At 45.3% G+C, this 576,716-nt stretch overlaps 5 protein-coding genes across 12 annotated transcripts; 4 read left to right on the top strand and 1 right to left on the bottom strand.

The window, feature by feature from the left end:
- Nucleotides 1-23,832: 23,832 nt before the first annotated feature.
- On the top strand, nt 23,833-108,900 carry FAM133B (family with sequence similarity 133 member B). Of its 5 annotated transcripts, none has more exons than XM_029588875.1 (11): nt 23,833-24,065; nt 25,136-25,233; nt 25,920-25,998; nt 27,671-27,745; nt 27,850-27,882; nt 30,304-30,369; nt 47,292-47,384; nt 54,622-54,672; nt 62,337-62,429; nt 93,814-93,924; nt 105,260-108,900. In XM_029588875.1, exons 1-11 carry the CDS (start codon nt 24,042-24,044, stop codon nt 105,344-105,346), a joined length of 810 nt encoding a protein of 269 aa, XP_029444735.1. In that variant the 5' UTR covers nt 23,833-24,041; the 3' UTR covers nt 105,347-108,900. The 5 variants fall into 5 exon arrangements, with proteins under 5 accessions (XP_029444735.1, XP_029444740.1, XP_029444739.1 ...); XM_029588879.1 differs by having other exon boundaries at nt 23,835-24,065; nt 93,814-93,868; XM_029588878.1 differs by having other exon boundaries at nt 23,837-24,065; nt 93,814-93,864.
- Nucleotides 108,901-152,127: 43,227 nt separating this feature from the next.
- EFCAB1 (EF-hand calcium binding domain 1) lies at nt 152,128-221,930 on the top strand. 2 transcript variants are annotated; one of them, XM_029588874.1, is made up of 6 exons: nt 152,128-152,304; nt 161,494-161,649; nt 181,067-181,171; nt 190,584-190,735; nt 191,464-191,568; nt 219,430-221,930. In XM_029588874.1, the coding sequence occupies exons 1-6, from the start codon at nt 152,223-152,225 to the stop codon at nt 219,472-219,474; spliced, it is 645 nt and encodes a 214-aa protein (XP_029444734.1). In that variant the 5' UTR covers nt 152,128-152,222; the 3' UTR covers nt 219,475-221,930. The 2 variants fall into 2 exon arrangements, with proteins under 2 accessions (XP_029444734.1, XP_029444733.1); XM_029588873.1 differs by lacking the exon at nt 219,430-221,930 and adding an exon at nt 204,511-204,798 and having other exon boundaries at nt 152,133-152,304.
- RBM48 (RNA binding motif protein 48) lies at nt 212,247-256,784 on the bottom strand. Of its 3 annotated transcripts, none has more exons than XM_029588871.1 (5): nt 256,684-256,784; nt 254,279-254,469; nt 247,220-247,365; nt 242,680-243,251; nt 212,247-212,441 (listed from the first exon to the last, which is right to left on the bottom strand). In XM_029588871.1, the coding sequence occupies exons 2-5, from the start codon at nt 254,404-254,406 to the stop codon at nt 212,352-212,354; spliced, it is 936 nt and encodes a 311-aa protein (XP_029444731.1). In that variant the 5' UTR covers nt 254,407-254,469; nt 256,684-256,784; the 3' UTR covers nt 212,247-212,351. The 3 variants fall into 3 exon arrangements, with proteins under 3 accessions (XP_029444731.1, XP_029444730.1, XP_029444732.1); XM_029588870.1 differs by lacking the exon at nt 256,684-256,784 and adding an exon at nt 256,302-256,493; XM_029588872.1 differs by lacking the exon at nt 256,684-256,784 and adding an exon at nt 255,350-255,498.
- PEX1 (peroxisomal biogenesis factor 1) lies at nt 256,775-446,118 on the top strand. Its single transcript, XM_029588869.1, has 24 exons — nt 256,775-256,973; nt 280,063-280,206; nt 293,963-294,046; nt 294,143-294,257; nt 294,343-295,118; nt 296,904-297,023; nt 299,910-300,033; nt 316,209-316,315; nt 326,775-326,869; nt 326,959-327,091; nt 327,698-327,794; nt 342,783-342,953; nt 357,097-357,251; nt 370,841-371,030; nt 377,765-377,931; nt 386,444-386,578; nt 394,492-394,556; nt 406,282-406,424; nt 406,509-406,612; nt 426,752-426,928; nt 435,018-435,248; nt 438,692-438,889; nt 444,213-444,343; nt 445,772-446,118. The coding sequence occupies exons 1-24, from the start codon at nt 256,854-256,856 to the stop codon at nt 445,854-445,856; spliced, it is 3,867 nt and encodes a 1,288-aa protein (XP_029444729.1). The 5' UTR covers nt 256,775-256,853; the 3' UTR covers nt 445,857-446,118.
- Nucleotides 446,119-490,931: 44,813 nt separating this feature from the next.
- Nucleotides 490,932-553,145, top strand: LOC115083241 (1-aminocyclopropane-1-carboxylate synthase-like protein 1). The gene is made up of 14 exons (XM_029587049.1): nt 490,932-491,060; nt 492,999-493,058; nt 495,212-495,282; nt 503,104-503,173; nt 505,709-505,775; nt 521,534-521,631; nt 523,145-523,222; nt 525,053-525,153; nt 526,794-526,883; nt 532,219-532,264; nt 535,850-535,991; nt 536,082-536,224; nt 543,298-543,451; nt 551,406-553,145. Exons 1-14 carry the CDS (start codon nt 490,932-490,934, stop codon nt 551,591-551,593), a joined length of 1,437 nt encoding a protein of 478 aa, XP_029442909.1. The 3' UTR covers nt 551,594-553,145.
- Nucleotides 553,146-576,716: the final 23,571 nt, after the last annotated feature.

The raw sequence follows: 576,716 nt of genomic DNA, 5'->3' as shown, positions 1-576,716 counted from the left end.
AATTGGATGAAGGATCCATCTGATGAAACAGGAAAATGCATAAGCATTGTCAAGTTAAGTGTAAAACACTAATAAGGCAGGCTAAAAGAGAATTTGAAATGAAGTTGGCCATAGAGGCAAAAACTCATACTAAAAGCTTTTTTACATATATTCCAAGCAAGAAAACTGTGAGGGGGTTGGCTGGACCGTTAGGTGACCGAGGGGTTAAAAGGGCTCTTAGGGAAGATAAGGCCATTGCAGAAAGATTAAATTAATTCTTTGCTTCTGTGTTTACTAATGAGGATGTTGGGGAGATACCAATTCCAGAGATGGTTTTCAAGGGTGATGAGTCAAATGAACTGAACCAAATCACTGTGAACCTGGAAGATATAGTAGGCCAGATTGACAAACTAAAGAGTAGCAAATTGCCAGGACCGGATGGTATGCACCCCAGGGTTCTGAAGGAACTCAAAAATGAAATTTCATATCTATTAGTTAAAATTTATAACCTATCATTAAAATCATCCATTGTACCTGAAGACTGGAGGGAGGCCAATGTAACCCCAATATTTAAAAGGGGCTCCAAGGGCCATCCAGGAAACTACAGACCAGTAAGCCTGACTTTAGTGCTGGGAAAAATAGTGGAAACTATTCTAAGGATCAAAATCATAGAGCATATAGAAAGGCATGGTTTAATGGAAGACAGCCAGCATTGATTTATCCAAGGTAAGTTTTGCCTTACAAATCTGCTTCATTTTTTTGAAGGGGTTAATAAACAGGTGGATAAAGTTGAACCAGTAGATGTAGTGTATTTGGATTTTCAGAAGGCGTTTGACAAAGTCCCTCATGAATCATGGGATATGAGACAGTGTCCTTTCTTGAATTACAAACTGGTTAAAAGACAGGAAACAGAGTGGGATTAAATGGTCAATTTTCTCAGTGGAAAAGGGTAAACAGTGGAATGCCTCAGGAATCTGTACTTGGACTGGTGCTTTTCAATCTATTTATAAATGATCTGGAAAGGAATATGATGAGTAAGGTAATCAAATTTGCAGATGATACAAAATTATTTAGAGTAGTTAAATCACAAGAGCATTGTGATAAATTGCAGGAAGACCTTACGAGACTGGAAGATTGGGCATCCAAATGGCAGGTGAAATTTAATGTGGACAAGTGCATGGTGATGCATATAGGGAAAAATAATCCATGCTGTAGTTACACGATGTTAGGTTCCATATTAGAAGCTACCACCCAGGAAAAAGATCTAGGTGTCATAGTGGATAATACATTGAAATTGTCAGCTCAGTGTGCTGTGGCAGTCAAAAGATCAAACAAATATGTTGGAATTATTAGGAAGGGAATGGTTAATAAAACGGAAAATGTGTTACTGGCATCAGTAGCATGGGATCTACTTAATATTTGGGTACTTGCCAGATACTTCTAGCCTGGATTGACCACTGTTGGAAACTGGATGCTGGGCTTGATGGACCCTTGGTCTGGCCCAGTATGACAATTTCTTATGTTCTTATGAGGGGGGTAGCATAACCCTATAACTCAACCCAGAGTCTAGCTGATTAAAAGCTAGCAGGTGACTACTGGGGTGTGGAGTCACTTCTGTGTATGGGATCCAGAGTGAGTGACAGCAATCACCACAATGAGTTCAAGAAGGGGGGAGTTTGTAAAGGAGTGGACCTACTATCACTCCTTAACCTATGCGAGATCAGACTAGAGGCCTGGTCCACCTTAAAACCCATAGACTGGCAGAGCTCTGTGGATGGAATCCTGCTAGGCAGGATAACAGATGGAGCCCAGCTAGGAACAGGAGGCCCCATGTCTCCAGGAGAAGCCAGTTCCTGAACCCTCTCTGGTAGAAGCTAAAGGTGAGAGTACACTGCTAGAAGGTAGGCAATCTACTATGCTGAGTGTTATAATAAAGTTGAAAGTTGCATGAAGAAAGGCTAGAATCAGGGTGGTTCCTGCCTCCATCCCACAGGGATGAAATGCTATTTTTTTGTGGTTTGTTTGGGGAATGACTGTAGAGGAAACAATATAAACTGTGATAAATTGTCAATAATGTTTATACTAACATAAATAGGACTGGAAGTGAGGCTAACCTCAAATAATTTTCAGAAGGCTGGTAGGAGGCATTAGGCGAACTAGGTGGACAACTAGGGCACCAGAATTGGGGCAGGGCACCAGAGTCGATGTGAGCGCTTCGCACAGCGCGATGCATACATTGGCGAGATCAGAGATCACGTGGTAGGGTGACTTCACCACCTAGGGCAGCTGAACATCCTTGCACCGGCACTGGGGCCAGATGAGATACATCCAAGTGTATTAAGAGGATTTAAAGAAGTTCTGGCAGCTCTTAAGACTGATGTTTTCAATGCTTTGGTAGAGTCGGGAGTAGTTCTGAAGACAGGAGGATGTGATTCCTCTTCACAAAAGTGGAAGTAAGGAGGAGGCCGGGAAATACAAGCTAGTTAAGCTGACCTCTGTAGTAAGCAAATTAATGCAATCACTGCTAAAACAGAATAGTGCAGTTTGTGGAATCTAATGGATTACAAGATCCAAGGCAACACAATTTTACTAGATGTCTTGTCAGACAAATCTGATCAATTTCTGTGACTAAGTGACCATTAAGCTGGATCAGGGGAGAGCACTAGATGTAATGTATTTGGATTTCCATAAGGCCTTTGACACAATTCCACAGAGACAACTTATAAATAAACTGAGCACTCTTGGTATGGGCCCTACAGTGACTTAACTGAGTTAGAAACTGGTTAAGTGGGAGAAGACAAAATGTAATGGTAAATGGAGTTCATTACGAGAATAGGGGCATTACTAGTGATGTGCTGCAGAACTGGTTCTTTTCAACATTTTTGTAAGCGATATTGCAGCAGGACTATCTGAAAAGGTTTGTCTTTTTTTAGATGATACCAAAATCCACAATAGAGTGGACACCCAGGAAGCTGTGAAAACCATCAAAAGGGATTTAGCAAAGCTTGAAGAATGGTCTAGATTCTGGCAGCTAAGATTTAATGTTAAAAAGGCAGTCATGCATTTGGACTGCAAAAAACCCAAGGAGTAGTACAATAGAGGGGTGAAATTTTTCTAAACACAAAACAAAAGCACGATCTTAAGGTGGACAAACAGGTGGATAAGGCACCTGCAAAAGCTACAAAGATGCTTGGGTGCATATGAAGAGGAATAGTCAGGAGGAAAAAGGAGATGATGATTGCACCTGTATAAGTCCCTGGTGAGACCTCATTTGGAATACTATTTACAGTTCTGGAGACTACCTTCAAATGGATATAAGCCAGATGGAGTCAGTCCAGAGAGTGGTACTGGCTACTAAACTGGTCAGTGGTCTTCGTTCTAAAGCATATAGGGACAGATTTAAAGATCTAAACATGTATACCCTAGAGGAAATGTGAAATAGGGGAAATATGATAGACATGTAAATACCTCCAAGGTATCAATACACTGCAGGCGGGCTTCTTTCAGCAGAAAAGAGGCTCTAGAATGAGGCATCATGGAATGAGGGTGAAAGGAGATAAGACTCAGGAGTGATCTAAGGAAATATTTCTTTATAGAGATGGTGGTTGATGTATGGAATAGCCTCCCAGTGGAGGTAGTGGAGACAAGGACAGTCTCTGATTTCAAGAAAGCATGGGACAAGCGCAGGGGATTTTTGAGAGATTGGTAGAGATTGTAGAGCTGAGTAGTTGGTCTATTTGGGCAGACTAGATAGGTATATGGTCTTTTTCTGCTAACATGTTTCTAAATTAGAAACATAGAACATGGCAGCAGTTAAAGTCCGTACGGTCCATCTGATCTACCTAATCACATCTCTTGTTCAGTTTTATAGTCCCTTTTTTTCTCCAGAGATCCCCCTTGTCCCATGCTTCCTTGAATTATGACACTTCCTTCGTCTCTGCCACCTCCACAGGGAGGCTGTTCCATGCATGCACCATCCTTGCAGTAAAGAAATATTTCCTTAGATTACTCTGGAGTCTATTCCCTTTCACCCTCATTCTATGACCCTTCATTCGAGAGCCTCCTTGGAGGTATTTAAATGTCTGTATCATATCTCCCCTTTCCTCCAGGGTATCCAGGTTTAGATCAGCTCTGCTGCTGTCATAATAGGCAGTAAACATCTATTTTTTTCTGCTGCCCACATCCAGAACCGATAATATGAAATTATGGGAAGTTATTTTTTCAGTCTGGCTTTTCCAAGCCTGCCTAGGAGGATTTACACTAGCTCCCTGCTTCCAGTAAGTAGTACTGCTAGCTGTGTTCCAGTATGCCTCCAAAAATATGCAGTAGGCAGAAGAGGTTCATAGAGCAACAAGGCCAAGTAGAGACTTGAAAAACTATTTCTTTCACGTATAGTTTTCATTGCATACTCTGAAACTGCCTATAAGTGAGACCTAGAGAACAGATGGCTCTGCTCCTGTTTCAGCTGGCTGCTCTGTGCCATCTGCAGATCCAGGAACTAGATACTATTTTTCTTGGCTCCCCTGTTGCATTACATAGCAAGACCCTATTGAAACCCTGCTGACCTCCACATTTGTTAATGGTCACCTCTTGTCATAAAATAAAATATCTTCACACTACCAAAACACAGAACTCTAAAGGACTAGCTACACTGAAATGTTAAATGATTACTCCATCATTTCTCACCTCCCATGAGGGAAGGTTTGACTTCTAATGCACAGAAAGTCTAGCTATTTCAATGGAAAGGAAGCTGTAGAGCCAGGTGTCAAAATATAAAGTTCCAAGGGAGTAGATTCAGGAACACTGTCGGAGGTATTTTTTCACAGAGAGGGTGCTGAATGGCTAAAATGCCCTCCCAGATGAGGTAATGACAAGGACAGTGGCAGACTTCAAAGAGCATGGGATAAACACAGAGGATCCCTTGTGGCAAGAGAATGTTAATAAAGCACTGGGCAGCCTTCACTAAGCGACAGTTGCAGCCCAAGGTAGCAGTGATGTGCCTGCATTGTGCTTCCAGGAAGGCATGGAGTAACCTGCTTAAGAGCAATGATTGCAACTCTAAAGGAGACACAACAGGACTGGGGGATTGGGCTCCATGTGGGAATTTGATCTAATTGGAGTAGATGATCATAAAATCGCTGCTGGGAAGACTAGATGGGCCTTTTTGGTCTCTGTCTGCCATTATTTGCTATGTTACGATGATTTTTTTTTAGTGGCATTCCATAGGGCCAGATTTTATAACATGTGCGCGGGCGTAGATTTGTTCACGCAACCCAGTGTGAACAAATCTACACCCGATTTTATAACATGCGTGTGCAGCCGCGCGCATGTTATAAAATCCAAGGTCAGCGCGCGCAAGGGGGTGCACAATTGTGCAACTTGCGCGCGCAGAGCCGAGCAGCCTTCCTCCGTCCCCTCCGAGGCCGCTCCAAAATCGGAGCGGCCTTGGAACTTTCCTTCCGCCCCCCCCCCCCCCCCCCGCACCTTCCCCTATCTAACCCGCTCCCCAGCCCTAACTAAAAACCCCCCTGACCTTTGTCGAAGAAATTACACCTGCCTCTGGGCAGGCGTAACTTGCGCGCGCCGGCTCTCCATCCCCCGGCACGGTGGCTGTTCCCAAGGCCTCTGTCCCGCCCCCGGGCTGGCGCCCCGCCCATGGCCCCACCCCCAGAACGCCCATTTTTTCAAGCCCTGGGACTTACACGCGTCCAGGGGCTTGCGCGCGCCACCGAGCCTATGCAAGATAGGCTTGGCGCGTGCAGGGGGAGGTTTTCGGGGGTTACACTCGTATCTTACGTGCGTAACCCTTTGAAAATTTACCCCATATTGTGTAATCTTAGAGAGTTGAACTGAAGAGTTTTAAGATGATGTAAGAGTGTGTCCCTCTCAAGCTGCCAAATCACTGCAGTAAGATTAGAGACTTTAGTTGCTGTAGTGGGATAATTTAGAGGTTTAAGGGGATGATGCCAACGTAGTTTGTGGGGGTGAATGATAAGGTTGCCATCCTTGGAAGGTGTCACGCTTGCTAGTGAGGGTAAGTTGAGAGTTAAGTGAATGTGATGAATTTTAAACAGGAAGAGCTTTTGTTCTTGCACACATGCAGAAATTTTACACATGGGAAGACAAACACAATAACCAAGCGACAGTTCTGAAATACAAACCAAAACCCAGTATCAGGGCAGAGTTTGGGAACTGCTGTACCTGAATGAAGATTTCAGTGACAAGTCAAATGAATACTTTAAACACTCATATTTCTTATTTCAAAAGCAGAGAAATCGGCATCGGTTTTCAAAAGAAGAAATTAATGTCACAGATGCTGGCTCTATATTTGCAATGGAGGGCTAGCCCAGTGGTTTAATGGCAGTGGTGCACACTGCTGTGCAGAAGACCTGGATTCACTTCCCACATCCAGCTTTTCTGCTTCTCTGGCCAGCCAGGACGGGAGATGCTGCAAGGGCAACAGTCACAGCTCCTGGAGCAAAGGTGGCTCAATCTTTGGAAAGTGGTGACTCCTAGTGGCCAGACTAGTGCACATGTACTAGATTTCAGAATGTGCAATGGCCTGGTGCCCAAGAACTGGTGATGTCTGGGCAGGACGAGCTGGGGGAGGAGAGGGAGCAGGGTGGAGATGTTACAAAATGGAGGGGAAATATAAACAATAGGGATGTGAATCGTTTTAGGACGATTAAAATTATCGTCCGATAATTTTAATATCGTCTTAAACCGTTATGGAACACAATACAATACAGATTCTAACGATTTATCGTTATAAATCGTTAGAATCGTGAGCCGGCACACTAAAACCCCCTAAAACCCACCCCCGACCCTTTAAATTAAATCCCCCACCCTCCCGAACCCCCCCCCAAATAACTTAAATAACCTGCGGGTCCAGCGGCGGTCCGGAACGGCAGCGGTCCGGAACGGGCTCCTGCTCCTGAATCTTGTCGTCTTCAGCCGGCGCCATTTTCCAAAATGGCGCCGAAAAATGGCGGCGGCCATAGACGAAAAAGATTGGACGGCAGGAGGTCCTTCCGGACCCCCGCTGGACTTTTGGCAAGTCTCGTGGGGGTCAGGAGGCCCCCCACAAGCTGGCCAAAAGTTCCTGGAGGTCCAGCGGGGGTCAGGGAGCGATTTCCCGCCGCGAATCGTTTTCGTACGGAAAATGGCGCCGGCAGGAGATCGACTGCAGGAGGTCGTTCAGCGAGGGCTCCTCGCTGAACGACCTCCTGCAGTCGATCTCCTGCCGGCGCCATTTTCCGTACGAAAACGATTCGCGGCGGGAAATCGCTCCCTGACCCCCGCTGGACCTCCAGGAACTTTTGGCCAGCTTGTGGGGGGCCTCCTGACCCCCACGAGACTTGCCAAAAGTCCAGCGGGGGTCCGGAAGGACCTCCTGCCGTCCAATCTTTTTCGTCTATGGCCGCCGCCATTTTTCGGCGCCATTTTGGAAAATGGCGCCGGCTGAAGACGACAAGATTGAGTAGCAGGAGCCCGTTCCGGACCGCCGCTGGACCCGCAGGTTATTTAAGTTATTTGGGGGGGGGTTCGGGAGGGTGGGGGATTTAATTTAAAGGGTCGGGGGTGGGTTTTAGGGGGTTTTAATGTGCCGGTTTTTCGATTTTTCAATTTTTTTAATTTTAACGATTTTTTAACGATTTTTTCACGATATTTTACCCCCCCAAACGGCAACAATACGATTCCCTCCCCCTCCCAGCCGAAATCGATCGTTAAGACGATCGAGGACACGATTCACATCCCTAATAAACAAGTTGTTGCAAATGAGGACTCTGCACTGCAGCGGAGTAGAAACTAGTTCCAAATGAACTGGAAATCCAAAAGAGCAGGAAAACATTTTCAGGCCTCAAAATAAAAGAATTGCAAATGGCACTGAAGTCTAAAAGGAAGATCATAATGAAAAAGGCAAAGATTTGGAACAAATTACGGCATGGGGATCTTTATGATGAATACAGGAGACGTCTAAGTGAAATGGCACTGGTGGGGCACGTTAATGTGTTGCTGGTGACACAAGAACATTTTGTTACTATTGAACTCCTATTTCCTCACTAATATAAATAGCATTGAGGAAGCATTCAGTGCGTTTCCGTAATATGGGCAACCAGGACCACACTCACTCGCAACCACCCTGAACATAGCAATAACCACAAGACATTATGTTAGACAAAACAAGGCCGCAGCTTTATTAATAAATGGTCCGAGCCTTAACATATACAAACACGTATTGTTCTGGGATTTCAGCCATTTTACTCCCCCCAATCTATCCGCCTCTTTCCGGCAGGATAGCCATTTACCAGCCACTCGGCTCGAAGATTTGGCACAACACTCCAGGTCCCAGCTCCCGCCACCCTCATGCAAGGAGCCAACCTGAGTGGACCCCCGCCTCCAATCCGCAGGGGGTCTGGCCCAGTGGTCCCCGCCTCATTCCTGCAAGGGACCACTCCCTGACAACAGCCCCAGTTGTCAACCATCACTTGCATATTGCTGAAATCCTTTTAACAAAACCAAACTTTAACTCTGCTGGTTCGGACCAAGCACCCCCACTGCGACAAATACAAAACCATCTGTGTTTGCAGCATAATATACATAACATTGAACAAACAACAACAGGGTGGGTGGGAGGGAAGCAAATTTTTCTAACTTGCCTCGCTGCCGTGCATTCACCGACTGCCTCGCGATCTCTAACCCCGCCTATATTGATTCAAATTCCTTCCCACAATCAGATCTCCTCCTAAGCTCCCCGTTGCCCGTCCACCAATCCCGAACCGCCACGATGCTCCCGCGGCGCCACGCTACTCCCCCCCCCCCCCCCTCTACCAATTCTGCAAACCTGCTCTACCTTCCCGCGCATACCGCCCCTCCTTCCCCCCCCCCTCCGCCTCTGACCGAGACATGGGCCCATATTACATGGCCTTCGCGGACACTAGGTCCGCTTAGTCCGCCAAAATGTCCAGCTCTATAAACCAGAGGCCTGAGAGTTTTCCAGATTAACCACTTGGTGCAAAGAATCAAATGTTTGTAACATGTGGCTTCATAGTCAAAATTGTTAATAAAAAAAAAAAAAAAATATATATATATATATATATATATAACTTATGTTACTTAACTATTTGTACTTTTTTTTTCCAAAAGGATTCCTCCCCATACTGTGCCTGTGGAAAACCCCCCCGAAGATAGGGCCCCTGGGGATGTTTTTCCCTGAGAGTTAAGGCGAGTGAAATTCAAGCTCTGTAGAAAATAAAGATTTACTCTGCAAAAGCAAAGACTCTGCAAAGCTTTCTGCTGAAAGGCTCGAGCCCTCCTGTGGTGCAGATATGTTCCGCTCACTTTTTTGTGTCGGCTGAAAGATCGCGCTGTGGGAGTTCTTTACTTTGCCACTTCATCCTTCGCAGCCAGAATACCCTGGTAAAATAACAGCTGCCGAAAACGAGGAAGCCCTCTAGTTATTTGCTGTCTAAATGCTTGTACAATTGTGTGAGTTCCTCCCAGTTGCTCATGGGGAGCCGAATTCTGTCAGTCTGCATTGCCCCGGGCTCTCCGCCTCACGGAGGAAGTGGGTGGCCTTCCCGCTCTTTCTCAGTAGGCAAGGTAAGGGCTCCAGGATGTGAGATTCCTCAGAGTTAGGCGGGAGAGTCACACCCCACTCCCATTTTCTATACAACTCACTCTTAATTGGGGCGCACGTTTGTCTGCCTAAGGATCTTGAAGTGCAAATAAGGTGGTCTTATCTTTTTGTTTTTTTGAGCCCTGACACCCTCGTGGCTCTGAATTTCGTTTTCAAATCCAAGTGCTGCATTGCAGAACTTCCAGGTGCTGTGCTGTTTTCCTAACCGAAGGTTGACAAAGATTCGGTGTATGTGTGTCAGAAGGGCTTCCAGATAAATATTACAGTATTGATAAGCAGCCAAAGCATTTTAAAGTTGCCACTTCTCTCTGCCATAGTTCACCATATATTTGCCAGATGTTTTTTCTTGAGGGAGTACACAAGGAGGCTGACAGCTAGATTCCTTTCTTTCTTAGGTTTCTGGTTGATTTTGTACACAGGCAGATGTACTAATAATACAGCCTTTCGGTAAATATCAAGGTGACACTTGATAATTAGGTAATATTACTCTAAACAGATTTAAAAGTGACATCTTTGAATGATGCAGTTGTACTCTTAGGGCTAAATTTCCTAGTGTAAGCATAGCATGTATTGTACTCTGGCAGTGGCAAAAATGATGGATTAGATTAGCTGTTTTCCTCAAGGTCTATTACATTTAACATTGGTGTTAAATGAGGTCCATTCATGTATTGAGTTCTAGCTGGTTCAGTTTAGGGTAAAATGTAGATAAAGCAGTTGAACAAAAGGCAGATATTTGGAGTATGTAGCTAAAATAAACATTTGATTTACGTATTGTTATTTTCTAGGGTTTGGGGGGGGGTTTTTCCATTTACACAAAAAAGCCAAGAAATAAATGGAAATTAGTCTGGAAATTAATGAATGTAATTTACTTGCAATAAAATTAAAGGAAAAGACATAAACAGTAGTTATTCTGGTCTCTGCTTTATGTTGGAATGAATAGCTATCAGGGATGTTAGAATCAGTGTCCCTGAAGCAATGGTTCATAGCACTTACAAAAATGCACTTATTATGTCAGATGTAATGTTTACTGCATAGATATTTTCTCCCACTATAGTTGCCGAAAGGACCTCATCTTTGTACTTGCACAGCATGGATGAACATATTTCAGAAATTCTTTCCGAACCACTGCTCAGGCCCAAGCCTACTTGTGCTACTAGGCCTTTGTGGGATAGTGACATTTGCCTCAGATAGCTGCATCATGTTATGATCCCAAAACACAACAGGACAAAAAAGCAGGAAAAGGATGTGCTTTGCTCACACGTACTTGGGCATTTCTTCATGATGCTGCCTTTAGGAAAATAGGAAAGATCTTATTAGTCAGTGGTGATATGTAACAGGACATTGTGTCTAGAAATTAGAAAGTGTTGTAGAAATACAATGCCAGATATCTCAGGGTTATTCAAAAGTAGTAAGTATAGTTCTATTACAGTGGAACAAGGGCTTGCATTCTGCATTCAGCAGAGTATTATTGAGAACTGTTATCCCATTGTAGAGATCATTATTGCAGTGGAATAACATTTAACATACTTGTTTTTACACATGGTACTTTTTTATATGAATATTCAGAAGCAGCTGGTTTTCAGTAAAGCAACAAAAAAAATGGACTTTTGAGAAGTTTTGGGATATTGTCGTTTGATAGATGCTCATTATGAAATCAGTGAGTTCATACCTTCCAAAGGATGAGGGGGAAAAATGAAAAAACAGAGATGAGTATCTGGATTTGCATAATCTGTCTTTTTCTGCTCAACATAACATAGGGCATGTTAAACAGGTGAAGAACCTGTGCTACTGGACAGCTGAAGCATCTTGGTTTAAATATATGGTTTGTCTGAGGATATAATCCTAAAACAAATAAGGAGGAATACTGCAAGTATATATTTTGACAATCCAAGGGAAAGTGCAGACACATTGTATGAAGAATCCACACAGAGTCCAAAAATAATGATGTTACATTTTCAGAGGGACTGATGCACTACATTGCGTTAACGTTGGCCATTAGTACACGAATGAGATACACAGAAATGCAGGCGGTAAAGTACAGATGTGAACATACGTGTGTTAATGCAGACAGTAATGCAAACACTTAACTACACGCTAGGAGATGAAGTTATGGTTATAGCATTAATACGTTATATTTTGCACATTTTAGCTGCATAGGTAATGTCATTTAATTTCCGTTTGGGACAGGCCTTTCTGCATGTAACATGTTATATTTGACAATCCAAGGGAAAGTGCAGACAAACTTTATGAAGAATCCACACAGAGTCCAAAAATGATGTTGTTAAATTTTTAAATCAGTACGGCGACTCCACGATTCAAAGACACGGTCCCGTGTTTCGCCGTGCGGCTGCATCGGGAGGGACAGCAAAGAATTTAAATGTCTACAACAAAAAAGAAACTAAATTGTGGAAACAGAGCAAACATATTAGGAAACTGCTTACATTTACATGAAATTCTTTAAACATACCTTAATCGCAGTTCAGTGCACAACTTAACTTAAATAATGAAATCAAGTGGGGTGTTTTTACATAATCATTCTTTATAGTCTCCTGTTAGGTCCATTTCCTGATTGGTTAGCGCTTCACAGTCTCCTGCCAGGTCCGTTTTATCCACCATCCTTTGATTGGTTAGTGCTTTTTCATGCCTTTTTCTTCAGCTTTAAAGGTCTGTTTGTTGTACTGCTTTGGTGCACTCCCGATTAAGTTGTGCATTGAACTGTTGGAGAGGTTTAGTGGACTCTTGGGCCAGCCTGACGGAGAGAATGGAAACGGTTTCCACACTAGCAGAACAGGCCGGAGGGCGGATACTGGACGGACTGAAGGGAAGGATCTTCACCCTGGAAGCCCGTGCTCCCCCAGGAGGAGCCCGTAGGAGCCGGACCGCTGGGCCTTAGGCGAGAGGAGAAGATGACTTCACCCTGGAGACCCGAGACCCCCCTGGGAGGAGCCCGTAGAAGTCCGGGCCGCTGGGACTTAGGCGAACAGGCGAAATCCGATGAGACGATCCGTGGTCAAGGCAGATAGCAGACGGGAAGCGACTGGAGCAGGCAGAGGTCAGAACCGAAGAAGCAAACCAGGATAGGCTGGAACCGAAGGCAAAACCCACGAACCAGGACTGGAACTGAAGCAAGCACTGGATACCGGAATCGAGAATCAAGACTGGAACTGAAGCAGGAACTGGATACTGGAACCGAGGATCAGGACTGGAACTGAAGCAGGCAACTGGAACAGGAACCAAGACTGGAACAACTGCAAGCAAGAACTCCAGAGGCACAGCAACGAGGATCACTGAAGCAACCTTGTTGCAAGGCATTTAACTGGGGCAGACGCCGGCTTTAAATATCTGCCGGCGTCTGATGTCAGAGAAGGGGGCGGAGCGCCCAAAGGCGGGAAAGGCCCTTTAAATCTCGGCCTTTCGCGCGTGCCTAGGATGGGAGGGGCCAGCCTCAGCGAGCCGATGATGTCTCCCTTGTGGAGATGCCTTCGAAGATGGGCCTTGTCGGCCAGCCAGCAGCGCGCAGCAGCCACCCGAAATTGGAGCCGGGACCTGGCGACTTGCCGTGGAGTCCCCCAGCCCGGAGCCTGGCAACATGAGGTAAGGTCCCGGTCGCGAGTGCCGCGACCGGGGCCGCAACACTGAACTGCGATTAAGGTATGTTTAAAGAATTTCATGTAAATGTAAGCAGTTTCCTAATATGTTTGCTCTGTTTACACAATTTAGTTTCTTTCTCCAAGAGAATTCTTGGAGAAGTATTGACAGTGCTTTCTGGGATCTAGTAATTTGCAAAAGTAAATCATCTGCAAAGGTGGCAATCTTAAAAGATCTAGCCCCTATAGTAACTCCAGGATAGCAGAATACAAACTAATTTTACGTATGAAGGGGTCTAGGGATAGTACAAAAAGAAGAGGAGATAGTCCGGTTGGTTGTATTTAGCCTGCCCTTCATTTGCTAACAAACTGACAGGCCGATACAGTACAGTGCGCTCCAACGGCGCGCACTGTTAGCCTGTCGTTGGACGCGCGTTTTCCCTTACCCCTTGCCGGGGGGGTTCACAGAACAAGCAAGCAGGCCTGGGATGCCACATTCCTAAGCAAGAGGCCAAGAGAGGCCACAAGGCAAGACAGGAGGCCTAGGCAGGATAATAAGGACAGGTTGGTCAGGTCAGGGAGCCAAGATAACTTGATGAAAAAAGGTACTGAGGCATTGAACAGGCTGGGTTAAGTAGGGCTGAGGCTTGGGTGTAGTAGGATCAAGATAATGAACAAGGCTTGCTGAGGACTCGTGGTGGAGGGAAGAAGGTTCAGCCTGCTGCACATTGGCACAGAGAGACTGCACAGCATGTGAACCCATGACGGGGTGAGTTGGTTGATATAGTGGTATCTGGATTTTCAGGAGACGTTGGACAGGAGAGACTCAACAGGAAATTCAAATGTCTTTGGATAAGAGGCAATATCCTATTTTGGCCTGATAACTGGCTAAAGAATAGGAAACAGAGAATAGAACTGAATGGTTATTTCTGTGAATGCAGAAAGGTAAATAGTGGAGTGCCTCAGGGATCTGTATTGGAACTGGTGCTCTTTAATATATGTGAAAATAATCTAGAAAAGGTTGTGAAGAGTGAGGTGATTAAATTTGCAGGTGACACAAAATTATTCAAAGAGAAACATGACAGCAAAAAAAGACTGTATGGCCCATCCATCCAAATAATTTAGCATTATAATTCTCATCACTTCTTTAGAGATCCCCCTGTATTTATCCCATGCTTTCATGAATTAAGATACTGGTTTTGTCTCCACCACCTCCACTCAAAGGCTGTTCTACACATCCACCACCCTCTCTGTAAAGAAATATTTCCTAAGATTACTCCTGAATCTACCCCCTTTCACCCTCATCTCATGACCACTTGATCTAGAACCTCCTTTCCATTGAGAAAGGCTCACCTCCTGGGTATGGAAAACTTTGAGGTATTTGAATGTCTCTATTATATCTCCCCTATCTCGCCTTTCTTCTAGGGTATACCTGTTTAGATCTTTGTCTATCCCCACATGCTTTAGAATGAAGACCACTGACCATTTTAGCAGCCACCTTCTGGACCAACTCCATCCTGTTTATATCCTTTTGAAGGTGCAGTCTCCAGAACTGTACACAGTATTCCTTAATGAGGTCTCACCAGGGACCTACACAGGGGCAATATCACCTTCCTTTTTCTGCTGACTATTCCTCTCCCTATGCAGCCAAGCATCTTTCTGGCTTTTACCATTGCTTTATCACTCTGTTTGGCCCCTTTAAGATCACCAGATACAATTACCCCCAGATCCTGCTCTTCCTTTATGCTTAGAAGAATTTCACCTCCAATACTGTACTTTTCCCTTGGGTTTTTGCCTCCTAAATGCATTACTCTGCATTTTTTTAGCATTAAATCTTAGCTTCCAGACCTTAGACCATTCCTTGAGCTTCACTAGATCCCTCCTATTTTCCACTCCTTCATAGCTATCCACCCTGTTACAGATTTTGGTATCATCAGCAAAAAGACAAACCTTTCCCAACAAACCTTCTATTATGTTGCTCACAAAAATGTTGAAAAGAACCAGTCCAAGGACCGATCCCTGAAGCACACCACTAGTAACAACCCCCTCCTCAGAGAAAACTTCATTTACCACTACCCTTTGTCGCCTCCAACTCAGCCAGTTTCTAACCTAGTCACTCACTCTAGGATCCATACCAAAGGCAAACAATTTATTTATAAATCTGCTGTGTAGAACCATGTCAAAGGCCTTGCTGAAATCCAAGTACACTATGTCTAGCACTCTCCCTTGATCCAACTCTATGGTCACTTAATCAAAGAAATTGATCAGATTTGTCTGACTACATTTACCTGTGGTAAAACCATGCTGCCTTGGATCTTGCAAGCCTTTGGATTCCAAAAATTGCACTATCCTCTGTTTCAGCAGACGAATTGGCCTGTAGTTCCCAGCCTCCTCCTTACTTCCACTTTTATGAATAGGAACCACAGCCACCCTTTTCGAGTCCTCTGAAACTACTCCAGACGCTAAGGGGTAGATTTTAAAAAAGTCCGCCCGCACGTACTTTTGTTCGCACGACCGGCGCAAACAAGAGTACGCCGGATTTTAATAGATACGCGCGTATCTTTTAAAATCCGGGGTCGGCATGCGCAAGGCTGTGCAAAATCGGCAGCCTGCACACGCCGAGCCGCACAGCCTGCCTCCGTTCCCTCCGATTTCGGAGCGGCCTCGGAGGGAACTTTCCTTCCACCCCCCCAGCCCTATCTAACCCCCCACCTTTGTTTGAAAAGTTACGCCTGTGCCAGCCAGCTGCCAGCGCGCGATTCCCCGGCCCGGGAGCAGTTTCGGAGGCCTTGGCCATGCCCCGAAATGCGCCCGGTCCGGAACCATGCCCGCAGCCCCACCCCCGGATGACGCGTCGCCGCGACACACCCCCCAGGAAAGCCCCGGGGTTTGCGCGCGCTGCTGAGCCTATTCAACATAGGCTCAGCGCGTGCAGGGGGAGCTTGGGGCAGGTTTTCGGGGGTACACGCATATCCCTTTGAAAATCTGCCCCTAAGGAAGCATTGAAAAGGTCAGTCAGTGGAGCTGCCAGGACATTTCTAAGGTCCCTTAGTACCCTCAGATGTATCACATCCAGCCCCATCACCTTATCTAGCTTAAGTTTGGTTAGCTAGTCACAAACACACTATTCTGAAAACAGAGGGGTGGAACGACTGTGGGCCAAGCTAAAAGGAGCAATTACAAAGGCAACTAATCTATATGTTAGAAAAGTAAACAAAAGCAAGAGAAATAAGAAACCTATCTGGTTCTCAAAGAGGTGGCTGATAAAATAAAAGCAAAAAGAACAGCGTTCAAGAAATATAAAGGATCCCAGAAAGAGGAACACAAGGAAGAATATCTAGTGAAACTGGGGGAGATGAAGAAAGTAATCAAGAAAGCAAAACGTCAGGTGGAAGAAAGGATTGCCAAAGAGGTAAAGTGAGGTGAAAAAACATTTTTCAGATATAGTGAAATTGAAAGGTGAAAAGGATCAATGTGTGGAGAGAGTCAAAGAATTGGCAGAAATATTAAACAAATACTTCATTTCGGTGTTCACTAAAGAAGGCCCTGGAGAAGGACTGTCGCTAGTTAACAAGAAAATGGAGTGGGGTGGAGTATATGAAACTCCGTGTACAGAAAAGAATATATGGGAAGAACTAGGAAAACTAAAAGTAGACAAAGCCATGGGGCCTGATAAGGTTCATCCCAGGATACTGAGGGAGCTCAGAGATGTGCTGGCGGGTCCGCTGAAGGACCTGTTCAATAGATCCCTGGAAATGGGAGTGGAGCCAAGTGATTGGAGAAGAGCAGTGGTGGTCCCGCTTCACAAGAGAGGGAGCAGAGAGGAGGCTGGAAACTACAGGCCAGTTAGCCTCACCTTGGTGGTGGGAAAAGTAATGGAGACGCTGCTGAAGGAAATAGTGAACTACCTACAGTCAAGAGGATTGCTGGACCTGAGGCAGCATTGACTCACCAGGGGAAGATCCTGTCAGAAAATCCAATAGATTTTTTTGATTGGGTGACTAAAGAATTGGATTGAGGAAGTGCACTTGGTGTAATCTATTTGGATTTCAGCAAAACTTTTGATACGGTCCCACATAGGAGGCTTGTGAATAAAATACGAAGCTTGGGAGTGAGTGTCATGGTGGTGGACTGGATTACAAACTGATTTATGGATAGAAGACAGCATGTTATGGTAAATGGAACCTACTCTGAAGAGAGAATGGTGTTAAGTGGAGTACCACAAGGATCGGTGTTGGGACCGGTCCGGTTCAATATCTTTTTGAGTGACTGTTATGACTCTTGCCCGCGGAGCTACTCCCCGCGAGCAGGCCTCTTACCTTCCTGTGCTGCCTTCTTCTTTGCGGCAGAAACCGCAGTCAGTTTGTCCTCTTCGCCGCGGCAGGAGCCGCGGACTTCGGGTTGCCTCTCTGGCACAGCGAGCCTACTGCTGTGCTTCAACACGGCTGGGCCCGCCGCCGATGTCTGTTCCATCTTCGTGGCCAGAGGCTGCAGTCCCCAGTCTCTCCTGGCTGCCGGAGCCGCCTTCGATTCCTCCGGCAGTGGCAGGAGTCGCTGCCGACATCTGGGCCTGCCTGCACACAGGCCCAGCTTCTCCAGCTCCTTCAGCATCTCTGCAGCAGCATGGCAACTCTCCTAGGTCCTGCCCCCTTCCTAAGGGGCAGGCCTGCGTCTCCTTCCCCTTCTTAAAGGGGCAGTGTAGGTGGGGTCCTCCTGGCCCCACCGGAAGGCAGCTTCACCTGGTTTCCTGTGTCAGCCCTATTTAAAGGCTTCTGCACTCCTGTGTTGCCTTGCATTGGAGTTTCCTGTCTCTGGAAGTCTCGTCTTCCAGCGCTGCGTCAGGTCTTCATTCTTCGTTGGAGCTCCATGTCTCGTCTTGCTTTCTGAGTCTTCGTTGCTTCCTGTGGTTTTCTGATGTTCTACTTCCTGATGTTCCACTCCTCCTTCGCTTGTTTCGAGTCCTCCGGACCCTCCAGCTCCTGAGGCTCTCCAGACTTGCCTCGTCATTGGAGTCTCATCCCAGCTGGATTCCCTTCTTGTGCTTCCGAGTCCTCTTGACCCTCCAGCTCATGTGGTTCTCCAGATGACACCTAGCCTCGTCATTGGAGTTTCGTCTCAGCTGGATTCCCTTCCTGCACTTGTCCCGCTCTCCGCGTGGTCTGTGACCAGCCTTTTCAGGTTGTGTAGGCGCGCAGTGGGACAGGGTGGTCCGCGACTAGCCCATTGGGTCCGTCCATGTAGGTGGGCTGTGTAGAGTGCGCTGAGAGACAGTGCCAATGTCCGAACCTTCCAAGCTTCTCATCTCGTCCAGACTCTTCCAAGTTCCTCGTCTTGTCTAGGGTCTTCCAAGTTCCTGGTCTACATCCAGAGTCTTCTCGTCTCGTCTTGAGTCTTCTGTGTCACAAGGCCTCCGTCTGCCCTCATCCTCAGTCCAGCTTGCTGCTTCTTGCCGATACCTAGCGGCAGGTCCAAAAGGGCTGGGAACGGTCGGAGGACTGTTCAAATACCAACATAGTGTTGTTGGCTTCCAGAAGCATGCAGGTCCGGCAGAGGGCCAGACTTTGTCTTCGCCCATGCTGGGGCATGCCTCACCAACCCTCGGTGCTGTCTTGGATTCGTCTGGGATCGTGCTGAGGCCCAAGGGCACACAAACCCCTCTAATTGGGATTGCTCTCCTAGCGTTCCCTTCTATAACAGTGACATTGCAGAAGGGATAGAAGGTAAAGATAGTGGACACGCAGGAAGGAGTAGAGAGAATGAGACGTGATTTAAGGAAACCTGAACAATTGTCGAAGATATGGCAGGTGAGATTCAGTGCCAAGAAATGCAGAGTCATGCATTTGGGGTGTGGTAATCCAAAAGTGCTGTATGTGATAGGGGGTTAAAGGCTGTTGTGCACGGAACAAGAGAGGGACCTTGGAGAGATAGTGTCTAGTGATCTGAATACAGCGAAGCAATGTGACAAGGCAATAGCTAAAGCCAGAAGAATGCTGGGCTGCACAGAGAGAGGAATAACCAGTAATAAAAAGGAGGTGATAATCCTCTTGTACAGGTCCTTGGTGAGACCTCACCTGGAGTACTGTGTTCAGTTCTGGAAACTGTATCTCAAAAGGGACAGAGACAAGATGGAGGCGGTCCAGAGAAGGGCAGCAAAAATGATGGAGGGTCTCCATCAAATGACTTATGAGGAGAAGTTGAAGGACCTAAATATGTATACCCTGGAGAAAGGAGATATGATACAGACCTTCAGATACCTGAAATGTTTTAATGATGCACATTCGACAAACCTTCTCCATTGAAAAGAAATCAGTAGAACTAGGGGTCACAAATTGAAACTCCAGGGAAGGATAACTCAGAACCAGCATCAGGAGATATTTCTTCACAAAGGGTGGTGGATGCCTGGAATGCCCTTCCAGAGCAGGTAGTGAAGACAAAAACAGTGAAAGATTTCAAAGGGGTATGGGATAAAGACTGTGGATCCCTAAAGGTTAGAGAATAGAGATAAGGAAAAGAGGCATGGGGGTAACTTGCTGGTGTGGTGGTTAATACTCTTAATCAATAAGCCTTCATACTGTTGACACAACTCATTATTGCTCTCTGCTTTACTGGCAGGGGAAAAAGAGGTAAAGGGGAATTAGTTTCAGACAACAACCACCAAGGATATTTAATTTTACAGTCTGGAAAAATAAATAAGCATGGGGGTAACTTGCTGATGTGGCTACTACCCTTAACCAATAAGCCTTATACTTGTGATGTCACTCTGACATTGCTCTCTGCTTCAACGGCAAAAGATAATGAGGACTTGGAGTCAGACAACAACCAACAAGGACTCTGACTTTGACGGTTGGGAAACTAACTTGTACGGAATGGCAGATGCCACTCCCTGATGCTACCATTATGGGGCGACTAATGCTACCATCATTTCTATGGTTCTATGTTTACCTTACTTCCAATCTTATTTGTGTTTGTTTTATGTGGTCTTGCTCCATGCCCTTTCACAGTGAACAGAAATATTTGTTAGGCAATTTTGCTTTTTCCTCATCAGCCTCTACATATTCCTCCCCTTCACCTTTGAATCTCACAATGTCATTTGTTCACTTTCTTCTATCTAAAAAAAATGTCTTGTCCCCCTGTTTTACCATATTTACTATTTTTTTTTCTATTTGAATTTTTGCATTCCTGACTACTTTCCCAGCTTCTCTTAATTTTTCCTTAATGTCTTCCTCTTTCTGCGATCTCTTGTTTATGAATGCTAACCTTTTCTCCCTTAGCTTTTCAGCTACTTCTTTAGAAAACCATAACGGTCTTTTTCATTTTCCCTTTATTTACATTCCTAACAAAAAGATTAGTTACCCTTATGATATCTCCTTTTAGTTTTGCCCATTGCCCTTCTACTTCCCCTAGATTTTCCCCTCCAGCTAACGACTCCTTGAGGAACTCCCCCATTTTTAGAAAGTTAATTAGCCTAATTGGGTTTTAAAAGTCTAGACCTGATTTCCCAACCTGTGTGTCATGGCACATGGGTGTACATTCAGATTTGATCAGGTGTGCCACGGAAAAGTCACTACTACTTGATGCTCAGACCCAGACCTGTACCTGTGCTCTACATTCAGTACCTCACAGCAACAAGAGACTGCAGAAGTGGCTCTCAAATATATAGGAGCTCCTATTTGAGAACATGTTAATCATGCCTGCCTCTGCTTCCTAGCTACAGCATGAGGCCCAGAGTGCGGTAATTAATGGGCAGCGGGGCCCCACTATGTATGGCACACTCAGGGGCGGATTTTAAAAGCCCTGCTCACGTAAATCTGCCCGGATTTACGTGAGCAGGGCCTTGCGCGCCGGCGCGCCTATTTTCCATAGGCCTGCCGGCGCGCGCAGAGCCCCGGGACTCGCGTAAGTCCCGGGGTTTTTTGTCGGGGGCGTGTCAGGGGCAGGGCCGATCGACGCGGCGTTTTGGGGGCGGGACGCGGCGTTTCGGGGGCGTGGTTTCGGCCGGGGGCGTGGCCGCGCCCTCCGGAACCGCCCCCGGGTCGCGTGGATTTACTTCTCCCTCCGGGAGGCGTAAATCCGTGGACAAAGGTAGGGGGGGGATTAGGTAGAGGAAGGGAATGGAGGCAGGCTGCGCGGCTCGGCGCGCGCCGGCTGCCCAAAATCGGCAGCCTTGCGCGCGCCGATCCTGGATTTTAGAAGATACGCGCGGCTACGCACGTATCTACTAAAATCCAGCGTACTTTTGTTTGCGACTGGTGCGTCAACAAAAGTACGCGAACGCGCATTTTTTTTAAATCTACCCCTTAGTGCACACAGCACCTCCTTATCTTCCTCCTCCTCAGCTTCCTCCATTGAGTCCTTCCAGGCTGAATAAGAGAGGGAGAGTACACGCTGAGCACTGGATATGATTCACTCTGTGTGTTGGGAGCAGCAGCTGTGGAGAAGCTCTGCCAACCACGTGGCACCCAAGGTAGCTGAGCTAGCTGCCCACATCATGCTGACTTTGCCCTTTTACAGCATTGTATATAGAGGGATCAGTCCCACTGTGACGAATTCATGTGTTTCTCTGCCCCCTCTCCCTTTGTTTTAAAATATGGAAGAGAGACATGGGGCTTTCATTGCTTCTCCAGCTTTTTTTTTTTTTTTTATTATTATTATTATACAAGTTCTCTGCATGCCCCATGATGTGTCACACGTTTGTTTATGTAGGTGTACCTTGAACTTGAAAATATGGTTTAGACAAGTGCCTGAAGGAATAGTCCATAAAACAATATTAATTGGGACCTTTGTTGTCAATTTTTATTTTATTTTTCCCTGAAATTTATTAGTGTTTATTATAACAAACAAGAAAAGGAAGAAATTCAGTGGAAAAAAATGTCATTTTATTCCACTGATTTTAATTATGGTTATAAACTCTGATAAATGCCAGGGAAAAATAAAATAAAAACTTAAAATAAAGATCCCTAATTATTAGCCATGTACACTTGGGAAAGCCACTGCTTATCCCAGTTATGAACAAGAAGGATCGGGTCTATTGTTTGGGATCTGGCCAGGTACTCGTGAGCTGGATGGGCACAGCTGGAGACAGGATGCTGGGCTCAGTGGACTTTTGGACTGAGCCAGTATGGCATTTTTTTTTATGTTCATAAATATCAAAAACCCCACTTACTCCAGCATGTCAAATGTACACATGATCAGTCCCTGGCCCCTTCCTTGTGTTATTGTGTAACTCTCTCAGGGTAATGCTGTAGTGGTGGCTCTGGGATTCGAAGTGGCTCCAGTGCTGTAAGTGGCATTGATGGGACTTATAGATGGTTCTGGGGTAGTAGATGATGCTGTGGCTGGGGTGGTAGGTGCTGGTATGGCTCCGGGGCTGTAGGTGACTCTGGAGCTCGGGTTGTATGGGGTGGTGTGGCGTCTGAGGTTGGGTTGCGGGTGGTGCTGTGGTTCTAGGGCAGGGGAGAGGGCAGTAGTTGGCTCCGGGGCTGTAGATGGTGGTGTGGTTCTAGGGCAGGGGCAGGGGAGAGGGCTGTAGGTGGTGCTGTGGTTCTAGGGCAGGGGCAGGGGAGAGGGCAGTAGTTGGCTCCGGGGCTGTAGGTGGTGCTGTGGTTCTAGGGCAGGGGCAGGGGAGAGGGCAGTAGTTGGCTCCGGGGCTGTAGATGGTGCTGTGGTTCTAGGGCAGGGGAGAGGGCAGTAGTTGGCTCCGGGGCTGTAGGTGGTGCTGTGGTTCTAGGGCAGGGGCAGGGGAGAGGGCAGTAGTTGGCTCCGGGGCTGTAGGTGGTGCTGTGGTTCTAGGGCAGGGGGAGAGAGGGCAGTAGTTGGCTCCGGGGCTGTAGGTGGTGCTGTGGTTCTAGGGCAGGGGCAGGGGAGAGGGCAGTAGTTGGCTCCGGGGCTGTAGGTGGTGCTGTGGTTCTAGGGCAGGGGAGAGAGGGCAGTAGTTGGCTCCGGGGCTGTAGGTGGTGCTGTGGTTCTAGGGCAGGGGCAGGGGAGAGGGCAGTAGTTGGCTCCGGGGCTGTAGGTGGTGGTGTGGCTCTGGGGCAGGGGCGGGGGGAGAGGGCAGTAGTTGGCTCCGGGGCTGTAGGTGGTGCTGTGGTTCTAGGGCAGGGGCAGGGGAGAGGGCAGTAGTTGGCTCCGGGGCTGTAGGTGGTGGTGTGGCTCTGGGGCAGGGGCAGGGGAGAGGGCAGTAGTTGGCTCCGGGGCTGTAGGTGGTGCTGTGGTTCTAGGGCAGGGGCAGGGGAGAGGGCAGTAGTTGGCTCCGGGGCTGTAGGTGGTGCTGTGGTTCTAGGGCAGGGGAGAGGGCAGTAGTTGGCTCCGGGGCTGTAGGGGGTGGTGTGGTTCTAGGGCAGGGGAGAGAGGGCAGTAGTTGGCTCCGGGGCTGTAGGTGGTGGTGTGGCTCTGGGGCAGGGGCAGGGGAGAGGGCAGTAGTTGGCTCCGGGGCTGTAGGTGGTGCTGTGGTTCTAGGGCAGGGGCAGGGGAGAGGGCAGTAGTTGGCTCCGGGGCTGTAGGTGGTGCTGTGGTTCTAGGGCAGGGGCAGGGGAGAGGGCAGTAGTTGGCTCCGGGGCTGTAGGGGGTGGTGTGGCTCTGGGGCTCGGGCGATAGGTGTGTGATGTGATTCTGTGGCCGAGGAAGGGAGAGGTTCCGGAGTTGGCTGCCGGGCTGAGGTGGTAGGCGGCTCCGGAGCTGCAGGTGGCGCTGTGGCCGCGGGCGGGCGGCGGTGGCCGGGATGAGGGATCTGTGCTTCTCCCAGCAGCGAGAGTTGCCCGGGACTAGAAGAGGGGAGGTGCCGCTGCTATTGCGGCCGTTGCCCCGGACCCGGTTTCTCCCCCGCCTGCAAGCCAAACATGGGGAAGAGGGACAATCGCGTGGTGAGCTCTGGGGCTGGGGGCGCTGCATCCCTTCTTCCCCCGTGGCAGGGTGCGCTCATTCCCCCTCCGCTGCGGGCTAGGCAGGCTCGTTGGTGCTTCGGGGCGGGCGGGCGAGCAGCCCGCAGTCCGGTGGAGCTATATTTTGCCTGGTTCGCGTCTTGAAGGGCGGCTGTTTGTGGCTCCTTCTTGGCAGCCTTTCCTCCCATCAGAGGCAGAAATAAAACCAGAAACCGATGGGGGAGGAAGTTTAATTTGCAAGCAGTACTCCGATCTGCAGATTCCACTTGTGTAGCAGGAATGTAAAATGCCCTGTTAGTAAAATGGACACCTGCATCAGTTGGAGGCAGCGTGTGTGTTGACGGATCCGTTCAGGCTTAGATCCGTATTCCGGGCGTTACTGGTGACATTATGAGTCCCTCCCAGTAATAGGCTGAGATGTGTTATAAAGGGGAACGTTTTAAAAAATTTCCTAGGTCTCAGGCTCCCGGTCCCCCTGCCCAGTGCAGGGAGTAGGCCAGGGTGGTCCAGTGTTCGGTGCTAATATTGCTGCTCAGTATAAAGCTTTATCGACAGATGTCCTTAGCAGGTAAGGGTTAGCTTGAATGTGAGCCCACGATATTTTGTTTTTTCCTTTTTTATCCAAGCTGCGAGTAATATTTCCCACCTCCCCCCAATTGAAGGAATGTTTGGAATCATTGTGCTCTGTCTTTGAGCTCTGATTCCCAGCTGAGTCAGCAGTGCTAGTTAAAGTTGCACCACTGTGGTCTGAGATGAAAACTGGGCCAGAATGAAGAGGAAGAAAGTGTGAAATGTTCTAGGTTACCGGCAAAGGACCTGCTAATTGACAGGCAGGAGCAGTCCTGGACCTGAAAGCCTGTTTGTCGTTGCAGTGCTGGTGCAGGGTTCTTAGGTTGATTGTCAAGAAGAAACTTGTGTACTATGTTGAAAGAATCCTCTCTTTATTTTGGGGGGTGGGGGGGTTGATTGGGAAAGGGTTGAGTACAGATACAGAATGTTTACTTTTTGATGTGGTTTAATAAGAGATGGTCTTTGCTTTGTCTGCTGTACAGGCTTACATGAATCCTATAGCCATGGCTCGGTCACGAGGTCCCCCTACAGCAGGAGGGCCAACTATCCAGGACTACCTGAACAGACCGAGGCCTACATGGTAAGTTTTGGGTAACTACCTGGGCTTTATACTGGCCCGAGATGGTGGCACCTCTTATAGGCTTTGAGGTAGACTTTAAAAGCCTTGCACAAGCAAAAATGGCAAAACATGCACATAAGTGGGTCGCGTGGGTCTACGTGAATTTTAAATGGCCTGAAAGGGCGCGCATACATGAATGTATGCGTTCGCAGAGAAAGGCAGAAAAGGGGCAAGACATGGGCTTTCGAGGTGCGGCCAGCATTGACATGCATAACCCCTAATTTTCCTCAGCCAGCGAATCAAGGTGACCTGTGCTTCTTCTACAACCAGGCCTCATCCCAACTGAGGTTTTGTAACCCAGTAATTTTTCATTTTAAATTTAGTCCTTTTGGTTTGAAGTCTGCATGCCACCTCGGGCCTGTCAGTTTAGTAAGGGATGGGGTGACATAGATTTACATTGCCCCAGAAGCTGTCCCTTGGACAGCTGAATGAATTATCAGGTATGCCTGCCTCTTGTAGACTGTGCTTTGTTTTGTTCTGGGTTGTTTTTTTTTAAACTTTTCTCCCATTCTAGTGGGGAATGGGAACTTTGGCAATGAAAATTAGGTATGTTGCAGTTTATAAGCTAATTGGCAATTGTGTGTAAGTGCCTGGATTTCTGTGTTGCAGAAACATCTTTCTAATCTAAGTCATATTTTGTTTTTAAGGGAAGAAGTAAAAGAACAACTAGAAAAGAAAAAGAAAGGCTCCAGGGCATTAGCTGAGTTTGAAGAAAAGATGAACGAGGTTTGTGGTCTTCAGATATTTGCGGTTGTAATAACTAAGGATGACATTTTGCTTAATGTAAAGGGGAAAGCTAGGTGGGATTTCTGACTCTCCTCTGGCACTGGGGTCTGGTGGAGGGTAGCACTGCTAGGCCCTGGAGGGGAGGGAGAGAAAGTAGATAAATGTTGGCCCTTACTGTGATGTAGGCAGCACTGGAAGAATTTCCTGGCTACAAGAGGAAGAGAATGGGAGAGGAAACTGGCAATTACTGAAAGCTGTGCAATTTGAGGCAGACAGCAGGGGTGCCTGAGAAAAACTTGGCAACAAGGAAGCCTTTGCTTTCAGTCCCAACATCAGTTTGCATTTGCTTTCAGCATTCACAAGTACAGATCTATTGGTAAACACATTGGAGTCTGGTAATATGTGTTAGATATCATAGTACAATACCAAAGCCAGGAATTTGGGATGTCATCAAAAAGGAACTCTGAAGTCACACGATTATAGGCAGAATAGAGCAGTAGAGCACTGGGTGGCTGAATCAGAAATTCTTACTGTGGAAAAACAGCAAAGATGTGGCCACAAGGAACAGTAAGGCACTGCTGTCATGGCCAGCCAAGCAAACAGGACCGCAGACAGAGCCCAACTCTGTTTCTAAGATCAGCTTCAGTTTGCATTCTTACACTGTGCCTTATGCAAAATGTTTACATACCAGGTGCCTGCTATTTATTAAAATAGCAAAAGTGCTTTTATGGAATAATTTAGGCCAGTCTTTTTGGTAATGTGCAATATCTTGTGTGTGATCTTCTAGTTCCATTGTTGCATACTGTGTGTATGAGAGAACCTTCCAGCAGAAGGTGTTTGGAGCATCAATGTTTCTGCCTCATGGTCTCAGCAGTGTAATAAATCCCAGTACTTGTTCTGTATTCTCAACTCACTTTCTTCCATCTCTTTTGCTTATGCTTCCTCACAGAATCTCTTAACCTCTGTTTCCATCAAAGTGAATCTAGCCGTTTGTCCTCCACCTATTTCCCTCCCTTAAGCCTGCCTTTAACTGCTTGTCTGCATCGCTTCTCCTCAAGGAGCTGTGGGGTTCCCACTTCATCCTCAGATCATTGGTACCTTCCCACCAATATTTTAGCTGTCTTGTATTTGGGGGTATCACAGATGTTCTCACTTACCTTCCTGGACTAATGAGCAAATGGTGAAGGAAGTAAAATGTAAGGCTTCCTGTCACTCTTTTTTGTTTTTTTTTTAATTCCCTTCTGCAATTTTGGCTTTCCTGAATTTGATTTGGTGTGTGTCTGACACAATACTCCGGATTTTGATTGTACTTTGTTCCAAGTACTATAGTTAAATGTACAATGCATAAATGGGACCTAAGTGGGTGAATACTGGAGGACTGTCACGGGGACATGAGAGAGAGCAGATAGGTCTGGGGGATTGTGGACTACTCGGTGCAAGAGCAGGGAATGTTGAGGCTGGGGAGGGGGTGTTACTGGATCTTTAATTTCTTTTTCTTTATTTTACATTCACTTGTTTATCTGGTATTTATGGATGTCAATATTTGTAAACTGCTTAGAAACTTTGATTTGTGATATAGAAAAATAAAATAAGCAAGGGGGTAGGAAATGCAGGGGGGGGTGGGGGATGCTGGTTCTGGGGAGATGTTTCTTATCTAAGCTTTGTTTTTCAGAATTGGAAGAAGGAGCTGGAAAAACAGAGAGAGAAAGTGTTGGGTGGGAGTGAGAGCTCCTCGAGAAAGAGAGAGGTACAGTAAATGTCAGCATCGTGCTGCTGTGAGATCCACGCAGGCTTTATTTCTGGGGCCTGGGAAAGGGCAGGAGTCAGTCTAATAATTTCCTCTCTCTTTAGAAAAAGAAAAAGGACAAGAAGAAGTCTACTGGGGTGAGCACAGTTTCCTTTCCTTTCTTATTCTTTTCAAGTTTAGGGCTAATTTCTGGGAAGAAGAACTAGATATCCAGAAAAATATCATACATCATCCTAAAGTGTAGCTTGCCTTGGGCTTATTTTGTACCAGGTACAGAGAGGGTGGTGGGACTTGATGTGAGAGCTGAAGGGTCCTTCTCTACTGACAGCATAACTTTACACTGTTTTATGTCATTCTGTGTAGATGAGCAAATCTGAAAATCAAATGTTCCTTTCTTATTAGAGATGGGGGAAATGAGTGAGGGGAGGCACGTTTTTGAGTCCTACTCCAAGAGAGCCAGGCACAATCTGGATATTTTCAGATAAATTTTACCTCTTGGAGTGTAATCTCTAATTCTTTGTGGTTTTAATCCAAAAATCAGTACCTATATGGATGAGGACTTGGTAGGGAAGAATCAAATTTTGAATGAAAGAAAATCCGGGATCACAGTGTAAGCAGAACACCTCCTAGCATGCTTGGATTATGTTTCAGGAATCAGTCCACCTGTGCTTTTAATTGGAGAGATGTACAGCCAAAACATTTTTTTTCTTCTATATTCTTTTTTTTTTTAGTGCGCACTAATGTAATTTTCAAAAGAATTTACATGCGTAAAACTGGGTTTTTGAAAATTGCTCCATAGGGCTAAATTTTCAGAAAGTTTTATGCATGTAAATGGGCTTTTGAAAATTGCTACGGTATATGCTAGTATTATGCATGTAACTCCTCTGAAAATTTATCCTAAATTTTTTTTAGTGTGCATTAAATTAGTTGTGAATTTCAAGGGAGTTACATGATATATCATAACAATTTTCAAAAGCCCTTTTACTTGCGTAAAAGGGCTTTTGTTTAGCGTGCACTATATTAGTGCACGCTAAACAAAATGTACACTCCTATTTAATTTTCCTCCTGAGGGACTTTTCCCTTGTCTATACTGTGATTTGAATTTATCTTAAGCATTTCCCCTTTTTGTTTTTTCTCTCTCAACATAACTGCCTTTTCCCTTGGAATTTTCTTACTGCTGAGCAGTTCTAGTAGCCATATTGATCCTGGGAAAAAACTGAACTCTTACTAGGATGACACCTTTTTACATGTGGTAGTTCGTGTGGAGACTTAAAGGTCCCTTTCTCAGAAGAAACAGGTTATATGCTTAGACTTCCCACTCCGTTCCCCTCACTGCCTTCATGGCAGGGGTTGAGAGGCACTTAGGCCTTTATTTGCTGCTACCCAGGGATTTAGTCTGTTTTTAATCCTTCTCCCCCCTCTCGTTCAACCATCCCTGAGAGGCATGAGCCCTGGTTTCCTTTAGAACTTCAGTCAGTTTGGTAGGTGTCGTTTCTGCTCAGGGATTTTCGGCCTTCCTGGGCATTGCATCCCTCACTTACTCTGGACATTATTGACTCTGGGGTGTTTTATGTTGTATTTGGTCATATCTTAGTACACAAGAAGAGCCCTTGTATCCCAAAACGGAAATAAATGTCACAAGCAAACCAGGTTGCTAACTAGATTAGAAATATAAAGTGTCAGCAAGCTAAACAGTGTGCCCTTCAGTGAATGGGTCACCCGCTGGTTCAGTCATCCACCTTGTACTAGCCCAAAATGGCTGATGGTTTCACAAAACGCTTCAGGGGCTGAATTATTCATATCTTTTTATGAAGAGGTGAAGCAGCGGCCGTGTTGAGCTAGGACATTATACTTGTGAGACTGATCATTGCAGAGGCAAAGAGGGAATCCATCGTTTCACAGCAATGGCCAGCAGCTGGCTGACTGCGTTCTCTTGTGCCAGGTTGTAGAGGGAATCCCCAGTCTGTCTCTCCCCCAAATCAAGAGGACTATCACTTCTCTGTACAGACTGGACAAGAAGGGAAGGAGTATGTAACTGAAAAAAATAAAATTAATTTTCTTAGCACATTTTAAGGCAAGAGAGTAAGGTTGTATTAGTTTCTGAGGAGGTCCACGTGGAGGCTATCAGTGGGGATGGGAAGGGATACCTGATGCTCTCAGCGCTTTATAAAATGTCACAGAGCTTGCTATTCAACAATTATGGATAACTGTCATTAAATAGTAGTTCATGTATTATATGTAGTTATTGTATTTTCTTGTAAGCTGCTGTGTTGAGACACGAACTGCCCTTTAATACCATCAATTAGAATAAGTAATGCATTATCCTCATTATCAGTCACAAGAAGTCACTTTGTTCTGGGGATGGGCTAATGGGTTTTCAGATTGCCAGTCAGATGCTGAGCTTGTTTACAGAAGCCCATCCGGGATGTTCTCAAGGCCTGCAACCTTTGCATTTTTGGGTGTCCCCTTCCTATGTGTCCAAGAGGTTAGAAAGGGCAGGATGAGACCCTGGAAATGCTGCATCTCACAAGCTTTACTTTTTGTTGTCTTTGGTCAAGTTGTCTCCATCTTCCTCTTCATCAAGCTCTGATTCTTCCAGCAGTTCCGATGACCCTGCGACTGAGGTAAGCATGTCCCCAGTCTCCTGCGACTGTACTCCAACTAAAACCAACTTGCAGTTCTTTTCTAGTCCTATAGGTTTCTCTCTATTTTGATTCAAATGCGTGAATAATTCATCATTCTTTACCAAAATATGTTTTGAAGTTAGAAATACACATTGGAGAGGCCAATATTAAAGAGAGCTGCATTCTCTATATTTGCAGTGTTAAAAGTATGTGACAAAAAAGTACACACCCAAAAATAATAATTGTGCTGTATTAATTAAAAATGACTCGAGTATCATTGTAATTACTTTAAGGAGCTCTGTGTAGCTCCCCTGAAGGTGAGGTTGCAGCTCTGTTATTCAGGACATGGAAGGTTTCTCATGCATTTAAATTGGTCCATATTAACTGATGCCACAAATTGCACACATTGCGTGAATCAATTGGATTGCGTTCCAGGTGAAGCAGTTTGAGTGATCCAAAAAAAAGCAGGGAGCAACTTCAAGACTTGGCGGTGGATGTTTTAGTACTTGCAGGGTATTCTTTTAAAAGTATTGTTACCCTTTGCTTGAAGGGTATGACTTTCTTTGGTGTGCAAGAAATGACCTTTTCTTGTAACAGTGCCCCACTTCCTATATGGAGCTTAATTATAACAGCTCTTCCCTGTACGTACCTGGATCAGTCCAGACAGTGGGTTATGTCCCCAATCCAGCAGATGGAGTCAGCCAAAGCTTTGAGGGGGCGTCACCAGGAGTGCTACTACCCCCTCTGCAGGAGTTCAGTATCTTCTGACTCCAGCAGATGCGAGTAGTGAATCCGGGTTGCTCCCGATTACCTCAGGCAGTTCTTGTATTTCTTCTCTGATTTGTCTTTCTCTCTGCCTACTTCTTCTCTTTGGATCAAGTTTGTTTTAATTAAAAAAAAAAAAAAAAAAAAGGTTAGAGGGCTAATTGGGAGGCGTGGCTTCCCTCGGTGTCTGTCTTGCTCTCTCTTCTTCTTCTCTCCTGCGAGCGGGGTAAGTGAGTGTTGTTTTGTTTGCTTTTTTCCCTTGCTTGCAGCTGATTTTCGACGGAGGGGCTCGCGGAGGCCTCTAGGACCGGCCCCTCCGCGTTTCTCTCCCTTGCCCGCGGCCATTTTCGCGGCTCCTCGTGGGCTGCAGAGGCAGGCAGGGAGAGCGTCGTCGGCGGGTCGTGCGGCCAGGAGGCCCCCCCGCGGTGCCGTTGTTTTTCATTTCGGGTTGTGCAGGCCGTCCGGGCCCCCTCCCGCAGCGGCGCTCCCGTTCTCGGCCCCCCCCGAGGCTCTGCCGGGTGGTTTATTCTGCCGGCGTTGCTTTTCCTGCTCAGCCCCGATGCCGCGGCCAGAGCGCTGCTCTGCTTGCGGCGAGCTGGGCTCGCGGATCTCGAGGGAGGGCATCTGTGCGAGGTGTCTCCCCGGGGGGGAGGGCACCTCGCGCCCCCTCATCGATTTCCCCCGTTTAGCAGGTCTGCCCGGGCGGCGGGGGCCGGCCCCTCCCCCATTCCTGGCGGGAACGGCGGCCATTTTACACTCAGCACCACCTGAAGGGGAACAGACGGCGTTTGGGACCGGGGATGCGGGGGAGTCCCCGCCACATTTACTCCCGGAATCAGACCCGGAGACGGTCCCACCGGGGGCCCCCCCCCCGGAGCCCCCCTCCGGTAGACAGGGGTTTTCCCCAGAGTTTATACTGTTGCTGCACACCGCATATCTACAGAGCCTTGAGCCTCCCTCGGGACCTCCTCCACTCAAGATTCCGCGGCCCTCCCTACCTGCGGGGGCCCCTCTGTCTCCCCCGGCCCCCCCCGCTCCGGCGGGTGTGGGGGCCCCCCTCCCTCCCGCTTGCGCCAGGCTCCCGGGGAGCGCGGGGACTGCGGGCACAGGACCCGTTTCCCCTGGATCGGATCCGACAGACTCGGGTCCAGGGGACACCACTCCAGAAGGCGATGATCCGCACACACTACGGCTGTTCCAGAAGGAAGAGTTGGAGGACCTCCTACCACAGGTTATTAAGGAGTTGGACCTCGATCCACCACCGGAGCCTCCCGCGCCCGTAGCGCCCGCGGTGGTCACTTCCTCGAGGAAGGGGGATCCGGTCTTGGCAGCCCGGAGGCCGAGGGCTCGGGCTTTTCCCATTCATGATTCTTTCCTCCAGCTTCTCACCGGGGAGTGGGATGCCCCGGAAGCTTCCTTCAAGGGCAGCCGGACCATGGAGAGGCTCTACCCTCTGCCGGACGATTTTCTCGATCTCATCAAAGTTCCCAAAGTGGACTCCGCGGTGACAGCTGTCACGAAGAGGACAACCATCCCAGTGACAGGGGGCGCGGCCTTACGAGACGCACAAGATCGCAAGTTGGAAGTCTTCCTCAAGCGGGTCTTCGAGGTCTCCGCAGTAGGATTGCGGGCGGTGATGTGTAGCTCGCTGGTTCAGCGGGCCAGCCTGCTCTGGGTTCAACAACTGCTCACCTCTCAGGTCCTACCGGCTGGGGAGGCCGCCCAGGCGGATAGACTGGAAGCGGCGGTTGCATATGGGGCTGATGCCTCCTATGACCTGTTTCGGGTCCTCGCCCGCTCTATGGCCTCGGTGGTAGCGGCACGGCGCCTTCTATGGCTCCGCAACTGGGCGGCGGACACATCCTCCAAGTCGAGCCTGGGCTCCCTGCCCTTTAGAGGCAAGTTCCTGTTCGGGGAGGATTTGGATCAGATCATCAAGTCGCTGGGGGAAAATGCGGTCCATCGCCTGCCGGAGGACAGGTATCGTTCCACCAGGACTTTTCCGTCCTCGCGGACCAGAGCCAGGGCACAACGGCGCTTCCGGAACTACAGACCGCCGTCAACCAGGCCCTCTGCCTCCAGGTCTCAGCCCTGGTCTCGCTCCTTTCGCGGGCGCCGCCCCGCGCGTCCCGCCACCGCAGCTGGTCAACCCCCGCCCAAGTCCTCGCAATGATGTTCAGCTCGCCCACTCCGCCGTCCCCAGGATCGGAGGGCGACTGGCGTTCTTCTACGAGGAGTGGGCGCGAATCACCTCGGATCAGTGGGTCTTGGATACCATCGGGCAAGGCTACGCGTTGGAGTTTGTCCGCGCTCCAAAGGGACGCTTCATCTTCTCCCCTTGCGGCTCGGACACCAAGCGACAGGCGGTGCAGTTGACCCTGGACAGACTTTGGGAGATAGGCGCCATTGCGCCCGTGCCCTTCGGAGAGGTGGGCTCGGGCCATTATTCCATCTACTTCGTGGTGCCGAAGAAGGACGGTTCCTACCGGCCCATTCTAGACTTGAAAGAAGTCAACAAATCACTTCGGGTGGTTCGGTTCCGCATGGAAACGCTGCGGTCCGTGATCGCGGCGGTGCATCGGGGGGAATTCCTGGCCTCCTTGGACCTGACGGAGGCCTACCTCCACATCCCCATTCGCCGGGAGCATCATTGTCTGCTACGGTTCAAGATCCTGGGTCAACATTTCCAGTTTGTGGCTCTCCCGTTCGGACTGGCAACGGCTCCGCGCACTTTCACCAAGATCATGGTGGTGGTAGCGGCTGCCTTGCGGAAGGAGGGGATCCTAGTTCACCCTTACTTGGACGATTGGCTCATCCGAGCGAAGTCTTTTCGGCATGGACAGGAGGCGGTGGCCAGAGTCATAGAGTTTCTGCAGTCCCTCGGATGGGTGGTGAATTTTTCCAAGAGCTCCCTGGTGCCCTCGCAGCGCTTGGATTTCCTGGGGGCGACCTTCGACACCCGTCTGGGCGCGGTCTTTCTACGCCAGGACAAGGCGCAAGCTCTGCGGGAACACATACAACGGTTTTCTGCGTTATCGGTTCCCACCTCCTGGGACTACCTGCAGCTCCTAGGGGTGATGGGTTCCACCATCGATATGGTCCCTTGGGCATTTGCGCACCTCAGGCCTCTACAGAGGGCGCTGCTATCCCGCTGGAAGCCGCTTTCGCAGGACTACCAGGTGCTCCTTCCACTACCGTTGTTTGCCAGGAACAGTCTGACCTGGTGGACGAATCCGGAGAATTTGGCCCGCGGCGTGTCTCTCGATCTTCCAAATTGGGTCGTGGTAACCACCGACGCCAGTCTTGTAGGCTGGGGAGCGGTCTGCGACCGCAGCGCCACGCAAGGGACGTGGTCCGCGGAGGAATCAAAGTGGTCCATCAATCTACTGGAGACCAGAGCGGTCAGACTGGCGCTCCAACACTTCCTACCTCTCCTCCAGAACCGGGAGGTAAGGATCTTATCGGACAATGCGACGACGGTGGCCTATATCAACCGGCAGGGCGGCACCCGCAGTCCGCAGGTCGCACTCGAAACAGAGATGCTGATGCAGTGGGCGGAACGGCATCTGGCCCGCCTGGCGGCCTCGCACATCGCGGGCGTGGACAACATACAGGCCGATTACCTCAGCCGTCAGTTTCTGGACCCCGGGGAATGGTCCCTCTCCGACGAGGCGATGCAGCTGCTCGTTCGGCGGTGGGGATCCCCCCACCTCGACCTCATGGCGTCCGCACGAAACGCCAAGGCTCCCCGGTTCTTCAGCCGCCGGAGAGAGCGGGGAGCGGAGGGCGTGGACGCTCTCGTACTCCCGTGGCCGACCAACCTGCTCCTTTACGCGTTCCCGCCGTGGCCACTGGTGGGAAGACTAATCCGCCGCGTAGAGGTCCACCAGGGACCGGTGATCTTCGTCGCCCCGGAGTGGCCAAGACGACCTTGGTTTGCGGACCTGATTCAACTGGTGATCGACGGACCCATCCGTCTAGGACATCTCCCCCGCCTCCTTCACCAAGGCCCGGTATCTTTCGACCAGGCAGAACTCTTCTGTCTTGCGGCCTGGCTTTTGAGAGGCGCCGCCTCCGGCGCCGGGGCTACCAGGAGGCGGTAGTCTCAACACTGCTGCGTTCTCGGAAGACTTCGACGTCGGTAGCCTATGTGCGAGTCTGGAAGGTGTTCGAGCTGTGGTGTGCCGGACTGGACACGAGTCCCGCTGAGGCTTCGGTTCCTCAGATTCTTCAGTTCCTGCAGGCAGGGGTGGACAAGGGTCTTGCATACAACTCTCTCCGGGTTCAGGTGGCCGCCCTTGGCTCGCTCTTGCGGGACGGGGGTTCCCGGCTACAGCACCCGGATGTTCTCCGTTTTCTCAAAGGGGTCAAACACATGCGGCCTCCGGTGCGGAATCCTTGTCCCTCCTGGAGTCTCAACCTAGTGCTACGGGCCATGTCGGGACCTCCGTTTGAACCACTGCGGAATGCGACGATCAAGGATCTCACTCTAAAGACGGTGTTTCTGGTGGCTATCTGCTCCGCTCGGCGCATCTCGGAGCTGCAGGCCCTGTCGTGCAGGGAACCCTACCTCCGGTTCTCGGACTCCGGGGTTTCGATTCGCACTGTTCCCTCTTTTCTCCCGAAGGTGGTGTCCGCCTTCCATGTGAATCAGACGGTGGAGCTTCCTTCCTTCTCCTCTTCGGAACCGAGGTCTCTCCGGCTTCTGGACGTCAAGCGCACCCTGCACCTCTATCTGGAGGCTACGAATGCTTTCCGGACTTCTGACCATCTCTTCGTCCTCTGGTCCGGTCCTCGGAAGGGAGCTCAGGCCTCGAAGACGACCATTGCCAGATGGTTGAAGGCGGGCATTGCCGCTTCCTACATTGGGGTGGGACGGACTCCCCCGCCAGGTATTGTCGCGCATTCTACACGCTCTCAGGCGGCCTCTTGGGCGGAGACCCGTTCGGTCTCCTCTCAGGAAATCTGTAGGGCAGCTACCTGGAAATCGTTACATACGTTCTCCAGACACTATCGTCTTCACCTCGCTTCCTCGGTCTTTGGACACTTTGGTGAGCAGGTTCTACGAGCGGGTCTCGCAGGTCCCCACCCGGTTTAGGGACGCTTGGGTACATCCCACTGTCTGGACTGATCCAGGTACGTACAGGGAAAAGAAAATTATTCCTTACCTGCTAATTTTCGTTCCTGTAGTACCATGGATCAGTCCAGACGCCCACCGCATTTTGGGTCCTATTCCTGCTCGACTCCATTTTTCTCATACGGGACGGTAGTCTTGCTGTCTCTCACGATTACTCAGGTCTCTGTTCTTTTCACAGTTCTGTGTTGGGGTTGACACGCTGACCTTTCGTCCCCCCACCCGTTGGTGGGAAGGGTACGGTTTTGTTGTCTACGTTCTTCGGCTGATTTTTTTGCCGTTTATTAAACTTGATCCAATGTTGGGGTTCTTGTTTTACTCGGGCTTGGATATTCTCGATACTGAACTCCTGCAGAGGGGGTAGTAGCACTCCTGGTGACGCCCCCTCAAAGCTTTGGCTGACTCCATCTGCTGGATTGGGGACATAACCCACTGTCTGGACTGATCCATGGTACTACAGGAACGAAAATTAGCAGGTAAGGAATAATTTTCTTTTCTGGTGCAGGGACCCAGTTCTTTTCAGAATATTTATTTATTTATTTATTTTTAATTTTTATATACCGATGTTCCTGTAAAGTATACATATCACACCGGTTTACAAGAAAGAAACTGTCGCCTCGATGGCGTTTTACATTGAACATTATCTCAATAAAGACAAAACCCTAGTATATCTGGGCCAATTCCAGCTTTTAGTGCAGTTCCATTGGGATCTTACCTGCCAGAAGCACACTCGGGTAATGTAAACATAACCCTCTCTTCTGCCCTTGTTTACAAAAGCAGAAAGAAAAGAAAATTTGGTTTTACCTGCTAATTTTCATTCCTGAAGTACCATGGATCAGTCCAGACTCTTGGGTTATTCATCCCTGCCAGCAGATGAAGACAGAGAAAGTTAAACTGACACTGCCTCATAAACCCCAGTGCCACCTGCATTTCCTCAGTATAGAGCTGTACCAAAGCATAAAGTAGAAAATTCAGTGCTCTAAGTAACGAGGTAAAAATTATTGAAAAACTTTGAAAACCACTTCAAACAAATCTGTAATCATCTGTATTTATAAGACAACATTAGAGCTGAGTGGGCGATTCTCCACCTCTAGATAAAAACGGGCAGGTTCTGGACTGATCCAAGATTCTACAGGAACGAAAATTAGCAGGTAAGAACCAATTTTCTTTTCCCTGTACATACCCAGATCAGTCCAGACTCCTGGGATGTACCAAAGCCCCCTATTTAGGGTAGGGCCTGGAGAGTCCGACTCGCAGAACACTCTCGCCAAAGGAAGGAGAACCTGAAGCTTCCACATCCAAACGATAGTATAGCGCAAAAGTTTGCAGAGACTTCCAAGTTGCTGCCCTGCAAATCTCTTGAGGAGACACCAACTGCGCCTCCACCCAGGAGGTCGCCAGTGACCGTGTAGAATGAGCACGCAAGCCCTCCGGAATCCCTTGACCAGCAGTAATGTAGGTGGAACTAATGGCCTCTTTCAGCCAATGCACAATAGTAGTCTTAGAAGCCTTGAAACCTTGCTTTGCATCACGCCGCAAAACAAAGGTGGTCGGACCTTCTGCAATCATTTGTCAACTTGAGATAGTGCAATAGAGCCCACCGAACATCTAACAGCTTGAGCTCTTTCGCGTGCGAAATGGATGCATCCACCGTTGGGGAAGGCCGGAAGTTTCACCATCTGGTTGACATGAAAAGCAGAAACCACTTTAGGCAGAAAGGAAGGCACCGTCCTCAAGGAAACCCCCGAATCCAAAAATTGGAGGAAGGGATCCCGACAGGACAAAGCTTGCAACTCCGAAATACGCCAAGGAGAGCATATTGCTACTAGAAAAACTACCTTGAGTCAAGTCTTTCAGCTTCGCTCTCCGGAGAGGCTCAAAAGGAGCCACACACAAACTGCGAAGGACTAGATTAAGATTCCAGGATGGACAAACTCTCCTAACCGGAGGCCGCAAATTCCTAGTTCCTCTGAGGAACCTGATAACATCTGGATGAGCTGAAATAACGGAATCCCTGATCTTGCCCTGAAGGCAGCCCAAGGCCGCCACTCGAACTCTAAGGGAGCTAGGAGATAAGCCTTTTGCAAACCCAGTCTGCAGAAAGGACAAAATATCGGGACTGGAGGGTGCGAATTCCATGAGTTGCACACCAGGACTCAAACACTTTCCATACTCTGCAAGCCAGATTAGTAGAATTTCTCCTGGCTTTTGCAATATGGTGATGACGACAGACTCCGGATAACCTTTACGCCTTAATCTCCGCCTGTCAAAAGCCAAGCCACTAGACAAAAGTGATCGGCCTTGTCTGAAAATATGGGACCCTGACGAAGAAGGCCCTTCAGATGACCGAAATGAAGCGGGCCATCCACCGCCATGTTGATGAGATCTGCCAACCAAGGACGCCTCGGCCACTCCGGAGCTACCAAAATCACTTCCCCGTGATATTTCTCTATGCGACACAACACCTTGCCCACCAACGGCCAAGGAGGGAACACACAAAGCAGGACTAGAGCGTCGACGCCTTCGGCTCCGTGCTGTCACCTTTGACTGAAGAAGCGAAATGCTTTGGCATTCTAATGAGTTGCCATGAGATCCACGTGAGGAGACCCCTAACGATCTCTAATGAGCTGCATCATGGCTTCCGACAGTTCCTACTTGCTGGATCTGAGTCCGACAGGAAATCCACTTGAACATTGTCGACCTTGGCTATGTCAGATGCAGCTATTCCCTCTAGGTGAGACTCTGCCCAACAAATCAAGGCTTGTGCTTCCCGAGCTACTGGCTGACTCTTGGTACCACCCTGCCGGTTGATGTACGCCATTGTTGTTGTATTGTTGGAAAGAATCCACACAGAGCACCCTTTTATTAATGGTAAGAACTCCTTCAAGGATAACCAGACTGCCCTGGTCTCCAAACGGTTGATAGACCATGCAGATTCTCTCGCAGACCAAATACACTGTACTGAATGATGTTGACAAACCGCTCCCTAGCCAGAGAGACTGGCATCAGTTGTAACTATCACCCAGTCCAGCACTTCGAGGTCTATTCCGCGAAGAAGGTTGGGGGTCTGAAGTCACCATGACAGACTGTCTCTGGTCATGCCCTCGAAAGGTAACAGCAAGTGAAACTTCTGAAATTGGCTTCCACTGTGCCAAAAGCGTCTTTTGCAACAACCTCATATGGAAAAATGCTCACAGAGCCAACGTCGAAGTCATGGAGCCTAGAACCTGTAAGTAATCCCACACTTTGGGAACTCATAAGTTCAATAACCGGCGGATCTGATTCTGTAAACTGAGCACTCGTTTTTCCGAAAGATACACCTTGCCGAGCCGAGTGTCGAGTCGAGCACCCAAGGACTCCAAGGACTGAGTCAGAGACAAATGACTCTTTGCCAGGTTTACTACTCCCCAGCCGAGAGGCTGAAGGACCTTGAACTCTGCTGACTGACTAAAGACAATTTCACCCTTATAAGCCAATTGTCCAGATATGGGTGCACCAGGACTCCCTCCTTCCGAAGTGCCACCGCTACCATCACCTCACCTTGGTGAAGGTGCGTGGGGCTGTCTAACCCAAAAGGAAGGGCCTGAAACTGAAAATGCTGGCCTAGCACCATGAAGCAGAGAGAGAGCTGGGAGTCTAGGTGGATTGGAATGTGCAGATAGGCCTCCGTGAGATCCAAGGATGCCAGAAATTCCCCTCTGCGAACAGTACAGTGGGAGCACTGAGAGGAGAGGATCACCTTGCTGGTGGCTGAAAGGAATCAGTAAGATTTTGCTTGCGAAATTTTTCTTTTTTAAAAGTATTGGGGCAAAGTTAACTATTTGGGAATATTATTTAGTGTGTTTGTGCTTTTAATAGTAAGGCATCGAATAAACAGAAGTTAGACTGTATTTTTTAAATAGTCAGTAAGGCAGCTAATAAGCAGTAGTTGTTTTTAATATACAAACACTAACAAAAAAGGTAGCCAGAAATAAGCTAGGAGCAGTGTATAACTAAGTAAAAAGGTTGAGAAGTACAGATCAGTTACTCACCTTGGAAAGGTGTTAAGGTAGTGTGATGTTTGGTTTGATTAGGTACCAACACTTATTAATCAAGAGAGCAGTGAGTCACTCTGGTTGACTAACTGAAGTTAGACTGTCTGGATTTCCCAACCCACCGATCCCTAGCTCATCCTTTAATTTATAGGCAGGTGCCACATACCAGACATATAGTGAATTCACTAACACATTTAAAGGATATTAATTAGACATGTTCCTACTCCCCATAGCAACCTAAAACTTAACTAGGAACTGAACAAATTTGAGATGAAGGCAGAAGTCCAGCAGCAAGAGGGAGGTTTCCCAGTCTTTTGCATAGAGTGTCACATGTATGATTTTTTTTTTTTACCCGCCGGTGAGAAATTCTACATGTGCATGTGATGCAAAGAGCTCCTGTCTCTTAGAGAACAAGTCCAATCTCCTGGAGGCTAGAGTGGCAGACCTGGAGGAGCTGAGGCAGACAGAGGTATATAGATGAGACCTTCAGGGACATAGTAGCCAAGTCCCAACTTCAGACTGGTAGCCCTGGTGCTGCCTTGAGGAAGGTGGTCTCATAATTGGAGTGCATCAAGTTGGTGCAGCAGGAAAGGATCCTGTAGTAAGGACCTGCTCTCCAGGTGGTGGTGCATTGTCCTTTCGCACCAAGGATGTCTCCAAAGCCTACTGCCCAGGAGGGAAGGGTCATAGTTGGTGATTAGATTATTATGAATGTAGACAGCTGGGTGGCATGAGGATCACCTGGTAATATGCCTACCTGGTGCGAAGGTGACTGACCTCATGCATCACTAGATAGTATTTTAGACAGTGCTGGGGAGGAGCCGGCTGTCGTGGTATATGTGGGCACCAACAACTTAGGAAAATGTGGGAGGTAGGTTCTGGAAGCCAAATTTAGGCTCTTAGGTAGAAAGCTTAAATCCAGAACCTCCAGGGTAGCATTCTTTGAAACGCTTCCTGTTCCACATGCAGGTTCCCAGAGGCAGGCAGAGCTCCGGAGTCTCAATGCGTGGATTAGACGATGGTCCAAGGAAGAGGGATTCAGTTTTGTAAGGAACTGGGGAACCTTTTGGGGAAGGGGGAGTCTCTTCCGAAGGGATGGGCTCCACCTTAACCAGGGTGGAACCAGACGGCTGGTGCTAACCTTTAAAAAGGAGAGAGCAGCTTTCAAACTAGAACAAAGGGAAAGCAGACAGTCCGCTCAGCAGCACATGGTTCGGAGGGAGGTATCTTCAAAGGATACTAATGATGCATTTGAATTAGGGCATCCCGACAATGAGGTTCCAATAATAAGAAAAGTAGTCAAAAGTGCCTGTAACTAAAAACTCATCTGAGCTAAAAAAAAAAAAAAAGTTCTAACTTTGCCAGGTTCTTATGGCCTGGATTGGCCACTGTTGGAAACAGGATGCTGGGCTTGATGGACCCTTGGTCTGACCCAGTATGGCATGTTCTTTTGGGATAGTTTAACATAAGAACATATCAATTAAAAAGCAGAATGAAAATACAAACAAAAACAAACTTTGAAGTGTTTGTATGCTAATGCCAGAAGTCTAAGAAGTAAGATGGGAGAATTAGAATGTATAGCAGTGAATGATGACATAGACTTAATTGGCATCTCAGTGACATGGTGGAAGGAGGATAACCAATGGGACAGTTCTATACCGGGGTAAAAATTATATCGCAACGACAGAGAGGAGCACCCAGGAGGCGGTGTAGCACTTTATGTCCAGGATAGAATAGAGTCCAACAGGATAAACATCCTGCATGAGACTAAATACACAATTGAATCTTTATGGGTAGAAATCCCTTGTGTGTTGGGGAAGACTATAGTGATAGGAGTATACTACCGTCCACCTGGTCAAGATGGTGAGACGGACCGTGAAATGCTAAGAGAAATTAGGGAAGCTAACCAAATTGGTAGTGCGGTATTAATGGGAGATTTCAATTACCTCAATATTGACTGGGTAAATGTATCATCGGGACCCGCTTGAGAGAGAAAGTTCTTGGATGGAATAAATGACAGTTTTATGGAGCAATTGGTTCAGGAACAGACGAGAGAGGGAGCAATTTAGGATCTAATTCTCAGTGGAGCACAGGATTTGGTGATAGAGGTAACAGTGGTGGGGCTGCTTGGCAATATTGATCATAATATGATCAAATTTGAATTAATGACTGGAAGGGGGATAGTAAGCAATTCCACAGCTCTCATGCTAAACTTTCAAAAGGGAAACTTTGATAAAATGAGAAAAATAGTTAGAAAAAAACTGAAGGGAGCAGCTACAAAGATAAAAAGTGTGTAAGAGGTGTGGTCATTGTTAAAATACCATCCTAGAAGCACAGTCCAGATGTATCTCACACATTAAGAAAGTGGAAGGAAGGCAAAATGATTATCGGCATGGTTAAAAGGAGAGGTGAAAGAAGCTATTTTAGCCAAAAGGTCTTCATTCAAAAAGTGAAAGAAGGATCCAACAGAAGAAAATAGGATAATGCATAAGCGTTGGCAAGTTAAATGTAAGACATTGATAAGAAAGGCTAAGAGAATTTGAAAAGAAGTTGGCCGTAGAGGCAAAAACTCACAGTAAAAACTTTTGAAAATATATCTGAAACAGCCTGATCGATGGGTTAAAGGGGCACTTAGAGAAGATAAGGCCATCGCGGAAAGATTAAATTATTTCTTTGCTTTGGTATTCACTGAAAAGGTTTTCATGGACTGAACCAAATCACGGTGAACCTAGAAGATGTGGTAGGCCTGATTGATAAACTGAAGAGTAGTAAATCACCTGGACTGGATGGTATAGACCCCAGGGTTCTGAAGGAACTCAGAAATGAATTTTCAGACCTATTAGTAAAAATTTGTAATCTATTATTAAAATCATCCATTGTACCTGAAGACTGGAGGGTGACTAATGTAACCCCAATATTTAAAAAGGGCTCCAGAGGTGATCCGGGAAACTGCAGACCAGTTAGCCTGACTTCAGTGCCACGAAAAATAGTGAAAGTGTTCTAAATATCAGTCACAGAACATATAGAAAGACATGGTTTAATGGAACAAAGTCAGCATGGCTTTACCCAGGGCAAGTCTTGCCTCACAAATGTGTTTCACTTTTTTGAAGGAATTAATAAACATGTAGATAAAGGTGAACCGGTAGGTGTAGTGTATTTGGATTTTGGCTTCTAGAAAAAGTAAAAAGTCATGGGTGGCGATGTCCTTTCGTGGATTTCAAACTGGCTAAAAGACAGGAAACAGAGAGTAGGATTAAATGGACAATTTTCTCAGTGGAAGGGAGTAGGCAGTGGAGTGCCTCAGGGACCTGCATTGGGACCCGTACTTTTCAATATATTTATAAATGATCTGGAAAGAAATACGAGTGAGAGAATCAAATTTGCAGATGACACAAAATTGTTCAGAGTAGTTAAATCACAAGCAGATTGTGATAAATTGCAGGAAGACCTTGTGAGACTGGAAAATTGGGCATCCAAATGGCAGATGAAATTTAATGTGGATAAGTGCAAGGTGATGCATATAGGGAAAAAAAATCCATGCTATAGTTACACTGTTAGGTTCCATATTAGGAGTTACCACCCAAGAAAGAGATCTAGGTGTCATAGTGGATAACACATTGAAATCATCGGTTCAGTGTGCTGCGGCAGTCAAAAAAGCAAACAGAATGTTGGGAATTATTAGGGCATGGTGAATAAAACGGAAAATGTCATGATGCTTCTGTATCGCTCCATGGTGAGACCGCACCTTGAATACTGTGGTCACCGCATCTCAAAAAATATATAGTTGCAATGGAAAAGGTACAGAGAAAGGCGACCAGAATGATAAAGGGAATGGAACAGCTCCCCTATGAGGAAAGACTAAAGAGGCAAGGACTTTTCAGCTTGGAGAAGAGACGGCTGAGGGGGGGATATGATAGAGGTGTTTTAAAATCATGAGAGGTCTAGAATGGGTAAATGTGAATCGGTTATTTATTCTTTCAAATAATAGTCTAGGGGGCACTCCATGAAGTTAGCAAGTAGCACATTTAAGACTAATTGGAGAAAGTTCTTTTTCACTCAACACTCAATTAAACTGTGGAATTTGTTGCCAGAGGATGTGGTTAGTGCAGGAAGTGTAGCTGTGTTTAAAAAAGGATTGGATAAGTTCTTGGAGGAGAAATCCATTACCTGCTATTAATTAAGTTGACTTAGAAAATAGCCACTGCTATTACTAGCATCAGTAGCATGGGGATAGACTTAGTTTTTGGGTACTTGCCAGGTTCTTATGGCCTGGACTGGCCACTGTTGGAAACAGGATGGTGGGCTTGATGGACCCTTGGTCTGACCCAGTGTGGCATGTTCTTACTGAATGCAAGGTCTCCATCCGGAAGTGGGGAGGGCAGCATTCACGCTCTTCAAATCCAGAATGGGCCGGAAAGTGCCCTCCTTCTTTGGAACCACAAAATAAATGGAGTAGCGGCCCATGCGAAGTTCCGTGAAGGGAACCGGAATCACAGTTCCCAGGCTTTGGAGACGCGCCAGGGTCTCCCGCACTGCCAACTGCTGGCTGACTGGACAGCAGGTGGAAATTAGAAAAAGGTCACAAATGGGTTGAGCAGAATCTAAATTGTAGCCATCTTTTACCACACTGAGAACCCACTGGTCCTGCATAATCTTGGCCCACTCGCCGTAAAATCAAGTCAAGCGACCTCCTATAATAGAAAATGATGGAGTGGACCGGCCTCTCCTCATTGTGAGGAGTTGCCACCGGTCATGGATCCTCCTGTGGCCCCCCAAAATGGCCTGCGGGCCCCCTGAAAGGACTGCCCCCAAGTAGGGAATGATGTCTGAGAGGCAAGAGGAAACCTCGCTGGTCTTTATCTATCGGAGTGAGACCGAACCTGAAAGAATCTTTTAGCCTTGGGCTTATCTTTGGGTAAACGGAGAGTCTTGTTATCCCTGAGAGACTGAATCAGTTGCTCAGGGTCTTCCTCAAATAAGAGGTGACCTTTGAAAGGCAAGGAGGCTAACTGCATCTTTCAGGAGACGTCAGCCAACCAGTTATGCAGCAAGAGCAACCTCCTAGCCGCTACTGCTGAAGCCATAGCCCTAGAGGACGTACGCACCAAATCAAAGATCATCCGCCCCGAAAGCCACAGCTACCTCGACACGCTCAGTTGCATCAGTGTATTCCCCCGCTGTCGGAAGATGCGCCTGCATCTGCTGCACCCAGCGGAGGCACACACGCCGCATGAAACTTGAACAAATCGCTGCAGAAACCTCAAAAATCTGCTTGAGATGTACCTCTAATTTGCGATCTTGCATATCTTTCAATCTCGGGTATGCTGGTTCTCTTAGTCACCGTGGACACCACCGCATCGACCTTTGGGAGAGCAAAACATTCCAAGTCCTCCTCCAGGAAGTGAATAAAGCTTTCCCATGGTCCTAACAGTTTTCAGACCAGCATCTGGCATCCCCCATTCCGCGTCAACCAACTTCCTAACTGACTTATAGAATGGGAATGAAGCTGGGGGACCCCTCACCCTGTCAAGGACCGGGTCCATCCCTTCTGAATCTGTATCGCCCTGGGGCATTTTAACTCCCAACACATGAAGAGCTAACGGGAGCAAAACCTCCAATTCCTCCTTCGGATCCTCTGATCCAGGAGGAGAGATCCCCAGGTCATCCCCCATACTAGTTTCACCGGGACCGGATCATCCAGACCTGCCTGTTCTCCATGGACAGGCTCTTCCCCAGTATCCCTGTGAGCTTGATCAGATCAATCAGAGCCATATCCTGGGGTCTCAAAAAGCCTGAGACCCAGGGACTTGCTCAGCTGAGCAGAACCAGAAGGAGCCCCCACCGGGCTGTGCCTGAAACGGCCTGAGCAAAGTCTGAGCACTAGAGGGCTGCTGACTGGCCAAAAATGCATCATGGAGCAGCAACACGAATTCTGGGGAAAATGCTCTCCCTGCCCCAGCACCTCAGGGCAAACGGCAGGAACGGGTGAAACCACTGCTTCCTCCCCAGGTAGAGGACCGTCCCCTGAACAAGCCATGCAGAGACTTGCATGGTTCAGTCGCGATCGTGCTGAGCACGCGGGCTCTGCATGCGGCAAAAGGAGCCGAAGAGGGGAAAATTGAAAAACAAATTTTAGAAAACAAAATTCCCAAAGAACAGTCCCTTCCCCTCCCCCCCGCCCCGAAATGTGCCGACCTCCTCAGGTTGTTGGTAAGAAAGTCACCCGCACTGCTGTGCTGCTGCCTGTTTTTTACCTTTTTTTTTTCTCTCAGACTTTCTAAAAAAAAAAAAAGACACTGAGACTTAGCGCCTGAACAAAAATGAAACAGGCAGTCTCAGGAAACAGGGGGAACTGAAAATAAAATTAAAAAAAAAAACAACCCTTGGAGCCTGCAGCCGCCTGAGCGGCCTTGTGAGGAGAGGGATCTGGACAACCAGATGTCCACCCCACGGGTGCACACAAAAGGGTGACAATCCCCAGCCCACCCACTTCAACCAGACGGGGTAGGTACCACAGGAAACCCTGAAGTAACCAAAAGAAACCCCTGGGAGGAAGGCTCAAAAGTATACAGTCCTAGAAAAAGCGCAGCACTGCAGGGTTTACAGCCTCTGCCATCTGCTGGAGACAGAGAAATACGGAGGAACTGCAGGTGGCACTGGAGTTTATGAGGCAGTGTCAGTTAAATTTTCTCTGTCTCCATCTGCTGGTAGGGATGAATAACCCAGGAGCCTGGATTGGTCCGGGTACGTACAGGGAACAACATTCACAGGGTGGACTACCAGAAGTGAGGCAGGACTGATGGACTTTAGTCACTCCAGCAGATTTCATGTAGATGTTGCCTTTCTCCCTGCCCTCCAATGAAGTGAATTACCTGGTACAGGTGGCTGGTTGTGGCATGCAGAATTCACAGTAAAAGGATGTTATGCTGCATGTTGAACCATGTTTTTACGCTGGGACTTATTTCTTCTTATAATCTGTCTGTTAATAGGACAAGAAGAAACAAGTTAAAAAGAGGAAGAAAAAAAAATATTTCCAGAAATCCTCGGAAAGCCCTACTTCTGCATCTGACTCAGACAGCAAGGTAAAATTTATTGCTTCTGTCGCTCAATAACGTACTTTTTTTTTTCCCCTCTCCTTATCAGTCCATGGTTTGAGATAGCGCCTGTTTAAGCCTACACTGGTCACATTTTGTGTGCTAGGATTAATTGGCATCGATAGCGTTAATTAGCAGACCTGGACTGTTTGGAGGGTGTGAGAGATGAGAAGTGAATGCAGCTGTTTTCGGTTTGAGCACTGGGTCATTTTCTACCTGCACTTTGCTGACAGGTGTCTCAGCCTGAGGATTGGGAGGAGCACCTCACTCTGTAGTTGTGGTCTGCAACTGTTATAGAGTAGCCATATGTGGCAGAAACTATTTCTACAAAATTAATACTAACAATCTCTTCTCCAGCCCTTTTCCTTTGTTTAGCTCAAGACGTAGACCCCACACAAGTCTTAAGATGGGCCCTTTTCGGCCTGTTGGCTGAGCTGGAGAACGTTTATGAGTAGTTAATGCAAGTCCCAGGATACGTTGACAAAGACAGGAGAATAATTGCAGAGAGGCCTGTGTTCCTCCAAGCTGCAATACTTCTACATGTACAGCATTGGCTCTTGATTCAGCATTTATTTTGTGATTAACATGAAAGAGCTGTTCCCTGTACGTACCCGGATCAGTCCAGACTCCTGGGTTTTGCCCCCCCTCTAGCAGATGGAGACAGAAGTTTACAAACAAAACTCCGCCTATATCTAGGCTGGTGCCACCTACAGTCTGGCAGTCTTCTTCTGTCTCCTAGCAGGTGGAGAGGGTGCAAAACCTGCAGTCTGAGCTGAGGCCTAGTTAAAGAAAAAAAAAAAAAAAAAAGTGATTGGTTAGATAGGGTGTTTTTAGGTTGTGGAGTGTTCTTTCCTTGACGCTGGGACCGCAGTGGGGTGCCTGCAGGTCTGAGCCTGTCTCCTCCCGGGGGGGGGTGAGGTCCCGCAGGGGCTTTTCCTCCGGGGAGTGGAGCGCGCTGAGGGTGGGCTGAGGGCCCTTGCCAGCGTTCTAGCCTGGGGGTGAAACCGGGGAGCTCGGTTCACTCCCCCCAGGTGGTCCCGGAGCCGGCGGCGAACGGTTAAAAAAAAAAAAAAAAAAAAAAAACTTTTGTTTCTCTTTTCTTGCCTGTCTCTCTTTTCTCTCCCGGTTCGGGCTCGTTGGCGTGCGGGGGAGGGGGAGCGGCGCCGCGGGTGGTGATTGATTTTTTTCTGGCTTGTTTCGGCTCCTTCTCTGTGGAGCATGCCGCGGCGTCCAGTGTGCAGGGCCTGCGGGGCGGCCCGTCGCCTTTCCCGGGACAGCCTTTGTTCCGGCTGTGTCTCGGGCGGCGAGGGCGTTTCGGCGGGACCCGGTTCGCGGCAGCCGGAGGCTTCGGGATGCAGATCAGGGGCAGTAGGTCCGTTCCCGCGGAGCGCGGGAACGGGCGCCATTTTGGAGGCAGCGATTTCGGCGGGAAAATCCGCCATCTTGGGCTCGGCGGGGCCTGGCTGCGCGGCGCCACCGTCGCCGGGGGGAGCGGAGGACGCTTCTCCTGCACTGTCCCCACAGCGGAGGGTTTCCGAGAGGGACCAGTCTCCGGCGGTGAGCGATCCGGAGGAGGATCCGGATCGCAGCTCTTCTGACTCCTTCTCTTCGGAGTTTGTTCTGGTGATGCATAGGGCTTTTAAAGCAAGCAGGCAGGCCAGAAAAAGATCGCGGGGAGCGCCGGATTCGGGGCGGGGGCCGGAGCCTAAACGGAGCACCAGGCCCTCTCCTGTCTCGGATCCCCCGGGGGGAGCACACCCGCTCCGTTTGGGGGCTCCGCGGGGGGATGCCGAGACGGACTCCGAATTTGGGGATCCGGAGGAGCCGGATCCACAAGCGCAACCGCGTGGCGTTGACGGGGAGGGGGATCAGGGGGCTAGTGAGTCGAGTGGTCTCCGCGCGTCGGATGGCGATGACCCTAAGGTAGTGCGTTTATTTAGGCGCGACGAATTAGCGCCGCTGATCCCGGCGATCCTCGGTGAGTTGACGATAGACTTGCCACGACCGGAGTCGCGCCTCGGACGCACAGACCCCGTCGTGTTGGGGCTGAGGGGACCACCGGCTTTTCCATTGCATTTTTCGGTGTCCGATTTGCTTTTTAAGGAGTGGGACACTCCTGATTTGGGGTTGAAGGTGGCTAAGGCCATGGACAAGCTTTATCCCCTGACGGAGGACGCGCTCGAGCTCCTTAAGATTCCGAAACTGGACTCTGCGGTGGCAGCGGTCACCAAGAGGATTACCATCCCGGTAACGGGAGGGACGGCACTCAAGGATTTGCAGGATCGTAAGCTGGAGGTGCAGCTTAAGAAAATTTTTGAAGTCTCCGCGCTTGGAGGACGAGCAGCGATCTGTAGCGGTTTCTCTCTCCGTGCGGGGCTCAGGTGGGCCCAGCAGCTTTCTGCTAACGAAGGTTTGTCGCCGGAGGAAGCGCAGCAGGCGGCTCGTTTGGAGGCAGTGATTGCCTATAGCGCGGATGCCTTTCATGATTTGCTCCGTTCTTCGGCACGGGCGATGGTCTCGGCGGTTTCGGCTCGGCGTCTGTTATGGCTCCGCCATTGGGCGGCGGACGTTTCGTCAAAGGCTCGTTTAGGCTCACTGCCATTTAAGGGGAAGTTACTTTTTGGTAAGGAGCTGGAGGATTTGATTGAGTCTTTGGGCGAGAACAAGATCCATCGTTTGCCGGAGGACAGGCCGCGTCGGGGGACGCCGGCCACGCGGGGTAGATTCCGTGGGGGTCGGCGGCCCCGTAATGCGCGAGGGGCGGTCTCGTCTTTTCGCCACAATGCGGCTAGGCAGCAGGCGTACACGCAGTCCTTTCGAGGGCGCCGGTTCGGTAGACCCGGGACCGGGTCCGGAACTCCGGGCGGGAAACTGCCACAATGATGGGCTGCCGGCCCACGCCCTAGTGCCCGTGATCGGCGGCAGGCTGATGCAGTTTGCCGGGGAGTGGGCCAAAATCACGTCGGATCAGTGGGTGCTGGACGTGATAAATCGCGGCTACGCGTTAGATTTTGCACGGCGGCCCCCGCCTTGTTTCATGGTGTCGCCCGGCGGTTTTTCCGAGAAGCGGCTGGTGTTGCGGGGCACGATCCGGCATCTGTTAGCCCTGGGCGCGATCGTACCCGTACCGTTCCACGAGCTGCGCACCGGCAGGTATTCCATTTACTTTCTGGTACCAAAAAAAGAGGGCACGTTTCGTCCGATTCTCGACCTCAAGGGCGTCAACAGGTGCTTGCGGATCCCCAGGTTTCGCATGGAGACTCTATGGTCGGTCATCGCGTCCGTGAGGCAAGGGGAGTTCCTCGCTTCTCTGGATCTCACGGAGGCGTATCTTCACATCGGGATCTGCGCGGATCACCAGCGCTACCTTCGATTTGCGGTGTTGGGACAGCATTTTCAGTTTCAAGCACTACCATTCGGGCTGGCGACAGCCCCGCGGACCTTTACAAAGATCATGGTGGTGGTGGCTGCTCATCTTCGCAAGGAGGGGTGTCTGGTTCATCCGTATCTGGACGATTGGTTGATTCGGGCGAAGTCCGAGCGTCTCTGTTGGTTGGCGGTTCGACGAGTGATAGAGTTGTTGGAGAGTCTCGGCTGGGTGATCAATCGAGCCAAGAGCCGGCTAGAACCGTCGCAATCCCTGGAGTTTTTGGGGGCTTTGTTCGACACGCGTCAGGGCATGGTTTATTTGACGCAGGAGCGCAGAATCAAACTGCAGTGTCAAGCCAGGCGTTTGTTGGACAAGCCCATGCCGGTTGTCTGGGACTATCTACAAATGGTAGGGTCTATGACGTCCACGCGGGAATTGGTTCCTTGGGCGTTCGCGCATATGCGACCGTTACAATTGGCCTTACTCTCCCGCTGGAACCCGGTGTCGGAACAGTTTCAGCTGCCGTTACCGCTGCCACATACGGCCCGTGCCAGCATGGCCTGGTGGCTCTGTCACAACAACTTGACCAAGGGCATTTCGCTGGCTCTGCCCTCGTGGACGGTGGTCACCACGGACGCCAGTCTGTACGGCTGGGGCGCGGTGTGTCTCCGGAGCTCGGTGCAGGGCGTATGGTCCTCGACGGAGGCGGCGTGGTCCATCAATCGGCTGGAGACCAGGGCGGTGAGGTTCGCCCTGCGGGAGTTCCTGCCGTTGGTTCGCGGTCAGGCGGTCAGGATTCTGTCGGACAATGCGACAACGGTAGCGTACATCAACCGGCAGGGCGGCACCAGAAGCCTGCCTGTGGCCGCCGAGGCGCGGCAGTTGATGGCTTGGGCCGAGCGGCATCTGCAATGCATTGCGGCGTCGCATATTGCGGGCGTGGAAAACGTCCAGGCGGACTTTCTGAATCGACATCGGCTGGATCCAGGCGAATGGGAACTCGCGGACGTGGCGTTTCGAAGCATTTGTGCCAGGTGGGGAACACCTGTGCTAGACCTGATGGCGACGTTCAAAAATGCCAAAGCGCCGCGGTTTTTTGCCGGGAGACGGGGGCGGAGGGAGTCGACGCCCTCGCGTTGCCTTGGCCGACAGGGGTGCTCCTCTATGTGTTTCCTCCGTGGCCCCTCATCGGTCGGACGCTGAGGCGCATCGAACTTCACCCGTCGCCCGTGATTCTAGTCGCACCCGAGTGGCCGCGGCGGCCGTGGTTCGCGGACCTTCAGAACTTGGCGCTGGGGCCTCCCCTGCGGTTTCCGTATGTGCCGGACCTGCTACATCAGGGGCCCGTTTGTTTCGACCAGGTCGAATGCTTCTGTCTAGCGGCATGGCTTTTGAGAGGCGTAGGTTGAAGAAACGGGGTTATTCTGATGCGGTGGTCACAACGCTGTTATGGTCGCGCAAGCCTTCCACATCTCTGGCGTATGTACGAGTATGGACGATCTTTGAGACATGGTGCCTGGCACAGGCTATTCGGCCTACGCGGGCCTCGGTGCCAGAGGTGTTGCTTTTCCTCCAGGATGGTTTGGCGAAAGGCTTGTCTTGCAGTTCGCTTAGGGTGCAAGTGGCGGCACTTGCCTTGCTGCGCGGGCAGGTCCACGGGGTGGCATTGTCTGCGCACCTGGACGTCGTTCGTTTCCTCCGGGGCACTAAGCTTTTACGTCCTCCGTTCCGTTCTCCGTGTCCTTCGTGGAGTTTGAATCTGGTGTTGAAGGCCTTATGTTCCGCTCCCTTCGAGCCTATCCGCGGAGCTACAGTGAAAGACTTGACACTGAAGGTGGTTTTTCTGGTGGCTGTGGCGTCGGCGAGGAGGGTGTCGGAGCTTCAAGCCTTGTCTTGTCGGGAACCTTTCTTGAGGATTACGGATTCGGGGGTGTCGCTTCGTACGGTGCCTTCCTTCTTGCCTAAGGTGGTCTCGGCTTTTCATCTCAACCAGTCGGTGGAGTTGCCTGCGTTTTCTGAGGCCGATAAGTCGCTTCCGAATTATCGAGATTTGCGGCGGCTAGACGTGAGGAGAGCCCTTTTAAGTTATCTAGAGGTGACGAACCCCTTTCGGAGATCGGATCATCTTTTTGTCTTGTGGGGCGGTCCTCGACGCAGTCAGGCGGCTTCCAAGACTACCATTGCGCGCTGGTTGAAGGAGGCCATTGGTTCTGCATATCTGCTGCAGGGCAAGTCTGTTCCGGTGGGGCTTAAGGCTCATTCTACGCGTTCTCAGGCTGCCTCCTGGGCGGAGTGCAGTCAGGTTTCGGCGGAAGACATTTGTAGAGCGGCAACCTGGAAGTCGTTGCATACCTTTGCTCGTCATTATCGCCTTGATGTGAGTGCACCGGGTACCGGCGGTTTCGGGGCAGGGGTGCTCAGAGCGGGACTCTCCGGATCCCACCCTAGTTAAGGTAGCTCTGGTACATCCCAGGAGTCTGGACTGATCCGGGTACGTACAGGGAAAAGAAAATTAGGTCTTACCTTAGTTAATTTTCGTTCCTGTAGTACCACGGATCAGTCCAGAATCCCGCCCGGCGAGTCTACTGTTCGGTATGAGAATCCGGTCTGCGGACGGTATGGTTTCTTTCTGTCCATTCTGTCTCTGTTGTCTCTTTTCTTCGTTATCGATGGCTCTGGTTCTGGTCCCATTTGGGGGATAGTTGAGCAGTTAGTTTGGTAGGTTCCTGTATATAGTTCGTTTGTAGTGATTTTGGGGGCTTCATCTGCTTTGACATTAAGTAAGACTTCCAGACTGTAGGTGGCACCAGCCTAGATATAGGCGGAGTTTTGTTTGTAAACTTCTGTCTCCATCTGCTAGAGGGGGGGCAAAACCCAGGAGTCTGGACTGATCCGTGGTACTACAGGAACGAAAATTAACTAAGGTAAGACCTAATTTTCTTTTATTAATACTGTCTTTCGCTTCCATGCTGCATGCTTAATTTTAACAACCAAAGTTACAAAATTGTGGTACTGATGAAAACAATATGACCACTGAATGAAAAACTCCCCTTTACCACTAACTCTGTATGAGACCCTGTGTACATTGTTTTATCTTCTTGTACCTTTCCTGAGAGATAATATTCTTCTTCTCCCATCACCCTTTTGGAAGCTTGCTTGCACCAGAAATGTTCCAGCTTCTGCTGACTAAAGTACATTGCCCCTTCTGATGCTGTTAGATGATGGGTGCCTTAGTAATGCAAGCTGTTGGTCGCCGCACTGCGGTGGTGTGTGGGAGATGGAGGGTGATGGAAGAGAGCTGAGACAGTCTATTCTTGCTGCTTACGTGCTGCGCTGAGAATTTATTTTTTTTTGAATGCTGAGTTCAGCACCAGATTTCTGTTGATAAGACTTGCTAGCACTATCGTAGACATATGTCGGCCTTATGGACAAGCGAGAATAATGTCTGCATCCTTTAACCAGCGTTCCCTAACCAGTCTGGTTGTCTAGATAGCCACTACAAATATGCATGAAGCAGATTTAAATACACTAGATCTCCAGTGTACGCAAGCTAATCTGTCTCAAACATATTCATTAAAAAATATCTTGAAAACCTAACCAGTCAACTGCCTTCAGGACAGGCCTAGGAACCATTGTTTTAAATCTCTTTCCCTGGCTGACAGTGTGTTACTTCTGAAACATTCCTAAGCTTAATTAAACCAACTCATGTGGAGTTTTCATGTCCATGGGGATCTCAGGACAGGAAGAGTCTGGAAGTTACTGGAATGATTTGGAGAGCAAGTTGAACAGCCATGAATGGGCCGGGGTTGCTGAAAGTTTGAAGTGTGATTTGTCTTTATTTTCCATTTTATTTAGGATAGTTCCAGAAAGAAAAAGAAGACAAAAGAAGAAGATGACAAAGAAAAGGTATCCATTGCATATGTGTCTGCATTTAATAAAGATTGATCTAGATTGTGGAGCATGAGATCATTTAGTACCACATACAGCAACTTGAGTCCAAGATTGAAAATAAGTGATTTCACCTAGATGTCTCTCTGGCTATTGCTCTCTTTTTTTTTTTTAAAGCCAATACACCCAGTTTTAAGTTGATCTTAAATTAGCTCTGACTTCTGATTCTTTCCCTGGTAGCATTTTGAAGATTGATATTGGAAACCTTTTTGTTGGCCTTCAGTTGCTCTGCTATTAGTGGCTGATTTATCTTGTTTGCAGTGGGGCTTTCTATTGTGAAATTTCAGGTTCTGGTTATGTGGCCTCAGGGAGCAGCTTGTAAGTATATTCAGAGCCCCTAGGAGTGATCCATTTTCCAAAGCAGCTGCTGTTTTCTCCATTTCATCACCCGACCTAGAGGAATGAGTAGATGTTTATTGCTGGTTGTGTTATAGAAGGATCAGTTTCAGCAGTATCTAAACTGCTGTAATAAGAGCTAGGACTCCAACCTGACTGAAATCAGGATGGGGTTCAGGGCCCAGGGGAGCAGCGACCTGTACTTGAGAGGTTGCTGATGGTAAAAGAGATTTTAGAAAACACCTCTTGGGAATGACTCAGAAGATGACTTTCTTTATTTAAGCGGGACTGAATGTTGACGAGTTGTTTACTAGTGGGTAGCCAGATGGACTCAGGACCATTGGGTTATGTGCTCCCCTGTTAGCAGATGGAGTCGGAGTCAGGTTTCAAAGCTGATGTCACCTAGATAAACCCCTGCAGTGACCTCAGCCATTCAGTATCTCTCCGTCTCCTTAGCAGATGTGGATGCTATCACCACACTAGCATGGTGTTATTGGGATTGCAGCACTAATCCAAAGGAACAAGTTTTTACCTTCACATTTAAAGGAAGATCGAGCCCCACTCTCCTGCGGTGATACCTAAGGGTCCCTCCCCCAGTTGAGAATTCCTGAGGTGATTTCCGAGATCCCTCAGAGGTGTGCCTTGGTCTGGCAGCCGGTTCCCAGCGTGGACTTAACTGCTGAAGCAGCTGACAGGCAGCGGATGCAGAAGCCGAGTGCAGCAGTGAAGGTCAAAGCCCTCTCCCCCTGCAGCTGGAGATTGACTCTGTACTCAGCCGGTAAATGCTGAGGCCAGGTAAGTAGAGAATAACTTCTCCGATCCAGAGACGTGGAAGGGCTTTGGTAAGTCTTTCCTCCGGTCTCTTTGCTTGGTGTGCCGTACCGACTTCATTCACGATCTCCGTTCGGGTGATGGAAGGGGATTCCGAGCAGGTTGAGCGGCCCCCGATGTGCTAGGCCCCGTTTTCGGCTCGGTGGACCCTTCACGTGGTGATCCACGGCAGCGCCATCTTGTGCACGGTTTGGTGCGGCGTCATTTTCCCCCGTCAGCCATCGGTACGCACGGTGTGGGCCGGCCCTCTGTGCACCTTAATGTGCACGCATAAAGGTATGCTAAAGTGCATGAGCAACCGGCCGCTTGTTTCTACGCGCGCCGAGGGGAGTCTTGTGCGCGCTCGAGAAGCATTAACGCACAAGCTACAGAGGTTATGGCCCCAGCAGCAAAGAAGCTCAGATTACACTCCCTTTGCACTGCTTGACATATCAGGGCTGCTCATTCTGACCTGGAATCCTGCCTGTGTCAGCACTGTGAGGAAGCCCAGGGAGGACTGGACTCCCAGAACTTTTCGAAGTCTGGTCCATCTCAGTCTGAGTACGGGTCAGCCACAATCTTGTCTGACAGCACCCAGACCTGAGCAATTCCAGGGCTGCATTTCCCCACCACCACCACCTCAAGGAGGGCAGTTCAACAGCCCCTTACCCAGTTCCTCCAGAGCCAAATATGGACCCGGCAGCTTTCTCTTGGTTGGAATCTTTCCAGGGCCTTCAAGCCTTTGTTCAGGCACAGTCAGCTCCTGCCTTGGACTAGGCAGTACCACAGCTGGGAAGAACTTGCCCTCCAATCCTGTCAGCAGGCCTCGGGACATGCCTTGCCTCACCAAGGATATCCCTGATAGGGACCCAGACACAATGGACAATGACGGGGATTCCTTGGAGGACAGGGAAATTCCCCCCCCACCCCCCAGGCCTGGAACCATACTGGACCATGCTTCGATTTTTCCACAGAGATGAATTACCGGCCTTAGTCTCCCAGACACTGAAGACTCTGGGAATTCCAGGCACAGACTCTGTCGGAGCCAAAGAAGAACCCCCATTCTGGTGTCTCTACGGAAAGCCTCTTGCTATTTTCAGATGCTGGAAGCCATCCAGGAATTGATTGACTTGGAATGGAATGCCCCAGAGGCAAGCTTTAAAGGAGTCGGGCCTCGGAGGACTTGTACCCTCTGAACCCAGCGGTCAAGGAACGTCTGCGTTTCCCGAAAGTGGACACCATGGTCTTTGCCATCTTGAAGCAAACAACTGTCCCGTTCGAGGGAGAAGTGCCCTTGAAGGATGCTGACGATAGGCAGTTGGAATCCATCCTTAAGCAAACCTTTGATGCGACTGCATTGACACTGCAGATTGCTTCCTGCTGTGCCCTGGTGGGCTCGCTCATGCCTGCTTCTGTCAAGGGAAGCAGATGGCTCAGGGGCTCTTATCGGGGAGTGATTGAACCCGCCGCATTCTTCCTGGCAGATGCAAGCTCAGACCTGGTGCGTACCTCGACCAGAGGAGTAGCCTCTATGGCGGTGGACAGAAGACCGCAAAACTGGTCAGTGGACACAACTTCTAAGAGGAGCCTCACAAGGATGCCCTTTAAGGGATCCCTCCTATTCAGAAGCGAATTGGAGAAGCTTGCTAGTAGGTAGGGTGAATCTCCAGTGCCCAGGCTACAGGAGGATAAGAAAAAGAGGTCACAGCGCCCCTCACCCATGAGGGGTCTAGCCAGGGGCTCCCTGCTCTTCCAGCCCTACAGAAACTTGTCATTTCAGTCAACTCGGCCCTCAGGAAGGTCTCAGTTCTTTCAGAACCAACAGCCAAAAAGAGGAACAGGTTCGGGCTCAGGTTCGACCTGAACTCCCCAATGAAGTTGGGCTGACCCATCCTCGGGAAGAGGAGATAGGGGGCCGACATTCCCTCTTCTATCAGCGGTGGGTCGAGATCACATCGGCAAATGGGTACTGGACATCATTCGAGAAGGATATGCTCTTGAATTCCACAGCATCCTCGGGACAGGTTCATGGTGTCACCTTGCCACTCCCAGCACAAGAAACTGACAGTGGAATCCACACTGATGAGGCTCTTCAGTCTGAGGGCTATAACTCTGGTACCTACACCCCAAGTAAATATGGCACATAAATCCATCTGTTTCATCGTGCCCAAGAAAGAGGGTTCTTTCCGACCCATCCTGGATCTCAAAAGCGTCAACTGTCACCTGCGGATAGTTCACTTCTGCATGGAAGCTCTTTGCTCTGTCATAATGGCAATACAACCAGGAGAGTTTTTAACCTCTTGGAAGCCTACCTGCATATTCCAATCCGTCGAGACCACCAGCGTTTTCTGTGCTTTGCAGTACTGGGCCGCCATTACCAGTTTCTGGCATTGCCCTTCGGCCTGGTAGCCGCCCCCAAGAGATTTTCCAAAATTATGAAGGTCGTGGCAGCAGCACTGAGGAAAGAAGGGATCCTGGTGTACCCTTACTTAGTCGACTGGCTGATCTGGGCAAAGTGGTTGGTTGGAAGAAAGCCTCCACTTGCTCCTGCAGGAACTCGGTTGCATCGTGAACATAGACAAGAACAGCCTCAAACCCTCCCAGTCATTAGAGTACCTGGTGGTCCAGTTCAACGCCAAGGTCTCCCTCCCTCCCTCCCTCCCTTCCTCCATCGAGGAGAAGGAAACTGATGGACCAAGTACATCAGTTAATGAACACAATGCGCCCCAAGATATGTGGGACTATCTCCTGGTCCTTGGCCTCATGGCGTCAACCATGGAAGTAGTACCATGGGCGAGAGCACACATGTGGCCCCTCCAACACTCCCTACTGTCATGCTGGAATCCACTGTCTCAAGACTACTTGATTCGCCTCCACCTACCGATGGAAGTATGATCTCGCCTCCAGTGGTGGCCACAGGAAGCTCACCTAAGCAAGGGGGTAAGCCTCTTCCCACCAAGCTGGATTGTCCTCATGACTGATGCAAGCCTCGAGGGTGGGGAGCTCACTGTCAGGAGCTGACAACCCAGGGACGCTGGAGAGGGGAAAGAGGCGAACTGGTACATAAACAGCCTGGAAGGGCGAGCAGTCAGATTAGCATGCCTGCAGTTCAGCCACAGGCTCCAGGGGTGAGAAATCCAAGTGATGTCGAACAATGCAACAACAATTGCCTATATCAACCTCCAGGGAGGAATCAAGAAGCCACCAAGTGTCTCTGGAGATAGACCTCCTCATGAAATGGGCAGAGTCAAACATGCAAGGGATAGCTGCCTCCCACATCGTGGGAGTAGACAACGTCAGGGTAGACTTTCTCAGCAGGGAAAGCCTGGATCTGGGGGAATGGACGCTGTCGACCAGAGCCTTCCAACTCCTAGTGGATCGCTGGGGCCTCCCATCCTTCAACCTACTGGCTACATCTCACAATGCGAAGGTTCCCCAGTTCTTCATTCGCAGGAGAGATCAGCGTTCCTAAAGGACTGACGACCTGGCCAGAGGAAGACTTACTGTACACTTTCCCCCTCTTCCCCCCGTGGCCCCTACTGGGCAAGATCATCCGCAAGATTCAAGCACCACAGAGAACTCGTTCTTCTGGTGGCCCTGGATTAGCCCAGGTGCCCGTGGTATGCAGACATGTGGAAGACTGCTTGTGGAGAGTCCCCTTTGCCTCCTTCCTCACAGGGATCTTCTCTAGCAAGGCACAATTCTTCATGAAGATCACACTCAGCTTTCTCTTACGGTCTGGCCCTTGAGAGGGCTCGTATGACGAAGCGTGGATATTCGGCAGACATGGTTACCACATTGCTCCGCGCTTGGAAGTTTTCAACATCCCTTGCATATATATGGATCTGGAGAATATTTGAGGCCTGATGCGAGGAGTGTGGGGTGCCCCTGCGAACGGCCAAGATCACCATGATTCTGGAATTTTTACAGGATGGCCTGGACAAAGGATTGTCCCTCAACTACCTGAAGACCCAGGTGGCAGCCCTCTCCTGCTTCAGGGCCGAGGTGAATGGAATCAGTCTGTCAGCGCATCCGGACTTGACCCATTTCCTAAAAGGGGTTAAGAATCTCCAACCGCCCTTAAAGTGGCCAGTCCCCCATGGAACCTCAATCTAGTATTGGACTTCCTGGCAGGGCCTTCTTTCAGATCACTACACAGTCTGTCCCTATGCCTCTTAACACTGACTGTATTCTTGGTAGCGATATGCTCGGCTTGTTGCATCTTGGAGCTACAGGCGCTGTCCTGTCGGGAGCCATTCCTTCAATATACTCCAGGACCAGTGCAGCTTCATACCGTCCCCTCCTTCTTACCAAAGGTAGTCTCGGAATTTCACCTGAACCAATCCATCTCCTTACTGTCCACAGATAGATACAAGGACATGAAAGACTACCACTTTCTTCATCTAAACATCAGTAGACATTTGGTATGGTATCTGGAACATTCAGAACCAGTGCGCAAGACGGAATGCTTGTTCTTTCTTCATGGGGGAAAGAAACAGGGCAAAGCGGCTTCACGAGCTACCATAGCTCGCTGGATCAAGGAAGTCAAGGCAGCTTACGTAGAGGCAGGGAAGCCTTTACCTCTCCAGGTCAAAGCTCATTCTATCAGGGCCCAGGCAATATCCTGGGCGGAAGCTAAGTTGCTGTCTCCTGCCGACATCTGTTGAGCAGCGACATGGTCCTCCTTACACACCTTCTCCAGGTTCTACCGCTTGGATGTCCAGACTCAAGAGGATGCAGCCTTTGCGAGGGTGGTGCTAAGCAGATCACGGGCAGCCTCCCGGCCCATTCAAGAGAAGCTTTTTTTTACATCCCACTGGTCCTGAGTCCATCTGGCTACACGCTAGGAAATGGAGAAATTATTTATCTAACTTCGTTTTCCTTAGTGTAGACAGATGGACTCAGCATCCCGCCCACGGCTGCCCAGGCGATGCACCAAGGGATCGACCATGAGGTGAACCTCGATTCCACATGAATACGGGTAAGTCGTGGCCCTATCCCTAGTTCAGGGCACCTATAGTATTGCCAGATTTTGGCGCTTATCTTGGTTGAGTATGGTTATGGTCTCCAGTTTATTTTTAACCAAGTTGTATCCAAATTCTAATCAAGTCCTTCATTAATGTGTCCACAATGGCTTTTTGAAGAGAATACTGAATGGCTGAGGTCACTGCAGGTGTATATCTAGGGTGACATCAGCTTTGAGATCTGCCTCCGTCTCCATCTGCTAGCAGGGGAGCTCATAACCCATTGGTCCTGAGTCCATCTACACTAAGGAAAACAAAATTATCAGGTAAGTAATTTCTCCATTTTGGGGGGGGGAGGGGTCACATGGGATGTTGATGAAAACAAACTCTTGGTAGCTGGACTCCACTTCAACTCTCCAGTTTTAAAATAGAACACTGATTTTTGTAGCCTTTCTGAATAATTGTCAGTTGACAATTTATAGGAGAACAGTAATGAAATATTCCTCTTCTTCCAGTCAGACCAGTCTGGACAAGTGGGTTATACAGATGGAGATGGTGAACAGGCTCGCTGATGTCACTCCTTCTCCACCTCTGAGCTGTCACCAGCTTGGCAGTATTCTTTATCGCCAGCAATGGGTTATGTGATGGACAAGTTTCCTGTGCTGGCAGTGATGGCATGGTTAGGCTGGGTGAACAGAAAAACTCTGATGCGCAGCTCCTGAGGTGACAGCTTCAGGCTCCCTCCCTCAGTGAAGCACCGCTGGGGAGGGCAGTTGTGATTTTAAAATCTACGAGCAAGCCTGTAGCATCAGTTATCCAGCTATTTAGCAGGACTTCTCCAGATAATTTAGCTGCTGAATACTCCTGGATAACTTTAGGATAGGGATTCATTGCAGACAGACTTGCCTACCTAACTTTATCCAGCCAGCGCCAAATATCAGCGCTCACTGGATAAAGACTCCTCATGCCCTGGGAACGCCCTCAGATCCGCCTCTTATTGTGCATGCGACAGTTTACATGGACAGAATTTACCTGCTGAGTGGGGGAGGGTGTTTTTAAACCCAAAGATTGAACTTCCATGCCATTGTCCTGCATCTTCTTCCTCCTACTGCTCCCAGTATCCTCTGCTGTTGCCACTGCCTCCCTAATCCAGGATCCTCTTCCCCCTCCCACTTCTCACATATTTACCTGCCTTCTGTTCCTAACCCTCCCTCATTCATCCTGTCCTCAATCTTCAATCATTTATTTATTAAAACCTATTACTTGCTAATATCTCACTTCTTTGTTGCATGGTGCTGCTTCAGATAGTCTTGCAGAATTTACAACAATTTTTTCTTTTTTTTGCACAAAATGTTCCCTTAGGAGAAAAAGTTGACATTTAATTAATCAATGCTGCCTCTTCATAGTGCCAAGGATTAAATTTCTAAATCAAAGGTTCAAACCATTTTTTAGTGAATCTGTTTGTCATTGAGCAAGTCCAGATTTTGAGTTTATTACTTCTGTTTTGCACAGGACAAAAAAAGTTTAAGCAGAAAAAGAAAGAAGCTTGATCATGGAGACAAGCATTCCTCATCGGAGTCTGCATCAGAATCTGATACTGAGGAGGTCAGTGAACGTTTCGAGGCTGTGTTCGTAACAAACACTCATTTGCTTAAATCCCCAGACATGCACAACACTGACAGCTATTACTTTTGCCCGTTCTTGTAGTAATTTAAGATATCAAAGGAGACTGCTTTGATTTTGGTACCTAAAGACCCGGAGTAAAAGGAACTCTCAGGAAGCCTACTCTGCAGAAAGCAATCTAGAGTATTTTTTTTTAGCTTGTCTCCTGCCAACACATTTGTTCAGTCTGTGGATTTGTAGGGAAAATCATAGCATAACCAGCTTTGTTCTAATTCTGTAATGCAATCAGTAAACAAATCTATAATCAGGAGAGGCTAAAACAAGAAATTTCACCTTTTTTTAGGATTCTATTGGTTGATCCCTTGGCCTCTTCCTTTTTTTCCTGAGTAGAGTGCCCAGTGTGAAATATCCTTAAGTCTAACAGTATAGTTATTTTCTTCTCTTCCCAGTTTATAATTATATATTTTATATATTTATAATTCTCCCCTGACTTAGCACATTTTTTAAATTACCTGTTTTCAGCTGTCATTTTTTATATAAGCTTCATGCTGAATTGTGTTTCGGTGTATGCAGTCGAAAAATGTTTTGTAAGTTATTACTATGCAACTGATACTGCACAGTAAGAACTTGTAAATTCCTTAAATATGGAGTTGGTGGGGGGTTTTTTGTTTTGTTTTTTTAAAGGACTATTGTTTAGCAGTTAAAAGCTAGCATTGCCTTGAAACATTGTATCTGTTTCCCATTTTATTCTCAGTGCCTTCAAGGCGTTGATATGGGACACTTGATTGTAGTTAACAGATGGACAACAGCCTTCAAAAAAAAATCAGATTTAGTAGAATGCATAGATTAGATTAAGGTTTAGCTTTTCAGTACTAACCAACAGAAAAAACTTCCAACAACTAAATTGATTGAAGGGAACACTACAACATGAAAAGCCCTTGGAAAGTTCATGCTTGGTGCTGATTTTTGGTGCATAGCTGGAAAGGATATTGTAAGGTCAGGTAACAATAAGTGAAGAATTTCAGGACCTGCAGAATTAGCTGAAATTTGAATCTCAACACCATCATCTTAATCTTGAAAAAGTAACACATCAGGATGTCTTTTTTTGGGTTTTTTTTCTCTTCTCCATGGATTGAATATATTGTATATCGTATAATTTGCAGCAAGGTGTCTGGCTCTGTCATTCAGCTGTAGTGCTCTGATATAACAAACTCTGGTTTGAGTCTCCTGTCCAGCAACATTAAAGGTGCTGGGGCATATTGTAGAGGCAATGTACCCAAGCTTTAGAGAGGGAGGGATGGCATGCTCAGAAGAGACTTGGGCAGTGAGGGATGTTGTATTACCTGGTTATGTCATCTGAGGACAGGGTTATAAAATGGGAGAAAATCCAGAGCAAAAATTTGAAAACTGGAGGAGAAATGCAAGTTAAATAAATGGAAATTCATCAGAGCTGATTCAGCTAGGTTGAAATTGTCCCTGCAAAAGAGTGACACAGTGGGCAAACTTTTTATAAACCCATGGAAAGAACATTATATTGTAATTAATGTGTTTTCTCCCTAAGTCATGGTTTGGCAAGAGAATGTTTGTCCCATTCTTGTAGGAGCTTCAACCCCTGTGGGACATAGTGGGCACCAGTCAAAATTACTTTCACATGACTTGACAGCTGGAAAGATTATATAAATTTTGTAAGAATTTAAATAGGTATTATATAAGATTGTGCTATGGTGTCAGACTAAGCTCAAAGGCTCTCATTATAGTCATCTTAAAAAGTTCAACTTGTATTACAAAACTGTCTAGAAAGTCAAACACTTGAGCTATACCAGTCTATAAATCCTGAATCTATCAGTCTAAAGTTCCATTCAAACTGTACTGCCAAAGCAAATATCACTTTAAAAATGTCTGGCCACGGTCTCCGGTCTCAACATAGTATATCAGCAAATAAACTGCTGGTTTCCATTCAGAGTGCAAAAATTGTATACTTTTAACTTCACAGTGAAGTACATTCTCTTTCCCTGTACATACCTGGATCAGTCCAGACTCCTGGGTTTTGCCTCCCCACCTGCAGATGGAGACAGAAGTTTTGACCTTCTCTGCCCTATACCCTCAGGTGCCACCTACAGTCCGTCAGTATTTCTCTGTTTCCAGCAGATGGTGGAGGTGCATTCCCTACAGTCTGTAAGTTTAAAAAAAAAATCAAAACACCAAGAAGAGTGCAGCAAGCTTCTAGAGCCTCCCAGGCGGTTGGCATGTCCCACGGGGGCCATCCCCCCTGGTATTAGAGGCGGTGGGTGCTAGGGATTGAGGACCCTGTAACCCTATCCTACTGACTGCAGTTGGGGGTGATACCGGGGAGCCTGGCTCACTCACCCCCAGAGGACAGGACCCCTGTATTCTTTCAGGTTTGATTTAAAAAAAAAAAAAAAAAAAAAAAAAAAAATTAAGCAGAGCCTTCAGCGGGCTTAATCTCTGCTTTCCCAATGCTAACTTTTTTCTTTGTTCGGCCATGACCGCTGTCATTTTGGCCACGGGCTGAGTTTACTGGTCTCTGTAGGTTTTCTTCTCTCATGCCTTGTGGTGCAGCCTGCCGCACATGTTTCCAGGGATGGGCTCTGTTCGGCCTGCCTCCCGGGGGGGGGGAGACTGCGTTTGCCAGCCGCGCAGAGAGCCGGCAGGGCCTGGGAGACAGTGGCTTGCCTTGCTGGATCCGTTCCTGCTGAGTGCAGGAACAGAAGCCATTTTGTCTACTTTCTGCACGGCAGCGCAAACCGCGGAGGGGGAAGGTAATTCTCCCCCTCCTTTGACTCTGCGTCGGGTGGCCTCCAGGGGGTTTGCCCATGGACGGAATGGTTTTACTGACTGAGGATAGCCCCGAGGGGGCTTCAGATTCCTACTTCTCCTCAGATTTTATTTTGTTGCTGCACAAAGCCTTTAAGGCTAGAAGGTTCGCAAAGAAGCAGTCGGAGTGGTACAGCTCTGCAGGTGGCTAAATTGAGCAGAAAGGACCCTAAGAGGGCAAACATTTTGGAGATGGCCAGGGGCCAGAAGACTCAGCACCCCCTTCAAACCTTGTCGTTTCGCCAGGGGGCGGACTCTTCCTCTGCTTCGGAGCCAGAGGAGCAGGATGTCGGGGGCAAGCCCCTCAGGGGGTGGATCCCGAAGTTGACCAAGGTCCTTTTTCAGGTCAGGCTCCTCATGGGGCGGACGGGGATGACCTGAAAGTGGTCCATCTCTTGCACAGGGACGAGTTAGGTCCTCCTTATTCCTGTGATCCTGGAGGAATTGGGCATTGACAGACCTGTGGATTCTAGGTTGTGGTCCATGGATCCAGTCATGCTGGGTCTTTGGAATCCGACCAGATTCTTTCCTTTTCATCTTCCGGTCACTGATTTGTTGTTCCGAGAGTGGGACACTCTGGATTTGGGTCTGAAAGTCAACAAAGCTATGGATAAGCTTTACCCACAACAGAGAACGCCCTGGACCTCCTCCAAGTTCCTAAAGTGGATGCGGCATTGTCTGCTGTTACTAAGAAGACTTCCATCCCGGTAACGGGCAACGGCCCTCAAGGATCTTCAGGATCTCAAGCTAGAAGTCCAGCTCAAGAAGATTTTTGAGGTCTCCACCCTCTGAGTGCGGGCTGCCATGTACAGCAGTTTCTCCTTGAGGGCAGGTCTCCGCTGGGTACGGCATTTGCAGAATAACACGTCATTATCGGAGGAGGAGGTTGTTCAAGCAGGGCGCCTGGAAGCAGCAATGGCCTATAGTGTGGATGCCCTTCTTGATCTGCTTCAGACCTCCGCCCGCTCTGTGGTCTCCATGGTTTTGGCCCGCCTGCTGCTTTGGTTGCGGAACTGGTCTGCTGATGTCTCCTCCAAGGCCCAGTTAGGTTCCCTGCCTTTTAAAGGCAAGCTGCTCTTTGGAAAGGATTTAGAGGATATGATTCAGTCCTTGGGAGAGAACAAGGTACATTGTCTTCCGAAGGATAAGTCCAGGCCGCAAAGTTTTTTTTTCCTTTGTCTCGTTTTCGGGGAAATCAGAGATTTCGGTCCTCCTGGTTTGCAGGCTCTTCCTCTAAGCAAAACGCTGGCCATCTCAACAATCCTGGTCACAATCCTTTTGAGGGCGTCAATTTGGCAGATCTGGGATGCCCCAAGCTGCAGCAAGAATCAAGTCAGCACATTGAGGCGAGGCCGGTCCATTCCTCTGTTCCAGTGGTGGGAGGGCAGGTTGTCTCTGTTTTATGAGAAATGGGCCAAGCTGACATTGGACCAGTGGGTCCTTAGCATGATAAAACACGGCCATGCTCTAGATTTTGCTCGGTGCCCTCTGGACTGCTTTCTTGTTTCCCCATGTTCATACAGGGAGAAACATCAGGCGGTACGGGACACTTTGAGTTGTCTACCAGATCTCTGAGCCATTGCTCCAGTTCCGCAGGCGGAGCAGCAAAGGGGCCGCTATTCCATCTATTTCATGGTGCCCAGGAAAGAAGGCACGTTCAGGCCCATTCTAGGTTTGAAGAGGATCAACAGATGTCTTCGAGTGCTCTGCTTTCGTATGGAGACGCCGTGGTCAGTCATTGCGTCAGTACGCAAGGGAGAGTAGCGTCGCTGGATCTCACGGAAGCATATTTGCACATCGGAATCCGGACCGCTCACCAGAAATTCCTCAGGTTTTCCATACTGGGTCACCATTTTCAGTTCTGCGTTCTTCCTTTTGGGTTAGCAATGGTGCCAAGGACCTTTACCAAAGTCATGGTGGTAGTGGCAGCGGAGCTCCGGAAGGAAGGCTTGTTGGTCCATACCTATCTGGACGATTGGCAGTGGATAAGATTCTACAGCTGCTGAGGTCACTGGGTTGGGTGGTCAATTTGGCCAAAAGCCAGTTGATTCCCTCCCAGTCCTTGGAATTCCTAGGAGCCCTGTTCAACATATGTCTCTGCAAGTTTTTTCTCACAGAGGAGCGCCTCATCAAGCTGCAAGGACAGGTTTGGGACTTGCTAGCTCAGGATCTCCCCAGAGGTTTCCACCACTTGCAGGTCCTTGGCTCGATGGACTTTACTTTGGACCTGGTTCCCTGGGCCTTTGCTCATATGAGACCTCTTCAGTCAGCATTGCTTTCCCGTTGGAGCTTGGTGTCTGAGCAATTTCATCTTCCCCTACCTCTTACAGACTCTGCACGTTCCAGTCTCGATTAGTGGCTCCTCTCGGACAATTTGTGCCGGAGGATCAGCTTGGAGGTTCCCGATTGGACGGTGGTCACCAAAGACGCCAGACTCTCCAGCTGGGGAGCGGTGTGTCAGGAAAAGTCGGTGCAGGGCCAATGGTCTGTGGAGGAGTCCTGATGGTCAATCAATCGCCTGGAGACCAGGGCAATGCAGTTAGCGCTACAAGCCTTTTGTCCTATTTCTGCAGGGGAAGTCCATCAGAATTCTATCAGACATTGCGACAACAGTGGCATATATCAATCGCCAAGGGGAACCAAGAGTCCAACCGGTGGCGATTGAGGCCCAGCAGTTGATAGGCTGGGTGGAACAACAACATCTAGCCAGCATTGCTGCCTCTCATTGCAGGGGTGGACAACATTCAAGCTGATTTTCTCTGTCATCACAGTCTCAATCCCGGGGAGTGGGAACTCTTCAAGGAAGCATTCCATCTCATTTGCCGCAAGTGGTCAAGTCCAAGGGTCTACTTGATGGCGACTTTCCGGAATGCCAAGGCCCCTCATTTCTTCAGTCGGCGCCGGGAACCAATGGCAGAAGGAGTGGATGCTTTGGTTCTCGCCTGGCCAAAGCACGTCCTTCTGTATGTGTTTCCACCATGGCCTCTTATCGGCAGAGTGTTGAGGCACATTGAATCTCATCCATCCGAAGTGATCCTAATAGCTCTGGAGGGGCTGAGGTGTCCATGGTTTGCGGATCTCGTAAACCTGACAGTGGAAGGGCCCCTGAGGTTTCGGGATATTCTGAATCTTCAGTGTCAGGGTCCCATGTGTTTGGAAGAGGCAGATCGCTTTTGTCTAGCAGCATGGCTTTTGAGAGGCAAAGACTGGAAACCAAGGGTTATTCAGACGCAGTCTTCGCTACCCTTTTGCAGTCCAGGAAGACCTCCACTTTAGCTTATGTCAGAGTGTGAAACGTTTTTGAGTCTTGGTATGTAGACCACAAGGTGGATCCTGTGTGAGCTCTGGTGCCCGACGTGTTATCTTTCCTACAGGCCGGTCTAGTTAAAGGCCTCTCGTGTAGCTCTTTGCGGGTACAGGTAGCGGCCCTCTTTTCTTTCCATGGTAAAATACGCGGTGTGCCCTTGGCTGCGCATCTGGATGTGGCACGTTTTCTTAAAGGAGTGGAACACCTGCGTCCTCTGGTCAGGAATCCTTGTCCATCATGGAGTTTAAATTTGGTCCTCCAAACTCTGTGTGGCACCATTATAACCTTTAAAACAGGTGACTCTGAAGGATCTTACTTTAAAAGTGGTTTTTCTTGTAGCTATTTCCTCAGCTCACCGGGTGTCTGAGCTCCAGGCTTTATCCTGCAGGGAGCCCTTCCTCAGAATTACGGATACGGGGGTTTCATTGCGGACATCCTTCTTTTCACTTGAATCAGTCGATAGACCTCCTGGCCTTTCCAGACTTGGACCGTTCTAATCCCCAGGCTAGGGATCTGGGGAAGAGATGTACACCGTGTTCTACTGTGTTATTTGGAGGTTACCAGTGATTTCCTCATGTTGGATCATCTTTTTGTGCTCTGTTCCCAAGAAAGGATGTCTAGGCTACGATCGCCTGTTGTTTGAAGGAGGCTATTAATTCAACCTATTTGCTTCATGGTTGAATGCTTCCAGTCTGTCTCAGAGCGCACTCTATGCCTTCGCAGGCAACCTCGTGGGCTGAGTGTCAGCAAATTTCGTCTGAGATTTGTAGAGCGGCTACTTGGAAGTCCTTGCATACTTTTACTAGACATTACCGATTGGATGTTCAGGCCCTAGGATCTGGGCGATTTGGTGAAGGAGTGATCCGAGCTGGACTCTTGGGCTCCCACCCCGGGTAGTGGAGCTCTGGTACATCCCAGAACTCTGGACTGATCCGGGTATGCACAGGGAAGAAAGGAAAATTTTGGTTCTTACCTGCTAATTTTCGTACAGAATCCTGCCCTTTTTAGTGTGGGGATAGCGGAGAGTCTGCTCATTCAATACTTCTTTATATTCTCTGCAGACAAGTTCTTCAAAGTTTTTCAAGGGTTCTGATCCTACTTAGGGTTAGTGATCTGGTTTTTATCACCGGTCATATCCGGTATGAAGGTCATAATGTTTTAGTTAGTTAATTTTTAAGATATTCTGCTTTTGATACCTCTTAATACTGATGGGCTGTAGGTGGCACCTCAGGGTATAAGGCAGAGTCGGTCAAAACTTCTCTGTCTCCATCTGCTGGTGGGGAGGCAAAATCCAGGAGTCTAGACTGAATTGTGGTACTACAGGAACGAAAATTAGCAGGTAAGACCCAATTTTCCTTTTTGGTCCATTTCATACACAAAGTGAGTCAGCCACGGGGACGTGATCGGAGGAATAAGAACCCATTTATGTGGAACTCTCACCCTACAGAATTCTGCTTGATTAAATGAGCTTTTGATCTTTAGGAATATCAGCTGATTCTTTTTCTGGAACCAGATGAGAGCTGACACACTAACTCTTGGTGTTAAAGAAAAAGAACACGACCTGCTAAGTTCAAGGATTGTAATTTACCTGAAGTTAAGCCCCTGACGCAGCCGTGAAGGTGAAACTCTGGCAGAGTCGGGCATTGTTACTCTTAACCTGGACTAATTAAAAAATGTTTTAAAAAGTTTACTTTCCAAGGCATCAGTCTTGTTCTTCTTTTTCTTTCACACCTGTGGCTACGCTTGACCGATTTTGTTTCTTTGGATTACATTTTAACTCTTTATTTATACATTTCAAATACCATCAAATTAAACTTGAAAAAAGCAAAAAAATACAAAAAAAAATCAAAGAAAAAATGTAACAATTGGCCCTTAGATCAAGGACACCATATCAGAGCATCCAAGAAGAATATATATAAACAAAGCTCCCAGGGTGTGAATATTGAATGCTTCAATTTTAAGATCAAGACTGACCTAGCAGAGAAGGAGGGTGTATAAGATCAGAATGTATAAACTTATCACTCGAGAAAAAAGACAACTGATTGGGCTCATAAAAAACACAAGAAATACCCTTAAGTACAGCATTTACAAAGGAATTAAAAAAAAAAAAAAAAGCCCAGTCTGCAAGGCCCTGGACATCTTCAATAGGAACTGCTTGTGTTTCTTCTGTGTATTTTTAGCAACATCCAGAAAGACTATAACCTTTAATCTGCAAAAAAGATTTACCTTGATGTCTGATACTTCTTGAGAATCCAGTCCCTATAATCAATAGAGTTGAAGATTTAACAGCCACAGTGTCTATCACTAATATTGTAGTCACATTCAAAGAAGCCTCCGATTATAGGAGATAATTCTTGAAACTGAACTTTGGCCTCTTCCCTTTTAACAGGAAGATAATAAATCTTTGCCACAGGTGATAAAACTGATTCAGGTACCTTGAGAACTTCCAACAAGTATTTTCTGAACAAGTCTTTAGTAGACATCGTAGGCAGGCAAGTAAAATTAATAAAACACAGATTTTTCCAATTATGAAAGTGCTCCATGTTATTAGATAGAAAAGTATTATCTTTAAAGCTTCCTGAAAAGACTTAAGATGAGTCACATTAACTCATAATTCAGAGATTTGAGAAGCCTTTTCAGCTATAGAATTTTCCAAAGAAACAGGAATTTCCAAAACACATTTCTCAACTACCCTGTTTCCCTGAAAATAAGACATCCCCCAAAAATAAGACCTAGTAGAGGTTTTGCTGAATTGCTAAATATAAGATCTCCCCTGAAAGTAAGACCTAGCAAAGTTTTTTTTGGGAGCATGCCCGTCGCACAGAACACCAGAGCATGCAGCTGTGATTTTTTTACCCTGCAGGATTCACAGTTAGTTGTCATCACAAACCAGCATAACCAGACAACTATTCAGAATATGATAAATGTTCATTTTTTTGTTCAACAATATATGTGTCCCCTTCATGGAAAAATAAGACATCCCCTGAAAATAAGGCCTAGTGCATCTTTGGTAGCAAAAATTAATATAAGACACTGTCTTATTTTCGGGGAAACACGGTAATGGGAGCACTTGGGGAAATAATCCACCATCCCCTCAATAGTAATCCAAATAAACTCTAATGTAAATTTAGTGTGTCTCGCCTGCCTGAAGGTCCTTTATAAATCTGGAGTTGCTGTTGAGATTTGGTCAGCCAAAGAAAAACAATTCTGGGACGACACTAAGATCTTCACCTGTGTCCGAGAAATTCCCCAGCCCACAGTAACCTCTGAACCAACCAACCTGTTGGTCACCTCAGCAGCAGTGCTTTCTTCGGCATTGCATGCATCAAAGATGGCAATGCAACATCATCAGCCAGCAACTCTTCTTGCCACAGTGTGGAAGCTCTGCTGAATGCAGGATCCTGAGGAGGTAGTCTGGCAGCTGGACTGAATGGCACCAATGAAGCCTGGGGGAGAGAGATGGAGGCACACAGTCCCGTCCAGCACTCCTCAATGGCTCTCCCATTGGCTGCAAAGCATCTCCAGAGGACATGTGTCCATGGGTCCCGACAACTGAGCAATTGGAGCTGCAGGGAAAGCTCCAAAATGCACCTTCCTTTTTCAACCCATAACAGACGAAAATGAAAGATAATATAAATACAGCAAGGAGCAGGAGCTAAGAACCCTAGCAGCTAGCCACCATCTTAGATCCAAGCTGACATACATTTTGATAACTGAACCAATTTGGCTAAAAGCGTGTTGTGTTGTGTTTGGGTTTTTTTTTTTTGGTTTTTTTTTTTATTGCTGTTAAGTTACAAATGCAAACATACAGAATAAACATCACCACATTAAAACAGCATTTTCCAGTTTGGATAATTCCCTCCCCTTTCATGCTACACAATTATTGGTCAAAAGTGATACATTGGTAAAGATGTTAGAGAAATCTGAAATAAAATTTTCTGGTAGAACAAACATAATAAAAGACGATGGTTATGGAGTAGGCATTGAGAATGAAAATTGTCTCCAAGAAATGTATGGATTCCAAACATTATAAAATTTCTTAAGATAATGGTATTTCAGGGCAGTTAAACGATAAAGAGTAGATGCCGGTCCAGTCAGATTAAGAGTTCTGAAGATGTCGGTGGGATGGGTCTTTGCCAGGAGCGTGCTATTTCCATTTTTGCAGCAGTGCAATGGATGAGAGTTTGAGCCTGTGCTGACAGCTCCTTGTCAAAAAGAAAGAGAAGTGCTTGGTCCTTGGTGAGATGAATAGGCAGTTCAAGGATCTCTGTCAAGATCCTAGAAACATATGATCACAGAGTTTGTATTTGGGAGCAGTCCCACCACATATGTAAGTACGTTCCCAAGGAATGACAATTACGCCAGCATTGTGGAGTGGTGGAGGGGCAAAAGCGATTTGGGCAAACCGGGGTGAGATGCCAGCGATATAAAACTTTGAAATTAGCTTCCATAATTCGTGCCGAGATGGAGCCTTGTGCTTGGCGAATGAAAATATTCTCCAATTCATCCTTAGAGAGCGAGCAAGCCATGTCCTGTTCCCAAGCCGCTCTATGTGCAGGTTTAGATGGAGGGCTGGATGACAATTTATATAATTTAGAAATTAAGCCTCCAGCTGAAGTGGGATTGGTGCAATATCCCTCTAATAAGGATCTCTCGGTGGATAATACATTTTGTGAACGAATCGCATTAATGAAGTGGCAAAGTTGCATGTAGGGAAGAAACTTAGTCGTGGTGAATTGATAATCTTTTTGTAGAGTAGTGAAGGAAGTGATAGTGCCACACGATATGATATGAGATATTTGATGTAATCCTTGAGATTTCCATGTGCGATAAGCTGTGTTGGGAAGGCCTGGTGAGAAAGATTTGTTGTGAAATAGGGAAGTCTGGAGAAAGTAAGCTGCCTCACCCACCAACTTTTTCTTCCATGGTCGCCATCCATTAAGAGTATGTCGGGTGGATGTCGACATGGTGGATGTCGATCGCCAAGTAGTGCTGGGTTGCCATATAAGACCTGAGAGAGGCATATCTTGTAAGCAAGTTTGTTCCAGCTGGACCCATGATTTTACGTCTGTGGGACGTAGTTGAGCCACAGCAAAAGCGAGATTTGGGAGACCCAAGCCTCCTTGGGCTTTAGGTTGGAAGAGGACCATTCTGGCTACATTTCCACAAGAAGCGGAGTACTTTCTTCTGCCATCCTTTCAGTGTAGCATTGCTAATGGGAATAGGTAGAGTCTGGAATAGGTATAGTAAACATGGCAATACATTCATTTTCAGGGTCGACAAACATCCCAGCCAGGTTAATGGTAAAGAGTTCCACCTGATTAGATCCTGATCAATACTGTTAAGTAGGGGGGTATAGTTACGCGGAAATAAATCAGTGGAATTTTTACTCAAATTAACTCCCAGGTATTTCAGCTTATGGGGTGCCCATTTAAAAGGATGGGATGACTGGAGGAGAGTAACTAATGGGGAACATGAGATGTTCAGGATCTCCGACTTATCCCAATTGATTTTGAATCCGGATACCACACTATAGCATGCAAGTTCCGATTCTAACTCTGGAAGAGTGTGGCTGGTTGACCAACTGTAAATAGAATATCATCGGCAAATAGTGATAATTTGTATTGATGCATGTTAAGGGAAAAGCCTTTAATTTGGGAGTTATTTCATATATGTATGGCAAGTGGTTCCAGGAAAATAGCAAAAAGATTGGGGAGAGTGGGCCCCCCCTCACTGGTTCCCCGCTGGATCTGAAAAGGAGGGGAATATTGACCATTTATTTTCAGGCTTGCTGTGGGAGAATGATATAGCACCATCAGCCAATTGTGAAATTGGTCACCAAAGGTCATAGCTGTGAGTGTGAGGAAGAGAAAAGGCCAATGAACCGTATCAAAGGCCTTTCCAGCATCTATGGCCAGTAGAAGGTAATCGGACAAGGTTTGGGAAATTCCCCAGAGAATATTAAGAATCTTCCGCACGTTGTCACTGGCCATGTGTCCCAGTATGAAGCCCGCTTGGTCTGGGTGAATAATTTGTGCAATGAAGCAATTTAGCCTTTCCGCTAATATTTTGGCTAGTAGTTTAAGATCTAAATTGATCAATGATATGGGCTGGTAAGAAGCACATAAAGCAGGTTCTCTCTTCCTAGTTTAGCGATGATTGTGATTTTCACGTAAATAATTAAAATGTTTTTGCAAGTGGGGTACCAGAAAGGGTCAAAACGTTTTATAAAATTTAGCCGTGAGGCCATCTGGTCCCGGGGTCTTACCCACTTTAAGAGTTTTAATGGCCCTAAGAATTTCAGGGGTTGTAATCTTTGCATTGAGGATGGAGCGCATATCCTCCGTAAGCCTCGGGAGGGCCACAGTTTGTAAGTAGCTATCAATATCTGAAATTGATATATGCTGTTCTGCCGCATGTAAGGTTTGATAAAATTTGAAGAATTGGGTAATTTCCGAATTAGTAGAAACAATTTGGTCTTGTGCATTCTTTATTTTTAGAATGTGATTTTTTTCAATTGGTGTGCCAGTAGTTTTCCAGCCTTATTCCCCCCCCCCCCCCCCCAAAAATGGATCTGGTGGGTGATATTCAATTGATGTGCTAATTGATCAGATTCCAATCTATGTAGTGCTTCTCTGGTTTGGGTTAGTTTGGTTAGTATATTTTGCAAACCTGACTGAATGTGTTGAAGTAAGCTGTGAAATTTTATCCCTAAGATGAGAACAGGCTGCATCCTTTTTGCGATTTACATATGAGGATCTGGAAATGAAATGTCCCCGTATAAAAGGTAACTTTTTTTCCTGCATCTCCTGTTTTAATGTAAACCGGTATGATTTATATATGATACAAGAATGTCGGTATATAAAAATTAAAAATAAATTTAAAGCAGTCCCATACAAGTAATGGTGAATTCACCGAGGCGGCGTTATTCTGAAAAAATTTGAGGATATGTTGGGACGTTATTTGTACAAATGATTTGATCTTGGAGGAGAGAATCATTGAGCCTCCAGAATCTATTACCATGATTACTCAGAAGTAGTTGACACGAAATGGAGATTGGGGCATGGTCGGACCAGGTTATAATACCCACCTCCACTGTCCGGATCGAATGGTAGAGTGATTTATCGATCAAAACATAATCAATTCGGGAGTAGGAATTATGTGCTCTAGAAAAATAAGAATATGAATGGGAGTGAGGGTATTTCACCCGCCATGCATCTACCAAATGATGATCCTTAAGCAGTGCCTTAAGGGCCCGAGTGTGAGTCAATGCAGTAGAAGAGTGACCCTTAGAGGTATCTAGATTCGGTGATAAGACTACATTAAGATCACTGCCAGTGATTAATTTGCCAGTGGTGTGTTGTAATAAAAGTTGATGGATTTGCTTAAAAAATACAGCCTGATCTTTGTTGGGAGCATAAAGATTGAGAAGGGTGAGCTGAGAATCATTTATCTTAATACAAAGTAATATGTATCGACCCTGCAGATCTCTAATACATTTTGTACATTCAAATACCAGATGAGAGGCAAATAGGATACCCACCCCTACGTACTTAGCCTGTTTGTTTGCTGAGTAATATTGTTTTGGGTATTTGGAGGACTTCATAAGACTATCATGTTTGCTGGAGAGATGTGTCTCCTGGATAAATAGTATGTCAGGGGAGAATAAGCCCAGTTCCTTAAAGAAAAAGGACTTTTTGTGGAGAATTTAGGCCTTTAACATTGAGAGGAGTTGTAAAATCATCATCAGCTCAGGTGGGATTAGAACTTCGAAAAATGCGCAAAAAATGAGAAATCACCCCTCATCCCTCAAGAATTGGGAATGTCCTCCCAACTGGACCTACTGTGAATGGTTTGGTGTACTGAAATTCTGAAAAATTTGTAGGAGAACCCCAAAGGTTCTTGCCCAAAGGCACTCCCATCCCTGAGAAAACCCAGATAGAACAGAGAATAGTTACCAATGAAATTAGAACCAACATGTCTACCATGAGAACCCTGGGAGCTAAAAACGTCCCTAATTTTGGAAATATAACCTGCATACTCCTCCATGCAGGCTTTCACCATCCCCTAATCGGGGGAGTGTGAGTGTCACTGGCTGGTAAGGAGTCTCTCCACGGAACCCCACTCCCGGTCATGGCATGTGAGAACTATGAGAACTTTAGGTCTGCAAACAACAAGTAAATATAAAACAGAAAGCACCATCATGAACAGTGAGGCGGATAAGCATGTAATCACTTCAGACAGACTGATTAAGCAATAAATCACTTCAGATAACCTCAGGGTTAACATTAGGTGCCCCAGTGTTAGAGGGCATTATTTTCTGGGCTGACTAAAACAATTGTTAACTTTTCAAGCAATGCCTTGGCTGTTGGCAGGGGTGCCTGATTGGCATCGCAGCCTGCTATTTCTCTTGCCTGCACGCTGCCAGGCCAGGTATGGCGGCCGCGTGGCCGGGCCCCTGTGTACTGCCTGCTCCTGAGAGCTAGTGAGGCTGCATGTTGTGAGAGCTGGTACTATGTCAGTAGGTACCAGAGCTTTGTGGGTGGTGCCTTCCAGTACAAAGGAAATCCCAAATGGGTGTAACCACTGGTATTTAATGTTTTTAGTGCAGAGAAAGGATGTCATTTCCCGGAAGGTTTGTCTGCTCTGTAGGGTGACAGCTGAGAGATCAGGGAAGATGGCTATTTCGCTGCCCTCCCATGGCCACACTGTTTTAGCTCTGGCTGCAGTGGCAATCATTTCTTTCACTGGGTAGTCCTTGAAGCACACAATAATATCCCTGGTATGGTTAGGTTGAGGGGCTTGGAGAGCCCTGTGTGCCCGATCAAACTGGATCTCTGGTGGTGTATAATTATCAGCAGAATTTGAAGCACACAAAAGCTGCTTGCAGCGCAGTTCTCGGGGCCTTCAACCTCTGGGAACCCCTGAAGTCTGAGGTTACTCCTGCGTGCGCGATTTTCTAAGTCAGCGATTTTAGTGATCAGCTGGAGGTTTCCTGACGCAGGGCCTCATGAGTGCTCGTGTTGCTGGTGAGTTGCTCTGCCTGACCGTCTAGGCGCCCGTCTAGCTCGTCCATGTGGTGCCCCATGCATGTGAGCTCCTCTCTCATTTCTTCTATGTGAGTGAGGAGCTTTTGCCGATACGTTTTGATGTCTGCACGCAAACCGGCGAACCATTCGCGGAATTCCGTTCAGGTCGGAGTTTGGTGTGCTCGCGAGGTCGGGGCTCGGCTGAAAATCATCGGGGCTGGGAGCCTGCGAATCGGCGCCATTTTGGGCCGCCTCCTCCCCCCGCGGCAATGCCATCCAGCGCCCTTTTACCTTCTCTGGTGAAAGAGAACCTGTGAAAGTCAATGTTTGTTTTTCTTTTCTTTGACGCCATGCTGGGGTATTTATCTTGCAATCCACTACGATTTTGAGATGTTTTGATGTTGTTGCAGGGTGGATGAGTGCAAATGAACCGGGAGCTGGTGGGAGCTCAGAGATTAAGCTGCCATCACCGCTCGTGATGTCACAGTCCTCCCTGAAATTACATTTCTAATGATACTTTTTAGAGGTTGATACTCCCAAGGCATTTATCCAGATAGCCATTGAGTTTTTAAATAAATGCCAAGTTTTGAATATCGTCACTACTCATTCAGATAAATCATTATCTGTATAAGTGGGATGTGTTCTAGGAAAACGTGTTTCCAGATAACTTTAATCTTAACTACCATTATTCAAAGAATATAAAAGGTGAATTTTAAATGGTGTGGACATGCCAAAATTAAGAGATACATGCACTTATATCGCATGCATGCATTCACCCAATTTGAAAGGGTGCCCACTTGCATAAAAGTGCCAGTGCGCAAATATCTCACTTTGAACCAAAAAGGGAAGGGATATGGGCATTCTGGGGCAGAGCCAAGAGATTGTGAAAGTAGATATGCGCCTGCGGGTACTCGGATCTAGTGCCATGTAACTACTTTTGCTGTTGAGGTGTAAGTTGAAAAAACAAAAAATAGAGGCATTTTTTAGGGTTTTAAAGGGTTTGGGGTAACTTGGGGGTGAGGGAGGGGGAGTGCAGGCTAACGAACCAGGGGAGTTTGGAGGACCTATCTGTAGACTGGGCAAAATGGTGGACAAACTGGTGAAACTGGTCATGGCGTTGACACGTGCCTGTTATAAAATTCTCCCGTTTGCATGGCTCAAACCTGAAGTACGTGGTTGTGCGCACTCACTTGCAAAATTGAATGCACATATATGCATGCTGGGACTATTTTATAACATACACGCACGTGTGTGCGCATGTTATAAAATGGGCGCGTGCTGATGCACTCGCTTATATGTGCACCCATTTGAAAGTTACCATCATAGTTGGTTAAGTGGTGACCATTTAAAAAAAAAAAAAAAAAAAAAAAAGCTGTCTAGCAGGCTGCCAGCCCAGTAAGAGAAATGTGGGGCTTGCCAGCCCAGTGTCCCCCCTCCACTGTGAGAGAAATGTGGGGCCTGCCAGCCCACTGTCCCCCCTCCACTGTGAGAGAAATGTGGGGCCTGCCAGCCCAGTGTCCCCCCTCCACTGTGAGAGAAATGTGGGGCCTGCCAGCCCAGTGTCCCCCCTCCACTGTGAGAGAAATGTGGGGCCTGCCAGCCCAGTGTCCCCCCTCCACTGTGAGAGAAATGTGAGGCCTGCCAGCCCAGTGTCCCCCCTCCACCGCTCCTAGATTTTGCAAAAGAACATCTGACTGGGGGTGGCAAACAGCCCCTATATCCTGCTTTCACCAGAAAGTTTACCTCTGTCCCCCGGCCACCACCCCAACCATAAGCCGCCTGGCAACTTCTAGCCCTCTTACTATGATCCTGACAGTGCTGGGAGGGAGGAAGAGGAGGGGCCATAGGCAAGGTGATGTTTTTTGTTTTATTTTATCTAAACTAGAGAGTTGGTGGGGTAAGGGCAGCAATCAGCCCCATTCAGCAGGATTTTTTACTAAATCTTTAGGAGAGGCAGGAAGGGAGGAGCAAACTCCACATTTCTCTCCCTGGGGTGGGGGTTAAGGCCAGCACGCCTGCTTGGCATTTATCTTTGTAAACGTTTGTCACTTAGCTGGCTATATTCTTTGAATATAATCAGTTACGGTTAAAGCTAACCTGCTACACATACCCCGGATAACTTTGAAACCTACCCACTGATATTAAAACATAGCTGGTTATGTTTCAAATGTATTTGGGTATGTTTAGTAGGATAGGTTTTATTCAAGGATATATAGCAGGATATTTATCCTGCTGGATAAGTTATCTGTTTTTTGGGTTTTGTTTTTTTTTTGCAATATGTTTATTAAATTTTTAAGTTACAACCTTCAACCTTCATGTTAACAATACGAGCAATCAACTTACAACGTAAAGAACCATCCCCCCCCCCCCCCCCCCCATCGTCCTGGTGATCATCTCTAGATCTCTCTTCCTGGCAAAGGCAGTCGTCCTCACAAATGGGCGCCTTCGGAATTGATCCATTGAGGACTGAGTCCACATGGGGTCGTGTTCCTTATGTGGCTTCCGCTGTTTGGTCTACATCCGGGCCTGGTTCCCATGGGTCTATGGCCAGTCCTGTAACCGGAGCCAAGCGAGTCGTAAATGCACTCCATATGCGGGAGGTGAGTACTCCTCTCCGGGGCTCCCTATAGGATAGCAGGGAGTGCTCCATGGAACAAAGCCTTGTCATGAGCCTGAACCAGTGTTCGTAGCTGGGGCTTGTTGTATTCAACCAGTTTGTCAAAATGACTTGCTTCCCCACCACTCCCGCTTTCAAAATAAATAAGAGTTCAGGGACAGACGGTGCTACGGGAAGCGAAGTCGGGATCCCAAACAACCATAGGTTTGGGTCCGGGGGCAAAGTGATTCGCAAAAAAAAAAAGAGCAGGCGCGGGCTATTTTGTTCCAAAATAGAGAGCTTGAGCCACAATCCCAAAAACAATGATGGTATCCGCCATCCGGGGAAAGACACTTTGGGCAGTTTGGGGAAGGGGCAATGTGCATTGTGTATGCTCGTGAGGGAGTGATATAGGAGCGCCAGAGAAATTTATACTGCACCTCCCGCAACAAAACACTGTCGGCTACCGTACATACATTCTTAAAGCAGTTCACAAATTCGGCATAAGACAGTGAGAATAGTGGCCAGTCTTGCCACTGAAGGTACAAGGAATAGAGAGGACGGTTATCCACTAAAGTTCCCACTGCACTATAATATCCAGAAATCGAGGGTTTACCCCCCTTCTTCTTAATCAGTATCTCCCTAACTCTCCTAGTGTTCAAGGTTTCCACTATTAGAGGTCGGGACCTATGAATGAAGTGTGCCAACTGCTGGTAAGCATAAATGTCCACTGCCTCCAACTGATATCGGTCCCGGAGGGTGGGAAACGGTAGAATACCCCCTCCCATCTCATCCAAGACATCAGAGATATATACGACTCCCAGATCCCTCCATCTTTGAAAGACCCCTCCTCTAGTCCCTGGGGGAAATAACACATTTCCTACAATAGTTAGCAAGGGTGTAGGTGTGCTCGGAGTGTTACACAGTTTACATAAAAGGAGCCACCCTTTTCTGCACGAAGTCATTAGGTCCAAGTCTCGCATAACGGTAGGAACGTGGCAGGTGGGGAGCTGAAGCCAGGGGTTGAGGAAGGCCGTACGCAGCCACTCAAGGAGGCAAGCATGTGGGGTGAAGGACGAGGTAGCCAGAGCCCAGTCACTGACATGACGTAGGCAACATGCTAGATTATAGAGTTCCAAGTTCGGGCATCCCAGACCCCCTCCCCCCTCAGGTCCCATCAACACCAATAAAGGTATGCGGGCTTTTTTGCCCTCCCAGAGAAAGGCTCGCAGAGCTGTCTGAATAGTTCTGTGATCAGCTTTAGTAATCCAGAGTGGCGTCATCTGCAGCAAGTACAGCCATTTAGGGATTAACATCATTTTATATAACTGTATGCGTCCAGTGAGAGACAAGGGAAGGGACGTCCACCGCCTCAACGCATCTAGAGTATGCTGCATCAGCGGTTTAATATTGGCCCCATAAAGCCTCCCTTTCTGGCCAGGAACACAAATCCCTAGGTAAGTAAGCGCTCCCTCTGCCCATTGTAAAGGGAAATTCCCCTCCCATTGGGCTTGCACAGCATTCGTAACATCTAACGCTGCTGATTTCTCATAGTTGACTTTCAGGCCCGCAAAAAGACCAAAACGGTGCAATATGTCCAAAACTGTTGGTAGGGAGGACTCGGGTTTAGTAATAAAAACTAATAAATCGTCGGCAAAGGCTGCTGTCTTGAACACATGCTTGGGTCCTCCCACCCCAGCTACCAAGGGACTACTCGCAAGTTTCCGAAGGAGGGGGTCGAGCGATAAAATGTAAAGTAGGGGAGATAAGGGGCAACCTTGCCGGACTCCTCTCTGAACTGTCACCGCCCCAGAGAGACACCCATTGACAAGAATACGAGAGAGGGGGTTGTAATATAGCAGGGTCAAATATCTCAAAAAATCTCCCTGTAGGCCGAACCGCTGTAGGACCGAAAACAAATAATTCCACTCAACGCGGTCAAATGCCTTCTCCGAGTCCAAACTGATGGCCAGAGCCGGGATGTCATAACCCTATTTGCATTAGGTTTGCGGCCTTTAACAAAGCCAGCTTGGCTCGGAGAAATCAGCCGGGATAGGAAGACGTTCAATCGTTCAGCAAGGATCTTGGCTAAAATTTTATAATCACAATTTAGCAGTGATATAGGCCTGTACGAGGCTGGGTTGGTAGGGTCCTTTCCTGGCTTGGGTAATACGATAACATGAGCTTCATTAAAGGTAGGCGGGAAGGAATTATTAAGAAGGCCTGCTTCATAGTATTTGGTTAGTGGAGTAAGAATGAAAGGTGACATAATTTTGTAGAACTCATAGGAGAGGCCGTCTGGGCCAGGGGATTTTCCAGTATTAGCTGCACTGATAGCCTGTTCAATCTCGTATTCCTGCAAGGGACGATTCAAGAAAACTCGTTGGGATGCATTCAGGGTCGGGAGAGGGAGGTCCTGAAAAAAGACTGCCTCCTTGGCTTGCGCCCCCGAAGTTTCCGAAGAATAAAGTAGACTATAAAATTGTCTAAACACTTCACTAACTTCTTTCTCATTAGTCGTGGTCCCTCCCGTCGACGTGGTCAAACTCGCTACAAAAGACCGGGGGCGCTGAGTTCTGGTTAGATTCGCCAGCAACCAGCCCGGTCGGTTCCCGAACCGAAAAAAATCCCGCTGTCTCCTCCAGTCCAGAGCCCGTGCCCGTTTGTCTAAGAGGGTATTAAGCCGTCCCAATACACTATAATAGGCTTCCCTATCTTTGTCAGTATTGTGAAGCAACAGGGCGTTTTTTCTATCTTTCAATAAGGCTTAGAGTTGTAAAATCGTTTTGTTAATTTGTTTAGCTCGAGTATGAACATAGGAAATTATCTCCCCTCGTATAACAGCCTTCGCCGCCTCCCAGTATAAGTGCGGGGCATCAGCATGCTGGCTATTATTAAGAGCATAATCTTTCCATTTTTCCTTAAGGAACTGCTGGAATCGCCTGTCATCTTTTAGAAAGGCAGGGAAGCGCCATATCCGTGTGCGGTGAGCGGGAGGCTGTGAAATCAACTCCACTGATATAGGGGTGTGGTCCGAGATAGAGTGAGCTTCTATAACTGCTGTCCTCACGTCAAAAAAGGCGCTCTGGGAGATAAGAATATAGTCAATTCGCGAGTGCTTTCCGTGGGCCCTAGATATGTGAGTATAGTCCCGCTCCGTGGGGTGTAGCGTCCGCCACACATCGAGTAAGTCGAGTTGTTGACAGAGGTAGGCTACTCCTCTCTTTCTTTGCCCCGGGGGATCTGGTGTGGACGTGCTTTTGTCTAGTAAGGGGTCGTGCACAATGTTGAAGTCTCCTGCAACATACAAGGTACCCTGCGCATGGAGCTGAAGTAAGTTACCAAAGTCTACAAAAAATTTATGTGTGTAAGTATTGGGGGCATAGATCGAACAGATAGTGACTAGTTTACCGTCCCATTCTCCCAATAAGATAATATAACGGCCTTCAGGGTCGGAAAGGGTTTGTGTCACTTGCAGAGTCGCTGCTTTGTTGATTAAGATAGCCACTCCCCCTTTACGGTGGCAAGCTGCTGCATATTCACATCTGCCGACCATTCCCGTCGGAGTTTGCTGCTCTCTAGCGCTGTGAGATGAGTCTCTTGGAGACACATGACATCAGCATGAAGCCTCCTAAGCCGAGTCAGGACTTTACTTCTCTTAACAGGGGTACCCAACCCATTAACATTCCATGAAACTAAATTTAACATTCTTTAAAGCATGTTAGTTCTAAACTTAGACACTTGATATTACCACGAATGCTGGGTGGAGGGCTCCCAGCCTGACCCTCCCTCCCCGCCCCTCCCGGGCCCAGTCTCCAGCTAACATAAGGAGGGCGACCAAAATTCGACGTGCCATGCCTAACCATATCTTTCCCAGGTAACAGAAAAAATGCCAGTATTGTCCACCAGGTCCCCAACTTCCCCCCAAGCCCCTCCCTCCCTCCCCTCCCAAACCCTACCTTGTATCTCCCCCCCCCTCCCTTGTCTTCCTCCCTTATCCCCCTCCCCCTCCATCCCCAGCTGATCCAACTCTGGATCCTGATTGTTATACAATCTACCCCCACACTGATCTGGGGTAGACTGAAGAGTGTACGCCAAGCACAAGAATCTAATGTCTGTGATTACACACTATTCAAAGAGCAAAAAGAAAAAAAAACTCGCAATAGAAATACAGGTAGTGGGTTAGGTAAATAATGTCTCCATGTGTGGCTCCACTGCCTGACCTTGCTGCACCGTCGCTCCTGTTCGCCGGCGCCGTAGGAATGAGTAAGCCCTTTTACTGCCTCAGGAGGTTCCTCATCTCAAATAGTCTGGCAAAAAATATTGGTCCGTAAGTGCCCGCCCGAGTTTCATGGCACCCCAATCTGTCTTTCTCCCATTGGAGGTCAATGCGGATGGATTAGGTGTACCTTCCAAACTACTCCTCCGATAATTCAAAAACAACAGGAACATCCAACTGAAACTGAGTAATAATGCTGAGTTAGTATGGCATATACTGAACAAGTTCTGAACTGTAACTGGTAACGTGTGGGCTCAGTCCAGGCAAAACGCAATGTCCCGCCTTAGAGGGCTCCTCCGCAGATAGATATATGGCAGAATCAGCCATTATTCCCCTGCAAGAACTTCTGCGCCGCTTCTGGTTCCGTAAAGCTGTGCTGCTTCCCGTCACGCCAGATTTTGAGAATCGCGGGATATTGAAGCGCAAACTTTATTTTGTCTTCAAATAGTTTCGAACATACAGGTGAAAATTTTTTCCTTTGTTGCGATACGAGTACCGAATAATCTTGCGTAATCCTTATTTTCTGTCCTTGGTATAAAACTTCCTGACATTTCCTATAAGCAAGCCAGATACGTTGTTTAACCGCCAAGTTCAAAATTTTGGCAATGGCTACCCGAGGGCGTGTGTCAGACGGCCTACGGGCCCCTAGGCGGTGCGCTCGCTCGATTTTTAAACTGCCTTTGAGTTCTTCAAGTCCCACTGCTCCCGGCAGCCAGGATTCCAGGAAATCCCCGAGTCCCTTTTCGTCTAGTACCTCCGGGAGGCCCAAAAAGCGGAGATTATCGCGCCTTAGCCGATTCTCCAAATCCTCCACCTTTTCTTGGCAAGTTTGCACTGCTGTAGTATGCGAATGGACGGTGCCCTCCATTTTAGTCACCCGATCCTCTGTGTCTCCTACTCTCCCTTCCAGCTGATCAATGCGCGGAGTAAGATCTGATATCGCCGACTTTACCTCTTGAAGCTGCTGGGCGATTCCGGCCAGTTTCGCATCTAGAGTGGCGTCCAGAGTTTGTTGCAGGACCTCTACTGTTAAGGGTAATCCCCCGGAGAGCCGCGGCTCGCTGACTCCCGCCGCCATCTTGGGGTCTACGGGTTTTTGTTTGTCCTTGTCTTTTTCTTTTTTTCCGCCTCTAGAAGCCATTACCGGCGACGTTTTGTTCATAAAATGAACAATCGACATGTACAAAGGCTCGGCAGTGTACTGGTACGCAGATTCTGGTCAGCCGTTAACCGATGCCGGTAGATGCAGAGGCGCAGCACCCGGAGCTAAGGGAGAACGTGTCCGCCCTAGCACATCGCCCCACGTGACTCCCTGTTTTTTGGGTTTTTAAATATTGACATCTTATTTTCTATTTTAGGTTGTTTTAGATTTCTTATTGTATTTAAATTTTGTGTTAATTTTTCTAAAACTCATCTTGAACAATCACAGATAAGGTATGTGTATATGTGACCAAATAAATGAATCTAGGCATTTAAATGGGTCTCTTTTTACTTTACATTTTAGCAAAGAAACTGAAATTGGGAACAGGGACCAATGGGATGATAGCTAAGTACATAGACTGTTAAATAATGCCTCTTCTACATGGTTGATGTCTACATTAAGACTCTATAAACTGCCACGCTTACTATGCCCAATGGACAAAACCCTGTAAGAGATACCAATGGTTAAAATTGCCAGACTTGAGATAACCAGAAATAGAGCAGTCTCAGTAGCAGGCCTCAGATTATGGAACAGCTTACCTGAAGCCATTCACACAGTGTCTTCAATGTCTGCTTTTAAAAAAGCATTAAAAATATATTATTTTGAGCTAGCCTTTTGCGAGAAAAGGTTTCAACATTTAATTTATGTATATATGTATGTGCTGTGAACTGCTATGGAATATGTGGGCTATAAGAATTTTATAAGTTGGCTCTTTTTGTGGGGGTGGGGTTTTTTTTTTTTCCTTTTTTTCCAGCACAAAGATTCAAAACAGTATTTAAATGAAACACTTCAGTTTTAACAAATATATAGCAGATAGTTGCATTGAGGAATGTGAGTTCTAATCCTTGTGTGGTTACAATACCATAAAGTTTCTGTTTAATCACTTCTTTTGTTTAATGTTTGTTTCCCTTGGACAAATCCAGAGTTTTGGCATCAGATATTTTGTTATATGCTGACAACATCCAGCTTTGTGTCATTAGGGGTGTTTGTATTGGGCATGACAAAATCTCTCAGCCTGCCTCATGACATTTATTTATGTATTTATTTGATTTATATTCCATGAAATCAGGCACTTCAAAAAGAATTACATTCAGGTACTATAGGTATTAGTCGCTGGTGTCTAGTACAGTGGTTCTCAACCTTTTTTCTGTCTGGACACACCTGACAGATGGTTCTCACATGCATGACACACTGACCCATGATCGTCACGGGGCTAGATGTAAAAGTACAGTTTGCATCCACAGGAACCCCCCTGACCCACAATAATGGATGTAAAGCAGAATTATGACATTCCCCATACAACTCACCCTACAAAAAAAGGTGTTCTGGTGTCATCTCAGTAACAGCAACTCAAACTCCTTCTACTTCCAGGCTCAATAGCCCTACTTATGAAAAGCCAGCAGTTTACCACCAATGCATGTCCTCTTGAGAAAACACAACAAATAAGACTGATACAAACGCTTACATGCTAGTAAAATATCTCATCTCTGTAACAGACACAGAACCGACCTAACATACTCCCAGGATCTGTAGTAATGCACATAAACTAATCCGCACACAGTAACACCTGTATTATAGAATATACTCAAACAGGAGCAACCCTATCTATGAAAAGGCAACATTACAAATATTAAATCAGGCCCTAAAAACCAATACACCTCTTATTAGGAAAACAGAACTAGCCAAGCAGCTTTAGATCCCAACACAGAAATAATTGTATAACTATACTAATAAGCAGAATAAATGTTTCAAAACAGCTATGAACAGAATAACATCCAACAATTAAAAACTCATAAAAACTATTAAACATTCTCCAAACACCAATAAAACATTTCAAAAAAGCAGACATCACATAATATTAAATAATTAAAATTGCAGTCAATCAAGAAAAAAAAACTTTAAAAGCCACCTTTACTTACCCCCTCCAGCAGCTCTCCTAGTCCCCTTCCATGCAGGCCGTAGCACATACCAGAAGCAGCAGTAGAAGCTAAGCTCTATACTCATGGTCCTCTTCCTTAGTGCCCATGTCTCTCACACATACACCATACCAATCATGCCCCCATGACCAGTTTCTGTTTCTCACACACCAATCATCTCCCAAACAGTCTTTCACACACACACCAGTCACCTTCCTGAACAGTTTCTCTCATGCCATACACACATACCCACACAGGCTTCCCACTCCTGTGTTCTACTTACATATATGGGCTTCTCACTCTCATAATCACTTTCTCTGTCTCTCACACACTCACCAGTCTCTCACTCCCATGCTTGTTCTCTCCACATGCACAGGCTTCTCGTTCCCATAATCACTTTCTTTCTCACATACACAAACACACCAGTCACCTGACCTCTCTCATGCATACACACAGGCTTCCCACTCCCATGTTCTCTTTCAGATACACAGGCTTCTCCATCCCATGCTGTGTCTCACACATACCCAGGTTTCTCACTCCCATGCTCACTCTCTTCACATGCACAGGCTTCTCATTCCCATAATCACTTTCTCTCTGTTACACACACACACACACACACACACACACACACAAGTCTCTCTCTCATTTCCATGCTCACTCTCCACCTGCACAGGCTTCTCATTCCCTGAATCACATTCTCTCTCTCTGACACTCACACACACCAGTCTTTCTCTCACACACACAGTCACCTTACCAACCAGTCTCTCTCTCTCTCTCATGTATGCACACACACACAGGCTTCCCACTCCCATGCTCTCTCTCACAAAATCAGGCTTCTCACTCCCATGCTTTCTTTCCCACACACACAACACCAGGCTTCTTATGCCCATGCTTTCTCACATATCCAGATTTCTCTCTTCCATGCTTTTTCTCTCTCACATCAGCTCTCTGACCAGTTTCTCTCAATCACACAGGCTGGCTGGCTGCTTCTCTCTTTCTCACTCACTTCCTCTTCCCCCCCCCCCCCCCTGAGCACAAATGGTAGCTGCAGCAGCCTCCTCCTCCAGCTCCCACAGGCCAAGAAAGAAGAATCCCATCGACCGCGGGAGGCTCATGCTGCTGTCTCCTTTCCCGATTACCGGTTTCTTCGATTGCTCGGGGGCCGATGCTGCTGCTGCCGCCGATGCTATTTTTCCACGCAGCACGGCTTTTTCTCCTTCCCGCGCACCGCAATCACTTCCTGTTCCGGGTCCGGGGGGGGGGGGGGGCAGGAAGAAGAAAAGGCCAGCCGCAGGTGCCATTGCTTCTTCTACCCCCGCAGCAGTTCCCACTGAGCTTGAACGTACTGATAGCCTGGTGGCAACGGCAGCAGGGAAGGAAGAGCAGCAGGAGAGACCGGGAGCACGCTACACACCTGCCAGGGCTTGGCAACACACTGGTGTGTCGCGACACACCGGTTGAGAAGTGCTGGTCTAATAACATTGTTAATGCTAAACTCCGGTAAAACGGAGGCAATACATATTTATAGGCCAGGAATGATTAGAATAATTAGGCTGAATTAGCCATTATTTGTGAGTGGTGTCATCTGATGGCACCAAACAGTCATCTCTCCTAGCCAGTTGAGCTTTAAGCTCTACTAAGCATGTGGAGGAGTTGCCTTATGAGCCTCAGCCATTTTTTTTGTCTGAGCTCAAGCATGGACTTGTACTCAAGTCTCCCAGATATTTTTCTATTTTTTTTTCAGCTGCCTCTGCAGCATCCACAACAGCACTTTTCAGTGCTGAAAAAAAAAAAAAAAAGAAAATCGGGAGAGACAAAATGGCCACTCACTGAGAGCACGGTAAACGCTCGGCTCTTACCTTTTTTCATTTGCCTTGTTGAATTTCTGCTGCTTTGTTAACGGAGAATGCCTTACACGAAACGTAAGGCAAAGCTGAAAAGCCTGCCTGTTGCCTCGTCCGCAGAAACTTCACAAAGAACCATTTCTGAGTGTTTAGGCTTTCCCCCTGCTACGCCCATTGAGAGGACCGCTGACAGGCAGGGACAGGAGCAGATCTCTCCCATCCAGGTCGACGAAATATCTTTAAGCCCCGGGGCGCCAGAAACGCCGTTGCCGTCAGGAACTGGTCCGTTGAGACCAGGGGACATATCGGAGGAACTCCTGGGTGCTGTATGTGAACTAGAAGCCCAGCGGGAGGCGATGAAGAAGCCGGAGCTCCTTCCAGAGAAGGGAAGTGAGCAGCGGGGAAAAACGGCGGACCTAGAGGAAGGGTCTGCTGGAAACGCTGTGAAAATCCCCTTCGAAGCTAGCACACCAACTGCTGAGGACTCTGGCCAGAAAATCCAGCATGACCAGGGAGCAAAGCCTAAGGTCAGTAAAAATATTATTAAACCCACGATAATAACTCTGGACACCATTTGGAATGTGATTGCGAAATTGGATGCCTCTATAACTTCATTAACAGAAGCAGTGGTGGAGACATCTTTAAAAGATAATACTGAAAAAGTGAAAGAACAAGAAAAGAAAATGCTGAGTATGGATGAGAGATACAACAGTATCAAATTCAAACAGAAGGAGAGACTTTGAAAAAAATTGAAAATTTAGAAAATACAGCTCGTGCAATGGACTTAAGAGTACTCAACTTTCCTGTGTTGGATCAATTATCTCCAGTGGAATTATTTAAAGAATAAGCTTGTTTTAGTCAACTGAGGCTTATTTGGCGATTTAAGAACTTTAGAACTGAGAGACCTGCTTTATAGTCCATGCCTTAGTGTCATCAAGAAAAGACTTGCAATGCCTTATTAGTGGGATTGCCAAAATAATCTGTACATCCTTTGTAGCTACTGCAAAACTCCATTGCTCGTGTTAAGGGCTGTAAGCAACAGGACAGGATGACACCGGTTTTTGAAAGCTCTTAATTGACTACCAGTTGCCGGGTTCAATTGCAGATCCTGTTCCTTTTGTTTTTCTCCTCAGGGTCAGGGTGTGACTATCTATCTTTTAGAAAAACTGGAATGATATGTTCTTTGTAGTTTTCATTCTTCTCAGGGGGTCTTGTTAACAAATCCCATAAGGAAGGAGAATCACTTGGTAGCTACTGGAAAATGAGTATTTTAGATGCATTACGCCATGATTATCAAATAAGTTTCCAACAGAAGCACAGTTGATGATAGATTTGACATTTAGGAAGTTGGTCAAGACAACTCTTTAGGAAAGCTTATGATTAGAACCATAGTGAGCTGGCTGGATTTTCTGAGGTTACTGGATGTGCTGGTAGGGGGTAGTTTTTCAGTTTGACTAGGCATGGGGATTGTTAGATGTGCATTAAAGAGGTGGTTGGGTGATTGGCGTTACTTGGGGTGGGGTTTTTGCTGGGGGTGTTGGTCAGGTTTGAGAGGGGGTGTTTAATTTGAGAAGGTGAGATTGTAGTTGAATGTAGTATGGGATTTTTGGGGATTTGGGTTATTGGGGAGGATGTTTCAATAGTGAGGGGTGGGATGGAAGCTGGAAAATGTTTTGGGTTTTTTTTTATATGCTGTTAGACTGTATATTTTTAGTTTTTATTTGTTAGGTATGATTATTTGTATGTCAGTTGTCTAGTGAGTTGATTTGTTGGTGTTGCGTTTTTGGTCTTAGATGTGTGGATCTAGAAATGCTGTAATTTTATGTTTGCTGAGATTGTAAACTCGCCTAGCGTGCTAAGGTGAAAAAGAAATCCAATAAATAACAGCATAGTGGCCCAGGTTTGCATAGAAGGCATTTGAGGCACTCAGTCCGAAAGATATGGGGAATTATTGAGATTGTATAGAGATGCAAAGATACGAATTTTGAACTTCACGTTGGAAGTTAGATATACATTTTCTGTAATTTGTATTAAATAGTTCCTATGAAGCAGTTAGTTTTTGCCAACTGGAGTCTGGTACATTTGGAGATTATAAACTGAAATCTAGTGATTGATTCAATGGACGCTTTTTTTTTTTAAATTGGCCTTTAGTCATGTGCATTTGGGGATTATAGACCAGCCTATTATGTTGGAGTTTACGGACTGTTTCGATAAATTCTGAACTTCTAAGGTAAATGATTATCTTTGTGCTTAATCTATCATGGTGCCATAGCACAATCTTATATTCTTACAAATTGTAATAACTTTTCCAGCTGTCTTAGGTCATACGAAATAAAGTTCAGTCAGGCCGATACAGTAAGAAATGCGGGAGAGCGGGCGTTCCATGTTGAGCGCCCACTCGCCCAACACATACCTAGGCAACTCTCCTGCGTGCGCAATTCTGTATTTAAATTAGGTGGTGTGCTAATAAGTAGGCGCTAAGGACAATAGTGCATCCCTAATGCCTCCTTATTAGCGGTAGAGTTGGCTGTCAGTGGGTCTGACAACAGACGCTCAATTTTATTGGCTTCGGTTTTCGAACCCGCTCACGGCCATGTGTTAAGGAAATGAACGCTGGTAAAATTGAGTATCCATTTTGCTAACCACTGTCTGGCGGGCAGATTATTTTTTACTTTTTTTTTGTTTAAAGTTTTGGTTCCTCTGACTTAATATTACTAGGATATTAAGTCAGAGGGGTGTACAGAAAAGCAGTATTTTCTGCTTTTCTGTACACTTTTCCATGTTGCTCAGAATTTAACGCCCAAGGGCAGGCGTTAATTTCTGAGAGTAAAATGTGCGGCTTGGCCACGTGTTTTACTTTCAGTATCCCGGGCGACTAACTAATAGGCTCATCAACATGCATTTGCATGTGATGAGCGCTGTTAGTTTTCAGGGGGTTGGCAGTGCGTCTTCGATGTGCTATTACCCCTTACACCTGTTGAAAACACGTGAGCGCACCGTACTGTATAGGCCTGATTGGTGCCCACTATATTTTTTATTCTTTTGTAACGTGTATTGTTTTGTTTGGGATTTAGCACGCGCTCTAACACAAACTATGAATTTTTCCGAAATTTCAAAAAAAGATTGAGTTCATTTATAGACGTCCCCGAAATTGTCTAATTCATGAAAAACGAATGCATGTATCTAATAATACTTGCTGATCTTTACTGGTTTTGATTTGCACCCCCCCCCCCCCCCATGTGGCATGCCAGGTAGCCAGAAGGGACTACAAATAGTCCTGGTGGGAGCCTCAAATATTGGGAGAAAAGAATTTGTCAAATTTTCTTTTGCAGCTGAGGTGTTTCACTATTACAGTACTATACAGCCATATTAATCATGTCAAGCTATCCAATGTTCTGTGTCAGCTTGATTGGGGAGCCTCTTTAAAACAAGTGTGAAATGTGTACACATCCAGTGTAACACAGTAGATGCCTTTCATTGCTGCCTTGTGTTGCAGCATTTTTATTGATCCTCCAATAAGCTCAAGCCCTGCAGTTGGTCCTGGGTTGGAGTGGGACAGCTAGTACTGTGACAAGAGCAGTTGTAAACACCCTGGAGGAGCCTCTGTGAGAGCTATGAGGACTAATAGATGCACTGCTGTGTGCATATGCACACATAAACGAATACAGTTTATGATCATAAGTGGTTCCATTGTAGTTTCCCAACTCTTTACCAGTTTCTCTTACCAAAATTGGTGCAGATCTGGTGAAATACAGTATGGCAGAAAGGTTTGGCTATGGACAGACAGAAAACTAACTGATACCAATAGGCACTTTCATTCATTATGAAATGCACCTAATAAAGACCACCGTTGTCAAGGTCAGGTTTTTCAAAATCAGTCCACAGGAAAAAACAAATGGTTTCTCTACATTGGAGCCAAGCAACTGGCCGGCTTTACATTATCAGCATACAGGACTGCTTTAGAAAACTAGCCCCAGGCATTCTTCTTTAGCACATGCTTGCCCAACTACCAGCCACATGGTTTAATTTAGCTTTCGAAGATATATAAAAATCCTAGAGGGTGCAAATAGTCATATTCTTTTCCTTTAAACCTTAGGGTCCTATTATTTTGACATCTGTAAACATGAGGTTACATTCACATTTAATTAATGAAAATGTTTGACTTCTAAAAGCTGAACTCGAGCCCTGGGCGCTGCTACTGTAGTCAGAAGCGCTGCAGTGGCCTTCCAGCTGACTGACTTGTACCCTGCAGCCTAGGTGCAGTAAAATGTATTCGTGCTGTCATGCCATCCTGGAAGAAGCAGGGAGATGTGTTCATTTGGCATCTTATCCTGGCTGTGTTCTGTCTTGTATTTTTAGATTCATATGAAAAAGAAAAGAAGAAGCAGCGAGGAAAGAGAGAAAACCACAGCAAGTATCTCTTCTCTTCCTAGGACTCATGCTAGAAAGTATTGGGGAAGCTACAGTGAGGTGCTCAGCTCTTAAGACCAGACCTGTGCCTTTTTGTGTTTGAGTTGGATTTTTTTTTTTCATTTAAAAATGTAAATGATTGGCCCTGTAGTTTTCTCCTGCTCGCTATTGATACAGTGCCATGAGCCTTCATGTTCAGCTACCTGGGATTCACCATTTTTAGATCTCTCTCTCCCCCTTCCTGTCTAGTCCAGCCTTTGTACAAACAGCCTGGTGCATGTGCCCCCTGAATCTCGCCACTAGGTGTCACTATTGTGCAATAGCTGGGACTCCTGCATCCCCATATTCCCAGGATCTGCCAGCCCAAGTAGCAGAAAGGGGAACTCAGAAATTGAACCCAGGTCTTGTGCATGGCAAGGACACTATCATGGGGCTGGCGACTCTCTGCCTGTTTATTCAGAATGCAACCTGGATGAGAACAACATTTGAAGTTGCTTTTTTTTTTCCTTTGAGATACACATTTTAAAGGTCAGCTAGTGAAAACAGGCAGCAAGATACAAGAATATATTTTGGTAAATGTTAGAGTTGCAGAAGAGAAGCATTAAGGATTTGGAAAACACTTTTCTTACAATGAGCATTTTTCTTGAAAAATGGGGTGCTTTCCTTGCAGTGCTGTGTGGAGAGGGAGAAATACAAATATGTATTCCCTGCTCCAGGTGGGCTAGCAGAGAGGATGAGTTTCATGTAAGAAGCAGCCTCAAAATGGAACTGGCTCAAGGACCCCGAATAAAAATATAATCTTATTCTGCACAAATTGGGCTAGTTGTCAGAAATACAGCCTTTGAGGAAGGGCTTCTGCATGAAGTGTCATTGGAGCTCTTTGCATTATGTGTGATTTGGCCCTAAAGACAGATGACTTTATTGTGCACAGTGCGTTAAGATGCAGATTATCCAAGCCAGTTTCTGTGGGCCAGTGCAGAGCAATACAAACAACCCAGCTGATGCTTCCTTTGCTTTCTCAAGGCATGTGTTTGTACTGGACGACACCTAACACAGGGCTTGGCCTGATTAATTTGATTTTTAAACATGGAAAGCTAAGACTTTCATTCTTTCTCCTTATCCAGTTCCATTTTGGTCTCTACCTTCTGAATGATGGAAGAAACAGAGGACCAAAAATAGGCACAATATCATTAATGAAGAACAAAATTCATAGTGGCCTGGGAGGGAGAGGGACCAGATAAAGTCCCTAATGTAGGTCAAGCTTTTTTTTTTTTTTTTACTTCCTGAAATGGGGGCAGCAGAGAGCAGCTGAGGTTTCCCTAGCGTGTTCAAGTTGCAGCAGATATTAATCTGTTCAATTCTTAAGTAACAAAACAGTTCAAAGAAAATATCAGTACACATATATATTTGTTGAAGAAAGGTAAAACAAAATTAATGCTGAATTCCCTATGACTTATGAAGAATTATGGTCTCGTTGCTTTAAAGATTGTTCTGGGCTGTGTTTGCCTTCCCCTTGATGGGAGGTGGGAGATTGGGTGCTATGTATATTCAGTGCAACTGAGCTCCCAGCCACATGTCGGAAACATTCCAACACTCTCCATCTCAAACAAGACAAAAGGAGGTCCTGCATTGTCTAGGAGTGATTATTCCATGCTTGCATAAGCTACAGTGGTTTCCTACTTTGCTCAATCTTTAAGTAACAGTATTGGACGTTTGCAAAATGGTATTTCAGTCCTAGGCTGATCTGTAGCATGTTAAATCTGTAAGCTTTGTGTAGGGTACCTTCCTGCTGCTGTGCATGATGGCCTGAATCATACTTTCCTGTTCTGGCTTTTCTAGCATGTGATGTTCTGCCTATAAAAACTGTATGAGCTGAGCCTTAGGTTGTAAAGCCCCATCTGACACACAAGCCAACTAGGTTGCAGTGCTTCTGAGTTAGGGTGTTTTGGCATGGGCAGAAAACCACTCTTGCAAAAATCTGGCCAGCAGGTCACCAGGAGTTCTTTTGATGGCAATATAGCTCCCTGCCGGTGGAGCTCATGTTTCCAAAGCCATTCCCTCAAATGCATGCAAGAGCACGAAACCCAACATAATCCACAGATTGTGAGAAACTGTTTTCAGTGAGGCTTTTTTTTCTTTCTTTCTTTCTTGATGTGTGTAAAATTGTTCTTGTGTCACTTAGCTGCAAGGGAGCTAACTTTTGGCCAGCTCTGTTTCAAGTGCGGCTTCACAAGGATCATCTTTGGCTTGGGTCAGGGTGGGGAGGAAAAACAAGCTGGGTATAACTTCAGTACTGAGGCTTAGCTTCACATTACAGTTCCAGCTCTTCTCCCCTGACGAGGCAGAGTACTTTCCTGTGCCACCCACTCTGCCAAATCTATAAAACACCACCACCTGTGAGCGTCTGTGCTGCACACCTCATTTCAGACTCCTTGAAAATGTGGGAAAGGTTGGGGGAAGTTTTTAAAAATTACTATTAATTCTAGGCTTGCTTTTAGAATGTATAAAATTTTGCATTACAGTGCATTTTTCTTTTTCCATAGATAAGCAGCTGAATTAGCCATGCTGTCTGGGTACGTCCTCCGTGCCACTAGGTGGCAGAGCTCTCCAAGATCACCAAAGTCTTTTAGTGAGGTGTTCCTTCTTGTATGTTCCCTTGCCTCCCTGAGTCCGTTTTTTTCCGCATGACTGACTGCACGCGGAGCTCTTCTCTCCTGTGAGGAAAAAATATATTTGTGAAGAAAAAAGTGATGAAAAACTTGGCAGAACACCACAAAGTCAGCATGGCTTTACCCAGGGCAAGTCTTGCCTTACAAATCTGCTTCACTTTTTTGAAGGAGTTAATAAACATGTGGATAAAGGTGAACTGGTAGATGTAGTATACTTGGATTTTCAGAAGGCGTTTGACAAAGTTCCTCATGAGAGGCTTCTTGGAAAAGTTAAGTCATGGGATAGGTGGCGATGTCCTTTCGTGGATTGCAAACTGGCTAAAAGACAGGAAACAGAGAGTAGGATTAAATGGACAATTTTCTCAGTGGAAGGGAGTGGACAGTGGAGTGCCTCAGGGATCTGTATTGGGACTCTTACTTTTCAATATATTTATAAATGATCTGGAAAGAAATACCATGAGTGACATAATCAAACTTGCAGATGACACAAAATTGTTCAGAGTAGTTAAATCACAAGCAGATTGTGATAAATTGCAGGAAGACCTTGTGAGACTGGAAAATTGGGCATCCAAATGGCAGATGAAATTTAATGTGGATAAGTGCAAGGTGATGCATATAGGGAAAAATAACCCATGCTATAATTACACAATGTTGGGTTCCATATTAGGTGCTACAACCCAAGAAAGAGATCTAGGTGTCATAGTGGATAACACATTGAAATCGTCGGTTCAGTGTGCTGCGGCAGTCAAAAAAGCAAACAGAATGTTGGGAATTATTAGAAAGGGAATAGTGAATAAAACAGAAAATATCATAATGCCTCTGTATCGCTTCATGGTGAGACCACACCTTGAATACTGTGTACAATTCTGGTTGCCGCATCTCAAAAAAGATATAATTGCGATGGAGAAGGTACAGAGAAGGGCTACCAAAATGATAAGGGGAATGGAACAGCTCCCCTATGAGGAAAGACTAAAGAGGTTAGGACTTTTCAGCTTGGAGAAGAGACGGCTGAGGAGGGATATGATAGAGATGTTTAAAATCATGAGAGGTCTAGAACGGGTAGATGTGAATCGGTTATTTACTCTTTCGGATAATAGACTAGGCATTCCATGAAGTTAGCATGGGGCACATTTAAAACTATTTGGAGAAAGTTCTTTTTTACTCAACGCACAATTAAACTCTGGAATTTGTTGCCAGAGGATGTGGTTAGTGCAGTTAGTATAGCTGTGTTTAAAAAAGGATTGGATAAGTTCTTGGAGGAGAAATCCATTACCTGCTATTAAGTTCACTTAGAGACTAGACTTAGTTTTTGGGTACTTGCCAGGTTCTTATGGCCTGGATTGGCCACTGTTGGAAATAGGATGCTGGGCTTGATGGACCCTTGGTCTGACCCAGTATGGCATTTTCTTATGTTCCTAATTTAACATGCCTCGTCCACCGGGCTTTAAGTTTTGCAACTATGGGAAAATTGTCTGTCATCGACAGACATCAATTTTGCTTAATCTGCCTGGGTCCCAGACATAACTAGGCAAACTGCAGGGACTGCGGACGCATGTCCCCACGGGCGCAGCGTCAAAGAGCTGCACGCATTGCCCAGCTTGTAGAAAATACATCTGGCTCTTATGCCCCCTCTGAGATTTCAGGCAGGTCGTCCCCAGGACTGAAAAGGACACCAAAGGCCCAATCCCATCGAAGGGCCACTTCTGCAGACCCTCTAGGTCCAAAACAATGCACCGCAGATGTCACGACCATGTCTCTCTTCCGCGTCTAAAGCATTGGTACATTGAAGCGTCGATGCACCGATGCCCCGAGTGAGCATTTACACACAGACAACCCTGCGTCGCAATTGAAAATAACTGCGCATTAGTGACTCCTTTGAGACCTTCGACACAACCAGCGCACAGCCTCTCCCATCGACGCAGCCTTTAACAAAACAGCCCAAGAAACATCCAACTGGGCATAAGAGGCGAAGAAGTCCTTCAGCACTATTAGTCATAGACTTTGAGGATGGTCCATCCCCTCCACGCCTATCCGGAACCTCTTCAACCTCTTCCTGAAGCTTTTTCTGAATTATCTGCGGCCTCTCATTGCCGCAGCAGTTCCGGGTTGCAGGATTCACTTTCTTCCAAAGTTACCTGCCCACCAAGCGACATCTTCCATGCAGCTCTACCAACATCGGGGTGTCAACCGCAACCGAAGCTGCCAACTACTTCGACCTCGGCCTCCGAAACCTTTTCTCAGATTACAAATATCTTATCCCAATTCTTAATATGAGTAGAGCAGCAACACCAGCCACTACCTGACAAACCGTCGGAGACACCCTTATCCCTGAACCGGGTCCAACGCCAAAAGACCAGCCTAGGAGACCATCACCTCCGCCGAGAGATTCTCCTAGTTCATTTTCTTCCCTAGGGTCATCAACAGGTTACCCATCTGATCCACAAGAAATACCACCAGAGCCAGTGTCCCCTCCAGAGGACCTTACGTATTCTCAATTTTTAGAGAAAGTGGGTCAACAGTTAGATGTGGAAACTAGAAAGATACCAGACCCTAGGCAAGAAATGTTTGGAATCCTCAAAATATTTGATACTCCAGCTGAACCCACTGCACTTCTCTTTCATTCAGTGTTAAAATCTGTGATGGAAAAAGCCTGGGACTCTCCATTCTCCACAGCACCAACCTTGAAGAAACCCGATCTTAAGTATAGAATGCGAGACTCGCCTTTCTATACAAACGTCCAACTTCCGCATGCATCTGTTGTCGTTGAGTCAGCCATGCAGAAAGTGAAGAAATTGAGACTGCATTCAAATACCCCACCGGGAAGAGACAACAAATGTCTGGATGACTTTGCAAAAAAATGCTTTCCAGTCAGGAATCTTAAACTCAAAGATTCAAAACCACCAATTTTATGTGGCTCAATATTTGAGTGTCTGCAATCTTTAAAACCCATTTTACAACAGGGTTCTGCAACCAATACCCCTCCCCAAGAATTTTATGACATGGAGGAGGGCCTTCGGCATCTTGTATGTTCTATCTACGAGGGGTTCGAAACGTCCGCAAAAACTACGGCTAATGCCATAGTGGTGAGACGACTGGCATGGTTGAGGGCAAGTGCCATAAGGGATGATGTGCATGATAAGCTTGCTAACCTTCCCTGTCACCCAGACAACCTATTTGGGGAAAGGCTCACTGAAACCATAGCAAAGCTGAAGGAACAAAAAGTGGCAGTGCCATCTTTGACCACACCACATGACAATTCATCCTCTCGACGACATTTTGCCTCTTTTATAAGAAATCTTACCCTAGGTGCACATATCGGCCTTATACACGTACCGGCCTCACCAATACCAAGCCAACCACCAGCAGCCTTACCAGCAACAGGCTCCACGCCAATGCCCTTGCGCTCCCCGCCAACGACGCCAATCCACAGACTCTCACCCACCTAAAAGCCAACAAGTTTTTAGGGCTGCTACTGCCACCACTACTGACCAAAAAAGTAGGGGGACGGCTGTCCCACTTTCTCCCAGAATGGAGCAACATAACATCAGATTTATGGGTCCTGATTATAATAAGAGAGGGTTATTCTCTCAACTTCGCATCCCTCCCATCTGTCCCGCATCCAGTTTCCATGAAACACCAAGGTGCACATTGAAAATTTCTCCTTCAAAAAATTGACCAATTACTTCAGCAACACTGCATACAGGAGTTAACTCCACCCCAATATCAGATGGGATTCTATTCACAATACTTCCTCATTCCCAAAAAATCTGGAGGGCTTCGACCAATTCTGGATTTCTCTTAAATCCATTCTTCCTTTTCTCCAACCCAAGGACTGGATGTGCTCCCTAGATTTAAAGGATGCATATGCCCACATACCAATGCATCCCAAATCCTGGAATTACCTCTGTACTGAAAATGTCTCTCTTCCGCTTGAAAAACAAAGTTCTCCCGTTCAGGCTCTCCTCTGCCCCCAGCGTTTTCACAAAATATCTAGCAGTAGTGGTGGCACACCTCCGTCGACATGGGGTTCAGATATTTCCTTACCTTGATGATTGGCTGCTAGTAACCCCCCAATCCTTCTCTTCTGCCGGACAGTTTAGTTCACACGATCAATTGCCTGGACAATCTGGGCCTTCTAATAAACTACGAAAAATCGAACTTGCAACCTACCCCAGCATTGCAATTCATCAGAGCATACATAGAACACCGTTCAAGACAGAGCTTTCCTGTCACAACCTCGAGCTCTAGCTCAGACTACACTCGCCCATCACCTATTAGACCTCACAACGGCCCCAGCCCGTCAAATCTTAACCATACTGGGTCATATGGCAGCATCCACCTATGTGTCACACGCGCGACTACATCTCCACCTACAGTGGAGTCTAAAGAATCAATGGACTCCGTTCCTAAACCCACAATCTACTCAAGTGACGCTAACAACCAGTATGAAAATAGACCTCCGCTGGTGGATAACCCCATCAACACGAACAGAGGGCTCACCTCTACGACCCCCTTGCCATCAACTAGTACTTACCACAGATGCCTCCTCCACAGGGTGGGAAGCCCATCTTACCAACCTACAGACTCAGGGGTTGTGGTCCAAACAGGAACAAAATCATCACATAAACCTCCTGGAACTTCGGGCTATCAAAAATGCTCTTCAAACTTTCGAACACAACCTCCAACACCATGTTGTCATGATCCACACAGACAACCAAGTGGCAATGTTTTACATAAACAAAGAAGGAGGGTCCGGTTCATGGAACCTTTGCCAAGAGGAGATTGAGATTCTGGACTGGGCCCACAGCAAGGGAATCTCCTTACAAGCCACATATCTACCAGGAATCAACAATTCCAAAGCAGACAAGCTGAACAGCATATTTCACCCTCACGAATGGGAACTACATCAGGATGTAGCCAATCAAATTTTCTCAACTTGGGGTCGTCCCCAGATCGACCTCTTCGCAATGGAACACAACAAGAAAGTCGACATGTTTTGCTCCGTATAACCAAGCACCCACCGGTTGGCGCAGGATGCATTCCTCATCAATTGGTCCCAAGGTCTGCTTTACGTGTTCCCTCCCATTCCTCTCATCTCTCGCACAGTCCAGAGGTGTGTCGAAGACTATGCGGATTTGATCCTGATCACACCAGCATGGGTGCGACAACCGTGGTATAGCTACCTGATTCAGCTGTCAATTTGCAAACCAATCCCTCTAGGGAATGACCCCACCCTCCTCACCCAAGAAGGGGGCTCAATGCTCCATCCGCTTCTCCATCCGCTTCACACGTCGCTGAATCTCACTGCATGGAGATTGAAATGGTCATATTCAAAAACCTAAACATTTCTTCTCAACTGCAAGATATTCTTGCAGTTGAGAAGAAATGCACTTCTGAAGAAAATGAAACCTTCTTCTCACCCCTTCGACCAAATCCCATCTAAATTACTACTTCTAATCCCAGACACCATTAACAAATCTCTAGCGGACATCATAAACTGCTCATTCACCCAGGGTTACTATCCAGATGACCTTAAACTAGCATCCATCAAACCGCTTCTCAAGAAACCTAATTTGGACCCCAAAGATCCTAACAGCTACCGTCCAATTTCCAATCTTCCTTTCATTGCCAAGGTGATGGAGAAACTAGTAAACTCGCAATTATCGGATTACATAGAAGAACACAAAATTCTATTCCCTACTCAATTCGGCTTCAGAAAAGCCTCAAGTACCGAATCACTACTCATCTCACTTACGGACTACCTGACTTTAGGCCTCGACAAAGGACAGGCCTTCCTATTGATCCTATTAGATCTATCGGCGGCTTTCGACACTGTAAACCACGCCATATTACTTAAACCAGCTGGCGAACATCGGTATTGCAGGATCAGCGCTGTCTTGGTTCAAGACTTTCTTAGAGAACAGAGGTTTCAAAGTTAAAATCCACAACAAAGAATCCCATAGATACCCATCTTCACAAGGAGTTCCTCAGGGTTCCTCCCTCTCACCTACACTCTTCAACTTATATCTTCTCCCGCTTTGCCAACTTCTAAACAAATTGAACCTAATACACTTTATTTATGCCGACGACATCCAGATTGTGATCCCCCTTAAAGAATCCATCAACAAAACTCTAGAAATGTGGGAAAACTGTTTTCAAGAAATTAATGACCTTCTATCCAGCTTAAACCTAATTCTTAACCAATCAAAAAGTGAATTCCTGCTAATCTCTCCAGATAACTGCAAAATCACCACGAACCCGCCAGCTAACTTACAAATCTCAAAAGTAAGAGATCTAGGAGTTTCGATAGACAACTGGCTAAACCTAAAATCATTTATTAATCAAACAACTAAAGACTGCTTCCACAAACTTCACACATTAAAAAGAATAAAACCCCTATTTCATTTCCATGATTACAGAACAGTGCTCCAAGCAATAATCTTTGCGAAAATAGATTACTGCAACGCTATTCTACTAGGCCTCCCATCATCCCATACTAAACCTCTCCAAATGATTCAGAACACGGCAGCAAGAATCCTAACGAACAAGAGGAGAAGAGATCACATTACGCCAGTACTTAAAGACCTTCACTGGCTGCCAATCCACTACAGAATAATACATAAATCCCTCACCACAATCTTCAAAAATATTCATGGACTAGCTCCTCTCAATCTACAAATAGCTCTCAAAAAACACTCCTCCAACAGACCCATAAGAGAAGCTTACAGAGAATATCTACAGGTACCACACGCCAATACCACCCAACATACAACACTGAGAGACAGGGCCTTCTCTACAGCAGGTCCCCCACTATGGAACTCAATACCCTTAGAATTACGACAGGAACCATGTCTTCCAACCTTCAGAAAGAGACTTAAGACATGGCTGTTCATGAAAGCCTTTCCGGACCCTGACTGATGCTCGACCGCCAAATACAGCAAGACTGATTATCACCCAATAAACTGATACAGACTTACCAACCACTGCACGTTCTACTTCTTGTTAAACTTCTATCATCCTCTTCTTCTACTCCCAGTTAGAACCATCCTTGTTTTATTGTAACTGCTTTTTCTGCGCACTTGTTATAATTTGTTATATTTTGTAAATGTATACTCATGTTATAGTTAAGTACGTTTATAATTTATTGATCACCCCTTGTTTTATGTAAACCGACATGATACGAACTCCGTGAATGCCGGTATAGAAAAAACTCAAATAAATAAATATAAATAAATATTCTGATCTCATCCAGAAAATTATCAACGCGACTAAGCTACCAATGCAAATAGGCGCGTTACGCACCCTGGTGTTCATCAATGGACACAGATCCACTCACCTGTCCACTAGAATGTCTTCTGACTTACCTCCACCTGCTTTACATGGAAGGTCTTGCCACCGCCTCTCTTCATGTTCACCTCAGTGCAATAGCAGCTTACCACACTCCTCAATGGAGAATCTATATCCTGTCATACCCTTGTTTCCAGATTCATGAAAGGTGTCCTACATTTATGGCCCCCGATAAAGAAACCACCAGTACCATGGGATGTCAAACTAGTTCTGGAGCAGCTTATGCTACCACCTTTCTCAAACCGCTAGACACTTGTCATCCTATATACCTTTCCTGGAAAGTACTATTTTTCATCGCCCTCACATCCGCGAGGCGAATCGGTGAACTTCAAACCTTGGTGCACTACCCACCTTACCTTGAATTCTACCATGACAAGGTTATGCTGCGTACGCATCCTAACTTCCTTCCTAAAGTGGTCTCAGCCTTTCACTTAAAACTGACCATCACCCTCCCAACTTTCCACCCAAAACCTCACGTGAACAACAGTGAATGACGTTTTCATTCATTGGACTGTAAACGAGCACACACTTATTATAAAATAACGCACTCACTCTAATAATAGAGCCTCGCAACTCTTCCTCTCCTTCAATCCAAACGCACCAGGACTTCCTGTTTCAAAGAGAACGTTATCATCCTGGATTTCCAACTGCATACGTTTCTGCTACCAAAAATGTTCAGAATCCCTATCTTCCACACCCAAGGCACATCAAGTACGTGCAATGGCTGTTTCCGTTACTCACCTCCACGATGTGCCTCTTCTAGACATCTGAAGACAGCCACGTGGTCTTCGCTGCACACCTTCACATCCCACTACTGTTTGGATAAACAAACTAGGGCTGACGCCACGATGAGGTGGATAATTCTAAAACAAAGCGCTTCATCATCTAATCCAACAGGCTTATAAGAACTGTCCACCTCTTATTACTGTATTGATCGCTAAACTACCTACAGCATACTCACATTGAATAACATGCTCAATACTTCAGCTGGGGGCTCCCAGACAGCATGGCTAATTAAGCTGTTTATCTATGGGAAAAAAGCAAGTTTGCTTACCGTAAACGTTGTTTTCCGTAGATAGATGAATTAGCTATGCTGACCCGCCCACTTCCCCGGACAGTTCTGGCATTGCATATAGTCTTGCTTTGACACAGACTGAGGAGCCTCAGGGAGGCACGGGAACATACAAGAAGGAACACCTCACTAAAAGACTTTGGTGATCTTGGAGAGCTCCGCCACCTAGTGGCACGGAGGACGTACCCAGACAGCATGGCTAATTCATCTGCTATCTACGGAAAACACCATTTACGGTAAGCAAACTTGCTTTTATCTGCTTGTGATGTGAGACTAAGCAATCCCCTTGTTGTAATTTGTTTTTAAGGACAAGGCAAAAAAGAAAAAGAAACACAAGAAGCAGAGCAAAAAGAAGAAAAAGAAGACTGCTGGTTCAAGTAGCACCTCAGAGTAATACCAGCAAGACTCTACCTTCAGAGCTTGTGCAGTGACAGCCCAGCAACTGCATGCATCATCCCACTGTGTTCAGCAGCCAGGCAGCTGCTCTGGTGCCAGCATCAGCCAGAGCAAGTGCCAGCTGTTTCATACCATGTGCAGTTATGTTATCATACCTGCCCATGTAGCTAATGGCCCAGTTTTTTGAAAAGAGAGGCTTTTAAAGGTCAGTGAACCCGGCTGGATATTGAATTAGCAGCAAAAGTAAGTTTTTCTTATCCATTGGAATACTGGGACTGAGGACAGACAGAAAGAACTTGGAGAGGATCCACTTTGAAAGGCTGAGCCAGTCCTGGCTTTGCCCGATGCATTCTATGGACTTTGTTACCCGTGCTTTTTCTTTGAGAAATTGGATTCAGTAGGACAAAACAAGGACTGCTTCAGTCTATCAGGATGGATATAGATCAGATGGCAACCTTGAATCTGAGTGAATGCAAAATGGTCATGCCTTACTGTATTGTGATAAATTACAAAAAGCTGTGCTGTGATTGGCTGCTGAAGATCCCCCTTCATAATAGACTTTTCCACATCCCCATCATGCAGTCCAACCCCTCTCTCTTTAAGAAGCGTTTTACAAGAAGAAGATTGGAGGAGCATGCTGGATTTTACACTTCCTGTCTGTAGTTGGGGGGAGGGGGGGGGATACAAAACTGTCCTGTCAAATTTACCAGTGGCTAAGATTGCGTTAAAAGATATTCCTAGTTTAAAGTCATTTTTAATGCCATGGGTCTTGGCCAAACAAAAAAGAAGCCAAGTATCGGGAACTGCATCAGCATTGACAAAATGGGAATGGTTGGTATTTGTTTATGGCTGTGGGTTTGCAGATCTGGGCTGCAGGAGAAGGAAATAGGCACAATCTGTTCTCTGCCTTTCTTGCTTTAGTTTTCCTTCTACGAAAGTCATCAAGCTCAATATTGAGACCTTTGTTCTGGCTAACCTAGGTACTTAGCTGGACAAAATCTGGGGTTTCAAAATCCAGCCATGCTGACCAGGTCTAATTTATCCAGGTATGTTTTTAGCTAGTTAACACTTAACTGAATAAATTGGAAGGGAAGCTAAACGTTTCTGGATAACTTACCTGCATAACTCAGATATTCAGAGCTATTCAGGTAAACCTGCTTGAGCTGCAAGGCAGTCAAAATTATCTGGTTAACGTTGATTTTTCAGCTCTATTTAGCAATGCAGCTCTACCACTGAATACCCGGTTTGTTATATGAATAGGTTTATCCAGATAATTTACCTGGACAGGCCATGGCTGCATATTGACCTCACTGTGTGTATCTTAGCTGGATAAACAAGTTGTGAATTAATGAAGACATTCTAGCCCTACAACAGAAGAGTCCCTAGTGTTTCTGCAAAAGATTGTTTTAAATAGCTACCATTTTTCTGAACATGTTTGGCAATTTGTCAGTGACCCAACTCATCACGAAGTGGTTTGGTAAGATCTGATTAGATTTTATTTACCGTTCGTTGCTGCATCCCAAGAGAAAATAAAAGTGGAACAGGACATTGAAACAGAAGAACAAAATGAGAAGTTACACTTTTGTGTAGTCTGAGAAACAAATGGAATTCAAGGCTTTTTATTAGAAAATGGATCACTTTTAAACATGTTATCCCTTTATTTGCAGCCTTCCTGGTGCAGCAGCAGCAAACACATGCAAATGAGTGGCACGATTTGCTTATTCTCCTGTGCCACACTGACACTCCTACATGATCTTCAGTTGCACAGTGTGTCTCTAACATTTTCAAAGCACTTAGAAAACAAGGCATCATGAAATGATAGAAAACAATTAGCAAGATACATCTTTTCAAAATTTTCTTTCCTGTTACTCCAATCTTGCTGCTTTCTCTTTAAAGAAGGCAGGTAGAAGAAGTTACCCAAGACTAAGGGGAATGGGGAAGTACTGAAATCTATTTTTCTAAACCAGAAAAGAGGGGACATAGAGATTACTTTGAACATGGTCTTATATTCCTTTATGTTGCTTGCTTTGGGTAGATCCTTGCCCTTCCAGAGCATAGTAGAAGGATACCTTCTAAAATCTGCAGTTCTTTATTTTTCTTGTAAAAGTTTAAAATAAAATATTTTATAAACGCTTATAAACCTTGTACAGCACTTCAGCGAGTAGGCTGTAGTAGGATAGCAGCCCTGGCTGGAGGCACGAGGTGACATAGCCAAGTCTGCAAATATCTCATCACCAAGTATATCTTACTGTACTTTCCTACTGACGTTGTGCTACACAACGTTTTCCAAGCCTCTCCTGAGGCACCCCCTATTCAGTCAGGTTTTCAGGATTGCCACATGCTGAAAACTTGACTGGATAGGTGTGCCTCCAGGAGAGGATTGGGAAACACTGGGGGAGTATAGGCGGAGTACTTCTCCTCTACCTGGTGGTTGCATTTGATTTGCCAGCGTTTAACCTCTTACCTCCCCCCCACCCAAACGGCCTGACTCTCTCCTTTAGCAGAAAGGCAGGAATGCCTTTGAGCCTGTGCTGCAGCTGATTAACCTTTCCCATTCCTGCTTGAAGAGTGAAGTGACCAGCTTGTGCTTCTGCACTCACCCCCCAACCAAAGGCGTGGTGGTCTCACTCGATAGCATCCTTTAAATCCAGCTACAAAGGTATTTGGCTTTTAATGTATTTCACAATCTGGTACCAAATCCATAGACACATTTTGATGGTTTCTTGTAGCAGTTCAATTGTAAATTGAATCTTTTTTAAAGGATCTTTCTACTCTAACTGGACTCCTGTCTGAGCCTGATTTTCTTAAGGGATTTTCCCCATTCTGTAATGACGGGGGATAGGGGGGGGTGAAGCTTAGTAATCCAGGCCCATTATTTATAAAAAGAAAGGGAAAGAAGCTATCAGAAAGGGGCAGGTCCTTTAATTTGTTTTCACAAGTTTCTGTATAGTAGGAGTACTGTTGGAAGAGACCCTAGAATGGGACAGGGCTGTTCTGTTCTTTCAGCAGTTGTAAACAAACCAGTGCCCACCCCAGGGAAATACCAATGAAACCTGAAAACATTTTCAGAAAGAATGGATTTGATTACCTCTTTCTAGATCCTCCCTAATCCTTCTGGTTTACCTTTCCTTTTAAAGGGGCAAGGGCACCCAGTTAGAGGTGAGAGACGTCAAGTGCACATGCTGGCATCACTTTGCATTGTTATGAAACCTTATGCATGTTTCATATTTTTAAACTACCTAATGTAGTTGGTCAAGTACATGTACATTTGTAACCAGTAAACTTTACCTTTCTTTTAAAAGATGTCCAAGGTGGACCATTGCTGGTATGTAGCTCATGATCTTCAGTGACGTGGGAATTCTTTTGCTGTATCCAAAATATACGGTTGCAGAGAATACAGAGTTTGTAAAAAGGCGGGTTTTGATATTTTAACAGCTTCATATTGAAGCTGATTTATGGTAAGGATAAGTTCAATAGCAGATCTGTTTTGTGGATGTGTCTTATTATATAAAACTACTTTCAAGCTGTCAATAAAGATACTGATGAAAGTTAGTATTGTGTTTGATTTCAAGAGAGTGGCTGCAGTCGTAGTGCTTCCCTCTCCCCTCACATGCTCCCTCATCACAACAGAGTTAAAGCAGCACACATTTCCAGGTGGACCTCTGGCTATGTACCACTTTGGAAGCTTTTAGAATTGTGTTAATCTTGAAAATGCATATTTAAAACTACTTCCAGGCTTCAGGACCTCCAAAACATGGAACAGTCTGGCTCATCTCTATGGGAGTAAAAATGTAAACAGCTAACTCTGATGCCATAAGCTGCAGTGTTGGAGTTTTTCACCTTTTAAGACCTTTCAAGACTTTGACTTAAAATCTGAGAAGGATTTTTCTCCTAGGACAAGCAGGACTGTAGTCCTCACACATCATCAGATGGAGCCTGGTATGGAAAACATCTGTCAATGTTTCTAGACCTTTGACTAGGCACACTGAGCATGCCACTACCCGTGTGTCTACACAGGGTCCTTCTTCAGTCTCTCTTCTGTGGAGCTGTCATCTCAGGGATGTGGCGCTCTTGCTGATTTTTTTTTTTCTTTAGAAAACTGTCACGGTCGAGTTTTTTTCTTGTTTTTCTCCACTCTGGGTCCCTCAATTCCTCCTGGCCTCAATTAGAAGGCATCATGGTAAGTCCCTCGTTCTTTGCGGTCAATTCCTGACTGTGCTGTCTCCCGGTAGCCACCAGCCATTGACTACTCATTGGCTGGTTTTTGCCATGGTATCATCGGGCTTTCGCCAATGCCCCCAGTAACCCCGGACTATGTCCATCACAGACCCCCATGAGGTCTGCATCTTGTGCCTGGGGGCGTCCCACAACATCAGGGGGTGTTCATTCTGTGGCCAGATGACCCCCAAGGGTTGCTGTGTGCACCTGACCAAGATGGAGAAGCTATTTGGCCCCAGGAAGTCCAAGCCCTCGGCATTGGGGCCATTGACGCCTCAGGGTAAGGAGGACCCGGTAACCACTGCCATACTATCTTCTCCATCGCCAGTTCCCCAGGTCAAATTGGGAGCTGGAGGCTGGCCTCTATTTCTTTCCATTCTAGGCTCGGGTTGTCATGGTCTCCCTCTGCACCAGGGAAAGACCGGGCCGAGCCCCATGGGAAGTCGAGAAAACACCATCATCGATCGCTGTCTTCACATAAGTCCAAGCTTGGGAAGGCACCAGCATTGGCTGAGATGCCCTCAAAGCGGCCCAGTGCTGAGGAGGTGTTGCCCGCCAGCAAGGCTGAGAGCCCTAGGCAGTCCCCACTGATTCCAGGGCCGGGCACTGATCTCCCTCAGGGCTCTGAGGGAGATCTGGTCCCATCTCCTCCTCCTCCTCAAGCTGTCTTGTCCTCAGCAGCATTCGAGGAGGAGTTGGAGCACAGAGTGCAGTTGGTGGTCGGCCAAGCCTTATCAGGTATCGAGCAGACAGCCCCATTGGGGCCACCACTGCTGGCGGAACTTATGCCATCGATGCTGGCACCATTATTGGAGTGCTTGGATTTGCTCCTTGATGCACTGCTGACACATGTCCCGGATGCAGCCGCTGCCCAGGAGGGCACCCATACTGCCTCGACCAGAGGCCATGCCCATTTCCGATTCCTCGGATGAGGGAGGGCCATCGGAGCTAATGGCCCCTCTTCCATGGCCGACCCCGCAGCCAGGGTTGCCAGAGCCCCGGCTGGGTTCATTGATTCTCTCGATACTTTTGATGCCCTTAGTGCCCTGTGTGAAGGTCACAGGGCTCCTCCCACAGGTGATATGAGCAATGAGGGTGCCCCTTATGACCTGACAGGAGACGAGGCTTCCGTATCTTCTTCAGATGACTCAGAGGACCTGCCCTCTGAGCCATCTCCTCCCGAGGATTTGACATTTGTGGGCTTTGTATGGGCCATAGCGGAGTCTGTTCCCTTCCAGCTCTTGACAGAAAAGGACTCCAGGCACAAGCTGTTGGAGGTTCTCCAGTTCATGGATGCGCCTAAGGAAGTGGTTGCCATTCTGGTCCATGACCTATTTAAAAAATTGTTAGTCCAGCTCTGGGAGCACCCCATTTCAGTACTGCCAGTGAACCAGAAGAACGATGTGGTGTACCTGGTTCAGCCTACCATGGGATTTGAGCGGCGTCAGCTTCTGCACCAATTCGTGATGGTGGAATCCGCCCTCAAGAAGAAAGAAAGGTCTTGTACCCATGCTTCGGCTCCTCCAGACAGCGAGCACAGGGACCTGGGCGCCCTGGGGAGAAACGTCTTCCAAGGATCCATGTTGGCGGCCCATATTACCTGTTACCAACTGTATATGAGCCAGAATTCCAGAAACCTCTGGAAGCAGATCCAGGATCTGGTGGAGCGCTTCCTTCAACTACAGGAGGACTCTGAAAGTTGTTCAGCAGGGTTGAAGTGTGATAAGCAGGAAGTTCGGTCCACACATGACATTTTTGAGACAGCAGTGAGATTGGCCGAGGTGGGCATCGGTGCTCTGCGCATGGCGCTCTTACACCTCTGCCCGGAGGATAAGATTAAGGAGGCAGTGGCACAGTTGAAGGATCATCATGAGACCCTCTAGCACCTTTCAGCCAGCACCTCAGACCAGCCGTCCTCTGGCAAGAAGTCCTCACGGCAGGGGCCCAGACACCCTTTTTACTGCCCAAAGAAGTACTACCCTCCTGCGGGTAGGGCAAGGTCTCAGTGGGCTGGCCCTAGACAGCTACGTGTCCTGAGAACTCAGCCAGCACCCCAGAAGAGCCCTGCCATGGGGTTTTGACTGACTGTCAGCCACCTGTGACCTCTAGGATGGACCCTCCAGTTGAAGGTCGGCTGAGGTTCTTTGCGGACCGTTGACCGGCCATCACCTCGGACCTGTGGGTTCTGTTCATTATTTGTTGGGGATACAGGTTGAATTTCCAAGAGGTCCCCACAGACTCTTTCCCCATGCCCTTCTTGGAGGTTTTCGGTGGATCAGGAAATATCTTTGACAGAGCTGTCCACCCTCGAAACAGCCAGGCCAGTCAAACCCGTTCTGCCAAGTCAGTGGGGAAGCAACTTCTACTCCAGATGTTTCCTGATTCCAAAGAGAACAGGGGGCCTTCATCCAATCCTGGGCTTGAGGGCTTTGAACAAATTCCTGAAACGGGAAAGGGTCAAGATGATCTCGCTAGGTGCTTCCTTGGTCTAAAAGATGCCTACACCGACATCGAAATTTCCCATATCCACCGGAAATACCTCCGGTTTGTGGTGGGCGAGAACAACTTTCAGTACTGGGTCTGCCCTTTGGACTGGCTTCTGCACCCCGTTCTTCACAAAATGCCTGGCAGTAGTGGGTGCCTACCCAAAGAGGCTGCAAGTGCAGGTTTTTCCCTACTTGGATGACTGGCTTATCAAGAGTGCCACTCAGGAGGAAGCACTGCAGTCCCTACACTCCACCATTCAGGTCTTGAAGACCTTAGGCTTTCTGGTCAACTACCCAAAATCACAGCTGGTCCCGTAACCACAGCTGGACTTCATTGATGCCAGGTTCAACATGGCTCAGGCGCTTTTGCCCCGGGATTGAGCACTTATTTTGGTGGCCCTAGTAGGAGCGAATTCTTGAGTTGCCAGGTGACCGCGCACCGCATGTTGCTCCTGTTGGGACACATGGCAGCGACCATCCATGTCACTCCCTTCGCTTGTCTGCAAATCCGCAGGGCACAGTGGACCCCTACAGTCCCAGTGACATCCGGCCACCCAGGACCTTTGGGTGCACATTAGGGTTTCTTTGCCACTCCAGGACACTCTGGTGGGAGACCCTATCCAACTTGGAGGATAGGGGTGCCCTTTCAGGTTTCCCCTACTTAGTTTGTGCTTTCCATGGATGCTTCCCATCTGGGCTGGGGTGCCCATGTTGCAGGGCTCTGCACCCAGGGTCTGTGGTCAGCACAGGAAGAACGGTGTCTGATAAATTCGTGGAGCTCTAGGTGATCCAGTATGCACTTTAGGCGGTGGTCCTAGACCAGACTGACAATCAGGTGACAATGTGGTATCTCAAAAAGCAGGGAGGCACGAGGTCGTTCCTCCTCTGCCAGGAGGCGGTCCAGATCTGGGCCTGGGCTCTGTCCCAGGGCATCCTGCTTCGGGCCATTTACTTGCCGGGGGAGAATGTGCTGGCGGACAATCTGAGTCGTTCCTTCCGCCCACACGAGTGGTCCCTGCAGCAGGAGGTTGTGAATTGGTTCTTCCATCTCTGGGGAGCCCCAGACGTGGATCTCTTTGCTTCCCCCTGCAACAGGAAAGTACATCAGTTCTGTTCCCTGTCCAGGGAGAACGGCAAGCTGCCATCTGATGCCTTTGCTCACCAGTGGGGCATGGACCTCCTAAATGCCTACCCTCCACTTCTGAAGCTCCAACAGGACCATGCTTCTTATTGTGCCTTATTGGCTGAGACAGATCTAGTTCCTGCTCCTTGGCCGGGAGCCAATCATCTGGGAACCTCCCCAGACCTCATCACCCAGGATTGGGGCAGACTGTGCCATCCCAGCCTCTCTTGGCTTGGTTATTGAGAGGATAACTTTACAGCCCCTGGACCTATCGGACGGTGTGTCTAAGGTCTTAGTGGAGTCCAGGAAGTCTTCCACTAGGAAGTCATATGGCCTGAAGTGGAGGAGGAGATTCTCTGTTTGGTTTCAAGCTGTGGCTCTCACACCATTCTCCTACTCCACCTCCAAGCTTCGTGATTACCTGCTGCACCTTTTGGAGGCTGGCCTGAAGACCAACTCTGTCGGGGTATATCTTAGTGCTATTGGGGCCTACCACCAAGGGGTGGATGGTTTGCCCATCTCAGTGCAGCCTATCGTGGGGTGAGCTTCAGTTGAAACTTCCCCTCAGACCCCCTGCGGTCTCCTGGGACCTCAATGTGACCTTGGTTCAGCTTAAGCAGGCTCCCTTTGAGCCCTTGTGCTCCTATGACCTGACTTGGGCGGTCAACTCGGCATGCAGAATCAGCGAACTTCAGGCTTTGGTGTCATATCCACCTTACACAAAGTTCTTCCATGATCGAGTGTTTCTGTGTACATACCCTAAGTTCCGGCCGAAGGTGGTGACTGATTTCCATCTGAACCAGTGAATCATCCTACCCACCTTTTTTCCCAAGCCTCATTTGCACCAGGGTAACTGGGCTCTGTACAGTCTGGATTGCAAGAGAGCCTTAACCTTCTACCTGGAGCGGACAGCAAGCCGTCGGCAAACCACTCAACTATTAATCTCCTTTGAGAGGAACAGATTGGGAATTGCCGTTACCAAGCAGACTCTGTCCACCTGGCTAGCGGATTGTATTTCTTTCTGCTATATGCAGGCAGGACTTCAGCTGGGCGGCTATGTCAAGGCTCATTCTGTCCAAGCCATGGCAGCTTCGATGGCCCACTTGCAAGCAGTCCCTGTGGATGAGATCTGCAAGGCTGTAACATGGAGCTCTCTCCATACATTCACCTCTCATTACTGTCTGAACAGGGACTGCCGTTATAACAGCAACTTCAGCCAGTCTGTCCTCCGGAATCTTTTTCAGCTGTGAAACCCAACTCTTCCTGTCTCAGGCCCTTTTTCAGTTTCAGGCTGTCTTCCTCTGTTACCAACAGCACTAGTTTATGGTGCCTGTTGGCACCTGGTTAAGTGCTGTTTATTCTATGATTGTGCGGGAGCAGCCTGTAGCTAGGGATTCACCCATGTGTGAAGTAAGACTTCCATCCTGCGTAACCTGGGAGAAAGCAGAATTGCTTACCTGTAACAGGTGTTCTTCTAGGACAGCAGGATGTTAGTCCTCACGAAACCTGCCCGCCACCCCCCAGAGTTAGGTTTCTCCTGTTTTATTTTTTTTGTAATTCTATGTTATGAGACTGAAGAGGGACCCCACGTGGATAATGGTATGCTGGGCATGCTCAGTGTGCCTAGTCAAAGTTTTCTGTGCCGGGCTTCATCCAATTATGTCACCCATGTGTGAGGACTAACATCCTGCTGTGCCAGGAAAACACCTGTTACAGGTAAGCAACTCTGCTTTATCTTTTTTTTTTTTTTTTTTTTTTTTTTTTTTGCAGTAACCTGGCATCATAGCAGGTCCAACAATCATGTTCCATGTCGGTGATCATTTAGATTAGCCCAACTGCTCCAACAAGAAATATAATAATAGTGAGATTTGATAATAGTAAGTAGAGATGTGCATTCATTTTTGCCGAATTGGACAATTTCAACGAAATTGTCCAATTCGCCATGGATCGGAAGACCCCGAAAAACAATCGGGCTTTCCCCGAAATTTCAGGGGACAATAGTTTTTCGGGTTAGCGTGGTGGGGAGGGGCACATTTTATTTAAAAAAAAAAAAAAACAAAACCACAAAAAAAACCCCCAAACCCACCCCAACCCTTCAAATTTAATTAATGACAACCACCTCCCCCCCCCCCCCAAGACTTACTGAAAGCCCTGTTGGTCCAGTGTGGGTCCTGGGAGTGATCTCCCGCTCTCAGACCGTTGGGCCTGCCAGTAATCAAAATGGCTCCGGTGGCCCTTTGCCCTTACCATGTGACAGGGGCTACTGGTGCCATTGGTCGGCCCCTGTCACATGGTAGAAGCAATGGACAGCCAGCGCCATCTTAGAAAATGGTGAGGGCCATCCATTGCTCCTTCCATGTGACAGGGGCCGACCAATGGCACCAGTAGCCCCTGTCACATGGTAAGGACAAAGGACCACCGGTGCCATTTTGATTAGTGGCAGCCGATAGCCTGAGCGGGAGAGATCGCTCCCAGAACCCACACTGGACCACCAAAGATTTTAGTAAGTCTTGGGGGGGATCGGGGTGGAGGGGGGTTGTCATTAAGTAAATTTGAAGGGTTGGGGTGGGTTGTTTTTCTTTCCGGTTTGTTTCGCCGAAAAAAAACCCAAAACATTGGACAACAGTTTTCCAAGAAGCGCCCGGCCCGATAGCTAAAACCAACGCACATCTCTAATAGTATTTTTAGATAAAACATTTACCACTTAAATAGGAAAACAAAGCAAATTGTTCTGTATACACAGTTTATTTTTTAGATGTTTTCCTTGTTGCATTGCCACCCTGTGCTTGTATTGTTTAACTTCATGTCGCTGCAGGCATATAACTTTGCTGTAATAGGTCATTAGAGCTGTAATTGGATTGTTCTGTACTTCAGGAGTGGACATTGCCTGCTCACATTTCCTTACTCTGTATCTTTTTTCTCTTGCAATTTGGTCCATTTAACTCTAGGCATTCTGGGATAGTTTTGTTCCTTTGGAGGGACTTCAGTTAGAAAAAGGCTCCCAACTAACCTTGCAGCACCTGCTAATTCTTTATCACAAAACTCTGAGGAATAGCATTGCATCTTACCAGTTTCAATTCCAACTTTGACCTTCACAGTTAAGTACAACTAAAGCATCTACAGAAACTCATCACAGCAGTGACAATCGCAGAAAATTTGTGCAATGACTCTACTCCATTTTATCGCAGTGAGTGATATGTTCATTGTTTTAAATAGGGGTTCCTAACCTCCCATCCTAGAGGTTTTGGGACTCCCATTTTGTCCATACCAGTTTCGCTCCCCTCTACCAGTCCCATTCTTTCTCCCTAATCCCTCCTTTCTCCCAGGACAAGCAGGATCGTAGTTCTCACATATGGGTGAAATCATCGATGGAGCCCTATCACGGAACACTTTTGTCAAAGTTTCTAGAACTTTGACTGGCACACTGACCATGCTCAGCATGCCACCAACCCTGCATCCAGCAGGGGTCCCCCTTCAGTCTCATTTTTTTCTGCGCAGCAGGTGCCTCTCGGTTCTTAGGAGCTCTGTGAGAATTTCTCACAACTTTTTCCTCACGGAACTTTTTCTAAAAAATGTTTCCCCATCCCAGGATCCCCCATCAACCACCAACCTCCACTAATGCCAGTAAGTTTACCTCGTTTGTTGCAGTCTGTTCCCAGCGGTGTTCCTATCGGTACCCGAAGAACACCAACCGCGCGCTGCCCCCTTTTTCTAAATGGCGACCGGGTTTCGGAAGTGCCCCAAGTGTCCAAGGACTATGTCCATTACGGACCCTCATGACATCTGCGTTTTATGCTTGGGGCCTTCCCACGATGTGCAATGGTGCACTAGTTGTGCCCAAATGACATCTATAGGGCACTGTGCCCACTTGGAGAAGGTGGAGCACCTTTTAACCTCTAAGCGCTCATCTCCATCGACTCCAGCCAAAAGCACACAGAGTCGGAAGGTTTCTTCATCCTCCACTCCTCCATCGACGTCTCAACAACATTGAAACACCAGTGACAAGCCGTCACCAGCGTCATCCTGTTCAAAGGCTTCAACATCCTTGGCACCAGAGAAGGACCAGGCTGCCCATTGCGAGAAGCACCAACGCGAATCCTCAGCCGGTGCCGGCACCGATAAGCCATCGACTTTGACTGAGCCACCTTCCAAGAGGTCCCGGGGAGAGGAGCCCCTATCCTCCTCTGGACCCGGGACACCAAGGCGTTTCCCCACCTACAATGGTGCCGGGTGCCGAGACTCCACAAATTCCTGTGGACCCTCCGGCAACGCCTGTTCAGCCTCCAACCCCGGCTGCTGCATTACCCACACCAGCCTTCCAGGAGGAATTGGACCGGATGGTCCAAGAGGCAGTCCTTCAGGCCCTTCGAGGGTTTCAGTCACTGCCGGCGCCGACTCCCATACAGACGCCTGATCCTGTGCCTACTATGTTAGCTCCACTCCTCGAATGCTTGGACACCCTTATCAGTGCACTTCCATTGGTGCCCATTCCTTCTGGACCAGCAAAGCCTCCACAACCATTGATCCCTCCTCCAGCATCGATCTCAAGTCCTCTGTCTTCGGACGATGAAGAACCAGACTGTGCCTTTTCTCCTCTATGGGAGCCACCGATGCCAGAACAGATTCCTGGGCCATTGGGTTTACTCGTACCCCGACGTCCATTAAAAACACCAATGCCATCTGTTCCACCACCACCACCACCGTCCTCTGTGCTGCCTCCACCGATCTCGGTTGCCTCCACATTTTCCATTGGTGCTACCTCCTCCTCCAGCTGGGCTTGGACTTCTGCCTCCATCTGAAGACCTGCAGGGTGGAGGAGACCCACCATACTACCCTTGGGGTGATGATTCCTCTGACTCTCAAGATTCTGAAGACCTACTGTCAAGAGCCTTCACCCCTGGAAGAAAGACGCCGCTCCCCTCTGGCGGACCTATCATTTGCCAGCTTCATAAAGGAGATGTCTGAAACCATCCCCTTTAAATTACAAATGGAGGAGGATGCCAGGCATAAAATGCTGGAGGTGCTTCAGTTCATGGATGCCATCAAATAAGTAATGGCAATTCCGATTGATGAAGTTCTGTTTGACCTCTTACACTGTACCTGTGAACACCCTGGAACAGTGCCACCAGTCAACAGGAAAACTGACGCTACATACCTGGTGCAGACAGCTCCAGGTTTTCAAAAGAGCCAGCTACCCCACCACTCCGTAGTGGTTGAATCCGCCCAGAAAAAGGCTAAGAGATCATGGCCTCACTCCTCTACCCTGCCTGGCAAAGAGCAGAAGTCTTTGGATGCCTTCGGCCAAAGAGTTTTCCAGGGATCTATGCTGATGGCTTGTATAGCGGCCTACCAGCTATACATGACACAGTACACTAGAAATCTCTGGAAACAAGTCCAAGACTTCTCTGAGACCCTGCCTGAGGAATTCCAGGAAGGATTGTCTACCATCCTCCAGAAGGGACTCAATGCTGGGAAACATGAGATCAGGGCAGCATATGATATCTTTGAAATTGCCTCCAGAGTATCAGCAGCAGGAATAAGCACTGGGCTTGGCTTAAATCCTCTGCCTTATGCCAGGAGGTCCAGGACAGGTTAGCAGATCTTCCATGCACAGGGGACAATTTGGTGAAAAAATTCAAGAGGCACCATGAAACCTTGCACCAACTGTCCACTGTCCCCTCAGACTTCCTGTCTACTACCAAGAGAACATTTTGACGAGAACCTAGAAGGCTAACCTATAAACCACGTAGGTATTACCCTCCTCCATCCCGGGCTACACCAACCAGACCCTCTCACAGAGGCCAGCCTCATCAACACAGGCTCCCAAAAGCCCAACCAGCTCCTCAGACTGGTCCTGCATCGGGGTTTTGACTTCCATCTAGAGAGCAGCAGTCAACCCCCCCCCCCCCCCCCCCCCCCCAACCACCTTTCCTGTGGGAGGCCGCCTTTGCTACGTTGCCAACAACTGGCACACAATTACCATCAACCAATGGGTCCTTTCTATAGTAGCCCACGATTACCATCTAAATTTCCTTACACTACCACCGGACTCTCCACCGCGTCCGGTGTGGAGTCTAACCAACCACACTCCACTTCTTGAGGCAGAACTCTCAATCCTCCTGCAATCCAATGCTGTGGAACCAGCAGTGAGGAAAAGGGTTCTACTCTCGATATTTTCTGATTCCAAAAAAGTCAGCTGTATACGTCCTATACTGGACCTCCGCCCCCTAAACTAACATCTCCGCAAGGAAAAGTTCAGGATGGTTACCTTGGACACCATGCTCCCTCTCCTGCAAAAGGGAGATTGGCTCTGCTCTCTAGATCTGCAGGAGGCTTATGCCCATACAGCCATATCCTCTCCTCACCGAAAATACCTCAGATTCATAGTGGGTCGAAGACATTTCCAATACCGGGTGCTGACGTTCGGCCTGGCATCCGCACCCCGAGTATTTACGAAATGCCTGGCAGTAGTGGCGACTTACCTAAGACAGCGCAGTATCCATGTCTATCCGTATCTAGACGATTGGCTACTCAGAGGTCTGTCCAAGGAGATAGTACTTTAATCCCTCCATCTTGCCATACAACTGCTTCAGTCCTTGGGGTTTCTAATAAACTATCCCAAGTCACATCTGACTCTGTCACGAACCCTTTCGTTCATCCTGGACTACCTCTGGCACCTCTTGGAGTCTGGCCTACAAACTTCCTCCATCCGAGTACATATAAGTGCCATAGCTGCTTACCATGAAGGTGTAGGAGATGCCCCAATTTCGGCGCAACCCCTTGTAAGGCGCTTTATGAGAGGCTTACTCCAGCTAAAGCCTCCACTGCATCCCCCAACTGTGGCATGGGACCTCAATGTTGTGCTAGCACGGCTCATTCGACCTCCGTTCAAATCTCTATACTCCTGCGAGCTCAGACATCTCACCTGGAAAGTGATATTCCTAGTTGCTATAACATTGGCTCGCAGAGTCAGTGAGCTACAGGCACTGGTAACCTACCCACCTTATACCAAATTTCTCCATGATCGTGTGGTACTCCGCATTCACCCTAAAATTTTGCCAAAGGTAGTTTCCGATTTCCACTTAAATCAGTCCATAATACTCCTTACCTTTTGTCTAAAACCTCACTCACATCCAGGTGAGTGGGCACTGCATTCCTTGGACTATAAACTTGCGCTCACTTTTTATTTGGACCGCACTACAGCCCATAGGAAGTCCACCCAACTTTTTGTCTCCTTTGATAAAACCAAGCTCGGAGTTCCAGTGGGCAAGCAGACCCTGTCCACCTGGCTGGCAGACTGTATTTCCTTCTGCTACCAACAAGCAGGCCTTCCGCTACAGGGACGTGTGAAAGCACATTCGGTCAGAGCCATGGCAACGTCAGTGGCGCACCTCCGTTTATACCTATTGCTGACATCTGTAGAGCTGCCACGTGGAGCTCTCTCCATACCTTCGCAGCTCATTATTGTCTTGACAAGACTGGAAGGCAAGATTCCGTCTTTGGCCAGTCTGTACTACATAATTTGTTTCCAGTTTAATAACCCAACTTCCTATCTATGACCCACTGTGAAATTCAGGCTGCCCTCAGAACCAACAGCACCCCTCGTTGGGTGCTGCTTGATTGCCTCTATTCGAGCATCCTGTAGCTCGTTATTTACCCATATGTGAGGACTAACATCCTGCTGTCCTGGGAGAATACCTGTAGGTAAGCAACTCTGCTCTCCACGTCCCTCTTTCCTAGTCCGCCATCACTAGTTCCTCTGCCCCAGCTCCTTTCTCTGCAAGTTTCTCCTTTCCCACTCCTGCCCCACCCCACCCCATCAGTATCTCAACCCCAGATTGTCCCTGCCAATCTTATCCCAACATATTGTTACTAATTTTTCCCCCAGGTCCCTCTCCACTAGTCTTTCTCCCTAAGTCCTACCCACCAGCCTCTCCCACCCAGCCTTTCTCATTCCACCAGTTTCTCTCCTGCAGTTTGTATTTTGTACCCACAAGCCTGCAAGTGAATTTTAAAAAGGGATACTCCTTGGAATAGTCAAGGGCCAGTAGCACCATACATTTTCAGGCAAGGATTTCAGAATGCTCCCTAGTGGTGGTCTGTCCCTGGTAGCTGTCTGTCCCCCCATCCTCTTCATGATCCCTGGCATTCATCTCTGCTTCTGCCCTTTCCTCCATGCCTCCTCTCATCTCTCCCTGTGTTCCTCTTCACTGATCCTCTCATGGCCCCTTTGTGAAAGTGCTCTCTCCTGCCCCACTTCCTACCCTTGACCTATTTCAGAGTGCCTTTCCTTTTGCCAGCTCCCCCTTCAGCCCCTTCCCGGATTCTCTCCCTACTGCCCTCTTTCCATGCCTCCTTCCTGTATGCTTTTATTGTTGTCCTGCTTCCCTCCTCCAGTGCCTTCCATCCTTCCCTCTCTCCAGGGCCAAATATTGGACTGTGCTGCTGTTAGGGACTGTTTGTGCTTTGACCCCAGCCATCTCCTGTATGAGTCCATTACAGGCAAGCAGAGGACTTTTTGCTGCTAACAGATTTAGCAGAGCTAGAAGGCAGCAAAGTTTAGCCAGCTTGCTGCTCCTGAATGTTTTCTGGCCTGGGCACAGGCATAATTGGTGCCTATTGACAAATTTAGGGCTGCCTCTAGCCTCTATATCCTCCGGACCTCTCCCTCCTGGCTCCTTCCTTGGATGCCTTCCTTTCTGCTCTCTTTTCTGGCTTTCCTTCCTACATTCCTTCCTGAATGTTGTTTCCCTATGTCCCCTTCCCACAAGCTCTCCCTCCTGCCTCTAACCATGACCTCTTCTGGAGGGTGTTCTCTCCTGTCCTCTACTCCCTATGTCCCCCTTCTCTACCTCTTCTTGAGTACTTGGTTTAATCCCCACCTCTGAGAACTGGCTCCCTAATGGTCCCGTCCTCTTTTTTTTTTTTCCCCCTCCTCCCCTAAGCCTATACTACTCACAGGACTTTTCTCCTACAGTATCAGGTTAGCAAGGCAACCATAGCACATACAGCAGTGCCCACAACTGCTCCTGGTGTTATCACGCTGCTTGTCCCCTCTGGTCACGTGCAACGGCAGCTAATTTGGATACTGGCAATGGTAGCTTCCCCTTGTGTGACTTCAGGCTTGTGGTGGCAAAGTCCTGCTCTTTCCTACCTCCTCTCCATGCTGCGAAAGGCTCCTTCTGAAGGCAATCATCCCCACTCTTCCCCTCCTCTCTGTGTGTGTTTGGGCTCCTCAAGGCTGAGCTTCCTCATCTCTTGTTATGGCAAATATGAAATGGAGCAGACGAGTATCCTAGGGGGTAGAGCAGCAGACTACAAACCACAAAAAAACAGGCTTCAAATCCCACTGCCACTCCTTGGGACTTTGGGCAAGTTACTTCTCCCTCCATTGCCTGAGATACAAACAGAGATTGTGAGCCCTCTGCAGTCAGTGAAATTCCTACAGTACCTGAATGTAATCCGCTTTGAAATACCACAAAAAAAAAGTGGAATATAAATGAATATAATAAGATTAAGTGGGGAAATCAGCCATAGAGCAGAGCTCCTTCTGAGGTGAGATCAGCTTGCTCTTTTTCTCAGCAGCTGCACTTTTGAGTGTCTCCTTTCAGGCAGACCCCCCTCTGATGGTCTCGTGGACCACAGGTTGGGTAAACCGTAAAAAAAAAAAAGAAAGAGAGGGGGGGGGAGTGTTTTGGAAATCAAGAACCGAGTCTATTTGCTTATCTGAAGTTGATGAAAGTTTATCTAGCTCTCTAACAGCACAAGGAAGAAAGCACATGTTTGCAAGACAGCACCCTAATAGATGCATTGTGGATTCTGTTAGTGATGCAAATGAGAGCAGAGATCCACTACTCCATCCAAAGCAATGGCAACACTACAGGCTGCTGGGATGCAGGATCTTGGTCCCATTTTTAGATGAGCACTTCATGTGATTGTTCTATCCATGGCATGCAATACATTGAGGCATCACTTGATTTTTGTCTTTAGTTAAACATCTTAATTTCATCACAATAGTAATAAGACAGCTCTGGCCAGGTCAGTGGTAAAGATTATTTTATTTGGTGAGCCTAACATCTATCATCTATTTTCTCCCTTCTCCAGCAAAATTGGTTCTCAACCCAGTCCCCCAGACATGCACAGCTAGTCTTCTTTTCTTCAGGATATCCACAATAAATATGTATGAAATAGATGCCTTCATTATATACAAATCTATACTATGTATATTCATTGTAAATATCCTAAAAACCCAAAGAATGGGTTGAGAACATCTGTAGGTCCAGCTCATTCTTCAGACCACTAAGTTGAAATGGTTTTCTACTGATCTTGCCCTGTCTAGCTTTCAGCTGACTGTTCAGAAAGTGGGAATGTACATTCTGCTATTCTTTTTATAGTTACTATTGCCTCATTATCTTTCCCTTCCCATTGTTATGGTTTGGGCTGCAGCCTGGTGTGGTGAACACCACCTGCAAGAGTGACACAGGACAGGAGGATGGGAGCAATTGCAGGTGATCTGGTGAGGCTGGGTAGAGTCGCTGGAGTCTGGTACAGGATGATAGAATCCCTGGAGCTGGGTACCGGCTAATAAGGCCCTCTGGAGCTGGGTGCTGGCTGAGAAGAGTCTCTGGAGCTGGGTCTGTGGTCGTAAGGGTGAATTTCAGGAAACACTGGAACAGAATGTGGATATGTGTGGATGTGAATGCAGGTAAGCGTGAACTGTTACACTGGAACTGAGTGCAAGTGTGGGTGAAATCAGAATAGCTTAAAGGTAAGCATGAACTGGAGGAAGCCAGACAATGACAGGACTGGACAAACCAGGACAAGGACTACACTGAACATGAAACACAAAATGCCCAAAGGCAGCAAGGCAAAAAAGTCCATAGGAAGCAGGGGCAAGCAGAAAAGTAATAGCACAGCTACAAAGGAATTCAGGGAGAGAGGGGACAAGAAGGCAAGCAAGAACTAGAATGCCTGTAGACCACCGAGCAGGATCAGCAAAGAACCAGGAGGCCTATAGGCCACAGAACAAGGCAAAGAAAGCAGGATGCCCGAAGGCACGCAAGGCAAGGAACAGATGGCTAAAGCAGGGAACCCAAAGGAACCCAATGCCAAAGCACCAAGGCATGGGCTAGGGTGGGGTTAAATTAAAAGTTCTGGGTATGGAGCTGGTAGGCAAGGAAGGCCGGGCTAGCCAGGGGAGCGTGCTTATTGGGGACCCCTGGTGGTGAGGAGGCTGTACAGCAGCCAGAATCGTACACCCATTTGCCGACAGTCTTTGCTTGTGGCTATGGTTGCCATCTCATTCAGGTCTGAACCTGGAGAGACTAATCCAGTCTAGATTTTATCCTATTGTATGCATGGAAATGTAAACATGTTTTTCTTAAAGCAATTAGGATTATAACTCTACATGCAATAGGGCAAAACCCAGACTGGATCAATCTTTCTGGGTTGATCTGGGTGAGGTGCCAATGTGGTACCATATCTTGATAAAACTGTTCGCTGGAATTGGCTCAGTGACTGAACACCACCATATGGAGGGACCTGGGTTCGCTCCCCAGGTTGCTTAGTGCTGAGAATGCTGTACAGCACTGGTGTAGGGAAGGACGTTGTCATTGTACTATGGTGCTACATAGTGGCTGTTGTGGCAAAGCAGGAGTTTGACTTAACATTATTACTTGTTTGTCCTATGAATTCCCTTTTATTTGAGAACATTTTTTGCTATCGAAAGGCTGAATTAGTTATTACAGGTGGGTGAAGTCATCCAGCTCATCTCTCCTAGCTGGTAGAGCTTTGAGCTGTACTGAGCATGCGTGGGAGTTGCCTTGTGAGCTCCTCAGTCATTTTTTTATCTAAGTTCACCACCGACGTGCACTCACTCTCCAGATATTTTTTCTAAATTCTTTAAAAATTTTTATTTTGCATTATTCTCTTCAGTTTTCCTACTTTTAGTTGCCGTACAGCCGTGCTATTAAAAAAACAAAACCCAACAACATACTTTTGCCTCCTTAAAATGGACTGCAAGAAGAAACCCAGTGAGTGGATTTAGAACTCCATCTGCGGTAGGAAGATGTCCCCTCACAGAATATTATCGTTGCCTGGGTCTGACCAGGCAAACCATTCTACCTGTGATAGGTATTCCCCTGTTCTCAATACTCCAGGGCACACAGCATAGAGGAACTGTGTAAGTCGCTCAGAAGCTGCAGTAGATCCTCCTCTCACCGTGCAGTGTTGACTCCCTCATTAAAAAAATAATAAATGGTTGAAATGGTATATTTTTTATGCCATATCACATAGCCATCAAATCTTGTAGGACCCTTACTCACAGAGTCAGTATCACCATCAAACTCTCGTTTGGTATAGGGTCACTTTACTTTATTTCAATCAATTATGTTTTGTTCATTTTTTATAATATCTTTTTTTGTTAAAGTAAAACAATTCTCTCAACATGCTGACGAACTGCCAATTGTATAAACCATGGGAACAATATTTCGTTTATGAAGCAAAAATGCAAATGTCAAGTCCCAATCAAATATATTTCAAAAAAGAATACTCATCTCGAGATAATAGATAAAAGTCCTGAATCACGACACGATCGTGTTTTGAACCACAAGGTCCTGCTTCAGAGGAAATGACTACTTCCAAACTTCATATCTTTGGCATCCACAAAAATATTTATCCGTTCCATCAGCGTAACTGGCTACTTCTTCATACACTTCTTCTTATGCGGTCTGCATGCAGACTCGCACATTTAAAACATGGCGGCAAACCGGAACCTTTTAAACTCCTCACCGGAAGACATGGAAACACCCACAGTCCTCAAACAGGTCGTATTCGTTCGGGCAGACAACATACTCAAAGTCCTAACTATTATCGCCCAACTTCAAGTTCTCCTTTAGACATCTTTGGATTATAAGAGCCTTAAGTCGAAGTAACATATCTTTAGATGCAAACGACAGTGCCCCTATCACATTGGAGCGAATTGCAATTGCCAGCAAGGTCCATATGCTGCCAATGAAGAGTGGGTGACTCGCCAGAATGATGGCTACTGCCTGGAGTCAATACCCTTATTAAATAAACATACACATGCTTACTGTGACTCCAACATCGCTCTAAGCTTCAACAACAAGAGGAAATGTGGAAAAAAGGATTTGCACTCACAAAGAGGGGAGTAGCTGGCTTGTTACGGCGGTTACTACCCCAAATCAAAAAAGCCTGATACTTCACTTTCAATGCATATACAGCATAGTTCTCTGATTCAACGGCAGGGGAGAAGAAAAACTGATACTTCACACATCCAGCAGAGCTCTCTGCTTCAACGGCAGGGGAGAAGAAAAGAGGGTTCGCACTCACAAAGCGGGGAGTAGCTGGCTTGTTACGGCGGTTACTACCCCAAACCAAATGTGCCTGATACTTCACTTTCGATGCACATCCAGCATGGCTCTCTGCTTCAACAGCATGGGAGAAGACTGATACTTCACGCATATCCAGCATAGCTCCCTGCTTCAACGGCAGGGGAGAAGAAAAACAACCAATAAGGGCTGTATAACATAGTCTGGGTAAAACAAGCATGGGTGTAGCTTGCTTATTGCGGCGGCTACTACCCCTAACGAATCAAGCTAGATATTTCACTTGAATGCAGCTCCATCACTGCTCTCTACATTAAAGGTGGGGGTGGAAGGGAAATAGAACCAAGAGCTAAGAGAAACAGATAAGTATGAGAGAAAAAATGTGTGAAGCTTGCTGGGCAGACTGGATGGGCCATTTGGTCTTCTTCTGCTGTCATTTCTATGTTTCTATGTTTCTATCAACAGCTAAACTCCATTTTCTCCCCCGTCAAAACATCAAATTCACGTGACAGTTCCCAACCAGGTACGTTCTATGTTTTCAAAATAAAGGGAGTCCTCTAACACGTCCAGCATGTTATTAACACCCAGCCCTCTGTTAGATATTGATCGCGTATGAAGTCGTCTTTCACGTCCAGATTTCTTTCCAAGACGCAAAACACATTTAAATCCAGAAATCTCACTTATTTCATCATCCATAGGATGGAAATGTTGACACCAGATTTTCTCATCAAGATTACTTCTGAATGACAAAAAAAACATCAAACAGGGGATCCAGTAGTCCCGCTTGTATTATGATCAATGCAATGGACATAATATCACCAAAAAACTTGATGTTTTTACATCAAAAATCCTTCTAATTGACGGAGGAAAATACTCAAGCACATCCAACATTCTATCCCAACACTCCCCCTTTATTGATTAAACCTGATGTGTAAAGTCCTCTATTTTTTCAAAAACTCAAAACAAATTTTTAACAATTTTTTAAGAATTTTTTTGAACACACCCTTATTCTTTATAAGACCAAAAACAAGAAGCCCCTATTGTATACTGAGTCAGGGATTAAATCAACGAATACCAATTTATTTTCTCATTTAGGCCTTGGGGGGGTGAACTGAGCTCAAAGTAAAAATCCAGTAGTGTTCGTGTTTATTCAACCGAGATTGCATGTCACCTCCTCTGGTTCCTTTTTGTACTTGTCCAAAACTGATCAACGTAAATCAGTAAACATGTGATTCACCTGTATAAAGTGTTGTACCAGCAGGGCTGTTAATTTAGAAGTCTTAATACAACTTCTGTGCTCTATCAGTCTTGTACGGATTCTCTTAGTGCACCCAACATACACCAAATTACATGGGCATTGTATGACATAAATAATGTGCTCCGAATCGCATGTGGTAAATGCCCCCAAATTTACTGTGATATCTGAATGTGGAGACTTCCATTGGTCCCCCGTAAAGGATTGAACACACGTCGCAATTGCCACAAGTATGATGTCCACCAGATTTTAATCTTTCATGTGTAGAGACAAATGAAGATTTGACAACAAGATCCTGAATGTTTTGTCCTCTTGAAAATGCATATCTAGGGCCCAACTGAAAAACTCGATGAAGAGCCAAAACTTGCCAACGTGAACGTACGATATTAACAACGTCATTGATATGTGCTGAATATTTCATTACACATGTAAGGTTTTGGGTTTAAGGTCGCTGTTGGTTTTGAAGCAACAAAGCTCTGTTGGCAAACACCCTTTTAAAGGCTGTCTTTATTACAGATTTAGGGTACCCCTTTTGAGCAAATCTTATATACAAATCTGACACCTGTATCCGGAATTCTTCTGTGGTAAAGCAGATCCTACGTAGCCGCAGAAATTGAGAAATTGGTAATCCATCTTTCAATCTTCTTGGATGGTAACTGGAATACCATAAATAATGGTTGCGATCTGTCTCCTTCCTGTGTAAGGTAGTCTTGACAGTACAACCTTCACGCACAATTAGAATGTCCAAAAAAGCTATAGAATTCTGATGGTGTTATGCTGTAAACTGTAAATGAGAGTTCTATTGATTTAACCACTGTAGAAACTCCTGAAGATTTTCTATAGATGCTGTCCAAATGAAGAATACATCGATAAGGCGTCTCCATATCAACATGATTCGAAACCAACTAGATGAAAATAAATACTGGTTTTCAAAATTGGCGACATACAAGTTCGCAATGTCAGGGACAACCGTGGCACCCATCGCCACACCCTGAATTTGGAGGTAAAAATTGTCATCAAATTTGAAAAAGTTTTTAAACAAAACCAGCTTTAAAAGATCTAAAAGAAAACTGGTAGGAACCTTGTGTGGGCACGGGCGCGTCTGAAAGATCTTTTGTACTAGCTTAAAGGCTTCCTTTTGAGGAATGTTCGTGTACAGAGATGAAATGTCTAATGTGACAAACCAACAACCATCTGGTAAAGCTGGCAGATCTTGTAACAACTGCAACTTGTGCAAAGTATCCTGTAAGAAAGATGGATATTCTTTTACAAAAGGTTTAAGAAAGAAATCTAGAAAATCTGACAGTGGTTCTAAAATAGAACCCTTTCCTGTTACTATAGGACACCCTGGTGGTGTTGAGATATTTTTATTTTTTTAGGCAATGTGTACAGTACAGGATTCATAGGGTTCTTCACTCTCAGAGCACGGGCCTCTCGTTACAAACCCTTTTGATAAACCTTCTTCAACCAATTCTTCAATTCTAACCTGTAAATCCATGGTGGAATCCTCCATCAAAAATTGATAATATTCCGGATCACTTAATTGGCGATGAATTTCTGCCACATCGTCTCTAGTATCCTGTATCACAATTGCACCGCCCTTGTCAGCAGGTTTCACTACTACCTCCTGATTATCAGACAACTGTTTCAAAGCACAATATTGGGTGTAAGACCAATCTGGAGAAGAATGTTTACTGTCAACCATGTTTTGATTTTCTAAAAGTCAAGTCTTTCAAAACCAATTGCATAAAAGTTGCAATAACTGGATCAACCGGTCCAGGTGGTACCCACGTAGATCTTGGTGTTATAATAGAACCATCGGAAGCTCCAGTATTCGAATCATCAAAGAACAATTTCAATTGGAGACGTCTGAAAAAGCGATATAAATCGACATGCGTTTGAAACGGATTGTATTTACTAAAAGGTACATATGATAGACCTTTCTCCAAGGCAATATATGTAGCCTCTGAGAAATCCACCTGTGATAAGTTTAATATTGCTGTTGATTCCGCTGTTGGGCTCTTCTTAATGGACCTTCCCAATCTGGAGGTCGTGTCTGTGTTCGACTCCTGAATGGATGGGATCGATATACATCTCGAGATTGGCCTAAAAAGGATTGTGGCTGTTTAGTTTTATCTTCATCACAACTACTACTACTACTACTACTACTACTACTACTACTACTACTACTTGATTCTTCTGAGGAGTCTTGGAAGGTGACATGAGGGCATTTGACAGATTCCTTTTTATCTTTCCAAAAATATACTTTACTTTTTTTGTAATCATTCTCGTCCCTACGGAACTTCTGTATTTTGAATTATTTTAATTGGCTCTTAAATTGTACAATTGTCTGCTCAAGCTGTTTCTGTGAGGCTTCAACTACCTCTACACTATTTGTTGTCTGTAGGTATGACTGTATCTCTTCTATCTCTTTGTTACACTCACTCACCGAGACAGCTATACGTTCTACTGTTAAAACCATTAGATCCAGGGAGCATTTATTTAGGATTGATATCCAACGAGACACAAAATCTGAATCCTCCTGGATCATTAAAGGGCCCTTTTGCATTCTTAAGCCCCGGGGTATCATTTGTTGTTTTATATATTCCACCATGGTGGCTTGATGTAACTCTGCACGAGCTAGCTTCTTCGAAGCTGTTGTTAAATCTGCCAAGGAGTTACATGTCTCATTTTGTTCCCCTGAATCAAACAATGATGCTTGCTTCACCACTGCCGCTATCTGTGAGTCCGAAAAGCTCAGGATATTCTTCCATTCTCTTTCCAAAGTCGCCATGTGGGCACAATAATACAATATCAATCACAAATAACACCCAAAATTACACAATGTGTATTCCAGTGTGTATTGTAATATAAAAAATAAATGGTTGAACTGGTATATTTTTTATGCCATATCACATAGCCATCAAATCTTGTAGGACCCTTACTCACAGAGTCAGTATCACAATCAAACTCTCGTTGGTATAGGGTCACTTTACTTTATTTCAATCAATTTTGTTTTGTTCATTTTTTATAATATCTTTTTTTATTAAAGTAAAACAATTCTCTCAACGTGCTGACGAACTGCCAATTGTATAAACCATGGGAACAATATTTCGCTTATGAAGCAAAAATGCAAATGTCAAGTCCCAATCAAATATATTTCAAAAAAGAATACTCATCTCGAGATAATAGATAGAAGTCCCGAATCCCAACACGATCGTGTTTCGAACTGCAAGGTCCTGCTTCAGGGGAAATGACTACTTCCAAACTTTATATCTTTGGCATCCACAAAAATTTTTATCCGTTCCATCAGCGCAACTGGCTATTTCTTCATACACTTCTTCTTACGCGGTCTGCATTAAGACTCGCACATTTAAAACATGGCAAACCGGAACCTTTTAAACTCCTCGCCGGAAGACATGGAAACACCCACAGTCTTCAAACAGGTCGTATTCGTTCGGGCAGACAACATACTCAAAGTCCTAACCATTATCGCCCAACTTCAAGTTCTCCTTTAGACATCTTTGGATTATAAGAGCCAATTAAGTCGAAGTAACATATCTTTAGATGCAAACGACAGTGCCCCTATCACATCGGAGCAAATTGCAGTCACCGGCAAGGTCCATATTCTCCATCAACAGCTAAACTCCATTTTCTCCCCCGTCAAAACATCAAATTCATGTGACAGTTCCCAACCAGGTACGTTCATTAAGACATGAGTTGAGCATGAGCTCCGCAGTTGCCCAAATCAAAGCTGCCGGGTCAAATGATAGTCCACCCTATACCAAAGGAAAACACAGCATCATATGCTGGCTTTGGAGGCTGTGTTAAAAAATCATGTCAGCTCAATGCATCAAGGCACTCGATACACTCCAATCATCAATGCGCCATACTAAAGGCTTATCGATGCACAGTGCAAAACAAGCATGGTTGCCGTTCAAAGCCAATCATTTCAATGAAACCAATGCTTTCCTAGCGTGTAGCAGATGGACTCAGGACCAATGGGTAAGTGTGCTCCTGATAGCAGTTGGAGACTGAGTCAGATTTCAATCTGACGTCAGCACCAGTACTTATACCCGTGCAAGCACCTCTGCTCTTCAGTATTTTCTGTCTCCATAGCAGTTCGGGACACTATACACGCTTGCACAGCGTTAGAGTATTCAAACCAAAGAAAGAAAATTCCAAACAAAGAAGAAATCTTACCTCTCCAGACGAGCCCCGCTCTCCTGCAGTGATACCTAAGGGTCCCTCACCCAGTTGAGAATTCCTGAGGTGATTTCCGAGATCCCTCAGAGGTAGGCCTCGGTCCGGTAGTCGGTTCCCGGCGTGAACTTAGCCCCTGGCAACGGGAGCAGCTGAGAGGCAGCGGGTGCAATACTGAGCACGACGGTGAAGGTACTTTTCCCTCTCCCCCCGCAGCCGGAGACCGCCCGGAACGAGAAAGGGAAATGCCGAGACAAGGTAAGGTAGAAAGCTTTTTCTAAGTCTCTGGTCTCCGAGGCTTGGATAGCCGCACAGATCGCGAGCCGGCATCTATACCATCGGGTTGATCAGCCCAGACCGGGCTAGACCCTGATCGGATACGAGGGCCCTCCCACATGGAGACCCTCTGGGGTGGTCGCCATCTTGCTCACGTGGTCGCCGACGCCATTTCCCCTTGATCACCGCTCTGTCCACCTAACTGAACCGTGTGCACAGAGATGAGCCGGGCACACAAATTACTTGTACGCACAGTGGCGCGTGCATCTCAGTGAGGGCACATCCCGGCCTACACGCACACCTTTGGCGCACCCGGCACGCATAACTAAGCCTCCCTGCGTGCACATTAAACGCACAGACCGAGGTTTCAACGACTTGCGCGCACAAAGCCATGGCACCACCAGCCAAGAAAACCAAGGCACAAGCCCTCTGCTCAGCCTGCCACATAAGAGCTGCGCAGCATGAGGAGGCCACGGCCCTGTGTCTACAGTGTGAGAAGGCCCTGGGAGAACCTGGACAAGGCCCTTCCCAGCCAGTACAGAAATCCGGATCCACCGATAGTACCCCGGACCTCTCTATACCCAGCACGACCCTCCCTCAAACGGGGTCCCTGGGGAACGCATCGGTTTTCAATCTAGACCCAGGATCCTTCTCCTGGGTAGAATTCTTTAAGGGTCTACACACCTTTGTCCACATGCAACCGCCATCGATGACACAGACACATCTTCCACCAGAGGACCCTAGCCTCCCAGGGCCCTCTAGGCCTCCCAGAGATGTGCTCCCCCTCCCTCTCCTGGCCAAAAGCCTCACCATAGGGGACACGGACACCTCGGACGAGGATCAAGACTCCCTGGAGGAAGGGGAAATCCCTCCAGGAACGGAACCTTACCGAACCATGAGGCACTTCTTCTCCAAAGACGAGCTACCAGATTTCGTGTCTCTCAGCTTGAAGGAGCTCGCCATCCCAGGCACAAGTGCCACAGGGGCTCCGTCAGGCCTCCCGCCATTTCCCTTTGCTACAAGCCGAACAACAGCCGATCGACTTGGAATGGGATGCTCCGGAGGCCAATTTCAAAGGGGGGTGGGCCCTGAAAGCCTTATATCCACTGGAACCTTCAGTCAAAGATCTCCTGGTGTTCCCCAATGTGGACGCCATGGGCTTGCGCAGTCACAAAGCGCACTACCATTCCAGTCGAGGGAGGGGTGGCACTCAAGGATGCCCAGGACAGGCGTCAGGAATCCATCCTTAAACAGTCATTCGAATTATCAGCCATGTCGCTGCAGATTGCGGCCTGCTGTGCCGTGGTGACAGGCGCCTGCTTGTCAATGACCAGGAATGCTACCACGCCTGTCGAAGCACTAGAACCAGCAATATCCTTCCTCATAGATGCGACATCCGAACTGGTGCGCACCTCAGCCAGGGGCGTCTCATCCATAGTGGCAGCCAGAAGGCAACTCTGGCTCCGAAGCTGGTCAGCCGACGCAACTTCCAAGACGAAACTCACGAGAGTGCCCTTTAAAGGAGCCCTCCTGTTCGGAAGCGAGCTGGAGAAGTTAGCCGACAAATGGGGCAAATCTCCAGTACTTCAACTACTGGAGGACAAGAACAAAAGAAGCCAATGCCCCTCTCCCCGATTACCTAAGGGCAGAGGATCACAGCGTTTTAGACCCTACAAGAGTACATATCAAGCTCCTCGCCCTGCAGGCAGGGGTCAGTCCTTTTGGCATAAACACAACAAGAGGGGAGCCGGCTCTGGCCCAGGCCCCAGCCACACCCCACAATGAGAATCAGCCGACCTATCCACAGGAAGAAGCCATAGGGGGCAGGCTTGCCCTATTCTACCAAAGATGGGTCGAGATAACAACAGACAAGTGGGACCTAACCATCATTTGCGAGGGATACTATCTGGACTTCCACAACATCCCTCCAGACAAGTTTGTGAAATCTCCCTGATACGCACCCTCCAAGAGGACGGCAGTGGAAACCACACTGGCCAAATTGCTCACCCTAAAGGCCATAACACTGGTGCCCACACAACAACAAAATACTGGGCAGTATTCCATCTATTTTATCATCCCCAGGAAAGAGGGAACGTTCCGGCCCATACTGGACCTCAAGTCGGTCAACCGCTACCTGAAGGTTCCACACTTCCGCATGGAATCCATGCGCTCAGTCATAAGGGCGATACAGCCGGGAGAATTCCTTACATCCCTGGACCTGACAGAAGCCTACCTGCACATCCTGGTCCATCACGAGCATCAGCGCTTCCTACGCTTCACGATCCTGGACCACCACTACCAGTTCCGAGCGCTACCCTTCGGGCTAGCCACAGGCCCCCGGACGTTCACCAAAATCATGGCTGTAGTGGCGGTGACACTGAGGAAAGAAGGAATCCTCCTACATCCATATCTGGATGATTGGCTGATCAGGGCAAAATCTCCAGAGGAAAGTCATCAGGTGACCACCAGAGTCAAGACTCTACTGGAGAACCTCGGGTGGGTTGTCAACACAAACAAGAGCTGTCTGCAGCCCTCCCAATCTCCAGAATACCTGGGAGTCCGGTTCGACACCAAACCAGACAAGGTCATCCTTCCTCCTACAAGGAGAAGAAAACTGATGAACCAATTGCGAAATCTGCTAGGAAGTCTCCGTCCCAAAGTATGGGACTACCTCCAAGCCCTCGGCCTCATGACATCAACCCTGGAAGTGGTCCCATGGGCAAGAGCTCACATGCGACCGCTACAGCACTCCCTACTGTCACAATGGAACCCTATGTCCCAGGACTGCTCCGTTCACCTCCAGCTCCCGGAGGAAGTGCAGAACCAGCTCCAATGATGGCCTCAAGAAGACCATCTAAGCAAGGGAGTAAGGCTATCCCCACCGACTTCGATTTTGCTCACCACGGATGCGAGCCTACGAGGGTGGGGAGCCCATGGCCCAGGGGCAATGGGACAAGGAAGAGTGGGGATGGAACATCAACCGACTAGGGGCGTGGGATAAACACTGTGGATCCATAAAATCAAGAGGCCGTCAATAAAGAGTGGGTGGCTCGCCAGAATGACGGCTACTGCCTGGAGATAATACCCTTATTCAATAAACATACACATGGTTACTGTGACTCCAACATCGCTCTAAGCTACAACAGCAAGAGGAAATGTGGAAAAAAGGATTCGCACTCACAAAGTGGGGAGTAGCTGGCTTGTTACGGCGGTTACTACCCCAAACCAAATAAGCCTGATACTTCACTTTCAATGCATATCCAGCATAGCTCTCTGCTTCAACGGCAGGGGAGAAGAAAAACTGATACTTCACGCATATCCAGCATAGCTCTCTGCTTCAACGGCAGGGGAGAAGAAAAACTGATACTTCACGCATATCCAGCATAGCTCTCTGCTTCAACGGCAGGGGAGAAGAAAAACTGATACTTCACGCATATCCAGCATAGCTCTCTGCTTCAACGGCAGGGGAGAAGAAAAACTGATACTTCACGCATATCCAGCATAGCTCTCTGCTTCAACAGCAGGGGAGAAGAAAAAAGGATTCACACTCACAAAGCGGGGAGTAGCTGGCTTGTTACGGCGGTTACTACCCCAAACCAAATAAGCCTGATACTTCACTTTCAATGCATATCCAGCATAGCTCTCTGCTTCAACGGCAGGGGAGAAGAAAAACTGATACTTCACACATATCCAGCATAGCTCTCTGCTTCAACGGCAGGGGAGAAGAAAAACTGATACTTCACGCATATCCAGCATAGCTTTCTGCTTCAACGGCAGGGGAGAAGAAAAACTGATACTACACGCATATCCAGAATAGCTCCCTGCTTCAACGGCAGGGGAGAAGAAAAACAACCAATAAGGGCTGAATAACACAGTCTGGGTAAAACAAATAAGCATGGGTGTAGCTTGCTTATTGCGGCGGTTACTTCCCCTACTACCCATAACTAATCAAGCTTGATATTTCACTTGGTTGCAGCTCCATCACTGCTCTCTACATTAATGGTGGGGGTGGAAGGGAAATAGAACCAAAGAGCTAAGAGAAACAGATAAGTATGAGAAAAAAAATGTGAAGCTTGCTGGGCAGACTGGATGGGCCGTTTGGTCTTCTTCTGCTGTCATTTCTATGTTTCTATGTTAGAAGCCCGGGAGGTCAGACTAACCTGCCTACGGTTCAGTCACAGATTCCGGGGCAAATCTGTCAGAGTCATGTCGGACAATGCCACAACAGTTGCCTACATCAACCGCTAGGGAGGAACCAGAAGCCAACAGGTGTCCCTGGAAATAAATCCCCTAATGGCGTGGGTGGAAGCAAACCTACAAGGGATCTCAGCCTCCCACATCGCGTGAAAAGACAACGTCACTGCGGACTACCTCAGCAGAGAAAGTCTAGACCCAGCGGAATATGGATGCTGTCGGCCACAGCCTTCCAGTTGATAGTAAACCACTGGGGAACCCCAGCCATGGATCTCCTGGCAACCCAGTCCAACACCCGAGTTCCCAACTTCTTCAGTCGCAGAAGAGAACCACAATCCTAAGGAATCGATGCCCTAGTCCAGACCTGACCACAGGAAGACCTGCTATACGCCTTTCCCCGTGGCCACTACTGGGCGGGATCATCCGCAAGATAAAACACCACAGGGGGCTAGTACTTCTAGTGGCCCCGGACTGGCCATGAAGACCGTGGTACGCAGACATGCGAAGACTCTTGACGGGGAGCCCTCTCCCCCTACCTCCACACAGGGATCTGCTCCAGCAAGGCCCAATCCTCCACGAGGACCCAACTCGATTCTCTCTTACGGTCTGGCCATTGAGAGGACACGCCTAAGAAGAGCGGATACTCGAGGGTGGTGATTGACACCTTGCTCCGAGCATGCAAGTACTCCACATCGCTAACCTACATATGAATATGGAGAATATTCTAAGCCTGGTGCGAAGACCATGACGTCCTTCCGCGGACAGCCAAAATTCAGGATGGCTTACAGAAGGGGTTGTCCCTCAACTCCATCAAGGTTCAGGTGGCTGCGTTGGCCTGCTTCGGAACCAAAGTGGAAGGCATTAGCCTAGCATCTCATCCGGATGTCTCCCGCTTCCTGAGAGGGGTCAAGCAGATCCGACCACCCTTAAAGTGGCCAGTACCCCTATGGATCCTCAATCTAGTACTAGACTTCCTAGCAGGAGCCTCCTTCAGACCTATTTGCGGTCTGTCCCTACAACTCCTAACCTTGAAGACTGCATTTCTAGTGGCAATATGTTCGGCCCATCGCATCTCCGAACTTCAAGCACTATCCTGTCGGGATTCACACCGGGATCCATACAGCTACGCACTGTCCCCTCCTTCCTTCCAAAGGTGGTTTCTCACTTCCATCTAAACCACACCATCTCGCTGCCATCTCCAGACAAGTATAAGGGCTCGGAAGAATCTTGCCGTCTTCACCACCTTAACATCGGCAGACTCCTAGTCTGATACTTGGAAAGGTCGGAATCCGTACAAAAGATGGACCACCTATTTGTCCTTCACAGTGGGAAGAAACAAGGGGAAGTGGCCTCCCTGGCAACCATAGCCCGCTGGATCAAAGAAGTAATCAAGGTGGCCTACGTAGAGGCAGGCAGGCCTCCACTGCTACAAGTCAAGGCCCATTCCACTAGAGCCCAGGCAGTGTCCTGGGCAGAAACCAAGATGCTGTCACCCACCGAGATCTGTCGAGCAATGACAAGGTCCTCCATTCATACCTTCTCCAGGTACTACCGCCTGGATGTTCAAGCTCGGGAGGACACAGCAATCACAAGGGCAATTCTAAGTGGGCCATGGGCAGCCTCCCACCCGGTTCGGGAGTAGCTTTTGTACATCCCATTGGACCTGAGTCCATCTGCTACACACTAGCAAATGGAGAAATTACTTACCTGATAATTTCGTTTTCCTTAGTGTAGACAGATGGACTCGGTATCCTGCCCATGGCTGCCGCAATACACAAAAACCTCAGGGACAATTCCCGAGAGCAAGTCAGGCACGGGTAAGCCAAGCTTCCCTTCAGCTAGGACATCCATAGTTACCAGGTGTTGGTGTTTCTCGGTTGAGGGCACTGGCGGTCTCCAGCTATAGTCCAAGTCAACCAGTTCAAGTTAATCACGTTTATCAAGTTATTCAAGTTAATCAAATTATCCAGACACACATATATCCACAATTGCTTTTCAAGGAGAATACTGAAGAGCAGAGCTTCCTGCATGGGTATATGTACTGGTGCTGACGTCAGATTGAAATCTGACTCTGTCTCCAACTGCTATCAGGAGCACATTATACCCATTGGTCCTGAGTCCATCTGTCTACACTAAGGAAAACGAAATTATCAGGTAAGTAATTTCTCCAATTTTTCATACTGGATTTTATTCTCACAAAATGGTGCATTAACATGAATGGCAGCATTAAAAATGTTTGAATGACCAATGATTATATAAAGTCCCGCACACAATGGTGAAGTGATTGTGCAAATATTGCACTATTAACAGCCTAGTATGAGGTCATTTAAACAACAAAATATTTTTTTTATTTAATCACATTGGGAAATAGAGGACTTTTGTCTTTCAGCATTACCTATTACGTCTATGACAAATACCTTGTTTTGAAAGTTGTGAGAAGTTTGGACAAAATTATTCAAAGCATTCAAAATGCAAGCTGACTGTGAGGACACACAGGAGGATCTTGTGAGATTGAGGATCTGGGCATTTAAAGGGCAAAGGAAATTTAATTAGGCCGATGCAATACCATGCTCTCAGGCTAGTGCACAGGTTAACCCACGTTTGGATGTGAGCCCATAACCCTGTATGCAAAAGGGGAGTAGCACATTCAAAACATGTGTCCAAACCAGTGCATAGCTAATAGTGCACATCACATGTACACGCCATGTTGATGAGGCTATTAGCAAGTACCCCCTCATGTAAAAAATAACCGTGCGCCTGACACACATTTTTTCAGAGGAACCACAGAAGGCAGCCACGTAAAAAAAAAAAAAAAAAGTCTTGCCGGCAGTCAGGTTAGGAAAATGGATGCTCAATTTATGAGCATCCATTTTCCTAACCCATGAACAGCCAGTTCTCCTGGGCGCCCGATGCCATGGATGCGATAAGGATGCACAATTTATCCCTAGTGGGTCCTTTTTAGCATGATAGCTCATTTGTCTATTGCATCAAGCGCCTAGGAGAAGTGATTGTCTGCATGTTTAGAAAAAGTGCATCCAGTTTGAACACTCGATTTTAGCGTGTTGGCATTGCATCGGCAAGTGCAAAGTGATGTACATAGGAAAGACAAAATCCAAACTATAAGCACATAATGCTGGTAGAAGTTAGCATTCAGCAAATGGATCATAGAGTCATTGTGTCTAATACGCTGAAAGCCTCAGCTTAGTGTGCATCAACAGCTAAAAAAAAAAAAGTGCAATTACCACTTTAATGATGTACTTATTACAAAGAAATTTACATAACGCATGATGTCAGAACCAAGTTCACAATTTTTTTTTTTTTTTATCAAAGAAGGAAACTAAGCATTAGGAAATGTTCCTCTATGGCTTTAGTCTTGCTGCATAGCAATGCCTCATTTGCAGGCCAATTCAGACAGGTGCATACAGATCAATGCACAGCTTTATCTGCATTTTAATGCTCATTTTGTGTGTATAAACCTAACTGCCAATGCAGCAAGAAGTTTTACACTCACAAAATGTGTATTAGAAAATGTGAGTACTGCTTAGCATGGAAATCTCATGCAAATGAGGGCAATAAGCAGTTCTCCTCAATTCACAGGCCGATACAGTAAGGTGCGGTAGAAAGAGGTGCGTTAGGGCCGGGCGCACCCGCGTTTGCCGCACGCACAGTCTGGATCACATACCGCTCGATACTGTATTTAAATGGCATGCAAATGCAAGCCGCGTCCAACGTGCGTCCATGAAGCGCAATACATTTTACTGTATAGGCGCTATACAGCGCCTATACAGTATCCTGGGTGTGCTGGTACCTGTCATTTCAAATGTCATTTCAAATGTCATTTGAAATAACAGGTACCAGGAAGTGGATCCCAACTTTAAGCAAAAGAAAACCTAAAAACCTAAAATCCAACGCACCGGGCAAGCCACTCTTCAGATCGCGACTAATCCCATCCCACCATGGACGCGACCAGGGCAGGTGAGTGGAGGCTGGGGGAAAGTTTGCCCGATCCTGGCTCTTGTCCCGGGGGGTGAGGGGGTCATTTGCCCGTGAAATTTCGTCTCTCTGACCTGACGCTCCACACTAACGCAGGGGTAAGGGTAGGTGGTAAGTTAACAGGTTAAACATGCAGCAAAACTGCAGGTTAAAAAAGCAATAATCGGGGCGCACGTTACTGTATGGGAGGGAATAGCTAATCCGATCGTTTACCTATCATATACATGCCGCGGGCGGAAAGGGTTCCCCGTTGATTTAAAGAAGCAGTAAGGATGAGTTAAAAGGGATAGTGAATCGCGGGTTGGACTAACGTGGCCAAATTGTGAGTAGAAAGCGGGTTAGAAGCAGGGTAACCGCGGCCGCACTTTACTGTATCGGCCTGCAAGAGAGGTGCAGTAATACCCCAAGTTTTCTTAACGCTGGAAACTTGAATCCTGGTCAGAGATGGAATTAGGTTTTCACTGCTGCTCTGCAGGTACTAGAACCCATAAAAAAAAGTCAGGATTTATCAGGCTAATTGCTGCCACTCAGCCGGATAAGTCAGTACTTATCTGGCTACGTGGTGGCAGCAGTATTTATTTATTTATTTATTTATAAGTTTTATATACCGCACAAATGGATATAATATATCCGTCTAGGCGGTTTACAAATGTTCAAGACACATGCATAATTTTTAAAAACAAATACAGACACTTATATACAAACAAAAGTTAAGTAAGGTGCATATAAAGATAATTATAGAAATATTATTGTAATTGAAAGGCTTGAATGAATAGATGAGTTTTTAGTACTTTTTTGAATTCTCTACGATTAGAAGTCAAACGGATACGGTCTGGTAAAGAATTCCATAATATTGGACCAGCAACTGAGAAAACGCTTTTACGGGTTAATGATAAGCTAACAGATTTTACAGAAGGAACTTCCAACATGCATTTGTCAAGAGAACGTAATTGTCTGGATGGTTTATAAATTCTTAACAGAGAGCATAACCAGATCGAGTCAGTGTTATATATTAAGTTGTGTATAGTAGATAAAATTTTATATATTATACGGTATGATATTGGAAGCCAATGTAATTGTAAAATAGGAGTGATATGTTCATTTCGGGGGACAGTATATAACATGCGAGCAGTTGCATTTTGAACTAATTGTAGTGGGTGAATTGTTGAATGAGGTAAGCCAAGATATAGTGCATTACAGTAATCTAAAGATGACAGAATTAGAGTTTGTGTAATCAAGCGAAAATCATTTGGAAGAAGTGTAATGGCCTTAATTTCTTTAACATGTGGATTTTGAAGAAGGATTTTTTTACAGTTTCCGATATGTTATTTGTCATAGCTAATTTGGAGTCAAGGATTACTCCTAGATTTTTTGCATGTGATTTTATGGGGATGATTTGATTCTCAAAGGTAAAAATTGAAGGAGGTTTGTAAATTGAATCTGGTATGGTAGATAAATAAATTAACTCTGTTTTGTTTGTATTTAATTTTAGCCTATTATGGGAAAGCCAAGTTTTTATTGTGGAAAGGTATAATTGCAGTAAAGAGAAAGTTTTGGTCCATGAATCAGTGAAAGGTATAGTAAACTGAATATCATCAGCATATATTTTGAAATTCAGATTTAGACCGTCCAAAAGACGGCATAGGGGTAATAGATATAAATTGAATAAAAGAGCCGATAAGGCTGAGCCTTGAGGTACTCCTGTTGAGGTGGAGTACCAATCTGAATGATGTTTGTTTATCATGATTTTTTGTTGATGATTTGTTATAAATGAAAGAAACCACTGCAGAGGAGGACCAGAGATACCTATTTGAGTTAAATTAGTAATGAGAATGTCATGATTTATTGTATCAAATGCAGCAGAAATATCAATTAATACGAGTAAGTAATTTGTATTGGAATCAAATCCTCGAATTGTAGTATCAAAAGAAGATATGAGCAATGATTCGGTACTGTGACCTTTTCTAAATCCATGTTGATTATTGTGTAAAATGTTATTTTCTTCAATATAGTCAGATATTTGGTGCAGTACTACTGATTCTATAATCTTTGCCAGAGATGGTAATAAGGCAATAGGGCGATAGTTACATCAGAGGGGTCATGATTTTTCTTTTTTGGAATCGGTATAATTGCAGTTTGTTTTAAGGAATCAGGGAAGATGCCTTGTTGTAACGAAACATTTACTATTTTTGAAATGACAGGGGCGAGTGTGTCTTTTGATTCTTTGAGTAAAAAACCTGAACACGGATTAAAAGGACTATTTGAGGGTTTGGATTTTGAAAGTATATTGATGATTGTTTTATTATTTGTTGGTAGGAATTCAGAAAAAGTACAAGCAAGTTGAGGTAAATTATTTTTTGGAATTGGTAAAGATTCAAATTCATGTGAGATATCTTCTGTTTTTTTCTTGAAGAAAGAAGCAATATCGTTGCAGAAATCATTGGAAATGTCAGATGGTAAATTGGATTGTATTGTGGTTAAATTTTTTACTATTGAAAAAAGGGTTTTAGGATTACCGTTTTCTTGTTTTATTTTAGTAGAGTAAAAAGATTTTTTAGTATATATTATTTCTTTCTTATATTTTTGTAAAAGTGCATAATATTCTTGTTTACGTACAGGTATAGGATTTTTACGCCATCTTCACTCGAGATTGCGAAGTTTACGTTTTGTATTTTTTAAGGAATCATTGTACCATGTAGCTGATGTTTTGTTAGTGTTTTTTGTGGTTTTAGTGGTGCAATTTAGTCTAATGTTTCTGTTATGGATTTGTTCCAAAATGTTAGCATATCAGTTATATCGGAGTATGGATTTTGATTGATTATTGGCATTAATGTATTGAGAAAAAGATCAGTGTTAATTTTCCTTCGGCATAAGGTGCTAGAATTGTCTTGGGATGAATGGATTTGATTGTTATGTGAGATCTTTATTTTTCCTGTAGCTTTAATGAGATAATGGTCAGACCATGGAACCGTAGTAATATCTGAAAGAAATTCTATGTTAGATTGATTAGAGTTGGTCTAAAGTGTTTCCTAATCTGTGAGTGGGAACTGTTATAAGGGGACTAAAGCCTAAACCTTGTAGTGCATCTGAGAAATTAGCTATGATGGGGTTTTGTTGCATTTTGTTAAAATGTAAATTAAAATCTCCGGCAATAATAGTTTTAGATAAATCACAAGGTAAAGTAACCATGGATTCAAGTAGAGAAGATGGTTGATTTTGAAGTATACCAGGGGGACTATAAATGAGACAGATGTTTAACAGAGTTGTCGTACCTAATATCATTTCAATTCTTGATTCTTTTGGGGTAACAACTTTTTTGCTAGGAGTTAGAGACGACAGGTTAAGCCAAGTTGCATATACTTCATTGGTTGAAACCTTTATTAACTTTTCATGACTTCTGTACTGTACTGCAAACTTTAATCTTCAGACCTAGACTACTGTTACTCCTTATTACTAGGTCTTCCAGCATGTCACTTAAAACCACTACAACTATTACAAAATTCCGCAGCAAGACTCTTAATAAGATCTAGGAAATATGGTCACATTACACCCTCGCTGCTGTCACTGCATTGTTACCACTACAATTCAGAATCTACTATTAAGCATTAATGATAATATTCAACATCATGCATTCCAATAACACTGGCTTATTAGGAGTGACACTACAACCATACAATCCACCAAGAACACTAAGATCTCAAAATAAAGGACTATTACTATTATCATAATATGGAGCACACATCTGATGCAAATAAGAGATTGTATGTTTTCTATTGCAGGTCCAAAGCTCTGGAATTCTCTGCCTGAGAGTTACGTACTTTATCAGATAGAAAGAGATTTAAAGGTGAGTTAGAAATATGGCTATTAAAAAATGCATATAAATTAACTTAAAAACTTCAGAATGTAGAGAGCCACAAAGCCAAAAAGGACATAAGGTAATAATCAAATCATGAAGAATAAATCAAACAAGAGAACATAAGATTCTCAAAACAGATTCCCTCGAGGCTCCCAAGATTGCGGCACGCTGAGTGGCGGGGGAAGCTGGGATTCTTAAAGCTCCGTTAAGTTATATTTTTCTCTTCGAAAAAATGCCAGCTTAAAAGAAAGGGGATAATTTGGGTTTTCCCATCCGTTTCCCTACCTTCATCGACGGTTCAACAAGAAATTACCAACTTCCTCAGCCCGACAACAAATGACCCAAGGAATGAGGATACAGATGTGCTAATCGGAGAGAGAGCTTCGATTCAGCTGACGGAGGAATTATCCTTGAACCCAGACCTGAGGCAAGCGCCGACACAGAGGGCGGAGGTGGTGTTGCAGCTTGGACCGTTTATCAGAGAACCCCCTTTCAGATTGCGTGCAGAGAGAACAGCAGTAATCGCGGCTTCGGTGGAAGCGGGACTAACTGACATGAACAATCCGGGGATCCTGAACAGCGGTGGAACGCCAGGTACTGAGCTGGGACCAGGGACAATAGGGATAGAATCCACAGGAATAACTCTGCCAACTCCCGTTGGGGGATTACCCGAATTTGTCCCATTGGTAGTCCCCGAACGCCCTCAAGTCAGTACCCTTGTCGCATTGTGGGATATATTAGCCTCTTTTGATACTTTATTCCGTGCTTTTGATTCCTATACAGACTATATCATAGTCTTTCTTGATATTTCAGCAGCATTTGACACGGTTGATCATCAAATACTCATTTCAGGTCTTAAATCTATAGGTATTACAGGTACAGTTCTAAACTGGTTTTCATCCTTTCTTACTGGACGCCCTCAACAAGTAAACATTAATCACCACTCTTTTTTGTTTCTTACACAATTCTGTCCGGAGTACCTCAAGGTTCATCATTATCTCCCATACTCTTTAATATATATCTCCTTCCCTTATGTCATATTCTAACTTCTCTAAATCTACAATTCAAAATCTATGCAGATGATATACAGTTCTTAGTTCCTTATAAAACATCCTGGCCCGCCACTTTATCTATGATCTCTCTTTATCTATCTTCTATTAATTCATGGCTTTCACACAATCATTTAAAATTGAACCCGTCAAAAACTGAGATCGTTCATTTAACTTCTATTTCAGATTCCTCAATTGGTCCACCCTCACATCTGGTAACAAATTGCATGTCGATCCCGATAACACAATATGCTACAAACTTAGGAGTTTATCATAAATACGGATCTATCAATGAAACACATCTCCTCACTGACTAGAAAATCATTTTACAAATTACAACTCTTAAAACGTCTCCGTCCTCTACTTTTTCGTCACGATTTCCGAACTATTCTACAGTCACTAATTTTCTCTGGTCTAGATTATTGTAATGCTCTCTACCTAGGCTTATCTGACTCCACAATTCACCCTCTACAACTAGTTCAAAACAGTGCAGCCCGCATCCTATCTGGTATCTCTCTTTGAAACCATATCACACCAACTTTTTCGAAAATTGTTGCAATATATACTATTGAATTATCAATAGGTCTTATGCACATAAGTGCACTTTAAGCATGGAAATGGAATTTTGAAAATTGCTGATGTATACTACTTTTACATGTGTAAATCCTTCTGAAAATTGTCCCCATATGCTGATCTGTATAAGTGTTACTTAGATGTAATATTGTAAATGCATAACAAAAAAGCATGTTAGGAATGAGCCAAAAAGGAATGGAGAATAAAATGAAAAATCTATTGCCTTGAGCATTGTGTGCAATCCTGATTGCCCCAGCTCAAGAAAGACGTAGCAGAACTAGAAAAAGTGCAGAGGAGGGTGTAAAAAATGATAAAGGGGATGTCTAATGATGAGTCTTCGCAGGCTAGGGCTATTCAGCTTGGAAAAGAGACGGACATGTGATGCCAGAGGATGTGATCAAGGCGGCTAGCATAGTAGAGTTTAAAAGAGATTTGAACAAGCTCCTGGAAGAAAAGTCCATAACACATTATTCACCAGGTAAACTAAAGAATGCTATTGCTATCCCTGGGAGTGAGTAACAAGATTTATATCTACTTTATGGGATCTGTCAGTACTTGTGACCTGGATTGGCCAGTGTTGGAAACAGGATGCTGGGCTTGATGGACCTTGGTCTGACCCAGTTGGCAATTCTTATGATCCTCAGTAGGGATATGCACACTAATGGACTTAATGCGCACTAATATCTAGTTAGCGCACCAAAGTCCCGTTTGGTGTGCACTAAGTCCGTAAATGGGAAAACTATAGTTAGTGTGCATGTAGTTAGTGCGCACTAAGTCCCGTTAGTGCCCACAAACACAAAATACTAATTTTCACGAAATTTCATCATTTTTTTTTGTTTTGTGGTGCTCCCGAAACAGGACGAAATAGACAATTTCATTGCCATTGTCTATTTCGTTGAAAATGAATGCACATCCCTAATTCCTCAGACTCTTCCTATACAAATTCAAAAGCTTGTTTAATTCTTCTTAGGTTTTTAGATTGTGCAATCTAATTAAATGTACACTCAGTCAAGTGACAATCTCAGCCACACAGGGGATCCATTTCCTTGTAGCTGTAGAGTATCCTTGGTATTTATGCAAAATTTGCTTAAGGTAATTAAACAAAAATATGCAGCATGTCTATGCTTGAAATATCCATGCAGTTGTGTATCCCCTATTATGGCCACCTTCCTTTTTTGGGGAGGATAACTTTATAAAATAAATAAAATTGATTTACACTTTTAAAAATTCCTCTGATTTTATGTATTCCAGTAGTCTCTCCAATGTCTCCTCCTCCTTGTCCCCTACTGTCCCTATGGTTGCTGCTGCCAGTTTAAAAATTGGCCATCTAGTTTCTGACACAGTTTTGAATAGTACATACACTGCATAATAAGGCAGGACTAATGAGAATGGGGAGATGAAGCTCAATATAACAATGCAGGGCCCAGGAGGAGATGATCCCCTGTTTAATGGCATAGGATCGGTGAGGCTGCTGATCACTTGTACAATAGTAGTGGAGGAGGGGGAAAGGGGCTACTGGAAGAGAACTACTGATCCCTTAGAACATAAGACCAAAGTCTATTGAGCCCAGCATCCTGTCTTTGACAATGGCCAATCTGTGTCACAAGTACATGGCAGATCCCAGAAGGTAGATCTATTCCCTGTTATTCACTCCCAAGGATGCCAATAGCTTTCATTAGTGTAAACCAGCTGGAGTGAGCATACACTACTATGGGTCCCTCCCGCACATTGCCTGACTCACAATGACAGCATGGGGCTTCTGATGTTACTAGATGGAATCTGAGGACCTTGCTGCCTTCCCAGGGCTTTACACAAAGAGGGGCCCCTACCTGATCCCCCTCAATCCCACTTCTCTATCGTGTGTACTTATATAATGGGAAAACTTACATAGTCAATGTGGCCTCGGAAACCGAGATAAAAAAATAAGTTATTCCACTCTGGGTGGATTGGATGGTACACAAAACCCATAAAAGTGTTCAAAGAACCAGACTTTTGATCTATGCACCAAATGTTATTTCTCATAAGAGAGAGAGAGAATGCCTATGTATAGAGTCAGTCTGACACTCTATATATGTACCACTGTAGAGGGGCACATTGAATCTGGATGGGTTTCTGAAGGGGGGGGGGGGAATAGAGGGTGGTGTTACAGAAACATTCTGAGGTATTCATAGTAAAATTTGTAGTCATAATAGATGAAAAATCTCTCTCTCTCTCTCTCTGTGATGTATTAATCAGCATGCAAAGCACAGGTATGATAAATTTATCGCATATTGTGGAGATTGCCTATGCGGGAGCAGGGTAATTATCCTAACCATGCCCCTTTTATTATCACAGGAGCTATTTCCACTATATTTATAGTATTTTGATAAATCTAGGGGTTAGTAATACTTTCTTTCTCCATTTCTCTGTATATCACAGAATATATGACACACATGAAAACTAGTAGAAGATCACTGTACTCTGGAAATCACTTTTACAGCAACTCAGCTTCCATCAGACATGTTAATGTGATTTACCTAAAGCAATAAAATTCTGTTCAGAATTTCTGGTCCTATATATGTATGCAACAGTTCTGAGCTCACAATTACCCTTGTATGGGGCCAGATTGAAGATGTTCTACAGTTGCTGTCATCTGGTCCCACAGTCAGATGCAGATACTATGAACCAGGTCCCTTGATCCCTGTTGCAACCGTCACTGCTTGACGTCTGCACTATGCCCACCTTACCTCTTTGGCGACTCCCTCTTTGCCTGTTGGAAGTTTGGCTGCCGCGGAGTCATCTTGCCATTCCCCTCCGGCATCCCCGGACCTGCTAGACGCTGCACCTCCGCCATGTTTCCCAGCAGCCTAAGGGCACGCGCCCGACTCAAGTACCAGCAGTGGCGTGAACCTCGGGGCATCCCCCTGAGGTGACGTCGTCCTCACCGGATATTTAAGGTCTCTGAACTCGCTAACGAATCAAGTTAGCAAGGGCTTTCCTCTCGGTATCGACGGATGGGATTCGCTCTCCGCATACCTTGCTACTCTGCCTCCTTGGACTTACCAGAGGTACCCGCTCCTTGGGGGCCTCGCTTTCTCTTTTGCTTTTCAGATCGGTCTGGAACCGGTACTCGCTCCTCGAGAGCCCACGTTCGCGGACTTGCTACTGAACACCACTTCTGCCAGGAAGTCATTGCTGCCTACAACACCAGTGAGTTACCATATCTCTCTCAGAGCGTTCCCTGGAACCAGGTACTCGCTCCTCGAGGGCCTACTTCTTTCCAGCTCCTGGGCTGCTTCTAACAGACTATTGTGTGAGTGTTACCATCAAGGTTCTGTTCCTGAACTCTGCATACCCTGCCTACTCACTATATTCAGTTTCTCTACAGCTCAGTTATCCAGGCTCGCTGTTCCAGTATCTGAGGGACTACAGCCCAGCCGGGCACTTCCAGCTCACTACTGCCACCTCTGGTGGTTCGATATACTGTTTAATAAAAGAACTAGTGTTTGTCTGTCTCCATACTCTGAGCCTGACCGGTGGTTCCTCTCAGGATCTTCCCCCGGGGGCGTGGTCATCTGCTACCGGCCCAAGGATCCACCCACAACTACCATGAACACTAACAATCCCATTGCTCTGTTTTCCAGAAACTACCTGCCTCCCTGTACGCTCAAATCACAACAGTTGTATTGTGCACTGGAGTCTCACTAAGGGGGTCATTTTCTATAGCTTTCGCGTGCGATAGCTATAGAAGGGGCGGAGTCGGCACTGGAAGGGGAGGAGTTGGGGCGGCACCGGGGTGGACGCGGCAAAGACATCGCTGACGGCGAAAAGGTAAGGCCCCTTATCACTGCCAGTAACACGCCCAATAGCGCCACCTTGAAAGGTGGCGCTATTGGTTTGAGAAAGCCGTCAGCGATTGCACCGTGGTGGTGTGATTGTTGCCGGCTTTCGCAGGCCTGCCCCTCACTTTGCCCCCCGGTACCGTGCGATTCACTAAGGCCTGCGATTTTAGAAAATCCAGGCCTAAGAGGGAACAATATCAATATTATGCTAGTTCCCTTGTATTCGCTTGTGATCCTTCAAATTACACAAAATTATTCTCTTTGATAAGTGTTTCTCTAGGAAGTACTCCGGCAAGCTCCAGTTGCTCCAATTTCTGTCACAGTTCAGCAACTTTTCTAAAGCAGTCATGCAAGTCTCTGCTGAAAGTGCTGATTCCTCAGGGCTCACGGTGGCTTGTTCAGGTTTTGTCACACTTGTATTCCCAGCATTATCCCAACTCTTAACATTATCATAGGAAAAGAGATTTAATAATTCCCCATTGATTTTGTTTCTTAGGTCCTGCCATGTTGTAAGAGAGACTTCAGATTCCCAGCATATCTGCTCTCAGGCAATAATTGTCCATTTTAACTTGCCTCCAAACAATTCAGTTATCACCAGCCTCTTGTTCCTCACACTTCTCATGTAGAACTCCTGCTGTGATTATTATCTGGGCAGTAATTTCTAATCCTTCCTACATTTTCCTGTCTTCCTGACTTTCATCAACCTGCTATGTGTGTTTTTCTGCATAACATAATGGGCTTTCTTAGCTCAGCTACTAGCTCCCATCTCCCTTAGAGACAGTAGAAGCCACTTACACCAATATTTAAATACACAATAAAAGTTTCCCCTTTTTTAACATTTCTGCACTTTAATCCCTGATTACAGTGAGTAATTATATTCCTGCGGAGTCTGTCATGAGGGACTTTGTCAAAGGCCTCCTGAAAATCCAAATACCCTATTATTAACCAGCTTACTTTTATTTATTTATTTAAAAACTTTTCTATACCGTCGTTTAGTAATGCACCATCACAACGGTTTACAGAGAGGCACGTAAATTTACATTTGGTTAAAATCTTACTAACAAAGTGCCCAAACATTTATCAGTAACATGTTTCTATAATATATGGTATATGATGCGTGGCTGGATCTTGTCCCTTTATATGATTAACAGGAATAAATCCATATGAGAATTGTACTTTATACTGCAGATCTCTTAAATTAGTCTATAATAATGATGAGTAAAAATAATAAAATATACAAGTACGCTACTAGGTGACTTTTGCTGTGTGAAGATGTTCTTTTGCTTATTCATTTATACTTCATATTCTCCATTCTCACTTTAAAATGCTTTTTTGAAAAAACATTTTTTTAAACTTTTTTAAAAGAGTTTTAAATCTCTCTGTAATCTTGTTTCGAGTGGCAGTGAGTTCCATAATGCTGGTCCAGCTAATGATAGGGCTCGCTCTCTAACTTGGGTCAGTTTTGCTGTCTTAACCGAGGGGATGGTTAGTAGAGCTTTATTAGCTGATCTAAGATTTCTCTGTGGGACGTGTAAGTGTGGCGCTGTGTTTAACCAGTCCGCTTTTTCTTCGTTGATCAGTTTGTGAATTGTGCAAAGTGTTTTATATTGCACTCTTTGTTCTATCAGCATCCAATGTAATTCGGCAAGTGTTTGAGTGAAGTGTTCTCTTTTGCCTTTACTAGTAAGTATTCTGGCAGCAGAGTTTTGTAAGATTTGTATAGGTCTTATTGCTGAATATGGTAGTCCCAGGATTAGTGTGTTACAATAGTCTGTGCTAGTGAATATAAGTGCTTGTAGAACTGTTCGGAAGTGCGCCTGGATTAATAGGGGTTTAAGCCTCCTGAGGACCATGAGTTTGGGGTAGCCTTCTCTAACTTTTTGTGATATGTGTTGCTTAAGGCTTAGTTCAGAGTCAATTATTACTCCTTCTGTAACTGAAAGGGGAGGTGGTGCTGATCCCTAACTATGGATAGTGTGTGTGTGTATGTGTATAAGTGAGGCGGGGGTAAGAAGAGTGGAGTACTGATTACATGTATTGACAGACTACTTCATCTTCTATAACAGAGTGATGGGGGGTGCTGTTCCTCTCTATAACGGTGTACTACAACAACGGCATGGAGTATGCTGGAAGGCAGAAAGGAAAGCTGATCACATGTTTTGACAGAAAGGGGGAAAGGTGACGAAAGACTGAGGTGCTGCCCGTCTGTAGGACAAGAAGGAATAGGATGCTGCTCCTCTGTATTACAGCGCAGACCCGATAAAAGCGCTATTTCCGAGTACTGAGCTCCAGGTGCGTTTCCCCTAGCCGGTAGGGCGCAGCAGACGGAAGGACGCCTCCCAGAGGATTGTTCTGTGATTGGAGGGCGGCTCTGTGACGTGTACGGGTTGCCCTGGTCACGCCGTGTTGTAGTTGTCGCGCGCAGCTGGGTAGTTGGGATGGGGAGAGCTCGGAGTGGGGCACGAACGTGCTGGCGCCATCATGTCTCAGCCGCAAGTGATTCGGATGAACAGGAAGACCCTGCAGAAGCTGACCGAGACCCTGCACAGATCGGTCAAACACTGTGAGTACCGGCTCGGGAGCCTTTAGGCCAGTTAAGGCTAGGCTTTTTTTTTCTTTGTTCTTCCCTTTTGATGCATTGTTCGTATCTGTGGTGCTGTACCCGGATGGAAGACGCGGGACTACAGATCCCACGATGCAACAGGTTGGAAAGCTAAAAACCAGCGGGACCCGTGGAAGCCCTGGAGGAGTCTCCGGGCTGGGTGAGCGCTATCACGTGTGGCTCCTGGGGGAGAGAGCCCAATATCTCTCACCGGTCATTGAGGGGAAGCAGCTGCCAGTCCTTTCAGATGCAGAACCTTAACAGGCTCAACTGTATTGGGTTTGTGTAATGTTAAAACTTTGTGTAGTATCGCTCCAGTGCAAGCCGCAATTCAATCACATTTCATTTTTATTCATCTGTATGGAAAGCCACATTATATTTTCTATAAAATGACTATTCACATTTGATGTGTCAGTTCTCATGTTGACACTAGATTTTTTTTTTTTTTTAATATGGTTTGTTATTTATCTAGTAATGACGAACAGGCAGGTCATTTTCTGGCAGCTAATGCCCCTGAAGAAAGAAGTTAATCCTAAAGCTAGTCCAAGTCCCTTTATCCATCAGTGCTTTAGTAGCATGAAATTACTGACCCTGATTAAGTTAAATCCTTAATTTGCAAACTGTTTCTTAGCTGTCGCAATGAAAAAAAAAAAAGTGTTCCCTAAATGAATATGCATAAGATTTACATGCACTGCTCCATTGTATGTAGATATATATCATACATGGATATTATGGATTTCCTGATGACTAGGCTCATTTGGGCTCTTGAGGATCAGAGTTGGCCTCTCCCAAAGGGACTGGATAAAACAGAATCGTTCAATATCTTTGTTTTCCAAACATGTAAAGACAGGCTTGTGTATGTCCAGTCATGCTATTGATGTGTTAAGTAGTAGTAGTAAAGTCCCTCCCTCTAACATTGTTCTGGGTTTCCCTCACCAGGATATGTGCACATGCTACAAGCAAGAAAGAGTTATAATGTTGCTGTTTCATGCTAAAACTGAAGAAATATGAATGTAATTTACTCCAAACCCATTAATTAACATTTAGGTCCCGTATAACAGACCTTCATCAGGGACGGGTGGATCCAAGCATTTGTTAACCAACATGGAACAATCTTTTATATTCATTCACTGACTGCTGTGGCTTTTTTTTTTCTTTGCTTTAATGCTTTATGTTATGCTTAAACATTTACCTTAGAAATACTTCTTTTCGATTTGCAATTATATTTTTTTATTACTGCTATGCTTGTTCACTTGTCTGCTGTACCTCCGTGCTAGTCATCTAGAACAGAACAGGACAGGATGAGGAGACTCTTATCCTTCACTGGGAGGGATAGGCAAGAGAGGAGGGGAGAAAGAGGTAGGTTGCAAAGAAGAAATGTAAGACAGAAGTAAGGCAGCTTTCATTCTGGGATCCAGCAATGAGGATGTCGAGGCTCAGGGTGTCCTGGACGAACAGCAAGCTTCAGCTTTCCACAGCCCATACCTTATATTGCTCACTTATGGTGGGGGGATGTAGATGAATTTTTTACACTTCTCAGCTGATGTTCAGAAAGGCAAGTCCTAGAAAGGAGAAATTCAGAGTCACTGCTGCAAGTGGGAACTGTGGGCCCTCCTTAGGCTGCAGCAAGTTCTGGGTTTGTCTTGTGTGGAGCTTTTTTGCCTCTTGTTCTGGGAGATTATTTTATGCCCTTGTGTTTCTAGTGGAACCTTTAGCCCAGAGGTGGCTCTTCTGCATGGTGCATGGTAACCCATCTCTGCTCCTGTGAAGTCTGGAGAGGCAACAACTTACAGTGACTGTAACCAGCTATTGCTATCACAGATAGAACCAGGGTATAAAACTGCTTTAAGGAGGTTTTGTCCTATAGGCTTCCTTACATCTTATAAGAAAACTTGAGTTTTAGCATGGATTTTTCATTGCTAACATAATCCTAGTATGTAATAGCACTGAAAAATTATGCAATAAAACAGGAGCAAGTAACTTGGGGTGGTAGCAGCTTGGAAAACAGCCAGGAAAACAAAGGAGGCAGACTCTGGTTCCTTATGTGCACTTTTATTTACATAGTAACATAGTAATGACTGTAGAAAAAGAACAAATGATCCATCTAGTCTGCCCAGCAAGCTTCCCTAAGTAGCAAATGTCACTCCGTGCAGGCCACCCCTATGTTTCTCGTAAGGGCAGTAACTGTTGCACTGTGCAGTTATCCCAAGCTTTGCTTATGGACTTTGCTGTAGAAACAGTTCTGTGCTTTTTCCCTTATGCCTGAGTATCAGTACCCTAGACCAGAGCTTTTCAAACTTTTCATGTTGGTGACACACTTTTTAGACAAACATAATTTCGTGACACAGTAATTCAGTCTACTAGCAAACCAGAGGTTAAAGGTTAAAAGATCGAAATGTATTTCAACAATTTATGTATGTTTCCTTAAATATATACATAATAAAATGTTTCATGACACAACCTATCTCGTGAAAACCTTTCATTTATATTAAATATATATAATATTCCAAGATTAATGTTATTGTTATAATTTATGAGTAACAATAATAAAACAAAGTTATTGTGTTATTCAATTTACCTCTTTAATGAGATATATGAGCTTGATGGGATGAACACAGCTTTTGAATATTTGGTGTTAATAAAAAAGTCCAAAGGGTATTCTGCGTAATTTTAAAAAGCTGGCCAGTTTCACACTATAAAATTATTTGATAGCCTCATTCAACTAATTCTATATGGCTATGAGAGAAGTCTGGAATTTATAGGAAGGGACAGAATGTCAATATAAATCCTGCATCTTCAGTTCTCTAACTCTGTGCATCCACTGAAATTCCCCCAAACAATGGAGCTTGGATGTTTCCCTTACAGCTCATCATACTAAAAGATATTTTCAAATTCTGGTGTCACCTCACAGTAACAGCAGCACAAACATCTTCCACTGCCAGGCACATTGTGACCTAACACAAAACCCTGCAAAAAAGACACTCAAAATCTATACTGCGATCCCATTGTAATATAACAGTAATAACACAAAGGACTCAAACAACAATAACCCTACCTGTGAAAAAGCAAGGGTAAATATTACACTGGGTCCTAGAATACCAATACACCATCTACTGAGGACACAAAACAAACCAGATTGCTATAGATCCTTATGCTAGCAGAATCTCTCATCATGGTCATACACACAGAGCAGAGACCGATCCTCACCAAATACAGAATAAAGGAGCACAAATTAGACAAAATCTGAAATGGAAACCCCAAGAAGCCAGACTCTGTGTATTAACAATGGAAAAACAGAACCACCATTCCTCATAAAGCAAATAAAATCAAGAAACATAAAGCATCAGTTATAATAGTAAAACCAAACTAATAAGCGTATTTTAAAACTACTGATAAATAGAATTTCTAATAATTAAAATCATATATATATATATATATTTTTTTTTTTTTACAAACACCAATAAAATATTTCAAAACAGCACATATATCAAATAACACCCAATAATTTAAAACTAATAAGGATTTTAAAAAGCCCCTGCTGTCCATCCGTGGGAGCTCTTGATTTCCAGTCACTCTGATATTATCAAGGATTAGGAGGTTATCCTCTCTCTCTCACACATGCCCATTCTCTCTCACACATACACTGTCACATACATACACATTCATGCTCTTATACCCACCATAACCTCTCGCTCTCACAGACACTGACACACTCTCAGGCTCTAAGACACTCTCTCCCCCTCCACACCCCCCCCCCCACCCCCACACAAACTCTTACTCCCCTGGATTTTCTCATACACACTCTTGCTCTCACTCTCTTTGGCTCCCTCACATACACACAAACACACACACCCAGGCAAGCTCCCATTCATTTTCACACCACTCCCTCACCATCCCCCAGGCAGGCACCAATTCATTCTCACACACAATTACACCACACACAGGCAGGCACCTATTCTCACACATACAAACCCAAGGAAGACACCCATTCATTCTCATACACAGACACACCCTCAGGCAGGCACCCATACATGAACTCACTAAAGGCAGACCCCCCTCTCTTTCTTTTGCCAGCAACCTCTGAGTCTCTCTCATTCCTCTGCTACCACTGTCATTGATGCCGCGTGGCTATTGGGGAGGCGCTGATTGCTGCTACTGAAACTGAAGCCCATTCTGCTGCCTCCTTTGTGCAGGCCCTTGGGTTTCCACTTCCTCCATGTTGATTTCGTACATTGTGAGATCCGCATAGAGAAAGTGCTACTCTTACACCATTATCAAAGATTACATGTGCCAATCAGTAAAAAGTAATTTTATTTATTTTTTTTACCTTTGCTGTCTGATATTAGTTTTCTAATGGGTTGGTCACAGGCTTTTTTGTTCCACCTTCCCTTTCTTATTTTTTGCTGATTCCTTTCATATTGTCTTTTTTTCTATTTCTTTTCTCTCCATCTATCTTCTTCCCTCAAACACACAGGCAGGCTCTCACTCTCACATGCTCTCTCTCATACAATCATTCATACACAGTCTCTCTCTTGCACATGCTGTCTAACTCTCACACACCCAGGCTCTCTCTCACTCCCACATGCTGTCTTGCTCAAGCACAAGCTCTCACTGTCACATGCTGTCTCTCTCTCACACCCACAGGCTCTCACATGCTGTCTCTGCAAACATTCAGGTCCTCACTCTCACACACAGACACACAATCTCTCAACTCATCTCATACACACACTCTATGGGCCCTCAGCCTCTCTTACCTCTGGGCCTCCTCTTCACGGGTCGCTGCAGGATGGGCTCTGCAGCAGCCTTGATCTTCTCAGGCCGATCCGCCTTGGCGGCCCTGCTACCGGACCTCCTCCTCTTCTCAGCCCGCTGCAACAACGCTGCTCCTCTTCTGCATGTGGCTGATCCTCCTTCCTGCCCACGCGGCTCCGGCAACATTTTTCTTCCGAGGCCACGTGGGCAGGAAGAAGGAGGAGCACCCTCACGTTTAGACGTGACCTTTTTCTTCGGGCCATGGTGGCATGAGCTCTCCAGCGGCCCTGATCTTCTCTGGCCGTGACGTGGGATCCGCAGCGGCCCTGGTATTGGGTTTCCTCCTCTTCTCGGGCTGCCGCGACGTGGGATCCGCGGCGGCCCTGCTTTCAGGTTTCCTCCTCTTCTCGGGCCGCTGCGACGTGGGATCTGCAGCGGCCCAATAATGCTCTTCTTCTGTACACAGCAGATGCGCCTCCTCCTTCCTGCCCTCGCGGCTCCAGCAACTGTTTTCTTCCGGGGCTGCGCAGGCAGGAAGGAGGAGGAGTGAACATGACTCTTTTTTTTTTTTTTTCTTCTGGCCGTGGTGAGGCAAGCTCTACCACGGCCCCGCCAATCTTCCTGCTGTAGTTCCCTGCTTCCGTCGGCCCTGTGGACCGGCGACACACCTGCACACTGCAGGCGACACACAAATGTGTCGCGACACACACTTTGGAAAGCTCTGCCCTAGACTGTAGTAGCCGGGGCCCTCTTGGTTGTTGTCTAAATCCAATTTATTTACAGTTTCTGAACGCAAAACAGAAAAAACAGATGCAGCTCACCTTCCTTTTCTGAAGTATTTAAACATCAATTGCAACATATCCGCTCATAGGAAGGCTTCCTCCCTGCTCTCCAGGGCCTCTCAACCCTCTGGGCCCTGGTCTCTTATTCCTGGTCTGCAGTGATCTACCCTAGTCCAGAATCCCTTGTGGGGTTGGGACTTTAAGGAGGACCAGTACAGATAACTGTGACCGGTCCTTTAAGGTGTTCTGAGGGAGTTTCTAATATACTCCCTCACATACCCCCCTCAGCTCGACCGTGTCAAGCTGAGCATCCAGCTGTACCCAGGCTACTTCCTGGCTCCACCTCATAAATGAACTATCCTCGGTTGGATTGCCCTGATTTCCTGGAAACAGGCGTCACAGGGCCACAAACTGGGGACAGTTGTATACCAGAACTCTCGCTTCCATAACAGCTTGATCTGCCGCGGTCATCAGTAGGATCCTACTAGTTGGCTACTCCTGTTTGTCCCAATGTACACAGGTAAATGTCTCTTTTCTCTTGTGATTGATCTACTCTTTTTGGAGCAGGTCCTCCTGAAAGAGTTCCTTGCCAGATCCTGAATCCACCAAAGCATGGGTGGTAATGTCATCCAGTTCCACCTGGAACTTGAGTTCCTTATGAGGCTGCTGAGGACTATCCATTAAGCTACAGTTTTGCAGTTTTGCGAATGTGTTCGCCCACTCTTGTTCCCATGTTTCATTTTTGTGCTGTTCCTCCAGCTTACGTTCGCATTGTCGTCTAACCATGGACACTCTTCAACGATATGGCCAACTGCCTAACAGGACAAGCATGCCCACTGGGTGGGTTCCCCTTGGCTTTTAACACCTCCCCTCAAGGGCTCTTCAATTTTGGCCTTTCCAAAGGGGCAGCTGTCCTTCTGATGCCCATTCCCTGCACAGAGGGCACAGAAAGTAAAAGTTTCTGAAGTTTCATTCTTGAGGTGGCTTGAATGCTCTGAGTTACCTTTCTTCTTTTGAGGTGAGGATCTTTCCTGCTTTGGAGTTTTTCCTTTGTCCCCAAGAATTTTACTTTCTGGTAGGTGCTGGGACACTAAGCTGACATCCATAACTTCTCTCAAATCCCTTGCCAAATGACCTCTCTGACCACAGTTGAAGCATATGGACGAGACTCGTGGCCTGGGTTCTGGGTCCAGAAGATGAGTTATCTGTCACCGAGGGTCTTTGCTGGGGACCTCCATTTTTTGTGCTTCATCAGGGAGTTTGTGCAGGCTGCCTTTCTAGCCTCTGTACCACATTGGGCATTAAGTGCGCCAGGTGGAAGTTGTCCAACACTTCCAGAGCTCTTTCCAGCTTGAGCCTTTGTGTGTCGGCAGATCCAATTCTGCAAAGGCCAGTCAAGCCCATCTAAGAACTGCTCTAGAAGCACCTGTTGGCTACTTCGAGGCCGGTCTTTGCCTCCGGCTGTAACCATTTTCAGCCGGCATCCTTTAGGCAATGAAATTGATCTCGGGGGCTCTCTCTGGGCTGCAGGAACCCCCGCCAGAACTGCTGCCGGAATGTTCCTGAGGTATACTCAACTATCTCCAAGATCATGGCCTTGACTTCTGCATAGGTAGCCTTTCCATCTGTGTTGGCTGTTTGGAACGTCGCTTGATTTCTGCCGATGAGCAAGTTAGCCAAGTACATAGTCTAATTGGCTTCGGGCCAAGCCGATAAGTGGGCAGTTCTCTCAAAGTTTTTCAGGAAGACATCCGAGTACTTGCCTGCCTTCATTTTAAACAGGATGTGAAGTAACAGATTCACCTGGGTTATCCTGGTCACAGCGGTCTGCACGGCCTGTACTACCTGAGTTAGCACTGTGTTTTGCTGCATAAGTTGCTCTCACAGCATCTGCTGCTGGTCAGTTTGCATTTGTATGGCATTCTGAAATTGCTGCTGCCTTGTACTAAGGACCTGACTCACTTGCTCCATCTTCCCTGCTTCCTGGGCTGCCTCCAGCTGGGGTATCTCTCCAGGGAAGGAGAGGGGAAAAAAAAGCAAAAAAAACCTGCTGGCCAGTCAGGCCCTGACTCACTGCTTGACCCGACTCCATAGACAGGGCTAACCCCCTTGGCCTGTTGTAGCTTCGGTTGGGAGAGTGGAACTGGGAGGCCTCAGGAAAAAAAAACCCCAACTCTGCAGGGCTTTTTTTTTTTTTGCTTTCACCTGTGCTTCCTGCTTAGGCAAGCTATCCCACTCCTGACACCATATATGGTAACTTGGGTGGTAGCAGCTTGGGAAACAGCCAGGAAAATAAAGGAGGCAGACTCTGGCTGTTTCCTTACATGCACGTTTATTTACAGTGAAAGCAAAACAGAAAAACAGATGCAGCTCACCTTGCGGTTCTGACAGTATTCAATTGCAACTTGTCCTCTCATAGGAAGATTCTCTCTCTGCTGTCTGGCATGAATTCCTTTCTGGGTTGTGACTTAAGGAGGACTGGTGCAGAAAACTGTGGCTGGACCTTTAAGTTGTTCTGAGGGAGTTTCTTAAATACTGCCTCACAAGGAGTTAAAACCCCAATCTAGGATTAGTATAGATATATATTAATCCTCAAGTAAATGAAGGTTTTAGCAATTTGAGGCAATGCAAGATACATTAAAGGGGAGACTGCCTGGCGTGCCTTTTTTAATGCAGGAAATTTATCTTTCCTAGCGTGTAGCCAGATGGACTCAGGACCAATGGGGGAATTTTTAAAACTAATGTGCGGCGACGCAAGTAGGCCTTTCCCAGGTCCCTCCCAGTCCCTGTCCTCCCCAACCCCTAACCCCTACCTACCTAGTTAGTTAATTTTTTTTTGTTTTTTTTTTTTTGTTTTAATACTTACTGCTCCTTTGGAGCAGAAGTAATTTCCACGCACTGGCTGGCTGCCGGCACGAGCTTTCTCGGGACAGAGCCTAATGGCCACTGTCTCGGTTGGCCCCACCCTACCCAGACCCCGCCCCCAGCTCACCCCTTTTCGCTGGCCTGGTACTTTTGTGCGTACCAGGAGATATGCACGTGGCTGGGCCTTTTCTAAAATGCTCTCAGTGCGCGCACATCCCAGCCACGTGCATATCCCCCGGATTTTACACACGCAGGCCATCAAAAATTCGGTCTTATTGATTAATAGCAGTTTATGGACTTCTGCTCAAGGCGTCACCATTATGCACAGTCCCCTGAAACATTAAACATTCATTTTATGGGAAGTAATTTCTACACTCTTGATATGGTTGATTCAGCTGCTCAATAACTCTGTAGTGCAGTTCTAGCTGATCTAAAGTGAGCTTTCCTGACTGTGGACTGAGCACTGTACAGCGATTGCCTTTATGCTTTTGTGAGTAAGAAACAGTAAATCTAAACCAACCATGATTGGCACTCTTGAAGAAAACAAAGTAAAAGGCATGTCAAATTTGTGAGAATAACATCACTACAAGTCCTCTTATGAATTTAGGATATAAATCTTTGTATGTGAATTCAGCTAGGATGTGAGAAACTGCTCCCAGGGGCCTTCTCTGGTCACATAACTGAAGTTCTGGCATACTGATACTGTTTTAATATTAAGACTATTCAATGTGGTCTTTCTTTATTTTTACAGTTAGTAAATTTGAAGTGGAAGCTCTGATCAGGCTTTTTTATACACTAATGGGAGAGCCAAGTGAAAGGCCTTCGAGAAATGGGCTGGATCGGAACAAGTTTCGAAATATGCTGCACAACACATTTGAAATGACAGATGACATGATTATGGACAGAGGTAAGACTTACAAAGAAAATAAATCCCAGAAGAAAACTTGCAGCCCTAAGACATGAGCAGCTGCTTCTATCTATCTATCTATCTATCTATATACACACATATGAATTATGAGTGTTGTATTTTTTTGTGTTTTGCATTTTTATTTTTCATTTTGAAACTCTTTTTTTTGTCTTTTTATGTTCATGATTGTAATCTTCTGAGTGTAAAGAATTAGAAACAGGATGGAAGGGGTGAGCTTGGAGCAGTTACTGCAGAGCAAAGAATAGCCATTCTGCCCCCTAATCTAGATCCTCCTTTTCTTGTTCACTGCCTCCCTGCCTGCACAGAACAGGAGAGGACTGGTGATCATTGCCTGGTCAGCAGAGCAAAGAATTCCGGGGTTTAAAAAAAAAAAAAAAAAAGTCTCTTAAACAAATCAACAGACAGTACAGAGTATATATCTGTTCTGTTTGTAGAGGCCTTTTCATGAAGTATTGATGGGGTAATATTGGGTGGATATGGAGAAGAATTTTGTTGGATGATTTGTTTTGTTTTATTTTAACTGTATATATTTTATTGTGTAATTTGCCTAGCATGTCCAATATAGGTGAAAAATAAATCTGACTAAATATCTAGAAGAACGGAGTTTGATATTGCCAACACTGACATAAAGATATATATATATATATATATATAATGTCATTCAGTTTTCTAGAGTGGCTCCTTAATATGGTTAGTACATTATAACCTATACCAATAGCACCGATGATCCAGTATTTAAGGCTGACCAATAACGCTCCCATATTTTGTCACATGCTGGCAGTTGATTTCTAAGCATGTATGTTAGTTTTTCAGAATTCTGTTTCTAATTTGTGGTCCCTTATTGGCGAGGGTCTGAGTTCTGTATGTGTGACCGAGGTGAGGGTTCTGCTAGCATGCAGAGTCTGTGGAGACATCTGTAGCAGTCCAGCTTGCTCTGTTTTCCCAGTAGGAACTATATTGATTGTAACCATTTGCCAGGGGTTTTGCTGTTTCCTCTAGGGCCATAAAAGTATTTGGTAGTTGGGGCTACTCTCTCCATCCTTCCCCTTCTCTCTACTACTCCCAGGGAGTGAGCTCATTCTGTGGGGGTAAAGAAAATCCTTTGTGGCCCAGGTGCTGGAGTGTTTCTCCTGATGTGTGTATATTTCTCTGGTGATGTATTCTGCTTAGGGACAGACAGGCTGGACTCAGACTGGGTGTTCAAATACAATTTACTGATTTATTTCCAAAACATCAACCACTGTCCCACATACCTTACACAAATGAAACTGTACATTTGAACTATTTACATAGACTTTCTGCTGGGGTGCTTGTGTCCATCTCTCTAGCTCCTGGGAGGGAGTTTGCCACTGTTTCCTCATCTGTGTGCAAACAGCCCAGTAAGATGGGGAATCCTAGAGGGGAGCCCCAAGCCATGAAAAGATCCTACCTGAGTCCAAAGTTTTGTCTTTTGCCCACACCCTGAGTCCTGATCCCTTTAGGGTGGAAATCCAGCTCGGAGTCTCCAGATCTTGGTGTTTCAATCCCTTCTCTCTTTCCACTCTATGTGACTTCTCTGGGAGAAAAGTCTGATGTTTCCAGTCTTGAACAAAGTTCTCTATCTCCTTCCTCCAAGTTGTGAAGAGGGATGGGGAAAACCTCCACACTAACAAAAAGGGGAAAATTCAAATTACTCTAAATCCAAAAATATTCCACAATGGGTACTCCTGTCACTGTTCTTGCATCCTCTAGGGAGTAGATGGGTAGCTCACAGGTCTCTGGCCCCACCCCAATCTCAGAACGGTGGTTCTCAACCTTTTTTTTGTCAGGGAAAATGGAAGTCAGTCAAGAAAAATGAACTTAAAAAGCCACCTTAACTTACCCTCTCCAGCAACGCTCCTACTCCTTTCCCTTGCAGGCCAATAGCACTCACCAGAAGCAGCAAGGGCTGCTGAAGTTCTGTCCTCATGGTCCTCTTCTTTAGGGACCACAACCAGTCTCTTCTTTCTCTCACACACACCAGTCACACCCTCAGGACCGGTTTCTGTCTCTCTCACACCAATCATCTCCCCAACCAGACACACACACACACACACACACACACTTCACCTTCCTGACCAGTCTCTCTCAATCACACAATGCTTTCTCTCTCTCTCTCTCTCTCTCACACACAAGCTCTCAATCACACACATGCTTTCTCTCTCTCTCATGCACTGGCTGGCTGACTGCTTCACTCCCACTCCCTCCCTCCCCCAGAGCATAAATGGTAGCTGCAGCAGCCTCCGCCAACCCCTACAGCCCAAGAAAGAAGAATCCCATGGACTGTGGGGGCTAACGCTGTTGTCTCCCTTGCTGATCACCGTCTGCTTCTGATTTTGCTCCAGGCCTGCGCTACTGCTTGAGGCCAATGCTGCAGCTACTGCCGTTGCTTTTCAATGCATCCTGGCCTTTTCTTCCCACGCGCCCCGTTACACCTGTTCACACACACACACACACACACACACACACACACACACACACACACACACTTCCTCATACCAAGAGCTCTCTCCAGTTTTCCTTTCTCCGCTACCAGCAGCTCTACCAGGGCCTGCCTCTCTCCTATATTTCTTCAGCTGCTGGCCCTCTCTTTCCTTTCTTTGGCTGCAGTGGCCCCCTCTAGGTCTTGCCCTATCACTGCTGCCTCCACCCTCCAGGTGTGAGACCCCATTCACCCTTCTCCCCTCCTTTCTCTCCCCACGCCGCACCCCTCTTTGCTCCATCTCTTTCCCTCTCCCTCTTACACCACCCTTCATTCCTAGGGAGTGGAAGAGTAGCCTAGTGGTGAGAGCAGTGGGCTATGAACCAGGAGACCAGGGTTCAAGTCCTGCTGTCACTCCTTGTGACCTTGGGCAAGTCACTTTACCCTCCATTGCCTCAGGTACAAACTTAGATTGTAAGCCCTCTGGGGATAGGGAAATACCTGCACTACCTGAATGTAATCCACTTTGAAGCGCTGAAAAAAGTGCGAAAAGCGGAATATGAATAAATTCACTCTTTTCCCCTCCCATCCACCTCACTCATCCTTTTCTTCCCCTCATTTCTCCCTCTACTCTCTTATCCCAACCTCTCTCCTCCCTTCCCTTCCTTCCTTGCTTGGTCTTCTTTAGTGTGACTTTCCCAGTCAGTGGCTGTGCTCCTGCAGTGCCCCATTGTTCTTTTTCTATGGGTGAGGCTTGGCCTCCCCATTGCACACCCAGTAGTGGTTCGCCTGATGCCACTTTCTCTTCCTTCCCTCATTAACCCACAGCTTCTTACTCTTTCCTTTTCCTTTCATCCCCTCTCACCTCATCCACAACCCCTTCCCTCTCCCTCAGCCCTCCTAGCAAGCTTTTATGTGCAGTCAGAGGATGGAAACCCAGCCAGCGCCCCCACGCGGAATTCTCTGCCTGCCGGGCAGTCAGCGAATCTCGCCGTCCTCGTCCTGCCAATGGGGAGGTTGGGAACATCACCGGCAAATTGATAAACCGTACCATCTTTTTATGACTGGTGGGAGTGGGAACCTCAACAGCCCATCCATAAACCAAGCCACTTGCTTCCACGAGCACTGCTGCCAGTTCCCTATTTGTTCTCTCACAAAATCACCTGAAGATACACATGGCCTGGATAAGTGGTCCACATTCAACAGAGCAACTAATCTTGAAATTAGTCAAATCATTGCTAAAATTAATCCTTCTATTCACCCATGTGACCCAATTTCAGCCATCTCCTTGAAACAAGTGCACAGAGTTGTTATTCCTACAATCACAACCTTAATTAACCTCTCTCTCAGAAGGAATTGTATCACCTGGGTTAAAGCAAGCTGTGATAAAACCAATTCTGAAAAACAAAACTGGCAGAATCGATGACAGGAACAACTATAGGCTCATATCCAACTTATCTTTTCTTTCAAAAGTACTGGAAAAAGCCGTGTTATCTCAACTCATGAATCATTTGGAAGGACAAGGTATTCTTTTCCCTAATCAATTTGGATTTAGGAAAAATCGTTCAACTGAGACTTTCCTCCTCTCCTTAATGGACTCTGTTTTATGAGGGTTTGATGCTAATAATTCCCATTTTCTTGTGCTAATAGATTTAACAGCCGCCTTTGACACAGTGGACCATACCCTGCTATGCCAAGAGCTGAGCAACATTGGTATTGACGGTAGTGTTTACAAATGGTTCTCCTCCTTTCTATCTAACAGAACATTCCAAGTCAAATTGGGCAATCACATATCTGATACTTTCCTTATTGATACAGGTGTATCTCAAGGCTCAGCCCTCTCGGCAACACTATTCAAAATTTATATGCTCCCACTGTGTAAATTACAGGTGGACTTAGGAATTACTTTCTTCTTGTATGCTGAACTCTTGATTGCCAAGAGTTCCCTATTGCCAATTCCATAGGGGGAGAATTTTTTCGAGAAGAAGGAACATGGGTACAGGGTGCCCTTGGAGTGCTGACTTAAGACGGACCCGACCCCCAGCAAGGAGATCGCACTTGGAATACTGTGTACAATTCTGGTCGCCGCATCTCAAAAAAGATATAGTTGCGATGGAGAAGGTACAGAGAAGGGCAACCAAAATGATAAAGGGGATGGAACAGCTCCCCTATAAGGAAAGGTTGAAGAGGTTAGGGCTGTTCAGCTTGGAGAAGAGATGGCTGAGGGGGGATATAATAGAGGTATTTAAGATCATGAGAAGTCTTGAAAGAGTAGATGTGAAACGGTTATTTACACTTTCGGATAATAAAAGGCTAATTGGAGAAAATTCTTTTTCACTGAACGCACAATTAAGCTCTGGAATTTGTTGCCAGAGGATGTGGTTAGTGCAGTTAGTGTAGCTGGGTTCAAAAAAGCTTTGGATAAGTTCTTGGAGGAGAAGTCCATTAACTGCTATTAATCAAGTTTACTTAGGGAATAGCCACTGCTATTAATTGCATCTGTAGCATGGGATCTTCTTGGTGTTTGGCTAATTGCCAGGTTCTTGTTTCCTGGTTTGGCCTCTGTTGGAAACAGGATGCAGGGCTTGATTGACCCTTGGTTTGACTCAGCATGGCAATTTCTTATGTTCTTAAGGAAGCATCCACTTCAATGATGAAGGGACGAGTAGGGTCCATATGATGGAAATATGGCTCTTGCAGGAAGGTGTCTTTTAGGTCTCAGAAAGTCATTATGGCCTCAGGTGGCTAGATCTTGGAGTTAGCCCCTTTTCACATGCAGGCAGTGAAAAGAGCGGTGATCTTGGAGTAGTTAGTGATGAAATGTCTGTAATAGTTGGTGAAGCCCAGGAATCTTTGTAGGGCCCGCAACCCGCTTGGCTGGGGCCACTCATGGATACGTTTGAGTTTATCTGGGTCCAGGGTGAAGCCTTTACTGGAGACAGTGTACTCTAGGAAGGGAAGGCTCTCTTTCTCAAAAAGACACTTCTCCAGTTTGGCGTATAACTGGTTGTCACAGAGGCGTTGGAGAGCTCGGCAGACATCACAACAATGAGAGATGAGATCCTTTGAAAAAAATGAGGATTTCATTGAGGTAGACCATGACACAGGTGTAAAGGTGGTCTCTAAAGATTTCGTTCATCATTTTTTGGATCACTGCCGGGGCATTACACAATCCGAATGGCATCACGAGGTATTTGTATTGCCTGTCTCTCGTGTTGAAGACTGTCTTCCATTCATTGTTGGCATGGATGCAGACCAGATTGTAAGCTCCTCGGAGGTTCAATTTGGTAAAAATTCTCGCCCCGGAGGGCGCTGTCTGCCGTTCACAAAGATGGCTGCCCGAATCTGAGGCTATGCACTAGTTTAAACAGGCGCCCTGGATGCCAACAAAAAATCAACTCCAAAAGTGGCTTTAACGACGGCAGCAGGCAGAGCAAGCGACGCGGATCACGATTGCAAAAAAAAACAAAACCAAAACGGCTGGATTGCAGCGAGACAGGGAAGTTATTTACCTTTGTTTCCCCGTCCACCATCTTGCCACGAGCGTAGAGACTGTTTCTCGGTGCGGGCTAGCTGAGGCAGGTGGGCTGCTTGCCTGTTTTCTGTAGCAGCGAAATTTACTGGCCACAAAGAAGGGGGGAAAAAAGACTTCCTGCAAATAAAACAAAAATAAAGCCCTCAAAGTTTGTGCTGTACACTGCGGGCTGAAAAGACTATTTGGAGCTAGGGCGCTGCCCCCCCTCCCCCTCCCGTCAGCCCCTGCCCCACGCCAGAATCATGTGTTGGAAGGTGACTGATTGAGCCTGAGGCTCCGACTGGCAATCCTTCACCATTTAAAACTCTTCCCGGGTTAGTACCTCGATCCAGGGGCTCGCAGAGACGACAGACTTAGGGATCTGGGCGGATTAAGACCGCTGGCAGAGGAGACCAGATCGAGGGAAAGGAAAACAGCTGAGCCGGGGAGACGACTCCGCCTGCCTGCTTTGCCGCCCACCATCTTGCAGCGCGTGAAAATAAGGGGAAACAAGATGGTAAGATCACCGGAGTGGGTAAAAATCGGGGCAAACATTTTCACACCACAACAGACCCCAAGGGAACTCCGAATAAAAGACTGGGAGAGGAATGGGTGACCTAGTGCTGGAGTCCCGTGCTCATCCCTCATCACCTTCCTCTTCCGTGAACTACCACAAATGCATGCTGCATGAGCAGAAGATAATTGAACAAAGCTGTCATTACCCCCATCAGCTTGGGGAGGCTATATATCCTTTGTAATCGTTAAGTGGGCGGCAGAGCCGGGGGGGGGGGGGGGGGATGAGAGGAGAGCGCTGGCTACTGTGTGCTGCAGCCACGGGAACAAACGGACAGAGAAGGCGAGCTCTAACAGCTGGATAATTTTGTCCCAGTATCTATTTAGAGGCAGCCAGCTTTACAGGACGGAATAAGTGGAAGTCTCAGATACATTTCAGTCACCGACACACCTCACTAAGGCTTGGTTTTGTGGGTCAGAAGAATTACCATAGGGGGATATCTAAGTACCCATAATACGATATCGCTAAAACTTCCTGAGGAGGTGAGTGACGGAGTGGAGCAGACAGGAGGCCAAACCAGAGAGCCTCGAACCATTATGAGTTTTTAAATGCAGTCCGAGGGGTGGTGGGGGGGGGGGCCCTTGGTGGACACCGCTGTGAGATGATTGTCTGAATGCCGGATTATGTTCCTCCCCCCCGGTCTCTCCTCTGCCTCTGCTGGATCCACTGAATCTTTTTCATTAAACTTTTTTCAAGATGAATCTTTTTCAAGATACATTGCAGACCTACCAACTCTTACTGGATAACTTTTCAAGCATTCTAGGAACAGGATGGCCACACGCCGAAAAGCGGCAGATTTAAAGCAATTTGCATTTAGCAAATTAGTAGAAGAAAATTTGCCCGAGGCACTGACAGCCCCGATTACATCACAGAGACTAAGGAATGATGGAGAAGAAGCAGATGCCACGAGAATAGAGGGCTCGGAGGATGCTCCGGGAGACACCGTTCCAGATTTCCCCACGCGGGATGAAATGCGTGGTTTATTGAATTTAGGTCGGATATGCGGAACCACAAAGTGGAAATCCTCGCCTGCATTAAGAATATGAAAGAAGAGGTTGCTTCCCTGGGCTCCCGTGTGGATGAATTAGACGGGAGAGCGGATGGATAAAGTGTTCAGATGGAGGCTTTGTCAGCCCAAACAAAGTAATTCACGACTGAGCTGGAAACTCTGGGGGACAAAGTAGAAGATCTTGAAAACCGGTCCCGCAGGTCCAACATACGCATCAGGGGAGTTCCTGAGGAAGAGCAATATGTGGATAGTATGCAGACAGCGAGGACCATTTGTCAGGATCTCTGGACATGTTTCGGGATCCCCTCGGAGGAGCATGATCGTATCTTCCAGGTGGATTTGGAAAGGGCGCATCGGACACTAGGGCCCAAATGCAACAATCAGCCCAGGGACATCATTATTAAATTTCTTCACTTTAAACAAAAAGAAGAGATTGTCAAGCTGGCTCGGGTCCATCCCCAATGGAAATGGCATAACCATGACATTGCCATCTACAATGACTTGGCGCTTTCTATGCTGCAAAAGCGGTTTTTCTGCATGAGGCGACAACCGTCTTGCGCCGCGCGGAGATTCGATACAGATGGGCTTTCCCGTTTTTGCTCTGATTTTTCAATATCAAGGCACCTCATACAGGCTTAAAAAGCTGGGGGAGGCTGCTGAATGCTTCACTCAAGCTGGCATCAGCTTCGACTTCACTCCATTTCCCAGACCTGCATCACATATAACTTCGGATGCAGACCTACGATGGAGGAGACAGGGGCCGGGTCGTGGACGGCTTTGCAGACAACCAACTGGCTCCGGGAATCTTAGTACAGATAAGGGCTGATGGTGGAAGATTTCTCCTCGTATTTCTTTTCAGGGAGAAGAAGATTGTGCTGGACAAAAAAGAATTTACTTCATGTTCAGAGCTCACAGCTTTCTTTGTCACATGTTATTCCAATGTTGATGGTTACAATCAGTTTGAAAGTATTATTGGTAGGCACGATAAGTAATTAGAAAGTGTTGAGCTAATCTTCAGATCACATGGATTCGGCAGGTGTGTGTGGGGGGGGGGGGGGACAGAGGTTGGGAAGGTGGCGGTGGCCATCAGGCGCCCCCCAGGGGATGGATTCGCAGAAGAGGGTGAGCGAATCCTTTTTGGTTAAGGTGAAGGAGGCAGTGGAGCCAGATTGTCCGATTAATTTTTCCAAATTAGGCAGTTCCAGATTGTACTTTTTTCATACAACTACCGGTAGTGCGATGATACTTTCTCACTCTCAATTACTTACCCAAGGTTTATATGGCCATTTGCAGAAAATCTCCACAAACCTAAAGCGATGTTTCCTTCTCTAATTGATAATGGTTAAGATAATCTCCCTCAATGTTAAAGGCCTAAAACCTCATAGAAAGCGCTTCCTTCTTCAAAAAGAGTTGCTACATAAAAAAGCAGATATTGCATTTATTACAGTACAGAGCCTTCCCATATGTATTCTTGGCTGCCAGAGGATCAAAGGCTAAATATACTAGAACAGGGATTTTGATATCAAAGCATTTGGTATTTGAGTCTCTTTCTCACGCTGCTGATCCGCATGGGAGGTACCTTATTTTAAACATCCAGATTGGCACGAAGAAATATACATTAGTGACGGTTTATGCCCCCAATAGAGACCCAGGGCCCTTTTGGAAGGAATTACATAGAGCATTGTCACTACATGCGGAAGGGCCAATCATATTAGGAGGGGACTTTAATGTTACTCTTCGGCCGGACATAGATACATCTAAGCCACACTCTCAGCTTTCTGGGCCTGGTAGGAAATCAGTGCGAAACATGTCTGATTGGAATATGATTGACGCATGGAGAAACCGATGCCCCAAGTCTAGATCATATACTTTTTTCTCCGCACCACATGAGAGCTATTCACGTATAGATTATTTTCTGGTTGATAAACTTCTGGGAAACCAGGTCAAGGGGGTGGATATAGACGTAATCATGTGGTCTGATCATGCCGCCATTACTCTTGAGGTCGATTTGGGTGAACGGGATGAGGGCAGTCTGTTTTGGAAATTGAATGAATCCCTACTACAAGATGAAGCTTTTGTGCAGATGTTGGGTGCCCAGATGCAAGACTACTTCCGATTGAATTCCGGTGGGGAGGTATCCCCTAGCACACTTTGGGAGTGTTCCAAGGCGGTAGTCAGGGGGATCTTGATTTCTCGGGCAACTGCATGTAAACGCCAGGAACAGGGGGCTCGTATAGCTTTACTGGGCAAAATTTCTGCCTTGTTGCAGGTACATTTGAGAACCCAGTCTAAGCATTGTTATCAGAAGTTACTTGCCCTCAAAGATGAATTAGCACAACTTGATAATAAACGTATGCTTTGGATTCTCTAAAGCAGAAATATTATGAAGGTGGGAATAAGGCAGGTCGCTTTTTAGCTAGTCAACTTCGGGTACGAATCTCCCAAAATAACATTTTAAAAATTTTAAAATTTATCGGGGGACATCCTCACCGCCTCGGCGGGAATACGCAGTACTTTTTTGGAGTTTTTTCAGAACTTGTTCAGGTCTGAGGGATCCATTCAACAAACCAACATAAATGCATACTTACAAGATTTAGATTTGCCTAGCTTGACTCCTGAGCAACGGCAGAGCCTGGATGCTCCGATCCTTCCTAGCGAGATTGAGATGGTGGTCAAATCCCTGAAATCCGGCATATCTCCTGGACTTGATGGTCTCTCTGGGGTATACTATAAAAAATGTATATCCATAGTAGCAGAACCCCTAGCCCAGTACTTTAATAATCTCAGGGAGGGCAAAAGCATAGGGTTCCATAACAATACAGCCGGAATCACTGTTATCCTGAAACCTGGTCGAGATCCGGCACAATGTAGTTCCTACAGACCCATCTCGCTTATCAATGTGGATCTCAAAATCCTGGCTCGGGTCCTAGCTCAAAGATTCAATAAGTTTCTCTCCCAGCTCGTCCACTCTGATCAAGTAGGATTTATTCCGCAGCGCATGGCGGCAGATAACAACATAAGAAAGGTCATTGATCTCATATGGTGGGTTCGTAAAACACAGACCCCTGCGGTATTATTATCCCTTGATGCTGAAAAGGCATTTGATCTAGTGCACTGGCCCTTTCTATTCTCCACCTTAAGGCATCTGGCATTTGGACCCTTCTTTTTGCAGTGGATACAACAGCTATATGATAATCCCACTGCCAGGGTCAAAGTGAATAGTGGATACGGCACTGCTTTTCCTATAGGAAGGGGCACTAGACAAGGATGTCCACTATCTCCCTTGCTATTTGCCTTGTATCTTGAGCCTTTAGTGACCCAGATCCGCAAGGCCAATGATATACATGGAGTTCGATTGGGGGATGCGGAGTACAAAGCATCTCTGTTTGCGGATGATATTCTATTAACATTAACAGATCCGGCCACGTCGCTGGAGGGGATCACCCGCCAACTAAATAGTTTTGGCAAAGTAGCTGGCCTTAAGGTGAATCTAAGTCGGAGTTGCTCAATGTGACTCTGAGCCCGGTTGAAGTACAAAATATTAATAATGTTTCCGTATAAATGGGCGAAGTCATATATAAAGTACCTGGGGATCTTTTTAGCAGCTAGATTACCTGATCTATATAATCTAAATTATACACTCTTGAATAATGGTCTAATCCTGGATATGAGTCGATGGAACAGGGGCACTTTTTCATGGCTGGGAGGGATAGCAATTGTCAAAATGACAATACTGTCTAAATTCCTGTATTTGTTTTCCTCCCTTCCAGCGGATGTTTCTTCTCATGTGATTTGCCGCTGGCAAAAACGGATTTGTGATTTCATTTGGCATAGATGTCCCCCTCGCCTAGCACGTCAGGTTCTCTATCTCCCGAAGTCACAGGGGGGACTGGGGGTACCCAATCTTCTATGGTACTTTAGGGCAGCCCAGTTGCGGGCCATAATGGATATCCATCGTGTTATGGAAATTAAACAATGGGTGCCTATTGAACAAGCAATTTTAGGCCCAGTGGCTTTACGGGCCATATTTTGGCAACCACACAATACTTGGCAGCAGCCAAGGGTATAGCATGGTCTTTGCAGGTCATCTTGAATATTTGGAAGCAGAGCAGTAGGCAAGTAGTTGGGGCATATAAATATTTCTATCAAACTTCTCTACTCCATAATAGTCACATCCCCCAGTGGTCTATCTGGAGGAACGTGGGTGTTACCACAATCGGGCATAAGTTGTCACAAGGGTCGATCCTATCAGTGCAAGGACTAATAGATACCTTCTCCTTTAGCTCAAAAGATTTCCTGGTGTATGCTCAAGTAGTCCACTTTATTCAGACTCTACAACGTGCTAAATTGCTACGACCAAGTCGCTCGCTGTTTGAGTCCCTGGTCCAATATAGCAACAGAATAAAGGGGCCTATTTCTAAAATATATCACGCCCTCTTCCCAGACAAACAGGAGACCAGCAATTTTGTGAGACAGTGGGCAGTGGATCTGGGAGAGCAGTTGAGTCTTGAGACATGGGAGGCCATATTATGCCAGGAGATGTTCAATTTCAGTTGGATTGCGTGAAGATTGCTATAAGATGATATATAGATGGTACTTCACCCCAGATAAAATCCATAGGATATACCCAACTGCAACAGATTCCTGCTGGCGCAATTGTGGAATTAGTGGAACATACTTCCATATATGGTGGGCCTGTCAGAAAATACAGACCTTTTGGGAGACTCTTTTTCACCTGGTTAAGTGACCTGTTCCAAGTTACTATTCAGGCCTCTGCTATTACTGCCTTGTTGCATGTTTATCCAGATGTCCTCCATAAGTCCCAGCAGCGCTTCTGTTCCCACATTTTTATCGCTGCTCGTACTTTGATAGCAGCAAGGTGGAAAACAGAACAAGTACCGCAGCTATCGGAGGTCATAGATAAACTCCATACCTACTACCGGCTGGCCTCTTTAACAGCTACCAAATATGGGAGAATGTCTTCTTTTATTAAATCTTGGAAACCATTTATGGACTATATCCTTCAAATGTAATCTGATATTGTGTTAAGAGGTCAGATGCTATACAGGGGAATGTATTGCTTCACAGCAACTTGGGTGAGAGTGTATCCTTTCACATTGTATTCCAACGTGTTTTTCAACTTAACATGTTTCTTTTATAAACATTGAGTATTGGGTATGTGGGCATTATGGTATGAAAATGAGAAACCATTGTCTGATACTAATGCCTCTGAATTCTGTAGCAGATGGGCTACGACTCCATTATGTGGGGAGGGAGGGGGGATTCGGGGTTGTCTTATATATTCTGTATATATAGCAATGTTATATTAAAAGTTTAATAAAATTATTAATTTCAAAAAAAACAATTCTCGCCCTTGCAGGTGATCGAACAATTGTGAGATTAAGGGCAGTGAGTACAGGTTCTTTTTGGTAACTGAGTTGAGGCCCCAATAATTGATGCAGGGGTGGAGTGTCCTATCATTTTTGGAGACGAAGAAGAATCCTGCACTGGCTAAAGATGTGGAGGGATGGATGAACCCCCTGTAAAGGTTTTCACGAATGTACTCCAGCATCACCTTAATCTCTAGGAGCAACAATGGTTATACCGTGCCACAAGGTGGCTTGGTGTTTGGTAATAGTTCGATTGCACAGTCATTCTCTATGAGGGGGTAGAGGCTCTGGCCTCTTCTTAGAGAAGATGTTTGAGAAATCAGTGTACGATGGAGGAATGCCAACCACTGTGGCCATGGGAAGACATGGTGGAACCTCCACTTTTTCTAAGCAAGCGTTGTGGCAGTTGGGGCCCCATTTGGAGAGCTTCAGAGAAGTCCAATCAAACTGTGGAGAATGGAATTGAAGCCAAAGTAGCCCCAGAACCATGGGGTGAATCACTTTATTGATGACATAGAATGCGATCTGTTTGATGTGTAGGGTGAGAATGCGCAGTGTAATTCTACCAGATAACGGATCTCCATGAATGGAGGAAATTACTAGTGGAATCTTCTTGAGGACATTCGGAATGTGCAGGTGGGCCATGAAGGCCTTCATAAGGAAGTTCCTACCAGCACTAGAGTCCACAAGGGACAGGGTGGAAAAACTGATTAACTGTGGAGATGGTTATGGGGAGCATCGGTTGGAGAGCCGGAGTTGTGAAGCCTAGGGTCTGCCCACCGCTGGACCCTAGGCTCGGAAGTTCCCAGTCTGATCTGGCACTTTACTATATGGTGCCCCGGGCTGCCACAGTAGAAGCATAGGCTCGACTAAGGATGCTGTAGGCGTTCCTCTGGGGATAGGCATCCTCATCCCAGCTGCATAGGTTCCTCCGTGTGCACTACTGGAGGCGGATTTGAGGTGGGTGGCAATAGACGTGGTGGCCTACGAGGCAGAAGGAGCTCCCAGGTACACTCCTGGAGGCGGTGGTCTATCCTGCCAGCCAGGTCAATGAGGCCCTCCAAGGAATCCGGGAGGTCCCGAGCTGCTAGCTCATCCTTGATTCGAGATGAGAGCCCCTCGAGGAAGATGGAGCGCAAGCAGGCCTCCCTCCAATTGAGCTCTTTAGCTAAGGTCCGGAATTCTATTGCATAATCCATTAGGAACCAGTTCCCTGATGTAGGTGGAGAATATCCGTGCTGGATGCAGCCTGGCAGCCAGGGTTATCAAAGACCTTTTTGAAGGTAGAAACGAACTGCCGGAGATCTTGGAGAATCAGGTCAGAATGTTCCCAGAGTGGTGATGCCCACAATAGGGTCTTGCCATCAAGACGGGAGAGAATGAAAGTGATCTTGGTAGCTTCTTCTGGGAAAAGAACTGGCTGGAGCAGGAATTGCATGTAGCACTGATTAATAAAGCCCCGACATTGCTTCAGATCCCCCGGCATAATGGGGAGATGCCGGCAGAGGAATAGAGGGGCGACTTGGAGCCCCTGAGGTGGTTGGAATTGCCGCTAGTGGCAGTGGTGTGGTAAAAACTGCTGTAGACTCCAACTGAGCGTTGAAATGTTCCATGGACACTGCCAGAACCTTGAGGAAGTGCAGTTGTTCCTGGATCTTGTGGGCCAAGCCTGGAATTACCTGAAGGGTGGTGGCCTCTGCTGTGTCCATAGCTTTGGTAATCTGTTGAGGAAGTGGACCCTTAGCCGAGGCAAAGTTGTTGAAACCTGCAAGGAGGAGCCCTGCAGGTCCCCACTGTCGGCAGATGGACCTGACCGGAGCAGAGGCCCAACTGCAACTTCACCAATACCAGCTCTTAATCCCCTTAGGTTGAGCCCTCGGGTGCCAGGGCTGGCTGGACTTAGGCACGGGCCTCTATGGAGGTGAAAATTTGAAGCTTGGTAGATGAGGCAGGCCAGCACAGCGGGAAGCTCAGTCAGATCAGGCCGTAATCTGGACAGGCGACAGGCAGAGTTCAATCAAAGATGAAGTACAGGCTGTGGTCAGTGGCAGGTGGAGGACAAGCAGCATTGGTGACCAGTCCAAAGTCAAAGCCAGAAGATCAATCTGAGGAAGAAGACTAGGGACAACAGGAACACGAGGAGATGCTGAAGACAGACGAGAGGAAGACTGACCACAGACGAGGAGATCCAGAGACAAACCAGATGGCAGGAACCAAGGACAGAAGACACAGACTCAGGAACTCCATAGGATAGACAGGAACCAAGAAGCAGGATGCAGGAATCAGGAACGCTGACGCAAAGCACTTCTACAGGAGGAATTGACCTATTGCCAAGGCACTGGAGGGGCGTCTGGAGCAGCTTTATATATGAGCCAACCAGTGATGTCATCAGAGGGCGCCACTTGGCTGTTCCCACCACCTTTTGATGGACCAAAATAAACATTCAATTTAAAAATAAAAAAACCAAAAAGAAACCCTTACTCCTCCCCCCCCCACCCCAGACCACACTTACCCTTTCTGTAGAGTTCCTAATATAGAAAGAGGCAGGAGTGACCCTTAATCGCTCCTGCCCATCAGTTCAAAAACAGTGCCAGTTGGCCCTGAGGCTGGCATCATTTTGTTGTACTGCACACGACCATACAAGAAAATGGCATCAGCACTGGCCTGAGGCCTGTCTGGCACTATTTTCCAACCACCAGTTGGCTCACTCCTGACACTTTTCTACATTGGAAACCCTTTTGGAAAGGTTAAGCGTAGTCTGGGGGGAGGGGTGAATTTCCAGTCTTTTTTTTTTTTTTCATTGATTTTCTCAATTGAAAGTCAACCAAAAATAATACCCAGATTTCTTGGTGGGGCGGGGGGGGGGGGGGGGTTCATTTAATTTTTGAGTGAAACAAAATGCATGTTACATCCCTTTTTTTTCATTTTGTTTAAAAACAAATGCGCACCCCGAGTTATATGTTTTTATAGGTTTGTTTTAGGAGGTGGGGGTCATAATGATTGAGTTTAATTATCAATTATGTCCTATGTAATATCTTGGGGGAAGAGCCTATGGGCCTGAAAGTTTAATTGGGGGATGCAAGGCTGATGTTTCACCTAGGTAGTGGTTCCCTGGGAGACCCCTAGCTAGTCAGGTTTTCAGGATATTCTATTATGTCGCATGGGCCCACACAGGCAGAAGAAGATAAAGGTGTGCTTGTGTCAGTCAGCATAGGTTGAAAAAAGTGGGAGTGTGTTTGTGTTGGCACATACAGTACAGAATTGGCATGCGACTGCTCTCCTGTCAACTCGTTCAGAGGAAGAAAGCTGCAACGATGGATTGGCAGTTATCAGATTAACAGGGGGTATAAAAGAGGCAAGTGCTAGGATCGGGCCCAGGTTTAGGCATGTGCAACATGGACAACGGCTTCCAAATTTTGATAAGTGCTTTAGTGTTGCAGATACTGCTGCCATCCAGGCCTGCAACCCTTTCTTCTTCCAGGTCCTTTTCCTGAGGCTAAAAGAACAACCCCTAAAGAAACGCGGAGCCTTTGCACCAATACATGCACGCTCCCAGCAGGCCCTGTGGCACGCCACTCCTTGCACGAGTTGCCCTGGTAACAGGAAGCCTGTGCTTTAAAAGGAGGTGAGCAGCGCTGGGCCTGCGCCCCACATTTGTTTAGGGGAAGTTCTTGCTGTAGTAATGACAGGATGAGACCTGGAATGGGAAGAAAGGGTTATAGGGCCCAAAATGCAGGGAGATGTGCCACATGACATACAGGGGCCTGCACCCTCTGATTTCTTGGGGGAAAGGAGGATACTACCTCCTTGCCCCCCCCTGCTGATTTCTTGGGAGGGCACTTCCTTCCCCCTCATCATCCATGATTTCTAGGGAGGGGGAAAACTACCCCCCATAACCAGTACCCTTTAATGATTTTTGGGGTCTCTCCACCTTTGACTGTGGATACCTAAATTGTAAATCCAGCCTTGGCTAAGGTTGGGGAGATGAGGGAGGTTGATAGTCAATATAGAAAAAAATAAAAGGGGGCCCTATCCACAGAAGTTTGCCCAGGTCACATTAAGTAGTTGAAGTGATCCTGAGAATCTTCCCTGTCTCCTTTGCCTGGCCCAGGGTGACCGACCATGATGAAGTACTGCTGTATTTATTTATTTATTTATTTGATTTCAGCTTCTTCTTTCACTTTTCTCCTTCTGATCTCAAAGGAATTAACTAATTTATCTGTGCCAGTCACCTGGGAATAAAAAAAAGACTATATTACATTAGACAATTATTGACTCAACTGGGTTGCAGTAGGAAGTTATTCCCCAGAGAGCTGAAAGTGTGATTGATTAAGAGGTTGAAGTGCCTAGAGATGGAAGCTGAAGGCATTATTGTCCTCTAGGGTTAGTGTATTCCCTAAGAGGTGGTAATGTTTGAGTTCAGACAGAATCTGTGCTACTAAAAACTGAAAGAAACCTGTTGATTGCAAACCCACTTTGCTCGAGTCCTAACAGTTGATGGTCTAGCGACAGACCAGCTAATCAGTCACTTGGACTACTCCATAGGTTCAGACAGCAACACTCCCAGCATGCTCACAAAATGAAAATGATAGCTCTCTAGGCAGAAATCTCTAACACCTTAAATCAGAACAGAGAGAAGCTGTTTTTTATCATTTATTTTAAGAAAATTGTGGAGATAAGTTATTAGATAAATGATTATCAGTGGTGTAAATTCTTCAACTTCCAAAGAATAAAGAGGTTTGTCTATTCTTGAGTGGTATCAACATTGCTCGCCAAACATTGTGGGATTCCTTGGTGAATAACTGTGCTTGCCATGTTAGTCTTCTTGGATATATCAAAATAAGGGTCAACAAACAACTGGCTTTTTTAATGGACTATCTTAATACATTTCTTAGCAACACTTCTACAGCCATTGTACACTGTGTAATCTGTTCCGTGCACCAAGGTTTTCAGCAGCACATACAATGAAAATTTTTTACATTGGAAATGAAACCATACGACAATCCAATGAAGGCAGCAGAAGAAATTCCTGTAAAACCCAGAAGCCAAAAACACAATGAAGCTTATTTAAAGTTGCTGCAGTGATGCACTACAGCTTTAGCATTTAGTATGCAATGAAATTCTGATGGAACACAGCCCTGCAGCTGGAAACGAAGCACTTGTCTTAGCAGCTAATCCTGATGATTTTTTTTTTTTCAGAGAAACTTGAATGATTTTATATGGTAAAATAAGATCAGTATAGTGGAGCAGAGGTATAGAATTGTTTTTTTGAAGGGTGCGGAGAGGAGATGGTAGGGGAAGTCCTGCTGTAGAAGACAAGAAAGAAACCTGCTTGAGATATGTTGTAAAACCAGGCTCCCTTGCAGATGTGGTGCCTCGGATCTACTTAGTGTCTAGGTACTTGTCAGGTATTCGTAACCCTGGATTGGCCACTGTTGAAAACATAATGCTGGGCTTGATGGACTCTTGGTCAGACCCAGTGTGGCAACTTTTTATGTTAGATTCTACTGCATTGCCTCATGGAACAACTTTCCACTGGAGCCATGCGCCTTCTGGCAGATTATACATGTATATACTGATGAGTTGATATAACTTAAGAAAACCTTTATTTTGGAAGCAGTTTAGAACAGTGCTACCAGCATGATACAAATCCTACAAAGAGACTTAGACACTCAAAATATTACAACTGAAGAAAAGGAAGGAGCTGATAGAAACATTCAAATATGTAGCAGATTTCAGTAAAGTCCAGGCAGGTGAAGTTTTCCATAGACAAGAAAATTCAAGGACAAGGGATCATGATATGAAGTTGTAGGGAGGACATTACATGTGACAATTCTTCTTTAGAGGGGTGATAGATGCTTGGAATAGCCAAGGGCAGTGGTTTCCAACCTGTGGTCCACGAATCCCTAGGGGTTTGGTAGACCATAACAGGGGGGGGGGGGGTCTATGAAAATGTGGTTCAAGAAGAGGCCTTCAGACCCCATTCCACGGTGGCTGCTATCAAATCTCATCCTGCTGGTGGCTGAAGACCGAAGAGGGCTGCTGGTGCATCCCATCTCAGTGGTGGCTGCAGACTGCAGGAGGCTGCTGGCTCACTCCATCCTGCTGGCGGCCGAGGAATGAAGGTCATAAGGCCGCTGGCGCACACCATCTAGCTGGTTGACAAAGACAGCAGGAGGTCCTGGGGTGGAAGAGAATCAACGGGGAAGATGACAAAATTTGAGCTGGAGAAGGAGCAATATCCCTCAAGTAGTCAAACTTCTCCAAGTGGCAGCTGAGATATTCTTATAGACTGGAAAAAGTAGGCAGACTAGATGGGTCAATAGTCTTTAACTGGTCTCACCTATGGTATTACTATGTCACTGTTTTAATGGAGGCTTCTTTGGCCCTCTTGCATGTCGTTCCTTGAAAAATATATTTGTTACTTCTCATTAGACTGTATTGTAAACAGGTTTTCTTTTGTTTCCAGTTTTCCGTGCATTTGATAAAGACAATGACAGTTACATCAGCGTAACAGAATGGGTTGAAGGTTTGGCAGTATTTCTTCGTGGGACTTTGGATGAAAAGATCAGATGTAAGTTCTGGTTGTAAAGCTTGCCTTTTTCCAAGGGAGCCAATTCATACCTCTGTGGCCAGATATTATCTCCTAAACAGAGATGTAAGTGTCAGACAATTCAGCTTTTTTCAGTGTGTAAATCTGTGTCTTGCCAGCCACAATGTTATGAACTGATCCATACCCCCACACTTTTACCATTAACGTGGATATGATTTGATTAAGAGCCTGAAGTCAGTATTTCATGCAGCTGCATAGAGAGACTTCTTCAATGCAAAAAGTCCTGCTGTGTGACTACAGAAGGCTTTTAATCAGACCAAAAGAGAGTTTGATGTAAGCTAAAATGAGAGAAACTTGTTAGTAAAGCTGGCTCATTTTATTAATTCTTTGTATTGTACTACTTAGAAGTTGTAGGGATCAGATGATAATTTAAGAATTTGGACACATACAAATGGACACAGTCTGGTTCATTTTAGCAGAATGAAAATATATATATTTTTTGTTTTTTCCATAACTTGATTATGAATAGATCCTAAAATCATTATTGCCACCTTTAACTTAAAATGGCCAAGACAGAACTAGTCTCCCCCGCCCCCCCCCCCCCCCCCCAAACCAGCTTCCCCTTTTCCTCCTTCTTCTGTCTCTGTGGATGATATTGTCATCCTCCCAGTTCGCTCAGCCCGTAATGACGTGGCACACAAAATACTCACAGTAATGTAGGGTTCATCTTTGATTCCTCTCTCTTTCTCCATGCACATCTAAAACACTGCTAAATTGTATCAATTCTTCCTCTGCACCATTGTTAAAATCCACTCCTTTCTTTTTGAGCATGCTACCAAAATGTTCTTCCACTCTCTCATCACCTCCTGCTTCGACTACTGCAACTTGCTTTTTGCTGATCTCCCGCTGCACTGTATTTCTCCACTGCAATCTACTGAAAATTCAGCTACACAACTTATCTATCTTCAGTTCTCTTACTTGCCTGCAGCTCCTCATTCTGTCTTCACTTCTCTGCCCCTACCATCTTTCTCTGTTCATTGGGTAAGTATCTTTTATGCAGCACTCTTCAGACACACATATATGTAGTAGTGCTTTAAGTATGATAAATAGTAGTAGTGCTAGTAGTAGACTGAGAAACAAGCAAGCCAGGATTCAAAGGCTGCTGCTGCTCCTTGTAACCTTGGGCAAGTCACTTCATCCTCCATTGCGTCAGGTACAAACCTACATTGTAACTTAGTTGATTGAGAACAGGGAAATACCAACCATACCTGAATTGTAACATGCCTTGAGCTACAAATGAAAAGGCATGAGCTAAAATTGAAAATAAAATGTTGTTTTTTTATTTGTCATTATCTTTTCTTTGTACCCTTCAGACTTTCCCCAAGGAACATCAGGAAAAATAGCATTTCATCACTGTTGTGCAGCATGACCTGGCTACTTGTTTCAGGCTAGTGTATTCCTGCATCATTTCCAAGACTCATTTTGACATTGCCCTTAGACTTACATTTGTGCTCAAAAAGTCAGTAAAAAAAAAAAAAGCCACCATATGAGCAATGGAGAACCAGTGTTTTAATAGGATTATAACTGGAGGAAGGCTGTCAAGAACCATAGTTAGAACTCCCCTGGTGATGGTACCAACTCTCCAGATCATCTTTTTTATCCTTCTACTAAATTAATCTGAGCTTGTTCTTTATCTTCAGCTATAGTAGCTTTAATGCCTCCATTGCTGTTAATGTAGTTATTCTCTTCCTCTCACTGGTTTTCTCTCGGAAGTTTTCCAGGCTTTGCTCTGATGCAGTGATAATGACCTTTTCTGCAAAGCAGAACATTTATTTCTAAATCCAATACAGATTTTCAGTTACAAATCATACAAAATAACTGAAACATTTCATCTTAATAAATAATTAAATTATAATTCATTTATACCATCAAACACTCTTCCTTGCCATTCATACCTGTGAGCAGTGCTCCCTCTAAGCTGTGCGCGCGCACATGGCCCGTGAAGGCCACGCACATGGTATAAAATTCAGCGCACAGAATTTTTAATCCTAGAGCTTTTCCAAAAACTAGGCAAATTATTAGGCATAAAATCATTATACTTGCATAGCAATGATGGGAGACACCTAACGTGCGCTACATAATGTCTGTTCCACTCTGTGGGTTAAGAGATCTCTGACTCATCTCTACACAGTCCATAGTATTGGTTTAAACACTTGCTCCAAAGTTTCTGTAACCCCAGTGACTTTAGGCCTGTCAGAGAGCCTGATGCGGCTCTCTGACAGAGGTCAGGATGCCACCTATTACTTAGAACTGACTACTAGCCTACTAGGTCATTAATGGGATGAGGTCAGGGAGATTCATACTCCCAACCTCCAATGGCATAGCTACAGCAGTTAAGGGTACAGTGTTACAGTGTGGATGGGAGGGATGCTAGCATTGCTAGGCTACACAATACATACACGTACAAGAATCTATGCTCTGTGTCAGCAGCTAGATGACTAAGTGTATATGACGCCATGTGGTAATATAAATCATTTATAAAGAACATTAGAAAAAGATAGTGTCAATTGGTTATGTTTAAATAAGTTGATAATATTTAAGTTAATTACAATTAAGATAATGAGATTTGAACGTATAAAAACCAAAATGAGTAAAGGTGTTAAACGCAAGAGAACAGCTACATCATTTAAATCCGAATGGCTAGATGAGACTGTTGAAACTAATACCACGAAGTTGCACGGCCTAACTCGTGTAGCCCTGCGTGAAATTTTTTCGTATCATGAAGATAAAGGAGTCATTTGTCTGATCTATGCTGAAGCGAAAGCTGTAGGAGAGTTTTCTACGGGTAAAAGTTGGAACGAGGTCCGGAAACTGGATTTCCTCAAAAGACATCTAGTAAGTAAATCTCACATTGACAGTGTAACAAAATTGAAAAATATGAATCCACTATTTCGCGGTAGGTTGAAGAACCTGTTACTAGAGACTCCAGAAGAAAAGCAAAGGAGGCAAATTGTTGTAGAACGGAAGCATTCAAATCCAGATGAGATAAAGGTCCTGATTGACAGCGTCTTGCTAGCCATCAAATTGAACTCCTCTTTGCTGGCTTTTACAGATATAAATGAACACATGGCCAAATTTGTAAAGCTGCCAGATAACTGAAGAAGTAAAAATTACGCATTTGAATTTCTTGAAGTCATCAACAGCATTGTTCAAAAGGATATAATGCAAAAAAATTCTTCGGCATTTTTCCACACTTTAACTGTTGATGAAAGCACTGACATATCTTTGACCAAATGCTTAATACTTTACTTTAAGTATCGGCCTAGCAATGCTTTGGATTACAAAGTATAGTTTGGTGACATTTTGCGATTAGAACATTGCAGTGCTGCTTTAATCGTATCTGCCATCAACCCCTTTTATACAGCAAACAAGCTTGATTTTAAGGAAGATGGTTATGTTTACATCGGACGGAGCCTCTGTTATGTTAGGAAGAAAAAATGGAGTAGCAGCACAGTTGAAAAAAGAAATCCCACACCTAACTCAGCAACACTGTGTAGCATATCGTGAAGATTTAGGAATAATTGATACATGGAACGAAGTCAAACTGATGCAAGACATTGAAACTCTTATCAGAACTGTGTACTCTGTTTAGTAGATCTATTTTGAAAAGAGTTAAATTTCAGGAAATCGTTGACGCCTCTGAGCATGATTCAGTGGCATTCAGACCTTTAAATGAAGTGCAATGGCTGTCGAGGCATTTTGCTGTGCAAGCTCTAGTTTGAAACTATGCTGTTTTGTTACAATATTTCGAGGAAGAGCGGGGAAAAGACCCAATTGCCAAATACTGTTTCAAGAAGCTGAGCACTTCTGAGTTTAGGGTAGCTCTGGAAATTTTGAATGATGTTCTATCAGATTTGGCTTCATTGTCTCTCCTTCTTCAGAAGAAGGGTTTAACAACCCTAGAAGCTCACCATCTAGCTCGAGGCAAACCGAACAAGATCAGAAGTCAATATCTAACAAGCTCACCTCGGTGGAGTCAAAGTGTTAAAGCACTATTCAAGTACCAACCAATAGTGCAGTCGACATAAGCTTGCTGATCACATTTATCAATCTCTTCTGTGTCCATTTGGATGAAAGGTTTGCAGAAGAGGAAATACAGGCATGGGCTGCATTTGATATTGGGTCACTTGTCAATTGTGACTTTGATTTCGGAATTGATAACATAAAATCTAGGCTTAACTATTAATTCGGATCTGTCACTAAAGCAACACATATCTTTGGTTACTAGAAATTCATTTTACAAATTACAACTTCTGAAGCGTCTCCGTCCTTTACTATTTTTTCATGATTTCCGGACTATCCTTCAATCACTTATTTTCTCGGGGCTTGATTACTGTAACTCTCTATATATAGGTCTTCCAGATAATGCACTCCAACCATTTCAAGTAGTCCAAAATGCGGCCGCACGCATTTTATCAGGTTCTTAAATTAAAAATCACATCACCCCAGTACTCCAGTCGCTACATTGGTTACCGGTCAAATACAGAATACAGTTCAAAATCCTAATCATTATACATTCTTGTTACATTAGGGTGTTTTAGTGTTCCCTTGGGCCTCAGCCCGACCCCAGACGGATCCAGGACCGGACCGAGGGTTGACGGCGTGTTCCACCATGGCTGACGGTCTTACCCTCGGCCAGGCCTGCAAGCTCCCAAGGCCAACAACAGGATGATGTTGGAATGTGAATGGTCCTTCGACCATTCCGAGCCCTTTCGGACCTGCTGCATGGAACAGCATGGAGCAGCAGGCCTGGCCTGAGGTCGAGGGCAGACGGGCCTTGACACAAAGACTTGACAGCAGGATCGATGCAACGGCATCGCGGATGAAGACTTGACAGCAGGATCGATTCAATGGCATCGCGGACGAAGACATGACACCAAAGCTGATAAGAAGACATCTCGGACCAGTGGTCGATGCGACGACATCAGGAACAAGACGTGATACCAAGAGTGATGCAACGGCATCCAGGACGAGACGAGGAACTGACGAAGTCCAGATGAGACGAGAAGCTGGGCGGAAGGACATTGGCACTGTCTCTCAGGGCACCCTACTCAGCCCACCTGCGGGACTGAGTCACGGACCACCCTGTCCCACTGCGTGCTCTACACAGCCCGAGGAGGCTGGTCACGGACCACGCTGGGAGCGGACAGCGCAGGGAAGGATCCAGTCTAAGCAGAACACCAACGACGGAGCCGATGTCGTCCGAAGTTCCACCAACGGCTGGCAGGACATGACAGCTCAGGAGCACAGGACACCAGTCCCACCTGTAGGCTAGTCCATGCTCGGGCAAGACATCATCCGAGGGACCCCCGGCCTAACAGGTACCAGAAGGCTCAAGAGCGCTGAAGACTAAGACACAGGAGCAGGACATCAAGGAACCTGGAACATCAGGAAATGGAGGATCAAAGCGAGACACCAGGACACCTGGACAGGGACCTCAGGCAACGAAGACATAACTTGACATGGCGTGACAACAGGAACTCCATAGAGAAGACGAAGAAGACCTGACGAACCTCTGGCAGGCAGGAGCCTCCAGAGTGAAGCAACTCCGATGCAAGGCCAAGACTGACTGACGAAGCAGCCCTTTTATAGGGCTGGTAGAGGAAGTCCACTCCCTCGGTGGGACCAGCACACTTCCTGTGCCTGGCCCTTTAAATCTTGCAGAGAGGCGCGCGCCGGCGCCTAAGGAGCAGGAAGCAGGGCTGTGCAGGACCGTGGACAATGGCCTGCACCAACAACTCCACACGCAGACGCAGGGTTGGGCCTGGACGCAGGCCCCGAAGACAGCAGCGGCTCCAGCCGCTAGGAAAGACCGAGGCTTTTGCGGCCTCCAGCCGCGAAGAGCAGATGATGGTGGTGATCCCGGTCATGCAGGGGATGGCAGGAAGTCCGTGGCTCCAGCCGCGGTGAAGAGGAGCCGCACGGGCGGCCTCCGGGCCGCGAGGGAAAACACAGTCCACGGCTCCGGCTGCGTCGGGTGAAGAGAAGCAGCATAGAGTGAGTGCCTGCTCGCGGGGAGACCCACGGGCAGGGGGATTCATAACAATTCTCTTATTCATAATTCTAACTCTACCACTTTATGCTCTCTTCTTCCTATATATATACCTTCCAGACACCTAAGATCTATGAACAAAAATTTGCTAGACATACCATCACCTCGACAGGCTCGTCTAGAAATTACTAGGAAAAGTGCGTTCTCTGTTGCTGGCCAGATCCTTTGGAATGCATTACCAGACTCACTAAGATCCATACCCAACTTGAATCACTTCAAAAAATCCTTAAAAACACATTTCTTTCAAATTGAATTTAAAATTACACCTACTAAATAATTTAATTGTGCAAAAACTACACCAACCAAAACAATTCAAATTATCATTTTTGGCTTAATCACATGGTACCACATTATCATCTTTTAGTACTACGTTACTTGTCTTTCTATTTTTAATAGTTTATGTTTTTAATTTCTATTATTTATTTAATCATGCATTTTGTAATATTATGATATATTTTTATTTTTATGTCTTTCTAATTTTTTACTTTTTTTAGAATGATACTTTTGTACACCGTTTTGATTAAACATTGTTTGTTTGTAAAAGTGGTATAAAAACATTTTTTAATAAATAAAATAAATAAAATCACTTTGTGCTCAATATAGTTTCTGCCTGAGGAATTAACAGTAGTTGATCAATACAACGACTTCAAATTCGTTGTTGCTGAGAAAATCAAAGACAAAGTTGTTTCAAACTTGTCATCTATGTTGTCGTTTGTAACTCAAAATGAACAATTCAAAGACCTCGCTGTGTTGATGGATATTGGAGGAACATTCATGGCATCCAGTGAAGACTATGAACGTGGCTTCAGTTTAATGAACGCTACAAAAACCAAATCACAGAATCGGGTACAGATGGAGCATTTGGATATGATCATGCGTGTGAAGAACTATCAACTAGACGGCGGAAATATAGATCTTGACAGAATCTATAACAAATGGACAAATGTCAAAGACCGCAGGGAACAAATGTAAATATTATGGACTGTGACATTGTGAACTGAGTTATGAGGCGCAGTCGCCCAGTATATATGGTATAAAACAAACTTACGCTTTCTACTTGCTGTACCTTAGTAGCCTCTTTAGTTAAGAAGTACATAAACATGTTAACATTTCACTTGGTCTTCACTTCTTTTTTAACTCAGTAGGCTGAGTTGTAAGTTTGGACGCACAACATTAAGTTAAGTTTCGGAAAAGCTGCACACAACAAAATTTTTGCGCACATGGGGCAGATTTCAGAAACAGCATGCGTGGGATACATTTGTGCGCGCTACCTGTCACGCACAAATGTACACCCAATTTTATAATATGCGTGTGCATAACCCTTTGAAAATCTGCCCCATAGCATGTCAGAAATTAGAGGGAACATTGCCTGTGAGGGGAGCAGTGGCTGTATTGCTTGATGTTAACAGAAAATTTCAATCACACAGACACCCTTGAAATCATGACCTGTCTTAAAGAGCCATATGTTACTAAGACAGGTACACTGACAAACCAGGCTGAACTCACTGGATGGGTATTCAAAATAAAGTTTACTATGCTTGATTGCAAAAGAATTAAGATGAGTAAATAATGAAGCATCAAGGTTCTTCATCCACATGGGAGTACAGATTTAGTGTCCCTACATCTGTGAAGGTGTCCCTTAATACAGGGGCTTGGAACTTGTTTAGCCTCCATAGGGTGGAATGGTAATTGTCCCAAGGTGGCTGGGATGATCTAGATGTGGATGAGTCCCCTTCCCCACTATACCTGAGGTCCACGAGTATTCCCAATCTCCAACTTGGCAGTGTCTCGCATCCCTGAGGTAAAACTCTCTGTTGGGGGTCTCCAGATGTGCTTCACTCCTCTTCAGACAGCTGTCTGAGGAAAGGTTTCTACTGGAAACAGTTCTTAAAGCTTTCCAGTTCTGAGCTAAGGAAGGAGGGGCAGAAAAAACCTTCCTTCTCTATCAGGTAGACAAAACTAAGCAAACCTTCTTCTGCCTTAATGGTCACTGAAACTTCTCTTGGATGGGGCTTCCTCCTGAGCTCCCTGGATGGGGAAAAACAACCTGTCAGAAATGCACAGGATCTCAACTAAAACAAGATATCCAAAAACTTAGGAAATAGTAAAAATCCTTCCCTCACTCTCAAATCCCTCCAGTCCTGAACAAGAGAACTGGCACGTCAGTGCCTCTCCCTTCCTTAGCTAGGCAGGGACTTAAACTTAGAGAGCACATGGACACACATCTTATTCAAAAGAAACTCTACACTGCCACATTCCCTTCTGTCCTAGCTCCTACCTTGTCAACCAGGGGGTATCCATTCCAACAATCCTCTGGGAGGTGCTGTTGAGAATTTGTCCCCCTAAGCTGACTAACCCAAGGGCTGGGAGCTAAGGCCACCTAGTGAAGACCCCATGGGGTCTCTACACATGCACACTTTTATCCACATTTGAGGGGGAGGGGCAATTTTCAATCTATTTTACCTTGGTAAATGTTTATTTTACCCACATAAATGGCTTTAAAAATTGCTCTTTTAATGCTATTTCCAAAATGTTACCACTCAACAAAAGATTATTTGAAACCCTTAATGATTTCTTATAACACAATGTGTAGCTGTGTAAAGTTGCAGCACACCCTGTTGCTTAGGTGACTTTTGTAACTATTTACAATTCTTTCCTGATCTGCTCTTGAATCCCTTTGAAAGCAGATACATTCAGATCAGAGTTCCAGTTCATGTGGTCTAGAACTGTCACAAATGACATTACAAACACATGGAATTAAGCATTGTAGAAAATATTTATTTAGATTTAGCTCACGCTCTATCATTGAGTCACAGTTAGGTACTGTAAGTATTTTCCTGTCCCCAGAGGGCTTACAGTCCTAAGGGCCTGATTTATTAAGGCTTTTCCCCCATTCTGTGTGTAAGAGAAGATTACTTAGTAAACGAGGCTCCAAGTTTGTATGGGAAGCAACTGAAGGTGAAATGACTTGTCCAATGTCACAAGGGAAAGCAGAGTTCAAATCCCATTTCAGTGGAAGAAGCAGGGATTTGAACCCCAGCTTTCCTGGCTCTTAGCCTATTGCTCTAACCATGAGGCTATTCCATAGGAATATCTGCAGTTGTCTTAAGAAATTGCATGAAAGCTGATCAAAAAGAACTTTTGTTAAACAACATACAAAAAAATAGTTTACTTGATAAATGTGGGTATTAATATTTCAAAGTGCAGATTTGAAATTTGACACTCCAAAGAATGGTTTTCCTTCAAGCTTCACAATTTGTGAGTCACTGCATGTGAATTAGGATAAGCTATGTTACAGTGCATTTTTATGTTTCTGAAAAGATTGCTTTGAGGTTTATGATCTGAATAACGATGGCTACATTACCCGTGAAGAAATGTTTCACATGCTTAAGAACTGCCTTCTTAAACACCCGACAGAAGAAGATCCCGATGAAGGAGTAAAAGATCTTGTGGAAATAACACTGAAAAAGATGGTGAGTTCCTGCTCTCGAGAAAAACGGGAGGCACATGAAAAACCTACCAATGTATTAATATCTCAAAATTCAATGAATACATTTGAACAAAATGTTAAAATAAATATCTTTTTACCCTGGATGAAAGTTCGGACGTAGCTGGACAAAACAAGGGGATTTGAAAATCCAGCCGCAAGATAGCCAGAATACGTTTTCTATTGCTAAAAAGGTTCTCCAGCTGGCATGGGGATGAGGAAGGGGCAGGGCCAGTCGTCCAGCTCAGTTAGCTGGATAAATGCACATTTTCAGCATTATCCAACTAACATAGCTGGATAATTTTAGGACAGGCAGAAGAGAAGTCCTAAAGATCTAGGTCCGAAAAAGTCATTCAAATATTGGTCTACGAAAACATTTTTTTTTAAAGAATGACACTAACAAGCTTTCAACAGATTTCAAAAGAATTTGTTTTAATCTCTGGGGACAATTCCACAGATAAGTTCTACTGTTGAGACTTTATTGTTATTGAGAGAACAGAAAGAGATTTTTAATCTGAAGAAACCCCCCCCCCCCCCCAATGGCTAAATGATTAAAAACACTTGACCACTGAAACATGTGCTGTAATAGGTCACAAGTTTGTGACCGCTCTATTCAGTTTTATGAAGATTGTGAAAATAAAAGTCATGTTAAGTTGCATAAGGGTAATGTCACCATGCACAGATACTGACAGTGTGGGGCATCGTCTTTCCCAGGACTATGATCATGACGGCAAGCTATCATATGAAGACTTTGAAAAAGCTGTAAAAGAGGAAAATCTTTTGTTGGAAGCATTTGGCCCATGCTTACCTGATGTTAAGGTACCGTTTCCTGAACTAAAGACATGCGTGACTTATACAGTAGACAAAACTAGCTTTCAATAATCGTTATTGTCCAAAGATTGATTTTTCATGCTATCTAAAATGATCTATGTTATGAAGCTGTTTACTGTTGTATTTAGATTTTGTGAAATATTTACATTGTTTTTCTGAGTCAATATTCAGACAAGTGCTGAATGGACAAGATATCTGGCTAAAATTAGCTAGATGGCTTGTAAGAGATATTCATGGGACAAGTCTCCCACTGAATATGTACGCTGAACGTTATCTGGGTAATCTTACCTGTATGATTTTAGAACCCGACTATGGTGGAGATTTATCAAGCCGTGATATTTTTTTTCGCAGGAAGGAAGAAATATCACAGGGGGTATTTTGCCTCTCCCCCACATAATACTGTGCTGAAATGATCACGTTATTTTTTTTTATCATGGAAAAACTCTGAGATAAAAAAGAATGCAGCAGAGGCTGCAAAAATGTGCAATGGCAGCCTGCTTCGCATGGGGCTACTATTATTTTAAAGGGCCATATGGCCTGAAACCCCCTTCTCACCAAAAGTATCAAAAATACCCCTAGAGGTCTTGCGAGACCCCTGCTCAACCACTGCAACCTTTTGAGGTGTCACAGAGTCCAACAGTTAAAAAAAAAAAATGTTTAATTGTGTGATGATGCCTCGCTTTGCTCCCTTCCCTAACTCTTCCCCTTTGTTGAAACACCCTTCCCCACCCCAACCAAAGACTACCCTACCTCGTTACTCCCCCAAGCTTCCCTCTCCCTGGACCCATCCTTTCAAAAGAATTAGGCCCTGGTGGGTCTAGGGTGGTCCCCGAATCCACCTATCTAAAAGAAGAGGCGTTCATCGCACTGTTTATAAACAGCATTTATCACGCATTATAGCCATATCTTGGCTTAGTAAATCTAGGCCTATGTTTGAATATATCTGGTTATATGTAAAGATATCTGGGTACATGGATCCAAATACCTTAATCTGCTATATTCAAAATACAGCCAGTTAATTGAAGGAAAAACAAAAATTTAAACAGAAATCATCACATGCCTACAGGCCTGATCCTCCAACTCCACACTCTGCTAAATCACTCAAACTGATGTTGGCGTTAGCACTCAAACCCCTCTTTCCACCAAAAGATTCAGAGGGGTTTGCCCAGGTAACTTGTGAGTTACCTGGACAAACCCAGAGTTTTAAATTTCCAGCCCCTGTAACTGGATACGTTTTATCCAGCAACGCTGGTAGGATTATTCTTCCAGCATTGTTATGAGTATTACCTGACAGCAACGTTTAACATTACTACCGTCGCTGTCAAAGCAATACTGGTTGCTGCCGGGAGCAATACGATTGTACTGCATTCCCAGTGGCCTTGAAAGATTTGGGGGGTGCTGGGTGGGGCGAGAGGGGGCCAGATGTATATTTTGTGAATTTGGAAGATGAGGAGGCTCCTCAGCTGATAGGCTCACTTTTTAAAAAAATCTTTTGGGGGAGCGGGAAGTTTAGGCGCTATCTCAGATTTCAGTTTGAATGATTTAGAAGGGCATTAAAGGAGGGAAGTGAAATCAGACCTGCAAGTCCGCAAGGATTTTTTTTTTTTTTAGTTTTCTTTTTCCACCATTTAACTTGCTACATTTTGAATATAGTTGGTTAAGGTAAAAGTTATCCTGCTACACTACCAGTTACTGCAACGTTCTACCACTTATGTTAAACTTCTATCATCTTCTTTTTCTACTCCCAGTTAGAATCATCCCTGTTTTATTGTAACTTCTTTTTCTTTTTCTGTGCACTTGTTATAATTTGTAATGTATACTCTCAGGTTATAGTTATGTACGTTATAATGTATTGCTCACCCCTTGTTATATGTAAACCGACATGATACGACCATCCGTGAATGCCGGTATAGAAAAACACAAATAAATAAAAATAAATAAAATGTACCCAAATAATTTTAAACCTACTCTAAGACACAAGCAAATTTAGCCGTATAATCTATCTGGCTTCCTCTAACTTTCGGAGTTAACTGGGTAAGTTATCCGGCTAAGTTAATGCTGCCCTGCAATTCCCATAGAATGCCTCAAACTTATCCAGATAATACAGATTTGCCTGGCGGTGGTCTTTGGCCGTTCTCAATGAGTGGTGTGCTGAGGGATGTCTAAGGAACCCTACATCTCTGGTATCTGCCTTGGTTATCTTCTGCATGGGCCGACCACTATGTTCTACATTATTACTGGAATGAAGGGGGAGGGGTTGCGTTTATGGTGGTGGTGGGGGGGGGGGGGGGGCTGTCATGAGTGCAAGCCTATTTAAAATGTGGTACCTCTGACTATCGATCTGTGTCTTACATGTTGGCGAATTCAGGGGGCCACCATTGTTTGTATTTTTTTTGTTTCATAACTCAATAAAAATCGTTTTACCATAAAGAGGTGCAAAGCTTCTATCGCATGTATTCAGGAAAGTAAAAAATTTCACAGGGAATGGGTGGGTTCCTGGATTTTCTCAGTTACTAAAGGTAAAAAAGGAGGGGTAGCTATCTTTATTAGTAAGATGACTACGTTTGTAACACATAATACAATTCAGGATCCAGAGAATCGGTTTGTTATTTTCATGGGGAAAATGGAATGGCCAGGAGGTAACCATTTGTAACCTATATGCACCCAATACCTATTCACACCAATTTTTTACACATTTTCTTCAGGTACTGGTTCTTCAGACGCAAGGCACTTTGCTTTTAGTAGGTGATTTTAATTGCTACCATGATCCCCTCCCTTGACAAACATCCACCAGTTCTAACGTAAAGTAGATTTAAAGATAAAGGGGTTGTTTACATGTGTCAATTGGGGATTTTAGAGGTCTGGTGAACACTACACCTGGAAGAGAGAGACTACACCAAAGTAGGAAGAGCCCACTCTTCCCTATTACATATAAATTATATTCTGTTGTCCCTGGAGGGTTTTTCTCTAGTCTTTCAGGCAGTCATAGGATCTTCTGTAGTTTCGGAATACTTGCTGGTCTGGATGGATTTTGTGTTTTCTAATTTGGGAACGGGAGATAGAATATGGAAATTTCTCTGCTATCTTAAAGATGACTTCCAATTCCAAAATTTTCTCCGGGAGTGATGAGAAGCCTTTGTCTTCCATAACAAGAAACATATGGATACCCCACAACCTTTTTGGGAGACAAGCAAAGTAGTTCTTCAGGTGGGGAGGGGAGATTATTTCCTACTTGATTAGCAGAAACAAACTTATGAACAAAAGTATCCTAGAACTAGATGCACAATTATCTGAGGCCAAAAAGAAGTTGTTTTTGAATCCCACCAAGGAACACAAGACAGCTTACTGCTCCATCCTAGAAAGACTTAATGTTCTTCTCCATTCTGGAGCCCATAAATCCTTGCAAGTTGCAGAACAACCTTTTTTAGATTTGGGAATAAAGTGGGCAAACATTTAGCCAACATGGTCTGTGTATCTCAACAACAAAAAAGGTTATTAGTTGCATGAAATTGGCACAGGGAACAGTGGTATCGACAAAGGCTGAAACCAGTGACTTTTTAGGCTATTTTATGAAGCCCCTCTATAGGGCGGATACACAAGAAGGAATCCAAGAAGATTTATTTTTTGTGAACTTGGCATTGCCATAGCTCTCTGATACCCACCTTGCATATTTGAATAAGCCCTTACAATCTTTTGAAGTTTTGCATGCTATCACAAAAGCATGGAAATCTGCAGGCCTTGATGGCTTCTCATACGATTATTATAAAATCCTGAAGTCACAACTGCTGGGACCCCTGACAAATTTTTATTAAGAGCACCTTAACAACTCAATCCTTTCCTGAGGACTTTAACAAAGCCCATATCACTGTTCTTGAAAAACCTGGAAAAGACCCTCTTATGCCTTCTTCCTACAGACTGATATCCCTTTTAAATTGTAATTTAAAAATTCTTGTGAAGGTATTAGCAACCAGATTGAGTGTAGTGATGCCCACTTTAATCTCTAAATATCAGGTGGGGTTTGTGAAGGGGAGAACAGCTGGTGTTCATATAATAAAATTACTTACAGTTATGGCAATCTGCCAAAGTCAATGAATTCTGGCTCTAGCCATTGAATTTAATTCGGAGAAGGCATTCAATTGGGTCTCCTGGTCCTATCTTTTTTCAGTGTTAAAGCGATATGGGTTTCAGGGTGATATACATAAGTACATTTCCTTGTTTATATCAAAGTTCTATTTCAATTATTATCACCAATGGATGCAAATCAGGAGAGGTCCAGTTGCAATGGGGAGTAGGCAAGGATGCCCTCTCTCTCCTTTACTATATATTCTATATATTGATCCTCTCCTGAGGAAAATTGATATGGATTCGAATAGTCAGGTTTGGCCCATCACCCATGACTTTCAAAATAGCAGCCTTTGCAGATGATGTCTTGATTTTTCTCACCCATCCATGGAAATCTATGGAGTTCCTTTTGTCTCTCCAGACAAACCTTGGACGATTTGCTGGCCTAAAAATCAATCAGGAAAAGTTGGAGGCAATCAATGTTAGTGGGAATGTTAAAATGCATTGGCAAGGCAAGTTCCCCTTAAAATGGGTTACCAGGCCAATGAGGTATTTGGGAGTTCAAATTCCTATTGATCTCAGTACCCTGCATTCAATTAATGTCTTGCCCCTCTTACAGAACATGGCAAAGTTATTGGACTGGAAAATATTGCCCCTGTTTTTAATGGGGAAAATCCAGCTTCTCAAAATTATTATTCCTTGGTGGTTGTACATTCTTCATATAGCACCACTCTGGATCACTAAGCGAGATCACAAAGAAATAGAAAAATTCATGCGCATATTTTTATGGAATGGGAAAAGAGCAAGGCTTTCCATAAGAGTACTCATGAAATCCTTGGAAAATGGGGGGTTTTGGTGTCCAAATCTTAAGCTCTGTAAGTTGGTATGCATGCTGCGCTACATTAGGGATTGGCTCTTTGGGACTACTTTTTACACCCCCTTAGCACAGTTATTAAGCTGGTTTGGGATGCCTTCGTTAAATGGCCTACTGCAAATTGACAACTCTATGCTCCCAAATGCACTAAAAACACATCTCCTAATCAATTCCTGTTGAGCAGCATGGCTGCAATTATGCAAGCTAACACAACATCCTACCAGACTTACATTCCTCTTATCAATTGCAGACAATGGTATATTTTTACCAGGTATGGGTGATTCTTTCGCAGATGGAAGGAGAAAGGGCTGATTACTATATCCCAGCTGCTCTCTATCTGAACTGGCCTTCTTAGTTTTCAGAATCTACAGGAACAATTTCTCCTACCCATAAAGATTCTTACCCCTATTTGCAATTGAGACACTTCATCCTTTCATCGTTGCAAGACTCCCATGCTTCTAGGTCCTTGCTTGATATAGTTCGCAGTGAAGGGAAACGTAGGCCCTCAATGGCGCAATTCTCTAAAGCCCTACGTTCTGTTCCTGGTACTGATGAGATCCGAGTATTATGTAATCGATGGCAGGGTTGGTCAGAGTTTTGACTGAGCTTCTCTGAGTTTAAAGAATGTTCCCAAATCTTGCCGAACTTATTGAGAATTTCCTGCTGAGAGAAATGCAGTATAAATGTTTATGTTGACTATTTTATTCTCCAGCTTAGGCATTTAAAGCCCATCTCTGTATTTCAGATATCTGTCCTAAATGCAATAATGAGGTGGGTACTTATGATTATTGGTTTTGGACTTGTCCACCTATACAAAGTTTTGGGGGGAAAGTATGGAAATTTTGTATAGAGATTTTGGAGACTGACATTCCTGAGGATTCTGATGTGTGGTTATTTGGGGGTATTAAATGGGACTCCCTTTGAGGTGCAAAGGGAGAACTGGAATTTCTACAAAAGGCTGGTTTGATTGGAAAGAAGGTAATCCTGATGGGCTGGGTAGACAATCATACCCACATATTGACTCCTGGTTTTAAAGGATGATGAAATTATTTACATATGAATATCTCACAGTCAGATCGTGTTCTCAAAAAAGATTTGATGTTATGTTATCTATATGGTCAAAGTTTATGGATCATATATCCTCAGCCACCGGGTTGCCTTTTTCAATTCTATAAGGAGAAAAGGGTTGGTATCATGTCTTCTCGAAATGATTGCACAGGGGTGCTGCAATATTAAGATAACATTCTCATAGTGCGAAGTATGGCAGAGTATTAATTTACTGGCACTCTCTACCCACTTCACTACATATTGCTCCCTAGCCGGGTTGGGTACAGTATTGTAGAGGTGGTATGGAAGGGAGGGGGCTTTTGGGAGGGGGGTATGGGGGTCTATTAGGGTAAACGTCCTAGCATAAGTTATGGTGTGTTTTCTTTTTTTTTTTTATTATATGTCTATATTTGTATACAGGTATTTTGCATTTATTCTGTTAAGATACTGATTTCACATGTAATGGACAGAAATGTTTTTGATTGTATGTTCAGAGCTCCATTTAATTCAATAAATATGGTTGAAAAAAAATGTATCTCGGTAATAATTTATCTGGATACATTTTATCTGGGTACCAGGGCTGGAAATTTAAACCTTGGGGTTTGTCTAGGGAACTTAAAAGTTATCTGGACAAATGCCTTTGAATATAGACTTCCAAGTTTAAGATGCTGCATTTGATTACATTATTGGAGAGGGAATTAACATTTTATGCTGTATAAATGACATGCTGAGACTGCCAAATGCTGTCAGCTGTTCTATGAACGGTAAATCACAAACCTGTGCAAGCTAGACATGCAGAGAGGTAGGGAGACCACTTATCTGCTCAGCCCTAAGCATGAGGTCCATACAGATTACAATGTGGCTGTAGGAAATCCTAATAAATTACCCATGATGAGATGCTGGGTCAGGATTAGCCCAGCCATTCAGGACTATAATACCCATAAAACATCAGCCACTACAACACAACCAAAGCATGGCCCTCACTCATTTCCCTTCTGATTGCCTATTTTTTCAAGTATATGTTGTGTCCCGGTCCTGAGTATTTTAGCTATAGGATTTAAAAAAACCCAAAGTTTTAGTTTGTGGCTGTCTTGCTCTATACTAAGATTCTCATCTTTTTACTAAGTGATGAAATTAAGGGAGCAAATTAAAATTCAGTAACCTTGTACCTTTTCTCCAGGGACAGCATTTTTTTGTTTCACTGGTCTAACTTAACACTTCTTCTGCAGTTATAGAAGAGGGACTGAAGATTTAGAAATAAAACCAAAAGCTTAGACGGTAACTTTAAAACAAGCATGCGAGCGCCCAACCATGCATGTATGGGCATGCGCGCAAGCGAATATACTCTGGAATTTTAAATCATGTGTGCAGTTACATGCGTAAGATTTAAAATACACCTAGCATGCGTATGAGTGCCCCTAATTTTAAGCTATTACGCAAATGTAATTTGCGTATCTTCCCTAAGAAATTGTTGGCTTTAATGCGTGCAGGCAAGCAGATTTTAAAACATGCTCACGTGAGGAACATTTCCAGTTTTTCCAATTGGTCCACCAGTTTGCCCAGTCTATCTCAAGGTCATCCAGACCCCTCTGATTCTTCAGCCTGCACTCCCTCCAATTGATCTGGACCCCTCATTCTGTCATGTTAGGCTCAAACAGCGATTTCTAGAGACTCACACCTCATCAGAAGCAGCAGTAAATATACACGGTTAACAAGATGCTGCCCGTTGAGGCGGCCGGTTTTAAAATACTGAGTTACTATTGGCCTGGAACACCCATGCTCTGCCCCAACCCCGCCCCTTTGTTTTTAACTCGTGCACATGTATATATGTGCATAACTTCTGGCTTTTTAAAATACCATTGCTCACATGCGGCCCAGATACTCGCAAGCAACACTTTTAAAAGGAGAAAGTACTGCTTACCTGATAATTTCCTTTTCTTTAATGAGGACAGGTTAATCCAGAACAGTGGGTTTTGCATCTCTACCAGCAGATAGACGCGGAGTAAAGCTGATGTCACAGTAGATGTATATACCCCTGCACAGACATCAGCCTGCCAGAATTCTCTGCAAAAGCCAACTGTGGACAACTAAAGAATACATGATCACAACCATTCAAACAATCAGTTAACCAAAAAAAAAACAAACACTGAGGTCAGATGAGGAGTGTAATATTACTAATCTAGGGACTGGATCCCACACTTACCAGTAATACCCGGAAATGCAGCCACTCAGGAGGACAACACCATCACCATCTGGCATCCAAGGACAGAAAGCTGGATTAATCTGTCATTAAAGAATAGGAAATTATCAGGTAAGTAGTAATTTCTCCTTTCTTAGCATTCATACAGATTAAATCCACACCAGTGGGATGTATCAAAGGAGGTAAAGGCTGCGTCCTCCCAGGCTTACACACCTAGGTGATAATGACTGGAAGTTATGTAAGAAACAACCACGTGCCAGTTCAGCAAATCTCAATGGGACACAACCGACTAATCTCTGCCCATGACACTGCCTGAGCCCTAGTGGAATGAGCCCTAACCTGACTAGGCAACGGCTGCTCAGGATCCACATATGCAGCCATGATAATCTTCTTAATGCAGCAGACTATCGTAGCCCACAACATTGGCTCAACTTATTTACTCTCACCGTGGAGTATAAACAACCGGTCCGTCTTCCTGAAAGGTTTAGAAATCTACAATATCTCATGATACGCTGCCTGACACCCAAGGTCCGTAACAGGCGATATTCATCCACATCGTTCTCCCTGCTCAGAAACGGCAGGGAAATGATTGATTCAAGTGAAAATCCGAGACCACCTTTGGCCAAAAGGATGCAACAGTTTGCATCTGGACCGCTCTCGGAATCACTTGCAGAGATGGTTCCTGGCAAGACAGAGCCCGCAGATCAGAAACTCTATGCACCAAACACAGTCCTGTAGTAAGTAACCTCGGGAAGAGTTACACAGTGGTTGAAAGGTGGAACCTGCCAGAAATCCAGAGCCAGATTAAGACTCTACAAGGGCAAGGCAACTGCAAGGGAAGAATGAAGATGCTTCACCCCTTTAAAGAACCGGGCCATGACCAATTGTTTAACGTATATACATGTTTATTGTATTCATGAAAATGTTTCCATCTCTATCATCTCATGTTTACATGTATTTTGATATGTTAATGATGGACAATAAAGCATAAATAAAAAAAATAAAGAACCGGGCCATAACCAGAAGGGCCAACAGGGGTTCACCATTCACGTGACCTTGGAAACAGGAATTAAGGGCCAAGTCCTTAAACAACCATCCTGCAAAAATCCAAACTGAACAGAATTTTAACCAAATAAGGATGAATCCCCCATTTCTCACACCAGGGCTCAAACATTTGCCAAACACAAATATAAGCTAAGGAAGTGAATAACTTTCATGCTTGAAGCAAAGTGGAAATCACAGCAGTGGACTACCCATGCTTCAGCAACCAACTCCTCTCAAGTACCACACTGTAAGAAAAAATCAAATCCAATCTTTGAAAAGAATAGGCCCCTGCTGTAGCAGATCCCTGTGGACTGGTAATCAGAGAGGAGAGTCCACCAGAAGCCTCCGCAGAACTGCGCACCACAGCCTCCTGGACCAATGTGATGCCACCAGCAGACCCAACCCCCATGTGTCTCTCGAACCTTCGAATCATTTTGCCCAACATAAGTGCTGTGGAAGCTTGCCTTCCAGCCACTCCTGCATGAGGGCATCAATGCCCGAAAACCTCATATTTCTCCTGCAACTGAAGAAGCGAGGAACCTTCGCATTGTGTGATGTCGCCAGCAAGCCTAGAAACGGGAAGTCCCAGCAGCCCACTATGAGCTGTAATGCTTCGCTGTACAATTCCCTTTCTCCTGGATCCAGACTCTGTCAGCTGAGAAAGTAGTCTCTTACATTGTCTATTCCTGTGCTGATTGAGTGTGGCGTTTACTTTCAATCCTCTGGTAACCGAGGAATCTGCGACTCACCCCACTTATTGGCTATTTTTTTCCTCACTCCCAAACCAGTGATCATTTAAAAGGCCATTTCTTAAGATTAGATTTTGAATTGTCTTGGCTAGGCAGATATCAAGTGGAGGTGCGGTAGCGTGGTTACAATTGCAATTCAAGAATACCACTCCTATAACTTATACTGTATTTCTTATAAACCATAAGGAAGGCTATTGTGCCTGGTAGTAAAAGGAGTTTGTTTTGCTTTTACTGGGATGTCATCAGAACCAGAATATCTTTTTTGTATGGCGAGTTGTACAGGGTAATTCTCTAGATCTGCTCTGCACTCATTGCTGGGGGTTGAGGGGATTCCTGTGGATGCAGAGAGCATGTTTACATTTAGCCCCGTGATGGTCACATGTTCAGTGTGTGAGAACCATCTGGCAGGTGTGTCCCGGCCAAAAAAAGGCTGAGAACCATTGCCTTAGTATACAGTAAGAGACCCAGACCCCAGAACTTTAAGTATATTAAAAAATATTGTCCTCATCCATTAAATATGATTTTCCTCTTATTGTTGTTTTAATGCAATTTTTTTCTGAATTGTCTTTTGTGAAAACCAACTTGTATGACATTCCCACCATTGTTAACTGATTTTCATACTTGAAGATGATGTAAAAAAAATGCTACTTTAAAATAGCATATTTCATAACAGCATTGCGAAATCATTAAATTTTTAGGTCAACAATCAAAAGGATTTGCCCAGCTACGCCCCTAAACTTAGCTGTACAAATCTGGTGTTTAAATATATCCCCCCCCCCCACACCCTCTGACCGGCCAAGTTTTAAAAAGAGGTGTTCTGGGGCAGAGCAAAGTTATCCAGCTACCTTAGCCAATACATCTGCTCTCTTTCTCTAACCCCAAGATTTATCATTTTGCTATTTTACTGCTGTGGCGACAGAGCGAGACTCTGTATAAAGGCTCACATATAAGTAAACTATTTATACCACTTTAGGAGGGGCCACTCTGAACTCGGGCTGAGGTGTTGGTGGTGGCCTAAGTTTTGGGGGGCAGTTTTACATGCACAGTCAGAGGTATGAACAGCCCAGTAGACATCAGTTAAGATTTTATGATTTGGAGTGATGAAAGGACACAAAGATGAGATGTGTACATTGTACTCTCCACCTAGCTAGGTCTCAACCCGAGTTCAGAACGGCCTCTCTTACAGTGGTATAAAAAGTTGCCTACTATGTGTGCTTCCCCAGAGGTGCTCTCTCTCCTCCCCTTTCCCCTTCTCCCTGCCCAAAATGGGATTTGCCATATTTATCGTTTCGGGCATAATGCACAGGAAAAAAGGTGTAATTATTTCCGGCCTTAAATCCTGCGATAGTGTGCATTAGGCTATCACATGCATCATTAAGTACCCCTCATTTTCATAAACTCCTCCCACTTGACTAAATTTTTCAAATTTGCATACGCATCTTAAAATGCGTTATTGCATGCATTATGGCGTTATCGCGGGCATTGGGGCCCTAATGCGATTTGATAAATGACCCTCTAAGTTAGCTGGATAACTCTAGGACTGTCTCAGAGTAGTTTATCTGGCTGTGTATTCATTGTAGAGCTATAGAAATGTTAAATAGTAGCAGTAGTAGTAGCTGGTTACGTGGCTGCAAAATGGAACTTAAAAAAAATAAATGTCAAGGCTTTTAGGCCTGATCCTCCAGTCTCCCATCCAGAAAATTGTTTTTAACATAAGTTGGGCATAGCACTTGATCTCCCCTAGGCCCCCCCCCCCCCCCAAACTAGGCAAATAAAATTAAAATGCAGTGGGGCACCAGAGCCCTGAGGTTCACTTCCCTTTTCCTGCTGTATAGGTATAAAATTAGGATCCTCTCCTTCCCTCCTCCCTAGCCTTCTGCAACCTCTGACACCCCCAAGATATTTCTCCCCCAAGCTCCTACCTGGAGTGCAGTTATGTTTTACCCATTCCCAGCTGCTTCCAGCATAGTTCTGAATTAGTGGAATTAGGAATTAATGGAGGCCATTGCTTTTTTGGATGATGGGCACGTGAAGACGCTGCCTGTTTTGGCCTCCAATTTAGTATTGCTAGTGCCGGAGAGAACACATACTGCCCCGAGGAATATTTCCCTATAGACATATGGCGGGAGGTTGTCACACACACAGAAGCTTTGAGAATCAGAACTCAAAGCTAGGAGAGCATGATGGGAAATTGCAGTCATTAAGAGGCTAGACTTCTATTTTACAGATGTTGAATGGGGTAGTTAAGGACAATTTCAGTCTTATTATGAAATAGCAGTGTTGGAGAATGCCATTAATTAAAAGAATAAAAATCTATTTTATTGTCCGATGTTGAGGCTTCCTTAGAATCTAATCCTCCCACATCCAGGATATACCGTCTTCCTTTCATCTGCCCCTTCTCTCTGGCTAATTCAGTACAGTCTGAATAAAGCCGTAATATTCTAAAGAAGCAAAAGGAATGAGAATGCTTCTGTTACTCTATTGGGTGTGGTTTGTAAGGGGATTCGGTTGCTGCTATTACATTATACACCACACAACTACCAACCGATCCCATCCCTGTACTACATTCAGAGTACAAAATTCTGCAGAAGTGTCCAGTGTAGATATATTTGCTCTCAAATAGGACCTAGACTGAGTGGTTGCTATAGAAGGAGTGGTGCTGCTGCTGGAACTGTGAGCACATATGTGCTCTTGCAGAGTGAAACTGCTGGCAGTAACATGCCAGAAAGAAGGCCCCTACACCTCTGCGGGCTGCTAGGCAGATATCAAGTGGAGGTGCGGTAGCGTGGTTACAATTGCAATTCAAGAATACCACTCCTAAACTTATACTGTTTTTCTTATAAACCACAGCAGGTTGTGTAATAATGCTTCAACAGATCATAGAGGCCTGTTTACTTCTTGCAGTATCCTAAATCCACTTGTAATGACTTGCTTTTTTTCTCCCCCTCTCACAGACCATCCTGGCATTTGAAAGACAAGCCTTTGTTCAAGTCAATGAACTCTAGAATAGAAACTTGAAGTATCATCGTACAAAAAGCAAGGGATGAGAGACCGTAAAACCTAGAGAAACTTATTTCACTTGTTCCAGCTGTTCTATTTGATAACCTTAAACGTGCTGTAAGCCTCCCATGGACTTTTTCACTGTTTCCTAAGTTTCCAACGGTCTTACTTTTTCATCATCAGTGACTACTGCTAAGCAATCTATTCAGTCATGTAACAATAAAAAGCTATGTCAGACTACATCTTATTCCAGGAGATTCCTTTTTCAGTTATTTTTTTAACATTTATAAAACATTTGAATTAACTCTTAGGTTAAACACAATAAAATACTTAACGCATAGAATGAAGCTAGTTTATGAACTCAGACGGGAAGAGCTTAGTAAGAAATTTCTTGGTTGTATCTGAGTGCTTTATTCATAGTAATATAGGGCTAGTTGAAGTAAACCTTGTAATAGCAGACATAAATGTGGTGTTTTATGTGCACATTAACGGCCAGTGTTAATGAAATGCAAATGAGGCATATGTTACCACAGGTGAAAAAGTATTAATGTGGACAGTAATGCACTTTCTTGAAGTGTAGTTTTTGTCATTAATGCATTTGGATTGCCTTTTGCCTATTTTCATGCAGATACTTTTCATTGCACGAATAGGTAATGAGTTATTTTGCATATGTTAACCGCTTGTGATAAATAACTCTGCCATTTAATGTGTATTCATGCACTTTAGTACATTGGCACCAGAGGAACACAGTAGATGACGGCAGAAAAAGTCCAGTCTGCCCACACCACTAGGGATATATCCCAGCTGTAACCATAGAACATTACCACTTGTTAAGATATCCAAGACTGTTTTTATCTCCATCTCTCGGGCAACTGTGAGCAAATAAATGCAGTCCTGAAGGGAAACACGCTGCCTGCCCAATCAGGGAAGAAAATAATGGCTGTGCTGATGCATCTCGGCTCAGGAGGAACAGAGGGAGCTGCCAGACCACAGTGACAGCACTGTAAGCATAGTGCAGCTTAGCCATGTTTCTTTCAGTGGGCTCAGGAGAAGAGCCACTGCTGCTGTGGCAGGCCTGGTCAGGGAGCCATGTACTCTGTGGCATAACTGGACATGGGAGGAGCCACTACAGTGTTCAACAACCCAGACAGAGCTGCCACCCCTCAGGCCTCAGCCTGAGAGGAAGTCCTTCTGCCTGCTCAGAGAAAAAAATGCTGAGGGAGGGGAGGGAAATGAGCAAAGGGGCCAGACCGAATGAGAGAGGGGAGGACATAGGGAACGGAGAATAATGGCAAAAAGTGAAAAAAAAAAAAAGTTAAATAAGCAAATCAAAACATGAAAAAGTGGAAAAGGAAAACGTATAAACAAAAAAAAAAAAAAAAAAGGGGGTAGGACAGAATTTTTCTTAGCTCCTAAAAAATTTTGGCTGACACCTAAGGTTTTCTGAAAATTTTTCTACCCTTTACCATTTGCCTGTGGTGTGCGGTGCAGCTCTCTCTGGGTCTGGGTATGTTTCTATCTAGATGTGGAGCATTTGTCTCTGCTTGATGTGATCTGTCTGCCAGAGTCTCTCCCTGTCTCTGTGTGATGTGCCTCTCCCGCTGGCTCTAGCCACCACCTAGGTGCCTTGATTTGCCACCTAGAAATCCTCGGATATAATCATTCCGAGGATGCCTACTTTGTAGACATCCGTATCTCACCCCTAATTGTGTATTGCTCTCTTAGATTTCTGCATTTTTTTTTTAAATACTGAAAGTTAGCAGCCAAGTGTCATGGCATACTGCTGGTTTTCTGATCCCTGGAACTGGTATGGGGTTGGACTCTGATATCTTCTTCCTCTACTAGCCACCATAGACAGAACAAATGAATACTGAAAGGCCTCAGACAAATGCTGAAAGGTCATAAGTACATAAGAAATTGCCATGCTGGGTCAGACCAAAAGTCCATCAAGCCCAGCATCCTCTTTCCAACAGAGGCCAAACCAGGTCACAAGAACCTGGCAATTACCCAAACACTAAGAAGGCCATTTCCTAAGTCAACTTGATTAATAGCAGTTAATGGACTTCTCCTCCAAGAACTTATCCAAACCTTTTTTAAATCCAGCTACACTAACTGCACTAACCACATCCTCTGACAACAAATTCCAGAGCTTAATTGTGCGTTGAGTGAAAAAGAAATTTCTCCAATTAGTCTTAAATGTGTTACTTGCTAACTTCATGGAGTGCCCCCTAGTTCTTCTATTATCCGAAAGTGTAAATAACAGATTCACATCTACTTGTTCAAGACCTCTATCATATCCCCCCTCAGCCATCTCTTCTCCAAACTGAACATCTCTAACCTCTTTAGCCTTTCCTCATAGAGGAGCTGTTCCATTCCCTTTACCATTCTGGTCGCTCTTCTCTGTACCTTCTCCATCGCAACTCTATCTTTTTTTGAGATGCGGTGACCAGAACTATATACAGTACTCAACGTGCGGTCTCACCTTGGAGCAATACAGCGGCATGACATTTTCCGTTTTATTTACTATTCCCTTCCTAATAATTCCTGTTTGCTTTTTTGACTGCTGCAGTACATTGAGCCGACGATTTCAATGTATTAATATAATAGCTAGGCCAGTTGCTAACATAGTCAATTTATTGTTGGAACAAGGTAGTTTCCCCGATACATTGAAATGTGCCATCATTCGTCCTCTCCTAAAGAAGTTAAAGGCTGATACAGCAAATCAAAACAACTTTAGGCCTGTGTCTAATTTACCATTCTTAGCTAAATTACTTGAAAAGGTGGTACATGTACAACTCTCGGAATACCTAGACAATAATAATAATTTTATAACCAGCACAATTTGGTTTCAGAAAATTCTGCAGTACTGAGACCCTCCTTTTATCTTTAACCAATACAGTCCTTAGAGGACTTGATGGCAGTCAATCATATTTCCTCATTCTGCTGGACATCTCAGTGGCATTCAATACCGTTGATCATGGTATACTGACTCATATCTGAAATCAGTTTAGCTGGGAAGGTCCTAGAGTGGTTTAAGTCTTACCTAAGTAATAGATCCTTCAAAGTCAAGCTAGGGACTTCAGAATCTGACTTACTGCCTTTACTATCTGGGGAACTGCAAGGGTCGTTGCTCTATGCGATGCGCTTCAATGTTTACATGTTGCCATTTTGCAAACTGCTAGCAGGTGTAGGACTGACGCACTTTATTTACACAGATGACATCCACATTCTACTCCCTATCACTGGTTCTGTTAAGTGCACTAAAATTCTGGGACATATATTTTTCATCTATTAAACAATTAGTAGCTAACATGAATCTATCCCTTAACCAACAAAAGACTGAAATTTTGTTGATCCATAACAAATGTGAAATTGGAAGCAGAGAACATTGATCAAAGTGCTTCTATAGTTAATAAAGTTAGGGATCTAGGGGTTATATTAGATAGCAAATTAAATCTGAAGGGGTTCATCAACAAGTTGATTAAAGATGGCTTTTATAAGCTTCAAATTTTAAAGAAACTTAAAGCATTCCTATACCCCAATGATTTTAGAACAGTTCTTCAAGCTTTGATCTTTTCTAAAATAATTACTATAATGCCCTCTTGCTGGGCCTCCCATTGGCCACTATTAGACCTCTTCAATTACTCCAGAATGCAGCTGCGAGAATTTTAACAGGCTCCAGGAAGTACAATCATATCACACCGTTTCTAAAAGATCTCCATTGGCTGCCCATTTTTCATCGAATACATTTTAAGGTTTTATTTCTGATTCATAAATCTTTATCAATGATAATGTCAAATGGTTTAGCGCTGCTCTTCACTTTCATAAACCAACGAAATCTGCACTCTAGTAACAAGGGTTTGTTAACTATACCATCTCCTAGGCTGGCTCACTTAAATCGTGTCAGAGAGAGTACTGGCTGGACTCAAATTATGGAATGCATTACCATCTGAATTAAGGTTTGATAGCAACTTCCAAACATTCAGGAAGAACCTAAAAACTCAGCTCTTCCGGCAGGCTTATGCTAAGCAAAAATGACATCTAAGGACCCAATTAGGTTTTTCTTTTTTAGGCCTTTTGATGTCTTGTTTTATGAACTGATATTTTTATATTACATGTTTTATTTCATTTCTTTGTTCTATTTACTGCATTTTTAATAAGTTATGTATGCATTTTATTTTGTATGTAACACTGATGAAGATATTCTTTTATTATTGCTGTTTTAGGAATTTTATTTCCATGTGAACCGGTATGATTTTTCAGGAATATCGGTATACAAAAATAAATAAGTTATCCACTAGCTCCTAACATCGTGTAACTGCTGCATGGCTTATTTTTTCCCTATATGCAACACCTTGCACTTGTCCACATTAAATTTCATCTGCCATTTGGATGCCCAATCTTCCAGCCTCGCAAGGTCCTCCTGTAATGTATCACAGTCTGCTTGTGATTTAACTATGCTGAATAATTTTGTATCATCCGCAAATTTGATAACCTCACTCGTATTCTTTTCCAGATCATTTATAAATATATTGAAAAGCACCAGTCCAAGTACAGATCCCTGAGGCACTCCACTGTTTACCCCCTTCCACTGAGAAAATTGACCATTTAATCCTACTCTCTGTTTCCTGTCTTTTAACCAGTTTGTAATCCACGAAAGGACATCTCCTCCTATCCTATGACTTTTTAGTTCTTAGAAGCCTCTCATGAGGGACTTTGTCAAACGCCTTCTGAAAATCCAAATCCACTACATCTACCGGGTCACCGTTATCCACATGTTTATTAACCCCTTCAAAAAAAAAGAAGATTTGTTAGGCAAGACTTCCCTTGGGTAAATCCATGTTGATTGTGTTCCATTAAACCATGTCTTTCTATATGTTCTGTGATTTGATTTTTAGAATAGTTTCCACTATTTTTCCCGGCACTGAGGTTAGGCTCACTGGTCTAGTTTCCCGGATCGCCCCTGGAGCCCTTTTTAAATATTGGGGTTACATTGGCCATCCTCCAGTCTTCAGGTACAATGGATGATTTTAATGATAGGTTGCAAATTTTAACTAATAAATCTGAAATTTCATTTTTGAGTTCCCTCCGAACCCTAGGATGCATACCATCCAGTCCAGGTGATTTGCTACTCTTTAATTTGTCAATCTGGCCTACTACATCTTCCAGGTTCACAGCGATTTGGTTCAGTTCATCTGATGCATCACCCTTGAAAACCATCTCTGGAACTGGTATTTCCCCACTATCCTCACTAGTAAACATAGAAGCAAAGAATTCATTTAGTCTTTCTGCAATGGCCTTATTTTCCCTAAGAGCCCCTTTAACTCCTCTGTTATCTAATGATCCAACCAACTCCCTCACAGGTTTCTTGCTTCAGATATATTTTTAAAAGTTTTTATTATGAGTTTTTGCCTCTACGGCAAACTCCATTTCAAATTCCCTCTTCGCCTGTCTTATCAGTGTTTTACACTTGACAATGCTTATGCTTTTTCCTATTTTCTTCAGATTGATCCTTCCAATTTTTGAAGGTTTTTTTTTGGCTAAAATAGCCTTTTTAATCTCACCTTTTAACCATGCCGGTAATTGTTTTGCCTTCCCTCCACCTTTCTTAATGTGTGGAATACACTTGGACTGTGCGTCTAAGATTGTACTTTTAAACACTGTCCATGCTTGTTGAACACTTAACCTTTGCAGCTGCATCTTTCAATTGTTTTCTATTTCCCTCATTTTTTCAAAGTTTCCCTTTTGAAAATTTAGTGTTAGAGCTATAGATTTACTTATTGTCCCTCTTCCAGTTATTAGTTCAAATTTGATCATGTTATGTCATAACATAATGATCACTATTGCCAAGTGGCCCCACCACTGTTACCTCTCTCACAAACAGACAAAGCAAGAAGGCCACAGATTTGGACTATAAGAGAGCATGGCTAAGACAATGTGAGGCAGGCTTTTAGTTGTGGCATTGCTGGAAGAATATGGCTGCGAGCAGGACCTCTAAGCCACAGAACCTGGAGGACTAGATAGCATTTATACATAGCCTACACACCCTCACACCAGCAGTCAACCACTCCTCAAGGTGTTTTTTTTTTTTAGATTGTCTCTTATTTCTGTTCTCACAGATTTGTCCCATCTGTTGCAAATCTTAGTAACATCTGCAAAAAGGCAAAATCTTTTCCTCCTAACCCCTTTGCAAGAATATTAAAACAGAAGAAGCCCCAGAATCAAGCCCTGGGGCACCTCATTTATCTTTCTTTCTTCAGTGTGAACTCCATTTATGACAACATACTTTCCATTAAATTTTCACAAGTCTGAGTAACTGGCTCCTAATTTTCATTCTCTTTCCTATTACCACTTTTATAAAGAACATTTGCCATGCTCCAGCCACACAGGACCACTCCCATCTCCTAAGATCTATTGAACAAGTCTTTCCGCAGTCCTGTCATAATCTGAGCTCTCATAATATCCTAGGATGCATTACATCTAGTCCCATGGCTTTGTTCACTCAGTTTTTTAGTTCCATACAAACCCTCCCTTCAATTAATGGCATGGTATCTACCCCATTACCATATGTACACTTACCAAGCAGCAGCAGTCCTCACTTCTTTCTTCAGGGACTACTAAATAGAAGGATTTGGTTAGCAGTTCCACCTTTCCTTGTCCCCTCTGCATATTTCTCCTTGTTTCCTCTCAGTCTTACAGTTCTACCTCTAGCCTCCCTCCTTTCACTGAAAAGAGAGCCTTGTCACTTCACTTTACCTGTCCTTTCCTTCTAGTCATGTCTTTTCCCATCCTGACTACTTTTTTATGTAAACTATTCATTGTTTTAGATTTTTATTTTTATTATATATTTTTGTAATTTTGAGCTTTTATAATTTGATAATCTTTATGTTCTTTTAAATTTAAATCTTTATTTACATTTGTTTTTTTATTTAGTTATGTAAACCGTTTTGATTAAACACTGTTTGTAAAGACGGTATACAAACACTTTTAAATAAAAATAAAATTCTTCATCTTTTTCAATTTTACCAGATAGTCTTCCCGGCGCTTCTTGTTCTGAGATTCCTTTTATGGTCTGAATGCTTATTTTTTCACCCTTTCTTTTTCAGCCAACTCTTTTTGAAAACAATGTTGATTTTTTTTTCATTTTACTTTCTTAATAAAGATTTGTTTTCCTAAGTTTAGTCCACTGCTCTTCCACTTTACCCACACACTCCCACCTGCCAGCACCTCCTTAAGCCCCCATTTTCCCACTATTTTTGAAACTTCAAGTGTGGACTTGAACAAAGAATTTTGGTTGCCATGTTAGTTTACCTGGATATATAGAATTAAGGGTCAAAAAGGTTGTGTTACCTTTTTAATGGATTAACCTAATACATATGTGATTAGCATTTGAAAGTTATCCTTTCTTTATGAGGCCAGATGTGGAATTGTGGGACTCCTCTCTGCCTTAGCTATTGCATTAAACCCTTGGCTCAGGTGGCTTCTTGCCTAGATAATAGAAACACTTTCTCTGTTCACAAAGACCAGATCCAATATCATCCCTTTCCCATGAGGGTTCCATTACCATTTGTGTGAAGAGAGGCCCTTGAAAAGAGGTTAGGATCGCTCTACTTCTAATTGATTCCGCAGATGGCATATTCCACGCCCCATCTGGCAGGTTACTATCTCCTGTTATTTAATAAAAAAGATACACATTTACATTCCTCTTTATTATAAATTTGTTTTCTATATTCCAAAAGGGCACATTGATAAATACTACTCCTGCTTAAAACATTTCTGGGTGTAATATTTGCTGTTATATTCTTCTCCTCTGCTTTAGTGGTGGGTTCTTGTGGGTATTCTCTACCTCAGCCCTTTCTGGTTTCAGTACTGGAGTAGAAGAAACCTGGTAAAAAGGAAAAATGTCCAGAATTAGAAAAACATTTTAGTCATTTAGATTTTTGGATTACTTTGCAATATATCAGAAAATCAATGTCTCTGCCTGCTTAAATGTTAAATATTTGTCCCATTTCAGTTGTGTTCAGACTACTGCAGACTGAGACCATGCCTGAAATGGAAACATCTCCTTATTGCCTGCAGCGGTCTGCATATGAGATTCCCAAAGTCAGAGCCAGAAAAGGTTTTTGCCTAAATAAGAAAGAAGCCCATTCTTATATCCCAATCCATAATGGCCAGAGCCAATCTGAGTATTTTCTTAGAATGGACATTCCTGGATCATGATTTACAAATCACATTTTATCAGTTCCCTAAAATGATGGCAAAGATGAACTTGAGCCCTTAATTAGACCAATACCTCTTCCTAAAAGGAGGACAAAATATTTTAGTGGAAGATTAAGGAGAAATTACTACCTTACTTACCTGATAATTTCCTTTCCTCTAAGGAAGGCAGGCCAATCCACACCAGTGGGTTATGCACTCCTACCAGCAGATGGAGAAGGAATAAAGCTGACTTATAGCCCTGCCCCAACATCAGCCTGCCAGTATCTCTGGAAAAGCCAAACTGTGGACAAACTGATTATATTTGAAAATGTCTATTATCAGTCAACCACTCGTGCTTCCAACTGGGAAACACTGAGCTCAGCAAAAAACGTTAATATCAACCAATCTTAGAGGTTGGTTATGTCACTTACCAGTCCTTTAAATAAATTAACAGAAATTACACTTTTCATCATCCGCATATAAAGGGCGAACTTAAAAGCAAGTAGGCAGCCCAGGGTGGGTTGTGGATTGGCCTGCTTGCCTTAGAGGAAAGGAAATTAACAGGGAAGTAGTAATTTCTCTTTTTTCTGCACTCAGGCCAATCCACACCAGTGAGATGTACCAAAGCTACACCTGAAAAGGGTGGGAGGCTTCCTGCAGTCCCTTCAACACTGCACGCGTGAAAGCTGTGTCCTGAACTCTAACGTCCAATCAGTAATGCTTTGAGAAAATGTATAAGAAGGACCACATCACTGCTCAGCAAATCTTGATGGGAGACAGCAATGGAAGCCTTGCCCCCGAAAGCACCTGCGCTCTAGTGGAATACGCCCTAACTTGTCTAGGTAATAGAACATCTGCATTCACATAGGTAGCCGGAATGACTTCTTTCACCCAAAGGGCTATAGTAACCCGTGTTGCCGGTTGTCCTCGTTTTCCTCCATCATATAGCACAAATAGTGGATTAGACTTCCTGAAAGAGCTAGTAATCTTCAAGTACCACACTAGATGCCACTTGACATCCAAGGCATGCAGCAGACGATAAACACACTCATCTCTATCCCTGTCCAATGTGGGCAGGGAAATAGACTGTTTCAAATGAAACTCCAAAACCACTTTTGACAAAAAAGGAAGGTACAGTCCTAAGCTGTACCACCCCTGGAGTCATTCGTAGAAATGGCTCATGACAAAGTGTTTGCAGCTCGGAGACCCATCATGCCGAACGAAAACCTGGACACATTTGGATGGGAAGACAAGGGTTCACCATTGACCTGCCCCCTATGGCAAGTGAGAGCTGCTTACCTGCACCTGTAGAGTGTTAAAGGCCAAGCCTTTAACCAAACCTTCCTGCAAAAATTCCAATAAGTGGAATTTCAACTTTAAGAGGATGAGAACTTTGCTCCTCACACCAGCTCTTGAACACTCTCCAAAGCTAGAGATGTAGAAAAATATTTTATTTATTTAAAAGTATTTATTATGTATAATATAATTTAAAATAAACATAGAATAAATAAAACTCAAAACATCCTTAAAATGATATAAAACACAGATATAACTTGAAAACATAAAATAAACAAGAGATGAACTAATATCTTGGCTTGCAGCAAAGTGGAAATCACTGCAGAATAACAACCACACTTCAGCAACCAAGCTCTCCAAAAGGGCCAAACCTGACCTGAATCGTTGTGCAATATGGGCCTCTGGTGCAATAGATCCTTCTTGATTAGTAGTCTTAAGAGGACGGCTTCCAGGGCTAATTCGGAGCCATCAGAAGTACAGTTTGTCTGATTCATAATCTTCCGAATGACCCTGCCATGATGGGAAGGCATATAATACCCCGCTTTGTAGTGAAACCTGAATGAGAGCATTGATGCCCAGCATTCTATGATCCATTCTGTGACTGAAGAACCGTGGTATTTTCACTTTGTTGGAGATCACTAATAAATGCAGGTATAGGTGACCCCAGTGTGTCACTATGAGTTGAAAAGGCCTTGTCTGCCAACTCCCACTCTCCTGGGTCCAAGTTCTGCCTCCTGGGGAAGTCAGCCCTTACATTGTCCTTCCCAGCAATAGGGAAATCTGCAATAGGGAAATCTGCCTCCAATCTATTAACAGTCTGCTCACCAACTTGAATCTAGTTCTTAATGCAAACAAGACAGAACTCCTAATCATCTCCTCGGACCACTCAGCCTTAATCAAACCACCAGCAGGCAACACCCAGATTACGCAAGTAAGGGACCTTGGAGTAATCATTGATAACCGTCTGAATCTTAAGAAAGCCATCAATAACACTACCAAGGACTGCTTTTATAAATTACAAGTCATGAAAAGGCTCAAACCCCTCCTCCACTTCCAAGACTTCAGGACAGTGCTGCAAGTCACGCTCTTTTCCAAAACAGATTACTGTAACTCTCTTCTCCTCGGGCTCCCCATTTCATCTATCAAACCATTACAGATGCTCCAAAACGCTGCGGCTAGAATCCTGACCAATACCAACAGAGGAACTCACATCACTCCCATACTACGGAACCTTCACTGGCTGCCAATAAAATATAGAATATTACACAAGGCCCTCACTATAATTCACAAAATCATTCATAATCAGCAACAACTAGACCTCCAGATTCCTCTCAAATTATACTCATCAGACAGACCAATCAGAGAAGCATATAAAGGCACCCTGCAACCCCCTACAACGAAATCTACTCGCCTATCATCTACCAAAGAAAGATCTTTCTCTACAGCCGGCCCAGCCATCTGGAACAAGATGCCCACAGAACTCAGATTAGAACCATGCCCGCTTACCTTCCGTAAAAAACTTAAGACATGGCTTTTCATCCAAGCCTTCCCCTAGCCTACAGAACCAGCAATTCTCACTAGTTCAGACACTGTTTCCTTACTAAACACTCCTACAAGTGTAGTCTATACACTTATGCCTCTCCTCTTCATATTATTGTATTATCTAATTTTATTCAGTTATGCCTTACTATCGCTCCGGCTATCCTAGCCCTCCAGGTTAATACCCCTTGTTATATGTAACTTTCATCTCTTGTTATATGGTTTTGACTTTGTTATTCCCCCATGTTATTTGTAAACCGATCTGATATGAATTTCTTTCATGAAGGTCGGTATATAAAAATAAATAAATAAATAAATAAATAGGGGAGGTGGACATGTCTTGGAGATGTTCTGCCCACACCATGAGTGCATCTACCTCCACTGACAACTGTTGGCTTCTAGTTCCACCTTGATTGATGTAGGCCACTGTCGTACCCTAGTCCAACATTATCCTTACTGCTCGAACTTCCAGCTGCTTGGTGAAACGCAAGCATGCCTGTTGAACTACATGCACTTCCAACCGATTGCTGGTCCACTGCCACTCCTCGACATTCCACCAACCCTGCGCCACCAACTCTTGTCAGTGAGCCCTTCAGCCCAGAAGACTTGCATCTGTTGTGAACACTAACCAGTCCGGTGTCTCCAAGGAAAACCACTGCAACTGGATGCTGACTTCCAATGGCAAGTGGAGTCTTACTGTGTACTTCTACAACTGCAGATTCCACTGGGAGAGCAATGCACACTGAAGGGGCTGCATGTGCACCCTCACCCAGGGGACTATGTCCAATGTGGCTGCCATTGATTCCAGGACCTGCAGGTAAGACCACACCATTGGGAGAATAGTCCATCTCAGGGCCTGAACTTGAGTAACTTCTGAATGTGATATTCCTGTAGAAACACTCTGCCCTGCTCCCTATTGAATTGCACGCCGAGATACTCTAAGGCTGTCTCAGACACTAAACTGCTTTTGGCCAAGTTCGCCACCCAGGTTAGCTCCTGAAGTAAGAAGATCACCTTGCGAGATGCCAATTGACTCTTGACTGCACTTTGAGCCCGAATCAACCAGTCGTCCAGATACGGATGGACCAGAATGCCTTCCTTTTGCAGACACACCACTACTATCACCATGACCTTGGAGAAGGTCCTGGGTGCAGTAGCCAGCCCAAAGGGCAGGGCTTGAAATTGATAATGACATCCCAGAACAGCAAAGCATAGGAAATGATGTTCCTGGCGAATGGGAAAATGTAGACAGGCCCCATCAGGTTGAGAGAAGCGAGAAATTCCCCTGTTTGTATTGCCATTATGGAACATAGAGTTTCCATTCTGAAATGAATCACACGCAAATGTTGATTGACTCCCTTAAGATCCAAGATAGGCCGAAAAAACCTCTCTTCCTTCTTGGGAACTACAAAATAAATGGAATAGTGTGCCGTACTTTCTTGCGATCTGGGAACAGGAATTATGACCTTCAACTCCAACAGCTTCCTTAACGTAGTCTCCACCTCCACTCTCTTCTGTTGAGTGTTCTTATGAGACCATAAATGCATCTGGAAGAATTCAGAGAAATTTTAGAGCACATCCAACCCTTACCACTTCCAGGACCTACTGGGTCTGTTGTAATCTGGGCCCACCTTTGATAAAAACAAGATAGATGCCCACCTATCTCCTAATCCAATAGGTGAGCACCTACACCAACATTGTGAAGACAGAGATGCTCTGGCCCTGGAGCCCACATCCTTACAAGGCTTCTTACCCCAAAAGTACTTCCAAAGGGACGAGACATTTGAGTAGTTGTTCCTCTATAAGGACAAAACAGACAGGAATCCTTGGAGCATCCCTTCGCCGCAAAAGGATGCAATGCCACCTTCTTGTCCTCCGGCAATCGAGGAACTTGGATTCATTGCAGCTATTCGCCATCTTCTCCAACTCACTTCCAAATAAACCAGAACCCTTAAACAGTAACCTTGTGAGATTGGACTTGGAAATAGTGGCTGCCGACCAATTTTGCAGCCACTATCATGGAAGCCACTCTTCTAGCTGCCATCCACACCAAGTCACAGCTCACATCATCCCAAGAATGCGGCTCCTGGTTCCATCACCATTCCACCATTGGACTCCACTCCTTGCGTTTCTTGAGAGAGACACAAACCAGCCCAAGCCACCAGGTAGCAGCAAAAAGCAATTTGCAAATTCATTACCATGGCCACAAAGGCTTGGTTAAGGATAGCCACAATCCTCCCTATCCTGAGCATCTTTTAGAGCTGCCCTCCTTCCATCAGGATGGTGGTTCACTTGGTAACAGCGCATACAAGGGCATCCACCTTCGGAAATTACAACTGTTCCCTTGCCTTCGGATCCAAGAGATTACAAACCCACTAAAGCACGCCCCCCCCCCCCTTTTTTTTTTTTAAAACTTGCCTCTAGGGCTGTTCCACTCAAGGTCAATTAACTCTTGAATTGGATCCAGGAGGTGAGAGAAACAGGACACTTTGTGTAAAGTGACCAATATGGGATCTTTCTTTTTTAAGCTACTGTGTAGTAAATTTGTCATCAATACTCCTAAATAAAAACACTATGCAAGAAGAAAGTATCTTTATTGCAGCCCAGCACATGGCTGTGGAAGTCTGAAAAATCAAGTGCCAAAATCTGGCCAAATCTTCTAACCCCATAACAGGCCTCATCTGTCTCATCAAAAAATGTATCCAAATCTCCATACTTTAATATTTACTTCTTAATTCCCCCTTAACACTAATAATCGTGCTACAGTAATCCATGCGCTAATCACCAGCCAAACTGACTACTGCAACTCCTTATTCAATGGCTTCATGCAACTGTATAAAGCACCTCCAGCTCCTTCAAAATTATCGCTGCTAGAATTTTGGTAGGAGTCAAAGCAACTGACTAAATAAAAAACCAATACTACGTCAACAGTGTTCATTCCTAGTCGAAAACAGGATAAAATTCAAAATGCTCTTGTTTACAAATGCTTGAATAAAGAGGCTCCCCAAGTACCTCTTCCAACTTCTCACTTCCTACATACTCACAAGGGAACTCCAGTCCTCCCAAGTGGCTCTTCTTTCCTGTCCTTGTCTGGCCTCTGCCAGACTGTCCTGTTAAATACTCCTTGCTTTCAGTTGTTATGCACTCAAAATTTCGATCAAGGTACCACTGCCCCCAGGACTTGAGCTGTTTTACCTCTTTTTCAGGAAAAAAACTAATGCATAGCTTATTAGCTCCATCTTCCCTAAAGATATCCTCAAACCCCTGACCTAAGTACCTGATCTTCCAATTAAAGACTTTAAGGTTATACACCTCTGAGTTTCCAGTGCTATTTTAACTGAATTAACTCCTCCCAGAAACACCTCTAACTTATCCAACTAAATTTTAGTCAGATAAGTGGGGGACATATTCAAAAGATAACTTACATGCTATCCGGCTAAAAGCTAACTAGCTAAATGCCTCTAAATATTGATCTCTGTATGTTCTATGTGCAATTTAATTTTTGCTTATAGAAAGTATTGGTGGAAGGTTAACTGATTTGTTCCAATTTTTTTGGCGTGAAGTTAAGACTTGCTCAGAGGCTCTAGTGGTCAGAGCGTGTAAAAAAAATGAATCCAAATTAAATAATTTTGTGAAAACCAGGCATGCCTCACCACGTGAAGCAGAGCTGGTGAGAGCCCCTTGATAAGAAACTGATAATACATCATTGATCATTGTGAGACTCAGCCAGTATGGTGTATGCCTTTGTTTCTTCCAGTGTGGTGGGTGCCAGATTTTTTTAAAATTGTTCTCATAAAGCTAGCAGGATCTCAGTAACACTAGTGTTCTATGTTTTGCAGGATCGTTCTTGGGGAAGGGAGAAGAAGGACAGAAGGAAGGGATGATCGTGATTATTGAATTATCAAAATCTTGGGGGGGTCAAAATGGCATCCTCTGGTTAGATGCGTGTGGCTTGTACTCCCTTTCAGATTTTACTTGAGTTTAATTTTCTTCTTACATTTCTTCTTGTGACTATGGGGAAGCAGAAGGAAGCTGTGAGGAGAACGGTCCCTGGTGTCCAGGGATCTCAGCTCCGGCAAACATCTGTTTTGGAGCACGTACTTATCCAGCCCTTCATGGTTTCAGTGATCATCTTGGCCAGTTCAGGGGTGACTAGCTTGCTGGCAGCAGATGTTTTGCACAGCTTTGAATGTCATTCAACATCGTGGTTCCCAAGTGGCGCTTTCAGGAAGGGAGGATGCCTGATGGAAGAGCTGAGTGCTTCAGCCACATCATCAGACAGCGCCTTGCTGGTCCCTGCCACAGGAGTATCACGGCTGGAACAAATGGTGAATTTGCTCCAGTCTCGGGGGCTAATGGATGGAGCTGGTACAGGCGATTTTGAACTGCTTTGCTGGAAGTGATAGTGTGAAACTGACTGCTTGTCCTCCAGAGGTTTTGGATGCCAAAATTGAACTTAAAGTAGAACTTTACTGATTAAACCAAATCTGGTAACCATAGTCAGTCTCTGGTCTGCAATGAAAACTTTTTATTGGCTATTACTACATTGGGTATGCATGCTAAATTTTCAAGGCAGGAGGGAAAGGTCTTCTTTTGCAAGAATAGGTTGAGTGTGCTAGAATCCTCAAGGTGGCAAATTAAAAGAGGTTCAAGTGAATATTATTAAAGATTTAACCTCCTCATTCAGAAAGACTGAAAGCCTGGAAAAAGTGTTAGTTATGTATTACTTAATTTTCCTGTGACTAAATTTCTATTTCCTTCTGAACTTTAAAAATGTATTTAAAGAAAGTGTTACAGATTGCTGAAGCTGCTGTTCCTCCTCCCTGCCCCCAGTTGGGAAATTTAATTATCTTTCTATGTCCCCCCAAATTATGGAGGATAGTCCAACAGAAACCTCTATCGATGTGTCAAGCTTTTTGGATAAATCAGAAGAGGAAATTTCCTCCAGAGTGACTTTACTTGTATCCTTTGTGTTTTTTCAAGACCGTAACAATATACTTCATCTCTATTTCTGCCATTGGAAAGCCCTGTTCAAAGGTCAGAAACTTTGAATATATCCAGACATGGCAAGAGTGACAAGAACGGAGGAAAACATTTCTGGCTATGCGATCAGAAGTTTTATCCATGGGAGCTTCTTGTATGATTGGACATCCTTGTAAATGTACAGCAGTATTCAGTGCTGTCAAATTTCTTTTTTATGACCCTCTGCAATAGACTCTAGGTCCAGGATGGCAAGCTCCAGTCCTCAAGTGCCACCAACAGGCCAGGTTTTCAGGATATCTACAATCAATATGAATGAGAAAGATCTGCAAGCACAGCCTCCATTGAATGCAAAGTTATCTCATGCATATTCATTGTGGATATCCTGAAAACCTGGCCTGTTTGGGGCACTCGAGGACTGGAGTTTACCATCCCTGCTCTAGGTGAAACCATAATACATCAAGAACTGCACCTGAAATATATGATCAAAGGAAAGTGGGCTGTGGGTTCTGTTCAGAAACATTGGCTTTATAACCCCACCACATTTAAAACTGGTTTGGATTTGAGATATCAGAGATGGTCTGCGCAAGGTATAAATCATATGGAACATCTCTGGGATGGGAGTGATGTTTGCAGTTTTGAGGCGCTGACAAGGAAATTTCATTTGGATGATAAGGATCATTTTCATTATATATACACACAATTGAGCCATTTTTTGAGAACAATAGTAGTAAAGAAAAACTTACTGAAAGGTAAAACACTTTTTGAATCTTACTGCTCTTTTTCTGATAAATTAAAAGGGGTTATCTTAAAAATGTATGCTTGGAGGGTGAGAGCAGAAGGAGGATACCTTTAATACCTGTTCGCAGCAGCTGAGTTTCCCGGGGGTAAGCAGTTTCGTTTGCCCCGACGGTTTTGAGATCTCCAGCCTGCGACTGATGCCGCCGGAGGGGCGGGGCTCTGCCCGGAAATGAGGTGACTTTTACATGTTATAAATTGGACTATTCTGCGGCGCACAGCTGCCGCCAGCGCGCGCACTAAAGGGGCGCACAGCTACAGGGCTTTGCCGGGCTTAGCCGGGATTCAGCCGGACATTATATTTTTTCTCTGTTGCGTTTTCCTTTTTTATTTTTAAAGATCACATAAATTATTATTACTTGTTTAAAATTGTGTCCTATTCGTAGGTCTCTCAACTCCCTCCATCAAGTGATAGCTACGAAATTTGCATTCCATATCGGATACAACTCTGACTTAATAATACCTAGTTTCCTTTTTATTTCCTTAAAAAAAAAATATGCCTCACACCAAGAGGAAGGCTAGATTAAAGCCTCCGACTGGTGAAATGATGGCAAATTCAAGCCAGAGAACTGTATCTGAATGGTTGACTCTAAATTCCCCAGATGAGCTGACCATTGAAGGAGCAGTGTTGGAGCGGAACACCCTCCTTCCAGTCGAAGAAACATCTTTGAGCCCTGGGGCTCCCGAAGTACCACCTCCACCTGGGTTGGAGGGAGATTCTCTCCCAGAAAACCCAGGGGAAAAACGGGAAGGGATAAATCTGAGTAATAAATTACATCAAGGGGAGAAGTTAGATATAATTACCCAAGGAACAACTCAGTATACTATTTTGGATAAACTAGTACTAGTACTCCAAAATTAGTACTCCAAAATTAAACAAAGACGATAGAGAGAACTCCCACCATAATGTTGAAGTTATTATTTCAGATGTAGTGATGTCTAAACCAGCAAATGTCACTTTGGATAATGTTTGGAATTTCTTAGTAAAGATGGATGGATCAATCAATAAATTAACAGAGATAGTTATGAAAAATACCAATATATCAGTTCAAAATTCTGAAAAATTAGTAGAACAAGAAAGAACTATGAAGGAATTAGATAAGAGAATACAGCAGGTAGAGAAAGTGCAGAATCATCAAATCATGGTAGAATCAGAGGTACATAAACGTATGGAGGGGTTAGAGAATTCGATAAAATCATTAAACCTTAGAATTAATAATTTTCCTATTAGGAAATTGAACCCAATAGAGCTTTTTAGAGATTATTTGATGCAAATTTTAGGGATTCCTGAAAAATGCCTTCCAGCTATTGTAAAAGCTTTTTATGTGGGGATAAAGAAAAAGAATATAGGGCAAGAACAACAAATGGAAGATATAGAACAAATTAGACTATCCTCTGAAGAAAAAAAAGGTGATAAAGATAGTTCTTTAGATCTGTCAGATTTGATTCAAAAGTCTCAGGAAGAAATCGAAGTTAAATCAAGAGGTACATTATTAGTCCAATGTGCTTTTATCACGGACAAGGATACAATAATGAAATTTTTCTTTCGCAATAGAACAAAATTGTTCTACGGACAAAAGGTCTGGATTTACCCAGACTGTGCAAGATCTACTCAATTGCAAAGGAAAAAATTTCTTTCATTAAGGAAAGATTTAATGGAAAAGGGAGGATCTCTCATATTAAGATATCCCTGTCGATGTTTTGTTAAATTTAAAGGGAAGAATTATATATTTTCAGACCCAGAAGATCTCAGAAACCTTCTCAGTGCATAGTATCGGGTCTATTGATATGAAAGGGTCTAATCAATGCAATTATTCCTTAAAGTTTAATGTTTATTCTCTCTTAGTAGTGAATTTAAAGCCGCTTATATGATAGTAGACTATCACTGTGATTTACCTATATGTAAACAATAGGCTGACTCTTGTTAGATATAAATTTTTCTTTATGCTATTAATTTGATTTAAGGTTGTATAATCTCAAGAATCAGTTATTATTGTTGTTATTTTCAGTATATTTTATTTATTGTACTTATGCTCTTTAAAACAATAAATAAAGAATAAAAATAAAAAAAAATGTATGCTTTAATGAACAAAGAGTTGCATACTGCTCCATCACATACAATATAAAAGCATGGGAAAAAGATTTAGGAGAGGTTTTGCTTGAAGAAGAATGGGATCTTTCCCATCTTGGAGTGGGTAAAAGTTCCATTTTGGCAGAGTTGCTTACCCGTAACAGGTGTACTCCAAGGACAGCAGGATGTTAGTCCTCACACATGGGTGACATCATCGGAATGAACCCAGCATGGAACTTTGATCGCAAAGAATCTAGAACTTTCAAACATGCCCTACTGAGCATGTGCAGCTTTAGTCATCACCCTGCCCCCTAGGCAGAGTCCCTCAGTCTATGATATAGACTATGATATGACATATATGGATATATATGGAGAAACCAACTTGCAGGGGAGGCAGGTGGGTTTCATGAGGACTAACATCCTGCTGTCCTTAGAGAACACCTGTTACAGGTAAGCAACTGTTTTCTCAGAGGACAAGCAGGATGGTAGTCCTCACATATGGGTGAATCCTTAGCTGTAGGCTGTCCGAGCAGGACAAAGCAGGAAACTGAATAGTGCTGAAAGCACTAACTCTCTCTCTTTTGTCTGTGAGGCAGCCAACCCATAAGGGGTCCAGGCTGGAGAAGAGTTGGGTTCTACAAAGAAAAAACACAAACGACAGACACAAAACCCTCATGCGTAGCAGAGGAGTGTTGCGAATGTGAGCAGAAGCATACTCCGCATCACGGAAAAAGGGTTTTGGATCTGTAAACCCTGACAATGATAGCAGATCTGGAACCTCCTGGGTACAGGAAAAACCTAGAGATGCAAACAAAAGAAAGAGTCTTGGATGGAGACCACACAGTTTCCTTCGGTGTCAGAAGACAACTGAAAACCCAACTGGGGCTTGAGAACTCCCCAGAAAGAAACTGTGGTCCACTGACATCTGGAGGACAGAATGTCTCTGCAAAAAAGTGTGGCCAGAAAGCCCAAGCAATGCTTGGAGAATAATCAGCACAATAGCAGTGCCTGGGACAGACCCTAATGTGCCGAAGCACCAGACCTAGCTGACCATGCAGAACTGCAACAAGAGTTTCAGGGGATGAAGGCAACCCCTGCATAGATTCTAGCCCAAATTCCCGAACAGGGTGAGAAGTTAGGCCTGAAGCTCACCACACACTGCACCCTGCCAAGGGTAGGAGTATCTATCCTGTCTACAGGATAGGTCAGGTGAGCAGGAAGGCACTTTGGGCAATCTAGTGAAGGGAGAAGAGCTAAAGGCAGTAATGGCCATAGCCTGGCAAAAATATGGGGAAAACATGTGATGAATCTTTCCCTGCATGTATATACTGAGATATTCCAGGAATGCCTCAGCTTTTCCTCCCCTCCCCCCAACATTCCAACTGGAAGTCAGAGGGAGCGAGAACACAAGGAGGCAGGCCACTGGACTGCTAGGGTAAGCACAAGTCGGTAGTTTGAATATCCCAATCACAACTGAATAATTTACAGTCAATTCCAGTAGGGAGTTCAGCCTACTTTGAACAGCTGAAACTGAGAGCAAATTCCCCAGAGAAGAAATTCAGAAATACTCCATTAAGAGACAGAAATCTGGGGTGCAACAAGTGCAAACCCATGTCGAACGGGAATTCTTCACCGGCCCAGAAACCCTAGGGGTACCAGGGCGATCTCGGAACAGACTGCCAAGCACCTGGCTTAGGTATTAATACCTCAGATTGCAAATACTTCCCCCAAGGAAGTATGCAGTCCAGTAATGGAACAAGTGTTGCATGAACCAGGACTCCCCTGTCCACAGACTGGGTTATCTCTAAAATGGGGTCGCAAGCCATTGCAACCAAGAACAGCACCTCTGGTGTGGGGTTCCTCATCCCCCATTCCCTCAGTCATGGATATGGCGATAGTGGAAAGGCAAACTCGCCAATTAGATGGACTAGAACCCTCCTCACTGAGGTAGGGTCCTGCTGGTGAGAATGACTGGCCATAGTGGTCCATTGAGCTCAGCAGGTATCAAGGTGACTTCTGGACAGGAGAAACCTTTAAAGGTTCACCAGGGATCTACTCTGGAAAGGCTTCCTTGCGAAATAGATCTGCTGTGCTTTAGAATGACCTAAGGATAGTGTTACCACTCAACCGGCCCTCAGAGCTCGCGAGGAACCGAGATCAACCACCAGTCAGAAGCGGTGTCAACCCTACCCCGGGAACAGAGAATGAGGGATACCCTTTTTAGGGGTGGACAATCGTGCGTCCAGAGGGGAACCCATAAGAGTTGCCCTGGAACCCAGTCAAATCTCCCCTTTCTGAAGGGAGAAGAGTAATGGGAATCGGGGCCTCCCGATCCCAAAAAAGCTTTCAACTCTCCAGTTGAGAGTTGAGTGACAATCACGGATTGCTTAGGTTCAGAAGCGACTAATCCACCATTCCCAACAACCCTCAAAAGGGTAGGCCACCACACTAATTAACGGAGAAGCCCCAGCAAAAAAACGGTCCAATGACTGCCGCTGCAGGAGATGCACCAATTCAAAGAATCAAGGCTCCAGTTCAGAGCATGCCAGGGATGAAGCCTCAGGGCCTTCCCCACAAAAGGGTTTTTTGACATGGGAGAGGTCGAAAGACATATTCGTCTTCTGAGGAAGGAGAGGACTCCCGACACTACCATCCCAGTGTCCTAGGACAATCCTGTGGCTGTGGCGCACAACCTGTTGTGCTCGCCACGAGGGAAATACACACACAGACACACCCATACAGCAGAGGGCAACTGGGGGGGGAGTCCTCTGCTGTAGAAACAAGCTGATCAGTACTCATATAGTGGTCTCCACTTGCTACAGTAGATAGCTACACGCTGCCAAAAGGTGAATCACAGAGAGTGTGTGGTGACACCTTCCCCTCCAGTACTCCCCAGCACTTTGCAGTGCAGGACTGACGAGGAGGCCGAGACCATGGCATGATGATGGCAGAACCCTGGCTTGGCTGAGAACTGCACAAACAGAATGCAGCTTGCATTCGCTCGAGGCACTTTGAGTAGATGCCTGGCTCTACCTGACCGCACATTCTGCGCGCCACTGTCACAGCAACTCACGGTAGAGTGAACTGGAACAGTGTGACGACAGTGTTCCCAGTACCACTGATGCACAGGGTGCATGGTGGTGGGTGGCGTTCTATGGCATCACCCCCTCCAGTACCTGATAATGCTCCAAGAGGTTGGACACAGCCCTTGAAACTGCATCAGGAATAGCTAATCTTTGTTTCCTCATGGAATGACAGCAGCGAAGTCCAAAGCGATAGACGGTGCCCATGGAGCCTCATGGCCATATCCCACAGCATCAGACCACTTCCACTGGTTCCGACAGTGGTGCCGGTGCCCATAGCGCTATGGTGCTCACCAACAAAGGATCACATCAAGGGCACTGAATGACATGGCACATAAGAACATAAGAAATTGCCATGCTGGGTCAGACCAAGGGTCCATCAAGCCCATGCATCCATTGACACCCACAGACACAAGTTCTCACCCAGGCACCCATTCACACCCACACCCACACCCACAAGCTCTCACCCAAGCACCCATTCACACCCACACACAATAGCTCTCACCCAGGCTTCCATTCACACCCACACAAGCTCTCACCCAAGCACCCATTCACACCCACAGACACAAGCTCTCACCCAGGCTTCCATTCACACCCACACAAGCTCTCACCCAAGCACCCATTCACACCAACTCTCACCCAGGCTTCCATTCACACCCACAAGCTCTCACCCAAGCACCCATTCACACCCACACACACAAGCTCTCACCCAGGTTTCCATTCACACCCACACAAGCTCTCACCCAAGCACCCATTCACACCCACACGCTCTCACCCAAGCACCAACTCTCACCCAGGCTTCCATTCACACCCACACAAGCTCTCACCCAAGCACCCAGTCACACAAGCTCTCACCCAGGCTTCTATTCACACCCACAGAAACAAGCTCTCACCCAAGCACCCATTCACACAAGCTCTCACCCAGGCTTCCATTCACACCCACACACACAAGCTCTCACCCAGGCTTCTATTCACATTCACACCCACGCACCCATTCACACAAGCTCTCACCCAGGCACCCATTCACACCCACAGACACAAGCTCTCACCCAGGCACCCATTCACACCCACAGACACAAGCTCTCACCCAAGCACCCAGTCACACAAGCTCTCATCCAGGCACTCATTCACACACAGACACACCAGCTCTCACCAAAAACTTCTTCTTCCTTCACTTCAGGGATGGGCTCCAGTTCTGCCGCGGCTTTACTCTGGCGGGCCTTCTTTTTTTGCTGCCACTTGGATGGGCTCCCGTGGCGGCCTTGCTTCGGAGTTCGAAACTGCTATTCTTCCCATCCCACCCCTGGGCTAGGCGCTGCCTGCCTCACCGGCCAATCAAAGGCTTCCTCCCTTCTTCCTAATCCCACTGGCAGGTAGAAGGGAGGAGGCATCCAACTGGCCTGTGCGGGGGCAGGCAGAATGAAGGAGGCTTCCCATTGGGCAGTGGGAGTAGGAAGAAAGAAAGCTTCCAATTGGCCCGCGGGGGGCTGGAAAAAGGGAGAAGGAAAGTACAATGGGGCAGTGGGACACTGAGAGGTGCAACACACCTGCCGGTGTTCGGTGAAACACTGGTGTGTCGTGACACACCGGTTGAGAAGCGCTGCTCTAGGAGTTGCGTGACTGTTGAGGAGTAAGGGTCTAATCGCCTTGGCTTGCACCATTCAGAGTAATGATGCCAGTTTACGGCATAGTTACGCCTGGTTGAAGGCTTTCTGGATGCAATGAGAATGCCCTCTAGTTGAGACGGAAGTCCCAGGTGGTTTAATACTTGCTGTTCAACCTCCATGCCGTTAGGTGAAGGGAACGATGCATTGGATGAAGGAGGGACCCTCCCTCCTGTGTTAACAGACGTGGATGGTTTTCCAGTGGAATTGGTGGGCGAATGGATAGTCGCATGAGATAAGCATACCGTGGTTGCCTTGGCCATGATGGAGCTATGAGGATCATATCCTGCTGTGTCTCGGATGCATTTTTGAATTGTTCTTGATATTAGTGGAATGGGAGGATAAGCATAGAATAAGCCCCCCGTCCATGGGATGAGAAAAGCATCCGGAGTGTGATGAAGTTTGCTTGGGTAGATGGAGCAAAATTTCTGCGTTTGACGGTTGTTCTCTGTGGCAAACAGGTCGATTATAGAGGCAAGGAGAGCTTATTCCTTTCATCTGAGAATTACCTGGAGAAATACTTTGTCATTTTACCTGCCTTTGCCGAGGCTCTCTCTATACCATTAAAGACTGTGTCTTTTGTGGGCAGAATTCGCGACGCCCAGAATGACCGTCGAGGGAGCCAATCATTGGCAGTTTCATCATCAAGAGGGGCTGGAAGGAGGGTATAAACTGGCTTCCTATGGCGCGCAGTGTTGAAAGCACGCAGCTTTGACCAGCTTCGACTGGATTGGCTGGAGTGACTGGAAACAGTTTCAGTTCTTGTATCTTTCTGAAGGAAGCTCGTTGGATTTGAATAGTCTTCTGATTGTAAGTATAAAATTTTACTTATAGACTTAACTCTCCTTTTCCTCCATCAGAGAAGCATTTAAAAAGTTTAAGTAAGGATACCGCTGCTGCTCCTTAACCTAGCTCTCCTTTTTCCTTTGTTATCTATAATTGTGAAGCCATATACAAAGAGAAAGGCGAAGATAAAGCCTTCCTCGAGTACTCAGATTGTGGAGCCTGGTCAAAGGTCAGTAGCAGGCTGGTTACATTCCCCATTGTTAACTCCTGTGGAGGGGGCCGCTTTAGGGGTTGAATTAGAGTGGAATTTGCCCCTAATGGCTGAGGACATCTCGTTAAGTCCAGGAGCGCCTGAAATTCTAGCACTGTCAGGTAGAGAAGGGGAACAACCCCTAGGATTACCAGGTACCCCACAGAGCGACCATATGCCCTTGGAAGGGAAAAGTGATGATTCTGAGGGAGTCAATGTGTTATCTAGGGAAGAACTGGAACATTTTTCAATTACTCAGGACTAACAGAGTGCACCTAAGAGTGAAAGGAAGAATGAATAAAATGTAATTCCAGGAAAAGAGAAAAAAAACAAATGATAAGAATACCCAAGAAGTAATAATTAGACCTGCAACAATAATGATGGATGCCTTATGGAATTATAATGCTAAATTGGACTCATCTAGTATGAAACTTACAGATGTAATTAGTGAAACTAACAATGTAAAAAGAAACTCTGAAACTTTTGAGACTCAGCAAAAACAAATTACCAATATAGAACAATGGGTGATACAAGTTGAAAAAATACAAGTACAGCAAATAAAAACAGAAGGTGAATTTCAGAAAAGAATAGAAAACATAGAGAATTATACCCGTGCATTAAATTTGAGGGTTGTTAACTTCCCTATTATAGGAAAGATGAGCCCTTCGGAATTGTTCAGAGAGTATATTATACAAATTTTAAAAATTCCTGAGCAATGTATCCCAACAATAACTAATGCCTTCTATGTTAATGAAACAGTTAAGATGAAAAAATTTGATCAGATAGATAAAGATAAAAATAATTTGGAAAATCAAAAATTGATTGCTGAGCCAACTATTGATATTTCAGACTTTCTTTCAAAGTCACAAGAAGAGATAAATGTAGAAAAAAAAAAAAAAGAGGTATTCTGTTGGTTACTTTCGCGTTTATCTCTGAAAAGGATAATGTCCTAAAGTTCTTTTTCCGTAATAAACTGAAAATCTATTATGGTCAAAAGATCTGGATATATCCAGATCTTGTAAGATCTACACAGCTCAGAAGGAAGAAATTCCTCGGACTAAGAAAAGTAGTAATTGAAAAAGGTGGTCATTTTATACTTAGATATCCTTGCAAATGTATTATTAAGATTAATGACCAGAATTATCAGTTTTGGGATCCAGAGCAGTTGAGAGCACTGTTGGGGAGAGAAGTAATCGCAGAATAAATTAAATTAAGGGGGATGCCTTTTTTTTTTCCTTTGGCCGCGGAAATTGAGTAATATTTCTCAATATAATCGCTCACTTTCAATATGCTTCTCTAATTTTTCCTTTAAAGAAAAAACAGAAATAGGAAAATGTGAAAATAAATATGGAATCATCTTATTTCATTTAATGTTGTATAACAAGTATCTATTTCTATTTTTGTAAATTTCATATTGCAAGATATGCTTGTAATGTTTATTAAATTTTGAACTAACAGAGAATTAAAAAAAACAGGTTGATTATGAGTTGCCCCAGCGTTGGAAAAGTCTAGATGTAATGTCCCGATTTAAAGTCCATTCATGTGGATGGAAAATTCTGCTGAGGCGTTCCACTGTGATGTTGTCTAAACCCGGGAGGTAAGTGGCTTGTATTGAGACCTCGTTTGATATTGCCCAAGTCAGTAACCGAAGTGCTTCCCGACAGAGTATCCATGAACCGGACCTTCCTTCCTTGTTTATGTAGAACATAGCGACCTGATTGTCTATGTATACCACGAGATGTTTGCCCTGAACTTGAGGAGAGAAGGTTTGAAGTGCTTTCCAAATGGCTCGAAGTTCCAGAAGATTGATCTGGTGTGCGCTCTCCTGAGGAGACCAGAGACCTTGAATTATTTTTTTTTTTTAATTTTTATTTATAGAATTTTTTTACCATACAATACAGGTAAATTAAAGGAAAAATACAAAATAGGAATTGCAGTTATTCTACCTAAATACATGTTATCTAACATAACTCTAACTGCTAGTTCGTCTTATCCTATGTAATATTAAAGAAAAAGAAATTCCAAGTTATGAACAACTTAAGCGGAACAATAAAGAAATAAAGTGTAGGAATATATAGAGGCTGTCATAGATCATTTTCCATTACATTCCGTAATCAAAAACAGATTAAACTGGAGACATCGAGGTACGTGCATCTAGGAAATTACGTAACAATTCAGGTTCAAAGTAAACATTTTTAACACCCTTCATATTCACTATACATTGACATGGAAACCTGAGATTAAACCTGGCCCCCATACCCACTACTTCAGCTCGCATAGCTAAGAATTTTTTCCTACGTTCCTGAGTGGAGCGTGTGATATCTGGGAAAACCCAAACCAATTGACCAAAAAAACTGAGATGTTCTGTTACGAAAAAAGGCTTTCAATAACATTTCTCTATCTTGAGAAAAAACACATTGTAGAAACAAAGTTCCTCGTCTTGTTATCTTTACTTCTGTGGATGTCTCCAGGAACTGTGTCAGATCTAATTCAGGTTCAGACGCCTGATCAGATTGTTCAATCCTTTCAGATTTTGTCATGTAAACCTTAGCTATGGTGGGCATCATTTCTTTAGGAATTTTTAGGATCTCCGTTATATATTTTTTGACTATTTCCAGAGGAGAAATCCACTTCAAAATCGGAAAATTTAATATACGCAAATTTTGATATCTAATAGAGTTCTCAATAATTTCCAATTTACGTTGTTGTATCAGATCCGATTTTATCAAATCATTTTGATTTTGTTGCAAAAGAGAAACTTTAGATTCCAAAGTTGTAATTTTCTGGGTATTTAAAGAGGTATTTGTTTCCACAGTTAATAGTTTTCCAGCTGAATTTGAAGTAACATCTACTAATGAAGTAATGGATTTCTCCAATACCATTATAGCACTCCAAATAGAGTCCAGAGTTATTTCAGTGGGTTTAGGAATAGCAGGGCGCAATAAATTCAGCACTGTAGCTTGACTCTCTTGTTGTCCTTTTGATTCCCCCGTGTTTCTATATTCCCTCTAGGAGTAGAGGCCTTTAATGCAGAGGGAGACAACATTTCTGCTCCCTGTGCTAGGCCCTCCGGAGTTCCCAACACTCCGGGATCTAAAACAGGGCTAATCCTTAGATCTGCTCTGCTTGCAATAGGAGATAACTCTCTATTGCCCACTAGACTGCTTGATGTCCTCAAACCTTCAGAGGGAAAAGGGGGGGGGGGGGTAGACGGAGCTCCAGGGCTTAGCGTGACCTGCATGTCCGGTGCCTGATCCACCCGTTCCTGTGGAGTCACCACTAAGGACGCCTGTGGAGCTAAAGAATCCATGACTGGAACCATAAACCCTGTGATGGTAGGTTGAGAGGAATCTGGGTTAGGGGTATTCATCCCCAATTCCCTGATCCTAGCTTTTCTCTTAGAATGTGGCATTTAAGAAAATACAAGTATAATAGAAATAAAATAGGGGTCTTACTTCCAATGCCACTAATTACTCTTTAAACTCTTGGAATTACTTTAAATGGGGGCGATTAGAAGAGAGATACAAAAAGAAGCAAATTTTACTTACTAATTCCAAGTTAATTTTATGTTTGGCCCTCTTGAGTCCACGATGTTTCTCTAAGCCGCGCGCGCCCGGCTTCGGCAGCGCGCCGGTGTCACTTGCGCGCCACAGGAGGGGGCCGGTTTTATGGCCTTCCGGTCCCTCCTCGATGATGTCACATGTGCGACTCCTTTCCGACGGGCCGGGACAGCAGCCTCACCCTCGGTTGGGCAGAGAAAAAGTCCAAGCAATGAATTAAGTAGGTATAGCCTCCAGGAAACTGGCTCGAGCTCCTTTCTCTCTCTCTCCTTCACCCCCGACCTTGAGTTTTTAAGTTGCACTGATGGGCTCCCCAGCCCTTTCTGGATGCATCCGTCATGAGTGTGATTTGTTGGGGAGGTAACCGAAAAGGTGCTCCCGAGTTTAGGTGGTTGGTGTTTATCCACCATTGAATGTCTGTGCACATTTCTGTTGTAAGATGTATCTTGGTTGAGAGTGGTTGCAAGTATTGAGACCATTGATTCTTGAGGCCCCCATTGCAGGCGGCGCATGTGTAGTCTCGTGTAGGGAACCACATGGATAGCTGCCGCCATATGACCCAGTAACTGGAGGGAGGATTTGGCGTGCCGATGTATAGACGCTGAGCTAGCGAGGATAGAGTTTGAATCCTGTCTTGTGGGAGGTATGCTCTCTGTTGCGTTGTACTGATGAGCATTCCAATGAATTGTAGCATCTGGGTTGGTTGCAGGTTGGACTTGCAGGTTCTACATGCTTCTCCCACCTCACCAATAACATCGACGCACATACAATTCTCCCACCAAGTCCGAGACCTAGGAGTCATTATTGACGACCAAATGGCCCTCAAAAAATTTATCAGCGCAATCCTTAAAGAGTGTTTTTTCAAATTACATACACTCAAAAAATTGAAACCCTTACTTCACGCATCTGATTTCCGGATAGTTTTACAAGCCATGTTGTTTTCCAGAACAGATTATTGCAATTCACTCCTCCTAGGCCTACCTAAAAATGCCATCCGCCCCTTACAAATCCTGCAAAATACTGCAGCCCGCATCCTCACTAATACAAACGCAAAGGAACACATTACGCCAGTTTTGAAGGATTTACACTGGCTCCCCATTCAATCTCGCATACACTATAAGACACTAACACTTATCCATAAAGCCCTCCACAATCCTGAAATGAAATGGTTTAATAATACTCTACAATTTCAAAACTCTATTAAACCCACCAGAAATCAATACCTTGCCACATTACAGACCCCCTCGCCCAAACTATATAACTATGCTTCTACCAAAGCGCGAGCGCTTTCTTTTGCTGGCCCTTTGTTATGGAATACCATGCCCACCGAACTGCGCCTTGAGCCATCTCCCAAAACTTTCAAGCAAAAACTCAAGACATGGTTATTCACACATGCCTATACTTGAAATAAATATGTCCTCCCCTCCTTTACCTGCCCTGCCTTTCTACCAGACACCCCCTGTCTATATACCATCTCTAACTTCTCCTATTTCTGCTCCTATTCTAATGATCCTACCATATTGCTCCTAATTTAAGATTAGCACTTTCGCTCCCCTCTTACCATTTATTATTTAGAACTCCATCACCCTCTAACCCTCTCCCTTAGCTTTTACCTTTTTCCCCTTGAACCCTCTTTACTCTATAGTGTTGTTTTAATTCAGCTCAGTTAAGTTACAACTAAATGATAGTTCTGTTTTTGTAAAAGATTCTACTTGTTTTATGTTCAAATATTTATATACTTGCCTTTTTTTAATTGTATAACGCTTATATAACTCTGTTAAATGTAAAACGCTCCGGCGTAAGTTCCTGTTCACTGTACACCGACGTGATATCTTTGATGAGCGGCGGTATATAAAAATTTATAAATAAATAAATAAATAAATTGATTAGAAAGCCCAATGTCTGAAGACAGTTGATTGTTTGGAATGTGTCAGTTTGCAGAGTAGCCAGATCGGAGGCTACTAACAGCCAGTCGTCCAGATAGGGAAAAATCTGGATCAAAAGCTGCCTGAGGTGAGCCTCCACCACCGCTAAACATTTTGTGAATACTCTCGGGGCTGAGGACAGGCCAAAGGGTAGAACCGTGAACTGATATTGGTTGCTTTGAGCCTGAAAACAAAGGTAGTGCCAGGAAGAAAGGTGCATGGGAGTAAGCATCCTTCAGATCTATGGAATATAGCCAGTCATTGGGTTGTAGGAGGAGAAAGATACTCTTGAGAGGTCTTTTTGGATGTGTTTGTTGAGGTTCCGTAAGTCTAAGATGGGTCGAAGACCTCCGGACATTTTTGGAATGAGAAAATAGTGGGAGTAGAATCCTCAATTTTTCTGTGATATTGGAATTCTTTGAATAGAGTTCTGTATCTGTAGAGTTTGTAACTGTTCCTGAAGGTACAGTGAGTGGGTTGATGTACTTCGGAGGGGGGGTACATGAGGGAGGCACGGAAGTGTCAGAAAATTTATTCAGTAACCTTCTCTTATGATGTTCAGCACCCAATGATCTAAAGTAATCGCCTCCCAAGTGGCATAAAAATGCTGAAGGCAACACCTATGTATGGTGGTGGAGGTGGCTCGGGATAGTTCAAAAAGATGAAGTCTGTTTTTGAGGAGCTGTTGGTGCTTGCTTTTGAGGGCACTGTTGACGAGGTCATCCACGGGATGGATGAGATTGAGGGTAGTATCTCTGGTGGTAATAATTTTACGCTCGATAGGTATTGTATGTTTTATAGGGTGCCCTTGAATAGGACTTTTTCCTAAATGAAAGATAGAATTTCCTAGAAGAGGTGTGGGGGTCTGTTGGCGATGTTAGCGATAGTACAGCCGTATTCTGTTCCCTTAAAAGGGTAACAGTTTCCCCAAATTTATCCCCAAAAAGATTGTCTCCTAGACAAGGTATGTCCACCAACTTGTCGTGGATGTCCTCTCTTATTGCGCTCACTCTCAACCATGCCATGCGCCGTGCTGCTATCACAGTAGCTGAGGATCTTGCAGAAGACTCAAATGATTCATATACAAAACGAAGTAAATGTCGAAGACCTTCCTCCATGTCTGTAAATGGTTGTGGTAAGGTGTTATCCGAAGCCAAACATAATGGACGTAATCTCTGGAGACATTCAAATAAATATTAGATCACGTAAAATTGATGGTGTTGGAATTTTGTGGCAGCATGGACGAGTGGTACACCTTGCGGCCAAAGTCATCTATCAATTTATGGTCTTTGCCTGGTGGTGAACTGCCATGCAGTTTTGTTCCACTACTATTGAGTTGTGGAATCATAAATTGTGGAATTTCACATATGGTACTTTAAGTCCATTTTCCTGGATGCGGCTGTGGTGGTAAAAGGTTTTTCCCACATTTTACGAAGAACTGCATCCAGTACTGCATGTGGTGGTAGAGCTGTGGGCTCTGGCAGCATTTCAAACATTTTCAGTATTCCAAGAACCTCTGTTTGAGGATCAGGTACCTTTCCCATTTCAATATTTAAAAGAGAGCCTACTTTCTCGATGAACTTTGCGTAGGACGGGTCTTCAGGAGGGGAATAAGGCTCCGGGAGACTTTCAGGAGGATCCGATGGGAATCCGGTGGATGAGCCCAGTGATGTTGACCATTGCGAATCCGGAGAACCTGGTCGGTCTGGAATTGGAGATGGTGCTGCTGGTTGAGTTGGATGGAGAGGACTCGGTACTGCAGGTGGCGAAGGTTGAGAAGGTGGAACTGGATGCTGAGATGCAGACTCCAGATCCTGTAAAAAAGTATTTAATGCCCTTGTAATTTGCAACATCGCTTTTGATGTGAGATGATGCTGTGAAGGTCCTGGAGATGGTGTTGGACCTGGAGGCAGTGCTGCTAGAATCAAGTCTTGAGGAGGCAGGCACGGCGTTGGAAGATGAAGGGAATGTGGTCTACTTTGCGAAGACCAATCAGATTCAGAACCCTTGCTACATGAAGAGTTGTGATCCAAGACTAGTTCCATATCTAGTTCTGAGTCTGTCTGTGCAGTTTTTGATGACTCCATATGTTTCGTTTTATGTGTCTTCTTAAGATGTTTTTGACCATGTAGTGAAGACTGTGATGAGGCAGGTGTTGAAGTCTGAGGTTGAGTCGAGAGCTTCGCACATTTTGCGTCCACATGCTTAGATGTATCGTGCACTATGAGTGCAGCACGTTTTGATGTGAAGCATTTTGGGTCAATATCTTTTGCTGCGCCGATCCCCGATGCACCATGCACCGATGCGTCGTGTCCTGATCCGTGCATCGAATGCTTCGGTCTTTTAGATTTCCCATGCTCAGAGTGCTTCGGCATCGAGGAGCGGGAGCGAATGGGTACAGGGTCCTGTGACCTGAATGGCGCCTGAGGGGCTTTTTGCATGAGAGGAGTCGAGGCCTCAACACCCTTCACCAGCCCTGGTGGCATTACCGACCTGGCCGAGGCACCCTCCAGCAACACTGACCTTTTAGTTGGTTTCTTCTTTGGTCTCTTTGCCGGTCCCGGCGAAGATTGTGTTGATGGTGATTTTAAACGCACAATTTTTTCAGCGCGTTGCTTTTGGGCCCGGGGCGACATACGACCACAGTCTTGACATGAGACTTGGTCGTGCTCCGGGCCCAGGCAAATATAGCAGTAATTATGTCCATCTGTTATGGACATAATTTTATCGCATTGGCAGTACTTAAAACCAGATGGCTTGGGAGCCATCGCTGCCAAGGAAAAAAAATGAAAAAAATCAAAACAAATTCTCTTCAGAGACGAGGAGGAGAAAAACCCCGCATGCAGTCCTGCTCGTGGAAAAAAAAAAAAAAAGAGACTGAGGTAACAAGCTAATCGCGCGAGAAGCTCACCGCGCAGCCGTACAGAATTCAAACTCTGTACTACCTGAGAAAACTCCGCCTACTGACCGGTCACAACGCGCTCCCAGACAGCATGGCTAATTCAGCCCTGTTATCGACGGGAAATCAGGAGTCGTGGAGGGGAGAAGCAGATATGTAAGAAAGATTCAAGCACTGGAAAAATGCAGGTATCAGCAAGAATCCTTGGGGACAAGGAGCCCACCATCCATTCACAGGAGTTCAAACACCATGCACAGGAGTGAGGAGATACCAGGAGGATGTAAAAGCAAGAATCAGTGGAGATGAAGAGGATGACAGTGTCAGAATTCAAGAAAGCTTGGGACAGGCACAAAGGATCCACGAGGGAGGGGAAAGGACTATAAAGCTGAACAGAAGATGTGTTCGGGCCGCATAGTACCTGCTATCATGTTCTGTATCTCTATCAGTAATCACCTTGATATATGCCAGTACCTGTGATTGCATTTTTCCATGCCAAGACTATAAAAATTGCTGCTATTCTATTTTAAAATGCATTTTAAATGGAAGAACATACCTCCTGCAAGATACCCTACCAATATGCTTTGGGGCCTGGAGATTAACCTCCCTCCCTTTCAGAGAATCTATGCCAGGATTGTACAACTGAGATGGGACTTAACTCAAGTACTGAGTTGCCCCCAGTTAACCAGGGCACCAGAGAGGGATTATATGTACAAGAATGCATACAGATTTGGAAAATTCCTGGGCACCTGTTCCTTAAATTAAATACTTAGGGCAAGATCAAACCCTGAAAGCAGGAGCCAGAGATACTGGTGGCCAAGACCCCATAGGGAGGAGCTGGAGATTATGATATAATCTTCTTTTTATTTATTTATTTATTTATTTAAACATTTTTGTGTTTCGCCTATAATGAATCAAGATAGGCAAATTACAGTCATTAATAAAATAGTTACATTAAAAATAAAAACAAAACATTATAAGACACAAAGTTACTTATTCATTAGAAACAAAACAGAATATGCTTCAACTGCTTTCTAAATACTTTGAAATCCTTCTAATTATAATAAAGTGGAAAGTTGCCCTGCACCTGAAAAGTCAGTATGCAAACTGAGCTCTGTCCCTCTCCCTCTCTGTTCTCTTCAACTCTGCCCGTCTCTCTGTATGGGACTTGAGTTCCATCCCTCATTCCCTGTACTATTCAATCCATTCTCTACTACCACATATGGAAACTGAACTCTGCCCCTCTCTCTGACTGTACTCAGACCAAAAGGTCCATCAAGCCCAGTATCCTGTTTCTAACAGTGGTCAAGCCAGGTCACAAGTACCTGACAGGATCCCAAGGGGTAGACAGATTCCATGTTGCTTATCCCAAGAATAAGCAGTGGATTTCTGCAACTCTACCTTCATAAATGGTTAATGGACTTTTCCTCCAGGAACTTGTCCCAACCTTTTTTTGAAAACAGCTACACTAATAACTTTCACCACATATTCTGGCAACGAATTCCAGAGCTTAATTATGCGTAGAGTAAAAAAAATATTCTCTTGTTAGTTTTAAATGTTTTACCTATTGACTTCATTGTGTGTCCCCTGGTCTTTGTACTTTCTGAAAGAGTAAACAACTGTAACTTTTACTCGTTCCATTCCACTCATTTTATAGACCTCTATCATATCTCCCCTCAGCTTTCTCTTCTCCAAGCTCTTTATCCTTTCCTCATAGGGGAATTGTTCCATCCCTTTTATCGTTTTGGTCGCCCTTCTCTGTACCTTTTCTAATTCTACTATATTTTTCTTGAGATGTAGTGACCAGAACTGAACACAGTAGTGACTCCTAATGTTGAACCTTGCATTGTGTCGCTATAATTTGGGTTACTCTTCCCCAAGTGCATCACTTTGCACTTGTTCACATTCAATTTCATTTGCAATTTGCATGCCCGGTCTCCCAGTTTTGCAATTCCTCTTGTGATTTAACTACTTTGAATAATTTTGTGTCATCGACAAATTTGAACATCTCACTTGTTCCCATTTCCGGGTCATTTATAAATATATTAAAAAGCAGTGGTCCCTGGCGCTCTCTACTGTTCACCTTTCTCCACTGAGAAAACTTACCTTTTAGCCCTACTCTGTTTTCTATCTTTTAACCATTTGGCAATCAACAATAGGAAACTGCCCCCTATCTCATGACGTTTTTTTTATTTCCTAAGAAGCCTCTCATGAGGGACTTTGTCAAATGAAGAGTCAATCCACTGTTTTACCACACAGCACACCCAAACTCAGCATGCACTTTCTACTGCCACACATCTAAATTACTCACTTCTAACACTTTACAATATTTCCCATCCTTGGACAGGCTTTTACCTCTAGTTATATAATACCCTTTTGACATATTGCTTGAAAATGCTCCACAAAACAGCATAAAAAACACACAGTAGGAACAAATCAGCACAATTAAAACACTGACGTACAGTCAAGGATGGTGACTATACCCCTGACATGCTGGTGCAGCTGATGTCTCTCTCTCAAGGTCACTCAAGATGTTTCAACTTCTGGTAATTCATCTCTAGCCATTTATCAAAAGTGAGGATGCCCTTATTTGTTGTTTTCTATGTTCATTATGCATACGGCTCAACATCACAGGGGTTTCTGAAGTATTTCTCTTATCAAGCTTGCATCTTTGTACAGTGTCGGCCCAATGCAGAAAGGTACATTCAACTAAAAGCACCTTTCTACCTGCACTTCAGCACACATTTTCTGTGCGCAACAATTACTGAAGCAAGGAGTTTTGCATGTAGAAAATGTGCCTCTCTAAATGCCCTCACATACAGGTCGATACAGTTATGCCGCGTTAGAAAGAGTGCGGCAGTGCCAGGTGCACCCTCGTTCCCCGCACGCACAGTTCTCTTCACCTACCGCTCGATACTCTCTTCAAATTGCATGCAAATGCATGCCGCGTCTGCGAAGCGTTAGGCGAAGGTTAGGCCCGCGCAACCCATTTTACTGTATAGAGCGCCTATACAGTATCCTGGGTGCGCGGGCCTAATGCTTCACGGCCGCGCTGGTATCTGTCATTTCAAATGTCATTTCAAATGACATTTGAAATGACAGGTACCAGGAAGTGGACAGTTATGTTCTCCGATGCTCGGCAAACTTTCCCCCAGCCCCCGCTCACCTGCCCTGGCCGCGTCCGGTCTCCGGTGCAGCCCCAGTCTTGTCCCCTCCTCCCGAAGCAAAAAAAACAAAACCGAAAAAGTAGCAAGAGAGCGAGGGGAGAGATGGGCAATCCTAGGCTCGGGCCTGCTAGTCCCTTCTCCTCTCCTCTCGAAGCAGGGCGCGAAAAGCAGCCTTGCTCCGGGAGGAGGGGGGGGGGGCAGTTTAAAGCGACGAAGCGACTTACTTTTGCAGCCCCCCCCCCCCCTCCGGACATTGGCGACGACCGCGGCTCCAGCCTCCAGCTGTCAGACAGACGCATCACACGTGGGAAAGCGGCTCCTATGCGTGCAATTGGCTGCTCAAGACGTGACGTCATGACGTTTGGCATCACGGCATGTGACGTCACGTCTTGAGCAGTCTTGAGGAGCCGCGGTCGTTGCCGATGTCCGGAGGGGGAGGGTGGCTGCGGCGCAAGGAGAGGAGGAGAGAAGACGCAACTTACTCCAGCCAGCCCCCACTTCGGCAGCTCCCCTTCGGCAGCCCCCCTACGGCGGAGACGGCAGTGTAAAGCGAGACGGACCTTCGGCGGAGACAGCACTGTAAAGCGAGACGGACCGCGGCGCAAGGAGAGGAGGAGAGAGAAGACGCAACTTACTCCAGCCAGCCCTCCTCCGGACAGCGGCTCCTCTGCCTCCCAGCTGCCGGCGAAGATAGACGCCCGAACGGGTAGGCCCCTCGTGCAATTTGACCTCAAGGCATGACGTGTGACGTAAGTTGCGTCTTCTCTCTCCTCGCGCCGCGGTCCGTCTCGCTTTACAGTGCCGTCTCCGCCGAAGGTCTGCCGTGGTCCGTCTCACTTTACACTGCCGTCTCAGCCGAAGGGGAGCTGCCGAAGTGGGGCCGCATTGGATTTTTTTTTTCGCTTCGGGAGGAGGGAGAGGACTGGGGCTACCCCGGAGACCGGCACCCATGGACGCGGCCAGGGCAGGTGAGCGGGGGCTGGGGGAAAGTTTGCCGCTTACCCTTACTCCTGCCTCTATCGCAGGGGTAGGGGTAGGCGGTAAACTAACAGGTTAAACGCGCGGCAAATCGGCAGGGAAAAAAAGCGATAGTCGGAGCGAGCGTCACAGTATCGGAGGGAATAGCTAATTCGTTCATTAAATAGCTAATTCGTTCATTTACATATCATTTACATGCTGCGTGCGGGATAGGTTACGGGTCGGTTTCAAGAAGCGCTAAGGACGCGTGAAACTGGAGACTGTATCGCAGGATCACCTTAAGCGTCCCAATTGTGCGCCCACAGCGAGTTAATCTCCAACCGCACCTTACAGTATCGAGCTGATAGAAAGCCCATGCAAAGGAGGGCATTAAGCAGTACTCCCCCATGCAGGGCGACTGCATTTGGCCAGTGCACCTTTCTTACCGCTGGAAACTTAACCCATGGTCAGAGCTAGAATTAAGTTTCCAGTGCTAGTGCACTGGCACTTAAAATCCTTAAACAAAATGTGAAACACACCACCTAGCCGGATAAGTACTGATTTATGTAGCTGTCTGGTGCGGTTCACTGCTAGTTAACCGGATAAGTATGTATCCTGCTAACTAGCAGCGAATTACACCAAATAGCCAGATAGGTTTGTACTTATTCGGTATGTGATGCAGCCTGTCAGGGATACCTCCCCCCCTTCTCAAGTGTTTGGCCTGTGCTGAACGCACATTTTACACAAAATGTACTTTTTTTTTTGTTTTGGTTTTGTTTTTTTTAACTCCTGATGTTTTAGCATATCATTAGCTTACTGCATCGGGAATTAAAGAATAAATGAATCTGAGCATTAAAAATGTGCACTGAATACTAGTGCACAGTTTCTTAATGCCCGGATTACTGCATCGGCCGGTTTGTTTGCGAAAAGTACATTAAATATAAAGACTTACTTCCTTCAGCTTGTTTCGAATGGCATTTGCTGAAATATTCAAGGATTCGTCATCCATGTCTACTTTGGGTATTTCAGGCAACATTGGCCCAATAATTATTTCACTACTATCCATACTTGTCCCAGTAAAATGAACTGCAGCTCCCTGATCTCGCCTTCTCTTTCGCTCTTCCAGCAGCGTAGTTCGGGGTATAAATCTTCCAATTCCACTGTCAAAGGGCTCTTTTTTCTGGGGTCCTGTGGTAGGTGCTAGAATATTCTGTTCTCCCCACTGAATACTCTGAGTTGATGACATGGCCTGGCTGTTGTCTGCGGAAGTTTCGGGCAGCCAATTCCCATCGTGGGTTGGTAGTGTCACTCTCAACAGGGGATCCCCTGAAAAAGATGCTGTCTTTTGGGGTACAGACTGAGAAGGAGGTAAGTCAAGTGGGTAGGTGAAAGATGAATACGTAGTCCCACTGGAAATGCTTGTATCATTTGTGCTGAACTCTGATCTCTCTGGTTGTAAACTGTGCTCCGAATGCTCCGAGGCGGCCTGATTCTGATTCTGGTCCGTCTCCGTTACAAGCCAGTCTTTAAAACACAAAGGCAGAGATATCTTAGAAGTAGTATTTAACTTATTTTTTCAGCGTACTTTGGTTGAAACCATTTGTGGCAGACTTCAACATTTCCAAAACATTTACAATTTGCCTTCACTGTCTTTATATTCTTCCACAAGAAACCCTCTCATTTCATGCTCTACACAACACCCAAGTTTAAAGCCCTGCAAATTGTGCTACAATCGATTAGTGCAGTTTTTCTTACCAGAGGACCCACTCGTTTCTCTCTTTGGGTTGCCTATATGTAGAACCATTCACTTACGCCCAAATTTTAAAAGCCATGCATGGGTAAAATTCGGGGGTTACATACATGGCATGGCCCTGTGCGCACCGTGCACATTTTCAAAAGGGCCCAACCCATGCGTAATCCCCAATACACACAGAAGTGCCAGGCCAGCTAAAAGGGACAGGCTGGGGGCCAGAGGAGCAGTAAGTAATGAAACAAAAAATCTGGAGTAGCTAGGTAGGGGTGAAGAGGAGAGGCAGTTCCCAGTGCGCATGTTATAAAACAGCTGCATCCATAAGCGTGTGCTGGGAACTGAGCGCCTTTTAAAAAAATCGACCTCTTATCGAGCAGAGCAAAAGCAGGACTTCATAGAGCAGCTACAGACAGCAAAAAGATAGTGCTAGCAATAAACTAATGTTATTTAATTGGCATCGAACAGGAACAAGCTTAAGTAATTATATGTGGAATGGCATAGGGATACTTAAAACATGCCCATATGCTAACGTGGAGGTCTGCATGATACATAAAGATACTAAGATACTACAGATGAAAAATAATACACCTACATGAAATTCTTTTTGAGGATTATATTTGGAAAACTGCATTCTTTTTTTAAATGGTGCAGTTAGGGCCAGATTTTGGGGTGGCTGAGTTGGGGGGGGGGGGGGGCACCCTGGGCACTGCCAGCATCACCCATCCTGCAACAGCATGGCCATGGTGGATCCCATCCTGCCGCAGCTGAAGAGAGGCCCAGTGGCTACGACGGACACCATTCTGCTGCAGCTGAAGAGAGGCCCATGGTGGGGGTTTGCCATCAGATGGGGAGCGAGAAGAGGAGGAAGAGTGCTCTTTGCCCAGGGCACCATTTGCCAAACATCTGGCCCTGGGTGCAATAAGAACTTTTCAACCCCAACAGCTGCTAAGAAATATTACAACAAGAAAAAAAAAGATAGATAGGTTATCTATCTTTTTTTTACAAGACTCTCTAGAAAGTTTCGGACTCATAAGTAAGAGACCTTTATAAGTAATACAATTATATTAAAAAAAAAAAATAAATTCACATTTACTATTACAAAAATATCTAGTAATTTTGTTCCATGAACTGCTCTTTCTTCAGACATCAAACTGCGGGATGGATGGAGCATTGCAGCATGAATGCTCCTGGCACACGCCTAAGCTGTGTTTGAATACTGCACTAGGAGAATGTTCTTGCTTCTCTCACATTTAACATAAAATAAAAGAACCAGTGATTACCTTAACAATCACAATGAACGCATGCAGTTCTCAATATCCAATGTCAGCATTGTGTTCCACATGAAAAGTTTTATCCTTCTCCTTGCAAATTAAGATCCAGTTCTTAACACACGCAATAAAGCATCTTGTGAAATTCGGTCTCCAGGGGACAAAACCAAGTATAGCCTTCTGGCCTGAAGATTAGTTTTGTAATATGAGAAAAGAATGCAGCAGCTTATGTACTAAGCTTTTTACCCCATACACAAAATGGGAGAAAATCCTTAGCACATCCAGCCCCAGATGTCTTCAGATATTCAACCTTTTATGTGGCACAAGAATTTTCCTGAATTAAGGCATTAAACCACAAACCTTTTTTTTTTTTTAATTTTTATACTAATTTCTTCATTACCCTAGAACAACAAGAAAAGTGTGGATAAATTCCACAATATAAAAAGAGTAATAAAGTAAAGTAAAGTAAAGAAAGCTGGACAACCACTGAACAAACTCATTGGTAAGCCCATAATTACTGAACTGTGGGGTGGATGCAATAAAGTGCACCCAACCTAGCGCACAGGTTAAGGAGCAGTTGGACACTTGATTTGGACGTGCGAGACTAACACCCAATGCAATACGGGGATTAGCACTGTGTAGCTGATAGCACTCATCACATGGAAATTCCATGTAGATGAGGCTATTAGCTATTACCCCCTGAATGAGTAAATCCCCAGGCATCCAATGCACAATTTTTAACCCAGAAAATTTAACACCAGCCTTGGAGCTGGCATTAAGTCATTCGCAAGCCATGGGCTTATGAAAAAAATCCTCCACAGGAGGAGGAACCATAGAGAACAGTAGAAAACTAAAGAATAAATTAAATTAATCATTTACAAAAAAAAATAAAATTCTAAATACACAACATAAGAACATAAGAAATTGCCATGCTGGGTCAGACCAAGGGTCCATTAAGCCCAGCATCCTGTTTCCAACAGAGGCCAAAACCAGGCCACAAGAACCTGGCAATTACCCAAACACTAAGAAGATCCCATGCTACTGATGCAATTAATAGCAGTGGCTATTCCCCAAGTAAAATTGATTAATATCCATTAATGGACTTCTCCTCCAAGAACTTATCCAAACCTTTTTTGAACCCAGCTACACTAACTGCACTAACCACATCCTCTGGCAACAAATTTCAGAGCTTTATTGTGCGTTGAGTGAAAAATAATTTTCTCCGATTAGTCTTAAATGTGCTACTTGCTAACTTCATGGAATGCCCCTAGTCCTTCTATTATTCGAAAGTGAAAATAACCGATTCACATCTATTCGTTCAAGACCTCTCATGATCTTAAAGACCTCTATCATATCCCCCCTCAGCTGTCTCTTCTCCAAGCTGAACAGCCCTAACCTCTTCAGCCTTTCCTCATAGGGGAGCTGTTCCATCCCCCTTTATCATTTTGGTTGCCTTTCTCTGTACCTTCTCCATCGCAACTATATCTTTTTTGAGATGCGGCGACCAGAATTGTACACAGTATTCAAGGTGCGGCCTCACCATGGAGCGATACAGAGGCATTATGACATTTTCCATTCTATTAACCATTCCCTTCCTAATAATTCCTAACATTCTATTTGCTTTTTTGACTGCTGCAGCACACTGAGCCGACGATTTTAAAGTATTATCCACTATGATGCCTAGATCTTTTTCCTGGGTGGTAGCTCCTAATATGGAACCTAACATCGTGTAACTACAGCAAGGGTTATTTCTCCCTATATGCAACACCTTACACTTGTCCACATTAAATTTTAGCTGCCATTTGGATGCCCAATTTTCAAGTCTTGCAAGGTCCTCCTGTAAATGTATCACAATCTGCTTGTGATTTAACTACTCTGAATAATTTTGTATCATCTGCAAATTTGATAACCTCACTCATCGTATTGCTTTCCAGATCATTTATATATATATATTGAAAAGCACAATATACACACTCCAGGCTGATTTCACCCCTTGCTACTGTGTGTGTATATTGTGTATCCAGAATTTTATTTTTTTTAATAAATCGATGCATTTCATTAATCCTTTAATTGATGTTTAGTGGATCTCTATGGTTCATATTGAGTGCCCATAGCAATAAGAGCACAGCCACGTCTCCTGGGCACTAGAGACACACAATTTCTTCCTCGCATGTCCCTTTTAATGCACCAGCTTATTTTAATATAGCACCAGGTGCCCAGGAGAGGTGGATGTGCACTCGTTAAAAAAACATGCACCCAGCTTGGACACACATTTTTATGCACTTCTTATTGAATCGGCCTGAGTGTCTGGATATGTTCCTTCCTTGGCTATAATACCTTATGTAACACTGAATAATAAAAACGAAAGTAGAAAACCAAACATGTCAAGCTTTCGCATCCTACTTACATGGAGTAAGCAAAAACAAATGACAGCCATTGTCCAAAACATACACTGCTCAGAGTCAGCTACATACCTCTCTTAGATGTTGCTTTAGCTACAAACTTTCTTCGTTCCTGCAGCTTTTCTCTTGTCTCCTGGACAGTTTCAAATTCCGGAGCATAGCATACGTGAAGCAAGCCACCAAAGAAACTCCTTTCATCCAGTTTTCTTTTGGCTACCCTACAAAAAGAAATATTTTCTGTAAACAGCATATGAATAGCATCATATTTCACAGGAGTTTCAATAAAGCAACTAGGTAAGCATCAGATTCAACCATTTACACCACATTTCAATATCAACTTGCTCCAAAATTGATTGACATCAACAGCATTCTCGGCGGCAGGTCCTTGAATTTGGAACTCTTTACCAGATGATGTAAGATCTATTTCCTACAACAAGCTGTTTTTAAAAAGTGCTAAAAACGTAGTTATACATGCAGGCTTATAACATGGAACTCATTGCATGATATGCCAGGTCTTTTTAACTTTTTATTTTATTATTTTTTAGAAAACCAAAACAAATGATGGTACCAATACAATAAACATAAGACCATACTGAATAATGCGTGACAGTATAGTGTTTGCTATACATTTGGCCATCTATAGATACAAGCATTTGCAAACATATCAATGCAGGGGGCCACCATCTTTACCCCCCACCCCCTTATCCTGATTCCCTCATTAAACAGGTATTTGAATCTTCTCTCCAGACCCAATAAGGACCCCCAAATCTTCTCAACTGGTTCCCGAACATATAGGCAAGCTTTTCCATTGTAGCGATCTCAGCAACCTTGATCTGCCAACCACTAAGGGTAGGCGAACCCTTCCACTTATGGGGAATCTTGCAGCATGTATAAAGTGTCCAACCAGTTTTCTGTGACCCCATTGCCCATCTATTGGGCCAGATCCCTAAGAGATACAGTTGTATGTCTTCCACCAACTGTTGACCACAAATACATGAAATACATTTTGTACCTTCAGACCAAAATCTCTGCACCCCCACCACATATGTATATAAGGCCCAATGTGACCACATCCTCTCCAACTATTCTTGCTGGAGTTACAGAATTTAGTAAAAAAAAAAAGCAGGTGTCAATACATTCTATGCAGCAGTTTTCACATTAACTCAAGCCCTTTACTACATATTGTAATCTGCCTTGCCCGTTTTCAGATGGACTTCCACATTCTTTGATCTAGTTTCATCCTCAGATCAATATTCACTGACTAACCAACTTATTTGAGGTGCCTTTTTCACAAAGCTTTGACCTAAAAGTTATATGGAATACAGAAATCAAATGACGAGCTCGTTTTTTTTGTTTTTTTACTACAACACAGCACCCCCTCTATCCCTTTACTCTCCTTTAAGGAATCTGCCAGGTGTTGTACATGGGATAAATCATGTCGTAATTGTAGATAAAGATATCTGGTATTAGCCTGAATCTGAAATTGCTCCATTAAATCAGTAAAAGTTTTAAACTGCCCATCTTTCCACAACGTGGAAATCCTGTGCTTCCCAAGATGCAATATCTGGTGAAAAAAATAAACAGAGATAGCAGGTTTTGTACCAGACAGGTCATATAGAACCAAAACACGTCTACTGGTCCAAATCTCCATTGTACTGCCCTCCACACTCATAATGTGTGTGCAGTTATGGGATGACTACCAACCATCCTCCTGGATATATTGGAGGACCATGGCATATGTAGCAAGGCTGCAAAATTACACCCCCCTGTCCACCCTTCCTCCAGGGGAGCCCATGCTTGCGGCAGGTCAGTCCCAAGCCAGACTTGAAGGAAGGTCAGTCTGCATGCCCAATACCACCAGTGAATATTAGGGACTCCCACACCACCCCCCTCCCTGGGTTTCCCCACTGCATCGTATTTAAGTCTGGGCGGCATTCCCCACCAGAGAAAGTTCGACACTATCCCCCGCAACATCTGCAGTACTGCCACTGGTACATCGCATGGTAGATGCATAAATGGATAGATTAATCTCAGCAATATTGCCATCTTTATCAAATTCACTCGACCTAGTAAGGATATAGGTAGCGAGGTCCAGTTATGGAGGTCTGCCTTTATTATGTTTATGGCAGGATCATAATCCTATCTTTATACAAGGTTTTGTATTTTTTTTTTAGATCCATACTCCTAAAGTATTTGAAACTCAACCCAGCTTTACGGCAAGCAGAGTTGCTTACCTGTAACAGGTATTCTCCTAGGACAGCAGGATGTTAGTTCTCACACATATCATCAGATGGAGCCTGGCATGGAAAACTTTTGTCAAAGTTTCTAGAATTTTGACTAGCATGCTGAGCATGCCCCTATCCATGCAGGGTCCCTCTTCAGTCTCATAACATGGAATTTGCGAAAAAATAAAAACAAACATTAGGAAACCGAACTCCGTGGTGTGTGCTGGGCGGGTTTCGTGAGGATTAACATCCTGCTGTCCTAGGAGAACACCTGTTACAGGTAAGCAACTCTGTTTTCTCCTAGGACAAGTAGTATGATAGTCCTCACATATGAGTGAATACCAAGCTACAAGCTGCTCTCAAAACATAGGAAAGACAGCACTTAACAGGTGCCAACATGCACAACAGCTAGTGCTTTTAGTACCAAAGGAGATAGCCTGAACCCAAACAAAGGGCCCAAGGCAAGGAGAGCTGGGTTTCACAGCTGAAAAAAAAGAGTGCGGAGGACAGACTGGCTGAAATTGCTGTCACGTCAGCCATCCTTGTCCAGACAGTAATGCGAGGCGAAGGTGTGGAGGAAACTCCAGGTCACAGCCTTGCAGATCTCCTCCACGGGAAGCACACGTAAGTGGGCTACCGAAGCTGCTTGACATGGCCCCCAAGCAGCAACCCCGCCTGCGTATAGTAGAAAGAAATACAATCTACTAGCCAGTTTATAACAGTCTGTTTGGAAATGGCAACTCCCAATCTGTTTTTGTCAAAAGAGACAGACAGAGTTGCATGGATTGTCTGTGGCCTGCTGTGCGCTCCAGGTAAAAGGCTAGGGCTCCCTTGCAATCCAGGCTATGCAGAGCTCATTCACCCTGGTGCGAATGTGGTTTGGGAAAAAAGGTGGGCAGGACGATAGACTGGTTGAGATGGAATTCGTCACCACCTTTGGCAGGAACTTAGGATGTTTACGCAGAACTACCCTATCATGAAAGAACTTCGTATAAGGTGGGTACAACACCAAAGCTTGAAGTTCACGGACCCTGCGCACCGAGGTGACTGCAATCAAGAAGATGACCTTCCAGGACAGATACTTCAGGTGACAAGGTACTGTCTACCACTGATTGTTGATCTAGACAGTAGTGAGATATGAAGGTATGAATGGATGACCAGGTTGCTGCTTTATAGATGTCCTTGATTGGAACATTATGTAAAGTGCAAGTGTGCTAATGAGGTTGCAGTCGCCCATAGTTGATGCACTGTCACTGCATCCATTAGCACCATAGCGTGCGCAGTGTAGCAGAAATGAATGCAATGCGTTATCCAGTTGGATAGAGTTCTTTTAGATGCTGCTTTCCCTGGATTGTTCAGATTAAATGAGATGAAACGTTCTGAGGTTTTCCTGACCATTTGAGTCTTAGCCAGGTTGTAGGCAAGAGCTCTTTTGCAGTCCAACTTGTGAAGTAGTTTTTCCCTTTTATTCGCATGAGGTGTCAGGATGAAAATGGTTAATGAGATTGCCTGGTTCAAGTGGAATGCAGACACTATCTTCAGAAGGAAGTTCGGGTGAGTACTCAACAAGACCTTGGCATGGTGAAACTGCAAGTAGGAAGAATAGTTCACTAGTGCTTGAAGTTCACTTTCTCCTAGCAGAGGTGATGGCGATTAGGAAAAGCACCTTCCAAGAAAGGTATTTTAAGGAAGCAGATTCCATAGGCTCAAATGGAGCTTCCATTAGATCTCCCAATCAATATTTATATCCCACGATACAGGAGGCTTCCTAATTGGCAGGTGGATGTGCAATAAACCCCTTATAAAGCATGATGAGGGGATATGATGAGATGAGGTTACTCTGCTTTGAAGTGAGATACACTGCTATTGCACTAAGGTGTACTCTTATCGGTGTGACTGAAAAGCTTGATGTAGAAAGAAAATGTAAGTACTGTAGTAAGTCAACCATGGAGCTAGTAAAGGAGTCTAGAGCCCATTGGCTGCACCAGTTAAGAGTACCTTTTCCACTTAAAAGCATAGTTCCTTCTTGTAGGTTTCCTAGACGCTATCAGGATAGCCGTGATCTATAAGGTGGTTGTTGAAGATGTTTTAAAATTTCCTGCTCAATCTCCATGCCGTTAGTTGTAGGGATGAATGTATTGGATGAACAAGGGTTCCCTTCTCCTGGGGTAGTGTGCAAGACCAGTCGCACAGTCTTATTGGGATCTGTGTGGAGAGCTGTATCAGATAGGCGTACCACAGTTGTTGTAGCCATGCTGGAGCAATGAGAATCATTGGAAAAATTACTTACCTGATAATTTCGTTTTCCTTTGTGTAGACAGATGGACTCAAGACCAATGGGTATTGTGCTCTCCTGATAGCAGATGGGAGACTGAGTCAGATTTCAAAGCTGACATCAGCCTATATATATATCCGTGCAGCATGCTTAGCTCTTCAGTATTCTCTTCGAAAAGCCAGTATGGATATATGTTGCTTAATCGAGAACCTCGGATATCAAATCTCGAGACTGAGCAAGTATGGGTAAGTCACGGCATACCTCTAGCTCAAGACACACGTAGTTGCCCAGATGTTGGCGTTTATTGTTTGAGTGCACTGGTGGTCTCCAGTCCAAAGTGTGTGTGTGTGTATGTATGTATGTATGTAGGTATGTATAAATAAATATATATAGAGATAAAAAAAAATGAAGCAACGTATTATGTTTTGTGTGTGCTTACTATTTAATATACCCAAAAAAAAAACATCATTCAATTAAAATAATTATACTTTATTTGAAAATGTAACATGATATCAATTTTATTTGCTTTTATAAAACATGCCAACATCTAATAGAAATGTTCTTTATATATAATTTCAGCCCTGATAATAGTATCTTTAAACATACAGCTAAGACCCAACTAATGTTTACCCTCAATACTGTCCTACCTCTAAAGATGTTGAACATCTTTAACCAAAGAGTCATTTGAGACTAAGCTTAATGACTTTGTCTTCAATATACTATAATATCCTGAAGTATTAATAAGGATATATGATATATAAGTTTGAATATAAAGTGGTGTTTTCCACTTAAGAAGACCAATCATAGCATTGAAAAAAATCTAGCTTTTGGTGTTATTCATTGAGGGATAGATTGAGATTATAGGTAGGACAGTATTGAGGGTAAACATTAGTTGGGTCTTAGCTGTATGTTAAAGATACTATTATCAGGGCTGAAATTATATATAAAGAACATTTCTATTAGATGTTGGCATGTTTTATAAAAGCAAATAAAATTGATATCATGTTACATTTTCAAATAAAGTATAATTATTTTAATTGAATGATGTAGTTTCTGAGATTAATTAAAACTAGTAGTGATAGTGCTTTTTCTCCCCAACCACTGTGGTGTTTGGGGGTTTTTTTTGGATATATATATATCCCCGGATTCTTCAGCCGCAGACGAGAACCACAATCTCAGGGAATCGACGCTCTCATCCAGAACTGGCCAGAGGAAAGCCTCCTGTATGCCTTCCCACCCTGGCCACTACTGGGCAGGGTCATCCACAAGATAGAACACCACAGGGGATTAGTCCTACTAGTCGCCTCAGATTGGCCAAGAAGACCGTGGTATGCAGACATGCGGGGAATCCTCTACGTCTACCGCCATGCAGGGACCTTCTTCAGCAGGGACCAATCTCCCACGAAGACCCGGCACGATTCTCTCTTATGGTATGGCCCTTGAGAGGAGTAGTCTAAAGAAGCGCGACTACTCAAAAGCCGTGACTGACACCCTGCTTCAGGCACGCATTATCCTGTCTGAAATCGTTCCTCAGGTTCACCCCGGGCACCATACAGCTTACGTACATTACCATCCTTCCTTCCGAAAGTGGTTTCCCAGTTCTATATGAACCAGACCATATCCTTACCATCATACATAAAAAGTAATCTATTCAGCTATATGACCGATGTCTATTTGTATTATGTCCAATGCTGTGAAATTTGTGAATTATTATTGTGCTCTTATAACATGTTTAAATTCTTTAATTCAAAATGTGCCGCACTCAGCTTCCTTGTATATACACAGACCGCCCGAACCATTACTTAGCTGCAATTTGATGGCGTCTTCCTCTGCTTATTCATCTTTCTGACACCGAACCTGACTTGCGCAGGTTGGTGAGTTGATGATTATATTCAAAGGATGGGATAACCTGGATGGTTCCTGCCATAAGAGCATATGAAACCGCCATCTTTCCCTTCAATATAATTTGCCCGATGGGGACCAAATATGTAACAACATGCATATGTATGTATCTGTATTGCAGTGAAATTTATTAGAACCACATATTGGGTTCAGTAGTATACGATTGATGTTTTAGATTTGAACCCATATTAATGATCATTTGAGATATTTGGCACTTTTATATTGTCACTTTCTTATGTATGTTTTCATGGAATTTGCGTTAACACAGCTTGCTGTGATAAGTGTGGACTACAATTAAGTAAAAAAAGTAAAAAAAAATGCAATTCAAAGAGTGGACGATTTCGATTTTTTTCACCTTCAGACTGTTAAAAGTGCACTAAGTGCTATAAGAAGTTGTGAGACTAAGTAAAACCAGATTAAGTAGAGTTTGTGGCGTGGCATAGCAGTACATAAGGAAAACAGGAAGACTGAATAGGCTTTGTCTTTGTTATCTGCTATCACAGTCTTTTCTGCGGATCAAGCAGTAAAAAAATAAAATTTGTGACATACTTAAAAAGTTGTATAATATGCTGCAGAGTTCATCTGTGGGTATCAACACGAGCAAGGAAGGAAGCAAAATGTTAAAATATTTTAACATGTCTGACTGCCTTCAGGTAGGCTTGCAGGACTTGTTCTCAAATGTTTGCCACCGTTGCTGACAGACACCTGCTATGGAACGTAGGGCATTACCTGGCACTCTGTAAACGCTGGAATTTGATGAGGTAAACTTCTGTAAACTGCTCTGCTGGATAATCGTCTAGAGCATGGTACTCCTCTATGGCACCATACAATGCAAAATGTTCAACCAACTCCTTCATAACCCCCACGGCTGGAATACCTTGTACAAGCAAGTAACGAGATTCTAGGTTTATCGTGTACACCTATAAAAACAATGCAGAAAATGAATTCAAAACATGAGTTAGGCCAGTACACCTCTCTGCATTGGTGGTGGAGGAATAATAGCTATTGCCAAAATTAACATGGGATTTGAATGAGCGTGCTAACCTATAGGCACATCAGAGCCAATGCAATACAGTGTGCTCAGCCTAGTGCATAACTTGATGCACAGTCGGACGCATGTTTTGGACACACTAGAATAACTCCCAATGCAATAATGGGATTAGCGCAACCAAACCAGCATGTAGCGAATAGCACTCATCACATGTAAATGCCATGTAGCTAACTTATTACCCTGATACAAAAAATCACTGTGCACTTTTTAAAATGAAAAGTTAATGCCAGCCCCTGAGCTGGTGTTAAGTCTTCACGTGCTCCAAGCTGCCACAAAAAAAAAAAAAAAAAGCAAAAAAATATTGCTTTTCTGTGCTTCCTCCTTCTTGGTATCATCCCAGTACTAAGTAGGGGAAACCACAGGAAGCAGCAAGAAAAACCCCCCCAAATCATGAGGGTAGTCAGGTTAGGAAAACAGACGCTCATTAATTGAGCACCCGTTTTCCTAACCAGTGTACAGCCACATCTCCTGGTACCCGATACCATGGATGTGATAGTGATGCACAATTTATCACTAGCGCATCCTTTTTGGCGCTGCAGCTCATTTGCCTATTGCATTGGGCACCCAGGAGATGGGGGGTGTGCGTGCGTTGAAAAAAAACCGTGCGCCCACTTTGGTTGCACGTTTTCTCAGCGTTTGATATTGCATCGGTCCCTTTATGTGCAAAATTCCTTGCTGCATCAGTAGTAGTTTGTGCACAATAAAGTGTGCCTACAACTGAAAGTTAAACTGCGCTCTGCAAGACGCACCTTATTACGTTGCCCTCAGAGCTGGCAGTCCGGAGCTATCCTCAGGTGGTCGGACTGTGCTGGCGCAGGCTCTGGGGGCAGGACAGTTCCGGGGACTGCAGCTTCTTGTTGCCATTGCAGAGGCGCATAAGCTACGGCTGGCGAACCCTTCAATTCCGCTGCTCCAACGGAACGCGAGCGCATGCTCAGTTTAGCATGGTCACCATGGCAACCAGAGGACGCCAGGGCAAGCGGGGCAGTTTGTACGCCTGCCCACTAGTCCTCACCCGTGACGTCAATGTCACAGACAGGCCGACGGACAAACCAAATATTTAAGCATGTTTTAATACATAAAACACGCTAAAAAAAATGTTAAGGTATTACTGTTAGTAGTAATAACCTCTTATTTAAACATGAGTTTATGTGACTTTTAAAAGTTAAATCTTGCGTGCGCACATATTTTGGGATTAGTATCAGCCATCATACGTATAGGAGAAAAATATCATGAGACTTCATAGAAAGATTGGCCCTTGTTTCCCACATTAATTACAGCTGAGGAAGAAACCTTGCAGTTGTCAATGCTCAAGCACTGCAACAGCTCTTTGCGCGGTGCTTTATGAGCTCTCAAGACTCTGGTCTCCCACCTCGGGGTAACTGTTTTGGACTGTGTGCGCCTCTGCTACAGGGTTGCTAACTAGCTCCTTATGTTTTTTCCAGGCTAGGATGATCCAGTTTTGCTTTTATACCACTATAAGCATAAACTTATAGTTCTGATTTCTCTAACAAAAAAGCAGCACTGCAAATCCATGCATGGGAGGTGTGAGGAGGACCAGGAATGAATCAATCTGTCCTTAACAAAAAGTGGAGCAAGTTGGCAACCATATCCATGTGTCTTCCAGAGGCGGCTCGGGCAGGTACCGCAGTTGTTCTTCCCCATCACCTCAACCCGTCTCTCGACCGTGACGTCACTCACCTTCACGGCTCGTGGCCGCCGCCCCTCGCGGTATTTGGGCCTGCTGTGGCAGATCTGCCGCTGCTCGTGATGTCTGAGAGGCACGAGCTCCGCCGCTTGTCCCGCAACCGCCATCTCCGCAAACCCTCCCCCGACACGCCGCGCTCACATCCGTTTCTCCTGCCTCTGCAGGAAGACGAACCAGCAACCACCCAACCAGAAAGAGCAGAAATCCCAGACTCCACCCCTGACCCGCTCTGATTGGGCCTTCTCATAAAGGAAATTCCAAACAATGTTTACAGAGGGGGAAGGTTTGACGTTGTCTAGAACTCACTAATCCCGTAATTGTGTAAAGCTTAGAAGTCAAGTACGAGTCATCTGTCAGTACAAAAGTTGTGCTTACTATAGAAAAGATTGTCTGTTGGCTGCATCCCAGTGCTTTTCTACGTCTCGGGTAATCCCTCTATCCATTCCTCTCCCGGAGATGCCGGAGATGGTATTTTCGGCCCACAGACGGGCGGTAGACCTTGCGCATGCGCGCTGGATGGAACACAGGCAGAGCGTAGGCCTGAGATGCTGGGTGACGGCGGCGCAGCTCGCGGGGGCTGCGTGGTCTCCCTGCGGTTCACTAACGTCAGGAACTGCTTCTTGCAGCTGCCGGGGCGCGTGGTGGCACAGCTGCGTCTGCAGCAGGTAAGGGGGGAGGCGGCGGCGGGGTTGTGCAGCCGCTCATGCTGCTTCTTCATTGTCTGTCGGCTGTCCCACGGTCAGAGCTGCACCCGTTTGTTCTTTCCGCCCGACTCTTATCTTCGGTGGGAGCGCGGGAGCCGGGCTGTGTTGCTGACAGTTGGTGACCGGTCATGAGTCTTCTCCTCCTGAGCTTCGGGAAACTTTATTGGCCAAAGAACATGTGCCTTATGTTGTGAAAAAAAAAAGAAAGAATTGCAAAGTACCTAAAGGACGAGTCTCAGGGCCCTGTTGTCCCCCATCTTGAGATTTTTTTTCTGGCTTGGGGGCAGGATAACATATTTTGCTGCTGTGTTTCCTATTTCCCCCGTGATTGTACAACATTTTCCTGTTCGCTCTTTTGTGGGACTAGAAAGTCTTTGATTTTTCGCTGTCAGCTCTAGGGAAACATGAATATCTGATCTCTTCGTATTTTGCACAGTACAGAAGACAAACCATTTCTGTTTCTCTTTCTCCAATGTTGTACTGCATACAGAGTTAGACACATTGGGATTTCTGTTTTAATGTTTGCACGGTTCTGTTTCTAATTTGTGATCACTTTCCAAGTGTTTTACCTGAAACGATGTATTCTGATAGCGTTTCCTGGTAGGGATTGATCCCAGTCCTGCTTGTTGTGTTTTCCAATCTGCACTTTTCAGTAATAGGTCTGTTGGTTTTCCATCACTGATTGTGATATTGTATTTGTTATTATCACATCTTTCATAGGATAGGCAATAGTTTTGTTCCTGTAAGATTATATTAATCATGTAACCCAGCCCATTTTTTGGGTTACTAAGAGGTCTTGCTACAGCCTAGTGTAATTAGGGGAGTATCCGTTCATGGACAGCCTTCCCACTGATGGAGCTGTAATGGATACAGTTGGTCCCGAGGTTTTATAGCAGAGCAGTGAAATAGGCTCTGGGGGCAGTATTGATTGGAGAGAGAGGTTGTATTTTTCCTATGTTGGATTTTGGGCCTACATGGAGCCTCCAAAATCCTCCAGGATAAGCCAGAGGGCTCCACTGCTGTACTATCCCCATGAGGTGCAAAGTGGCAGCTCTGGAAGTGATTTTTGGGATTTTGACCTTTTTATTTAGAGGAGCCCTGCAGGAGGCCTGGGCCTTTCCGAAGCCAAGGATTGGGGAACCCTGAGTTGAAGACGCCTAGTGTTTAGGCTCAACAAAGGTGTTACCCATTGTGAGGATTTCCTAGTTATGTAAGTTAGGGAAGATTTGTTTTCCAACATCTGGGAGAAAGTGTTTTTCTGCCTTCTTCCTGCCCATCAAGGGGATTGGCAAGAATTGCAGTCAATAAAGATTCCTACCACCAGGGATCCCACCAATAGATCAGTCTACTAACTGTGGGTAAAAGGTTTACATTCAAGGGAGGACACCCATCTTGTGTCCACAAAGAGCCCTGAGAGACAGAGACATTAACTCTGTGCCAAGATAGATTTTTGTGCCATCAGGAGGGGTTTCCCATCCATCCAAGGGGGCCTAACCCAGAAGGACCACTGCACAATCTAATCCAGAAGTGTGGATGGATTCCTGGCCTAATAAAGGCTAATGCACAGATAGAGGAGAAAAGGTCTGTAATTGAGAGAAGCTGAAGAGACTGTGGTGTGTGATTGTGCCATTCGTTGAAACTGTATCAGTAAAGTATTATTTTGGACACTGCCAACATGGTCCGAGTATTGTTTGTTTGGTGCACAGCAGCATGAGGGAGCTCTAGCACAACTCACTAGTTGCTTCATTCTGGGACCGGAGAGGACTCCTTTCCACTCCTAGTCCAAAGGACCTGCACCTTGGGATGGGAGGAGAAGTAAAAGCTAGCCAGGGTCTCTGCCCTAAATAACTTATAAATAACTTTGTTCCCCTCTCTACTTGACTTGTACTTTGAGGGATTACGCTTAAGACCCTTATGGTCTACACTGACCCTCTGCAAAACACAGCCTGTGTCAGGGACCGATGTTGCATCATTACATTAACTGTGAAGCTTAAGTGAGAGTATATGACTGCCTGTCCAACATTTGATAATAAATATTGGACTTGGATGAGCAAAATTGGTTGACATTCTATGTCTGCAGATTGATAAACATTGCCTTCACACAGCTCCTTCCTCTATGTATTTTGTTTTGGTGTGTGAAATTTCTCCAGTAATTACTTGGTGTACTTGCCACTTACAGTATTTTTGAATATTCCAAACTGGATATCTACCCCGTTCAAAGCAACCTGGTCTTCCCCTATTAAATCTGGCAAGATCAAGGCTAATCAATCTACCATGTTCTTCACTCTCTTGAGAGAATATATATCCACATATCTAGAGCCCATAATTCTCAGTCTCGCTTGGACTACCTGTTGGTGCCCAGGCAGCATTTCTCAAGGGTACTTACAGTAAACATAGTCCATCTCGAAATTTCTGACCATGCATCAGTTTGGATTTAGAGGGAACTCGACCAAAAGATGTGGTGCGTATTTGGAGGTTTCCAACTTACCTTTATCATCACCAAGCTTTTAAAACACATTTGAATCACAGGTGGGAGAAGTTTGTTAATCCTAACCTTCAATATAAGGATAATCCAATATTGTTTTGGGAAACCACCAAGGTGATGTTAGGAGGTGGCGATATGGCCTATATTACTGGTAAAAAGAGAACCTGCGATAGGGATATTTTGAGACTGGAAGACTGTGCTTGGACATGAAAGCTTTGGAGCAGAAGCAGTCTGTTGCAAATCGTACGAAATTCTTTTCCACTCAAAGGGAGTTAAATTCTTTGCTACACCAAAGGGCTACCAAAGGCCTTTTGTATTATAAATAAAAACTGTTTCAGGATGGCTGTAAAACAAAACCAAAACAAAACTACTGGCTAATCTTTCCAAAACATGGGGGAGGGGGGGGGGATTTATCTTGGCTATAAAGAGCACAGCAGGGGAGTGGTAAATTCTAATAAAGAGATTTATGACATTTTTATTCTATTCTTTATGCTTTGGAGGAGAGAGATGAGGAAGCCATGAATGAATACCTTATTAACTCAAAATTACCTAAGGTGTCTGCAGATCAGCTCTTGGAATTAAACTCACAGAAATTCAAACCATAATTAAGAACACCAAATTTTTGAAAGCCCCTGAATTGATGGTTCTATGGGAGAATTTTACAAGATCTTGGAAATTCACTTGTATGTCCCAGTGTGTGTAGTATGTTTGAGCAGTTAATCAATTTGGGTCACTTTTCACTGTCCAAATAAAGCTATTACAGGGTTGCCAAAAAGTGGCCAAGATTCTATGCTTTGAGGATCTTATAGGCCTATTTCTTTCTTTAATTTTGACATGAATCTTCTGGCCAAGATCTTTCCACACATCTAAAAGATCAAGTTGTAGACAGATATAAGAAACCCCCTTACCTGTCATAGATGATGTCTTAAGATTCACATTAGTTTGTCCAAAAATTGGTCATGCATGTAATTAAAATCACCCCCTCAGATCAGCAAAGGCTATGAATGCCCCAACAACAATTTCACCAAGGAAGAAGAAAATCTATGATCATAGATATTGGGGGAATACATATTGCAAGAACTACTGATTGTCCAAAACCAGTACCTTCAACGAGTAAATATCTCCCATTCGGGTCTTTAGTAATCTAAGAATCCTGAAATGTAATATTTTTCACTATTAAGATGGCCACCCCTTCATGCCTGAAGATCTGTAATATGCCTTCCCCCACCCATAGTCTTTTACAGTTGTTTATGTTTTCTTACCTTGAATCTGATGGGATCTTATATATTTTTAAATACACCGACCCTTTCCCAGAAACATTCCAAGTTGCAGAGCACATGCTTTTAACTGCTGCTGTGTACCAGCATGAGAAAAACATAAATAAAGTTGAATCTTGTCATTTTCAACCCCTGGTCTCCCAGCCTAAATCCAGGATTGCTAGCCCACCAAGAACTCCAAGGTTGCACAGATACGTACTCTTATAGAAACCCCACCTAATATCCCCCAACCCCTCCCTCTCCACCTCCCAAGAGAACAAGAGAATCTCCTAGCATTTTGATAGGTGTGAAGGCCCCACCTTCATAACAAGTTAAAACATTGATTATAGAAAATAAAACAACCCAAACAAGCTAAATGAAATGTCAGTTTTGATCTTGAACACAACTTAGTTTCTGATCCTGAATTGGATGAAGACAATGGTATGTTGCAAGATACATGGTAAGCCCCTTAGTCAGTCATAAATGTTCATCAGAACAATATATAGACCCAGCAATACTATAAGCTAAATAATAAGCAAAACAAAAAAACTGGAAAAGATTTCTCCAGCATTGTCCCTTCAGATGCAGTTAAATGATGACACCGGAGCTTAGTCAAGTCACCAGGAGCTTCATGGGGAAAACATTTCTTTACAGCACTGCTCCATCCTGAACCTCCAATACTCTTTCCCTATCATGAGTCCTGCAGCAAATAATACTCCTGAGGGAATTCTGCACACACAAACTTAAAATTCTGCAAACTTTATATTGGTCAAAATAACACAATTTACCTGATAGTCTTTAAGTAATTACATTTTAAAATAATACAGAAAAAAGTTATTACTTAAAGATGCAGGATTTCCCTAGAAATCCACTGTAAGAGAGTCCCTTCCAATTGCTTTCCTTACTCCCCTGGCCACTTTGCCCTCTCAGGCCCCAACTCCTCCACCTGCCGGTATCTCTCCCCTCCACCTCTAGGCTCAACCCCTTCCACTCTTGCCAGTCCCAGAGTTTGACACCGTTCTCAATACTGCCCCTCCCACAGGCTACCTATGTCTCTCTCTCACGCACCCCTTCACACAGGCTCTGTCTCACACATACACAATCCCTTCACACAGGCTAGCACCCTCACATACACACGATCTCCCAGTCTCTCTCTCTCTCTCACACACACACACACTCTCCTTCACAATCTCCTCATATAGGCTCCCTCTCTCTGAAACCCACACTCCCCCCCCCCCCCCTTACCTCCCATGCTCTCTCACCCTCATTCTCTCTCACCGGGGCCTTCCATCTTCGTCGTGAACAGAGCAAACTCCGTTCGCGGCACATGGGGCCTTACTACTTCACTGCAAGCGGAGCACGCTCCATTCCCAGCATACAAGGGCCTTCCATTTCGCCGCAAACGGCGCACCTGGGCCTTCATCTTTACTGCGGACGCGCTCCTTTTGCTGCATGCCAGGGTCTCCTCTACTATTTTCTGCGCAGAAAATGTCAATTCTGCGCTCCGCAGTAGCGCATAATTCCCCCAGGACTAAAATAACAACTGTTCATTATACTGACCCAGATAAGTGAACTTATAAGTACAAAAATGCTTAGCCAGGGTTAATCATCACAGCTGAGTGTCATAAATCATGGGACTATTATTACTACAGGCTTAAAGAACAAAGATATCGCAAAACCAGGGAGAGAGAAAATAAAACTATTAGCATTGTTTAAGCAAAGACAGCTTACAGTTCCCAAGACATATCACTGGCTAGCAATAAGGAAACTTAAAAGATCAAACCTTGGCACAAATTCCCGAAATAGTGACAAAGTGCAAAACAATATATGGATTTAAGTAGCTTGTTTTTCCTCACTCAGTTTAGACAGGAATACTTGCGCCTCCTCCACAGATTTAAATGACTCACATTTATTTTGATAACACTCTTATATGGGCAGGAAACTGCAGAGTAAAACAAATCTTTCTCTCAATCATATTTGTGCATATTGGGGAGAGAGCTCTGCAGTGTGCTGCTATTGTCATGGAGCAATATGAGGACCCGCTGCCATTCATACTGTAGAGATCTCACTTTTCTGTATGCCTGCATAATTGCAGCCTTGGGGATGAAATCCAGCACTCTTGCAATGACCGGATGAGGTCTGTTTCAGGAAACTACATGTTGTCCTAGTCAGGCCTGCTCTATCCTCAGAGGATCATGTGTTTCAGGCAGGCTTAAAGTATGCAGAAACCACATTTTTTAAAATGTCCACCAACCAAGTATCTGAGTGATTCTGGCAAGCCAAGAATGCGTGCTTTATTTTTGCTTGACCTTTTTTCTAGGTCATCAATACTCTCTTCATACTGAATAATTCTTTTCTGAAGTGCTTGCATCTCTGTCTCTAATCACTGTTGGGCTGATACAGAATGGACGCTTAAGAAAAAGTGTGGCAGTGCCGGGCGCCCGCTCGTTTGCCGCGTGCACATCTTGGTTCACAAGCCGCTCGATTCAGTATTCAAATTGGACGCAAATCCAAATGGCATCAGTGAAGCGGTAGGCATTCGCAATCCATTTTACTGAATAGAGCGGTATGCAGCGCCTATACAGTATCCAGGGTGCGCTGGTACCTGTCATTTCAAATGTCATTCCACTAGGTAAGTGGATGGCTCTTTTCTACAGACCCCGCTGCCTTGAGCGCCCGGCCGGGCGCTCAAGGCAGCGGTGCCTCTGATCATGGACGCCCGGATACAGGCAGGAAGGTCCATGAACGGACGCTCTGACCTTGGACGTCCGAGGACGTGGTTTCCGTTCATGGACCTTCCCACCTGTAGGCCCCGCTGCCTTGAGCACCCGACCCGACTTCCAAGTTTCCCAGAACATACATGGATATGCCACACTGTGGATTCTCTGGTGTACAGTTTGACTGGCAGCACATAAAAACTATTTAACAGTACATACATGGATCTGCAACACGGTGTATTCTCAACTCAGGTATGCATTCTTATTTCAGCGTCTACTACGGCCTTATTCTAGACGCAGGAGGAGGCATCCATGTCTCCGCTGGACCCCGGAGCCTCAGGACACCTAGCGGATGCCCATCTCTCCGGTGTCCGTAGAGGCGTCCATGTCCGGAGCCTCAGACGTACAGTTTAACCCTAGCGTGGCGCGGCTCCCATCTAACGCCAGGGACAGGGTAGGTGGTAAATATTCAGGTTAAAGACGCGGTAAATAAGCTGGTTAAAAGGGCGATAATTTGGGCACACGTTACTGTATCGGAGAGAATAGCTAATACGATCATTAACACATATATATGCGGTGGGTGGAAACGGATACGCGTCCTTTTCGGCAAGCGGTAAGGACGCGTAAAAGCCGGTACTGAATTGCGGGTACGCCTTACGCATCCAAAACGTACGTCCAAAGTGGGTTAAAAACCGGGTAACCACGGCCGCGCTTTACTGTATCTGCCCGTGTGTTAGATCTTCTACCTTGAGTATAAGAAATTGCCATGCTGGATCAGGCCGAGAGTCCATCAAGCCCAGCATCTTGTTTCCAACAGAGACCAAACCAGGCCACAAAAACTTGGCAAATACCCAAACACTAATAAGATCCCATGCTACTGATGCAATTAATAGCAAAGGCCATTCCCTAAGTCAACTTGATTTATATCAGTTAATGGACTTCTCCTCCAAGAACTTATCCAAACCTTTTTTAAACCCAGCTACACTAACTGCACTAACCACATCCTCTGGCAACAAATTCCAGAGTTTAATTGTGCGTTGAGTAAAAAATAACTTTCTCTGATTAGTTTTAAATGTGCCCCATGCTAACTTCATGGAGTGCCCCTAGTCTTTCTATTATCCGAAAGAGTAATTAACCGATTCACATCTACCCATTCTAGACCTCTCATGATTTTAAACACTTCTATCATATCCCCCCTCAGCCGTCTTTTCTCCAAGCTGAAAAGTCCTAACCTCTTTAGTCTTTCCTCATAGGGGAGCTGTTCCATTCCCCTTATCATTTTGGTAGCCCATCTCTGTTCCTTCTCCATCGCAATTATATCTTTTTTTGAGATGCAGCGACCAGAATTGTACACAGTATTCAAGGTGCGGTCTCACCATGGAGCGATACAGAGGCATTATGACATTTTCAGTTTTATTCACCATTCCCTTTCTAATAATTCCCAACATTCTTTTTGCTTTTTTGACTGCCGCAGCACACTGAACCGATGATTTCAATGTGTTATCCACTATGACGCCTAGATCTTTCTTGGGTTGTAGTACCTAATATGGAACCTAACATTGTGTAACTATAGCATGGTTTATTTTTCCCTATATGCATCACCTTGCACTTATCCACATTAAATTTCATCTGCCATTTGGATGCCCAATTTTCCAGTCTCACAAGGTCTTCCTGCAATTTATCACAATCTGCTTGAGATTTAACTACTCTGAACAATTTTGTATCATCTGCAAATTTGATTACCTTACTTGTCATATTTCTTTCCAGATCATTTATAAATATATTGAAAAGTAAGGGTCCCAATACAGATCCCTGAGGCACTCCACTGCCCACTCCCTTCCACTGAGAAAATTGTCCATTTAATCCTACTCTGTTTCCTGTCTTTTAGCCAGTTTGCAGTCCAAGAAAGGACATCGCCACCTATCCCATGACTTTTTTTTACTTTTCCTAGAAGCCTCTCATGAGGAACTTTGTCAAACGCCTTTTGAAAATCCAAGTATACTATATCTACCGGTTCACCTTTATCCACATGTTTATTAACTCCTTCAAAGAAGTGAAGCAGATTTGTGAGGCAAGACTTGCCTTGGGTAAAGCTATGCTGACTTTGTTCCATTAAACCATGTCTTTCTATATGTTCTGTGATTTTGATGTTTAGAACACTTTCCACTATTTTTCCTGGCACTGAAGTCAGGCTAACCGGTCTGTAGTTTCCCGGATCGCCCCTGGAGCCCTTTTTAAATATTGAGGTTACATTAGCTATCCTTCAGACTTCAGGTACAATGGATAATTTTAATGATAGGTTACAAATTTTTACTAATAGGTCTGAAATTTCACTTTTTAGCTCCTTCAGAACTGTGGGGTGTATACCATCTGGTCCAGGTGATTTACTATTCTTCAGTTTGTCAATCAGGTCTACCACATCTTCTAGGTTCACCGTGATTTGGTTCAGTTCATCTGAATCATTACCCATGAAAACCTTCTCTAGTACAGGTACCTCCCCATCATCCTCTTCAGTAAACACCGAAGCAAAGAAATCATTTAATCTTTCCGTGATGGCCTTATCTTCTCTAAGTGCCCCTTTAACCCCTCGATCATCTAACGGTCCAACTGACTCCCTCACAGGCTTTCTGCTTCGGATATATTTTTAAAAGTTTTTACTGTGAGTTTTTGCCTCTACAGCCAACTTCTTTTCAAATTCTCTCTTAGCTTGTCTTATCAATGTCTTACATTTAACTTGCCAACGTTTATGCATTCTCCTATTTTCTTCTGTTAGATCCTTCTTCCAATTTTTGAATGAAGATCTTTTGGCTAAAATAGCTTCTTTCACCTCCCCTTTTAACCATGCCGGTAATCGTTTTGCCTTCTTTCCACCTTTCTTAATGTGTGGAATACATCTGGACTGTGCTTCTAGAATGGTAATTTTTAACAAAGGCCATGCCTCTTGTACACTTTTTACTTTTGTAGCTGCTCCTTTCAGGTTTTTTCTAACAATTTTTCTCATTTTATCAAAGTTTCCCTTTTGAAAGTTTAGCACGAGAGCCGTGGATTTGCACACTGTTCCTCTTCACCATGGAGCGATACAGAGGCATTATGACATTTTCTGTAGCACCCCATTCAAGATCAATCAGTTCTTGAATAGCCTCCATAATAGGGAAGAAACATGAGGCTTTATGCAAATAAATCAAAATGGGATCTTTCTTTGGCTCAGACATGGAATCAGCCCCCGGTACCCACAGCATCTTCAATGTCTGGGAAATCATAGCCGGTAACTCATCACTTTGAAAGAATCGCAACATAGTTCTATACAGCACCAGCCCAGGAGGAATTTCCCCATCTTCCAGGAAGTAACGATCGGCTTCATCATCCGTGCCATCTGGGTCCCTATCTGCGTGACCTGCAGCAGGTCTAGACTTACCCGCAGCACTAGGCGGGTGGGACCTGCAATCCTGAATTAAGCGACTAGGGCCAACAACTGTGCCTGAAGAAAGGACTGAAAGCCCTTGAAAGAATTCCACCCAAGAAAAGGCAGAGGGATCCATGCCCAAATCAGAGGGGCACCTGACCTGTGCCCACTGAGCTACCTCCCCCCTGCTGAACCAGTTAGGGAAGCCCCAATTCCAGGTGAAACCAGTGGCAACACTTTTTCCCATTCCTGCATCAGTCTGGGAAGGACTGGGCTTAGCAAAATCCAAACGGAGGCAATCTCCCTGATCCTCCAAACAGTGCTGACACAAGTTAGAGGGAGCGCCAGGCTGAGATGCCCGAATATGGCAAGCAGCACAAAGGATAAGGCGCTTGGGCTTCTTTGCTGTCGGCGCCATAGTCATGTAGCAGCACGTTCTAAACAGGTGTCTGAGAAGTGTGCGCCCAGCTGTACTTGCAATAGGCGCTTGTAAAGATTAGGCGCTCAAAAAAATAGGCACCTAATGTACTATTCAGATAGGCGCCCAACTTAGGAGCACAACTGAGCGCCCAGGTAGACGTCATGTGCCCAAATGAGCACCCAGGTAGGCACACAACTAGACGCACAGCTGGGCGTGCAAGCACAAACTGACGTACCCGAAGAGGGCAGCCTTACGAGCAGAAAAAAGGCATGCAAACATCACCGCAGCCTACCACGCAGTGAAAAATCTAAGCCTGACAGCGGGGCCTAGCCCAGAAGGCTGGTCAACCTGCCAAGCTGGCAGAGTCCCCCCAAGCTCCCCAGGAGGCGGGAACGAATGTTGGATCGGTGCACAGAGGCTGGAGGGGAAAGGAATTCCTAAAATCAACTCCCCCTCTTTTTATTTCAATTTTATTTTTTTTAATACTGTATTTTCCGGCGTATAAGACGAGTTTTTAACCCCTGAAAATCTTCTCAAAAGCCGGGGGTCGTCTTATACGCCGGGGGTCGTCTTATAGGGCGAATAATTACCGTATTTTTCGCTCCATAAGACGCACTTTTTCCCCCAAAAGTGGGGGGGGAAATGTCTGTGTCTTATGGAGCGAATATAAAAAAATAAAATAAAAATCTAACAAAACCCCCCACCCTCCTGACCCCCCCAAGACCTGCCAAAAGTCCCTGGGGGTCTAGCGGGGGTCCGGGAGCGATCTCCTGGACTTGGGCCGTCGGCTGCCAACAATCAAAATGGCGCCGACGGCCCTTTGCCCTTACTAATGTCACTGGGGTCGACCAATGGCAGCAGTAGCACCTGTGACATAGTAAGGGCAAAGGGCCGTCGGCGCCATTTTGATTACTGGCAACCGACGGCCCTTTGCCCTTACTATGTCACAGGTGCTACTGCTGCCATTGGTCGACCCCAGTGACATTAGTAAGGGCAAAGGGCCGTCGGCGCCATTTTGATTGTTGGCAGCCGACGGCCCAAGTCCAGGAGATTGCTCCTGGACCCCTGCTGGACCACCAGGGACTTTTGGCAGGTCTTGGAGGGGTCAGGAGGGTGGGGGTTGTATTTAATTTGGCAGGTTTTGGAGGGGTCAGGAGGGTGGGGGGTTGTATTTAATTAATTTGGAAGGTCTTGGGGGGGGGGGGGGGGGGGGGGGGGGGAAGCTGAGGGATTAGTTTTAAAGGTCGCTATTGGTTTTCGGTGGGGGGTTGGCCATGCATTTTCGACAAACTCCACCCCTTACAGTATAAGGGGTAATAGATGCATGTCAAACGCGCAGCCAGTCACATGCTAAACATTGCGCTTGGGTGAGTATACCATACTGTATCAGCCTGATTGTCTGAGCTCAGTGTTTCCTGTTAGCTGAGTGTTTGAATGTTTGTCTTGTTAATCACATTTTTGTTAGTTTGTCCACATTTGGCTTTTGCAGAGAAGACTGGCAGGCTGTTTTTGCAGGCATATATATTCTGTGAGGTCAGCTTTGCTTCGTCTCCATCTGCTGGTAGAGGTGCATAACCCACTGGTTCTGGATCTACCTATTCGTATTAAAGAAAATTAAATTATCAGGTAAATAGTAATTTCTCCTTTTCTAATAAGCTTTGACCTATCTGGCTGGCAAAACATGTCATTTGCCTCACTAATCCATGAAAATCACATCTTTAGTAATGCCTTAATTAGCCCCAGAGACTAGCAAACCTTGCTCCCGAGATTTCCCCCCCCCCCCCATGTGAACAAAAATAGTTATTCATATCTTACTGCCATAACTTCCAGTGCACATTATGGTATAGCAACATTACAAACATCTCTCATATCTAACAAATCCAATGAAATCAATAAAAAAAAAATTGCAATAATATATAGATACCAAACACACAAACTTGCAGAAGCAAACCCAAAAGAAAACAGGACTACTGTAAGTGACAAACATTCCTGATAATGTAAAATCTTGAACACATAACTTTAATATTAGAGGCCCATTTCTAATCAGCAAACAAACCATTATTATTGTGAATGTTTTTACGTACCTCGCTTTGAAGGGTGAAAAGTTAGGCTATGAATGTTTTACATAAAATCATCAAAAATCAGACATCTTTCCCTACTAACAAAATCTCAGCTTTTGTAGGCGTCAACAGCAATTTATTAAGACATCCCTTCTTTTATTGCATTTAGGGAGTTATTCAGATAATCCAGTTTACATTCCCTTTCATTTCCCAGACAGAGGAGCAAGGTCCACAAACTGAATTGAATAATCAGCACTTAGCTTGTTTTCTGGAGTTGCAATAGTTAACATTCTCAAGAAGATAGGTCAAAGTCTTATTCCCTTATTGTTCTAAATATTTTCTAACTCTGGAAATATGAGTTCTCAGCTCATTGTTATTTCAGGAGTAGCAAGCCACTAGCTGCTGATCTCATTTGGGGAAAGGAATCCACTGTATCCTGATTATAGGACTAATGGAAGTTATCTTGCTACTTTCAGAATGTTCTGGTCTGTTTGTGCATCCTCAGACAGAAATTTTAGTAGTAAACATTTGGTAGTGCATATAATTGCAAACATGCAAAGACATCTTTATTTTCAAAGACAAGATAAACAAATTAACTTGGAATATCAGGTTGTTATATATTGCCAGGTTCTTGTGACCTGGATTGGCCTCTGTTGAAAACAGGATGCTGGGCTTGATGAACCCTTGGTCTGACCCAGCATGGCAATCATGTAGTTTTACCTATTACAAAATGAGGTGCAACATTTCTTCAAGATTACCCAGAGACTCCAGCTGTTGCAGAATATGGCTGCAAGGGCGGTTACAGGTGTCCCTCTATTAATTCAGTTAAATTGGCTCTTGATAGAAGCAAGGGCAAAATTCAGATCATTGGCTGCCTTCTGTGCCATAAGAGCCTGGGTCCCTCCATTCCTGGCTAGAAAGTTGTAATGTTATATGTCGAGTAGGGAGTTACAGTCCAGTCAGGGAGCTTTAATGAGGGTGCCACCATTGTGGAGATGTGCCTGGTCAGATATAAGGCCAGAGAATTTTCTGTTGACAGCCCCCACGATTTGGGATAATATGTTCCTATAGATTAGGACAGAGAGAACCAACTACTACCTCTATCGCCGTTTGCCACTCAAAACTCAACAATTTAGAAACCGAGATCAGCCACTCTTTATCATAGCATCTGGCATTTTTACCTCTATCCATCACATCATAAGAGGTGCAAGGAGAAGAAAACCCATTTCTTACGACGGAATAGTCCTGGACTCCACCAAATTTTCAAGCAATTGGAAAGACCCACACCTTCATTCCTGCTCCCTGCCGCCTCCCCCCAAGAAAATAAGATAACTAGATATTTTGCTGCTGTTATAGCACTTCTAATCTTGATATTTTTTTTGGCTTGGTTTTATTTTATTGCAATTTTTCTGTCATAGTTGATGTTCACTGCTTGGATTGGTTATACTAGCAAAGCAGTATATACTGTACATATTAAATAAAAATAAATATTAATGCTTGTAAAGATCATAACGTGCATAACTTCTGAAAATTCAAACGCTCATAAATCCTTGCACTCCCCCAACCTTGAACATTTTTTTTTTTTTTTTTTAAATGCAGCATAATTTATGCGTGCTGTTTACTTGGGTGTTTTTAGGCAACTGAAAATTAATTTAAATGCATACGTCCAACTTATACATGTAGCCTTTATTTTACATGCAATTCCTCACAGAGCTTTTGAAAATTGACCTGTTCTAACAGCTAAAAATCCTAACTTTTCAGGTACCTCAACTGATGTGAATAGGACTGGAGGATGGCCAGTGTAACGGCCATTTTTAAAAAAAAAAAGCTTCAGGTGTGATCTGGGAAATTAGACTGGTGAGCTTGATGGCAAAATGGTAAAAACTATTCTGAAACAAATTACTGGTCATCTGGATAGATACAGATTAATAGGGAAGAGCCAACATGGCTTTAGCAAATGGAAGTCTTGCTTTCAAATCTGTTACTTCCCTTTTCGTCTTGCAGACTAGTCCACACTTGCAGGATTCCCCTGTGGACCGGTAGGTGGAGGCAGAGAGCTCTCTTATGTTTCTTTATGCTATTGCTGCAATGTATTCTGGGATAGCTGGGTGGTTTTCCAGTAGTTCTCTGCCTCCGGCTAGGTATGGTGGTAGGCTGGGATAGCTGGGCACAAAATAGAAAAAAAAAAAAGAGGAAGGAAGAAGGAGGGATGAAACTGTAGGACAGGGGCTCCGAGAAGGTCCCCCTCCTCCTGGGTCCATGATCCAGGTAAGTCCCTCGGGGTGGGGGGGGGGGGGGGGGGGAAGTAGTACAATCAAAGGGAGTGGATGGCGTTTTTCATTGTCGGGGCAGAGCTTGTCTTTTCTTCCCCCTCCACTCAGGGCATGGCCGAGAGAGGCTGGAAATGCACCCAATGTGGTGCAAGGAGACAGAGCTCCGTTGCAGGCTCTTTCTGCCCCTGCTGCGAAGGCTTGCAGTCTCCGGGAAGTAAGCAGTGGAAGGGAGGAAAGGACGGGAGGGATGGGTTGGAAACCAATGTGCCGCTGACCCTGGCCCAGAGGGAGCCGCGAGAGCACGCAGAGCAGGCAGAGGGCCCCACATGGGGGCATGCGGCTGAAAAGCAGTTGGTCCCAAATTTGGGGGAGATCCTAGTAATGAGGAAAAAAGGAGGTGCAAGGCAGGAATCTGAATTTTCCTCTGGGTTTATAATGTTGATGCACCAGGTATATAAAAAAAATGAAGACCAAAGGGGAGGCTCTAGAGGGAACCTCTGTGTTCACTTCCCCTAAAAGCTCACAGCATTCTTCAGGTTCGATAAATCAAGGACAGAGGAAGCCTCCCTGTCCTGAGGGCTTTGGAAATAATTCAGAAGATTTTGAACTCCAGTCTGATTCTTCTGTGGAAGAGGAGGGGGAGCGGATAGATATAAAAGTAAGGCTATTTAGTTCTCCTGGGGGAATTCTGCGCACAAAAACTTAAAATTCTGCAAACTTTATATTGGTCAAAATAACACAATTTAAATGACAGTCTTTACAGTTTAAATTAATATAGAAAAAAGTTATTAAAGATGCAGAATTAAATATTTTGAGCAGAATTCCCCTAGAAATTCACTGTAAGAATGTCCCTTCCACTCGCTCTCCCTACTCCCCTGGCCACTTTGCCCTCTCAGGCCCCAACTCCTCCACCTGCCAGTATCTCTCTCCTCCACCTCTGGGCTCAACCTCTTCCACTCTATCGCCAGTCCCAGAGTTTGACCCCATTCTCAGTACTGCCCCTCACACAGGCTCCCTCTGTCCCTCCCTCTCTCACACACAGGCTCCCTCTCTCTAATACACATACACACCCTCATACAGGCTCCCTCACTCTCTCGCACACACATACATCCCCTCATACAGGGTCCTCTATCTTGCGCACACACATCCCTTCATACAGGATCCCTCTTTCATACACACCCTCACAAGCTCCCTTTGTCTCTCATGCATACACTCTCACACAGGCTACTTATGTCTCTCTCTTTCACATCTCAATCCCTTCACATAGGCTAGCACTCTCACATACACATATAAACATGATCCCTTTTTCACACACCAGCTCCCAATCTCTCACACACATACAAACTCCTTCACAATCTCCTCATATAGGTTCCCTCTCTCTGAAACCCACACTCATGCACCCCCACTGCTCTCTCTCGCTCCCTGGTCTCTCTCTCACACCCCCCCTGCTACCCTCCCCTGGTCTCTCTCTCTCGGGCCTTCATCTTCGCCTTAAACGGAACGTGCTTTGTTCATAGCATGCCGAGGTCTGCTCTGCCATCTTCTGTGCAGAATTTGGCAATTCTGCACAAAATCTGCGCTCCACAGTAATGCAGAATTCCCCCAGGACTAATTTAGGAAGGAGGAGTTAAATCTCTTGATAGTCAAAGTAATGCATGCATTAAACCTACAGGAGACAGGCAAGGAGGAGGAAAAGGAATTGCAAGGGGATCCAATCCTCAGAGGTATCAGGAAACTGGCAAAAAGTTTTCCCCGCTACCCGGCCATAAAAGAAATGATTGAGGGAGAATGGGTGGCACCAGACTCAACTTTGAAATCTAAACTCCTAATGTCCACACTATATTCCCTGCAACAGAGGGAGATGGAAAGTTGGTTTCAGGTCCCGAAGGTAGATGCCCCGATAGTTTTTTTTTTTTTTTTTTGGTTTTTTTTTTTACACTACAGCTATCTCGGTGGAATGGGGTGCAGCTTTGAGAGATGCTCAAGATAGGAAGGTAGAAGCCTTCCTGAAAAAATTATTTGAAACATCTAAACTGTCCTTACAGGCAGCAGTGTGGGGAGGCTATGTAACTAGAGAACTAGTTAAATGGATGCAACAGCTCCACGATGAAGTACTAGGCATGGATGAAAGCTCAGGGGAGGACATAGCCAGAATAGAGTCAGGGACAGCTTTTCTGGCAGACACGTTTTATGACTTAATTAGATCCTCTGCCAAACAAATGGCGTCTGTGGTAGTGGCAAGGAGATTCTTGTGGCTCACGCGCTGGGTGGCAATTACGCCCTGAAAGGCAAGGCTGAGCGTCCTGCCCTTTAAAGGACGTCTCCTGTTTCGAGAGGGTCTAGACACCTTAATGAAGGGCCTTGTGGACACAAAACCTCAGAGACTCCCAGAGGATAGGGCCAGGGGACCATCAAGGTCTTTTAGGCTGAAGACTAAGGAGTTTAGAGGGTTGGGCAGGCGAAGGGGCCAGCCAATCAAAGATTTAAAACCGTTTTGAGCTGCACAAGGTTGGGTCAGAGAAGTCCCCCAGAGTTCTTGGGGGATTTAAGGGGGTGAAGTGATGGTCAAGGGACCGCACTCTTGAGTTCCCTCCAGTGGGCGGTCGCTTAACACTGTTTTTCAAGGAGTGGGTCTGAATTACCAGGTATCAGGGAAAGGTGAGTCCTGGATGTGGTCCGTCTGGGATATACCCTGGAATTATCCGCCCCAGTACTGGAATTTTTTCTAACGTCTCCTTGCAGGTCGAAGGACCAAAAGCAAGGCAGAGAAACCTTACACAAGCTTCTAGCAGTAAAGGCAATAGGACCGGTTACAGGCCCAGAAAGGGGGACAGGTTGCTACTCCCTATATTTTATAGTTCCCAAAAAAGAAGGGACATTCCACCCAGTTTCAGATTTGAAGAGGGCGAACAAGGTCCTCAAAGTACGAATATTCAAGATGGAGACACTGATGTCCGTGATAGGGGCAGTCAGGGCAATTCCTTACACTCTGGACCTATCAGAAGCTTATCTCCATATCCCCATCAGGGAGGCACATTGGAGGTATTTGAGATTTGCAGTGCTCGGAGACCATTATCAGTTCAGAGTGCTATCATTTGGACTAGCTACAGCTCTGAGAACCTTCAGGTCCAGCATGCAGTGGTGGCAGGGGTCAGTCTAGTCCCTCCAAGGTGGATCATGTTAACAACAGATGCCAGCAGATTAGGCTGGGGAGCACACTGAAGGGCAAGCAGTACAAGATAAATGGTCAGCCAAGGAAAGGGAAGCCTCAATGAACCTATTAGAGTTGAGAGCAGTAAGGCTAGCACTCAGACACTTAAGCTCCAGATTGAGAGAGAAGTTGGTAAGAGTCCTTTCACCCAGCACCACAGCAGTGGCTTGTATAAACAGACAAGGAGGGACACACAGTTGGCAGTTAGAGGAAGAGGTAAAGCAGCTAATGAGCTGAGTCAAACCTAATGGGGCTGACAGTCTGATACATAGCAGGGAAAGAGAATATACAAGCAGATTACCTAAGCAGGCACACGCTAGACGAGAGGGAATGGGAACTAACAGAGGAAGCATTCACAAGAGTGATAGAAAGGTGGGGACAACTGGAATGGAACTTGATGGAACCAGGAGGAATGCCAAGGCAAATAATTTATTCAGCAGACACCAGGAACAGGGATCAAGGGGAATAGATGCCCTTGTCCAGCTGTGGCCAATGGACCAACTATTGAACGTGTTCCTACCATGGCCTCTGATAGCAAGGATACTGAGGAAAGTGGTGGAACACGAGGGCTCAGTCATCCTGGTGACACCCGATTGTCCCAGAAGGGTTTGGTATTCAGACCTAGTGAGGATCAGCATTGAGCTTCCTCTGAGACTTTGGGAAGCCAAGAACCTGCTCAGGCAGGGCCCAGTCACTTGGGAAAGGACAGATCAATATTATTTTACAGCTTGGCTCTTCAAAGGGACAAATTAGAGAATAAAGGTATTCCAGGACAGTAGTGGCCACCTTGTTAAAATCTAGAAAGCATTCAATCTTCAGGGCTTATGGTTAGGTCTGGAAGGTTTTTGAAAATTAGTGCGGAAGGAGGAATATCCCCCTACTGAAATCGCACATAAGGGAAATCTTTCTCCAGGCCATCTTGCAGAAACTGTAAGGATTAGCCCTAAGCTCACTCAAGGTACAGGTAGCAGCATTGGCTTATTTTAGGGGCCGGGTGCAAGGAAATTCACTAGGATCTCATCTAGACATAGTGGGCCGGATTTTAAATGCCCTGCGCGCGTATTTTGCATAGGCCGCCGGCGCACACACAGCCCTGGGACGCGCGTAAGTCCCGGGGCTTCGTAAAAGGGGCAGGGAGGGGGCGTGTCTGGGGTGGGACCGGGGTCAGGGGGCGGTTCGGGGCAGGGCTGGGGGGCGTGGTGCCGGCCCGGGGGCGGAGGGCGTGGTCGAGGCCTCCGGACCAGCCCCCGGGTCGGGTGATGGCACGCCAGCAGCCCGCTGGCGCGCGCAGAGTAAATCTGGCAACAAAGGTAGGGGGGTTTAGATAGGGTCGGGAAGGTGGGGAGAGGGCAAAGGAAAGTTCCCTCCAAGACCGCTCCGATTTCGGAGCAGCCTCGGAGGGGCGCACAGGTTGCACAAATGTGCACCCCCTTGCGCGCGCCGACCCCGGATTTTATAAGATACGCGCGGCTACGCACGTATCTTATAAAATCCAGCGTACTTTTGTTTGTGCCTGGTGCGCGAACAAAAGTACGCCCTCGAGCAAATTTATAAAATCTACCCCAGTATGCTTCTTAAGAGCAGTAAATTATGTTCGGTCACCAAAGCACCAAGTTATGCCCACATGGAACCTTGATGTGGTTCTAAGGGTATTAGCCAAGGCACCCTTTGAACTGCTCAGAGGGGTAACATTAAAGGCCCTGATACTGAAAGCAGTTTTTCTAATGGCGATATGTTCAGCTAGGAGAGTTTTGGAGATCCGAGCCCTACCTGTTCCTCCACAGGAACAGAATAGTTATCCATCCCATCCTGTCCTTATTACCTAAGGTAGTGTCAGAGTTTCACTCAAACCAAGAGATTGTATTACCAGCTGACGGAGAGGCAGGGGGGAAACCTCACCCGCTAGATGTCCAAAGGATGCTGCTACATTACTTTAAGCTCACCAATAAGTTCAGGAAGACGGACAGGATATTTGTCCTGCTGGAGGGCCAAAGAAAGGGCCAGGCTGCATCTAAACCCTCAATTGTATGCTGGATTAAGGAAGTGATAGTAGCACCAATATTGGGTAAGGAAAGCAGGCCCTGGGGGCTTTGTGCGTGTATTCAACGATGGCACAAGTAGCTTTGTGGGCAAAGAGCAGGGCAGCAATGCCTTTAGGATATTCACAGAGCAGCAACATGGTCCTCCTGGGGCAATTCACAGCATTATAGGCTAGACCTGCAGATAGAGAAGGAGCTGAGTTTTAGTAAACAGGTATTGGGAGCCACAGGGGTCAGGTCCTGCCCAAACTAGGTACTGCTCGGGCACATCCCGCAGGTGTGGACCAGTCTGTAGGACAAAAAGGGAAAGTGAAATTTGTACTTACCAAATAAGTCATCCCTAAGACCATTATAGCTTCTTCAGAATACCGCTGCCAGAATCTTAACGGGGAAAAGAAAATCTGAACACATCACTCCTGTTCTCAACCAACTACAATGGCTCACAATTGAGAAAAGAATCGAATTCAAAGTCCTCTCAATACTGCAGAAAGCAATTTACAAAGCAGATTACACTGCTCTTGATGATGTCATACATATCCACCACTCCCTACGCACTACAAGAACAACTAGTAAAATACAACTTGTGATTCCATCTCTCCCTCTAGCCAAACTCTCTTCCACCAGAAATAGATCCATTTCCATCATCGGCCCAAAATTATGGAACTCACTACCTCAGTACCTCGCTGGTCAAGAAAACCCTAAATCTTTTAAAAAAGAACTAAAATCTTGGCTACTAAGCCAATCTCTTACTGACAGCTCGGACTGTTGATCTCATATCTATCAGTCTCCTGATTGGACAATTTATCCTGCTTACTAACTACAGATATCTCCTATTATCTATGAACCCTGTTTTTTCAGTATACCTAACTTATAGTATATCTTGTTTTTGTTTAGACTAATTTTATATGTCAGTTTCTCAGTCTGTTTAATGTAATTTGTCAAATTTCAATGTAACTGGTTGTTATAATGTAAACCGGAGTGAAGGCAACTCTGCTATACCTCGGTATATAAAAAACGCTAAATAAAAAAATAAATAAAATTTCCTTTCCTTTAGTCCAAGCCCCCCCCCAAAGAAAAAAAAAGGGGGGGAATACTAACAAAAGGGCAGATCATCAGCTTGATGGGCTAGGGCAAGAGTTTACTGGAGAACCACCTTGGCTATCCCTGAGTATATAGCGGCAATAGCGTATAGAAACATAAGTTTTCTGCCTCCACCTACTGGTACACAGGGTAGTCCTGCAGGTGTGGACTAGTCTGCTAGGAGGAAAGGAAATGATCTGATTAAGAACATATTTCACCATTTTTTGAAGAGGTTAACAAACATGTGAACCAAGGGTGAGTTAGTTGATATAGTGTATCTGTTAGGTCACTTCTGAAAATCCAAGTCTTTCATGAGAGACTCAGGAAATTAAAAAGTCATGGGATCAGAGGCAACAGAGTAGGACTGAATGGTAATTTCTCTCAATAGAGAAAGGTAAATAGAGTGCACTGTTTTACTGAGACTGCTTTTTAATGTATTTGTAAATGATCTGGAAAAGGAAGTAGAGTGAGATGATCAAATTCACAGTTGATACAAAATTATTCAAAATTGTTAGATAAGTTGATTGAGAAGAACTGCAAAAGAACTTAAGAGAATAGGGGTCTGAGCACCTAGATGGCAGATGAAATGTATTTAATAAGTACAAGTGCAAAGTGATACATATAGGGAAAAATAATCCAAATTATAGATACACAAAGCTGAGTTCCATATTTTGCCAGTGTAGTCATCAAGTGGTGTGACCCCAAAGTCTGGAGCGGCCTGTGTGCAGATAGGATAAGCCTAGAGCTCTAACTTTAAAAAGGGCAGGATGTGTTCTACCTGCAGTGTCCACATTCCCCTTGAGTTGAGCCCTCAAGTGCTGGCAGCTGGCAGGACTTGGATAGGAACAATAGGAAGTACACTAAGACAATGTAGAGCCCAAACTTGGACTGGATACATGAAGCAAGCAAGAACCAAACAGGAACATGGAATATAGAACCGAGCCTAGGACCAAACATAAGACCACAAAGACCAAGCGCCGGCAAAGTATAGACTGGGAATCTGGAATATAACTGGGCCCAGACAGGATCAAGACTGCTGCCAGCAGGAAGTTTGGTGCATAGAGACTGGAGGAATAAACAGCTAGTCCAGGTGGCCCACCAAGGCCCTCTATTAGCAGGAGGTAAGAACTGTATAACAGGGCTTCCCATTTATTAGGCATTACATCCCAGGGAAAAGATCTTGAAGTCATTGTGGATAATATTTTGAAATCCTCTGTCCAGTTGCAATTTAAAAAAAAAAAAAAAAAAAAAAGCAAATAGAACGTTAGTTATTAGGAAAAGAATGAAAAATAAAACAGAAGATATGCTTCTGTCGATGCATGGTGAGATTGCTCCTTGAGTTCTGGTCACTGCTTCTCAAAAAAGATAAAGCAGAACTAGAAAAGGTACAGAGAATGGTAACCGAAATGATAAAGGGGATGGAATGATTAGGTGAGGCTAAACAGGTTAGGGCTCCAGCTTGGAAAAGAGATGACTGAGAGAAAATATAATAGAAGTCTATAAAATCTTGTATGGCAACAGTTATTTACCTTTTCAGATAGCTTCACGAAGCATTCCCTGGTCCTACTAACATGGAGGACATTTAAAACCAATGGGAGATGGTATGTTTTTACTCAGTGCACAATTAAACTGTCAAATTTGTTGCCAGAGGATTTAGTGAAAGCAGTTAACAAAGTTGGGTTTTAAAAGGGTTTGGACAAGTTCCTGGAGTAAAAGTCCATCATTAGCCTTGCAGACTTGGGAAAGCCACTGCTTATCCCTGGTTATGAGAGAAAAGGTTTGAATCTATTCTTTGGAATCCTGCTGAGTACTTGTGAACTGGATGGCCACTGTCTTGGGCAGGATGCTGGGCTTGATGGACCCTTGGCATTTCTTATGTTCTTAGTCTTAAAAATCACCAGTTAAGATGTTTCACTTGTGACTATAAAGATGATCTGTTTGAATTTTAGATGTGAATTTTCTTTACTGAGTTTCAGCCCCTGGTTTAAACTATTCACTGTCCTGCTGGGTAAAAAAAAACCCCAAAACTTAACTGATGCTGGAAGATAGTTTTGCATTTTTGCTTATATTTTAGTATGTTTCCTTTTCTGACTTCCATCTAACAGAACCAAGCCATAGAAGTGTTGTGGGGTGAAGATCCTGTGTTCCTGAGCTGGGTGGAAATCCGCCATCATAATCACCAAGGTGAAAATGTTGCAGAGATTAACCGACAACTGGGCGAGAAACTTGGCATGAAAGATGGAGAGCAGGTTTGAAAAAGCATAACATTTTTAGCAAATATGTTAAAAGGACAAGCTTATGTGCCTTTGATAATGCACACTGAAGAAATCGTATAGAAGGTTGGCCTTATTCTACCATCAATTAAAAAAAAAAAAGTTAATGGGGAGGGAGATCAGCATGAGCATCCAACATACCCCCCCCCCCCCCACTAGGAGCATTGGGTGACTTCTTAAGTTGGTGGTGCACCAGAAAATTTGCTGCTGCTGTGTGGCTAAAAGGAAGAATCTTGAGATTCTTAGCTAAAACTTATCTGGCTAGTTCCCTGTATGTACCTGGATCAGTCCAGACAGTGGGTTGAGCCTTTTGTCCAGCAGATGGAGACAGAGAAAAACTCAAAGGATATCCCATATCAGGCCAGTGCTCACCCTGTGTCCCTTCAGTATTTCTCTGTCTCCAGCAGATGCAGATAGTAGAACCTGTGGTTCCCTTTCTTGTAGCAGTTTTTGGTTTGCGGAAGTTTCTTCTTCCTCCTTTCTCTGCTTTTAAGGATCAAGCAAGTACTAGTTTAATTCTCAATATTAAAAAAAAAAAAAATAAAAATTTGTCAAGGTATACTGGAGCAGTTTGTTCTGCTTCTAGCTCTTGATTGGGCCTAGGGGGGACCTGTCCCCTTGATTGATTCAGCCTAGGACCCTTTTTCCCGGTGATCGCTTGCCTGGCTTGGGGTGATACTGGTGGTCCAGTCCCTACCCCCTTCAGACCCCTGAGATGTGTCATGCCTCGGGTCTTCTGGATTCAGAGAAGTACATTCCTCTGCCCCTTTAAGCTGTTTAAAAAAACCCAAACAAACAGCAGAAAGAACATTTTATTTTCATTCAGTACCTTGGACAAGGACTGACAGGCAGCTTAGGGGAAAGGAGCACTGAGCAGATTTTCTTTTCTCCTGCAGCCAGGCACACCAGGATTTTACTTTTTTCTTGGTGACTCCTTGCTCTCTCCCCCCCCCCCCCCCCCGATGCTTCGGTCGCCATTTTGTGTGGCATGTGGTGAGCCGGCTTCATGGCTCTCCCGCAAGGGGGTTTGCTCAAATTGCTTAATCGGCGGGGAAGGGCCCTCCTCAATGCCGACGAAATCAGCTGTTTCTGTTCGAGCCGGCAAGTGCGCTGCTAGGTAGGCCCTGTTCCTGAAAACCGTGGGAATGGCAGCCATTTTCCCCACCAGATTTAAGCCCTGTGGACTCTCCAGATGTGATTCCTGATCCTCAGGATGATATTTCCCCTCTTCCAATGCCAGGGAAAGCCCCCTCCCATTTCACAATGGATTTTGGACTTTTATTGCATTAAGCTTATGTCCCTAATTTACTGCAGCAGAGTGATCATCCCCCCCCCCTCCCAAAGACCCCCCCTCCCCTGCAGGCTCCTATAGGCCCTCCTCCTGCAAAGGTGCCTAGGGTGTCTCCTGACCAGGCACCTAGGGTTCCAGATTCCCAGGGGACCAATCTGGTTCGGACTATTCCAGGGGTGCAAAACCTGCCGGATCCCCCTACCCCTCCACAGCTTCCTGACCCTGATCCGGATGCAGATTCTATATCTCTGAATCCCCCAGTCAACTGCGATGACCCTTGTGTCCTGCGCTTATTCCAGAGGGAGGAGCTGGACCCACTCATACCCTTTGTTCTAGCTGAATTGGGCATCGATGCCCCTCCGGAGGATGCCACGAGTACCCAGGCTTCCAGTAACGTGGACCCTGTCCTGGCAGGACTGAGAGCCCCTCCATCCTGTGCTAATGCAGTTACTGCTCCAGGAATGGGAAGCTCCGGAATCCGGGTTATGGGTGGACAGGGCAATGGACAAGCTCTACCCCCTCCCGGATCAATGCCTCGAGATGCTCAAAGTCCCTAAGGTGGATGCTTTGGTGTCCGCTGTAACAAAGAGAACCACCATTCCAGTGGTGGGAGCGACGGCTTTGAAGGACCTTCAGAATCGGACGTTGGAGGTACTTATCAAGAGGATTTTTGAAGTCCTAGTGCTCGGTGTTCGGGCGACAGTCTGTAGCAGTCTCATGCAGCGGGCAAGCCTCAGGTGGGTTCAACAACTACTCAGCATCCAGGACCTCCCATCTGCAGAGGTGGAACAAGCGGAGTGGCTGGAAGCAGTGGTTGCATATGGGGCTGACGCCCTCTATGATCTTCTCAGGGTGCAGGCTAGAGCCATGGTTTCTGCGGTGTCGGCCAGATGACTCCTCTGGCTGCGGAATTGGGCGGCAGACTCCTCTTCTAAATCGCAGTTGGGCACTCTCCCCTTCAAGGGTAAGTTGCTTTTTGGTGAGGACCTGGAACGGCTTATTAAATCCTTGGGCGACAACAAGGTTCATAAGCTGCCTGAGAACCGCCCTAAACAGTCTAAGTCTTTTTTTCCTTCGCGCTCACGTTTCATGGGGTAGCGCAGGTACAAGCCACAGGGGCCGTCCCAAAGATAGTCCTCCACTAGATCGCAATCATGGTCTCATTCCTTTCGTGGATGACGCCCATTCCGGGATAGCCACCCTCAAGGATCAGCCACGAAGTCCTCCCAATGAGATGCGGCCGGCCTATTCCTCCGTTCCCAACTTAGGTGGATGTCTGTCCCAATTTCACAAGGAATGGGTCAAAATTACTTCAGATCAGTGGGTCCTCGAGGTAATCGAAAGAGGCTACGCTTTAGAATTTGCTCAGGATCTCCCGGACCGCTACTTAATCTCTCCCTGCGGGAGCCAGAAGCATCCAACAGTGTGCCAGACTCTAGACAGGCTTCAAGAGTTCGGTGCCATAGTCCCGGTCCCCCTGGAGGAACAGGGATCTGGCCAGTATTCCATCTACTTCGTCGTCCCCAAAAAGGACAGCTCTTTTTGGCCAATCCTGGACCTCGAGAGTCAACAAGGCGCTCAAGGTTCCCCTTTTTCGGATGGAGACCCTGAGGGTGGTTATAGCGGTGGTTCGCTCAGGTGAATTCCTTGCCTCTCTCGACTTGATGGAGGCCTACCTGCACATCCCGATCCACTAGGAACACCAGAGATATCTTCGTTTCCACATCCTGGGGCGGCACTACCAGTTCCGGGCGCTCCCATTCAGTCTCGCCACCGCTCCTCGCACATTCACCAAAGGTGGTGGCGGCGGCCTTCCTTCACCGGGAGGGAGTCCTAGTCCATCCTTACCTGGATGACTGGATCATTCGGGCAAAATCGGAGAAGCTTTGCACAATAGCTGTCAACAGGTTCTTGTCTCTCCTCACCTCCCTCGGGTGGATAGTCAATTTCTCCAAGAGCAACCTCAAGCCCTCTCAGGTCCTGGATTTCCTAGGAGCACGCTTAGACACCCGTGTGGGCAAAGTGTTGCTGCCCGACGTACAGGCACTCAAGCTCATGGATCAAGTACATCATCTGTTATCTCTCTCGGTGCCCACGGCCTGGGACTATCTCCAGGTCCTGGGCTCTATGGCTTCAACTATAGATTTGGTTCCTTGGGCTTTTGCGCACGTGTCCTTTGCAGAAAGTTTTGCTGTCCTGCGGAAGCCGATCACGGAGAAGCTTCAAACACTTCTACCTCTCTCTCTGACTCTACCATCGCCAGCATGCAGTTGTGGCTCTCTCTCGCTCACCTTTCGAAGGGGATGCCCCTGAAGATGCCCCAGTGGATTATTGTTACGACTGATGCCAGGCTGGGGAGTGCTGTGTCAGAATCAGCCTACCCAGGGACAATGGTCCCCAGTTCAAGCCCGGTGGCACATCAATTGTCTGGAGGCCCAAGCAGTACATCTGGCACTCAAGACTTTCCTGCCCTTGATCTGTCGCAAAGCTGTGTGAGTCCTTTCCAACAACGCCACCACAGTAGCTTACATCAATCGCCAGGGAGGCACCAGGAGTCGTCTGGTGGCCCTGGAAGCCAGCAAGCTGTTCTCTTGGGCGGAATGCCATCTGGATTGACTGGCAGCCTCTCACATTGCGGGGAAGGAGAATATTCACGTCGACTTCCTAAGTCATCAACACCTAGACCCCAGAAAGTGGGAGTTGTCCGAAGAGGCGATGGATCTTGTCGTGCGCAAGTGGGGAGCCCCCTACTTAGACCTGATGGCCACCCTGAGGAATGCGAAGGCTCCCACATTCTTCAGTCGCAGTGGGAGCAATGCTCAGAAGGGGTGGATGCCCTGGTGCTCCCCTGGCCTTGTGACATTTTCCTCTACGTGTTCCTACCCTGGCCACTGGTGGGAAAGGTACTCAGAAGAATAGAGCTTCACACGGGGCCAGTCATTCTTGTAGCGCTAGAATGGCCCCAGAGACCATGGTTCGCGGATCTGGTGAACCTCGCGATGGATGGTCCTCTTTGCCTCTGTCACCTCCCAAACCTACTGCGGCAGGGTCCTGTATTTTTAGATCAGGTGGATCGCTTTTGTCTAGCGGCCTGGCTTTTCAGAGGCGCAGGCTGAGGAAGAAGGGTTATAAGGAGGAGGTCATTTCCACCTTGTTGCGTGCGCATAAGACTTCAACATCTCTCACTTATGTTCGGGTATGGAGAGTGTTTGAGACGATGTGTGCTGACTCAGGAGTCCCGGGGTGCAAGGCCCCGATGTCCCAGGTCCTATCTTTCCTACAGAATGGCCTCTCCAAGGGTTTGTCTTTCAGTTCCCTGCGGGTTCAAGTTTCGGCTCTCGGTTCCCTCTTAGGGTGGGTCAATGGTTACACGGTGGCGACCCACCCAGATGTCATGGGGTTCCTCAAGGGGCTAAGCATTTGAACCCACCTGTCTGGGCTACTTGTCCGTCATGGAGCCTTAATCTGGAACTTTGAGTTCTCTGCGGGGCGCCTTTCGAATCTCTCAGGCGGGCCACGCTCAAAGACCCGACTCTTAAGTCTGTATTTCTGGTCTCTATCTGCTCAGCCAGGAGAATGTCCGAGCTCCGTAGGGAACCATTTCTTAGTTTTTCTGATTCAGTTGTTTCCCTCAAGAGAGTACCATCCTTTTTACCAAAGGTCGTGCCCTCCTTTCACTTAAATCAGCCAGTGGAGCTACCTGCCTTTTCTCCAGAAGACATTGCGAGCACGCCTGGCGGAGACCTAATGCGACTTGATATGAAAAGAGTGCTACTGCAATACTTAGCTGTCACAAATGAGTTCCCTGTACGTACCAGGATCAGTCCAGGACACCTGGGTTGTGACTCCGCACCAGTAGATGGAGACAGACTAAAACTTGTGGGCGGAGCCATATATGCCCCTGTGCCAGTCACAGCCCCTCAGTCATACTCTGTCTCCAGTAGATGGTGCAGGTCCAGTCACAGCCCTGCCTGACCTGATTTTGGTGGTTAGTCAGTTTTGGTTTTTAGGGGCTAATTTTGTTAGGCCTGACTGTTTTTGCGAGGTATTCGTGGCAAATTGGGTTTTGTTTTTAATTTTAGTCCCGGGTGCCCTGCCTCCCGGGGGGGTTGAGAGGTCCTGAGGGGACTACCCTCCCCCGGTTGAGGCCGCTGCCAGGGTTGAGGACCCGGCTGAGCTAGTGGCAGCGTCAGGGGTGACACCGGGGAGCCCGGTTCACTCACCCCTGCAGGAAAAGGGCTCCAGAACCAAGGACAGCTGCAAGCTTTGTTTAAAAAAAAAAAAAAAAAAGGGTTTTTGTTTCGTTGTGCGGCTCTCCGTTCCCTCGCGTCTTCGCTCCGTTTTGAGGGGGGGGCGCCGGTAGCAGGAGGGAGGTCGCCGATTTTGAATTCTTACTTTTACTTCACATTTCGCCGCGTTTCCCGCCCGTTTTTTCGTTGCGCTCGCCGGCAGGCCACGAGGGTCGGCCTGCCGGGCCTGCGGCTCGGCTCGCGCACGCTTTTCGTGGCAGGGCCTCTGCAGCTACGGTCGCACGGGCAGAGAGGGAGTGTCCGGAGCGCCTCGGGGGGCCCAGTCCAGAACCGCGCAATCGCCGCTGCGCGGGGGGGCTCGACTGTTCGGCCCCAAGATGTTGGTTTTTCTCCTGCACTGTGCGCGCGCGGCGGCCATTTTAGTTCCGGCCGCGAAATCGCTCGGTTCACAACAGGGGATACAGCCCTGCCCCCCGCGCTTTCCCCGCAGCGGGATCCGGCGGGGGGGGTCCCTACGGAGGGGCCTCGTTCCCCGTTGACTCCCGCGGATGGTTCTTCAGATTTTTATCTGTTTTTTTTTTTTTTTGCGCTTCTGTTGTGCAGGGTTTTTAAAATATAAGCATATTTAGCGCTGCCGGAGGGGCGTCGCGCGGGGGGGGGGGGGGGGGGGGGGGGCCACCCGCAGGTCTGTTCCGAAGGCTAGAACACTATGGATGTTGCGTGGGGCTCTCGGGAGCCCTCGCGGGGGAAGCGTCTGCCGCGTGGCGTACCTCAGGAGTCTGAGACGGATTCTTCATCGGCAGTTGACTCAGAGTCTCCAGAGGAGTCCCTGATGGGGGCCGGGGAGGCGGCTGCGGACGGTCCTCGGCTGCGGACGGTCCTGCCCAGCCCAGTGCGGGCAAAGGAGCACTCGCCATAGAAGGGGATGTCCCCCAGGTGGTACGACTATTTTCGCAGGGAGGAACTGTACCTACTAACTCCAGCAATGCTTCAGGAACTGGCAATGGAGGCTCAGCTGGGGGGGGCCCGTCGAGAGACAAACATGGATCTGCCATGAGGCAATCCTGGATCCGATGCTCTCCAAGGAAGAGGAGCATAGGTCTCTCGGGGCCGACAGTAGGATTTTCCTTTTCAATTTTCATCGACAGTTTTCCTGTTCAATGAATGGGATACGCCTTTAAGGTCGGTACGGCCATAGACAAGATTTACCCGCTACCGGAGGATGTGCTGGCACTCCTTTGCCGGCCCAAGGTGGATTCCGCAGTCTCTGCGGTGACGAAGAGGTCGGCCATTCCGGTTACGGGAGCCACGGCTCTCCGGGATATACAGGATAGGAAGCTGGACGTGTAACTCAAGAAGATTTTGAGGTGACTGCCCTGGGTGTGCGGGCTGCTTTCTGTACCAACTTCGCTATGTGAGCGAGTCTGCGCTGGGCCCATATTCTTCAGGCGAATGCAGGTCTGTCGGCGGAAGAGGCATCACAGGCAGATAGGTTGGAGGCAGCAATAGCGTATGGGGCAGATACTCTCCACGATTTGCTGCGTACGTCCGCTAGGTCCGGGGTGGCGGCTGTTTCGACGCGTTGCTGCTGTGGCTGCGCAACCTGGCTGCAGATGGTTCGTTCACAGCAGCTGCCCGAGGACAGATTCAGGGCGCGCTCCGTCTGCTCGCCCAGATCCCGGTTCCGAGGGCCCAGGAAGTCGCGTCATCACAGGTCTACCGGTTCTTCTTATAGGTCGGCTTCTTCCCGTAACCATCAATGGCAGCAGTCTTTTCGGGGTACACGCTCCGATAGACAGGGTGGAGCCCCGTCAGCGAGGGGGCCTGGATACCATCGGGCCAGGGGGGTCCGCAACGTGATGAAGCACGGCTACGCATTAGATTTTGTTCGTTCCCCAGCACACTAATTCCTGGTCTCGCCGTGCAAGGCTCCCGAAGCGAAGGCAGCAGTGCTAATCACCATCCGGGGCATGGAACATTTGGGAGCCATTTCCTCCGTTCCGATCAGTCCGCACGGCGAAGGACGTCACTCTATTTGCTTCATTGTTCCAAAGAACGACGGCACTTCAAGACCAATCCTGGATCTAACAGGGGTGAATAGATGCCTGCGGGTGCCTCACTTCCAAATGGAGACTATTCGGTCGGTGATCGCCTCGGTGCGTCCAGGAGGGTTCCTAGCCTCACTAGGTTCCACGGAGGCGTACCTTCATGTAGGCATTCCACCTTCTCTTCAGCGATGCCTAAGGATCAATTCACGGCTCTCCCGTTTGGGGCTCGCAACGGCGCCTCGTACTTTCACGAAGATGATGGTCGTGGTGGTGGCGCAACTTCGCCGGGAGGATTTCTGGTTCATCCTTACCTGGACGATTGGTTGATTCGGGCGAAGTCCGAGGATCAGTGTCGACTGTCAGTGGCCAGGGGCCTACAACTCCTGCAGTCTCTAGGCTGGCTAGTCGAGTTCAACAAGAAGTCCATTGGTACCCCCGCCGGTATCCACGCAGACCCTGCAATGCCTTGGAGCCGTATTCGATGAAACGGGGCAGGGCGTTCCTATCACAGGAAGGAAAGTGCAAACTACAGGCTCAAGTGAGGCGCTTGCTGTCGCTCCGGCTACCGCGGGTCGGCGATTACTTCATGGTCCTGGGTACTATGGCCTCCACTCTCGTGTTGGTCCACTGGCCGTTTGCTCATCTACGGCCATTGCGGGCGTCCTTACCATCCCGCTGGCAGCCGGTTTCGGAAGCATTCTACCGTCCATTTCCACTCGTAGGCCGGGCGAGATCCGGCCAGTCCTGGTGGCTCGATTCCAGTCTTTTGACCTCTCCAGGGTCACTCCTATTGCCCAACCGGACAGTGGTGCCCACGGATGCCAGTCTCTCCGGATGGGGAGCAGTCTGCCTAGGGACGTCAGTTCAAGGCCTACTGTCAGCGTCTCAAGCCCGATGGGCTACCAACCGACTGGAGACCAGAGCGGTCCGTCTGGCACTGCAATCGTTCCTACCTCTGCTGAGGGGACGGGCAGTCTGTGTTTTGTCGGACGACGCAACCGCAGTGGCCTACATCACTCGCCAAGGAGGGACGAGAAGTCCACAGGTAGCAGACGAGGCGCGGCTCTTGATGGCTTGGTCGGAGCAAAATCTCACGTCCATTGCAGCTTCACATACATTGCAGCCTCTCACATCATCGGGGTCGACAACGTCCAGGCGGATTTTCTGCCGTCATCATCTGGATCCCGGGGCATGGGAGCTGGCGGTCGAAGTTTCGCCTCATCTGCAAGACGTGGAGTATTCCCCACATGGACTGGAGGGCCACAGGCCACGTGGACTGGTTGGCCACAGGCCATAATGCGAAGGCTCCACGATTCTTCAGTCGGCGCCGAGGAAGAGCAGCAGAAGGAGTCGACGCCTTGGTGCTTCCCTGACCGACGGATGTCCGGCTGTACGTCTTTCCTCCGTGGCCGATGTTCGGCACGATTATGCGCCGCATAGATTTGCACCCGTTCAACGTGTTCAACGTGATCATGGGGGCTCCGGCATGGTCTCACCGTCCGTGGTTCGCGGACCTTGTTCAGTTTGTCGGTGGCGGCTCCCATGCGTCCCATCCGTCTCCAGGGATTCGCGGGGCTCCTCCGTCAGGGCCCCGTCTGTTGGGAGGATGAGAATCCCTTCTGTCTCGCGGCCTGGCGTTTTGAGAGGACTCGGCTAAACGGGGAAGGTTACTCTGCCGCGCTGGTGACTATGCTGCTGAGGTTCCGGGCAGCAGTCTCCATCCTTGGCGTACGTCCGGGCCTGGGTAGTCTTTGCGGTAAGGTGCGTGTAGCGGGGTGTGGATTCCACTGCCGCTTCGGTATCTGATGTTCTGGCTTCTCCAGGCTGGTCTGGCCAAAGGCTTGGCATGCAGTTCCCGGGGGGTCCGCGCTTGGTTGCTTGCGGGTCCGGATGTTTTCCCGTTTTCTCTGGGGGGCCAAGCTTCTCCGTCCGCCATTGCGTTTTCCAATTCGGTTCTTTCCACCTGGTGCTCGGCACCGTTTGCACCCTTGAAGCGCACAACTCTTCCGGATCTCTCTTTGACGACGGTATTTTGGTGACGCTTGCCTCGGCGCGGCGCTTTTCTGAGTTGCAGGCTCTCTCCTGTAGAGTACCGTTTTGTGTCTTTCTGATTCGGGGGTATTCTTGTGTCCGATCCCTACCTTTCTCCTTCAGGTCGTTTCGTCTTTTCATCGGCATCAGTCAGTGGGGCTGCCCGCTTTGCGGACGGGAGCTCCTCTGATCCTCCAGCGAGGGACTTCAAGGGACTTGTTGTGCGGAGTTCCCTTCCACGCTACCGATGGCAGATCTTTTGTTTTCCTTTTCGGGTCCAAAGAAAGGGGCCGCAGCATCCCGCAAGACGATTGTCTGTTGGCAAACAAGGAACCATTGGTTCGGCATACCTTGTGCGGGAGGAAAACCTATTCCTGGGGGCCTCACGGCTCACTCGACACGGTCTCAAGTGGCGTCTTGGGCGGAATTTTCACAGGTGTCGCCTCAAGCGATTTGCAGGGCTGCTACCTGGAAGTCGTTACATACCTTCATTACACATTGCCGATCGGATGTTCGGGCTACTGATTGCGGGGGTTTTGGAGAGAGGGTACTCCGAGCGGGACTCTCTGCTTCCCACCCTCGGTAATTTAGCTCTGGTACATCCCAGGTGTCCTGGACTGATCCTGGTACGTACAGGGAAAGGAAAATTAGTTTCTTACCTGATAATTTTCGTTCCTGTAGTACCAAGGATCAGTCCAGGATCCCGCCCGCAGTGCTGCGCTGTTATAACGGAGAGTCCGCTCATTGTTGTCTTCAGTACACTGACCCCTTGTACTTCGCTCTCTTGGTTTGGAGAGTCTGGTTCCTGTGGGGGTGTTGGAGTTATTTTCGTTTACCTGACGAGTTTGTATGGTTAGCTATGTTGTATTATGGCTTTTCTACTTTGACATTCGTATGACTGAGGGGCTGTGACTGGCACAGGGGCATATATGGCTCCGCCCACAAGTTTTAGTCTGTCTCCATCTACTGGTGCGGAGTCACAACCCAGGTGTCCTGGACTGATCCTTGGTACTACAGGAACGAAAATTATCAGGTAAGAAACTAATTTTCCTTTTCAGATCTCTGATCATCTCTTTGTTTTATGGAGCGGACCCAATACAGGGAACAAGGCTTCTAAGGCTACCATCGCTCACTGGCTAAAGGAGGCGATTGCGTTGGCTTATATCTATCTGGGTCAGCTGGTTCCAGAGGGCTTAAAGGCCCATTCGTTGCGTTCTCAGGCTACCTCTTGGGCGGAGAGCCAGTTGGTTTCCCCGCAAGAAATATGCAGAGCAGCTACTTGGAAATCTCTTCATACCTTTGCTCGTCATTATCGCCTCGATGTACAGGTGCCAGTTTTTGGTTCCTTTGGCAGACAGGTGCTTCGAGCAGGACTATCTCGGTCCCACCCTACTTAGGGAAGCTTTGATACATCCCACTGTCTGGACTGATCCAGGTACGTACAGGGAAAGGAAAATTTGGTTCTTACCTGCTAATTTTTTTTCCTGTAGTACCACAGATCAATCCAGACGCCCACCCTAGCTGCATTCTATTTTTGACTCGTCTGATCAAAGATTTTTCACTAACAGATTTTGAGAATATCTCCTTCATATCAGAACCATAAGGCACCGGAAGTATTTACCAGATAGATATATATCTAAGAGTGGTTCTTTGCATTGTTTGGGGTTCAAATTACAGTTTGAATGTTACTTTGGTTAACTTTACCTTTTCTGCTTTGATAATGTTTATACTGAAGGGACACAGGGTGAGCACTGTCCTGATACAGGGTACCCTTTGAGTTTTTCTCTTGTCTCCATCTGCTGGACAGGAAGCTCAACCCACTGTCTGGACTGATCCGTGGTACTACAGGAACAAAAATTAGCAGATAAGAATCAATTTTCCTATATAGGCCTCTTAAATTTGGCCACCTAAACTTAGCTGGCTAGTACTGAAAATCTCCTTAGAAGGGCTAAGTCTCTCCCTCCAACTTGCAGTCTCCCTCTTTGCCTGTGCATCAGTACATGAAAAAGTACAGTGTTTCCTCCAACATGTGATCTCCCTTCCCTGAGCCTCTGATAACTAACAGGCCGATTCATTAAAAAGCGCGGGAGAGCCGGTGCTCCTGGGCATGCAATTTTGTATTTAAATTAGGGCCCGCGCTAATAAGTGGAAGCGGCGGCTGTCAGCGGGTCCAACAACTGATGCTTAATTTTACCGGCGTCTGTTTTTAAACCCGCTGACAGCCACGGGTTCAGAAAACGGACGCCGGCAAAATTTGAGCATCTGTTTTCGACCCCGCCAACTGGCGGGCAGATTTTTTTTTTTTTTTTTCTTGAACATTTTAATTTTTTTATGTTTGGGGCCTCCGACTTAATATTGCTATGATATTCAATCAGAGGATGTACAGAAAAGCAGTTTTTTCTGCTTTCTGTACACTTTCCTGGTGCTTTCTATGGTTAAAGGGCAGGCGTTAATGTCTGAGAGTAAAATTTGTGCCTTGGCCACACATTTTACTTTCAGTATCCCGGGCGACTAACTAATAGACTCATCAACATGCATTTGCATGTGATGAGCGCTATTAGTTTTCACGAGTTTGGCTGCGCGTTTTCAATGCACTATTACCCCTTACAGTAAGCTCAGTCAAGCGCACCGTACTGACTCAACCTGTAAGAGAGACAGGTAATTAGCATTTAGAAGGCAGTTTCCTGCCTAGACCTATCCCTGTTTCAACAGGAAATTTACCATTTAAACAGCTGGTAAGCAGAAAACTGATAACATTTCCTATCAGCTGCTCCTGTTGCACTGCTTGCTCATGCACCCTTGCTTCCTCCCTCTCGCCTTTGGTGTCAGACGCAGGTCCTCCTGAAAGAGCTGTCTCCCTCTTGATACTGTGGGTCCTCTCGCCCACATTTCTCCCCTCTGCAGTCAGTTATCCCCTACAGTTTTCTTCCCCTCTCGTCAATGGTGGTGGTCCTAAGATACAACTGCTTTTGTTGCTCATTGAGTAGCCTAGTGAGCAGCGCTTCAGCGACTGGCTTCTCTGCTACAGTCTGCATGCTGTTTCCAGTTGCAGAAAACGTTTCCATCTTGGATGCAGATTGATGTCATTGACTGGAGGTGAGAGCTAGGATAGCCGATGGCAAGACTACCACTAAGGTGCGGGGAAACAATCGCACTTGGGATTATCACAAGAGCAGCAAACTATTTAAACTGAATCTGCCCAGACCCTGGCAATAGAGATTTTGGTTGGTGGCTACACAGCGCACCCCTTTTTCTTGAATTGGTGCACATGAACCGCTGTGCACTATGGATGCTATGCCATGTTCCAACCCCTTTGTCACGCCTACTATTTCAGGAGTCAGTGTATTTCCGAGCACATGCAAGTGATCCCCCGTCTCCTGATATTCCCTTGGGTTGGTGGCCAATGTGTTTCCAAGCATGTTGCCACTGCTTTTAGGTTAGGAAGGTTTTCCAATGTTTTCTTGAAAATATTTTATCAAGACATAAGGAAACAGTAAAAATGAATATTTTGCATGAATATACAATACTTTGCTGCTTTTAATATGAAAACAATGAATAGTGACTGTTCCCTTTGCCCTGTATTACCTAACTCTTGTTCAGTTTTATAATAGTTGCTCAGCTGACCTGGAACTGCCAGACAGTAGGCTCAGCTTGCTCATGAAGCCGTGTCCAGTATTTGTGGGTTCCTTCATGTGAGAAACTTGGGTTTGATTCCTGGACCTGACTTCTGCTGCTTGGGTCAGTGTAGACAGAGGCCAGGCTAAAGACTGTTTGAACTAAAGGATGAGTTCCTCTGCTGAATGTATGTAGACTGTTGCTTGACACTTCCTCTCATTTACCCATTTTCCTCTTCCTTTTAATTCCCTACAAGTAATGCTATGCGTCTTTTATATTTTATTTATTTATTTAAATAATTTATATACCGGAGGTTCCTGTATAATATACATATCACCCCGGTTTACAAGGAACAGTAACTATCGCTACATTTAGCGGTTTACATAGAACAGAATTAGGAAAAACGTTTATATTCAGAATATCACTAAGCCTGACTGGAAATAACAAACCCACATCTCAACTTGAATAAAAACTGTTCTGTCGTTGATGTCCTCTAGGTGTTTCTCAAGCCCTGCTCCCAGGTCCTTTCTTGTGAACATGTAGCAGTGGAGCCCCTCTCAGTTGATGACTGGGAGATACTGGTAATGGAAACATCAGTGATTTTCCTTATTGATACAACCAAAATATTTACCATAGCCTACTGACATTCTGACATCCCTTTGCTTTTATCATTTTAGGAGCTCCATACGTCATCTCTTGAAAGGCATCTTCTTGATCAGATTCGAATAGTCTTTCCCAGAGCCATTTTCCCAGTTTGGGTTGAACAACATACCTGCATTTATGTAAGAATTGGTAAGTTTCATGTTGCATGTACAGCACTGCCACTGATTTCTTTAAATTGGGAAACAATCCTGCTGACACTACTCTTTCATTGCAGGTGCACTGACACCACCAGCTACCTATGGGAGACTAGAACCACGCACAGAACTTTTTGTCTGCCCAAAACCACGCCAAGCTGAAGAAAGCACCACATATTTGTCCTCCTCAGCAACCAAAGTCTTACATGAAGTATTTAGTGAAAGCAAATCGGAACCTAAACAGATTCTAGAAAATCAGAGTGCCAAAGAAAATCTGTTAAATGTGGAAGGCAATGGGCAAAACATGCCTGGTGCAAAAGAAACCTCTGTCCCTAGTACATTTCCAAGTCTACGGAGCTTTTTAGGCAGGGTTTTCTCTCTGGGTTTAGAGAAACAGAAGATGCTTTTCAATGCTAGTGCAAAAACTACATGTGAAGAGACTAAGTTACATTTTATTCAGCTTAAGGGAGTCTTCAGAGCGTGCAAGAGCTGGTCCCACAGGGTCCCAAAGACATCGTCTGCCCATCCAGGTCACAACGATGAGAACTCTGTCCACGTCTTTCCATGGAACTTTGAACCGGATGCTTTACTACCAGATATTACTGTGACCTATGGAGAGCTCACCAAGTTGCACTCTCCCAGACAGCGCCAAAAAGAGAAGAGGCAGAGTCTGCTGTCCTCTGACAAGCAAAACCAAGATGGTATCTCTCAGAGCAGTGACCACTCCAGCTCAAATGTTAGCCCAGGCTCTGCTGAGACTTCCATAGTGAAAATTGTTTGGCACAAGTTTGAGGACCTGAAAAATGCCATAAATTTTAAGGCCAGAGATGGCCGTACGCATATTGGAAATATCTGGGTTAGTCTATATATGTGATCATTTTTTAAAAAGAAAATTGTACGTGAACAAGTGGCTGAAATGTAGGACAAGAATGCTGTGGGGCAATTCCCGCCGCGGGCCCTTTAAATCGGGTGGTGTGGATATTTAATGTTAAAGCAGTTTTAGACCAAAAAATGTACAACAGGTGTTTTTATACCCCTTCCCCATCTCTCAAGTCTGGTTTTAGGCTTTAAGGGAGTATACTAGAGTAACGTATTGCTCATTGTGATGATGAATACTGTAACATTCTTATGACATGTTTTGGGGAAACCTTGGATTAGCTGTGGTAAAAATGGCATGGTGGGGAAAAAAAATCCAGAAAAAAAATGTTTTGGATTTTTGATGGTAAATCTCTTTGGTCTTCAAATCACCTTCAGAATTCAAGAGCTGGCTGGGCGTGTTAGAGGCAGTGCCTGTAGCCTTGGGTGGAGAAGGGGGTAAGCCCAAGCAGTTGCTCAGGGTGTTGAGGTCCAAGGCTTCTGACTTAGGCCTGTCTTTTTTTTTTTTTTTTTTAACTGTGTGTGTGTGTGTTTTGAAAAGACCCACATAGTTGTGAATGGAGGCTCATGGCATTGTATTCTTAGAATCAGTGCTGGTTGAGCTGGAGGAGGCTGCCTGGCCAAAAAGGAAAATTGAAAGAAGTGTGGGTATGTCTTTTTTTTTTTAGTAATTCTGAAAGCAACAAGAATAAAACAATTTTCAGGTCAGATATCTGAGTACTCCAGCAGTATTAAGTATAACACAATTACAGGCAAGGTGTGAAAAATGGTAAATTGTCTTGGAAAATGATCAAATGTCCAAGATTATAGTTTCCTTGATAACTGCAATAAGCATTGTGTGTGAAGGGATTGTACAAATGAATGTGTTAAACAAGTGGTCCTTTCTGGTAAATCTGGGCCATGGAGGACAAACTAAGGTACCATAGCTTGCTTTTTTTTTCTTTTTGTTACATGAAAATTTGCAAGCAAGAAATCTCAGGTAGGGCTGCTGCTAGTTTAAGCCGTAGCCTGGAAATAGTTCCCCGTTGTACCATGAATCCTTGAGAAAAGGAGATTGTCTCCTGCCCCATTTTAGACCAGGCATGACCTAGAGATATGGTACATCCATGAATCTAGGCATAGTGCTATAACTGTGTGTTCTATTCTATCTAGGATTTATCTGACCCATTCTTAGTTTTTCATTTTAGATTTATTTTTATTTTTTTAACTATATGAAATCTGTATTTTTCTAAATAGAGGATGACCTCAAATTTGATTGGTGTGCACAACTTGTGATTTTTAATACCTACAGGAAAATAGGACCTTCTGCACCTGTCAGTCCTTGCTATCTTATCAGTAGTCTGTGCCATCCATATTCACTGACCCAACACCATCCAGCTTAGGAGGAATGCCAATGCCCACTTATAATGGAAGGACACTTCAGGATAACCACATTTTGCATGAACAGCATTTATAGAAAAAGACATATTCTAATGCTGGGCTGACTTTTAGAGCACTCCATGGCACTTGATACATTCAAAGTTTGAAGGTTAATAAGAGGTCAAAGAAGAATATACTTAGGAGCAGTTAGTGCTAAGAAGACCTAAATCTGAAGTGATGTATGGCTCATATCTAGAAAATCTTCTTCCATAAAAAATACAAATACGACTGTTGTTACTCTGCCAACATGTTTCTCTCACTCCTATGAATAAATCTTTTGCATATTTGCATAACATAATATGCTACTTGAATATATATCTTTTTAAGTTCATGCTAATAATTTCAGATTCCGAAAAGCCTGAGACAGACATTGAAAATAGACATTTCTGCAGCTGTCCTAATAAAATCATCAGATTTGGTTCCTAAAATTCCCACATCACTTAAGCTACAACCCAAACTGACTTTGGTAAGTTTATTTTTTGTTTTTTAACTGTTAATTTTGTTTGTGGGAGCTTGTTCACATTGAAACGTTGAGGAATCTTATAAATGCACATACAAGGATCAGACATCAGCAAACATGCCATATGTTCGTAAATCTCTGCCTGGCTCTATTTACCACCAGTTGTCAGTGTCCCAGAACCAGAAAACTAGAGCAATAAATAGGTGGCAGCAGAGAACCATTAAGTTCCAATGATATGCTTTTAGTATCTATCTTAGATAATGCTTACAAACAATGGCCTAGATTCATCAAAATGCTATAAATATAGTGGCAATAGCGCCCATGATTAAAAAAAATTAAAAAATGGGCGTGGTTAGACAAATTATAGCGTTACCGCATCGCATAGATAAATATTGCAACACACAGCACATCATCGCATTGCACATTTATTTGTTTTTAACACACACGGGTAGATTTTTTTAAAAAGCGCGATCGCGTACTTTGCGCAGCAGGCGCAAACAAAAGTACGCTGGATTTTATAAGATACGCACATAGCCGCGCGTATCCTCTAAAATCCTGGATCGGCGCGCGCAAGGCTGCCGATTTTGGGCAGCCTTCGCGCGCCGAGCCGCGCAGCCTGCCTCCGTTCCCTCCGAGGCCGCTTCCTTTCGCCCTCCCCTCACCTTCCCCTCCCTTCCCCTACCTAACCAACCCCCCCTTACCTTTGTTCCTAGATTTACGCCTGCGAGAAGCAGACGTAAATCTACGCGCGCCAGCGGACAGCTGGCGCGCCGTCCTCCGACCCGGGGGCAGGTCCGGAGGCCTGGACCACGCCCCCGGGCCGGCGCCACGCCCACGGTCCCGCCCCCGAAACGCAGTGTCATCGGGTCCCGCCCCCGACACTCCCCCTTCGAAAAACCCCGGGACCTACGTGCGTCCCGGGGCTCTGCGCGCACCGGCGGCCTATGGAAAATAGGCGTGCCGGCGCGCAAGGCCCTGCTTGCATAAATCCAGGCGGATTTACGCGAGCAGGGCTTTTAAAATCCGCCCGACAGTATAGACAGTAGATTAAAGCAGGATAAAACTGGGTAATAAAACCATTTACGCGAGCAGGGCTTTTAAAATCCGCCCGACAGTATATTATTGCAGGTCGTAATGCACTCCTGCAGCTGTTAGGAGGGTACAGTTTCAACTCAGGGTGGGTTTTGGGGGGGTTGCTTTTACACACACAGAGGAATTAACTGCAAATTAGATATGACTGATGAATTTCTGTCATTTTGAATCGATGAAAGCTGTGGTCCTTGCTTAAGGATAGTACTAGGTAGCCAGATTCAGGAGCCCTGCTTCACGGCTCCTGACCTAGGACTGATGCTGCAAAGACTGGGTTAGGTATGTTTAGGTAGGAGGGGGACATGAAATGGGAGAAATTCCCTGGGTAGTTTTACGTGAAAGCTCATGGTGCCAGACCCTAGCTCTAGTTCTGATAGAGCTGGAAGTAGATTAAAGCAGGATAAAACTGGGTAATAAAACCATTAGAGGCACCATGTTTGATTAGATAATAGTCCATTTGGTGACTGTGGTCAATCCAAGTCACTTGGATGTACTTGACAGATCCTAATGTGAAGATCCTTCCATATTGCTCATTCCCAGAATTAAGAGAGATCCCTATATCTACCTAGCTAATGGTTAATGGATCTGGCCTCCAGAAATTTAGCCATAGTATAATGGAACCTTGATCACAATCTCTGGCAGCTTAATTGTGCTTTGACTACATTAAAGGGGAGTGTGTTGTAGTGAGTATGCATGCTCTGCTACACCTCATGCCTTGGACGTGTCTCGATAACGCTCACCTACCACTTATCAAATAGCCTTTAGCTTTACCTCAAGATAAAGGTTTCTTCTGGTTCATATTTAATCTCACTCGTTGCAAAATAGTTTCAGCTACAGGAAAGATAATCCCATATTTGAATTAGAAAGCACATGTTGGAGGTTTTATCTACTAAAAAATATTAATGGAATTAATGAGAAATTTGCTAGAAGGTTTATAGTAGAAAAACTCATAAATGCTCCCTGATGTAGCATATCTCTTCACATTATCTGCATTAGATAACATGCACTACATTTATAGGAAGCTACACTGGGGAAATGGGGCAGACAAAAACAAACCTTTTCAGACACAAGATAACACATCACAAAGAAAAGCAAAGCCTGGGAAAATAATTTTGTAGGCCAAACCTCCGCATCAATATGACCTTATGTTCAGGATACTAAAAGGAAACTTCTGAACTACCCAAGAATGTAAAACTTTTAAAATGAGAAAACAGAAACTTTGGTTTGCTTACTCATTACCAGACATTGGGCCTTATTATAGACTTTTCTATGGGCACAGAATAGGAAAAGTCCTTTTTGAATAAGGCCCTTAGTGTCTGTCTTTCTCACCTTTCTCAGTCCTCTCCAAATACATCACCCCTTAGCCCAGTTCTTTTACTTTACAGGCTTCACAACTTTGAAAACAGACACCACTATCTATACCAGCCTATAATTTACTCGTCCATTTCGGCAAAGTCCTCTTTAGTTCATTTTCCACTGGCCTGACAAAGGGAGCACAGCTCTTGAAAGTTAGTAACGTATATGTGACAGCTTTTCATTGGACTCTAAATATAACTTGTTTGATCGTTATCTCTCAGATGTTTTTATTTAGGATCAGTGGGGTTTATTAGTGAGTTTTCAGTCATTAGGCGATCCTTTATTTGATTTTATATTCTGCTAGACAGTGCATATTTTAAAAAGGCACATATTTCTAATGGGACCTAGTGAGGTGTCAGTTGACCTGCTTAATGACAAATGAAAGGATAGCAATTTAAACAATCTAATACACTTTTCTCTGTGGTCTGTGTTTCTTTCCCTATTCAGGATATAGACACAAGTGAAGAAGATATCAAATCTGCCTTTAGTTCCTGGGTACAATCTGGCACTACTGTGGCATTCCCTTGGGTTATGGCATCTACAGACTGTATCCAGCTGCCTCTTAAAGAAGGTACATTGAGTTCTGGTGCACTTGGTTTTAATAATCCATCTTCACTGTGAAATTTTAAAAGCGTTGTGGACTTTCTGCAACATATATACATATCTCTTTGTGGATGAATATTTTGATTACATTGTTTAGTGTTGGTATAGTTGGAGTAGGGTGTTCTTCAGGGGAGTTCATTAGAATGAGTACATGATAGGGGCAAATCCAAAATCTGTTCTCCTAATGCAGCAGTTTCTTTTACAGGAAAAGGTTGAGGGGAGCTTCATGATTAGACATTTCCCTGGTCATTTGTTTAAAAAGAAAAACCACCACCACCTCGGGGAAAGGTTTAAAAGAGATGTTACTTTCTGAATTAACTCTAGGTTTGGCAATGCCCTGGGTTTTCCATTTCTGGCTCCGGAGTGACTCCAGTAGTCTAGCTCTAGGCTGCCTCCGGAGCCAAGACAGAAATTCAGCTTCAGCTCTAGACTGCTCTGGCTCCAGAGTGGTTCCAGACTGCTGGCCAGCTTTGACTGCCAAAGGGGAAAAATGTAAAACAAACAAAAAAAAAAGAATGGTACTTTAATAAACTTAACATTTTCTAGCTCACGTTATAAACATTCCAAGAGGGATGGGGGCATCGGTCCAAAAGAGCAACTGTCCCTCCAAAATAAACATTTGGGTAGATCAAGCAACTGATCTTTCTATAGAGTAAACAGAAAATTATTAAAACAGCTGACTGAGTCATGTCACATGCCAATGTATTTACTTGAATGTGGGTGATTCTATGGCAGCAAAAGGTTTCATATTGAGGGTAATCCACATCATCTTGTTTTCCTAATGGCATTTTCAAACTCCCAGATCCTGAAGCAATTCCAGAAAAATCTTTCAGCTGAGGCTTTTTTCTTTTTTTCTTCCTCCTTTAGTATTTTTTTTGTAAATATTTGAGTGATGTCTTTCAGTCAGAAGAGACATCTGGAAAGACATTTCAGTCAGCTTCTCATGGCAGAGTTTGCACTCTTTGCTTTTGCTGTTCCTGCGCTTCAGCAAGAGACGAATACTGTTTCAGTCCCACCAAGCATTGTCTACTCTAGATAAAGTGAAACTAACCTTTTGCCTCTGATGCTTTTTTTCTACACATCCTGTCATGACATGTCCCCCTGACATTCACTAGTCTGCCCTTACTCTATGCCTGAATGACATGCCTGAATGACAGCCTTATTTTATGCCTGTACGATAGACCTCGATACTCCTAAACACCTTATGCATTATCTTAACAATGGTATTATATTTATAAATTTCAGCCTGCTATAACCAGCTGATTAAGCTCCCAAGTTCTTACTCCCTGCTGAATGTAACTTTGTCTCTTCCACACCTTTGTTGATCTAAGTTAGTTGGCACTACAGTTTACCCTGTTCGATGTAAACCGATCCGATATGGTTCTTGTCCATGAAGGTCGGTATAGAAAAGTGTTAAATAAAATGACTTACTCCCAGTTCCCACACATGCTGAAGAATTCAAACTGACTGAGAATATATAATCAAATCTAGAACCAAGAAAAAAGCATAAAAAAGATTACATTAATAAACATTTTTCTTAAATAATTGGAATGTGGTTTGTCTTATGAAATGAGTTACATACTATATTTTGTTGCTTTCAGTAAACTTTAATAATATTTTAAAGTAGCAGAGAGTGGAGCAGCTCATGCTCCAGAGCCCTGCTCTGTTTGAATTCCAGTTTTGCTCTAGCACTAACAATCCTTGCTCTAGCTCTGGAACACAGCATTAAAAAAATAACTGACCAGTTCTGCTCTGGCTCCAGGTCTTGGAGCTGGCTCTGGAGCCAGATCCCTGGCCATACGTGTTGTGAACCAAGAAAACATCAGACAACTAATGGTGGCCTATCCTGCTGTTCTCCGTCATAATGTGCATTCTGGATCACAGCTCCGGTTCTCTGGAACAAATTCTCTGAAACCCTACGTCTGGCAGACAGCTTAAAGACCTTCAAGCAGTTTCTTAAAAACATGGCTATTTAGGCAGGCATTCCATTAGTTGTCCATAGTGTGTTTTATGTACTTTTTTATTAACTACAAACATCATACCAACCTGTTTCAACATTTTTGTTTGAAATTTTATGTATGTTCTTTCTTTGTACATCGCCTAGTATTTAGGCAATTGACAAATTTTAATAAAGATGCTGTAGTCCAGAGATTTCAAAACCTGTCCTGGGGGACCCGTAACAGTCAAATTTTCAGGTTCCCTGTACGCACCGGATCAGTCCAGACTCCTGGGGTTCATACATCCGTGCCAGCAGGCGGAGACAGAGAAAGAGCAGTGGCAGTTTTACTATCTATGCTGATGCCCCCTGCAGTTTCTCAGTATTTCACTGTCTCCCAGCAGGGCAGGACTGATGCTTGAACCCTGCAGTTTGGTTTAGGATTTTTGGTTATTTTTTCTTTTAAATTTTGAGCCTTCCTCCCAGGGGGTCGGGGTTGCTAGTAAGGAACCCCTACCCTATCTGGTTGAGGTGGGGTGGCTGGGGGTCGGTGACCCTTTTGTACGCCTCCATCCCGTAACCGTGAGTTGCACATCCGGTGGTCCAGATCCCTCCCTGGTACGTGTTGGTTCACAAATTAGTTTTCTCACTTTTTTCTCTCCCTTTAATTGCTGAATTGAGCTGGACAGCTTTCTTCAGCGCAGGAGAGGAATTTTACAGTGAGACTGCTGTTAGAGCAGTAAAGTTAAAAAAAAAAAAAAAAAAAAAAAGTTAAGGATCTGTAGGCAGGAACAGGTAGGAGCTGTGTTGACTCTCTCCTCTGCGCCCCCCCCCCCCCCCCCAAAGCGCGGTTTCGGCGGTTTTCTTCGCAGTGTTTTTTTCATTTATTTTTGTTTTTCTGCCTGTTTTGGTTAAAATCATCGGCGCCGCGATGGTAAGGGGGTGGCTTGTGCGGGTCCACCCCGGCGCATCTAAGTCGTTGCGGCCTTTGCGCGGCCTGCGTTTCTGGGGGGGGAGGGTCCCTCCGAACTCCCCAGGCCGGCTAAACGTAGGAGGTGTCTGTTGCGGCCTTCCCCAAGTGCGTTGGGCAGGCAGCGACCGCGAGGCGTCCTGCCAGGGAAACCGCGGGATCAGTGGCCATTTGAGTCCCTCGGGGCTCGAATCTCAGGCACCTCAGATGCCAGGGGATTCCCCCCCCCCCCCCCCCCCAGTACAATAGGGCCCGGGGAAGGGGCCCTTTTGCCTGTACCTGATAATGGGCGTACTCCGGCTCCCTTTTCGCCAGAGTTTGTGCTGTTAATGCACAAAGCTTTATTGGCACAATATGAGGGGGTGGGTCTGGCATAGGAGGTCAGCTACCTCCCCCTTTACTCTCGGAGCCTGGTTTATCCAGGGGAGGATCCCTGCCTGGGGCGGCCCCCGGTCAGGGCATGCAGGGGTCCTCGTAGTCAGGAGCGACGTCTGCTCGAGGGCTGCGTGCTCCCACTGAGGCGCCGCAGGGGGGGGGGCGGACACGGACATTGGGGGTGACGACCCAGACGACCTGGATTCCGGACTGCCGGCAGAGGGGGATGACCCCAAAATTCTCCAGCTATTCCGTAAGGATGAGTTAGCGCCACTTCTTCCTCAGGTTCTGGAGGAACTGGGTCTCCAGTCTCCAGTGGCGGAAGCGCGTAAGGATGCTGCAGATCCGGTTTTACAAAGCACTAGGTGTCCTTCCGCAGGTTATCCATATCATGATTCCATTCAGACATTGGTCGAACAGGAATGGAATTCGCCGGACGCGAGGCTGAGGGTAGGCAGGGCGATGGCTAAGCTGTATGCAATGCCAGAACAGACCCTAGAGTTATTTGCCCTACCCAAGGTAGACTCCGCGGTCTCTGCAGTGATGAAACAAACCACTATCCCGGTTACAGGAGCGACAGCACTGAAAGACGTTCATGATCGCAAACTCGAGATTCAACTCAAACGGATTTTTGAGGTCTCGGCCCTCAGTCTTCGCGCGGCTGTTTGTTCCAGCCTCATGCAGAGGGCATGCTTACGCTGGGTACAACGCATACAGGAAGAACAGACACTCACGGATGAGCAAGTGGCTCGCACAGACCGATTAGAATCAGCAATTTCCTTTGTAGCCATCGCATTGTACGACGTAGTCCGAACATCGTCCGAACGTCTTCCCGGGTTATGGGGTCGGCAGTGGCGGCACGGCATATGCTATGGCTTCGTAACTGGTCGGTGGATATTTCTTCTAAATCCAGGTTGTCCTCTTTGCCTTTTAAGGTCGACTCCTGTTTGGGGAGAAATTGGATCAAATTGTGCATCAGCTGGCAGATGCTAAGGCACCTCACTTGCCAGAAGACAGACCCCAGGCTAGATGCAGTTTTCCACCTCTGTTACGTTTTCGGGACAATCGCAAGTTTCACCAACAGTGCCCCATTGGGGCGCCGGCGCAGAGGGGTTCCTTGTCAAGAGGACATTCCTAGGGGCAGCCCTTTCGAGGGGGCTGTAGACCCTTCAGGAATCCCAGCAATACAGCTCCCTCCGGTCCCAAGTCTACACAATGAAAAAAGGCCTGTCTACTCCGCCGTTCCTTTTGTAGGAGGTCGGCTGGCCTTGTTTTACGGGGTGTTCCTCGTTTTCGTATGGAGACCTTGCGCTCGGTGATGGCGGCGCATACCCAGGAGTTCCTGGCATCATTAGATCAGATGGACAGACTCTGGAGTATTTGGGAGCATTCTTTGATACCACGAAAGGCAGAGTTTGTCTGACGAACGAGAGGGCTCGCAAGCTTCAATGGCAGATTCTGCATTTGGCGAGGTTGCCGATAACCACTGCTTGGGACGTGTTACATGTGCTCAGTTCCATGGCTTCCACCTTGGAGCTGGTACCAAGGGCATTTGCGCATATGCGTCCCCTACAGAGTGCACTCTTGGATCAGTGGAGTCCGGTGTCGGAGCAGTAACACCAGCCCATTTCTCTTTCTCCAGAGACCAAGGACAGTCTGTCGTGGTGGCTTCACACCCCCAACCTTCTGAAAGGGATGTCCTTGGAGATTCCGGATTGTATAGTCCTGACCACGGATGCAAATCTGTCTGTCTGGTTGGGGAGCAGGTTGCCAGAGTCAAGCAGCTCAAGGCTCCTGGTCGAACGTAGAGGCGTCTTGGTCTATCAATCTGTTGTATGCCAGGGCGGTACGTTTGGCTTTGCTTGCCTTTCAGCCTTTGCTCCAAAGGTGGGCAGTGAGAGTGCTCTCAGACAATGCGACCCCTGTAGAGTATATAAACAGACAGGGGGGCACTCTGAGCTATGCGGTCTCCCTCGAGATTCAGGACCTGATACGGTGGGCAGAACATCATCTGATACAGATCTCTGCATCTCATATTGCCGGAGTTGAAAATGTGCAAGCCGACTACCTCAGTCGCACGCTTCTGGATCCGGGGGAGTGGGAGTTGTCAGACGCGGCAATGCACCTCATTCGAGAAAAGTGGGGTTGTCAGCGGGTCGATCTCATGGCAACTTGGCACAATGTGAAGGCTCCTCAGTTTTTAAGCAGACGCAGAGATTACGGTGCCGAGGATGTAGATGCTCTGGTCATTCCCTGGCCCCAGGGGGTCCTGCTCTACGTGTTTCCTCCTTGGCCTCTGGTGGGCAAAATCCTGAGGCAGATGGAGAATCACCCAGGGGAGGTGATATTCGTGGCCCCGGAGTGGCCTCGCCGTCCTTGGTTCGCAAATCTGTTAAATCTGGCGGTCGAGGGTCCCTTACGACTCAGTCATCAACCTGGTCTACTACACCAGGGTCCCGTATTTTTGTATCAGGCCGCTCGCTTTTGTCTAGCAGCATGACTTTTGAGAGGAGTCGTTTACGGGCAAAAGGATACCCGGAGATGGTAATTACTACCCTCCTTCAGTCTATGCGGTTGTCCACCTCCGTGGCGTACGTCCGAGTCTGGAAAGTCTTTGAGGCTTGGTGTCTGGTGAAAGTGGTCTTGCGTGCTTCGGTAGCACAAGTGTTATTTTTCTTACAGGATGGGTTGGCTAAAGGTCTAGCTCTCAATTCCCTTAAAGTCCAGGTGGCAGCGTTGGCCTCTTTGAGGGAAACCATGGATGGCTATCGCTTGTCCTCTCATCCGGATGTAGTCCGCTTTATACAAGGGGTCAAGAATTTGCGTTCCCCTGTGAGAAAGGTTTGTCTTCCTTGGAACCTCATCCTGGTCCTTCGGGGTTTGTGTGAGCCTCCTTTCGAACCCATTCGGAGGGCTACGTTGAAGGATGTAACCTTGAAGGTGATTTTCTTGGTAGCCATCTGTTCTGCAAGGCGCATTTCAGAGTTGCAGGCCTTGTCTTGTTGTGATCCTTTCCTTCAGATATCAGATGGGGTGTGTCTTTACGGACAGTTCCCTCTTTTCTACCGAAAGTAATTTCTTCCTTTCATGTTAATTAGTCAGTGGAACTGCCGGCCTTTTCGGATTTATCTGATTCGGAGCCACATGCGCGTGAGCTTCGGCTTCTCGATGTCCGCAGAGCATTGCTTCGCTATCTTAAAGTCATGAATGGTTTTCTGCACTCTGACCATCTTTTTGTACTATGGAGTGGTCCGAAGAAGGAACTTCAAGCTTCCAAAACCACTATTGCTAGATGGCTTAAGGAAGCTATTGGATCAGCTTACATTCTCAAAGGTAAGCCAGTACCGGAGGGTTTCAGGGCTCATTCCACCTGGTCTGTCAGCTTCTTGGGCAGAGGCTCACTTGGTTTCACCACAAGAGATTTGTAGGGCGGCAACTTGGAAGTCACTACATACTTTTGCAAGGCATTATCGCCTAGATTTGGCTGATCGGGAGTCTTGTTTTTTTGGCGAAAGTGTATTGCGCGCGGGTCTCTCCAGGTCCCACCCTGTCTAGGAAGTTTTGGTACATCCCAGGAGTCTGGACTGATCCGGTACGTACAGGGAAAAGAAAATTTGGTTCTTACCTGATAATTTTTGTTCCTGTAGTACCAAGGATCAGTCCAGAGTCCCGCCCAGGGATCAAGACAGTTGGAGAGTCGTCCGCTTTCCTATTGGTTCCTTGTTATCAGAAAGGAAAATTAGTTTCTTACCTGATAATTTTCGTTCCTGTAGTACCAAGGATCAGTCCAGGACACCTGGGTTGTGACTCCGCACCAGTAGATGGAGACAGATTAAAACTTGTGGGCAGAGCCATATATAAGCCCCTGTGCCAGTCACAGCCCCTCAGTCATACGTAATGTCAAAGTAGAAAAATTCAAAAGCCAACATAGCTAACCATAGAAACTTACTAAGTAAAATAACTCCAACACCCCTACAGGAAAAACAGACTCTCCAACCGGGAGAGCGAACAAAAGAAGGGGTCAGCGTATTAAAAAACAACAATGAGCGGACTCTCCATTACTATAGCGCCACACTGCGGGCGGGATCCTGGACTGATCCTTGGTACTACAGGAACGAAAATTATCAGGTAAGAAACTAATTTTCCTTTCCCTGTACGTACCAGGATCAGTCCAGGACACCTGGGATGTACCAGAGCTAAGTTATCGAGGGTGGGAAGCAGAGAGTCCCGCTCGGAGTACCCTCTCTCCAAATCCCCCAGCATCAGTAGCTTGAACATCCAATCGGTAATGTTTAATGAAGGTATGCAACGATTTCCAGGTAGCCGCCCTGCAAATCTCTTGAGACGACACCTGAGAAGATTCCGCCCAGGACGCCGCATGAGATCTCGTCGAATGAGCTCGAAGACCCACTGGCGGTGTTTTACCGCGCAGAATGTACGCGGAACCAATGGCCTCCTTGAGCCAACGGGCGATCGTTGTGCGGGACGCCGCAGAACCTTTCTTCGGACCCGACGTCAACACAAACAGATGATCCGTTAAACGAAAAGAATTTGTGACCTCTAGATAGCGAAGAAGAGACCTCCGCACATCTAGTTTTCTCAAATCCCTCAACTTCGGGTCGGAAGAATCACCAACCGCGAAAGCGGGAAGTTCAATCGATTGATTCAAATGAAAAGCCGATACGACCTTAGGCAAGAAAGAGGGAACGGTCCGCAAGGAAACCCCTGAATCAGAAAAGCGCAAGAAGGGCTCTCTGCAGGATAGAGCTTGCAACTCAGAAACCCGGCGAGCCGAAGCAATGGCTACCAGGAATACAGTCTTTAACGTGAGATCTTTGATCGTAGAATGCTTCAGAGGCTCAAAAGGAGCTGAGCATAAGGACGAGAGCACCCAGTTGAGGTTCCAAGAAGGACAAGGGAGCCGCAAAGGAGGACGGAGGTGTTTCGCTCCCCGAAGGAAACGGGAGATATCCGGGTGGAGAGCCAGGGAGACTCCCCGAATCTTACCACGCAAACAACCAAGCGCCGCGACCTGGACCCGTAGGGAACTGCACGCTAAGCCTTTGGCCAGCCCAGCCTGGAGAAAAGCCAAAATATCGGGAATAGCAGCGGAAGTGGGACTAAGACCCCGCTCCACGCACCACTCCTCAAAGACTACCCAGACTCGAACATAAGCCAGAGACGTGGATTGTTTTCTGGATCTCAGCAACGTAGCAACTACCGCGTCCGAGTAACCTTTTTGCTTCAACCGATACCTCTCAAAAGCCATGCCGCGAGACAGTAGTGATCCGCATCCTCCAAACAGACGGGACCCTGACGAAGGAGCCCCGGAAACCCCTGTAGACGAAGGGGTGCCGCCACCGACAACTGGACCAGGTCCGCAAACCACGGACGGCGCGGCCACTCCGGCGCCACCATGATCACGTTGGACTGGTGCAATTCTATGCGCCGCAGTATCTTGCCGATCATGGGCCATGGTGGGAACACATACAGTAGCACCTCCGCCGGCCAGGGAAGTGCTAACGCGTCGACCCCTTCTGCTCCTCTTTCTCGGCGTCGACTGAAAAATCTCGGAGCCTTTGCGTTGTTCCACGTGGCCATGAGATCCATGTGGGGCGTTCCCCAAGTCCTGCAAATGAGAAGAAACGCTTCTTCCGCTAGCTCCCACTCTCCGGGATCCAGGTGGTGTCGGCTGAGGAAGTCCGCCTGGACATTGTCGGCTCCTGCTATGTGAGACGCAGCGAGATCGCTGAGATGCCGCTCTGCCCAGGCCATCAAGGAACATGCTTCCTCCGCTACTTGAGGACTTTTCGTCCCTCCCTGGCGATTGATGTAAGCCACGGTGGTCGCGTTGTCCGACAATACTCGGATTGCCTTTCCTCGTACAAGGGGTAGAAAAGCTTGCAATGCCAGACGGACCGCCCTGAACTCTAGGCGGTTGATAGACCACCGGGTCTGATCTTCTGACCATAGACCCTGAACCGATTTCTCTTGGCAAACTGCACCCCAACCGGAAAGACTGGCATCCGTGGTCACCACTGTCCAGTTGGGAAGAAGAAGAGATACTCCACAGGAGAGATGTTTGGAATCCAGCCACCAGCCCAGGCTGGAGCGCACCTGATTCTCGAGAGGCAGTGGAAGATAATATTCCTCTGAGATCGGTTTCCAGCGGGACAACAATGAAGACTGCAGTGGCCGCAGGTGAGCGAACGCCCAAGGGACTAACGCCAGCGTTGAGGCCATAGATCCGAGAACTGTCAGGTAATCGCAGACTCGCGGACGGTGTTGAGACAAAAGTCGTCGTACCTGAGACTGTAGTTTGCATATCCGATCCTGAGAGAGAATCACTCTGCCCCGTTTTGTGTCGAAAACGGCTCCAAGGTACTCCAAGGACTGAGTGGGTTCCAGATGACTCTTGTTGTAGTTGACCACCCAGCCGAGGGACTGCAAGAATTGTAGCACCCTGGATACCGCTTGCCGACACAGGCTCTCTGACTTCGCCCGAATCAGCCAGTCGTCGAGGTAAGGGTGAACCAGTAGGCCTTCCCGACGTAAGTGCGCCGCCACTACCACCATCACTTTCGTGAATGTCCGAGGCGCTGTCGCCAGGCCAAACGGAAGAGCCCGGAACTGGAAGTGTCTGCCCAGAATGCAAAACCGCAGAAACCGCTGGAAGGCTGGCTGGATGCCCACATGAAGGTATGCTTCTGTGAGATCTAGTGACGCAAGGAATTCGCCTGGCCGCACTGACGCGATCACCGAACGAATGGTTTCCATCTTGAAGTGAGGGACCCGAAGACATCTGTTGACTCCTTTCAGATCCAGTATGGGTCGGAAAGTGCCGTCCTTCTTGGGAACTATGAAGTAAATGGAGTACCGGCCCTTGCCGTACTGATCAGCCGGAACTGGAGAGATGGCCCCCAAGCTTTCTAGTCTTCGGATGGTGTCTAGCACTGCCGCCTTCTTCTTGGGATCCTTGCAAGGCGAGACCAGGAACTTGTCCGCTGGGATGCGAGCAAAATCTAACTCGTAACCGTGTCTTATCACGTCGAGGACCCACTGATCCGACGTCATGCTGGCCCATACCTCGAGAAATAAGGATAGACGCGCCCCCACGTTTGGGACAGCGTGCTGAGGGCGCGATGAGGAATGGGCCGGCCGAACTTCATTGCGAAGGTTTGGAACCCGTACCCGACGGGGCTCCTCCTTGCCTGCCAAAGCGTTTGCCCCGAAAGGAGTGCTGCCAGTGAGTGTTTCGAGAAGAGGCCGGCCTGTACGAAGGTCCGGTGGATCTTTGCGGCCTGGACTTCCGGGGACCCCGGAAACGGGCTCTGCCAGAAAACGAAGAGCGCGACCGGGTCCTATCCTCTGGCAGCCTAAACGCTCGGTTCTCACCCAGGGAAACCATCAAGTCATCTAATTCCTTACCAAACAGCAATTTCCCTTTGAAGGGCAATGCCCCGAGGTGAGCCTTGGACAAACCATCCGCCGCCCAGTTGCGCAGCCAAAGGAGGCGGCGTGCCGACACCGCTGCCACCATGGATCTAGCTGAAGTGCGTAGAAGATCATGGAGCGCATCGGCCCCATATGCGATAGCTGCTTCCAACCTATCTGCTTGGGAAGCCTCCTCCGGAGAGAGATCTGCATTCGCCTGCAGTACCTGGGCCCAGCGCAGACTAGCTCGCATAGCGAAGTTCGTGCAAATGGCAGCTCGAACTCCCAAGGCGGAAACCTCAAAAATCTTTTTGAGCTGTACCTCCAACTTTCGGTCTTGAATATCCCGGAGGGCCGTCGCTCCCGTGACAGGGATGGTAGACCTCTTCGTGACAGCGGACACCGCCGAATCCACTTTTGGAAGTCGGAGGAGCTCCAGCGCCTCCTCTGGTAAAGGATAGAGTTTATCCATGGCCTTGCTGACTTTCAAACCTAACTCCGGAGTATCCCATTCCTTGAAAAGGATATCCGTGGACGAGAAATGAAAAGGGAAGGCAACCGCCGGTCCTGTGAGGCCGAGAAGAACAGGATCCATATTCGCCTCCTGGCGGACCACCACCGGAGGAGCTTCAATTCCCAATTCATGGAGAATGGCCGGGATGAGAGGTGCCAGTTCCTCTCTGCGGAATAGCCGTACCACCTTGGGGTCATCCCCTTCTGCAGCCTGTGCAGCTTTCTCTGCAATGGGCTGTGCAGTACCATCCACTGCTGCCTTCCCGGCCCCCGTCAGGGGCTCCTCGGCGGACTCCGTATCATCCTCAGGGGAATCCTCGGGATCCGATTCCTGCGGCACCCCCCTGGGAGGCCGCTTCCCCCGGGACGCACCGTGGGCGATCTCCGCGCCCTTCCTGGACTTCTTTTTCCGTGGAGGGGACCCGTGGTCGGCCGCACGCGAGCCATTCCCCCGGATGCGCTTGCTGCGCTTGTATTTGAGAACTTTGCGCAGCAACAGCGCAAAATCCTCAGAAAAATCACCAGAATCCGAAGAATCACTCTCGGAAGCCTCCCGGGACCGAAGCCCCTCCGAGGGAACCTCCCCCGCCGCGACACGCTGTGGGGAAAGCGCAGGAGGAAAGGAAGAGGCCCCCACCGTTTCCCGCGAAATTTCCCGGCCGGTGGCCAAGATGGCCGCCACTCCCGCACTAACCGGGAAAAGATCCTGAGGCCTGTCAGCGGAGCTACCACCGCGCGACGGCGAACGCGCGACCCGGGAACGAGCCCCCCGCGGCGCTGCCGAGGATCCCTCATCACCCGGGACGCAAGCTGAACAAAGGCTGTCCCTTGAAAGACGCGCGCGCGCCGAGCCACAGGCCCTGCACTGTGCAGCACGCGGCATGCCGGCGAAAACGCGGGAGAAAACGGGGCCGCGGCGAAAAAATTACCTCAAAAATTAAAAAATTAAAAATAAACAAGAAGCGCAATTCGGCGACCTCCCCCCTGCCAATGACGCCCCCCCACCGAGAAAAACGGAGCGGCGACGCCAGGTAACAGAGAGCCGCAAAAACAAAAGTAAAAACTTTTTTTTTTTTTTTTTTTTTAACAAACAAAAACGCTGTCCCTGGTTCTGAAAAGCCCTTATTCCTGCAGGGGTGAGTGAACCAGGCTCCCTGGTGTCACCCCTGACGCTGCCACTAGCTTAGCCGGGTCCTCAACCCTGGCAGCGGCCTCAACCGGGGGAGGGTAGTCCCCTCAGGACCTCTCAACTCCCCTGGGAGGCAGGGCACCCGGGACTAAGAGATTAAAAGAAAAAAACCCCAATTTGGTATATAAACAACTAAGCCTAATAGAAAGCCTAGCCCAAAAAATTCAAACCTGACTAACACCAACACCAGAATCAGGTCAGGCAGGGCTGTGACTGGACCTGCACCATCTACTGGAGACAGAGTAAGACTGAGGGGCTGTGACTGGCACAGGGGCTTATATATGGCTCTGCCCACAAGTTTTAATCTGTCTCCATCTACTGGTGCGGAGTCACAACCCAGGTGTCCTGGACTGATCCTGGTACGTACAGGGAAATGATTTTTTTTTTGTTTAATTGTTCAGAAATTTATAATTCATTGGGGTTTTTTACAATGTTTGGTATTCAGCTTTGGTACAGATTAATAATGAGAAACTGCAGGGGGCATCAGCATAGTTAAAGCAGTGGCAGTTTTACTTTCTCTGTCTCCGCTGCTGGCACGGATGTATGAACCCCAGGAGTCTGGACTGATCCTTGGTACTACAGGAACGAAAATTATCAGGTAAGAACCACATTTTCTTATATCTACAATGAATATGCACGAGATAAAATTTGTATGCTGTGGAAGCACTGCATGCAAATTTTTCGCATGAATATTCATTGTGGATATCCTGAAAACCCAGGGAACTGCTCTTGTCAACCAGCTAAGGATTTTTTTTTGGTTTGGTTTACCCATAGGTTTCCTTCTGCTCCTGTGGACTCCTAGCTTATTCTTATGTCCTCCTATTTAGCCCAGCCATGACAGTGACAAGCCTGTTGCACAGAGGCACAGAGTGGCTGCTTTTTGCAAACTGGTGCAAGTGTGCTCTTGAGAGAACATTTTCCTGATGAGCAATAACTGGGGTTCCCTTTCCACCAGGGGCTGCTAAGGCTGCATCCTTGGCCAGCCTGAGTAGTAGAAGCCCTGACCTCACGTATGTTAGTGCTGTCACAAGGCCAGTCCCAGCTGCTGCTTTTGACACAGTATCAATGAGGAGTGAAATTCATAGGGTAAAACTGAAGGGGAGGAGGGGAACAAAGATTATTTTTAAGCCTTTCTGATTCACAAGGGAAAAAAAATTGTTTATACTCTCTCATCCATCTGTTGCTGTAGATTTTAATTTTGTGCTGATTGTGGTACAGTGCCACTTCAACCATTCTAGACATTGCAGGAGCAAGCCTGAATGTACAAAATACTAGAATACAAGGAGAAAAAGACAGCACACGTGTGAAATCAGCACTTTTGATTCTTCTTTTAAATGGATTTGTAATAAGGACTAGTTACATAAAATGTTGATCTTTCCAAAACTTTTTATTGGAGTTGAGTGTTTTTACTGTTTTTCTGTTTTAATACATAGCTTTTAAAAAGCAGCAATGTTTAATTGTAACAATGTAAGATGACAAGTTTTCTGGGACTAATATTTGAAGTATTTGTACTACAGCTGTAGTGTTACCGAACAGGGGGACGGCTAAGGTTCATAGCCCTCAACTTTTCAACAGAAATAACCACTCTGCGCCGTGGACCTCATGGCTTCCTAAGCATGACAGTGGCAGCAGGCCTGTTTAATCCTGGGGGAATTCTGCTCTACTGCGGAGCACAGAATTTGCGCAGAATTTCCTCCCATGTGCAGAAAATAGAAGAGGAGACCCCGATATGCCGCAAAGGCCTGGGCGCTCCGCTCGTGGCAAAGATGGAAGGCCCCGGAGAGAGAGAGAGTGAGTGTGTGGAGAAGGGATAGGGGTGTGAGAGAGGGGAGGGGGTATGGGGAGGGGTGTAAGAGGGGAGGGTGAGAGAGCATGGGAGGTAAGAGCTTGGGAATGCTGGAGTGTGGGTTTCAGAGAGAGGGAGCTTATATGAGGAGATTGTGAAGGAGTGTGTGTGTGTGAGAGATTGGGAGCTCGTGTGTATGAAAAAGGGATTGTGTGTATGTGAGGGTGCTAGCCTGTGTGAAGGGGTGCGTGAGAGAGAGAGACATAGGTAGCCTGTGTGAGGATGTATGTGTGAGAGAGGGAGCTTATGTGGGTGTGTATGCAAGAGAGAGGGCTCTGAGGGGGGATGTGTGTGTGCGAGAGAGTGAGGGAGCCTGTATGAGGGTGTGTATGTGTACTATAAGAGAGGGAGGGGCAGAGGGAGCCTGTGTGAGGGGCAGTACTGAGAATGGGATCAAACTCTGGGACTGGCAATAGAGTGGAAGGGGTTGAGCCTAGAGGTGGAGGGGAGAGATACTGGCAGCTGGAGGAGTTGGGGCCTGAGAGGGCAAAGTGGCCAGGGGAGTAGGGAGAGCGAGTGGAAGGGACACTTACAGTGAATTTCTAGGGAAATTCTATTCAAAATATTTAAAATTTTGCATCTTTAATAACTTTTTTCTGTATTCATTTAAAATATAATTACTTACAGGCCGATTCAGTAAAGTCCGCGGGAGAGCGGACGAACCGGCCCCTCGCCAGTGCGCGCGATTCAGTATTCAAATGAGGTGGTGCGGTAGAAACAGGGAAAAGGAGGCGCTAGGGACACTAGCGCGTCCAAGGCGCCTCCTTTTAGCCCGGAGCAGTGGCTGTCAGTGGGGTTTGACAGCCGACGCTCAATTTTGCCGGCGTCTGTTCTCGAGCCTGCTGACAGCCACGGGCTTGGAAAGCGGATGCTGGCAAAATTGAGTGTCCGGTTTTCGGCCCGACAGCCGCGGGCCGAATTCAAAAAATTTTTTTTTTAAACTTTTTTTACTCTTCGGGATCTCACTCTTCGGGACCTCCGACTAGTCGGAGGTCCCGAAGAGTAAAAAAATTAAAAAAAAATAAATTTGAATTCGGCCCGCGGCTGTCGGACCGAAAACCGGACACTCAGTTTTGCCGGCATGATATTAAGTCGGAGGGTGCACAGAAAAGCAGTTTTTACTGCTTTTCTGTGCACTTTCCCGGTGCCGGAAGAAATTAGCGCCGACCTTTGGGTCGGCGCTAATTTCTGAAAGTAAAATGTGCGGCTTGGCTGCACATTTTACTTTCTGTATCCCACGCGCATACCTAATAGGGCCATCAACATGCATTTGCATGTTGAGAGCACTATTAGGTGCCGCGGGTTGGACGCGCGTTTTCCTCCCCTTACTGAATTAAGGGGTAAGGGAAAACGCGTCTCCAATAGCAGGCTAACAGTGCGCTCCATCGGAGTGCACTGTACTGTATCGGCCTGTTAGACTGTCATGTAAATTGTTACTTTGACCAATATAAAGTTTGCAGAATTTTAAGTTTTGGTGCGCAGAATTTTAAATTTTTTTGTGCAGAATTCCCCCAGGAGTACCTGTTGTAAGGAAGTCTAAATGGGGTGTGGGCTCTGAGTTCCCATGCTAATTGCCTGCGGCTGCTGCCACTGCATTTAGGGAGCCATGAGGTGAGGTTAGTTCAGTACTGTTCATGCAGGAAGAGGGCTGTGGAAATCAAAGTCCAAATAGAGGGAGTGAGGGGAGAACAGGGAAGCCATGAGGGGTGTGGGAGGGGGAACAGTAGCCATGAGGTCAGGGGACTGGATAGAACAATGAGTTCCAGTCTTTAGGGAGAGAACATGGTGATGTTGAGGGCATGATGCCAAACACCAGTTTTGGCTCTTTTATTTTTACAAAGATTCCAGTACCTTTGTGAAGTTTTTCTTTGTTTTTCTAGGGGCAAAGGAGTTTGTTCTTACTGTACTGCACCCTACAGTTGAAGAGAAAAGTTTGGCGAATATTTTTATGCTGAGTCCCAGCTTTCTACAGAAGACCAGTATAAAAGTAAATATCAAGTAATATAAGGTAATATCAGGTATTGGACAACATAATTGATAACTGAACTATAGATTATGAATTTGTATCAATTTACCAGAGATTACATAAAGATGTTGAGACACTGCACTTATTCCTTCCTTGGCTTCCCAATATCCTGGGGACTGAGTCTGGCCGGGTCACATTGCTGTAAACTCTTCTGTGACAGATGATTACTGTATAACCACATCTCACAGTATATCAGTAGTAGTATATAAACTACATGGGGCTCTTGCACTACAGAAGTTAAAAGCCACATACAGTATACTTGGTGTTCCTCTGTTGGTGAAAGTCATTATAAAACAAACTATTTTTGTGGTGTCTATGTGTGTGACTGATTGACTAAATGACATTTTCCTAGCGTGTAGCCAGATGGACCTAGGACCAGTGGGTTATGTGCTCTTCTGCTAGCAGATGGGAGACTAAGTCAGATTTCAAAGCTGATGTCACGCTAGATATACCCCTGTGGTGACCTCAGCTCCTCAGTTACTCTCCGTCTCCTAGCAGATGCGGACGCTATCCCCATTAGCGAAATTGCAGCACAAAGAAGAAATTCTAACCTTCACTTTAAAGAGGATTGAGCCCCGCTCTCCTGCGGTGATACCTAAGGGTCCCTCCCCCAGTTGAGAATTCCTGAGGTGAAGTTCGAGATCCCTCGGAGGTGTGACTTGGTCTAGTAGCTGACTCCTGGCATGGATTTAGCCACTAAAGCGGCTGAAATGCAGCGGGTGCATAGCAGAGTGCGGTGGTGAAGGCTAAAGCACTCTTCCCCTCCCCCCCCCCCCCCCCCCCGCAGCTGGAGACCGACCCTGCACGCGGCCAGTAGGTGCCAAGACAAGGTAAGCAGGAAACTTTTTAACCTAAGGTCTTCGGGCTCTGCGTGCCATACAGACTCCATTTTCCATCTGGCGAGGTAAATAGGGGAGCACCGATCGGTTTGAGCAGCCTTGGTTGGGCTAGGCCCCATTTTGGCGCCATGATCCAGACACGTGAAGACCCTTGGCGGCGCCATCTTGCGTGGGGGCGGCTTCGGCGCCATCTTCCCCTTCTTCGACTGTCTGTATGCGCGGGGCAGGCCGGGCTGTCTGTGTGCCCAACTTGCGCATCTATATCAGATGTGCGCGCGTAGCCACGCGCACATCTGCCTGCATGCATAATCGTGCACATGCATAACTGCGCTTATACCCGTGTGTGCAAAACAGCATTCATATCGAGGTGCATTATCTGGGCGATTATACACAGAGGCAATGGCACCAGTGGCAAAGAAGCTCAAACGGCACTCCCATTGCACAGCCTGCCACATCAGAGCCACACAGCCTGAACTGGAGTCCTGCCTGTGTCAACACTACAATGAAGCCCAGGGAGGACTAGAGTCTCAAAAGTGTTCAAAGCCTGGTCCTTCAGAGGATGGGTCCGGAACTACCTCATCTGACAGCACCCCGAACCTAAGCAATTCCAAAATGGCATCATCCCCATGAGAGGGCATTTCACCCCCTCCCCCTGGGGCTAATATGGATCCAGGGGCCTTCTCCTTGTTGGAATTTTTCAGGGACTACAAGCCTTCGTTCAGGCAGCCCCGGCGGCAACCTGGGTGGAACCCCAGCCAGGGGCACCTGACCCGGCCCTGCTCGGGTGCCTCGAGACATGACTCGCCTCACCAAGAATTTCCCTGGCAGGGACCCAGACACCGCCAATGACAATGGTGGCTCACTGGAGGAAGGGGAAATCCCTCTAGGCCTGGAACCATATAGAACCATGCTTCACTTCTTCCAGAGGGATGAATTGCCAGCCCTTGTCTCCCAGACTATGAAGACTCTGGGGATTCCAGGCACGGACCCTATGGTGGAACCAATGAAGAACCCCATCTTGGTGTCCCTTCGTAAGGCCTCATGCTACTTCCCAATGCTGGAAGCCATCCAGGAACTGTTTGACCTGGAATGCGATGCCCCAGAAGCAAACTTTAAAGGAGGTCAGGCCTTGGAAGCCTTGTACCGTCTAGAACCAATGACCAAGGAATGCCTGCATTTTCCGAAAGTGGACGCCATGGTCTGCGCCGTCTCGAAGCGAACAACCATTCCCATTGAGGGAGGGGCGACATTGAAGAATGTACTGGTGGCATGCTCCTGCTTGCTCCTCTCGAGAGAGGCAGATAAATTCCGGACCGTATTCCGGAGAAGCGATTGAACCTGCCACAGTCATCCTGATGGACGCAAGCTCAGACAGGGTGCGTACCTCAGCCAGAGGAGTAGCCTCAGTAGTGTCGGCCAAAAGGCAGTTATGGTTGCGGAACTGGTCTGCAGACGCGACTTCTAAGGTGAATCTCACAAGAATACCCTTTAAGGGATCTCTCCTATTCTGAAGCGAATTGGAGAAACTAGCCAGCACGTGGGGCGAATCTCCAGTGCCTCAGCTAAGGGAAGACAGAGGAAAAAGATCCCAGCATCCTTCTCCCAGAAGAGCTAGGGGCAGAGGCTCCCAACGCTTTCGACCCTATAGAAATTCATCGTTCCAGGCACCTCGTCCCTCCAGGAGGTCCCAGTCCTTTCGGAACCGACAACCCAAGAGTAATAGGTCCGGGGGCAGGTTCAATCCGAGCTTCCCAATGAGAATGGGCCGACCCATCCACAGGAAGAGGAAATAGGGGGTAAACTCTCCCTTTTCTACCAACGATGGGTCGAGATCATGTCTGACAAATGGGTACTAAACATCATTTAAGAAGGTTACTCTGGAGTTTCACAGCATCCCTCGGGACAAATTTATATCACCCTGCCACTCCCACCTCAAGAGACTGGCAGTGGAATCCACTCTCATAAGACTACTCAGTCTGAAGGCTATTATTTATTTATTTATTTATTTAAGTTTTTTTATATACCAACATTCAAGACAGTAGTCCCATCATGCTGGTTCACAAGAAACAGGGGTGCAATAAACTTTACAATTTGAACAATGGTGCAGAAAAGCAGTTACATGTAACAGGGAATCAATAACTAGGAGTAAGAAGGAAAATGAAGATCAAATAATTATATATATATATATATATATATAATAACATTATATAACTCCGGTACCAACACCCCAGCAAAATACTGGGAATTATTCCATCTATTTTATCGTTCCTAAGAAAGAGGGGTCATTCCAACCCATCCTGGACCTCAAGAACGTCAACAGTCATCTGCGGATACTACACTTCTGCATGGAGACTCTCTCTGCTCCGTAATGGCAGTACAACCAGGAGAGTTCCTAACCTCCCTGGACCTCTCCGAAGCCTATCTTCACATCCCAGTCCATCAAGACCACCAGCATTTTCTATATTTTTTGCAGTACTGGGCCACCATTACCAGTTCCGGGCGCTACCCTTTGGCCTGGCAACCGCCCCCAGAACATTCTCCAAAATTATGGTAGTCATGGTGGCAACACTGAGGAAGGAAGGGATCTTACTACACCCTTACTTGGACATCTGGCTGATCTGGGCGAAGTCTTCGGAAGAGAGCCTTCAGGTGACCAGCAGAGTCAAGACCCTCCTTCAGGAACTCGGTTGGGTCATGAACACCGCCGAGCAGTGTGCAGCCCTCTCAGTGCTTAGAGTACCTGGAGGCCCGTTTCAACACCAAACAGAACAAGGTCTTCCTCACTCCTCCTCCGAGGAGGAAACTGATGGAACAAGTATGACGATTAATGACCACTACGCGCCCCAAGGTATGGGACTACCTTCAGGTCCTCTGACTCATGACATCAACTCTGGAGGTAGTACCCTGAGCAAGGGCTTACATGCAGCCACTCCAACGCTCCTTACTGTGACGCTGGAACCCACTGTCCCAAGACTACACGATTTGCCTCCACCTACCAGCAGAGGTATGTCCTCAGTTTCAGTGGTGGCTATAGAAAGACCACCTAAGCAGAGGAGTAAGCCTATCGCCACCGAACTGGATCATGCTCACCACAGATGCGAGCCTCCGAGGGTGGGAGACAATGGACCAAGGAAGAGGCAGAATGGAACATAAACCGCCTGGAAGCTCGAGCAGTCAGACTAGCATGCCTATAGTTCCAACTACAGGCTCCAAGGGTAAGTGATTCGAGTGATGTTGGTTAATGCCACAACGGTTGCCTACATCAACTGACAGGGAGGAGCCAACAGGTGTCTCTGGAGATAGACCCCCTCATGGCATGGGTGGAAGTAAACCTACAAGGGATCTCGGCCTCCCACATCACTGGGAAAGACAACGTTTCAGCAGACTTCCTCAGCAGAAAAAGCCTGGACCTGGGAGAGTGGGCTCTGTCTTCCAGAGGCTTCCAACTGATAGTAAATTGCTGGGGCTTCCCGACCATGGATCTACTGGCAACATCTCACAATGCCCAAGTTCCCCGGTTCTTCAGCTGCAGACGAGAGCAGCACTCCCAAGAGATCGAAGCCCTTGACCAAACCTGGCCAGAGGAGGACTTACTATATGCCTTTCCCCCATGGCCCCTACTGGGCAAGATCATTCGCAAGATAGAGCACCAACGAGGAATTTTCCTAATAGTGGCCCCGGATTGGCCCAGATGACAGTGGTATGCATCATGCAAAGACTCCTTGCGGGGAATCCTCTGTGCCTCCCTCCACACAGGGACCTTCTCCAGCAGGGCCCAATCCTTCACGAATATCCATCTCTATTCTCTCTTACGGTCTGGCCCTTGAGAGGATTCGCTTGAAGAAGCGCGGTTACTCGAAGGCGGAAGTTCTCAACATCTCTGGCATACATATGGATCTGAAGAATATTCGAGGCCTGGTGTGAGGGTCGCGGGGCACCCTCGCGAATGGCCAAGATCTCCATGATTCTGGAATTTCTACAGGACGGTATGAAGAAAGGGTTGTCACTCAACTCCCTCAAGGTTCAGGTAGCAGCCCTCTCCTGCTTCAGAGCTGAAGTAAATGGAATCCGTCTGTCGGCACACCCGGACTTGGCCCGTTTCCTAAAAGGGGTTAAGCAACTCTGACCACCCCTAAAGTAGCCGGTTCCCCTATGGAATCTCAACCTGGAATTGGACTTTCTAGCGTAGTCTGTCACTATGCCTCTTAACCTTGAAGACTGTTTTCTTGGTGGCAATATGCTTAGCCCTTCGCATCTCGGAACTGCAGGCACTATCCTGTCGGGAACCATTCCTTCGATTTACTCCAGGAACGATACAGCTTCGCACCATCCCCTCCTTCCTACCAAAAGTGGTCTTGGGTTTCCACTTGAATCAATCCATCTCCCTGCCATCTCCGGAGGGGCATAAGGACTTCTTCGCCATCTAAATGTCGACAGACTCCTGGTACGATACCCGGAACAATCAGAATCGATGCGCAAAACAGATCGCTTGTTTGTTCTCCACAGCGGGAAGAAACAAGGCAAAGCGGCCTCACGAGCAACCATAGCTTACTGGATCAAGGAAGTAATCAAGGCAGCCTACATAGAGGCAGGGAAGCCCTTACCTCTGCAGGTTAAGGCTAAATCTACTAGGGCCCAGGCAGTATCCTGGGCAGAAGCCAATCTCTGTTGCCCGCCAAGATCTGTCAAGCAGCGACATGGTCTTCCCGACACACTTCTCCAAGTTCTACCTCCTGGATGTCCAGGCCCAAGAAGACACAGCCTTCGCAAGGGCAGTGCTAAGTGGGCCACACGTAGCCTCCCACCCTGTCTGGGAGTAGCTTTTGTACATCCCACTGGTCCTGAGTCCATCTGGCTACACGCTAGGAAATGGAGAAAAACATAGGGAGATTTTGGTATACCTGGAAGAAGTACTGTCTCTGGAAAGAGAGTTTGGGTGGTCCTACATGAAACCATGTGAGGGTTTTTAATTCAGGAACTACCTCATCTGACAGCACCCCGTTTTCCTTAGTGTAGACAGATGAACTCAGCATCCCGCCCACGGCTGCCCAGGAGAAGTGCCAAGGAAGAGCCTGAAAAGTGAACCTCCATGCTTTACAAATACGGGTAAGCCGATGCCTACCCCCTGGTCCAGGGCACCTGCAATACGACTGGTAGCGGCGTTATGTTGGTTAAGTGCACTGGTGGTCTCCAGTTTGAATCAAGTTTGTTTTAGTTAACCAATATATGTCCACAATGGCTTTTTGAGGAGGATACTGTGGAGCTGAGGTCACCGCAGGGGTATATCGAGGGTGAAGTCAGCTTTGAAATCTGACTCCATCTCCCATCTGCTAGCAGAAAATCACATAACTCACTGGTCCTGAGTCCATCTGTTTACACTAAGGAAAACGAAATTATCATGTAAGTAATTTCTCCGATGATCACACTGCCCATTCTATTGTTTAAATTTCCTGTCTTCCACATTCTGGACATAGCCGAGGTGGTGGTCAGTCCTGAAGTGATGTTACTAGACAGTGAATGTCCTGTTATTTAATCTCAGTTCCAGGAAGAACACCTTAACAGGCCGATGCAAATTTGGCGTGCGAAAACGGGCGCTCATGATCGAGCGCTCGCTTTCTTAAAGCTTGCTCATCTACCTCTCCCAGGTGCACCTTGCAGTAGGGAAATGAGCCGCTGTGTTAAAAAGGAGGCTCTAAAAGTTGAGAGAATCTTCCGTCTGGCAGAAATCACGGCCCATCTTAGAAAAACATAGGGAGATTTCGGGATACCTGGAAGAAGTACTGTCTCTGGAAAGAGAGTTTGGGTGGTCCTACATGAAACCATGTGAGGGTTTTTAATTCACAGGGCTGGACTCCATCCTAAAATGTATATCTCTAGCGCATCCCATGACTATAATATATCTGTTATGATGTTTACCTCTCTATACTTCTGCTTTGAGGGAAGCGGTATGATATATCATCATTGTATTTCTCGCTTGGGATAAGGGGAGGGAGGGGTGGGGTATTTTGAGTTTTATATATATGTATATTTTGCCGTAACAAGACAAGGACACAGGACTATCTGTGTTATTCCTTCAATGCTCTTTATTGTTTTTTCTACATTTATACAAGTTTTAATGATGGATATCCATGATGTGTATATATTGTATACTGGGTCCTCATTTTCTGTAGTTTTTGCCTTCTTGTATTGTTGCAAATTTATTCAATGAAAACATAAAAAAGAGGCTCTAGGGGAAATTGTGTGTACCTAGCACCTCCTCTGTATCAAGGGCCCAGGAGAAGTGACTGTGCACAGTTTAGGAAACCTTTTTTTTTTAAAACCTTACTCCTTTTTTCAGTTCCTCTGACTTAATATTGCCATAATATTAAGTCGTAGGAACTACAGAAAAAGCAGTATTTCAGACTTAGCGCCTGCTCCTGGGCAGGTGTTAATTTTTGAGAGTAAATATGTGCACATCAGGCACACATTTATTTTTTACGTAAGTGGGTAATGGCAAATAGCTTCATCAACATGAATTTACACATGATGAGCTCTCTTAACTACTTGCTGGTTTGGATGTGCGTTTTGGACATGCTAATCCCCTTATTGCATAAGGGGTTATGAACATGCGTCCAGCTGTGGGTTAACCAGTGTGCTAGCCTGAGTGCACGGTATTGCATTGGCCTGAGATTTTGGCTTGTAGTGGTCTCCAGTTCAATTTTTGCATGCATATTTTTATTTATACCTTGTTGTCTCTTTATTGTGTATTTGAGGGTCTGTCTGTGTTCTGTGCGTGTGGCTGAGGTGAGGTATTTTGCTAGTATGTTTCTGTGTAGGGTTCTATAGCAGCCTGGCTTGTTCTGTTTTCCTAATAGGAGGTGTATTTGTGTTTTAGGGCCTGCTGTAATATTTGCAGTGTTGCCTTTTTTTAAAGGTAGAATTCAGTGCTGGCAGTTGGTACTGTTTTGGTTTGGGAGGTTTTCTATTTATAGGGCTTCTCCATGCCCCCCACAAGCATCCCACCTCTCTACCCCTGCTGGGGTTTGTGTGTGAAAGGGAACCTGCCTGGGCTATTTGTGTGTGTGTATCAATGGGATTCTGCCTGCATGTTAGGTTCCATATTAGGAGCTACCACCCAAGAAAGAGATCTAGGCGTCATAGTAGATAATACATTGAAATCGTCAGCTCAGTGTGCTGCAGCAGTCAAAAAAGCAAATAAAATGTTAGGAATTATTAGGAAGGGAATGGTTAATAAAACGGAAAATGTCATAATGCCTCTATATCGCTCCATGGTGAGACCACACCTTGAATACTGTGTACAATTCTGGTCGCCGTATCTCAAAAAAGATATAGTTGCAATGGAGAAGGTACAGAGAAGGGCAACCAAAATGATAAAGGGGATGGAACAGCTCCCCTATGAGGAAAGGCTGAAGAGGTTAGGGCTGTTCAGCTTGGAGAAGAGACGGCTGAGGGGGGATATCATAGAGGTCTTTAAGATCATGAGAGGTCTTGAACGAGTAGATGTGACTCGGTTATTTACACTTTCGAATAATAGAAGGACTAGGGGGCATTCCATGAAGTTAGCAAGTAGCACATTTAAGACTAATCGGAGAAAATTCTTTTTCACTCAACGCACAATAAATCTCTGGAATTTGTTGCCAGAGGATGTGGTTAGTGCAGTTAGTGTAGCTGGGTTCAAAAAAGGTTTGGATAAGTTCTTGGAAGAGAAGTCCATTAACTGCTATTAATCAAGTTTACTTAGGGAATAGTCACTGCTATTAATTGCATCAGTAGCATGGGATCTTCTAGGTGTTTGGGTAATTGCCAGGTTCTTGTGGCCTGGTTTGGCCTCTGTTGGAAACAGGATGCTGGGCTTGATGGACCCTTGGTCTGACCCAGCATGGCAATTTCTTATGTTCTTATGTTCTTATTGTGTGTGTGTGTGTGTGTGTGTGTGTGTGTGTGAAGAAATTTTGTTCTGCCCCACTAATCCAAGATAAGCTCAGGGTGACTGGAAATCAAAAGATTTCAGGTACGGAAAGTGGGGAATTTTTCCATCCTTATTAGTTTTAATTATTGAGTCCCTGATGTGTCTGCAATTTTGAAATATTTTATTGATGTTTAGAAAAATGTTAATGATCTCTTAATTATTGGATGATTTTCTATTCATTAGCTTATTGGAAATATTCTTATTAATATGGTTTTACTAGTTTTGGGTGAGGGGATCCAGAGGAGACAGAGGGAGTGAACAGGGGATTGCTGCGGGAGAGGTGAGTTGACCATGGAGGGGAGGCTGCCAAAGGTAGTATCTGCCCCAGGTGCTGCATACTTTAGGTACACCACTGCATGCATATGTCTATTTCAGGCATATTGATTGTGAATGTGATTCTCTAAATATTATTGTAAGCCTACAGTTTTAATTGAATTTAGAAAACTCCCCATGGCCGGCTTCTGATCAGTCAGTTTAAATCCCCGTAGTGGGTCGGACATGCAGTAGAGTGGCAGTGCTGAGGCTTTCTGTAGTGGTGTTTCTTTTTGTTTTTAGTTTGGGTTTTTTTTGTTTTTGTTTTTGTTTTCATGATGAGCATCATTCAGGAGTTGGTGCCTCCTTAAAAATAATGAAAGCTTGAAAACCTGGGAAAACACACAAGTGTTTCTTTTGCCTCGATTTCCCCCATTTTCTTTCCCTTTTAGGTGAAAAATGAGGCCTGTTTATGGGGGAAAGATATTTACTGACATTCTTGTCAGAAAGGTTAGCTGTTATCTCAGTGCTGCCACTGGTAGAACTGTTTACATTTTGTCAGTGGATATGACCTGATGTGAGTCATGCTCTAAAGCATCAAGTACTGGTGAATCTCAGTTTATCATGACATGCCTGAGTAAGTAGCAGTGCCTGAGACAAAGCAGCAGAATGACTTTAGCTCTTGGCACTATTATTTAAAGTATAACCTGCAGGATCTTAACCAGTTCACTGCTGAAATTGTTTACCATCTCTATGACTAATGGAAATATTTTCTTTCTAATGTCTTTTTACTCATAATCTGAGGGGGGTTGTTAATGTCCCCAAATTGGTCCGTTTTGTGCATACCAGGACAGGAATGAATGTCACTCTTAAGCATGTTAGGTATGGTCTACATATCTCAAATTTACTGCTGGCATTCTTTTAGTTCTTGCATTGTGCCAACGAGCGCCTCTGAGGTGCTTGATAGGTCTTCTCTGATAGTGTTCAAGCTCATGAAACCATTATGGGCAAGAATTTAGTGAAGGAATTTCTGATACCCACCCCTGTATATATCACTTATTCTCATTTTAACAATAAATCAGGTCTGTCATCACTGAGCAGCACCATCCAAAGGCATGAGAGAGGTTAGAATTAGTGCATCTTCTCGATTTATACAGTTTGTGGTATTTCACCAGTACTTTACTTAGCCATTATAAACATATCCTTGTCATCACAAAGTAATGTGGTTAGCCTGCCATGCATTTAGCAGTTTGTTGTAAAGATGCATAAACTGCCACACCTTCCATGAATGTATCAAAGTGAGCACTAAATAAAGCAGAATAAAGTTCTAGTTTAAAGTTATTCTGTTCTACCAATGTAGGTCATTATGAAGCCAATAAGTACGGGAGTAGACCACCAAAACTCAGTAGATGATATCGACCAGAAATTGCCATATTACAACTTAAGCTGCTTGGGGTAAGCTTTGGAATATAAGCCTTTTCAATGCTTTAATAAGAAGCTTCAGTTGCAACATAACACCAGATGACTATTTATTTCTTTTGCAGAGGAGTTGATAAACTGGGAAAATCATCATTGGAACACATCACCTACAGCCTCTTGGGAAGTGCTATGACACAGCAGCTAGCCTCTACAGCTGCGGGACTCCGCAGTGGGGCGCTTCTACTCACAGGAATAAAGGTAACTGAGATTTTTGGGGGGTTGTACCAACTAAAGATAATTTGCTTAGTACGGTCTAAACTAATATTTCAAGTGAAGACAGCATAAAATAATCATGTCTTTTTAGTTTGGATTATTTATGGGCCAGTAGATATAACAATTATCCCAAAATAGCATCAGCTAATAAGAGAAGCAGCAGTGCTGTGCATGTATAGCACTGATAAATCATCGGTGGTATTTTAGCACTGCTGAGATTACTTAAAAACGCTGTCCATTTAAAATCCTGAAGTCTATTGTGCTTACTTAAATAGCTACTGAAAGATCTGTTTTGCATAGAAGAGGTGCATGCTAGGAATAGACCAATTCATCTATTTCTGGCATGCACATTCCTTTTCTGGAGTGAAATGTAAACTCCAGTCAGTCATTTGAATCAGAGAGCATTTTATGTTAATCAAGTTTGGTGGTACAATAGATTTAATAATTGAAGTATGTTTGCTTTGATTAGATCATGCTATAAATGTTCCCCTGCTGTTGTCCATTAGGGTGGTCTATTGGTTTGGTTTTGTTTTGGGGGGTGTTTAAGTATTTACACAGAGTAAAGAAACTTGTCACAAAATGTTTTTGTAGGGCAGCGGGAAATCGACTATAGCAAGGGCCATTTGCAAAGAAGCTTTTGACAGGCTAGAGGCCCATGTGGAAGAAATTGACTGTAAATCGTTAAGAGGTGAGAACACACATCAACAGTCTATAGATGGAGATATCCACAAGTATTTTAACCTTTTACTAGGAGAAGAAAAGTAAATACAATTCTGGAGCATACATGGAACAAAGGTATATAAAATATCTAACTAAATAAATAAAACATCTTGGAATTTTAAAATTGAAAATGTTGGCTTTTAGATTTTTGACCCACTCTGCTATGTACAGAAAGGTCAGAGATGGAAAAAAAAACCCCCACCCTTGAAGGAAGTGGTTCAGGAATGTGTAAACTAGTAAGATGGGCCAGTGTGCACAACTGCTGTGCATAATTAGATTGCCATGGTGTGTCAGGGAAGGGATGGATGTTGTAACTCAAGTAGCAGGCTTTAGCAAGGAATAAAGACATTGTGTACCTTGATTCCGGTGATCTCGCAGTGGTCCAGAGCACACTGCAAGCAGCGGCCTATCACAGTGGGATTTTAGGCAGGACTTTAATATGACTATAGAGGGAGAAAGACACACCAACTCGAGAAAGTCGTTCCAGGCATATGGTGCCACAAGACAGCACAGAATCTGGAATTGGCAATGGAGAACGAGCATATGTAAGAGCAGCTTGATTGCTGAATAGAGATCATGAGGAGAGGTAGTGTGTAGCTGTAGAGTACATGCACTTATCAGTGAGAAGAATTTATTTGAAGTAAATGTGGAAGCAGATGCACAACGTGTGGTGTGGGGAAATTTGATCATAACAATGCTTACCTTAACAGGTGTTCTCAGAGGGCAGCAGGATGTTAGTCCTCCCACATGAGTGACATTAGATGGAGTCCCGACATGGAAAACTTATGTCAAAATGTTCTAGAACTTTGACTTGCCGCACTCAGCATGTCAAGCATGCCTTATACCACATGTCCACATAGGTTCCCTCTTCTGTCTCTTTTTCTGCGGAGCTGCAGCATCGCGGTTTGTGAGTTCACTCTCTTTTGGCCTTTTTTGCTTTTCTGGAAAACTTTTCCCTTTTTCACTTAATGTGATTTTCTTTATAGGTTCGACCAAGAGGGACCCTGCATTCGACGCTGGGTCCCTCTTGGTCCTCCCCATAACGTTCCTAGTTAAGGGTTTTTGATGATTTTTTTGGTAAGTTTCCTTTCGTGGTCGATTCCTCATAGCAGCAGTGGTTCGGTGCCCACTAGCCATAGATACCCATCATCGATTTTTATCTTGCCTCCTGTTTATTTCATCCTGTCATGGCTGTGTCCGGGTTTAAGCGATGCCCTTGGTGCCTGAGGACCATGTCCATCACTGATCCTCATGATGAATGTGTCCTCTGCCTGAGGGCATCGCATGATGTCCGCTGTTGCTGCAAATGCGCCCAGATGACCCCCAAAAGGACATGGTCTTCGTCACCTCTTTGGGTTGAAGAAGTGTGAGCCATCGGCATCGGAGGACCACAGAGATGTACTGATGGACACAGAGTTATCAGCATTGGCGAGACAGTCTATGTTGACTGCTGATAGGGGTGCCAGAGACCGACCTTCGTTGGGCTCTTCCAGGCTGATTACATTTGGTGCCTCAGCATCGGAAAAAGATCATATCCAACATCGAGGGAAGCTGAAGAGGCATTGGTCTCCATCGATGAACGGTGCCTGGCACAGGGATGCACCAGCTCATGCTGTGATGCCACCGAAGTGACCCCGTGGCAAGGAGTGCCATTCCTCCATTGGTGCTGGGGGTCCATGATGGTCTCCATCAGTATAGGTGCCAGTCACTGATGCTCGTCTCTGTTCTGAAGAGCATCTGGTCACGCCTCCTTCCTCCCAGTTGGTGTTAGCATTGGCAATGTTTGAGGAGGAGCTCAAGAGGCAAGTATAGCTGGCAGGAAATGCGGGACATCTGTTCCCTGGTACTGGAGCCTGCACCATCCTTTTTGGAGCCACTGTTGGAGAAACTCCATGTGCTCTTTGGTGCGTTACCATGGAGTTGTTCACCAATGGCTCTGAGGGTCTCCCTTCAGACCCTTCTCCAGAGGAGCAAAGTAGGTCTCAGCTTGAGTATCTAAGCTTCGTAGGTTTTGTGCAGGTAATGGAGGACATCCCTTTTCAGTTGCTGACAGGGGAGGATGGCAGGCACAAAATGCTTGAAATCCTACAGTTTGTGGAGCCTCCTAAGGAGGTCGAAGTGGTCCCGGTGCATGACACCTTTAAGGAGTTACTGCTGAGGATGTGGGAACACCCGCTCATATTGCCTCCCGTGAATAAGAAGGCTGGCAAAGTTTACCTCATCCAGAAGGCTTCCAGGTTCGATAAGCAAAAGCTTCCACACCAATCAGTGGTACTCGAATCTGCTCTTGAGAGCCAAGTGGTCTCTGACCCATTCCTTGGCGCCACTGGGGGAAGGATCACAGAGCGATGGACGCTCTTGGGGGAGAGGTTTTTCAGGGAGCCATGCTCATTGCCCGCATAGCTTCCTACCAGCTCTACATGAGCTAGTACTCGCAATACATTTGGGAGCAAATGCAGGAAGTGACTGAGGAGTTGCCTCAGCAGCAACAGGGCACCCTCATGTCGCTAGTGCTTAAGGGCCTGGAGTGCTAAAAACGAGGTCTGAGCAATCTTTGTTTTTGAAATGGCATTGAAGTTCTCTGCAGCAGGAATCGGCACCCGCAGAATGGCATGGCTGTGGGCCTCAGATCTCCGACCAGAGATATAGGAAAGACTTGCTGACATGCCATGTACTGGGAAGAATCTCTTCAGAGAGAGGGTCAGGGATGTGGTGGTCCAACTCCAGGACCACCTTGAAATCCTCTAACAACTCTCCGCCAGCAATCCAGACTTGTCGTCCTCTGCTAAGAGGTCGGCGAGATTGGGGCAGAAGTCTTTCACCAGAGGAAATACATCAGGACTCCCATAGCCGTCCCAGGCAGCAGAGAGCCAGCACCTCAATCAACTCAAGGGATGGAGTTTTGACTGTCGTAGGGAGCGTAGTCCAGTTACCTGTACCCAGGGTCATGGATCCGCTGGTCAGGTGCAGGCTGTGGTTCTTTGCGAACCAGTTGCCTAGTATAACCTCAAACCTGTGGGTTCTTTCCATCGTCCATCAAGGATGCTAATTGAACCTATTGGGTGCCCCCGCCAAATTGCCCTCCGAGCCTGTTTTGGGGGCCGGTAGTGCATGGGAGGTACTACTAACGGAACTCTCTTCCCTCTTAATGGCTAAAGCAGTCGAGCTTGTTCCACCAAGGCAAAGAGGACGAGGATTTTACTCCAGATGTTTCCTGATTCCAAAGAAAAATGAAGGACTCCGTCCCATCCTAGATCCAAGGGCCTTGAACAGATTTATTAGAAAGGAAAAGTTCAAGATGGTTTCCCTGGGTACCTTGATCCCTCTTCTATTAAAAGGGGACTGGCTAAGCTCCTTCAGTCTGAAGGATGCGTCCACCCACATCGAGATCTTCCCAAGTCACCGGAAGTATCCCCGATTCGTGGTGGGAATACGGCATATCCAGAAATGGGTGTTGCCGTTTGGGCTCGTGTCAGCCCTACGGGTCTCTACAAAATTCCTGGCCGTGGTGGTGGTGCACCTCCGCAGGCTGGGGGTGCATGTTTTCCCTTATGTGGACAATTGGCTGGTCAAGAGCACGTCTCGTCAAGTCCATGCATTTGACCTTCTGGGTGTTGGAGTCGCTGGATTTGTCATCAACTACCCGAAGTCCCATCTCAGCCCTTCACTTCAATTGGACTTCATAGGAACCCTGCTAGACATGGCTCAGGCCAAGGCCTTCCTGCCTCATCAAAGGGCTTTCACCCTGATGACATCGTGGCAGAGATTCAGGGGGGACTGAATTCTTTAACATTTTTTTAGGTGACTTCTTTGTAAATTTTAGATTTGTTGAAAAACTGTTTCCAATTTAAAAAAATATCTTTGTACAAGATATTTGTTGGAATATATATATTCTGTTAAAATATTTTCTAATAATTTTCTCTCATAAATAATCCACTTTAAGTGTGATCGTAGCACACAACTATTTTTGTTTCTCTTAGAGATTCAGCAGAGCCTGCAGATGTCTGCCTGGTACATATTGAGGTAGTTGGGCCATATGGGTGCAACCATTCATGTCAGTCCCTTGGCACGATTGTACAGACACAAAACCCAGTGGACCCTGAGGTCACAGTGGCGGCCATGTAGAACCTCCAGGATTGCATCAGAGTCACTTTGCCCCTCTGGGTCTCCTTGTCCTGGTGGCGGATACTTTGAATCTGGAATGGGGGATCTCTTTCCAAGGTGGTCCTACCCAAATTGTCTAACCACAGATGCATCCACCCTGGGCTGGGGAGCTCATATAGTGTTCTCTGGTCTGCCCAGGGGCACTGTTGCCAAATTCAATTTCCTGGAGCTCTGGGTAATCAGGTATGCGCTATGGGCTTTCAGAGATCGGTTGTCCAGCAAAGATGTATTGCTTCAAACTGAGAACTAAGTGGTGATGTGGTATGTTAACAAGCAGGGAGGTACAGGGTGATGAGTGGGCCTGAACAGAAAAACCAACATGGAAAAAGAAAAAACCCCAGAATCCTCTGGTTTTCTTAGCCTGCTTTGGCTGAATTAACTCAGTGACTTGCTGAGCATGACTTGCAAACTTCAGCTGGTCAGGTAGGCAAGCTGGCACCAGAAAGGTGAGGCCTATTCATTGGGTCACGAAGAAGAAACCAACGGCGGGAGCTTTGGGCTCTATTCTTAGGAGTTTTTATCAACACAGCCACAGATGTGTTAATTATCTTGACCAGTAAGATTTTAACAGATCAAAGGACTATCTCGAGAGTGAGGGCAAATGGGCCACACCTGGGAAAACTAATAAGGGCAGTACAGAGATAGTCACATTAGGCTGTTGACATGACAACCTATGTAAATGATTCTTTGGGCAGTCACGCAAGTCTAGAAGCTTCCACAATATTGTATGTTATCTATAAAAGAAGGAATGCTTCCTGTATGCAATGAGATGCTAGTGGACAGGTTGTCAGAGGCATGGCATCAGCATCTCCCGAGAATACTTATATTGTTCAATAAAATATAGTTTTTCACTGAAAATCCAAGTGTTCTTGTCTCCCTGGCCATAAGAGTCATAAAAAATGGCATGGCACTTAACATTAGTCATACCTCCTGTGTCAGGAAGTGGTTCAGATCTGGTCATGGGCCCTGTCCATGGGATTGTGCTCCGGGCTATGTACCTGGCCGGAGTGGAGAAAGAGTGTAAGCAGACAGACTGCATTGTGCCTTCAGACCCCACAAGTGGTTTCTGGATCAAGGGATTTCAGATCAGATATTCTGCTTCTGGGGGAGCCTGGATATGGATCTCTTGGCGTCCTCTTGCAACAGAAAGGTACCTCTGTTCTGCTTCTTATACAGGAGAGATGGGAAAACCATCCTCCAATGCCCTCGCCTGGTATTGGAGCGAAAGTCTTCTGAGTGCGAATCCTCTGATTCTCTTCATAGCAAAGATGCTCTTGAAGCTTTGCGGGGACAGGGGTATTATTATTGTCTAGGCCAAAAAGGGCTAAGAGAGGTCTGGTTTCCACTCCTGTGGGAGGTGTCCATTCGGAGGCTAATCAGTCTGGGGACTTCCCCAGGTCTTACCACACAAGATACAAGCAGATTGAGACATCCCAACCTCCAGGCCCTATCACTACTGGATGTTAAGAGGTTAGTTTTGCAACCACTCAGTCTTTTGGAAGATGTGTCTCATGTCCTGGTGGCTATTAGAAAGTCCTATGGACTGAAGTGGAGGAGGTTTTCCCTGTGGTGTGAGCAGAAGGCCCTAGATCCGTTCTCCTGTCCCACACAAACTGCTTGATTACTTTATACACCTATCAGAAGCTGGCTTAAAAACCAACTCAGAGTCATCTGAGAGCACTTTGTGCATATCACAGTAGTGTAGATGGTATGCCCATTTCTGTATAGCCTATAGTTGTACATTTCATGCAGGGTCTGCTTCAGCTGAAGCCTTTCCTAAGTCCTTCCGCTGTGTCTTGGGACCTAAATGTGGTGTTAGCTCAGCTGATGAAAGCTCCTTTTGAGCTGCTGCACACCTGTGACCTGAAGTATCTGACCTGGATGGTCATATTTTTGATGGCAGTCATCTTGGCCCTCAAGGTCTGTGATTCTAGGCCTTCATGACTTATCCACCTTACACTAAGTTTTATCATGACAGGGTGGTCTGCCTTACACACCCTAAGGAGGTGATGGACTTTCATCTTAACCAGTCCATCATCCTGCCAACGTTCTTTCCCAGGCCCCATTCGCACCAAGGTGAACAAACCCTGGACAGTTTGGACTGCAAGCAAGCCTTAGCCTTCTATCTGGAGCAGACAGAAACCAATAGACAGATTGCATCTCCTGTTATGCCCAGGCAGGACTGCATCTTGGGGGTCATGTCAAGGCTCATTCTGTCTGAGGCTTGGCAGCGTCGGTGGCCCACTTGTGAGCAGTTCCCATGGAGGAGATCTGCAAAGCTGTGATGTGGAGCTCCTTCCATACATTCACTTCTCACTATTGCTTGGATAGGGATGGCCGACGCGATAGTAGGTTTGGCCAATCTGTCCTTTGGAATCTGTTTGAGGTGTAGAATCCAACACTCTCCTGCCTAGGGCCCGTTTGATTTGAGGCTGTCTCCCCCTCTTACCAACAACACTATTGTTGTTGTGCCCTTTGGCACCTGGTTGGGTGTTGGTTGGTCCCCCTTTTAAGTTGGGGACAGCCTGTGGCTAGGGAGTCACTTGTATGAGGACTACTACACTGTTTGTCCTCGGAGAAAGCAGAGTTGCTTACCTGTAACAGGTGTTCTCTGAGGACAGCAGGATGTTAGCCCTCACAAAACCTGCCCGCTACCCCATGGAATTGGATTTCTCCTGTTTTTTTATTTACATCTAATTCTATGCTGTAAAACTGAAGAGGGACCCCACATAGACATGTGGTGTGGGGCAGGCTGGGCATGCTCAATGTGGCAAATCAAAGTTCTACAAACTTAGACATAAGTTTATTTATTTATTTATTTAAAAGCTTTTATATACCGCACAATAAGGCAATTATATGTCCGTCTAGGCGGTTTACAAAGATACAAACATAACCTCGCTTTGTTTGAAAATTTAACACAAAATTAAAAACTGGAATAAAAGATAAAAAAAAAAATAACATACATACACTAAAATCAAATTTATAGGTCTGGGATAATATCATGTCAGGGATAATGTCAATCGGATATTATTGTACTATATACGCTTTGTTGAACAGATAAGTTTTCAGTGTTTTTTTGTTTTTTTTCAACTCTTTATGGTTTGGAATCAATCTGTTTTGTTCTGGGAGATTGTTCCATAATATCGGGCCTGCTACCGAGAAGGCCCTTTTTCGTATTAGAGCTAAACTGACAATTCTAACTGATGGGATTTCTAACAAACATTTGTCAGCCATGTGTGAGGACTAACATCCTTCTGTCCTTGGAGAACACCTGTACAGGTAAGCAGCTCTGCTTTCTGTCTCTGCTGCATATTTCCTATGCCTAACTTAAACAGATGGCTTAACTTGGTCTTCACTTCACATACAAAGGAGACCACTTCTTGAACTGCGAATTTTATTAAAATGTAAAATAGGTAAACAGATTCTTACTGTAAATAAATTGGAGAACAGCCTGGGTCACAGAAAAATGAAGACCGGTTAAGAAAGGATCATTCTGCAGAGCTAAGCTAAATTAGCTGCTGAAGCCACAAGTCAGGCTAAGGTGACAACACACAGAAAAAGCAGCCAGGATTCCCTACTTGCAAGTCAGAGCTAATCTTTTAGAGACCTGGAGTATTGTGTTTGGTTTTGGAGACCGTATCTCAAAGCACAGAGACAGGATGGAGGCAGTCCAGAGAAGGGTAATGACTTATGAAGAGAGGTTGAAGGACCTAAATATGTATATCCTGGAGGAGAGGAGATGCAGGGGAGATATAATATAGACCTTCAGATACCTGGAAGGTTTTAATGATGCACAATCGAAAAACCTTTTCAGTTGGAAAGAAATTGGTAGAACTAGGGGTCACGTAATGAAACTCCAGGAAGGATGACTCAGAACCATCGTCGGGAGATATTTCTTCACAGAAAAGGGTGGTGGATGCCTGGAATGCCCTTCCGGAGGAAGTGGAGAAGACAAAAATGGTGAAAGATTTCAAAGGGGGATGGGATAAACACTGTGCATCCCTAGAAGTTGGAAATGAAGAAAAGCGTGCATGGAGGTAACTTGCTGGTGTGGTGGTTACTACCTTTAACCAATAAGCCTTCATACAGTTGATGCAACTCCATTATTGCTCTCTGCTTGTACAGCGGGGGAAAAGAAGAAAAGGGGAATTAGATTCAGACAGCAGCCAACAAGGATATTGGATTTTGTGGTCTGCGAAAACAAGCTGTAAGGAATCAGGTAGGCGAGAATAAGGTAAAAGTGAAATAATATGTTTATTGATATACAATCTTAAGTCCAAGTATTAAAAGTATCTAAGCATATACAGTTCTAAGCATATACAGTTCTAAGCATATACAGTTCTAAGCATATACAGTTCTAAGCATACACAGTTCTAAGCATATACAGTTCTAAGCTTATACAGTTCTAAGCTTAAGCATATACATCTGTATCCGTGCACAATATTTCGGCCAATACTCACTACACCCTTTTCATCATCAGCCTGGCAAGGAGAGAGCACATCACAGGCGAAAAAAGGGATCTTCACTTTGTACGTCTACAAAGGACAAAACATCACTTTGCTTCTTCTGCAAAGGAACTCTTTCTCTCTCAGTTTGTCGTCCAAAGTTACCTTTCTTTTATAGTCTACTGTATGCCAGGTGCAAGCTTATGTGCGTGCGAAGTAATCTTATCTTTATGCCAGGTGCCGAAGAGTTCATGCAAAGTGCAAACTTTATAGCCTACTCTATGCCAGGTGCCGAAGAGTTCATGCAAAGTGCAAACTTATTTATAGCCTACTCTATGCCAGGTGCCGAAGAGTTCATGCAAAGTGCAAACTTATTTATAGCCTACTGTATGCCAGGTGCAAACTTATGTATGCCAGGTGCAAACTTATGTATGCCAGGAGAGGATTGCTCACTATCTGTTCTTGCAGTTCAAGGATAGGTCATCTCCATTCCAGGCCGAATGTCAGTGCTGCAGCTGATTCTGCAATATCCCTTACATTCCACCCCTGAGTAATCATGTCCTGCAATCCACAACAGTGGAAGAGGCTATAGCAGGAGGGTGTGGTCAACACAGGATACACATGACAAGTATGATAGCGGAGCGACCGGTCGTCAATGATTTTGTGACTCAAAGAATGAAGATGTTCAGCTACAAATAGAGTTTTAAGTGATACAATATCTATAGACTTATTCAAACAGGCTAATATGTGCTGTAATTAATGAGAGGCAGTGTGCTAATCTATATTTACATAGGTCAAAACAATATGTATAAACATGTATTAAACACTGGTCCTTTTAGGACTAGCAAATATAGAAAAACAAGATAGGCAAGAAAAAACTCCTTCTGAGTAATGGGTCAGAATATCCTTATCAATACCTAAGCCCCATCTAAACTGCATGGCCCTGGAGTTTAACTGACACAGAGATCTGCCCAATTTAAAACAGTAGCAAGGCATGCCTGTGGCCTGCCAGGAGTGTCCACAGTGATTGGTCTCAGTATCTGGAATCGGCCATCATCCATTGCGATCTCCATTCTTCTTGTTGTATGTGGTTGGCCTCTCTGACTTCTGGGGGACACCCAGCTCATCAGGAGATATATATAGGCCACCTTTCATTGATTATCCAGCATCAGGCCTACTGCGCTCAGTGTAGCCTGCGTCCACTTGTGCAGTTATTTGGGTGCCTCTCCACCCCTCGATGAAGTATGGTCTTAGGTAACAGCATCTCCCACTGGCAGCATACAGCCTGCTAATCTCATTATCTTTTAGGTATCTGGAACAGTTAAACTCAGGTGTAGTACATAGTCCCCCACCCCCTGGTGGTGGCAAAAAGAAAACAACAAAAATTACTGTTTCAAAAATCTAGTCTAGATCTTTCTAAAAAAAAACCAAACTATTGTCTGAACCATTAACACAGAGAAGAGCAACTACAGAGCAATAAATCTGCATCAATTCAGTATCATTAACGTGAGAATCAAAATAATAACAATTGCAAGTAACAATGTGACTAGGTACTACTGAGTGTATCACAATCATATTTCATCATAATTATCAGTTATTACATTTCAAAGAGAAATACATATTACTTAAAAACATTGTCTAAGTAAGGCCACCCCCACGGAACAAGGAAATTCTGAGCACTTCAGTCCATAAAATGAAAGATTCAAGATGTCTTCTGTGGCAAAGGGTGGGATGACTTCAAGTTATGAGGTCAATGACAAATGAAGTGAATATGTCTTGCAGCACATCACTCTGGAAGCTGTCTTGCAGTACAGCCGCTGCACTCCCAGCACTAATTCAGATGTTTGTGTGTATGGATTAATACCTGATATAAAAACCAAAATTAAGTAAATAAGAAACTCTACAATAAACATCAATAACTTCTCGTATGCAATAAGCCCTATATACACTATTCATATGGATATCCAATATTATTTTATCATAAGTCAAAGAAACAGCTACATAATATCTAATCCCTTCTTTGTTTCCCCACTTTTCTATAAAGTAACACAATATTCAGACAAAAACAACCCAGGTGCTTAGACATCCTTTCATTCAAACTGTCACACATCTATTCATTGCACAAAAAAAAACCAAAAAAAAAAACCAACAATTAACACATATTGTGAGCTCAAAAATTAAATCAAAAAATAAAATTAGACCAAGAAAAACTGGTGAATTGGCCAGGGTAAAACAAAAATCAGAATTCTGTTTAAAAGTGGAAAAGAAAATAACCTGAAAAATCTCTTGGGTAAAACTATACTTGCAAGTAATCAAAAGTCACCCCTTAGCATAATATACTCTAAAACATTATTAAAACATTTTGTCCACAAAACTTTAGCAGTGACTGCTTCACTTAAATGACGTCAAAAGCTATTGTGTATTCAGTGCACTGTTCTACAGTCAGTAAACTCTGTCGTCATGTATGTACAACACATAATGATACACAAACAGAACACATAATGACACAGAACCACAAACAGAAAACAATTATTGAACATTAAAGTTCAAAAAGTAGGCCTTTTAAAATTAAAAACAAAAATCTTTGGATCCAAAATTAAGCAAAAATCAAAAATTCTTAAAACAGATCTGTTCAGAAAAAACAAAAACAAAATCTAGGAGAAAGAAAAAACCCTCAGCTTCCTGTACAGCAGCTTTTATTCTTGTAAGTCTGTAAAAGAAAAATCTCACATATAAAGAGAGGTTAATTCCAATCTTTTAAATCACATTACAAAGTATTAAACGGCTAGCTATAAGTCAGCACCGTTAAGGTTATAAATCACTACTTTGATTATCTGCTAACAGATTATAATTGCTTAATCACGGAAACCAGAATTGTTTAGATTCCTTCAAGTTTAGTCATGTGGGAGAGATGGGAGAAAGAAAAAAAAATTAGTCTCTCCCTGAGGTATCTTCTGTAAAATCTTTTAGCTAAATCTATAGCTGCACAATTAAAATATTAGAAGCTTTTCATTAGGTTATCAGCTGAGGCCACATAGGGGCCTGCCGGGAAGGGAAGGTAAATACTGAATGTAAAATTCAGGGGTTTATGACAATTTTTTACTGTATGTCCTTTTCTCCTGCATCGATACCAAATGCCACAAAACTTCTAACTAAATATATGCCTTCCCTTTAACATCCTGTCACAGATGCATGTTAACTTCTTTTTCATTTTTATAATCAGAGGAGGATTTGGGTTTACGGTGTTCCCAAAGGATTTTAATTTCAGACTTTAAAATTTCATTCTGAGTACAAGCAATTTTTAGCTTCTTATCTAAATCAGTCTCACACTGCTCATAGCATTGTCTATCTTCTGCCAACTGGGCAGGGAGAAAGGGAAAGGAAAAATAAATTCTCCAGTTTTAACCAATTACAGTTTGCTTGTCAATATCTTAAAGCATTGTGACCAAGCATTTGTAATATTTAACAATAGCCATATTAAGGCTGTGCTCATTTTTGAGCATTGGGGCATGAATATACTTAGAAATCTTATTTTCTATATCATCAAAAGGATTTGTCTGCTAAGGCATTAGAATGCCATGAATTCTTCCCACATACTGCTGCTCTAAAAAGTGCTTTTTCTTAGTTGCTGCTTTTAATTCTAGTTTAGTGTCCTTGTGATTCTTAACAAGCGACACTTTGTTGCCACATAATGCTAAAGTTAAACACACACACAGAATATTCTATATGCAATAGATTTTCTTATGCACTATCCTGCTGTCTGTAAGTTACAAGAACAATTCTGAACACAGGCCAGACATTCCCAATATAAACAAATCAGCCCTTCACAGTAAAAGATCAAGGAATACACAGACACAAATTAAAGGCTCATATAAAACTTTCACCATTGATTTTCAGTATTCCTATAACATTTTATATGATTTATTCTCCCATCCCGGAATATCCAGGAAGTCGCTATACTAATTTGCTTTCATTTTCTACGTAACCCAGCTCACTGCACCACGCTGTATTTATTTTACTTGTACAGCTGCCCTCTCTGCCACCACTGGTTACATATCCACGTTATCTTTAAAAAGCTGCAACTGACCTTGCAACGCCACTCTATGCCGCCTTAATATCTCTAATTCTTCTCGGGCTGCAGCTAGTTGCTACTGCAACTCCTTAACCCTTAAGTGAGCTTTCCTATGTCTAGTAAGAAATATCTATCCTCTTGTGGGGTTCTATGCCCAGTTTCCTATCACAATTTTCACATAACCCCATATTACACCCCCACTCATTGACCAGCAGTGAGTAAGTTACATCTTCCCAGTTGGGAATTTCTGCTAGGGCTTTCACCTCTGCCCCTTCAAATTCTTTTCTGCCCTTCTGTTCTTTCTTAGGCAGACTTCGCACAGTACTAAACACACACATACACATACTATGATACAAGATAAGAGATATACAATAATGAAAATATAGCTTTATTTACAGTACACATACTTCATTTCCCATAGCTATTAACGGGAAAGATCCTGCGCTACTCATCAGTGCACAGTGAGGCTCCAAGTTCTCACCGGAGAACCCTGAACCTTTCTTCAACCACGTCTTCTTACTGTCCCTAGTTCTTTCCCTTTAATTACTGGGACCTTTTGTAGCTTCTTTACAATATCTACAGGCTCGCCACCTGCATCCCATACCTCTGCCAATCCCATATTCATTGCCCATTCCTGTGCCGGGATTTTAACACCCACAGGGGTAACAGGTTCGGATGGCTGCTTCGTTTTCTTTTTAAATAAAGCCATCCCATCCTCGTCGCCAAATGTAAGGAATCAGGTAGGCGAGAATAAGGTAAAAGTGAAATAATATGTTTATTGATATACAATCTTAAGTCCAAGTATTAAAAGTATCTAAGCATATACAGTTCTAAGCATATACAGTTCTAAGCATAAGCATATACATCTGTATCCGTGCACAATATTTCGGCCAATACTCACTACACCCTTTTCATCATCAGCCTGGCAAGGAGAGAGCACATCACAGGCGAAAAAAGGGATCTTCACTTTGTACATCTACAAAGGACAAAACATCACTTTGCTTCTTCTGCAAAGGAACTCTTTCTCTCTCAGTTTGTCGTCCAAAGTTACCTTTCTTTTATAGTCTACTGTATGCCAGGTGCAAGCTTATGTGCGTGCGAAGTAATCTTATCTTTATGCCAGGTGCCGAAGAGTTCATGCAAAGTGCAAACTTTATAGCCTACTCTATGCCAGGTGCCGAAGAGTTCATGCAAAGTGCAAACTTATTTATAGCCTACTCTATGCCAGGTGCCGAAGAGTTCATGCAAAGTGCAAACTTATTTATAGCCTACTGTATGCCAGGTGCAAACTTATGTATGCCAGGTGCAAACTTATGTATGCCAGGACAGGATTGCTCACTATCTGTTCTTGCAGTTCAAGGATAGGTCATCTCCATTCCAGGCCGAATGTCAGTGCTGCAGCTGATTCTGCAATATCCCTTACACAAGCAATGGGGTAACTTGCTGGTGTGGCAGTTACTACCCTTAATCAACATGCCTGATACTTTGAATATTACTCCAACTTTGCTCTCTACTTCAATGGCAAGAGGTAACAGGGAATTGGACTCAGATAGCAACCAACAAGAGCCTGACTTTGACAGTTTGGAAAACTAAGTAAGGGGGTGACTTGTATGGCGCAGCAGATGCTACCATAAGCTGAATTCAGGGTCTGTGGTGCAGGGTCCTGGAAGGAGCTCCGGTAAAAGGCCCCTGCCCCAGGACTGTAACTGCAGTAACCTGGTTTGGTGTACTGGAAGGGGAATATAAAATAGGGGAAAGGTCCTGGGTATTTGCAAACAAAGGTTTATGGCACCAGATCCCAGGCTTTGGTTCCATTTGAGCTGGAAACCCAAAGGAGCAGGAGGAAATTTTCAGGTTAATAAATTAAATATTCCAGAGGGCTCACATTTTAATGAAATGTGATATTTTACCTTCTACTCAATTTTATCTGAGAGCTCAGCTAATTCAGGATTAAAAAAAATTTCTAGCAAAGAGATATTTCCCAATGTAAATTTATTAAAAAAAAAAAAAAAGAAATTACTTTCTATGTTAAAAGAATGCAACTCAGAGGCACTGAATATCTGGGAAAACTGAATAACCCTCCTTAAAATGTTTTTTTAGACTGCTTCCGCTCAGTCGCATCCTGCGTGATCAGTAGGTTCCTGTGGCACTTATCCTATGCATGTATCAGAAAATGGGGGAAAATCCTAGATAAAGCACATGATGTAAAGTAGCTGAAAGAGAGAGAGTGCTTACTGTGGAGAACAAATGGAAAACAAATTTTTCAATGTTTCAGGTAAAAGGTTTGAAACCATACGACAGAAAATAGAGGAGGCTATAGCGGAGGCTGCATGGAGACAGCCATCAGTTATCCTGTTGGATGACTTGGATCATATTGTAGGTGTTCCTTCTTCACCAGAGCAAGAGCAAACTCCTGAAATGCTTCAGAGCAGACATCTGGCACAAGGTAAGACGCATTGCAAACAGCTTCATTTCATAAAACTTCTCTTCCTGATTTGAAATTCCTTTCACTGTGGGGTACTTTTTCAAAATGTGTGCGTGCATGAGTAGTGGTTTGCAAGAGCCTGAAGTATGCGTGCCCTGGCAGTGTTACGCACACACGTGAAAGGGAGAAAAACGGAGTGTTCCCTGTACGTATCAGGATCAGTCTAGACCGCTGGGTTATGCCTCCCTTCCAGCAGATGGAGTCAGAGAAAAGCTGAAAAGCACCCCCTAGATATACCGAAGTGCCACCTTCGATCCTTCTGTATCTCTCTGACTCCAGCAGATGCAAGAGGGGGGGCCGCCCCCTTAAAGAGGCAACATCCTTTTTCATCGCAATTTGTACTGCTGCTTCATAAAGCATATATGGAGGCTGAGGCTGTCTTGTACCATCCAGTTCCTCCTCCGGTTCCACTTTTAAGGTCTGCTGTGGACCTGGGGGGTACTGGGCCATGACTTCCTCACTCAGCTCTGGATCAGGAGCTCCCCACGCCCTCTGCGCCTGCGGATTCCGGACCTCAGGGCTCCTCCACTCTAGATACAGGCGATGATGTAGACAGTGCCGCTCCAGTGGAGGGGGATGATCTGCAGGTGCTCTGTTTGTTCAGCAAGGAGGAATTGGATCCTTTAATAACTCATGTGCTGCAAGAACTGGAAATCCCTCCTCCATCAACTCTGGTGGACCCTTCTCCGGGGGATTCGGTTTTATCAGGACTTCGAGCTCCGCCTCAGACCTTTCCCTTTCACCCGAAGCTTTTTCAGATTGTTTCTCTGGAATGGGATTCGCCTGAAGCCTCATTACGTGTTAGCAGAGCCATGGAAAAGCTTTATCCGCTGCCTCAGGAATCTTTGGATCTCCTTAAGATTCCTAAAGTAGACTCTGCCGTCACAGCAATAGCTAAACGCACCATGATCCCCGTGACGGAGGGCAGCGGTCAAGAATCTTCAGAATAGAAAGCTGGAGATTTTACTTAAGCGCATTTTTTAGGTCTCTGCGTTGGGGGTAAGGGCCGCTGTCTGTAGCAGCCTCATGCAGAGGGCTACCCTCTGCTGGATTCAGCAATTGCTCACATCCCAGGAGCTTCCCCCGGATGAGACTGAGTAGGCGAACTGCATGGAGTCTGTGGTTGCCTATACGACTGATGCGCTGTATGATCATCTTCGGACCTCTGCGCGCACCATGTCTTCGGCGGTCTCCGCAAGGAGGCTCTAGTGGCTCCGTAACTGGTCGGCGGATGCCTTTTCTAACTTTCAACTCGGTTCCTTTCCTTTCAAGGGGAAGCTGTTGTTTGGGGATGAGCAAGAACAACTTGTTAAGGCCTTGGGGGACAACGAGGTTTACAAGCTCCCTGAGGACAAGCCCAGACCGTCTCGGTCCTCTGGCGCTTTTCGGGGCCGTTTTCGAGGCCAGCGCAGTTTCCAATCAGGAAACATCGACGAGATCACAGACGATCACAGACGATCACAGACGATCACAGACGATCACAGACGAGATCACAGACATGGGCGCATTCCTTTCGAGGCAGGTGGCCTCAGCGCAACGGCGCCTCTCACTGTTTCACACATAATAAACCTTCCCAATGAAGGGGTGCCGACCCGTTCCTCTGTTCCGGAGATTGGGGGGCGGCACTCCCTATTTCGCGAGGAGTGGGTCAAGATAACCTTGGACCAGTGGGTTCTAGATATTATAAATCACGGTTACGCTTTTGGATTTTGCTTGCTCGCTTCGGGATCTCTTTCTGGTGTCTCCCTGCGGGTCTCGGGAAAAACAACAAGTGATTCTTCAAACGCTGTCTCGGTTGAAGGCGCTGGGAACGATTGTCCAGGTCCTATCAGCCAAACGTCGGACCAGTCGTTACTCCACTTAATTCGTGGTCCCCAAGAAGGAGGGCTCCTTCCGACCGATACTGGATTTGAAGAAGGTCAACCGAGCATTGTGGGTCCCGAGATTTCGGGTGGAGACATTGAGATCAGTCATTGCGGCCGTCCACAAAGGCGAGTTTTTGGCTTCTTTGGATTTAACAGAAGCCTACCTTCATATAGGTATACAAGAACACTATCAAAGGTTTCTGCGATTCATGGTGATGGGACAGCATTACTAGTTCCGCGCCCTACCTTTTGGACTCTGGACGGCCCCACGAGTTTTCACCAAGATGATGGTGGTCGTGTTGGCGTGCCTTCGGCAGGAAGGGATATTAGTTCATCCCTACCTAGACGACTGGCTCATTCTAGCGAAATTAGAGGATCTCTGCAAGGTGGTGGTACGGTCGGTTTTGAACCGCCTGCATTCCCTAGGCTGGGTCATCAATTATACCAAGAGCCACCTGGTCCCATCCCAGGTACTGGAATTTCTAGGAGCGTGCTTCGACAGTGGTGGGCAAGGTTTACCTACCTCCGGTGAGGATGGAGAAGTTGATGACTCAGGTTCGACATCTGTTGGTCCTTCCTTTGCCCACAGTGTGGGATTATTTACAGGTTCTTGGTTCTATGGCATCTACCCTGGAGTTGGTTCCATGAGCCTTTGCTCATATGCGACCGTTGCAGAGGGCACTACTTTCCCGTTGGGACCCCAAGTCAGAGGAGTTCCATCTGCCCTTGCCATTGATGGAACCGGCAAGACCAGCCTGAGTTGGTGATTGGTCCCGAATCACTTGCTTCGGGGTGTGGACCTGGAAACTCCCCAATGGATCATTGTCACAACGGATGCCAGCCTGACAGGTTGGGGAGCAGTTTGTCAATCTCTGTCAACACAGGGCCAGTGGTCCCCTATGCAAACCAAGTGGTCCAAAAATCGATTGGAAACCAGAGCAGTTCATCTAGTGCTGCACCAATTTCTACCACTTGTCCAACACCGGTTGGTCTGGATCGTATCCGACAATGCAACCACCATGGCTTACATAAACCATCAGGGCGGTACCAGGAGTCGGCCGGTAGCCTCCGAAGCGGACCAGTTGATGGCCTGGGCGGAGCGCAATCTGTTCCGCATAGCGGCGTCTCATATAGCTGGAGTGGACAACGTTCAGGCAGACTTTCTCAGCCAGCAGTGGATAGACCCCGGAGAATGGGAATTGTCCGAGGAAGCGATGAGGTTTATAATACACCAGTGGGGGATCCCCCGGCTGGACTTGATGGCGACTCGACTAAACGCCAAAGCGGCTTGTTTCTTCAGTCGCAGATGAGAACACGGGTTGGAAGGAGTGGATGCTCTGGTGCTACCGTGGCCTCTCGACATTCTCCTCTGTGTTTCCTCCTTAGCCCTTGGTGGGAAAGATTCTACGACGCATAGAAGCTCACAGAGGACTGGTAATTCTCATAGCTCCAGAGTGGCCGAGAGGGCTGTGGTTTGCAGATCTGATCAACCTAAAGGTAGAAGGACCTTTGCATCTGCACCATCTACTGAATCTTCTGTGCCAGGGTCCAGTATATTTCGACAGGCGTATCGCTTTTGTCTAGCGGCTTGGATTATGAGAGGAGGCAATTGAGAAAGAAAGGCTATCCAGAGGTGGTGATTACCACCCTTCTATGGGCACAAAAGACATCTATTTCTCTCACCTATGTTAGGATGTGAAAAGTATTTGATTCCTGGTGTAGTGGGTTGAAGGTGTCCCCACGACAGGCCACGATAGTACACATTCTTGCCTTCTTGTAGGATGGCTTGAAGAAAGGTTTGGCATATAGTTCCCTCCGGGTCCAGGTAGCAGCATTAGGATGCTTAAGAGGTAAGACTGCGGGTTCCTCCATCGCGGACATCCGGATGTTTGTGTTTTTTTTAAGGGAGCTAAACATTTACACCCACCGATGCGGGCAGTTTCTTTCATGGAGTTTGAATCTGGTACTCTGTGGACTTTGCGGTTCTCCTTTTGAGCCTATCAAGTGAGCCACGTTGAAGGATTTAACTCTTAAAACAGTATTTCTTGTGGCTGTTCGGCTCAAAGTGTCTCAGAACTTCAGGCGTTGTCCTGTAGAGAACCGTTTTTACGAATATCGGACACTGGAGTCTCGCTTCGGACAGTGCCTTCCTTTCTGCCAAAAGTGGTCTCGGCGTTTCACATCAACCAGTCTGCGTTGCCAGCTTTTCCGGAGGTGGATAAGTCTTCACCTCAGGGACAGGATATGAGGAGGTTGGACTTGTGTCGGATTCTTCTGCGGTATTTGGAGGTGATTAATTCTTTTCGGCTGTCTGATCATCTTTTTGTCTTATGGAGCGGTCCAAAGAAAGGATGTAAGGCTTCTAAGACTACCATTGCCCGTTGGCTAAAAGACGCTATTGCTTCCACGTACATATGTCACGGGCAACAAGTGCCTGATGGTCTTAAGGCTCATTCTATCAGATCACAAGCGGTGTCGTGGGCTGAGACCCAATGTGTCTCATCTCAAGAAATCTGCAGGGCAACTTCTTGGAAATCATTGCACACGTTTGCTAGGCATTACCGTTTGGATGTCCGGGCTCTAGATGTGGATTCTTTTGGCAGCAGTGTGCTCAGAGCGGGACTCTCGGGGTCCCACCCCATTTAGGGCAGCTTGGGTACATCCCAGCTGTCTGGACTGATCCTGGTACATACAGGGAAAGGAAAATTTGTTCTTACCTGCTAATTTTCATTCCTGTCGTACCAAGGATCAGTCCAGACGCCCACCCAGAGATTTGTCCAGAAGAGTCCGCTCAGATATTGTTTCTATTTGCAGATCTTGTCACGTTAACGTATTGTACGCACAATTCTACATAGTTTTTCGCTGTTTTCTTGTTTTAAAAAAAAAAAGAGAAATAGGGCAGGTTGTTTTTACTTGATCTAGTCATTGGTTATTAAATTTACTTCATTCTGCTTTGATATTGATTATACTGAAGGATCAAAGGTGGCACTCCGGTATATCTAGGGGGTGCTTTTCAGCTTTTCTCTGACTCAATCTGCTGGAAGGGAGGCATAACCCAGTAGTCTGGACTGATCCTTGGTACTACAGGAATGAAAATTAGCAAGTGAGAACCAATTTTCCTTTGTGGGGCGAGGTGCAGAAGCACACACACAAATTTTGTATTTTGTAAGTGGTATACAAAACTTGTCTGTACGCTTTTTTGCACCTGCTAATTTAAGTCACAGGAGGGAAATTGCAATTGTCTTTTGTTTGTGGTTTTTGGCTGGGGTCTGGGTGATGTACTGGAGGTGGCTGCAAACTGGGGATTGCAAGTAAGCATACAAGTGAGTATTTTCATAAGTGGATTATGCACATGCTTTATAAAATACATGCCTACACATATAAGAACATAAGACTTGCCATACTGGGTCAGACCAAAGGTCCATCAAGCCCAGTATCCTCTTTCCAACAGTGGCCAATCCAAGTCACAAGTATCTGACAGAATCCCAAGGGGTAGATATATATGCCAAGCTTCATATCCCAAGAATAAGCAATGGATGTCTGCAACTCCACCTTAATAATAGTTTAAGGACGTTTCCTCCAGGAACTTGGCCAAACTGTTTTTAAATGCATCTACACTAATAGTTTTTACCAAATCCTCTGGCAGTGAATTCTCCCTAAGTGCATCACTTTGTACTTATCCACATTAAATTTCATTTTCCATTTGCATGCCCGGTCTCCCAGTTTTGCAGGGTCCTCTTGCAGATTCTCACAATCCTCTTGTGACTTAACTACTTTGAATAATTTTCTGTCATTGGCAAATTTGGTCACCTCGTTGTTTGTTCCAGTTTCCAGGTCGTTTATAAATATATTAAAAAGCAGTGGTCTCAGAACAGACTCCACTATTCAACTTTCTCAGTTGGGAATATTTACCATTTACCCTTCTCTTTGTTATCTTTTAACCAGTTCACAGTCCACAATAGAACACTGCCTCCTATCCCTTGATTTTTTAATTTCCTAAGAAATCGCTTATGAGGGACTTTGTCCAATGCTTTCTGGAAATCCAGATACATTATATCAACTGTCTCAGCTTTATTCACATGTTTGTTTATGCCCTCAAAATAATGTAGCAGATTGGTGAGACAAGACTTCCCTTGACTAAATCCATGTTTGCTTTGTCCCATTAAACTATGCCTATCTATATGTTCAGCAATTTTGTTCTTTATAATAGTTTCTACCATTTGCCTGGCACAGATGTCAGACTTACTGGTCTGTAGTTTCTTGGTTCCTGTTCATATCCAGATCAGTCCAGATCAGTCCAGACAAGTGGGTTTTGCATCCCTACCAGCAGATGGAGGCAGAGAACAATACTTTGAGTCACTGCTACGTATCAGAGAGTGCCACTTGCAGTCCCTCAGTATTTCTGTATCCAGCAGATGGTAGAGGTGCAATCCTGCAGTCTGTGTTAAGTTTAAAAAAACCCAAAAAACGATGACAATTTGCTTCAGTGCTCCCTGCCTTTTGTGGACCATCCCTCAGGTAGAGCTGGGCGAGCGGGGGGTTGGCTATCCCTGTCTTGCCTTAGCCCACTTCTTCCGGCGGGACTGATAGCCAGGGATCTGCCTTTCTCTTTTCTCCAAGGTCTCCTCCTTCAGCTGTCTTCCTCCTGGCAGGGAATTATTTCTATTAAGTAAAAAAAAAAAAAATTAAAAACAGGAGGTTCAGTCAGGATGGCTCAGCGGCAGGTACTGAATTTAGTCAGCAGGAGCTGGCTGAGTTGGAAGGTAGGAGAAGCTGGGCTGCTAGATGCCGGGGTATCTGGGGGTCTTACAGGCAGGAGGCTTGGGCAAGTTTTTCCTTCTCCACGCGCCAAGGTCGGGCCTGTGCTGGCACGTTGGATCTGTCAGCAGACCACATGCGTGGCCTTTTTGCTAGCACTGGAGTGGTGTTTACTTTTCGCCGCTAGGCAACTTCTTTTCAGGGTAGTTCCTGGGGGAGCCTGGCAGGCTGCTTTGCTTTAGACGCATTTGGGCTTGGTAATGCGAGGCCTTGAGTACATCGTGCATGGCCTACGAGCTGGTGTCACAGTAGGGTGGTTTTTCCGATAGGCTGCTGTTTCTCCCCAGGCCTAATGGCACTGAAGCCTCATATTGCAATCTGTAAGGCCTACGGGAAAGACATTTGTGCCTTAATGCAACCGCACCCTGTTCTGGGTCGGGGAAAGCTTGACAAGGCACTATGATTGGGCAGCGCGCATGTGTGGAGCGAACAGAAGCACGACGCTGGCTGCGGACCACGGCAAACATCTTTTCTAGTCTGCGGAGTAAGGCGTTCATGCCTTATTACAGCCTCGCTCTGCCCCGGGTCCGGGAGGGCTCAGTGAGTCTACGTGATGTCTGAGCAGTATGCATGTGTGGAGTGCGCAAAAGCGTAATGCTGGCTGTAGACCGCGGCAAACATCCTGTTGGGCATGTGTGAAAGGCGTTCACACCTTAATGCAGCCGCACTCTGCCCTGAGTCCGGGAGGGCTCAACGTGACGCACGTGTGTGGAGCGCGCAGAAGCGTAACACTGGCCATGGACCGCAGCAAACATCCTGTCTGGTCTGCAGGGTAAACGTTCACGCTTTAATGCAGCTGCACTCTGCCCTGTGTCTGGGAGGGCTCAGTGAGGCTACATGGTGTCTGAGCAGCATGCATGCGTGGAGAACGCGAAAGGGTAATGCTGGCTGCAGGCCGTGGCAAACATCCTGTCGGGCCTGTATGAAAGGCGTTTGCGCCTTAATGCAGCTGCACTTTTTCCTGATGGCATCTCTAGGGGCAAAGGATGCTCTTTGGAGACTGTGGGGGAGGTGATTTCTCTTATCTTTGGATGCTGTCAGGGAGGCCTTCATGGATGTGAAGTCAACGGTGGCCTTGTTTTCTCCACATGGTAGGAGGCCAGAGGTTTCCCACCCCAACTATATACCCCCTGGTTCAGAGTACTTCTGAATCTCGAGTTAGTGTGGGGGGAGCTGGCGGAGGAGATGGTAGCTAATTGTCACCACTGAGTCTGAGGCCTTCTCTACAGCCTTTGCCCTGCTCCTGCATTTGGTGTTTTTTGGCCAGGCAGGGAGCAGGAGGAAAGTGACCACTGGTACACAAGACTTACCTCATGGTGGAAGTGCCCACAGGGAAGTTGGACGGTGGTCTTTGCCATCTAGGCCTCTGGAGGGGCCTTTAGGTGATGTTGAAGGGACCTTTTTGGATTCTGATGCTCCTCAGGAGGTGCTTGTGGAGTACCGTGGGGGGGGGGGAGGGGTCCATCTGAGGAATGGTGTTCCAGATGCGGACAGGACCTCGGTCAGTCCAGAAAAGACCCTGGTGGTGGAACAGGATGACCCTAGAGACGCTTGCTCATTCTGGACAGAGGAGGTACATCTTTTCATCCCTCAGGTTCTGGACGAACGGAGGATTAAGGTCACGAAGGAGGATTTGGACAATGAAGGGGGGACCTGGTCCTGCATGGACTGCAGGGTTCTCCAGAGATGTTTTCCTGTGACTATAATGGTGAGGAAGCTGGTACTCCAGGAGTACGATTCTCTGGTAGGCAATGGGGAGGTTTTATCCTTTGCCAGTGGAGAGCTTGGAGCTCCTGAGCCTGCTGAAAGTGGCCAAGAAGACTTCCATTCCTGTAAGAGAGTATGCGGCATTCAAGGATGCTTCGGACTGGAAGTTGGAGATGTTTGAGGTTGTGGCCTTCAGTCTTCCAGTGGCTGTTTTGTAGTAGATAGATGCAGTCTATGTGGCAGATGCACTTTATGGTTTCATAGGCCTTCATCAGGAATGAGTTCTGCAGTGATAGCCCGGAGGGCCCCAAGTCGCAGCTCTGTAAATGCCGGAGGACAGGAAGACCGGCAAGATAAAAAAAAAACAAAACAAAAAAACCCCTCGTGTTTTTTACCACCTCACTCTTGTGTCAGAGATGCAGTGAGATGCCATTCCAACAGGAGTGCTTCGTTTTCCTCACAAGGTTCGGGAAGGCAGCAGTCCTTTTGGAGGGCACATAGGCCTCGCCGCGATAATTCTGGTCTAGGGGCCGGAGTAAATGGGGTGTCACAATGAGACCAGTATGGTCCCTTTTTCTGTGGAGACTATCTGAGGGAAATTGACCCTCTTCTTATGAGGACTGGACCAAGATCATGACAGATCAAGGGGTTCTGGAGGTGATAAGATATGTAGTGTTTCTCTGGATGTCCTGCTGACAGAGGCATATCTCCATATTCCCATTCGTAAGGGCCATCAGAAGTTACTTCGGTTCATGGTGCTGGGACAGCTTTTCCAGTTCTGGGATATTCCCTTTGGCTTGGTTATGGCCCCACGAACCTTCATGAAAGTGATGGTGGTGGTGGCGGCAGCAGCAGCAGCATTATGGCGCAAAGGGATTTTGGTACAGCCATATCTGGATGATTTACTCATTCGAGCAAAGACGCAGGAGGGGTACGATCGGTCGTTGAGCAAGTTATGAACACCTTGCTGTGCTGGGTTGGGTGATAGATGTGGCAAAGAGTCACTTAATGCTGACCCAGTCATTGGAGTATCTGGGGGCACTTTTCAATACCCAGAAGGGCAGAGTGTTCCTGACCTCTGTCAGGTTGTCGAAAGTACAGGCGCAGGTAACGCGTCTGCTTTGTCTGTCGGTGCCAATGATTTGGGGCTATTTGCAGGTCCATGGCTTCTACTTTGGATTTGGTTCCATGGGCCTTCACAACCAAGAGACCGTTACTGAAGGCGCTCTTGTCCAGGTGGAATCCGTTGTCGGAGTATCATCTGCCTTTCCCTCTTCTACAAGAATCTAGGTCCAGTCTTTCTTGCTGGCTGTCACGTTGCAATCTGGAAAAGGGAATGGATCTGGAGACCCTGGTCTGGGTGGTGGTCACAACAGATGCCAATCTCAAGGATTGGGGAGCGATGTGCCTGGGGCGAGCTGCCCAAGGGCTTTGGTCCACAGTGGAGACATCCTGGTCCATCAGTCGCCTGGAAACAAGGGCAGTCAGTCAGGCCCCGGAAGCCTTCCTTCCCTGGATCAAAGGGTGGATGGTTTGTATGTTATCGGACAATGCGACAACAGGTGGCATACATCAGTCAGCAAGAAGGGACAAAGAGTCACACGGTGGTTCTGGAAGCTTGACAGTTGTTTGGGCGGAAAGCCATCTTGAGGGATTAATGGCTTCTCGCATCACTAATGCGGACAGCATGCAAGCAGATTTCCTCTGCAGACAGCGTCTGCATCCGAGAAAATGGAAGCTGTCCTGGGAAGCTTGGCATCGCATTGGTGCCTGGTGGGGTGTTTCCCAGTTGGATCTCATGGCGACGCATGCCAGCGCAAAAACTGCAAGGTTTTTTTAGTCGCAGAAGAGAGGTTGGCATAGTGGGTGTGGATATTCTGGTGTACCTTGTGCCCCTGGGCAGTTGGGGATCCTACTGTGCATGTTACCTCCCTGGCCACTCATTGGTCAAGTTCTGTGGTGTTTAGAATCACATCCAGGGACAGTGGTGCTGGAGTGACCCTGGCGACTCTGTGGTTTGCGGATCTGGTACATCTCGCCATAGAGGGACCTTTGGGTTACCCCACCTGCAAGGCTTGCTTCGGCAGGGTCCCATATTTTTGGATCAGGAGGATCAATTGTGTCTTGTGACTTGGCTTTTGAGAGGCAGTGATTCGCCTGAAAGGCTATTCGGAACCGGTTATTTCCACGCTCCTCCAGGCTCTGAGGTCCTCTACATCCTTAGCATATGTCAGGGTCTGGAGGGTTTTGAGTCGTGGTGTCTACAACAGCAATTGGATCCCCTGGCTGTAGATATTCCGCATATCTTAGCCTTTTTGCAGCAGGGATTGTCTAAGGATCTGGCCTATAGCTCATTCCACATTAAGACGTCTGCCTTGGGATCCCTTAGGGGCAAGTTTCGGGAGACGTTTTTGGTCTCCCATACTGATGTGGTTCGATTTCTGAAGCGGGTTAAGCATTTGTGCCCTCCGGATCAGAAGTTATGTCTGGATTGGAACCTCAGTTTGGTTCTGCAAGGGCTCTGTAGCACTCCCTTTTAGCCTTTAAAAAAGAGTGACTTTGAAGGACCTGACTTTGAAGACAGTGTTTCCGGTGGCCATATCTTCATTGCGAACGGTCCCCTCTTTCTTCCTGAAGATGGTGTCCTCTTTCATGTTAATTGGATGGTGGATCTTTCATCCTTTCCAGAGTGGTCTAAAGATTCCCCTCAGGGTAGAGAGCTGCATCTTTTGGATGTGCAGAGGACTCTGTTGCGGTATCTGAAGATTATTAATAGGTTTTGGCAATTAGATCACTTTTTTTGTTTTGTTGCCAAAAGAGACTGAATTTCTTGATAGTCGGTATACCATGTTTTCAAGGAATTTTTGCAGTTTGAGCATATGTTGATTTCAGACTGTTTTTTTGTTTTCTGGACGTTTAAAAGGCTCCAGTCCTGGGGATTCCAGCCTCAAGTTGCCTGTTTGCCGTAGAATGGGGTTTTAAGGATTAATCTTTGGCTTGGGTTACAGGTCAATACTGAGGAACTGCAGGTGGCACACTCAGATATGTAGCAGTGCCTCAATTTTGATCTCTGCCTCCATCTGCTGGTAGGGATGCAAAACCCACTTGTCTGGACTGATCTGTGGTATTATAGGAACGAAAATTAGCAGGTAAGAACCAATTTTCCTATCATCCCTTGAGCCCCGTTTAAACATTGGCATTACATTGGCAACCCTCCAGTCTTCAGGTACCATATGTGATTTTAATGATAGTTTAAAATTACTAATAGCAGATCCACAATTTAATTTTCTTTTCTTTCAGAACTCTGGGATGTATAGCATCTGTTCCAGGTGATTTGCTACTCTTTTAGTTTATCAATTTGCTCGAATACATTTTCCAGGTTCACTGATATTTGTTTCAGTTGTGCAGCATCATCACCTTTGAATATCATTTCTAGCATGGGTATCGCTCTTACATCTTCCTCAGTGAAGACTGAAGCAAAGAATTCATTTAGTGTCTCTGCTATGGCTTTGTCATCCCTAAATGCCCCCTGTACCCCTTGATCATCTAATGGTCCAACTGTTTCTCTGAGACGTTTTACTTTGAATGTTTCAGAAACATTTTTTATTATGAGTTTTTGCTTCTAGGGCAAGCTTCTTTTCAAATTCTTTGCCTTCCTAATCAATGCTTTGCATCTAACTTGCCAGTGCTTATGTCATTTCCTGTTTTCTTTGTTCGGATCCCTTTTCCATTTCTCAAAAGATGTTCTTTTAGATATAGCCTCTCTCACTTCACCTTTTAACCATGTTGGTGGTTGTTTAGCTTCCCTTCCACCTTTTCTAATGCATGGGAATACATGAAATCTGGGCTTCCAAGATGGTATTTTTAAACAACATCCATGCCTGATGAAGACTCTTAACCTTTGCAAATGCTCCTTTCATGTTTTTCCTAACTATTTTCCTCATTTTATCATGGCCACTTTTTTGAAAGTTAAATGTCGCAGTAGATTTCTTTAGCATCCTTCATCCAATTAAGTCAAATTTGGTCAGGGTTGTTAGGTGCACATTACAATTATTGCATGCATAAAAAAGGAGTGTACTATTATGAAATGAATAGAGAGTATGTATATGTATTTTCCTGCATTGCAAATATGTGCATATATTGAAACATACATGCACTCATTCGGGGCAGAAATGTATGGTGTTTTATAAACACTGCAGCTCCCATCACATGGTTTAGAAAATACTGCGGTAACTTCAGATGTACTAACATAGCAGATTATTGAAAATTTCCCTCCCTAAGGAAAAGAATTTTGGGGTGGTTTTGTGTTTATTTTTTAAAAGGTGGCTAGCCTTTTCTTTTGTTAGAATCTTGGTTGGTAAAACTTTTTTTTTTTTTTTTTTTTTTTTTACAGTTCTGCCAACAGATTTCTTTCATTCTGTCATGTCTAATGGCATTATGGAATATATTTCTCTAGGAAGTATTAAGGCACCTGATTTTTAAGTACACCATGCTTCAGCTTACCCAACTTCAGTCAGTAGAGCTGATGAAATGCCTTCTCCTTCCATGGGTTTTTACAACCAAGAGAAATTAACTTTATATTGTTAGCCCTGAACAGTAGAGGAAGTAAACTTCTAATGCCTTTTCATTTGGCAGTATATTATGCTCAGATCACTATAGAGAAACCATTTTAATCTGGCTGATGTTTCAGTCACCAAACTTTAAATATCTGGCTCTTAAATAGAGAGCTGTATAGTCACTTTCAGCCTGTCACCACTAACTATATGATATAAAGCAAATCACTTAACACTGCCCTAGCATAGATTGTAAACAGTTGGAGACAGGGACTTGGTAGCCATAGCTACCAATACAATATACATTAATCTTGCTATACAAATACAGTTATTAGTAATGCATTCTTCATTACTTGGGCCCCATGCTTTTCCATTAACTCCATGGGTTTCATGCTTTTATAATTTTTGTTTAGTATTTTAATTTGGTGGAAAGATGGAGGTTTCAGTTCAATAGTATCTTGTTCCTTTGGGCTTCCAGCTCATCGAGAACTGGCCCCTGCTGGGACTACAGCAGAGTGGGTCTTCATAGTTGGCTACCTGGGGGTTGTATCCACCTCTTATCTAGAATAGCCATTGCAGCAACAGTTCTCTGGGCAAGAGGCACAGACCTTAGTTTCCTCCAGAACCTGGCATAAGTGAACTGTCAGCCAGTCTACAAGTGTCTAATGATAGCCGAGACTCACTTTCCTAGGAATTGTGAGCTCTGCCTCCACAGCAATCCCAGACTGCCTGAAGAGCAGAAACTAAGCTAGGGAGTCAAACTTGGGCCCTCCTGCCCAGCACTGCTACTGAGCCATCAGGTAGGTCCTACCAGGAAGCTTAAATAAACCAGATTTATTGGAAAAAAATGTTTCTCAAGGGATTGGAGTTTGTACAATGAGTAGCAGAGATTTCTAGGTTTCACAGCTCAGTGCTCTAAACACAAAGCTTCACTGCCTGTTGTGCACACATCCTGACTCATTTAAAGTCTCAACATTAGCTAGATTCTTCAGAATATTAAATTGCATTATTGTAATTCAGGCTTCTAACACAAGGATTTATTATGCATATTGTTATCCCTGGATGGTCTGCATCTTCTGAAGCTCAGAAGAGTGGGATTTATTTCTTGTTTTTTAATTACACTTGTTTATGAGGCTAATGGCGAGTCTTCTACTCTTGTAGCTTTGAAAGACATGATGCAGGAACTGATTTTCCAAGGTACTCTGATTGCAGTGATTGCCACTAGCCAGTCTGAACATTCCCTGCACCCTTCACTTACTTCTGCTCAGGGGACTCACCTGTTCCAGTGCTATAAACACATCCTGTCTCCAGCACAGGTAAATTCAGTCCTCTGCATGCCACTATTTAAAAAGCTAATATACATCTTTTGTATCATGACTGAGAGAGTGTGACCATTTTGGCATGCATGAGAGCATTCGTGAGGATCTGAGGTGTTTGTCATTTTTAAGCATGACATAAGATTAATGTGGGACTCAGAAATAGATGCAGTATCATGCATCTATTTTCTGTCTGTAAGCAGGGCTGAAATAGCTATTACATGCAGGATGACTTCATCCGGCAGCACCGAGTGGACATCTCTTAGGTAGTAGAGCATTTGCTCTGAGCATGTGTGGGAAGTCCCATTCAAGCATTGCCACATGAGCTCCTTTAGCCATGCACCAGCATGACTTCTATCTCTCTCTAATTTTTCTGTGAATAACTTTATAATTCTAGCTAAATGTTGCCTTGCTGTTTCAGCAGCCCCAGCAACAACAGTTTTCAGTGTTCTCTTTTTAAAAAAAAAAAGAGGAGGGGTGGGAGGCTTCCATAAAATGTCTGGCAAGTAAAAAGCAACAATAAGTGGATTTATAGACTGAATACTTGGTAACAAAATGTCCATTACATTATAGACATGAACTCTGATACCACTGTATGGGACCAGACCTTGTCCATACCACTGTTTATAACTGTGGACAGGTGTCCCTGCATACCTAAAGATCAAAGGCCTGAAAAATGAAGGAACTGCGTTAAGTCTCTGAGAAGCTGCAGTCTGTCCTCCTTCCAAAGTGCAGTTTCGTTTGCCTATCCAGGAATGGAGTTGAGCCAAGAGCTCCTTAAAAATATCTCCTCCATTGGCAGAACAGGCCAAATTTTCAGAGTCAAGTAAACATGGCTGGCATGTATTGAAATAAAAGAAGCACCACTCTGCGGAACCTGTGGAACAGCCAGTGCAAAAAAACCCCCAAACACTAAAGTGTGCCAGTACCATTGAGGCACAGCGCATCACATCATCAAAGAATAAAGTTTTATCGACACCATCATAGCAAAAGTCTGATTCATCATGCTGCAGATCTTTTTACACAGCTAAAAGGTGGCTGGGCAAGACTGTTATTGGGAGCAGAGGGGGGAGCATTTTCACTCATAAAATTACTGGATAATGGTCTATGTTTAGAAACACCAGGTCCCATTTGCTCTCTAGTAACTTTCATTCCCTGTACATACCCAGATCAGTTCAGACTCCTGGGTTTTGCATCCCTGCCAACAGATGGAGACAGAGAAAGTTTTACTGACACTGCTACATAACCACGTGTGCCACAGTTCCTCAGTATTTCTCGGTCTCCAGCAGATGATGGATGGTGCAAAACCTGCAGTCTGGAGAGAACTTTGATTTTGTGAGCCTTCCTCCCAGAGGGTTTTGGGTCCTGGTAGATACTTCCCTATCTTGTTGAGGTAGACTAGCTCAGTGACCCTTTTGTATGCTCGCTCCGTTGTCCAGTGGGGTGTAAATACTGGTTGTCCAGATCCCTCCCCTTCATGAGGCTGCTAAGGCAGTTGTGGGCTCAGAGTGGCTGATTTGCTCAGTCTGCCCCCTTTTTGAATTTGGGCTGATCTTCCTGTGATACTGGACAGCTGTGTTCCATGCTGAGAGTGGTTTTTGTTAAAGTTTATTAAAGTTTTTGTTTAAAAAAAAAGTGCAAAAGGAAAGTCTAGCAAGATGACGGGTAAGGCACAGGAGGCCTTGGTGAGTTGAGGGTCAGCTCTGTCTTTGCGAGGTTGGTGGTAAGGGGAGGGGGAGCTTTTCCTGCCTCCCATGTTTAGTGCATCAGCGGGTTCAGTTAGGTGTGTTTCCCACCGAGTAGATTATGGTGTGCAGCTCCAACACATCTGAGCCACGTTGGTCTGTCTGCGGCTTGCATTTCCAGGGGAGAAGGGCTGTCAAATGGCCCCGAGATGTGGTTTGGAGCGGGTCGGGGCCTTTCTCAGTACGGGAACGGCAGCCATTTTGGAGTATCATGCAGCACTGGCTGTGCCTACAGGAGGGGGGCGATTTTCTCCTGAGGCTTTCCCCGGTCCACTCGAGCCCTGTGGAGAAGCAGGGGCGGTCAGATGGGGATAGAGGCTTCCGAGCTGGGTCCTCTCAGTTGCCTACTGCTTCTCAGCCTTTTTCAGCAGATTTTGTTTTACTGCTGCATGGGGCTTATTTAGCTCTGCAAGCAGGGCTGGGGGACCCAGTCTCGATCTTCCGAGGGTCTGGGGTTAGGTTCCAGACCAGGGCTGCCCCAGAATAGGCGGACCTCGCTGGGTCCTAATCCATTCGGCGATGAGTCAGACGAGTCAGTTGAGTCAGAGGGGGCTCCTGGGGATCCGGGGTGTTACTATCGCAGGACCAGGATGTTGATCTGGATGCGGCTGGCATGGTTCTGGGAGATGATCCGGAGAAAATTAGTTTCCAAGGGGGATGACCCTATGGTAGTCCATTTGTTCCATAGAGAGCAACTGGGGCCTTTGATTCCCTCAGGTGCTGGAGGAGCTTGGGCTGAAGGTTCCACAAGAAGACTGACATAGGAGCAGACCCGGTCCTGGATGGGCTTAGGGGCCCCTTGAGTGCCTTCCCATATCATAAGTCAGTGAAGAAGCTGGTAAATCATGCGTGGGGTGCTCACAACGCTGGCTTAAGAGTGGGGAGAGTGATGGCGAAGTTTTATCCTTTGAGTAGACGTTGGAGCTGTTTTCCCTTCCAAAGGAGATGACTATCCCAGTTGCGGGTTCCACAACTTTGTAGGATGTGCAGGATCAAAAGCTGGATGTTCACCTCAAGAGGATTTTTGAGGTGTTGGCCCTGAGCTTACAGGCGGCCATATATTCCAGTTTCATGCAAAGAGCTTGTCTGTATTGGGTGCAGCAGTTTCAGGATGGGTAGGCAAAGTCTGGTGATGATGCACTTATAGCTGAGCACTTAAGAGGTGATGGCGGCGTACATTGCAGATGCTTTGTATGACCTGGTGAGAACTTTGTCTCAGCTTATGGGTCCACTGTGTCAGCCAGGCGATTGTTATTGCTGCGTAACTGGTCAGCGGATGTGTCGCCTAAGTCCCAGTTGGGTTCTCTGCCCTTCAAGGGGTGCCTTTTGTTTGGAGAGGACCTGGAGTAATTGATGAAAGATCTGGGTGAGAATAAGGTACATAGGTTGCTGGAGAACAAGCCCATGGGCAAGCACTTTTTTCAGACTCTATCGCATTTTCGAGACAGTAGGAGATCTCGCCTGGTGAGAGGAGCCCTAGGTTCACAAAAGCAGTTCTCTCCCCGAGGTCAGTGCTCGGGTCAGCCCTTTCAAGGAGGCTGGAGGCCTTTCAGGGCTTCCACAGGGGGTGGAGCTATGGAGGCTAAGTCCTCGCAATGAGGCAAGGCTGGTCCACTCTGCCGTACCTTTCTAGGGGGTCGCGTAGTGCGATTTTATGGGGAGTGGACCAAAATTACTCAGGATCAGTGTGTCTTCAGTGTCATAAGAGATGGTTATGCATTAGAATTTGCTCGGCCTGTCTGCAATTTGTTTCTAGTCTCCCCCTGTGGGTCATTAAAAAAGCAATGAGCAATACAAGAAACTGTAGACCAGTTGCGGATGTTAGGAGCAGTGATTCCAGTCCCTCAGGATGAACGAAGTGAGGGGAAGGTATTCTATTTACTTCGTCTTTCCAAAGAAGGAAGGCACTTTCCATCAATTCTGGACTTGAAGCGGGTAAATGTAGCGCTGAAGATCTCTAGGTTCCAGATGGAGTCCCTGAGGTTGGTAATAGCAGTGGTGAGCAAGGAAGAGTTTCTGGCTTCTTTGGATTTGACAGAGGCATACCTGTACATTGCCATTCAGCCGGATCATCAACTGTTTCTGCGCTCTATGGTGCTGGGTCAGCATTTTCAATTTCAGGCTCTTCCCTTTGGGTTGGCCACAGCACCTCGCACATTCACCAAGGTTGTGGTGGTAGTTGGCGGCGTTTCATAGCGAAGGAGTGCTGGTATATACTTACTTGGATGACTGACTCATCGGTGCAGAAGATGATCAGTACTCTGGAATCCCTCAGCTGGGAAGTGAATTTAATGAAGAGTCACCTGGTACCATACCTCAAGTATCTGGGAGCTCGGTTCGACATGCGGAAGGGCAAGGTGTTTCTTACAGAGGACCATGTTTTGAAGTTGCAGGGTCAAATTTGGTGCTTGTTGAGATAACCAGTGCCCAGAGTCTGGGATTATTTTCAGGCTCTGGGTTTCATGGCTTTAACCCTGGAGTTAGTGCCATGGGCCTTTGCGCATATGAGACCGCTGCAGAGAACTCTGTTGGCTCGGTGGAATCTGCTCTCTGAGGAATTCCATCTTCCCTTACCTCTTGAGGATACTGCACGGGGAAAGTCTGTCTTGGTGGCTGCTGACTTCAATCTGGTTCGTGGTGTCAATCTGAAGGTTCTGGATTGGGTAATTCTTTCTACCGATGCCAGTCTCTCTGGATGGGGAGCAGTATGTCAGCAGCAGTCTGCTTAGGCAGTTGGTCTGTGAAGGAGGCATCTTGATCTATCAATCAGAGACCAGAGCAATGCAGTTAGCTTTACTTGTGTTTCTGCCGTTTGTTTTGAGGTCTGACAATGTGACAGCCGTAGCCTACATCAATTGGCAGGGAGGAGCCAAGAGTCTAACAGTGGCCCAGGAGGCTCAGGAGCTAATTCTTTGGGCGCAGCCACACTTGGAGAGGATAGCAGCATCGCACATCTCGGGATGAAAATGTCCAAGCGGATTTTCTAAATCGCAGATTATTAGATCCAGGGCAGCGAAAGCTATCAGACAGCGATGCAGCTCATCCGCGAGAGGTGGTGCTGTCCCCATGTGGATCTAATGGCAACTCGGATCATTGCAAAGGTGGCTCGGTTTTTCAGTTGGAGACTAGAGCCAAGGGGGTGAACGCTCTGGTGCCGGCCTGGACTCGGGAGGTTCTGCTTTACGTGTTTCCCCCTTGGCCTCTGGTAGGCAAGGTCTTACGGCGGATAGAGAGGTATCCTGGTGAAGTGGTGTTGGTAGCCCCAGAGTGGCCACATCAGCTGTGGTACGCAGATCTGGTCAACTTGGCGTGGATAGTCCATTACGCTTCAGCCATCTTCCAGGCTTTCTTCAGCAGGGCCCCATATTTTCAGACCAGACTGCTCACTTTTTGTCTAGTAGCTTGGCTTTTGAGAGACAGTGATTGAGATGGCAGGGGGTACCCAGAGGCAGTTATTGCTACTATACTTCTTTGTTGTATGTGAGAGTCTGGAAGGTTTTTGAGTCTTGGTGTATCGCTAACAGAGTGCAGACCTTACAATCTTCAGTGTCTCAGGTCTTGTCTTTTCTTGCAGAGGGTTTGGTCAAGGGCTTGGCATTCAACTCTTAGGGTACAGGTAGCTGCTCTTGCTTGCCTGCGAGGTAAAGTAGAAGGTTGCTTTCTGTCTTCTCATCCTGATGTAATTGGGTTTCTTTGGGGGGGAGGGGGGGGGGCTAAGAATTTGCACCTACCTGTGAGGAGAGTTTGTCTATCCTGGAATCTTATCTTGTCCTCTGAGGTTTGTGTGAAGCACCTTTTGAACCTCTTTGGAAAGCGACACTCAAGGATTTGACCTGGAAGGTTGCTTTTCTAGTGGCCATTTGTTCAGCTAGGAGAATCTCCAAGTTACAGGCTTTGTCTTGCCCTGATCCGTTCCTGCAGATTTCTGTCTCAGGAGTGTCTTTGCGGACAGTACCCTCATTTTTACCAAAGGTGGTATTAGTGTTTCATGTGAGTCAGACGGTGGAGCTTCCGGCCTTTCCAGAGTTGGACTCTTCCATACCTCATGCGCAGGAGCTTAAACTTTGAACATCCACTTTTGGGCGACTTGGAAGTCGCTGCATACTTTTGCAAGGCACTATCATCTGGATGTGGGGGATCCAGAGTCTATCTTTTGGCGAAAGTGTTTGCGAGTGGGAATCTCTGGGTCCCACCCTAAGTAGGGAGCTTTGGTACATACCAGGAGTCTGGACTGATCTGAGTGCGTACAGGGAAAGGAAAACTGGTTAGTGCCTGCTAATTTTCATTCCTGTAGTACCTCAGATCAACTCTCCACCATCTGTAGTGGTGGAGAGTTGTCTGCTGCTGGCAGAGATGCAAAACCCAGGAGTCCTGGACTGATTTGTGGTACTACAGGAACAAAAATTAGCAGGTAAGAACCAATGTTCCTTTTGAAATGTATATCTAACCTTAATTGTACAGCATGTCCAAGATTACATTTCTAGTATCAGAAGAGGATGTTCCACCGACCTCTTCAGGTCAGAGGACATATAACCCACTCAATGAAGCAGTGGAAATCCTGCTTCCCTAGATATCAACTTTACTGCTGCAAGAAAGAGAGTCCATGTCCCCAGTTCATACAGGTACTGTATAAGCCCTCACAAGAGGGTTCTAGTTCATGGCATTCACATGCAACAAGTTCTAGCCATTCAGAGGATGTTCACAAAGGGTGAAATCCGAGGTGACCAAGGATTCCTCCTTGATCACTATCTTCAACATTGGAGTCCTTGATCAGTGTTCCCTCACCTCCAAAGTAGGATCAATGGGGATTCCCTTCAACCCCCTTCCAGAGTTTCCAGAACACTCGTCTTCTCCAGAAGACTTTTCCTACTCAAAGTTTCAGACAAATTGGGGGAAACCCCTCTTAATAAATATGCAAAAGGACCAAGATTCTCACACAAACATTGTAGGTCTCCTCCAGATTCTGGAAACACCAGCAGAGTCCACAGCTAGTCCATCATATCCTGCAAATATTACAAATATGAATATGGAAAAATCCCATTACCTGTGCCCCTGTAACAAGGAAATTTGACCTCAAATACAGAGTGCAAAAATCTACAGGGTTTGGCATAATGAAATTACGCCATCAATCAGTAGTAATAGAGTCTGCTTTTAAAAGGGCGAATAAACAAGAGTATACTCAAATACCCCATCAGGGAAAGATCTTAGGCTGTTAAATTTTGGCAAAAAGATGTTTCAAAGCTCCATGTTCAGTGCACACATTCTGCCCTTCAGTTTTTCATGGTGCAATATTCACATGATTGTGTACAAAAACTGAAACTTTCTCTTCTGGCCAGTGAAAACATTCTCATATCCTCCACCACTTAGATGCTAAGGAGTGTATACACTATCATATTTTTCTTTTTTTCATTCGTTACTTACATTCTACCTTTCAGAAACTTCAAAGCGGATTACATTCAGGTACTGTAGGTATGTCCCTATCCCCAGAGTACTTACAAGCTATCAGGTGAATTTTCAAACTACGTGCGTGTAAAAGGTTACACTTGCTTGCATAAAATGGCACATATTCGAATACATGCTATTTTCAAATCTGCAACTTACACGAATAAATCGGTCCACAAATAATTTTGCGCATATATAAAAGGGGCACACCAGGTCATTCCGGGGCGGGGCCAACATTTACGCACATATTGTGCTATTCCCTGTACGTTCCCAGATCAGTCCAGACTCCTGGGTTTTGCCCCCCCCCCCCCCCCCCCCCTAGCAGATGGAGACAGAGAAGTTTTCAAAACAAAACTCCGCCTTATATAGGATGGTGCCACCTACAGTCCAGCAGTATTTCTCTATCTCCAGCAGATGGTGGAGGTGCAAAACCTACAGTCTGAGCTGATTGTTTAGTTTGGTCTAGGATTTAGTTTGTTAGGGTGATTTTGTTCTTGAACAATTTTACTTTCCTGTCATGTAGCCAGATGGACTCAGAACAAGTGGGTATAGTGTGCTCGTGCTAGCAGTTGGAGACGTATCTGACGTCAGCACGGGTACATATACCCCCACAGGAAGTGAAGCTCTTCAGTAATTTCCGTCTCCAAAGCAGTTTGGAGAGCCTGCACGCTCACTGAGCGTGTTTCCAATCTACTTTCTATTTTCTACTTACTAAATTTCTACAGAACATCGAGCCCTGCACTCCTGCGGTGATACCATTCGGTCCCTCCCCCAGTTGAGTTTCCCGAGGTGATTTCCGTGGTCCCTCGGAGGTTTAGGCCTCAGTCTGGTGGCCGAATCGTGGCAGGGACCAAGCCCCCGAGCAGGAAAGGCTTGGGCTGAGCTAAGAGGTGCCTCGGTCCCGACGTGGACTTGGGAGGCAGCGGGTGCATTCCTCAAGCGCGGCGGTGAAGGTATTTCCCCTCTCCCCCCGCAGCCGGAGACTGCCCGGGTTCCAGCCGGGAAGCGCCGAGGATCAGGTAAGGCGCACAACTTTTATTGTGGTCTCCGAAGTTCGAGGATCGACGGCGTTGCCTGTATGCGGCACGCCGCGGAGGTCGCCATTTTGTTGGCCCTGTTCAGGTATTGAGCGCCCATGATAGGCGCCTGTATCGTATTGAGCGCATATTGTGTTTAGCATATATTGCTGACCGCATATTATTGAGCGCATATTGTGTTTAGCGTATATTGCTGACCGCATATTATTGAGCGCATATTGTACTAAGCGTATATAGCTGCCGCTTATTATTGAGCGCATATTGTATTAAGCGCATATTGCTGCCGCATATTATTCAGCGCATATTTTTTAGAGTGCAATGGAACAATCAAATGCCCTGGTGTCCCCGGCGGCGGTGCCGCCTGATTCCGGCGTGAAAGCTCTCGGCCTCTGCTCAGCATGCCAGCTCAGAGCCACACACAGCGAGGAGCCAGACTCCCTTTGTGCCCAATGTGAAGAGGCAGTGGGAGCCTCGGGCCAGGACCAGTCTCAACCGCAGTTTGCTGACAGTTCCCCAGGGGCCACCCCGGATCTAGCGGGCAGTCTCGAACAACCTGGGATCCCAGGGGACCTGGTACCCCGACGACTAGAGACCGCTTCCATTTCCTGGGTGGATCTCTTTAAGGGGATCCATGCCTTTGTCCAGATGCAATCAGCTTCCCATCCAGGCCCTGCTGTTACTGTGGCTGCTGCTCCTGTTGCTGCTCCAGCGGACCCTGCCCCTGGACCTTTGCACCCTTATCGTGGGCGAGCGCACCCGCCTCCGGGCAGTCCGGTTCAGGCGGACCCTGATGTCTCGGAGACTGAATCAGAACCATCCGAGGAGGGGGAACTTCCCTCGGGGATGGAGCCATATCGAACCATGAGGCGGTTCTTTCCCAAGGAAGATCTCTCCGACCTAATATCTCAGTGCCTGGCGGAGTTGGATATTACAAGCCCCAGCACTATGGTGCCATCTACACAGAACCCTTTGCTGGAAGGTCTTCGCCCTACAGCCCGCCATTTTCCCTTCTTGCAAGCCGCACAGCAACTGATAGATCTGGAATGGGCTGCACCAGCGGCCTCATTCAAAGGGGGGCAGGGCCTGATAGGCATGTATCCCCTGGATCCGGCAATCAAGGAGATGCTGGAGTGCCCTCAGGTGGACGCCTTGGTTAGCGCGGTGGTCAAGCGCACTACCATTCCAGTTGGGGGGGGGCGGCCCTCAAGGAATCTCACGACCGGCGACTGGACGCCATCTTGAAACAGACATTTGAGGTGGCAGCTCTGTCTTTGCTAATTGCAACCTGCTGCACAGTGGAGACGCGTTCCTGTTTGTCACAGGTCAGGAACAATGCTCCGGCGGCAGACATGGAGTCCGCTCTCTCGTTCCTCACGGATGCTGCATCCGACCTCGTCCGTACAACAGCCAAGGGGATCTCATCTTCTGTGGCTGCCAGGAGGCAGCTCTGGATACGGAATTGGTCAGCGGATGCTCCTTCGAAGACACGCCTCACCAGAATGCCCTTTAGGGGTTCTTTCCTGTTCAGCTGCAACCTTGAGAAACTGGTCAGCACATAGGGTGCCTCTCCTATTCCTCGACTGCCGGAAGACAGGTTCAGAAGGAACCAGCGCGCCTTTCCAAGGCCTTCCAGAGGCAGAAGCTCCCAACGCTTCATTCCCTATAGGGGTCGCTATCAGGCACCCCGACCTCAGGCCCGGAACCAGTCCTTTCGGCCCAAGCAGCAGAAGAGGGGAGCCGGCTCGGGTGCAGGCCCCGGCCGCGCCTCCCAATGAGATTCAGCCATTCCATCTGGGGGACTGGGCCATAGAGGGCAGGTTAACCCTCTTCTACCCCAGATGGGTCGAGATTACGTCGGACCAGTGGGTCCTCGCCATCATCCGAGAAGGTTATTTTCTGGACTTCCATCATCTACCTCCGGACAGGTTTGTGGAATCTTCGTGTCCAATCCACAAGAAGGCAGCATTAGAAGCTACCTTGGCGAGGCTCCTGTCCTTGAAAGCCATAATCCCGGTACCTGCACGGGAAATGAATTCTGGGCATTATTCCATTTATTTCATGGTACCCAAGAAAGAGGGCACTTTCCGGCCCGTATTGGACCTCAAGTCAGTCAATCGATACTTACGGGTCCCGAGATTTCGCATGGAAACTCTGCGCTCAGTCAAGAACGCAGTACAGCCAGGAGAATTCCTCACGGCCTTCGATTTATCAGAAGCCTACCTGCATATCCCGATTCATCAGGATCATGAGCGCTACTTACGCTTCAAGGTGCTGGGACGCCACTTCCAGTTCCGGGTTTGCCCTTCGGGCTGGCCACGTCGCCGCGGACCTTCACCAAGGTGATCGTAGTGGTAGCAGCGGCGCTCAGACGGGAAGGAATCCTTGTCCATCCCTACCTAGACGATTGGCTGATCAGGGCGAAATCGCGAGAGGAGAGCCATCGGGCAACCAACAGGGTGATCGCCCTTCTGGAAAGCCTGGGATGGGTAGTCAACTTAAACAAGAGTTGCCTACAGCCTTCCCAATCTCTGGAATATCTGGGAGTTCAGTTCGACACCCAGGCAGACACAGTCAGTCTCACCACCAAGAGAAGATTAAAACTTCAGACGCATCTTCGCTCCTTGATGGGAGCCAGTCGGCCCACAGCTTGGGATTTCCTGCAGGTTCTCGGTCTCATGGCATCCACCCTGGAAGTGGTACCCTGGGCAAGGGCCCATATGAGACCTCTACAACGCTCCCTGCTCTCTCGATGGAGCCCCCGCTTCCGACATTACTCCATGCATCTACCTCTACCAGCCAGAGTGCAGACTCAGCTACGGTGGTGGTTGCAGTCCAGCCATACGAGCAGGGGGGCAAAGATGACCTCCCCCACGTGGACTCTGCTCACCACAGATGCCAGTCTGAGCGGATGGGGAGCACACTGTGAAGAACTCACCGCACAAGGGCGGTGGAACAGAGAAGAAGCGGGGTGGAACATCAATCGCCTCGAGGCACGGGCAGTCTGGTTAGCCTGCCTGCAATTTGCTCACAGACTGAGGAACAGGGCAGTCAGAGTGATGTCCGACAACGCCACCACGGTGGCATACATCAACCGTCAGGGTGGAACCAGAAGCCGACAGGTGTCCCTAGAGATAGCCCCGCTGATGGCTTGGGCAGAGGCGAATCTTCAGGAAATCTCCGCCATCCACATTGCCGGACGGGACAACACCACGGCAGACTTCCTCAGCAGAGAAAGCCTAAATCCGGGGGAATGGCAGCTGTCTCCCACAGCCTTCCAGATGATTGTGGATCACTGGGGGATTCCAGACATGGATCTACTAGCGGACAGGTCCAATGCTCAAGTACCCAGATACTTCAGCCGCAAGCGAGATCCGTTCTCTCAAGGGATCGACGCCATGGTTCAGCCAAAGGCATATAGCATAGCCATGCTATATGCCTTTCCTCCGTGGCCTCTGCTGGGCACCCTTATCCACAAGATTGGGAAGTACTGGGGCCTAGTTCTTCTAGTGGCACCAGACTGGCCAAGAAGACCCTGGTACGCGGACATGAGAAGACTACTGGCAGGGGAGCCCCTTCCCCTGCCTCCGCTCCGGGACCTGCTACGTCAAGGTCCCATCCTTCATGAGGATCCGGCTCAATTCTCTCTTACGGTCTGGCCATTGAGAGGGCTAGACTGAAGACTGAAGAAAAGAGTTTACTCGGAGCCAGTGATAGATACACTCCTCCGAGCTCGCAAGTTTTCCACATCCCTCACTTATGTCAGGATCTGGAGAGTATTTGAAGACTGGTGCGACACTCACGGCACCAATCCGCATGCAACTACAATCCCTATTGTTTTGGATTTCCTGCAGGATGGACTTCAGAAGGGTCTCTCCCTCAGCTCCATCAAGGTTCAGGTGGCTGCGCTGTCTTGCTATGGTCCCAGGAGGGATGGCAAGACCATTGCCACGCATCCAGATGTTTCTCGCTTCCTGAAAGGAGTCAAGCACATTCGTCTGCCACTGAAGTGGCCAGTGCCTTTGTGGAACCTCAATATTGTTTTGGATTTCCTCGCGGGATCCACCTTCAGACCCCTTCGGGGCCTGTCTCTCCGTTCTCTCACTTTGAAGATGGTGTTCTTGCTGGCTGTATGTTCAGCACGCCGCATTTCGGAACTACAAGCATTGTTTTGCCGTGATCCCTTTCTCAGGATCACTCCTGAGGCTATCTATCTTCGCACAGTTCCATCCTTCTTGCCTAAGGTAGTCTCACAATTTCACCTCAACCAGACCATATCGTTGCCAACCACGGCAGGTCTGAAGAAATCTAAAGACGGGCGTTTGCTACGCCATCTCGACATTGGCAGATTGCTGCCCAGATATCTGGAAATGACAGACACGGTACGAAAGACTGACCATCTGTTCGTCCTTCACAGCGGGAAGAAACAAGGTGAAGCGGCCTCTCGGCCCACCATCGCCCGCTGGATTAAAGAAGTCATCAGAGCGGCCTACGTAGAGGCCGGTAAGTCACCGCCTCTACAAGTCAAGGCCCATTCTACCAGAGCCCAAGCAGCCCTCACTATGTCACTGGGACCAACCGCTGCTATTGGTCGGTCTCAGTGACATGGAGAGGGCAAAGGGCCGTCGGCGCCATTTTGTTTACTGGCAGCCGACGGCCGAAGCCGAGGAGATCATTCCCGGACCGCTCCTGGACCCCCGCTGGACCACCAGGGACGTTTGGCAGGTCTTGGGGGGGTCAGGAGGGTGGGGGGTTGTAGTAAATTAAGTCGGCAGGTCTTGGAGGTGGGTCAGGAGGGTGGGGTTGTTAATTAAAGGGTTGGGATGGGTTTTTTTTGGGGGGGAGGGATTCCCAGAGAAAGAAAAGTTTTCTGATCTGGGGAGTGGACCGAAATGGCCCTCCCCAGACCCGAAAACAAAATGGGGAGAAAAACAAAAAGCTATGCACTCCCCTAATTTGCTCCATAAGATGCCCAGACTCAGAGCCGGTTTAGCACAAATTTTTTTTTTTTTAATTTTCCCCCTCTGAATCCTAGGTGCGTCTTATGGTCAGGTGCGTCTTATGGAGCAAAAAATACGGTATATGTATAGTGGGTGAGGAGGCATTAAGATGTTATAGTTTTATAACTATATTTATGCTTCTTTGATTTTAAGTGATAATGTTTTAATGTACTAGTCATGCTTATAGTTGGATGGTAAAGCAATTGCTATTTTTTGTGTGTTTGTAACCCACTATGAGCTAGCATTGAAATAGCGGGATAGAAATGTAACTAAATAAATACAAGGAATTTTTAAACTTCCCTAAAGTGTTTATTGGTCATTTCTCTGAAGTAATGTGTAAAATCATTTTTTTTGTGTGTTTGGATTAGGAACAAAGATGTGAAATTCTGCACTCTGTGATACAAAATAAACTTGGAATTAATATAAACAGACAACAGGAGTTTGATCTCCAGTTTGTTGCAAAGGAAACGGAAGGATTTGTGGCAGGTGATTTCACAATGTTAGTAGATCGAGCCATACATTCATGTGTTTCCAAGAGAAGCACATGTGTAAAAGAAGGTATGTATGATAGTGTAATAAAATCCAGAATAGAGATAAAGGGTTTACCAGTGAAGAGGGTGATTGTTTATTTTTTAATATTTCTTTATGGATGTTTTTATTGTAAACCACTCTGATAGTTTTGCTTATGGTGTTGTATTTATTTATATTCCGGTTTTCAGCACATCAAAGTGGATTACATTCAGGTACTGTAGTTATTTATTAAATAAATGTCTGTACTTAAAGCCCCATCTTCTGATACTGCTCAGTACTTCATAGGGGCACAAGCAAGTGTAATATTTTCTGTGAAAACATTTTCAGTTAAGCTGTGCGTAATTCTTTTAAACTGTTCTCCTGTAATTCCTCCTAACATTTGGAAATAACTATATGTGGAAGTGTATCCCAAATTCTCTGAGGACAAGTAGGATGGCAGTTCCCACACATAGGTGACATCATCCAATGGAGCCTGGCATGGAAAACATATCAAAGTTTCTCGAAATTTGACTGAGCCTCACTGAGCAACACACATTTGCAATTAGATCATGCAACCACACTGGATCCCTTCAGTCTTTCTTTTTCCGCAGAGCCCAGTGGTCACAGTTTTTCTTCATTGAGCTGCTTCTTGGGATTTTTCAATTTTTTATGAGTTCCTGAGGATTTTTTGGCTGTTTGCAGGGTCCCACTGTTGTCCTGAAGTGTCTCTAGCTAGGTTTTTTGAGCATTTCTCTAAATTTCCTTTTATGGTCTGTTCCATCTGGGAGGCAGTGCCTTCGGTGCCCATTGGCCATTGATCGCTACTGCCATCAAATTTGAATTAGCATCCCATTTATTTCAAGTCTATATGTCCTCTGGGTTCCAGCGATGCACAAGGACCATGTCTTATCATGGATCCCCACGATAAATGTGTTGTCTGCTTGGGGGCATTGCATGATGTCCAGGATTGCTACCTGTGCATCCAGAACACCCCCAAAAGGGTGCCAGTCCCACTTGGATTTGATGGAAAGTCTATTCGGGCACAAGAAGACTGCATTGGAGGCATCAACATTCAAGGACCACTGAGCCAGACCAATGGTCACATTCATTTACATTGAGGAGGCTGTTGGTTCCCTCGACATTGGAAGCTGGAGACAGGCCAGCTTCTCCTGCTCAAAGAAGGCATAGGATTCCTCTTCTTTGACATTGGCACCAGGGACGACTGATGCCGAGCATCAAGAGAAGCCAAATCAATATTGGCATCAGTCCCTGTCAATGCACAGTGCCTAGCAAAGAGAGGGTCCAGCTTCAGCCAAGAAACCCCCGAGGCAATGCCCAGTAAGGAGAACTCATTCTCCAAGTTACCTGGGGGTTCGCCACAGTCTCCACCAGTCCTGGTTTCAGCCACCAATCATCCTCTTGGTTCCAAAGAGGACATGGCCACATCTCCTGCCTCCCAATCAGTCTTGGCATTGGCAATATTTGAGGAGGAACTGGTGAGATGCGTGCAGACAGGTGTGAAGAAGGTGCTGCAAGCCCTTGGTATCATGGCACTAACGCCTGCACATCTTTCCTCGAGCCACTTCTGGGCTCATTATAGGTTCTTGATGGCATGCTATCGCCACAGTCATCAATGCCTGTGCACGCTGCCTTCCCGATGCCCAGAGGGGCATTGGAATCATTGCCAGCTGACCTGATGATCATCCTGGGTTCCTTGGAGGAGGGAGCACCTTCGTGGGAGCCAAGGACCTTGGGATCCAGACCCTCCAGCCAACTGCACTGGTAACCAAATCACTGGCCAGGGACCAAGTGCCCAGGGATCCGTCCTTTGCCATTCACAGTGGGTCATAGTCTATTTATTCCTGGGAGTGCAAGGTTCTGACGGTGGTTCAGATAATGAGGCATCGGGATAGTCTCTCTTCTAATCCCTTTCCTCCCCTGGACAGAAGGAAGTTCCTGTAGGAGGACCTTTCCTTTGCAGGTTTTATCAGGTTGATGGCGGAAGCCATCCCCTTTATGTTGCAGACAGAGGAAGATTCCAGGCACAAAATGCAGGGTATATCCCAGTATCTGGAGCCTCTTAAGGAAATTGTAGCAGTCCCAGTGCATGAGATCCTTCAGGAATTGCTGTTGAGGATGTGAGATTCCCTTCTCAATGGCTTCCATTAATAACCAGGCAGACATGGTTTATCTCGTCCAAAAAGACTCCCAGATTTGACAAGCGGCAGCTTCCCTACCAACTGGTAATGGTTGAATCTGCTCTCAAGAAGGCCAAGGATCCATTCTTTGATGCCCCGGGGAGAGATCCTAGAGCCATGGATACTCTTGGGAAGAAAGTGTTCCAGTGCACCATGCTCGTTGCCTGCATAGAAGCCTACTAGCTCTTCATGGGCCAATGCATGCGAGACATTGTGAAGCAGGAGAAGGCCAGGCAGCTACTTCAGAAGCAGCATAATTCTCTCTAGTGTTCACTGGGGGCTAGTCCCAGGACACGGGCACAAGCTCGGAGAGAAGCCACTGACATGGAAAATTCAGAGCCCAGTCCTGTTTATGACCTAGACAAAATACAATATCCACCACCCGACGATGACTCAGACAGCACGGATGAGGAATCTACAATTCATGATGAATACTCCCTTACACATGCCTTTGCATTACAACAACTTCATACACAACAAGGAGGAGCCAGTATACACACTTTAGAGGCATATGATGGAGTATTTTATGTGCATCCTTCAGGTAAATTGTGTCTTCCTGCTCTAGGCCTTAAGAAGTTATTGCCTTATTTACATCTAGTCACTGGTGACCAACGGTCTGGGCAAACTACACTGTTCTCGAGGCAGCATCAAGAGACTCTGCATGTAGGGATAGGGGGCCCACAGACTTGCTTGGCTGCCCTCTGATCTCCGCCCAGAGGTGGAGTGACTTGCAGGCATGCCTCATATGGGAAAGAATCTCTTCAGAGATTGTGTTAAAGATGCGGAGGCACAGATTTGTGATCACTGTACAACGCTCCAGCAGCTCTCCATTTTGCTTCTGACCTGGCCTTTTCTAGGAGGTATTGGAGATCGGAGCAGAAGAAGCTTTTCTTCCACCTGAGGAGACACTATCCTTCACCTTTCAGTCCTGTACTCAGCCGGCCTCACATAACAACCCTAGGCAGCAGAGAGCACCTGAGCCCCAGATGGCGTCCTAGCCAAAACATGGGGCGGGATTTTGACTGGACCACAAAGAGCATACACAGATCCCAGTACCTGTGTTGAGGGACCTGCCGGTCAGGGGCAGGTTGCAATTCTACTTGAACCAGTTGCCCAGTGTAACCTCTGATGAATAGGTCCTTGGCATTATACAAAAAAAGTACAAATTAAACCTATTGAGTGTCTCACCAGATCATTCACTGAGCTCATCTTGGGGCTCATAGCACATCAGCGAGTAGTATTTCCAGAGCTCTTCGCCCTCTTAATGGCCAAGCAGTCGAGCCTTTTCCACATGGCAAAGAGGGCAAGGATTTTACTCCATGTACTTCCTGATTCCAAAGAAAACACGAGGACTCCATCACATTCTATACCTAAGAGCCTTGGAACGAGTTTCTCAAAAGGAGAAGTTCAAGATGATTTCCCTGGGCACTTTAATCCCCTTTCTGCAAAAGAGGGACTGGCTTTGCTCTCTTTATCTAAAGGATGCCTACACTCACGTCAATTTTCCCTAGTCACAAGAAATATCTCAGATTCAGGTGAGAAGCCTGCACTTTCAGTATCACGTTCTGCCTTTTGGGCTAGCATCCGCCCCACGTACCTTCACAAAATGCTTAGCCATGGTGGTGGCACACCTGCACAAGCTGGGGTTTCATGTGTTTCCCTGTCTGGATGATTTGGATTATCAAGAGTACATCTCAGGCAGGAGCCAAGGAGTCTTTGTGGATGACCATCCCAGTATTGAAGTTACTAGAGTTAGTTCTAATCTCTACCCATCACCTCAATTGGAGTTTATTGGTGCTCTGCTAGATACAACTCAGGCAATGGCCTTCCTTCTGCAGCAACGGGCTGTCACTCTGATGGCCATTGCAGCAGGAATCCAAGAGTGTCAAAAGACATCAGCTTGGCACATGTTGAGGCTTTTGGGCCATATGGCCACAATCATTGCTGTTACCTTGTGGTATGCCTTTTTATGCATCATGCCTTTAGCTAGGGATTCACCCATGTGTGAGGAGTGCAATCCTGCTTGTCCTCTGAGAAAAGAGTTGCTTACCTGGAACAGGTGTTCTCAGAGGACAACAGGATACCAGTCCTCATGAGACCCACTTGCTATTTTATTAGACTGAAGGGAATACCCCCCCCCCCCCAATATGCTATAAATCATGCTCAGTAAGGCTCAGTCAGAGTTCTAGAAACTTTGACATAAGTTTTCAGTGATGGACTCCATCTGATGTCACCCATGTGTGAGGACTGATATCCTGCTCTCCTTGGAGAACATCTGTTACAGGTAAGCAACTCTATTTTACCTCACATGAAAAGGGGTCTCATTGATTCATGCAAACCAGTTGATATCAAGGGAACTTTTTTTCTGGTATCACATCACGAAAAACAAGGTAAAGCTTGGTTTATGTGACAGTCTCTTGGACCAACATCTGATCAGTAGTGATGCAAATCCCCTCTGCTGGTGTTGGGAGGCCACTGAGGCCAAAGGAGGTGCTGTGGGCCCTAGGGTAGCACTGACTGCTGTGCAGTGTGAGGCTGTGGGAAGGGTAGACCTGTTCTGTATCCTCTGGGACCCTGAAAGTCCAGTGAAGTCCATCCTGCTGGCTGGCCTCAAGAAAAGGGCAAGGGGAGAAGTGATTGAAGAAAGATGGTTAGAGAGGAAAAGATGACTGTGGGGCAAAAATGAAGGTTGCAGAGAGATTACAGGAGAGGAAAACAAGGTGGAGGAGGAGGAGAAAAATATGGAGAAATGTTCCTTTAGAGAGGGAGAGGTGACAGGGAACAGAATAAGGAGGACAGGAGTTTGGGAAAAAAGAATGATTTGAAAACAATGAAATACACACCAAAGAAGAGACTGAACAAAGATGGAAAAGGAAAAAGTGCCAGAGATAGAATAGAAAAAAATAGTTTATTTAATATAATACTATAAATTTTCTACCCAATTTTGACTAATTGTTACACAAAATTTATTCTTGTGTAGTAGTGACAGCTGTGCAAAAATGTGATGTTTTGACAACAGAGGCCAGTATTCAAACAAAAATCTGTTATGTTCATAATTTCAACTAAACTTAGGAAATCCAATTTTAAGGACCTATACATTTTGTCCTGCTACTCATTTGCATAGACTTAGGGACCTAAATTAGGTCCCTAATACTGAAAATCATTGCTAAGCACCTGACATTTTTCCCCACTCTAACTCTGCCTCCTCCTTATTAGGAGCCTACTAAAACAAGAAGCTTAAATTTAGGTACCCAATTCTAGTAATTTTTCAAAATGGCCTGTCTCCAAAATTTAGGCACTTGAGAGGTCTGCATTCAGCCCGCTGACCAGCTTTCAAAGTTAGCTGAATAAACTTATTCAGCAGCATGGGCGTGCTGCTGAATATCCCCAACTTTCTTAAAGTTAATGGATAATGCCGAAAACATGGAATGATGGTATATAAAGCACTCAAATAAAAATAAAATAACTTAGGGCCTGATTCATCAAGGCATTTTCCCGTAGGCACAGAATGGGAGAAATGCCTTAGTGAATCAGGTTCTTAGGCAGATAGCCAACACTGCATTAGAATGCCCCCACTTTACCTCCAAGTTAGCTGTATAACTTGTTAGCCGGATAAAAATTTATCCATCTAATTTGGGGCCAGTGAGCAGAATGGGAATTTCAAATCTTATAATTTATCCAGCCAAGTCCAAACTTAGCTGGACAAATGGTGCTGAATATTGGCCTTTTTAGAGGGTAATTTTCAAAGGCATTTCTGCAGGTAAAACTGTATATTACTCGCAAAATGGCACATTATAAAACTGCCCACTAATGTGCGGATAAATTTGCGCACATGGGTCCTGTATGTGCATAAGTATATGCGGACTGAACAGAGATGTTCACAGGACAGAACTGGAGAGGGGTTTGGACTTGCCTGCATACTTCTGAAATTCCAAAAGAATTACAGCAAGAAGAAACAAAATTCCAAAAGTATGCCTGTATGTGTTTAAATTTTGCATGTACAGTATTTAATGGCAGGTAAAAGTGTGTGCAGTTTACTTTGAATGTTATTCCACCAAATCTGACTAATTCACTTAAGTCTACTTTGAAAACTGGTGCAAAGTATGTGTATCTGCAGACTAATTTAGGAGGATTGTCTGAAATTTACTCCCTTAAACTCTTTCAAAAATTGGGCCCATAGTATGGACCAATTACATCACATTCACTGATCTAATTTGTAATTCTTGTAAAAATGGCTCCTTTGTGGTTTGCTTTAGTAATTCAGACAGGACGCTAGTAATGCTGTTTGTCAGGCATACTGTTGAAATAATTCATAGTAAAGAGGATGTTCTATCAGCCCACACCATATTGAGACCAAAAGAAATGGAGCATTTTTCAAAATACAGTGTACTATGGTTCACCTTTCAGTGCATTTTGCAGCTGCCTTATGTTTGGAATAGAAACTTTTCTGTTTGTGAAAGGTCCCAGTCAGCTGGACTCAGATAAACTGGAGTGGTGACAAAAGCACGATCCCCTTCTTGTTTTGGTAGAGCTTTGTTGTTTTTGGTTACATAAAATATAGCTTTCTTATGCACTTCATTACAGAATTGGTGTTATCTACCTCAGACTTCCAAAAGGCATTGCAAGGCTTTACACCAGCATCCATGAGAAATATTAACCTTCACAAACCAAAGGATTTAGGTTGGGAAAAGGTTGGTGGCTTACATGACGTTCGGCAGATACTCCTGGATACAATCCAGCTTCCAGCAAAGGTATCCTCCTTTCTTTTTATAAGCAGAAGCAGTGACCTTGGTCATCATGGGGAATTTTGTTTAGTAGTCACCTTGAGTTTCAGGATCTTAGATTATTTGCTGCACTTTGCACATAAAAATCCCTATTCCTGGAATCTGTATTTTTAAACTCAGAATGGTTTAGACCCGCATAATTTCCTGCTGGATCAACCAAGCAATAAAATACTGACCACAGCAATATTGAAGGCATCTGAAATTCTTCAGAATGGGTGGTATTTCTGAGAACTTTGTTTATAAGGATGTTCTGTCTACAAACCAGTGCAGGTCTACAAAAGACCTGCACTGGCTGCCTATCTCCTTCCGTTCACAATACAAAACACTCACCATTCTTCACTGCTCATTATACCAACTCAACCACACCTGGCTGGAAGAAATGCCTCACTTCAGCACTTCCAACCGCCCCACAAGAAGTGCTCATGCAGGTACCCTACACATTCCTTCCCTGAAGGCTGCGCATCTGTCCCTCACCAGAGAAAGGGCTTTCTCCATAGCTAGCACCTACCTCTGGAACTCCCTCCCCCTTCCCTCCGAATAGAACCATCACTTAAATTCAAAAAAGGAGTCAAAACATGGCTCTTCAAGCAGGCATACCCCGACTCAACCAATATGTAGACTTCTCCTAAATGGACCTTTCTAAATGGACCTTTCTAAGAATCTCCACTACCTGCCCCCCCCCCCCCCCCCCTTGCTTTTCTCCTTTTCCATCTGTGCCCCTACCCTCCCCCCCCCTGGAACTTTGCTGCACTTCATAACCCCTATACCACTTTCTCATTGTTAAAGATAAAGTTTTCTTATTTTGTAGAAAGTTTCTCTTTCTTTCTTTCTACCTTTTTCCTCCATAGCTATTTAGTTCTTTTATGTTGTTATATATAATCTCAGAATGTTTTTACGATGCTTATATCTTACACCATTTGCGTTTAACTATGACATGTTATTCTGTTCATTGTATTTTCCTCCTTTCAGTTCAATGTCGGCAAAGAAAAGTCTATAAATAAATAAATACAAACTATTGAGAGTCCCAATGTGTTCCTTCCCAGGAATGTAATTGCATCTTTCTTTTCAGGATAGTGAGAGTAATTTTCCACTATGTGCATAACTCAGCACATATTCATAAATCAGTGTCTAAAGTTATGCTTGCATTTTATAAACTATGCAGTGCAAGCCACACAGTTTTTAAAATGCACTGTATCTCCACCCCAAAAGTGTGCATGAGCATCTAATAGAACAATGTGTATAGTTTTTGTAAATATTTTATAAAAGTGCATGCATATTTTGTTAAATTTTAATTTGTACACATTACTCTTTTTTATGCACAGAGGCAGGTGTTTTATAAAGTTGGCTAATGTATGTGCACATCTTGCTTATGAAAATACTTGTGCACTTACTTCAACCTCCCCCGGTTGAGCCAGACCCTCACCGTACTTTCTCCAGGTACCCCACCCAAAATAGCAAACAAAAGAAGTAAGATTTAATATCTGTGACATGTTTAGCAGGTGCAGAAGTATGAGCACATTTGATGTGCGTGCATATTCCTTTCATAAAATATGTAAATGTGGATGTACTTCCAAAATGCCTACTTTGTATTTGCATACTTTTCTGCATGGCAGCAAAAGTATCTGCATACTTCTGCCCTATTTGCTTACAGTGCATAGAGGCTACTTATGTGCATGTGTCTATTTTACATGTATGGCCCTTGTGTAAATCTTTGAAAATTGATCCGAAAATGTTAGTCTCCTGGAAAAAGGGATCACCTGTTTAAAAAGTCAGATAACCAGCATCTACAAGATTTGGAATTTTATTTTGCATTTACTAACAAGTGGGAGATTTTTAGATATTTTCAGTAGTGTTCATGTTTTAGTCCAAAGTGCATCCAGTTAACAAAAATTTGGGACAGTCAAAAGCAGCATAAAAACTTATGGTATTTCTTAGCGTGTAGCCAGATGGACTCAGGACCAATGAGTATTGTGCTCTTCTGCTAGCAGATGGGAGACTGAGTCAGATTTCAAAGCTGACATCACTCTAAATATACCCCTGCAGTAACCTCAGCTCTTCAGTATCTCTCCGTCTCCTAGCAGATGCGGACACTATCCCACACATTAGAATAGTGTTAAGAATTACAGCAAGAAGAAACAAAATTTACCTTAAAGAAGATCGAGCCCTGCTCTCTTGCGGTGATACCTAAGGGTCCCTCTCCCAGTCGAGAATTCCTGAGGTGATCTCCGATATCCCTCAGAGGTGTGCCTTCATCTGGTAGCTGGTTTCTGGCGTGGACTTAGCCCCCAGTGTGACTGAAAAGCGGCAGGTGCAGAAACAAGCGTGGCAGTGAAAATATTTCCCTCTCCCCCCGCAGCTGGAGACTGTCCGGCACATGATCGGTAAGCGCAGAGACCAGGTAAGAAAACATCTTTAAATTCAGGTCTCTGGTCTCCAGAGCTCGGATTGCCGTACCGAAATCTTCTCCGGCGAGGTTAAAAAGGGAGCACCGATTGGGTTGAGCAGCCTTGGTTGGGCTAGGCCCCGATCCAGTGCAAGGGTCCACACACGTGGAGACCCTCGGGGGGGCGCCATCTTCTCTTCTCGACCGGCGGTACGCATGGGGCAGACTGGGGGGCCGATGCGCCTAACTTGCTCGCATCCAATACAGACATGCGCATAGCTGTGCACACAACTACGCACACAGCGGCGCGCACAACTACACGCACAGCCACATTTGCAACCGCACGTGCACAAATACATACAGACAATGGCACCGGCGCCCAAGAAGGCCAGAAGGCACTCTCTTTGCACAGCCTGCCACATAATAGCCGCACAGCCTGAATTGGAGTCCTGTCTGTCAACATTGCAGACAGGCCCAGGGGGAACCAAAGCCTGGTCCCCTACTGTCAGGAGATGGTTCCGGAACTACTGACGATAGCTCCCTGGATCTAGGCATCTCAGATGGCTTCCCCACAGGAGGGCATCTCTGGGGCCCCTGCTCAGACTCCCCCTGGGATTAACATGGACCCAGGGACCTTCTCCTGGTTGGAATTTTTCCAAGGGCTGCAAGCCTTTGTTCAGGCGCAATCAGCCCTGGCTGCGCCCCAGGCTCAACCCCTGCCGGAAGCACAAGATCCTCCCGGCTTGGATGCCTCACCTAACCAAATGATGAGGGTGACTCCCTGAAGGAGAAATCCCTCCAGGAATGGAACCATACTGAACCATGCTTCACTTCTTCCACAAAGACGAATTACCAGCCCTTGTTTCCCAGACTCTAAAGACGCTGGGTATCCCAGGCACAGACCCTATGGCAGAACCAAAGAAGAACCCTGTCTTGGTGCCCTTCATAAGGCCTCATGCTGATTTCCAATGATGGAAGCCACCCAGGAACTGATTGACTTGGAATGGGATGCCCTGGAGGCCAGCTTCAAAGGGGTCGGGCCTTGGAAGCCCTATACCCTCTAGATCCAGTGACCAAGGAATACCTGCGTTTCCCGAAAGTGGACACTATGATCTGTACAGTCTCAAAGCGAACAACGATTCCCGTTGAGGGAGGGGCTGCATTGAAGGATACTCAGGACAGAAGATTGGAATCCATCCTTAAGCAGGCCTTCGCAACAGCAATGACACTGCAGATTGCTTCCTGCTGCGCACTGGTGGCACGTTCCTGCTTGCTCCTCTCTCTCGAGGCAAATAACTCCGGAACTTATACTGGTGAGACGATAGAACCTGCAGCAGCCTTCCTGATGAACGCAAGCTCAGACCTGGTGCGCACCTCAGCCAGGGGTGTTGCCTCAGTAGTGGCAGCCAGAAGACAACTATGGCTACGGAATTGGTCTGCGGACACGACATCTAAAGCGAATCTCACAAGAATTCCCTTTAAAGGATCTATCTTGTTCAGAAGCGAATTGGAGAAATTAGCCAGCAAATGGGGTGAATCCCCAGTGCCTCGGCTACTGGAAGAAAGGAGTAAAAGATCTCAGCATCCCTCCCCCAGAAGAACCAAGGGCAGAGGATCGCAGTGCTTTAGACCCTACAGAAGCTCGCAGTTCCAGGCACCTCGTCCCTCCAGAAGGTCCCAGCCGTTTCGGAACTGACAGACCAAGAGGGGAGCAGGCCCGGGGGCAGGCTCCAGCCATGCTCCACAATGAGAATGGGCCGACCCATCCACAGGAAGAGGAGATAGGGGGTCAACTTGGCCTCTTCTACCAGAGATGGGTCGAGAGAACGTCAGATAAATGGGTACTAAACATCATTCGAGAAGGTTACTCTCTGGAGTTCCGCAGCATCCCTCAAGACAAATTTATGATGTCACCCTGCCACTCCAAGAGACTGACAGTAGAAACCACCCTAATAAGACTACTCAATCTGAAGGCAATAACTCCATTTCCCCCGCCACAAGAAAATACTGGGCGCTATTCCATCTATTTTATCGTTCCCAAGAAGGAAGGATCGTTCCGGCCCATCTTGGATCTCAAGAACGTCAACAGTCATCTGCGGGTACTACACTTTTGCATAGAAACTTTTCGCTTCGTAATAATGGCAGTATAACTGGGAGAGTTCCTAACCTCCCTGGACCTTTCCGAAGCCTACCTTCACATCCCAGTCCATCAGGATCAACAGCGCTTCCTGCGCTTTACGATACTGGGTCACCATTACCAGTTCTGAGCGCTACCCTTCGGCCTAGCAACCGCCTCCAGAACCTTCACCAAAATCATGGTCGTGGCGGCAGCACCGAGGAAGGAAGGGATCTTGGTACACCCATACCTGGACGATTGGCTAATCAGGGCAAAGTCTTCGGAAGAGAGCCAGCAGGTGACCAGCAGAGTCAAGAGCTTACTGCAGGTTGGGTCGTGAACACGGGCAAGAGCAGTCTGCAGCCCTCTCAATCCCTAGAGTACCTGGGGGCCTGTTTCGATACCAAACAGAACAAAGTGTTCCTCCCTCCTCCGAGGAGAAGGAAACTGATGGAACAATTACGACGACTGATGACCAATGCATGCCCCAAGGTATGGGACTATCTTCAAGTCCTCGGCCTCATGGCATCAACCCTGGAGGTCGTCTCGTGGGCAAGGGCCCATATGCGACCGCTCCAGCGCTCCTTACTGTCACGATGGAACCCACTGTCCCAGGACTACTCAATTCGCCTCCAACTACCAGCAGAGGTACATTCTCAGCTCCAGTGGTGGCTACAGGAAGACCATCTAAGCAGAGGAGTAAACCTATCCCCACTGAACTGGATCTTGCTCACCACAGATGCGAGCCTGCGAGGGTGGGGAGCACACTGTCAGGAACTGACGACCCAGGGACATTGGAACAAGGAAGAGGCGGAATGGAACACAAACCACCTGGAAGCTCGAGCAGTCAGGTTGGCATGCCTGCGATTCAGCCACAGACTCCAAGGCAAAGCAATTCTAGTAATGTCTGACAACGCGACAATGGTTGTTTACATCAACCACCAGGGAGGAACCAGGAGCCAGCAGGTGTCTCTGGAGATAGACCCTCTAATGGCATGGGCGGAGATAAACCTACAAGGGATCTCAGCCTCCCATATCGCAGGAAAAGACGTCGTCTCAGCAGAGAGAGCCTGGACCCGGGAGAATGGACGCTGTCGACCACAGCCTTCCAACTGATAGATCCATGGCTGGGAGGCCCCAGCGATTTACCACCGGCCACCTGTCTCAGTGCCCAAGTTCCCAGGTTCTTCAGCCGCAGACGAGAGCCACACTCCCAAGGAATCGACGCGCTCGTCCAGACTTGGCCAGAGGAAGAATTACTGTACGCCTTCCCCCCATGGCCACTACTGGGCAAGATCATCCACAAGATAAAACATCACAGGAGACTAGTTCTACTAGTGGCCCCGGATTGGCCAAGACTACCATAGTACGCAGACATGCAAAGACTCCTTGCGGGGAACCCTCTGTGCCTACCTCGACACAGGGACCTTCTCTGGCAGGGCCCGATTCTCCACAAAGATCCGTCTCGATTCTCTCTTATGGTCTGGCCCTTGAGAGGACTAGCCTGAAGAAGCGTGGTTACTCAAAGGCCGTGACTGACACCCTGCTCTGAGCATGCAAGTTCTCCACATCCCTGTCATACATACGGATCTGGAGAGTATTCGAAGCCTGGTGTGAGGACCATGGGATACTCCCGCGGACAGCCAAGATTCCCATGATTCTGGAGTTCCTACAGGACGGTATGAAGAAGGGGTTGTCACCCAACTCCCTCAAGGTCCAAGTAGCTGCACTGGCCTGCTTCAGAGCCGAACTGGACGGTATCCGGCTATCAATCCATTCGGATTTGTCCCGCTTCCTGAAAGGGGTTAAACAACTCCAACCACCCCTAAAGTGGCCGGTGCCTCTATGGAATCTCAATCTAGTATTAGACTTCCTAGCTGGGGCTTCCTTCAGACCAACATGCGGTCTGTCACTACACCTCTTAACATTGAAGACTGTATTCCTGGTGGCAATATGTTCAACTCGTCGCATCTCTGAACTACAGGCACTATCCTGTCACGAACCGTTTCTTATGTTCATGCCTGGAACCATACAACTGTGCACTGTCCCCTCCTTCCTACCGAAAGTGGTTTCAGAGTTTCACTTGAACCAAACCATCTCGCTACCATCTCCGGATGAACATAAGGACTCAGACTCATGCCTTCTTCGCCATCTAAATGTTGGCAGACTCCTAGTGCGGTTCCTGGAAAGATCGGAACCGGTGCACAAAACGGACCGCTGTTTGTTCTTCACAGCGGGAAGAAACAAGAAGCAGCCTCACGGGCGACCATAGCCCGCTGGATCAAGGAAGTAATCAAGGCAGCCTACATAGAGGCAGGGAAGTCCTTACCACTACAGGTTATAAGGCTTATTCTACGAGGGCACAGGCAGTTTCTTGGGCAGAAACCAAGTTACTGTCGCCCACCGAGATCTGTTGGGTGACATCATGGTCCTCCATAAACACCTTCTCCAGGTTTTACCACCTGGATGTTCAAGCCCGAGAAAACGCGGCCTTTGCAAGGGCAATACTAAGTGGGCCACGGGCAGCCTCCTGCCCTGTCCGGGAGTAGCTTTTGTACACCCCACTGGTCCTGAGTCCATCTGGCTACACGCTAGGAAATGGAGAAATTACTTACCTGATAATTTCGTTTTCCTTAGTGTAGACAGATGGACGCAGCATCTCACCCATGGCTGCCACAGAAAAAGGACGACCTCGGATAGCAAACCTCGAGACTAAGCAAATACGGGTAAGCCGCAGCCTACCCCTAGTTCAAGACACCCACAGTTTGTCCAGAGTCTGCGTTAATTGGTTGAGTGCACTGGCGGTCTCCAATTTGGAAATTAGTTGAACCAGTTCAAGTTTTGCTCAAGTTTTTTAAGCAAAGATATATCCACAATGGCTTTTCGAAGAGAATGCTGAAGAGCTGAGGTTATTGCAGGGGTATATCTAGAGTGACGTTAGCTTTGAAATCTGACTCCGTCTCCCATCTGCTAGCAGAAGAGCATATAACTAACTGGTCCTGAGTCCATCTGTCTACACTAAGGAAAACGAAATTATCAGGTAAGTAATTTCTCCATTAGAATTGGTCCTGTGGCTCAGGCCACAACGCTCCAGGCTGCAATGCACAAGACTCACATTGAAGTCTCCTGGCCAAGGAGGACAGCAGAATGTGGGCACAGCCAGAGTTGATACACCCAGAAAGGATGGAAAAATGGTTGCTGCTACTGTGGCAACCCCTGCTGTCCATAATGTGCACTAATGATGACTCTTGGCGAACAAATACGTTCTTTTAAAAATGATAAATGATCTAATGGAGTGATATTGAAATACACTGCATAATATTTGAGCTGCCTTTCTCATAGATGTTGCTCCTGGTGCTGGAATGGGAGCAGGATCTACTAGCAGCTGCTAAGGGCACAGGAAAACTTCTTAACTTAGTACGTGTTTAAAATAGACTGCCTTATGCTTCTCTGTGAGGGGGAAAAGTAAAGCTCACTTTTAAATTTGCTACCCTGTGAATATGCTTTGCATATTTCAGGAGTTGGCATCCTTGAGTCATTTGAATAGAGGGTTCTGTAATGTTTATATTTTCTTTTCTTCCTAAGTATGTGCAGTAGCTAAAATAAAAAAAATTGTATTAAAAATAACATAACACAAAATCTGAATCTTATAAATCTATTAATATCCTCTAATCAGGATAGTAATGTCAGTTATGATGCTTAGCTGCAAATTGAGAACTGCCTTCTATCTACACATGCAGAATTGGTAAATCCATCAAGTATCAACCTTTAAATGCAACCAGTCTAATTTGTAAGGTCTTTCTGCTTGTGTTTCCTTTCAACAGTTATTCTTATACCCAGGAGACCAATTTTATTTGATCCCAGTGGGGTCTTACACAAGAAGATAGATAATGTTTAGTTAAGTTGCTAAGGCAGATACGCAAATCATTTTGTTCATAACCTTTTGTGTAATTCTTTTCTTTTTCTTTTTCTGTCCAAAGTATCCAGAATTATTTGCAAACTTGCCCATTCGCCAACAGTCAGGCATTTTGCTATATGGGGCTCCTGGGACAGGGAAAACTCTATTGGCAGGAGTAATTGCTCGGGAGAGTGGAATGAATTTTATCAGCATCAAGGTAAGTTAAATACTTCTTTAGGGGCACAATTCACTAAGGAGTAGATTTTAAAAGCCCTGCGAGCCGCCGGGATGCACGTAAGTCCCGGGGCTTTGCTTGGGGGGCGGGGCCAGAGGCGTGATGGCGGTCCGGGGGCGGGGCTGAGTGCTCCGGCACAGCGGCCTGTGCCGGGGCAGGGAGCCGGCGACGCGAGGCAGGTGTAACTCAACGAAATAAGATAGGGGAGGGGGATTTAGTTAGGGCTGGGGGTGGGTTACATAGGGGAAGGGAGGGAAAGGTGGGGGGGACGACAAAAAAAAAGTTCTCTCCAAGGCCGCTCTGATTTCGGAGCGGCCTCGGAGGGAACGGAGTCAGGCTACGCTGCTCGGCACACGCAGGCTGCCGATTTTGCGCAGCCTTGTGCACGCCGACCCCGGCTACGTAGCCGCGCGTATCTTTTAAAATCCGGCGTACTTTTTTAAAATCTGCCCCTAAGCATTTTTCTCCCCTAGAGACAAAATGAGAGAGAATCCTTAGTGCAGTAGGCCTTAAGTGCATCTATTAGCATAAATCTGCATATCTAGCAGGCATATGCCCCTAAATTGGTGGTCTATTTTTTATAGAACATACCAAAATGATAAATTTAAAACAGACATAATGAAGATGACCTTGCTGAGGTCCCAGCCGGCAGGTAGAAAAGTAGGAGTATCTGGCAGCAGCACTGATGAACTGTGTGGAGGACGAAAGTAATTGGCACAGGAAACTGAAACTCCTACTCATTCCTCGAGAAGGAAAACTTAGTGCTGCCACTGCCCAATATGTTATATACCCATTCTGTGGAAAAGCAGGAGTTGATTTCCAGTATTGTTGGTCTGGCACATTTGAATTCAGTGGAAAAAAGTGTTGGTATTAGTGCATCATGTGTGTGCAATATGGCAGTATTGATTTTAGAAAAGAGAGTGTTCATGAATAAGGCATTTCATCCTAATCAGTTCAAATGTTCAAAGACTGTATACCCTCAATATAAGAAGACAGCTTTTAAATGAAGTATTTTCTCTGCAAATGTGGGGCTTCCTTCGAGATATCCTGCACCCAGCCCTTCCTCTCGCATTCAGCAATGTATAGGTTTGGACTTCGGGAGGCAGAGGCAGGATCTCAGAACCTTTTAGTATTGGTAGGGGAACGAGGCAGGGTTGTCACCTGTCCTGGATGCTATTCAACCTGGTAATTGAACTACTGGCCCAAGCTATGTTAAACTCTCAGGATATTCAGGGCTTCCATTTGGGCAAAGGTATCCACAAAATCTCCTTATATGCAGATGATGCCCTCCTTTAATTGACAAATCTTCCACATTCTATAGCAGAATACAGATCCTTTTGGATCGCTATGGCTCCTTGTCAGGATACATGATAAACTATTCTAAGTCAGAAATTACACTAGCAGGTGGGGGGTGGGATAGTAATGCAGAGGGGTTAGATATATCCAGAAAGCTCAGTCTGGTTTCAAGTACTTGGGTATAGGATCCCAAAGATCTTTGAAAATTATATAACTATGTGCCATTAATGGCTAAAATCAAGGTAGACTTGGGGAATTGGACACCTCACCTGATTTCTTTGATAAGCAGAGTGAATTTGATTAAAAATAGCTAGTCTTCCAAGATTGGTCTATCCCTTTATGTGCATCCCATGTGATGTACCTGTAATGACATTCCAACTCCTTAGAGGAGCAGTGACTAGTTTTTTATGGAAGGGTAAATCCCCGAGACTGGAATATCAAATATTGGTTAAACATAGAGACTCAGGTGGACTGGGACTCCCAGAGTTCCAGTGGTACTATTGGGCCTGTCGTATGGTATGTATCCGTGCCTGGATAAGTGATGAGCTGTCACAACCTGGGCTGGGAATGGTAAGAGAAGCAGCAAGGGGGGGTGCAGTTTGGCCTCCTTGTTGCAAATGCCTTTCTCCTCTAACCCACTCAGGTCTATCCTGAGAAACCATTCAATGATAGCACATACTTTGAGGGTGTGGAAGGCGGTAAAGCATCATATTACAGCCTTGGATACAACAGTGTCATATATGGCAACAATAGTACAGAATCTGCTCACGTTAAAGTGCACTTTCTCTCCAGAAATGGAGAGTTGGGCTGCGGTTGGATTTGAAACACCTTGGTCAATTGACAGATAATGGTAGCATAAAATCCTTCATGGAGTTGGTTGCAAAATTCCGGATTCCTCCATTCCACATTGATACCTTTTATTTGCAATTGCTTAAAGATATCTTTCAAATTGTCATACTGGATCCTGAAATGGTCAAAAGTGCAGGGGTGGAGGTGGTGTTATGCGCAAGAGGGAAAGCAAGGCACTTGATATTGGTGCTTTATAAATCTAGCAGGGCAAAATTATATGAGACAGTAACATCTCCAGAATTGATTCAGCAGTAGAATGTAGATTTGAATACAAACTGGGATACCGAATTCTATATGGAAAAGATCACGGAAACTTATGATATGTTGTAAAGGACAGGAATTGCTGTATGTTACTGAATTGCTTGTACCAAACTCCATTTCTCTTTTCAAAATTTAATAGTGATAAAGCATGCTGGCAGGAATGTGGTGGAATTGTTTTCATGTGCAGTCATTCTGGGCAGAGGTATTTCTAACATTTGCGGACAGAGATTGCAACCGGACCCTGCATTATGTTTTATGGGTCGGTGAGTTGATCGATCTAGAATGAGAGGATGCTGAGGGTTAGTAGGCCAGCTACTGCATGCTGCAAGACTGACAGTGGCCCCACTTTTGAAAGCGGTCTTCAAGGATACGGTGTTAGGGGGGAAAAAAGAAGGAAAATATTGCTCCGATGGAAGATCTCACACACCTGCTCCGGGAGGCTGAAGAAGATAAATATGTCAGGGTGGGCTCCTTACTGCATATGGAGGTATCGAGATGTTACTGCTTAGGAGACTGAATGGGCAGCACGTGGAGGCTGGGGAAATTGATACATAAAATCTATCTATTACCATGTTTGAAGTGCCATGATTGTATCTTGATCTGGCAGAAGCATAATGTAATTCTGTACTGTTATAAAATAAAAAGTTACACACACAAAAAAAAAAAAGTTTGGACAAGTTCCTGGAGGAGAAGTCTATAAACTGTTGTTAATTAAGTTGACATGGGGAATAGCCACTGCTTATTACCAGCATTAGTAGCATGGGATCTATTTAATGTCTGGGTACTTGTATCCTGGTTTGACCTCTGTTGGAAACAGGATGCTGGGCTTGATGGACCCTTGGTCTGACCCAGTAAGCCAACTTCTTATGTTCTTAGGATTTTCTTACTTTGAAGGCACAGCAAAGATTTGTTAATTCTTTTGGAAGTTAAAGCAAACAAAATTACTGAGTTTATTATTTGTTTTTAATTACTACCATATCAGACTGGTGTTCTGTGTGTTTTACAACATACATAAATTAATACAAATGTGCTTTGTGCAATTTGCAGCATAAATACAAAAGTCAAAACAAATGTGTAAGTTGATACAAGTATACAGTATGGTTCAATAAATAAGATGAGCAGTAGGCAGTAGAGATCAGTATTAGATGGGTTGGAGGTAGATTCACGTGGCCAGTGTGCCATCCAGTGTAGGATAGTCATTGTAGGGGTAGAACTAAGTATAAAGGAGGGGTGCTCATTAGATTTTAGAATTATGTCTGGGAAGGTGGATCAGAATTGCCAAACCTTGCAGAGTTTTCTGAAGCCTAGGTAGTACTTGGTGGCTCTTAAGTCCTTTGAGATGGTGTTTTCTAGTTTGGGGCCCAGATAGGACAAGGCCCTGTTAGCTTTAGTTAATCTTGCCTCAGCTATGGGTGAGATGTGCAGGCAGATCTCTTGTGGTGATTGAAGAGTTTTTGTCTGTGATATCTAGAGTCAGCTGGTCTGTTAAGATATTTCGGGCTCTTAGTGTATTGTAGGAAGAGAATTCAGAATTCATCCCTGCTGACAACAGGCAGACCATGTAGGTTGTGCAAGCAGCATGCATATTTCTAGGACAGTTTCAGTCCTAGACGTATGCATGCTGCTGTGTTTTGGACCAACTGGCGGTGGTGATTTGCATTTCATTCCTGACAATACTGCTCACTGTGTTTGAAAGTGCCTTTGTGCATTCTTTTTAGATTTTCCCACTGTTTTGAATCTATATAAACTAGCCGTTAAGCCCGTAACAACGGGCTACATTTAAAAAAATGTTTTCGGTCCATTTCCTTCCCACTTCCTCCCCCCTCGTCTCCCCTCCCCCTCTCCTCCCTCTCCCCCCCTCACCTCCCCCCTCATCTCCCCTCCCCTCCCCCTCTCCTCCCTCTCCCCTCACTCTCTCCTCCCTCACTCTCACCTCCCCCCTCCCCTCCCCTCACCACTCCCCCCACCTCACTCACCTCCCTCCCCCACCTCACTCTCACCCCCTCCCCTCACTCTCCCCTCCCCTCATCTCACTCTCCCCCCTCCCCTCACTCACTCCCCCTCTCTCAATCCCCTCCCCTTTCAGCTCATCTACAACCGGCAGACGGGGGTGTCCCTCCCTCGCGCCGCCGCTACTGCTCCTCCCTCCCTCGCGCGCGTCGCCGCCACTGCTCCTCCCACTCCTGCTTGTTGTTGTCGTCGCCGCCGCCGCGGCTACTGCTCCTCCTGCTCCTGCTCGTCGCTGCCGCTCCTGCTCGTTGCTGCTGCCGCCGCCGCTCCTGCTCCTAAGGAGCAGGTGCCATTTTTTTTTTTCGGGCACGCTCCGCTCTGGCCGACGTGCTCTCGCCCGCGCATGCGCTGTAGAGCTGCTCTCTACTGCGCATTTGCGGCACGTCGTTCAGGGCTCCTTTATCTAGTAGATGGCTGCATTGACCTGTAGTAAGTTGGGAGCGGACATGGCTTGGGAAACATCTGGAGGATAAAGAAGCCAGACTCTGGCTGGATCCTCACACACAGTTTTAATTAGAGGAAAGCAAAATACAAAAGAGAGGTTTATCATCTTTGCAGTCCTGGTAGCAGTCAAATATTAAACACAACTTGTCCCCGCATAGGCTGGCTTTCTGCCTGTACCCTGAGGCCTCCCTAATCCTTCTAGGCCCTGTTGTCTTATCCTCTGGTTAAGGCTCTGACTTTGGGCCATAATACCTTGCTAGGCTGGTCTTTAAGGGAGGACCAGGCCGGATAGCCATGGCCAGTCCTTTAAGGTGTTCTGGGGGAGTTTCCTGTATATTCCCTCACATGATCCACCCAATGAAGACATTACCTAGACTCAAAGTATGAATATAGCATGATCAATTAAAGTACGGATGCAGGCAAGGATATTTTTAAAAAAATAGGCATAGTCATAAGAAAAAGTGCCTATCTTTTATATTAGTAAAAACAAAAAGAGCAGTATCAGGAGAAATAAAATATAGTAGGTCTACTTAAAGGTAACCTAGGAATAAGAACAAAAAGAGGAAGCAAATGAGCCAAAAAAAGAGGTAAGTTAATTTGAATACTGTAGCTAGTACTGCAGTGTAAACTAGTATTACATGAATGTAGGTGTGCTGTGCTATGCAGCTTTCAGGGTTCTCTTTAGTGCCAACCAAAATGCAGAAAATATTTGGGATTTTATCAGTGTAATATAGCGACATTTTATTTTTTAATGATTTTAGTGTATTTTAGAAATTTGAAAAATGCTGCTAATTTTGCTGAGGGGATCTGGCTGGCAGGCTGTCTTTCCCAGGAGCTGGCTGGACCATGGTGATGAGTGGCAGTGAAACGCTCCTAAGAAATACATACTGCGAATACATACTCTTGTTTGCTTTCTTCATTTCTGTTAGAAGTTCCCTCTCCCAAGTTAGCCTGCTTATGAGTCGCACATGAGCGCTCATTCTCCATCTATGGTTCCAGTTTATAAAACTCACTGCCAACTAATCTGCAGCTGAGCAGGGACTCAAAAAGCTTTAAGAAGCTTCTAATTTAAATCATTTTATTAAGCAACAGCAGTACAAACAAACAGTGGCACACACTCTGTTCTGGTGCGCACCCGCACAACTAGGTAAGAATGTTACTTGCTTACGTTCTTCCCCATATGTAATCCCTCCCCCCACCCTCATACAGTCTGAAGATGTGACCAGTGAATAAACATGAAGACAGCATAAAGGACAAGTAATAAATAGATGCATACTAGCTGTCTCTTCATAGATAATGTACTCGCCATCAATAAAAAAAAAAAAAAAAAAAAGGAAGAAGCTTCAACAAGCAACTTCCAATGAAATTACAAAAGGCAATAGCAATGATTAACAGGCATGGCTCAGATGCATTCCCTTCCCCGCCACTCTTTTACAAAGTCTATACCACTGATTTTAACAAAGATAAAATAAGCGAATAAATAAATACATATAAAGGGAAGAGTACCACAAATGCACATTCTAAGGATTATTGATCACCAGGCTTTTTGCTTTGGGAGAAAGCAACTGCAGATACTGGTCCCATATGGACGTGAAATGCAATTTGCTCTTGAAGAATCTCGTGATATCTACATTTTCCATTTGCATTAGTGCATGTAAACTATTTCTCCAAGCCCAATATGCAGGTGCATCTTTATCACACCACAAGGACAGCACAGCCTTTTTCCACAGCAGCCAAGCTTTCCGAAGAAAAAAGCGGTCCCCCTACCCACATTATCCAACATCTGTTATGTTTTACATTTCTAGACTACTTCCTTGAACCAAAGTAGAACTTATAGCAGTTTACAAAGGGAAATAAATAGTGCAATAACAATAAACATACATTAGTACATTAAGAAATTAATACACCAGTAAAATACATTAATATAAAAAAGCTAATACCTCAAAAATACAAGAGTATATCAAATTGGAAAAAAATGAAACCAAGCCTATGTTCACCAGGGAACCTAAGCTATAAGCCAGCTAACAAAATATCCATTTAATATTAGAATAACCATCCAAGCATATCCCGTACTCTCAGCCTACCCAATACCCCTAAATAATGTTAGCCCTCAGTTTTCCAGCTGCTCCTGAAAGCAGGATCAGCTAAAGTGTCTCTCCCCAGATGACATCACAGGGAGGTGGCGGGCAGTGGTAGTCCTGGTCTGTGTCCTTTTGGATCCCTGCAATCTAGCCACTAGGTGTCGCCCTTAAGCAACGACTGTTGTACCCACTGCCCTGCATTGTGAATGCTGCCTCAGAAACATTTTAATAAACCCCTAGATTTATTGATCATACTTCTTCAATATGATCTGTACAGCCTATGACAAACTAAAAAGTCTGCATGTTTTGAGAGCTGCGGAAGCCCATAGTTGTGTGATGCTGAAGCTAGTTTAGAAGGAATATGAAAGTATTTACATACCACCACTGCATGGTTTAGGTAGCAAAATCTATGAATCAATTTTACTTGGCAAATTTTGACGCAGAATATATTAGTGAATGGATTTTTATAAATGAGTGAAGCTGAGGTAGAAATAGTGCTTTAAAGAAACATTTAAGCGCTGTGGACAAATGCTGTATTTTAGTGTTGTATGCTGTCAGAAAGAGCATTTATATTGAAAACTATTTTCTCCATGACTATTTTCACTCTGTTAAGTTCTTACCAAAGAGTGTAATGGGGGTCTTGCACTTCTGCAAAAGCTTCATGATAGGCTCTGCAGGGAGGGTAGAAGTCAGCTTGATAATTGGCATCTAAAGACTAACCCTGAATGACAAAATAACTTTTTTTCCCCCCTATTTTGAAGATGTGTACCCTTCAAGAGTATTTCAAAATAACCATTTACCTTTTGAGTTTGGTTACCTGATATGCTTATTTAAAAGGAGTGTCACCTGCACAGACTTGTCTGTTTGTCCATTAGTTACTGAATCTGATTTAAACAGGTAGTAAACCTGTGGCCAACTCAAAACTGCATTACTTTTTTTTCCTTTCTTTTACAGGGCCCAGAGCTGCTTAATAAGTATATTGGAGCTAGTGAACAAGCTGTACGAGATGTCTTTAACAGGTGATTGCAGATTTGCCCAGCAGTAAATTCTACACTTCATGTTTGTCGTTGGTAATTTTAAACAAAATGTTAATGTATTTGTAATGCACCACTTAGAGATTTATGTATGAAGCAGCTTACAATCTTAATCAGGGCCGGATCTAAGATTTTGGCGCCCATAGGTAGAGTGCGTTGACGGCACCCCTTTGAAACTATGCCAGCACATGTCCCTAAAGCAAGCAGAAGCAGGCTCCTCTTTGGTCTGGATGTTTGGTACCTTCAAAATTTGGCACCCTAGGCAGTTGCCCGTGTTTCCTGTGCCTAAATCTGGGCCTGGTCCTAATGAATTCTGTAAGTTTTAGTTTTATGGAACATTTCTGAGCTTGTAGTCTGTCCACTTTGGACAAGTACTCCTTATTTCAGCGTTTCCCAACCAGTGTTCCGTGGCTGCAGTCTTCATTCTCTTTCCTTCATGGCCTGCAGAATGCCCTCCTGGCAGTAGGTGGGGTTGGAGAGCTGCTCTTATCTGCAGCTGTTCCTGTCTTTTTTCCTCTGCAACAAGAGCTCTGTAGTCTTGCCAGACCTGCTGGCCCAGTGCAATTCTGATTGCAGAGGGAAGCCAGCAGAGGAGGAAGAAGCCAATATTAGGTAAGTGCTGCTCACAGATTTCTACCATTTATTTATTTTATTTAGCATCTCTTATTATTCACTAACTCCACACAGTGTTTGTTGTGAAGTACAAAAAAATTCATAAAATTACATTAAAACAAAACAATGACCATAAAATACAAATATACAGTGCTAACAATAATACAATGCATAATTCAAATATTAAATTCCTGCATAAAATAAAATGCTTATACTTGTTTCCTGAATATTATAATATCAGTAATGAGGCATATTTCTCATGGTAACGCATTCTGTAAAATGGGTGCTATATATGAGAATGCTGAATCACGTATAGTTTGAAATCGATAATCTTTTAATAATTTTATTTTTATTTATTTAAGTTTTTCTATACCGGCATTCGCGATAAAAATCGCATCATGTCGGTTTTTAATAATGGTATTAGACGGTATCATGTCGGTCTAATAATAAAAATCGCATCATGTCGGTCTAATAATGGTATTAGACGGTATTTTTGGATTGCAAGCTTCGCCCTGGCCCATATCTTTTCAAGGTACCAGCAAGTCCACATAAATTATTACCTTGCAGCAATTTAAAAACTATGAGCCCTATTATAAAATGCACTCTCCTACATACAGGCAGCGAGTGCAATTACACTAAAACTGGTGACCTATGCTCAGTTCAACTAATACCAGACAAAATTTGCGCCGTTACATCTTGTAATAATTATAATGCACGTAATGCACACCCCCATTTCCAGGACATGGGGGGATGGGAGAGCTGAATGTGCCATGGGATGTAGGGGAAATGGAAAAGGTGGTGATGTCATGGTGGGTTACCAAAATAAACACTTAAATACTGGCAGCTTAAAGAAAGATCTTTATTTAGATGAAGTATGGAAAATTCCAGAAGATTGCAAGATTACCAGCAAGGCAATTCAGAAGCAATCTTTCAGAGCATTATTTACACAATAGATTAAATACATTATCACCTTCAGCTTACACAGTGAGTTAGTTTGCATAACATTTTCCTAATTGGGTGTCAGTAACATCCTTTTAATAGGATAGTATTATAATTGCATCTCCTGTATGTTAATGAGGCTGGGATTCTTATAAGTCGTGTGATTTATTGTAAATTGAGCCCAGAAAACAGGAAAAAAATGTAAAGCTGAACTTGACTTCTGGCCTGCATTCTACCATTTCAGCAAATTCTGTCATGTCAGTAACCTTGAATAATTTTACAAGTATGATCAGTGTAATTTCAGAGTACAGTAATAACTTCATAGGAAAATCTTTTCAAAGCATACTAACAAGTTATCCATCTAAATGGCTTTGAATATTGAGCTCAGAATGTTCCTTCTATTTCTGTGGGGGCAACCATGATGAATTTTTATATTTTGAATAAAGCAGAGCATAACAAAACAGGAAGAACTTGTTTCCAGTGTACTGTTTGGAGCTCGTAGGGATCTATGGATGAGACAGGACAACTTTATAGTCTCTGCATACTAGACATTATATCAACAATTGGAGAATTTACATAGAGACAAGGTCTGATTTTATATTTGGTTCTTCATTGGTATAAAATGGGACAGGTTCTTCATTCCATCTAACTCAGTATCTTGTATTTTTCTGATATGTACATGCCCCTTTTCTTTCTTACTCTTCTCAGAGACTTTAGGTTTTATTTTACCAGTGTTGTGTATTTGCCTCATGTCTTTGTCCCGCTGAAAATAGATTTGTGCCTAAAGGGTTTATAAATAATTGGAATTATAGTTCAATATCAGTTTCATTTTGTGTTGGTTTTAGATAATTGAAACAAGTTTTATTATCTACTAAGGCACGGTCACATTCAGTGGTCTGCAGAGCAACAGGAATATAAACCAGTAACAGGCCACTTTGATTTGCATTTATTGCTAATTATTTGTATTATTTATCTGTTGTAAAGTCTATAATTATGAATAACAGTGATGAATTAGTGCATGGCTATGTGCTGATGGAGCACAATAATATGCTAAAAAATGATCTAGCTTATGTGCTTAAAAAAGACATCATTTGGAATCTTAGTCTTTAGCTTGTTGAATTTTGTTTGATTTTTTTTTTGTAACTTGGCAGTAGGTAAGAGGAATAGAATTGCTATGTACGTTCTTTGATGGTGATTATTCTGAGCAACTAAAACAAATCTGTGAGATAATGGAGGCATGTAATACAGGGATCCTCAAACTTTTTAAAGGAAGGGCCACATAGGAAATTTCAAATTGCCAAGAGGTGGGGAGGTCCCCCTCAGTTTACTGAGTGATAGGGTGAGGTAGGGAGGAGAAACATGACCTGTCCCTTTTGAATGAATGGTTTGAAATGCTGGAAAAGGGAGGGGACAAGATTCCCAGGGTGTGGTAGATAGTGACAGTAATATTTTTAGATTTCTTGGAAGTTGGCAACCCTGCCACACCCCTGGGAACCTTGCTCCTTGGCTTACCCTGCATGCCCCCTGAGGTACATGAGTAGTATATATTTGGCACATCCTTTTCCCTCTATCTCATTTGCTGCACTCCTATCACTCTTGTCCCATCCCCTCTCATTCCTTCACCTCTTTTCCCCCTCCCTTTCACCTGCTGCCTTAACCTCCCTTCCCTCTCATTCCATCCCTTCCCCCTTTTGCTTCACATTCACCTCTCCCCACTTTACTTCACATCCCATCCTTTCTCACTAATCCCTCTCCCCACTTTTCCCCTCCCTTCACTTCATTCTCACCAGTCCATTAACGGCTATTAATCAAATTTACTTAGGGAATAGCCACTGCTATTAATTGCATCAGTAGCATGGGATCTTCTTAGTGTTTGGATAATTGCCAGGTTCTTGTGGTCTGGTTTGGCCTCTGTTGGAAACAGGATGCTGGGCTTGATGGACCCTTGGTCTGACCCAGCATGGCAATTTCTTATGTTCCTCTCCTTCCCCTCCTTTTACTTCTCATTTCTCTGACTCTGTCTCTCTCTCTCCCTTCCTTTCCCTCACTCACCTCCCCCAATGGTGGCCATTGATCCATCCTTTCTCCTGCTGTCAGAGCTTGGCCAATCTCACCAACCTTTCTCACACTATGCATAAAAACCCCCCAGAAAGCCTTTCTACATGGGCCGAATCCAGTGGCACCAAGAAAAAGCATGGCAGGCCAGCAAAATGAGCTAAATCTGGGTTTTGGGCTATAGTTTGGGTACCCTGATATATTAGATAAAATTGACAAACTAAAGAGTAATAAATCATCAGAACCAGATGGTATCCACCTAGAATTATGAAAATACTCAAATAGGAAATTGCAAACCTATTAGTAGTAATCATTTAAAACAGACACAATACTTGCAGACTAGAGAGTGACTAGTATAATGCCAATTTGAAACAAGGAAGGATTCCAGAAATAATCCAGGAAACTGTAGTCTGGTAAGCCTGACATTGGTGCCAAGCAAAATAAGAGACTATTCTTGAAAACAAAATCACTGGCCATATAGATAGTCATGGCTTAATGGGGAAGAATCAACATGGTTTTAACAAAGGGAAGTCTTGCCTTACAAATCTATTAGATTTTTTTTGAAAGTGTAAATAAGCATTTAGATAAAGATGAACTAGTTGATTATAGTGCACTTGACAAAGTCCTCCATGAGAGATGACTCTAGAAATTAAAAAGTTTTGGGATAGGAGACCGTGGCCTATTATGGATTGATAACTGGTTAAAAGAGAGAACTGAGGGTGGGACAAAATGGTAAGTTTTCCAAATGGAGAAAGATGATTAGTGGATTACCACAGGAATCTGTATGTGTACTGTTTTTTGGGATTTTTTTCCCCAATATATCTTTGAGGCATACAACATAGTTAGCTATACAAATTATATGGTACATCTCCACAGTTTTTGCTAAGCCCCCTTCCCCCATCCTCCCCCCACCCAACCTCTTCCGCACATTCATACTGGCATAAACATGAAAACATTTCCCATTGCTTAAGGGAATCCTAGAAATAAAAGATAAAGTTAAAGTGAAGTCTATTCAATCAATCGGTCATTAATCCAGTGCATATAACTCCTGCAAAGAGTCTGGTAATGAACAAAAAACCGAGATCCAGGATTCCTTAAATAACTTCTTCTTTTGGGAAAACCATTGATACATCGAACCATATTCCATTTGAAAAAGTTTTTAGTCATTGATGTCGTCTTCATTCCTATTGTGGGGGGCTCAGGTTTAATCCATTGAAGTAGAATACACTTCTTGGCAATTAAACACACCTTAGAGAAAAATTGTATGTTATCAGAGTTAACTCTCTCCTCCCCATATAGTTATTTAACAAACAGAGCAGGACCACTTCTTGTAAGGTCTGGACCTGCGTGTCCTTCCATTTTCGTGAGATAGCACATCTTGTCGCTGTGACAGCATATTTAATAAATAAATTGATATGTGGGTGTTCCAAATGTTTGAGATGTTTCACTTTTCTTCGCTTTATTTTCTATTATTTTCTTGCCCTTGCATTCACCCTTGAGGGAGGGAAGGGGTTGGGTAGTGGGAGGGGATTTATATTGCTCTGTTTCTTATACTGGTGTTATTTTAATGCCCATTCATTTGTCTAGATAAGGTTCATAATTCTGTGTTCATATATAAAGTACAAATGGATACTGCACTCTTTTTGTTGTTGAGCAACCAAAATCAATAAAATTTATAAATTAAAAAAAAAAAGAAAGAGCAGGACCAGCGAATCTGTGTGCATTAGAGAACCGAGCACATCACGTATAGATTCCCAAAATGCCGTTATAACAGAGCATTGCCAAAAACAATGAATCAATGAGGCGAGTGGACTATCGCACTTTAGGCAGTGATCATTTTCTATCAACCCCATTCTGCATACTCGTTGAGGTGAGAATACCACCTGATAAAAAAAAACTGATTTGTAGCTCCCTGAGAGTAACATTTAGAAACCTGAAAAATCGTTGCATAACAATACCGCAATGTGAGTATTTTATTTTTTATTTATTTATAGGTTCTTTTATACCGAGGTACGTAAAGGAATACATCACCTCGGTTTACAGTGAAACAATAATTTAGCAACCAGCTTTACATATAACAGTTTAAAACAGTAAAAACAATTAACCGAAAAGACTTTACAGAATATGCTGTACATCAAGATCTTCTCCAACATCTGTTTGCCATTTCTGGACAAGGTTACTAAAGATGGGATAAGGTTTGACTTGTAGAAACATGTAAAGACGTGACAAGGAGCCCTGCTCATTTGCAAGTTTAACAATAGAGAGAAGGAAGAATTGTCCAGCGCCCCAAAGGCTGCTCTCTGGATCCTATGAAAATGCGCCCGTAATTGCCCATACAATAGAAAATGCTCATTCTGAAATCCAAATTTATCTTTGCACTCCTCAAAAGAGTACAAACCCCCTGAGCTAGGATTTATGAAATCTTGCAAGTGTCAGTCTGAGGGGTCTTGCATATCCTCTGATTTGGGGAGCACTGAAGAAAGAATCCTTGGGTTGCTTCTTAAGGGCAATTGAAATAATACATGAATTGCCAGAGAGAAAAATTTACAAATTAAAGCCCAAATATGATGGATACCTCACATTAATGCTAAAATGTCTTAATCCCTTCAGTTCTTCCACCCTGGTATGTAGAACAAATTTTGGGTTCAGAGACGCACAGAGGGCAATCACCAGTGGGTAATCTGTATACTCTGGTTGTTTGCAAAATCTATCTCCCAGAAAGCACAAATTCGCTGCCCATGTATATAATTTAAAATCCAGTACCCCCAAATCACCATACACTTTTGGAGCTCTTAACGTCTCATAAGAAATTCATGCTCTTTTACCTCGCTAGATAAATATTCCTAACATTTTTTGTATGGTCTGCTATTCCTTAAAATGTAAATAGCCAGGGATCATAAGGAGAAAGTATAACAATATAGGAGCTATAACCATTTTTCAATAAGCGGCGGAACATTAATAAAGTACCATTGAGCTGGGCACTTCTGTATATGAACACCTAAGTATTTAATATAGTCACCCGCCCACTTAATCGGAAAGTCTTCCCAGCTCCTCTGCTGGAGAACCTGTCAACTCAAATGCCTCCCTTGTATCTAAATTTAACTTAAATCATGAAAAGGCTTGATATTTAGTAAAGAGAGGAAGTGTTGCCTTAGCATTGGATAATAAACAAGATATCAACGAAGAATGAGGACTTGATCTGAAATTTACCCAAGGTCATTCCAGTAACTTCCCTTTGCTGGCGCAATTTGAGAACGAGAGGTTCCACTGTCAAGATAAACAGTAATGGGGACAGGAGGCAACCCTGTCTAGTCCCCCTCCTGAGTGGGAATGCCTCAGAGAAGTGTCCATTAAAAGATTCTAGCAGACAGATTGGAGTACAGCAAGGTAATTATACTGGTAAATTCGGCCCATAAAACCAAATTCCCATAAAGTTTGAAATAAAAGTGGCCAGGCAACTCTATCAAAGGCCTTTTCTGCATCACATCTGGCTGAGAGTGGCTCCTTGATAGAATTGTTGCTGCACCCCACCAGTACTGCATGTATTTTGTGTAGATTAGAAGTGACGCATGACCCAGAAACAAAGCCCACTTGATCAGGTGATATTAACCTGGGCATTAAATACTTCAAGCGGTTGGCCATAGTCTTAGCATATAACTTAATGTCTAAATTTAAAAGTGATATAGATCTATGAGAGGTCCTGGCTTAGGTAACACCACAATAGTAGCTTCCCTAAGTGCAGCAGGCATTGAACCCTCTTTACACATGGCCTCAAATACTATGTGTATACAGGGACATCATTTATTAAAGATTTATAAAACAAGCATCTAAACCATCTGGTCTGGGTGCCTTCAGTGAAGGGAGGGATTGAACAGCCTCCTGTATTTCCCATAGAGTAATGTTCCAATTTAACCTCTGTAGTTCCCCCTCAGTGAGTCGTGGGCACTCCAAGCCTTGTCAAAACTCAGATATCTCTGCAGAGGCTATAGGTTCAGCAGCGTAAAATTGCTGATATTATGTACTAAATATTTGGGCAATGTCATCCGTAGATGTCACTAGGTTGCCCGCCTCAGTTTTGATAAAAGAAATATATTCAGATGATTCCTTGCTCCGTAGCAGATTTGCCAGTAAGCGCCCTCATTTGTTCCCAAAGCGAAACTGATATTTTATGTATCTGAGCGAGTCTACTGCCCTTGCATGTAAAAAGTGTTCAGTGCAATCTGTGTAGTTTTAAATTCCTCCACAAGGGCCCGGATGAATCACGTGGCATTTTGCTCTTACATGCCTGTAACCTTCTCTCTGTAGCCACAATTTCTGAGTTTTGTTTTTTATAGGTATAACTAACATAACTAATTATGTCACGCCGAAGGACTGTCTTAGCTGTTTCCCAAATATGGGTTAATCTAGATGATGCCCATTGAATTCCACAAACTCCTGCCATTTACGCTGCAGATAGGGGGGAAACTCAGGATCTTTGGTCAGATAAATGGGCATTCACCAGTTACCCGGGCTTCTGGGGTCCCCCACTTTTAGACTACCCAAGACTGGGCAATGATCTGAAATAATCAAATCTTCTATGGACACCTTGAGAAAGCGGGGTAATAGAAGCTCCGATACTAACAAGTAGTCGATCCTAGTTCTGGTGGAATGGGCCCTGGCAACATGCGTGAAGTCCCTTTCTCCTGGATGCAGTAGGTGCCAGAGATCAAGCAGATGTAGGTTTTACACAAAAAATGGGGTCCTTTTATTCTCACCAAGAGGGTGACCACCTCCAGCTGGTTGCCTATCCAATTCCAGATCAATTATACAATTTGTCTCCCCCTCCAAGATCACTGGATAATTGCCAATTTGAGAAATTTGAGCCAGGAGGTTCACAAAGAAAGAATGCTCATATTTATTACGGGAATATGCTGATAATATAAGAACAGTGGAGCCCATAAGTTTCCCCAGTACCATAATCTATCTACCCACAGAGTCCACTACATTGTTTAGCATCTGAAAGGTCATTGTTTTATGAACAAAGATAGCAATACTGCAGCTTTTGGTGGTCTCAGCAGCATGAAAAACCTGCACCACCTACTGCTCCTTAATTTATTGGCTTCCTTGGAACTTAAGTGAGTTTCCTCTAAGCACACTATTTTAGCCTGTAATTTGTTCAAATGGCTCGGTACCTTTTCTCTTTTAATCGGGGCACCCAGTCCGGCTACGTTTCAGGTAAGTAAATTAACCACCATACCTAGAAGGGCAATCTAGAGAAAACCCTGAAGGAAACGACTCAGTGAACCCAAACCTCAAAACCCCCGGCAAAGCAACTGCAGCCCATTATAAAACATTAAAACTGATTCACAAAAATCCTTCACAAGAAAAAAGTTGCTAATATGAAAAGTCATACCAGATGAGATGAAATATACTACTCCCACAGAGCCTAGCCCCCTCCCCCCACCCACCCTATCCTGCAAATACCAACCAATATCCCCTAACCCCCCCCCCCTCCCCAGTTCCCCCAGCTCAGTGTTGAGTATCCAAATGGTCTCTGCTATAGAGACTAGAGGTCATACTACATGATAGACATGCTCAGCCACCACCACTTGGGCAGCCCGACCACAAAGTAATAGAACATTAATATCTCAACAGTAACAGAACAGGTTGCACAAAGAAAAATACACTGAGTGACCTGAAATTCAGCGCCATAACGAGTTGGAGAGGCTGAAAGATGGTAATGATGATAGGCCTGCCTCTCCATCTTCCTCCCACTTTGATAAAGCTGCTTCTCAAAAATAAGTGAAATAAAAAAGAAAAAACCTGGACACACAATCCTGTCACAAGCTTGCAAAACCCTGAGGCCAGTAATCAACTAGCCTCAAGTAAATGTGGCATCATCTGCTGTTATAGACTCCACAAATGTCGCTGCCTCCCATGCGTCTCCAAAACGTTTCGCACTTCTTTGGTGCCAGTCCGCAACTTTATGGGGTATAGTAGAGAGAAGTGAACATTTTTTCGCGCCAAAGCTGAGCAGACCACAGAATTCCTTCCGAAGATTCGAAACTCTCAGAGAAATCTTGGAAGAGCAGGATCTTTTTATTATCAAACTGCATCTCCTTATTTTACCGGTAGTGTTGTAAAATTGCAACCTTCTGTGCATAGTTAAGAACCTTGGTGGTGACAACACGGGGTTTCTGTGCAGCTGCAAGCTTTGGCCCAACCTGTGAACACGCTCAGTCATCCCCGCTGGATTGACTGCCAGTGAAGCTACCTCGGCTGTCAGCCATTTTTCTAACATCAGTACCAGATCCCAATCCGGAATTCTTTCAGGTAGACTCACAAACTGAAGGTTTTTCTGGCACAGTCTATTTTCTAAATCATCGATTTTGTCATCTCTCTCACGAGCAGCTTTTTCTAGGGCCTCCGCCTTTCTTTCTAACAATCCCACATCATCTTCCTACACTTCTGCAATTTGACTGAGTCTCGTATCTAAGGCAGCCATGACTGGTGTGGTAATGCTCTCCTCCAACAACTCGTCCTAAGGAGCTGCGGATGAATCCAACTTAGCGGCGTCCATTTTAGGACCCAGGGCTTTCACCCTTTCCTGCCTTCTTCACTTCTTTACTGGCCATTAGTTAGGCTACAGCAGCAGAAATAACCGTTCAGAGTAAACAGGAATATTTTGCAGGGTCGGTAGATACGTTCTAGTCAAGCTAATGCAGGCAAAGTGCAGAAAATTTGAAGTGGCTGGAGCTCTGTCTTCCCACATCTTACTGAGCCCACCACATCACGTGACCGGGACCGGTGCTGTTTAATATATTCATAAATGGTCTGGATAGGGGAATGAGAGAGGTGATCAAATTTGTAGCCAATACAAAATTATTCAGGGTTGTTAAAACAACCGCAGATTGTGAGGAAATGCAGACAGACTTTATGAGCATAGAAGACTGAGAAACTGAATGGCAGATTTAATTTAATGTGGTAAAGTGCAAAATGATGCACAGTGGGAAAAATAATCCCAACTACAGGTACACATTGCTAGGTTCTGTATTGGGAATCACCACCCAGGAGCTTTGAGTCCATGTAGGCAATACATAGAAATCATCATCTCAATGTGCGATGGCAGTCTAAAAAAAAAAAAAAAAAAGTTAGGAATGGAGAATAAAACAGAAAATGATATATTGCTTCTGTATCGATCTATGGTGTGACTTCACAATGAATATTGTATGCAATTCTGGTTATCCTACCCAAAAATGAAAAACAGCAGAACTAGAAAAGGTGTAGAGAGGCCACAAAAATGATAAAGGGAATGGAACAGCTCACTTTTTTAGGGCTCTTCAGCTTGGAAAACAGTTGGATGAGAGGGGCATGAAAGAAATTGATAAAATCATGAATGGAGTGGAACAGACTAAATAAAAGATGGTTAATTACTCCTTTCAAATAATGCTAAAATAAGGGGACACTCCATGAAACTAACAACCAGCAGTCTTAAAACAAATCATAGAAAATATTTTTTCACTCAACCTACAATCAAGCTGTTGAATCTGTTGCCATAGGGACATGGTCAAGGCAATTAGCATAGCTGGGTTTAAAAAAAAAAAAAAAAAAAAAAGTCTAACACATGGTAAGCCAGGTAAATTAAGGAAAGATATCACTATCCCTAGGAGTGAGTAACAGGAAATCTACTTTATGGGATCTGGTGGTTACTTGTGACCTAGAGTGAACACTATTAAAGAAGGATTATTTAGCAGTTTTCTATACCGACCTTCATAGTAGATAACCATATCGGATCGGTTTACATTTTAACAAAGGGTAAAACTGAGGTAACAATTCTGGGATCAATGGACTTTGGTCAGACCCACCATGGCATTTCTTATGTTTTACTGTTAAAAGTATGTGTGAGTCCTTTTTTTACATCATGAAAGTGGTTAGAGAAAATGATGGTCTCTTTTAAGCTAACAGTAAGTAGCTAAACCTAATGAATTTTTAAAGGGGCATAACATCATATGCAATTATATTGCTAACCAAACCCACTCATGTGTCTGGACAGATTTGGTATAATGTAAGAAAGGAAGGTAGGTAGATTTTGTTTCTCACCCTGATTGGTTTATTTCTGTTCCAGAGCACAGGCAGCGAAGCCCTGCATTCTTTTCTTTGACGAGTTTGACTCTATCGCCCCTCGTCGAGGTCATGACAACACTGGAGTGACGGACAGAGTAGTTAATCAACTGTTGACTCAGTTGGATGGAGTAGAAGGATTACAAGGTAACTAGCTTTAGTGAACTTCATCATTTTGTTAATAGCAAGACCTGAGCAAGCACATATAATTTTTTCTCTTACTCTTTGCAGGGGTTTATGTGCTGGCAGCAACCAGTCGCCCTGATTTGATTGACCCTGCTTTGCTGAGGCCTGGTCGATTGGATAAATGTCTGTACTGTCCACCTCCAGATGAGGTAAAGAAACACATTAAGAAGAAATCTGAGGAGAAACACAGAATAGGCATGATTACACATTCCATTTCAGTCAGTGAAGAAGTCTATGTATAGAGGCACCTAAGTAACATGTTTATATGAATCTGTGGCTTAAGTTGTATCAGAAAAAATAAACAATGATCTATATAGGGATAAACAGAGAAATTATAGGATAAAGCTAGGAGTGAAAAGTAGTTACAAATTAATTTGACAAGGACTCAGGAGAGTGCACCCTCACATCCTTGATACTGATCCTGCCACAGAGTGCTCTGTTGCTTTTATCTTCTTAAATTATTATTGCCAATTGCAATAGAAATGTAGAAACATGATGGTAGAAAGACCATATGGCTCATCCATTCAGCCCATCCATCCAGTTTATTTAGCATTATAATTCCCATCACTTCTTTAGAGATCCCCTGTATTTATCCCATGCTTTCTTGCCTTCATCATTTCCACTGGAAGGCTGTTCCATATATCTACCACCCTCTCTGTAAAGAAATATTTCCTAAGATCACTCCTGAATCTACCCCTTTCAACCTTATCTCATGACCCTTCGTCGTAGAGCCTCCTTTCCATTGAAAAAGGCTCACCTCCTGTGCATGGAAACTTTTGAGATATTTGAATGTTTCTCATATCGCCCCTACTCAACTTTTCTCTAAGATATACATGTTTAGATATTTGTCTTTCCTCATATGTTTTAGAACAAAGACCACGGACCATTTTAGTAGCCACCCTCTGGGCTGACTCCATCCTGTTTATATCCTTTTGAAGGTGCAGTCTCCAGAATTGTATACCGTATTCAAGAGAGGTCTCAGTAGGGACCTATACAGGAGCAAATACCCAAATTACAATCAATGTTAAGTAATCCATTTCCTCAGACATTCACTCAGTTTTAAAGTTAGGTTACTTCTATCCAGCACTTCTTGGTGATCTATAAATTTCTTGCATCTGAGCTATTTGGCCCTAGAAAAAAAATCTAGAAAGATTCTAATCTGCCAGCTGAAAAGATTTATCTTTAGGGAGAAAGACACTTTTTTTTTTTTTACTGTCAAATCCTTATCTAATTGCACAGTAAATTCCACAATTAGAGAAAGTAACCTCCAAAAGATCTTTGAATAAACCTGTCATATCAAAATCCTTAATTTTCAGAGGGGTTGACTTTTTGGAGAATATGTATCCAGTAACATTCTCTTTTTTTCTCTCTTCTTTTTTTTTTTTTTTTTCCAACCCCAAACACTACTAGCTATATAGAAAGTTTTAATAGGCAGCAAATCCTCTTTATGTAATCCCAATGCATCAATTAAATAACTTGGTAGATAAAAACCATTTTAGGAAAATAAATTGCTAATTTTAATAAGATCCTCTAAAAACTTTTTTTTGTTTAAAATGACCTGTATTAAGAATATGACATTGCTGTTATCCCCAAAGTTTTATTTTTCAAGGTCCTCCATCTTGGCTTTCACTTTCTATGAGGCCAAAGATTTGTAGCTTCAGTTTGAATGTCTATAAACGTCACTATAATTGTAAGCTCAGTATAGGCCATCATCTTCTAAATGGTTTTCAAGAAGTGTTAACTGGTAGAATCATCATCTTAAGTTCGATATTGAGTCCAGGGCTCACTTCAGTAAAAGTAGGAATTGGAATCTGAACCAGAAAAACTATCTAATATAGGCACAGACAAAATAAAAGTACCTTATCAACTTCAGGAAAAGCTGAATTGGCAGCTGTGGTTTGAATTTCCTTCACAGAGAGCAGAAGAGAAACAGAAGACAAAATTCCTGGAAATATCAGCAGGGGAGCTTGCTTCCCCATAATTTAACTTATTAATTTATATTATTTTCCAAAAACAGTATTTTCTCAAAGCGGATTACAGTTTTTCAAATAAAATAACAAATAGATTCCAGAGTTCCTTCGATGCATGCTACAGCCACATAGAGGACCCCAGTGATGCTGGAGCATCTTCACCTGCTTACAACCACAGCTGTCCACACAACATCAGGACCTCCAAATCGGGTGCCAGCTCAGAGAGCAGGACAGAAAATGGCTCTGACATCAATCTAAGAATCTTCAAAGACTGACCATGGTTCTGGGCTGAGTTTCTCTTCCAAAGTGCTGGCATCTTAAAGGGGAGGTAGCTGTCTGCACAACAGACAATTTCTTCAGCAAAGAATCATTTAGGAACAAATGTATACATGGGATTTGGACAATGGCTTTCTCACTCCACAGAAATGGAGACATTTTCTTACAAGTTAACTTTCTTTCCATGAATCCCAGTACACCAGCCAGCGAGTCCTTACAGGTGGGTTTTGATCCCTACCAGTAGATAAAGGCAGAGGACAAAGACTTTCTCCATGACATCAATACCACTATATATTGGTGGTGCAGCACAGAGTAACTCCAGTATATTCCCGACAAAGCACCTAGAAGAAACTGCATTAGCAAATCTGGAATATCTAAACAACAATAACATCAACATGTCTTGAGAGAAAAATTTTCAACATTCACCCTCTCTGTTGCAAACGAGACAAAAAGAGGGGACAACGTGAGGAAAACCACTAAACGAAACAACTGATCAGAAATATTTACATACAGTAAATGATCCAGGTAGGTCTTACTTCCCAGAAGTGTCCTGGATTGGTGTAGCAAGATTTATGGAAAGAAGATTAACAGGTAAGAATTTCTCCTTCCATCTCATCCTGCTATACCAGTCCAGTAAGCCCTTTACTCGTGGGAAGTAGCAAAGCCCCCACTAATGGGGGAAAGAAGAAGTTAGAGCTGCCCGAAGGACTCCAGTTTCGTAAGCTGCATTGACTTTAGCTGTCAGATCCAAGCAATAATGCTTCACAAAGGTATGCAAGGATAACCAAGTAGCCGCCCTGCAGATATCTTCTGGTGCTACAGCAATCGCCTCCACCAAGGCCGATTGTGCTCTATTCAAATGGGTGCAAATAAGCTCAGGAGCCTGCCAGCCTCATAGCAAATAGGCAGAAAAAACTATGTTGTTAATCCAGTGGGCCAAAGTAGACCTTGAGGCCTCTGGCCTCTATGAAGATCACCAAACAAGACAAATAGTCTCTCCATCCGCCAAAAGGAATTGGTCACTGCCAAATAACGGATGAGAAGACAGCAAACATCAAGATCCTTCAGAGACCTTTTCACCCCCTTAACACTGCTTAGAGCAGTGCTTCACAAACCAATCCTCGGGGCATACCTAGCCAGTCAGGTTTCAGGATATCCACAATGAATATGCTTATGAGAGATCTGCATGCACTGCTTCCATTGTATGTAAATCTATCTCACGCATATTCATTGTGACTATCCTGAAAACCTAAGTATGCCCCGAAAACTGGGTTGAGAAGCACACTGCCTTAGAGAAAAATGGCAGAGTGATAGATTGGTTCAAATGAAACACCAACACCACCTTAGGTGAAAAGGATGTCAAATTAGAAGAAATGACCCATTAAGGATCCCTAAAGGATAGAACCTGAATCTTGGCGATACGATAAGCAGAGCAAATCACCAAAAAATATCACCTTCAGCATAAGGTCCTTCAAAGAAGCCTGTTTCAGTGGCTCAAAAGGAGAAGGACCAAAAAAGCAGGAGGGTAGGCTATCTTAAAAAAGCCGTTTGGGCAAAAATGGAGGTTAGACGCCAAAGAAATGTCCAAGTGCAACTTTACTAAAATGGAGACCAATGATTTTTATATGAATCATATAAAAATCATTGGTCTCCATTTTAATAAAGTTGCACTTGGACATTTCTTTGGCGTCTAACCTCCATTTTTGCTCAAAAGGAGAAGGGACCAAAGCTTCAAAACCAGATTGAGATCCCATTGAGGAAACAAGGACCTAAAGGCAGATGCAATCTCTTAACGCTGCATAGAAAATGAACCACATCTAGATGGGCTGCTACCAAAACACCCTGAATCTTACCCCTAAAACAGGAAATGGCCACAATCTGCATTTTCTGAGCATTCAAGACTACTTCCTTCTCCAGTCCTACCCGAATGAAGGCTAAGATACATAGCGGATTAGATCTTCAAGGAGAAGCTCACTGCACCTTGCAAAAGACTTTGAAAAGGCACCAAATCCAAATATAAGCCAAAGACATGAAGGATTTGCAAGCTTTCAATAAAGTGAAAATCACCAAAGAAGAATAATCCTTCTTCCTCAAATGTGTCCTCAAGAGGCAAGCTGAAAGAGAGAATGGAGACGGGTCATCTTTGTCTATCAGACCCTGAACCAGGAGATCTCGAGTAGATGGGAGGTTTGACCTGAAGCTTAACAGATCCGTATACCATGGTCTTTGGTGCCAATCTAGTGCCACAAAAATCACCTGATTGAGTTCAGTCTTGATCCTGCACAGCACTCCACATATCAGTGTCCAAGGGGAGAAAGACATGAAAGGGGGGGGTGTCCCTCCCTCGGCCAGGGCCGCACTAAGGCATCTATGCCTTCTGAGCTGAATTGTTTGTGACAACTGAAGAAATGAGGAACCTGGCATTCCTGTAACAGTGGTAAACAGTTTTGTTTCTGTCAGGCTTTTTGGTGTTCCAAATAGATTTTTTGATGCTGATCACGGATATTACTTCAAAATTTGTAATTCACGAAAGGTTTTTGAGAAACAGCCAATTTTGTGTTACAATAATTGTTTCCACACATAAGTGACTCCAAGATAAAAGAAGGTGTTTTCATTGGCCCACAAATCCGAGCTGTGATGGACAGCCACTTTGATGGTCTTCTGCAAGGTACAGAACATGTTGCATGGACAGCCTTCAAGAATGTCGTTTGTAATTTTCTAGGCAACTATAAGGCAGCAGACTATGTCGAACAGGTTGAAATCTACTTCAGGCATACAAATTGATGAAGTGCAACATGTTATTGAAGATACATTTTCTTCATTCCCACTTGGACTTCTTCCCAGACAACCTTGACGCTATGAGTGACAAACATGGTGAAAGGTTTCATCAAGACATTGTCAAAATGGAGAAAAGGTATCAAGGCAAGTGGAACCCCTCCATGCTGGGTGACTATTGTTGGACTCTCATCTGCAAAGCATCGGACAGTGATTACAAATGAAAATCTGCGGCAAAACGTTTTTAGTTTTGTTTTCTGATGCCAACATTGCCATTATAGCTTATGCCGCTACAGACATGTAACAATGCTTAATGTATGTCGACCTTTCTGGCAAACAGTACGTGATATAGACATAATAAATGCATATTTGTGTTCAGCTTGTTAAAATCTACTTGTTTCACTGAAGGTTGTGGAGGAAACAAAATGTTCCCAGAAATGTGTTTACCAGTGTAAGTGGCCATCAAATCCATGTGAGGCAAATCCCACCAGTGAAAAGTGAAGAAATGCATCTTGACTCAGCTTCCATTTGCCAGGGTCTAGGAAATTTCTGCTCATTCTGCTTGCATTTTTTTTCTTGTCCCTTAGTGTGAGCCACCAACACAAGGGAAGATGATGTCTCCTCAGACACTCCCAGACATCTGGTTCCACCTTGCTTGTTCATGTAAACAACCATCGTTGCATTGATTTGAACCACTTTCTCCTTGAGCAAAGGAATGAAATGGCAGAAAGCCAGATGTATCGCTCTGATCTCCAAAAGATTGAAAGACCAGGAGGCTTCCTCTGGAGTCTGGTGCTCCTGGACCACCTGATCCAGGCAACAAGCTCCCAACCAGGCAATAGAATCCAAGTCAGAGTCGCCAGACTGAGACTCTGCATCAGGTTCTGAAGCATCTACCACAGCATGCTGCCCTTTACGGACACTGGCAATGGGAGATGAACGTTGTCCTGAGAATGAGGTGACAACATAGATAACAGAGCAGCTTGTATGAGTGTCATATGAACCCTGGCACCAAATACAGAGCAGCAGCCATGGAGCCTAGAAACTGAAGATAATTCCAGGACCTCAGGTTCGTCAGAGCTCTGAAGCTTCAAACCTACTAGATTAACTTGTCCATCCTTTCCGAAGTGAGCTATACCCAACCCAGCTCTGTGCTGAAATGCACTTCTAGGTAGTCCAAGCCCTGAGAAGGAGTAAGGCTGTTTGCAAAGTTTATGATCCAACCCAGGCTTTCCCAAAACCTGAATCAATCTGCTGGATGTCTGTGTATCTTCTTATTGACCACCCATTCAACCTACACGCACAACTTTGGCGCACCCGGAGCGCATAACTAAGCCTCCCAGCTAGACTTGAACGCACAAACCGGAGGTTTCCGCAAACCTACGCGCACAAACCATGGCACCACCAGACAAGAAGCTTAAGGCTCAGGTCCTCTGTCCAGCATGCCATATTAGAGCTGCGCAGCACGAAGAGGCCACGCCCTGTGGCTACAGTGCGAGGAGACTCTGGGTGAACCAGATCAAGGTCCTCCCCAGCCGGTACTGAGATCCGGATCCACCGACAGTACACCGGACCTCGCTACCCCCAGCGGGAGCCTACTTCAAACGGGGCTCCCCAGGGACGCAGCGCCTCTCAATTTAGACCCAGCATCTTTCTCCTGGGTAAAATTCTTCAGAGGCCTACATACCTTTGTCCACATGCAACCGGCGCTCCCAATGACACAACCACAGCCTCCCCCAGAGGACCCTAACATCCCGGGACCCTCTAAACCCAGAGAAGTGCCTCTCCCGCACAAAATCCCCAACATTGGGGACATGGACACCTCGGACGAGGATCAAGACTCCCTGGAGGAAGGAGAAATCCCTCCAGGAACAGAACCTTACCGAACCATGAGGCGGTTCTTCGCCAGGCAGAAGTGCCACAGGGGAACCGAAGACAAACCCCCTCCTTGAGGGACTCAGTCAGGCCTCCCGCCATTTCCCTTTGCTGCAAGCCGTCCAACAGCTGATTGACTTGGAATGGGAGTCTCCAGAGGCCAATTTCAAAGGGGGATGGACCCTGGCAGCCATGTACCCCCTGGGGCCCGCTGCCAAAGATCTCCTGGCATTCCCTAAAGTGGATGCCATGGTCTGCGCGGTCTCAAAGCGCACTACCATTCCAGTCGAGGGAGAAGCGGCACTCAAGGATGCTCAGGACAGACATCTGGAATCCATCATCAAACAGTCATTCAACGTTGCGGCTATGTCACTACAGATCGCAGCCTGCTGTGCATTGGTGACACGTGCCTGCTTATCTAAGACCAGGAGCTCCACCACGCCCGAAGCACTAGAACCAGCAGTATCATTCCTCATGGATGCGACCTCCGACCTGGTGCGCACCGCAGCCAGAAGACAACTCTGGCTCCGAAGCCGATGCGATGTCCAAGACGAGATTCACGAGAATGCCTTTTAAGGGAACCCTCCTGTTTGGAAACGAACTGGAGAAGTTAGCTGACAAATGGGGCGAATCCCCACTACCGTGGCTACCAGAGGACAAGAACAAGAGAAGCCAGTGCCCCTCTCCCCGAACATCTAAGGGCAGGGGTTCACAGCACTTCAAACCGTACAAAAGTACATATCAAACATCTCTCCCCACAGGCAGGGGCCAGTCCTTTCGGAACAAGCACAACAAAAGGGGAGCCGGCTCTGGTCCAGGCCCCAGCTGCACCCCGCAATGAAAATCAGCCGACCCACCCACAGGAAGAAGCCATAGTGGGCAGGCTTGCCCTATTCTACCAAAGATGGGTCGAGATAACTTCGGACAAGTGGGTCCTAACAATCATTCGAGAGGGATATTATCAAATTCCACAACATCCCTCCGGACAAATTTGTGAAATCTCCCTGCCACGACCCCTCCAAGAGGATGGCAGTGGAAACCACGCTGACCACATTGCTTGCCTTAAAGGCCATAACGCCGGTGCCCACGCAACAACAAAATACTGGGCACTATTCCAGCTATTTTATCATTCCCAAGAAAGAGGGTACATTCCGAACAATCCTGGACCTCAAGTCAGTCAACCGCCTCCTGAGGGTCCCTCGCTTCCGCATGGAAACCCTATGCCTGGTCATAAGGGCAATACAGCCGGGAGAATTCCTCACATCCCTGGATCTGTCAGAAGCCTACCTGCACATCCTGGTCCATCACGAGCATCAGCATTTTCTATGCTTCGTGATCCTGGACCACCACTTCCAGTTCCGGGCACTACCCTTCGGGCTAGCCACAGCACCCCGCGCATTCACCAAAATCATGGTGGTAGTGGCGGCGACACTGAGGAAAGAAGGAATCCTCGTACACCCATATCTGGACGATTGGCTGATCAGGGCAAAATCTCCAGAGGAAAGTCATCAGGCGACCACCAGAGTCAGAACTCTATTGGAGAACCTCGGGTGGGTTGTCAACACAAACAAGAGCTGTCTGCAGCTCTCCCAATCTCTGCAATACCTGGGAATCTGGTTCGACACCAAACAAACAAGGTCATTCTGACTCCTACAAGGAGAACAAAACTGATGAACCAATTGTGAAACCTGTTAAGCAATCTTCGCCCCAAGGTGTGGGACTACCTCCAAGTCCTCGGCCTCATGTCATCCACACTGGAAGTGATTCTATGGGCAAGAGCTCACATGCGACCCCCCCTACAGCGTTCCCTACTATCACGATGGAATCTGATGACCCAGAACTACTCTGTTCGCCTCCAGCTCCCGGAGGAAGTTCGAACTCAGCTACAATGGTGGCTACAAGAAGACCATCTGAGCAAGGGAATAAGGCTATCCCCACTGACCTGGATCCTTCTCACCACGGATGCGAGCCTATGAGGGTGGGGAGCCCACTGCCAGGAACTGACCGCCCAGGGGCAATGGGACAAGGAAGAGTCGGGATGGAACATCAACTGACTGGAAGCACGGGCAGTCAGGCTAGCCTGCTTACAGTTCAGACACAGACTCCGGGGCGAACCGGTCAGTCATGTTGGACAACACCACAACAGTGGCCTACATCAACCGCCAGGGAGGAACCAGGAGCCAACAGGTGTCCCTGGAAATAGACCCCCTAATGGTGTGGGCGGAATCAAACCTATGAGAGATCTCAGCCACCCACATCGTGGGAAAAGAAAATGTCACTGTGGATTACCTCAGCAGAGAATGTCTAGACCCAGGGGAATGGAGGCTATCGACCACAGCCTTCCAGTTGATAGTAAACCGCTGGGGAACACCAGCCATGGACCACCTGGCAACCCGGTCCAACACCCAAGTTCCCAACTTCTTCAGTCGCAGACGGGAACCACAATCCCAAGGGATCGACGCCCTCATCCAGGCCTGGCCACAGGAAATTCTGCTATACGCCTTCCCTCCGTGGCCGCTACTGGGCGGGATCATCTGCAAGATAGAACACCACAGAGGACCAGTACTTCTAGTGGCCCCAGACTGGCCAAGAAGGCCATGGTACGCAGACAAGCAAGGAGACTACTGACAGGGAGCCCTCTCCCTCTACCTCCGCACAGGGATCTGCTCCAACAAGACCCCATCCTCCACAAAGACCCAACTCTATTCTCTCTTACGGTCTGGCCATTGAGAGGACTCGCCTGAAGAAGAGCGAATACTCGGGGCAGTGATTGACACCCTGCTCCGAGCACGCAAGTTTTCCACATCTTTAACATACGTACAGATATGGAGAATATTAGAAGCCTGGTGTGAAGACTGTGACATCATCCCGCGGACAATCAAAATTCCCACGATTCTGGAATTCCTGCAGAGAACGGCTTACAGAAGGGAGCTTTCTCTCAACTTCGTCCGGACGCTGTGCGGTGCAGAAGGGGGCTTTCTCTCCCCTTCGTCCGGACGCTGTGCGGTGCAGAGGGGGACTCCAACGCTGCCGGGCCTGCGCGATCGGCGCCGGAGACCCGCCGGGGTAAGGCCTGATTTAAATCTTCTCTTGCCCACGGCCGCCTCCGACCCCGACCACGAGGCTGCCCCTGTTTACCTCCGTGTCGCGCTGACGCCGTCCCGCAGACCGCCTCCAACGCCGAGGGAACACGCTCCACGCTGCCGATTTCCAGCCAATCAGGGGACAGCCCTGATTGGCCTTTAAATTTGAGAAGCTCCTGCTCGGAGCCCCTTCGTCCGGACGCTGTGCGGTGCAGAGGGGGACTCCAACGCTGCCGGGCCTGCGCGATCGGCGCCGGAGACCCGCCGGGGTAAGGCCTGATTTAAATCTTCTCTTGCCCACGGCCGCCTCCGACCCCGACCACGAGGCTGCCCCTGTTTACCTCCGTGTCGCGCTGACGCCGTCCCGCAGACCGCCTCCAACGCCGAGGGAACACGCTCCATGCTGCCGATTTCCAGCCAATCAGGGGACAGCCCTGATTGGCCTTTAAATTTGAGAAGCTCCTGCTCGGAGCCCCTTCGTCCGGACGCTGTGCGGTGCAGAGGGGGACTCCAACGCTGCCGGGCCTGCGCGATCGGCGCCGGAGACCCGCCGGGGTAAGGCCTGATTTAAATCTTCTCTTGCCCACGGCCGCCTCCGACCCCGACCACGAGGCTGCCCCTGTTTACCTCCGTGTCGCGCTGACGCCGTCCCGCAGACCGCCTCCAACGCCGAGGGAACACGCTCCACGCTGCCGATTTCCAGCCAATCGGGGACAGCCCTGATTGGCCTTTAAATTTGAAAAGCTCACTGGCGTCACGCGCCGAGCGTCACGCGCCGAAGGAGCGCGACAAAGGCCTTTGTCGCGCTCCTTCGGCTCAGCCCCGAGGAAACCACGAGCCAGACCCACTGTTGCAACTATATCGTATTTTAAGGCCAACGGTTCCTGGACAAACGGACCTAACAGACCGGACAAAGACATCTCACATCGACCCCTTTCAAACATTTCAAACATCTCAACCAATCCTTTCCTGCCACAATTTAGCACCCTATCCAACCCTTCCAGCATCCATTCCAGCATCCAGCAATTCCAGCATCCATTCCAGCAATTCCAGCATCCATTCCAGCATCCAGCAATTCCAGCTGTTCCAGCATCCATTCCAGCATCCAGCAGTTCCAGCAGTTCCAGCATCCAGCAATTCCCAGCATCCAGTCCTACAGTTCCCGCATCCCTTCCACAAATTCCAGCATCCATCCTAGCAGAATCTGAACCTACCCGGTTACAGACCCAACACTATGCTTAACACAGCAAATCAGCTTACAATGACGCACCACCACTCTATCCCCATACTCAAGAGAAAACCCAGAAATAACTCCCCCCCTGACCCCAGTCAGACACCCAGACAACAAAGACTCCTCACCATCATGACATCTCCCATTACACAACTTCTAGGCCTCTCATTATTCACTCTAACTTTATTCAATGCACAGTCACTTTCCAAAAAAATGCATTTACTCAACGATTACCTCATTGAAAACAACCCAGACATATGTGCAATAACAGAAACATGGTTAAAACCCACGGACATATCCCTAACAAACCAACTACCTACTCAAGCATTCGACGTCTTCTCAATACCTAGACCAAAAAAGAAAGGAGGAGGAATTCTACTCGCTGCAAAAAAACAATTGGGCATAACCCTACAACAATCATACTCCACTCCTAAACTTGAATGTTCCATATTCAAATCTCAACATCTACAAATATTCCTCATCTACGCCACACCAGGAACTCTAGAGGCTAACCCCTCCCCTTTGATAGAGACGATAGCCAAACACTACAATGCAGACAAACCAACCATCATACTGGGAGACTTCAACATTCACGTGGACGCCATCCCGCAATCCTCTAATTGCGAAACCTTCCTTACCTCCCTCAGTCACATTGGATTCACACAAATAATCAGTGGACCCACTCACAAAGCAGGTCATACATTAGACCTCATTTTTATCAACGATAGCTGGACCATTTACACCAATCCCACCTGCACGCCAATCCCCTGGTCAGACCATCAGATCATAGACACAACCCTCAAAATGAAGAACACACCACCCCCAAACATCTCCAAAACCACCATTCATTTCAGGAAACCATGCTCACTGGACTTACTCAAAGAACAATGCTCCAAAGATCTCAAACTAATAGACCTCTCGGACGCCAACACAGCCACCACGTCATGGATCAAAATCACTAACAAAATAGCTGATCAACTCTGCCCAACCTCCTCAAAGATAATCCAACCAACAAGAGACAACAGAAAACCTTGGTTCACCCCGGAACTCAAAGCACTAAAACAAAAACTACGAAACAAAGAACAAAACTGGAGAAACAACCCTTCACATACATCCAGACTGGACTACAAAGCCATCCTTAACACCTACAGAAACGCTATCCACAAAACAAAAAAGGACTTCTATGCAAAAAGAATTCATAACTTCATCTTCGACTCGAAAGCTTTATTCTCTTACGTTTCATCTCTCACCAAACCAACGCCCCCGTCCATTCCAGACCAACTAGCGCTCAGCAAGGCCAACGAATTAGCCATCTACTTCAAGACAAAAATCTCAAACCTTACTCGCTCCCTTACAACCCATCATACTCAACCAACACCTCAGAGCACATTCCAACCCACACTGAATGCTAAACTAGAGTCATTTGAGACCACATCCGCCTTGGAGATTGAAAATTTACTTAAGAAAATTAAACCATCAGCACATCCTTCTGACCCACTCCCTACTAATTTGCTCACCGCCATCCCTAACACCGTCGCAAAAACTATTGCAGAAATCATTAATACCTCCTTAACCATGGGCACAGTTCCTAATCAGCTAAAACTTGCTATCCTCAAACCCCTACTGAAAAAACCAACTGCTTCACCCACTGACCCAGCCAACTTCAGACCCATCGCAAACCTGCCCATGATCGCCAAACTGATGGAAAAAGTTGTAAATAAACAACTCTCCGAATATCTCGAGGAGCACAACATTCTCACCCCTGCACAATACGGTTTTCGGAAATCACTAAGCACAGAGTCCCTTTTGCTTTCTCTCACAGATAAATTACTTTTGAACCTGGAGAAAAAACAGTCATTCTTGCTGGTACTGCTAGATCTATCTTCAGCGTTCGACGCGGTAAATCACTCACAACTCCTAAACCAACTATCAAACATAGGAATTAAAGGCACAGCTCTCAATTGGTTTAAATCATTCCTATCAAATAGGTTTTACAAGGTCAGAATAAACAACAAAGAATCTGACCCCATCCTATCAGATCAAGGTGTACCACAAGGCTCATCGCTCTCTCCCACCCTGTTTAACATTTACCTCCTCCCCCTCTGCCATCTGTTATCACAACTCAAGCTCACGCATTACCTCTATGCAGACGACATTCAGATCCTCATCCCCATCACAGAATCAATTCAAAAAGCCTTCGCCTACTGGGATAATTGTCTCCAACCAATTAAACAACTACTCTCCAGCCTGAACCTGATTCTAAACTCAAGCAAAACAGAGCTGCTACTGATTTCACACAACCCGAATACCCACCCAATTAGCCTCGCACAACCCACACCTTCAAACATGGAGCTCTCTGCAGACGTAAGGAATCTAGGAGCATGGCTAGACAACCAACTTAACCTAAAAAAATTCATAAACACAACCACCAGGGATTGCTTCTTTAAACTACAGGTCCTAAAGAAACTAAAGCCACTCCTTCACTTCAATGACTTTCGCCTCGTTCTCCAATCCATTATTTTTTCGAAACTTGATTACTGCAACTCAATCTTACTTGGACTCCCCGCCAACAGCATCAAACCTCTACAGATGGTACAAAACACCGCAGCCAGAATCCTAACTAACACTAATAGAAGAGACCATATTACCCCCATCTTGAGCAACCTCCACTGGCTACCCATCAAGCAGAGAATCCTATATAAAACCTTAACTATTATTCATAAAGCAATTCATAACATCGCACCTGTATCTCTACAAACTCAACTACGTCTACACTTACCCTCCAGACCCATCAGAAGCATCTACAAAGGCACATTAGTCGCAGCTCCAACCAAATCAACTCTAAGAAAAAGAGCACTCTCAACTGCTGGACCACACCAATGGAATGCGCTCCCACCAGTCCTACGACTCGAACCTAGTCTACCAGAGTTCAAAAAACGGTTAAAAACCTGGCTCTTCAGTCAAGCCTTTCAATGCCCAGAGGGTAAATAGGCACCTCAGCATAGACTCTCAGTTCCAACCATTGCAGGTTGACATTAACACCTTGCACTTAATTACATATAAGTACTTGCTTATTCGTTATGTTGATTTAACAGTCATTATTTACATACTATATAACAGTACATTATTTACAAACTATATAACAGTACATTTGCAGATTATCTTCACTACTAAAGTGCCTTGTAAAAAGTTGTACACACACATTCTATTCCAAAACACTAATAATGTTAATTGCCATTTGCTAAATGTTATTTTTACCTTCAATGTTCCTTGTAATAATGTTTAATGGTTGATTGTTATTGTTATTGTTCAATGTTCTATGTACAAAACCCCGGTCTAACCTCCCAGACCAGGGCAACCTTTTCGTTACTTGTAAACCGGAATGATTTGTATTGCATACAGGAATTCCGGTATATAAAAATTAAAAATAAATAAATAAATAAAACTTCATCAAGGTGCAGGTGGCCGTGTTGGCATGTTACAAAGCCAAGGTGGAGGGCGGCAGCCTAGCATCTCACCCAGACGTCTCCCGCTTCCTGAAAGGGGTCAAGCAGATCCAAACACCTCTAAAGTGGCCGGTGCCCCTATGGAATATCAATCTAGTCCTAGACTTCCTAGCAGGAGCTTCCTTCAAACCCATCCGCGGTCTGTCCCTCCAACTACTAACATTGAAGACTGCATTTCTAGTGGCAGCCTGTTCGTCTCGCCGCATCTCCGAGATTCAAGCACTGTCCTGTCGAGAACCGTTCCTCAAGCTCACACCGGGATCCATACAACTATGCACGTTCCCCTCCTTCCTCCCAAAGGTGGTTTCTCACTTCCATCTAAACCAAACCATCTCGCTGCCATCACCAGACGAGCATAAGGACTCTGAAGAATCTCGCCGCCTTTGCCATCTTAATGTCGGCAGACTCCTAGTCCGATACCTGGAAAGGACAGAATCTGTACGAAAGATGGACCACCTATTCGTCCTTCACAGCGGGAAGAAACAAGGGGAAGCGGCCTCGCGGGCAACCATAGCCCGCTGGATCAAAGAAGTTATCAAGGCGGCCTATGTAGAGGCAGGCAAGCCTTCACCTCTACAACTCAAGGCCCATTCCAATAGAGCCCAGGCAGTGTCCTGGGCGGAAACCAAGATGTCACCCACCGAGATCTATCAGGCGGCGACATGTCCTCCATCCACACCTTCTCTAGGTTCTACCGCCTGTATGTTCAAGCTCGGGAGAACACAGCATTCGCAAGGGAAGTACTAAGTGGGCCACGGGCAGCCTCCCACCCGGTTCGGGAATAGCTTTTGTACATACCATTGGTCCTGAATCCATCTGCTACATGCTAGGAAATGGAGAAATTATTTACCTGATAATTTTGTTTTCCTTAGTGTAGACAGATGGACTCAGCATACTGCCCACGGCTGCCGACAATCACGGAAACCTCGGGTGACAATCCCCGAGAGCAAGATAAACACAGGTAAGCCAAGCTTCCCTCTAATTAGGCCATCCATACCTACCGGGTGACGGCATTTCTCGGTTGAGTGCACTGGCAGTCTCCAGCTATAACCACATCAACCAGTCCAAGTTAACCAAGTTATGCAAGTTAGTCCAAGTTAATCAAGTTATTCAGTCACACATATATCCACAATTGCTTTTCGAAGAGAATACTGAAGAGCAGAGCGCCCTACAGGGGTATATGTACTGGGGCTGATGTCAGATTGAAATCTGATCCGTCAACTGCTATCAGGAGCACACTATACCCATTGGTCCTGAGTCCATCTGTCTACACTAAGGAAAACGAAATTATCAGGTAAGTAATTTCTCCAATGAAGTTCCACATGTAACCCAGATTGATTACATCCATCACCCTCTAATCTGAGGTAATTCAGGCCCACTCCTGGTGAAATTGCTGCAAGTGATCACCCACAGGCAACACCAAGGAATGGACTGACCAAGTGTCATTGGGAGGCTTGAGCAGTTCTAGCGCAGGAGGCTGGCTCTGACCTCTGCCTTCTCAAAATCACAAAAGGGCCAGCTCTTTTCCTTAGAACTCTGTGACCCTCAAAAGGAATAAGAATAGGATTGTCTTCCCAGTCTATAACATCTGGACTCCCAGAGTTGGCCTCGACCTCAATTAGACTTAAAAGACCAACAGCTTATCTTCCAGAAGCCCCTGGGCTTAGGATCCCCAAAATTCTTTACCAGCTGTTCCAGGTCCTCCCCAAAGAGCAGCCTGGCCTTAAAGGGAGCTTGCCTAATCAAGACTTGACCAGGAATCTGCAGACCAGTTGCGGAGACAGAGAAATCTCTTGGCTGCAACTGAAGAAGCCACTGATTTGAAAGACACTTGCAAAAGGTCATAGATTGTCCACCAAAAACTCTGTCATGTCCTCATTCTTTGGGAATTTGATCCAGTGCAAGAGCATCAAGATCACAATATAGACACAAATCAAAATCTGGACTTCCAAAGCTGTGAAGGTGAACATATGTTTGAGCAGAAGTTCAGTCCTTCAATCCTGAAGTTACTGAAGAGAAGTACTGCCCTCAACCAGGATAGTAGTGCACCTTGTGACTGCAGTGACTAAGGCATCAATCTGAGGCAAATGAAACAGATGCTGTACAGCCTCAGCAGCCTGAGGATACTATGGACTTTAGAATAGAAAATACCCTCTTCCCCTGTGGAGTCAGCTGGAGAGCTGGTTATGTGAGGTGCTGGCCACCCCCGTGACCTTGTCTCCCCAAATTGTGCTTTTGAACTTTCCGGTGACCGCTTTGCCTAAATCTCAATGTATTTTTGTGAAGGCTGTTCTATTGGCGGTGAGGGGGGTCCTGGCTAGAGACTGGCGGAGTGCTCATGTCCCCCCATTTGATAGTGTCTTGAGACGCCTTCACTGGGTATACTATATGGAGAAGCTAACTGCAATTAAATATGACCGCTTAGTATGTTATGCTGAGCCTTGGAAATAGTATCGGCAGTGGCAATTGACACATTGTCAGGTACCTATTTGAACTTGCCTTCCCTATGGCACTACATGGTTGGTTTTTGCTCTTTATGGATTCCTATGGGGATGTGTTCCTGGGAATGGCTCATTGCTCGAGAGAAGGGATGTTAGATAATTTCTGTGGCCCTTGATATATGGTTTTGTTTTATATTTTTATATTGTTATTACACAATGTATTTTGTTTTCTTATCTCTCTTCACTGGGGGGGTGGTGGGGGGGGGAGTGGTTTTGTTAACATTTAAAAGACAGGGATGCTTATGTGGATTTGTTGTACTTCTTGTATTCTTGATGATTTTTGAACTTTTCTTGTTATGCACTGATTTGACGTTTGTCTGTTACCCTGTGTATAAAGTTTATTATTAAAAAAAAAAAAAAGACCCTCTTGGTGTCTTAGGGTCTTCATTACTAGGCCAGTTTTGCAAAGAGTAAAGCTGTGGAACAAAAAAAAAAGCTGAGCTAAGCAATTTGTTTTTGCATGTGTTTAAAGTGTTAATATCTGATTTAAGAAATGAATGATTAAGTCATAACTGTCTGAAAACAAGAATTATTTTAAGCCCGCACCTGGAGTATTAGATCATAAATGAAACTCCAGTTCCCCTTTTTGTAGAAAATAAACGTTTTCCATTTGAAAGAGTGAAAAACATCACATGATGCTCCATCTGAGATGGAGGACTTAAGGACAGCTTGTCCTTGGATCTAAAATGGAGGATAAGATCTAAGATGGAGAATAAAGGTGCATATTATAGCTTACATCATTCTAATTATTAATCAGTGTATCTTTGGATTAAGGAATAAACCCCATCCATGATTGGCCCTATGAGGTGATGTCATGAGAATATGATGCAAAAGTTCAAATCAAATAATAAAGCATATAACGAGCTGCCTGTGTAGGATGTGGCAGAGCAACTGAATTCTTAGATTTTACTGTTAGAGCTTTAATTTTTGCAATAAAACCACATAAATGAGGAAGTTTTGGTTTCATGTCAGACTTTCTTGGTCAGCCAATCTGCCACTTTAAAAGTTGCTCCATGAAAACATTTATTTGGGACCTGTTGATCAGTTTTATTCTGAGATCAGGTTTTTTAAAGGAAATGGGACATTTTTCCAAATTAGTGCAATACAACCTAAGAAGCCTCTGCACACCCCTGAGACCACTCTCAGGGGCCTCCCGCTCTGTTAAAACTATCTCCTCAACCTTAGAGTAGTGGGGGAATATCTCTAGAGGCTTTACGGACCTCCCTTAATAATAGGATTCCAGACTGGCGTCTCCACTACAACTGGATCTGCTATTCTAAGGCACAAGACCGCTTGATCTATAAGGGCCACAATTTCCTCCTTGTGAAATATACGAATCACCTTGTCATCCTTTCTATCCAAGGATTCCTCACCTTCTTCAATAGAAGGAATGCTCTAGAAACCAACCTCATCCTCAGCATCCCCTGGAAGCTCCTCTTTCCCCGACGAGGGACCGGTCAAATGATCCCTGGGGCTTTTTGAAGCAGATGTCCCTGACAGAAGAGAAGAAATCACAGCTGTCTTTTTAAGTACTTAAAAAAAAAAAAAAAAAAAGAGAGAGAGAGAAAGACAGGCACAGAAATGTGGGAGTGGGAGAAAGGATGAAGGATTCTCTCTTGTACTTGCTGTAAATTCCAGAGCTCCCTTGCAGGTTTCCTTCTCTTTTTTTTTTTTTTTTTTTAAACAGAGCTAAAGAGAGAAATCCCCCCTTGGTGGAGTCTAAGTCCCCTCTGGGACTGGTAGCCTCCAAAGCAGGCTTTTTCTCCTGGCAGTACCAAAAGTATCCTGGAAATCCTGATGCATTTCCAATGAGTCCTACCATCTACGGGAGGCAGAAAACACTAGTTTGTGTGCTGCACCACCTATATATAGTGGTGATAATATCACAAAGAAAGTCTGCATGCTCTGCCTCCATCTGCTGGTAGGGGGACATAACCCTCCTGTAAGGTCTCGCCAGACTGAAGTAGCAGGATAAGATGGAAGCAAGTATTGTCTTTGCTTTTCCCCATTTTAGGGTTATAGGAGGAATAAGAAAATGAAGCTATCGGGACCAGACAATCACAAAGAGACAGCATGTCTCAATGGTGATGTGGTCATCTTTGACCTAAATGCAGTTTATAAAATGTTAATTTTGCTACTTTAAGTTAAAGTAATAGAATCATGAATTTTATTTTAATCATTGCCAGTGTCTCTTCCAATGGTTGTAGAAAACTCTGAGCATTTTATTCAGTCTCTGAGTTTTAGTTAAATGATGCATATGTTAAAAGGTTGATCCTGGGTTTAAATTGAAACCTAATTTAGGATTAGAATAATTGATAATTTAATGTCTGGGGGTTTTCTGCAAGAAGTCTTTTGGTGGAAGTTTCTAGTGCAAATTGTATCCCAAATGCATTGGGGATGTTGAGGGAAAATCCAGCATATTAATGTTTATAATGGATACCTACAGCAGTGATACACAACCTGACACACTCTTAGTTTGTCCTATTTGGCCAAAGAGTTTTTAAAACATCAGAACTGAATTGGAATTGGTACTTGAATTTGAAAGTTTAAAATAAGAGGACATTAGAATGAGGCTTTCAGTTTATCTTTCTAAGGTAACTCATGGAGTGATGGTTGTGCATCGCTGGAAGAGAAGTGCAGACTAGATGGACCATTTTGGTCTTTATTTGCTATCATGTACTATATTGCTATATTGGTAAGAGAAACAGAATAGGAGAAGCCTGAACAGGAACAGATGTCTGTTTTTATTCTAGCTATTGTGTTATAATTATTTTTGAAGTAAAAATAAATATTAATTAGCTTATTTCCTTGATACTGTTAACCCCCTTACTTTTAGGCACGTATTAGTGTTAGGGAAATATATCCCTGAAACCCATTTATGTATATGCTCTCAAATAGTAGTATTTATTCAGTAAAGCATTTACTAAAATTTGAGAATAGACCATACTGCAGCAAGATCTTGGTGTGTTCTCTCTGTTATTGGTACAGAGTTTGCCATATTGATAAAAAAAAAAATAATACTTTTAGACCTTTGGCTCTTATTAGTAAATGAGTATTGTCCTTTCCTCTAGCCCTCTCGACTTGAAATCCTAAAAGCCCTGAGCCATTCTTTGCCTCTGACAGAGGATGTCGACTTTCCATATTTGGCATCAGTCACTGAGCACTTCACTGGAGCTGATCTGAAGGCATTGCTGTACAATGCCCAGTTAGAGGCGGTGCATGCCAGTCTGCTATCAAGCTTACCACAAGTAAGTTATGCATAATGCTTGTTTGTATCTGTAATAAAGTTCTAAACATAATGGGCCGGATTTTAAAAAGGTTACGCGCGCCGGGCCTATTTTAAAAAGGCCCAGCGACGCACATAAAGCCCCGGGAGGCGTGTAAGTCCCAGGGCTTGCAAAAAGGGGCAGTCCGGGGGCGAAGCTAGAGGCTCCAGGCACAGCGGCCATTTGCTGCTGTGCTTGGGATCGCGCGCCGGCAGTTGGCCGGCACGCGCAACTTACTTCAGCCCCAGGGCTGAAGAAAATTTTGCAACAATAAAAAGAAATCAACAAAGGTAGGGGGAAAGAGCAGGGAAGGTAGGGGAAGGGAAGGGGGGGTGGGGGGGTAGGGAAGTTCCCTCTGAGGCCGCTCCGATTTCGGAGCGGCCTGGGAGGGAGCGGGAGAAGGCAGCGTGGCTCGGAGCAGGCTCGGCACGTGTAAGGTGCACAGTTGTGCACCCTCTTGCGTGCGCCGCAGACATGTGCCTGCTTGTTATAAAATCGGGCGTACATGTGTGTGCGCGCCAGGTAGAGAATGCACATGTACGCCCACGCGCTCCTTTTTAAAATCTACCCCAGGTTCTGCTGTTTCTTTATGCATTATCTGAATAATGGTTAGCACTTCATAAATATGTGAAAACATAAATGCTGCTTTTCAAAGACCATGACATGCTCTAATTCTTTTGTGATATTCTGCCTGTGGTTCCAAAGCTAAAAATGCAAAATAGGGAGCAACAGAGCATCTCTTTCTAAACATGTAGAAGCACTGCTTTCATTCTCTTGCATCCAAAGTGCCACATTCTTGGGATTGGAATGAATCCTGCATCAGCCACTGTCATAAAAAACATTCTTATTAAAGATGAGGCATCACAAAAATGTTTTGTTTTATCATGTTTTGGGTGGGATCTAAAAATGTCTTTTTTTTTTCCTAGTCTTTCATGCATTTTATTAGTCATTTGTTCTGCTTTTTTTGTCTTAATCATACCCTTTAGGCAGAGTTTTTTTCATTGTCCCCAGGACATTGCTATAATTGGCTATCTCTGATGAAATCATATGTAAAACTTATAATTTTGAGGCAAACAGAAACAGTTATACCCTGTTAAAAGATCAGAACATTTCTCAGCTGTGTAGACTATTTTCTTTCTTACCAGGCAACAATACTCATGTTTGTCTAAGATCTGTCAAAAAGCAGTGGTCAAAAGTAGAGTGTCCATAGTTTTTGCAAATTAAATCAGTTTTATTTAACCTCAGAAATTAAACAGTACATTTGTAATCCACTTTCACAATCCTCCAATACAGATTGCATTTCGATTAGCTGCGTCGGGGGAGACCTCAAGCAAGAGTCTAGGTGCTTCACAATACAAGATTGAATGGCATCATTCCTGTTGCATTATTACTGATGGCTTGGTCTTCCACCGCTCTCTTACACTTTTCTAAGATCAGTGCAATAAACTCAAACGGCATGAATAGAAGCAGCTAAGCTAGGTACTAGCTTGATAGGTACAAAAATGATATTTCAAAGACATCATCTAAAGAAGAATTAGTTAATTAAACAAAGGTTTTGGGGCAGCATAGTTCTCCCAGTACAAGCAGGATGGAGGTCCTCACATATGGGTGATGTCACTGGATGGAGCCCTATCACGGAAAACTTTCTGTCAAAGTTTCTAGAAAGCTTTGACTGGCACACTGAGTGCACTGAGCATGCCCAGCATGCCATTATCCCTGTGTCCACAGGGGTCTCCCATAAGAACATAACAAATTGCCATGTTGGGTCAGACCAAGGGTCCGTCAAGCCCAGCACCCTGTTTCCAACAGAGGCCAAACCAGGCCACAAGAACCTGGCAATTATCCAAACACTAAGAAGATCCCATGCTACTGATGCAATTAATAGCAGTAGCTGCCCCTAAGTAAATTTGATTAATAGTCGTTAATGGACTTCTCCAAGAAATTATCCAAACCTTTTTTGAACCCAGCTACACTAACTGCACTAACCACATCCTCTGGTAACAAATTCCAGAGCTTTATTGTTCGTTGAGTGAAAAAGAATTTTCTTCGATTAGTCTTAAATGTGCTACTTTCTAACTTCATGGAATGCCCCCTAGTCCTTCTATTATTCGAAAGTGTAAATAACCAATTCACATCTACTCATTCAAGACCTCTCATGATCTTAAAGACCTCTATCATATCCCCCCTCAGCCATCTCTTCTCCAAGCTGAACAGCCCTAACCTCTTCAGCCTTTCCTCATAGGGGAGCTGTTCCAGTCCCCTTATTATTTTGGTAGCTCGTCTCTGTACCTTCTCCATCGCAATTATATCTTTTTTGAGATGCGGTGACCAGAATTGTACACAGTATTCAAGGTGCGGTCTCACCATGGAGCGATACAGAGGCATTATGACATTTTCCGTTTTATTCACCATTCCCTTTCTAATAATTCTCAACATTGTTTGCTTTTTTGACTGCCGCAGCACATTGAACCGACGATTTCAATGTGTTATCCGCTATGACGCCTAGATCTCTTTCTTGGGTTGTAGCATCTAATGTGGAACCTAACATTGTGTAACTATAGCATGGATTATTTTTCCCTATATGCATCACTTTGCACTTATCCACATTAAATTTCATCTGCCATTTTGATGCCCAATTTTCCAGTCTCACAAGGTCTTCCTGCAATTTATCACAATCTGCTTGTGATTTAACTACTCTGAACAATTTTGTATCACCAGATCATTTATAAATATATTGAAAAGTAAGGGTCCCAATACAGATCCCATACTTTTTACTTTTCCTAGAAGCCTCTCATGAGGAACTTTGTCAAACGCCTTCTGAAAATCCAAGTATACTACATCTACTGGTTCACCTTTATCCACATGTTTATTAACTCCTTCAAATAAAGTGAAGCAGATTTGTGAGGCAAGACTTGCCTTGGGTAAAGCCATGCTGACTTTGTTCCATTAAACCATGTCTTTCTATATGTTCTGTGATTATGATGTTTAGAACACTTTCCACTATTTTTCCTTGCACTGAAGTCAGGCTAACAGGTCTGTAGTTTCCCGGATCGCCCCTGGAGCCCTTTTTAAATATTGGGGTTACATTAGCTATCCTTCAGTCTTCAGGTACAATGGATGATTTTAATGATAGGTTACAAATTTTTACTACTAGGTCTGAAATTTCATTTTTTAGTTCCTTTAGAACTCTGGAGTGTATACTATCCGGTCCAGGTGATTTACTACTCTTCAGTTTGTCAATCAGGTCTACCACATCTTCTAGGTTCACCGTGATTTGATTCAGTCCAGCTGAATCATTACCCATGAAAATGTTCTCCTTCTCCAGTACTGGTACCTCCCCAACATCCTCTTCAGTAAACACTGAAGCAAAGAAATCATTTAATCTTTCCACGATGGCCTTATCTTCTCTAAGTGCCCCTTTAACCCCTCGATCATCTAACGGTCCAACTGACTCCTTCACAGGCTTTCTGCTTTGGATATATTTTAAAAAGTTTTTACTGTGAGTTTTTGCCTCTATGGCCAACTTTTTTTTCAAATTCTCTCTTAGCCTGTCTTATCAATGTCTTACATTTAACTTGCCAACGTTTATGCATTATCCTATTTTCTTCTGTTGGATCCTTCTTCCAATTTTTGAATGAATATCTTTTGGCTAAAATAGCCTCTTTCACCTCCCCCCTTAACCATGCTGGCAATCGTTTTGCCTTCTTTCCACCTTTCTTAATGTGTGGAATACATCTGGACTGCGCTTCCAGAATGGTATTTTTCAACAATGACCACTGCTTTTGCACACTTTTTTACAAACAGTCTAACTTCAGTTAGTCAGCCAGAGTGACTCACTGCTCTCTTGATTAACAAATGTTGGTACCTATTCAAACCAAATCACACTACCTCAACACCTTTCCAAGCTGAGTAATTGAGCTGAACTTTTCAACCTTTTTACTTAGGTATACACTGCTCCTAGCTTATTTCTAGCTTCTGGCTACTTTTTGGGGTTTTTTGGTGTTTTTTTGTTTTTTTTAATACAGTCAGTTCTGCTTACTAGCTGCCTTACAGACTTTTAAAAATAAACACACTACATACTGCTTACTAGCTGCCTTATTGACTATTTAAAAATACAGTCTATTATTCCCTACCTTACTGACTATTAAAAGTACAAACACACTAAATAATATTCCCAAATAGTTAACTTTGCCCCAATACTTTTAAAAAAGACAATTTCCCAAGCAAAAACTTACTGATTCCTTTCAGCCACCAGCAAGGTGATCCTCTCCTCTCATTGTTTCAGTTCCCCAGTCAGAATGCCGGACCAGACGCTCCTCCATTTATTTCGTGGTGCCCAAAAAGGAAGGATCGTTTCGGCCGATTTTGGACCTCAAACAGGTCAACAGGGCGTTGCGGGTACCTCTGTTTCGAATGGAGACATTGAGGTCGGTCATTGCGGCAGTCCACAGAGGCGGGTTTTTGGCTTCTTTGGACTTGACGGAAGCTTACCTTCACATAGGGATCCAGGAACACCATCAGTAGTTTCTGAGATTCATGATCATGGGTCAACACTATCAGTTTTGCGCCCTCCCCTTCGGGTTGGCGACTGCTCCCCGTGTGTCCACCAAGGTGATGGTAGTGGTGGCAGCAAGCCTATGATGGAAAGGGATCTTAGTACATTCCTACCTGGACGACTGGCTCATACAAGCGAAGTCGGAAGCCCTCTGCAGGGTGGCGGTTCGTTCGGTTTTGCGTCGCCTGCGGTCCCTAGACTGGGTTGTCAATTATGCAAAGAGCCAACTGATCCCATCCCAGGTGTTAGAATTTTTAGGGGCCCAGTTCAACACTGTCATGGGCAAAGTCTCACTACCTCTCGGGCGCATGGACAGGTTGATGTCTCAGGTGCGACGGCTACTGTCGTTCCCCACCCCAGTGGTTTGGGACTATTTTGGTTTTATGGCATCTACCCTGGAATTGGTTCCTTGGGCTTTTGCGCATATGAGACACTTGCAGAGAGCACTACTGTCTCGTTGGGATTCCAAGTCCAAAGAGTTCCAGCTTCTCTTGCCTCTGCTCGAACCTGCCAGATCCAGTCTGGACTGGTGGCTCACTCCGGATCACTTACTGCAAGAGGTAGACCTCGAGAACCCTCAATGGATAATTGTGACAACCGATGCCAGCCTATCCGATTGGGGGGCGGTTTGTCAATCAAGGTCAGCTCAGAGTCTTTGGACTCAGTTACAAGCAAAGTCGTCCATCAACAGATTGGAGACCAGGGCGGTTCGACTAGCACTGCAACAGTTCTGACCAATGATCCGCTGCAAAGCAGTATGGATTCTCTCCGACAATGCGACCACGGTGGCCTACATAAACCGGCAAGGAGGCACAAGAAGTCGTTCCATGGCCAATGAGGTAGACATGTTAATGGTCTGGGCGGAATGTCACCTGGCCCGAATTGCGGTGTCTCACATAGCCGGGGTCGACGACGTTCAGGCGAACTTCCTCAGCCGACAGTGGTTGGATCCTGGAGAATGGGAACTGTCCGAGGAAGCGCTGCAGATGATCTCGAGACGATGGGGAACCCCCGCCTAGACTTGATGGCGACTCGTCTGAACACAAAGGCAGCTCGCTTCTTCAGTCGCAGGAGGGACCATGGGTCAGAAGGTGTGGATGCCCTGGTCCTTCCATGGCCAGCACACATTCTCCTTTGTGTTCCCTCCCTGGCCACTGGTGGGAAAGGTATTGCATCGCATAGAGCCTCACCAGGGACCGGTGATTCTGGTGGCCCCGGAGTGGCCGCGAAGACCGTGGTTCGCCGATCTGATCAATCTAGCGGTGGACGGTCCGATGCACTTCAGTCACTTGCCCAACCTTCTAAGGTATGGTCCAGTATTTTTCGATCAGGCCGACCAATTCTGTCTAGCAGCCTGGCTTATGAGAGGAGGCAGTTAAGAAAGAAGGGTCACTCGGAGGTGGTTATTTCTACTCTTCTCTGTGCAAGAAAAACTTCTACTTCTATCACCTACATGCGAGTATGGAAGGTGTCGCGGGTTGAGCTTGTCCCCACGACGGGCCACTATTGTTCACATTCTATCATTCTTGCAGGATGGCTTACGCAAGGGCTTGTCGTACAGTTCGCTCAGGGTTCAAGTATCTGCCTTGGGCGGTCTTTGGGGTAAAGTTGGTGGTATTTCCCGGATGTGATACGGTTTTTGAAGGGGGCCAAGCACTTGAAGCCGCCAGTACGCGTGGTTTGTCCATCCTGGCGTTTAAATTTGGTTCTTCGTAGCCTCTGCGGGTCACCTTTTGATCCCTTGAAGCGGGCTACACTTAAAGACTTAACGCTTAAAGCAGTGTTTCTCATGGCTATCTATTTGGCTAGGCAGGTTTCGGAGCTCCAAGCCTTGTCATGTCGAGAGCCTTTTCTGCGTATCTCTGATTCGGGTATTTCTCTTCGCACGGTACCCTCCTTCCTTCCAAAGGTAGTCTCAGCCTTTCATGTCAACCAGGTGGTTGAGTTGCCGGCATTTCCTGATGAGAAAAAGGATCTCAGGAGATTGGATGTCCGTAGAGTCCTCTTGCAGTACTTGGAGATAACAAATCCGTTTCGATTGTCTGATCATCTTTTTGCGTTGTGGAGCGGTCCTAAGAAAGGGACTAAGGCTTCAAAGACTACCATTGCCCGCTGGTTGAAAGACGCTATTGCTTCAGCTTACATTTGTCATGGACGACCAGTCCCGGATGGTCTTAAGGCACATTCTCTTCGGTCGCAAGCAGCGTCCTGGGGAGAAAGCCACTGTGTCTCACCCCAAGAAATTTGTCGGGCGGACACTTGGAAATCCCTGCACAAGTTTGCTAAACATTACCGGTTGGATGTGCAGGATCCGAAGGTGGATTCTTTTGGTAGCAGTGTGCTTCGCGCGGGACTCTCCAGGTCCCACCCCTTTTAGGGCAGCTTGGGTACATCCCAGCAGTCTGGACTGATCCTGGTACATACAGGGAAAGGAAATTTAGTTCTTACCTGTTAATTTTCATTCCTGTAGTACCAAGGATCAGTCCAGACGCCCACCAATATACAGGAGAGTCCGTTCAGCTGTTTATATTTCTCTTGACAGATTATGTTCCAAGCCTGTTCATTTTTGCAGCATACTTATAGTTCTAATTGTTCTTTCTTAGACATTCATACAAGTTCTACCTTTTTTTTTAACAGATTTAGCTTTAACTTGGTCTAGTCATTGGTTGATAAAGCGTGTTTATGCATAACAGACTATGAAAATTATAGCAACAGCCATTCATTCTGCTTTGATATCGATTATACTGAGGGATCGCAGGTGGCACCCCAGGTTATATGGGAGGTGCTTTTCAGCTTTTCTCTGACTCAATCTGCTGGAAGGGAGGCATAACCCAGCGGTCTGGACTGATCCTTTGTACTACAGGAACGAAAATTAACAGGTAAGAACTAATTTTCCTATCCTTCCACACGTGCCCTCGACTGTATTTCATCCACCAGTGATCTCCCGCTTCAGTTTCCTAAGCATTGACAACACACTGCCAGGGGCACTGAAATAATTTTTATAGTGGAGATGAAGTGTGCCTTCCCCCTTATCCCCCTCTGCCCCTTTCTTTCCCCATCTTTCCTCAGTGGTCATACCATCATTATTTATGTAATGCATCATGTGCATTTGAGGCTCTGGAAAACTACAGTGGTCACCCTTTTCTCCTATTTGATTGTTTTTATAATGCAATATATTTTGCTAAATGGGAAATCTGATAATTAATTATTGAAACATTTGGCAGACCTTAAATGAAAGGTAAAGACTTTTTATTTGTTTGTATGATCATCCTTTCTTAATAGCAAGTTAAAAGCCAGAAAGCTTGTTATAACAAACTTTGTATGACAATACTGCGGATGATTTATTTAAGGGAATGGATGTAGATTGTTATAAAAGGATATATCACTGCAATTTGTTCATAAAATATGGACAATTATGTATGACAGTTTTTATATTGTTTGTATTTATGTATTGTAATTTATATATAGATAACTTTTTAAGATATTTTTTTCCTCTTTTATTCTTTTTTGACCCAGGAGACCAGTTCTAATTCTGACAGTGATCTCAGTCTGTCCTCCATGATTTTCCTAAATCACAGCAGTGGATCTGACGATTCAGCGGGAGAGGCAGAAGGCAGTCTAGAACATTCTCTCATATCTCTAGAGTCTTCTGAGCCGGTTCCTGAAGACCCTCGCTCAAACATGTGGCGTCTTTACTTTGGAAGCTCCTATGAATCTGAACTAGGAAATGGAACGCCCTCGGAGCTGGTAACTTTTCATATATATTTGCTCAGTATTTTTATCAAAGTAATTTTACCCCTCTGGCTCTCTCTTTATACCCATTCCTAGCATACAAAATCTCTCTTCCAAAATGATGATCCACTTTGTATGTACTTTAATTTTCTTGATCTTCATTTTAAGTCATCAATCAGAATAAACAATATTAAGATTTCCCTTTATATTTCTAATTTTCTTTTTCTTTCTGAGAAAAGAATGCTTCTGCTGCTGAGTCACTCTCACCATTACAGATCTTGAGTAAATTGTAATAATAATCGATAGGAGGCACATTTGGCCGGAGGATCAAAAGTAACAATAAAAATATTTACAATTTGGGAATATAAAACAAGAAATGTAGATTGTGAGTCAGAAATTAATTGACAGATTAGGGGATCAGAATAGTATTTACAATATTAAGAGTATTGCTAGTATATAGGTCAAAGGGTGTGCTTAGTGTTATTGAAATGTAACTGATTGGTATGGATAGATAATATTGTATAAGTGGCATATTAAATATTATCTGAAGGGAAGTGTTCATAAATTGTAGGCTTGTTTAAACAGCCAGGTTTTCAGGTTCTGTTTAAATTTCTTATGGCAGGGTTCCTGGCGCAGATCTGTGGTCATTTTGTTCCATATGTTGATTCCATAAATCATAAATATGTCATAAATCTGTGTAGTTGTTATAATGATATATCTGAAATACTGTATTATAATGACAAAAGTAATTTTGATCTTGGGTTGAGGGGGACAGATTTTTATAAAGAAAAAGTGGAGATCTAGGAATAAAACTGGGACAGGAAGGATTATATGCAAGAAATCAAGAATAGATGAAGTTTAACTACTCCAGTGCTGATACTTTAAAATTTTCAGGAGTTCACAGCTGTCTTCCATTATTAGCAAGAAATTGCATTTTTCACCAAGGAAGTTTATGATAAGTTTAATGAACATCCATGGATAAAATAGTGTGGTTGCTGTATTAGTTCACTTGAATGCGTGGAAATATAGGTCGATGAAAAAAAAATTATAGAAGGTGATATCTTGTCATTGGACTAACTTAATACATTTCTTGACTAGCTTTTGGAAGCTAACATCCCCTTTCTCAGGACCAAACAGAGTATCCATGAACTGCTGTGACCATCATTAATCACGACTGCAGGTTACCAGTGGCCCCTTTACAGGGCCAGAGTTATAATACTGCCACTGTAATGAAACTCAGCTGAGAGAGGAGAGCACCACAATGAAACAGGAGGTTATAGTACAGTGTGATATTTTGCTGTTCCATTTCTCTTAGCTTCCAAATGCAAATGGTTGCTCTGAGAAATCTAATGCAGTTTGATGCGTAACTGCTAAAAGATGCCAAGACAAATAGTAAATCCCATCTGATGTTCAGCTGATCAGCAGACTGTAACCTAAGCCTAGCAAGCAGGGGCTGCAGAACTGCAGAGTTTCATGTCATGGCTCACCCAACAACTGAAGGTTTTGAAAACTCTTCCCGTACAGCAGTTTTCACTGTACCCAGGGGTGCACTGTGTTTTCAACAGCTTGTGCAACAGTGGTTGGGGCAGGAAGCAGAGGGCTGTTCACTGCTGATGAAAATCCCTTGCATAAGCCCTGTGTGCCTATGTCTAGGGAAGGGGTGAGTACTGAGTTTGGTCCTAGGGCCAGGGAAGTGGAAGATTGCTGGGATAGAGCATTGGGATAGAGGGAAGAGTTCTGGAGTCATCCCCTAGAGGGGGAGGATAGAGAGAGGAGATGTGTGTGAGGAGGGAGGGTAGGAGAGAAAGTTGATGCATGCACCTTCTCCTCCAATCTACACCAAATGGCAAGATTGACCACAACTCAAATGTTCCTGGGTATGGCATTTGCAGAGAGGGGACTGAATGGGGAAAAGAGTTGGAGAGAAGATTTGCTATTTCAGACTACATACAAACACTGTGCATTGGTCGTGGAACTGGATCTATTGGTGTCTGCTGAAGTGGGGTGAGCGCTAATCCAAGTTATAAAAAGAAAAAAAATTGATTGGGCTCGAAAATCGACCAGTTGTGAAGGAGAAACAGCTGACAAGATATGCTGGACTTGTGGCAAATAGAGAAACCTAATAAGAAGCTGAAATCTAGTTTAAAGGACACTGAGTGATGTCTTGTATAAGTCTCTTGGGGCTGGATTTTCCAACAGCGCGTGCCTCTCTGAATTCGGAGGTAGCGGGGGGGGGCCTGCGAAAGCCGGCAGCGATCGCACCACTGCGGTGCTATCGCTGCCGGCTTTCGCACCCAATAGCACCATCGTAAAAAGTGGTGCTATTGAGCGCGCTACTGGCAGCGAAGTTTCCAAGGTGGCCGCCCCGACTCCTCCTCTTCTGGTGCTGATGCCGCCCCGACTCCACCCCAATCTAGATATCTCATGCATGCGATAGGGTTTGAAAATAACCCCCTTAGTTACCATTTTCAAGGTCACAGTGTGACCATACAAGAAACTTGCAGATGTGGCAGTTGCCTTGTTTTTCAGGCTTTTAAGCATTGTATCTCTTCGATATGGAATGTGTGCTATACAAAGTGAGACTGTATGCCTGCTACTGGAGTTATAAATAGCAGACTCATAGGTATAGGGATTATTCTTAGCTGTCTGATGGGAATAGAATCCTTCTCACTGTGCTCTGAGGAACTATACATTTTGTTGATATCTTTTTATTGGACTAACACAGTACGTTTCTTGACTAGCTTTTGGGAGTTAATACTCCCTGCCTCAGCTCAAAATAGAATGAACAAAAGATGACATTACCAGAAAATACAAGTAAATCCTAAAAGGAATTCCAGTGGTGATGTGAAGGGGAAAGGAGAGGTGGGGCATAGCCTGCAGCATGGTACATTACTGGAATATGTGTGCCGAGGAGCGAATACCCCTTGTTATATTTAAATAGAATTTTTGTGTGGTGGGTTTTTTTTTTTGTTTTGTTTTTTTAATGCATGTTTTGTGGTGGCTCAATATTTCAATTTTATTTGAATTAACTTTTGTGATTATTATTGAACATGTGGTATATAAAATCAGAATGAATTAAACTAGTTACATAGAACTCAAAGCTGGAGAAACTAAGAAAAATCACAAGACCTACAGCCACTACTTCTGGAAGATGAGTTACTTAAAGAAATCTTCCTTGTCTCACCGATATTGGCCTTAAGTCAACCATATAATCTAAAGCCTAAAAGTAGTGTGTAAAAAAAAAAGTATATAGATATGTGTGTGTATATGTATGTGTATGTATATGTATATATAAAAAATTTAAAAAATGCTTCTTACAGAAACTCAGAAGAAAATGGCACACATCCCTGCAAATGTACCATGATGCAAGCTCGTAACTTGCTCACAGCTTACTCACAGTACAGATATGCACATGCTTTTCTAGTAGCATAATAAATTACTGTCTTCTGTCTTCACAGAATTCTCAGTGCTTGTCTGGACCAAACTCCATAACACATGACTTCAATGGTGTGATAATAAGAGATTTAGTTTCCTCACAGCCTTTAGTGTTCATAACATCTTCACAAGAAGGAAACCAGGAGCTTAATCAGGAGCAAATAGAACAACTCAGGACTGAGATCAGTGTCATCAAGGCCAACTACAGGAGCAGGAATGGGGTATAACCATTTTCAAAATGATTTCATGCTGCATTGTTTTCCTTTGGTTTACTTTGTTTTTGTGCCTGCTGTCCTTTTCTCTCTGTTCCAAAACATTGTCCTTGCTAGTCAGCTTCGCCCAGCACTGGGAGGGGATCACCTCGGACCGCTGGGCCCTTTCCATTGTACGTCGGGGGTACCATCTGTGCTTCAGCCAGCTCCCGGAGACCTCTCCCCCATGCCCTTCGTGGGGTTCATCCACCCATGTGGTCGTTCTTCAACAAGAACTTTCCACCCTCCTCACAGCAGGTGCTGTGGAACCGGTTCCTCACGGACAGCAGGGCCACAGGTTACTCGAGGTATTTCCTCATCCCAAAAAGGAATGGCGGCCTGCGCCCCATCCTCTGCCTCAGAGCACTGAACAAGTTTCTCGTAAGAGAAAAATTCAAGATGCTGATCCCCCTCCTTCAGAGAGGAGACTTGCTCTGCTCCCTCGACCTGTCTGAGGCAGACGCACATATTACGATCGTCCGCAACCACAGGAAGTACCTCCGCTTCATGGTGGGGAATGCACATTTTCAATACAGATTGCTGCCCTTTGGGCTGGCATCAGCCCCATGCACCTTCACCAAATGCTTGGTGGTGGTAGCGGCCTAGCTCTGTCCATGTGTTCCCATACCTGGATGACTGGCTGGTCAGGAGCGACTCCTGCTCCTGAGCCTTCCAAGCTCTGACCCTGATAGTTCAGACCCTGCAGACTGTGGCGTTTGTCATCAACTTCCCCAAGTCGCACCTCTGTCCGTCCCTGCAGCTGGACTTCATAGGCGCCAGGTTGGACGCGGCAAAAGCTTTCTTGCCCAAGGATCCGGCAGTTGCCCTCTCCTCGCTGGCCACCCTCATCCGCAACAGCGGGAGGATGTCAGCCCGTCTCCTGCGCCACCTGCTGGGTTACATGACTGCCTCTGTCCATGTGACACCCTTCGCCCGCCTCTGCATGTGGACCCCTTAGTGGGCCTTGTGGGATCAGTGGCAGCAGACATCCCAGGATCTGGAGGCTGTGGTCACGGACCCTCTCAAGCCATCCTTCTAGAACATGGACTTCCCATCCAGCCCGCGCCGGCCCAGGTGACCCTCACCACTGAGGCTTCTCCACAGGGGTGGGGAGCCCACACGAACAGCCTACATACTCAGGGCCTTTGGACCACCGCTGAAACACGTTGCCAGATAAACTTTCTGAAGCTTCAGGCTTTTCGGGATCAGTTGTCATCCAAGGTAGTTCTGATCAGGACGAGCAACCAGGTCATGATGTGGTACATCAACAAACAGGGCAGCATGGGCTCATTCCTCCTCTACCAGGAGGCAGTGCAGGTTTGGAACTGGGCCCTTTCCCAACGGATGTATCTGCAGGCGACCTACCTGCCGGGTCACCTCAACATACCGGCAGACCATCTCAGCCAGTCCTTCCAGCCACACGAGTGGTCCCTCAACCCTGCGGTAGCGGCAGAGTTATTCCGTCGCTGGGGTACACTGGATGTGGATTTGTTCACCTCCCCTCTCAATCACAAGGTGAGCAGGTTCTGCTCCCTAGTAGAGGGGAACGATCATCCGGCCTGCAATGCCTTCTCTCTTCACTGGGGGCAGGGCCTCCTGTATGCATCCCCATCTCTCCTGCTCCTCTCGAGGAATCTGTTGAAGCTTCAGGACAGGGGGACCATGATTCTCATGGCACTCTCCTGGCTTTGGCAGGTTTGGTTTCCACTCCTCCAGAACCTGTTGGTGTGTGCACCCAGCACCACGCGGGCACTAGCCCTCACGGCTTGGATATTGAGCACATGATCCTCCAGCCATTGCAGCTTTCCGACTGTTTCCCAGGTCCTGATCGAGTCCCGGATATCTTCCACCAGGAAGTCCTACTTCTCAAAGTAGAAATGCTTTTCCATCTGGTGCGGAGGGCATGGGTTGAACCCCCTTCTCCTGCCCTCTCCCCCGCCTGCTGGATTACCTGTGGCACCTGTCTGAGTCTGGGCTACAGACCAATTCCATCAGAGTACACCTCAGTGCAGTCAGCACGTACCACCGAGGTGTTGCTGGCTCACCCGTTTCAGTCCAGCCCCTAGCTGGCCGCTTCATGCGGGGTCTCCTCCAATTGAAGTCCCCTCTTCAGCCTCCAGCAGCATCCTGGGACCTCAACATGGTCTTGGCAAGACTGATGTGGCCTCCCTTTGAGCCTCTGCAGTCCTGTGGTCTGAAGTTCCTCACCTGTAAAGTCATATTCTTGGTGGCGTTCACTTCCACTCGCAGGGTCAGCGAGCTTCAGGCCCTGGTTACGTATGCACAATACACGCGGTTCTTCCACAACCATGTGGTCCTGCGAACGCATCCTCGATTCTTGCCCAAGGTGGTGACTGATTTCCACATCCGTCTATCGTTCTCCCCACCTTCTTTCCGAGGCCATATTTCCATCCAGGGGAATGTGCTCTCCATACCCTGGACTGTAAATGGGTGCTGGCTTTTTACCTAGACCGCACAGTGAGCCACAGACAGTCCACCCAGCTCTTTGTGTCTTTTGACCCCAATTGACTGGGGTCAGCAGTAGGTAAGCAAACCCTATCGAACTGGCTGGAGGATTGCATTGCTTTCTGCTATACGCAAGCAGGCCTCCAGCTGGCCAGCAGAGTGAAGGCTCACTCTGTGCGAGCCATGGCAGCATCAGTGGCCCACCTGCAGGCGGTCCCTATCGCCGGAATCTGCAGAGTTCACTCCACACCTTTGCGGCTCACTACTGTCTCGACAGGGATAGTTGCCAGGACAGCGCTTTTGGCCAGTCTGTCCTCCGCAACCTATTCCAGTCCTGAACCCAACTGTTCTTAGCATGCTCTCTGTGGGGACAGACCGCCCCTGCTTCACACAACACCGCAGTTGTGTTGTGCCTGTTGGCACCTTGTTCGTCTACTGTGGGACCCTCTGTTCCCAGGAGGCAGTCTGGAGCTGTATAATCACCCACATGTGAGGACTACTATCCTGCTTGTCCTAGGAGAAAGCAGAGTTGCTTATCTGTAACGGGTATCCTCCTAGGACAGCAGGATGTTAGTCCTCAGGAATCCCACCCTCCTCCCCACGATGTTGGGTTCACCTTCGTTTTGTTTTATTTTTCGCTTGTATTTTGCTACCTTACGAGACTGAAGGGGGACCTCGTGTGGATGCGCAGATAGCAGCAGGCTGGGCATGCTCAGTCTGCCAGTCAGAGTTTCTAGAAACTTTGGCAAAAGTTTTCCAAGCCGGGCTCCATCTGATGATGTCACCCACATGTGAGGACTAACATCCTGCTGTCCTAGGAGAGCACCTGTTACAGGTAAGCAACTCTGCTTTCACATGGCACTTTAGCTAGAGTTCATGCCCCTTAAGTGAGGGAAGCCTTGCTGCCATGCTGCAGCTGTAGAAAGGAGGAGGAAATCTTGTCATGCCTCAAATGATGTAAAAATAATAAATATGGGACAACAATCTAAGGGAAAACAGTCATGTTTTCACACTGTAAAATATCATGGATTATATACTCATGAAACATGATCGCAGTCATCTAGCTGTTTGATCCTTAAAAGATGAGGGTTTTTGAAACACAGTGCATGCAAAGCTCTGTTCTTATATTTATACCCTTCCTAATCAATCCCAAAGGATCACTTACATATGCATTTGGGTCACCATAGCAGCTGGCAAATACAGCAGTTCAACCAAGTTGCTAATTTTTCCAGTAATTATCCTGAATAAGAAACACTACCCTACGATTACATGTTCCTCAAAGGAATCTCAGGTCAGCCAATAAAGCACTGCTAACCATACCCTCAGTCAAAACAGCAAAGTTAACCCAAGTTAGAGAGAGAGCACTATCTTTGGCAGGACCATTATTATGGAACACACTACCACTTGAACTAAGACTAATGAAAGAATTAAAACTCTTCAAGAAAAGCCTAAAAACTTGGCTTTTCAAAAAATCATTTCACAGTGAGAGTGTTGAATAACAACAATAAATACTTCCAGCTGAAAGTCACCTATATATAAAAAGTAGAATTATTTTATTTTACTCATAATTAAATATTAAATGAAAACAATATACACATATATGATTATCCTGACAATCATATAAATGGTAACCTCTTCCCACTTCTCATTTAGAGTATATTATTGATCTATGTAACCGTAAATATTGGCACACTATGGATAACCTAGAAACCAAACCTTTTCGTGCCTAAATGTAAACAGTTGTGATGGTACATTACTAAACGACGGTATAGAAAAGTTTTTAAATAAAATAAATAAATAAATAGACATTAAAGGAAGCAAATGGGAAGCCGATCAATGATGCTGGAAAGCAGGACAAACGGTAGTGATCGGTAAAATAAGGGATTCTTTATTGGTGTTAGCCCAATTCTGGCCGAGTTTCGCTCGCGTAGGAGCTGCCTCGGGCTACTACAAAAACAATATTAATTAAAAATAAACACAAACAAATAAACATAGATGTATGTTTTTTTATTTAAAATTATTTCTTACCTGCAGTTTCCACAGTGCAAGCTGGGGTACATCATAGCCCTGGTATTACATTTCTTCTTTGTTTTGGCAGTGTTTCCTTCAGCAGCTTTGGGCTTCCAGCTTCAACAGAACCAGCCTCTGTTGGGCTTCATTCACAACTGCTGGAGGGGTGGGGAGAGCAGGTTACCCTATTTTTATATCCCCCCCTCCCCTCCCTTTCAGCTTAAGTCCAGCCATCACAGTGACTGTCCTCGGCTGGGTGCTACAAACTGCAGCTCCACCCAGAACCTGGCTAACAGACTGAGTCAGGCCACTGGGTGGACACAATAGCATTTCAATTATGAATTCATCTGGATCCAAAGAATATTTCTGAAAACTCGTAAATGGCCAAAGCACAATTAAAAGGAAATGCAACATATGAAAGATGACCCAATTCTATACTCTGCAGTTATGTTTCACAAGTTTAGCATCAGGAAAATGTGCTCCCTCACATTTGTTTCCCTGTCTGCTGTGCATGAAGCTCCATAAACTCATTACTTTGAGCGTTCCCTCCCTCCCCTTGTTATGATGGTTTGAGAAGCTTCTTATTGGACTGAGAGCCCAGTAATGAAGAAGGCAGTCCTGTTAAAGAAAGCCAACCATATTGTTGTAAACTATATTTGTTTTAACATATAACTGACTGAGATTGTGAGGTTCATACATAGATTTCTTAGGCTGTCTGGCTGGAACAAAGAGTAATATATTATAAACATGTTTTGTTTTCTGCCAGTGTGATCTATTTCTGTATACAATTGTATTTTCCCATGTCCTTTCTTTAAAGGAAGATGTAGCCCATAGTCAGGTGGAGACAACCAAACGCAATCTGTTTATTTGCCAGTCCCATCTATTAACTGCACTCGGCAACACAAGACCATCCATCAATCAAAAAGACTGGAAGAGTTTTATGGAGCTGTAAGTATGTAAAGCTTGAGATAGAAAACTGAAATACCATATGTGATTTGCTTATACATCTGATGCTAAGAAGACCGGGTTACCTGGCCACTAAAATAGTTGGCGGGGCAAACATGTGAGCTGTGACATGAAAGCAACTTCCTACGGCCAAAAAAGGGGCGGGGGGGGGCGAACATGTGCAGCTGGCCGTGTCAAGGCGGTGCAGTATCACTCGCTGTAGCAGCCACGCCGAACACTTTCGCCCCGTAGCACCACTAGAAAAGCTGTAGTTATTTCCGGCACTGCTGGCAGCGATAATATATGAAGCATTATCACCTGCAGTGCTACCGGCCCCTCATTATTCAAAACCTCGCCCAAACTCCTCCCTTTTTTATTTTAATTTCAAATTTAAATATTCAAAGCGCGATGCGGTAACTATCGCGAGTTGATGAATGACCCCCTACGTTCTTTAATGAGCAGCTCGAGCTTGCGCTTCAGTGTCTTCATGTTAGTGTGGTGGGGATGCTACTACGTAGCTTGGATAGTGTCAGGGGTCCATCAGCCAGTCAGATTATTGGCTGGCATGCCTCTGTCCTATCGTAATATGTACAGCGTTCCAGTGAACAAAAGCAGGAGTAGTTTGCAATATTTTGGGAGAGGAGGATGGGGGAGGTAAGGGTAGCAATTTTCTCCTAATCCTTTGGGCTTCTAGCTGACTCAGAACTGGCCTCTGCTGAGCTATGCTATCATCAGCCCTCATTCACAGCTACCTGGGGTTTTTCCTCCTTTTTATAACGTTATTCTGCCCTTCTTCCCCCTCATCTAATGTGGCCATTGCCACGATAGATTTTGGTCAGGAGCCACAAACTGGCTGTTTTCAGAGCCCAGTTCACACACACATCCTGAATCTACCCACTAGGTGTCACCATTGTGGGATAATTGGGATACCCCAAATGGACCGTGAACGCTGCCGCCGCACCATCCCCAGCTGGAGAAATCTCATTCTACCACATGCATTGCGGTAAAGAAAAAAACATAACTAATGTTAATGACCTGGATCGATGATCTCCTACAGAAATAGCCCAAAATGGACCTGCCCATAAGGTCTGTACCAGCGGTTGGGAATCCTGGCATTATCTACCCCCACTCAGCTGATCCTCCAAAGGGGAACACCCCCATCCCCCACCTCCTGCCCTAAACCCAGTCAGCTAACTCCAGAGACTCGCAAGACATTCTCAGTGACAGCCAGTTAAAAAGTTGGGCTGTCGGTAAAACAAAAAAACACCTAAGACTGACAGTTAAAATGTTTCTGGGGAGTTGGCAACAGTGCCTCTCCACTGTACCCTCCAACTGCACACCATCTTCTCTGAGGAGGAGGAGGTTTTGCTACTGAGCAGGGCCTCTGGCATTGGCAGTTCCAGTGACATATGTTCCTTTCTTTATTTCCAGCTATGATCATTTCCAGAATCCTGGCAAGAGGAAAGGTCAGAGCGGAGGCACTGTAAGGGCAGGGCAGAGAGTCACTTTGGCATAGTTGCTCGCTGCTCAGTTTCTTCTCTATGAATTGGGCTGCTGCTGATGTGCGGAGTTAAAAGTATATTTTAAGCTGTCAAATTTTTAAAAGAATCATTCTAGTCTTGTCTTTACATTGATCCATGTACAGATTAGCTGGTTGAAGGATTTCTCAAACATTCTTTGAGTACTGTAAAATAATTTAAGAATTTTGTCAATTTATTTTGTGCAGACTGATTTATATTTTTCATTAAATCTCTAATACTGGTTATTTTGTGATTCAAGTGAGACCCCATGTTTGTGTTTTTTTGTTTTGTTTTTTTTGCAAAGATATATCACAGTCTGAGATTGTTATTGGACAGTACTGTCATTAGAAAGAGATTGCCTCATCTTTACTGTGAAAATAATCCTTAGACTATTGAGTTAACCATCTGTTGGATTTCAGACTCACTCAAGAATGTGTATACTGCCTTCTGTCAGAGGTATATATAGCAGAGAAACTTGGGTTTGTATAAATAAATGAAACAAGACAGCTTAAAGGAGGATTCTTGTCTGATGCTGAGGCGTGATTCTAAAATAATACACAGAAGTACATGATGGAAGCTGCATTTTTCAGAGTTACAACTCAAGGATAGTTGTATTTATTGTGTAAGATTTGATTACACTCTTCCCATCAAAAAAACACAGAAGCAAGTTACAAATATTTACATAATAAAACAACCTCCCCAACTCCCCAGCCATAAAAAAACAATTGCTCCTCACCACCCACTAATTACCGACTCCCAACACAACTTTAGCTTCACTCTCTATTCCATCCCCCACCATCCTAACAGCTCTGCTGTCATCTTCATATAGACCCTCCCATCCTGCTTTTATACAGTCATATCCACTCTTCTCCTAAGTCCTCTCTCTTTACCCAACCTGGCAAAAAAGCCAAGCTTTGACTGATTTCCTGAATTTCAAGTAATTCCCTTCAAGTCTCCATTCTAACAGATTTTTGGCCCATGATGAGTAACAAAGCTTCACCTCCTTAAGGGCAAACAATACTTAAAAGAGCATTCTCGGAAGACATCTCACTGGATTGTCTTGTTTTATCACGTTGGCCAGATATTTAGGAATACCAATGCAAATATAATTAAACATCAAGACCAAAATCTTGAAATAAATTTGTGCCTCCAAAGGTAACCAGTGCAAATCCCAAAGAATGGGCGAGATATGATTATATTTCCTGGTACCCACAACAAATTTGGCAGTTGTATTTTGGACCAATTTCACCAGTGCAACTAGAACCCACCAAACTAATAATGAAGCATTGCAGTACTCAAGCCTATTCATTATAAGCTGATGCAGTTGTGTAATCTGTCTAACATGGAAAAAGCTGAACATACTACAGCTGATACTTTAGATAATAAACTCACTATGAAAGGCTAACAGTAACCCCAATCTCAACACTGTATCCTTGGGAAAGAGTGAAAGTTCTCACCACCAACATGCTAACAGCAGCCTATCTCTTTGACTTATCCAAAGCACCTCCAGATTCATCCAAAGTCTGTTCTGTTTAAGCCATTTACTACTACCAACAAGCAGGCATTTATCTTAATCCTCCCCAAAGGTGGCCACTAGCCAAATATAAGCAAACAAGTGGCAGTACCAAATGAGCCAATGAGGTCTGCTACTGAGGCCGCATTCAAATTAAACAAAATAGTGCCAGCGCAGAGCCCTGGGCATCCCCACATAATAACTGGCAAAGTTTAGAATATTTCCCCTTGATGGGGTCTATGCTGAGGATAGGACCCAAACTATCAAAGCACAGCCCCCCACCCCCTAATTCTCATCAGCCTAAGACATTCCAAGAGAAGGGCATGATCCAAAGTTTCAAAAACTGCTGACAAGTCTAATAATAATAACAGTGAACCCATCCCTTTATCTGACCACATTCTCACATAGTCCAATAGACTTGGAAGAATTGTCTCTGTATTTTCTACCTGGACCTCTGACCGTTGCTCGTGCAAAACCTCCTTTGAAACAGCAAAATCTGGAGTTGGGTATAGCATAATCTTTCTTTCCTTTCTAATCATCATACACCAGTCCAGAATGATTGGATTTATCTCCCCCTCCCAGCAGATGGAGGCAGATCACATGACCTTTTCCTGTGATGACATCTTGATTTAAGTGTCCTGCAGGGCAGTGAAAGCCAGTATTCTCTGCTTTCAGCAGATGAAAGACATACTGGTGGTGCAGCAGGAAATTCCATAAGTTTTAAATTAAAATGTGTTAAAATAGCTCAAATAAGAAGTGTAGCTGAACCTGCAACTTACATAGTTGTCTGTGGGCCAGGCATCTGTTTAATTCAGAGTTTGCTAGTACTGATGCTGTTAGCTCCCAGTCCTATTGAGAGTCTTAGTAGAACTCAAAGGGGAATCTAAATTAAAGAAAAGGATAAGAAGATCATCTTCTTAAAGTCGTTTCACCTTCTATTCCCCCTTTATATTTTTCTCTCAAAACATTTTTCCCTGAAGACAGAGTACTGCATATTGGCTATTCCCACAAGAATGTTGAATCTTGAAAGCCTCTTATTTTAATAAGATACTAATATTAGGGATGTCGCTGCTCTCTCTCCTGCAGTGGCAGATGAACTGTGGGTCCAGTAGGCTCTCTGTGCGACCTGCTTCCATAATGAAAGAACAAGTGACAAAAACAGCTCAAACCAAGTGAGTTAGGGGCTTCAGTGGCTGGAGCAAGTTCCTCATTTATACCTGAGGCTGAAGACAGTAATTGGGGATAAGGAGGCCACTGATTGAAAGCAAGCCATGTGATTTTCAGCATGGCACAGGCAAACAAACAAAAAAAATTCTGAACCTCCATATTTTAACTTGTAAGGTCAATCATGCATTGTATTTAGATTTGGATACTAGCTTGCCCACTACTGGAAAAATACCCTCTGAGTTTTTCAAATTACTACACACCAGGCCTTATGGTAACGTACAGAAGTCTGGTGAAGGAATATTTTCTGCGATTCCAGCAGCACATAAGCTACAGGACAGCACTCAAATATAATCTTTTCTATTAAAAAAAAAAAAAAGCTTTCACCTGATACAGGTGGAATATTTTTTTTCCATATCCTCTTGAGTCTATTTTTGGATTATGAGGATCCATATGAAAGGAGTAGCTGTCACTATTGAGGGAAGGGAAAATTCAATTTGATGGATAAGTTCTAGTATTTAAACTCCTCCAGTTCAACTGAAACAGCAGCATATCTTTGACAATCTGTATGATCTTATAAGAATTCATTAAACATCACTAGCTTCATTTGGAGCTAGAAGACAACTTTGGCTTCAATGGGCAGCTGACTCTAGGTCCAAAAAAATACTTATGCAAACTTCCCCTTTAGGAAAAAAATGTGTTTGGAGAGGAATTCAAAAAGTTAGTCAAAAGCATGGGGGTGAAAACCCCCAAAGACTACCAGAAGACAGAGAATAAATTTTGGACATACAAAGGTAGAGTATAAGAACATGCCATACTGGGTCAGACCAAGGGTCCATCAAGCCCAGCATCCTGTCTCCAACAGTGGCCAATCCAAGCCATAAGAACCTGGCAAGTACCCAAAAACTGTCTATTCAATGTTACCGTTGCTAATGGCAGTGGCTATTCTGTAAGTGAACTTAATAGCAGGTAATGGACTTCGCCTCCAAGAACTTATCCAATCCTTTTTTAATCACGCAACATCAATTTATCACACAGGCCACGAGATTTAAGGGAAGAACACAATCCTTTCGAGGAGCAAGAAAGTTAAGACCTAAAACAGCAGGTTCATTAGGAACAATATGTTCATCCCAATGAAGGTATTTGCATCAGCTCTTTAGGGCAGACAAGTAGATCCAGATAACCCCAGACCCCAATGGGTTTTGGAAATTATTCAGAAGGGATATGCATTGGAATTTAATTTCGGAAAGCTTACATGATCTCGCCATGTGGAAAGCCCACAGAAAAATTGGCAGTCAAAACCAAAATAAACAAGCTGTTAATGTTAAAGGCAATATGCCCTGTTCTATTTGAGGAGCAAAGAGGCGGATGCTGCTTATTTATATTTCGTGATTCCAAAAAAGGACAGAACATTCAGACCAATAATAGACCTAAAGAAAGTAAACAGAAGTCTACATATGCCACGTTTCCATATGGAGACTCTGTGAGCAGTCATTTTGTCAATATGGCAGGGCGAATTTCTAACTTCATTAGACTTATCAAAGGCATAAGTTCATGTTTCCATCTGGGAAGATCAGAAATATCTTTGTATTGACAATGGCTCAAAAAACATTCACCAAAGCAATAGTGGTTGTAGCAGCATTTTTAAGAAAAAAAAAAAAAGGAATCATGGTTCATCCGTATTTGGACAATTGGTTGATCAGAGCAAAATCTTATCAAGAAAATGTTGCAGTATCCAACAGTGGTACAGATTTTAGAAAGTTTAGGCTAGGTAATCAATTATGCAGAAAGCAGTCTTATCCTATCCCAGCCTCTGGAGTATCTGGGCACCAAATCAATACCAAGGAAGGTTACATATTACTGACTTCAAAGAAGGGGTGAGCAAGATACACAAGGAACCCCAAGAGCATGGAACTACTTTCAACTGCTAGGATCAATGGCAGCAACTCTAGACCTAGTGCCATGGGCCAGTCGCACGCAACCTCTACAGAATTATCTTCTTTTCCATTTGTCTCATTAAACTCAAGACTAGAGTGTCATCTCCTTCCTGCTCAAGTAAAAGTGTGTCTGTTTTGGTGGTCAGATACACACAATCTATTAAGGTGTGTTAGCCTAGAAGCACCATTGTGGATTTTAGTAACCACAAATGTGAGTAACAGGTTGGGGAGCACATTGACAACATCAAAGTGTCCAGGGTCAATGGACATGGGAATAGGTTGTCAATAGGTTAGGAAAAAGAGCATGGTGAAGGAGAGAGCAGCGAGAATATTATGCAACAATGCAATTGCAGTAGCATATTTGAACAAATAAGGTAGAACTTGAAGTCAAGGTATATCAGGGAAGATAAATCTCTTGTTCAGTTAGGTGGAAAGAAATCCTTTACAGATTCCAGCACTGTACTTTGCAGGTCAAGTAAATGTATAACTGATTCTCTAAGGAGAAATCTTCTGAATCCAGACAAGTGGGAACTCACTTGATGCTTTTTTTTTTTTAAGATAGTGAATTGATGGTTCTTATGGCAACTCACAAAAGCACAAAAAATCATCAATTTTATAGACAACACAATTAAGTGACGAGAGAGATGCACTGATTTAGTTATGGCCAAAGCTGTATTTAATGTATGTTTTTCCACCATTTCAATTGATAGAAGAACAATAAGAAAAATAGAGAAGGAAAGAGTTGGGTTATTCTAGTAGCACCAGATTGGCCAAGGAGATCATGGTATGCAAACCTAATGAGGTTACAAATCATTCACTTTCTACAGCTATCAAATTCCGGGGCTCTCTTACTCCAAGGTCCAATAGAAATGAGTCCTCTCCATTTTATTTATTTATTAAATATATACCATCAATCAGAATTTCTTAGCAGTTTCTGAAAAGTCAAAATTATATAAAAAGGCCACTCTTCCTCCATGATTTCTACTTTGTTAAAAACAAGAGAGAATTCAACATCACTAGGATATGTACGTGTATGGCATTTGAGGAACAGTGCAAAGTTTTATTCAATTTCCCCTTGGGCAGGTATACCAAATATTTTCTTTTTTTACAAAAAGGTTTAGAAAAAAGTGTAGCATTAAATTCTTTAAAAGTTCAGGTAGCAGCACTATCATATTAAAGAGGTAGAATTAAAGGAAATTGTTGTATCAAAATGTTACATTCCCCATTCCCCACAGGAAAATCTAAATTTGGTATTAAAAGCACTTGTATCAAAACCTTTTGAACCACTGAAGTATGCCACAGTTAAGGATCTGGTTTCTGGGTGCAGTAACATCAGCAAGATGTATTTCAGATATTCAGGCACTACCTGTAGGGATCCATTTTTTAATTTTTCCCAAAAGTCAGTAATTCATTCAGTTCCTTCATTTTTACCAAAAGCGATTTTCAAGTTTTCATTTAAATCAATCCATATCACTAAATTTCTTCTTTGAAAATATTGGAAAAGGAAAAAATAAATGGTTGAGGTAACCAGAAGTATGATGTAGCCTTATCAAAAATGTAAACATTAAAAATGTATTTCTTAAATTGAATAAATTATTCATTTTATTTGGAGGACCCCATAAACGTGAAGCAGCATCAAAAGCTACCTTAGCAAAATGGTTTAAGAAAACGTTATCTTCAGCATACTTATTAAAGGGATGACATCCTTCAGTAATTATCACAGCCCATTTCACAAGAGCTCAATCTTTTTGGAGAGAAGTGGTGGCTGGACATCCCATAGACATTTGTAAATCTGCAAAGTGGTCTTCTTTACAGTCTTTCACAAACATTATAGATTATATGTTCTCGCAAAAGAAGACCATTCCTTTGAAGCAAGCATTATCAGAGCGGGTTTAATATCATCCCACCCAGAATAATTGAGCTTTGATATTCAAAATGATAAATGACCAAGTTAGGTTGTAAGCCCTTTGGAGATAGGGAAATACTTACAGTACCTTAATGTAATACTCTTTGAAATATTGAAAAGTGGAATATAAAATAAATATAAATATACATGAGACAAGCCCAATAGACAAAGGAAGGATAACTCAAGCAGCTGCACACCCTCCTGTATATGCAGTAGGCTACAAACCAGGGTTCAAATCCCAGGCTGCTCTTTGAGACCTTGGGCAAATCACTACACCCTCTATTGCCTCATCTACAAACTTAGATTGTGAGCCCATTGGGGACAGGAAACTACCTACAGTACCTGAATATAATTTGCTTTAAAGTGCCTGAAAACTAGAATAAATAAAATAAACTTGTGCATATATGATATTTGCAGGTTATAATACACACAAATGTATCCTGCAACATAGGCACACGTAAAAATAAAAGTGTGAATACATATTGCACTTATCTGGCTAAGTAGCAGATTTTATCCAGATAAGTTCCAATGTATTCAGGAAAGTAGCAGCTTTGTTGCATAAGTTTTAAAAGCATCATTTATGCAGCTCTCTGACTTAGCCGAACAAGTAGCGCTTTTAATACTTATCCAGCTAAGTATCTGCTTTGCTGCTTTCAAGGACTTATCTGGCTATGTAGCAGCAAAGCCATTATTTAGCTGGATAAAGTAGTGTGCATATTTTTACATACATATGGAGACTTTAGCTACCTAATGTACAAACATTTATCCCATAAGTCGGGTTTTTGTAAGTTAGAGCTTTTCTAACATTCATGCAGCAATGAAATTGTCAGTTTTACCAATTAGTCCACCTGCAGGTCTTTGAGACTCTCCTTGCTTTTCAGCCTTAACTTCCCCCCCATTTCACCCAAACACCCCCCCCAACCCAGTCAGTATTTCACTTTTAAGATGTTTATTGTCCCATACTCCAGATACAGAGCAGATGTAAAAAATGCGAGTAAGTTGCCAAGTTGCAATTTACATGTGTAAATATCGGCCCTGCCCAGGAATGCCTCTGGCACACCCCTTTTTTTACATGCCGAAATTTACTCACCAACCCTTACCTATGTGTGTGTATGTTTGAGGTTTATAAAATAGCATGTATGAGAGTATATGCTATTTCCATGTGAATATGCTGATTTTTACACATGCAACTCTTGAAAATTCACCTTTAACATCTCAGTGGATGCAGGCCATATAGGATCTCCAAATCACTCAGCAGCTCGTGGATTTATCCACTGGAAACTGTAAATGCTATAACATCACTGTACCAGAAAAGTACTGGGATCACAACCCTGAAAAGAATGGTAGAGAATGAAGGTGTGATCACTTAGGCCATTCCTATAAAAGCCTGACACAAGAAAACCAGACAGTGTGGTAAAGGAGAAAAATACAAATACAGAATTACTCATAGAAATGTCAGCACCAAGCTACTATTCTGTATAAGACATGGAAAGAGAGAATATCTTCGAGTACCAAAAGATGCAATCAACAACTAAGAAAAAGCAGAACGAAATAAAAAGTCGGTTATGGTGGGGGCCAGCAGCTTGATTAAAAACTTCCACATACACTTTGTTATGTTGCCTATCAATATTAGATCTTATGAACTCCAGAAGCAGGGGTGGTTCATGGGAATCTGCCTGAAGCGAAGCATATGAGGGTGCTCCCTGCCCCCATCCAAGGCATGGCCCAGGTCAAATCACTGAAAGGGACAAAGCGGGGGGGGGTTCTCTTTAGTTTAGCCCTTTCAAAGATTTGAAATGCTGGGGAAGGGGGAAAGCAGGGGTCAGAGTTCCCAGAGGAGTGGCAGAATTTGTGATAATATTTCTAGGAAACTGGTAACCCTGCCACACTCCCAGGAAACCTAAGACCTGCCTTGCACATTTTCCCCTAGAGAATTGGGAGCTGGGTGAATGGTGATGCCCAGTCTATGGGCCAATGCAAGGGCATTATGCACGCTAAGCAAACTTTACAGCTTTATGCCTGTGCCCCCTGCCTTCACCACACAAAACAATTCTGCATTTATGATAACCAATTTTACATGAAAAGTCTTCTGAGATGATAATATCACAATAAGAAGTATGTTTTTTTTATATGCACTGCTGTGGTACCAACGAGAAAACCCTGCACAAAAGCAAAACCCATTTAAAATGTATATGGTATTAAGTCTATTGTAATGCATGGTTTTTTGTTTGTTTTTTTTGTGGGTTTTGTCCTCAGAAAGCCATTAGTAACTTGAATTACAATTACAATATAGCTAACCTCCCATACTAAAAAAGCACTAACTGCCAGCACTCAAACAATAGAAGCCTTAACTATGAAAAGGAAACACTGCAAATACTACACCAGGCGCTAAACACCAATATACCTCCTAGTAGGAAAACAGAACAAGCCTGCTACATGCTAGCAGAATACCTTACCTCAGTCACACATGCAAAACACAGTAGGGATGTGCAGAATAAAACAAAATCATTTTGGTTCATTCATTCGTTTTCTTGGGACCCAAATTTGTTTCATTAGTTTCAATACAAAAAAAAATAAATTGTTTCATTAATTTATTCTTTTTCCATTAAAAGCGATGGGGGAAGCATTGCAAACTATGCTGGGCTCCAGAATAGTGATTTACTTATGAATTCTAATGAAACTTGTGAGAAGAAATCCTCAGAAGGGGGAAAGAATTGCAAGGTAGTTAGATTATGGCAACGTGACGTCAAAAGTGGCATAAATACTAGCCTAAGGTTCTGCAAACGAGTACCCTTCCAGCATTGGCAGGAGTTCTCCAAAGCACTGTGAGAGGAGCAGCGCAGCATGAAGAGGAAGAACAACCCACGGTGCAAAAAGAGGACACCAGCAGTAGTGACATGAACACTTGATGATATCTCGAGAGGCAAAGTGGCATCAGCACCCTAAGGCACCATGATAGGGGAACAAAGCAGAAAAAGTGGCAGGAAAAATCCTAAGGTACAGATTACAGGACCAACAAGCATAAAGAGTGGTATTGATTTCAAAAGCATAAGAGGGTACACCCTAGCTTGGCAAGAAGATCTCAAGGTGTAAGAGCTGGTGTATGCTAGGAAAGTACAGTGGCAGAAAGAAGTTAAGAACCCCAAAGTATAAAATCTGTTCATGGCAGCAAGGTTGAGCAACACACAAGGATTGAGAAGTGTAGCATGAGGGGCATATCATTAAGGCAGAATAGCATAGGAGATGCCACTCATTTCATACAGAAAACCAGAAAGAGGGATGCCTCTCCCTATGGCTGCACCTGGCTGAGCCACCAGTCAAGTAGCATAGGTTTGTGTCATAGAGTAAACCATGTACCTCAGAGGTACCCACATACACAGTACATTAGAACTACAAGTGGGCCATGAAATCAGTTTTAGTTCATGGATCAGGGCAGCAAGTATGCAAAACAATAGATAGCCATATCACGATTAAGAGATGGCAAGAAGGTGAGTACCATAGATGAAGATAAGAATAGTATTAAAAACCTGAGGAGTGTTTCAGTAAATTTACAAAGCAATGTATGGCTAGGGTAAGATAAAACGTGAGCAAGTACTGTAGGGGAAGGGGATTTGGCAAGAACCTTGAACACAACTGGAACAATGGAGGTACCAAGACCCGCTTGGAATGGCAGTGACAGCAGTGATGCTGGTATATCTTAAGAACTGGAATGGTAGGAGCAGCGCAGCAAGAAGAGTATCTATAACACTCCCAAAGTTGTGGTGTTGTCAGTTTCCTGTAGCTTTTCAAAAATAGCGTCCTCTGCAAGCAGAAAATATAGAGTTCTTAGGGACTGCAAAGTTTATTTAAAATTATTAAGGATTCTGAGCCTTTCTAAGTCTGTTATGATATGGTTGGGGCATGGCATGCTGCAGCTGGAAGTGTCAGCCCACCGTGGTTATGTTTGGAGAAAGACAGGCTTAGGCAGGATATCTTAGGCCTCAGTGGATATAGTGGAGCATGGCATGCTACAGTTGGACATGTCAGGCCACAGTGGTTACGACTGGAGTAAGACAGGCTTATGCAAGATACAATAGATCATTCAGATCTATTGTATCTTGCATAAGCCTGTCTTACTCCAGTCGTACTGGAGGCAGAGGATCTCAGTAGTCATGTTTAGTGATGGTGATTGTGACAGAGCAGGTAGAGGAAGTCAGTGGATATATGCTGCAATGGTGGTTGGTTGGCAAACACCATCACTGGGGTATGACTTGACTGCCTTCCTCTGTCTACTTTGCCAGAAAAACTGACACCACCGCTGAGGCATGACACTTTATGGGATAAAGCAAGAAGAGGAAGTCAGTAGAGTCATACCTCAGTGGTGGAGTTTGGCAAACATGTTTTTTTTTTAAATAGGAAAATTAGTTTCTTACCTGAATTTTCGTTCCTGTAGTACTAAGGATCAGTCCAGACTGCTGGGTTATGCCTCCCTTCCAGCAGATGGAGTCAGAGAAAAGCTGAAAAGCAGCCCCCTAGATATACTGGTGTGCCACCTGCGATCCCTCAGTATAATCAATATCAAAGCAGAATGAAACATAACTCATCCACTTTATTTATTTTTTTAAACAACCAATGACTAGACCAAGTAAAAAATGCTCTGAAATTACAAGAAAAACTTGTCTTCCTTTTTGTAACCCGAGAACTTGCCGAAACCAACGTAGCAACGCGCGTGCCCGTCCTCTGTAGCGGCACGAACTGTAAAGAGACAAACAACAAGAATACGAGCGGGCTTTCCTGTAATAAACATACTTGGGCGGGCGTCTGGACTGATCCTTGGTACTACAGGAACGAAAATTATCAGGTAAGAAACTCATTTTCCTTTCCCTGTACATACCAGGATCAGTCCAGACTGCTGGGATGTACCCGAGCTGCCTTAAATGGGGTGGGACCCAGAGAGTCCTGCTCTCGAAGCACACTGCTGCCAAAAGAATCTACAGCCAGATCCCGGACATCCAACCGATAATGTCGAGCAAACATGTGCAATGACTTCCAAGTAGCCGCTCTGCAAATTTCCTGGGGCGAAACACATTGGCTTTCAGCCCATGATGCCGCCTGAGAGCGGAGAGAATGAGCCTTAAGACCGTCAGGAACAGGACGTCCGTGACATATGTACGCGGAAGCAATAGCATCCTTCAACCAGCGGGCAATTGAAGTTTTGGAAGCCTCATGTCCCTTCTTTGGACCATTCCACAAGACAAAGAGATGATCCACCCAACGAAAATCATTAGTCACTTCCAGATACCTCAAAAGAGTCCGTCTGACATCCAATCGCTGTAAGTCTCGACCGTGAGAAGAGCGGGTATCCTCCGAGAAGGATGGCAAGTCCACAGACTGATTGACGTGAAATGCCGAAACCACCTTAGGTAAAAAGGAGGGTACAGTCCGTAAGGATACTCCCGTCTCCATTATATGCAAAAACGGTTCTTTACATGATAATGCCTGAATTTCGGAAACGCGACGCACCGAACAAATGGCCACGAGAAATATTGTTTTGAGAGTTAAATCCTTCAAAGTGGCCCACTTGATAGGCTCAAACGGCGAAGCGCAGAGACCACGGAGAACCAAATTCAAGCTCCAGGATGGACAAAGCGCCCGCACCGGAGGGCACAAATGTTTAACCCCGCGTAAAAAAACGAGCAACATCCGGATGACGGCAATGGAAGAGCCTTCAATCTTACCCCGCAGACAGCCCAAGGCCGCCACCTGCACTCGAAGTGAACTGTAGGCCAGGCCCTTTTTCAAGCCGTCCTGCAAAAACGCTAGGATATATAGGGGCGGATTTTCAGAGCCCTGCTCGCGTAAATCCGCCCAAAACCGGGCGGATTTACGCGAGCAGGGCCCTGCGCGCCGGGAAGCCTATTTTACATAGGCCTCCCGGCGCGCGCAGAGCCCCGGGACTCGCGTACGTCCCGGGGTTCTCGGAGGGGGGCGTGTCGGGGGGCGGGGCCGGAGCGCGCGGCGTTGCGGGGGCGTGTCGGCAGCGTTTTGGGGGCGGGTACGGGGCGTGGCTACGGCCTGGGGGCGTGGCCGCGCCCTCCGTACCCGCCCCCAGGTCGCGGCCTGGCGCGCAGCAGGCCCGCTGGCGCGCGGGGATTTACGTCTCCCTCCGGGAGGCGTAAATCCCCCGACAAAGGTAAGGGGGGGGTGTAGACAGGGCCGGGTGGGTGGGTTAGGTAGGGGAAGGGAGGGTAAGGTGAGGGGAGGGCAAAGGAAAGTTCCCTCCGAGGCCGCTCCGATTTCGGAGCGGCCTTGGAGGGAACGGGGGGAGGCAGCGCGGCTCGGCGCGCGCAGGCTATACGAAATCGATAGCCTTGCGCGCGCCGATCCAGGATTTTAGTGGATACGCGCGGCTCCGCGCGTATCTACTAAAATCCAGCGTACTTTTGCTTGAGTCTGATGCGCAAGCAAAAGTAGGCTGTTCGCGCGCCTCTTAAAATCTACCCCATACTATAGAGGTCCGCCGAGGGGACACCTTCAACCCACTGCACCATGAGTCAAAAACCTTCCAGACCCTAATATAGGCAAGGGAAGTTGAGGTCTTGCGGGCCCTAAGAAGAGTGGAAATCACAGCTTCCGGGTAACCCTTCTTTCTCAGTTGTCTCCTTTCATAAGCCAAGCTGCTAGACAAAAGTGATCCACCTGATCGAAAAATACGGGACCCTGCCTCAGACGATGTGGGAGATGACAGACGCAAGGGACCGTCTACCACTAGGTTAATTAGATCCATGAACCACGGTCTTCGTGGCCACTCCAGAGCCACTAGAATGACCAGACCCCGGTGGGATTCTATTCGCCTTAGAACCTTTCCCACCAGTGGCCAAGGGGGAAACACATAAAGGAGACTGGCGGGAGGCCACGGGAGCACCAGAGCATCCACCCCTTCCGACCCGTGTTCTCTCCTGCGACTGAAGAAGCGAGCCGCTTTGGCATTCAGCCGCGTCACCATCAAATCCAAACGTGGGGTCCCCCAGCGGCGAGTTTGAGCCGCATCGCCTCAGACGACAGCTCCCACTCTCTTGGATCCAGGCACTGTCGGCTGAGAAAATCCGCCTGGACCTTGTCCACGCCTGCGATGTGAGAAGCCACGATCCGGGCCAGGTGACATTCCGCCCAGGCCATCAACAAATCTGCTTCGGAGGCCACCGGACGACTTCTTGTACCCCCTTGTCAGTTTATGTAGGCCACGGTTGTCACATTGTCGGAGAGAATTCTGACTGCCCTGTGATGTATTAAGGGAAGAAATTGACGTAGGGCCAGACAAACTGCCCAGGTTTCCAACCGATTGATCAACCATTTGGCCTGTCGAGGGGACCACCGTCCCTGCGTTGACCTGGATTGACAGACTGCTCCCCAACCGGTCAGACTGGCATCCGTTGTAATGATGATCCAAGGTGGAGGTTCCAAGTGCATCCCCTGAAGGAGGTGCCGTGGTACCAACCACCAACTGAGACTGGTCCTGGTCGGATCCATTAATGGTAAGGACAGATGATAGTCTTCCTACTTGGGATCCCAGTGGGAAAGCAGCGCTCTCTACAACGGTCGCATATGAGCAAAGGCCCAAGAAACCATTTCCAGAGCAGAGGCCATATGTCCAAGCACTTGCAAATAATCCCATGCCATAGGCAAAAGGAGGACCAATAGACGCTGAATTTGAGACATTAAATTTTCCATCCGCCGGCGGGGGAGGAAAACCTTGCCCACATAAGTGTCAAAAGGGGGCTCCCAGAAATTCCAATTCCTGGGACGGAACCAGCTGGCTCTTTGTGAAATAGGTTGGGTAGTCAAACGATTGCAGTCTGTCCAACACCGACTGAACTGCTATTTTGCAAAGTGCCTCCGACTTCACTCGGATGAGCCAATCGTCCAGATAGGGGTGAATTAAAATTCCTTGCCATCGGAGGAAAGCCAAGACTACTACCATCACCTTGGTGAATACTCGGGGAGGCCGTCGCCAAACCGAAAGGCAGGGCGAAAAACTGATAATGCTCCCCCAGAATCATGAACCTCAGAAATCTCTGATGATGCTCCTGGATTCCTATGTGGAGGTAAGCCTCCGTCAGATCTAAAGAAGCCAAAAACTCGCCCTTGTGGACGGCTGCAATGAGCGACCTCAGCGTCTCCATCCGAAAACATGGAACGCGCAAGGCTCGGTTGACCTGCTTTAGGTCCAAGATTGGTCGGAACGTGCCTTCCTTATTGGGAACCACAAAGTAAATAGAATACCGACCGGTTTGACGCTCGGCTGGCGGGACTGGAACCACAGCTCCCAGTGCTCGTAACCGAAACAACGTCTGCACAATCCCCTGGTGTTTAGCAGGGGGACCGTAAGGTGAGACTAGAAACAGATTGCGGAGTGGGCGAGCAAAATCCAAAAGCGTAACTGTGACGTATAATGTCGAGAACCCACTGGTCCGATGTTATCTTGACCCATTCCTCCCAAAACAGGGACAGCTGTCCCCCAATCTGTGGGATGGAGGAATGGGTCGGCACCCCTTCATTGAGAGGCCTTGTTGGGGGTAAAACTGAGAGGCCCCCCCCCCCCCCGAACGCTGAGGTCTCCTGCCTTGAAAGGAATGCGCCCATGCCTGTGACAGAGACGCCAACTGCCTCTGTGCGAAGGAGGAACCCCTCCCGGAACAAAAACGGCACTGACCATGAGAACGGCCCCTGAACGTGCTGGAAGGGTGAAACTGTCTGGGCTTGTCCTCAGGAAGCTTAGAAACTTTGTTGTCCCCCAAGTCCTTAATAAGCTGTTCCAGCTCGTCCCCAAATAACAATTTTCCCTTAAAGGGAAAGGAGCCCAACCGGGATTTGGAGGAAGCATCTGCCGACCAGTTACAGAGCCAAAACAGCCGCCTTGCGGATACCGCCGATGACATAGTGCGTGCAGAAGTTCATAGAAGATCATATAAGGCATCTGCTATGTAGGCAACCGCAGACTCCATGCGGTTGGCCTGCTCTGCCTCTTCCGGGGGGGAGCTCCTGGGCCGTAAGCAATTGTTGAACCCAGCGGAGAGTGGCCCTCTGCATGAGGCTGCTACAGACCGCGGCCCGGACGCCGAGCACAGATACCTTAAAAATGCACTTCAGTAAGATCTCCAGCTTCCGATCCTGAAGATCCTTAAGCACCGATCCTCCTGTCACGGGAATGGTAGTATGCTTAATTACAGCCGTGACCACAGAGTCTACCTTGGGAAGTTTGAGAAGATTTAAGGATTCGCTCGGCAAGGAATACAGTTTCTCCATAGTCCTGCTGACCCTTAATGATGCCTTGGGGAAATCCCATTCCCTGGATACAATTTGAAACAACTTAGGGTGAAATGGGAAAGTTTGCAGAGGACCTCTAAAGCCCGCTAAAACAGAATCTCCCAGAGAAGAATCTGCCTCTGGTTGCGGTGCTGGAATCTCCAGCTCCCGCAACACATGTGGAATTAAAGGATCCAGCTCGTCCTTACTGAACAAGCGGAGGATCTGAGGATCATCCCCCTCCTCCGGTACGTGTGTGTCCACATCACCTCCCATATCCAGGGCTAAAGGGTCCTGGGAGGGATTGGCCGGCTCGGGAATATCAGGTTCCGCAGCTGGATGGGGAAGACGAGCCCCCGCCTTCCCCTGGTCCTGTATGGGCTTAAAAAGCTTAGGCGAGGAGGAAAGCGAGTCCTCCCAATCTGCCTCAGCCTCTAAGAAGGCTTTATGCATCAATAGGACAAACAACGAGGAAAAAGGAGCTGGTCTCTTTAAGGCGCCCCCCCCCCCCGCAGGTCGGGAGAGGGGGGGGGGTTCTAAATTCACTGCAAAATCGCGATTGCGCTGGGGGCTTAGGGCCGGTGGAGAGGAAGGAGGGAATTCCCCTCCCTCCGACGCTACATCAGCGTCTGTGCTCGGTACGGGCAAAATGGCTGCTGCTCCCTCGTCAAGTGGGGCCTCTACCCCGTCAAGTGGGGCCTCTACCCCCGAGTCGCCAGAATTCGCAGTTCACGCAGCCGCGGGAAGTGAGAACCGTGGGTTGTACTCAGCCGCTGAGAGAGTCTCTCACCCCCGGGGATACATCGGGAGCAGAGACGCTCTCGGGAGAGCTGTGTCCCTGACTCCCCGCAGGCCGTGCAGGCAGAAGTGCGCGGCATGGTAAGCGCGGGGCCGTCTGCAAAAGCGAGTGAAAAGCACTGAAGAAGCAAAAATATCGCGCCGGGTGAACGGGCCACCCCCTCCGGAGTCCCGGGGCCGTTTTGTGGCAGGCCGGGGCTGGAAAGGTCTACACCACGCGCCTGTCACCAACAGGTCTGTGCGTCTTTTTTTTTTTTAAACAAGGAAACTAATCAAGCCCTATGAAATATACAAACAGTCTCCCTGCTATCGCAATCGCGAGCCCCCTTCAGAGGTATGCACTTCTCTGGAACATAGGTAGGGGGGAGAGTGACCGGCCCACCGGTGAATACTCCCCTGGCCACCGAGGAAATAAAAGCTCCGGGAATTAGGCATTAGGGCATTGCCCTGCCTAGCCTGCCGTGAAATATGCCCCCGCACAGCCAGTGCCAAAAAATAAAAAACTTAACTAGTACTGTTAATACTAAAATAATTTTAACTAGACAACTGTTTTTTGTTTTTTTAAAAACAAGTGAAATTGGTCTAGTCAAAGGTGCTGTACAATCAAGATTAATCTGAAAAGGATCAGGACTGCAGGTTATGCCTCTCAATCTGCTGGAGTCAGAGAAATACTGAGGGATCGCAGGTGCCACACTGGTATATCTAGGGGGTGCTTTTCTCTGACTCCATCTGCTGGAAGGGAGGCATAACCCAGCAGTATGGACTGATCCTGGTACGTACAGGGAATGCATTTTTGCTTTATTGTACATCACTTAGCCTATAATTGTAAGATAGGTGAGAAGTATGTATAAATAAATCAGTGGTGGTGTTTGGGAGAGGAAAAGGAGTTAGAGGAACACAGTGGAGTCATACCTCAGTGGTGATATTTGGGGAAAAGGAGGCAGAAGAACTCATTGGAGTCATGCCTCTGGTGGTGCTTGGGGAAAAAGAAGCAGAGGCCCTCAGTGTAGGCATGACTCTGGTAGTGTTTATGAAAAGGCAGGCTCAGGAACTCTGTGGAGTCATGACCCTGCAGTGGTGCTTGGGGCTAAGCAGGCAGAAAATTCAGTAGAATTATGCACCAGTGATGGTACTTGGAACATTAATTATTTATTTATTTAAAATCATTTATTACCCACCCTTCCTACATTCAGGGTGGGGTAGAATGTGAACATATATAGATAAGAACATCATACAGTATGTTATTGCATGACAACAATATTATAAAACATGGGAGATGACTCCAACTGAAATAGGCTAATAGAGGGCCTAGAGAGGTTTATAATGGACTTGCTTAATGGGAGAGATGCTGGGATTATCCATTATTGCTTAGGTTTGGGAATGCTTTTTTGAAGAGGAAAGCTTTTAGTGCTTTTTTGAAGAATATTCTTTCCTGGAGGCATCTTATTTGCTTTGGTAAGCTGTTCCATAGGAGAGGAACTGCTACGAAGAAAGCACATTCTCTAGTTTCATCAAGGTGGGTAAGCCTTGGAGATGAGACATCTAATAACATTAGGTTTGCTGATCTGAGGGATCGGGAGGGGATGTGGATTCTTAGTATCGAGGAAATCCGGGGGGAGTGTAAGTGACAACTCAGAACCAATGTCAGGAAATATTTCTTCACAGAAAGGATAGTTCATGCGTAGAATGCCCTTCCAGAGGAGGTGGTGAAGACAAAAACAGTAAAAGATTTCAAAAGGGCATGGGATAAAACACTGTGGAACTGTTGATCCCTTAAGACTAGAGGATGGGAATGAAGAAAAGAGTGCATAGGGGTAACTTGCTGGTGTGGTTGTTATTACCATTAACCAACAAGTCTTTATGCTGTTGATGCAACTCCAACATGGCTCTCTGCTTCAACAACAGGGGAAAAAGAGGAAAAGGGGAATTAGATTCAGCCAGCAACCAGAAAGGACATTGAATTACATAGTCTGGGAAAACAAGCATGAGAGTAACTTGCAGATATGGCTGTTACTATCCTTAACCAAGAAGCCTTTATGCTATTGTTGCAACTCCTAAATCAAACAAAACCCAGAAAATACAAGAAAAAATATCACAAAAAAAAATTATATCTTGCTAACTAAAAATAAGAGTGGACTATTCAAAATGATGATCATTTATGTCTCAAAAGTGACCATCATAAAGCACTGGGTCAACTTTGCAACTTGTGTCCATTGGCCCAAAAATTTGTGCTTAAAAATATTTTAATCATCAGTCCCTTAGAGATATGGTGTACAGGATATAAATCTTGCCTTGCTAACACCATCAAAACAAACAGATACTCAAGGGATACTTCAATTATTAAACATCCAAAGCAATCACTTGAAAACATTCACTTGACAACTTTTTAAAGAAATCTTTTTAAGAAAAATGCACTTATCTTCTGACTGAATGAGTAACAATCCATCAAGGAGTCCCATAAAAGGTAAATACAGGAAGAATGCTATATGCTTCAATCTTTAAATGCCCTTCAGTCTTCAAATGCCCAACACTGCAGCGTTTCGGAACCTTACTCCTTTTTTAGGGGTTATTACCACCAACAAACAACTCCTTGTTTATTAATTCCATATTAATTCCAGACAGTCTTTTCAATCCTGCAAAATAACGTGATATCCCTTTGAATACCATAATATGCCAAGGTGAAAACTGTTGTGAACCCAACTCTTTTTAATATGGTGCACGATTGTAAGAAAAGTTAAAGCTCACTTATGTCCTTACATCTGGTGATCAGAACTGCATTTGTGATGCCACCGTGCTGGCAACCTTCTAGGCATCTGATGATGGCTCTACGAATGACGCCATTTTAAACCATTTTAAACCAGAAAAGCCCACGAAAAGTAGATGTCAAAGAAAAATGCTTAAAATGAACCGAGTGTTGTTAAAGCAATGTATACCAATCAATCTTATTATTTAACCCGTTTGGTTCCACGGTATTTAATTTGTGAATCCAAAAGTTTTCTCTGAAGTAGTCTACCATCATGATCTCCCCCCCCCTGCCAGAACGGTGCAATATGTTCCAATGTAATCCACCTGAATTCATCGAAAGAATGACCCTTTCAATATACAACGAATGGCTTTTGTAATTTTTATTCTAAATATGTATTGTATGTTTATTTTATGAATAACATGTACACCATGGAGACTGAAACCGGTTTCTGTATAACGGTATAAAAAAGCTGTACAAATTAAAAAAATAAATAAATGAGATACGATAGGTGTTGAACAGAGGCTTGTCTTTCATTTCTACATGTGTGCATGATTCCTTTGAATGTAAGATTTTGTTGCACCATTTTTTTCAGTCCCTACAAATTAAGTTATTTTTTGCACAAACACCACAATTAAGACAGGATATTTCAATGGTTAAACTAAATCACAATGGATACCACCAGGTCCAGTTGACCCGCAAATAAAGGCATTTCAAAATTTAGTTTTACAAGAACTTTCAGAAGTTGAACAAGAGACCCATCATACTTTTTATAATTTGTCTTCTGCCGAAAAAAACGCTTTAAATCTCTATCAGGAAACAAGGAAATTATTATTAAGAACATAAGAACATGCCATACTGGGTCAGACAAAGGATCCATCAAGCCCAGCACCCTATTTCCAACAGTGGCCAATCCAGGCCATAAGAACCTGGCAAGTACCCAAAAACTAAGTCTATTCCATGTTACCGTTGCTAGTAATAGTGACTATTTTCTAAGTCAACTTAATTAATAGCAGGTAATGGACTTCTCCTCCAAGAACTAATCCAATCCTTTTTTAAACACAGCTATACTAACTGCACTAACCACATCTTCTGGCAACAAATTCCAGAGTTTAATTGTGCGTTGAGTGAAAAAGAACTTTCTCCGATTAGTTTTAAATGTGCCACATGCTAACTTCATGGAGTGCCCCCTAGTCTTTCTATTATCCGAAAGAGTAAATAACCGTTTCCTGGCGTGTAGCCAGATGGACTCAGAACAAATGGGATAGTATCCGCGTGCTAGCAGTTGGAGATGGATCTGACGTCAGCACGGGGTATATATATCCCCACAGGAAGCGTAGCAACTTAGTAATTTCCGTCTCCAAAGCAGTTTGGAGAGCCTGCACGCTAGCTGAGCGTGTTTTCCAAATCTACTTTTCTTTTTCTACTTACTAAAACTTCTATAGCATCGAGCCCCTCACTCCTGCGGTGATATCCTAAGGTCCCTCCCCCACTAGAGTTTCCCGGGGTGATTTCTGTGATCACCCCGGAGATGTAAGTCCTCGGTCCGGTGGCCGAATCGCGGCAGGGACACAGCCCCCGGGCGAGGTTCGGGTGAGGCTTTCGAGGCGCCTCGGTCCCGGCGTGGACGAGGCAGCGGGTGCATATCCTCAAACGCGGCGGTGAAGGTACTTGCCCTCTCCCCCCCGCAGCCGGAGACCGCCCAGGTTCCAGCCGGGAAGCGCTGAGGATCAGGTAAGGCGTACATCTTTTATTTCTGGTCTCCGAGGAGCAGAGGATCGGCGGCGTGGCATGCCGTGGAGGACGCCATTTTGGGGCCTTGTTCAGGTATTGAGCGCCCGTAATAGGCACGGCTCTATTCCTCCTTGTGCGTATATTGACTTATTGCTGTGTGCATATGCCACTGAGCGTGTATTAGCTGTTGATGAAAGCATATTGAAGGCCACTGAGTGTGTATTGCTAACTGCCTATTGCTGAGAGCATATTGCATGCTATTTAGTGTGTATTGCTAAACGCTTATTGCTAAGAGCATATTGTATACCACTGAGCGTGTATTGCTGACCGCCTATTGCTGAGAGCCTATTAAATGACATTGGGGCGGATTTTAAGAGCCCTGTGCGCCGGTGAGCCTATTTTACATAGGCCTACCGGCGTGCGCAGAGCCCCGGGACTCGCGTAAGTCCCGGGGTTTTCGGAGGGGGGCGTGTCGGGGGCGGGGCCGAGCGCCGCACCGTTTTCGGGGCGTGTCGGCAGCGTTTTGGGGGCGGGCCCGGGGGCGTGGTTACGGCCCGGGGCGGTCCGGGGCCGTGGCCGTGCCCTCCGTACCCGCCCCCAGGTCACGTCCCGGCGCGCTAGGGGCCCGCTGGCGCGCGGGGATTTACGTCTCCCTCCGGGAGGCGTAAATCCCCCGACAAAGATAAGGAGAGGGTTTAGACAGGGCCAGGGGGGGGGGTTAGGTAGAGGAAGGGAGGGGAAGGTGAGGGGAGGGCGTTAGAGGATTCCCTCCAAGGCCGCTCCAATTTCGGAGCGGCCTTGGAGGGAACGGGGGTAGGCTGCGCGGCTCGGCGCGCGCCGGCTATACGTAATAGCCTTGCGCGTGCCGATCCAGGATTTTAGCGGATACGCGTGTATCTACTAAAATCCCGCGTTCTTTTGCTTGCGCCTGATACGCCAGCAAAAGTACACGAACGCGCCGTGTTTGAAAATCTACCCCTCAGAGCGTATATTGCTAAACGCTTATTGCTGAGAGCCTATTGAATGTCATTGAGCGTATATTGCTAAACGCTTCTTGCTGAGAGCCTATTGAATGCCATTGAGCGTATATTGCTAATCGCTTATTGCTGAGCGCTTATTGGAAGCCTTTAAGCATGTATTGTTGGCGGCATATTGCTGAGAGCATATTGCATACAATTGTGCTGTTTTCATGACCACCTAGTGCTGAGAACCTATTATTATTTTTGTGCGCCTATTGTACTAAGCGCATATTGCTGCCGCATATTATTCTTCTTGTGCGCCCGTTGTATTAAGCGCCTATTGCTGCCGCATATTATTCTTATTGTGCGCCCGTTGTGTTCAGCGCCTATTGCTGCCGCATATTATTCTTATTGTGCGCCCGTTGTATTCAGCGCCTATTGCTGCCGCATATTATTATTCTTGTGCGCCCGTTGTATTAAGCGCCTATTGCTGCCGCATATTATTATTCTTGTGCGCCCGTTGTATTAAGCGCCTATTGCTGCCGCATATTATTCTTCTTGTGCGCCCGTTGTATTAAGCGCCTATTGCTGCCGCGTATTATTCTTATTGTGCGCCTGTTATATTAAACATATTATTGCTGCTTCTCTTTCAATGGAACAGAACGCATCACCGTCTTCAGCGGCGGCGGCGCCTGCATCAGGCATTAAAGCCCTTGGCCTCTGCTCTGCATGCCAGCTTAGAGCCACGCACAGTGAAGAGCCAGACTCCCTATGTGCCCAATGTGAGGAGGCCGTGGGACCCTCGAGCCAGGCCCAGTCTCAGCCACGGTTTGCTGACAGTTCCCCAGGGGCTACCCCGGATTTAGCGGGCAGTCTCGACCAATCGGGAATCCCGGGGGATCTTGTACCCCGGCGATTAGAGGCTGCTTCCATTTCCTGGGTGGATCTCTTTAAGGGGATTCATGCCTTTGTACAGATGCAAACGGCTTCCCGTCCGGGCCCTGCGGTTCCTGCTGTTCCTGTTGTTCCTGCGGTTGCTGCGACTGCGGCTCCTGCGGATCCTGTTCCTGGACCCTCACGCCCTTATCGCGAGCGGGACCTCCCACCGCTGGACAGTCCAGATCAATCAGACCAGGAGGTTTCACCGGACGAATCCGAACTCCTGGACGAGGGAGAGCTTCCCCCAGGGATTGAGCCATATAGAACCATGAGGCGGTTCTTCCCCAAGGAGGATCTCTCCGACCTGGTGTCTCAGTGTCTGGCGGAGTTGGATATTACAGGTCCCAGCGCTGCGGCCCTCTGCGCAGAACCCCCTGCTGGAAGGGCTTCGTCCTACAGCCCGCCATTTTCCATTCTTACAAGCGGCACAGCAATTGATAGATTTAGAATGGGCGGCACCAGCGGCTTCCTTTAAAGGGGGCCGGGCCCTGACGAACATGTATCCATTGGCACCGGCTATCCAGGACCTGCTGGCGTGCCCTCAGATGGACGCCTTGATTAGCGTGGTGGTCGAGCGCACTACCATTCCAGTTGAAGGGGGGACGGCTCTCAAGGAGCCTCATGACCGGCGACTGGACACCATTCTGAAACAGACCTTTGAGGTGGCAGCTCTATCTTTGCGGATCTCGACCGGCTGCACAGTGGTGACGCGTGCCTGTTTGTTAGGTTAGGAACAACGCTCCAGCAGCTGACATGGAGTCAGCTCTTTCGTTCCTCACAGATGCTGCATCAGACTGGTCCGGACAACCGCTAAGGGGATCTCATCCTCTGTAGCCGCCAGGAGGCAGCTCTGGATCCGGAGATGGTCAGCGGATGCGCCTTCAAAGACACGCCTCACCAGATTGCCCTTTAAGGGCTCTTTCCTATTTGGCAGCGACCTTGATAAACTGGCCAGTACATGGGGTGCCTCTCCAGTGCCTAAACTGCCGAAAGATCGGTTCAGAAGGGGCCAGCGCACCTTTCCAAGGCCCTCCAGGGGCAGGAGTTCACAGCGCTTTGTTCCTTACAGGGGTCGCTACTAGGCACCACGTCCTCAGGCCAGGAATCAGTCCTTTCGGACCAAGCAGCGCAAGAGGGGAGCAGGCCCGGGCTCGGGTCCCGGCCGCGCCTCACAATGAGAATCCGCCGATTCATCTGGGGGACGGAGCCATAGGGGGCAGGTTAACCCTCTTCTACCCCAGATGGGTCGAGATCACGTCGGACCAGTGGGTCCTCGCCATTATCCGGGAGGGATATTATCTGGACTTTCATCATCTCCCTCCGGACAAGTTTGTGGAATCTTCATGTCCCATGCACAAGAAGGCAGCATTGGAAGCTACCCTGGCGAGGCTCCTGTCCTTGAAAGCCATCATCCCAGTACCTGCCTGGGAAGTGAATTCTGGACACTATTCCATTTATTTCATGGTACCCAAGAAAGGGGGCACCTTTTGGCCTGTACTGGTCCTCAAGTCCGTCAATCACTACTTACGGGTACCGAGGTTTCGCATGGAGACTCTGCGCTCCGAAAAGCTGCAGTACAGCCAGGAGAGTTCCTCACGGCATTAGACCTGTCAGAGGCATACCTGCATATCCCGATCCATCCGGATCAGCGCTACCTACGCTTCAAGGTTCTAGGCCGCCACTTCCAGTTTCGGGCTCTGCCCTTCGGGTTGGCCATGTCACCACAGACATTCACCAAGGTGGTCGTAGTGGTAGCAGCGGCACTCAGGCGGGAAGGAATTCTGGTCCATCCCTACTTAGACGACTGGCTGATCAGGGCGAAATCTCGAGAGGAGAGCCTTCGGACAGCCGACAGAGTGATCGCCCTTCTGGAAAGCTTGGGCTGGGTAATCAACCTCAGCAAGAGCTGTCTACAGCCTTCCCAGTCTCTGGAATACCTGGGAGTACAGTTCGACACCCGGGCGGACACAGTCAGTCTCACTTCCAAGAGACAGTTGAAACTTCAGCAGCGTATCCAGTATTTGATGGGAGCCAGTCGGCCCATAGCCTGGGATTATCTGCAGGTTCTTGGTCTCATGGCATCCACCCTGGAAGTGGTGCCTTGGGCGAGGGCCCATATGAGACCTCTACAACACTCCCTGCTCTCTCGCTGGAGCCCCCGTCTATGGAACTATTCCACGCACCTGCATCTGCCAGCCAGAGTGCGGACCCAGTTGCGGTGGTGGTTGCAGTCCAACCACATGAGCAGGGGGTCGAAGATGTCTTCACCCATGTGGACTTTGCTCACCACAGATGCCAGCCTGAGCAGCTGGGGAGCACACTGCGAAGAACTCACCGCACAAGGGCGGTGGAACAGAGAAGAGTCAGCGTGGAACATCAACCGTCTAGAGGCCCGGGCAGGCCGATTGGCATGCCTTCGATATGCTCACAGACTGAAGAACAGAGCAGTCAGAGTGATGTCCGACAACGCCACCACGGTGGCATACATCAACCGACAGGGCGGAACCAGAAGCCGACAAGTATCTCTGGAGATCGCCCCACTGATGGCTTGGGCAGAGGCGAATCTTCAGGACATCTCCGCCGTCCACATTGCCGGGAAGGACAATACCACAGCGGACTTCCTCAGCAGAGAAAGCCTAAATCCGGGAGAGTGGCAGCTATCACCCACAGCCTTCCAGATAATTGTAGATCACTGGGGGATTCCGGACATGGATTTACTGGCGGACAAGTCCAATGCTCAAGTACCCAGATACTTCAGCCGCAAGCGCGACCCATTCTCACATGGAATCGATGCCCTGGTCCAGCCATGGCCTCCAGGGACTCTGCTATACGCCTTTCCTCCGTGGCCTCTGCTGGGCGCCATCATCCACAAGATTCAGAAACACCGGGGCCTAGTTCTTCTAGTGGCACCAGACTGGCCAAGAAGACCCTGGTACGCGGACATGAGAAGACTACTGGCAGGGGAGCCTCTTCCCCTGCCTCCTCTCCGGGACCTTCTACGTCAAGGTCCCATCCTCCACGAGGATCCAGCTCAATTCTCTCTTACGGTCTGGCCATTGAGAGGGCTAGACTGAAGAAAAGAGGTTACTCGGAGCCCGTGATAGATACACTCCTCCGAGCTCGCAGGTTTTCCACATCCCTCACCTACGTAAGGATCTGGAGAGTATTTGAAGCATGGTGCAACACTCATGGCACCAACCCACATACAACCACAATCCCTATTGTGTTGGATTTCCTGCAAGATGGACTTCAGAAGGGTCTCTCCCTTAGCTCCGTCAAAGTCCAGGTAGCTGTGCTGTCTTGTTATGGTCCCAGGAGGGATGGCAAGACTATCGCCAAGCACCCAGATGTTGCTCGCTTCCTGCAAGGAGTCAAGCATATTCGTCCGCCACTAAAGTGGCCTGTGCCCTTATGGAACCTTAATCTTGTTTTGGATTTCCTCGCGGGATCCACCTTCAGACCCCTTCGGGGTCTGTCTCTTCATTCTCTGACCTTGAAGATGGTGTTCCTACTGGCGGTATGTTCAGCACGCCGCATCTCAGAGCTACAGGCACTGTCCTGCCGTGATCCCTTTCTCAGAATCACTCCTGAAGCTATCCATCTTCGTACGGTTCCCTCTTTTCTACCTAAAGTAGTTTCACAGTTTCATCTTAACCAAACCATATCCTTGCCTACCACGGCGGGTTTGAAGAAATCTGAAGAAGGGCGTTTATTGCGCCATCTCGACTGGCAGATTGCTACCCAGATATCTGGAAGTGACACAAGACCTACGAAAGACAGATCATCTGTTCGTCCTACACAGTGGGAAGAAGCAAGGTGAAGCGGCCTCGCGGCCCACCATCGCCCGCTGGATTAAAGAAGTTAGAGCAGCTTACGTGGAGGTCGGGAAGTCTCCGCCTCTACAAGTCAAGGCTCATTCTACCAGAGCACAAGCGGCATCTTGGGCAGAATCCAAGCTGCTGTCGCCTGCAGAAATCTGTAAAGCGGCCACATGGTCCTCCCTCCATACCTTCTCCAGATTCTATCGTCTGGATGTCCAGGCTAGGGAGGACTCGGCATTTGCGAGGGCGGTCCTACATGGTCCTCAGGCAGCCTCCCGCCCAGACTGGGAGTAAAGCTTTTGTACATCCCATTTGTTCTGAGTCCATCTGGCTACACGCCAGGAAATGTTGAGATTACTACCTGATAATCTCCTTTTCCTTAGTGTAGACAGATGGGCTCAGCATCCCGCCCAGCTGCCTGTGTACATGGGTTTCACCGATTCAAGGTAAGCCATGTCATTTGTTTACATGAGAGCGTACACTCTACCAGGTGTCAACGCCTTCCGGTTGTGAATGCTGGCGGTCTCCAGCTACTATCAATCGGTCAGGGGAATCCTGTTTCACTTTTCACTGAGCGTCAGTACACACATCCATAACAGCTTTTGCAAGGAAGATTACTAAGTTGCTACGCTTCCTGTGGGGATATATATATACCCCGTGCTGACGTCAGATCCGTCTCCAACTGCTAGCACTCGGATACTATCCCATTTGTTCTGAGTTCATCTGTCTACACTAAGGAAAAGGAGATTATCAGGTAGTAATCTCAACAATTCAGCAGACAAAGGGGAAGCAATTGTGATTATGAATACATGCGATTATATCCAAGAGCTACATCAACAATTAAATAACCAGGCATTTTATATCAAGATTTGGCAGATCCCACTTTAGATTTACAAAGTAAAGTGCACACATTGCTGAAACGAGCCCAGACAGTGGGCTTTCTCACAACTAAAGTATTTGCTTTTCTACAAGTTCAGTTTCCGTGGGACCCTGTCATCTATGGAATGCCCAAGTTACATAAAACGTTAATTCATCCACCATGCAGGCCTATCATATCTGCTAATGGTTCGATTTTGGAACCTCTGGCCAAGTTCGTCGATTTTATTTTTACAACCATTTGTTCGACAAACAGCTTCATATATTCAAGACACCTCCCTTATGCTTAGGAAATTATCAGCATTGGGTAAATTGCCAAAAGATTAATTTTAGGTGAGTTTAGATGTGGAAGCATTATACACGAATATTCCCCAGCAGGCAGCATTGGCGATTGTGAAGGACATTCTGTCTCGAAGAGAAAGACCCCAGCACATCCAGTCTGACTTTTTAATTGAGTTAACAGAACTCATTCTGTTTCACAATTTCTTTATTTTTGATAAAGATTATTATTTACAAACCCATGGGATAGCCATGGGCACTCCATTGGCACTCTATGTAGCAAATTTATTTGTCACTAAATTTGAAGAATCAGTTGCTCATGCCTCTGATTTTTTTCAAATATGTACATATATGGTTGAGGTATATTGACGATATATTTTCTGTTTGGACACAAACAGAAGAACAACTCTTGGCATTTCACTCGTGGTTGAATAGACGGACAAGTGTTTGAAAATTTCTCTAAAGTATAATTGCAATCAATTGGCGTTTCTGGATATCTTGATTAAGAAAACAGATAAAGGGCTCTAGACCACTTTATTTTGGAAATCAACAGATAGGAATAATTTATTACGATTCAAAAGTCACCATCCACGACATTTCAAAGATAGCCTCCAGTTGGCCAGTTTTTTCGACTTCGAAGAATATGTTCTGAAGATAGTTTTATAGTCAGTCATCAGAACTATCCATTCAGCTGGGTCATAGAGGATATCTGACAAAAGTCATCAAAAAAACTTTCACTAGGGCACTTTTTCAGATTGTGATCAGCTTCTTCAATAAAAAGCTAAACCATCAGTCGGAGCAATAGTCTGTGTGTTAAAACATACAAATTTCACCAACTCAAGAAGATTATTCAACAGAATTGACATGTTTTAAGCATACATGAAATTTTTGGTACTCCACCAATGTTTGCATATTCCAGAGGGTCAAACATTAAACATATTGTACGCTTTATCAGACGAATCACAGAGACCTATCACTGCTGCAGGACACATGATATGTTCTAAATGTGATTTTTGTGATTCTACAATTGTGGGCACTTCGTGGCAATATCCTAACACAGGGAATATAATAACACATAAGCATAACACTAATTGCGATTTGAGCTATGTGGTTTATGCACTCTTATGCCCTTGTCAGAAATTATATATTGGACGTACATCTCGTAAGATTAAGTCACGCTTGATAGAACACCGTAGTCTAGTTTCTACAAAAGATCTAAAAACACCTATTGTATCCCATTGTATATTGAAAGGTCATTCTTTTGTTGAATTCAAGTGGATTATATTGGAACATATTCCACCGTTCTGGGGAGGGGGGGTGGAGATCGTGATGCCAGACTCAACTTCAGGGAAAACTTTTGGATTCACAAATTAAATACCATGGAACCAAACAGGTTAAATAAGATTGATTGGTATGTGTTGCTTTAACAACACTTGGTACACTTTAAGCTTTTTTCAATTGAACTTCCGGTCTTTGATTCACATCTACTTTTCGCGGGCTTTTCTGGTTTAAAATGGCATCATTCGTAGAGCCATCATCAGATGCCTAGAAAGTTGCCAGCACGGAGGCATCACAATGGCAGTTCTGATCGCCAGATGTAAGGACATAAGTGAGCTTTAACTTTTCTTACAATTGTGCACCATATTAAAGAGTTGGTTTCACAACAGTTTTCATCTTGGCATATAATGGTATTAAAGGGATATCACGTTATTTTGCAGGATTGAAAAGACTGTCTGGAATTAATATGTACAAGGAGTTCGTTGGTGATAATAACCCCTGAAGAAGGAGTAAGTCTCCGAAACGCTGCAGTGTCAGGCATTTGAAGACTGAAGGGCATTTAAAGATTGAAATATACAGCGTTCTTCATGTACTTACCTTTTATGGGACTCCTTGATGGATTGTTACTTATTCAGTCAGAAGATAAGTGAATTTTTCTGAATGTTTCCTTAAAGTTGTCAAGTGAATATTTTGGATGTTTAATAATTGAAGCATTCAGTATCCCTTGAGTATCTGCTTGTTTTGATGGTGTTAGCAAGGCAAGATTTATATCCTGCACAGCATAACTCTAAGTGACTGATGATTAAAACGTTTTTAAGTACAAATATTTGGGCCAATGGACACAAGTTGCAAGGTTGACCCAGTGCTTTATGATGGTCACTTTTGAGACATAAATGATCAATGTCATTTTGAATCATCCACGCTTATTTTTTATTAGCAAGATATAATTTATTTTTATATTGATGCAACTCCAGCATTGCTCTGCTTCAATGTCAAGAGGTAAAGGGGAAATGGACTCAAACAGCAACCAACAAGGGCCCTGAATTTGACAGTCTGGGAAACTGATAACTATAAAGTTGGCTTGTATGGTCAGTAGTTACTACCATAAGCTTGCTGGGGAGACTGGATGGACCATTTGGTCCTTTTCTGCCATCAATTCTATGTTTCTATGAGTGTATGATCATAGCGAGTTTGTATTGTATACAGTATGGAATTGGGAGCCAATGCAATGTCTCGAGGGTAGGAGTGATATGTTTATGAATGGGGGTGCCAGTTATAAATATTTCTGCCAAGTTTTGTATAATTTGCAGTGGACGGATAGCATATAATGGGAGACCTGTTAGGAGAGAGTTATAATAGTAAATACCAGAGAATAATAAAAAAGGGATGAGTTGGTAACAGCTCTTAGATGGTTGTGCAGAGAGAGAGAAGGGTCGATGGTGATTTCCAAGTTACATTCAGTTTGGGAGACAGTGAGAAGGTGAGTCTCAAATAAGAAATTGTTGGTGTTTTCAATAGAATGATGTGATAGGACAATTATTTCTGTTTCAGATATATTGAGAGCTATGTTATTGCAGTGTAGCCATTTTTGGATGGTTATGAGACTGTGTAAGGAATTATTCTGTAAGGGCCCATGTTTCTTTCAGAGGAAAGAAAACTTGGATATCAGCATAGATTTTATAGTAGACTCCAAGGCCAGCCAGGGACATCACTGAAGAGGTGGAGGAATCAATACGGACTTGTTGGGTCCTGTTGAGATATGAAGAGAACCATGAAAGGACAGATCCGGCTACACCAAGGAAGTAAGATGAGATGATTTACTGTCATGCTGAGGAGATTTCAAGGCGACATAGAAGGAAAGTGAAACCCTGGTCGAAACTTGTCTCACCATGTCAAAGCTGGAAAGTAGCAGCAGTTCAGTGCTATGATGTTTCCTAAACGCAAATTAGTATTAAGGATATTATTAGAGCCAAGAAAGTGGCACAATTGGTGAAGAACTGACATTTCTGTTTTTCGCCATGAATGAAAAAGACTAGATTGGGTGGTAGTTGGAGATAAGAGTTGGGTCTGCTGAAGGTTTTTTGAATATGGGTTGGACTGAAGCTTGTTTTAATAGGTCAGGAATGATTTCATGTTGCTGTGAAGAATTAATGGAGTTAGTAATAAAAGGAGCAATGTCAAATTTAATCAGTTTAAGTAAAGTCGTATGACATGGGTTTCATATTATTGATGATCTCAGTAGTATCAGGTGTTGCACATTATTGAAACATTAACAGATTGGACCATCAGTGATCACGTCATCAGTGTTATCGGTATTATTGGTAGGGGAATTATTAAAGGTATTGTTTACAGTTACTGTCCTATTACTAAAGTATGTTGCAAATGTCTCAGCGATATTTATCCCAGGGAGGGAGAATCAGGATGTATCAGACCCCTGTACTGTTGATTGGGTATGGAAGTAGAAGGCTTCTGCTGGATATGCTGCCAGACCTCTGTGCTTTTGGTATTGGGGTATGGCAGTGGAAGGCTGCTTCTGGATGTGCTGTCCACCTCAGTAGTGTCAGGACCCAGTGTTGTTGGGATGTGTAAGGAGGAAGCAGGAGGAGTGAAGCCCCAGCATTGTTGGGTACATGTAAGGAGGAAGCAGGCTGAGTTAGGCCCCAGTGTGGTTGTTGGGGATGTAGTAAGGAGGAAGCAGGCTGAGTTAGGCCCCAGTGTGGTTGTCGGGGATGTAGTAAGGAGGAAGCAGGCTGAGTTAGGCCCCAGTGTGGTTGTCGGGGAGGTAGTAAGGAGGAAGCTGCCTGAGTTAGGCCCCAGTGTGGTTGTTGGGGACATGACTGGAGGCAGCAGAATTGGCCATGCCCCAATGTGATGATGAACAGGGTCAGGCAGGCTGAAGGTGTCAGTATATGTTGGCCCCACTGGTGTTTTTGGAGACATAGCAGGAAGAAGCAGGATATGTGTGGCCTAACTGATGGTGTTGTGGACACAGCAGGCACGTGTAGTTAAGTCACTGGATGATGCTAGATGTATAGGCCCCATTCCTGCTATTTGAGGCATGGCAGGTACAGCAGCTACACAACCTTCAAATTGCTTTCATTTATCGTGTCACTCGCTTGGTGAATCTAGAACCCCAAGCAAAAGCAGATTAATTTTCAGGAACATTAGTTTGTTTCCATCAAATGTGGTGATATTGTGAGCCCTCATTGCTCAAGGTTATCACCTGTCATCGAAAACACTTTCGCTGGGTGCATTTGGTAGGTAAGAGAGATAGTGATGAGCCACTCTTTCTAGGTCTGGCCAAACACTGGACTTGTGGGACCAATATGCCAGCACATCTGTGTCCATGTCCTCGATGGTCTCTGGAAGAGAGCATGTCGCTGAGAGTTGAGCTGCCCTTTCCCTTGTTTGTGGTGGACATGTCTTTCTTTCTAGCTGCTTTTGCGATCGCCTGAGGAAGAAGTGAGGATTCTTTCAGTTTTACAGTGGACTGACAGTGGACTGACAGGGTCCTGCTCTGCTTGTACTACTGTCTATCCTGCCCAATAATGGTGTTTCCTCTTCTGCTATATCCCACCTCTGCCTCAACCTCTGATAGACCACCTCTCAGCATGCTCTTCAGCATGGAAGTAGATGGCCAGCTTTGTTGGCCTGCAGGGTGTCACCCTTTCATAGGTGGATTACATAAAATAGTGAGTATGTAGGTGGGTTTCTGGTCAGCGGTCCTAGTCTCTCTGTCACCTGTTTCCAAGGACTCCAGCCAGCACAGCACCTGGCCTGTCATTCCCTCTTCCTTTTGAAAGTTCTCCAACTTTTCTAACAGGATGTTTACAATAGCAATGACATAGTCAGCTCTGTTGTGGCATCCTTAAAGGGCTGCAGGCTTTTCACAAGCTGTCTCATGTCTCACAAATCATGTAGGCCCTAAGGGATGCAGCACATCTCTCTCCATTGCCGTAGACAGATTATGCAGGGGTGTCTACTACTCCACTAGCCTTTGCCATATCATATAGGTAGAATTCCAGTAAGTGCCTACATCTTAAATAAGGTGCTTGTGAGGCATCTTGAAATCCTCCTGCTTTTCACAGAGAAGCTACCCCACCTTCACCCTTCAGTGGAAGTACCCAGCTTTTCCCCCCCATGTCTCTATTAAATCATGCAGGTAGACATTCTGTGGGGACCTTGACCCCAACCCTAGGGCCTCTACAGCTAGATGCAAAGTATTGTATACCCTGATATCCCCCATCAGATACTGCTTTTGCCTTGTTAGAGCCATTGCTAAAACAAAGAACCATGCATTTTGACTTTTGACTTGCTGATGCAGCTGCCAGCCTTCCACCATTACTCTAATGGCTCCTAAAATATTGGCTGAGGTATGGGCCTTGGCTGTCAGGTGCGTGTGCAGAAAAGCCCACCTGTGCTCTATTACTCTGTCCCCGGTGGAGCTGCTGCCTGCTCCTACCTCAGCCAGGTCCCACCAATATGTTGTCAGAGAGAAGGAGGAGTGTGAGGCATTTGTGGATGTCCAGATATTGCTTGTGAAATGCACACTGCTCCCCTGTGACTTTGCTAGCAGCGGCTGGATGTGAGTATGGTAATTCATGTACAAATGGGATGAGCTTTCTGCTGAAAGCGGTCCTGGGGTGCACTTTACAGTTTGGTGCTAATACCTGCCGGAAGCATCTGAAACCCATGTTCTCCACTGCCTGCAGGAGCTGACCATCTAAAGTGATCATTTTGTCAATGTTCCTGGTCACCACTTTGGATGCTGCCTGCCTCTTTCCATCTGTCAATGTGAAAGAACGCTACCCCACTTCCTCCATCGTGGGCTGTCGCTTATGATGTAGGGTGAGGAATTGCTGCTACTGGTCTGACACCTGTGTAGTGAATGTATTGGAGGGCCTGGGAAGAACGAGTCCCCCCTGACTATTGCTAGTAGCATCCCCACCTGAATATTGGAGAGGATATTTGCTTCTTCAAGTGATGCCCCATCCAAGAATTGGTTAAATGGTCCACTTGCTTGCCTTGACTGATGTCCTTGGCAGAATAATTAAACTGAGCAAAGTTATGGGTCCTCCCTGAGTTGGAAGTGCTCCAGGTCACAGAATTCTTTCATGATGCCTTCTTTGTATCCTTGGGGGGGGGGGGGGGGGGGGTGGATGAAGCTGGCACTATAGTAAAGGTGGGGGCAGGTGGACCTTGAGAAATAGTGTCAGGAGCATCACTCATATATGTTCTTGCACTGTCGCCTGCTCTCCCTCACCAGAATCAACCCCAGCCTCTGTCTCTTCCATCACTGAAGTGGAGGCTAAGACACTGCTAAAAAAAAATAAAAAAATCCTCCAAAACTAGGGTTTTCTACTAACCGCTATCCCATTTCCATTTCTGGAAATCTGCCAAGGGTTACTGCCCTTAGCAAAAGGCATGAAGATTACTACCCTTAACCAATATACCTTGAAGCTTTTAATGCACGTAGAGGGCAGGGGCGAAAACAGGAATTGGATTCAGACAAAAACTGAGGACCCCGACTTCTATGGTCTGCGATACTGATGCACATATATAAGGGGAAAAGTACAGGACTGCTTCTATGGCAAAGTCCTAAAAAAAAAAAATAATAAAGCATGCATGGGAGTAACGTGCTGGTGCAGCAGTTGCTACCCTTAGCAGAAGGCGTGGAGATTACTTCCCTTAAACAATAAGCCTTGATGCTTTTTATGCAACTACAACATTGCTCCCTGCTTAGATAACAGGGAGAAAAGGGGAACTGGATTCAGACAACAACCAAGAGGTTGTCTGATACGCAGACAAATGATTTTGAGTTTTCTAATGTTTAAACAAGATTGCTATAGAAAATCTCTATAAAGAGACAGAGAACTCAGCAAAGACACACACAACTCTTCAGTGAACCACGAAGAGCAAAATATAAGGAAATTAGCCTTGGCTTAGAACTTTGGATCAGTCAGTGGTTCCACATACTGTGGCTTATGAGTGAGATTCATTCTTGTTATGTGAGCAAAAGAAATTTGGAGACAGCTGGGTGGCTGGTGGGCATGAGAATTGCCTGGTAACATGCCTACCTGGTGCGAAGGTGGCAGACATCACACGTCACCAAGATAGCATTTTAGACAGTGCTGGGCCGGAGCTGGCTGTAATATCCAATAGTATATCTGGAAAAGCCCCAGGACCAGACAGGTTTTCCTTTGATTTTTATAAACTCCTAAAATCTCAATTGGCGGAACCACTAAGGTCCTTCTTTACTGAGGCTTTGCATAAAAAGGCATTTCCATCTAATTTCAAAACAGCACACATCACCATGTTCCCTAAACCAGGAAAGGGTCCCCTGTTTCCTGCATCCTACAGGCCTATTTCCCTCCTCAACTGTGATTTAAAAATATTAGCTAAAGTATTAGCCGACAGACTGAGTATAATACTTCCCCATCTCATTTCAGAACATCAGGTAGGCTTTGTAAAAAGCTGACCTGCCTACTCCCATATAGTTAAACTCATCACAGCACCTTCCTCCTGTATTCAACAGACACCAGCTTTGGCAATAGGATTTGATTCAGAAAAGGCCTTCGATAGGGTGTCCTGGCCATATCTTTTTTTCAGTGCTCAAAAGATTTGGCTTGATGGAAATATCCTTATCTATTTATCCCGCCTATATTCCAATCCAATCTCTCACATTGTTGCCAATGGCCTTAAATCGGCAGATGTAAAAATTGGCCGTGGTATCAGACAGGGCTGCCCACTCTCCCCTCTGTGTTGTACATTTTAGACATAGATCCCTTTTTAAGGAAAATAGCCCAGACACAAGATACTTTAATTTTCTTCACTAGCCCAAACGTTTCTTTAGACCCATTATTATGTTTACAGACAGAATATGGTAAATTCATAGGACTGCAAATTAATCAGGACAAGTCTGAAGCTCACAATGTAGGTGGCTGGGTATGGCCTTCTTGGTCGGGCCCCTTCCCCTTGAAATGGGTTGATAGGTACATGAAGTATCTAGGTAGAAAGATCCCCATTAAGTTATCGGATGCTATCTAGCCAATATAGGGCCGTTGCTGCATAATACCTCTCAACTTCTTAAAAAATGGCAGGGCCTACCTCTATCCCTTTTGGGTAAGATCCAACTTTTTAAAATGATGGTCTTGCCCAAGTAGTTGTACTGTGCTCCAGATGCTACCGTTGTGGCTCATTAAAAAAAAAAGACTAAGGAAGTAGGGCAAATGCTTCAGAAATTTTTATGGCATGGGAAGAAGGCTGAATACCTTTACAAACCCTTATGCAGCCGATCTCAAAGGGAGAGCTGAATTTTCCTAACTTACGCCTGTACAATCTAGCTTGCATCTTACGGTTCTTGCGAATCTTTATTGCGGGTACTTCATATTTCAGTCCCATCTTTCATGAACCATCTTTGCAGAAACCCAGAAATCTTCATAAATACAATAAAATATAATTAATCATCAGAATAGGTGCAGCACAGAGTTAGGGCAATTCACATTACAACTAACATGAAAAAAATATATATTCAAATTCTGGTGTCACCTCAGCAAAAAATAACCCTCCACTGCTATTTTGTGAAGTAACACAAACTCCTGCAAAGAAAGAGGCATCTAGAACCTTGCCATACAGTCACAACACTGACTCTCAGGATTCAAATAACAGCAACCTTATAAAAAAGCAGCAATGCAAATACTACACCAGGCCCTGGAACATTAATACATAACCTACAGGAATAACAGAACAAGCTGGACTACTACTACAGAGAAACTACACACTAGCAGAAATACTGCATTTCAGTCACACACACGGGCAAAACAGAGACCGATCTTTACCTAATATAGAAATAAGAGACCACAAATTAGAAACAGAAACATGCAGATAAAACCAAAATAGAAAGCCTGAGAAACTAAAGTCTCTGAACAGTGGAATACTGAAGAAAGAGCAAAATACAAAAATATAAGAAATGCATATTCCCAAAGATGGCATATCTAACATCTGAAAATATATTTTTTTTTTTTACTTTTGTTGTCTGATCTTTGTATTTTTCTAATCAGTTGGGCCTGGTCTCTTTTTCCTATTTTTATCCTTGTTGCTCATTTCCTAATTCCTTTTCAATGTCTTTCTTCTACTACTGTCTTCTTCCCTTCCACACACACACACACACACACACACATACACACTTTCTCTCACAGACTCCCTCACACACTCAAGCTCTCATTCTCATATGCTCCCCCCCCCCCCCCCCCCCACACACACACAAGCTCACATTCTCTGCAGACACACATACAAACTCTCACTTTCTCACCCTTCCCCAGGCTTACATTCTTATGCACACAGAGACGCACATCCAGGCACCCATTCTCACCCACACACTCAAACCCAGACTCCCATTCTCACCCACAAACCGATGCTCCCATTCTCACCCACACATACACACATTCAAGGTCCCATCTCACCCACACATTCAAGGTCCCATCTCACCCACACATTCAAGGTCCCATTCTCACCCACACATACACACATTCAAGGGCCCATTCTTACCCACATATTCAAACTTCCATTCTCACCCGCACACAAACCCAGGCTCCCATTCTCACCCACGCATACATACATTCAAGCTCCCATTCTCACACACACATACACATTCAAGCCCATGCACAGCTTCCGCTTCCTCCCCCTCCCAAGCAGGAAGATCAGTTGGCCTCTCCTGCTGCCACTGGACTCCTGCTATCTTTGGGCTGTACGGCCCACCGATTGTCCTGCTTGGGGGAGGAAGAAGCGGTGGGCCATCCGGCCGCAGGATCGCTTCCCTATGTGTGCCATGCGAATGCACGGAATGGCATGCCGGCCCTGGGTCCTCCTCTTTGTCGTGCAGAGATGGGATCCCGCGACAGCCTTGCAGGTCTGGTGCTCCACTTCCTGTTCCAGTTGGGTGGGCCTGGGTCCAAACTGGGTGGGCAGCTGCCCACCCAGGCCCACCCGTGGCTATACCACGGGTGTGGGCAGACGAGGACTGCACCATGAAGTCCGCACAGAAGTATTTACTGCGTAACTTTTCTTCTGCTATGGTCGGCGTGTAAGTCATGTAACAAACAAAACTAGGTTAGTCAGCAGGGTTTTAAGGAAAGAGGCTAATAGGATAAAAGGGAGGCAAGTTAGGGGGTTTAGGAAGTCCTCTCCTCTACTGGGGTAAACTGGGGAAACATGTATTTGCATCAATAAGCATAGCTACTAAAATCCCCCCCACTTATGCACTTGAGTCACCATTTGTGCGCAGATGCATGCATCAATATAACATCGTGCACACGTATGCGCATATAGCTGATTTTATAATACATGCGCGTGTTATAAAATTGCCGTGTCCATGTGCGTGCGCCCGTGCGGGTCTTAAAATTTGCTTCTTAGTGTGGTGCTCCCTCATGTGATCAAGGTTTTGTAAGGGGCAGCATGGGGTCAGAAATGTGCGACATTTGATTGCAGCCTTAAGCCAACAACAAACAGGAAAGCAATGGTTTTCAGCTTAGACCCCAAAAAGGCTTTTGATTCTTTAGAGTGGGAATATATCTTCTGGGTCTTAGAGAAGTTTGGTTTTGCAGGTCATATCTTACACTGGTTGAAAGTGTTATAGAAGAACCCACATGCACACAGTTTCTGTTAAGATGTGGGATCAGACAGGGTTGTCACCTTTCTCCTCTCATTTACATTGGCGATCGAGCCGCTGGCTATTAAGCTGAGAGAGGAAAAAGATTTCTGAGGTATCTCAGTTGATGGACACTTGTTAAAAATAGCTATGTTTGCTGATGGTATCCTTCTTTTCATGGATAAGCCAAAGCAAAGTCTCCCCAATATCGTACATCTATTTATACAATTCCAATAGGTGGCAGGTTTAAAAATACACTTTATGAAATCAGAATTCATGGCATTTGTCCCAAATACAGTACTGTGCAGTCATGGGATGGTTCATTCCCATTTGCCTGGGCAACAAACAAAATATCTGGGAATTTGGGTTCCCCAGGACCTAAATATGCTATATGAACCTAATATTGCAGAAGTTATAGCAATGATTAGAACACAGTTGCAAGCTTGGTAATTTCTTCCTTTATCATTGCTAGTGAGATGTGCACTCCTGAAGATGATGATCATGCCTAAACTTTTATATAAGCTGCAGATGATCCCATCTTGGCTTACTCGAGATGATTTATCTGTGCTAAAATCAATTTTCATGCCTTTATTTGGAAAGGGAAAAATGCTAGGATCAGTTTTGACAAATTAACATATGGTAAGGAAGTGGGGTGGGAGAGGGTTAGATTTTCCAGATCTTAGATATTACAACATGGCATATCTGATGCATTTTATTGGAGAATGGATCACAGATAAATATGCTTATTGTGAAAGGGGCATGCTCAATAGTATGACTTTCCTGTAGTTACCACTGTACTTACTGCATACAAAATATACATATTTTAAAAAAAAAAAGTGGCATGCAAAAATGTGTTAATGCAACCTTGTATATTAGCATGTAAACACCGGGGCCTCCACAATCATTGCATCTTTAGTGTTGCCCTTAATTGGCAATAAAGACTTTGTCCCCAGTATGGAATACAGTAACATTTTTCAGCACTGGAGTGCATGTGCATAAAACATATTGTGGATCTGTATGAGGAAGGCAAACCTTGTTGACTTACATTTCGTTTTCTACAGCAAAACTATCAAGTGCCAAATTCACAATTTTTTGCTTTACTTTCAGGCTCGTCACTCTCGGACTTTAAAAAGAAATACTCTTTTGTGCAAGATGTTCAAACCATATCAATTAAAAGAAACTCCATTTTCAGTTAGCAGAAAATGTGCAAGCAAGACCCGCAATCTCATTTGTTAACCTCCCTCTGCAACTACTGGAATAGAAAGTGGAAGTTGGACTTCACCCCAGGACAATTTAAGAAGTATTTACAAAGTCTATATTCAAATATTAAAAAATCTGTTTTAAGAGAAATGCTATATAATTTGCTTCAAATTCCTACATCCATTATGTTAAACGATGCCGTATAAAAAGTTGTCAACATCCCCATTATGCACAAAAGGGCAAATTTTAAAAGCCCTACGCGCGGCAAAACCAGGAGATACGGGCGTGACTTGGACATGCACGGGCCACACAGATTTTAAAAGGCCCGCGACCACGCATGTATCTCCCAGTATGCGGATAAAAAAAGATTTGACAAAAAAGGGGTGGAGCGTGGGCTGGGAATGGGCAGGCTGCGACTGCACCCATGAAGTTACTTACGTGCTCTAGCACACGCTGGGATCCCTGTAACTTGCTTCTGCTATGGACAGTGTGTAAGTAGTGAAATAAAAAGAGGGTAGTTAGCGGAGTTTTAGGGGGTCGGAGCTAGTAGGGTAAAAGGGAGGCAAGTTGGGTAGGAGGCTTAAGAAGTCCGCTCCTTTACTGGGGTGAACTGGGAGGAAACTGGGAAATAGGCCTATTGTGTCACCGCCCGTACCTATTAAATTCTCTCCCCCCCTTACGCGCTCAAGATGGGATTAGCGCACATGCACGCACTGATATAAAATCGTGTGCGCATGTACACACGGCTAGCTGATTTTGTAACGTACGCATGTTATAAAAGTGGCGCATCCATGTATGCGTGTCGGCAAACATGCGCACATTTGCGCCCACGCGTGGCTCTTAAAATCTCTCTTAAAATGTCAGACTATGGCCTAGATTTATCATTCTGCTATAAATATAGTAGAATGATGAGCCATGGCTACTAAAAGGGCGGGGGGACGATAGTGTGCAGCTGGCCGCATCACAGCAGTGCGGTTTCACCCACCGCGGTGAAACCACACTGGACGCTATCGTCCCCATAGCACCACAGGAAAAGGGGGGATGCTATTTCCCATGGTGCTGCCGGCGATGATATGTAAAACATTATCACCCGCAATGCTACCGGGTCCTAACCCCTCCCATACTCCTCCCTTTCCCCTAATTAGCATTTTGCCACCACAATACGGCTGGTATGGCATGTGGTAGGGTGTTCTCGCATGCGATAATGCCCTAATGCATGTGATAATGGCCCATTGCATAACAAAAAATGACGCTGTTAGAATGGTACACTGCCAAACTGGTTTCTGAGCTAGTCGATAATTGCTGCTTTTTGGGAAGTCCTATCTATAACTCTGTCTTGCACAGATATTCCCTTTCCTTGATCAGGAGAAATTATAATATTAGGTGACTTGCCTGGGCTAGAAAAACCCCATCAAGGATGTGAGAAATTCCTGCATCTACCTTTATTATTGGCGCGCAAATGTATACCTTTGGTTTGGATTGGGCACACAAAGCCTCATATAAATCAACGGATATCAAATATGACAACATTTATGCAGCTAGAATGGCTGGACATTAAAGCAACAAAATGTAAAGTTGCAAAGTCATATGAGGAAGCATGGAAATTCTTTTTCAGTCAACTACATTTGGATGCAAGCAATCATATTCTGGTTCTAGGCTATTCTGTCAGCTGGGGGGGAGGTTTAGACCCTGGCGATCTGCCCGTGCCGAAAGAGAGAGAGATAATACTTTGTGCTCCTGCTTATTTTACTCTCTTGTATCTATGTCACTCTTTAGGGCAGATTTTAAAAGCCCTGCGCGGCGGCGCACCTATGTTGCATAGGCAGCCGGCGCGCGCAAGTCCCGGGGCTTTGCTTGGGGGCGTCAGGGGCGGCACGGCATCCGGGGGCGGGGCCATGGTGCCTGCCCAGGGGCGTTCCAGGGGCGTGGCCAAGGTCTCTAAACCAGTCCCCGGGCCAGGGAATGGCGCGCCGGCAGCCCACTGGCGCGTGCAAGTTAAGCCTGCCTCCGGCAGGGAACAGAGAGCAGGGAATGGAGGCAGACTGCTCGGCTCGGCGCGCGCAGGTTGCACAATTGTGCACCCCCGTGCATGCATCGACCCTGGATTTTATAACATGCGCGCGGCAGCGCACACATTTTATAAAATCGGGCATAGATTTGTTCGCGCCGGGTTGCGCGAACAAATCTACGCCAGCGCATAACTTTAAAAATCTAGCCCTTTGTCTTTACTCTTTATTTTCTACTTTTATCTGCTGTTAAATATGAATCTGCCTCCTCCTGCGCGCGCTGAGCCTATCTTGCTTAGGCTCGGCGGCGCGCGCAAGCCCCGGGGCTTGAAAAAAATGGGCGTTTCGGGGGCAGGACAGAGGCCTCCAGAACAGTCACCGGGCCGGGGGATAGAGATCCGGCACGCGTAAGTTACGCCTGCCTCACTTCTTCAATAAAGATCAGGGGGGGGTTTAGTTAGGGCTGGGGGGGGGGGGGGGCGGGTTGGATAAGGGAAGGGAGGGGAAGGTGCGGGAGGCGGAGGGAACGGAGGCAGGCTGCTCAGCTCGGCGCGCGTAGGTTACACAATTGTGCACCCCCCCTGCGCGTGCTGACCCTGGATTTTATAACATGCGCGCGGCAGCGTGCACATGTTATAAAATCTGGCCCTTTGTGTCAAATATGAACCATTTGGTTCCTCATTTTATTTTATTGTATTTTATTGTATTTTATTTATTTTACTTTATCTGACCTGGAATTTTTGTTGTCGATTTAGAGAGAATGGTGAGTCAGGAGTAAGTGTGGGGAAGTGAGGGGGGAAAAGGGCACGGGGTGGGAGGTACAGAATGCTAGGTTGGGAGGAAGGGAATGTTTTAATAGTATGAATGTTAGAGAGTATGAAAGTCTATGGGCGAATGGCTTTTGAAATGAGAAAGGGGAAAAGTATTGAAAATTGTTTTGTTTCACATACTGATATCTTTATTGTTTAAATTGTTACAAAAGTGTTTCCTACAGTGATGTAATTGAATATACCAATGGATATTGTAAGTTTTTATGCTGCTTCAATAAAAACAATTTTGCAAAAAAAAAAAATAAATTTAATCTCCTAAGAAGTAGTGTTTGAATGGGATACCTCCCCTCCCCTCTGCACTGCAGGGAATATCTGTATTCTAAGGCAATTTGGTAAGCTTGAAGTCTTGCTGCAAGTTCCCCAAACCAATAATTAACAAATTACTGATTAAAGAAAACAAAAGTGAGAGGTCTGCTTGAATAAAGAGCAGTGATCATTTATCTAGCTATACTTGATTTCTCACCATTTCAGGTAATCATCATAGTGAGGTACAATAAAATACTTTACAATACATACATAAACATAGTACAATCTCTTAATGATAAAAACCCTCAACAATTGCACTAATATCCTTGTGCTATAGAAAAGGCTTCACAGCAAATGACAACCTCCAACTTAAATAGCCACCTTTGCAATCAGTGGGGCTTTTCCAGATAGATTGGGTATCTGGCCATATATCAAAAGTTTATTTGTATGTTTATGGTGCCTTCCTGGTGTCCTGTACCAGACTCAATGCACCAAATGTAGAAATAGTTGGGGAATATGAAGGAACCTGGCTCTTAAAGCTAGGCATAAGAGAATGAAGACTTCTATTAGTCAGTGCTAAAATGTCACAAGAGGATGGGATAGGGAGAAATCTCAGTGACAGCAACAAGGTTTTTGAGTAAAAGACAGGCAGTGCTACCGTTGCTTGAATGGACGAGAGTGCAGCATCATTTGGAGAAGATTCAAAGGCAGCAGTAATAAGAGTGAGAAATGGTGTTAAATGTGTAAACTTTAAAAAGGGATACTGAATGTGGTCAGCAATCATCTGTTCAACTTCTACATGAAAAGATTAGCAGAGGGAACAATTAATAAAGGTCCCACCACAATGTGCACTTTGGTGATGGTGGTATTCCTCTACTCAAATGGCGTGGCATCTGCTGAAGTAAGAGCAAAAACTCAGGTGCTGGTTTATTTAAGATCCAGCATCTTTTGATAGATCAAGCTGAACGTTTAGGGTGTGGTTAATTTTGTATAAACAAGATGTACTCAATATTTAAGTAATTTTTATGGACAATGTGTCACTACTCCAAAGATTTTATATGCTATGTTTAGGGGCCAGAGAGATTAAGTGAGTTGCACAAGATCGAACAGTGAAAGGTTGTCTGCAGCATCTGCTTAGGGCTCTTCAGGTTCAATAATTTGTCCCTCACCGCTGGCTGTGGGGGGGACGGGACCGAAATACTTGTATAGAGAAGAAACTATAAAGTGACATTGTTTTGCATTTTAGACTCTTGCTTGTTATATCTGTCTTGACTGTAAACTCCAGGAATCTGCTGTCTCAAGGTACTTCAATTAAATCACTATCATATTATTATTTATAAAGACCAGTTTAGCAAGGAAGACTCTGACGTGGCACTTCTTGTCAGGGAACTGCTTTGCTTGCCTTCCATCTCCTTTCCTGTGTCTTTATCACAAAGCAGTTCTGGCAACAAGTAAACAGGTGTGATTTTTCTCTCAGTATCAGCCAAGAAAGAGTTCTTAGACCCAAGTAAAGATATTAGCAAATCATTCGGTGTGATTCATCATTAAAAAAAAAAAAAAATCAGATCCTGTTCCCCTCTCATCAGATCCTATTTCCCTCTCAAATGGGATCTGTTTAAAAAAATAAATTAAATAAAAAGGTGATGCTCAGCGAAAGGTGTGGCTACAGCTTCACTCGGATAACGCTGGCAAGCCCTCACAGGTTCCCTTCTACCGCACCTTTGTTTTGCTGGGCTTTTGGTCCCTGTCAACACCAGGAGCTCAGCCAATGGGCGGGCAAACACCGTCGTGACGTCACGGAAGCTCTTAACTGGGAGACGGAGACATTGGCAGCTATTTGCCTGCATTATTTTATCTTTCTGCTCCCTTCCTGTCCTGCTCTTCCAGCTGAAGCAGAGCTGCTGGTGACAAATGTGCAGCAGCGGGAGCCATCTGTCAGCTCGAGGCACTCGCATTGCCGGCGAACCCGGTGGCAGCACTGTGATCAAAGGCTTCGCTATGTACCTCCAGGACCCTTTCCATCGGCATCGCAACCCGCAGGTAAGGAAGGGAACGCAGGTCCCGGAGCGGCACGGATTGGGCGGGAGGGTGAACTTTGTCTCCATTTGCTAGGCTGCGATATAGCTTGCATCCAAGAGGATGTGCAGGCCTCATGCCCGCTGACCGGCGGGAATCAGTTCCAGCAGCCGCTGCCTGCAGCGGTGATGTCAGGCCGGGACCAGTGTTGCCAGGTTTAAGCAAGGTTAAGGCCCAAAACTAGCCTAAGTATCCTGGGGAAAGGGAGGTCCCAAGCCCACAAGTAGCCCAATCTTCAAAAGATGAAATAAAAGTTAGTGTAAATGGTATTTCCAATAATAATTTTATTTCTGATGTATTAAAACATGTAAACTTGTAGTTTATTAACAGTATGAGAATAGATGGATGGACAAAACTGCATCAAGCAAAACCGAAAAGAAATTAAAACAAATCAGAGTATTTTTTGCACTCAGTGCACAATCAAGCCAGAGGATGTATTCAATGCATCTAGCATAGTGGCATTTACAAAGAGTTTGTACAAGTTTCTGGAGGAAATATTCATAAACCATTAGCCAAGTAGGTTTGGGAAAACCACTACTGAGAATAAGCAACAAAGAATGATCTACTCTTCAGGATCTGTTTGATTACCTGGTCTGGCCCCTGTCAAAGATGGTGGGCTTGATGGTCTTTGATTTAACACAATATGGCACATCTTATGTCCTTAACTAGTTATTCCAAATAAAGTTACTCATTGTGCCATGTAATTCTGTGAATATTTTAAGCAGAATTTTACATGGCACATGTTGGAATAAATGCAAGTGTAGACAATGTATTCATCTTGAACAGATTGATGCTTCCTGCCCAGGAGACAGTCAACTCCATCCACTCCTGCATTTTTTTACCATTGTTTTGAGAGAGGAAAAGGGGGCAAGAGAGATGGAAGGATGGTACGAGAGAAAGAGAATGAGAGAAAGTAACAAAAAAAAAAAGCCCAGGGGTCTGACAGCTCCAATAGAAACACTTCCCTCCCTCTTTAAGACCACCACCACCTTCCCAATCCTCTTTCTCTCCTGCAGTGTGCACTGAACAACCTCCCTCACCTCTTTGCTCTATTTCCTCAGCCTAATCTCCATTCCTCTTTGACACTGCTGCTTACACCCCCTAACGGTCAATGCCCTTGGTCCAGGCCTAGTGCTTCCGCCAGCCCTGCCCAACCCATTTATCTTCCCCTGTCCCCCACTCCTTTCACACTTACCCCCACACTCCCCTTTTCTTCTGCTGTCCCCTCCACATAATTCCCTCTCTGCCCTTCACCCCTACTCCCCGCTCTTTCTCTATACAGCACAGTAACCCTCCACCCAACCCCTTCTGTCTTTGCCCTTTCCCATGATCCTCAACATCATCTTTCTCCCCCCCCCCCCCATCTCACAGTGCCACTCTTGCCTTTTTCCTCCTCCCCCAGGAGCCTAATAGTTACCACCAGGCCAAAGACAGTCTCCCTAATTGTGCCTCTTACCTGCTGTGGTGGTCTGCAAAACTCTCTGGTCGAGTGTCAACAGGGTGAAGCGGAGACTTCAGCAGCTTCCGGCTTGAGGTCAAGATGGAGGAAGAATTCGGCAGTGACAGCAGATTGAAAGGGATAGGCAGACAGGCTGCTCGGTTTTCTCCCTGCCGGCTTGCTGCTCCAGCCACGTGTCTCTTACCTGCTGTGGTGGTGCTCAACGCATGCTTTTTTTTTTTTTTCTTTTCTCTGCAGCTGCGCCACAGTCGCTGGCACCCTTGTCCTCACCTGGGGTGTTTCGCCCTCCTCCCTTAGCACGCCTCTGACCAGAATAAACCCTTATGGTACAATCATGCGGTTTTGTAGTAATTTATCAGAGTCTTAAAATAACTGGCTGCACTGGAGAATTGTTGTCGCCATGTTATATAATCTTGTAATCACATTTTTTCTATTCTTTATAGGGAATTCTGAATTTTGGTACCAGTGAAAACAATCTTTGTTTTGATTTATTGCGAGAAAGGGTAAATATTCCTGTATGTCTAAATATTGCATCCTAACTCTTAGAAACTTGATCAAAAGTTGAATACAGATATATGTGATGGGGAGGGCTACCCACCAGTGCTGATCACCTTGTAACAGCTAACATCCAAGGTAAAAAGATAAAAAAAATTGAAAAAACAGTCTTTGAAACTGAGAAGAGATTTCTGTGGGGAAAGCCATGATTCTGAGACCCGCCCCCTCCCCTGACATCATCGCAAACAGAGCCGGGCAGTTTGAAAGGCACCAAGCAAGCACCCCTTCGTGCAACCCTATGTGTTATTTCTTTAATATGCTCCTTGCTTAATTGTTAAGAACTTTGATTTTGATGGTTTTATTTTTGTAATCTCTTAGCCTCAGGTACAAAAATTTTAGATTGTAAGCCCTTTTAGGGGATAGTGAATTACCTATTGTACCTTATTGTAAACCGATGTGATATCTCTTTTTGAAATGAACTTCGGTATATAAAAATCGTAAAGAAAAAATATATATATTATTTTTTGCAAGAGAGTGACTAAATGACCACTATAACTTCTAGTGCTGTAATAAAATATAAAGTTAAAATCAACCAAACAAATTTAAACAAAAATAAGATCTCGCCCCCTCCCCCAAGTCACAGTTTGAAACGCCTGCATAAAATGTGGGATTCATGTGGCTGAAGCCATGACTTCTGGTAATCTGTTAGCTGCTCTTTAAGGGGCTGTGACAGTGTAACTGAAGCCTGAAGGCAATGGTAATTTTCTTGAAAAAAAGTACGAAGCCGAGGCAGTGTCCCCCTTCAAACCAGTTGCGATGGGGGAAAAGGAAACAAGTTTAAAAAGATTCCAGATGACAGAAAATCACTGCTGCTGAAGGGGTTTGTCGTGAATATGCCTCAGTAATTACAATAACTAAAAACATTGTTCCATTGTGCATGCGACATGTCCCCAAAAATTCAATACTAAATCACAAACGAAAAAGGGGGTTATACAAATCAAAATGCAAATAATTAAATATTCATACAATCAGCATTTGATATTTGTTGTTTTACAGTTTCCACTTTGCTGTAATCATATAAGGCACTGCTTACTCTTTTAAATTTGGACCATCATAACACCCTTGCAAAGTTACTTGAATTTTTTCACCCTACAGCACAAATGGGTCCTGTCTAATTATTGGTCCGTGAACGTCTTTTTGTTAATTTTTATATTGCATATAAAAAGAAAATCTTTCAACATGGCATATTTTCGGAATATCAAGTTTATGGAATCCTGTGCCGAAAATGTGCCATGGTGAAAGATGTTGGAAACATGCCTGATGCAGCACTCACGAAACGTGATATCATGTCAGGCGGGTATATCCATGTTCCATCAAGAAATACAGGGAGGTTCTTTGGTTTTTGTTTTTATATGCAATAAAAAAAATTAAATGCCTTATATGATTACAACACAGTGGAAACTGTGAAACATAATGCATATCAAATGCTGATTGTATCAATATTTTCCGATGTACAAGTTGCACCGGTGTATAGGTTGCACCCCTTGCCTAAACAGGACCTTTATAAGCAAAATCTGTAGATAAGTCGCACCGGTGGATAAGATGCACCTCTCCATCCTCCATTTGACACAGCGATAGCGACTGATGGGTGCGCTGGTGGATCATGCGTATGAGCCATATGGTTGCGAGGCATATGTGCGCATGTGCTCAGCGTGTGACGGATGAACTGGAGAGAGAGCGAGGCACTTGGCGGCAGGGCATACATGCAGATGCGCACAGCGTGTGGTGGATGAATTGGGGAGAGAGAGAAAAATGCAGCAGATAAGTTGCACCGGCGTATAAGTCGCACCTACGATATTTTGGGATAAAAAGTGCCTTATACACAGGGAAATATGGTATTTGCATTTTGATTTATATAACCCCCTTTTTTATTTGTGTCTCAGTAATTACAGTCATCAAAGTCAACAATAAAAAATAAAATAAAATCAAGATGTTCTGCAGCATATGTTACCCAAAGCCATCTTTTTGTTTGCTTTCACCAGTTCAAATCCATGCATTAGATGATAGCATTTCCTCTTGCTTGAAATAAAACACAGTTTAAGAAGAAAAATGATTGCCATAACCTGTGCTTGTACCAACAATGATGTTTGGTTGTGAACAGATCACAAGACCTGGAATGAATTGTATGGCATCCCACCTGTTGCAGTATTCTGATACAAGGGGCATTAAAAGGTAGGAGAACAGCATCTCTAATGTTTCTCATGATCAGAGAATATAATGTTGAATGTGTGCATTGATTTTTCTTAAATTTGTTTGAGCAGTGGCACCAGTCAATAAAGCTTTAGTCTTACCTACAGACTATGACAGTAGGTTCATTATTCAATCACTTTCTTCCTTGTGATTTTACAGCAGGGGCTTGATCTGGTAAGAGATCAGGAAATACTGTATCTGGCCTAATACAGACTATGTGGGGGATTTACATATCAACAGAGAAAAGGAAGATTCCAGAGGAAAAGCAATTATCTTCCAATAGCTAGGAAACTGGCTCAGGGATTGGGGCCAAAACACTAAATGCAGTGCCACTGATCTGCCATGATCTTATCCTCGTATTATATGAATTTCTCAATCTTGGTTAACTCTCTTCATGCAATTGGATTGTCCCACTGAATATACATTTGGAAGTCTTGCAACAAGCTGAGAGTCTTCACCAAAAAGGGGACCCTAATTCCTTTTAATCTGTAAGGAGAGTCCATAGTACATCTGCAGAATTAATTTCATTGCACAGACGAGCAACTTGAGCAGATGTCGCACACATGGTAACACATACAGAAAACAGTGCAATTTATATAATTGATCCATTTTCTGTACGCGTTCCTGTGTGTCTGATATCTGCGTTTTCTACTTTCCTGTGTTACATTTGCTTTTCATTTTATTATTGTTAGAACTTGCTGTAGCCTTTGAGACTTTGTGATTGTTCCTTGACTTGATAGCAGATTTAAATGCAAATATTGTTTACTTGTAAAATGTTCCTAGTTTGGTATAATAATATTAAAGTTCTGTATGAATGGAAATATACCTACCATCATTGAATAGTCAGCCCAGGGCTGCACAATGTTTTTCATATTTTGAAGACTGCAGAGAATGTTTACAATAAAATGTGACATGATGCATCCATGCTACAGTCCTTGAAATAACATAAATATCAATTCCCTTCCACTGCCACTAACAATTCTCCCAGTCTTTCCTGGGTAACTGTGCTAGGAACTGTCTGCATTTATCTCTGCATTTATCTCTGCATTGTTTATCCACAGAATGTAGCCACAGCATTTTCCAAAACTCTTGTAATGAAAAATATGAAGGGTTACTCACTTTTCTCACAGGACAAACAGGATGGTAGTCCTCACATATGGGTGGCATCATCAGGATGGAGCCCAATCACGGAACACTTTTGTCAAAGTTTCTAGAACTTTGACTGGCACCTACTGGGCATGCCCAGCAATGCACCAACCCTGTATCCATCAGGGGTCCCCCTTCAGTCTTCTTTTTTCCGCGCAGCAGTAGCCACGCGGGTTAAGGAGTTCTCTTGAGATTCTTGACAGGAATTTTCCTCACGGAACTTCTTTCAAAATTTTCAAAAACATTCTACCCTATAGGGGTCCCCCTATTGATATCCATACTTCGCGGTCAAAAGGTAAGGTTTTACCCTTATTGTGGTTGATTCCCGTCGAGTTATCCCTTCGGGGCCTACCAGCCATCGACTGCACCGTAGCTAAATTTTTGTCAGAGTCGTGGTGTCGGGTTTTCGTCGGTTCCCCGACTATACTCGAACAATGTCCATCACTGATCCGCACGGGGTCTGTGTTATGTATTTGGGGTCTGACCACGATGTCCTAACTTGCACCAAATGTGCCCAAATGACACCGAAGGGCCGTAAGGCTTGTTTAGAGAAAATTATGTTTCTCTTTCAATCAAAAACCCAGACTCCATCGATAGCTTCGACTTCGTCCGAGCCGGTGCCATCGACCTCTCGCCAGCACCGGGACACCGCTGCTGCCCAACCGGCATCAACGATTCCAAAGGTGTCGATTCCCTCCTTGCCTCCTCAAGAAAAGGACCGAGGAGATCATCGTGAAAAACATAGACACCGTCATCGCAAGGCTCAGGCTCAGTCCGCTGATCCAGGCAAGTCCTCGGCATTGACATCGACAGAGCCACCGACAAAGAAGCCCATCCAGAAAAGACCCCATCCTCTTCTGCGACCGGGTCACCGAGGCATTCCCCACCTTCAGTGGTGCCGGGATACGCGATTCCACCTTCACCGGTTGACCCTCCGGCTACGCAAGTGCTGCCTCCTTCTCCAGTGCTGGGGTTCCATGCCCCAGGCTTCCGCGAGGAATTGGAACGGATGATCAAAAAGGCCATCGGTAAAGCACTTCAGGGCTTCCATCCTCCATCGATGCCAGTACTGGCTCCCCAGCTGGTTACCGATCCGATTCCCGTAGCGCTCACACCGCTACTGGGTAGACTGAATGCGTTGATCGGTGCCCTTCTACCGATGGAACCGAGAGCATCGGTACCTCTGATGCCTTCCACACCGATTCCATTATCATCGGATGATGAGGAAACACCGATACCCATTCCACCGTCTGGGATTTTACCACCGACTCGTCCATCAATGTCACCAGTCCCCTCGATGCCTCCATCGATGCTGTCGGTGCCACCTCCGATGCCAACGATGCCTAGGCCTGGTCCTTCAGGATTAGCACCCTCTCTCCCAGCTGATGACCCACTAGGTGCTGGACATCAGCCCTATGATCCTTGGACCGATAATTCATCCCAAGATACACAAGATCTACCATCCAGAGCCCTCTCCCCCAGATGAAAGATGACGTTCTCCACCAGAAGATCTGTCTTTTATTAATTTCATCAAGAAATGTCTGAAACCATTCTCTTTCAACTTCAGACAGTAGAGGACTCTAGGCACAAGATGCTGGAAGTACTCCAATTTCTAGATGCTCCTAAGGAAATCATGTCTATACCTATTCATGAAATCCTGCTTGATCTCCTGAAGAGAAACTGGGAACACCCATGTTCGGTTCCACCTGTCAACCGCAAGACAGATGCCACCTATCTTGTGCAGTCAGCTCCTGGGTTCCAAAAGTCACAGTTGGATCATCACTCTGTTGTTGAATCAGCCCAGAAGAAGGCACGACGTTCAAAACTTCATTCCTCCATACCTCCAGGAAAAGAACAAAAATCCCTGGATGCTTTTGGCAGGCGTGTCTTCCATGGCTGAATGCTCATATCTTGCATTGCCTCTTACCAGGTATACATGACCCAGTATAACAGAGACCTTTTTAAGAGGATCCAGGATTTCTCTGATTCTTTACCAGAGCAACTCCAGGCTCAACTTCATATTCTGGCTCAAAAAGGTCTGGATGCTGGAAAGCACGAGGTCTTTGACACTGCCTCTAGAGTGTCTGCAGCGGGGATTAGTGCAAGAAGATGGGCCTGGCTCAAATCCTCAGACTTAAGACCAGAAGTCCAAGACAGGTTAGCAGATCTACCCTGTGTGGGTGACAATCTCTTCAGGGAAAAGATCCGAGAGACTGTGGCACAGTTGAAAGACCCAAAGAAAAAAAGGAAATGTCACAATGATTACCTTTTTTTCATTGAGTTTGATATTTATGGAAATTGTCTTAGTTCTTTTTTGAGACGTGACAGTTGAAAGACCACCATGAAACGCTTCGCCAGCTTTCTTCTGTGCCGTCTGAGTTTCCTTCCTCCCCTAAGAGAACTTTCAGATGTGACTCTAAGCGGCCGGCCTACAAGCCAAGGAAATTTTATCCTCCGGCTTCTAGAGGACGCCCTTCTAGACCTTACCAAAAAGGTCAATCCAGGCAGACTCGGCCTCAAAAGTCTTAGCCAGCTTCTCAGCCTGGACCAGTGTCAGGTTTTTGACTCCTTACTAGAGAGTGTAAGCCAACCTCCTCTTCCAGCCATACCGGTCGGCTGTCGGCTCTGCCATTTCAACAGCGTTTGGCATACAGTCACCACAGACCAGTGGGTAAGTGCAGTGGTCACTCAGGGTTACCACCTAAATTTCCTGACTGTTCCAGCGGACTCTCCACCTAAGCTGACATGGGGGATGTCCGATCACTCTTCCTTGCTCGAACAGGAAGTTTCATCCCTCCTCAAATCCCGAGCAATAGAACCAGTGCCCCTCTCCCAGCAGGGGCAAGAGTTTTATTCCTGGTATTTTCTAATACCAAAAAAGTCAGGTGGCGTACGCCCAATACTGGACCTCCGCGCCCTAAACACATTTTTGCAGAGAAAAATTCAAAATGGTAACCTTGGGCTCTCTTCTCCCTCTTCTATAAAGAGGAGATTGGCTATGCTCTCTAGATCTCCAAGACACTTACACACACATCTCAATTACTCCATCTCATCGCAAGTACCTGCGATTCCTGGTCAGCCCTCATCACTTCCAGTACTGTGTACTACTATTTGGCCAGGCGTCCACTCCACGAGTATTCACCAAGTGCCTGGTAGTGATCGCAGCCTTCCTCAGGAATCAGGGTATGCATGTCTACCCTTATCTCGACAATTGGTTGATAAGGGCTCCGACTCAGCAGGGTGCACTAGCCTCCCTGCGTCTCACTATCCACACCCTGATCTCCTTAGGGTTTCTAATCAACTATCTCAAATCCAAGATAGTTCCTTCCCAAACCCTATCCTTTATGGGGCCGACCTAAACACCATACAGGCGAAAGCCTTCCTCCCCCGGGATCACGCTTTCACCATAGCATCTCTGGCGCATCACCTACAGACTCGAGTATCTTCAACTGCTCGTCACCTCCTCATACTGCTGGGTCATATGGCGTCCTCGGTGCATGTCACTCCGATGGCTCGCCTAGCCATGAGAATGATGCAGTGGACCTTAAAATTCCAGTGGAAGCTTGTCAGCCAGTGTCCAGCATTATCCAGGTTACAAACAGCTCCGTCTGTCACTGGCCTGGTGGATACACCAATCTCATTCAAGGCCTTCCATTCCAGGCTCCAGAACCTCAAATTATCTTAACAACAGACGCATCCAACCTCGGGTGGAGTGCACATGTAGGCGACCTGCAGACTCAGGGAACCTGGTCTCCAGAGGAAGCCAAACACCAAATACATTTCCTGGCGCTACGGGCAATCAGATATGCCCTCAAGGCCTTTCAGGATTGCCTATCAAACAAAGCCATCCTGATTCAAACCGACAATCAGGTTATGATGTGGTACATCAGCAAACAAGGGGGAACGGGCTCCTACCTCCTGTGCCAGGAAGCTGCACAGATATGGGAATGGGCCGTTTCCCACTCGATGTGCCTCAAAGTAACCTACTTGCTGGGAGTGGACAATGTGTTGGCGGACAGGCTGAGTCGCACTTTCCATCCGCATGAGTGGTCTCTCAACCCCACGATAGCAGACACGATATTCCAACGCGGGGGTTACCATCGCATAGACCTCTTTGCGTTGGTCCACAACCTCAAAGTAGACAACTTCTGCTCTCTCATTCGCAGTCACCACTCGCAACCAAGAGATGCCTTTGCCCTCTCCTGGGCCAGCAATCTCCTTTATGCGTACCCTCCACTTCCTCTCATTTCAAAGACTCTCGTGAAGCTCAGGCAGGACAAGGGATTAATAATCCTGATAGCTCCCCACTGGCCACGCCAGGTGTGGTTTCCAATCCTCTGGGAACTTTCAGTATGCCGGCACATTCCTCTGGGAAAGGATCCCCTTCTAATAACTTAGAATGAAGGGTACCTGCATCACCCCAACCTCCAGGCTCTATCTCTGACGGCCTGGATGTTGAAAGGTTAATACTCCAACCTCTTAACCTTTCAGAGTTGGTATCCTGAGTCCTGGTGGCTTCACGAAAGCCTTCAACGAGAAGGTCTTATTGCTCTAAATGGAAGAGGTTTACAGCCTGGTGCACTTCCATGTTCATAGACCCCTTCACTTGTTCCACTGCGAGGTTCCTAGACTATCTCTGGCACCTGTCAGAGTTAAGCCTAAAAACTTCCTCTATCAGAGTGCATGTTAGTGCAGTGTCTGAGTACCATAAGGGTATAGGAGAATTTTCCATTTCAACACAACCCTTAGTATCACATTTCATGAGAGGCTTGCTCCATTTAAAACCTCCACTGCGCCCTCCTGCCCCTGCTTGGGACCTTAATGTGGTTTTGGGCGGCTCATGAAACCTCCGTTTGAGCCTCTCCACTCCTGTGATCTCCGCCATCTCACCTGGAAGGTAGTTTTTCTTCTTGTGATCACGTCCGCTCGCAGAGTTAGTGAATTAAAGGCATTAGTTACCTACCCACCTTACACTAAAATTCTGCAGGCAGGGTAGTGCTCCGCAGTCACTCTAAATTTTTGCCAAAGGTAGTGTCGGAATTTCATATTAACCAATCTATTATCCTACCTTCCTTTTTTCCCAGACCCCACTCGAACCTAGGAGAACAGGCTCTGCATTCTTTGGACTGCAAACGTGCTCTAGCTTTCTATCTGGACCGCACGTTGGCCCACAGGAAATCCACTCAATAGTTTGTTTCTTTTGACACCATCAAATTGGGAAATCCTGTGGGAAAGCAGACCCTCTCCTCCTGGTTGGTGGAATTCATTTCTGTTGTTGTGCCTGTTGCACGTCTTTGGGTGCATTTGGTGCTTTGCCCGGGCATCCTCAGCTCAGTACTCACCCATATGTGAGGACTACCATCCTACTTTTCCTGTGAGAAAGCAGAGTTGCTTACCTGTAACAGGTGTTCTCACAGGACAGCAGGATGTTAGTCCTCACGAAACCCACCCACCACCCCACGGAGTTGGGTTCATTTACGTTTTCTTATTTTATTTTTCGCACATACTTTTTACTATAAGACGAGACTGAAGGGGGACCCCCTGCTGGATGCAGGGTTGGTTCATTGCTGGGCATGCCCAGTGGGGGCCAGTCAAAGTTCTGGAAACTTTGACAGAAGTTTTCCGTGATTGGGCTCCATCATGATGATGTCACCCATATGTGAGGACTAACATCCTGCTGTCCTGTGAGAACACCTGTTACAGGTAAGCAACTCTGCTTTCTAACCTGTCCTATAAAGGCATTTGTGCTTTGAGATTATTTATTTATTTATTTTTATTTATTTCTTTTATATACCGACATTCAATCGAGATATCACATCGGTTTCCAGATAACCAAGGGAATAGGGCGTAGTCCGCCCTATTTTACAAAAAACAATTATAACATATTATAACAGTGGTACATGGAACAAAAGGTTATAGGATATAACAAAAGGTTATAGAAAATAACATATGTACATGAATGTGTTGTTGATAAAATAAAATTGGGATAAGGGACTTGTTGGGTAGGTAATTTAGGAATAGAGGTGGGGGGGATGAGGGAAGGGAGGGGGGAAGGTGGGGTGGGAGGAAGTAGCGGAGTTCTTTTTAAATCAGTACCTCTAAGTCTTGCTTTTCACATCATGTATAACAGCATCTCACTATCATACAATTATTAATTCAAGAAATACATTTAATTCATAAAGAAAGCATTAAGCTGGTTTTTTTTTTCAGGTCAGTTGGGAACACTGAAACCACCAATTTAAGTTTTTAGTTTTGGTTGTTGTAGTTTGCGTGTTTTTTCCTCTTCTAGCTAACAGCTGCCTTGTCTCTGCATACTGCCAGCTACAGATGATGTACCAAAATGTTTCTGTCATATTCCTGGGCTGTAAGATGTGGAGATACAATTCCTGTGCGGTTTACTACAGGGGCAATAAACTTCCTGTTACAATTTGAAAACACTAGAGACAATCCTTCTATTGCCATGTTAGAAAAATGATAGAATTTGTGGCATTAGTGTAAGGTTTGAAGGGAATGGGCCCCACTGAGGCAAAGCTTCAGTTGACAGATTCCAGAGCAGTCCTAAATGCAGAAGTCTCCTTTCTTTGTGCTGTTAAGTTTTTCACTCTTAGTTTTATGGGAGAATTGGATGATGCAGAATGTTTCCACTTTGTGTTTCAGATTCAGAGAAGCAATTGCAAACTTCCTCACAACGTACGGGAAAGCAGCAGTACCAGTGAATCCAGAGCATGTGAGCACAATTGGCTTTTAATGTTTATGTTTATAGTTTGTTTATTTTTACTTGATTAATCGCAATTAATTACAAATGTAAAACAAAATTATGCACAAATAAAATTAGTAAAACTAACAATTTAAAACTAGCAAAAACATAGCATAGTACATTTAACCAAGGCAAAATATAATATAACAAAATGATAAAATAAAAACAAAATGTCATTCAATATACATAAGATAAAAAATAAAATGAATAAAACAATACAAAAGAATAAAATATAACCGGAAAAGCAGGACATTAGGCCTGGTGTAAACAAAATGTCGGAAGGCATGTACAAGCAAGTTCAGATGTGGATAAGATTGTACAAACAAGTTAGATTTAAGTGCTTTTCTAAATTTTAAGAACTCTTTCTCCAGACGAATATTGAGAGGTAAGGAGTTCCAAAGACAAGGGAATAAATAAAAGCGAACAGCTCTAGAACTTTCAAAATGAATGTTTTGAACAGAAGGCAGTACTAGATGTTCTTTCTGCGAAGACCATAGCAGACAAGAAGGAAGATAGGGAGAAATAACAGAGGGAAGATATGATGGAGTGCCCCAATGCAGGGCCTTAGAAGTAAAACATCCAATTTTAAATTGAATATGAAGGGACACTGAAGCCAGTGTAAATCAACCAAAAGGGGAGTAACATGATCATATTTAAATTTATAAAAAAATGACCTTTGCAGCAGCGTCCTGTGCCAGTTGACGTATTTTAAGTTGGGTTGTTGATAGGCCATGTAATAAAGCATTACAATAGTCCAGTCTAGACAGAACAAGGGAATGAGTTAAAATTTTAAGATCAGAACTGTCCAAAAAAGGCCGAAGACGACATATCAATCTGAGGAAAAAACAAACAGTCTTGAGATTGTTGGAAATATGTTCAGAGAAATTCAGCTGGCTATCAAAAGTAATGCATAATGTAGTGACTGTATTCTTGACAGGAATGACACAGCCTGCCGTGATAGGAACTGGGAGAGCAGTAGAAAGAGAAGTACGAGTAAACCAAATGGCTTCAGATTTTAAAGGATTTACCTTAAGCTTAGAAGAATGTAACCAGTCAGAAACTTTTGAAAGACACTTATTAAAATCAGACAGAGTATTAGTGGATGTTGGTTTAAAAGTAGCAAGAATCTGAATATCATCAGCATAGAAATACTCAAAGAAGCCTAAACTCTGAATTAAAGTGGCAAGAGGGGAAAGATACAGATTGAAAAATATAGGAGAAAGAATGGAACCTTGGGGGAAGGAGTGGGAGAGAGGCAGAAAGCTCCGAATTCCATCCAAAACGGTACATGCGTTGCTCTAAGAAAGATTTGAACCATTGTAGAGAGTTTTCTCTAATACCAAAATCAAACAGTCGATTGAGTGGAAGTTGATGATCAACTATATCAAAGGCAGGGTTGAGATCAAGACAAACTAGAAGAGCTGCATCCCCTCTATCCAGACAGAGCCCAATCTAATTAAGATGTTATGGGCGATGACCCTTCCTATAGACAGACTGTTTGGGATGAAGGGCCGTAGTTTTTAAAATAAATGGTGATAACTGAGATTCTACTACTTTCTCAATGACTTTAGCAAGACTAGGAAGGTAAGAAACAGGATGATAGTTCTCAGGGACTTCAGGGTCAAGCTGACCTTTTCTTTAAAATAGGACAAATGTGTGCAGATTTGAGAGAAGCTGGAAGATTGCAAGAGTTAAAACTGGTGTTGACGAAGTCCTAAATCAGGACTTTTAACTGTATGAAATGACATATGATCTGAAGGTGATGAGACAGGATTAAGTTGTTTAGCAACAAAAGTGTACCAGGTGAAATTTTGTTCAAAGCAGCAAGTCTACTAATAGGTATGGCATCTGCTCCCTGAGAGCTAGGAAGGATCAGAATAGACTGGTCAACGTCCTGAAAGTTTGTGGTATCCTGATGGCTCTGATGTTACTAACTTTATGATGAAATGTTATTGGCTGTAATGTTGCTGGCTGTGGTTGTGTTAGTTTCTTTTCACCTAAATCCTGTCTCGGCAAGATATGAGTTGATTATGTGCTAAACCCAGTAAAATCTTATTGAGGGTTTTATTTTTTTCTTGGAGGTAGGATGAAGGGAGGATTATTCCCTTATCTGTATGAAGGCATAGGAGGCATCATACATACGTTGGATGGGCCCTTAAGAGTGGAGAGGAAAGGAAAGTTGAATAACTGTTTTGAAAGCCTTAATAACACTTCTTAGGAGTAGATCAATTCCCTTTTGTTCAACAGGAGAGAGTTCTTCTGAGAGCACAGTAGAATGGCTATAAGGTGATGACACTCTTGGCAAGGAAGTGAGACAAATTGTATGCTTGCATAACGGCAGCCATGGCAGGAAGAGAGTCTGCACGAAGCCGTTATGACTAGTTGTAGTTAATTTTACTACTTGAGACCCAATTATCAATTGATATAGGAATGTAAAATGTCTGTACTTGGGACTTTGCCTGACTTCTCTTATTACTAATGTGATCACACTTGGTCTCTCTCTAGATTGTTGTGATGAATGGCTGCTCATCCATCTTTGCTTCACTTTTAACTGTGCTGTGTGACCCTGGAGGTAAGTAGAAAGCTTTTAATGAGCATGTGTTCCATTGTTCTGTACATTTTATACAGTATTCTAGGGATGTGCACTCGTTTTGAACGTATGCGCAATCAGCAACGGATAGGTCCCTATTCGTTGCATTCATGGGTTTGCGAAACGCATGGTGAACCCCCACGAATGCAACGTATCATTACTGAATTTATCCCACCCTCCTGACCTCCCCAAGACTTGCCAAAAGTTCCTGGTGGTCCAGCGGGGGTCCGGGAGCGATCTCCTGCACTTGGGCTGTCAGCTGCCAGTATTCAAAATGACACCAATAGACTTTGACCTTACTATGTCACAGGGGCTACCGGTGCCATTGGTCGGCCCCTGTCACATGGTAGGCGCAGTGGACGGCCCACAATGGCGCTGGCCATCCATTGCTCCTACCATGTGACAGGGGCCGACCAATGGCACCGGTAGCCCTTGTGACATAGTAAGGGCAAAGGGCCATCGGTGCCATTTTGATTACTGGCAGCCGATGGCCCTTTGCCCTTACTATGTCACAGGGGCTACCGGTGCCATTGGTTGGCCTCTATGACATAGTAAGGGCAAAGGGCCGTCTGTGCCATTTTGATTACTGGCAGCCGACAGCTCAAGTGCAGGAGATCGCTCCCGGACCCCCGCTGGACCACCAGGGACTTTTGCCAAGTCTTAGTCAGGAGGGTGGGGGATGTAGTTAATTAAATTTAAAGTGTTGGGATGGGGCTTTTATTTTTGTTTTTCCAACTTTAATGGAAAACAAATACCGAATGTAACTAATGGACGAATCGGGTTTCCCCCTATGAAAACGGATGCAATGGATTTGGGTCCCGGTGCAACGAATACCGAATAGCAACGTATCTTTTCCTTCTTTACATCCCTACAGTATTCTTTCTTTTGTCTTAAACACTTGTAGCTGTTAGGCTTTGCCTGTTATCTGCAAAGGCTATCAGAGGTATTAGAAAGTGTTTATTGAAAGATGACTATTGATCTTTAATAAAAGAGACTCAGTATTTAATTTAATTTAATTTAATTTAATTTAAAATCTTTTCTATACCGTCGTTAAGATATATACCATCACAATGGTTTACAATAAGGCATATAAATTAATGTTGCTAAATGTATTAAATTATATCAACTACACAGGTGCCATCAAGTTACAGTAACATAGTTGTATGATCAATGTTATTTGGTGGGTGTGATAAATCATGTCCATATCTATCTGTATCAGTTTTAAGTATAAAAATAGATTAATAATTGTATCTTATCCTTTGTGGTGAACAAAAAATTAAGATAAAATAAAATACACACATCAAGATTAGGGGGTGTTGTGTGTGGGTGTTCTACTGTCTGCATCCTACACTCCCCTAGGTTCTATTCTCCATTCTCTTTGTGATACGCTTGTTTAAAGAGCCATGTTTTTAAACTTTTTCTGAAGGTTTTGATGTCTCTTTCTAATCTGATCTCTAAAGGCATGGTGTTCCATAGTAAGGGACTTGCTAAGGATAGTGCCCTTTCCCTTACTTGGGTTAGTCTTGCTGTTTTGACGGAGGGAATGGTTAGGAGTGCTTTGTTAGCTGATCTCAGGTTTCTATGAGGGACATGTACACGAAGGGCTGTGTTCTACCATTCTGCTTTTTCGTCATGTATTAATTTATGTATGGTGCATAGTGTTTTGTATTGTATTCTTTGCTCAATGGGTAACCAGTGTAGTTCGGCTATGGTTTTGGTGATATGGTCTCTTTTACTTTTACCCGTCAGAATTCTTGCCACAGTGTTTTGTAGTATCTGGAATGGTCTTATCGTGGTGTATGGTAAACCTAGTAGTAGACAAATGGTTCAGTTTACTATTTCTATCCCTGTTATGGGAGGACCTTTAAATTCGGGGTGAAGTGTCAGGGGTGGGGAAGCCTTGGGGGGCAGCTTAAGATACTCCATCACGTGTGCGAACAGCACATTAGACACCTGTGAAAATTTGGTGTCATTTGGAGCGCTGAGAGCTGAAAGAAAAATAGATTTGCACACTGTACTCTCTGGTTTTGGTAAGAGCCCACACCATTTTGGTTTCCTTTCTTGGGACTCTTTCTAACCTCTGTCACAGAGTGTGAGTCCTTGGATTGTAGCATGATTGATTGCAGCCCAGTAGGCCAACCAGCTGGGCCCACGTTGACAGCAGGCAGAAATGCTCAGTCTGGGACTAGGACCAGGCTTCACCTTTACCAGCCTCTTCCCCCGCAGGTTGAGCCCTTGGGTTCTGAGGCTAGCAGGACTTAGGCGAGGGTCCCACAGGAGAGTGGTCATCATCAGAATTTGGGTAGAGGTCAAGGCTGGCGGCAAGCAGGCAGTGTCAGTATCCAAGCAGAGGTCAAAGCAATGCAGAATCAATCAGGGAACAAGGATGACACAAGGAGGCAGTCATAATCTGGAGAGGAGATAAGACAGAGACTGGGACAAGGCAGGGAGAAGACATGGACTGGAACAAGCAGGAGGAAAGCCAGCAACTTGAACTACAGACTGGAAACACGGCAATAGACCTATTGCTGAGGTGTCTGCTGGTTGCAAGGCTGGGCTTTAAATAGGCAGCAACTGGTGACATCAACCAAAAGCGCTGCAGTCCTATTCCTACCATGGAGCCTTTAAAATGTGGGGACTCACGCATGCACGTGCCCATGGAGGCCCGGCTGGAAGTAGGTGTGGGTATGTCGAGGGTGAGTGGGATTGATGGTGGCGGCCTGCGTAACAGCTTCTCTATCCTTTCTGAGATGCAGCCACCAGAACTGAAATTCTGAGGACTCACCAATGTCCTGTAAAGAGGCATTATCATGTCCTTTTTTATTTCTACTTGTTATATCTCTCCCTATGCACCCAATCAATCTTCTGGCTCTGGTCACTGCCTTGATCACATTGTTTCCCTAACTTGAGATCATCTGTCACTGTCACCCTAAGGTCTCTCTGAGTTGATGGTGCATATCAACTCTTCACCAGTTATCACATACTGCTTTTGTTGATTTTCTGCACCCCTAAATTCAGACCTCTGTACTTTTTGGCATTTAATCGTAGATCACTTTTTATTCTCTCTGTTCCTTGGGGGGAGGGGAGCCATTATGTTGCAGATTTTTGTGTCAAAAACAAACTTTTTTTTTTCTAATAACTCCTCCATTGTTGCTCACAAATATATTGAACACATCTGGTCCCAGGTCTGATCCCTGAGGTACTCCACTAATTGCTTTTTTCCTCCGAGTGAACTCCATTTAAGAAGTCTATCCTGCACACCAGTTTTTAATCTGGTCTTCCATCTTGGCACCTACCCCAGGCTACTCAGTTTATTAATGAACCTTCATTCAGTAGTCTCCATTAATTTGTCCACGGCCTGTAGTTTTCAATGTCTTCTGTTTCTACTTTTTTATAAAGAGGATCCCCGTCAGGGGCGGATTGGCCTATCGGGGGATTGGGCATCCGGTGGGCCGGTCGCTCCCAATACGTGATTTTTTTTTAAACTTCCTGGCCAAAGACAAGAAGAGGGTCTGCTGGTGCTGCGGCCTGAAGAGAAACCTGCGGGCAGGGTCGATGGAAGCACTAGGCCTGGGCCTGGGGCGTCACGAGCAGTGATATCCTGAGGGGAGCCAATGCCCCCGGCGCAGGGAGGCTCATGCGGTGCTGCGACAGGCAGATGGGCAGGGCTGTGGTGAGGCTCACGTCACTACGGCCCAAAGAAAAAGATCACGTTTAAATGTGCTGATGTTCCTCCTCCTTCCTGCCTGTGCGGCCCCGGAAGTAAACATTGCCAGAGCCACGTGGGCAGGAAGGAGGAGGAGCATCAGCACATGCAGAAGAGGAGCAGCGCGGCCCGAGAAGAGGAAGAGGCCTGGTACCAGGGCCGCTGCAGAGCCCATCCTGTGGCGACCTGTGAAGAGGAGGCCCAGAGGTGAGAGAGAGAGGCTGAGGGCCTGTAGAGTGTGTATGTGTGTGTGTATGAGATGAGTTGAGAGATTGTGTGTGAGAGTGAGGACCTGAATGTTTGCAGAGATAGCATGTGAGAGCCTGTGTGTGCGTGAGAGAGACAGCATGTGCCAGTGAGAGCCTGTGTGTATGAATGATTGTATGAGGGACAGCATGTGACAGTGAGAGCCTGTGCTTGAGCAAGGCAGCATGTGAGAATGAGAGAGAGCCTGTGTGTGAGAGTCAGACAGCATGTGCCAGTGAGAAACTGTGTATATGAATGACTGTATGAGAGAGATAGCATGTGAGAGTGAGAGCCTGTGTGTGTGTGTGTGTGTGTGTGTATGTGAGAGAAAGAAAGCATGTGAGAATGAGAACCTGACTGTGTTTGAGGGAAGAAAATGGAGAGAAAAGAAATAGAAAAAAAGACAATATAAAAGGAATTGGCAAAAAAAATAAGAAAGGGAAGGTGGGGAAAAAAAGCCTGTGACCAACCAATTAGAAAACTAAGATCAGACAGCAAAGGTAAAAAAAAAATTAATTACTTTTTAGTGATCGGCACATGTAATCTTTGGGAATGTGCAAGAATAGCACTTTCTCTATGCATATCTCACAATGTACGAGATCAGCATGGAGGCAGCAGAATGGGCTTCAGTGTCAGTAGCAGCAATCGGCACCTCCCCAATAGCCACGCGGCAGCAGTGACAGTGGCAGCAGAGGAATGAGAGAGGCTCCGAGGTTTCTGGCAAAAGAAAGAGAGGGTGTCTGCCTTTAGTGTGTGCATGTGTATGAATGGGACTCTGCCTGGGGGTGTATGTGTGTGAATGCATGGGTGCCTGCCTGGGGGTCTGTGTGTGTGAGAATGAATGTGTGCATGCCTGGGGGATGGGGAGGGAGTGGTGTGAAAATGAATGGGAGCCTGCCTGGGGGTCAGTGTGTGTGTGTGTGAGAATGACTGGGAGCTTGCCTGGGTGTGTGTGTTTGTGTGTATGTGAGGGAGCCAGTGAGTGTGAGAGCATGAGTGTGTATGAGAAAATCCAAGGGAGTAAGAATTTGTATGTGGAGGGGGAGAGAGTGTCTTAGAGCCTGAGAGTGTGTCAGTGTCAGTGAGAGCGAGAGGTTATGGTGGATATAAGAGCTTGAATGTGTATGCATGTGACAGTGTATGTGTGAGAGAGAATGGACATGTGAGTATGTGTGTGAGAGAGAGGATAACCTCCTAATCCTCGACAATATCAGGGTGCCTGGAAATCAAGAGCTCCCACAGAAGGGGACAGCAGAGGCTTTTTAAAATCCTTTATTAGTTTTAATTATTGAATATTATTTGATGTCTGCTCTTTTTGAAATATTTTATTGGTGTTATATACAAATTTTTGAAAAATTCCCTGAGTTAAATTACTGGAGGTTCTATTCATCAGCAGTTTTGAAATATATATTTTTAGTATGATTTTCCTATTGTGATGTTTTATAGTTCTTGATTTTATTGTTTGATGTTTTATGAGGAATGATGGTATTTTCTGTTTTTCCATTGCTGCACTACATACAGTCTAACTTATTGTGATTTCCAGTTCAGTTTGTCTGTGCATTTCTGTGTATATTTTATGGTCCCTTTATTCTGTATTTGGTGACTCACCAAATTGTATGTGTAATTGGGTACCCATGGGCCAGTATGGAGAAAAATCCACCGGGCCACTATTTTCCCACAATCCGCCCCTGATCCCCGTCTGCCCTTTTGCAGTCCTGGAGGACCATGCTAGTTTTCAAAGATCTGTTGACTTTCAGTGGACTCACCGGAGTGTCTGTGAGCTTGTGTCATTTAATGATTATTGATTGTATTTTATGGAAGTCTTCTTGTAATCTCCCCCAAACATTTTTATGGAGGAGGGGGAATATACACCAATATAACTAAATAAAGAAAGCTTGGAGGTGAGAAAGGTGGAAAAGACAGGAATTATATTGTATAGGGCAACTTTATGATAAAGGTGTGGAGTTTTGCTAATGCAAGTGATAAATCTGCATCTTGAACATGCAATAGAGAAAACCTTTTTGGGAGCCTCAAAAAAAAAGTTTTGAAGTTCTGTGAGATAAGCCTCAGTTTTTAAGGGCCTTATAGCTGAAATTTATTAATATTTTACCTCCAGCCCACTGGGAAAAATTTAAGCATAAAGAGAGCTGGGAAAGGGACCCTAATTGCTGTATAGAGGAGGATGATAGGGAGGACATACACCTTCAGGTGGCTGAAACTTCAGTTTCCCCACTTTTAGTGGAAAATACAGATACGTTTTATTATAGATGGCACCTCACTCCATCTTGGTTACAGAAATTATATGGCCACCTATCTGACAGGTTTTGGAGAGAGTGTGGGGAGGAGGGTATCATAGGCCATGTCTGGCGGAGTTGTTCTGTTTTTGATTTTTGGAGGGAAATTCAAAGACTTCTGTAACAGCTGGTAAAAATCACTGTAGACTGGAACCAAAAGTCTTTAATTTTCCAGTGGAGGTAGCATCAAGGAAAATAAATCTTATTGCAAAAGTCTTTTATAGTGGCCAGATGTGTGATTGTAGTGAACTGGAGAAAAACATCTACTCCAGACCTATTGCACCTGCATAAAAAATTATGGGACGTTTATATTATGGAAAATTTACAGCAGTTAGAGAGATATTTCTGCCTGTAAGACTATATGGAAGCCATGCAAGCCATGGAAAAAAATGGCAAGAAGTGGTTGATGGTAGAGGGGTTTGTTTACATTTAAATTCATATTTAAGTTTTCTATTCTTTGGTTGTAATGAACATAGCTGATGGAAGCTTATAATAAAAATTTAAAGAAAAAATAAATTCTGGTTTCTGTAGGTGAACCTGTAGAAGGATCATTACTGGGAAGGGTGGAGCAGTGCGGGCCACCACCAAAATCCTTCACTCCGCGAAAGAGCAGCATCAGCCTCGGATGCCCTGCGTGCACCTTGTGGAGCAGTCCGCTGGCCACAGTGCGGGCGGGGGAAGGCGAGGAAGGGAGTCTGCCTCCTGGCATTTCATTGGCTTAGGGATGACCCACACTGGCTCTGGCCACATCGAGTTGCTTTCCCATCCAGTCAGGGGCTTCAGAAGTGGCAGGGCGCAATAGGGCCACTTCCTTTCTCCTTCGTTTCCACCGGGGAGTCAGGAGCCGAGGAAATGCCGGCTTCTCCGTAAGGGAAAGAGGGGGAAGGCGGCCGGGAGGAGGGCCTGGCTATCCAGATGGATCAACATCCCGGGGCAGGGAAAACAGCAGGCAGGCACCACAATCCTCTTTGCTCCATCCCACAGGACATGGAGCCATCCTATTGAGCACCGTTCCCTTTCTGAGCTCCAGGTACTTAGTACCTCTCCCAACTCCCAGAAGGGGGAGGGAAGGTGGAGGTTTGAAGATTCAAGTAGCCCAACACAGCAGGGGCAAGGGGCACCGAAGGACACTGTATACACCAGCGGCCTGGGTCTGGATCGAGGCCCCGGCATCAGGACCCAGCCTCTGGGCTAGGCTGCAGCATCAAGCCAGGGCTTGGGCCCTAGCCTAGATTGAGGCCTAGGCTAGGGCCCAAGCTCTTTCGCGGAGTGAAGGATTTTGGTGGTGGCCCGCACTGCTCCACCCTTCCCAGTAATGATCCTTCTACAGGTTCACCTACAGAAACCAGAATTTATTTTTTCTTTAAATTTTTATTATAAGCTTCCATCAGCTTGATGCTGGCTTGAAGCCCCAAGCTTGGGCCCTAGCCTAGGCTGAGGCCCAAGCATCAGGATCCAGCTTCCAGGATGAAGCCCAGTATTGGGTTGGGACCTGGCCTCTGAGCTGGGCCACGGCAGGCCCTGGCCTAGGTCAGGTTGGACCCAGCGTTGGGCCTGGGTCCAGGTTGAAGCCCTGCCATCGGGACCCAATCTTTGGATAGCGATGTCGGGCCAGGGCCTGGGCTCCAGCTAAAGCCTTGGCCTTGGGTAGGCTGAGACTGAGATCACGACAACCTACCATGATCTTGGCCTATGCAAGGCTGAGGCTTCAGCCTGGGCCTAGGCCTCCGCCACATCAAAGGGCCCAGGCTGTGGCCTAGGCCGAGGCCAAGGTTGGCAGCAGATCCCTACCAGACCAAGTAAGTGAGGGCTGGGAAGGATCCTGGCCTCGGCAATTTTTCAGGTGAGTGAGAGGCCCCATTTTTGGTTTTTGTCTGTTTTTGGGTTGTTGTTTTTTTAATGTTTGATTTTTTTTTTCACATGAATGAAACAAAGCAAACATTCCAGGAACTGAAATTCATGGGAAAAAAACCTCCCAAAAATGAATTGAAAAGAAAATTAATTTTTTTACTTGCACACCCTGAAGCCCAGGCCTCGGAGGTCCAAGAAAGCAGTTGTCTTCTGTCTTCTTTCTTTGTAAACTGATGCCGTGTGTTGGGGATCACGCCAGAGAGCATTCACCCCAGTGGACGGTACCATTTGAATGTATGGCAATGCCGTTCAATGCAATACATCATAATGGCACCATGTGCTGTGGTGAATGCGCCAGAGTTAATTAACTCTGGTGCAACTCCAGTTTACTACATCAGTTTACAAAGAAAGGAGACAGAAGAGGAGCACTTTGTAGGAGCTCTGAAACCTGGTCTCTGGGCCAGGTTGCAGTATCAGGCCTGGGCCCATGCCCTTGAGGCCCAGGTGTCAAGGCTGGGCCCTGACATTGGGCCTGGGTCCAGGAACTGGGCCAAGGCATTGTGCCTGGTTCTGGGGTGAGGCCCCGCTCCCGGCATCTGGACCTAGCCTCTGGTTCAGCTGCAGCATTGGGCCTGGGTCCAGGCCTAGGCCCAAGCATTGGGATGTTGTCTGGCCATCGGAAAGTTGATAGATCCGGTAAGTGACACAGAGTTCTCTATGAAAAAACACATAGCTACAAAACTAAAGGATGGCTATTTCAAACTGTTAACTTTACGAAGGTTAAAACCTTTTCTTGAACCTAAAGACTTCAGGTCTGTCCTGCAAGCTCTTTTTTTCACAAATATAGATTATTGCAACTCTTTGCTCCTTGGTTTACCTGCTTCCAGTATGCGGCCTCTTCAGGTCTTGCAGAATGCTGCTGCGCGGGTTCTGACAGGCCAACGAAAATGTGATCACATTACCCCAACCCTGATCAAATTACATTGGCTTCCAATTCATTATCGTATCCAATATAAAATTGCCTGTATAGTTCATAATGTTATATATGGAGAACAAACTGAATGGCTTAACACATCTATGCGCCTCCATGTACCACAGAGAGACCTGAGATCCGCCAATTAGGGGCTTTTATCAGTGCTTACAATTAAATCAGCAAGACTCAGCCATGTAAGAGATCGTGTCATATCTATTGCGGGAACAAAAGTCTGGAACTCACTTGAGACTGTCAACAGAAAAAAAGCAATTTAAATCTGAATTGAAAACTTGGTTATTCAAGTGTGCTTTTGCAGAGCATGAAACATCTTTACAGAGTACGAATCTTTAGATATAAGCTGCAAAACACCAGAATATATTATGTGCTTAACCTCTATGAATTCTGTTTTTATTCTTATTTTATGTTTATAGTAATTAAGTTTATTGCCCCATTACTGCTATTCATATTTATGCAATTTGATATTTTGTTTTAGATTTATTTCTATTTGATTTTATCTTTTACTCTAATTTATTTAATTTTCCTCTTTTATGTAGTTTTTAGCTCTTACTATCTTAACAAAACAATGTATTTCTTGTGTTTTTAACTTGTAAACCATTGTGAAGGCATGTCTGATGTAACGGTATAGAAATGCTAATAAACTAAACTAAAATAAACTAGTTCCCTCTAAGCTGCCCACATGAGTGATTGCCCGTACATTTTGGAGAATCACTCACAGGTTTTACATGATTGCTCACATATTTTTTTTCTTTGTGCTATGTACAGAAATGCAACACTAATACTGGTGCTCAAAAATTGGTTTAAAAAAATTGTTGCTCACACGAAAAAAAATAATTTGATACATGTAGTCACTCCTTGGAGGGAATATTGATTGTTCCTGGGGAGGCTCAGGTCTCGGCTGAGACGGCAGTGTTGCACTCAGACGTAGGTGGCGGCCCCTGGTTTGGATCACGGGCCTAGGCCTAGGCCCAAAGCATTCCTTTCAAATGAATGCAACAAATAAGGTTCATTTCATTTTGGGGGGGACCTGATTTGTTTTGGGAATCCCTGAATGAAACAAATTGCCCTTATTCGTTGCATTTTTCAAATACATGGCACATCCCTAATGTACAATCCAACACAATCATTCAGATCGTTTCAGAGAGAACTCTTGTAATGTCCCTCAGTGATACATGCATTGCTGGTTAAAACCAGAGAGTCCACTTTTTCAGTTTCAGGCCCCAATATTTGGAATTCCCTCTCAGAGGCATTACTTGTGACAGAAGAATCAAAGGTTTTCAAATCAATGCTAAAAACTCACTTATTTAAGTAAGCCTTTGATTAAATATTCACAGAGATATATTTTGTTGTTCTAAGATTATGATTTGTATAATCTGATTCTGTTTGTTTTAAATTGTAAATCGCTTAGGTATCTATAAGTGATAAATAAATAAAATCATGCACGGATGGCACCTTCAATGTTGTTGAGCACCATGGGTGCCAACAAACGACATTGCAATGTCCAGATGGGTGCTGTGGAGCACCATCAATGTCGTTGGTGCCATGGACGCTGAGGCAGTCAAGTACTGTGGGCGACATTGAGTGCCTTGTTCACTATTGTGCACTGTGGGCACCATCAATGCCTTCAAGCACCATTGGGACCATTGAGCGCTGGGGGCACTGTTGAGGTTATCGAACACCATGGATGCTATCAAGGCAGTCGACCACCATGGTGATATCGACACCTACATGCAACATCCTCCTATAGAACTGTTTGTGATTGCTGCATGCCCAACCCGTCCTGACCATGGACAGCCATGCAATCCTATCATCGCGACGAATGGTGCAGAACTGCTGAACCCAGTGGTGCAACTGAGACCGAGGATGTTGCCAGCCCTGATTTGTAGAATGTATGCAAGTAATCCATGAGGGTTTCTGGTGGGCAGGAGAATGGGTCAATGCGTTTGACTCTGCACCAGGTAGTGTAACGGTGCCAAAAGAGATGATAGTTCTTTCAAGTGGTAAACTTGTGGGACAATATCAAGATATCTTGGACATCTGATGACACGTCGAGGTGGGTTAGTACTGCCCTCTCAATCTCCAAGCTGTGAGATGTAGTGAGGAGTGCATCGGGTGTAGCAACGTTCGCCTCCTCCCCCAATGGTATAGGAGGAGCGAAGAACAGACTAACCAGATAAGCCTATCAGGGCTGTCTGGGCCACGCTGGGGCTATGAGGCTGGCAATGTCCGTAATGCATTTTTGTATTGTGCGAGAAAGGAGTGGAGTTGGAGGGTAAGCATAGAGGAATCCCTGAGTCCATGGAATCAGAAAATCATCCTGTGTGAATCTCTCTGGACTTGGAAACACTGAACAAAATCTACGGAACTTTCCAGTTAATCACTGTGGCAAAAAGGTCCATGCTCGGAGTACCCCACTGGTCGAAGAGCTTGTCCGCCACTCTCTGGTTTATTTATTTTATTTATTTATTGAGTTTTATATACCATCGTTCGGTTTCGCCATCACAACGGTATACAAAGTTTCGATGTTTAACAGGGTTTAGGGACCTTTTGCAGATGAGAAATCCTGCTGAGATGATCCAATTTCAAATTCGCAATCCCCAGAAGGTAGATGGCCTGCAGGGAAACCGCTTGATTCTCTGCCCACTCTAAAATTTGAATTGCCTCCTTGCACAGCGTCCAATAACCTGACCCACCTTCTTTGTTATGTAGAACATGGCCACTTGGTTGTCCGTGTGAACAATGACATTTCTTACCCGAACCTGATCGGCGAAGGTGAGAAGGGTATTCCGCACCGCCCACAACTCCAGAAGGTTTATCTGCCTGGCTCTCTCTGAGACTGACCACAAGCCCTGCGTTTGCAGATGGTTGAGATGGGCTTCCCCACCCTCTGGTTGAATTGTCCATGGTGAGGATTAATTTGTGGGCTGGGCTGTGGAACAGGACTTCCTCCATGAGTGTCCACGGAGACAGCCACATGCTATGTTCTTCCTCATGGCCCTGGTGAGGCGCACTGTATCCAACAATGGCTGAAGGGACTGCGTCCACTGAGACTTTAGGCCCCATTGCAGGCAATGCATGTGTAATCGGGTGTGAGGCACTACATATAATGCTGCTGCCATGTGGTCCAGGAGGGTTAAGACCTGGTGTGCTGAGAGCTGCGCAGAGGTCTGTACTTATTCTGCAAGGGCACGTAGGGTCCACGCTCTGTCTTCAGCAAGAAAGTCTTCCCCTGCACTGTGTTTATCTTGGTTCCGATAAACTGCAATATTTGAGTTGGCTGGAGGTTGGACTTTTCATAGTTGATCTCGAAACCCAGCGCCTGTAGGCAGTCAACTGTGTCCATAAAGTGCACTTTGAACACTGTCTTGTCTGAAGCTACTAGAAGCCAATCGTCCAGGTAGGGAAAAATCTGAATCCCCTTTCGTCAGAGATGGGCCACCACCACCACTAAGCACTTGGTGAAGACTCTCGGGGTAGAGGATAGACCAAATGGAAGCACTTTGTACTGGTAATGCTGCCCATTGGACTGGAAGCACAGGTACCACCAGGAGGAGTGGTGCATTTGGATGCGGGAGCAGGCATCTTTGAGGTCCAGCGAGCGCATCCAATCATTGGGTTGTAGAAAAGAAAGAATAGACTTCAGGGATGTCATTTTGAATTTCTCCCTGCAAAGGAATTCGTGGAGAGCTCCTAAATCTAGATTTGAGCAGAGGAAACCCAATTTCTTGGGAATGAGGAAGTATGAGTAATAGAATCCTCTGTCTCTCTTGTACAATGGTTCTATTTGAATGGCCTGCTGGGCAAGCAGTGAGGTCAATTCTGTTTGCAGGAATGGCACCTGTTTCTGATCTCGCTGATGAGCAGCGAGGTGAGGGAGAGATGGAATCCTCTTGAAATTGAGTCTGGAGCTGCTGCGAACAATGTCCAGCACCCAGTGGTCAGATATTATCGCTGACCAAGAGTGACCGAAATGCGCTACTCTGCCCCCCTCCCCCCCGCCCCACCAGGAGCCGAAGGGATGGCCCTGTCTGACCTAAAAAAATTGTGCTGGCTTTTGGGTGGGGCCGACTGCTGTCTCTGCAACCATTGCCCTCTAGGTCTGCTCTTTGGCTGCGGTTGTTGCACCTTTTGCCACGGTAGAGGAAACAACTGTGATCTGTAGGGAGATGTATGGCCTGAATGGATGCCTTTGGAAGCTCCGCTTGCAGTAGCTCCGGTAATACCTCCAGGATGTAGATGACTGCTCCTCTGGAGAGGTCAAGGCCAAGACAGTGACATTTTTCTCCTTTAGCTGTGAAACTGTCTCATGCAGCCTGTCGCCATAGACTTTGTCCCCCTTGCATGGCAGGTCCGCTAACTTCTCGTGGAGGAGGTGACATAGCTCTTCTTCCATGTTCAGCACCTGCTGGGGCATACCCGAGTCAAAGGTGCCCTCTTTAAATCAAGGCTTGATGGATTGCAGGCATTCGTAAAGATACTGAGTGATATAAAATTGGGGCTAGTGTCTTTGCATTCAGCATCGCAGACTGGAAAGACCTCTTGCCGAAGTCACCTAGGTAGCGATTGTCCTTTCCCGGGGAAGTGTTAGAGTGGAGTCTGTTTTTTTTTTTTTTTGTTTTTCTCATGGCTGACTCTACCACAATGGAGGCGTGTGGGAGCTGAACTGCACTATAGTATGGCGACTTCCCTCATCCTAAATTTGAGATCCATCTTTCTAAATGTGGCCAGATCGAGAAAGGGGACTCCCAGGTTTTCGCTAGGATCACATCAAACACCGCGTGGAAAGGCAGCGCTGTCTGTTCTGCCAGGACCTCAAAGATCTTTAGTATGCCAAAGACCTCCATCCTAGGGTCTGGCACCTTCCTTATCTCTACATTGAGATGTGCGCCCACTTTCTCTATGAACTTTGAGTAGGAAGCTCCTCCAGCGGCTCAGAAGGTAATTTAGAGGATGAACCTGGAGATGATGGGAGGTGAGGCTTCTGCTAGTGAACTCTGCTGAAGGAAGAATTGTGGCTGAGATGCCCTAGTCTCCTGTGCCACGCTGCTGAGGAGGGGAGTCTTCTGGAAGGCCATCCCCGAAGGAGGGGCTCGCAGGTGGATGCTCCTGTCCGCGCAACTCCAGGGATGAGAATAGTTTAGTCAAAACTGCAGAAATCTGCGACATCACCTGAGCTTCTAGGCCATTTCCTGTGGAGATCTGTGAGGGGTAGTCCTGACGAGCTCCTTCCCCATAATCGAGGGAGATCTCCATTTTGATGATTTACGACGGCTAACAGAATATCTGAATCCAGTCCCCTAGGGTGATGCCAAGGCCTAACGTCCTGTGGCAGTTTATCCCATTTGGAGAGCAGTTCCTGAAGTTGTGGTGACATTCTCTTGTGTTTAGACATAGAGGACATGTCAGAATAGACACAACGTGAAGAGACCGAGGAGGCTTCTGAATCAGGACATCGGAGAACTCCATCTCCCATAGTTCCTCCAGTTGAAAAACCACTTGAGGATCTGGTATATGTGCCCTTTTAGGCCTAGGTTGTGTCGCATGGCTGTCTTTGCCACTCTGTGACTTCTGCATCAATGCATGCGCCCCCTGCATTGATTGCATCAAAGAGCTTGGCTTGGCTTCAAGGATGGATGCATCCCTGCATTGTAGAGTTCCTGCAACACGGCGTGTCATAGCATTGATCCCCCAATGCATGCCTTGGACAGTTGGGTTTTTTCACCCTTTTTGGCACCTGGGTCGATGCAAGCATCAGGTACTTTCTGGAGGGAGCATCGAGGTTGGCGCGCTTTATCAACTGTGCTGGTTTTGAGTCATTCGCACAGCTGGTGACGGCCGGACGGCACTCCTGGGCTTGGAGCCCCGTTGCATCTCCCGATGCTCCACTCCCATATGCGGGCCTTGGAGGGTGGAAAGCACTGGGGTGGCAAGCACTGACTGGCTTTTGATGGTCTTCTTTCCCTGAGGACTCAGGGAGGAGGCCCAACTGTGCCCCTCTGGGTGATCCAGCCTTGGGCCCGGGGAGGAGTGACATGAGAGGTGCTCTGACACTGGATCGTAGGCTCCATCACCCCCTTCTCTGAGACGTGAAATCTTCTGAGCATGCTGCATCTGGCCGGGACGACAATCAACCACAGCCGCGGCATGATAACTGATCGTGCTCAGGCCCTGAACAAATGTAATAATAGTTATGTCCATCTGTGATGGACATAACCTTACCACACTGACAGCCATTGAAGCCAGGCAGTTTGGGGGTTTGATAGCCCTTAAAAGTGCTGTTGGTTCACTTCCTTATCCACAAAAAAATACGAGGAAAAGAAGAGAGTGAACACACCGCATGTGGATGGCAGCGCGGAAGAAAAAAGACTGAGGAGAAGATGGTGCATCAAGCTGCACGCAGCCTCACAAAGCAAAGCTGCCAGAGGACGTCCCAGACAGAATGGCTAATTCAGCCCTGCTATCAACGGGAAAAGAGAATTTATGTGCTTCTCTATCCAAAGTGGAAAAATTGCAAGTGGGCAGTTTTGGTGAGTTGGTTTGGTCTAAGTTACTATGTAAATGATGTATCTTTACAGCAAGCACTAGGATTTAATTTCCTTGGAAGTTATTTTGTTCTCATCCATAACTTTAATTTTGGCTGTTTCTGTTTTAGATGGATACCTGATTCCAACCCCATACTATGGTTGTATTAACTCACATACTGGACTGTATGGAGAAACACAACCAGTTCATGTGCCTTTGTTCAGTGAGGTAAGACTTTAAATCAAATGGCTGTCTGTCTTTAATGTAACTGAACAAAGATATAGTTGAACGTTTCAACATTGCTATGCCTCAAAGGTGGCTGTGTCTCTGTTTCCAAAATATGGACCTGTAAAGCTGTCTGGATCTTGTATGAATGACAAATGCAATGGACTGGTATTTGGTATTGGTCATGATCCTTTCTTAAATAATAATCCTGGATCTATTACTAATTTTGTTAATTAAAAAAAATGATCCAGAAAAGGAATCCTGTCCAAAAATACTTGGATTGGAGCATGTCCCTTGGATCATGATCCAGGATTTGGCCTCCTCTCCTGCTGTATAAATTCTGATTGTATCTGGTTTCCAGTTGCAAATGCTGGCACACTATGCAGGAGTGTAGTCACTATTGCTGGTTTACTCATATGCTGTGATCATAGATTTCCTAGGATCGTCTATTAGCAGAAGAAGCTGCAAGCAGCATTGACAGAATTCAGGAATGCTTGAGACAGAGTCAAAGGGTGGTCAACAAAGACTAGAGGTTTGACTTGTGACAGTTATCAGGGCAAGAAGCAACACTTTTTACTAAAAAGACACGAGTGGTCGGCCTGGTGACTCTGTGGCAATGCAATGTGCTGCTATGGAGAGGATATGGGTTTGATTCCTAGGCCACGTCTTCTTTCCCCAGGCTGGCCAGGGCGCTGAGGAAGAAATCCCAATCATCACTCAACAGTGACACCTATTGGTCAGGTTCCGGGTGAATGTATAATGGGTTCTGGAGGGAGCTGTAGTCTGCAGTCCCTGGTCAAGACTGTCGCTGCAATAATGGCTGGTCTAGATGTAGGGGAGGGGAGAGGATGTTAAAAATAATGAACTACAGTGAAAAACTATGCTTCCATTTCATCCTGTTACACCAGTCCAGTCCAAACAGGTGGGTTATGTACCCCTAGCAGCAGATGGAGACAGAGCACAAAGATTTTCTCTGTGACATCATCATCCCCACTATATAGGTGGTGCAGCACAGAGTTACTCCAGTGTTCTCTGCTTCCAGCAGATGGTAGGCCTCACCTGTAGTACATCAGGATTTCCAGGATACTTTTGGTGCCGCTAAGGGCTAGGCTTCTGGTTCTGCCAGGAGAGTGAGCACACATTTCTGGCTTGGTACAACCTGAGGGAGAGGGGCCTTTTTTTTCAAGCCAGGCAAATAAAAAAAGCTCTGCTCTGCCTCAGTGTGCTGTGGAGAGGAGCCTTCCTGCCCACCTTCACCCCCTCTTCCTCTCCATCTGCTGGTAGGGGGACATAACCCACCTGTTCAAATTGGACTGGACGGGAGTAGCAGGATTCATGAAAAGAAAACTAGCAAGTAAGAAAACTTCTCCATAGTTACAACTGAAAGCGTATGGCCCCATAGCCCAAAGAGGCTGTTTCCAGTTGCTTTAAAGGATCGGAAGAAAACTGCCAGGATAAAAAAACCCCCACAATGATGTAAATTCCAAAAGTCTCTGTTTTCCTTTGTTTTGTGTAGGTGACTGATGGCGAAATGCACCCTTTTCAATTAACAGTTGAAAAATTAGAGGCTGCCATGCAGAGAGCCATGGAACAGGTAAGAAAGGTGCTGCATCCCAGCTCTCCCAGCCACTGTAACCTTCTCTCAATAGGACTTTGAGGAGGAGAGTTTAAATAACCCTTTGCTGATCCAGATAATATTTGGCACTGAGCAAGGTGTCATTTAGGTATTGCATGAGCAATGGAGAAGATGATTTTCAAAATGTATACACAATTGTCTTAAATATCACACAAGCTGTATAAATTTATATCCCCCTTGAGTCATTTAGGAATTCAGGAAACTGCCCTACATTATCATTATTTTTTTTTTTTAGCTTTCCCAATTGCTTACTGAGATGGAAAGCAGCCTCCCTGTCAGTAAGGTGCATACCTAGTAAACAGCTGAGCCTGAAATGGTTATAGCCAAAGACCATCTCTGAGCTAGGAATGTAGGGTTCCAACAATGGTTGTCAGAAAGTTAATGCAACTTACCTGTTGACTCATAATTAATGTTATTAATTCTCTGAATGCTCTGCATTTTTATGCTGCAGAATTGTAGTCATTGCCTCATAACAAAGGACATTGGCGCTCGTCCCCCAATCTTACCTATATGCTAATATATTCATCTTTTAATCTCCCAAAACTAGAATGTGTTTCCCAGTTCTAGGTAGACCCTCAGAAAAGACTTAATTTAGTATTTCTTGCTGCTTTTCATTTACAATATTTGATTGCTATAAATTGGCTGGTATCTGTCTCATGCTGGGCATTTGAAGCTTTGAGAGCTCGGTCAAGCTTCTCGCTAATATTGACTATCAAAATGCATGGAGTGTCCATTTCCCTGATGTAATAAGAACCAGATGTGCTACAGGTTTTTCACATTTGTATCTATGGGAGAAATGCTCAGTACATCTGACTTTAAGTGATGTAAAGATAGAAAATGGTGCATGAAAGTCATAAGTACATGCTTAAGTTGAAACATTTTCGATATGGTACTTGGCATCTTCCTGAACAGCCTAAAGGATGTTAGTTTTACTTAGCAGCACCCAGGTATGTAAGGCAAGTGTATTTATTAATAAGCAAGTTTGAAGTGAGTGAAAAGTACACTTATACCAGGCCTAGAGGTCTAATTTTGACAAAGTGTCTTATTAATTTGATTAGCACAATTCAAATATGCACCATGATGTACAGAGAGAATCCCTACTCATTGGAGCTTGTGATCTAGACAAGACACAACAAAAATTAAATGAGCTTTTGAGTTAAAAGAGCAAGCCCAAGATTGAGGAGATTTAAAGTAGGTGCTTATAGGTGGGTTATATAGGTTGTTAATGATCAGCCTGTATTGTCTGAATAAATTAAGAAATGCACATCCCAGTCCAGAACCTAAATTGACAGCCTTATTGCTTAGGGCTTGCTTAGGCTTGTCAAGCCAGTGCAAGAGCTTGCACTAATATATTTCAGCAAACATCGCTACTGCTCGGTGCTAATACTCTGGAGAAGGCTGACAATAAGCAAACACGTGCTGAAATCTCTGCCCATTACACTGTTCTGGTTGTACTGCCTTGCAATCCTGCACATTTCTCTTGAATAACTGAGGAAAATTTGAGTTAAATTGTAATACACTTTTAATATCTCCCTTTGATGGGAATACAAGAGGCCCTGAAAGGTTGTAAGAAAACCTGTCTGCCTTTTTACTGTATTTCCCTGCTTTGGTGTGGGAGAAACTGTAGTTTCGTAATGCTAGTGGCTGGTAGTAACTCTCCTTGTGCAGGATTACAGCTGTGCATGTCCAATTGAAGTTGTTTAGCAAGACTAAGAGAGCACCTGTCCATGCTGCGCTGTTGTTTGACGTCTTCTCGGCGTCTCCGACTATCAGTTTTTCTTTTTTCAGGACATCAGAGTCAGAGCTTTAATCCTGATCAACCCTCACAATCCGTTAGGGGACATTTACCCTGCACACTTACTGAAAGAATGTCTAGAGTTTGCTTACAGGTTTGAGTCCTAGTGCTCTTTGTTTTCCATTAGTCACGTACATGGAACCATGAGTTTTGGTAATCACCCATTTTTCTTCTGAAGTTCTCCTCTGGGAAGAGGGCCCAGCATGGTTTTGGGGGGGGGGGGGGGGGGGGGGTGGAGGGCAGGGTTGTTGGGTTATCGAGTTTGTTTTAAGACTGGCTAAAACAGCTGGAGACAGAGGAATGTAAATTGGTATTGAAGGGTCTGATGATCTGAATAAAAAGCCACAAGCTTCTGCTTAAATTCAGCTAAATCTGGACCTCCCACTGTCTGACCAGAGAGTCTGAGTTTAGTGGGACATTCTTCAAGGTTTCACAGGAGCCATTAAAAAATGAACTCATGTTGTATGAGTATTTAAGATTTTGTTTTGATTATGTGTAAGCCAGTGTTTGTATGTACCATAAGAAAAGAATGAGGGTGATTACCAAAGCAATGATTGCTTGCGGCAAAAATATTTTGACATTTTTTTTATAGACTTAACAATTGTATTTACATATGGATTTGATAGAGGGGAAGCAAATAAAGTAGGCATTTGGGGACCTGAGAGATTAGCAGGACAAGTGTTTTTGTAACCACTTGCTAGAAATAATGTAAATGTCTTGTAATAGCAATAAACCTTGCATGATCAAGCTGTGAAGGATGGAAAAGGAGATTGGATTTTAGATGTTTAAAATCCTTGGGAAGGCGGGAGAGCTGGATTTGCTTCCTGAGTCCGGCTTGGGCCGGCTGAGATTGCTGTGGAGACAGCATTCACAGTCCCTGGGCTGGTTGGAAAGAGGCAGTCCCGGCTGTTCCACAACAGCAGCATCTAGTGGCCAGAGTTGGGTGCCTTTACCAGCTTCTGAAGGAGCTTTGACCAACGAATGTCCTTGTGATAGCTGAGCAGGATAGGGAGCGGGTGCTTATTAAACGGAGGGAGGGGAAGACTCTGGGGAGTTGCAAACTATAGCACTGGGTGTGTAAAGGTTTCAGTTGAGCCGGAAGCTCAAGAGAATCAGAGGAAAACTGCTGGACCTTCCCCCTTCCCCCCCCCCCCCCCCCCCATCATCACCCAAAAAGGAGAAGTCAGTAGGTAGTTTTATGAAAATATCTTTAACTTTATTGGAACATATGAATGTGTGGTTATTTTTTCGGGCTGGTTTTTATTTTGGTTGGGTTTTACAAGAACTAAAAGAAATGGTTCTTGCTTATTTTATTCTTTATACAAATTATACTTCCTGAATAGTTGAATGATTGTTCCCTCCCACCCCCCAATATCTTACATTATAAAAACAGCCAAAGAGTAATTCAAAAACATCACTATTGATTTCTGTGCAGAACAGTCGTGCACCTTCACACCTACAATGGAATTTTACATAATGAACATGGGATGGGTTCTGATTTGGCCACAATAAAGTAATGGATAATGAAAGCTCTACAAAGTGTACCAGCAATTACACTTCTGACTTGCCATTTGTAATTTAAGTTTAGAGTTGTGCATTTGGAAAATAAATGGGATGAGTACAGAGGTCATTTAGGTGAGCACAATAGTGTAATATGACATATTTCCATGAGCAATGTGATAATAAATGCATTGTACTTTTATGTTGCTGATCTGTGACATTTCCTCTGTGTAGGTATAAGTTGCACGTAGTAATGGATGAAATTTACATGCTCTCTGTTTATGGCGAGGATGCCGTCTTCACCAGTATCCTTACTTTAGACGAGTAAGTGTCACGGAGGACCTGGCTCAGGTCAGCTGGGGATTCTGCAGAGCCAGCGTTCACAGGCTCTGAGGGGAGGAGTTCCCATCATTGTGGCAACCAGGGGTGGATTGGCCTATTGGGGGATCGGGCATCCCCCATTGGATCGGTCGCTCCAATCACGTGGTTTTTCCTGCCCCAAAAAGAGGCATGCACAGCCACAGCAAATTCCATCCTGCCATGGCCCGATGAGAGATCCTGCATGGCTGCAGCAGAGCCCATTCTGCCAAGGCCCAAAGAGAGGCCTGCAACGCCACAGCTGAGGCCCTCCCCCCTACACCTTTTAGGAGCTGCGGGTCGCAGTTGCTTTCTTCCACCTCCCTTCCAGCATTGAGGAGCAACGCTGCCTGAAAACTATGTGTGTGCATGCTTGTGTGTATGAGAGAGAGCCTGCATGTGTGTATGTGTGTGTGTGTGTGTGTGTGTGTGCGTGCGTGAATGCATGAGGGCCTGCATGTGTATGAAAATGCAACAGAGCCTGTATATGTGTGAAAGACTATGTATGTATGATAGAGTTGGAAAGTCTGTGTGTATCTGTGAGAGCCTGAGATTGTGTGGGTGTGAGAGAGAGAGAGAGAGCCTTTGTATGTGACAGCATATATATGAGTGACAGCAGATGTGTGTGTTGGAGAGGGAGAGAGAGGTAAAGATTCTGAGACCTTCTCCCCCAAATCACAACAATCTGTGGGTGACTGGAAATCAAAAGATCCCAGGTATGAAGAACTGGAAATTTTTAATCCTATTCATTTAAATTCTGGGGTGTTATTTCAAGTCTGCCATTTGAAATATTTGATGTTTGGAAAATATTACAAAATAATTATTTTAATTACTTGATGTTCGATGGCTGTTGCCTGCTTGACATATTTATTCTTTTTTTTTAGTATGGGTTTAATTTTATGAATGATGTTTTATATCTCTTGACTTTATTGCTTAATATTTTATGAGGAATGATGTTTCTGTTTTTCCATTGTTGCAATGCATAATAGTCAGGCTTGGAGCATGTGTGTGAGCAAGAGTGAGTGAGCCAATGAACATGTATGTGAGTGAGAGAGAATGAGTACGCCAATGAGCATTTGTGTGAGCAAGAGGATTATTTAAAACAGTGAGCATGTGTATGACCCACAGTTTGTGAGCCAGTCAGCATGTATATGAGAGAAAATATAAGGGAGTTTGTGTGAGGATGATCAAATATGTTAGAAAGTGTGTATATATAAGAGAGAGGAGAAAGTTTGTGCAATCCTCCTATCCCTGGCTAATCCATGACAATCTGGGAGTTACTGGAATTTAAAGTTCCCAGGTATGAAGAGCAAGGGATTTTTTTTTAGCCTCAGTTTTAATTATTGGGTGTTATTTGATGTGACTGCTGTTTTGAAATATTTTATTGATTGGAAAATTAAAACAAAAAAACAATGTTATATATTTTTAATCATTCGATGTTCTATTCATCAGCTGTTTTTAAATATTTATTCTTTTCATGACTATGGTTTTACTATTATGATTGATGGTTTAGATTTCTTGATTTTATTGTTAGATGTTTAATGAGGAATGGTGATGTTTCTGTTTTTCCATTGTTGCACTGCATACATAGTCTGCTTTGTTATGGTTTCCAATTCAGTTTTTATTTGCATGTTTCTAGTTAAACTTTGTCTATTCTGTATTTGGTGAGGGGCTGTGTGTTCTGCATGAGTGACTGAGGTGAGGTATTCTGCTAGCATGTAGTTTCTTTGTGGGGATCTAGAACAGCTTGGCTTGTTCTGTTATCCTAATATCAGGTGTATTGGTGTTTTAGGGCATGCTGTAATAGAGTAGGTAGGCAGTGTAGAGCCTGGGGAATTATAAAAGCAGCAGACTGTGTAGCACTTAGTCAATGGAAATGCATTGAAATGGTGGTGGTGGGGAGTATGGAGAAGTGGAGAAGTGGAAGCAAGCTACAGTCACAAAACGGGAGGGGTGAGCTAAGAGGAAGTGCCTATGTAGTGTTGGGTAAACTTCTGTAGGCTGGGCTTTCTTCCAGAAAGGGTCAACTGACTGTAGAAATGGTGAGTCTCGTTGAGTGACGGTAGGAATGGGAATGGGAAAAGGAGAGGGTGAGTGCATCTGCAGGCTGGGGAAGGGCTGGCAGCAAGCAAAACCTTTTTAGGTAATCATGTGGCAGTACTGGAGCAGGGGAACTCATTGTGTGAGCATATGAGCAGCACAATGACAGAATGTGTGTTTCAGAGAGAGAGAGAGAGAGAGTGTGTGTGTGGGTGTTTTTCTTCTTCACACAGAAAGACCCCTACACACACTTTCTCTATGAAACACCCATACACTTTGAGCAAGAGCATATGTGTGTGAGCATCTTTGTGTCTGAGAGACACTATGTATGTGTCAGACACTGGCTGGCTGCGTGGTTGTGACATTACTTGGCAACTGGTTCAAGAGCTGATTGGTTGGCAAGAGACTGTAATATCAGACCGGGAATCCAAGATATAATTATGAGAGATGTAACCAGACTTGCGGACGGATGGCAACCGATTTCATAGATGGAAGAAGGTACGCAGCTGTTTCCTCACCTCTGGTCTAAGGTGTGTTCTACTACTTAGTTATTTACGAAAAATGTGACATTTATGGTGGAGATTTTTTGGCTCAGTTCGGCCAGGCTCCAAGTCACATGATATACTTATGAAGGGTCAGTTTGGCCTACTTTTAGGAACTGTTGAAACAAATGCTGCAGGGAAAATGCACAAGTAAGTCAGACAGATAACTTATATTCCAGTTTTGAAGAAAATCCCCCAGACTGATGTTTTCCTGCAATCCGTCCCTGGTGATGATCCCTACAAGATGGATTTAGGGCGCAGGATTGCAGGGTTCAGGAAGGAGCCCTGGTGCATGGCCTCTGGCTGAGGACTGATTACTGTAATGACTGGGACTGAGTGAGTTCGAAGGAAGAGGGATATAAAATCAGAGAAACATCTTCTAAGTTTGGGGTGTCAGTTCCTAGTCTTAGCTCTGATTTCAGCAGGAAGTCCAAAGAAACAGGAAGAAACTGATAGTCTCCCTTCCAGTCATTAATTCAAATTTGATCATATTATGATCACTCTTGCCAGGTGGTGGGGCTGCTTGGCAATAGTGATCATAATATGATCAAATTTGAATTAATGACTGGAAGGGGAACAGTGTGCAAATCCACGGCTCTAATGCTTAACTTTCAAAAGGGAAACTTTGATAAACTGAGAAAAATAGTTAGAAAAAAACTGAAAGGAGCAGCTACAAACGTAAAATGTTTGCAAGAGGCGTGGACATTGTTAAAAAATACCAACCTAGAAGCACAGCCCAGATGTATTCCACACATTAAGAAAGGTGGAAAGAAGGCAAAACGATTACCGGCATGATTAAAAGGGGAGGTGAAAGAGGCTATTTTAGCCAAAAGATCTTCATTCAAAAATTGGAAGAAGGATCCAACAGAAGAAAATAGGATAAAGCATAAACATTGGCAAGTTAAATGTAAGACCCTGATAAGAAAGGCTAAGAGAGAATTTAAAAAGAAGTTGGCTGGAGAGGCAAAAACTCACAGTAAAAACTTTTTCAAATATATCTGAAGCAGAAAGCCTACGAGGGAGTCAGTTGAACTGTTAAATGATTGAGGGGTTAAAGGGGCACTTAGAGAAGGCCATCATGGAAAAATTAAATGATTTCTTTGCCTCGGTGTTTACTTAAGAGGATGTTGGGGAGATACATGTTCTGGAGAAAATTTTCATGGGTAATGATTCAGATGGACCGAACCAATTCACGGTGAACCTAGAAGATGTGGTAGGCCGGATTGACAAACTGAAGAGTAGTAAATCACCTGGACCGGATGGTATACACCCCAGGGTTCTGAAGGAACTAAAAAATGAAATTTCAGATCTATTAGTAAAAATTTGTAACCTATCATTAAAATCATCCATTGTACCTGAAGACTGGAGGGTGGATAATATAACCCCAATATTTAAAAAGGGCTCCAGGGGCGATCCGGGAAACTATAGACCAGTTAACCTGACTTCAGTGCCAGGAAAAATAGTGGAAAGTGTTCTAAATATCAAAATCACAGAACATATAGAAAGACAAGGTTTAATGGAACAAAGTCAGCATAGTTTTACTCAAGGCAAGTCTTGCCTCAAAAATCTGCTTTCTCAGTGGAGGGGAGTGGGCAGTTTAGGGCCTCAGGGATCTGTACTGGGAATGTGCTTTTTAATATATTTATAAATGATCTGGAAAGGAATACAACAAGTGAGGTAATCAAATTTGCAGATGATACAAATGTATTCAGAGTAGTTAAATCACAACTGGAATTGTGATAAATTGCAGGAGGACCTTGTCAGACTGGAAAATCGGGCATCCAAATGGCAGATGAAATTTAATGTGGACAAGTGCAAGGTGATGCATATAGGGAAAAATAACCCATGGTATAGTTACACGATGATAGGTTCCATATTAGGAAAGAGATCTAGGCGTCATAGTGGATAACACATTGAAATCGTCGATTCAGTGTGCTGCGGCAGTCAAAAAAGCAAACAGATTGTTGGGAATTATTAGAAAGGGAATGGTGAATAAAATGGAAAATATCATAATGTCTCTGTATCGCTCCATGGTGAGACCGCACCTTGAATACTGTGTACAATTCTGGTCGTCACATCTCAAAAAAGATATAATTGTGATGGAGAAGGTACAGAGAAGGGCGACCAAAATGATAAGGGGAATGGAACAGCTCCCCTATGAGGAAAGACTAAAGAGGTTAGGGCTGTTCAGCTTGGAGAAGAGATGGCTGAGGGGGAATATGATAGAGGTGTTTAAAAATCTTGAGAGGTCTAGAATGGGTAAATGTGAATCGATTATTTACTCTTTCAGGTAATAGAAGGACTAGGGGGCACTCCATGAAGTTAGCATGTGGCACATTTAAAACTAATCGGAGAAAGTTCTTTTTCACTCAACGCACAATTAAACTCTGGAATTTGTTGCCAGAGGATGTTGTTAGTGCAGTTAGTGTAGCTGTGTTTAAAAAAGGATTGGATAAGTTCTTGGAGGAGAAGTCCATTAGCTGCTATTAATTAAGTTAACTTAGAAAATAGCCATTGCTATTACTAGCAACAGTAACATGGAATAGAGTTCGTTTTTGCCAGGTTCTTATGGCCTGGACTGGCCACTGTTGGAAACAGGATGCTGGGCTTGATGGACCTTGGTCTGACCCAGTGTGGCATATATTCTTATGTTCTTATGAACAGTATATAAACTGTGAGTCTGGAGAATAGATCTGATTAGTCTCTCATCCTCTCTTTAGTTTACCAGACCCGGAACGAACACACCTAATGTGGGGATTTAGCAAGGTAAGCTTAAAATGTGGCTTGTTTTTCCCACACAAAAATCCTATTGTAAGAAACCTCTTGTTTTAATGGATCTTGGAGCAGGTGCTTGATGCTCTGCAGCTTTCTGCAGATGCACTGAAAAGCCCATAAAGTCTTTGTGGTCAAATTAGTATCCCATGCTCCATCCCCAGCACTCTTACCTTCCTTTCCATCCCTGCCACCCCCTGTTCAATTGAATCCTGTTGCTTTACAATATCTCTAACCCCATTTAAATATGCAACTAAAGAGAGGCTGCATACTACTTTTCTGAGACTTTATAGTTTTAATGCTATGGTTAGCAATCTTTGTTATGCTTGCCAATTCTCAACTTTCACTTCTATCTAGAAGTACCTAAAAAAAACCAGCATATGATTGGCTATTTTGAAAATGCTACATACTGTATGTAGATACTGCTTAATCTCTGTGGTATCATTCAGATAATGTAGCCATACATGTAGTGCTAACATGATTCTGGAAAGACTGTTCTCTGGCCTTCAGCTAGATTGGAGAGGAGTATCTTGTATAGAAGGGAAGTGTGCCCCAGCCTAGTAGGTTTGATTTGGGACTGCTGTGCCCAAAGCTGTCAGTATGGCTGCTTTGCCTAGACTGAGGCTGGCAGATGATGCATTGGAAACAAGAGCCAAAGGAATATTCGGGTGCACCATGCATAGGAACTCCCCAGCATCTGGTGATAACGTCAGCCATGGCAGCCTGGGAGTATTTAACATGAAATAAGAACTCACCTGTGGAACTGTAGTAAACCTTTCTATGAGGTATTTTGTGTAGTGTTGGGTTCAGAGGAGTTGTTTTCTAATGGGGAATCTTCCTATTGATCTAGATATTGGGAGAAGAGATTGCTGGTGTAGGACCCGAGCGACGATTCCTTGGCTGGAGGCACAAATCTTGGACTGACCTCCAGTCTTTTCAAACCACTATCTTTATTTTACAGCTTCAATCAAACAAAACAATAGCAGACTATTAAACTTCAGAAAAATGTACTCTCAATACTCCCAGCTTCTTGCAGCTTCACACAATACTCACAGCTTCCTTTACGGATCAGTGTTTGGACAGAAATATTCTACAGCAGCTGCCGCTTTCTTGGAGACCTGGGTCTGGTCTGAGTAACCCATCTGGGTCCCAACTCTTATTCCTCCCTTGTTGGGCCCTGCCCATACAGCTCTCTCTCTTTAGGGGAATTAAGGTGGACCAGGCATCTAGCCTGGTCCCTCACAGGTTTAAGGGGAAAAATAGGGGCACTATGTACATACCTCCCTCAGCTTGGACCCATTGGTCCAAGCATTTCTCTCCCCCTGGATCCCATCCAGAGAAGTGCCTCACATCCCCAGCCCCTAATATCTGGCCACCCACCAATTAGGCATGGGGTCAGGGTCAAGGTCCTAGGGTTATGCTCACCCCCACCTACCAGAGTTACCCTAGATTGCACTATAGTCACTACCCGCTGTACAGTGTGCACCACAATCCTTTAACCAAGCCTCCTGCTTCCTCCAAGTTTGAATTCCACCCCAGTGGAACTTTTTGGACTGGCTATAGAGCCTCCAATAGTGGTTTCTGTGGTATCATCTGTAGCTGTTTTCCAGCGACTGGTGCCTCCTTTCTGGCATCCCTCTCAGCACTTTGGCCACTCGATTGCACTGGTCATTGGCTCCTTGCAGCCCCACTCACTGGGTTTCCGCAGCACTACCCTCTAGGCTCTCCGCCATTCCTCTCTTCAGAATTTCCATGGCGCCTCTCACTGGTCACTCCATGGCATCTCTCACTTGGCTTTCCTTTGTTCTCTCTCTCTGTATGGGAGTTGTTTCTTGGCTCCCAGTAGTTTGGGCACTCTACAGGATCTTCCTCCTGTAGTGCCATCCTCAGATGTTTCAATAATGTCTCCTTCTTGGGCAGTCTGTGTTGCCCTCCCCAGGGCTCTCTGTGACCCCTCTCTCAGGGTTCTTCCCAGCTGTCTTCTCTGGGCTTCTCATGGGAGCAGTTTCTGGACTCCCTGTAATGTTTGTGCACCCTAATGGGTCTTCATCAGGACCTCCTGAAGCACCAACCTCAGGCCTTCTTGTAGCGCCCCTCTCAAGCTGATGCCAAAACTTTGCCAGCTTGCATGAAACTTCTGCCAGCAATTCATCCAGTTCCTCAATGAACTGTTGGTACTTTTTGTCCAGCCACTCTAGGCATTCACTATCTTGCCTAGCCTGCACTCTTGGGAGTGGGTTCCCTCGCTCCATTACTCTGGCTGGCCTTTCCAGCTGCCTAACCTCGAGCCTGTTTCTCACTTTGACATGGCTCTTAGGATTGGGGAATTTCCACTACACAGAAGTACATGGCTGTTCCTTCCTTCCAGCCCTCTGCCTGCTTTTGCTTCACCTGTTGCTGCAGTACCCTGACTGCTCCATTTCAGGTTTTCTTGTGGCTGCACACCTTGAACTGCAGAGTAGCTTACTTGCTGGAAGAGGGCCCACCCTGTTCCCATTCACATCACTCACAGCCCATTCTGGTAGCTTTTCCAGACCACACCCTGCTCAGCACAGCTTTGCTGCACCACTATTTCACTCCCTTTTCTTTTCCAAAGGTAAAAAGGTAAAAAATAAAAAAGAGCCTGCACAACCAGCATTAACTAGCTTACTTTTTATTTCCCTAATTATCTCCAGCAGAGCTTCTCTCTTTCGCAAGTTTACCTTACTACTTTCTAGTTGTCCTTGCAACTAGACCCATGAATCAGTTTCCTCTCTAACTGAAACTTATAAACTGTGGGTTTTTTATTCTCTTCCATGCTTTCTGAGCCATACCCTTTGACGGGCCTCTATGCTCAGTGCATTTCAGCACTCTGTGCCTAGTTTTAGAACCACAGGTCCACTGGGTTCGTTCTTTTGTTTTAGAACCACAGCTCCTCTTCACAAGTCTCTGAAATTTACACAGAAACTTTTCCTTCCTCTTCTGCAGGCTGCCTAGTTTCCAAACTTTTAGCAGGCTACACACACAATTTTTTTTCTTCCTTCTGGAAGCTTTGGGCTTTTCTCTGTGTCAGGTTTTAGAGAAAAAAATCTCATGCATGACACCATATGTGAGACCCGAGTGGTGATCCCTTGGCTGCAGGCACAAATCTTGGACAGACTCCAGCCTTTTCAAAACACTTTATCTTTATTTAACAGCTTCAATCAAACAAAACAATAGCTTCCTTTACAGCTCAGTGTTTGGACAGCAATATTCTACAGGAGCTGCCTTCCTCCTGGAGACCTGGTTCTGATCTGACTAACCCATCTGGGTCACAACTCTTATTCCTCCCCTGCTGGGCCCTGCCCACAGAACTCTCTCTCTCTCTCTTTAGGGGAATAAGGTGGACCAGGAATCTAGCCTGGTCCCACACAGGTTTAAGGAGAAAATAGGGGCACTATGCCACACTGGACATTGGTCATCGCTGTGTTCTAAGTTTCTTCTTTATTCTAAGCACCTCTCCCATGATGCATTTAACACACAGTTGCCTGGTACTGCCTTGTTCATGTGCATGTTAAGGCTTCAGTATAATTAGAATGTATTTTTCCCTATCTTTTCAAGGACTTTGCAATGTCCGGCATTCGTGTTGGTGTGTTACATACCAAGAATCAAGAAATCCTTACAGCTGTTGGCAGGCTGGCTCTATTTCATGGGTGCCCAGGACCAATTCAATATGTCCTTAATCAATTACTCAATGACAGAGGTAAGTAACATTGGCCCATGTCTTTGCGCTGTATTTATATAATATAAACAATAGATTGAAAGATGGAAATGTTATTTTATTTCTTTGCAGACTGGCTAGATAATGAATATTTTCCTATCAACAAACGGAGACTTCAGGAAGCCCATAGTTTGCTTGTTGGTGGGCTTACAGAGCTTGGCATTCCTGTTCTCAGGAGCTTAGGGGGCTTATATGTGTGGGCAGACTTCAGAAAAGTAAGTATGCAATATGTTCATCAGAAGGGAGTCCCCAAACAGAAACCAACTGTGGAAAGACTCATTGTACAAATGATTGCTGTTCAAGGATGAACTTCTTTGTAAAACTGTTTGGGGTTTTTTTGTGAATTTTCATTTGGCAAACATCTGAGCCCAAGTGAGGCTCTAAGATGCCTGCTGCAGAGACTTCCTTCATCTGCCAGCAGCTAAGACAGCACTGTGGGGTTCAGTTTTAAGGTAAATTTTCATTTGACAGCTGCAAACTCTTCTCTGCTTGGCTGCCGCAGCTACTGAAATCAGTAGGAAGTCACTGCCACTGGTAGTACAAAGCCTATGTCAGACTTCAAGCCTCACCAAATAAAAATTCCTGAAGAGTCCTGCTGTCATGTTTAGGTGAATAGACACTGCTCCCCTCTCCAGTAGTCGGCTCCCTTGCTTTTTGGATTTGTCTTTCAGGCAAGCAAATAACCACTCTCCCAATCTCACTTAGCCTACATATAGAGATCAAGCCTACTCTGAACTGTTCACAGATGCAATAGAAACAGTTCAGCATACAATCTTCTAGACTGGATTTCTCATCACTTCTGGTCTGAATCCTGGTATTTTTAGCCTCTGGGCTGCTTTATTCCCATAGCTTCTGATGTTATGAAGGTAAACTGATAGATTCAAGGGTTCTAAAATGGATGGATGAGTTCAGGTCGCTTGATTAGCAATATACAAATCATCAAATTAGTTGGTTTTTCCATTTTATGACTTTCAAGGGGGAATTTTCATTGTGGTCAGTGATGACATGGTCAGGCCATCTGTGTACATGACATTGTGTGTGAAGCTTATTGAAAAAAAATTGGAATTAATTTGTGCACATTTATCTCTAATAAAGTTGTAAATTGTTTTTGCTTAGATCAAAGGTCTGCTAGGCAGGATTAATAATTGTCAGATAGTTTTCATGGACTAAATGTGAAGTGACGTATTGGTAACCTTTTTTTTTTTTTGGCTTTACTTTGTTTCCTTTTATTGCTTGTGTTTTTTTTTTTTGTATTGTATCACATTTATCTTGATAACTTTGTATTTCCTCTTCAGCCAGCCAGACCAGTCCAGATGCATGGGTTATGCTTCCCAACCAGCAGATGGAAACAGAGAATAACTTGTTTGCTGACATCACCCTATATAGTGTCCTGTGTTGCACTCAGCCTGCCAGTATTCTCTGTCTCCAGCAGATGGTAGGCAAGCTTATCCCATGCTGTGGCTGAGACCTGAATTAGGCCAGGTGAAATGGAACCTAATGAATGTGGCTGTTCCTGAGATGATTAGACCAAGAACTCCCTCCCTTAGCTAAGCCGGTCTTGGGGTGATAATCTGGACTCCCGCAACTAAGCTTATTCTGGGTGGGGGGCTTCCTTGGACGGGAGCTCTTGCCAGCTGATCTGTGAAAACATGCCCCCCTTCATTGCCTCCTTCCTGGCTGTTCTTTGGCTGTCTTCTCTTAAGTCACTCTGCTGGGGCTGGGGTTTCCCCTCCCTGTAAAAGGGAGCTTCTTGTCTTTTTCTTGGGCCTTTCTTCCCTGTTCTGCCTCCTGTCCAAGCTATTTATAAAGATTTAAATAAAAAAAGGAATCTAGGGCTTCTCGTTGGTTTGAAAGTTGAAACTGCTCTTCCAGTGCTGAAGTTAAACAGGATGGCAGGTAAACTTTCTTCTCTTTAGCCAGATAGTTTCAGAGCAGAACAAGGTAAGGGGTCATGCCAAGCTCTTTGAGGCATAGGAAACTAGTTCCCTTCCATGCCATGTGTGCTATGCAGAGTCTCGATGAGAGGGAAGAAGCTTTTGCCAGCAGTGTGAAGGAAGAAGTGGTTGGCAGGAAGGAGAAGGTGAGCAACCAATGGTTGCAGTGTCTGCAGGAGGGGTTCAGTCAGTTCCCATCGTTGGGCCGTCTGTCATGGCAGGGGTGGCTGCAATTTTGGAATCACAGGGAGAAATCATCAGAGAGCTCAGACCTGCTTCCTGCAGACCTGAAAGCTGGGTTGGTGCTGTCAGGTTTGAGTGGTATTGCCTCTTCTTGGTTGATAGTTTTGGCTGAGTTTTTTAAGTGCCTGCATCAGGCATTTTTGTATAGGGCAGAATTCGGCCCCTAGAGCCTCTTCCTCCTCCTCGCTTGGTTGCCTCTAGCAAAGATAACGGCAGTGTCCTCAAAAAAAGAGAGGGAAAAGCTGGCTATGGAAGTTGTCTCAGAGGATGAGCCCTCTGATATGGGAACTTCTTTGGAAGTTTTTAAGGATTCAAAGCCTGAAGAATTCGAGGAAGATTTGGAAGAAAGGGAATATTCTCCTATGGAGGAAAGTGGTGTTCTTTTCATAAGGAGGAATTGGCTGATTTGATTTCTCAGTCCTTGAGAGTATTGCAGATCACAGAGGACAAGGAGAGGGGAGCCAATTCAGATGAAGACACAATCTTGGAATATTTACAAAAACCCTCAGTCTTTTTCACTTCACAGGTTCATTAAGGAGTTGACTACTATTGAAAGTGAGGCTCTGGAGGCTAGTTTTTAAGGGTGTCAAGGCAATATCTAAGCTGAATGCAAAAGAGAAGGCAAGCCTGAGTGTTCTTAAGGTACATGAGCTCATCTGCGTAATGACCAGGAGAACCAAATCCTGGTGGAAGGAGGTGCGTCCCTCAAAGATGCTCAAGACAGAAGGACTGAATCAGTTCTCAAAACACAATTGAGGTTTCTAGTTTTGCTCTTCAAGCATCAATTTGTAGTTGCATTCTGATTACAGCAGGAGTTTGCCTCTCAACATATACAGGACGTGGCCTTGGAAGGTGTTTCTGTGGAGGATGCAGCTTAGATGGAATCAAGGGCAGCCTGCTTGGCAAATGATTCATATGATTTAGTATCAAGAATCAGCTGATTACATTTCCTTTTAAAGAGAAGCTGCTTTTTTAGAGAAAACCTAGAGAAGTTAATTTATTTATTTTTCTATACCGATGTTCAATTAGACATATCACGCCGGTTTACAGCGTAACATAAGAATCTGTTAACATAGATTTCTTATTTTACATTGAAACTTTGTAACAAGAGTAACAATTTGGACTGTGAAGAGTCCTAAGTGTCATTATATATTATAACAGTCGTAGTGAAAACATTATAATTTTGAAACATATATAATAAGATAACTTGAGTTGTTGCAATTATAAATTATAACAGAAGTAGTGAAAAACATTGTAACTTTGTAACATATGTATCAAGATAACTTGAGTCGTTGGGGTTGAGCATACAATAGGATTATGTAATTCTAGGAGGGATGTTGTGGGGAGGGGAGTGATGTGTGTGTTGGTGGGGGAGGAGGACTCATCTTAGTGTAGTTGTTGGTGGGTGATGTGTGGTTGGTGGATATGCTTTTTTGAAGAGCCAAGTTTTAAGGTTCTTTTTGAATGATTGGGTTGTGGGGTCGAGCCTGAGTTGAGGTGGTAAACTGTTCCAGAGTGTTGGACCTGCGACTGTTAGGGATCAGTCCCTTGTTGAGGTTAGGTGGGCCATTTTTGGTGAGGGAGTTAGGATGAGTCCAGTGTTGGTGGAGCGGAGTGTTCTCTGAGTGGATTGGAAGTGCAGGGCATGGCTCAATCGAATTTTTCAGTGTATAGTGCTTTGAAGATGAGTGTTAGGACTTTCTATTGAATCCTGTGTGGGATGGGCAGCCAATGCAGGTTTTTGAGGATTGGTGAGATGTGTTCAGATCATTTGGTGTTTGAGAGTGATCTTGCTGCTGCATTTTGGAGCAGTTGTAGTGGCCTTAGAGAATTGGATGGGAGGCCCAGAAGTAGGGCATTACAATAGTCTAGTTTGGAAAATAGTAGTGCTTGGAGTACAGTTCTGTAGTCTTGGGTGTAGAGCAGAGGTTTGATTTTTTGAGAATCTGGAGCTTGAAGAATCCATCTTTTATTATTGAGTTGATATGTTTCTTCATGCTGAGTTCGTTGTCGATGAGTACACCGAGATCTCTGACTGGGGAGGTTATTTTATCATCAGTGGCAGGTGTCTTTGAGGGTTGAGATGTTCTTGTTGTTAATGTGAAGTATTTCTGTTTTATTGTGGTTGAGGTTGAGGGACATTTGTGATAGAAGTTGTGTTATCTTCTGGAGGTGGTTGTCCCAAGTTTTAGTGTGTTTGTGATAGTTTCTTTTATGGGGAGTAGGATCTGAACATCATCTGTGCATAAGAAGAAGGTTAGATTTAATCTGGATAGAAGTGTACATATGTTGCAACCGTCGCTGTCCGAAGGCTTCATTCCGCCTACCTTTCTTTTTCTGCGACTCCTCCTGCTCCTTGTGGACGACTGGCTGTCGCGGCGTCTGCCTGCTGTCCTCTCCGGGGTCCCTGGACCGGCTTGGGCGCTGCCTCCCGCCATGCTCCTCAGGTACTTTAGGGCGGGCACGCCACGCGGCCCTCATTCTTATTTCCTCTTTGGGGCGACCCTCAGGTGCGTCCCCCTGTGATGATGTCAAGCTGCCCGGATATTTAAGCCTGTTGTTTATTGTTAGCCTCTGAGTTGGCAAGGGATTTCCTATGGATGGGATTCGCTCTCCGTACCCAGCTACTCTGCCTCCAACTTCTATTTGGACTCTCTGCTGTTTACGGGGTACCCACGCCTCGGGGGCCTCTCTGCTTCTTTCAGGTCGCTATCAGGAACCGGTACTCGCTCCTCGAGGGCCCATGTTCCCTGACTCGCCTGTTTCCATCTCCTCTTCTACTTGGAAGAATTCACTACAGACACCATCTGTGAGTACCACTACCATCTACTCTTCAGAGCTGTTTCCCTGGAACCATGTACTCACTCCTCGAGGGCCTGCCTCCATTCCAGCACCAGTGCCATCTTCTATGGAGAACTGCTGTGTGAGTACTTGCCAACAAGTCTCTGTGCCCAGGGATCTGGTACTCGCTCGAGGGCCAGCTCTCCCTATCTCGGGGCTTCTCCATACTGGGGACTCTGTGAATGTCTCAGTGTACTCATTTTCTCAGTTCTTCTTCCTACAGCACTGCTACCAGAGAAACCGCTGTTCCAGCACCCTGAGGAATACTAGCCCAGCCGGGCTTCATCTTCTACTCACTATCGCCACCTCTGGTGGCTTCACAAACTGACTAATAAAAGATATAATCTGTGTTTGTGTGTTCAGAGCTGAGCCTGACCTGTGGCCCCTCACGGGACTTCCCCCCATGGGCGTGGTCAGCTGCCACAGTGTCCAAGGGTCCACCCAAACCCTACAAAACATAACAACATAGGGGGAGGATGTAGATGTTGAAAAGGGTTGAGGAGAGGGATGATCCTTGAGGTACTCCATGGGTGAGGGGAATTTGTTTGGATTCAGTAGTATTAACTCTGTCTTTGTATGATTGGTTTGTCAGGTATGATTTGAACCATTTAAGTGTGGTGTTGTCTAGGCCTATGTCACTTAGTCTGTTTTTTAAGGTTTCATGGTTGACAGTGTCAAAGGCGGCAAAGATGTCAAGTAGGATGAGGAGGTATGCTTGTTCGTGGTCAAGGCCTCTGAGGATGTGGTCGGTGAGGGATAGAAGGAGAGTTTTGTGTTAAAGTATTTTCTGAATCCATGTTGGGACGGTGATAGGAGATTATGATTTTCGAGGTGTTCGGAGAGTTGATGGTTGACAATTTTTTCGAGGATCTTGGCGATGAAGGGGAGGTTGGAGATGGGTTGGTAATTTGATGGATCAGCTTTGTTGAGCTGTGGTTTTTTGAGGATTGGTTTGATGCAGGCTCATTTGAGAGAGTCAGGGAAGGTGCCTTGTTCAAGTGAGATATTAACTGTTTGCTATGGGTCTGGCTATGGTGTTTGGGATTTGCTTTAGAAGCTTTATAGGAATGGGATCGATGCGGTGTGCAGCTGGGTTTAGTTTTTGGATTATTGTTTCTACTTCGGATGAGGCAACTGTTTCGAATTGAGTCCAGGATGGTGTGGTAAGTTGTGCGGAATTGAGTGCAGGTTGGTTGGAGTGTGGATTGGCGGTGATTATTTTAGCAATTTTATCGTTGAAGTAGTCGGTGAGTTCTTCACATGTTCTGGAGGAGTTTTCTTGATGAGGTGTGTTGGGGTGAGTTGTATCAGGTCTGTGATGTAGGCAAATAATGTTTTGGGATTAAATTGGTGGTCATGGATCTTTTTGGCATAGTAATCTCTTTTAGCCTTTTCAATGTCTGTTCTGTAAATATATAGAATGGTTCTATATCTATCTTTTAGTTAAGGGGATGGGTCTTTTCGCCATTTTGTTTCAGATTGTTTTTTAGCTCAGGCGTGTACCAGGGTGTTTTGTGTTTATTGGCAGTCTTGATTACTTTTTTGATGGTTGGGCATTTGATCTTTGCTACATCAGTGTTGATGGCTATCCAAGAGTTCGTGGTGGTGTTTGCGTCATTCATGTCAAGGTCTTTTAGTTTGTTAGTAAGGATTTCATTGAGTTCGTTGCTTGGGCATAATTTGATGAATTCGATGGCTTTGTTGGTTCGGTTTGATTCTGTAGATGGGTGAGCCTTGGGAGAGTGTAAGGTGCCTAGATTACTGGAAGATAAGCCCAAAGATGGTACTCAGTCCTTGTCATCCAGGAGTTGATTTCAGGACCTGAAGCATGAGTTTAATTGTGCATTGAGTAAAAAAGAACTTTCTCCGATTAGTTTTAAATGTGCCCCATGCTAACTTCATGGAGTGCCCCCTAGTCTTTCTACTATCCGAAAGAGTAAATAACCGATTCACATCTACCTGTTCTAGACCTCTCATGATTTTAAACACCTCTATCATATCCCCCCCTCAGCCGTCTCTTCTCCAAGCTGAAAAGTCCTAACCTCTTTAGTCTTTCCTCATAGGGGAGCTGTTCCATTCCCTTTATTATTTTGGTAGTCCTTCTCTGTACCTTCTCCATCGCAGTTATATCTTTTAGAGATGCAGCGACCAGAATTGTACACAGTATTCAAGGTGCAGTCTCACCATGGAGTGATACAGAGGCATTATTGCTTTGTCTTAAGGTTTGTAGTATTGCAGGCAGTAATGCTCTGATTTCCCTTTGCCTTTAGTTCCTGACATCTCTGACGGTTGAAGTTGAGCTGGCATTGTGGTGGAAGCTGATTGAAGAGAAGCTGTACATTAGCCCTGGGAGTGCTTTCTACTGCTATGAGCTCGGATGGTTTAGATTGGTATTCTCCAATTCCAAGGACAAAATTAATTTGTGTATGTGCATCTTATTTAAACATAGCAATGAACAGCAAATGCATGAACTCCAGCCTGTGTTGGAGCTCTAACAAAGTGTAACTATACTATAAATGAGAGAGAGGCAATTTTTTCATGTGTCCTTTAGAAGAACAGTGATTGATTATATCAGCATTTTGTTTTTGACCTTGCTCTTTCCATTCACACTTTTGGAAACTCTAATGCACATAAAAGAATTTACTTCCAAAAATATGGCATAACTATTTTCTCTAGGTTTCCATCCTCAAGATGGTAAACATCCCAGAGTTCTGAAAGAACTCAGACATGAAACTGCACTTATTACTAGTAATCTCATTCAAATCGGCTGCAGAACCTGAGGATTGCAAGATGGGAAACGTAAAGGAAAATTGGTTCTTACCTGCTAATTTTCATTCCTGTAGTACCATAGATCAGTCCAGACTGCTGGGTTTTGCCTCCCTTCCAGCAGATGGAGACAGAGAAAACCTTGAAGGGCACCCCCTCTTAGTGCAGTGTGCTACCTGCGTCCCTTTAGTATAAACATTACCAAAGCAGAACAACCAATTTAAAATCATTGATTAGATTAAATAAGAACAGTACCAAACTATGTACATGTAAGGAGTATTCTATAATCTTCTGCCATATCTGTAATCTTCCGCCGTATCTAAGAAAATAGACAAATTGCTGTGAATAGAAAAAAATGAGTAGACTCTCAATACTGAATAGCCCCCCAATGGGTGGGCATCTGGACTGATCCGTGGTACTACAGTAATGAAAATTAGCAGGTAAGAACCAATTTTCCTTTCCCTATACATACCTGGATCAGTCCAGATTGCTGAGCTGTACCTAAGCTTCCCTAACTGGGGTGGGACCTGGAGAGTTCCGCTCGAATGACACTGCTCCCAAAACTGTCAACATCCGGTGCCTGGACATTCAAACGATAATGTCTGGCAAACGTGTGCAGAGACGTCCAAGTCGCCACCCTGCAGATTTCTTGTGGCAATACTAACTGGATCTCTGCCCAGGAAGCAGCTTGTGACCGGATCGAATAAGCTTTTAGACCGTCGGGTACCAGTCGTCTGCAGCAAATGTAAGCAGAAAAGATAGCCTCTTTCAACCAATGGGCATTGGTAGCTTTAGACGCCTTATGTCCTTTTTTAGCACCACTCCATAGAACAAAAAGATGATCCGAAACCCAAAAGGTAACGCAAGAGAACTCGCTTAACATCTAGATCTCTCAATTCTCTAGCGTGAGGAGTATCTCAATCTAAATCCGGAAAGGCTGGAAGTTCCACCGACTGATTTAAGTGAAAGGCAGAGACGACCTTCAAAGAAAGGATGGAACCAGCCTGAGCGATACCCCGGAATCCGAAAACCATAGAAAAGGTTCCTGATAGGAAAGGGCCTGAATCTGAGACCCTCCCAGCGGAGCAATTAGCCACCAAAAACACCGCCTTGAGGGTTAAATCCTTCAAGGTAGCCTTCTTGAGGGGCTCAAAAGGAGGTTCACATAACACCCGGAGCACCAAATTAAGACTCCAAGAAGGACAAATGGAATGGACCGGTAGGTTCAAGTGCTTTGCTCCTCTCAGGAAACGGACCACTTCAGGGGGTGTGCTGCCAGAGATACCCCTTCAATCTTGCCTCTAAGACACCCCAAAGCTGCAACTTGCATCTGGAGAGAACTAAAAGATAACCCCTTACTGAGTCCCTTCTGTAAAAATGCAAGGATCTGTGGTACCGAAGCCTAACGAAGAAGGATCCCTTGCTCGCCACACCAAGAATCGAATACTGTCCATACCCGGACATAAGTTAGAGAAGTAGAGGTCTTTCATGCCCATAAGAGAGTGGATATGACATCCTCAGGATACTCTTTCTTTTTCAATTGCCTCCTCTCATATGCCAGGCTGCTGATCCAAAAATACCGGACCCTGACACAGCAGGTTTGGAAGATGAATTAGGTGCAGAGGACCGTTCACAGCCAGGTTGACTAGGTCCACAAACCATGGTCTCTAGGGCCACTCTGGAGCTACGAGGTAACCATCCCTGGGTAAGTTTCTATTATTCTCAGAATCTTGCCCACAAGAGGGCATGGAGGAAACACGTAGAGCAGAACATCATAGGGCCAAGCAAGGACTAGGGCATCTACTCCTTCCACCCCATGTTCCCTTCTGTGACTGAAGAAGCACGGTGCCTTTGCATTTCTCTGAGTCACCATCAAGTCCAAATAGGGAGTGCCCCACTGGCGAGAGATGAGCTTCATTGCTTCCAAGGACAACTCCCACTCTCTGGGGTCCAGACGTTGTTGGCTTAGAAAGTCCATTTGCACATTGTCGACCCTGGCTATGTGAGAGGCCACCAACAGGGCTAGATGTTGTTCTGCCCAGGCCATCAGCTTTTCCGCTTCTAAGGCTACCAGATGACTCTTTGTGCCACCTTGACGGTTGATGTAGGCCACTGTCATCGCATTGTCCGACAAGACGTGTTCCACCCGATGGTGGATGAGAGGAAGAAATCTCTGCAACGCCAAGCGCACCGCCCTTGTTTCCAGGCGGTTGATGGACCATTGTGCCTCCTCCCATGACTACTGGTCCTGGGCTGACTGAGATTGGCACACAGACCCCCAACCGGAAAGACTGGCATCCATGGTTACAGTCACCCACTGAGGTACCTCCAGGTCGACGCCTTGCTTCAAGTGGTCAAGGACAAGCCACCAACAAAGACTGGACCTGGCAGACTCTGAGTGGCAAAGGCACCTGGAATCCTTCCAACATTGGATCCCAACGAGAAAGCAAAGCTCTCTGTAAAGGTCTCATATGAGCAAAGGCCCAGCGGACCAATTCCAGAGTGGATGCCATAGAGCCTGTAACCTGCAAGTAATCCCAGACCCTGGGCATTGGCAGTGACAAGAGAAGTTGAACCTGAGACATCAGCTTGACAATCCATTCCTACATGAGGAAGACTTTGCCGACCCGAGTATCGAATCATGCTCCCAAGAAGTCCAGAACCTGGGAAGGAAGCAGATGGCTCTTGGGATTATTGACGACCCAACTGAGGGAGCATAGGCGATGTAACACTTTGCATACCGCCAGCCTCCAGAAGTCTTCTGACTTCGTCCGAATGAGCCAGTCATCCAGATATGGGTGAATCAGTATCCCCTCCCGCCAGAGAGCTGCTGCCACCACCACCATCACCTTGGTGAAGGTACGGGGGGCCCCGCAATTGATAATGCTTCCCGAGGATCATGAAGCGCAGAAACCTTTGATGATCCTTGTGGATTCCGATTATGGTTATGAGGTGTTGGAGTGGATTCTTGGGTACTGCAGTGATGGCCACTCCCATGGGGAGGAGCTCCATGAGGAACCGTAGTACTAGGCTAGACTCTATACATGCAGACACAGAGAATTTGTATTTATTATACAGATCGATGGTACTGTCCGGGGAGCGGACAGCAATGAGGTAACCAGAGAAGTAGTCCAGGGGTCATCAGCAGTGGAGACCAGTTCCACACTCGAGTAGATGATAGGCAACGCAGGGTAGCCGAGGAAGGTCCCAAATGAAGACTCCAAGTGCTGAAGCCGAAGGTGAGACAGACTGACAGGGTTAGTACTCACTGAAGTAGATAGCTGTATTGATGAAGATCCTGGCAGACAGAAGTAGTTCAGTAATAGGCCCCAGAGTAGGGAGAGCAGGTCCTCGAGGAGCGAGTACCCGATATCCCAGATAGGTACCTGAAAGAGAGCATAAGGGCCTTTGAGGAATGGGTACCCAGGTTAGCGATTAATAACCCCGAAGGGCAGAGAGAGAGCTTCCTGTGGCAGCTAGGAAGCGGCAGAGCAGCTTAGACCAGAGGCAATCCAATCCTTGCTAACTCGGTTTGCTAGCAAAAGAAGGGCAAGCTAAATACCAGGATGTGATGACGTCACTCGGAGGGGACGCCCCCGAGGTTTCCGCCATGACATGGATAAACACGTGGGGGGCGTGCGCGCACGCACCCTAGGAGGCCCTCAGGAAAATCATGGCGAACACCGTCGCCGTTGCCATTCCGGGGACACCGGAGAGAGCGGCATGAAGACGCGGCAGCAGCCATCTTCCCAAGGCTTGAGGAGAGAGAAGGAAGAAAGGTGAGGCACAGAGATCGAAGCCGTCTGAGACCGGACGCAATACCGATATGCAGGTATGCCTCCATCAAATCCAGTGAAGCTAAAAACTCTCCGCCGCACACTGCCACAATGACGGAGTGCAGAGTTTCCATACGAAAATGTGGCACCTTGAGGAATTTTTTACCTTCTTCAGGTCCAGAAATGGTTGGAAAGAGCCTTCCTTTTTGGGGACCATGAAATAGATGAGTATCTCCTGGTCCTGTACTCATCCGGGGGAACTGGAACAATGGCCCCAAGATCTTCCAACTGGCAGAGAGTCTGCTTCACTATCTGCTTATTCACTGGGGATCCACAGGGAGATACCAAAAACAGGTCTCGCAGAGGCCGAGCAAACTCTAAAGCGTAACCGTGTTATTTGATCTTTAGTACCCATTGGTCTGACGTTATTTTGACCCACTCCTCATAATATAGGGAGAGCCGACCCCCTATAACTGTGATGGAGGAATGGGTCGTAGCTATCTCATTGGGAGAACTTGAATCCCGAAGAGCCCTGAGTGACCCCATCGTGGGAAGATCTGCATCCGCGAAAGGAGTGAGACCAGGCCTGGGATCTCGCCGATGGTTGCCGCTGTGCAAAGGATGGTGTTCTGTGCTGACAAAAGTGTCGCTGACCCGAAAACGAGAGCGGGAAGAAAATAAATTCCTGGAGCGAGGGAAGAGGCATGGGAGAGAAGAGAAATATGAAGAAACTGCTTCTGGAGCCCAGGAGAAGCCAGCAGGAAGACGCCCCAAAGCAAAAACGGCTCGCCAATTTTTTTTTTTTTTTCAAAACGGCCTCACCAGAAGAATAGAGCCTCTCTGGGAACACGGGGGAGGGACCGGACCACCGGTAATCACCCCAGGAGTCTCACTAGGCAGTGCCTCTCCAGGTAATAGAGCTGATGGGGTCACCAATCCCTAGCTCTGCCTGCAACCAGGGGAGATGGTCTCACCAGGATTCCTTGCCACCTTTTTTTTTTTTTTTAAAGTCCTCCTTGATCAAGCATTAGTTAAGTGAGAAAGAAATCCCTTTCCTTATTTATTTATTTATTTTATTTAGTAGTAATAGTTTTAGACCAGGACTGCAGGTTCTGCCACCTTCATCTGCTGGAGAAAGAGAAATACTGAAGGGATGCAGGTAGCACACCGCACTAAGAGGGGGTGCTCTTCAGGTCTTTCTCTGTCTCCATCTGCTGGAAGGGAGGCAAAACCCAGCAGTCTGGATTGATCCAGGTAGGTACAGGGAACACTCTTAAAAAAGAAAAAAAAAAAGGGCTCCAGAAGTGTTCTAGGAAACTGACTGGTGAAACGGATGTTGGTACTGGGCAAAATGGTAGCAGCTATTCTGAAGAACAAAATTACTGTCCATGTGGATAGACACAGACTAAAGGGAGAGAGCCAGCAGAGACTTAGCAAAGGGAAGTCTTGTCTTAGCAATCTGTTAGATTTTTTTGAAGGCATTAAGAAACATGTGGACACGGGTGAGTCGGGTGACTTATAGGGGTAGATTTTAAAAGGTGTGCACGGGAGTAGATTTGTTCGCACAAGCCAGCACAAACAAATCTACTCCCGATTTTAAATGTTATAAAATACAGGGTCGGTGCGCGCAAGGCTGCGCAAAATCGGCAGCCTGTGCGCACCGAGCCGCGCAGCCATCCTCCGTTCCCTCCAAGGCCACTTTCCTTCCGCCCCCCCCCCCCCCCACCTTCCCCTATCTAACCCACCCCCCAGCCCTAACTAATTCCTCCCCCTACCTTTATTTTACAAGTTACGCCTGCTGGCCAGCTGCCGGCGCCATGTTCCGGTCCGGGGGCTGGTCCGGAGGCTGCGACCATGCCCCCGGAATGCCCCTGGGCCGGAATCACGCCCGTGGCCCCGCCCCCGGAATGCCCCCAATAACGCGCCGGCTGCGACACAACCCCCAGGAAAGCCCTGGGACTTACGCGCGCCGCCGAGCCTATGCAAGATAGGCTTAGCACACGCAGGGGGTGGAAGGGGCAGCTTTTCGGGGTTTACGCGTGTAACCCTTTGAAAATCTGCCCCATAGTGTATTTGGACTTCCAGAAGACATTTGGCAAACTCCATCATGACAGACTAATCAGGAAATTGAGTCATGAGCTAGAAGGCAGTGTCCTGCTGTGGAATAGTAACTGGCTAAAGGAAAGGAAAAGGAGAGTCGGACTAAATGTAGCATTTTCCTGACCAAGCCCAAAGTCTTGTGGTGGATATTCTCTCGCCCGAAACAAAAAGCTGTGCACCACAGCCAAGAGAAAAGCAAAAATGCTAGCTTTTCTGCACTTGTAAATTGTTTCCTTCCTGCTCCATGATGAAAGATAAGAGGACAACAGAGCACGCCCAGCCGAAATACCTAAAATTACAGAGCTTAGGATGGAACAAATAAATCCTGCCACTTCAACACCATCCACAATTATGGAAATAAATCGTGGTCTGTCGAAAATGTAGTTCTCCAATAACCAACAAGTTTTTCACCCAGGGCATAAAAAAGCAGCAGGAAATGACGTCGGTCCACACTTTTATACCAACTCTCCAAAGGCTTCTTTTCTACAGAGTTGTAGTTTAGCTATTTCCTTGCCCTCCCCAACTACATCCTCTCAAGCAACCTTATTCTACATAAGAACATGAGAAATGTCATACTGGATCAGACTAAGGGTCCATCAAATCCAGCATCCTGCCTTAGACAGTGGCCACCCAGCTCACAAATACCCGACAGCATCCCAAAGAATAGATTCAATTCTTCTTGCTCATAATCAGGGTAAGCTGTGGTTTTTACAAGTCTGCATGGTTCATAATGGTTTATGGACTTTTCCTCCAGGAATTGGTCTAAACCATTTTTAAACCCAGCTATGCTAACTTCTTTCACCACATCCTCTGGCAACAAGTTCCACAGATTAATTGTGCCATGGGTGAAAAAAAATACTTTCTCTGATTTCTTTTACATGTTCTAGTACTATCTGAAAGGATAAATAGCCATTCCCTATTTATCTGTCCTGTCCTAGTACTATCTGAAAGGATAGTCATTCCCTATTTATCTCTTCATCCCACTCAAGATTTTATAGCCTCTATCATATTTCCTGTCTCACCGTGGACTGATACAGAGGGATTGTGATATCCTGTTTTAATTTTCCATTCCTTTCTTAATAATATATAACATTCTATTTGGTTTTTTAATCGCTGCAACCCACTGGGCCAAGAATTTCAAAGTATTGTCCACAATGATTCCAAGATCCTTTCCCTGGGTGGTGATGCCTAATGTGCAACCCAGCATCTGGTACCTATTGTTTGGATTATACTTCCCTATGTGCATCATTTTATACTTGTCCACAGTAAATTTCATCTGCCATTTAGTCACCAAAGTCCCTAGTCTTGCAAGGTCCTGTTACAAATCTTTAGAATCTGCTAGTGATGACAAATTTTGTATCTGTGAATCTGAACACCCCATTTATCACACCATTTCCAGATTATTTATAAATATATTGAAAAGCACAGCTCAAAGTACAGATGCCTTGGGCACTGCACTATTTAACTTTCTCCTCTGATAGAAATGACTTTATATCTGTTTGTTTAGCCAACAGTTTCATAAGTACGGTCAGGAAAAGCTGCAAATGGTGTTTTCTGTATTAAATGGATATCAAGTTGTATCTTGATAGCTTTGGCAGCAAAACAAATTCAAGGGCCAAAAAGCACAACCTAAGAGCGTGTTGAGATGGTCAGTACATTTCAGTTGAAGATGGTTATTATGAAGGCCAAAATCCAAGTTTTGCAAGTTGCAAAAAATGTCTCTTTCTTATTGGCAGGCCTTCAGCGACTGCAGAAAGTACTGGAAAGGGCGGTGTGTGAGCCTCTTCAGAGCAAGATGCCCAATACATTCAATGAGCTGCAGTTATCCAGTCCAGAGTGTGAATCCCTGGACAGTGACGTGGACGCTCCTCACGAAGTAGTCACAGAAACGCGTTTACATCTGGAAAAAATCAATGTGTATTGACACCGTTATGCCTTAAAACAATTAGCACTAAACCCAGTCTGTTTGTAGGCTGTCCCTAGTGAATGTATATGAAATTAAATGTATTTGCCTGCACCATCTCAATAGGAATATTTGCAATAGGAATAACCAGAAGACTGGGATGGTTTGTGGCCCTCAAGCACTTTAGTTTGCCATCCCTGAGCTAATATAATTTTGTTTACTTGAAAACTATGCATCCTATAAATCAGGGACAAGCAAACCTTTTGAACCATGGCCCTCCTTTCATTCATGCAATTGGTTGGGGGCCCCCAATTCTGACGGTACCTTTCAAACTGACGCACGTGCATGCATGTGCGTTTGCAAGCGCGCACACGTGGATGTGCTGATTTTACAACATGCACGCGTTTGTGCACGCATTTTATAAAACCAACTACCTGCGCAATCATGTGCGCACGATTTTATATCAATGCACGCACATGCCGTCTCGAGTGCCTAAGTGCGGGAATTTTAGTAAATGCATGCGGCGACGTCAATACTCGTTTCTCTAGACTGTTCCCAGTTTACCCAGTTAAAGTATAGGACTTCTATATTCCCCTAGCTAGCCTGAAATTTCTTTCCCTCTACCTGCCCCGACCCTTAAAAGACAACTATCTAGGCAAGATTTTTTTTTCTTTTTCTACTTACACGCCATCCACAGCTGAAGTAAAGATACGCAGATAGGGACCCCGACGTGCACTTGTGCGTGTAAGAGTTACGTGCTGGTTTCATTGGGAAAATCTGGACTGCTCATGCCCTGCCCCGAACACACCCACGCCCTGCCCCTTTTTTGCAAAACATTTTTTATCCACATATTGGGAAATATGCGCGTGGCCCTGGGTCTTTTAAAATCCACGTGACCTGCGCGCATCCAAGTCACGTGTATCTCCTGGTTTTGCTGCATGCAAGCCTCTGAAAATCTACTATAATATATATATATGTGTGTGTGTGTGATTATATATATGTGTATGTGCAAAAATGACCCAATATCCTCCCTGTGCTCTTGTGAATTTGTCTGGAAATATACAGTGGCAGCATGCTCTAAAACATCTGTGTGGTTTAAATCTGTAAAAGTCTACGTTGAAAAATATCCCTGCAGAACAAGGTTTATTACGTGTACAGTTAAGCGGCTGTTTTGATTGAGAAATAACAGCGCAGAACATTATTTTCTATACTTGTGCTGCTGGAAGCTGAATAGCAGCAATTTGGAACATTTCCTGCTGCTTTTGTGCTATAACGAGGGAGAGGCATTTGTATGAACTACTTTTGTTCATTTGCCGCTCTGGCCGCTTTGAGCTTACCTGAGCTGTCAAAAATGCTGCCGATGTGAGTTTTGCTGTTCTAAGCCTTCTCGAGCTGTTGGAAAACATCGTTGCTGTGAGATGAAAAGTATCACTGAAGGTCCCCCCTGAAGAAGCCCGATTATGGATGAAACAAAGGCCTTTGCAGGGTTTTTCTTATTCAGCATGCACATTTACTGCATAAATAATCCTTAAGAGAAGGATAGCACTGGAAACAGATTTTATTTTATTTTTAATTGTAAGGTTTATTTTTATCAACAAATAAAGCAATTGTTCAATCACAATGTTCATCATTTACATATAATGTTATACAACAAAAAGACATTAAAAGCAATGAATCCCCTCCCCCTCCCTCAAATAAACATAATTGTAGCCAGTGGGAAATTTCTAATCAAAATATAATCCAACTATTTATAATAAATTTGTTAGGCATTTATACCATTAGCAAGCCAAGCACAGCCGGCTTACAAAATTTGTGTATATTAAGCATTCTTTGCCTATCACTTACAGAAAGGATTACAGATCTTATAAAACTTAGGCCTGGATTCATCATTCTAAGAATCCTGCAAAAACGGGGGGTGGGGAGGTGAAGGGGGGGGGGCGGGCCTACGAAAGCCCGCAGCATTCGCACCACGGCGGTGCGCCAGCTGCCGGCTTTTGCACCGAATAGCTCCACCATGAAAGGTAGTGCTATTCGACGCACTACTGCCGACGATAACGTTACTAATATTATTGCCGGCAGCGAAGACACCACCGACTCCACCCCCTCCCCTCCTCCTAATTTACATTATATCCATGCGAAAAGGCCCTTTTCGCATGTGATATGGCCTTATCGCGTGCGTTAGGGCCCTAACGCACGTGATAAGGCTTTAGAAAATGACCCCCTTAGTTAGCTGGTGATTTTTAACCACTGTAAGTTTGCATAGAAAATGTCTTATCAGTTCTATCCATAACATTGTCCAAGGTTGGGATATTGCTGATGTCCAAAACAAGGCTAATTCATAACAAGCAGATAATATGATTTGGTGAGTAAGGGACCAGACATGAGCGGATAAATCTGGAGGTAAATTTAATAATCACAACCAACCAAAAAAAGAGACGCAGTCCAACGGGGCTGCCATGGATCATTAAGAAAAGATGTTACCAAGGATCGACAAGGCTTCCCTATGACGCTCTCAAAGAAACAGACTTCGAAGGACACCCCCTGAAGCAGGACGGGTTCCGTCCGAAACACAGCTGTGTCGGGTGCACTACTACCAAGGAGTAGATGAGTATCTGTGTCCTCTCGTTCAGAATGTGTGACATTCAGGTTTTATTATAATGAAAAATTTTCAAAAAAATGGACTATCGTTGATTTAAATTAAAGTAAGGTGACCCTATACGAAAATAGGATCTGTTACACAATACAGACTCTGTTAGTAAGGGGCCTACATATATTTGGTTTTTTGCATGATTAATGAGACAGTATATACTGGTGATACCTCTTTTGGTTTGGAGTTGTTGGTAAATTTAATAAAACATTAATAGGAGTTAGTAGCACTTGCTGGTTCATGACCTCTTTTATAAAGGCAAACATTGCCTTCCAGAAGAAGGCTATTCTAGGGTAGCCCCACCATAAATGCCAGAAAGTACCCCTCTCTCCACCCAATTTCCAAGATAGATCATTCGTATTAGGGTGGAACTTATGTATACGGACAGGCGTAAGATGCCACTGTAAAAGAATCTTATAGCTATTCTCAGATAGAGTAGCAGAAATGGAGCACCGCTTTGTAGATCGAAAAATTAAATCCCACTTCCCAGTCGAAAGTTGTCTTCCTAAGTCTTTTTCCCAGGCTTCAACAAAAATTGCTTGGGATTGCAGGGCATGACAAAGAAACCCATATAGATTGGAAATCACACTGCCCCCTTTATCCACTGAGTTGCAACAGTATTCAAATTGAGTTTTCCCTTCACTCAAATCCTCTATCACTTTTTCCGCTGCCAGAAAATGTCATAATTGTAGATAATAAAATAAGTCTCCATCTCGCAAACTATATTTTACTTTTCTAGTCTGAAAATGATAGGGGTCCCTCCTTTCCCCATAAATTTTCTAATTTTATTATTCCCTTAACACTCCAAGGTCGTGAAGATTGCTGGGAGATCCCTGGAGGAAATCTAATATTGTGATTGATTTCCGAGCTATAAAAATACCGGCGAGTGCCTACAAAATGATCCAACATTTTTTCCATAACAATAGGGTATGTTTAGTAGTTAGGGCAGCATTTCCCAATGGTCTCCATGAATTTTGTGGCTGCCAAACCATCGCCCACATTGGCATATGTCCCACTAATCTCTGTTCTCTTTGGGCCCAGCTTTTAGTCTCATTAACTTTATGCCAATCCATTAAGGCGCGTAGCTGTGCATCCACGAAATACCATTTGAGATTAGGCACTCCTAGTCCCCCTTGAAGTTTATGTTGATACAACACTGATCTCGCTATCCTGTGGTCGGGGGAGGGGGGGGGTCTACGCTTCCAAATAAAGGCGAATATTTTGCATTGCCAACCCTTAAGCATCGAAGCAAGTATATGGATGGGGATAGCCTGGAAAAAATAATTCAACCTTGGGAGTACATTCATCTTGACTGAAGTAATACAACCCAACAAGGATAGATTATAAGGGCCCCAAATATCATGATCCCAACTAATTGTATACCATAGAGGTTTATAGCTGAGATCTAACAGGTCAGCTTAACTACTGCTAATCCATATTCCCAAATATTTAATTTTGTTTTTAGCCCATTTAAAAGGGAAAGTCGTTTTTAACTTGGGCACCAGGTCTTCACAAACTGTTATATTAAATACTTCGGATTTATCAAAATTTAATTTAAATCCAAATACCTGGCTAAAAGTTTCCAATGCTGCAACAACAGCATGCAAGGATGTTTTAGGATTCGACAAGGTGAATAGTATGTCGTCTGTGAAGAGGGAAATCTTATGATTTTTGTATATGTATCACCAACGGCTCTATAAATAGGGCGAATAATAACGGGGAGAGTGGACATCCTTGTCTCGTCCCACGTTGAATTAGTAAAGGATCAGAATAAATCCATTCACCTTCACTCTTGCAGCTGGATTGAAATATAGTTGTGTGAGCCAGGAAATGAATTGAGGGCCGAAATTCATTTTTTCCATTATCCGAAAAAGAAAAGGCCAACGTACCAAGTCGAATGCTTTTTCAGCAGCCGCAGACAAAAATACAGTTGGAATCTTTTCCTCCTGAACCCACCAAGCTAAATCAATAATTTTCCGTATGTTATCGGCCGCCATGCATCCCAGAATAAATCAGTCTTGATCCTGGTGTATCAACCGGGCCATAACTCTTTTCATGCGGGTAACTAATATTTTAGCGAAGATCTTAAGGTCCACATTTATTAGTGATATGGGCCAAAAGGACTCGCACTGGGATGGGTCTTTTCCCGATTTCACCAGTATTGTTATACCTGCTACATTTGCGCTAGCTGGCAATGAGTTTTTGGTTCTAAGAGAGTTAAACCATTTCAATAGTATGGGAATTAGGTGGGATGAAAATTTCTTATAGAAAAGAGCCGTATACCCATCTAGTCCAGATGTCTTATTTATTTTCAGTTCCCATATCACACTATTTACCTCTAGGTAGGTTATATCTTTGTCAAAAAATTGTTTTTCAAGTTCAGTAACAGTAGGTAAATCTACTTGGGCCAGATATTCCTCTATTTGACTAGGGGCAATCAAAGAATTAGCTGAGTAGAGCTTCACATAGAACTCCTGAAATCTCTGTTGTATTTCTTTTGGGGACGTAAGCATTTGATTATCTTCAGCTTTTAATTTAGATATTTGTTTCTGGGCTATACATTTTTTTAAACGTCTATCTAGTAATCGACTGGCTTTGTTTCCCCATTCAAAATGCACTTGGTTAAGCTGAAGAGTTAATCTGTTTATTTCTAATTCCTGTAACTCCTGCCGTAATTTTTTAGGTAATTTATAGTTAGATTTGGTGGGGTGTCTTTTATGCAGCATTTCAACTCTCTGCAATTCAGTCTTTAACTGGGTCTGTTTTTTCATTCCCTCTCATTTCAAAAAAGCAGCTCAAGATATCATCCTCTCTCGAATAACTGCTTTTAAGCCCTCCCACATTTAGTAGGGATGAGTATCTCCGTCATTTAGGATAATCTATTCTTTAATAGCCTCTTCAATTTGGGAACTAAACAAATCATCTCCCAAGAGTGAGTCATTCATAGTAGAAAATCACCCTCCCCCCCCCCCCCCCCCCCCCTTCCCCATTTGTACAAGACAGCGAGATCCAGATAGGGGCATGATCGGACCAGGAGATGGACCCTATCTCTGATTTGAGGATTCTCTGTAGCCCTACCTTATCGACCAAAAAAAGGTCAATCCTTGAGTAAGTGTGGTAAGGGTTTGAATAGAAAGTATAGTTATGTGAACCTGGGTTCCCGTGTCTCCAAGAATCTACTAAATCCCATTCCCACATTAGCTTTTGGAGTTTAGCTCTAGCCAAGTTGGAGCCAGAACTGCCGCCTCTCGAATTATCAACCGCTGGTGCCAGGGATAGATTAAAATCTACGGCTATAATCAACTGGCCCTCAGCTTCAGCATTTAAATATCTTTCCCAGGGTTGAATAAAAAGCCAGCTGATCTGTGACAGAAGCACAAATGTTAACTAGAGTATATAGTAGGTAGGGGGAACAAAAAAAAAAAAATTCCCTCCGAGGCCGCTCTGATTTCGGAGCGGCCTCGGAGGGAATGGGCAGCATGCGCAAGGTGCACAAATGTTCACCCCCTTGCGCGCACCGACCTTGTTTGCGCAGGGTTGTGTGAACAAAAGTACACCCGCGCGCTTCTTGTAAAATCTACCCCTATATTTCTACCTTCCCATTTTCTTTGTTGGTCTTATTAACTTGAGCTATGTGTGTGCACAACAAAACTGTGACGAACTTAGCGCACATCATCACCTAGAGTATAGTGGTGTAGAAAAATCACCCTTTCCCACTGTCTTTAGAAGAGAAAGATTCTCCAGTCTTCTCAATCTTCTGCCGCTTTTCCCCACTCTCTGCCAGCATGGAGTGTCTTGCTTTAAGGACGTTTCTGGCTTATGCTGACTTCTTGTCTGTTTCTTTATATAGCCAGCTTCAATTAAAATGGCCTCCACCTCTTCCACTTTAACAACTTTAGATGTTGAGCCTCTGATAGTTAAAGCAATTCCAAAAGGGAACAGCCATCTGTATCTGATCCCTTCTTTTCTCATGACCGCTGTTATTTCCCTGAAGTCTGCTCTCTTCTTCACAGTAATAGGGGAAAGGTCAGAGAATACTATAGTATGATATTCCAAATCAAAACTGTTGCTTTCTGGTTACATTGAAAATCTTTTCTTTTAAAGGAAAGTGGAGAAAGCATGCAATAATATCTCATGGTCTATTTCCTACTTTGGGGCCCAGCGTGCGATGCGCTCTTTCCAGTTCTATGTCTGCTTCATTTGGCTGTTCTCCCTCATGTTGTTGTTGTTGTTGCAAGAAGAAAAGGCAAATCTTTTTAACTACTGCAAAGCAATCCTGCTATTCTTCTGTATCGGGTACCCTGTGGAAGCGGAGATTGCATTGCTGGCCCCGATTATCTAAATCTTCAAATTTTTCCTCTAGCAATTAATTTTTCTGGGTAAGATCACCGTAGGTGGTTTCCAGATGCCCCATTTTCTCTGCTTGCCCTTCCAAACGCAATTTGCAATTTTCCACGCAGTGCCCTATGTCCGCCATATCTTCTTTCACTTCTGAAATCAAGTCCAACAGTTCTTTTTTAAATTCGCACATATCGCTGCGCAGATCATAAAACCATTGTCTAAATTCAGCTCTGCTTGGAAAGTCAGACAGTTGTGTTTCCGGGATTTCCCCCTCAGCATTTGTCGCCATTACAAAATCTTCTGGCTCTGCGTCGTCCTCAAGCTGACCAGGCCCCATTTCCTCCTCAGCAAGTGTGGAGTAGGAGAATTGCTGGAGATCGGTATTCTTTTTCGTTGTCATCTCTGTTAGTTCAGCAAGCATTCAGGCTCACTTTATCTTGACATATATGAGGGAAGGTCTGATTTTATTAAGCTTTGTGCTCGGGGGAAGACGGAGTTCAAGTTCAGTGGCCATCTTCATCGGTGGCCACACCCCCTTCCTCTGGATACAAATTTTTGAAGCAACTCTTGTCTTAAGAGCTCTACTTTATTTGTGGACAATTTATGTATACATAACCCTTGGAGGATGGACATTGCTTGATATAAGGCTTTGAAGAAAGGTTTTTTTTTCTTTAGTAAATGTTCTAAAGGGTTGGCAAAATTATTGAACTTTCTGAATTGTGGTTTAAGCCATTTGTGATTGATACTATATTTCATTTTCAGGGAGTTTTTTTGGGTTGTTAATAAGGGTGGGATATTTTGTCTCATTACTATAGAAGTTTGGATACTTTGTTTCAATATTGCATATACTAGCTTTTAAATTGTTTTGTATGTGTGTGTGTGTGTGTGTGAATGTGTGGATAAATGTATGTGATTTTTAGGAAGTTGAGATCTCAATAATATTTTAACATGCATATATAATGTTTGATTAAGGTTTTCTGGGTAAATTTTTTTTTTAACTATGTTTTTGAATTTATAGAATATTTGTAAAGGGAGGATATTGGGTCTTTTTTGCACATATATAATTCATCAGTGTACCATTCCACATTAGATTGCCTTTGTTTCTTTTGGCCATTTGCCGCTGTGCCGGAGAAGTACGCGCTGGCAGTCAGCTGGTGTGCACAAGTTGCTTCTGCTCCAGAGGAGCAGCAAGTTAAAAAACAAAATAACCCCCCGAAGGTATGAACCATTTAAGGGGTGGGAGGGGGGGGGGGAAGGGGAAGGGCCGTTAGGGTAGCTGGTAGGGAACTGGGGAAGGCCACAATGCGTCGCTGCGCGAAACTTGCAAAATTCTACACACACACACACCCCCCCTCCCTTGCATGCACCGCCCCGGATTTTATAACATGTTTCGGTCTGTAGTCAGGAGGATGTTGGGGAGATATCTATTCTGCCGACATTCATTGAGGGTGGTGAGTCAGAGGAACCGAATCAAATCTCAATGAACTGGGAAGATGTAACAGAGCAAATTGACAAACTTAAAAAGTAAGAAATTACTGGGACCAGATAATGACACCAGAGTTCTGTACTAAAAAATGAAATTGCAGGCTTAGTAATAACCCCTAACTTCTCAATCCAATTGGCTTTGGTACCTGAGTATAGGAGGGTGGCCAAATGTAACCCCCATTTTAAAAAATGGCTGCAGAGGTGGTCCAGGAAACTACTGAAGTGAGTACTAGGGGTGTGCATTTGTTTTCGCGGTATCAGCAATCTGCAACATATAAGTCTCTATTCATTATATTCGTGGGGAGGCGAAACGTATTGCGCCTCCCCACAAATATAACTTATCCGTTGCATTCGTTGGCCGCCATTTTCAAGGGGTCGATTTTAATTCGTATGTCTTTCCCCGTTCCTTCCAAGGCCGCTCCGAAATCGAAGCGGCCTCAGCAGGCTGAGAAGAGGAGGAGGCCCGGTAGCAGGGTCCCCACCGCGGATCGGCCTGCGAAGATCAGTGACGCCACTGCCACGGATTGGCCCGCAAAGATCAGGGACGCCGCTGCCACGGATTGGCCCGCGAAGAACAGGGCCGCTGCAGAGCCCATCCTGCAGCGACCCGTAAAGAGGAGCCCAGAGGTAAGAGAGAGGCTGAGGGCCCGTAGAGTGCGTGTATGAGATGAGTTGAGAGATTGTGTGTGTGTATGAGATGAGTTGAGAGACTGTGTGCGGGAGTAAGCATTGGAGAAATTACTTACCTGATAATTTTGTTTTCCTTAGTGTAGACAGATGGACTCAGGACCAATGAGTATAGTGTACTCCTGATAGCAGATGGAGACGGATCAGATTTCAATCTGACGTTAGCCCCTAGTACATATACCCCTGCAGGAAGTGCAGCTCTTCAGTATTCTCCTCGAAAAGCATTGTGGATATATGTGTGACTGACTAATTTGATTAACTTGAATAACTTCATAACTTGGTTAAACGTTATAACTTGATTAACTTGAACTGGTTGAATTGACTATATCTGGAGACCGCCAGTGTACTCAACCGGAAAGCGTCGACACCCGGTAGGGTGGGTGCCCTAGGTGAATCATTCAAAATTCCATGCGTAACGGCAGCCAAGGGTGGGATGTTGAGTCCATCTGTCTACACTAAGGAAAACAAAATTATCAGGTAAGTAATTTCTCCATTTTCTAGCATGTAGCAGATGGACTCAGGACCAATGGGATGTATAAAAGCTACTCCCGAACCGGGTGGGAAGCTGCCCGAGACCCACTTAGTACTGCCCTTGCAAATGCCGTGTCCTCCCGAGCCTGAACATCCAGACGGTAGAATCTGGAGAAGGTGTGGATGGAGGACCATGTCACCCCCCCTGCAGAACTCAGCGGGTGACAGCATTCTGGTTTCTGCCCAGGATACTGCCTGGGCTCTGATAGAATGGGCCTTGACCTGTAGAGGCGGTGGCTTGCCTGCTTCTACGTAGGCCGCCTTGATGACTTCCTTGATCCAGCGGGCTATGGTTACCCAACAGGCCACTTCCCCTTGTCTCTTCCCGCTGTGAAGGACGAAAAGGTGGTCCATTTTTCGTACGGGTTCCGACATTTCCAGATATCTGGATAGGAGTCTGCCAATATTGAGGTGGCGTAGACTACGAGCTTCTTCCGAATTCTTCAAGTCATCTGGTGATGGTAGCGAGATGGTTTGGTTAAGATGGAAGTGTGATACCACTTTGGGAAGGAACGAAGGGACCGTGCGTAGCTGGATGGATCCCGGGGTGGGCCTGAGGAAGGGCTCATGGCAGGACAGTGCTTGTAGTTCTGAAATGCTGCAGGCTGAACAAACTGCCAGCAGAAATGCTGTCTTTAAAGTTAACAGGCGGAGGGACAGATTTCGGAGGGGTCTGAAGGAGGTTCCTGCTAGGAAATCCAGGACCAGGTTGAGGTTCCACAGAGGTACCGGCCACTTAAGTGGTGGGCGGATGTGTTTGACTCCTTTCAGGAAGCATGACACGTCTGGGTGAGAAGCTATGCTGTCGCCCTCGCTCTTGGGGCCATAACATGACAATGCGGCCACCTGTACCTTGATGGAGTTGAGGGACAGCCCCTTCTGTAGCCCGTTCTGTAAGAATTCCAGGATCCCGGGAACTTTGATTGAGCATGACTTGATGTCGTGGTCTTCGCACCAAGCTTCAAAAACTCTCCAAATCCTTATGTACATTAAAGATGTGGAGAGCCTGCGTGCTCAGAGTAGGGTATCGATTACCGCCCCCGAGTATCCGCTCTCTCAGGCAAGCCCTCTCAATGACCAAGGCCGTAAGAGAGAATTGAGCTGGATCCTCATGGAGGATCGGTCCTTGTTGAAGCAGGTCTCTGTGTGGAGGCAGTGGTAGGGGGTTCCCTGCCAGTAGTCTTCTCATGTCTGCGTACCACGGTCTTCTTGGCCAGTCCGGGGCCACCAGAAGAACTAGTCCCCTGTGAAGCTGTATCTTGTGAATGATTGTATTGACCACCCATCCTAGGCTCTCCAGTAGATTTATGACTCTGTTGGTTGCTTAGCGGCTTTCCTCTGGGGATTTTGCCCTGATCAGCCAATCGTCTAGGTAAGGGTGTACGAGGATACCTTCCTTCCTCAGTCTTGCCGCCACCACCACTATGATCTTGGTGAACGTCCGGGGTGATGTGCCTAACTCAAAGGGTAGTGCCTGGAACTGGTAGTGACGGTTCAGGATTTTGAAGCGTAAATAGCGCTGGTGTTCCTGATGAATTGGGATGTGTAGGTAGACCTCCGAAAGATCCAGGGATGTGAGAAACTCTCCCGGTTGTATCGTTCTTATTACGGAGCATAGGGTTTCCATGCGGAAGCGGGGAATCCTCAGGTGGCGGTTGACCGACTTGAGGTCCAGGATGGGCCAGAATGTCCCCTCTTTCTTGGGGATGATAAAATAAATGGAATAATGCCCAGTATGTATTTCTTGTGAAGGCACTGGGGTTATGGCCTCGAGGGCAAGTAGTCTGGTCAGTGTAGCTTCAACTGCCGCCCTCTTGGAGAGGTCGTGGCAGGGAGACTCCACGAACTTGTCCAGAGGGGTTCGCAGGAAATCCAGGTAGTACCCTCCCGAATGATGGCTAGGACCTACTTGTCTGAAGTTATCTCGACCCATCTGTGGTAGAATAGGGCTAATCTGCCCCCTATGGCTTCTTCCCTTGGACGGGTCGGCTGAATCTCATTGTGGGATATGGCTGGGGCCTGTACCCAAGCTGGTTCCCCTCTTGTTGTGCTTGTTCCGAAAGAACTGGTTCCTGTCCCTAGGGTTGGGCGCTTGATAGTTGCTTCTGTATGGATTGAAGTGCTGTGAACTTCTGCCCCTGGAGGACCGGGGGAAGGGTCGTTGGCTTCTCTTCATCCTGTCCTCCGGTAGGCGTGGCAATGGGCACGCGCCCCATTTGTTGGCCAGTTTCTCTAGCTCGCTGCCGAACAGGAGGGATCCCTTGAAGGGCATCCTTGTGAGGCGAGTTTTGGAAGATGCGTCGGCCAACCAGCTTCGGAGCCAGAGTTGTCTCCTGGCAGCCACCGCAGATGACACTCCTCTGGCCGCTGTGCGCACCAGATCGGAGGCAGCGTCCGCAAGGAATGATACTGCTGGTTCCATGACTTCTCCAGGGGTGTTGCTCCTGGTCTGAGATAAGCAGGCACGTGTCACTACGGTGCAGCATGCCATTTGTAGGGACATAGCGACTACGTCAAAAGACTGTTTAAGGATGGATTCCAGCCGCCGGTCATGTTCATCTTTGAGCACTGCTCCTCCCTCCACTGGGATAGTAGTGCACTTCGAGACCGCACAGACCATGGCATCAACTCTTGGGCATGTGAGAAGGTCTTTGGCCACCAGGTCCAGGGGGTACATGGCTGCCATAGCTCGTCCCATTTTGAATGTGGACTCTGGAGCGCTCCTTTCCAGGTCAATTAGCTGCTGGACGACTTGTTACAGAGGGAAATAGCGGGAGGTCTGGTGGAGGCCCTCCAGCAGGGGATTCGGCTTAGGCCCCCGAAGCACCTGGGCCCGGGATAGCGAGCTCCTTCAGGCTGTGGGTGACCAGGTCAGGGAGCTCGTCCTTGGTGAAGAAGCGTCTCATGGTTCGGTGAGGCTCTGTTCCCGGGGGGAGTTCCCCCTCTTCTAGGGGCTCTGCTTCCTCTTCAGAGTTGTCCATGTCCCCATAGGTGGGGCTTCTGGGCAGTGGAAACCTTTGTCTAGGCCTCGAGGGGCCTGGGGCTTAAAGGTCTTCTGGCGGAGGATGTGGCTGATCAGCCAGAGGTTCCGTTTGCATGTGAACAAAAGTGTGTAGCCCTTTGAAGAACTACACCCATGAGATAGACGCTGGATCCAAGCTGAGGGGCGTTGGGTCCCTGGGGGTCCCCTTCTGCGGGGGCATCCCGCTGGGATTTACTAGGTCCGGGGTACCCACTGAGGAGTTATTACTCGGCCCTGGGTGGGACTGGCCCTGGGCTGGATCTCCCAGGGCCTCCTCGCACTGAGCGCACAGGGTGTTGGCCTCCTCGCTTTGTGCGGCTCTGATATGGCATGCAGGGCAGAGGCCTTGAGCCTTTATCTCCGTTTCTGGTGGTGCCATGGTTGTCGGCGCGTAAACCCTTATGCGCCCCGGCGCGTCTAAGCTGTGCGTGTGGGTTGTGCACGCAGTTGTGCGCCCAAGTCGTGGATATGCGCTCAGCCTGGTAGGCGTGCGATGCGTGTATATCTTGTGCGCACAGCCCTTGTGCGTGTAACTTATGCGCATAAGGATTATGTGCATGTAACTTTATGCGCACGTGTAATTTGTGCGCCCGGAACGAGACGACGAACGGAGCGGCGAATAGGGCCAAGATGGCGAAGGCGACTATGCGGGCAATATGGCGACCACCTCGGAGGGTCTCCACATGGGTGGACCCTTGGAACTAACCTGGGCCTGGCCCTGCTAGGGTGGATCAACCCGGCGGCACTGGTCCCGGCCGGCGACCTGTGCGACTCCTCGTACCTCGGAGACCGGAGTCAACGCTGAAGATTTCTACCTTACCTTGTCTTTGGCGCTTCCCGGTTTCGTTCCAGGCGGTCTCTGGCTGCAGGGGGAGAGGCAAATACCTTCACCGCCTCGCTCGATGGTGCACCGCTGCCTCCCAGCTGCGCCCGGGTTCGAGGGCTAGGTCCTCGCCACAAATCGGCAGCCGGACCAAGGCTCACCTCCAAGGGACCACGGAAATCACCTCGGGAAATCTCAACTGGGGGAGGGACCCGAGGGTATCACCGCAGGAGAGCGGGATTCGTCTTCAGAGGTAGGTTTTTCTTCAATTTTGGGTCTTCTTCATTGAACTGGTGCTAACGCTGCAAGAGCGTGCAGATAGTCCCTAACTGCTATGGGGATGGAAAATACTGAAGAACTGCACTTCCTGCAGCGGTATATGTACTAGGGGCTGACATCAGATTGAAATCTGATCCTTCTCCAACTGCTATCAGGAGTACACTATACCCATTGGTCCTGAGTCCATCTGCTACATGCTAGGAAATGTCAAGTTAAGTGTAAAACATTGATAAGACAGGCGAAGAGAGAATTTGAAATGAAGTTGGCCATAGAGGCAAAAACTCATAATAAAAACTTTTTAAAATACATCTGAAGCAAGAAACCTGTGAGGGAGTCGGTTGGACCATTAGATGACTGAGGGGTTAAAGGGGCTCTTAGGGTAGATAAGGCCATTGCAGAAAGACTAAATGAATTCTTTGCTTCCGTGTTTACTAATGAGGATATTGGGGAAATACCAGTTCCGGAGATGGTTTTCAGGGGTGATAAGTCAGACGAACTGAACAAAATCACTGTGAACCTGGAAGATGTAGTAGCCCAGATTGACAAACTAAAGAGTAGCAAATCACCTGGACCAGATGGTATGCATCCTAGGGTACTGAAGGAACTAAAAAATGAAATTTCTGATCTATTAGTTAAAATTTGTAACCTATCATTAAAATCATCCATTGTACCTGAAGACTGGAAGGTGGCCAATGTAACCCCAATATTTAAAAAAGGCTCCAGGGGCTATCCGGGTAACTATAGACCAGTGAGCCTGACTTCAGTGCCGAGAAAAATAGTGGAAACTATTCTCAAGATCAAAATCGTAGAGCATATAGAAAGACATGATTTAATGGAACACAGTCAACATGGATTTACCCAAGGGAAGTCTTGTCTAACAAATCTGCTTCATTTTTTTGAAGGGGTTAATAAACATGTGGATAAAGGTGAACCAGTAGATGTAGTGTATTTGGATTTTCAGAAGGCGTTTGACAAAGTCCCTCATGAGAGGCTTCTATGAAAACTAAAAAGTCATGGGATAGGAGGCGATGTCCTTTTGTGGATTTCAAACAGAGAGTAGGATTAAATGGTCAATTTTCTCAGTGGAAAAGGGTAAACAGTGGAGTGCCTCAGGGATCTGTACTTGGACCGGTGCTTTTCAATATATATATAAATGATCTGGAAAGGAATACGACGAGTGAGGTTATCAAATTTGCAGATGATACAAAATAATTCAGAGTAGTTAAATCACAAGCAGACTATGATACATTACAGGAGGACCTTGCAAGACTGGAAGATTGGGCATCCAAATGGCAGATGAAATTTAATGTGGACAAGTGCAAGGTGTTGCATATAGGGAAAAATAACCCTTGCTGTAGTTACACGATGTTAGGTTCCATATTAGGAGCTACCACCCAGGAAAAAGATCTAGGCATCATAGTGGATAATACTTTAAAATCGTCGGCTCAGTGTGCTGCAGCAGTCAAAAAAGCAAACAGAATGTTAGGAATTATTAGGAAGGGAATAGTTAATAGAATGGAAAATGTCATAATGCCTCTATATCGCTCCATGTTGAGACCATACCTTGAATACTGTATACAATTCTGGTCGCCACATCTCAAAAAAGATATAGTTGTGATGGAGAAGGTACAGAGAAGGGCAACCAAAATGATAAAAGGGATGGAACAGCTCCCCTATGAGGAAAGGCTGAAGAGGTTAGGGCTGTTCAGCTTGGAGAAGAGACGCCTGAGGTGGAATATGATAGAGGTCTTTAAGATCATGAGAGGTCTTGAATGAGTAGATGTGACTCGGTTATTTACACTTTCGAATAATAGAAGGACTAGGGGGCATTCCATGAAGTTAGCAAGTAGCACATTTAAGACTAATCAGAGAAAATTCTTTTTCACTCAACGCACAATAAAGCTCTGGAATTTGTTGCCAGAGGATGTGGTTAGTGCAGTTAGTGTAGCTGGGTTCAAAAAAGGTTTGGATATGTTCTTGGAGGAGAAGTCCATTAACGGCTATTAATCAAGTTTACTTAGGGAATAGCCACTGCTATTAATTGCATCAGTAGCATGGGATCTTCTTGGTGTTTGGGTAATTGCCAGGTTCTTGTGGCCTGGTTTGGCCTCTGTTGGAAACAGGATGCTGGGCTTGATGGACCCTTAGTTTGACCCAGCATGGCAATTTCTTATGTTCTTATGTGGGTCGGCAAAGCTTCATTGGGAGGCTTGGGAAGGTCCACCACCCGAGTCTGCTCCTTTCTTGGGCTGTCGTGGATGAAAGACCCGAGACCTACTGAAAGGCTGAGTCCGCTGAAAGGTCTTCCCGCTGGAGGGACGAAACGCCTGGAACCCTGGAGACAACCCCTCATACCAAAGGGGCGCTGTAACTACTTCATATCTTCCAGCAACTGAGGAACCGGAGACTCGCCTCTCTTACTGGCCTGTTTCTCCAACTCGCTCCCAAACAAGAGCGAGCCTTTAAAGGGCATCTTGGTAAGACCAGGCCTTCCAATGTCCGACCCCCTTTAAAATTTGCCTCTGGGGTGTCCCATGCCAGATCAATCAATTCCTGAATGGCATCCACCACAGGGAAAAAACAAGAGGCCTTAAGTAAGGAAACCAAAATGGGATTCTTCCTCAGCTCTGACATAGCCTCCAAACCAGGAACACCCAGCTGTTTCAAGGTCTGGGAAATCAGGGCCGGCAGTGTTTATCTCTATGAAAGAACCACAACATGGTTCGATACGATTCCAGCCCTGGAGGAATTTCCCCATCTTTCAGGGAATCAGTATCAACCTCATTATCAGTGCCATCCGGATTCCTGTCAGGAAAACCCACAGGGAGCAGAGGAGAGCCCCGGGTGCTTAAGCATAGGACTGGCAGAGGGAGGAGCCACCGGCTGAGGGTCCAACCGAACATGAATGGGGAAGCAGAGGACTGCACCTGAAGAAAGGCTGGTAAGCCTTGAAAAAAGTCCACCCAAGAAAAAGCAGCCGGGTCCAGACCAAGCCCAGAGGGAACTGGAGCTGGTTCCACAGAACTGCCCTTGTCAGCAGAGGAGCCAGTCAAGGGAGAACCAAGATCTGGCATCCCCCCAGTCAAGGCTATGACCACCCCATCATCAAAATGGGAAGAGCTAGGCATAGCAAAATCTGAGGAAGACAACTCTCCCTGAATGTCTGAGCAGCGCTGACACAGGTTGGAAGCCAGGTCAGGTTGAGAAGTCCTAATATGACAGGGAACACAAACAGGAAGATGCTTAGACTTCTTGCTTACCGGTGCTATTGTGAGGGTAAGCAAGCGTCGGAAGGTTCGTGCTCAAAAAAGAAGTGCGCACAAAAATTAAGCACCTAGAAGAAAGTGTGAACAAGTGTGCACACAACTTGTGCACCTAGTGAAGCATGTAAAAAGCGTGCTCAAAACCTGAGGGCACAACGCACGCACAGTGCCAATGCACTGTGCACACAGATGGCCCATAGAGAGCAGTAGAACCACACACAAGAGTGAGCGAAAACGACTGTTGTGGTCTACCACGCGGAGTGCAAGAACAAAGCCTAAGTGTAGGGCCTAGCTCACCGGGGGTCGCTCAACCTGCCTGGCTGCCCAGTTCACCAACCCCAGCAGGAGCGGGAATGTACGTCGGTACGGCACACCGAGAATGGAGACCGGAGGATCTCCTGAAACCCCTCTGTCTCTGAATCAGGTTTAAACTGTTTTTTGGGTTTTTTTTAACCTTACCTGAGCTCAGCACTTACCAGCTGAATACAGAGACGGTCTTTGGCTGCGGGGGGAGAGGGCATCTGCTGTCACCGCCGCGCTTGGCTGCCTGCACCTGCTGCCTTTCAGCTGAACTAGGAGCCAAGTCCACGCTGGGAAACCCAGCTACCTGACCAAGGCACACCTCTAAGGAACCACGGAAATCACCTCAACTATTGTCAACTGGGGGAGGGACCTTTAGGTATCACTGCAGGAGAGTGGGACTTTCTTTTCCTGAATTTAGAATTACAAATTTCTCCTTCTAAAAAGCTTGAAGCAATCCCCATAGGGAGATGCACATCTACCATCTGCTGGAGACGGAGAATACTGGCAGGCTGGGGTCACTGCCGGGCTATATTTAGTATGATGTCAGCTTGCTCCGTCTCCATCTGCTGGCAGTGGTGCATAAACCCACTGATCCTGAGTCCATCTGTCTACATGGTAGGAAAGGTTTGTTTCATTTGGGGGCCCTGGGAGTGGGACTTGAAACAGCATACTGCCAAAGGAAAGAGGAGAAACCTGGATCCACCATTGCTAAAACTGAATGATGAGGGAGGGAGGACATGCTGCTGAGTGGATGGGAGAATTTGCTTAATATTGTTTTACTGTCTTAGCTTCTGTCCACCAAAATAAACTCCAATATTTACCCAGAACAATGTCATTTTTTTCCACTAAATGTTCTCATTTTTATTCTTATCATAATAAACCCTGATATATTCCCAGGAAAAATTAAAATATAAAATGAAAGTCCATATTTATATTTCATGGATTTTATTTTTTCATGAGAAATGGAGATGGTTCTGTTTTTCCATTGTTGCACTGCATACATGAGAGGTTATTTAGCACGACTAATCCAGCTAAGTGGCAGCCGCTGAATTTATGGCTATCTTCAGTGGCTACCGCTTAGCCAGGTAAGTACTTATCCAGCTAAATAGAAAGCCAGAAATCTTGGGGGCAGAACAATGGATGGATCAGGGCTGGGCTACTAGTTGGTGCTAAAATATCACAAGTGGACAGGATAGGGAAAAATCTCTAAGACAGTAAAAAGGTCTTTGAGTAAAAGACAGCCAGTATTACCATTATCTGAATGGACAAGAATACAACAACATTTGACCTTACCTTCAAAATCATGGCTATTAATACTTACATATCTGTAAAACAGATGGAGAAGATTCAGAGTGTTTTCCCGGCGGGAATTCGGGAAAGTAACTTCAGACAGCTTTTTGATCTAAAAGGCAAATTTATTGATAGGAAGACAAAGACAATATAGAAAGAGGAACAAGGAAAGAGGAAGTCGTTGTTTCTCTGGAGACGCAGGTCAGTAGTAAAGGACATTCAGCTTGCTTCTCAGATGCGGAGCTCTTCGGCTGGAGTTTTTAAACTTTTTGCATTGTCCAATAGAAATACATTGATGCGCATCCTGGGTGTATTATCTTCTTCTAATATCCAATTATGAACGTAACTTTATAGTCCAATCAGGTACCGTCTCTGGGGTGTTGCCTTCTTCCGGTATTGAGCTTGCCAAAGCACATGGTTGTGAAATATGTTGCCAGCAGAATCAGGAAATACATAGCTCAGGCCTAAGGCCTATCTACATCCCCCCCTTGAATCGTTGGGAAACGATTCACCAATGAAAGGCTGAGATTGTATTTCCTGGATTGAAATGGTCATAGCATCAATTTAGTATGACCCACCTTTTTGTACTGTTAAAAATGGCTTCCATATTCTTTATGGTGTTGAATCATTCTTTTTACATAACTCACATTCACAATCACAATCACAATTGTTCACGCATTCTCATTTTATACTTTGTTTTATTGTCATTCAATCTCACATTCATCCTTCATTCAGGTATTGTTCTGGCCTTCTTCCAGTTGATCCAAGATTCTGTAGTGTGCTCCTATTGGCAGCATATAAATCAATTAATTCACTTAATGATTGATTATTGATTGTCAATGAATGGTTAGAATGGTTGAAGCAATAATCCATCATTCTACTCAGGGTTAATGCCACTGTCTTAGGTTGCCCATGGTACGCAATCCTAATGATTGGCTACCTGGTGCTTACCCGTCATCGTTAAGCATAACAGCCTGAGGAGGTAACATTGCTGCTGGTAAATGAAAGGCTTCCTGTCGTCTTCGCAGATGATATCTCAGGCCATTAAAATAACAAACTTCATTCATTCTCACAATTAATCATTACAAACTCACTTAGAAATGTAAGCCACTTTAAACTGTGTTTCCCGTCAATTAAACCAAATTCTGTGAAAATACAACCTTATCCTTTAGAAAATCTCACTCATTAGCTTCAGAAGGAGATTCAATCATGCTCATCATCAGATGTTGACGAACTGCAGCAACTTGAGAGTGTACTTCAGATGTAGAATTTACCATAATATTGAGTCCTGGCACTTTCGGCATAGCAGAAGCAATAGTTAGAATTAATTAATAGAAGCAAAACCATGCTTGGGAGTACTATTGCTTATGTCTTAGCCTACCATGCATTTGAGCATTATGGGAATATAAACAAATGCTTCAAATCTAAATTAGGAGTAGGATGTCGAAGGAGACATCCATATGGATGAGGGATAAGAAATCTCTGTAACCAATGGGATGGTATCTACAAACTCTAACTGTGTGGTGTTTAAGAATTGGGGAATCAAATGAATGTCATAATTCTGTCTTCAATTACCAAGAATAACTATATAAACATTTGGGACTACATTAAACCTTTAAACTTACTAAATGTACTCGAATTGAAGAGGACATACTTGTCTGTGCAGCCTATTCACATGAGCTGCCTAAGAACGGTGTGAAGGCTGAACTGACAAACCATGCCGCAGCACATTGCGCCGGTCTGTCACTGGCTCACAGACATCTGAACAAGTCTGGACTAGGAAGGGTAGAGTGTAGCAACTGGAGATGAATATAACGTGGAAAGCAATAATAGATGGTAAGTCAAACCAGTTATCTATGGGACCTAGGGATGAATGATCATCTTAATTAATCATATAATGGATATGAGAGAACTGGGAATAGCAGCAAAACTTTAGTATTTTAAATTAATGTGGTGTGTAACATGTAGGTGTATGTAGATGTATGTAGATATCCAAATCATGGCATTTGCAGAATGGCATATGGGCTTGGAGTATATGGCAATCAATTATCAATGACATTTGACAAAGCATATTGTGGTGTAATGCATAACAGTTAAAGAGATGACAATAATTGGGAATGGATCTAATCTGATCAGGGCAATAAGATTCACACAATCATGAGAACTGCATTAATGTAGAGTACAACAACATAAAGGCAAAATATAATCAAGCAAGAGTAGTAAAGTTCAATGATGAGTGAAAGATGAATTCTGTGTTAAGGCCGAGACTTCCATAGAAGGGATGGGAAGAATGGAGTAAGTCCCATAAATGTTGTTTTCAAGCTTTCAGTAAGGTGTAACAGCTTTTCATTCATCACGGCCTAATGAGGATATGTGCTTCTTTAATGGTTTCAGATACCTAATATGGTAAAGTAGCATAAAAGCAAATTAAGCATTTTAAAAAAGTCATCTGTGGTAAGCTAAACCACAAATAACACGTATTTCAGACATGACATTGAACATATGTTACACTAGACTGATACATACTCATCCATCCAACAAATATACATTCCTTGTCTTCATCACATAGGACAAACAACAGATAACATATAATTTGAGCTCAAAATTCGTATCAAAAATGTATCAAAAAGAGTAGATCAAAAATCAAAAATGTGTATGAAAAATAAAAGTTCAGAATTCTGTCCAAAAGGTAGAAGTCCTTGAAGACCTGAAAAGTAAATACTAGCATACAATTGAAATATCAAATTAGCAAATATTGTACATATAGATTTCCAACCAATAATAAATTTAATCAATAATGTTCTGAGCTTATGGTCAATGTGTCATACCAAATAATTAGAATAATTATAACTCAAATATCAAATAATTAATACTTAAATATGCTACATTTTAAACTAGAAACTATTTCTCCTTTTTTTTTTTTCTTCCGTTCACCGCACAGCCAGTGCTGGCAGAACAGATAAGCTGTACTCTGCAGGTTTGCAACACAGACAACTTCCCCTTTTTTTTGTAAAGATACAATTTAACTCTTTAGCTAAAATGTCTTGTCAAACTCATAATTCTCTTCTCAGAATCATAATTCAGCAGTTCAGATTCTAAATTTTAACACTAGTATATGTTCTTGTCAGTACTCCAGTTCAGTATTAAAGGAATGTGAAGTCAGTAACGTAATAAAGGATCAGTATGTAAAGTTGAGAGCAAAGGGGATTTATATTGGTGGGAGATGTGTCTCGCTCCCCCCCTTGATCCCTCTTTTACCACAAACGTACAGTTTAGAGCAAAAAGGAAATAACATGTTGTAAGAGGAAGATATCGCATGCGCTGGGTGATCACCTTAATAAAAATACATTCACATTGAAAAGAGGAACTTACATTTAAAACTTAAAACTATACGGTACCATTGAAAAATTAACTTATACTAAAAATGCTTATACGAAAGATATACCTGCAAATGATAACACAAATAAATCTTAATAACTTGAACAATAAGACCAGTAAATACATTAACATGTGAAACCTAGCAACCCGTCATATCTGTCCACAAACCCATTAATTCTAGGGCGTTAAACGTCTGTGATGGCATTACAAAAGTTCTTCAATCTGATAAAAACTGACCACATGCAACTGATCCCAGTGCATGGCTGCTGTCCCTATTACAGAAGACAGGGAAGCACGTAATTAGTCAGCCAAAGTCTGTAGAGACATATCTATTTAATTTTGGATTTTATATACCGGAGGTTCCTGTATGCTACGCGTATCACTCCGGCTTACATGACAGACATCGGGAAGGCTGGCAAGGATTTACTAGTCTCTATGTACACAAACATCCTAGGTAAGCAAATTCTTATCTTATCTTCTTTGTCCTGAAATGAATATTGCAGTAATGCAAGCAATAGCTATAAAAATAAGGCTCAGAATAAGGAGATCATCCTAAAGGATGGTCGTACTAAATGTGGTTCTATTCAAAACTGTATTTCATATTAAGTTCACACTGTGTCCTGTCCAAGCTTCACTAAGGTGGCAATGTAAGGTCCAACATACGCTGATACCTTCTCTGATATGTGTGAACTCACGTTATCTGGGGACATGTATGTTGGCTATTAAAGCCTGGTGTCGTGGTAATGAAGGGGCGTATTTACTCTGACTCCCACTACTCCTCCAATTATTGGGGTCAAATTGTGGTGGAGGCCTATCATTAGGCGGAGGTCTACTTGGTCCCCTTGCAGCATATCTGCCTCTAATATTCCCTCTTGGGAATGAAAATCTGTTGTTAGGCCGATAATGGCAATCCCTACTATAATGGCCATACTGGCCACACTGAAAACACTGCCCACTTGGCAGACGACGTTGTGGTGTTGGCCAATCAGGGTGTGGTTTCTCCTCAGAAGGTGCTGTAGGAATCAAATGGAAGTATCCTACTGCAGCCATCGCCTTCTCTAAAGGTGGGGGGGGTCCTGTACTCTGCACTAGACATCTGAAGACAGTGTCAGTAGTACTATAAGGAGGCGGTGATGTGAATTCCTTACTAATTTCTTCCTCTTTTTCTAAAAAGGCCTTTGTCATGACAAACCAACTATGAATTTGGACATGGTTTGCCAGGGTTCTTACGTCTTGCCCATTAGATTTACGATACTTGTTTTCCAGAAATGTCATAAGCTGTACGAGCAAGGGCGTGTCAAAGGAGCCTCCTGCTGGCCAAGCAAGGAAAGCATCCTTCTCTGCCCACGCTACCCACTTAGAATGGTATTTACGAATCAACTTCTCATTGGGTTTAAGCAGGGCAATGACTTTGTTCAGGGGACATGACTCACTAACCTCTCCTACCATCTTGGGATCTCTCAATATTGCAGACCAGACTACGACACAATTATTAATAATAAATTTCGTGTAGCCACTCTCTTATGAGAAAGAGTGGTTCAACCTTACCTTAATTGTAGTTTTCACCGTACCGTGAATTCACGCTTCCGGTGTGCTGTACTTCTTCAAACGCGAAGGTATTCACAGCGGGGCAGGGAGAGACAGCCTGCAGACAACTATCTAACTATCTAACTATCTAACTATCTAACTAAAGACCTATCTACTCCTTTTCGTTCCGTTCGACTGGTTACCGGTTCCTACTAAATTACTTGGGCTCCAGTGCGTTACCGCCGAAACAACCGGGATAGGGCCAGAAGGCAGCGTCAAGTCTGCCAACTGTTTTCGAACTTATTAGTACACTAACGGAAAAACCTATGACTCACTCGTATAAGACAAGTTTTTACTTACCTTTCCAGACAGCTCCACGTACGTATTCCGTGGAATACTTGATCTGAAGGCTTCTTTTTTCTGCGGCACGTAATCCCGCTTCGGGATCCACCTGACTAGTTTCTACTCCGTCCCGGCACGTATCCCGGCAAAAGCCCGGAGCCCCAGGTGGTATGTCGCAGTATTCAACTTGGGCTAATTGATTGGTACTGTACAAGATCTGCCAGACAGCAGTGCGCGCCAAGGTCTAGGAGATAATAAAAGTTACTGAACAGTTTTTTTTTCTTTTCTTTGAGAGTAAGACTTACTTCCTCAAATGCTTCCTTAGTGGTTTCTGAAGTGCTTCAGGTCTCAAAAATCTCAAAGTAGATTCTGGATGCTTCAGGGTGGGTCCCACTCCCGAACGACGGCACCCTCACTTTCTTTGATGCTGGCGATGAGATATTCCTGAAGGAATGCTTGTCCGCGATGCCCGCATTCTCCACCAATATGTTTTCCCGGCGGGAATTCGGGAAAGTAACTTCAGACAGCTTTTTGATCTAAAAGGCAAATTTATTGATAGGAAGACAAAGACAATATAGAAAGAGGAACAAGGAAAGAGGAAGTCGTTGTTTCTCTGGAGACGCAGGTCAGTAGTAAAGGACATTCAGCTTGCTTCTCAGATGCGGAGCTCTTCGGCTGGAGTTTTTAAACTTTTTGCATTGTCCAATAGAAATACATTGATGCGCATCCTGGGTGTATTATCTTCTTCTAATATCCAATTATGAACGTAACTTTATAGTCCAATCAGGTACCGTCTCTGGGGTTTTGCCTTCTTCCGGTATTGAGCTTGCCAAAGCACATGGTTGTGAAATATGTTGCCAGCAGAATCAGGAAATACATAGCTCAGGCCTAAGGCCTATCTACAAGAGGCAGCAGTAATAAGAGTGAGAAATGATGTTAGTGTGTAGACTGTAAAAAGGGATGTTGAATGTGGTCAGCAACTATCTGTTCAACCTTCTACATGACAAGATTAGCAGAAGGGCACAATTAAAAAGGTTCCACCACAATATGCACTTTGCTGATGGTAGTGTTCCTTTACTCAAATGCAGGCTGATGCAATAAGTGCATCCAGCCAAGCACATGATTTTACTCGCAGCTGAGAGTATGTTTTATGTGCACAAAAATAGAGTCCGATACAACAAGAAGATTAGCGCATATAAAACGTGCATTCTAATAAACATATACCA

Source organism: Rhinatrema bivittatum, chromosome 2, assembly GCF_901001135.1.
Source record: "Rhinatrema bivittatum chromosome 2, aRhiBiv1.1, whole genome shotgun sequence".
NCBI lineage: Eukaryota > Metazoa > Chordata > Amphibia > Gymnophiona > Rhinatrematidae > Rhinatrema > Rhinatrema bivittatum.
Note: the sequence above shows the minus strand (reverse complement) of the source record. Positions and strands in the feature narration are given on the sequence as shown.

Bases quoted from the DNA above. Each gene is read 5' to 3' on its own strand.
- FAM133B (XM_029588875.1), top strand. From the start codon at position 24,042: ATGGGGAAGAGGGACAATCGCGTG. The intron at 27,746-27,849 runs GTACAGTAAATG...CTCTCTCTTTAG, and splicing joins GCTCCTCGAGAAAGAGAGAG to AAAAAGAAAAAGGACAAGAA. The intron at 27,883-30,303 runs GTGAGCACAGTT...TCTTTGGTCAAG, and splicing joins ACAAGAAGAAGTCTACTGGG to TTGTCTCCATCTTCCTCTTC.
- EFCAB1 (XM_029588873.1), top strand. From the start codon at position 152,223: ATGTCTCAGCCGCAAGTGATTCGGATGAACAGGAAGACCCTGCAGAAG. The intron at 152,305-161,493 runs GTGAGTACCGGC...TTATTTTTACAG, and splicing joins GCACAGATCGGTCAAACACT to TTAGTAAATTTGAAGTGGAA. The intron at 181,172-190,583 runs GTAAGTTCTGGT...GTTTCTGAAAAG, and splicing joins TTTGGATGAAAAGATCAGAT to ATTGCTTTGAGGTTTATGAT.
- RBM48 (XM_029588870.1), bottom strand. From the start codon at position 256,415: ATGGCGGTTGCGGGACAAGCGGCGGAGCTCGTGCCTCTCAGACATCAC. The intron at 243,252-247,219 runs GTATGTAGCTGA...TGTGTTTTAAAG, and splicing joins TAAAGCAACATCTAAGAGAG to ACTGGCTTGTAACGGAGACG. The intron at 212,442-242,679 runs GTAAGTCTTTAT...CCTTTTTACCAG, and splicing joins TTCGAAACAAGCTGAAGGAA to GTTTCTTCTACTCCAGTACT.
- PEX1 (XM_029588869.1), top strand. From the start codon at position 256,854: ATGCTGGGTGACGGCGGCGCAGCTCGCGGGGGCTGCGTGGTCTCCCTG. The intron at 371,031-377,764 runs GTATGTATGATA...ACTTCATTACAG, and splicing joins AAGCACATGTGTAAAAGAAG to AATTGGTGTTATCTACCTCA. The intron at 438,890-444,212 runs GTATAACCATTT...CTTTCTTTAAAG, and splicing joins ACTACAGGAGCAGGAATGGG to GAAGATGTAGCCCATAGTCA.
- LOC115083241 (XM_029587049.1), top strand. From the start codon at position 490,932: ATGTGCAGCAGCGGGAGCCATCTGTCAGCTCGAGGCACTCGCATTGCC. The intron at 523,223-525,052 runs GTAAGAAAGGTG...TTCTTTTTTCAG, and splicing joins TGCAGAGAGCCATGGAACAG to GACATCAGAGTCAGAGCTTT. The intron at 526,884-532,218 runs GTAAGTGTCACG...TCCTCTCTTTAG, and splicing joins AGTATCCTTACTTTAGACGA to TTTACCAGACCCGGAACGAA.